Below are 552059 nucleotides of genomic sequence, written 5' to 3'. Positions count from 1 at the left end.
CCTCATTTTTGTCACAATCTTAACCATTCAGTTACTTTGTCTGGGGCCTTAACATTTTAAGTATCAACTAATACATAATGTTAAGTTTTGAAAATATTTGAAGATTGTATGTAATACAGGTGCCTATCTATAGTACTTTAGTAATTTATAGTATATCAGAAGGATTTTATTAAGATTTCTGGATGTATTGCAGTAGCCAACATAAGCTGCATGCCCTCCTGAAGATGGTTTACTCTGAAATGTAACTTTAAATAAACATTATTCCAAAAAAGTCTGTGTTTCTGCTTGAGTCAATTAGTTTTGAGAATCACCTCCCTTCATTAAAACAAAAAAAACAACACTTTTCTGCCATAGCAGGGAGAGTCAGAAGTTTCATTTGCAATCATTATTGATGAAATGTGTAAACAAACTACAGGTAAACATAACTAGCTGGTGTGACCGTAATTTTTTTTCCCAGTTCAGCTTGAAAGCTCGATGTTTTCCTTCCTAAATAAACAACCACACTTGTTGTTGAAGCTTTCCTCTTCCATTTCCTCAGTCCTCTTCTCGAGTAGGCAGTTGTTCATTTGTCTTTGCCCCTGACGAGGTATCTGAGTTGTGGCTTTGCTTTTGCTTTTTATCTTTGTCGTCCTTATGCATGTGCCCAGCCCATCTGTGGGGCATGGAGCTTTCGTCTGTTGTGAATCTGTTTTTCAGCCTCTACCAGGTGATTTCCATACCCAGCCATGGCTGAGAGCTGCCATTGGAAGCAGCTCTTTAGAAACCCAAATTCACTTGAGATTCTAGAAGAAGGCTATCAAAGTCTGTGTCTACATGGAACATTTATATAAATTGCCACCAGGTGGTATAAGTGCTCATTGTTTTTTCCCATCTGTGTGAACAGAAATGGGAGTTTGGGTTGAGAAATGTTCACCTCCCCCAGTCAGCAGAGCAATTGAGTACTTGTTTTCAGAAATCAAGTTGAGCATATTGTTTCCAACAGCCCAGGCTTTGGTCTGTTGAGCTTGGATTCTGTCTGTGAAAGGCCACGTTGGAAATAATGAGAATAAACTCTTGCTGTACACCAGGCGTGCTCCTGAACAAATGCTTTCCATGCTATATTATTCCACTTTAATCCTCCACAAGGCAGTGAACCAGATGTAGCCTCGTTTTTCAGATAAACACTGAATCAGTCAGGTAGTAAGTGATAGCCCATACTATCACGAAGAATTGATGCTTTTGAACAGTGGTGTTGGAGAAGGCTTGAGAGTCCCTTGGACTGCAAGGAGATCCAACAGGAAATCAGTCCTGAGTGTTCACTGGAAGGACTGATGTTGAAGCTGAAACTCCAATACTTTGGCCACCTGATGCGAAGAGCTGACTCATTTGAAAAGACCCTGATGCTGGGAGGGATTGGGGGAAGCAGGAGAAGGGGACGACAGAGGATGAGATGGCTGGATGGCATCACCAACTCAATGGACATGGGTTTGGGTGGACTCCGGGAGTTGGTGATGGACAGGGAGGCCTGGCGTGCTGAGGTTCATGGGGTCGCAAAGAGTCGGATACGACTGAGCAACTGAACTGAACTGAGTGCAGTCCAGGGCTAATTCTGGAGTGGCTCTTAATTGCTCTACCTAGACAGAAATGGCAACCCACTCCAGTATTCTTGCCTGGAGAATTCCAGGGACGAAGGAGCCTGGTGGGCTGCCGTCTATCGGGTCGCACAGTCGGACACGACTGACGTGACTTAGCAGCAGCAGTAGCAGACAGACATATTACTGCGCTTCACAAATGCTGCGATCTTTACAAGCCGAAGGTTTCTGGCAATCTTAGTGCTATTTTTCCAACAGCATCCTCTCAATTCCTGTCTCTGTGTCACATTTTGCTGGTTCTCACAATACTTCAAAGCTGTTCGTTATATTTGTTATGATGATCAGTAATGTTTGACATTACAGTTGTGATTGTTTGCTGGTGCCATGAACTAGGCACCTGTCTAAGACGGTGAACTTAATAAGTGTTGGACTTTCCTGGTGAGAAGCGGTTAAGAATCTGCCTGCCAAAGCAGGGGACACGGGTTTGACCCCTGGTCCAGGAAAATTCCACATGCCATAGGTCAGCTGAGCCCATGAACCCCAATTACTGAAGCCCGAGCTCCTAGAGCCCATGCTCGGCAACAAGAGAAGCCGCTGCAGTGAGAAACCTGTGCACAGAGAGAAGCCCCTGCTCACTGAAACTAGCGAAAGCCTTCATGCAGCAACCAAGACCCAGGGCTGCCAACGATTGTTTTTTTATATTTTTTAAAATAAATATGGTGTGTTCTGGGGCTTCCCTAGTGGCTGAGATGGCAAAGAATCTGCCTGCAATGTGGGAGACCTGGGCTCAGTCCCTGGGTTGGGAAGATCCCCTGGAGAAGGGAATGGCTACCAATTCCAGTATTCTTGCCTGGAGAATTCCACGGACAGAGGAGCTTAGCATGCTATAGTCCATGGGTCCCAAAGAGTCAGACATGACTGAGCAACTCTTTGACTTCATTGTGTGTTCTGACTGCTTCATGGCTGGCCATTCCCCCATCACCCGCTCAGACCTCACATTTCCCCTAAATACAGCAATAGTGAAATTAGGCCTAATAGTAAACTTACAATGAACTCTGAAGAATTGAAGTGAAAGGAAGAGTCTCTTACTTTAAGTCAAAAGCTAGAAATGATTCAGCTCAGTGAGGAAGGCACCCCTAAAGCCGAGATAGGTCAAAAGCTAGGCCTCTTGCACCAGTCAGCCAAGCTGTGAAAAGTTCTTGAAAGAAAGTGTTACTCCAGTGAACAAACAAATGATAAAGTCAAACAGTCCCATTGTTGATACAGAGAAAGTTTGAGTGGTCTGGATAAAAGACCAAACCAGCCACCACATCCTCTTAAGTCAAAGCCTCATCCAGAGCTGTCTTCAGTTCTGTGAAGGCTGAGAGAAGTGCTGAAGCTGCAGAACGCAGAAGAAAAATTTGAAGCTAGCAGAGATTGGCTTATGGGGTTTAAGAAGAGAAGCTATCTCTAGCATATCAAAGTACAAGATGAAGCAGCGAGTGCTGATGTAGAAGCTACAGAAAGTTATCCAGAACATCTAGCTAAGATCTAATGAAGCTGGCTACACTAAACAACAGATTTTCAGTGTAGATAAAACAGCCTTCCATTGGAAGAAAATGCCATCTAGAACTTTCATAGCTAGAGAGAAGTCAATGCCTCGATTAAGATCTTCGAAGGACAGGCTGACTCTTGTTGGGGGCTAATGCAGCTGGTAACTTGAAGCTGATGCTCATTTACCATTCCAAAAACCCTAAGGGCCTTAAGAATTATGCTAAATCCACTCTGCCTTTCCTTTATAAATGGAACAGCAAAGCCTGGATGAGAGCACATCTATTTACAACATTGTTTGCTCAATATTTTAAACATACTGTTGAGACCTGCTCAGGAAAAAAGATACCTTTCAAAATATTACTGCCCATTGACAATGTACCTGGTCACCTAAGAGCTCTGATGGAGATGCGCAGTGAGATTAGTGTTTACTCCTGAGAGCACAACACCCATTCTGCAGCCCATGGTTCAAGGAGTGATTTCAACTTTCAAGTCTTTGTCTTTAAGAAATACATTTCGTAAGACTCGAGCCGTCGTAGATAGTGATTCCTCTGATGGATCTGGGCAAAGGAAATTGGAAAGCTTTTGAAAAGGATTCGTCAGTCTTGTTGCCAGTTAAGAACATTTGTGGTTTGCGGGGAAGAGGTCAAAATATCAACATTAACAAGAGTTTGGAAGAAGTGAATTCAGACCCTCAAGGATGACTTTGAAGGGCTCAAGACTTCAGGGGAGAAAGTAACTGCAGATGTGGTAGAAACAGCAAGAGAACTAGAATTAGAAGCAGGGTCTGAATGTATGACTGAATTGCTACAATCTTATAAAACTTTGATAAAACTTTTTCTTAAACTTTGGTGGATGAGGAGATGCTTCTTAAGAATGAGCAGAGAAGTTAGTTTCTTCAGATATAGATGTTTCTTCTACTCCTGGCAAGGAAGCTGCAACGACTGTTGAAATGACAGTAAAAAATTTATAATATTACATAAACTTAGTTAATAAGCCAATGGCAGGATTTGAAAGGACTGACTCCAATTTGGAAAGAAGGTCTCCTGTGGGTAAAAAGCTATCAAACAACACTGCATGCTACAGAGAAATCTTTCATGAAAGGATGAGTCCATCAATGTGGCAAACTTCATTGTTGTCTCATTTTAGGAAATTGCCACAACCACTCCAACCTTCAGCAACCACCACCCTAACCAGGTAGCACCATCGACATCAAGCCAAGACCCTCCACTAGCAAAGACTGTACCACTCACTGAAGGCTCAGATAATGGTTAGCATTTTTCAGCAATAAAGTGTTTTTTAATGTAGGTACATTTTTAGACATAATGCTATTGCACACTTAAAAGACTACAGTATAGTCACGCATAAGTTTTATATGCGTTGGTCAACCAAAATATACACATGACTTGCTTCACTGTGATATTTGCTTTATTGCAGTGGTCCAGATCCAAACCTGCACTATCCCCAGGGTATGTATGTACTTCCCTTCCCTTTCAGAGATTATACCTGGAATTCTTCACCTTTGACTAACGAGGCAAAGAGTAACAAACTAGCCAACTGATGTTACTTAGCAAGTGAAAAATAAAGTTTAAAAAAAAAAATGCTCACAAAAGCCAAGAAGAGTAAGCCACACAAACGTCCACGGGTGGATGAGTAGATAAAGAAAATGCAGTGTATTTATGTACAATGAAATATTACTGAGCCTTAACAAGGAAGGAAATGTTAACACATGCTACAATATGAATGAACCCTGAGAACATTATGCTAAGCTAGACACAGGAAAACAAATACGGTGTGACTCCAATCATATGAGGTACCTGGGACCGAAGAATTGATGCTTTTGAACTGTGGTGCAGGAGAAGACTCTTGAGAGTGAGTCCCTTGGACTGCAAGGAGATCCAACCAGTCCATCCTAAAGGAGATCAGTCCTGGGTGTTCACTGGAAGGACTGATGTTGAAGCTGAAACTCCAGTACTTTGGCCACCTGATGAGAAGAGCTGACTCACTGGAAAAGACCCTGATGCTGGGAAACATTGAAGGCAGGAGGAGAAGGGCATGACAAAGGATGAGATGGTTGGATGGCATCCCCGACTCAATGGACATGAGTTTGAGTGAACTCCAGGAGTTGGTGATGGACAGGGAGGTCTGGGGTGCTGCAGTCCATGGGGCTGAAATGAGTCAGATACGACTAAACGATTGAACTGAACTGAACTGAAAGTAGTCAGATTCATGGAGACAAAAAATAGAATGGTGATTGCCAGGGCCTGGGGGGAGGGGAGACGTGGAAGCTGTTGTTTACTGGTATAAAGTCTCAGTTTTGCAAGGTGAAAACATTCTGGAGGTTGTTTACACAGCAATATGAATGTGCTTAACACTACTGAACTCTACAGTCAGCAACGGGTAAGGCCGCAGATTCTATGCCTTTTGCATGCAGGCCTGTCTGACTCTTTCTGACCTCATGGACTCTAGCCCATCCAGCTCCTCTGTCCATGGGATTCTCTAGGCAAGAATACTGGGGTGGGTTGCATGCCCTCCTCTTTATGTCTTTCACCTCAGTTAAAAAAAAAAAAAATTCCAGTCTGTATTATCTTACAGGGAAAATGCACCTAGCAGACTGGACATCCAGGTTGTCATGGGTGATCAGTGAGTTCTCTCCCCACAGGTGAGCCACATGGACACAGGCGGGGGAAATGGGAATTAGGTCCACCTCCTGGACCACCCTGTGCTGGGTCTGACGGGTCATGTCCTGGGCTTGGGCATTCTTTCCGTGCTGAAGAGAGGCTCCATCTGTGGATCTGGTAGCCTGAAGTCCTTCAGGACAAGTTAAGCTCTGATAATGAACATGCAATTATATATTAAGGAGACTCTGAGCATGGAGATCATTCCCAGAGTCCACAAGTAGCACCAGGATGACTTCCCTCATATTGTGAATCATTTGTTGTGAGTCACGGTTATCATCTCAATTCAGACTTAAGGCACTTCCTATATGACAGTTTTTCAATGATTCCTATTGGCTTCTTTAAGCCATTCTAAGTTTATTTTTGTGTATGGTGTGAAGGTGTGTTCTAACTTCACTGATTTACATGGTTCCTACTGCTTTCTGATTTGTGTGTATAAATAAACAAGATTACCAGTTTGGATGAACTGAAGGAAAGAGATATCATCTATGCACATAAAAGCCAACGGGGTGAGTAGAGGGGTAAATTAAGAGTTTAGGATGTTAATATCTATCTTACATATAATAGTCATACACACTGCTAGAGATAAACAATAAGGACTTACTATATAGCACATTATATTCAGTTTCTTATAATAATCTAAAATGGAAAATATATATATAAAACTGAGTCACTTTGCTGAATACCTGAAACTAACACAACATTGTAAATCCACTATACTTCAATTAAAAAAAAAAAAAAAAAGCCAAGCCAAGTAGTCAAAGTATCAAGCAGTGTACTGTGAACAAATGAGAACTGTGGTTTACATTAAAAGATAGTTGAGGAAGATGTGTTCGTATTCATTTTTGATTTTTTTTTTTTGGTTGCTCTGGGTCTTTGTTGTTGCATGCACGAGGGTTTTCTCTAATTGTGGTAAGGTGGGGCTTCTCTTACTGCTGAGCACAGGCTCTAGGCATAGCAGCTTCAGAAGCTGTGGAGCGTGGGGGCCTCATTCGTTTCAGCTTGCTTGCTCTGGAATGGGGGCTCAGTACTTGTGGCACCCAGGCTTAGTTGCTCTGAGGCATGTGGCATCTTCCCTGACCGGGGATCAAACCCATGTCCCCTGCACTGGCAGGTGGACTCTTATTCACTGCACCAGCAGGGAAGTCCCTACTTGCAATATTTTAAATGGTACGTTTGCAAGTGAAGCATTCCCCCTAAAGTCCTTGCACATTTAAAATGGAGAATGTCAGTGCTTTTAAAAGGTTTACTCAACTTCAACAGTTACTGTCTCATAGTCAGTTTTGCTTTATCTATGATCCCCACCTACTTCTTGCACTCTTTAACAATGTTTTATAGGCAGTCCAACCTGGTTGCACTATTCCAAAATAGAGGGATTATAACGGTTTAATGAAAAGCTTTCTAACTGTAAAACACATACAGGCTCATGAAAAAAATTTTTAATATGCATAAAAGAAAAAGAAGGAACAAATCTGGTCTTCAGCAGCTTCCTAAGGCTCTTAGAATGTCGAAAAATTGCTCTGCACATTGTATGTCCAAGGCAGGACTCACCTCAGGCCCTGCACCGTCAGCCTCCCTAGGCCACCCCTTCCCCCTGGAACCCTCCTGTTTTCACTTTCCCTGTCCCTTCCTTCCCTGACTCCCTAGACTAGATTAGTCACTTGGCTCCTGGAGACAGCAAGAGCATTTGCTTCCTAATTGCCTGGCTCAGTGAGTGAACTGACAGCATCTTTGGGAAGGGATTGGTTCCTCTTACATCCTGGCATGGTGATGGAGTAAACATCCTCTGAAGGACTCAGCCCAGAGAGAACCACCTCTTCCAGCATGGTGATCATTCACCCTTTCAGACACAGTGGACATAAGAAAGTTCTCATGCCATAAATAAAGCACATTTTGGGGATTTCAAGGTAGTTCATTCAAGTATTGGTGGCACAGTAGTAAAGAATCTGCCAGCCAATGCAGGACATGCAAGAGAAGAGGGTTTGATCCCTAGATCCAGAAGATTCCCTGGAGAAGCAAATGGCAACCCATTCTAGTATTCTTGCCTGGGAAATCCCATGGACAGAGGAGCCTGGTGGGCTAGAGTCCAGGTATCTTAAAGACTTAGCCATGATTTAGCGACTGAACAACAAACATTAAAATACACACCAAGGAAGCAACAGAACACCAGATAAATTACTCAGAGTTCAGAGGAAAAGATATGGGACTGATACAGAAGGAGGGGAAGTGGTTTGGTTTCTGATAAAGGATCATTAACCGTAAGGAGCTATTTGCTGCCCCCGCCTCTGCGGCCCATCTCCTCTGCGGCTCCTATTTTGTGAGCATCGCTGAGGTCTGGTGGCCTCAGGGACACACCTTCATAGCTCAGACTCCCAGGGTCTCGGCTTCCGTGCTGATACATGTGATAAACCAGATGAAGATTCCAGGGCCATCTCCCCATGAGGGTGAGTGGGCCGGGCCCCCACCCAGCACAGGGGCAGAGCACCTAGCCTGGGAAAGGGGGTGGAAAGGTAGGCCCATCCTGGCGGTCACCAGGGGCTGAAGGGCCACACAGCAAGGGAAAGAGCACTGGCTTGGGGTCAAGCAGACCCAGGTTTAGGGTCTAGTTCAGCCTCTTCCCCAGCTCAGGAGTCTTAGACCACTATCTTCGCCAATATGAGCCTCTGTGGTTGCATCTGTAAACTGGTGAAAACACTTACCTCTCATTAGGATGAGAAAGAATACCCTATTTGTGAAGCACATGGGGAGGGTCCATAAACAGCTGTCATTATTATTAGCTAATCTTAATATGCCATCTTGACCAAAAAGGGATGGTGACCTTCTGGATAACCAGCAGGCTAGTGGTGTAGCTCTTTGCTGTCCACAGGTTTTGTCCCCTGCTTAGGCCCCCAGTAACGTGTTACCATAGAACCTCGTCTCCCACGCTGCAGTCTCCCTCACAGAGACCCTCAGAGCTGGCGGCACAGCAGGAGAAACTGAGCACCTTACACCCATGTAAACAGATGCCCACTTTTGTGATCTGGAGGGTCTGGGGTTGAAGCCTGGGCGTCTTGTAATTCCTGGACCCATCCACAGACATGATCGCCTGAAATCTGGGGCCCCAGAGCACCCACCTCCTCATAGAAACAATCTGGGTCCACAGTCACCCTCGGGGTCCGGCACCACCTCCTCCAGACCGATCTGGAAGCCCTGCTGGTTGTGGTGACTCTAGTGTACACCACGTGTACCTGTGCCCTGCAGGGCAATGAACACACTGTCCACACGAGCAGGTGCTGCTGACACGGTCCTCCTCCACCTTTCCCCCCTCCCTTCATCAGTCACTGGGGACAGACCCTAGAATGTCCCAGTTACACTGAATGGTACATTTCATCATTTCAGAACCCTCACTGTTCAGCATATGCATTTAAAAACCAAAATAGGGGACTCCCCTGTTACCCCTGCGGTTAAGACTGTGTGCTACTGCCACTGTGGAGTTCAGTCCCTGTCAGAGCCCTAAGATCTTACATGTCATTCAGCATGGCCCCCAAAATTAATTAAATAAAAAACAAAATAGAATTCAACTGTCCTCCCGATAAATTTCATTCTTTAAAAAAATCATGAAGAAGTAAAGTCGCTCAGTCGTGTCTGACTCTTTGCGACCCCATGGACTGTAGCCCACCAGGCTCCTCCATCCATGGGATTCTCCAGGCAAGAGTACTGGAGTAGGTTGCCATTTCCTTCTCCAGGGGATCTTCCCAACCCAGGGATCGAACCCAGGTCTCCCACATTGTAGGCAGACGCTTTACCAAAATGGACTTGTGGTTGCCAAAGGAGAAGGTTGTGGGGGAAGGAAGGATTGGGAGTTTGGAATAAGCATCTTAGTTCCCCAACCTGGGTCCTCCACAGTGAAATCAGAGTTCTAACCATGGGACCATCAGGGAATTCCCAGAAGCAAACTATTATTAATATGTATAGAGAATGGATAAACAACAAGGTCCTCCTATACAGCACAGGGAACTATATTCAATATTCTGTATAAACCATAATGGAAAAGAAAATGAAAAAGTATGTGTATATATATAACTGAATCACTTTTCTGTACAGTAAAAATTAATACATCATTGCAAATCAACTATACTTCAATAAAATAAATTTTTCAAAAAAAAATAAAACGCAGCTTCTCATCACACGATAAACTATTTCCTTTGTGGACATTCGGCAGCCTTACTAAGCATTTTGAAGTTACCTGAGAAAAAGAAACAGCCTAATTGAATACTGCATATTCCCATAGCGCGAGTGTTTCGGGATCTTACTGAAAAATCTCACTGTACTCATGTTTGGATAGTCACTGAAAATTGCTGGTGTGAAATAAGATGTGGCTGAGGTTGTTCTAAGGTTGTTTTAAGTAACACACATCAGCAAGAAGACCAGAAGTTTCGCAGAGGGACCAGGGGGTAGTCAGTATCTGAAGGGTCATGTGGGGCTGGCTCCCCTGCTCAGGACTGTTTACATGATATAACCACTCGGTCAGCTCACCCAGCCAGCCCACCTGGCCACTACCCTGCCTGAGAGGCTGCCAGGCCCAGCCCAGCCCTTGGCTGCTCGGACCAGCTTCAGGCCTTCCAACAGCACGCTTCTGCCATGCAGAAAGGCACCATAGTTCCTGCCTCTGGCCTGTGCTTCTCACAGACACGGGGCAGGTTTGGTGTCCTTCTGCATCAAAAAATAAGGAAAGCAGTTTCCTTAGTGGTCGTTCCAGTAACTGAGTGTTCCTTGCCATTCTCTACAGGATCCCCCATCTGCTCTCTCATTTCTCTCTTCTGGAAAGAGCACCATAGCCTTACCAACCTAACAGTGATGCGGTGAAGAGGGGGGCCCACCCTCTTCCATTTCCTGCTCCTTTTACTCACTCCCACACCCTCTGTGGGGTCCACACAGCCAAGCCACCATGGGACATCTGTTTCCTGCGTCACTCTCTGCAAGACAGGGACCAACCTCGCAAGAAACCGTGGCATCCTCAAGGATGGGCCCCATAGGTGTGGTCGGTCGTGTGGCTTTCTTTTGATTCCCCAGGGGTTGGGGGGCTGCGCAGCAGGGCCTGGCACTTCAGCTTTCGGACTGAGTTACACAATTTCCAGGTTTCCATGCAGTTTCCTCCTCCCCAGCCCTGAACTGTTTACACAGCAACTCTTATCCACAGAGCATCCACATGAAGGCTTTCCTCTGTTTGGAAGATTTGGGATGGCAGTGTCCCAAGGTTTATGGAAGATCCTTTTCAACAGGGGACAGATGCAGCCTGATGATGGAGAGGTTCAGGGTTGACTTGTGATTCCGTTAACAACCCCTGTTCAATAAACAGTCTTCTGATGAATAATGGCCCTTCCTTTTCCTTCCCCCCAGCTCCATCACCTGATAATGATGTAAAAAAGGCCGAAGCACCTACGCCCTTTCCAGAAAGCCCAGGGCTCCTTTGGGGAAATAACTTTCAAAATGAAAGTCTTTGAGAAATTGCAACTCATTTCTTAAACTCACCTGATTTTTTTCCAGAGGTAATTTAATCCTGCATTAAGGAAAAGTTCACCCCCCAAATGGTTCTCCTTGACTTTAAACCCATGTTTCTTCACCCCTTTCCCCGAGTAACCATGCAAGTCTTTCCTTGAAAGGACCCAGGCGCCAAAGCATCATTATCTCCCAGGCATATTTTTTAGAACTTCTTTATTTCAAACATTTACAATTTTCATTTTAAATGCAAAATAGCTGATAAAAAGAAAAAACACTGAAAAAAATTATACTGACCCTTTGCCCCATATACAGACATCACCAGCCTTTGGTATTTGCTTTCAGATAATTAGGTTTAAAAAAAAAACAAACAACAACCAAACTTAAAACTATTATTTCTCTCCAGAAAAAAATAAAGTTGAGGTATTCTATTTAACAGATGTGTGCTCTCTATCCAAATACGGTTTCTCTATTAATTAATAGCCTTGCTACACGCTGTTCCAATCCTTTCCTTCTGAAGTAGATCTGCATCTGAGCATATGTTCATACATCTGACAATGTTCCTTAATCATCATTAAGGTTGCCATAGAAACTTGCTGGTGCTGGAGCCAGGCTACACGGAGGACGCGATGCTAGAAGGACCTTTTGGGGATGCTTGGGAGTGTCTGGCACAGAAGTGGAGCCAGCTTGGCAAAAGCCCCGCTGCCAACTGCTGCATGGGAGGCTGGGATCCAGGCTCATGCTCCCAGGGACCACCAAATTAAGATAAATTCTTACCAACTCAGTCTGGAGCTGGGTGTCAGACTCCTCCCCAGCTGGGGCAATCTTAATTGCCTTTGATGAAGCGATATAGCCCAAGACCAAAGCAGCCAGGCAAGACATTCCTGAACATTCTACAGGAAACCCACAAACCATGATCACCCCCAGTCTGTCCCACTGAGCTCTGCTGAGCCGAGCTCTGCTCCCCACCAGGTGGGCTCCCAATCCGTTCCAGGAGCAGATTCCACCCCTTGTAATGGTGTTTCCTTCCCTCGGGGACAGCAGACAGATGACAGAGACTGGGGTGAGCCCAGAGCCTGGCAAACAAACTGCCAAGGACAAGGTTCCATCAGGGCAAAGGGCTTTGCAGAAACAGTCAATGCTACTTCCTCGACACTTAAAAACAAATTTTTTTTTTCATTAATGCTACAAGAATTAATGACCACTTTAACTGAAACCCTGAACTAGCATATTTTCAATGTTTCCCACCCAGCAGGATAAGCTGTCCATCTGTAATAAAAAACCGTCGCTGGGCAAACATTTCCTTCTGGCTGTGTAGCAGATTGCTACAGGTATTAGATGAGTAGCATCACACACGTGCTGCAGAAACACAGGTAAGAATGACCTGTGAATTGAAACACACATTCACTGACCATAGATTCAAAGACAGAGAGAGCGTGGGGTGTATACCTATGTACACCGAGCAAGAGAAGACAAATATTTTTCCTTCATCTATACTAGCTTATAAAAAAATAAAGGAGGGGGGGGGGGAGGCAGTTCCGTTCAAATAATAATGAAAGCAATAACAATTTGGAGATCAAAGCTGCCTAGCTCTCAGCAATCATGAGCTATCTGGATTTCACATCTTCCACCAGCACCGCCGCCTGGCTCTGCTAATATTACACGTGGGTAAAACTTTGTCAAGAGTTAACTGTGGGCAGAGAATCATCCTGTCTCATGCAGATTCTCATTTTCTATATTTCCCTTTAACAGCGTTTTTGCTGGTCTCGGTCACGAAAACTTGAGAGAAAAACAAAACAAAACCGCCTGCCTCACTTTTGTCAACTTCAGATTAGTTGCCAAAGGCAGCAACAGAGTCTGAAATTTACAGCCAAAGCCAGCAATGAAAGTCACCACGTAGCCCAACGTCATAACAGTTTGAGCCTGGCAAACAGTAAACAAAACATGATCATTGCTGTCCTTTTCCCACCTGTCTGGTGCTGATGGTGGTTCTTCTAAAACGGGAGACTACTAGAAAAGTGTTGTGGTCTGGTACATTTTTAGTGGTGGGTTACACGACTGATTTTAATCACAGCTTCTTTCTGGGACTTCCCAGGATACTTGAGGGTGCTTGTCTGGGTAACCACTAACTTCACTGAATTTTCGAAGCCTAGACAGAAAAGCACACTGCAGTGGTTAGCGCAGCATCACGCCTAAGCATTCAGTCGGTGCTCCAATGCTAGGGGAACTCAATCACATTCAAGGAACTAACTAAAAAGAGGAAGGCATCAAGCTTAGGATTTTTTTTTTTTAATGAACCTTGTCGGATACCGGAGGATTCGTAGCTTTCAGTGGTGGGGATTTTCAGCTGACCTGCTGAGTAATCGTGGGAGGCTGGCTTCCCAGCACTGTGACCTGGGAGCTGGACACCATTTCCTTCTCGACCGCCTGGGGGAGTAGTAACAAGCTGCCTTTTCCGCTAAATTAGAAGAGAGGCAGAGTTGTTTTTTCTCTCTCTTTTTTTTTTTCACTTTTTAAGGCAAAAACAAAATTTAGAAAAGAGTCTCTTCTCTTATAGGGAAAATCTTTTCTCGTCCTTGGTCACTTGATTCAGTTTTGTGCTAAACAATGCCACTGTGCCTTTCCCCTGTTATTTATATACTGACTCTCAACTAATACTGGATGCTCTACCCTCTGAAGATAAAAGAGTCAGCAGTTTTTTAAAAACCTAATTAAAATCCATTCTTGCCAGGTTCTTTTGTCTCTTTGCATAAATATTATCTTCCCTGGTTGCTCAGGCTCAGTTGAAAACAAAATAAACAAAGCTGGAGCAAGGCAATGTTGATTTCACAACTGGCAGATGCCTTCCTGATGCCAGTTCTCCTTTTGGGGAGCTGGGCAAGTCGGGGAACGGTGTGCAGAGGCCTCCATCCCCCTCAGCAATGCTACTACAGATAAGCTTGGTGGCCCTGCCCCACTCCCCTCCTTCCTCTCCTGAAGTCCTGGGATCCAAAAAGGGAAATCGAGCCAGTGCGCTTGCTTCTGGATTCAGCAAGTGCCTAGGACGACCATTCACATTCAGAAAATGCTGATGAGGAACTAATTATAATTCCATTTCAAACCATCAGGCCCTGAGATACTATCTGCCCCCACCTCCGCTGCGGGGAAAGAAAAGCACAAGAGACCTCCCCCCATACTTAGGCCTAGAAAAAAAGGAATTTCGAAGGCACTTGGGTTTCCAAAGTTTGCGGTGGGTCAAGACAGAAGCGACTCGGGGAGTCTGGCTGGAAATCCATCCCACCCGTCTGAGGTTGCAGCTCCTCGTGGTGGGCGGGAGTGCGCGGGTGGCCAGCTGCTCATCCACACCAAAGCTGGGGGCAGTCCCAAACCTCCCCAGTCACCCAGCTCTGCCCACCTGAGTGGACAGTAGAGTCTTGACACCCGTCTCTTCACGGGGGCCTGAGTTCACTCTCACCCTGTAATCAGGGCATTGGGGTCAGGGTGATTCAAAACTAAACAAACACAGCAAATCTTTTTTTCACCCGGCGTAGAATTTTCTGTGAGGCGCTTCTGTAAAGGTGAAGCCAGAGGCCCCAAGTACCTGAGATAAGCTGGCATGGCAGTGAGGAGCGACTTATGCTAAGCATCCACACAGTCCAGGGGCCTGACGCCCCAGGCTGCTAGGCCTACCCATTATCTGGGGAAGAAGTAGCCTCTGTTGCTGACGTCATAAGGGCTCCCAAGGCCCTTAGCATCCGGTCGGCTGTTCCTCGATGTGTTGTCAGATTCAAGGCTGCTGGGGGACACCGGTGGGGAGATGAGGGGGACAAGCGCTGGGGTGGGCTTGGGCCTCTCAGGGACCAGCTGGCCCAAAGAATACGGCGGGTGTGCACTCGTCTTGCCTTCTTTCAGAGCCTGCAGTTTCCCCGTCTTGTTGAACCTTCACAGAGACACACAAAGACAAACCACGCAAATGCTGAGTTCCTGCTGTGGTAAACCCAAGAGAAAAACACCAACAGCTGGCTGCCTTGGTGGGCTGGCACTCTTGGGTCTCAGCTCCAAGGACTGATAACTATTTATTCATTGGCTGCTTTCTGTCACTAGGAACTACATAATTCTCTGAAGAGCTATCAAAAATAGCCCAAGGGAATAGGTATGCATGGTGGGTCCAACTTACCAATGGGGAAACTGAGGTTTTGAGTGCCTCTTTATAGCACCTGAGAACCTAACTTGTCCTTTGTTCTGCTCCACTTAGACGGTAAGGAATCCATCTACAATGCAGGAGACCTGGATTCGATTCCTGGGTACATAAGACTCCCCTGAAGAAGGGAATGGCAACCCACTCCAGTACTCTTGCCTGGAGAATCCCATGGACAGAGGAGCCTGGCAGGCTATACAGCCCACGGGGTTGCAAAGGGTCAGACACGGACATGACTGAAAGACTAACACAACCGTAGAGGCAGCCCAGAGGGACACGCTCAGTCTCAAATCCATTTACTCAAAAAAGAGAGACAGTATTCTTTCAGTGGGGAAGGAAAAGGACTGTCCTGCTCCCTCAACAGCCCTCCTTCGCTTCTGGCTTCCAACATGCTCATAGTCCCCAGTTCTCCCTACGCCCCTGGGTCCCCTCCCACCACACTCGCCCATGCACACAGCCTCGGCCATGGGCACCACTTGGGCACGGGTGACTCATTTGACAGGAAAGTCGATGTTAAACAGGAAGGAGATAGACATCTCTCTGATCACAGCTTCGTTCACCCTGCTCCACTCTGGGCCCAAAGCCAGGGCTCAGTAACCGAGAAAAGTCACTTGACAGCTCAAAGAAAGATGAGATGGTGATAGCAGTCTTCAAAGGTACAGTCAGGTCTCCTCCCTGCGTTGATCGGGGCAGCCCATCTTCCCCCCGCTTCCCACTTTGTCACCTACTAACTTACTGCCCACTGACCCCAAAGCGGGAGCAAGGTGGTCTCTCTCAATTCTACCAAATGTCAGCTACTTCAGGAAGGGCTGGGAGGGGGAAGGGGAAACCAGCATCAAAAACAAGGTTTGGGGATTTTCCTTAGGTTTCTTTTTATATCGACAGGCTATTCCTGTCCTTGTTATGATAAATAATTGATAGCTGGCTCCAAATATGCCATTGGCTCTTAGCCTGTTATCCAAATGGAACAAACAGTCTGCAGAATGTGACTTGGGCTTCGCCATTCAGGCACTGCACAGGAAGAGAACACAGCAGGGGCGCTTACTGGAGCTATGCTGGGTTCTTGGGTGGAATCCTCCTCTCTCATGAGAGAACTGAAGACAGAGTCATTACACTCTGGATTTCAAAATATTCAGACCCTCTGATCCGAGATTTCCACTTCTGGGAATATACATATCCTCAGGAAAGCACATAGCTATGGAGAAAGCTTTATGCACAAACATGTTCAACACAGTCTCGTTTATAAAAGCAAAGCAACAGTCCAACTACCCAGTAATAGGAGGTTGGTTAAGTGATCTTGGGTATATCCATCTAACGGAGAAGTGATGAAAGTGAGGTTTACAAAAAATTTTAATAAGAAGAAGTGCTTATGTTATATAACTAATGCTACATTTAAAAGGCAGGATTCAGAGTTATGGATACAGAATAATCATGGTTCTGAAAAACAAACCCTGGTGGTCCAGTAGTTAAGACTCCTTGCTTCTTACGCAGGGGGTACGGGTTCAACCCCTGAATGGGTAACCATCATGTCACATAGCCAAAAACAAACAAACAAACAATAGACTATGCAGAGGAAAAAGACTTGGAGAAAATTCATCTAAATGTCAAGTGCTCTTGATCTGGGTGTCAACTGCATGGGTGTCTTTGTGGAAATGCCTGGGACTGTACACGTGTGACATCTGCACTTTCCTGTATGTTTGTCAGACTTTCACATTTTAAAAATTTAACAGTGGCTGTCTCTGCTTAATGTGTGATTTTTCTCCCTTCTTGCTTTGTTGTTCCGTCCCCAGGTCGTGTCCGACTCTTCGCGACCCCATGGACTGCAACACCCCAGGCTTCCCTGTCCCTCACCATCTCCTGGAATTTGCTCCAGTTCATGTCCATTGAATCAGGGATGCCATCCAACCATCTCATCCTCTGTCACTCTCTTCTCCTGCCCTCAATCTTTCCCAGCATCAGGGTCTTTTTGAATGAGTCAGCTCTTTGCATCAGGTGGCCAAAGTATTGGAGCTTCAGCTTCCGCATTAGTCCTTCTTTGCTATTTGTCAGTATTCAGCAAACTGCCAATATTTGGGAAATCATCCTGTGTCACAATTTTTTTTAAAGTTTCTATTGATGTTACTTAATCCATATGGAAAGCAGTCTCTGTCCTCAGATTTTTTTCAACAACTGGATGGGTAACTGAGAAAGATGAGTTTTTCTTCTTTTGAAATATTTTGAGGAGTGAATGAGACTTTTTCAGCAAATCACTAAGCTCAAAGGGGACTTAGAAACCTCTGGGCCTGTGGTCCGTCCAAACCTGGCACTGCCCTGTCCTTGGCAGGTGTCTGAGCACTGCCTGGAAAATTTCATGGACAGAGGAACCTTGCAGGCTACAGTCCATGGGGTCACAAAGAATCGAACACAACTGAAGTAACTGAACGTGTACGCAGCAATATTTTGTTTTAAGAAAAGATTCTACAACTAAAAGAAAATTTTTAAAAAACACTTTAAAAACTTAAACAACACTTATAATTAACCACAGGGATGGGAGAGTGTGATTTTAAAATATTGAAATGAGACAATATATTCAATGCAAAATGATTTAAATCATAGGCATATATATAAGAAGTCCTCATCTAATGGTGTTAGCCATTCTAAATAAATGTGCAGAACAGTAACTCTCTGCTATGAAAATCCTATTTTCCCAGTGCCTGATGGCATTAAGTAGAGAGATATAAATGGGAGGCACACTGCGGCACAGGAAGTACAGTGGGGAGAATGGCCCTTTTAAGTTACAACATCCATTTAAAAAGATAGTACACCTTCTTCAACAGCACACTTAAATTTTTAAAAATTGTCACTGATATGGATGGAAAAATACTTAGGAAAATACTGTGCTTTGCTTGAGACACAAAATAAGTGTACTAAAAATAAAAAGATGGGGTCACAGGTTGGTGGGCTTCACTTCCTCCATCTGCCTCTCATTCTATCCGCTGTAACAATCTGGCCGCCCCAGTGGGCATGGTGGCCCAGCCATTCTGGCACCCCAGGCTCTCACAGCATCTCTTGATACTCATTTTTCTTTAGCTGCACTGGGTCTTCGTCGCTGTGTGTGGGCTTCTCTCTAGTTGCAGGGAGCAGGGACTACTCTTTGTTGCCGTGCACAGGCTTCTTATTTTGGCGGCTTCTCTTGTCGCAGAGTACAGGATCTAGGGCTTGCAGGCTTCAACAGTTGTGGCACCCAGGCTCAACAGCTGCGGTTCCCGAGCTCTAGAGCACGGGCTCAACGGTTGTGGTACACAGGCTTCGTTGCTCTGTGGCGTGTAGGGTCTTCCCGGACCAGGGATCGAACCCATATCTCCTGCACTGGCAAGGGGGTTCTTTACCACTGAGCCACCAGGGAAACCCCTACTGATTCTCTTTTCTTGACATGGGGGACTTTGGAAATAGTGTGATTTTTCTACACATGATCTTAGCCAAAAGGCCAAGAAGCGATGTGTGATTTTTCATTGTTTGAAATTAACTGGCCTCTTTCCAAATAAATTACCCTTATATGGGAGGATGGAAACTCATCAGGCTAGGAAATAAATAACTGCTATGTTCTCTGCACAGGGCACTGTGACTTCAGGGACTCTGGTTGTGTAGCAACCAGCCAGTGTACAAGCACCATCAGCACATTAGCAAACTAGGTCTGTGATGAGCACTGTGGCCGATACCCAGCTTAACACTTCTCTCCTAGTGGTTAACAGCACAGCAAGAGAGCACTGCTTGTTAGGGGGGCCACTGGCCAACAGTGGACGTATAGGACCAGGCCCACCTCTGAGCTGACTGCAGGCTGGTGCGGTGGGCAGGCACTCTTGGGACACGAGTCCTTGTCCTGTCTCTGCTATTAACAAAGTATGTGTTCCTGGGCAAGTCAGCTCATTGCTGTTGTGTCATTTGTAAAATTCAAGAGTTTGACTAAATGACCCCTAAGGCCCTATCCAAGAAGTGTAAGCTGTGAGTTTGAACCTTAGCCTCCTCACCCTTACTAGCTGTAATCACTCTTCTTTCTTTCAGCTTTAATTTCCTCACCTGTCAAGGGGAAACCATAATCATGATATTTACTCCACAGGGCCTGTGGCGGGTTATGATAAAGACCTTCTGAAGCCCTAATGATAAAGAAATAAAAAGAGAACACAGAAGTACGTGTCTGAGGTAAGGCAAGGAATCCCCCAGAACAGGGGTCTCCAACCTCCGTGATCTAATGCCTGATGGTCTGAGGTCAAGCTGATGCAACAGTAACAGAAACAGGGCACAAAAATGTAACGCACTCCTGAAACCCCCCCACCCTCTGGTCCATGACTGTCTTCCACAAAACCGGTCCCTGGTGCCAGAAAGGTGGGTCCACTGCCCCATAGGGTCTCTGGTGGATTATGAGAAAGTCCATTTGAAACCCAGATGATATAGATACAGAAAGAAGAGGTGTCTGAGGTGAGGCAAAGAATCCCATAGAAGGGAGTAGGAAGACCTCTGAGAGCTGGCAGGGCCCCTCGCTGGCCCAAAGGTATAAAAGACAGTGAGTTCTTGGCTCCTCCAGGGAGTTACTCTTTAAGAACCTTATCTTCTGCACACCCTTGGAACAGCTTGCTTGCTACTTCATTGAAAAATCAAAGCAAAACAACCCCAAACACAGTTTGAGTTGTTATCTTCCTCATCTTCCAACCCAGACCACCTTGGTGGCCGAGCTATTCCGGGGTCACTGTGAGACTCCAATGAGCTAGCACGTGGAAAGCTGTCTGCCAAAGTCTTACCCCTCCTTCGCAAACACCTCAAAGACCACCTCTCATAATCACGGGGTAGAATCCTTGCAAGTTACAAACAAGGGAAAAGACGGGAAAAAAAAGAAAGAAAGAGGATGGAATTTCTTCTCTCCTTATATTATCATTGGAATTTACCACCATCCGAAGCCAGAGCCCAGCCTCATTTCCTTTAGGGCTTCAGCATATGCAAAAGTGCCAGTTCCTACAGTAAAATCGTGAACACTGGAAGTTTTCTTTATTGCCCATTCTCTGGGAGCACTGTTAGGTGACTTCTCTGCAAGCTTGGGAATGAGTGGAGAGAGACTGGGATGATTAGGCCTGGCACTACAGTGATCAGAGTGCCAACCAAGCCCTCACCACGACTGGAGAGGGGCACCAGGATAGGACATTTAAAGGTGACCCACTAGGTCTGCTTATTTTAAAACACAGAATATCCCCAAGGAGGTAGTCTAGCCAGGCACTTCAGAGGTACCCGTGCACTTCTGCTGCGGTGCTTCTCAAGTGGCACTTTACTCATTGTAGACTGTGGCTCTTAGGAGAGGAAGGGTATGTTCATATTGCAATCCCAGAGCCTAAGGTGTTTCTTCAGTGTTTAACACACACTTTCACAACCAGGCTTTCCTGCCTCTTCTGCTCCCTCAGGCCACTCCTTCTCAGTCCCTTTCTCAGCTGCTCCTCCTCACAATATTCCAGTCGTACTCCACAGATGACGTTTTTGGCCCCATCTTCTCCTGTGGCCCCAACTACCACCTGCCTGGTGGCAATGATCTGCATGGCCTCCCAAACTTGCCCACTTGGGGTTTCCCCAGTGGTTCCAACACGTAAGCCTTGCTCTTCTACTTGGTTGTTCTCCTTAAGCCAGAAACTTGAGGGTCCGACTTGATTCCTTCCTCTCCTTCGTCCTCCCCATCTAAGCTGTCCTCAGCTCTTGTCCATTCTGCCTCCCGAATATATCTGGACTCCACTCGAGGCTCTCCAGCCCAAGGCCACCCTCCTAGCGCCGGCAAGGCTGGATGTGAGGCCTGAGATCGCCGCAGTGCCGCCGCGGGGCCCTTCTCACCTCAGGATGACGCAGATGCAGAGCAGGGTCCCAAAGGCCAGGCTTCCTCCAGCCACCAGGAACGCAGGCAGTGGCACCAAAGTAGAATCTGGCACTAGGGGAAAAAAAGAAAAAGTGAGAGGGAGAGAAAGAAGAGGAGGAGGAGGAGCAGAGGAAAGAAGGGGGAAAAAAAAAAACAAACCACTCAGCAGGTGCTGTCAAAACCTCAAAAGAACCTCACCCCTAGAGGAGGAAACAGCCCTGCCTGACAACCTTGCGAGTGTTCTGGCCAAAGCCAACTCCAGAAGGTCTCCCCCAGCACAGTCTGACAGACCCCAGGACGCCACCACTTGGCAAGAGATACACCTCCAGCTGAGAGCTTCTGAGTGCCTGCGGCCAGCCACAGACTCCCACTCACTTTCAAAGCAGCTTTTCTAGTGGCACTCAGCTGGCCCCACAAGGCACAGGGGAGTGCAAGAAGCAAAGCCTTAGGGGACCTCATTGACAGCAGCTCCTGGAGGCTCAGATGCTTTAAATCAAGCGTTTGGGTGCAGCTGCTCCCACTGGATCATCACTTCTCACCTGTCTCCCCAGTTGGTACGCAAGCCCCAGCCATCTGAATTTCAGTCCCTCTTTCTCACGCATATTCCCTCTCCTGTACACGCATTCTCTTCTCCCCCGGAATGTTCGTCCACCCTTGCTGCACCCCTTTCCCTTTGCTGGCCAGTCCCCCTGCTTGGCCTTTGAATCTCACATGAGATGATGGCACTCCCTTTGAGAAGTGATCCTGCTCCACGCTGGCCCGCCTTGCTTACTCCCCCAGCTCCACCTCCAGCCTAAACTCCCTGAAAGCAGGGACCATGTGTGTCTTTTTCACTTTTAACATTCCAACTCCTCACGTGGTGCCTTGCACAAAGCAGGCCCACCAAAATGTTTCATTGAATGAATGCGAAAACAAACTAGCTTCACAAACAACCATGTCCTTTCCAGAAAAAACTCCTTCCCAAGGCTGCCAGAGACAGACCCTGGACTAGACAGAGAGCAGTCTAAGCAAAATCATCATTCCCTTCTGCTGAAAATGCAGATACTTACAGTCTCATGGACTTCGGATTCAGGCTCTTCCACCCTAAATGGAACCCACTGCTGATAAAGACGTGATGCCAGTCATCACTCCGGGTGTCTAGTAGATGCAGGCTTTGCCTTGAGCCCAAACTGGGGGTGGGCACTGACCACAGGGACAGGTGCCTCCCAGTGCGTCCCACGTCTCTTGGCAGAGACGGCCGTTCCGTGTATGCTTGGCTTACTCTTTCACTAACACTTCATCATCTTTTGTATTTTTCCCTTCATTCATTCAACAAATATTTGTTGAGTGTCACGTGCCAGGCTTTGTTCTAAGCCTCACGGATACAGATAGTGGGATGACAGAAAGACTCCTGGCTTCCTGGATCTTACAGTCTGATCAAGGGAGACAGACAAACAAATACGTATCTAATAAGATGTCAGCACTGACAAAGGCAATGATGGAAAACAAAGAGTAGAAAGGGGAGCGTGACAGCAGAGGGTTCTGTCAAATTGGGTGATTGGGAACGGCCTCCCTGGGCCGGGGGGCATTTGAGCAGAGGCCTGGATGTATGAAAGGGCTGTCCAAGGGGAGGTCGGGGGAAGAGCATCCAGGCAGAGCAAGCAGTGGGTGCAAAGGCCATGAGGTGAGCACGTGTGGAAGAGAGGAAGGCAGAGCAGATGAGCGAGAGAAAGGAGGGGCTGAGACCTAAAGATCAGGGCCTGACTTCAGGGAGACTAGGGCCTTTGTTAGGCCTTTGGCTTTTACTCTGGGAGACAAGATGGTGCTGAGCCAAGAAGAGCTTAAATTAGTGTTTTAAGAGTCATTCTGGCTTTTGGCTGGAAAAGAGTCAGTTGGGGGTTAAGACAAAAGCCAGGAGGGACATCCAGTGGGTTAGAGGCTGACTCCACGCCCCCAATACAGGGAGTCCAAGTTCAAGCCCTGGTCAGGGAACTAAATTCTACATGCCACAACTGAAAAGAATCCAGGTGCCACAGCTAAGGCCCAGAATAGCCAGATAAATAAATTTTAAAATGAAAATAAATATTAAAACAAAAGACTAAAAGTCAACAGACCAGCAGGCAGACCCTAAAGTCGTACTGGAGAAAAGATAGCAATGGCTGGGCCAGGTGTTGGCAGTGGAGGGGGTGAGAAGTGGTCAGCTCCTGGACAAACCTCAGGATACAACTGGCAGGACCTGCTGAAGGACCGGGCATGGGATGAGGTATAGAAGAGGAAGCCTGTCTTACCCCCCTCAGCAACCCAGAGGATGTGTTGTCTTTACTGAAATGAGGAAGAAGGATGAGAACAGGTTTGGGCTGAAGAGGCGTGGAGGCATCAAGCATTCTCTTTTAGATACGTTAGGTCTGAGAGTTTTAGCAGGTATCAGGTGGACACGTCACCTAGGTAGCTGGATGCACCAGTCTGGATGGATCTTCGTGGGAAGGTCAGAGACGGGGCTGTACATTTGGGAGTCATCAGCCCATAGACGGTCTTTAAAGACACAGGGCTGGATTGGACAGATCCTCGGTGAGAGTGGCTACAGAAGACTCAAGGGTCCTTCCTCCACAGTATCCCCTGAACTGCCTGTTGCCCCAACCTCCTGCTGTCCCACCCACACCATTCAAGGTTCATTCAAATGGCACCTCCTCTGTGAACTTTCTGTGATTCCCTCAGGACTCTAAACCCCACTTTGCTTTACCTACGGCTCCCTTTTGGCCACATTCCACTCTCTTCTAGTTACTGCTTTACTCTTTCCCAGAGCCTGCCCCCTGGGTGGGAGACTCCGGGAGAGCAGGGATGGGTTCGACTCCAAGTTCCCAGCTGCGCAAGCAGAGCTCAGCCTCAGGTGTTTGGCAGGTCCCCCTAAGTGTACTGCACCAGGTAGGGCTTTGCAATAGAATGGCAGGGCATGGGCAGCCAGGTATGGCAGGAATCTGCCCAGTTAAAGGTATGGAGGCCAAGGACTCCCTCAGAAAGCCCAAAAGCCATCAGGTGAATGCGTTCAGCTACTGGGCCTCCAGAGTCTGGACTCCATGAGTCCCATCCATATGTTAACAGTAAAGCAAACACAGGAGCTAGGATCTTTTCCTTCCCTTTTTTTTGGCTGTGCTAGGTCTTGGTCGCTGTGTGAGCTCTTCTGCAGTTGTGGCAAGTGGGGGTACTCTCTAGCTGCGGTGTGCAGGCCTCTCATGGCAGTAGCTTCTCCTGCTGTGGAGCACGGGTTCCAGGGCACTTGGGCTTCAGGAGTTGCAGCATGCGGGCTCAGGAGCTGTGGCTCCCAGACACTCGAGCACAGACTCAATAGTTGCGGTGTCCAGGTTGTTTCTTTGCAGCATGGGGGTTCCTCTAGGATCAGGGATCAAACTCGAGTCTCCCCAGTTGATTGGCAGGGGGATTCTTTACCACTGACCCACCAGGGAAGCCCTGGTTGAGATCTTTCTCGATAGAAACGTTACTAAGGTTCCCTAGTCTTGCAGGTATAGGGAACCAGAAGCATTGGAATGAAGGCCTTCCCAAAGATTTATTTCCTTCCTCAAAGGTGTATTTCATTACAGACGTTAGTAATTTTGTTTGTAGCACATTTATTTGTATTCTGGGCCAAATGTGATGTAGTTTACTGATTTATCTTACTCTTCTTATGGTCCCTTCAGTATATCTTAGCTAACAATATCAAACTTGGAAGTATAAAGTAATAAAAGACTATTTCTGCCATCAATCCTTTTCATTAAGCAGACCAGCCCTCTGCCAACACTTCCAAAAAGAAAGGACTTTCTGCTGAGACAAGTTCTTTTATACCCCATAAGCAACAGAAACACAAAAATATCTAGTCCTTACCTGGGAAACTGGTTGTTTTTGCAGAATCTTTGGAGAAAAAAATTTCATTATCTTCAGTAGTAGTAGGTGCCTAAAAGAAACATTCCTCACTGTGAGCCTCTTTCTGCAGATTCCACCATCATTCAGGACCCAGCTCAGGAACTATCTCCTCCTTCACGTCCTGCCTGATCCACACAGGGCAATCCTTTCTCTGGCTCATGGACCTCTCCTTGTCTGACCCGTCACTCTCAACTTACTTGTATCTATAGCTCACCTACTCAGGGTGGGGATTTCTTCCCACATGTCTCTCCACCAGGAACTTGAGGGCACATCCCTTCCACAGAGGAGATACTCAATAAATAACCTGAAACAGCAGATGTATTATGGGTCTGGTGCCAGGGCGTGGGTACTACCACTTACTGGGAAAAGCTCAAGCTAGAATCTTGGATCCACCACTTACTAGTTATGGAAGGCAGGGGAAATTTCTTAATCCACGTGGGCATCAGTTTTCCTCCCTTGTAGGCATGATCATGGACTTCCCAGGTGGTGCTAGTGATAAAGAACCCGCCTGCCAATGCAGGACACATAAGAGATATGGGTTCGATTCCTGGATTGGGAAGAGCCCCTGGAGGAGGGCATGGCAACCCACTCCAGTACTCTTGCCTGGAAAACCCCATGGACAGAGGAGCCTGGTGGGCTATAGTCCTTGGAGGCCGCAAAGAGTCAGACATGACTGATCAGTACAGGCATGATCATCCGGGCACCCAAATCTTGGTGACCATAAGGGTCAAATGAGGAAGGAGATGCCAGGCTTAGAGCCTAGTGAGGCGTGGCAAGTTCTCAGCGTCAGTTCCCACCATCCTCCAGCCCCGTGAGTGTGGGCTTCACCCTGGAGCTGTTTCCGCTGGTCCCTGGACAGTCTGGCATCCAATATGGCCAAGATGCAAGACCCTGGCTCCTTCCCCATGCTGCCCAGCTCCAGGAGTGGCTGAGCCTCCCCGCTTAGCATTGAGGGAATTAAGGACAAGGAGAGGAGATGTAGTTGAATGGGAAATTGGATTACACAAGGATTTGTTAAGCAGCTTCAGAGGTAATCCTCTTTTCAGAAAATTATGACACCAAGAGTCCACAGGGGAAGAGCACAGATACACAAGCTAAGCTATCGGGATGCCCAGAGGTTCAGAGATGAAACAGCAGCCACCAGACACACAGCTGCTCAGTGAGCCGGGCCAGAGCCAATCCACACTCTACGTGGCCTACATCACTGGGACGAGAGAACCGCTCTTCCCCTGCTTTACAGAGCCCCTGTGTTCAGACTAGTTGTTCACATCCACGTTTCTGGTAGGTGGTAAAAGTGCAATTGGAGTCAACTTCTGCCTGATGCCAGCCCACAACCCTTAACTCTAGGTGCTGTTGCCATGACCCTTTTATAAGAACATGAGCTCACCTGTGTGGAGGTGGGCAGCTCGGTCGTAGTAGAACTCCTGGGCTCTGTGGATAGAAAAGTCATTATTAACGATTCATAAACGCTGAAGTCCCGACTGATAGAATAAAATTAACCATAATGAATCTTACGGGGAAAACGAGCAACTATCCAACCCTAAAGGAATAGCCGTATAAATTCTGATATAATCATACATTGCAATAGTCTTTAAAAATATCTCAGAAAATAACTAAGAATATGATATAATGTTAAATAAAAAATGTAAGACAAGGAAAAGTCCATATAGTGTGATCCAAAGTTTTCCATGCGGTGTGCTAAGTTGCCTTAGTCGTGTCCGACTCTTTGCGACCTCATGGACTGTAGCCTGCCAGGTTCCTCTGACCATGGGATTATCCAGGCAAGAATACTAGAGTGAGTTGCCATTTCCTTCTCCACGGGGATCTTCCTGACCCAGGGATCGAACCCATGTCTCCTGCGACTCCTGCATTGCAGGCAGACTCTTCACCACACAGACACCTGGGAAGCCCATGTTATATGATATACCATAATATATATTCTGAATACTCATTGGAAGGACTAAGGCTGAAGCTGAAGCTCCAATAATTTGGCCACCTGTTGCAAACAGCCAACTCATTGGAAAAGACTGTGATGCTGGGAAAGATTGAGGGCAGAAGGAGAAGAGGGTGACAGAGAATGAGATGGTTGAATGGCATCACCAATGCAATGGACATAATCTTGGGCAAACTCCGAGAGATGGTGAGGGACAGGACAATCTGTCGCGCTGCAGTCCATGGGGTTGCAAAGAGTCAGACTTAACTTGGCAACAGAACAACAACAACAAATATATATTCATACACAGAAAGAAACAAAAGGAAGGCTATACAGCGCCAGATAGAAGTACCATTAACATTTTAATCTCCTTTATGCCCCTTTTTCAGAGAAGGCAATGGCACCCCACTCCAGTACTCTTGCCTGGAAAATCCCATGGATGGAGGAGCCTGGTGGGCTGCAGTCCATGGGATTGCTAAGAGTCGGATATGACTGAGCAACTTCACTTTCACTTTTCACTTTCATACATTAGAGAAGGAAATGGCAACCCACTCCAGTGTTCTTGCCTGGAGAATCCCAGGGACAGGGGAGCCTGGTGGGCTGCCGTCTATGGGGTCGCACAGAGTCGGACATGACTGAAGTGACTTAGCAGCAGTATGCCCCTTTTTGCAATAAAAATATTTATCTAAACCACAGATTCTCTAGGACTTTGCTGGTGGTCCAGTAGCTAAAACTCCACACTCCCAATGCAGGGGGCTCAGGTTCAATCCCTGGTCAGGGAACTAGATCTCCTATGCTGCAACTTAAGATCCCACATGCTGCAGCTAAGACCCGGCTCAGCCAAATAAATAAACATATGTTTTTAAATTATGTAACAACAGACTCTTACAGCCTGGATGGATTTAATATACTGTGCCCAAGAAGGGAGATGGGCTGGGCACACTTCTGGGCCCCTCCCCCTCCATGGGAACCACGTTGCTGCAGAAACCCCAAGGCTGCAGAAGGGCAAGTATCAAAGCGAGAACGCTGACACGAGGCCTGACTCAGCCGCAAATGTGGGCCCAAGGGACCAGGCACTGAATGCTCTGGAGTTTAAAATATTTTCTTTTCAGTTCATCATTTTTCCATCAAGAAATTAAAAATACCACAGAACCAGTTTATACAAAGATGTCAAGCCTCCCTGAGTCAGGAGTAGAAAGACTAGCAAGGGGTTGGAGGAGAGGGTGACCCTTCTGCTCAGGAAAGAAATTTCCAGAAGGGGCGTGCCTTCCCCAGGAGGGGAAAAACACCACACACCAGCAGCACTGGAAGGGACACAAGAGCGTGTTCACCCTCTGCACTGTATGGAGAGCCCAGAAAGGGAAAGCAACTTGTCCAAGGTCACAGAGCAACTTAGCCCCAGATCAACCTTGGAAAATGGGAGGGACACAGTCTCTTATTCTTTTGTGTTCTCCCAGCCCAACCTAACAGGGAACAAAACAATTAGACTCATAGCAGGGGATGACTGAAGGATTAAAGGAGGGTGTGGGGACGCTAGAGCGAAAGCTAAAACCAGGAGACAGGGACAACTCTACATAGGAAATATGGTTGACCATGGATGGTGGTTCTTAAACCCAGACATGTTCAGATTCATCAGTAGTCTTTTAGGTCCAATCCCTGACCTATAGCCTCAGAATCTCCATGCTAAGTTTCAGCCGTCAGGGTCTTTAAAAGAGCCCTCAAACCCAGAAAGATATTTCAGGAAGAAAAGGAGACCAGTATACTTTGGACCCTCAGCTCTGACCCCCAACATGATATGAGGTCCAGAAAAGGATGTGTAACCTTTGGTGGCTCAGATTTCCAGAGATAAATTAGGACTTTTCTCTCAAATAACCCAGGAATGCTACCAGACTGAACAAAATTTTTCCAACACATAGTTAAGATTGTCTTACATAACAAGACTTTTTAAAAACCTCCCTAGATGACAATAATGTTAGTCTCTGAGTTGTGTCCAACTCTGCGACGCTATGGACTGTAACCTCCCAGCCTCCTCTCTTCATGGGATTCTCAGGTAAGAATGCTGGAGTGAGCTGCCGTTTTCTACTTCGGGAGAGATGACAACGGGAGCCCCTGACTCAGACCATTTGTCCCCTGAGATGGAAGGTGTATTGCTATTACTAATAAACATTTCCATTTTACAGAAGAAACTACAGCTCAGGGGAAAATGAGTTTAATAATAATATTATTAATACTAACTGCATACTAATAAAATATTGCTAGTACTTCTACCATTGACCTTGGTGGACGCTCACTCCACTCCAGTTCCAAGTGGTTCTTTGCCTACGTGATGTTCATAATATCTCACAAGGCAGGTACTATTATCACAGGTTTACAGACGCAGAGGCTCAGGAAGGCTATAAAACATTAGCAACAACAGAGAGCACATTTTTTCCGTTTAGACCAAAGTATTTTATATTTCCTAGTGTTTCACTGCAGCTAGCATGTGGAATGAAAGAGGGGAAGGAACCGGCATTCACTGGCTCCCATATGCCCCTGTGTGCCAGGAAGCAACAGGCTTAAGGACAGTGGCGGCGGTCACGAGACCACAGCAGCAACAACTATGACAATGCCTGACATTTACTGAGACTTTACTACGTGCCAGGCACCATCTTTCCTATAATACTTTACACGAACTAATTAACTGAATTCTCACAACAGTACTCTGAGTATTCTGCGATCAGCAATAATATCACCCTCACTTTACAGATGTGGAAAATGAGACACAGGGAGGTTAAATAGCTTGCCTGAAGTTTTGTAAGAAATAAGTGTTAAAGCTTTCTGACTCCAAGAATAAACTTTTTTCCACTTTATTTAAAAAAAAAATCATCTCTAGATCGAACATTTCTCAAATTCAAGGACTGTATCTTACTCATCTTTGTGAACTCACTACGTAACACGAGCCTGCATCTTGCTGAAAACCTGTGGAATTAGTAAAATTTCAATTATGGAAAATCACCTGGGGACAAAAAAAAAAAAGACTGCTACATTAACATCCAACACAGAGTGTGTCCCCATAATAATATTTCCAGATAAGACGATGTACTTTTATATTCATAACAAAGTGAATGAATGAATGACCATATCCAGTAAGTGAGGCTGAGAGAAACTACCTGTGAGTTTTTTCCACGAGTTTTTAAAACAAAAGACGTATTTCTGTTGATTTGAAAATGGGTTTGGGTTTGCTTACTTGGGTTTTGGAATAGAGAAATTCAATACAAAAGATGGCAGAGGCCTTCATACCAGATCTGTAGTTTTGGTCAAGGCACTCCGCTTCTTTTAGACCTCGCTTCTTTGTTAGTAAGGAAGGGGGTGGCTTCCTTCTACACAGGGCACCTCAGATCACTGAAGTTTTCTGAACGAATGGAAAAAAGTGAAAGTGAAGTCGCTCAGTCGTGTCCGACTCTTTTCAACCTCCTGGACTGTAGCATCCCAGGCTCCTCCATCCATGGGATTGGCTGAAGGACCTAGCATGTGCCCAGCACACAAAAACATCTGTTTAAAAACTGACTCTAAATTCAGAACACAGAACAGAAAACATTTTCTAACACAATACTTTGGAGTTGTATATTGAAAGTGAAAGTGAAGTCACTCAGTCATGTCCAACTCTTTGCGACCCTATGGACTGTAGCCCACCAGGCTCCTCCATCCATGGGATTCTCCAGGCAACAATACTGGAGGGGGGTGCCATTTCCTTCTCCAGGGAATCTTCCTGACCCAGGGATCGAACCCAAGGATCGAACCCAGGTCTCCCGCATTGCAGGCAGATGCTTTAACCTCTGAGCCACCAGGGAAGCCCAAGTTGTATAAAAATATGGGCTACTAGGCTCCAGGGTTGGAGTACAGAGAGGGAACAAAGGAGTGGGCTGGGAATAAGAAGAGGCAAAAGAAAGAAAAAGGAAGCCAGAGGGTGACAGAAAGATGAAGGAACAAGGGGAGAGGGACGAACCACAAAGCCAGACATTTACAGAGAGGGGGTGGGGTGGAGACACAGGGACCCACAAGCTGAGCGGCACGCCAGGCAGCGCCCCCACTCTGAATGACATGCCTTCCCTCACACCCTATAAACCACTAACCAGAAAGTTGATCACTGTTCCCCCATTTGTGCAGGACTTCCCTGGTGGCTCAGATGGTAAAGCGTCTGCCTACAATGCGGAAGACCCAGGTTCAATCCCTGGGTCGGGAAGATACCCTGGAGAAGGAAATGGCAACCCAAAGAGTCAGACACGACTGAGCGACTTCACTTTCACTTTTTTCCATTTTTTCAGAAAAATGAAAAAGCCCAAAACCTCACACTGAGGAGTGGACAGTCTCCTGAGGAGAAAAAAATCACCTCTACCTGGGCCCCAGCACCACCCAGGACAGTCTGTGGAGAAGTCTACTAGTCTGAGGCCCGATGAGAAAAAAAGAAAGTGGATAGCTACATAGCTTAAGTGTCTTCCTTCTGAGATTTAAGCCCTTGTTTCATCCTCTTATGAAATGAGTGACGGTCAATGGCAATAGCTCCTTTTTACTTGGGCTTCCCCGATGCTTAGACAGTAAAGAATCTGCCTGCAGTGCAGGAAACCTGGGTTGGATCTCTGGGTTGGGAAGAGTCCCCTGGGGAAGGGAATGAAAACCCACTCCAGTATTCTTGCCTGGAGAATTCCATGGACAGGGGAACCTGGCAGTCGAACATGACTGAGCGACTAAGCACAGCAGAGCACTTTTTACTTAACCGTTTAACTTTAGGTCCTTACTTAGCAAACTGAAAAGCTGGTGACCTTCTTGGGTACCCAAAATTCTTTTCGAAATTTTATAGAAATCCCAGGAAACTGTCAGCTATGCACAGAAATGGAGCAGGTAGGGAGGGTGTGGAAGGAAGTGATGCAGTGGTGGGCCCAGAAAGAAGGTGGATGAAGAGGCAGACAAGAGTGCCAAACTGCTGGTCCCCCTGGAGGGGGAGAGGCGAGTGAGGGCCAGGCGCGAGGGATGGTGGGCAGGCAGCCAGAGAAGGCCCTCTGCTCCAAGCTCAGGAGTTTGAGCTTCACCTGGAAGTTAAGGGGAGTCATGGCTGTAGATCAGAGAGCAACATTCAGGCTTGTGATCTAGAAAGAGGCCCATGGCAGTGGCGTGGAGGACACCCGGTGCTCTCCCCCCAGAGACAGAAGTCAGTTTCACAGATCCTCATAGGAACTCTGTTGAGGGACATCCCTCAGTCCAGCGGCTAAGACTCTGCACTCCCAATGCAAGGGGCCCACAGGCTGCAACTAAGACCCAGGCACAGCTAAATGACTAACAAAAAGAATCCTGCCAACATGGGACAAGAACCTGAGCCAAGGGAGAGGGTGGTCCGGCCTGCTATCCTGGGCATGTCCTGGCTCAGAGAGAGGGCTGAATGGTAGCGTCCATCGCCAGACAAAGAACACGGGGAGGTTTTTGGTCCAAGCTCTGGGCAAAGTGGAGACAAGAATCCAGAGCTCAAGGGACAGATGTGGCCTGAAACACAGGTGAATTGCTAGCATCCGGTATATACTCACATGTGCCAGGCTGGGTGTGAACTGCTGTCTAAGCTTGGTTAGTCCTCTCAGCTCAGTGAGGCAGGTGTTTGGTTTGGAAGTTCTGAAGCAGGCCTATCATTCCCATCTGGAAACCAAGCAAACCTGGGCACTTCCCTAAGGTCCCGTGGGGAGGGGCGGTACCAGCGACCAGAGCCCAGTCCGCCCTGCGACAACACTGCACCCAGGGGACGCGACAAGGCCACCCCGTGGAAGCGGCACCACGGCAGAGTCAGGCGATGCCCGGGGAGCGGTGAAGGGGCACGGTCTCTTCACAAACGTGTCCCCAAGTACCCTTTAACCTGCACAACCCGAGGGGAGGAACGCAGTGAAGTCCCCCAGAATGGGACGATTGCAGGATTTGAGGTGATAGTATGTAGCTGAAGCGATTGGGCCAGGGAGGCCCACCTGCCCGGACAGCGTGCAGCCCAGCCTCTGGGTCCCCCAAAGGCCATGTGGACGCAAACCTCTAGCACCTCCTCAGCAGTGTGACTCCCAAGAATGGGTCCCCGCTGCTCACTACCTGTCACAGGTGGTTGTTAATATTTCCCAGGTGAGCAGGGTGTGAGAGGGAGTCAAAGGGATTCATGAAAGCAAGAAACAACCCTCTTAGGCCTAACGGGCTTTTCCCGAGCATTCTGCCCCAGCTCGCTGTGCGAAGGGCCCACAGGTTTGCTGGATGCCAGCCCTGCCAGTGCTGCCGGAGACAACGAACGTGAGGAACCCCCAGCCTGCAAAGAGCGGCTGACCAGCCGCCTGTCAGTGTGCAGCCTCTCCTTCCTGGCCTGACATCAGAGTGACATCAGCCCTGACAGGCAGGGACTCCGTGAGTCACTGTGGCAGGTGCTGCTGGCAGTCACCTGGCCTTTCTGGCCAGAGCAGGGCCCCCAGAACTGTGTGACTCAGTGCCCCGCCCTCAGGCTGGGAACCTCGCTGCCTCCACAAGACTGCGTGCAGCCAGGTCTCGGCCTCAAGGGGGCAGCGCTCGCTGCAGCCCAGGCGCCTGACTCCCCTCCCCCACACCTCTACTCGGCACCCCCTCTCCCTTCAGGCCTTCCCGGGGGCCCCACTCGGGCCTCCCACCCACACACCTGTGCTCCCCCCGGGCCAAACAGCCCTGCGTTGGTTCACAGTCCATGTCCTTGCACGTGCTGTTCCCGCGGCATATAATCCCCATTCTCTACTTGTAGGGAAACCCCTACAACACCCTCCAAGACATAAAGCAAATGTCACCTCCTCCGTGAAGCCTTTCTTGCTCTTTCTAAACTGCCCGGAGTGTTGTCTGCTCCACAGCCTTATCAATTACAGTGGGATGCTACGCCAGCCCCTCCCCCACCCCACCCCCGCACATTCCCCATTTCACATTCCCCTCTACATTCCAACTCAGTGAGTCCCGGACTGTATCCAGGGCGGCAATTCTAGGACGTCCACAGCCCCGCTCTCTTTATCCCAAGAGCTACCGGCTCAACAGTTGTGGATCCTCCCGGACGAAGAACCAATCAACACAGCACTCAAATTACTAATCCTCCTACACTGGCAGTGCTAGTTATCATCTCTAAGAAATGTTTTTTTCTCTAAATTCATAAAAACTCTCCAAAGGGGACAAGATAAGTCATGTCATCTCCATTTTACAGATGACAAGACTGAGGCTCTGAGAGGTAAACTAACGTTACCAAGGTCACACAACCTGATTTCCAGGTCCAATGTACTTCTCTTGGCCTCTGTGTCAGGACCTCCACACCTAGGCAGGGGCATCCTACCTGTCTGGGCTTTAGCGATGGAGGCGGGTCTTTGGGGCTAGAAAGCCGATCAATGTCATATCTAGTGCACTGACCTGTCTCAAACAGTCAAATAACTCTAAAACACATGTAACCTCAGTAAAACATACATAACCTCCCTCTCATTTTCCAGAAGCACTCCCCAGTTTCCAATCCTGTTGCATGGGAATAATCCAGGTTCCTCTTGCTCTGCCCTTAGTGGAGAGGGGAGCAGCTGGTTTCTCCCTTGGCTATATTCACCACTGGGGTTTTGAAGACCCTCCCCTCAAAACCCACGCAGGCACAGAATAGGAGCTCAAACCCTTCAGCTGCTTATGTGAGAAGTGGTCAAAAGAGTTCTGTCTGAGCTTACGTGATCACTGTAGCAAGTCATAGAAACATAGGACCTGAGGTTGAACATGTGCCTACCACACCGTCCTCCACTGGCAGGAGACTACAACAATTTAAAGAGGGACATCCACAGATGAGACCAGCTTTGAGGGAAGGTCCCCAGACAGGTAAGGAATCTACAAGCCATCCCATTCAACAGCCTGGGAACAGAAGCACAAGCAGATGCAAGTCCCCTGGGAATTCCAGAAACATTCAGAGAGAGCAGACTAGCAGACTTATCAGGGGTTACCCTGGAGACCAAGGCCCAGTGAGACCAGAGCTGGGTTCACATGAGAAAGAATTTTCTACTTGAATAGATAGTTCTCCAAAAAAGATATACAAATAGCCAGTAAACACATGAAAAGATCTTCAACACCACTACTTATTATGGAAATGCAAATCTAAACCACAATACCATTGTGGACCCAGTGGGAGAAGGAGAGGGAGAGACAAACAGAGTAGCATCGAAGTATACAGACTGCCATTGCAAAATAGCTAGCCAGCGGGAAGCAGCTGTAAAGCAGGGGAGCTCAGCTCAGTGCTCTGTGAGGACCTAAAGGGGTGAGATAGGGCTGGGGGTGGGAAGGAGGCTCAAGAGGGAGGGAACGTATGTATACTTTTAGCTGATTCGCGTTGTTGTACAGCAAAAACTAACACAGCATTGTAAAGCAATCCTCCTCCAATTAAGAAATCACTCCACAACCCCACACCCGTAAGGAGAGGTATTAAGAAGGAAAGAAGAAAAGAGACAGAAGGGAAGAAGAAAGGAAGAAAATACTAAGTGCAGACAAGGATATGAAAAAAAGAAAACCCTGCACATTGCTGATAGGAATGTAGGAACGTACAAAGGTGCAGCCACTGCGGAAAACACCATGGCAGTCCTTCAAAAAATTACAAATAGAATTACCATATGGTGTAGCAACTATGCGTCTGGGTATATATTCCAAAGAACTGAAGGCAGAGATCAAAACATATTTGTACAGCCACGTTCATGGGAGCATTATTCAGGACGGTCAAAAAGTGGAAGCAAGCCATGTCCATCTACAGATGAACAGATAAACAAATTATGGTATATGCATACGATGGAATATTATTCAGCCTTAAAAGGGAAGGAGATTCTGACGCAGGTTACAACATGGATGAATCTTGAGGAAGTTATTCTAAGTAATACAAGCTAGTCAAAAAAGACAAATACAGTGTGCTTCCACTTACATGAAGTACTTAGAGCAGTCACACTCTGAGACCAAAGGAAAGCAGTGGTTGCCAGGCACTGGAGGTAGGGATGAATGGGAAGTTACTATTTAACTAGTATAGAGTTTCAGTTCTGCAAGATGGAAAAAGTTCTGGAGCTGGATGGTGGTCAAGGTAGCACCACGATATGAAAGTGTTTAAGGCCACTGAACCACACGCTTTAAAAATGGTAAGTTGTAAGTTATTTGTGTTTTACCACAACTTAAAAAAAAAAAAAGAAAAGAAAGAATTTTCTAACAAAACAAGATTTTCTAAAGCTGTTTGTGACCATCCAAATTAAGTGCTTGGGATAAAAGGTAAACAGGTGTCAGCCTGTATCCAGAACATTTCCACCACACAATGTTATAAATGATTCACTCCCCTCCCAAAGGCTCCTAAGGCCATGTTAATGTTTGGTATTCAGCATGTTTTGGCTCAAAGTCCTTGTACAAACCAAAGACAGCTATGGACAGGTCAACACAATCTAGCCTGAAGGATGTTCTGATTTATTTAAATAACCTTTCTAAGGAGGATAGTTAGGCTTCCCTTCTTGTCCAGGTCTCATCAGGAAATAAACTTTTGAGGATAGGGTCCCACAGAAGGCTGCCTCCTGCTCTCGATGGACAGAAGAGGGGACGGCAGCGCCTGACCCCGCGTGAGCCTGCACTCGACACTCTCCACTCCGCCAGCTCTCCAGGACAGGAAGGACGAGGACTGCATACTGCAAAGCCAGGGTAGAGGAAAGGCCGTCTCATCACAGCATCCGTTCTGGGGGAAGAATGCCAGCCTACATGTACGTCTCCCGGAAGCCAGAGACAGAAGGAAGTGGCAGAGGTGGGGCTGGATCTGGACAACTTATATCATTTCTGTCCTTTCTTTTTTATCCAAACATACTCAATAAATTTTTTTTCTTCTTTGCTGTGTCATGTGGCAAGTGGGATCTTAGTTCCCTAACCAGGGATCAAATCTGAGTCTCCTGTACTCAAAGTGTGGTATCTTAACCACTGGACCGCCAGGCAAGTCCCTATTATTTTTTAATTGCCTAGTATTTAAGAACAACTACTTTGGTCCAGTTATGCTGCAGGGCGAAAGAGATCTGACACAGAAACAAACCTGGAAACTATTCTACAGTAAGAATGGACAAAAAAGAAAGGACAGAAACAACATAAGTTGTCCAGACCCAGCCCCACCTCTGCCACTTCCTTCGGTCTCTGGCTTCCGAGAGACTTCTATGTAAGCTGGCATTCTTCCCCCAGAACGGATGCTGTGATGAGACGGCCTTTCCTCTACCCTGAGAGTAGTAAGCTCTCCATCTCTGGAAGCATTTAAGCAGAGGCTGGGCTACCACTCTGGTTTGTAATCAGGGAGATTCCTGCACTGGACGTAGGTCAATTAAATCCTAATGTTTCATAGGAAGGAGTGAAAAGATAACATCTCATATTAGTTTCTTGGGGAAAAAAATCCAGCCATGTTAGTTTCTTGTTTGGAGAGGAGGGGACAGAAGAACTAAAAACAGCTTGGTCTATCGAGCAGGGCTGAAAATGGGAAGGGGTGGGACAAGAGACACTGGTTATTATTATAAGCCCTTCTCTGCTTCTTTGCCGTGAGCATGTATTAATTTGATAAAAGTTTTAAAAGTTAAAAAAATAATTCCCATGGGTTTAAAAAAACACATTAGTCATGCAGTTGCTAAACAATACATTTCCCAAAAATAATTAATTACATGGGAATACCCACGAAATTTGACATATGAATACATAAACACATATAAACATACCTAGAAGAAGAAAGAAGTACAGTAAAATGTTCTCACTGGTTTTCTCCAGGTGGTCAGAATGCTGGGAATAATTATTCTTTGTATTTTCCTGGAATTTTTCACTAATCACAGTAATTACTCGCAAATGATCATTATTACCTTTAACAATTTTTTTCAAGTAAAAAGCATTAGTAACTGTGGTAGATTAAATATAGCTACAAGTTCTTCCTATCAAGTTGTGGAGCAGATCTTCCCTCTTGAGTCTAGGCCGGTCTGCTGGAAGATGACAGACCTCAGGGAGACCCGAGGGCCCCCTCCACTAGCCAGCATCGACCGTCAGACATGGTGAACTGAGGCCATCTAGGACAGTGCAGGCCTGATGCACAACTAACTCAGACCTGCACCAGAGCTGCCCAGCCGACCATTTTACAGAATCTTGAGCAGATAAATGGTTGGTGGCGGTGTTTAGCTGCTAAGTCATGTCCAACTCTTTTGCAACCCTATGGCCTGTCCTCTCTCCATGGGATTCTCCAGGCAAGAACACTAGAGTGGGTTGCCATTTCCTTCTCCAGGGGATCTTCTCCACCCAGGGATCAAACCTGAATCTCCTGCACTGTAGGCAGATTCTTTACCACTGTGCCATGAGGGAAGTCGGACTTGTTACATCCATCCTAAGTCACTTCAGTCCTGTCTAACTTATTTGCAACCCTTTGGACTGTAGCCTGCCAGGCTCCTCTGTCCATGGGATTCTCCAGGCAAGAATACTGGAGTGGGTGCCATGCCCTCTTCCAGGGCATCTTTCTAACCCAGGGATCGAACTTGTGTCTCTTACGTCTCCTGCACTGGCAGGCAGGTTCTTTACCACTAGCACCACTTGGGAAGACTTGTTACACAGCAACAGATGATTGATATAATAAGAAAGCTGAAACGCTCAGTTATCACATACCTGTCCAAGGGATGCCGGTGACCTCGGGGCTCCACTCGCTCCACAACCCATTCCCAAATTCCTCCTGGGCCCGAAGCTGCACCACATGCCTCATGCCGCTCCAGGCATCATGGATGATGCAGTGATACGAGAGATCCTTCATCTGTGGGTGAGAGGCACAATGGACTCTGGGGTGGAGCCTGAGCGGCACCTGTCAGATCCACAGGGCCCTTGGAGTCCTTAGACAACCCCGTCCTTCAGGCGCTCCCTCTTTCAGGTCCAGTGGGCCACTCAGCTGGGCAGGAGGCTCACAAGAGGTGAAGTTGCCCTCAGGACCAGCAGGAGCAGAAGCTAAGTCACTGCCCCTGCCCCCAGGCACCACAGAAACTTGTCAGCACACCCTTGACTCGTAGGCAGCCCATTTCTCCCCCCAGGTCACACTCTCGCCCTCACAAATGGACCCGTAAGGAGGAAACTGGCCTGGCATTATTCTTCCCACTTTATGAGTGAAGCAGCCAAGGCTCAGAAAGGTCCAGGGACTTTGGAAAGGCCGTGCAGGTAGTGAGCAGCTGACCAGGACCCAAAACTCATTTTTTTCCTTCTAGTACCCATTGCTGTGAAAGTGCTGCACTCAATATGCCAGTACATTTGGAAAACTCAGCAGTGGCCACAGGACTGGAAAAGGTCAGTTTTCATTCCAATCCCAAAGAAAGGCAACGCCAAAGAATGCTCAAACTACCGCACAATTGCACTCATCTCACATGCTAGTAAAGTCATGCTCAAAATTCTCCAAGCCAGGCTTCAGCAGTACATGAACCGTCAACTTCCAGATGTTCAAGCTGGTTTTAGAAAAGGCAGAGGAACCAGAGATCAAATTGTCAACATCTGCTGGATCATCAAAAAAGCAAGAGAGTTCCAGAAAAACATCTACTTCTGTTTTATTGACTATGCCAAAGCCTTTGACTGTGTAGATCACAATCGACTGTGGAAAATTCTGAAAGAGATGGGAATACCAGACCACCTGACCTGCCTCTTGAGAAATCTGTATGCAGGTCAGGAAGTAACAGTTAGAACTGGACATGGAACAACAGACTGGTTCCCAATAGGAAAAGGAGTACGTCAAGGCCGTATATTGTCACCCTGCTTATTTAACTTATATGCAGAGTACATAATGAGAAATGCTGGGCTGGAAGAAGCACAAGCTGGAATCAAGATTGCTGGGAGAAATATCAATAACCTCAGATATGCAGATGACACCACCCTCATGGCAAAAAGTGAAGAGGAGCTAAAAGCCTCTTGATGAAAGTGAAAGAGGAGAGTGAAAAAGTTGGCTTAAAGCTCAACATTCAGAAAGCTAAGATCATGGCACCTGGTCCCATCACTTCATGGGAAATAGATGGGAAACAGTGGAAACAGTGTCAGACTTTATTTTGGGGGGCTCCAAAATCACTGCAGATGGTGATTGCAGCCATGAATTTAAAAGACGCTTACTCCTTGGAAGGAAAGTTATGACCAACCTAGATAGTATATTGAAAAGCAGAGATATTACTTTGCCAACAAAGGTCCGTCTAGTCAAGGCTATGGTTTTTCCAGTGGTCATGTATGGACGTGAGAGTTGGACTGTAAAGAAAGCTGAGCACCGAAGAATTGATGCTTTGGAACTGTGGTGTTGGAGAAGACTCTTGAGAGTCCCTTGGACTGCAAGGAGATCCAACTAGTCCATTCTAAAGGAGATCAGTCCTGGGTGTTCATTTTAAGGACTGATGCTGAAGCTGAAACTCCAATACTTTGGCCACCTCATGCAAAGAGTTGACTCATTGGAAAAGACTGATGCTGGGAGGGATTTGGGGCAGGAGGAGAAGGGGACAACAGAGAATGAGATGGCTGGATGGCATCACCGACTCGATGGACATGAGTTTGAGTGAACTCCGGGAGTTGGTGATGGACAAGGAGGCCTGATGTGCTGCGATTCACGGGGTCGCAAAGAGTCGGACACGGCTGAGTGACTGAACTGAACCCATTCTACCATCCCCTGAGTATCTAAGGGCTCTTCACTGTCCAAGAATAAAAGAAAAATTTACCGTCAGTGTTGTGAATGTCTTTGACTGTTCACTCCGGTATCGGAGCTCAAACTGTAGCCTGTAGTAATGTGAGTTCCAGGAGGGGGGGTCTTGCCAGGTGACCCTGAGCCAGCGGGGGTTTCTGTCCACTGCGCTGACCGTGATGTTGCCAGGTGGGTCAGGCTGCACTGTGGGGAGAGGGAGCAAGCGCAGTGCAAGGAGAGACCCGGGAAGACGGCAAGCCCCCAGCAGGCAAGCGCCCGCCTCCAACCCCCACCCACTTCTGCACACACATCCCTGCCACAGTCAGACCCCTGGCAAGCAAAGCACAAAGGCACCAGCTCACCAAACCCTTCACCAGGCCACTCCAAAAGGCGCATGAGGAGCATTAAATTTAAAAAAAAAAAAAAAAACAAAAAAACAGCTAAAGGGCAGAGGGAGGCCTGAAGAGCTCACTTACGGAGTTTGAAGCCGTCAAATCCTAGGGGGCTGCTGGACTTGTTCCCAGCACTGTTGGCGACACACAGGGACACTACGTAGAAAGAGCTATCTCCCTCAGGGACAGCCAACTGGCAGGAGAAGCGCTGGGTCTCGGGGGAGTACTGGCATGGCTTCTGGAAGCCTTGCGCCGGACTGTGGAGACAAAACAAGGGCAGGGCTCACTATCAGCTGCGGCACTTACCCAGGACTGGGGTGAGCCGGGGGGCCGTGCTGAGATGCTGAGGCTCTGGGGTCTCACCCCAGGGGTGTTCATCTCCGCTCCACACACTGAGTAACACTTGGGGTCTTGAGTAAATTCTCCAACCTCTCCAAGCCTCTGTTTCCTCACTCAAAAATGGTAATGTTAATAGTACCCACCTCACAGGGCTTTCTTAGGATTAGTTGAAAAATGAGTGTAAGACATCTAGCTCATTCCCTGCCACCGCCGTCAAAGGGGCTGAACTAGATGGCAAACTCAATCGCCATGGCATCACAGAGGCCATGCGTTCAGGTTCTCTGCCAGGTGCTACGCTTTGGCCTCTGCGGGGGATGCAGAAAGGAACCAGGAGGCCCCACCCTGGCCCCAAGATACTAACAAAAGAGACCTGCCCTCAGAGGACTAGGACAGCCAGTGGAATGCCATTCCAGAAGCTCGAAGTGCTGGAGGGGTTTGCAAGGAGATGGGAGTGTTTCTGGCAGGTGAGCCCAGAAAGGATTTCTGGGTGATAGAGATATTGGAGTTGAGTCAGACACTCTCCCACCTCGTCTGGAAGCCTGAAACTTCACCCATGTATGACATGTATGGGCCTGTGAGGCCAGGGCAGCCAACCACCTCACTGCCACAGGACAAATCAACCATCAACCTCTGTTTTGAGTCTGAACCCCAGGCCCAAGACAAACTTTTTTCTTCTTGGAAGCCCGCCCCCACCTTCCCAGTCTGAGTTAGGGCCTCCCTCCCCTCCTTCCACCATCACCCAGCCATCCATCCCACAGGCCTGTGGCGTGTCTCCTACAATCTGTGGGCCCTAAGAGCAGTGCGTGTTAATCGCTCAATCATGTCTGACTCTATAGCCCTCCAGACTCCTCTGTTCATGGAATTCTCCAAGCAAGAATACTGCAAAGGGTTGCCACTCTCTTCTCCAGGGGATCTTCCCAGCCCAGGGATTGAACCCAGGTCTCCCGCACTGCAGGCGTTTTCTTTACTGCCTGAACCATGAGGGAATCCCTAAGAGCAAGGGCCAGTGTTTTTCTTTTTCTTTTTGGCTCACGCAGCACAGCATGTAGGATCTCAGTTCCCCAACCAGGGATCTAACCTGCACCCCCTTGCATTGGAACTGTGGATTCCTAACCACTGGGCTGCCAGGGCAGTCCAGGGGCCCAGCCTTGTTTGCCTCCTGTCTCTCCTTCAGCCTGGTAGAGCACCCAACCCACCGCAGCTGCTGAACTTGACAAACACTTATGGAGAGAGTGAGCAAGCAAGTACAGTGGGGCGAGGGTGTGACCGCAGGCACACACATGAGCAAAAAGAGCAGAACACACAAAATCTCTTTGCGTTTCACCCTCACAGTGCCAGGATGGGCCTGAGTGGGTTCTGGGGGGACCTGAGGCTCTCGTGAGGGCTCCCCGTTCCCCCTTCCTCACACCAGTGAAGACAGCCCAGGAGAGGCAAGTAGATGTGCCTGAGGCTGCTGTCAGGAGCGGGCTGTGAACAAAAACGCCCTGTCCGCTCGCACTATGTCAACACACCAAGTCTTCCAGTCAACTGAATAAGCTTTCCCTGGGCTGGTCTGGGCAGTTGTCGGCCACAGTACAGAACATCTCATCTAAGCAGAAATGCCTTCCAGGTCCCAGACAATTTATATCCTAGCTCAGCTTCAGGTTGTGGAGACTTCTGACCCTCCCCGACTTGGAGTATGAGCCGTCAGTCCTAATGGCAGCTGCATCTTGTGCAGACGGGCAATCTATACACATCTGTGCAGAGACCAAAACACAAACGTCACCACCAGGTGACTCTCTGGAGACGGGCACAAGTGCAGACCAAAACTCCCTGATGACATCACTGCTTGAATTTTTTGATACTCTGATGATTGTCAGCTCAAACTCAGGGATAAGCATGTAGACTAACCCCTTAGTCTAGATGCACTTTCCAGGGGTCACAGTGGTAGAGAATCTGCCTGCCAGTGCTGGAGATGCAGGAGATGTGGGTTCGATCCCTGGGTGAGGAAGATCCCTTGGAGGAGGGCATGGCAACCCCCTCCAGTATTCTTGCCTGGAGAATCCCGTGGACAGAGGAACCTGGTGGGCTACCGTCCAAAGGGTCACACAGAGTCAGACACGACGGAGTGAGCACTCAGTGGGACCTTGGTTCTGAGATGGAAACAGAGAAAACTGCAGAGGTGTGATCATCCACCTGCTCCACATCCATGCCTGAACTCGTCCCACTTTGCGCTGTTAGAGCTGAGTAATATTCCACTGTAAATGTGTACCACAATTTCTGTATCCATTCATCTGTCAATGTGCTGTTAGGTAAAGTGTCCAGAGTGGCAGTTAAAAGGCAGCAGTTAAAAGGCAGACAAAGAAGTTTAAAGGCCCATGAAAAACAGAGCAAAGGGAAAACCTACAGCCAGGAGCTTCAGCAGGAAAAACGCGCCCAACACGCCCGCTTCCCTAGTTGGTCTCAGATACAAGCCCTGTTTGACACGGGCAAAACAAACCAGACACGGAGGACTGCTTTGGGGAGGGAACAAGGACATAAAAGAAAAACATAAAATAGGGCGGCCCCACTCCGATGGGGTCAGCCCACTGTCACGTCTTGGGGTTGCACTTTGTCATGCCCCTTGTTTAACCCTGCCTGAGTGAGCTTTCTAGTCTCGTTTAACTCTACAAGACAAAGGACCAAGCACAGAACCACACCTGACAGGGCCATCTTCTGGTGCCACAGGGACCGCGGACCAAGTGTGACTTCCCGCCCCGCTGCCCCCAGCTCCCTCTCCCCACCCTATCACCACTTCCTCTCACCCGCCACGATGATGGGAAAGTCCTGATAAGCTCATAGTCAGGACTGATCAGGAGTTGCCCTTCCCCACCCAAGGACATCTCTGTCTTCTTAAGAGCAACACCCAAAACCTTTACATTTTGAATGAAATGAGATTGACTGGGGTTTGATTCCTGGCAGCGCTACTTACTAGTTAGATGACCTTAAACAAACTAGTTAGTCTCCGTGGTTCACAGTTTCTCCATCTGTTAAGCAGAAAAATAACAACTCCCACCCCTCCACCCTGGCTACTGTGTGGACAGTGCAAATAGGGTAGCACCCTGACCGGCACAGGATGTGTTCTCCTGGCCAAGTCCCCTCATTCCCTTCTCCTCAGGTGGCTCAGAGGTTAAAGTGTCTTCCTGGAATACGGGAGACCCGGGTTCGATCCCTGGGTCGGGAAGATCCCCTGGAGAAGGAAATGGCAACCCACTCCAGTACTCTTGCTTGGAGAATCCCATGGAGGGAGACACCTGGTAGGCTACAGTCCATGGGGTCGCAAAGAGTCAGACACGACTGAGCGACTTTACTTACTTACAGCTTAAAGTACTTGTTCAATGACTCATTCGTGTCTGACTCTTTGCGACCCCATGGACTGCAGCACACCAGGGTTCCCTGTCCTTTACATCTCCTGGAGCTTGCTGAAACCCATGTCCATTGAGTCGGTGATGCCATTCAACCATCTCATCCTCTGTCGTCCCCTTCTCTTCCTGCCTTCAATCTTTCCCAGCATCAGGGTCTTTTCCATTGAGTCAGCTCTTCCCATCAGGTGGTCAAAGTATTACTTTCCAGTAACATTTTGGAATCACTGGTCAGCCAGTTCCTCTGAGAGCTCCCCCACTCCCCATCACTCCTGGAGCTTCAGGAAGGATGGAGGAGACAGACACACTGCCCAGCCAAGATACTTACAGCTTTTTCACCAGTAACACGGCCTTGGTGGTCAGGGATGGAGGGCTCCGGGGACTCCACTCACAATTCACGCTACTGAGGGGGCTCTTCTGGAAGCAGGAGATCTGAGGCTTCTCCGGGGGGACTGGAAGGAGAGAACAGAGGCTGACGAGGCAGCACATGTCCCCTCCTTTCTGGGCTCACCTCCCTTCTGAGGGAGCTCTCAGCTCAGCCCTGCCACCCCACCCTGCCCTGGTGCCAGCCTTCACTCCAGCCAACAGCCACAAACAGATCTTACTGGGCTGGGAAATTAAAGGACACCAAAGTCCTCATGTCAGGCTAGGAGGTGGGCAAGTGAGGGGAGAAACCTGGGAGGCCAACTTGCCTAAAGGGGAGCACGATTGACAGAGAAAAAGCTGGGGGCTTTGGAGTTACACTGGCTGTGTGGGCAAGTCCCAATCTCCCTTCAGTTTTCTACTATGAAATTAAATCATTGAAAAAGGACCGTAATAATACTGCTTTCTCTCACTGGGACACTGGGAGGACGATGCAAGACACCAAGAAAGAAAGTCCCTCAGCACAGGGCCTGGCACACTGGGTGTCTGACTCTAGGGTGTCTTAATGAGATACGAGGGAGCTAGGAACCAGCTAATTCTAACAATAAGAAGAGTTCATTCGAGAGCTTACTATGTGCCAGAGTCGTTAACACCGTTATGTGTGCACGCATACACACTCATTTAATCTTTACAATAAGCCTGAACTAGGTTAATAAAGTGAACCTTATTTTATTAACAAGGGGACTGAGGAGCAGAGAAGCTAAGCTGTGAAGGAGCAGGATTCAAACCCAGGCCCCTGTCTCCGGACCCTCAACCCCTAAGCACCCAGCAAGACCGGAGAGCTACCCCCACCCAGCCAGCTACCCCCCACCCAGCTACCCCCACCCAGCCCAGCTGGAAGCTCGGCCAGCCTCACTGGCAGGCGTCACTGGGCCTTTCCCCGAAATGCTCGGGCCAAGGAAATGACAGGAATTTAAAGGGTCAAGTGGGGAATCTCTCCCTGGAACACGAGAGCCATGCTGGGCGCTCTGAGGATGCCACTCACCGTCCACCACCAAGCGCACTCTCCCAGCTGGGTGGCCTTCCCGGTAGCATGAATAGTTTCCGGAGTCGCTGGGCTGCACGGACGGCAAAAGCAGCCGCCGTCCCACGCCAGCCGGTGTGCCGGGGTGCGAGCCTGTCATCTGACTCCTGAGCACCCAGTGGACTGTGGCATTGTCCTCTGGTCCCCCACCTGGGCAGGTCAGGGTGACGTTGGCCCCTGGCACGCTGGTCAGCACATCGCTTGCCACCTCTGCCAGGGGAGAAGACACTGGGTGAGACCGCAGCAACCCGAGCAAGGGGCCTCATTTCCAATTCGGGGAGCCACAGAAGGTTCCGGTGCTAAACATCTGGCCCAGGCCAGCATCACCCCGTCCTGGGTTATAGGAACGGCCTCCCAGCCCCAGCCTTGGCCGTCTCCGCCCAGTCGCTCCACTGAGCCTTCCAAAGAGGCTATCTGGTCACCCCGCTCCTTTGATTGGCAGCCCCTTCAAGGGGCTTCCAGGGGCTTCCACAGCAGGAAGTCCAAGTTTAGAGGCTGGCCCTCAAGGCTTTCCACCATCTGCCCCCTGCTGACCTCTGAACCCTCACCTAGCCCACTCAGCCTTAGAAGGGATGGAGCCCCTCCCCACAGGCTCTCGAGCTCCGCTCACACTCACCGCCCTCCCACCCCGACCCCCATGCTGCTTCCTCCTGTTGCCCATCTCAGCCCATCTGTCGCTTCCCCACAGGCCTTCCCTCAGCTGCTTTGGGCCCCCATTCTACCTCCCTCACCACATGACCTCTCACACGCTGCCTTTCAATTACCAATTTTATATCCATCTTCATTTCAGGACTCCAAGTACCTCAAGAGTAGGTACCCTGTCTTGTTCTCTGCTGTATTTCAGTGCCTAGATGGTTGCCTAGAACCCAGCAGGGGCCCACTGAGCACTTGATGCGTGTATAAACGAACGTAAGAATGAAGGCCAGGAACCCAGTGGGATGCACGAGTACACATGAAGCCTCAGAATCCGGGGGTCTCCGTGGTAAGTGGCCCATTTTACAGATAGTATCCAAGGCACCAAGGAATCGGGAGACTAGTCCAAGATCGCCAAGAACAGCGACACAGCTGAGATGCAAACCAGGTTTTCCAGCTCTGTTCAGTGCTCCTTCCACCTCCACCTCCACCTCTCTATCAGACCATTTAGGGCAATGCTATTTTTATTCTAGAGACAACATTGGAAAGTAAAAGAAAAGAAATGCACTCCCTTGAAAAATATCATGAGTGCTATTCAAGGCAAGGATATTAAAGATTAAAGGAACAACCAAACTTTTTTAAGTATAGGTTAAGGGGTTTCTCTGTTGCTCAGACAGTAAAGAATCCACTTGCAATGCAGGAGACCCTGGATCAATCCCTGGGTTGGGAAGATCCCCTGGCAACCCAAGGGAATGGCACCCCACTCCAGTATTCTTGCCTGAGGAATCCCATAGACAGAGGAGCCTGGTGGGTTACAGTCCATGGGATCACAAAGAGTCAGACACGACTGAGTGACTAATACTTTCATAGGTTAAATAGATTCACAGCTTCTAAGATTTAAATTAGTCTAACCAGCTAAGGAAACTGAAGCCAGGGAAAACGGCAAGTTTTCGTATTAAGCACACTTGGTCCTTCTAACCAAACGTGTGGTCATGTATTAGCAAACAGAAGCAATTTCTGGTCAAAGATTTCCAAAAGGCCCAGAAACAGTGTCCCCCCAACCTGCAAAGCTTTCTTGCTTAGAAGGCACTCTTAATCTCTCTCCTTCCTCCCGCCAAGGCAACTGTCAGAGAGGAGGGACTAAGGATAACTGACTTCCAAGAGGACGACACTCCCAAAGCCAGCTGGGCTGGCTGTCTAGACAGACCCCGGGCACAGCCCAGCAGCCAGGGACACGGCCACAAAGGGGACAGTGACTGGGGATTTCCCTGGTGGTCTAGCGGCTAAGACTGCACACCCAGTGGAAGGAAACCGAGCTTAATCCCTGGTCAAGGAACTAGACCCTACAAGAGTTTGCAAGCCACAACTGAAGACCCTGTGTGCCACAACTAAGGCCTGGCACAGTCAAATGAATAAACAAATGTGGGGGAAGGTGGAGGGGACAGCAACAGCTTCTCTCTGGCCATACAGACTCCCTTCAAGCTTCCTTCTCACCTTGTCACTTGGAGCCCGAGATCCCGACCGAGGCACCCTCTGCCCCAAGACTGGCAGGTAAGGGACACATCCAGGGACAGGATAGCAGCCTATCATCTACGGTTTCTTTCTCTTCACCACCAGGGCCTTGGACTTTGGGTGAGAAAAATGGTTGCATCTCAGCATGCAGCCGAGCAAGTGTGGGCAGGTTCCTTACACCCTCTGCCTCATCTTCCCCCACTACGGGCCAAATGACCTACATCCAACGAACATTTGAAGAGGCCCCCCAGAGCCAGGCACCAGTGAAGAGGATGCAGCTGGGCAGCAGAGAGACCTTGCCCTCAAGGATAAGACACGTAAGATGAATTCACTCCTGGAGAACTGGGACAGAGAATCCAGGGCTCCCCTGACCATCCCAGTCCCTAGAAGACCAAGTCCAGTGACTGAGGGTACCTCCATGCCCACAGGGCTTAAAAAAGGTATAAGAAGCCCTAAGTACACTTTTCACACATAATCTTTAGCAGTATATTTTTAGCATTTCAAACATCATTTTTAAATGTGGTCTATGATATTGAACACATGCAAATTTATATGTGTAATGTACAAGAAAGTTACAAAGCATGAAACACCCCTGATTTCCTACCAACCAAACCACTAGCAATCATTGGCTCTGAAGTTCCTCCTGCGCTTCTGAATTCCCCAGTCTCCCTGCTCATCCAGTGTTACATTTGGGGCCTATCATTCTCTCACTTTTACTTTTTAAAATGTATTTTTATTTATTTTTGGCTACACTGGGTCTTCGCTGAGCACAGGCTCCAGAGCGCAGGCTCAGTGGTGGTGGCACGCAGGCTTAGTTGCTCCTCAGCAGGTGGAATCTTCCCAGAGCAGCGATCAAACCCCCATCCCCTGCACTGGCAGGTGGGTTCTTATCCACTTCCCACCACCAGGGAAGTCCACTCCCTCTCTTTAAAAAATAGGTTCAGATTCGCTACTCACGGATCCCTAAATTGTTCTCAACTTTGTGTGATATCTGAAATTTATAGATTGTAGGTAGTCTTCTGTGACATGCGTCTGTCACTCATTCCGTTTCTATGATTCATGCAGCTACAGTTATTTGTTTTCACTGCTGTGTAATGTTCCATTGGACAGCGATCTCATTCTCCTGCCGAGGGAGGTTTTAGGTCATTTCCAGTGTCCTGCTGTGTACTGAAGACTGTGCTATCAAATTTCTCCAATGTGGCTCTTGGTGCATTCGCCCAAGAATTTCCCTGAGTAAAACTGCTGGTCCCAGTGTGTGTGTCTATGTCACACATGTCCTTTCCCTTCATGACTGACACACAGGCCAAACCGCTTGAATCTGGTGTGCACCTGATGGAGGCTATGGCCAGCCACATCCAGTCCACATACTGAATTCCATCTGTGCCTGAATGAGGTCTACAAGACCGATCAACACTGTGAATCACTACATCAACACTTTCACTTCTCCATTTTCTACTTGATAAAGCAGCTAAAGGACATAACCTAACACGGATGTCAAGTTCATGAAAAAATTACCAACCCTGTAGGAACAATGATGGAAACACTGTCAGGAATGCCCCGGTGGGTCAGTGGTTAGGACTTTGCACTTCCACCGCACGGGGCACAGGTTTAATCCCTGCTCCAGGAACTCAGATCCCACAAGCCTCTTGGTGAAGCCAAAAACAAACAAACAAAAATAGATGGAGACCCTGTCAAAATAGAACAGTCTTCTGGTGGGTGGCCCCGCTGCGCAGTGCTTACAACATCCCTCCATCAGCTGATGAGCAGCAATTGAAATTCACAAGGAACCAACGCACAATAGACTTTCAAAAGTGCTTGGAAGTCCAAGCAAGGGTCAAGGACCACGGCAGGATGAGCTTGCCCTGGTGCTTTCCACATGGCACTGTCTTTAAATGTAGGTCTCCATCCCCAGTCATGAATACGAGACTGTGAACTCTAGGTAACACTCATCAGAGAACTCAGTACGTGCTTAATAAATGTTCAAGATAGGGTGCCAGAGAGGGCCCCACAGGGTCAGGTTCTCCACAGTGAACACTCCCAAGAGGCCCTGTCACACAGGACACAGGGGTCCACGTGGTGTTCCCCATGTTGTGCAGTGGGCAGGCCCTATACACAGACCAGAGTGCCAGCTTGTCACAACCCGGAGATGCTGAGGAAGACAAGTGGGAGCCTAGAACCAGAAGGGGCTCTCTTTCCTGCTTCTGCCTTTGCCAGTTCCAGGAAATACATTTCTCTGGTCATTTCCCTTACCCCCAGGTCAGATGGAAGCTCTTAACACGGTCAGTGACCAGCTTGAACAATAGCAGGGGCTGTTCTGTTCCTGAATTCACGAACAATGGCCAGAGTATCTGGGCAGCTCAGAGAAATCACAAATAAAAAGACTTTTTTTCCTCTTCTACTAAAGCAGAGCTTGCGGAGCGACATAATGGTCACTTCCTCTGCCAAGGAGCTTGAGTAATGGTTTTCTGAATCTTTAAAACTGAGTCACTATTCTTTTAGAATGGGGAATGATTAATTATAAACACCCACTGGCAAGTATTGCCTGTCCCTGCCCTTCTTCAAAAAATACATATTTCTTCTCGAACCTGTGAACAACACTGTGTTAACTATGCTTTTGAAAGCATTCTGTGCTCGATCGTCACAATCAAATACTCAGAAAGCAAAGACCACAAGAAAATATACTTGCTACTGTCAGAGTGGGCAGTGGCGCCCCTGCCTACCCTCCCACCCCTCTGCCTCCTGACCCAAATCTCTGAGTCAGTGCCTGTGACACTTGCAGGGCTGTGTGGGAGCCCCTGGGCATCTCTCTCTCTCTCTCTCTCTTTTTTTTTTTTTTTGGCCATACTTCAAGGCTTGTAGGATCTCAGTTCCTCAACCAGGGATTGAACCCGGGCCAAGGCAGTGAAAGCCCAGAATCCTAACCACTAGGCCACCAGGAAACCCCCTCCTGAGCATCTCTTTGAAAAGGAAGAGGTGATAATCACAGAATACCCTCCTGGTACTTTCACTCACCTCCCCAAAGGATGGGATGAGAGGCAATTTCTTCCTCTTTCTTTCATCTTTCTGCATTTTTTCAATTTTCTGTAAGTTGTTTGTATTACTCTTGTAATGAACATATATATATGTAAAACAAAGAGGCTACATAGCCTGGATCTGTCTAAGATATTATACCTAAAGAGGGTGGAAGTGGAGCAGAGTGCAGGGAACAGGGGTGGGGTGAGAGTGGGTTTTTCAGGACAAGCAGCTTCTGAGAGCTCGATCCAGGCCAGAGTGTACACACCCCACCCTTGCAGCTCTGCCCTCCCACCCTTGCAGCTCTGCGCTTTGTCACTTTTGCCACACGCTACACGCTTAGCCCTCAGCTGTGCTGGCCTCATCCCCTAGTGGACACAAGGTCACTATCCCTCCCCACGTGCCCTGTCTGCCTGCTCCCTGGAGTCTGCCAGGGCCCCTCCCTGAGGGGGAAGAGCCAGAGGAAGAGACACAGCGGGGAACAGTGAGGAGGGAGCCCCAGGTAAGGCGGAGCTCCCGAGAGCATCCCCTCCTGCTCCCCACAGATGGGTCCCAGACCTCCTCACGCTCTCACTCTGGGCGGTGAGGGCCCGGTTAGGAGAGCGGGGAGGGAGGGCTTGGCCCTGCACGCTCTGACATTCAGCACAGCACGCAATTTAACATCTGCCCTTGAGCAACTGCTCAGACATTTGAGCCAGGGTTGCAAGCTGATGCCTGTCCCCTCCTTAAGAATTCAAGAATTTTTTTTTTTCTGTGTCCCATCAAGTGAAAGGCCAGAAATCCTAATCCCAGAGACAGAACTGACAGTGAACACTTACTATGCGCTGACATTCTTCTCCACAAAACCCCATGGAGAACTCAAAACTGCCTATAACGCAAACCACCCTAAGGTAAATGTCCCCAACATATTGAGAGAGCCAAGAGGGGGTGTTAAACCATTCCTAAAGGGAGGGACCAAAGGAAGAGAGTTTTGAGACACAAGTGGGAGTTTGATAAATGGAGCTACAGGGAATTTATTGTTGTTCAGTCACTAAGTCATGTCTGACTCTTCGCCACACCATGGCCTGCAGCACGCCAGACTCCTCTGTCCTCCACTAGCTCCTGGAGTTCACTCAAATTCATGTCCACTGGTCAGTGATGCTATCTCACCATCTCATCCTCTGTCACCCGCTTCTCCTGTCCTCAATCTTTCCCAGCATCAGGGTCTTTGTCTAATGAGTTGACTCCAAAGTACTGGAGCTTCAGCATCAGTCCTTCCAATGAATATTCAGCATTGATTTCCTTTAGGATTGACTGGCTACAGCGAATGGCATTCTATACAGAGGGAACAGCATGGAAAGGCGTTAAGAAGTAAGACCTTAGGGAGAGCAGGTATCTGATGTCCTCCAAGGGGATCAGAGCTGACTCTTGCAGACAGAGCTATGTGTAGGCTCCCTGCCCACCACCTCCAACCCTAGCCTCCGGGAATGAAGCCAACAGTGCCGCCTGGCATAGGGGAAGCAGCCCTATGTTATCAGAAGAGCAAGTGCTATTCCTGGTCTTGCCACCTGGACTTGCAATGAGCCTTGGGCCTGTCACAGCCCCTGGTGGAGCCCTACTCACCGTCTCTGTGAGATGAGGATTCAGACCACAGTCTGGAGCTCCTTGCTGTCCCACCCTCCCTGTTCCTGCCATCTAGCATCTTATCACTCTGAATCACTAGCTCACAAAGGGCAGGAAGCATGTCTATGTCTGTTTATCTCAGACAATAGCCCAGCTTGAAAATACAATTAATCTGTGGGTTTATGACTCTAAGAGTCGGTGACATTTGGAGAAGGACGATGGCCAGAGCATCCCAATGCTGTCAGACAAATGCACCTCCCTTATCCCTCAAGAGCCCCGGGGAGGAAAATTCCCTCAACCTCCTTCACCTCTCATTCCCTAAGGGGAAGAGAGTTTAGGTCCTGGTAACCTCTGACAACCAAAGCCACACCTCCCCTGGACCAGTGCTCATGCAACCCCACTCCCTGGGCCCCCCCACCATGGCCAACAGCTCTCAAGCCTGGGAACTTCGCAGTACAGCCCTGGAAAGTGGGGCTCTTCCCCATCCAGGACCTGAGGTCGGATGCCAGAAACCCAGACAGCTTTGTTGTTTTTCCACTTCTACCCTTCTTCAAGTAAACTCGCAAATGTCAATAACCAGAGAAAAACACGCACACGGAGACACATATTTCTCAACTCCTTTGCAGCTTGTTGTTGCTCCTGCCAGCAAAAACAAGTTCAGCTTCCTGGCCCCATTTATGTAAGCCTTGGAGCCACTGCCACTGCCACCGCCGCCGACACAATTTAGCTCACGCCTGCTAATTCCACCGCCCCGGTTTCTGAGCAGGGACAGTTCTCCCAGCTGTCGGCCAGCCAGCTGGCAGCATAGAACGGCCTCCAGCCTCTGGGGCTTCAGGGACACAGGATCTCAGAAGGGGTCACAGAGGAACCATGGGGACCCCGTTAGGCAAGACCCTGACCTAGAAGGAGGCGCCTGCTGAGAAGTCTCCAGGAGGAAAAAACCATGGGCATCTAATGTCCAAAGAGAAACAGAAGCAGGATCTGGTCCCATGGGGCCTAGAACAAGTCCCCGATGTGCTCTATCCCCAGTCCCTGCACAGCCCCCTGCACAGCCCCCTGCCCAGCTTAGGACTGAAACCCATGTCCTGACTTCCCGAGTAATAATAACTATAATACTCAGCACCATCTACAGCGCTTAGCACATGCCAAGCTGCCAGGCGCTTTACCTAAGAGCCCTACCCTCCTAACATACCTTGCTGAGGAGGAGGCTGGTCCCTACTTCCGTGTAAGTGCAGAGAAGTTGAGGAACTGACCCGAATGCACACAACTAGTGAGGGAGGGAGTCTGCAATTGGTTCCAGGCAGGTCTGACCACAGTCACCCCACCCCCACTCCCTGGGGGTCCAGGTGCCTCCCTGCGCTCCAGCCCTGCCCCTCTTCTCTGGGCTGCCCACCCCCTTGCATCTCCCCTTCCTGATTTCTTCTCCTCTCTGCCTTCCCCAGGTGTTTCTGACCATCACAGAGGTTCCAGGAAGACAGCCCTGGGTTGAGCCCTGGGGTTGAGAGGTCTTGGGGGGGCGGTTGGGAGGGGAGTGAGCCTGCCCCCACATAGCCCTGCCACATTAGTAGCCCCTGGGGGTCTCTCACTGGAAGCCAGGGCCCAAGCAGCAGCATGCCTGTGACAATTTATAGTTTAAAAGTGTCCCCCAGACCCCTAATCTCACGCTCTTACCAGATCACCCACTCACTTTCTAAAACTCCCCAGAATGCCCTCCCCTGCCATGTAGGGCCATGTGGTCCCAGCCACCCCTTTCCCACAGACCCCTCCTCAGATTGCTGACTCCTGCCCTCCTCCCCCTCTAATGTGTTTGTACTTCTGTACCTGCTTGTATTTGTCTTGTATTTGGCAGAGTCAGTATTTACCTTGGCGCGGTCTTGCCCTCTATCCGCACCATGGACCCTACATCTACTGATTGGAGAGAGGGCCTGGGAGGCTCCTCTGGACCATAAGAAGGTAACGATGGCTGCTGACTCAGAGACCAGCGCATGTGACCAGCTCCGCAGGAGAAAAACATTTAATTCTCCCCTGGCAGCATCACAAATAACAAGCTGGCCCCAGGCCCAGAAGGCCTGACCTGGGTCACTTCTCAGAGATTATAAGCTAATTAGAGGAAAAGATATCAAAGGAGAGCAAACAATCTAACTTCCCTCCCCCACCAAACCCCAAGAAGCAGACTGAAAAAAGAGTAAAGGCAAGACTCAGTAAGCCATGAAGAAGGGCACGTGGCTGCAGGTGGACTTGGGTCCAGAAAGGGGCTGGGCTGGGGCTACAGCCACAGAGGGGGTGCTGAGCAGAGGGCCGCTCTTCTAGGGCTGTCAAGACCATTAAAGGTGATTTAGCCAACCTGCCCATTTTTATAGATGAGGGCAACCAGGGCCCAGAAGTCACACAGCCAGTGTGTGGTGTAGCCAGAACTGGAAGCCTGGCTCATTATTGCCCCACGTCCTTCCCAGGAGTACAGCAGCAAGGGTCCTATCATCTTGACTCTGAACTCAGCCTGGGAGTCTAATCAGGAGCCTGGCCCCCTTCAGGGTCTGTTATTAAGTGTTTGTTGAAGCAGAGGGTGGATGGGGTGCAGCACACACCTGATACCTATTCCCCCACTCCCATCCCAAGCCACATCCATCACCACCCCTCCCACCACCTGCCCCAGCTTCCACTCCTCCACCCCTTTAGATATGAGGAAGCAAAGCTAAAGATTTGAGAAGTCACAAAGTGGAGGTGTGGTAGAAAGTGACTAGAAGGGACACAGGAGGGCCTGCAGGGGCTGGCCATACAGCTGGCTGGCGGTTATGTGGCTATGCTCAATTTGTGCAAATTCACTGGGCTGTTAGACTTATGCTGGGTACACTTTTCTGCATGCATCTATACTGCCGTACTCATTTTATAAAGCCCCAGAGTCCTCCTGTCATTCTTCCCCTCACCCCCACTGCCATGAGCAGACACACACAAGCACACTCTGGTCCAGCTTCATGTCACCATGAAGCAAGCCGCTAGAATGGAAGAACAGGCACGTCTACCCTTAGTGAAACTGTGAAACCCAGATTCCAGCTCTTCTGCCCCCAGCCTGTTCCTCTCACAAATAAACCTCACCAGGCCCACCAGGTTTTGAGCTAGGGAGACTCAGCATTATAAATATGTCAATGCTCCCTAAGTTATCTCTAAATTTTACTTGATCCTAATAACCAACAGGACTCTTTTTTTTTTTTCTTGGAACTAGGGAAGCTGATTCTAGAGTTCAAACTGAAAAGCAAACAAGCAAAGATAGCCTGGACAATTTTGAAAAAGCAGAGAACTAAGAGGAGGGTTAGCCTTACAAAACTCTAAAGCATATTATAAAGCTATAGTGATGCGAATAGCGTGGCACCAGCGTATGAGCAGATGGACAAAACTAGAGACTAGAAAGTTCAGAAATAACAGGAACCACAAAGAGCTCAGCCTGCACCACTGAACTGTGCCCTTCAAATGGCTCAGATGGTGACTGTTATGCAATGCGTATCTTACCACAATTATTTTAAAATAGGTTAATTTGAGTGTTGACTATATACAGGTGCTATTCTAAGTATGCACATGGATGACCTACCTTGATCTTCTCAACAGCTTATCTTACAGGAGGCTGGTTACATAACTAATTTGGAGTCAGCCTAGACACAAACCAGGCGATTAGGCCTCAGAATTTTTGAAATACTCAGTCTCCATCAAGCAGTATAAACCCAAGGATATACAGTAATTTGGTAGATTTTAAAGGTGACTTTTTAAAATCAATGAGGGAAAGATGGATTATTCAACAAACTACAAAAAAGGACATCAGGTAACAACCAGGAGTCAAAAAGTTAGAGCCATACCTCACTACATGATAAATTTAAATGGATCAAACATTTAAATATTAAAATTATTAAAAGTACCAGGAAAAAAAAAAGAATCTTTTTTTTACACACCCCCCCAAAAAGAATCTTTTAAAACAGTTTTGGCATAGGGAAGATCTTATTAAGCATGATACAACATTTAAAAGTCATAAAATAAATTGATAAACTCAACTACAATTTTTTAAAAATATGCATGGCAAAAACTAACCCCCACCAAAAAGTCAAAAGACAAATGACAAACAAGAGAAAAGTCTTCAAACTCATATCATAGAGGACTAAATTCTTTATTAAGAGCTCCTGTAAACAAGAAAAAGACCTACAACCCAATTCTTTTTTTTAATGAGCAATGAATATGAACAGGAAGCTCATAGAAACAGGCTATGCAAATATCTCTTAAATAAGCAAAAACCTGTATAACCGCACTCAGATAAGATAAATGAAAATTAATTCCACATAGACACCATCTCAGGTTGATTACCAGTTTTCATCAGAGGTGTAGAGACAGGCATTCTCTCATTGCTACTGGGAGTATGAATTGGTGAAGCTTCCACTCTCACTCAAAAGCACAAACACACATGGCCTTCAAGCCACAGATTCACCTTCGAGGAATTTATGCTGCCCATGTGCTTTCACTTAGGCAACACGATGGACATGCAAACTTACTCCTGGAAGCACTATCTGTAATGGCTAAGCCAGGAAACAAGCCCAGAGACGATGTCCATCAAAAGGAAACTGGCTAAAGAAATTCGGTGTGTCCATATAATGAAATACAAAAAAAAAAAAAAAAAAAAGAGGAAGTTCTTTAGGGACTTCCCTGGTAGTCCAGCGGCTAAGACTCCGTGCTCCTGACACAGGGGGCCTGGGTTTGATCCCTGGTGAGGTAACTACATCCCATATGCAGCAGATAACCCATTCTGCAACTAGAGATTCCTCATGCCACAAGGAAGATTGAAGATCCTGTGTGCCATAACTAAAGCTCTGGTGCAGCCAAATAAATAAATAAAAATAAACTTTAAAAAAATTAAAATAAAGAGGAAGTTCTTTATTTATCAAAATAAATGAACTTTTTCCTAGTCCATTGTCTAAAGTAGTTAAGAGGATTCAGACACACCCAAGTTCCAACCCTTGGACAGCCACTTACTACTTGTGTGACCTTGGGCTAGCTTCTCAACCTCCTTAGGCCTCACTTTTCCCATCCCTAAAATGGAAATAATAATAATGTGTGTTTATCTGTTAGTCACTCAGTCACATCTGATTCTTTGCAACCCCATGGACTGTAGCCTGCCAAGCTCCTCTGTCCATGGAATTCTCCAGGCAAGAATACTGGAGAGGGTAGCCATTCCCTTCTCCAGAGGATCTTAACTACACAGAGACCGAACCCAGGTCTCCTGCATTGCAAGTAGATTATTCTCTGAGCCACTAGGGAAGCCCAATAATAATTATTTCTAAAGGTTGTTGTGAGAGTTGTATTAGATAACTAATGTTAAAAACTTAGCACTATTCTCAGAACATACCTAATCTCTCAAAAAACATGAGCAATTATAATTATTTTTCCCGCTGCAATGGCGGGTCTTTCCCCTTTTCTATGAGAAAGTCTTCATACTATAGCCTCTCCCATCAAAATAGGCTCTTCAGATCAGTAACAGCAATCAAGCACCTGATTTTGTTTGTTTCGGCCTCAAGAAGTGTTGCTCTGTCTGTCTGAGCTTAGAGTGACTTCGCTTAAGGTTGGCTGATTTGGTAAGTGGGCAGTCTAGAGACAGGCCTGAACTGTCTGCCCCCTGAGATGTTTTCTCTCTCTCTGCTCTCCCAGCTGCCTTGCTTAGAGATACAGAAAGCTCATTTGTAGGGACATGGGATTATAAAACATTTCCCTGACCCAAAGTGGCATGAATGTATACCAGGGAGGAGGGGGTTATTGTGCAACGGCTTAAACACACAGGGCCTTAACTGTTCTTCTTAAAAGTACTGAAGAAGGACACTCCTGGGGCAAAATCAGAGCTGTCTCTGCCACATCAGTGTGTATGGAGTTGGTAAGTCTCTGAGAATACTGAGAAAAGAAACGATGCCCTTGATGTCTCCGAGCTTTGAGAAGGGTGGGAGCTGTGGGCGACCCGTGATACGGTGGAAAGAGCAAGGTTCGGCGCAAAGTCTGTTATTTCCTTGCTGTGCCATCTTGAGTGAGTTTCTTAACCTCTCTGAGCCTCGGTTTCCTTTCGCCTACTCAAGGACACTGCCTCAGCAATTCTCTGTCAATGTTTGGTCTCTACTAGATTATTTTCATCAGTACAAACAGGATGAGATTTCAGTCATCTTTTTAAAAAGTCTTTTCATGACCCCACGTCTCCAGCCAACGAACACTCCATTTCTTTCCTCCTCTTTACAGGTAAAACCCTCAGGAGAGTGGCCTCCACTTGCTGGCTCCTGTTTCCTCCTGTTCTCTTTCTAGCCCTCTCCTGTCAGCCTTAGGCCTCCACCATTTTGCCCAAATGCCTCACAGCAAGGCAAGGTCACCAACGGCCTGAGGGTGGCTATGCCCCCTGGTCAGGCTGTCTTCTTGCTCTCTCAGCGTCTGACACCACTGAACTGTTCCCAGCTCTTGACGCGCTGTCCTCGCTGCGTTTTCAGGACAACTCTCCTGGTTCCCCTCCTGCTTCCCTGGGCTCATCGTCTGTCTCCTCCTCCCTCTTCCAGGTCAGAGTGCCCCAGGGCTCCGCCCAGGACCTCTTCGCTTCTCCATCTACATTCTCACCCTCTGTGATCTCAGCCATGCTCAAGACTCAACAGAACCTCTTTCGTCCGCCGACTCCCAAATTCATACCTCAAACTCAGTCTGCATCCCCAAACTCTGGACTTCTATACCCAGCACCTCAGCGTCTTCTCTCCATTGTCTAAAAGAGAGTTCAGTTTCGACATGTCTAAAACCAACTTTCTGATCTCCTCCCCACCCCCCGACAAAACCCGCGGTCCGACAGCCCACCCTCTCTATGCCAGGCACCAAGACCCCTCTCACACACAGTTGCTGTGAAGAGTAAGTGAGATCATAGACGCAGAGAGCTTAGCACAGTTCGGTGTACAGTCAGCATCCAGGATGGTGGCAGCTGCTGTTAACCTCAGGGTAGAGAGGCAGGGAAGCTGGGAGGTGGAGGGAAGCTGAACGAAGGAATTGGGAGACAGCCTGGCTGGAAGTCAGGCCAAACTCAGGACCGTGCCAGAAAAGTCCCCGACTCTACCAGAGATTTTGGACCTTTTTGGATCTCAAGTGCAGAAGAGAGTAAAGCACACAGATGACCCCAAAGAAACTCCCCAGGGCTTCACCAAACAGAGTCTGAGAGTTAAAAGCCTCTTTTTGTGCTATCTTACAACTCCGGTCCTCAAGGACTCTCTTCCAAAGACGTAACACCTCAGTGACAATTAAGGACAGGACATCTAGAACCTCCCTGTCCACCTGGAGTCTAAAGAGCTGATGACCCAGGCTTGGCTTCCCCAGAGACAAACCCAAACTTCACCAGGGCAGGGGGCATCCAAGTGTCCCGACAGAGCCCTCTGCTCCAGAACTCGACAGGCCCTCAGGTAGGACCAGATTGTTAAAGAGGAGGCAGGAATTTGCCTGCACAAGTTGGAAGTATCAAGAATCCCTCAATATTTTTAGATTTCCTCAGACTTTCATTCCAACCTCATCTTCGTGGTGAGACCTTCCCCAGCTTCCCCTCAAAAAGATCAGTTCCACATCCTTCTTAATTTGTACACATGGTTCCTATCTCCATCCCCTGCTTTGTTTTTCCTCCTTGAGTGTGTGTCTGTGTCTGTGTGTGTCTGTGTGTGCGCGCACGCTTAGTTGCTCAGTGTGTCTGACTCTTTGCAACCCATGGATTGTGTGTGGCCCTCTGTCCATGGGATTCTCCAGGCAAGAATACTAGAGTGGGTTGCCATGCCCTCCTGCAGGGGATCTTTCTGACCAAGGAATCAAATCTGTGTTTCTCTTGCATTGCAGGCATATTCTTTACCATCTGAGCCACCAGGGAAGCCCTTTCCTCCTTAGCACTAGTATCATACTATATATTTAATTTACATCCCTAATAGAATGAAGCCCCAGTGAGCCCAGGAATTTTGTCTGTTTGGCTCACTGCTGTATCCACAGCTCTTAGAATAGTGCCTGGAACATCAGAGGAGCTCAAAATGTTTTTTTCAGATGAATACATTATTGGCTACATGTATTTAAGCACTCGCTCTGTGTTAGAGATCTCATTATGTGCTCTGAGTAGTACCTTACTTAGCACATTTCAGCTTCATAACCACCCTATGAGGTAGTATATTATTTCTATTTTCCAGATGAGGACAGCAAATCTCTGAGATGGTAAAAATCCCTTGCTGAAGCTCACATTATTCTCCATGGCAGCGCTGGGCAGAGATCAGTCTGGCTCCAAAACCTTAACCATTAACTGTTCAAGATGAGCTGTGTTCATATGGAAAGAAGGTCCAGAGAGGGATAAAAAGCAACAGAAAATCTCTGGAAGAAACTGCTTGGCACTCAAGACCAAGCGCTGTCCAGTAGAACTTTCTGCAATTATCAAAATGCTCTGTACTTTTGCTGTCCAATATGGTAGCCAAGTGCGACTAGTGCAATGAAAGAACTACATTTTAAATTTGATTTCATTCTAATTAATTCAAATTCAAGCAGCCCTACTTAGTAAGTGGCTGCCATATTAGAGAGAACAAATCTAGATCTTTAAGCCTCACCTGGAAAAGCCCAGATTCAGTGATAGGAATGCTCTGGCTCACTGGGTGGGCTGGTAGCAGGCAAGGCTGGTGGGGTTGGAGAACCAGAGGGGAAGTGAAGCAACTGGACCAGCTTTGTGTAATCCTTCCAAACACCCTGTAAGGGGAGGATTTGTTAACCCAGTCCACAGGCCAAGCCGCAGAGGGTCAGAGATGTGATGTGCCTGCTGCCTCGGGATCTTGGTCCACCCCGCTCCCCCAACAACTTGGTCCTTGAGTAGCAGGCACCAAGCAGGATGGGACAGAGGGTTTCCTCAGTCCCTCCTAGGGATTCACCCCTGACCATTTTTAAACTCCTTTTAGGCAGTCTTTAGGTGGTGACTGTACAGTCCATGGGGTCATAAAGAGTCGGACATGACTGAGCAACTTTCACTTCACTTCACTTCACTGAGTGGCTGATTCCAGGGCTTCACAGGATTCATAACCATTTTCGGCAGTGAGTAAACAAGTGAAAACAAGTGAAAGTGTTCATTGCTCAGTTGTGTCCCACTTTTTGAGATCCCACGGACTGTAGTCCGCCAGACTCCTCTGTCCATGGGATTCTCCAGGCAAGAATATTGGATTAGTTAGCCATTCCCTTCTCCAGGGGATCTTCTCAACCCAGAATCAAACCTGGACCTCCTGCATTGCAGGCAGATTCTTTACCATCTGGGCCAGAGTCAACAAGAGGCGGGCTTCCCTGGTGGCTCTGCCGGTAAAGAACCTGCCTGCAATGTGAGAGACACAGGTTTGATCCCTGGGTTGGGAAGATCCCCTGGAGGAGGGCATGGCAACCCACTCCAGTATTCTTGCCTGGAGAGTCCCCGTGGACCCGAGGAGCCCGGCAGACTGCATGCAGTCCATGGGGTCGCAAAGAGCCAGACACAACTGAGCAACTAAGCGCACACAGCACAGTGGGATGTAGAGCTAAAGCAGGAGGGGTTTCTGGCAACTGGAAGCTAGAAGCACGGAAGGCCTGCCTCAAGTTCTTCATCGCACCGTTTAGCCAGTTATCCTCAAATTTGTGAATCACAAGTGGTAATTGTTGAAAAGGACATTTCCTGAGCCTTACTTCCAAATATTTCTCTTCAGTAAATCTGGGGCAGGGGCCAAGGATCAGCATTCTTGTCAAGTACCCATCCCCCACTCCCAGGGCACCCAGGCAGGTACACACACACAGACACACACACCAATGTTTATTCAAATAGACCCAGAATGAGCCTTTTGAGAAATATTGATTTAGGGTGAGACTAGGAACTAAAGAGCCTCTTGATGAAAGTGAAAGAGGAGAGTGAAAAAGTTGGCTTAAAACCCAACATACAGAAGACTAAGATCATGGCATCCGGTCCCATCACTTCATGGCAAATAGCTGGGGTAACAATGGAAACAGTGACAGACTTTATTTGGGGGGGGCTCCAAAATCACTGCAGATGAGGATGCAGCCATGAAATTAAAAGACGCTTGCTCCTTGGAAGAAAAGTTATGACCAAACTAGATAGTATATTAAAAAGTAGAGACATTACTGTGCCAACAAAGGTCTGTCTAGTCAAAGCTATGGTTTTTCCAGTAGTGATGTATGGATATGACAGGTGGAGTATAAAGAAAGCTCAGTGCTGAAGAATTGATGCGTTTGAACTGTGGTGTTGGAGAAAACTCTTGAGAGTCCCTTGGACTGCAAGGAGATCCAACCAGTCCATCCTAAAGGAAATCAGTCCTGAATATTCATTGAAAGGACTGATGCTGAAGCTGAAACTCCAATACTTTGGCCACCTGATGCGAAGAACTGACTCATTGGAAAAAACCCTGATGCTGGGAAAGATTGAAGGCAGGAGGAGAAGGGTTGGATGGTGTCACCAACTCAATGGAGATGAGTTTGAGTAAGCTCCGGGAGTTGGTGACGGACAGGGAAGCCTGGCGTGCTGCAGACCATGGGGTCACAAAGAGTCGGGCACGACTGAGTGGTTGAACTGAACTGACTGAGGAATGCAGGTAGGGACTGGAACTGAAAGAGGTTGCCCTGAAGGGAAGTTTAGAGGTTAAGATAGGACTTTGAGATTTAAAGGTGTAGGTGTTTGTTTTGTGCACCGTCTTGCAATACAGAAGGCGAGAGGAACCTCAGTCACAGATGTCCAGGCCTTCCACACCTGACACCTACGTCCCAGCTAGTCCAGGCCCCTAGACAGCAGTTCACTTGCGCAGCCCTGCCAGCTCTCGGATGTGTGGGCAGCGGCTGATCCCAAGGAAAACACGCCTCCTGGCTATAAGGGCCCACAGCCAGGAGAGTCAGCGGATTTCCCCTCTAAACCAACTCCAGCCTCTGCTACTCAGCTCGGCCCCTCACTTCTCCAAAGCAAGATATCTCACAGTCATTTGCTCCATGCTTCCTGTACAATGTCTTTATTTTTGCTCTCAAGTTTGTGGGTTGAGTTCTGTGTGGGTGTGGGAGGGGAGCTGGGTATTTTCTACCTCTCTGCATGTTCCTTCTGAACTGGGAGGGCTTTCACTTCCTCCCCAAACTCTCAGTTCTGCCTTTTTCACAAGGCTGTCCAGGCCTTGAGACCACCTCGCCCAACCAACCTGAGCACCAGGAAAACGGAGAACTGACTGCAACCGCCCTGGCAGTGCTCTATAGCCACTTAGGAGAAAAAGGAAGCAACAGCTACAGCAGTAACCTCCCTGGGGCAGGTGCCCTGGGGGGTGGTGTGAGTAGCAACAGAGGCAGGCAGGGAAGGCTTGCTCCCTGCTGGGTGCCCCAGGCCTCAACCCTGCCTTGCCTCTCTCTGATAGAACACCGGGCAGACCCAGGCCTCTCCTTCCCTTGGCCTCCTCTGACCAGCACTTGGTCAGCCAGGGGTGATGGCCAGGTTGTCCTCGAGACACCCCCAGCTCTGCTTGCCAGGCTAGTTCTCCATTTGGAGGTCTTAGGGGTCTACCACATCGGAGCACAGCGCCTTGGAGGGGTGGGCCTCCGCCAAGCCGGCCTGAAAACTTTCCGACCCAACCTCTCTAAATGCTGGCCTCCTCTCTGGAACAAAGTATTACTCAGATCCAGCAGAGAATGTGTGTAAAGCACAGGAGGCCTTCCACAGCCCCTGTTACCGGTTGGGGTTATAAACATGTGCTGTGAAAAGGAATCCCTTTTCTTTCCTCCTTGAAGCACAACGATCACAACCATTCAGAAGGCAAAAGGAGCTGCAGGCACACCAGCCCCTGGTTCTCTCCAGCAGGGAAGAACGATTGAAGGTGTTCACCCAGGGCAGGGGCACAGTGCGGTCTAGCAGTGGAAGCCAGAGTCACTCGCCCCCAGCCATCTATTCCCAGAAGCCTGCCGGCTGCCCCCTTGGGTTTCCACTGTGGCCTCAAAGAAGCCTTCAGACCCTAAAATAGACCTCTGGGGAAAGGGTCCTCCAGAAGAGAACCTTAGACGCGCTGCAGGGCATGCCGCCAGAGGCCAGAGAGAGGACTCGGCCAGCGGCACGTTACAGTCCACAGGAGCAAGAAGCGCCCTGTGCCCTCTGCCTCACCCCTCCTTCTCTCGTCTGAAAGTGGAGTCCAGTGTGTGCCAGTCTCAAGACATCTCAACCCCCTGGCCAAACCTCCTTACTTGGCTTCAATTCCCAGATCTGAGGCACAGGGCTTGCTAGAGCCGGTGTCTGCCTAAGCAAGTGCAGGCAGCGAACGGCAGGAAGATCCGTGATTCAGAGCCCATGATGTCACTCCCTTCACAGTCAGGGCACTGTCATCCACACATCAACCCGGGGTCCGAGGGGAGAACCAGGCGGGATGCCTTCTCCAAAAGCTGAGGGGCAAAGGCGGCGCTGGCATAAAGGACGCCCGGGGCAGGAATTCCACTCCGCTAGGGCATCTCCTTTTAAAGTAACCCAGGACGCCGTTGTGTAAGGACTCCTGGGGGCACTGGGAAGGAGACCCGAGGATCGGGTTGCTGAGAATACACCACGTCCTGTACGAGGATCGCAGAGAGCTTACCGGAGGCAGAGAAGTCAACGGGGAGAGCGCGCCGGGCCGAAGCAGCAGGACGCAGCAAGGGGGCGCGCGAGCGAGCGCCCGCGGGGGGACAGCTCGGGGAGCCCGGGGCCGCACCTTGTGCCGCGGAGACCCCAGCTAGCCCGGGACAGGAGGAGCCGTCACCGCCCCCTGCCTCCCTCCGCCGCCCAGCGTCTACCGCAGCCACCTCGGTTCCCCCACCCGCCGGCTGCCCCAGCCCTCCGGAAGCGCCCGAAGCCCTTACCCGGCGCGGGGCAGCCCTCCAAGGCCAGCGCCGTCCCGGACGCGGCGAGGAGGGCGGTCAGCAGCGCGCAGCGGACGGCCAGCATGCTTCCTCCTCGGCTAATGCCCCATGTTCCCAGAGAGGCGGGCGGGCGGGCCGGCGGGCTGGCCGGGAGCCGACGGCTGGGGCGGGGCAGCGGGCGGGCGGGCGGGCGGAGGGCAGCCCCCATCCCCGAGGGGCCCGCGCTCCGCACGCACGGCGAGTCCCCGAGCCCTGCGCCGCTCTCGGCTCGGCTCCCTCTGGCCGAGCTCAGTGTCAGTGCGACTTCCCACTTGCACATGACTCAGAACCGCGGACGGTCCCGACAAGGCAGGAAAACATTTGAGGAACTCGCCCTGGAGCTGTCTCTCGGCTGTCCCAGGGTGCTGTTACGAAAGTCGAGGAGGATGGCGCAACAGCCCCGCGCACCGGCCGAGCGGAGGGGGTGGCTTCCTGCCGCCGCGCAGCACCTGAACCCCGCGGGGGCGAGCTCGGCCGGGGACCCTCCCCCTACTTCTGTTGATCAGAGCAGGGGAATTAGACACCACTGGCTCGGTTTTGATTTTTGGTTTCGTGACCAGGATTACTCTGTGAAAGGAGCACCTGGAGAGCGCTGGAGGAGGCGATGTGCCTCTTACAGTAAAGCAGGGCTTGGCAGCCCTTTCTGCCCCTCTGAACCACCTGGGCGCCCTTAAAACCATCAGTGTCTGGTTCCCACACCCAGAGATTCTGATTTAATGGATCTGGGCTGAGGCATCGGGAGACTCACTGCAGTAAAGGTGCATTCTTTCCCCGTGCCTGTCTGTCCCCCGCAGTACTGGCAAGGAAAAGTTTTGGGCTTTGGAAGAGGATTGAGACCTGGGTTCCCATCCAGACCTCCACCTACTGTGTCTGTGACTACAATTCCCTTGAGTTTCTGTTTCCTCACCTGTCAGATATAAGGAAGTCTGTCAGGATAGTTATGAAGACACTGTGGCTGTGGTTGTGATCTATGCACCTGACACAGGGTCCAGGTGGAAGGTGTCAAAACGTGCGTGTCCGCCCTCCCCATCTGACAGACAGAAACTGGAACTCAGCTTTTCAGAAGCAACCACAAACACCTCTTGAAAGAGCCCACCAAGGTTCCCCAAGGAGCCTGAAGCTGACAGGGTGGCCTCACGGCTGAGTTTGGAGGGAATGAAAAGTGCTGAAACAAGGTCTAGGCTGAGGAGTTTCTGGCAGGGCAGCTGCTAATTAGAATGTGCTTTTCCATTTGGGCTTCCCTGGTGGGTCAGAGACTAAAGCGGCTGCCTGCAATGGGGGAGACCTGGGTTCGATCCCTCGGTCGGGAAGATCCCTGGAGAAGGAAATGGCAACCCACTCCAGTATTCTTGCCTGGAGAATCCCATGGACGGAGGAGCCTGGTGGGCTACAGTCCACGGGGTCGCAAAGAGTCAGACACGACTGAGCTACTTCACTTTCACTTTCCATTTGGGCTTTAGGCAGATCCGAACCAGCATCCAGGTTCCTGGGATAACATAATGGGTGTGGCCCGATGGAAGCCCGGGTGGATGGGACCTGGACTGAAGAAACACAGCTTCTGAAACACAGAGCTCAGACCCAGGGGCCTCTGTGTTTCTCTTTGGGAACCACCCATCAGCAGTGCCTGGAAGGACCAGACACGTGCCCTGACCCCACCCCTGACCTGATAGAGGCTAGTTTGGAGGGCTTGCTTTGGCCACACCCGCAGAGGGGGAAAAAGCATGTTGGAAGCTAAATATTTTTTACCACAAGCTTTCTCTCCTGATATTTACTTATTTAAAAAAAATACTTCTCTTTTTAAATTTATTTAATTGTGTCAAGTCTTGGTTGCAGCATGGGGATCCAGTTCCCTGACCAGGGATGAACCCAGGCCCCCTGCATTGAGAATGCAGAGTCTTAGCCACTGGACCACCAGAGAAGTCCCCTCTCCTGATATTTAAAATAGGGTTGCAGGGAGCAGTTCCCACTATGGTTGCCCCCTTCCCCTGCCCGCTCTTTGTGGCAGACCTGAAAAGAAATCAAAGGGGACTGAAACCAGAAGTCTTCAGAAAGCCCTCTGTGTTAAAGCTCAAGAATGGGTGTGTCAGACCCCACCTAGGTCCTGCATCAAAGTGGGCTGCCCTGTCTAATTCACCAGCTGGAGCCTGTGTTCCAGAGTCGGATCAAGCTCCCATCTCAGTTCTGCCATTTGCTGACTGTGTGACTAAGAGCAAGCTACTTAACCTCTCAGAGCCTCCGTTTCCTGATTTGTATGATGAGAGCAACAATAAAAGAAAGATCGGGCCTATCTCTATCTTCTCAGCCTCATTTTCTGCATCTCCAAGCTTGAATATAATTCTGTCTCTACAGTGTTCTATATGCTTTCTCATCTCCACACCTTTGTTCAAGCTGTACTTTCTGCCAGAAATTCCCCTGGAAAACTGAAATATCGCCTGCCATATCAGTAAACAAAGGATGTTATAGCCATCAAGAATCACCCTGCCAACCGGATGATGAACGCTGAGGGAACTCAGGATGGAGACAAATGGGTTGCCCACTGCCAAGTCCATACAACAGTCAGCTAGATGCAGCCACCCCTCAACTGGTACTCCCTGAGGAGACTCGGGATGAGAAAGCACAGGATACTGGCCCCGGGTAGTTGAGGCATATAACAAAGGAATGATTGCAGTGAGATCCAACTCTTACATCTTCCCTTAACTTGAGGAATCTGGTTTCTTTTAACAGTAATCTTTTGATGTTCTGACTACCCAATCTTCTGTTGCAAAAATGCCTGTGTATCCTGGTTTCCCTCTTGCTTCTTTGGAGCAGTCTCAGATTTATGTGAGATGCTGTCTTGAAGTCCTAAGAATGTCCACCGAATAAAATACAACTCTCAACTTTTAGGTTGTGCTTTTTTTTTCGGTCAACACCCTCCTTTGTCCTACACCCTACTCACCCTTCAGATGTAGCTACTGAGCCCTCCTTCAACTACTGCACCCTGAATGCCTAGAGTCTTTGTTCCCCCACAAGAGAAGCCACCACAAGGCAGCAAACTGTGACCCCCCCCTTGCCCCAAGTACAGCAACGAAGACCTAGCACAGCCCCCCCAAAAAGTTAAATTTAAAAAATAAAAAGACTTAGTTGGGATGTCTTTTCCAGGAAGGTGACTTCTTCTCTGGAATCCTATCATCCAGGAGGTCAGATTAGGTGGCTTGGCTCTGTGCTGTCTCAGAACTCCATGCTGGCCTTCCCTGGTGGCTCAGTGGTAAAGAATCCACCCGCCAATGCAGGAGACCATCCCTGATCCAGAAGATCCCACATGCTGCAGAGCAACAAAGCCAGCGCATCACAACAATTGAGCCTGTGCTCTAGACCCTGAGAACTGCAACTACTGAGTCCCTGTGCCCCCTCTACTGAAGCCCGTGGGCCCTAGAGCCCGTGCTCCTCCACAAAAGAAGCCACCCCAATGAGAAACCCACACAGTAAAACTAGAGAAAAGCTCGCACAGCAATGAAGGCCCAGCACAGCCATAAACAAATGAAATCAATCCAAAAAAAAGACAGCAACAACAAAATAACTCCACCACCCCATCTTTCTTGCCACACCTAAAACTCATCTCTATCCACACTGCTGAGCAGGGCATGGCATATGTAGGCCCTTTGTTGGGGAGATATGGCCTCCCCTGAAACACAGTTGAGCAAGCTCTCTGACCTCCATCAAGCCCCACCTGAACTCACTGCCATGTTGGAGAAGACTCTTGAGAGTCCCTTGGACTGCAAGGAGATTCAACCAGTCCATCCTAAAGGAGATCAGTCCTGGGTATTCTTTGGAAGGACTGATGCTGAAGCTGAAACTCCAATACTTCAGCCACCTGATGTGAAGAACTGACTCACTGGAAAAGACCCTGATGCTGGGAAAGATTGAGAGCAGGAGGAGAAGGGGACGACAGAGGATGAGATGGTTGGATAGCATTACCAACTCAATGGACATGGGTTTGGGTGGACTCCAGGAACTGGTGATGGACAGGGAGGCCTGGCGTGCTGCAGTTCATGGGGTGGCAAAGAATCAGACATGACTGAGTGACTGAACTGAACTGAACTGAACTCTGCACTAAATATAGGTTCAAAAATCATGGGCCAATGTTCCAGGCTTTATGATGAAAAATACTGATAAGAAAGAGAAGGGAACATACGTGCTTGGTTCAGCCTGACTTGCCTTCTCCCAGACCTGATTCCTGATAACCAGCACCCATGGGAGTCACCTGGTCTCAGGCCCAGCTTCTTACCCCCAGGAAAAGGCGAAGACTCAGGCCTGCCAGGGACACAGACTTGGCAAGAGCTCCAAGGTGAACTGAGGAGTGGGGATGGGGATAGCAAATCACTGGAAATCAGAAGTGAGGACCAGACAGGGTTGACGGCTGCGGGTCCAGGGGTTGTTAAACACGCTGCAGGCATCGTGCCGTAGAAGTACAGCAAGAACTTTAACCCGGGCTCCTCCCTTAGGGAACCGCGCTGCTTACAAAGTTCTTTCACAACGTGATCGCTTTTGAATTTCTTAACCCTGACAACTAGGTGATATACATTGTCCCCCAAATTCAGAAGAGTACCCTGAGGCTCAGAGAAGTGAGGTGACTTGTTCAGGACAGTGCAGCTGGTACCTGGCAGCTCTGAAGTCTGGCTCTTGACCCAGAACTCTCCTTGAAGGGAGGGCGCAGTGGGCACAGGCCCAGGGGTGCTGCAGCACATCCGTGGACCCCATCACAGTGGGCACTCGACGGTGGGTAAATTAGGAGGGAAGAGTAGGCGGACGGTCCCTGGCGCTTGGTACGGCCCCTTCCTTGGGCCTCCCAGACCCTCTCCCCATCCCCAGCGTGAGTCCCTGCAGTTACCCTGGTTCCCCTAGAGAGGGAAGCTCTGGACTGGCACCATTTTTTGTATACCCTGCTGGCTCAGATGGTAAAGAATCTGCCTCCAGGGCAGGAGACCCAGTTTTCATCCCTGGATTGGGAAGATCCTCTGGAGGAGGAAGTGGCAACCCACTCCAGTATTCTTGCCTGGAGAATTCCATAGACAGAGGAGCCTGGCGGGCTACAGTCCATGGAGTTTCAAAGAGTTAGATGTAGCTGAGCGACTGACACTAGGATTCCATAGTTAATTTACAATGTTGTATTAGTTTCAGGTGTACAGCAAAGTGATTCAGTCACATATCTATATATATTTTTTCAGATTCTATCTCCTTATACAAAATATTGAGGGTAGTTCCCTGAGCTATACAGTAGGTCCTTTTATCAGACTTTTATCTTTTAAAAGACTTCTCCTTTTCATGTGAGTTTTATCAGACTGTTTCTCAAGAAGCAAGTCCTCTCTCATCTTTGACAGAAGAGATTAGGCCTCTGCGGAAAATTCTGAAAGAGATGGGAATACCAGACCACCTAACCCGCCTCTTGAGAAATCTGTATACAGGTCAGGAATCAACAGTTAGAACTGGACATGGAACAACAGACTGCTTCCAAATAGGAAAAGGAGTACGTCAAGGCTATATAGTGTCACCCTGCTTATTTAACTTATATGCGGAGTACATCATGACAAACGCTGGACTGGAAGAAACATAAGCTGGAATCAAGATTGCCGGGAGAAATATCAATAACCTCAGATATGCAGATGACACCACCCTTATGGCAGAAAGTGAAGAGGAGCTAAAAGCCTCTCGATGAAAGTCAAAGAGGAGAGCGAAAAGTTGGCTTAAAGCTCAACATTCAGAAAACGAAGATCATGGCATCTGGTCCCATCACTTTATGGGCAATAGATGGGGAAACAGTGGAAACAGTGTCAGACTATTTTTTGGGGCTCCAAAATCACTGCAGATGGTGACTGCAGCCATGAAATTAAAAGACGCTTACTCCTTGGAAGAAAAGTTGTGACCAACCTAGATAGCATATTGAAAAGCAGAGACATTACTTTGCTGACTAAGGTCTGTCTAGTCAAGGCTATGGTTTTTCCTGTGGTCATGTATGGATGTGAGAGTTGGACTGTGAAGATGGCTGAACACCGAAGAATTGATGTTTTTGAACTGTGGTGTTGGAGAAGACTCTTGAGAGTCCCTTGGACTGCAAGGAGATCCAACCAGTCCATTCTGAAGGAGATCAGCCCTGGGATTTCTTTGGAAGGAATGATGCTAAAGCTGCAACTCCAGTACTTTGGCCACCTGATGCGAAGAGTTGGCTCATTGGAAAAGACTCTAATGCTGGGAGGGATTGGGGGCAGGAGGAAAAGGGGACGACAGAGGATGAGATGGCTGGATGGCATCACTGACTCGATGGACGTGAGTCTGAGTGAACTCCGGGAGATGGTGATGGACAGGGAGGCCTGGCGTGCTGTGATTCATGGGGTCGCAGACAGTCGGACACGACTGAGCGACTGAACTGAGCTGAACAGAACTGATGCTTTGTCACAGGCAGACATCTGTTGGAGGCCCCATAGGATAAACGCACAGATTGTTTTGAATCCAAAACGTACTTATTCATCATCTGTTCCTCCTCCCTCCAATGTCCTGAGGTAAAATGGTTTGCCAAAGGTGACACGAGCAGTGATCCCTGGTCAGGACCCCAGATATCTCAAGTCTTGAAACACTCTTTTTTTTTAATTTATTTTTTATTGAAGGATAATTGCTTTACAGAATTTTGTTTTGTTTTGTTTTTTTCTGTTAAACCTCAACATGAATCAGCCATAGGTATACATATATCAAGAAATTTTTTTTTTTTTGCCTTTTTAAAATCCTCACCCTGCCCCCATCCCATCAGGCTTGGGCTGACGTGTTAGGGTATTCTCAATGGAGAGAGTTAAAAACAATATCCTCTGTTCTCTATTCACCTTTAGGGGCAATGATGATCCTAAGAAGGACAAGGGTGGAGAGTGGGGTTGGGCTGACCTGCAGACCCCTCCCCTGGCCTCTGGCCCTGCATTAACCAATAATTACCAGAAAGTGCTCTTTATTCCCTGAAACTTTCCACTGCCTTTCTTCTCAGCTGGGAGGTGGCCAGCTGAGGTTTAACATGGGGACCTCTCCCCATGTTTGCAGAACATGGTCTTAGACCAGCAGCAACCCCCACTCCAGGATCAAGCCTCAGCCAGGGCCTAGCACCCTTTTCCTGCCTGGGTAGTCTCTACTTTCAGAGCAGAGGAATGCGAATCTCCAGCTCTAACAAAACAGTCCCGCTCTCTGTAGTCACTATCACCATTTTTCATCACATCACCAGCTGAGTTTATCTTTAGAAAAGGAATTTTGTTTATTACTTTGGGCCATGCCACACAGCTTGTGGGGTCTTAGTTCTCCAGCAAGGGATTGAACCCAGGCCCTCAGCAGAGACGGCGCCGAGTCCTAACCATTGGACCTCCAGGGAATTCCCAGGATTTTTTTTTTTTTTGATAGTGCTGGGTCTTCATTGCTTCACTGCTTTTCCCTGGTTGCAGTGAGCTGGGACGCCTCTCCAGCTGCAGTACGCAGGCTTCTCACTTGGCCTCTCCTGTTGCAAAACACAGGTGCTAGGGCTTGTAGGCCCCAGTAGCTGTGGCTGCCAGGCCCCAGGGCAGGCTCCATAGCTGTGGTTGGCATGTGGGACCTTCCCAGATCAGGAACGAACCCATGGCTCCTGCGTTGGCAGATGGATTCTTTACTACTGAGCCCCCAGGGAAGCCCCCAGGGATTTTTTTAAACTAAAGTATAGTAGATTTATAGTATTATATTACGGTAAGTCGCCTATATACGAACCTTCAAGTTTTGAACTTTCAAAGATTCGAGTGTCCGTTCCCATGTCCAGGCACGTAAGTCAGCTCTCGTGTCTTGCATACGTGATCACAAAAGTGCGTCCTCTGCAAGTGGCTGTGCTTTTGTGTACTTTCCTGTGCAATACTGTACAGGGTACGACAGGATGTTTATTTCAAGCCCAGGGGCTCCAGAAGCAAAAGGGTAGACAAGTGAATCCAGTGAGGAACCAGAACCTGTGCCATCACTATCACGTGTGAGTGAGCTTGCAGCTTGCCCTCTGTCTCCTATGGTTGACGACCCTTCAGCTGCACCATCTCCCACCTCCTCTCTCTCCTCCAGTCAGTAACTCCTTTCGCCTGTTCACTCGATGCCACCCCCTGTTTGCTAGCTGTTGCACTATATGTACTACTGTACTTTTCAAGGTACTGTACTGTAGGGTTAAAAATATTTCATTTTTCATGTTTGTTTTTTAATGTATTACTTGTGTGAAAGGCTTCCCTGGTGGCTCAGACCGTAAAGACTCTGTTGCAATGCAGGAGACCCGAGTTTGATCCCTGGGTCAGAAGATCCCCTGGAGAAGGGAATGGCAACCCACTCCAGGATTCTTACCTGGAGAATCCCATGGTCAGAGGAGCCTGGTGGGCTACAGTCCATAGGTTGCAAAGAGTTGGACACAACTGAGTGACTAACACACATGTGTGTGAAAAGTATTAGAAATCTATTACAGTATGTACTTTTTTCTTCCAAGGAGTAACGTCTTTTAATTTCATGTCTGCAATCACCATCTGCAGTGATTTTGGAGCCCCTGAAAATAAAGTCTGACACTGTTTCTACTGTTTCCCCATCTATTTCCCATAAAGTGATGGGACCAGATGCCATGATCTTCGTTTTCTGAATGTTGAGTTTTAAGCCAACTTTTTCACTCTCCTCTTTCACTTTCATCAAGAGGCTTTTTAGCTCCACTTCACTTTCTGCCATAAGGGTGGTGTCATCTGCATATCTGAGGTTATTGATATTTCTTCCGGCAATCTTGATTCCAGCTTGTGTTTCTTCCAGCCCAGCATTTCTCATGATGTACTCTGCACAGAAGTTAAATAAGCAGGGTGACAATATACAGCCTTGATGTACTCCTTTTCCTATTTGGAAGCAGTCTGTTGTTCCATGTCCAGTTCTAACTGTTGATTCCTGACCTGCATACAGATTTCTCAAGAGGCGGGTTAGGTGGTCTGGTATTCCCATCTCCTTCAGAATTTTCCACAGTTGATTGTGATCCACATAGTCAAAGGCTTTGGCATAGTCAATAAAACAGAAATAGATGTTTTCCTGGAACTCTCTTGCTTTTTCCATGATCCAGCGGATGTTGGCAATTTGATTTCTGGCTCCTCTGCCTTTTCTAAAACCAGCTTGAACGTCAGGGAGTTCACGGTTCACGTATTGCTGAAGCCTGGCTTGGAGAATTTTGAGCATTACTTTACTAGCGTGTAAGATGAGTGCAATTGTGCGGTAGTTTGAGCATTCTTTGGCATTGCCTTTCTTTGGAATTGGAATGAAAACTGACCTTTTCCAGTCCTGTGGCCACTGCTGAGTTTTCCAAATGTGCTGGCATATTGAGTGCAGCACTTTCACAGCATCATCTTTCAGGATTTGAAACAGCTCAACTGGGATTCCATCACCTCCACTAGCTTTGTTCATAGTGATGCTTTCTAAGGCCTACTTGACTTCACATTCCAAGATGTCTGGCTCTAGATTAGTGATCACATCATCATGATTATCTGGGTCGTGAAGATCTTTTTGGTACAGTTCTTCCATGTATTCTTGCCACCTCTTCTTAATATCTTCTGCTTCTGTTAGGTCCATACCATTTCTGTCCTTTATCGAGCCCATCTTTGCATGAAATGTTCCCTTGGTATCTCTAATTTTCTTGAAGAGATCTCTAGTCTTTCCCATTCTGTTGTTTTCCTCTATTTCTTTGCATTGATTGCTGAAGAAGGCTTTCTTATCTCTTCTTGCTATTCTTTGGAACTCTGCATTCAGATGCTTATATCTTTTCTTTTCTCCTTTGCTTTTCACCTCTCTTCTTTTCACAGCTATTTGTAAGGCCTCCCCAGACAGCCATTTTGCTTTTTTGCATTTCTTTTCCATGGGGATGGTCTTGATCCCTGTCTCCTGTACAATGTCACGAACCTCATTCCATAGTTCATCAGGCACTCTATCTATCAGATCTAGGCCGTTAAATCTATTTCTCACTTCCACTGTATAATCATAAGGGATTCGATTTAGGTCATGCCTGAATGGTCTAGTGGTTTTCCCTACTTTCTTCAATTTCAGTCTGAATTTGGTAATAAGGAGTTCATGATCTGAACCACAGTCAGCTCCTGGTCTTGTTTATGTTGATTGTATAGAGCTTCTCCATCTTTGGCTGCAAAGAATATAATCAATCTGATTTTGGTGTTGACCATCTGGTGATGTCCATGTGTAGAGTCTTCTCTTGTGTTGTTGGAAGAGGGTGTTTGCTATGACCAGTGCATTTTCTTGGCAAAACTCTATTAGTCTTTGCCCTGCTTCATTCCGCATTCCAAGGCCTAATTTGCCTGTTACTCCAGGTGTTTCTTGACTTCCTACTTTTGCATTCCAGTCCCCTATAATGAAAAGGACATCTTTTTTGGGTGTTAGTTCTAAAAGGTCTTGTAGGTCTTCATAAAACTGTTCAACTTCAGTTTCTTCAGCATTACTGGTTGGGGCATAGACTTGGATAACCGTGATATTGAATGGTTTGCCTTGGAGACGAACAGAGATCATTCTGTCGTTTTTGAGACTGCATCCAAGTACTGTATTTCAGACTCTTTTGTTGACCACGATGGCTACTCCATTTCTTCTGAGGGATTCCTGCCCGCAGTAGTAGATATAATGGTCATCTGAGTTAAATTCACCCATTCCAGTCCATTTTAGTTTGCTGATTCCTAGAATGTCGACGTTCACCCTTGCCATCTCTTGCTTGACCACTTCCAATTTGCCTTGATTCATGGATCTGACATTCCAGGTTCCTATGCCATATTGCTCTTTACAGCATCGGATCTTGCTTCTATCACCAGTCACATCCACAGCTGGGTATTGTTTTTGCTTTGGCTCCATCCCTTCATTCTTTCTGGAGTTATTTCTCCACTGATCTCCAGTAGCATACTGGACACCTAATGACCTGGGGAGTTCCTCTTTTGGTATCCTATCATTTTGCCTTTTCATACTGTTCATGGGGTTCTCAAGGCAAGAATACTGAAGTGGTTTGCCATTCCCTTCTCCAGTGGGCCACATTCTGTCAGACCTCTCCACTATGACCCACCCGTCTTGGGTTGCCCTGCAGGCATGGCTTGGTTTCATTGAGTTAGACAAGGCTGTGGTCCTAGTGTGATTAGATTGACTAGTTTCCTGTGAGAATGGTTTCAGTGTGTCTGCCGTCTGATGCCCTCTTGCAACACCTACCATCTTACTTGGGTTTCTCTTACCTTGGGCGTGGGGTATCTCTTCACGGCTGCTCCAGCAAAGCACAGCCGCTGCTGCTTACCTTGGACGAAGGGTATCTCCTTACCGCCGCTGTTCCTGACCATCAACGTGGGATAGCTCCTCTAGGCCCTCCTGTGCCTGAGCAGCTGCCGCTCCAAAATCACTACAGATGGTGACTGCAGCCATGAAATTAAAAGACGCTTATTCCTTGGAAGAAAAGTTATGACCAACCTAGATAGTATATTCAAAAGCAGAGATATTACTTTTCCGACTAAGGTCCGTCTAGTCAAGGCTATGGTTTTCCTGTGGTCGTGTATGGATGTGAGAGTTGGACTGTGAAGAAGGCTGAACACAGAAGAATTGATGCTTTTGAACTGTGGTGTTGGAGAAGACTCTTGAGCGTCCCTTGGACTGCAAGGAGATCCAACCAGTCCATTCTGAAGGAGATCAGCCCTGGGATTCCTTTGGAAGGAATGATGCTAAAGTTGAAGCTCCAGTACTGTGGCCACCTCATGCGAAGAGCTGACTCATTAGAAAAGACTCTGAGGCTGGGAGGGATTGGGGGCAGAAGGGGACGACCGAGGATGAGATGGCTGGATGGCATCACTGACTCGATGGACATGAGTCTGAGTGAACTCCGGGAGATGGTGATGGACAGGGAGGCCTGGCGTGCTGCGATTCATGGGGTCGCAAAGAGTCGGACACGACTGAGCAACTGAACTGAACTGATAGTATGTACTATACAGTTTACTGTGTTAGTTGGGGACCTAGGCTAACTTTCTTGGATCTATGAAAGCGTCCACAGAACAGAATTCATTAGTATGTAGGAGATTTACTATAGTTTCAGATGTACAGCACAATGATTCAGTATTTTTATATATTATACTCCATTTAAGGTCATTATAAAATAATGGCTATATTCCCTGTGTTCTGCAATATATCCTTGTAGCCTGTTTATCTTATAGATAGTAGTTTGTGCCTCTTTGCCCCATACCTATCTTTCCTCTCCCCTACCCCTCTGTCCACTGGTGACCGCTAGTCTGCTCTCTATATCTGTGAGTCTGTTTCTGCTTTATTACTTGTATTTGTTCATTTTCTCAGGTTCCACCGTAAGTGATAATATACGGTGTCTGTCTTTCTCTGTCTGACTTATTTCGCTTAGCATAATACCCTCTAGGTCCATCCATGCTGTTGCAAATGGCAAAATTTCTTTCATTTTTATGGCTGAGTATATTCTACTATATCCACTCTCTATGTGTCTATGTGAGTGTGTATCTCACATCTTTGAGAAGGGATTCTTTTAGCAGCATTCTCAGAAAGGGGTTATAAAATCTCCCTTTTCTGGTAATATTTATGGAGTGTTATAATTTTGTATCTGCTAAAAAGCAGGTGCTCATGCTCAGTCGCTAAGTTGTGTCTGACTCTTTGCGACCCCATGGACTGTATAGCCCGCCAGGCTCTTCTGTTCACGGAATTTCCCAGACAAGAGTACTGGTGTGGGTTGCCATCTCCTTCTCCAGGGGATCTTCCCAGCTCAGGGATCAAACCCAATTCTCTTGCGTCTCCTGCATTGGCTGGCAGATTCTTTACCGCTGAGCCCCCAGGGAAGCCACTAAGAAGCAGCACAATTAAAATGAAATATAATTTAGCAACGCCATTTCTGGGCGTATATACAAGAGAATGAAAGCGGGGACGCAGATATTTATGTGCCCATGTTCGCAGAAGCATTATTCATAATGGCCAAAAGGTGGGAACAACTCAAGTGTCCATCTATGTGTGGATGGGCAAGCAAAATGTGGTATCTCTATAAATGAAATATTCAGTCTTAAGAAGAGCGCTTCTGACAGATGCTACTATATGAACGAACCTTGAAGACAGTGTCCAGTAAAATAAACCAGACACAAAAGGACGAAAACTGTATGACTCCGCTTACCTGAGGAGCCCTGAGTACTCAGACTCACAGAGGCAGAAAGTAGAAGGGCAGTTGCCAGGGGCTGAAGAGAAACTGAAATGGACGGTATTATTTACTCCGTATGGAGCTTCAGTTTTTCAAGATGAAGAGTTGTGGAGAGGGATGGTCGTGATGGTTGCATATAAGGTGAATGTACCTAAGGCCACTGAACTGCAGACTTAATTATGGTTAAAATGGTAAATTTTATATGGTGTAAATTTTACTGTATTTTTTAAAAAGCATCGCAATGATAAAATTAAACAAACTAGGGGCTTGAAAATTCAGATATATTAAATAGATGCATTATTGCGTACATGAGAAAGGGAGATGACCCATGTTATTAAAGGATCTAGCTTAGAGTGTGGATCTTTTAAAATGCGATAAAACACTCAGGAAACTCAAACTGAGCCTCTGTGACAACCTACAGGAGTAGGACAGGGTGGAAGAGACGCTCGGGAGAGAGGGGACACGTGTATACCTATGACTGACCCATGTTGATGTACGGCAGAAACCAACACAATATTGTAATTGTCCTTCAACTAAAGATAAACAAATTAAGAAAAAAATTCTCTGGTAAAGAAAAAATGCAATATACAATATAATTCTATGTACATAGACTCTGGAACAGACTGCCTAGGTTCAGCTTCCAGTTCTGTCATTTATTAGCTGTGAGTCCTTAGATATATTACTTAACATCACTGTGTTTCAGTGTCTCCATCTGTAAAATAGAAATAAAAACCCTCATAGGAATTTTTCTTTATGGGTTGTTTTTTTTTTTTTTTGGCTGCGCTGGGTCTTCGTTGCTGCATGCGGGCTGTCTCTGATTTGCAGACAGCAGAGGCTACTCTTGCCTTCAATGCGCGGGCTTCTCATTGCAGTGGTTTTTCTTGTGGAGCACAGGCTCCCGTGCTCCGGCTTCAGTAGTTGCGGCCATGAGCTTAGTTGCTCTCTGGCACGTGGGGTCTTCCCCCACCAGGGATTGAACACACGTGCCCTGCATTAGCAGGCAGATTCTCGACCACTGGACCACCAGGGAAGTCCACCCTCCTAGGATGTTTATGAGAGTTGTTAATAACACATGTGAAATGTTTATAACAATGCCTCACACATGGTAGGCCCTATATGAGTGTTTGTTTAAAAAACATAAATTTTCTTCAAGTACATTTTTTTCCAGACAAAAAGTAAACTTTCCTCACATTTTTTTCTAGACTGAAGAGTCCATCTGAATGTATTTTTAAAATTATATCTCATTGCATGACCCATAAAATGAACAGGTTGCAATAGAATTTGGTTATTAGACATTCTCTGAGTGAACTCCGGGAGTTGGTGATGGACAGGGAGGCCCGGCGTGCTGCGATCCATGGGGTCGCAGAGTCGGACACAACTGAGCGACTGAACTGAACTGAACTGAACTGAGGCCCCTTCTAGCTTCATGGGTTAGACAGTGTTCTGGATTGGAGAACAATTAACCAGCAGACTTCCCAGTTCCAGCTTGGTTTGCTTCTGCCATCAGCAGGAGTCTCTCAGGCCTGGGGCCTCTGTTTGCCGGTTCACTTTTCCTGGAAGATAGTTAAACTTGGATTTCACAGGTACATGTGAGCTGTTTGTTCTTGTCCTTCCCAGCAGAGGCTGTGTGACACTCTGGATTTTCGCAGAATAAGGGTTGAGTAATAATTACCCTTCACATCGCTGATCGTTTTCTCCGTTTGTGTCCATTAGCTAGCTCTTTAGCAATCATTCCTCTATGCGTTGCAGTACACATCCGTGTAGACATATGTGTAAGCAGAGTCTTGAGCCAAATTGCCCAAATTCAACTCCACTTCTGCCACGGACTAGCTGAGGACCTTGGACAATTTCTAAACCCCATTTCTCCAACCTCATTTTTCCTTATCTGTAAAATGGGAATAGGAAGACTTTCTACTGCACAAGGTTATTGTGAGAATTAACTGAGAAAACTTTCTGAGGTTACTTATCTCAGTCCTGATACCCAGAAAGTACTCAGGGGCTGTTAGTCTGATAATGATAACAAGCAGCCTGTGTGACACCTTGCCCATCCCCTGGAGATGAGTGTCACTTAGGAAAGAAGAATGTCGTATCTTTTTTTTTTTTTACTAACTGAAACTTTCCTCCAAGGGAAAAAACATTACTTATACTGGCCATTTTCATGAGTCTCTTTGCTACAGATATTATACACATTTCTGGATCATGCTGAATATAATTTTATTAAATTTCAAGCAACACAGCCACTCTCTTAGGCAGCGCAGTGGTAAAGAATCCGCCTGCCAATGCAGGAAACGCAAGAGAGTTGGGTTTGATCCCTAAGTTGGAGGAGGAAATAGCAACCCACTCCAGTATTCTTGCATGCAAAATTCCATAGACACAGGAGGCTGGCGGGCTACAGTTCATGGGGTGGCAGAGTCGAACGTGACTGAGCACACACATATTGTTTACATATAAAGCTGAAAAGAATCATACAATTGATATCCGTGTACTGCCATCCAGATTAAGAAATGCAAAAGCATATTGTAGGGTTACTATGTTCGACCTTTGAGCTGCCTTGGACAAACTTACCCTTCCTTCCTTCTTAATTCACTCTTTCGGCTTCCACACTGTCCCGCTTTCCTCCCAGCTTCCTGGTCTCTCCTTCTCGGTCTCTTTTGTAAGTTCTTCCTCCTCAGTATGGTATTTCAATGTTGAAATTGCTCCCTCGGCCACATTTTTCTCCCAAACATTCTCTCCCTATCAGCACGTACAACTGTTTACCTGACATCTCACCTTCTCATGTGCAGTTCAAATTCAATGTGTTCAAAACTGAACCATCCTCTTCCTCTCACTACTTCATCTCCCTCCTGTCTTCCCTACCTCGGGGACCTTTCCCACCCACCTCAACTCCTCCTTCTCTTCTCTGTCATCCAGTTCCTGACACCACTGCAGCCCAGATGTCAAATACATCTGCCTCTCTATACATTCATCACACTAGTCCACATCTGTCACGCCTCTCTGTTTTTGCTTGGAACACTTATTGCCTTCCCATCGGCACCGTGTCTACTGAGTCATCGCTGTATCCTCAGGGCATAAAACAATTTCCTGGTACAGAGTAGACACCCAATAAATATTTATTACATGAATAAACAGATGAATGTTCATGACCTTATTCAAGAGTCTTTATTTTAATCAAAGTGGAAGAGAGAATGAAGGCCATATATGAAGAACCCACAGCTAATATCATATTCAGTGTTGAAAGAAAGAAAGTGAAGTCGCTCAGTCATGTCTGACTCTTTTGCGACCCCGTGGACTGTAGCCTACCAGGCTCCTCCGTCCACGGGATTCTCCAAGGCAAGAGTACTGGAGTGGGTTGCCATTGGTTTTCCCTAAAATCAAGATCAAAATGAGGGTGCTCACTTTTGCCACTTCTATTCAGCTTAGTACTATAATAAGTGCTAGTCAGAGCAATTAGGCAAAGACACGGAATTAAAGACATCCAAATTGGAAAGGAGTGAGTAAATTTACCTCTGCTCACAGACTATATGTCCTTATTTGTTAAGAAAATTCTAAAGATTTCTCTCTGTCTCACACATACACACACTTATTAGAGCTAATAAATACATTCAGCAAAGTTGTAAGATTCAAACTTTACACACACGAATCAGTTGGATTTCTATATACCAGCAATGAACAATTAGAAAAGGAAAATTTTAGAAAAACAAGTTTATTTACAATAACAAGAACAAAAGTAAAATATTTTACCGACAAGGCAAAAGGCTTGTATACTGAACACTACAAAGCATTGCTGGAAGAAATTGAGACCTAAACAAATGGAAATACAGCCTGTGTTCATGGATTTGAAGATTTAATACTGTTAAGATGACAATACTACCCAAAGTGATCTACAGTTTTGATGCAATTCTTATCAAAATTCCAATGTCACTTTTTGAAGCAATAGAAAAACCCATCCTAAAATATATATGAAATCTCAAATGATCTGAATACTCAAAACAGTCTTGAAAAAAACAAAAAAACATTGAAAAACTTACACTTTTTAATTTCAAAACTACTATAAAGCTACAGCAATCAAAACAGTGTGGTACGGGCAGAAGGTCAGACATACAGATCAATGAGATAGACTAGAGAGCCCCCAAATAAATCTTTATATCCATGGTCAACTTATTTTCTTCAGTGTTATTGAAGAGTGAATAGTTGATATGGTCAACTGATTTTCTGACAAGTGTGCCAAGACCATTCAACAGGGAAAGGACTGTCTTTTCAACACATGGTACTGGGAATACTGGATATCCACATGTAAAAGAAAGAAGTCAGGGGAATTCCACAGTGGCCCAGTGGTTAGGACTCAGCACATTCACTGCCACGGCCCAGATTCAATCCTCTAGTGGGGAAGATCCCTCAAACCTCACAGTGAGAAAAAAAAAAAGGCTCTTACCTAACACCACATACAAAATTAATTCAATATGAAGAAAATGTACAAAAAGGACTTCTCTGGTGGTTCAGTAGTCAAGACTCCACACTCCCAGTGCAGGGATCACAGATTCAATCCCTAGTCAGGGAAGATTCCACAGGCTGTGGGGAAACTAAGCCCGCGTGCTGCAACCACTGACGCCCGTGCACCCTAGAGCCCATGCTCTGAAACAGAAGAACCCAACGCCACAGCTACAGAAAGCAGCGAAGACCCAAGGCAGCCAAAAATCAACCAGTAACCAAGAAGAAGTCAGGAGGAATTCCCTGGTGGTCAGAGCTAGGACTCGGCACTTTCACTACCATGGCCTGGGTTCCATTCCTAGTTCGGGAACTAAGACCCTGCAAGCCTCGAGGTGTGGACAAAAAGAAAAGAAGAAGAAGAAAGAAGGACTCTTACCTAACACTATATACAAAAATTTAACTCAAAATTAAGAAAACATACAGAAAGGACTTCCCTAGTGGTTCAGAGTCTGAACTCTCACTGCAGAAGTCATGGGTTCAATCCCTGGTCAAGGTACTAAGATCCCACATGCCTCACAGTGTAGCCAAAAAAAATACAGAAAAATCTTCATGATATTGGTTTTGGATATGACATTAAAAACAATAAGCAAACAAAAGGGAAAAAATAGGTAAATTAAACTTCATCAAAAGTAAAAACCTTTGTGTATCAAAGGCCACTATCAAAAGAATGAAAAGAGAGCCCACAGAATGAGAGAAAATATTTGCATATCATATGTTTTATAAGGGATTAATATTCAGAATAGATATAGAAACTGTTACAACTCAACAACAAAAAGAAATAATCCAATTCAAAAATGGGCAAAGGGCTTATATATACATTTCTCCAATAAGCACAGGAAAGATATTCAACACCATTGATCATAAGGGAAATGGAAATCAAAAGCACAGTGAGATACCTCACACCCATTAAAATGGCTACTATCAAAAAATAGAAAATAACAAGTACTGGTGAGGATGCAGAGAAACTAACGTTGAGCATTACTAGTGGAAACAGAAAATGATGCAGCCTTTGTGGAAAAGTTTGACAGGTCCTCAAAAACTAAACAAAGAGTTACCATCAGTTCAGTTCAGTCGCTCAGTCGTGTCCGACATTTGCAACCCCATGAATCGCAGCACGCCAGTCCTCCCTGTTCATCACCATCTCCTGGAGTTCACCCAGACTCACCTCCATCGAGTCCGTGATGCCATCCAGCCATCTCATCCTCTGTCGTCCCCTTCTCCTCCTGCCCCAAATCCCTCCCAGCATCAGAGTCTTTTCCAATGAGTCAACTCTTCGCATCAGGTGGCCAAAGTACTGGAGTTTCAGCTTTAGCATCATTCCTTCCAAAGAAATCCCAGGGCTGATCACCTTCAGAATGGACTGGTTGGATCTCCTTGCAGTCCGAGGGACTCTCAAGAGTCTTCTCCAACACCACAGTTCAAAAGCATCAAATTCTTCGGCGCTCAGCCTTCTTCACAGTCCAACTCTCACATCCATACATGACCACTGGAAAAACCATGGCCTTGACTAGACGGACCTTTGTTGGCAAAGTAATGTCTCTGCTTTTGAATATGCTATCTAGGTTGGCCATAACTTTTCTTTCAAGGAGTAAGAGTCTTTTAATTTCATGGCTGCAGTCACCATCTGCAATGATTTTGGAGCCCCCAAAAATAAAGTCTGACAGTTTCCACTGTTTTCCCATCTATTTCCCATGAAGTGATGGGACTGGATGCCATGATCTTCGTTTTCTGAATGTTGAGCTTTAAGCCAGCTTTTTCACTCTCCCCTTTCACTTTCATCAAGAGGCTTTTTAGCTCCTCTTCACTTTCTGCCATAAGGGTGGTGTCATCTGCATATCTGAGGTTATTGATATTTCTCCCAGCAATCTTGATTCCAGCTTGTGTTTCTTCCCGTCCAGCGTTTCTCATGATGTACTCTGCATAGAAGTTAAATAAGCAGGGTGACAATATACAGCCTTGACGTACTCCTTTTCCTATTTGGAACCAGTCTGTTGTTTCATGTCCAGTTCTAACTGTTGCTTCCTGACCTGCATATAGGTTTCTCAAGAGGCAGGTCAAGTGTTCTGGTATTCCCATCTCTTTCAGAATTTTCCACAGTTGATTGTGATCCACACAGTCAAAGGCTTTGGCATAGTCAATAAAACAGAAATAGATGTTTTCCTGGAACTCTCTTGCTTTTTCCATGATCCAGCGGATGTTGGCAATTTGATTTCTGGCTCCTCTGCCTTTTCTAAAACCAGCTTGAACGTCAGGGAGTTCACGGTTCACATATTGCTGAAGCCTGGCTTGGAGAATTTTGAGCATCACTTTACTAGCGTGTGAGATGAGTGCAATTGTGCGGTAGTTTGAGCATTCTTTGGCATTGCCTTTCTTTGGAATTGGAATGAAAACTGACCTTTTCCAGTCCTGTGGCCACTGCTGAGTTTTCCAAATGTGCTGGCATATTGAGTGCAGCACTTTCATAGCATCATCTTTCAGGATTTGAAACAGCTCAACTGGAATTCCATCACCTCCACTAGCTTTGTTCGTAGTGATGCTTTCTAAGGCCCACTTGACTTCACATTCCAAGATGTCTGGCTCTAGATTAGTGATCACATCATCATGATTATCTGGGTCGTGAAGATCTTTTTGGTACAGTTCTTCCGTGTATTCTTGCCACCTCTTCTTAATATCTTCTGCTTCTGTTAGGTCCATACCATTTCTGTCCTTTATCGAGCCCATCTTTGCATGAAATGTTCCCTTGGTATCTCTAATTTTCTTGAAGAGATCTCTAGTCTTTCCCATTCTGTTGTTTTCCTCTATTTCTTTGCATTGATCGCTGAAGAAGGCTTTCTTGTCTCCTCTTGCTATCTCTGGAACTCTGCATTCAGATGCTTATATCTTTCCTTTTCTCCTTTGCTTTTCACTTCTCTTCCTTTCACAGCTATTTGTAAGGCCTCCCCAGACAGCTATTTTGCTTTTTTGCATTTCTTTTCCACGGGGATGGTCTTGATCCCTGTCTCCTGTACAATGTCATGAACCTCATTCCATAGTTCATCAGGCACTCTATCTATCAGATCTAGGCCCTTAAACATATTTTCACTTCCACTGTATAATCATAAGGGATTCGATTTAGGTCATACCTGAATGGTCTAGCGGTTTTCCCTACTTTCTTCAATTTCAGTCTGAATTTGGTAATGAGTTCATGATCTGAGCCACAGTCAGCTCCCAGTCTTTTTTATGTTGTTGACTGTATAGAACTTCTCCATCTTTGGCTGCATAGAATATAATCAATCTGATTTTGGTGTTGACCATCTGGTGATGTCCATGTGTAGAGTTACCATATGATCTAGCAATTTCACTCTTATTATATATCGAGAAGAACGGAAATCAGGAACTAGAACAGATATATATATATACACTCATGTTCGTATATGAGTGTTTTACAATAGTCAAAAGGTGGAAGCAACCCAAATGTTCATAATTGATAAATGGATAAAGAAAATGGTACAACATAGATGAACTGGACCACATTATGCTAAGTGAAAAAAGCCAGATACAAAAGGATAAACATTACAATTTCACTTACATGCTCCTGCTGCTAAGTCGCTTCAGTCGTGTCCAACTCTGTGCGCTCCCATAAACGGCAGCCCACCAGGCTCCCCCGTCCCTGGGATTCTCCAGGCAAGAACACTGGAGTGGGTTGCCCATCCTTCTCCAATGCATGAAAGTGAAAAGTGAAAGGGAATTCGCTCAGTCGTGTCCAACTCTTAGCGACCCCATGGACTGCAGCCTACCCGGCTCCTCCATCCATGGGATTTTCCAGGCAAGAGTACTGGAGTGGGGTGCCATTGACTTACATGAAGTACCTAAAACAGGCAAATTCACGGAGACAGAAAATAGAATAGAGGTTACCAGGGTCTAGGGGAAGGGCGGAGTGAAGAGTTGTTGTTTACTGGATGAAGAGTTCCCGTTTGGGAGGATGAAAAAGTTCTAGAAATAGACAGTGGTAACGTTTACACAATACTGTCAGTATACCTAAAGCTCAGATGGTAAAGAATCTATCCGCAGTGCAGGAAACCTGGATTCGATCCCTGGGTCAGAAAGATCCCCTGGAGAAGGGAATGGCAACCCATTCCAGTATTCTTGCTTGGAGAATTCCATGGACAGAGGAGCCTGGTGGGCTGCAGTCCACGGGGTTGCAAAGAGTCAGACACAACTGAGTCACACACGCGCACACACACACACACACACATCACCTCCCTTGGAGCTCCAGCTTATTTCAGCTCACTGTGCAGATCTTAGGACCTGTCAGCCTTCAAATCACATGAACCAACTGCATATAATAAATCACCTTATTAAAAGAGATTCTTATGGGATATAAACAGAGATAATACACACACAGTAGATATATGCATCTATCCATATGTGGATAGCAATGTAAGTCACAGACCCTAATAGCTCCATTTCTCTGGCAAATACAGGCAGAAATGGAGTTGAGAAAAAAGTGAACATCATTAAGGGTTTGGGAGTTCCTATTCAGTATGAGGGCAGCAGTTTCATAGCGGAGTTGACATTGAGATGGACCTTAAAGATAGAGATGAGAAATGGAGAAGTGAGGGAGAAGATAGAAAATATTTCAAGCAGAAGCAACAGTACAAGCATAAAGCATAGACAGGAAAATTCTGGCTGTGTTTGAAAAATAACACATACAACATTATACTTTATAGTTCATTGCTTGCTGCCACACACCCTACTGAGTCAGCACACAGGAGCCAATTCAAAATCGGTACCCTGATATACTTGCCAAAGGGCCCACACAGCTAGGTCGCAGTTGTGAGCTCCCTTCCCCAAACTCACAGCCCCTGGATCGGAATACAGTCTCCTCAGAACACTTCACACTCTGGCACAGGATGCCTTTTCTCCCTCAATTCCATACATATATATCTACATACTATGTTTCAGTCAAAGAAGGCTTGAGAAACCAGGAACCAGAAAGTCACCTGTGTGTAGATGACTTGGCCAACTTGAGAAAGCCAGATCCTAAACTGCCAGCAGGGAAAATCAATTTATCTCACAAAATCCTCAAAAAGCTCATCAGTTGTCAGTTCCAAGGGCTTCCCTGGCAGCTCAGAGGTTAAAGCGTCTGCCTGGAATGAGGGATACCCGGGTTCGATCCCTGTATCGGGAAGATGCCCTGGAGAAGGAAATGGCAACCCACTCCAGTACTCTTACCTGGAGAATCCCATGGAAGGAGGAGCCTGGTAGGCTACAGTCCATGGGGTCGCAAAGAGTCGGACATGACCGAGCGACTTCACTTCTTCACTTCTGAAACAAGTGTGTGTGTGTCTGTTTGTGTGTGTGTGAGAGAGAGAGATAGAAATAGGGAAGGGGTGTGTGCTTAGTCATGTCCAACTCTTTGAGACCCCATAGACTACAGCCTGCCAAACTCCTCTGCCCATGGGATTTTCCCAGCAAGAGTGCTGGAGTGGGTTGCCTTTTCCTCCTCCAGGGGATCTTCCCAACTCAGGGATCGAACCCAAGTCTCTAACATCTCCTGCACTGGCAGGCAGATTCTTTACCACTGAGCTACCTGGGAAGACCAAGGGAGGGGTAGGTTGAAAGAGGCAGCTCTCTCATCTCCCCTTCTACCTTCTATTATGGGGTAACTGCTCTCCTTTCACTCCACAAAAGCCTGCAGGTCTATTCTCCCAATAAGCTAAAGCAGGGCCTCTGAACTGGAGGGCACCAGGCACGTTTGAGAGCGCAGGCGTGGCTTCTGGGACTGACTGTGTGTGCACTGAATGCTGCCCACTGAGGTCTGCCGCTCCCCGCTCCTTTCACCAACCAGATCACGAAGGGCCAGACCAGTTCTCCCCCTAGAAACGGACTGCTAGATTCTTCTCCGGGAAATCTGATGAGCCCGAGGAGAAAAGCCAGAGATTCAAATATTTGGGAATTCTCCCAGTAAACAGCCCACTCAGCTACCCACCACACAGAGCTTCCTTCCAGTCAGCATTTTGGTTCCTGTGTCAAATATTTCTCATCAGTTCCTCCACACCCCTCCTCTGTCCTGCCCTTTGCTTGGGGAAGCTCCCAGGTGTGGATGGGTGGGTTAGGGTTAGGGTTAGGGCCTCCCATACCCTCCAGCTTCCGGTTGACTGGGTCAAAGTGGAAGTCGGGAAGAAAACAGGAGGAGCAGAGGGGGGTGAGGTTGCCTCAGGCTCCCTGTGTCTCTCCACCAGATCCAGCTACTCCATTCTGCCTTTGTAAACAGCCATTGTGGAAACAAACCCTCCTGTAATTATCCTGATTTGTGTGTACCTGTGTTTACTGTTGGGACCTGACCAGTCAAGGATTACCAGACAACTGGGTAAAAAGTCTTCAACACACAAGATACAAGCCAACAACAGAAGAGAAAAACAAAAGAAAAGCCGTTGTAGAAACAGTCTGTGCAGGAAAGAGAGTTTTAAAAAGAAAAGTTTCACTAATATTCTCAGAGAGACACTAAAGATATCGAGTTCATGAAACAAAAATGAAATACTATTTAAAAAGAGGAGGGATATTCAAGGATGAAAAAAGAGGTCTTTGAAAATTAAAAACATGACAGAAGAAATTAAAAACTCAGTAGAATAGTTGAAAGACAAAGAAATGTTTCAGAAATTAGAGCCAACGAACCCCAAAGGAACAGAGTATTAAAGGACAAGATAAGGAAATGAAACCGTCCAAGAAGTTCACTATTTGAATAGTAAGAGAGAAAATGAGAAAATAGAGGGGAAAAAAAAATTTAAATAATTCAAGATTTCTCAGAATTAAAAGACATGAGTTTCTGGACTGAAAGAGCCAGGTGAGTGCTTAAAACAAGGAATGAAACTAGACCCATACAGAGGAAGCCCTGAAGACAAAGAAAGACAGACTTTCAGCAAGAGAGAAAAAGTAATTACCACAAAGAATCCACGTGCCAGTTACCAAGGTGGTGCTTCTTGGCTCCAAATCCGCTTTGCAAGAATCTGCTCAGTAATGACGGCTGGGATACTTTTAAGCATCTCTTCTCGACAGCAAGCACGTTGGAGGGGACACTGGAAAAGGAAAGGACTTCTCTTGCTGGTTTCAGCAGCTGCACCATTGTTCAGAGGTGGGGAAGGACATCCTGAGACGCTCTGCCCCAGCCATGCAACAAGTCTTCACATTTGGACTCTGGGCCCTGCAGGCCCAGTGCCCCCACCCTCTACCAGCTGTGGCTCACCTGGGCCCTGAGGTGTTGCCTTCTGCCTGCCCAGCACAGCCAAATAAATATATTAAAAATAATACATATATAAAACTAAACTTATGAGCGTTTGGAGTGCCTCACAGAAATGTGGCCAATAACAGAACAGGCCTGCGGGGTTTGTAGGAGGGAGATGACAGCAGCAGAGCCTCTGGGGCCGCCTGAGCGTGGCTCAGCCGACGGCATCTCCGTCAGGAAGTACAGGCCAACGCCTCTCCTTGTACGGAAAGGCCTGCAGTTCGGCTGCCTCAGACAGCCCGGTGAGGAGCTGCCAGTTGCTTCTCCCTTGCTTTCAGAATCAGCCACTCACCTCTAAATGGGCTCAGCTGTGGTTTGTGACCTGCCAGGCTCAGGGGACTTTCCAATGCCTTCCTTTCCTCTCCCCACCCTCCAGCCCTCTGCCCTCAGGGTCTCCAAGTTAAACAATCAAGATGCCTCCAGGCACTACACCCCATCCCTTTCCTGGAGCTCCGCCCTGCCCAAGGTGATAGATAGGAGGGGATTAGAGAGGAGGAACACAAGAAATGAATACGGTGGAAGTTAGTCCTATTGCTGTCCTTGAACCATAGGAAAGGGCAGGGTGAGAAGAACCTTAGGAAAGGGTAGGGTGACCCAAAAGCAACTGAGTTGGGGTGTGGCAGGCTCTCCTCCAGTTTACGCCCTTCAGAGGCTCTGGCTTGTTCCCAGGAGCAGGCTGAAATGCCTTGGCAAAGGAAAGGGTGCTCCAGAAACCACCCCTGCTTTTATCTCTTGCCTTATCTCTGGCTACTTTTTCCCTGTAGTCTGGGCTACAGCCACAATAAACAGTGTTGTTGCGCTCAAGAACATTGGTTTGGCATAAGTAAGTGAAGCTCCTGCCCTGGGCCCCACACATAGAACACCCCTCCTTACACACACACACACACACACACACACACACACACACACACCAGGGCACAGCAAGTCCCTGGTTCAGCGAGAGGACAGACATGAGGGATGGCATCTCCCTCGTGTCTCCCACAGGAGACATCTCCTCCCTCTTGCTTTGGATGGTGCTGAGAGAGATGTGAGGCCTAGGAAAAGCCAGAGCCAGAGCCATTCTTGGAGCATTGCCCCCTGGCAACACCATCACCCAGAGAACAGGAGGACAGAGGAGCTGAAGTCCATTCACCACCACTTGGACTTTTCTGATACTCCAACTCAGGGTCAGCAAACACTAGCCTTTGGGCCACATCAGGCCCCTGATCTATTTTTATACAGCATGGGATAGATAAATCTCGTGACTGTAAAAGGGCTAGATACAAAATATCATAGACCATCTGATTCAATTTATATAACATGTAAAGCTGACCCAACTGATCAATGGTGTTGGAGGTCAGGATAGAGGTTACCTTTGGGGAGCGGGGGCAAGCATCCGGAGCAGGGCACAAAGGAGGTTTCAGATGTGATTACATGGATGGCTCACTCATTGCAGTTGTTTCTAGATATTTGTTTCAGAAGCTTATTATAAATGGTATTTTTCTTTTTTAAAATACATTTTAGGACTTTCCTGGTGGCACAATGGATAATAGTCCACTTGCCAAAGCAGAGAACATGGGTTCAACCCCTGGTCTGAGAAGATTCGACGTGTGGTGGAGCAACTAAACCTGTGTGCCCAGCTATGAAACCCCATACACCTACAGCCTGTGTTCTGCAACAAGAGAAGACTGCAGTGAAGAGTAGCTCCTGGTCACTGCCACTAGAGAAAGCCATGCACAGCAACAGGGACCCAGTGCAACCAAAAACAATAAATAAATTAAATGCTGTAACTATAAAAAATGTTTAAAATACTTTCAGAATGGAAACATATTATTCATGGCCATGAGGTACACTAAGCGTATACCTTAAGAGTATAGTTCAATGCATTTTTGCATATGTATACATTCATGGCAGCTTCCCAGGTCACACTAGTGGTAAAGAACCCAACTGCCAGTGCAGAAGACTTAAGAGATGCGGGTTCCATCCCTGGGTCAGGAAGATCCCCTGGAGAAGAAAATGACAACCCACCCCAGTATTCTTGCCTGGGAAATCCAGTGGACAGAGGAGCCTGGCGGGCTACAGTCCATGGGGTCATAAAGAGTCTGACTGAGCAACTAACACTCTCACTTTCTTTCATATATTCATAATAGATCCACCCAGACCAAGATATAGAATACTCCTGGCATCCCAGAATGTTTTTCTCCATCCCCAGCACCACAAAGTAACCGCCATTGTGAAAATGACTATTTTGGGTTCTGCTTCTTTTTTTGCCCCTGCAGTGGAAGTATGGATTCTTAACCACTGGACCACGAGGGAAATCCCAGTTCTGCTTCTTCTGGATTTGGGCATAAATGAAGTCATACACATTGTCATCTTTTTCGTCTGGCTTAGTTTGTTCAACAGTCTCTGAGATTAATTCGCGTGTTGCGTGCACCCAATAGTTCATTCTTTCTGTTGCATGAGCTATCTCATTGTGAGGATGTGCGCTTTGTTTACCCGTTCTGTTAATAGACACTTAGACTGCTTTGACTTTTCGGCTATTGTGAATACGGTTGCTTTGGGCATTCTTGTACATGTCTTTTGATAAATATATGCACATTTTCCTCTTTTCTAGAAGTGAATTTTCTATTCACAGAGTAGGCATACTTTAGTGGGGCTTCCCTGCTGGCTCAGCAGAAAATATTCCACCTGCAATGCAGGAGCCTCAGATTCCCTGGTTGGGGAAGATTCAGTCCCTGAGTGGAAAAGATGCCCTGGAGAAAGAAATGGCAACCCACTCCAGTATTCTTACTTGGGAATTCCCATGGACAGAGGAGACTGGCAGGCTACATACAGTCCATGGGATTGCAAAGTATCAGACACAGACACAACTTAGCAACTAAACAACAACAAATACTTAAGCAGTTAAGTATTAAGTTAGTAAGTTTTCTGTACTAAATCTCTCTCTACTTCAAAGCAATAAAAATAGCCACTTTATTCTCTTCTAGATGCTTTATTGCCTTACCTTTTATACTTTGGCCTATGATTCATTTTGGCAAGACATCCTGGAATACGAAGTTAAGTGGGCCTTAGGAAGCAATACTACGAACAAAGCTAGTGTAGGTGATGGAATTCCAGTTGCACTATTTCAAATCCTGAAAGATGATGCTGTGAAAGTACTGCACTCAATATGCCAGCACATTTGGAAAACTCAGCAGTGGCCACAGGACTGGACAGGTCAGGTCAGTTTTCATTCCAATTCCAAAGAAAGGCAATGCCAAAGAATGCTCAAACTACTCCACAATTGCACTCATCTCACACGCTAGTAAAGTAATGCTCAAAATTCTCCAAGCCAGGCTTCAGCAATACGTGAACCATGAACTTCCAGATGTTCAAGTTGGGTTTAAAAAAGGCAGAGGAACCAGAAATCAAATTGCCAACATCTGCTGGATCATGGAAAAAGCAAGAGAGTTCCAGAAAAACATCTATTTCTGCTTTATTGACTATGCCAGAGCCTTTGACTGCGTAGATCACAACAAACTGTGGAAAATTCTTCAAGAGATGGGAATACCAGACCACCTGACCTGCCTCTTGAGAAATCTGTATGCAGGTCAGGTAGCAACAGTTAGAACTGGACATGAAACAACAGACTGGTTCCAAATAGGAAAAGGAGTACGTCAAGGCTGTATATTGTCACCCTGCTTATTTAACTTCTATGCAGAGTACATCATGAGAAACACTGGGCTGGATGAAGCACAAGCTGGACACGAGATTCCCAGGAGAAATATCAATAACCTCAGATATGCAGATGATACCACTCTTATGGCAGAAAGTGAAGAGGAACTAAAAAGCCTCTTGATGAAAGTGAAAAAGAAGAGTGAAAAAGTTGGCTTAAAACTCAACATTCAGAAAACTAAGATCATAGCATCTGGTCCCATCACTTCATGGCAAATAGATGGGGAAACAGTGGAAACAGTGACAGACTTTATTTTGAGGGGCTCCAACATCACTGCAGATGGTGATTGCAGCCATGAAATTAAAAGACACTTGCTCCTTGGAAGAAAAGTTATGACCAACTTAGTATATTTAAAAGCAGAGACATTACTTTGCCAGCAAAGGTTCTTCTAGTCAAAGCTATGGTTTTTCCAGTAGTCATGTATGGATGGAGAAGGCAATGGCACCCCACTCCAGTATTCTTGCCTGCAAAATCCCATGGACGGAGGAGACTGGTAGGCTGTAGTACATGGGGTCTCGAACAGTCGGACACTACTGAGCAGCTTCACTTTCACTTTTCACTTTCATGCACTGGAGAAGGAAATGGCAACCCACTCCAGTGTTCTTGCCTGGAGAATCCCAGGGATGGGGGAGCCTGGTGGGCTGCCATCCATGGGGTCACACAGAGTCGAACACGAGCGAAGCAACTTAGCAGCAGCAGCAGCATGTATGGATGTGAGAGTTGGACTATAAAGAAAGCTGAGCGCTGAAGAATTGACGCTTTTGAACTGTGGTGTGGGAGAAAACTCTTGAGAGTCCCTTGGACTGCAAGGAGATCCAACCAGTCCATCTTAAAGGAAGTCAGTCCTGAGTGTTCATTGGAAGGACTGATGCTGAAGCTGAAACTCCAATACTTTGGCCACCTGATGTGAAGAACTGACTCATTTGAAAAGACCCTGATGCTGGGAAAGAATGAAGGCAGGAGAAGGGGATGACAGAAGATGAGATGTCTGGATGGCATCACCGACTCAATGGACATGAGTTTGAGTAAACTCCGGGAGTTGGCAATGGACAGGGAAGCCTGGCGTGCTGCAGTCCAGGGAGTCACAAAGAGTTGGACACAACTGAGTGACTGATGATTCATTTTTAATTAATTTGTAACACCACTAAGTGAAGTGAAGTCGCTCAGTCATGTCCAACTCTTTGCCACCCCATGGACTGTAGTCTACCACACTCCTCCGTCCATGGGATTTTCCAGGCAATAGTACTGGAGTGGGTTGCCATTTCCTTCTCCAGAGGATCTTCCCGACCCAGGGATCGAACCCAGGTCTCCGGCATTGTAGGCAGATGCTTTACCATCTGAGCCACCAGGGAAGGTACAATTGTAACACCACTGAATTGTTCTTAATTTGATTTTTTTTTCTTGCTTCTTAATTTGAATTGTACGTTTTTAAGTGGCTACAATGTTCAGTTTTATATTAATTTATTTTACCATAATTTTACAAGTTTGAGGACATCATAAGAGCTTTTCTTTATGCGGATTATATCTAACAATATTTATCTTATTAGAAAATAAAATTAAGGACTTCCCTAGTGGTCCAGCGGTTAAGAATCTGCCTGCGTGGAGGGGGGCCGAGGTTCGATTCCTGGTTGGGAAGGATTCCACATGCCACAGGGCTACCGAGACCGTGAGCTGCAAGTACTGAAGCCCAGGTACCCTAGAGCCCATGCTCTGAAGCAAGCGAAGCCGCCACAGTGAGAAGGCCGTGCACTGCATCCAGAGAATGCCCATCCAGCGACCAAGGCCCAGCGGAACAAAAATGAATAAATATTTTTCAGTTAAAAAAAAGAGGAAATCATTAAAAAGAAATTAAAAAAAAAAAAAGAAAATCAGAATTTAAAACTAAGAACCCGCATATCAATGCACAAGACTTAACAGATGCAGGTTCGATCCCTGGGTCAAGAAGATCCCCTGAAGGAGGGCATGGCAACCCACTCCACAATTCTTGCCAGGAGAATCCCATGGACGGAGAAGCCTGGCAAACTATAGTCCATAGGGTCACAGAGTCAGACATGACTGGAGCAACTCAGCATGGTACATACTTTAATTTATTCTAAAATAATAGATCTAATAATACATTAGATCTTTCCAAATGATGTATTTTATTTGGGGGTTATGTTTGTTCATTTGTTTAAAAAAAACACACACAGAAATATGAGTGGCCTTGTTTGGAATTTCCCTGCCAGTCCAGTGGTTAAGACAGGGCCCTTTCACTGCCACGGCCTGGCTTCAGTCTCTGCTGGAGAAGTAAGATCCTGCGAGATGAGGCCAAAAAAAAAAAACAATGTTTGCACACCCATTTGATGGCTGCTGCTGCTGCTGCTGCTCCTGCTAAGTGGCTGATGGCTGCTACCCACCCCCTAAAAAAAAAAAAGGAACCTCAGAAAATAAGTTTTCTTGCAAATATAGAGAATTGGAGCCCTTGTACGCTCTGGGCAAGAATGTAAAATGGTGCAGCCACTATGGGAAACAGTATAAATGTCTCTGAAAATTAAAAATAGAACTACCATATGGTCCAGCAATCCCGCCTCTAGGTGTAAATCCAAAACAACTGGAAGCAGGATGTTGAAGAACTATTTGCACACCCATGTAGCACTATTGATGATAGGCAAGAAGTGGAAACAGCCCAAACGTTCATGGATGGATGACCGGATAAACCAAGTGTGTCGTTTGCATATAATAGAATATTATTTGGCTTTTAAGTAGAAGGAAATCCTGACAGAAGCCACAGCATGAATAAGCCTTGAGGCCGTCACGCTAAGTGAAGTGTCCGTCATGAAAAAGACAAATATTGTATGATTCTGTTTACCTGAGGTACCTAAAGCAGTGAATTCATAGAAGCAGAAAGCAGAATGGTGGTTTGCCGGGGGCCAGAAGCAGAGGGAAACGGGACACTGTGATTTAAGAGGTTGGAGATCTTGTGGATTCGGTTCCAGATGGCAACACAGTGAACATCGCAGTAAAGCCAGTCACACACATTTTTTCGGTTTCCCAGAGCACATAAAAAGTTATGTGTTTACATTATACTGTAGTCTATTAAGTGTGAAGCTAACATGATGTCTAAAAAAAATGTACATATCTTAGTCTAAAAATATTTTATTGCTAAAAAATATGTTAATCACTATCTGACAGCTGAGAGTTCCCACAAACCTTCAATTAACAAAAAAAGTGTAATATCTGTGAATCAAATAAAGTTAAGCACAATAAAACAAAGTATGCCTGTGAAAAGGAGAGTTTGGCATTTGCAGCTATGCAACTGGAAAATGGAGGATTGTTTCATAGCCTTTTCAGATAATTGTGGGTATTCTGTTTTATATAAAATTCAACAAATGACAGCTTCTTAAAGTCTACTTGCAAAGTGGAATATGAAATCATATTAATAAAGTTTTCATATTATTTTTGTATATTAAAACACATTGGTCTTTCTTTAAAATGAACGTTTTAAAATTTGCTTAATGTTCCCTTTTTTTTTTTTTAAATCTTGCACTTTTTTTTTCCTGGCTGCATCCCAAGCAGCATGCAAGATGTTAGTTCCCCAACCGGGGAATGAATCCTTGCCCCCTGCAGTGGAAGCATGGATTCCTAACCATTGGACCACCAGGGAAGACTCTGCTGCACCTTTTTCTTTCTTACTAATTTTGTTACTTGTCTTTGGCTCTGCTGGGCCTCCCTTGCTGTGTGGCCTTTTTCTCTAGCTGCGGTGAGCGGGGAGCTGCCCTTTAGCTGTGGTGCACGGGCTTCTCACTGCCAGGGCTTCTCTTGTTGCAGGGCACAGGTTCTAGGCACACAGGCTTCTGTAGTTGCGGCTCTTGGGCTTAGTTGCTCTGCGGGATCTTCCTGGATCAGGGATAGAACCCATGTCTCCTGCACCAGCAGACAGATTGTTTACCACTGAGCCACCAGGGTAGCCCCCCTCTTGCACGTTAAACAGGCTTTTAATCATGCAAGTTTTAGAACACTGTGCATTTGTCCTGGAGCATGCGACTCTTGGTGTGCTATTAAATTCAGTCTACCAGTATTTTGTTGTGAATTTTTGCATCTATATTCATCAGGAATACTGGCCCATAGTTTTCTTTTCTGGTCATATCCTTATCTGGCTTTGACATGAGAGTAATGCTGTCCTCAACTAATGCTTTTGGAAGTGTTTCCTCATCTTTAATTCTTTTGAAGTTTGAGGACTGACATTATTACTTCTTCAAATGTTTGATAGAATTCACCAGTGAAACCATCTGACCATTTATTGTTGGGAGGTTTTTCATTACTGATTCAATCTCCTTATTTGTGATTAGTCTGTTCAAACTTCCAATTTTTTTATGACTCAGTTTTGATAGTTTGTGTATTTCTAGGAATTTATCCATTGCCTCTAGGTTGTCCAATTTGTTGATGTATATTTGTTCAGAGTAGTCTCTTATGATCTTTTGTATTTCTGTGGTATCAGTTGTAATACTTCTTTCACTTATAATTTTATCTATTTCAGCCCTTTCTCTCTCTCTCTTTTTTATGTGCTAACCTGATGTCAGTTTGAATTCTCTACTTCTTACTTTATAATTCTAACAACCAGCCATTTATTTAATTCAAAGCTGAGCAGTTTCCCCTTCAGTTTTTACCTTCAGCAAATGTCTAAAATTTTCTTAAAGGGACAGCACATTTAAAGCACAATTTATTCCTTCTATAGGAATTCTTGAGCTCCATTATTTTTATGTGTTTTTGTTTGTTTGCTTGCTTGCTTTGGTCACACCACATGGCTTGGGCTTGTGGGATTAGTTCCCTGAGCAAGAATGGAACTGGGGCCCCTGCAGCAAAGATCAGAAGGACTAACCACTGGTTTGCCATCACTTTTAGATGTATAGAAGTACAATACTTACTAGTTTCTATACAGTAGTCAATATAGAAGCTTCTTTTAATTTGAGAAACATACTTTGCTCATGTGCCAGAACTCCAGGCAGGAGTGGCTGTTTGTTCCAAAGGAAAATAGCCCTTTGGATCTGCAAGCCCATCTCCATCCCCTTTTTCTTCCCAGTGGGCATGCCTACCAATGAAGAATCTTGATCTGCTCGGGAGGAGGTTATTTTTATCCCTTACTCTGCAATGCGTGCAGCAGTTCCTCTCCCTAGGTGACCTAGGTGGTGACAATGCAGACTCTGTGGGCGAAGGCCAAGCTGCAGCTGCAGGAGCCTTCTTTTCAGCATTCTCCTTAATGCTTCCAGAGGCCCTGCAGAGCCTAGGTCATTGCTCTGGTCCATCAGTGGGAAAATCCCAGTCACTTATGATTGTGGCCATTCCACCTCATATGTCATCCCACCAGCCTTTGTTGCCCTCCTCTCTTCTTTCTGAGTTCTTATGTCACTGTGTGATGATTTCAAGTAAAAATTTTCTTATAGAAGACAGTAATGCTAGGAAGAAAGAATAAAGAAAACCAGTGCACAGTGATTAGAGCCCAGATTCACACAACCAAAGAGTCAAGGAATGATGGATACAAAAAGAAAGAAAGAAATGACAGATTGATGGATACAGAATGAGTAATCAGCTGTGGCTGGCAGGTGACACCATAGCAACTCCAGCTAAGACAAGGTGAAAAAAGAAAAAGGTAAGCAACCCTTTCATACCTTCATAGTATTTATTACATGGATGGCTGGTTAAGAGTCAGGCTCTTTTCTTATAGAACTAATTTTCTTATTTATGAATATACAATCAGTCTTTGAGTCTCTTGTCTATCATTGGCCACCGGCCAAGTAAAAGTCTAATGTCATGATACAGCATTAGCAGTTTTGGATTTCTGGGTAAATTATGCTAAAATTCCACACAGTTCAAGAGTCTATGTTCCCAAAGCAGGTATTATCCTTATATCACTCTTAGACTCAGGATAGAAGGGTTACTGTTCTGGACTTATCTAGAATATCCATCTCACCACCAGCACCTGGGCCCTCCCCTAGCCTCCCCACCCAAGGCAGTGGCTTATCTGGAGCCCACGCTGACTCCTAGGCTAGAGGAAGGCTCAGGGTGGTGGTAGTGAGGGGGTATTCTAGATGAGCCCAGAATAGTAGCCTTTGTTGCCTGTCTCTAAGAGTCATATAAAAGTAAAACCTACTTTGGGAATATAGGTCGTTGAACTGTGCGGATTTCTAGCATAATTTATCCAGAAGTCCAAATTATGCTGTATCATGGCACTAGGCTTCTACTTGTACAAGTATAGAAACTGAAAGCAAGCATTTCAAAACTTTTACTACAGTTTGACTTTGCTGCAATTTCCTAGCTCCTGATGGTCCTCCATTTTCCCCTAGTGCTAGTATAATACATTGTATTGCTAGCGTCATGCTAGTAAAAATACATTGTATTTTTTACAAAAGCATCAGTTCATCGGGGATTAGAAACTTAAAAAACCAGCCATTCACCAGAAACACTATTTTAGACTCTGGCATTTTCTGCCCAGATAGCCCTGAGGCCATTTCCTCCAAGGCCTCTGCAGTCTTCTGTCTGGGGTGTCTTCACCGGGGGCAGGCCCTTCTACAAGTGGCCACAACTGGCCTCAACAGGTGGCCAGGAACCATTGTTCATAGGGGTACAGATGGACCTTGGGCTGGTGAGCTGGGCTATCCACTGTGTGCGTGCAAGCCCCATCACAGAGCAGAACGGAGAGAGGCAAGAGGAACGGGAAGGGAAAGGGGGCAGGCTGAGGGCTGGGAGCCACTCATGACAATCTGTAAATCCAAACTTGGCCTTCCAAGTTGTTATGAAGGCTAGCACACATTAACAGTCTGTTAGCCTGACCTCTTAAGGCCTCAGTGGACAAGTGGGTATGTGAGCCTCCATTTGTTACTTGTCCTGAGGCCCATACATAGACCCCGCAGGCCTGCCTTAGGCATCCCTGGATGGACAGCTAAGGAGTTCATTAAGCTGCGTGCACTCTGTAAAGACGGGGTTTCCCGGATGGCTCAGTGGTAAAGAATTCACTTGCCAATGCAGGAGACACAAGAGAGGCTGGTTCCATCCTTGGGTCGGGAAGACCCCCTGGAGAAGGAAATGGCAAACCAGTCCAGTATTCTTGCCCGGGAAATCCCATGAACAGAGGAGTCTGGCAGGCTATAGTCCGTGGGGTCGCCAAGCGTCAGACATGACTGAAGCAGCTGAGCATGCACACTGAAGGCGGCAGACAGGGAGACAGGCTCTTGCACAGCTCTGAGACAAGAGAGGACCTAGCATATGCAGGAGTTTTTGCTAGAAAAACAAACAGCAGTCAAACATCGAAAGATTATTGCTAATCACAAAAGACAGACATCTCCAGTTAATGCTATTAGTACTTTCCTATGTATGGGAAGATGAAAGAGTCTGGGGTCACTGAAATTATTTCTTTGATATTTCTTAACCATCTAGGGCTAGTTTCCTGGGTTTTTTTTTCCCATCCCGAATTCCATTTAGAGTATATAGCACTGGGGCTTTACTGCAGGAGCTGATGGCTTGATAGTGGACAACATTCCTTGTTCACTGAAACAGCAGGCAAAATATTTTTGTGTGTGACAACAAGAGTGATCACAGTTCAAGCATTCGAAAATGGAATCAGAAGGCCATAGAGGATCTGGTCTTAGATATGTCTCTGTACCACTGAGAATCTGAACTTTCTTTGAACTGGAGCAGACCCAAGGACACCACCAGGACACGCAGAACACTCGCCAGCTGCAAACTTATGAACTCAAGGTCTCCCCTTGTAACTATACAACCATTCAGATCCCAACCAGTCCTTACTTAACCAGCACCCCGTGTCTTGCCAGCTTCTATTATAATTCTTGATAATTCGTGTAACTAACTGTAACCTTGTAGTTACTGCCTTTACAAACCCCTCCCATTTTGTAGTCCAGCAGGACACAATTCAAGTGCTTCTGGAATCTGTGTCTCCCGGGCTGCAGGCCTGCTGCTGCTGCTGCTGAGCTGCGTCCGTCGTGTCCGACCCTGTGCGACCCCATAGACGGCAGCCCACCAGGCTCCCCCGTCCCTGGCATTCTCCAGGCAAGAACACTGGAGTGGGTTGCCATTTCCTTCTCCAATGCATGAAAGTGAAAAGTGAAAGTGAAGTCGCTCAGTCGTGTCTGACTCTCAGCAACCCCATGGACTGCAGCCCACCAGGCTCCGCCGTCCATGGGGTTTTCCAGGCAAGAACACTGGAGTGGGTTGCCATTGCCTTCTCCAATGCATGAAAGTGAAAAGTGAAAGTGAAGTCACTCAGTCGTGTCCGACTCTTCGCGACCCCATGGACTACAGCCCACCAGGCTCCGCCGTCCATAGGATTTTCCAGGCAAGAGTACTGGAGTGGGGTGCCATTGCCTTCTCCGGCTGCAGTCCTAACAAGCCCCAAATAAACACTTTTTAATCTTTTTTTTTTTTTGGCTGCATTGGGTCTTCGTTGCTGTGTGTGGGCTTTCTCTAGTTGCGGCAACAAGGGCTACTCACTAATTTCGGTACGCGGGCTTCTTCTTGTGGTGGCTTCTTTTGTTGAGGCCCAGGGACTTAGTTGCCCTGAAGCATGTGGGATCTTCCCAGACTAGGGGTCGAACCCATGTCTGTTGCATTGGCAAGTGGATCACCAGGGAAGTCCCAAGTTTTTATTTCAATCAGGCCTCTGTTTCCAACATTTGTGTTAACCCTCCCACAGATCAGACTTGCTGCTTTTCTAGGAGTGTCCCTTCCTCTCCAGTAGAGACCCAACCCCCGGACCCAAGCTCTTATGTTTTCTCTTCAGGCCTGAGGTTTGCCAGGCACTGCAGAAACCACTTTCTCTGCACAGTCAACCACTGGCCTTCCTCCTGCCCTACAGGTGGGGAGCCCCGGGCCACTATGAGAAATAAAAGGATGAACGGCCTCCAGCAGCTCTCCCCAGCTGGGAGCAAATGCCTAACCTGGAGCTGTGGCACAGCTGCCCTGCACCCAGGCGTTCAGTACAAAAGCTTGCCCCAAGCTGGAGGGTGGCCGGGAAGAGAGGCACCCGGGCTTGCTCCAGATGGTGAGCGTTGCCGAGACAGTGGCTTGTGGAGGGAGTGGGGCAGAATAGTCTTTTCTTCCATCTGTACCTCTTCCTCACCTCCTGCAGGCCCTGAGTACATCTAGGCACCCTCTCCACCTCTTCCTGGTACTTGAAGACACACAAGTCCCTGCTGGGCAGTGGGGGACAGAGAGCTGACCTTTCCCAGGATGGCTGAGACCTCCAGTTCCTGCAGTCATGGGCAGATGGAAAATTTCTGCAGAATCTTGTGCCCAGACAGACCTCAAGCTCTTGTGCTCTTGTCAGAAAGTCTCGTTTCTTAAGGGAAACACCTCATAACTTTTTTTTTTAATAGATTCTAGGCCTGAGGAAATGTTTGGGAAAGACCTCCCTGTCTCAGCTCAGCCAGATGAAGGCTACACTCTCCTTGGCTGGCTCGGCATCTGCCTCTGCAAGGCAGCTCCTAGCAACTTGCTGAGAACTGGAAAGCTTCCAGAAGGATTGGGAGAGTCAGACAGGAGGTCAGTGTCTCTTACCAGGGTCAGGACACAGTCTTTCAAGATAGGAGGATGGAGGCCCCGAGGAGAGTCTGCATTAAGCCTAGAACAGACCACATTTTCTTTCATAGGACATAGTCAGAGCTGCCCTCACCTCCCCCATCCCTAAGCTTAGGAGGTAGTGCTCCAAACCCAAACTCTCCCCCACGCAATGTAAAAGCCTGGGTTCAGGCTTCCCGACTTTATTCTGAGAAATGAGATAAGAGGGAGAATTCAGCTCCTCCCTTCAGCTCCAGAGCCTCAGCAGCTGGTGCAGGGAATCTCCTAATACCTTATCCCTCCTCAGTGGAGACCACAGTCCAGAGTCCTGGGTCCTCACCAATGACTTCCTTCTTTGTGCTCGAAGGGGTGGTGATCATGGGACCCTGCACCCACTTGCCTGTCTGACCTGAGCCCTCTGGTCTCTTCCCATTATCTCCTGAAGCACCAAGGAATGTAGTAGAAGCCAGCCTTTCTAGCAGAGACTTGTCTGTGTGTTTTGACTCTCAATCTATACGGCTCCTTGAGGGCAGAAAGCTGGCTGGTTACAGTCAGAGGGAAATAGTGGTTCAGGACATTGCAGTTCAATTCATTTCATGCTAAACATCAAGGAAGATGAGATACACAACATGGAATGTGGCGGCACCAGACCAGACATGAAGGGTTTTCTCCAGGACTCGTGAGTCTGACTTTGGTAACTGGGGAGATGGTGCGTCATTCTGTCACTCACTGAGACGGAGGATGCAGGAGGAGGAGCAGGTGCTGCAGGGAGCAATGTTCATTTGGAGGCTGGTGGAATGTGAGGTGTGGTGGAGCATCCAAGTAGAAAGGTCCAGTGAATAGTTGAATACAGGGTCACTCTTGAGGCTGAGGAGGGAGAAGTCAGATCTGGAGGTGACCGATGGTGATGCTCCCAAATCTGTAAACCGTGGGCTTTGGATGTGGCTGTTCAAGGACCTTGCACAGACCAGCAGAGCTCAGAGCCAAGATGGCGCCCTGGGAAAGAAGAACAGAGGAAGGAGGAGCTCCAGGAAAAGAGGCTGAGAAGGAACAGCCAGGGAAGCAGAAGTGAAACCAAGGATTGTTTTGTCTTGTTTTTTAAGCCAATGGAGTGCAGAATTTCAAAGAAAGAAGTCAACAAAGTGAAATACTAAGGATTGCAAGTAAGATCAAACTTAGGACTGTCCACTGGACTTGGCTACATGAAGATCAAAGGTGATTTTGGGGAGAGCATTTCAGGAGTGGGTCAAGGAGGAGCTAGATGGCAGGGAGCACAGATGGAGGATGAGGACAAGGGCACAGGTCACTGCATAGTTCACAGGGCTGCTGACGGGGGAGGGGTGGGAGAAGCTGAGCATCCTTATTTGGTAAAAAGAAGAACCATGGGTGAGGGCGGAGAAGGTAAAATAAAGAGGACAAAGGATCATGGAAGATGAGAGGATGGGGGCTGAGCGCCCCGCCTCTGTGGAGACTTGTAGGTGATGGAGAAAGCAGAAGAAGTTATTTTCCTCTGTGAAGTAGGAGGTAGCAACATCTGCATAGGGTAGAGTGGGAGGTGGTGGCAAGGAGTTGAGGAAAGAGGTGAAAGTTAGGAATGTCATTGAAAAGAAGTGGAACGAAAGTGAGCAGATTCACAGCATTGCCTCAAAGTGCGACAGTCCTGCTGAGGTGGGAGACCATGAATTCCAAGCTCCTCTATGCAACATGGGGGCTTCCCTGTGGCTCAGACAGTAAAGAATATGCCTCAAATGTGGGAGACCCGGATTCGATCCCTGGGTCAGGAAGATCCCCTGGAGAAGGGCATGGCAACCCACTCCAGTATTCTTGCCTGGAGAATCCCAGGGACAGAGAAGCCTGGTGGGCTACAGTCCATGTTGTCACAAAGAGACACGACCAAGCAACTAACACACACACACACACACACACACACACACACACTATGCAACATGGTCATGAGGCTTTCTCCTTCTTCATGGACAGTTTACCACATGACAGGACAGGTTTACCGAGCATCAGAGTATTGCTGGGCAGAGCGATTTATTTTTTCATTAATCTTTTTTTAAATTTTTATTATTATTTTTAATTTTTATTTTGACTTTATTTTGCTTTGCAATACTGTATTGGTTTTGCCATACATTGACATGAATCCGCCACGGGTGTACATGAGTTCCCAATCCTGAGCCCCCCTCCCACCTCCCACCCTAGGCAGAGCGATTTAATAGCAGACCAAAGGCTCTGGGCTGGGATGAGAAGTAACAAAGGAGCTGCATGAGCAGGAGAGATGGAGGAGTTTGTAATACGCACTGGGAGTAGAGGGTGAAAGTGGAGGAGCTGAAGGATACAGGCGGTCAAATGCCGGATTGTGACTTTTCAGAAGCGACCCTCCGAATGACAGTGGGGCACCCATGGGAGTGTGCTGGTTTGTGGAGAGGAGGTTAACACCCTCAGAAGTGAGCAAGCCAAGGGAGGACAAAGCTAGGGCATCAGATTTCTCAGACACTGGGGCGATGGTGGGAGAAGGGAGAAGATAGCAGGCCAGGCACCCAAGTCCTCAGTGAGTGCAGGGAAGGAAAACAGGAAATCCAGGAGAACAGATGGATTATCTGAGTGAATGGGAGAAAAGATGTCTGGAAGCAGACCCAGCCTCTCAGATATGCATAATGGGATCTTGGGAGAGGGGAGACCTCATTTGCAGGGGAGAGCATTCTTGAATAGCACTTTGAAACCTCTCCTAAAGATCAGCAGTGGAGGTGGGGGTGGAGACACTGAGGATTGGTCACAGCGGGAGGGGGCATCAGCCCTTTGGTCGGGGTGAAAGGTGGCAGAACAGGAAAGTTGGGCGCCTAGCCAGCCTCAAGGGATTAAGGCTGGTTTCTGTGTCCTGGGGGTTGGGGATTGAGGCCAGATGCCACTACTTGCTGTCTGAGGCTCAGGGGTCCAGAAAGACCCTGGTGAGAGGCTGACTGGTACCTAGACAGGCTCTTCCTGTGTGGAGGCAGGCACCAGCTTGTATCTCTGGGGGGTCGTGTGCTATTCCCCGCTGGACTATTCCTCTTTAAGAGGAAAACTGATTTTATCTCCACATCTTTGCTCCAAGCTTAAGCACCTACTTGTAAATCTCTATTTTTCTCAGCCAGCCGTGCCTCATGGTTTGGTCTTATCTCCCCATCAGGGATGGAACCCAGGCCCCCTGCAGTGGAAGTGCTGGGCCCTAACCACCGGACTGCCAGGGAATTCCTAGAAATCTGTTTTTGAGAAGAAGGGGACGAAGAGGACTGTCACAACAGAGAAGCCTGGTTTGAGAAGAGGAAAGGTTGGGGCAGGCGTGTTGATGGGCATCAGAATCCAGCATGGGTCTCGAGCTCCCTGGGTTCCTCACCCATCTCCCTCGCTGGAAGAAAGCTCACCTTATCTGCTGACCTTAAATTCCTGCAGTCTTCATCTCTAATACTTAGGCTCATTAATCTTTACTTCTGTGAAAAGCCAGGAAGATGGGAGGCTATGAAACCTGTGCCAATGGGAATGGCATGGGGTGGGAATAAAAAAACAAAAAATTTACTCAGTACTTTTCCTTACGTGTACCCGCCTTTCTGGTGTGTTAGGAATGAGAGTTTGGCTTCTGTTTGGAAAAGCAAACAGTCAAAGTCCTAAGTACCCAGCCATCAGCTGAACACAAAGTCCCTGTGACCTGCCTCCGTCCCGCCCACTGCCCCACCTTCCAGCTGAGGTGTGGAAATGGAGAGGTCTACCCTGCCTGTCAGACTCGGTTTTCTTCACTCCGGTCCACTTCTACCCAGCCAATTCTGTAAGAAAAGTTTTCTGTCTTAACTTTTACCACCAATCTAGGTAAGGCATCAGAAAAGAGACAAACCACACACTTTTTTCAGAAATCAAGATTTTATAAAAAGGCATTTTTCTCTTATATCCATAAAATGATATAATTTTTGCAAGTATAGAAATGTGTCATAAATTATACAGAATGTTCCTTAATTACAGCTCAATGCAACTTGGTACTTTCCTCCCTCCCTAAAAAACGAGAGAGAACCAAAAAAATAATATATATAACTGTATATATATATATATTTATATTTATATAATATAGACAAACCAAATATGAAAAAAAATCATTTCCTCTTTGGTATAAAAATCAGACTCTCACCTTGAGAGACACACAAACAGACATGATGTTGAATTTGTAAACCGTGTGGCCAAAAGGAATTTCCCTGTCAAGCTTTCCCCACCTCCAGCCCCTGCCCACCCCACCCGCCTCACTGGAACACCTCCAATTCCCATGGGACGACCACATCCCTCACTCCCAGCTCCACACCATTCCTGAGTAACCCCCTCCACTACCGAAGACATGGAAAAAGTTCTGCCCAAGGATGACTTGGTGGCAACTAACTTGGGTGACACCTAACTTGGGGAAGAGCTTCGTAGGTGTGGATCATGGAAAGACTGACGCGCCTCGGCTCCGCTGTCATTGAGCACCCCCTGCCGGAAGCCGGGCCTGGAGCGGGTGGGACCGCTGTTGCCGGGAGCAGCAGAGCTTGGCTTCCCTGCAGCCTCAGCTCACAGGGCTCAGCTTCCCATTCCGGGCGCCACCTCAGGTGCCGGCAACACCGACGAGGAGGGAGGACAGTCAGAATGGACTCGGCCCATGAACGTGGGTCTAAATTTGACATTAAAGAAAATGTTTTCAGGATTACTTATCACACCCAGCTTTCGGTCACTGAGGACGGGCTGTTCTCCCGGGCTCCAGTCCGGTACCAGCAGGACTTATGGAATCCAGGAGTTAGTTGTGGGGGCGGGGGAGTGGGGGAGAGGCAGCACTTCACTCTCAAGGTGAGGAAGGAGACAGGACCCAATGCCCCTGGTCTATCCTCCCAACAGCTTCTGGCTGATGGGCAGCTCCCTCCCAGGTCGGCCTCTTGGTCCCGCAAGGGCACCAGCTGCTGGAGGGCTCCTCCCAAACCGCTCCCCTCCCAGCCAGGCCGGGGCACCTTCCCCAAGAGAGTTAAGACACCAACACAACATAAAAGCCACAGAAAGGCCGCCTCCACTTGCCAAAAAAAAAAAAGACAGAACCAAACTGGACATAGACATAAATCAAGGAGAGACACACACTGTGAGGGGCCCAGGGCCCCAGCAGGTCTCTGGCTTCCCGGCATGATACATTCTTGTGTAATTCAGGAACAGGGGCTCTGGGGCCCCTCTGGGGATCGGGAGTAAAAAAATACAGAGATTATAGTCTCCCTGTGGGCTCCCAGGCAGGACAGGGGCAGACACAATCTCTCACAGGTTTTCTACTGCTTTTGGGTCCACATTTGAGCCCCCAGTGGGGGCTGGTGGCCAATGCCCCAGCCCCACTCTGCCCTTGGGGCCCTCCCCCTCCACCCTCCCAGCTGCTCGGAGGGCCCTGGGCTGGGGATGCCCCAGCCGCTCTTAGCAGGACCAGCAGGACAGAGTCTACCAGGAGAGAAGGGATGAGGACCCGAAGCTTGGAGACAGACGCTGTCCTCTCGGCGGCCGGCCAGCCCCACGTGAGCTGACTGATCACCGGCACGGAGCGTCCGCCTTCTGGCCTTCAGCCCTTGAGGGGCTTGTCGGCCCCTCCGCTGGGGCTGCTGGCGCTGTCACTCTTCTTCCTGCGGAGGCTCTCAATCCAGCTGGAGCTGGAGCGGGTGGTGAAGCTGGAGAGCGCCAGGGAGCTGAGCCGCATGTTCTTGCCAGACATGATGAGTTCCCCGAAGCCCTCCTGGTGGGAGAAGGCGTAGCCAGAGCGCCGGGACCCCGTGCGGCCCACCCGCCTCATGCAGCGGTGTTGGGCCTTCTGCTTCTTCCTCACCAGCTGGGTGTAGCGGACCTGGCAGGAGCGGGGCAGCATGAGGGAAGGAGCCTTTGTCAGCACGCGAGCATCAGACACTACCTCGGAGAAGGGACCCAGAGCACTGGGGACTGGGCAGGCACAGGGACCACCACCCACACACTTAACGGAAACTGCAGCAGTGTCTGCACACGCCACCTCCGACCCCCACAGCAGACAGCCCGGCCTCTCACCGTGTCCGAGAGATCCGGCTTCAGGTTCAGCCTGAGAAACCGAAAGGCGACCACAGGCATGATGCAGACGACCGTGGTGAGCACGATGGTCAGCCACACAGTCGGCTGGGCCAGGGTGTTCTGGGCGTTACCTGGGAGAGGAGGAGCCGGGCGCTTCAGGGGGCACAGAGCAGGCGTAAGGGCAGCCTCTCAGAGCTCCCCATTTCTTTTTCTGGCAGCCCCACTTTCCCAGTCTCAAAACTTAAGTCATCTCTGGCCTCTCTTTCTGCTCCCCAAATGTTTATCTCCAAATTGGATTCTAGCTCCAAACTCTACCCAAGACTTCAGATCTGCTTTTGTTTTGGTGGGGTTTTTCTGGCTGTGCTGCACAGCATACAGGGTCTTAGTTCCCCAACCAGGGATGGAATCCATACCCCCTGCAGTGGAAGTTCGGAGTCTTAACCACTGGACCCTCAGGGATGGCCCCAGACCTGTTTTTTTTTAACTGCCTTAACCTGACACCTCTGTTCATCTCAGCTTCACACAGCTGAAAGTGAACTACTGTTTCCTCTGTTCACAATTTGCTCCACATCTTCCCTGCCTCAGGAGATGCTACCACCCACTAGGTTGCTCCAAGGAAAAGCTCTGAAGTCAACCTGGTTCCTGCCCCAGCCATCTCAGGCCCCCATCCAATCTGTCAGCTCCATTTCCAAAATACCTACGGGATTCCACCACTTTTACTCTACTCTAAGCCGCCATCATTCTCACCTGCTACATTGCTGCTACAGCCTTCTGGTTAGTCTCCCCAGGTTCTACCTTTGTCCTCTTTTTTAAATTTATTTGGCTGTGCCGAATCTTAGTTGGGGCATGCAGCATCTAGTTCCCTGATCGGGGTAGAACCCGAGCCCCCCACATTGGGAGCTCAGAGTCTTAGCCACTAGACCACCAGGGAAGTCTCTGTGCTCCACCTTTTATCGTCCACAAAACAGTAAGAGTGAGCCTTTAAAAACATAAAGCAGTTTATGACATTTCCCTGCTCAACACCCTCTAAATTCCAAAGTTCTGGGCTTCCCTGGTGGCTCAGTGGTAAAGAATCTGCTTGCCAGTGCAGGAGATATGGGTTTGATCCCTGCTCCAGGAAGATCCCACACGCCTCGGAGCAACTAAGCACACATGCCCTATGCTCTAGAGACTGGGAGCCCGTGCTCTGCAAGAAGAGGAGCCGCCACAGTGAGAAGCCGGTGCACTGCAACTGGACGGCAGCCTCCACTCTCTACAACTAGAGAAAGCCCATGAGCAGCAACGAAGACCCAGCACACCAAAAACAAATAAAAATCACAAGTGAAAAAAACCCCTAAGTTCTTAGCCTTGGCCTATAAAAGACCTGGACTGATTTTCATCCCTAACCCTCTGCCTCAGCCCTACCTTCCAACCTCATCTGCTCCACGCCTCCAGCCCCTCTGCCACTCATGACCTCTCTGCAATCCCTCAAATAAGATTTCTGTATCACTGTTCCTCTTCCTGTACCAGTCCTTCCCAGAGAGGCCAGGGGCTGGGTCAGATACACCTAGAGTCCCATGGCACCATCCAGAATACGTGACACGTAAGGAGTGTTGAATAAATGCCTACCTTCCCTGTTAGTCCCAGAATGACTGTGATCCTTCACTGACTCAAGGGAAAGCCAGAGGGACTCACCCACAAACCGAAATTGGTTTGGAAACATGTCGAAGAGCCCATTGCTGTGCATGGCAAAGAGGATGGCAAAGTAAACTGCCAGGCTGCCCCAGATGAAGAAGTGGTTGATAGCTGTCCAGTAGCCAGTATCCAGTCCAATCTGCAAAAAGCAGTTGTCACAAGCAGAAGGAGCATCCCCCCCAAACCCTGTCCCCCTCCCAGGAACTGCAGTGCCCAGGGCACCCCAGGGACAGGAGGCTCACTCACCCTGGGAGTGGGGGCAGCTCCCGGACCACCTCCTACCTGCACACTGACCACGATGACCAGTGAAGTGGCCACGGTGACCGCAAAGGACTGGTAGTCAGCTAGCTGGGTGCCATCATCCCGGGTGGCTTCAGCAAACACCCCATAGGGGATGAAGAACATGAGCACGGACGTGTAGATGCCCTGGGCAATGCAGATGAAGAACTCCCGCTTGTTGAAGAGGAGATTCAGCTGGCCTGGCTCGTATAACTTAGGGTACTCCATGCTCCGCTGCTCTGGGACATCCTGTGTGCAGAGGGCCAGCGGCACAGGAGGCTCAGAAGCTGCCCAACTCGGGGCGGTGGGGGGACAAGGGCAGACTTTGTCCCTGCCTCCTTTTTCTAAATTCTTTGGCAGCTAGACTCAACCTCAAGCCAGCTGCCCCAAGTCAATGTCTGTTCAGCAACCCAGGAAAGTTAAGGTCAGCAGTGGCCGAGAGGGAGGCCCAGTCAGCTGCCCAGCTCATGGAACTGCCTTGCCAGGGACCACAGCCAGTGAGCACAAGAGCCACATGCCCACCACTATTGGGTGACACCCTTGCAGCAATGCCCCTCTTCCCAACACACTCAGGCACCCAACTCCCTCATACCTGATCGAAGACCCCCATAGCCAGGACTGGGAGGGAGGTGTACACGATATTATAAAGGGTGATGAAATACTGGTCGTAGACTGTCTGCAAAGAGAACAGGGAGCAAGAAAAGGTGAACATGCAGTCTCTCTTTACTACACATCAGGCGGAGGAAGACAGCCAACGTGGCACAGGTGGAGGCCTGAGGAATTTTCTGGAACTTGCTCTCCACTCCTTCAACAAGCCTTTTTTTTTTTTTTTTTTTTAAATGCATGCATCAGACAACAGCTAGATCCTAAGGGGACCAAGCAACGAACAGGACAGACACAATCTCCGTCCTTAAGGAGCTTCAGGACAGGCATGCCAGGGGACTGGGAAACTCGTCACCTGGGCTGAGAAGCCGCAGAAGAAGCCAAACCAGAAGTGGACCATGGTGAAAGCGAAGTTCTTGTAGAAGAAATAGCAGAGGAACTTGCACATGCGCAGGTAGGACCAGCGTCCATGCACCAGCAGGAGGCGCTGCAGGAACTTGAACTGGGAGAAGGAGTAGTCGGAGGCCAGCACCGCCTGGATCCCTTCCTGCCCACTGATGCCCACACCAATGTGAGCCGCTGCAGAGACAAGAGACGACGGGAAGATGAAGACGCCGCGCGCTTCAGAGTCCCACGACGTTCCGGCCCGCCCCTTCCGTCATCACTCCTCCCTGGGTCTCTCTCCCTGCCCGAGGGCCCAGCCGCCACCCCTGCACAGTCCACACTCACTTTTGATCATGCTGACGTCGTTGGCTCCATCCCCGATGGCCAGGGTCACAGCCTTCTTGTACTTCTTCACCAGTTCCACCACCTGTGCCTTCTGCAAGGGAGTCACCCGGCAGCAGATGACAGCTTTGCAGGCACAGGCCGTCTCCAGAAACTCCAGCTCCATGTCTGCCTCTAACGCGTGGGCCTGGAACACAGAGAGCACTGAGCAAACTCCATGTGCTCCAGGAGAGACCTGGGGATCAACTCCTTTAAGACCACAGCCCCAGCGAAGTCCAGGGAATGGGAACAAGGTAAGATATAATAGCCGCTCTCTGAAAAGATCCTGCCCAAGCTAAGGGTGGCGACACTCACCAGGCTGTGCCCGTTGATAACCAGGGCATACTCCCCAGCCACAGCTTCCAGGACAGAGGTGAGCCTGGAAGAAGAAAGTTTCTCCTGGTAGGTGAAGCCATTGCCCACAGCACGGGACGAATCCATCATCTTCTCCCGGGCTTTCCTGCGAAGGGGAAACGAGACCATGGTCGGCCAGGACAGGAGCAGGATTCAAGCCCAATCAGCAAACCTGTGTGTACCCCCAGGTATGGTGCAGAGCATCCAGGTCTGCTTACCTGAGCTCCTCCCGCACTTCCAAGACCGTGTGGCCAGTGACGATGAACACCTCTGTCATGTCGTCCGTCAGCATCTTGCAGGAATAGCCAATGTTCACGGCCGTCTCTACCAAGAGAAAGTGCAGGAGCTCTGGACGGGCCCCTGACGAAGCCGGTGCGCTTGCCAGCCCGGTGTTCCAGGCTTGCCAGGACCCCACAGTGCTGAATGCAGGTGCAATCTCCTCTGCCCTACAGGCCTCTCACCTTGTTTGTCTCCAGTCAGCACCCAGATCTTGATGTTGGCCAGCGTCAGGAGGGCAATGGTCTCCGGAACCCCTTGCTGAAGCTTGTCCTCAATGGCTGTGGCACCCAGCAGCTGAAAATAACCACAAGCGCTCCTAGCACAAGAGTCCAGGCCCAGGCCCTCCTCACCCACCCTCGGCCCACTCTGCAGACCATACCATCATGTCGCTCTCAACCTCCTCGTAGATGCTGGCCAGCCGGTCGTCCCGGCTGTCCTGGGCCAGGCTGGCTTGGAGCCGTCTCCCGGCCCACTCCTCGTAGTATTCTTCATCCAGATCCTTGTAGGCCAGGACCAGGGTTCTCAGCCCTTCGCCTGCATACTCCTGAAAGAGGAAGAAGCCAGAGAGTCGGCCCCAGTCTCCCACCACCTCACTGAGAGCAGCAGAACCACAGGGGCCCCTTGCTCATGCTTACATTCAGATGGTCGGTGGTGGTGTTGAGCAGCTCTTGGGTAGAATGATGGAGTCTGTCCAGCAAGATGGTGTCAGCCCCTTTGCAGTAGAGTCTTATTTTCCCCTCTGGATTCCGCACTGTCAGTGGGGCAGGGGGAAAATGTCCCAGGAAAGAATGGGATATTCAGATAAGTAAAGGCCCTGAATTGCAACACACCAAGGTCACCCAGTACACCTCACCCACCCCAGGACTGCATGCTGCCCCCGAATGCCTCCGGCAGCCCGATCCCGGCCTCACCTATGACTGACATCCGTTTGCGGATATTGTTGAAGTCCAGGATGGCCAGCAGCTGGTAGGTGATGGCGGTGCCCATCTCATGCACAGTGATGGTTTTGGGGGTACGAGAGCGGAATACGAAGCCAAAGTTCCTGGCTGCGGTGACCAAGGCCCCCTCGTCCGGAGACTGGGCTTTGTAGTAGAGCTCCCCTGGGCGTGGAGGAGGGACACACGTGGTGTCAGCAGCCCCGCTCTCAGCCACCAGCCGCGTGTTCCTGCCCAGGAAACCCCAGGTGGCCAGGCCACAGGCAGAGCACGGCTCAAGCCCGAGAGTCCATCGGGCAGGGAAGCGCAGGCCAGCCCCTGGGCTCACCTCCGCTCTTCTCCTCCGACATGACGGTGTGGCACAACGAGAGGAGGCGGAAGAACTCGTGGGCGTGGGGGTCCCCCGTCTTGACAGCCTCCAAGAGAGCGGGGTCCCAAAACAAGAACTTCTTGTCAGCCAGAGGATTAAAGGAGAAGTCGACGGGCTCAGGCCTCTGGAGCAGGTAAGAGGACCATCAGGAAAGGGTGGGTCCCCAGGCTGCTTCCCGGGGAGGGGTGGGGCGGTCCCCACCAGGATCCTGTCCACTGCCAACCTCAAGATTGCCACCCGTGCCACCAAGTCTTCCTTACTACACCCATCTCCTCCGACCAGCTTCCACGCCCTAGCCAAGCAACACGTCACCCCCGACTATGCCAACCCTGGCCAGGCACCCTGTGTTCAACTAGCACCGAGAACCAGTATGGAGGCTGGACCTTACCTCTCCCAATTCAGCTTTGTGTCCCAGGACATCGAACACGTCACCTACACACGGCCAGGACAGAGGAGGAGCAGTGTCAGAGCAGGGGGAGGGGCCGCCAGCACAGAACCCGCGGGCACCTGGGACCCGCGACCCTTGTGGCTGAGTGAACGTCACCCAGATTCAACACAGCTGACTAGAAAGACAGGAGGCACAGGCACCCTGGGTCTTCAGAACGCCAGGACTCAAAAGCCACGGCACTCTCGGCTCCCCATCCCCACCCCCTTCCGGCTCTCCCCAGAGGGCAGCTCCAACGCCACACCCATGCCCCCGGGGCCCCAGGCCCCTCGGCTCTTAGGCCTGTGCACCAGACAAAGCCTCACACGCTGGCCTCCAAGCCTAGGTTAGTACAGAAAGCAGTTAGGAGAGGGGCTCACTTGGCATAAAAGACCCCAGGCACCCTGTCCCCAAGCCATCCCAGCAGCTCAGCCACTAGGCCACTGCAGTGGGGCCACACTGGGAAGGCCACAGTCACATTCCAGAGACTCACAGGGGCCCTGGGCAGCAACACGGGGAGAGGCTAGCACTCCGCCAGGGCTGACAAGGTCCCACCTGGCCCGGGGTGCCAAGCGGCCAGCGTCCTGGGCTTCTGTTCAAACAGCCAAGGAGCGGCCCCACTGCCTGGAGCTGAGAGGCGGTGCAGGCACCAGCAGAGGAGAGGGGGGAGCACCGTCAGGATCTGCCTCCTGATCTGGGTGCAGAGCAGACCCTCTCAAGGCCCCACAGACCCCAGTAGGAAAAGAAGGAAAGCCCAGATGTGGAGCCCAGCGTGGGAGCCCCAGCAGCAGGGTCCTCCCCGCCCTCGTCCCCAGTGGCGCGGCCATACCGTAGCTGCGGCCGTTGATGGAGCACTTGTTGAAGACCATGATGTTCTGGGTGAGGGTGCCCGTCTTGTCGGAGAAGATGTACTCCACCTGGCCCAGCTCCTCGTTCAGGGTGGTGGTGCGGGCCTCGGCAGGCGTCCGCTTCTTCATGCAGAACATCTTCTTGTCCCAGTTGATGAAGTAGCTGTGGCCCAGGCGGATGACCTCCACGCTGCGCAGGGGACAGGAGGTGAGGCTGAGGGCAGGGAGGGGAGCAGGGCCCCACCCCCATGGGCCTTCGCTGCAGGCCCTCCACCTGGGGAGAGACGAGAACGGAGCGGAGCGGACACCTGGGCGGGGGAGGATGGCAAGGAGCGCCTGAAGGTGGAACCTGCCACGCCTGGCCGGCAAAGGGGGTCCCCGACCCCGACCCTCCGATGCCCTCCAGACAAAAAGGGACAAAGGGCCTGGGCAGGCGGGACAGACGGCACAGGCAGAGGAGGAGGGACTGCGGACAAGGCACTCGACCAGTTCTTACCTCTGGGCTAATAATACAGAAACCATGCAGAGAAAACAAGAGAAAGTGCAAGAGGGAAGGAGGAGAAAAAAAAGAGAGAGAGATAATGAGGGTGCTGCGCGGGCCACAGCATCACACACGCCCTGCAGGGAGAGGAAACCGAGGCAGCCCTGGAGCCCCCACCTCGCTGCCCGAGCCCAAGCTGCCCAGCTCTGGGCTGCACAAGCCAACTCGGGGAGCTCAGGGAGCACTCGGGGCAGACTGAGATGCTGACTCCAGGAGGCGATGGGGCCTCAAGAGTCCAGGGAACAACCCCCATCTACACCAGCGTGGGGCTCTCCTAAGGTCGGTTCACATCATCCTCTTTACAAGGCAATGCCTTCCGGGATCTGGACCGTCAGCATCTCAGAAACGGCCCCATGTCTGGGTCCTGCCAGCCAAGCAATGGGGCCACATCCGGAACCCTGCTTCCCACCTGACTGGGACTGGTCAGGATCCCCTTACCAGGCCAAAACTGAGCCAGCTAGAAATGCCTTCGTGGCCTACGCCCCACTCAGCTGATCAAGCGTCCCCTCCCTGCCCTCCTCCCCAAATACACACACTGTAACCTGAGGAGACTTAGAAACTTTCTCAGGCAGCTACCATGGGCTTCACGTGAACTTGAATATAAAACACAGACAGCAAAGTCCAAAGATGGAAAAAAAAATTCAGATTGGAAACAAGAAAAGATGTAAATAGCAACAAAGAACCAGAGTTGCAGATAATGATGGACATGCTACCACCTGATATTTGTACAGTAATTTAAATTTTTTTAAGTAGTTTTTTGACCATGTCACTCAGCATGTGGGATCTTAGTTTTCCCAACTGACCAGAGATGAAACCTGTACCCCCTGGACTGGAAGCACTGAGTCTTAACCACTGGACCTCCAGGGAAGTCCCAGTAAAAATGAAATTACATTTTAATTTAAAAAATGTATTTTCCAATCTATTATACCAAGATGTTCCTATGAAGAGGCTGGAACTTGTCCCATTTTTCGTGAGAAAACCGAGGCCCTAAGTGACTGTGGATTTGCCTGAGGTCAGGTGGCTACTGAGGGGGCAGGACTAAACCCCAAGCCTTCTGAGTCTCCTCCTAATACTTCACAGAAACCCTGCTGTCCACCCTCAGCACAGAGATTCCTTATCTCCTGCCCACTGTCAGCAGCACTAGGACTCAGGCGCAAGTGGGAGATCCAAGGAGACTATCTGGGGAATCTGTGAACAAGAGAAAACATAAGGGAAGAGTTCTAAGCATCCCTCTAATGTCCTCAGCAATGTCACAGGTTGGGATCCTGGTGTTTCAGTGGTTAGGACTCTGAGCTGTCACCGTCGAGGGCCGGGGTTTGATCCCCGGACGGGGATCTAAGATGCCACAAGCCGCACAGCCAAAAAAATAACAACAATAAAGTCTACAATGTGATCAGTTTAAACAAAGGCACAGGTTCTCTTGTCTCAAGTGCAAGGCACTAAATGCAAAGAGATCTCTTCTGGCCATTCGTTCTTCTCCAGCATTCCCCCTTCCTCGCTTCACTCCCTGTTAACAGCTGCTTTCCCAAAAACACCCTAGACGTCCTCTTACTCCCAGTTACGCTATATGCCACTGCCAGCCAACATTTCCTAAAGCATTCTTTAGATTTTTTTTTTTTTTTAAAGAATCTTTTAATGGTTTCCTGAGTGAATGTCCACTGGCAAAGATTCAAGCTCCTTCACAACAGGGAACAGGCTTATGTTCCCAGCTCTCTGTCTCATAGGCCCCCACTCAGGGTCCATGCTCCTGCCAAACTGTCCCAGGATGAACCATTCTGAGGTCCCTATCTCCGTGCCTTTGTGTCCAGCCCTCTCCTCCAGGCTCACCTTCGCCCCTCCCCGCCACCACTCAAAGTCCCGTTCAACAGCCACCTCTTCAGAGATGTCCTCCCTGATTAACTGCATGGGGAGTAACGAGCTTCCCATCTTCATGGCACTCTGTGCCTCTGGGGTATCTCAGAGGGATGCACAGGTGTCCTACACTGTCTGCACCTCTCCTCCTGCACCAGTCTGCTGCTCCTGAAGGCAGAGGCTATGTTATGCATCAACTGTGTCCCCTCGCTTCACACGCGAGCATGACACTGAAGGCAGGTAGGATGACTGTTAACAGCACTAGTTCCCACTTTGCTTCATAATGTATTTAGATTTAGCTCCCTCTACTAGACTGAAGCTCCTGGAGGGAAGAAATCCATTCTTAGCACATCTTTGTGCCACCGCACCTAGCCTGCTTCTTTGCACAGTCAGCATGCGATAAGTATGTGCTATATAAATCAACATGATTTTTGTTCTAATACAATCCAAAGTGCCAAGAAAACTGCAGTGAAGTCTGCTTTGCCCATGAAGATAAACAGATAACATGTTCACAGCACAGGAAGGAGAGGACCCCAAGTTCCCTCTCGAGGATTTCATCTTCACGGAAGAGAAAAGTCTGCCAAGGGACCACCTGAGCTCCCTGGAGAGACCCCAGCGCAGAGAGACAGCATACCTGACATAGAGCGATATGGGCACGACGGTGTTGAGGATGATGATGTAGGACCAGAAGGAGAGGAAGCCAGAGAAGAAGGCACTGTCCACCGCCTCGTCCCAGGGCAGGTAGACCTGGAAGCGCATCCCCACCTCGTGTTCCCAGATGGCATTGCCAATGGCCAGGATCACCCCCATGCAGACCAGGAATCCAAAAATCTGCAGAGGAATGAAAAGCGGAGGCTAAGCTGCAAAACCAAGGAAGCCCTGAGGAAGTCCTCAAAACCAAGTGAATCCCTGAAGGTTACCATCAGTACCCAGAGCCCTCAAAGGCTCAGGTATCTTTAAAATGGTCATATGCTCTAGTGGGAAGCATCCAGAACTGGTGATCACCTGGCACATGGCCTTCTCTTGCAATGCTTTTCTCAACTGTGTTCTGAGAAGCTGAAAGGGTTGTGCAGTATCCATTCTGATATTCTAGAACCCTCAGGAGACATCAAAGGTGGTAAGGGTCGAGGTAAGTTACTTTCAACATACCAAAGAAGCCTACTGGAAATCACCCATTTACCAGAGCTAAGTCTCTACAAGCCAACAAAAATACCATGTTTCTGTAATGTTCATTATCTCATACAGGTTGCCAAAAATTAAAAAAAAATTTTTTTGGCCATACCACGCAGCCAATGGGACCTTAGTTTCCTGCCTCCAGCAGTGGAACTGTGGATTCCTGACCACTGGATCAGTTGAAGAAGAATCGTAAGAAAGCTTTCGAAAGAAAAAAGTTGAGACCACTGCGTGATTTCAGACATCTATCTTCCAAGCTGCCTCCACTCCAGATGCTTTGAAGCAAAGCAGAAACCATCCTGATGCCCAAGGACCACCAGGGGGCGATAAGAGCCTTGGCCTGATAGCCTCTCAGACTGGGTTTCTGCAAACCCTTTAAGGGAGGAAACTGTCTCACAGGAGGCTGGCCCCAGCCAGCCTTTGCAAGCTGGCATGTGGGGGGGCAGGCAGCAGGCAGTGGGGGCGCAAGAAGGGGAGCGGAGCTCGACAAGGAGCTCAGGTTTCTAGCAAAACAAGAGAAGGATTCAGGAACTGCCAACAACTAAAACAGAAACTTTTCCCTTGGGATCCTTTGCTCTTGGAAGTCAGGGGAAAAGACCCTGTTCTCCATCATCCAAATGGAAATTTTTCTTTTAATTCCCTCTCCATCCCCATGAAGGCTGCCTTGTCCCTGGCAAAAGCAAACAGAAAGTCACATGCTAGACTAAGTCACCATCGTAACTGGAATCCAGAGAACAGAAGATTTGTTTTAAGTTGTTCATTCATACATGTTCCAAAGGTTTTTTAAATAACACCTTCTAAATCCAAAAGGAGCCTGAAATAAACACTGCCTTTGAGTGGCTGACCTGCCAGTGGCTTTAAAGTTAAAACCTGAAGACTGACTACTGACCAGGGAGGAGAGATGGGAGTAACAGGACCCGCCCAAGGACAACTAGAAGGGCAGAGGCAGGAACCGTTTGTGGGAAGCCTTACCCAGAGCACCAGTGTGTTCATTAGGCGATCAATACTTGTTCTCTTGAATTTTGTCCTGCCACTGTTCTGCATCAGCTTAGTGTCAGGACCTAGAAAGGCATGGGAAGGGCTGGGAAAGCCAAACAACGAATCTGCCTCTAGGCTTCTGCCCGGGCATCCAGTCTATAGGACATCAGGGTGGAAGAGAGACACTGGCTGGATGAGAGGCTCGGCTCCAGGACCCACTCCAGTCTCTTCCCACGTTCCTGAAGGCCAGCAGAGGCACCACTCCCGCCCTTCTCTCTTTGGGCCCGAGGAGGCTCACCTGCAAAGATGACCAGCCCGAAACACCACTCGGTGTTTCGCAGCACGCAGCCCCGCAGCAGCATGTTCTGGTTGCTCAGGGGGAACTTGTTCTCCTTCCAGTAGAGGGTTCCGCTGAATTTGTCTAGCTTGTTGTTGGGAGGTTCGCAAATCACTTCACCTAAAGGGAAGACAGGAGTGCACCTGCTTGAGGTGTGGTCTGTAGCTTGACCATGAGACAACAGCACAGAAAAACCAGCTGCGGTGAGAGGGGGTTAGGATGCGGGCCCATCCGCACACCGCTGGCGCAACTTTCTGGGGAAGAAAGGAGGCGGCATGAATTCCTATTAAAAGCACACATACCCTCGGCCCCAGTAATCCCACTCTGGGGACTCGTTCTACAGAGGTAATAGCAGAGCTTGCAAGAATTTTATTGAAGCGTTATTTGAACAGCAAAAGACTGAGCTGAATAAATTACAAAGCCTCGATTCTATGAAACATTATACAGTTATGAAAAAGAATGGTACAAATTTCTTTACATAGAGACGTGATAAGATACTTATGATGAATTTAAGTAAGTACAGAAACGCTGGTTGAAGAGATTTCAGTACAGTACGATCCCACCGATTTACGCTCACATAAACAGAAGGAAAAGTGTGGATGACTACATACTACACTGCCAGTTAACCTGACAACCCTGAGGAGGCTAGAGTTGGAGGGCAGGAGAGCTTTCTCTTTTATATGCTACATAGTTTGCCTTGTTAGAAGAAGCATGTATAAGAAACAAGAATAAGCTGAGTTTCTCTCAACATGTATAGCAAAGAGGCAGCTGGCAGCCAGGAGCTCTTGAAATGACCATCAATTCAAAAGCTAAGTGATAGCCCCTCAGCATTCCTGAACCCCTCGGCACCTCCCCAACCACCCAAAAGAGTCCAGGGAGCTGCAGTCACAGCAAAAAGAAGCCAAAGAGAGAAGGCACAATTTAGATCCCAAAACCCAAGACATCTCCTCTGCCTGAAAGCTGCTTCTCCAGGACTACTTACCATCAAACTTGGCAAGCTTACTGATGTCTCCCAATTCCGAGGTGACTGGAATCGCCTGCCGCACTTTCATGTTGGTCTCTCTGGAAGGAGAGTGTCCCTGAGTCCTGATTCCCTTCCTTTCCTTTAGATTCTACCTGGGGACACCTGACCAAGGAGCATCACCACCCCCAGGCATTACTGGGTAGGTAACACTTCTACACACCCAAAGCCTGTTCCAAAAGGTACAGACTCCAGACCTGGGGACCACTTTCAGCAACAAGCCTGCTAGCCCACAGGAGGAAGGAGGAGACACTGAGCACGCAACTCACCCGTCAAGTTCTGCTGTCTCTATGTAACACAGCCCATGGGGCTCGCTGCTGGAAAGGAGGAGGAGATCCGCCTAGAAAGAAAACCTAATGAGAAGGCCAAAGACCCAAACCTCCACCCCGAAGGACTCTCTGAAGATCCCTCCTTCCACTAAGCACTCTTGGTCTGCTTAGTCCTGAGCACATGAATGGCCAGAAAGGAGGCATAATATATGACACAGAAGCTTCCCACTCAAGAAAGTTTCCTCCCATGAGTGTGTAAGAGGCAACTGTCAACAGGAAAGACACATTCCTTTCTGCCCCCCCCCAAAAAAGGGGGGTGGGGAGAGCCCTGTAGGCCTAGAGGGGCACCCGCCCCTTACCGCCACAAACTGGTTGTTTTCTAGCTTGATAATATCACCAACACAGACGTTCATCCACTGCTCCTGCTGGAGGCTGAGGCAAGAAGACAGAGCAAAGGTCGTCAGTAGTTAGAGAAGTTCCCAGGGGACCCTTTTCCTTCCCAAGGCCCTCAGTCTTCAACAAGCACTCACATTCCGTTGATCAGCACCTGAGACTGACGGTTATTCACTTGGTTATCGCTCTTGTGGCGGAACTGAAGAAAGGAAAGCAAGGTAAGCCATCTTCTCCTGCGCCAAGGGACTTAGCTGATCAGCGGGAAGCAGAACATGCTGGGTGCCACCATGTATACACCTGTTCACGGGTCTACTCCCTCCTTGACTCCCCCACCCTACTTTCGGCCAAGATTCCACAGAGCTAGTGGATCAGGTTAGGGATGGTAAGGTCGCTGAGGAACTCTGCTAAGTGGAGGAGGGAGAGTTGCAGGGCCGGGGTGGGGTGGGGATGGAGGGTGGGGGAACAGTGTAAGAAGGAAAGCAGCTCACATAGTCATCAGTGGCATCTTTAACAGCTGTGATGGTGAGGACAAGAACCAAAGGCACAATGGTGGTGAACCAGGACAGGGAAGAGATCTGCGGGATCAACTGGAAAAAAAGGACCGAGAACGCATGCCTCTGAGGTCCTGTCCTCGGTTCCCCCAGACTTTTCTCCTCCTTGACCTTAGTAGGCTTTGTGAATTAATTGCAAAGGGTTTGATTTTACCAGCGGTCGCTTACCTGCAGAATGAGAAGGAACAGGAAGTAGGTATTGGCCACTTCCTGGAACTGCTCAAAGAGGTTGACAGGCAGGAAGGTGAGAATATTGTACTTGGAGGTCTTGATGCAGTTACTCTGTAGTGGGAGGAAGAGAAGATCGTGAGGCGCCCTCCAATGCCAACCCAGAACCAGATTGAGGCTGCCCTCTCCACCTACACTTTCCAAACCTCTGCCCCTAAAAGTCAGGAGGTATAAGAGGGGGAAAAAGGAGGAGAGAAGAGAGTCTCATGGGGTCAATGGTCTCATGGGATCCTGCTTCACTGACAGGTCAGGGCATGAAAAATTCAGCAGAGCAGCAGATGACAAGTGGCAAAGAGGCTGCCTTCCCCTCCCCCAAGCACCCTCCCAGCAGTCAGCCCTCCACCCCCACCCAGGACGGACAGGATGCACCCGTCCTTCCTTCCCGACCCAGGAAGAGGGCACAGGTGGTCTGGGGCCTCTCACCGCATACTGGAATTTCTCATTGTATTCTCGGTCATTGGCCCGCGCCCTCCTTTCTTCTTCTGCAAGAGAATGATGCTGCAGTCAGGAGCAGACTGAGGCCCAGCCCAGCACCTTGTCAGGCCCACCCCACTCTGTGGGTTTTCCACTGAGGGCCCCAGGTTCCTTCCATGGCACACAGTTTTAAGGAGTTTAGTGGCACACGTGAGGTGTCACTGAATTCTTCCCTCTAGTCCACCTCTCACCACCAGCCTGACCACTGGGCTCTGCAGGTGCGACACTCACAGGACAGGATGCCATTCTCCTTTCCTCACCAACAACCGTCAAGCTCTCCCACTGGGGGCACCGGTTTCTCGCCCCCATCCCTTTAATTAACGCTGTAGGAATTAACGGTCCTAGGGATCTCCAGAACAGCAGCTGAAGACACTAAGCTTCCCCTCACAGCTCCAGCCCTGGTACTGCCCTCCTCCTAACCCAGTGGGTGGGGTGGGTGGCAAGACGGAGGGTCACGGTGCCCTGGAACTGCTTTGCGGCAGCATCCCAGCCCCACGTGCAGTCCCCCCTACAGACGCCTCTGCTTGTCACATGTCACCAGCAGCGGCTTCTGACTGGCCCACGATGACATCATCTTATTTCAAAGCTCGTCTTCAAGTAGGAGAGGGGGTGGTCAGGGATATGGGTCATGCAGACTGAGACAGAGATGAAAGAGGGAAGAATGGGATGTAGTTGAAGCAGTCACTCTCTCACCATAACCTTTCTTGTGCTGTCTGCACGTATTTCCCCTAAAACAACACATCTGTCACTAACCAAGTGACTAACGAACTAAACCTATTCTGAACACCCACAGATCTGGGACTGCAGGCACCAAGTTCAGGTCCCAGAACACAGAGGTGTCCTAGGAAGGGTCCTAGATGGGTTCTCCAGCCCAACTCCGGTGGTCATGACCACAGGCTGAAAAACCGGGTACCCTGGTTAGGCAGTAAACATCATGACAAACCCGACCTGGACTATCAAGCAGCATTCCAGACGCCTTCCCTCACTCTCCCCAGCAGCCTGCAGAGCGCACTGCAGCAGCAAAACCTCAGACCACAGCATCCTCTGCCTGCCCAGAGTGCTCTCTCTCCGCCTGGTCACTTTACTCCCAAAACTTCCCCAAAGGGGACCGTCAGGCTGAGTCGCCTGCGCAGTCAACGACAAGCATGCAAAGAGAGAGGTAGAGACCAGACCCTTCGGAGCCAGGATCTCTGGGTCTGCAGAGGATATGGGAACGCTGTGGGGAGGCCCGGAGACAAGAGAATGGGGGGGGGGGGGACTAAGGGCTCAGGAGAGTTGCCAGTAGCTGCCTCCCGTTACCTGTCCCCCAGGAGGGCTTCTTTCTGCTCCAGGAGGGGGGCGCCCCGGCCCGGGCCCACTTCTCGGGCATCTCCTTGGGGACCGTCATGACCCCAGTTTGAGCGGGGTAAGGGCGGGCTGTCTGTCGGTCTGTCCTCGGCCTCAGCGGCTCCGACGGGGCGGCCCCCCGGGGAGGCACAGGAGCTGCGGCCGCTCAGAGGGGAGCCCCGGCCGTCGGGCGCGCGCCCCACCTGCAGCCCCGGCCATCCCCGCGGCCGCCCGCACCCGGCGACGCCGCGCGCTCAGATGCGCCGCCGCCGCCCCCGACGCCCCCCGCGGACGCAGACGCGCGCTGAGTGGCCCGGGACTGTGCGCGCACGCCCCAGGCTCCGCCCCCACCCGCTCCCCCGACTGCAGGGGCAGCCGCCTGCCAGCGCGCCGCGTAGGCGAAAGCCAGCACCGAGCCCCGCCTCCCTCCGCCGGGCCAATGCGCGTGAGGGGACTGCCAGCGTTGTCCAGGGCAACCGTTTTCATCCCACTGCCTCCCATCCCCACCCCCGCCCGCAAGAAAACAAGAAGGACCGGGATGGTTGGGAAAATGAGGGGAGGAGATGAAGTGTGAGGACAGAGAGGTGACGGCGGGAACACAGCACCCTGGACTCCCCAAAACAGAGAATAGGCGCTCCAGGTGCCCCGAGATAAAAGTCTGTGTGTTTGGGGGTGAAGGGCAAGTCCTCAGCACGCTCCTGAGGGGAAAACCAGCTTAGAGAATCAAGGGGAAGAATTATGGTTTCCTAAGGCTTCCCCCAGGATGGATAGGGGCTGCAATCTACCCTCCTTCAGACCCATTACCTGTCGTCCGTCCTCCTCCCTGTGCTCCCTGAGCCATAAAAACACCCACTCCAGATGGTCCCAGGGATTCCCCCTGACCCCCACCTTCTGACTGTCTTACCTGGGGGGCGCTTTTTTGCACACAGTGCCATCTCACCCAGCAAGGTCCCAGCAATCCCATGGGAGACCCTGCAGAAGGTGACAAGTGCGTGAGGTCAGGAAGCTGAGGGTAACCCTTCATTCCCCTTTTCAGACTCCTCCCCAATTCCGATCCTGTCCCTCTCCAGCCTTTCCCACTAAGTCCACACCAACTCTCTGCTCTCACTGCCCCAATAGGTCCCTGAAAAAGAGGGGACTTCCCCACCACCTCCCCCAATGCCTCTGCCTTGGATAACATGGAGGCACACACACTTTATAAAAACCAAGACCTGCAGGGAAAGGAAGGGCACAAAGAGAAGAGGCCAGATATGGACAGGAGGGGCACAGCTCCAAAAGTAGCCACCCCAGGGAGCATGGATGCCTTGGGTGCTCTCCTGGTGGCAATGAGTGGGTGCCTGTGTTTACTGGAAAGCAGAATTTCCACCAAGGGGTGGGGCTGAGGGAACATGAGCCAGGAAACACCTGGCAGAGCATCAGGAAACGGTGGGCAGGCACCACCCTTCTCAAAAAGCTTATGATCTTCCCACTCCCCTCCTCCCCATTACTAAGGCTTCCATTATCACCTCCTCTAGGGGAGTTCACTGTAGAGGCATGGCCTTCACTTCCTGCACACACAGTCTCCAAACCACTTCCTCTCAGTCTGGGACAGCTGCCCTTCTGGACCAACAAAGGGGTCTTCTCAACCCTGATGGAGAGGCATCCCTCTCTCTCTCTTCCACCCCAAGCCTAGTCTAGTCAGTATGGCACTGCGTTGCAAACTCAGGGAACATCAGATGGATTTCTGCTTCTTTCTATCTCCCCATGTTCTTCCTTTCACCTAAAAAAGGTAAAAGGCCTGGCCTGTAAGACACAGTCACAGAGCCTCATCCTAGCCTGACCCAAAGGAAACTGCCAGCCAGGTCCTGGGTCCTCTAGTCACCTCCTCTTTCTTTGTCTGGGTGGAGCGCCTTCCTCCCCTTTGGTTCCCCTGTCTCCAGCCTCCTGGGAACACTCCTCCAGCCTGTCAGACCCAAGAGATACTAATTGTCTGTCTGCCCAACCTCTATAATTACACACTCTGGGCAAGGCCGTCATCCACACCAGTTCTTCGTTCACTAAGCTGGACTCCCTTCCTGAACCCCAATCAGGTAATACTTCTCTGACTCTCCCCAACTCTGGCAACCAAGGGTGCCTGGCTCAGGAAGAAAAACCTCTTCCAAGATGCCAAGCCCTCCTACAGGGCCCCCAGCCAGGGTCTCCACCCAGTCTACAGTATGAGTCATAGGAGGTGGGGCATGAAGGGAGAGGTTAAAAGAGAGGATGCAAGGGTGGGCATCACAAGTTCCACAGCCAGCCCCGCCCTCATCTAGAAGCACTGTCAGCCCCAAGATCTGGGTTTGAATCCTAAGAAAGAGTTAATGAAGGAGCAGCAAGGCTCTCAGGAGTCAGAAGCCTGGACACCAACCAGGAAAGTTGTTTTACCTCCGAGACCCTGGGGAGACTGAAAGCTGGCTTGGCCCTAGACTTCACCCCCTCTGGGGGGCCATAATAGGAAGGAAAGGGAGGAGGGAGACCTGGGAACAGGGACCCTCTCTCACTTCTCCTTCCCAGTCTCACACAGCCTAGGTTTTCTGAACCCAGGCCCATTAGCCACGTCGCTCTGCCCCGTCACCCTGCCCCAGCCCCCTCTGCAGCCACATTTGGGATAAAAATAGCCAGCTCTGGGAAGAAGGCAGTGCTCCATGGAGGAAAACCGGCTCCTCCTTTAGGCCTGGCCCCTGCTCCCCTCCAGCCCAAACCCAGAAAGCCTGACCCCTTGTTTCAGAGGAAGCTGGCAAGGGATATTTATGGGCAGGTTAGGGAAACAGAAGGGAAGGGAATCCAGGACCCCCAGCTCACTTGCCACCGACACCTGGCCGCTTTCCATCGTCAAGGACAGAACCCGGGACTCACTCCCAGCTCCGAACTCCCAGCGCTACCACCTCTCCTTGAACCTCGGTTTCCTCACGCACCTTACAGAGACAAAGCCTGCTATTCCCTAACTCCCTTCTACAGGCGCCCAAACCTTCGGACCCCGAGTACGCTCCTCACCCCCAAAACTCTCTGGGCGGTGCTGAGCTCCTGCTCGGCACCCCCGCGCCCCTTCTATGGTCTCCCGCGCCCCGCCAGCACCCCACCCTCCCGTCCTGCGGACGGCCTCCCGAATCTCCCCCACTCTCAGGCACCCAACACCACCTTCCCTCCAGTCATCCAGTCCCTCACCTCCGTCTCACGGCAGCTCCGACTCCCCATTCCCTCCCGATCCTCCCCGGCCACTCCAACCCCGAGTCCGCAGCCGCATCTCCGCCTGCCCTCCCGGCCCCGCGCTCCCGGGCTGCTGCCCCCGCCTCACCTCAGCGCTCAGCGCTCGGCGCCCGCCCCGGCGGCCCCGTCCTGCCCATGCCGGGGGCTGGGGCGGGGGGCGCTCGGCTCACCTCCCCGCGGGCTCCCGCCCCCCCCAGCTGCAGCCCCTCTCCCCCCGGGGCCTCGGCCCGCTACTTTGTGTCAGTTTCGGCCACGGCGGGGCGGAAGTGACGGAGGTGGCGGGAGAGGGCGGGGGGCGGGAGGGGGTTTTGGGGAGGGGTGAGGAAGGGGGAAGGCGGGAGCCGCCATTTTTGTGCGGGGCAGGGGGAGGGTCTTAACCCCGGGGATGCTCAGCGCCGCGAGGCCGCGATCCCCGCCCCACCCACTCCCAGACGCATCCATCCCCGGTCCAAAAAAAAAAAAAGTCTGGAGGCAAGATCGCTCTGAGATTTTTTATTTTTAATTTGAAAAATGGGAAACAGAAGAAGGCTGCTTCTCTGCTAAAAGAGACCTCTCTTCGTCGGGGAGGTGTGTGAGAGTTGAGGAAGCGCTGAACGACGAGAATTTTCCTCCGCGCCAGCTGGCCTTTACTCCTACTCTTTCCGCTCGCGGCCCTCTGCCCCTTCGCCTTCTCTCCTCGCCCTGGCTCATGTCTTCTCACTGTAGTGCGCCCTCTCCTTGAATGACACAGCCCGGAATGTCTAGGTATGGGGTCGTGCCTCAGTTTCTCCATCTTGCTCTCGCAGTCTCCAGCCACTTGACTGGTTGTGTTCTTCTGGCGGCCCTCCCTTTCCCGTCCCCCTCCCCCCCACGCCTCCTTGGTGGAGGCGGTTTCCCTACCACCACCCCTAATTACTATCTGCGGGGTGGCTGAATCTGGGCGAGGCGCCCCAGTCAGCGTAAAGGCGGACGGCCTGAGGCTACGAGAGCTGGGAGTCAAGCAGTGGGGGCCAAGCTTTGGAAGAAGTCCCCTGGATTAAGCCCTGCACAGGATGGTCGGCTCCCACCATCCTGCAGATTCCCGAAGCCTTCCCAATCCGGTTTCCATGGTGCGCACCCTCTGGCGGCTACTTGGAGGAACTACGTTCTTGGAAGTCCAGGGTCCGAAAACCTGCATGGGCGAGGAGGGGGATGAGCAGCCTGAGTCTGGTACCTGAGCCTCCTCGTTCTTCCTGTCCAGGCATCCTCCCCAGTTTAGGAAGAGGAGGTGCCTAGATGAGTACACGGAGAAGCTGCCCAGGGCCTGGCGTATTAATAAAGAGAAAGAACATCTTGTCCCTCTTCAGTGTCCACGAGGAAGGTGAGGACTGTCCTGTCAGAGTCGCAGCTTACTCTCCTGCAGCTGAGTTGCGGCCGGACTTCCGGAGCCTGAGGCTTCCTGTTGGGCACACTCTAGATCCTGAGATGGCTCTGAGTCCTCAGGATGGTGCTGCGCCACCAGCAGCTGGGATGTGGCTGTGCCAAGCATGCCCCCCACTAGAGGGCCCATCACAGGAACCCACCACCAACCATTGCCAGCACTGCCAGATAAGAACAGAAGGGAGATATCAGGGTGAGCCCCTTAGCCTTCCCTCTGAAGAACGGAGGGTATTCAGAAAACTCCCTAAAGCAGTTCCTGGGGTGAGAGACACCAGAAGGAGTGTTGTGGCACCAAAGCATAGCACCCAGAGAGGAGGAGACCCCAGGAGAGCTTGATCTTTAGGGATTATCTCATACATGCATTTTGTCTAACACAACCTCTAAATCTTCCTGTTTCAATGAAAAGGGTAAAAGGGGAGAAAGGGGACAAGACATAAAGGGAGACCTGGGGCTTAGAGGAGGCTCAAACTGTCCTGAGATGCCAAGAGAACTATTTAAAAGGAGAGAGCTGGAGAGCCAGGGTCAGAGCCCTTAGCAAGGGGTGGGAGCGGAAGGACAGCACCAGGGGAGGCTACCTGAAGACTTCAGGGCCCCAGCCAGCTATGTAGGCGAAAAGCTGTGGGCCGAGGTCCTGGGCAGGTTGATTGGGAGCTCACAGTTGGCACCCACGGATAGCGTGATGGCCAGGATCAGTAACCCCACTACCACAGGCTCCAGACCTGCAGGCGCTCCCTTGTTCTGTGTGTCTAGGATGGCCTTCCCCACCATCAGCATTCAGGTGCCCAGAACCTTGGAGTCGACAGAGGCAGGGGGCCTCCCGTTAGCTGCCAGTTGCACCACCTGCCCTATCTCACCCAAGCACTCCAGGCTGCCACCCCATGGCATCTGACTTTGTCCAACTCAGGCAGCTGGGGAAGGCGAGATGCAAAGATAAAGCCAGCCGCACAACCCACCCAGACCCTAAACAGCAGGCCGAGCTTCCAGGGGGAAAAAGGCAAAGGTTGTGGCTTTCCTGGGTCACCCTCTTATACCTACGTGATCCAGGAAGCCATTGCTCAGAGACAGGTAGGGGACAGGGTAGGTGGCAAAGATGGAAGCCGTCTCCTTGGGACCAGTCACTGTCCGGCTCCCACCTGTGTAGTTCTGTAGGGCATCTGTAGGGTAGGGCACACCCAGGATTTCCATCTTTGCTCATTCAAAACTGCTCTAAGGCGTCGTTAACCACACACAGGTGCCCCCAACCTTGTTCTCTGTTACCGTCATAGAGAGCGTAGGGGACTCCAGAGGCACAGAACACAGACAGCAACTGCACCAGGGAGTAAATGAGAAACCTGGCCCAGGGGAGGTGTCCCCGGAGGCACATGGGCAGGGAGAAGGCTGGATTCAGGTGGGCCCCTTCAAGGATCAAGAAAAGAAAACCGATATCCATTGTCTATCAGGCACTGTCACCAGTAACACTGCTATTCCTCCCCACAACTCTTAAGTCAAATGTTGCTATTCTCATCACATGCGTTAGGAAGTTGAGGCTGAAGGAGGTTAAGTGACTTGTTAAGGTCATGCAGTGAAGCCAAGTTCAAACCTGGGTCTGTCTGCACTTTCTATTCCAGTACTTGATGCGATGTGAGTCTGAGGAACAAGCTGGTGAGGTCCTAAGCAAGGGTGAACCCCAGAGGGCTTAGGTGGGAGACACAAGATGAGTTTACTCATTTACTCATGATGCCTTGCCATAGAGTTCTGTCTACCTGAGCGGAGGATTAATGTGAAGTGGGAGGGCGAGATATAGAAAGAGAAGGGACTGGACTGGGCCAGAGGCATATCTCAGTCCAGGGCACTGGTCAAGCTCAAGGAGATAATGTCTGTGAGTCACCAAGGGATCCTTTGCACTATTACCAAACTCAAGTGCACATCCTGCTTTGTCTGATGACTAGACCTCACCCTCCTCACCTGAGACATTACCACTCACATAGGTGGCTAGCATAACGCCCGGAGAGCCAGCCAGAAACACGGTAAAGAAGTTTTTTTTTGGTTCCTCCACTGGTGACAGCCTGGGCCGAAGACCCCTGTATGAGGAGCTGTTGGAGAAAAGAAAGATGAGGAAGAGGGAACCAAGGATAGGGAGCCTGGGACACCCTGGGAGAGAGAGACTGGGAAGAGAGGGGATGGCCAAGATTGATGAACAGACTTGAGGGATCAGCAAGAGAAAACAGAAAGGGGAAAGAGAAAAGAGGGGAGAAACAGAGGGAGAGTAAGGGAAGCGAAGGAGGGTAAGAGATGGAAAGTGACAGGAATAAAATTGGGAAGGTAGGAGAGGCAAGAGGAGCAAGAGCAGGAAAAAGAGGCTGCTGGAGGCGTTGTCTTCCTAGTGCACCCAGAGGAAGAGGTAAGGACCCTAGGAGGAGCGCAGCTCCCTCTTTCCTCCGCCTCAATTAGACCACCTACCATGAGCACAGACACAGCCAGAAACTCCGCCAGGCACTGCCGGGCCGGGAGGCTGCGGATCTGGAGCCTGTCCTTGACTTCAACCGGAGACTGAATGGAGACCGAAGTGGGGACACCCTGTCCCTGGTCACCACTCTCCATCTGCGTAGACACACTGTTGCTACCCAGCTCCTGCCTGTCAGGGGCAAAGATAGGGAAAAGACTAAAACCGATTAGCTCAGTTACTGACCAGCAGCTGATGTCTGTCTGTGCGTGAGTGGAAGCTCAGGAGGAGGATGTGGGCAGACTGCGCACAGCCAGAGTCTGGCAAGTGGAAGCTCGGGAGGACAGAGATAACAGGAGAGTGTGGGCAGACTGCGCACAGCCAGAGTCTGGCGTTTGCCCAGTCTCTGTCTCCTGTCTCAGCCCCAGACCTCCCAGGAGTCAGGAGCCCCCCCTTGTGCTGACAGACTGCGGGGAGTAGCCTCCTTCGTGGGCGTTAGTTCTCTTGGTCCTCAAACCAGCTGTGGAAAGTGGTAGTAGGGTGCTCCCACTCTACGACTGTCCTGAGGATGGGCACGCACTGTCCTGAGAGGGCCTTAGACTTCCCCAGGCCACACAGCTAGTTTATAGCTAGGCCAGGTCTTCTGATTCTCCATCTGATATTCCACAGTGCCTCTCCTGTGGAATGTGAAGTCTTTCTTTCCCCCAGCCATTTGGATGCTTGGAAAATTTAACGTGCATCCAGGGAGACTGGACTGAAGACCACAGGCTGCAGGAGTAAAACCCACATCAGGAGTGCTTGTAGTCTCACCTTAACTAGAGAATGCTCTACCTTGTGTCTCTTGCCTTGGCTCCAGATGAGGGCTTCGTGCCCCCACTGAGCTCCACTTCCCTTTCTCTGGATGCTTGCCACCCTTATTCTGCTTTACATATAGCCACTTCCTACTTCTTCATATTTCAGGCCTCTAATTAAGATTCATTCAATGATGAATCAACCTCTAGCCCCTAGGGAAACAGTTTCTGCCCTCCTAGAGCTGATGCTCTAGTAGGTGGAAGTAGACAATACATAGACTTTTTTTTTTTTCCTTTGCACCATGCTGCATGTGGGATCTTAGTTCCCCTATCAGGGATTGAACCCATGCCTCCTTAACCACTGGGCCTCCAGGGAAGTCCAATATATAGATTTTTAAAAATATATATCATTTATGAGGTTCTTGAGAGCTGGACTATATAACCCCAGGGGCAGGGGTGGGGGTGAGGGGCTCTAGCACAGTCCTGGGCACATCTCTGAGAACTAATACTTCCTTCCTAGGTTTAGTGGATATTATAGTACTCCACCCAGATCCCCTGTTAGGAGCCAATGCACACATTCCCCAGCTTCTGGGAACAACAGACACAGAGCACGCAGCTTCTGCCCTCATGGCAGTGACTTCTGTGGCAGGAAACTGCTTCAGCCAAGGTCATGTGCCCTCCTATAGGGCCCAATGAATGAACAGCTGATGCAGAGATTCAAAGACCAAGCAGAATTTGGTAGTGTTGCACATAGACCTGGATGCCAAGAGTGCTGGATCAAACGAAGTGGAACGTAAAAAGATGTGGAAGAATTTATTGATAAGGGAGCACTCTCCCGGGACTTAGGATTTAAATCCTGGCAAGATCGCCCTGGAATGTGGGATGAATACTCTTCTTGAAGGCTTGGGGGAAAATGACAGCTCATGCTAAGAAAAGTAAAAATGTCTAAATGACTCATTTACGTTGATGACCATTATTGAAAAAAGGGAGAATACTCAGGCCTTCTGAGGATTTTTGGACAAAGGATCTGAATTAATATTGACAGTTGACAACCCAAATTTGTACCATGGCCCCTTGTTAGAGAAGTAGCACGTGGGGCCCAGATAATAAATGGAGTCCTAGGCTAAGGTCTGATTCAAAGGATATTCACTGAGACCAGGGATCTGCCAGGTGGTCACTTCCCCAATACCCTAACGTATCATAGCAGTGGGCATCCTTTGGCGTTGCAGAACACTCATAGTGGTTTTTGACCTGTAGAGTAAGTGATGAAGGCCGACTAGATGCCTGAGACTACCCAACATCAAGAGAATAAATAAAAACAATACCATATCCTAGGGAAAATGGAAGAGGTTAGTGCCAAAGAATAAAAGAAAGGTGGCCCCTTTCATGCCACCAGATTGGCTCTTAAAAACTGGATAGATCACGACAGATGACAATGGTCTACCATAAACTTACTTAAACAGTGATTGCAATTGCAATTGCTGTGTCCCAAATGGTAACTTTACAGGGCAGTTTAATACTGCCTCCAGTTGGGAGTATGTAGTCATTAATCTGGGGAATATGTTATTTTCCATCCCAGACAGATCAGAAAGGAGGTCCACAAGCAGTTCCATCCACATGGGAAGTCTAGCAATACACATGCACAGTCTTACCCCAGGCCTGTGTTAACTCTCTGGTCCTCAGTTGTAATAGAAGCTGAAGGGAGCTTGACTATTTGGACATTTTGAAAAACATCATATTGGTCCACTATACAATGGACCTTTGAACAACACAGGTTTGAACTCTCTGGGTCCACTTATATATGGATTTTTTTTTCATTAAATATATATTATAGTACTACATTATCTGCAGTTGGTTGAATCTGTGGACACAGAACCATATACACAGAGGGCTAACTGTGAAATTATACTTGGTCTTTTGACTGTGCAGATGGTCAGAACCCCTAACCTCTGCATTCTTCAAGAGTCAACTGTATATATAATGTCATGCTAACCAGATCAGAAGATGACAAAATGAAAGTATATTGGAGGTCCTGGAAAGATACATGATCAGAGGGTGGGAAACATTCCCGTAAAGGTCCAGGAAACTGCCATATTGGTGAAGTTTTCAGAGGTCTAGAGGTCTGGGACATGTTAGATATCCTCTCTGAGGCAAAGGACTGATCGTTGTACCTCATATCTTCCATCACTAAGAAAAAACACATTACCTGTTTACTCAGGATTTAGGAGAAATATATTTCACACTTGAGAATACAACTCTGAAAAATTTACTGCTGCTGCTGCTAAGTCGCTTCAGCCATGTCCGACTCTTCGCGACCCCATGGACTGCAGCCCACCAGGCTCCCCTGTAGCTGACTGTGAAGGCTGTCAACTTTGAGCGGGGCCAAAGCAAAAAAGGCCTCTGCAGTCATATGACCCAGCAGACCTAATGAGACTAGAATATCTGTAGTGTGTGTGGTTTGGCAAGCTCTAATAGGAGAGTCATAATGTAGATCCATAGGGCATGGAGCAAAGCCATGCCATCCGCAGGAGAGAAATGCATACCATTGGAAGAGAAGCTTTTACAGTTCACCAAGTGACCCAGTAGCCAGAACCGCCCATCACAAGCTGGCCTCTACCTGATCCTCCGTGTCATTAGGGTGGGCCCAGCAAGAACACATTGTAAAATGGAAGTGACATCTTTGGGTTCAGGCATAAGTAGCGTCAGAGAGCATAAGCTAGCAGAAAATAAGTGACCCAGACTCTCAAGTCATTCAACAAGCCTCTCTCTACCTCAGCTCACATGACCCTGTTGAGAATCATCTTCATCCATTTGGACTTCTGTAACGCTCAGAATTCTCCAAGCCAGGCTTCAGCAGTACGTGAACTGTGAACTTCCAGATGTTCAAGCTGGATTTAGAAAAGGCAGAGGAACCAAAGATCAAATTGCCAACATCTGCTGGATCATCGAAAAAGCAAGAGAGTTCCAGGAAAACATCTTTCTGCTTTATTAACTATGCCAAAGCCTTTGACTGTGTGGATTACAATTAACTGTGGAAAATTCAGAAAGAGATGGGAATACCAGACCACCTGACCTGCCTCTTGAGAAACCTATATGCAAGTCAGGAAGCAACAGTTAGAACTGGACATGGAACAACAGACTGGTTCCAAATAGGAAAAGGAGTATGTCAAGGCTGTATATTGTCACCCTTAACTTATATGTGGAGTACATCATGAGAAACCCTGGGCTAGAAGAAGCACAAGCTGGAATGAAGATTGCCGGGAGAAATATCAATCACCTCAGATATGCAGATGACACCACCCTTATGGCAGAAAGCAAAGAAGAACTGAAGAGCCTCTTGATGAAAGTGAAAGAGGAGAGTGAAAAAGTTGGCTTAAAGCTCAACATTCAGAACACTAAGATCATGGCATCTGGTCCCATCACTTCATGACAAATAGATGGGGAAACAGTGGAAACAGTGTCAGACTTTATTTTGGGGGCTCCAAAATCACTGCAGATGGTGATTGCAGCCATAAAATTAAAATATGCTTATTCCTTGGAAGGAAAGTTATGACCAACCTAGATAGCATATTCAAAAGCAGAGACATTACTTTGCCAACAAAGGTCCATCTAGTCAAGGCTATGGTTTTTCAAGTAGTCCTGTATGGATGTGAGAGTTGGACTGTGAAGAAAGCAGAGTACCGAAGAATTGATGCTTTTGAACTGTGGTGTTGGAGAAGACTCTTGAGAGTCCCTTGGTCTGTAAGGAGATCCAACCAGTCCATCCTAAAGGAAATCAGTCCTGGGTGTTCATTGGAAGGACTGATGCTGAAACTGAAACTCCAATACTTTGGCCACCTGATGCGAAGAGTTGACTCATTGGAAAAGACTCTGATGCTGGGAGGGATTGGGGGCAGGAAGAGAAGGGGACGACAGAGGATGAGATGGCTGGATGGTATCACCGACTCGATGGACGTGGGTTTGGGTGAACTCCAGGAGTTGGTGATGGACAGGGAGGCCTGGCATGCTGCAATTCATGGGGTCGCAGTCGGACGCAACTGAGCGACTGAACTGAACTGAAGCTTGTTCAGACATGAGTTGGCATGGTATGTGGGTAAAAGCAAAAAATAGACTGCTGCTGCATTGCAACCTATCAGGAGTGGCCCTAAAAGAGAGTGGTGAGGAGAGATCCTTCCAAGGGACAGAGATTAGGCAGTACATCTGATCATCCACTTTTTGTGGAACGAGAAGGTGAGGATATACATAGTCACAACTAGCCTGGTAGTCTGGTCAGGGGCTTAAAAAGACAGAGACAGGGACAAGAAGGTGTGAGGATGAGATGTGGATGGACATACAGGCATAGTCTTGAAGTGTAAAGGTTTTTCTATCACACATTAACACCCACCAAGAAAGCGTCCATCGGGACATCCCTGGCAGTCCAGTGGCTAAGACTCTTGCTTCCTCTGGAGGAGGGGGCACCTGTTTGATGTCTGGTCGGGGAACTAAGATCCCACATGCCTCACTGCTCAACCAAAAAAGGAAAAAAGAGAAAGAAAGAAAGAAAGCGTTCATCACAGACGAGACACTAAACAACAAAGGCGGCAGGAAGACTTAGCCACTGACCATCATCAACCACCCAGTTCTGTATGATGGATACACTGAGTAGAGCAGCTGGTGGTAGAGCCGAGGTTATCCACAGGCCTGGCAGCATGAGCTCCGATTCACCAAGGCTCAGTTAGCTACCGCTGCTGCCAACATGCAACGACCGTTAAAAATACCAACACTAACGGGACTTCATGGTAGTCCAATGGTTAAGACTCGAAGCTGCCAGTGCAGGGGGCCTGGATTCCATCCCTGGGCAGGGAGCTAGGTCCCCCATGCCCCAGCTAAGAATTTGCATACCGCAACTAAAACTTGGTGCAGCCAAATAAATAAATAAATATATAAATATATATATATATGTATATATATAAAATACTAGCACTGACCCCTTAATATGGCGCAGTCTCTTGAGGAGAAGAAGTAGATAATTAGGGATAAGTTGGGGACGCTAGATTTCCCATCACTTTTGACTGGAATTGACACATATTCTGAGTATAGACTTGCCTTTCCTGCCCATCGGGTCTGGGCTAATACCACTCTATAAGGACTTACAGAGTACTTGATCTATTGATATGGACCCCACATTATATAATTTTAGACAAAGGGATCCACGTTACAGTAAAAGGGATGTGGCAGTGGGAACATGACCCAAAGATCCACTGACCCTACACTGCCCCACCCAGAGGGCACCGGTCTGATAGACCAGTTTGCTGACCTCTTAAAGACACAGCTTCAAGATGAAATCCCAAGAGGATGAGGTACCATCCTCCAGAATATAATATATACCCTAAATCAATGGCAACTGTATGATTCTGTATCCTCAGTAGGAACATCACATGGATTTGGGAATTGATTGCATGGATGTAGGATAGAAATCAAGTAGCCTCCACTTATCCTCACTCACAGTGAACACGTGGGGAATTTGATTTTGAGGTCCAGAAGTGCTGAAAACCAGAGATGTAATGCTTCCTCCAGGGCTCACGGTAAGAATCCCTTTAGAACTTTGGGGTCTTGGTAGCAAGAGACCAGCAGGCAAGAAAAGAAGTCCTCATACTGGCTGGAGTAATTGACCGTGATGAAGGACGGACAGCTGCAGCTACATGAGGGAGCCAGAAGAAAATGCTGGCGTTCAGGTCATCCACTCTTGCTGTTCCCATGCTCAGTTTTAACAGTAAATAGAAAAATATAGCAGCCACATCCTGGGAAGGGCCTGGTAACCAAGGGCACTCTCGGGTGAAGGCCGGGGTCATCCCACTATCCAGCTGCCTAGACCAGCAGAGGCACGCGCCGAAGATAAGGAAAATCTAGAGTTAGCGGTGCAGAAGGGAGGGTAATAAGAATCCATCAGAGCCGCAAAACCAATTGCGGTAGTTAAGGCTGTAGAGTTTTCCACTAAACATTCTCTTAAATTTCCTCCAAGAAATAAAACCAATCAGAGTCCTATAGAAACTTTGCCCCCAACTGGATAAGCTAACCATAAGTATGGGTCCAAGCAGTGGTAGTGGTAAACGGTAGTAGACACCACGGTGCTTCACCCAGATCCTCTCTTTGAGGTCGTGAGCCTATGTCCCAGCTGCTGGGAAGATCAGTTGCTGATGGCTCTCAGCTGCCTCCCAACTGGAAATTAGCTCAGACACATTGAGCTGTCTCATCCTATCCCAGAAGGTTTCCTGAAGTAAAAAATGGGCTGATTCAGGGACACAAAGTCCAGGCCCCTTTGCCTTTTCAGTTCAGTTCAGTTCAGTATTTCAGTCGTGTCCAACTATTTGCGACCCCATGAACTGCAGCACGCCAGGCCTCCCTGTCCATCACCAACTCCCAGAATTTACTCAAACTCATGCCCATTGAGTCGGTGATGCCATCTGACCATCTCATCTTCTGTCATCCCCTTCTCCTCCCACCTTCAATCTTTCCCATCATCAGGGTCTTTTCAAATGAGTCAGTTCTTCGCATCAGGTGGCCAAAGTATTGGAGTTTCAGCTTCAGCATCAGTACTTCCAATGAATTTTCAGGACTGATTTCCTTTAGGATGAACTGGCTGGATCTCCTTGCAGTCCAAGCGACTTTCAAGAGTCTTCTCCAACACCGCAGTTCAAAAGCATCAATTCTTCAGCACTGAGCTTTCATTATAGTTCAACTCTCACATCCATACATGACCACTGGAAAACCATAGCTTTAACTAGACGGACCTTTGTTGGCAAAGTAATGTCTCTGCTTTTTAATATGCCATCTAAGTTGGTTATAACTTTTCTTCCAAGGAGCAAGTGTCTTTTAATTTCATGGTTGCAGTCACCATCTGCAGTGATGTTGGAACCCCCCAAAATAAAGTCTGTCACTTTTTCCACTGTTTCCCCATCTATTTGTCATGAAGTGATGGGACCAGATGCCATGATCTTCATTTTCTGAATGTTGAGCTTTAAGCCAACTTTTTCACTTCTCCTGTTTCATTTTCATCAAGAGGCTCTTTAGTTCTTCTTCACTTTCTGCCATAAGGGTGGTGTCATCTGCATATCTGAGGTTATTGATATTTCTCCCGGGAATCTCGTGTCCAGTTTGTGCTTCATCCAGCCCAGCATTTCGCATGATGTACTCTGTATATAAGTTAAATAAGCAGGGTGCCAATATACAGCCTTGATGTACTCCTTTCCCGATTTGGAACCAGTCTGTGGTTCCATGTCCAGTTCTAACTGTTGCTTCCTGACCTGTATACAGATTTCTCAGGAGGCAGGTCAGGTGGTCTGGTATTCCCATCTCTTTCAGAATTTTCCACAGTTTTTTGTGATCCACACAGTCAAAGGCATAGTCACTAAAGCAGAAGCAGATGTTTTTCTGGAACTCTCGCTTTTTCAATGATCTAGTGGATGTTGGCAATTTGATCTCTGGTTCCTGTGCCTTTTCTAAATCCAGCTTGAACATCTGGAAGTTCATGGTTCACATACTGTTGAAGCCTGGCTTGGAGAATTTCAAGCATTATTTTGCTAGCGTGTGAGGTGAATGTAGTTATGCAGTAGTTTGAGCATTCTTTGGCATTGCCTTTCTTTGGGATTAGAATGAAAACTGACCAGTCCAGTGGCCACTGATGAGTTTTCCAAATGTGCTGGCATATTGAGTGCAGCACTTTCACAGCATCATCTTTTAGGATTTGAAATAGCTCAACTGGAATTCCATCACTTCCACTAGCTTTGTTCAGTGATGCTTTCTAAGGCCCTCTTGACTTCACATTCCAGGATGTCTGGCTCTAGGTGAGTGATCACACCATCTTGATTACCTGGGTCATGAAGATCTTTTTTGTTTAGTTCTTCTGTGTATTCTTGCCACCTCTTCTTAATATCTGCTTCTGTTAGGTCCATACCATTTCTGTCCTTTATTGTGCCCATCTTTGCAGGAAATGTTCCCATGGTATCTCTAATTTTCTTGAAGAGATCTCTGAAAGTGAAGTTGAAAGTGAAAGTGAAGTTCTCAGTCGTGTCCGACTCTTTGCGACCCCATGGACTATCAGGCTCCTCTGTCCATGGGATTTTCGAGGCAAGAGTGCTGGAGTGGATTGCCATTTCCTTCTCCAGGGGATCTTCCCGACCCAGGAATCGAACCCAGGTCTCCCACATTGTAGGCAGACGCTTTACCGTCTGAGCCCCCAGGGAAGCCCATCTTCCCATTCTGTTGTTTTCCTCTGTTTCTTTGCACTGATCACTGAGAAAGGCTTTCTTGCCACTCTTTGCTATTCTTTGGAACTCTGCATATCTTTCCTTTGCCTTTTAATCTGGGACGATTCAGAAGAAATATCTCCATTCCGGTTGCTTTTTAGTCACTCAGTAGTGTTTGACTCTTTGGTATCCTATGGACTGTAGACAACAGGCTCCTCTTTGTCCATGGGATTCCCCAGGCAAGAGTACTGGAGTGGATAGCCATTTCCTTCTCCAGGGGATCTTCCCGACGCATGGATCAAACCCATGTCTCCTGTGTCTCCTGAATTGGCAGGTGGATTCTTTTACCACTGAGCCATCCAGAATTCCCTGTGAAATGCTAGGATCAGTTGAGGATTCAGTTGCAACCACACTGTGTCAGCCACTCCCTTTGTGGAATCTTTATTTCTTCACTTTCCTACAGGTATTTCTCTCAAGAGTACTCCTAAACAAACATTCTGCATTAAACTCTCCATATCAGAGTCTATTTCTAGGGGGACCCAATCTAAGACACATAGTTCTCGCAACCCTACACATTGCCTCCTAAGGGCCACCCTCCTTGAGCCTTTCAGGCTGAAGAATATCAAAACTCACCAAAAGTTCCCCACGCTCTGTCTGTCTTCTATCATTTTAAAGAAGAAAGGTAAGTTTTATTTTTGTAATTTCTCCTCCCACAGTGGGTGATTTCAAGAAGCCTATAGAAAATGATCTGAAAGGGATACAGCAGTCAGTTCCCTATGACTTTTTAAAACTAACTCACCTAGTCTCCCTTCCAAAACATTAAGCAGAAACTGGTGGGACGTCCCTGGTGGTCCAGTGGTGAAGACTCCACACTTCCACTGCAGGGTGCATGGGCTTGAACACTGGTTGGGGAACTGAGATGTCATAAGCTGTGTGGGAAGGCCAAAAAAAGAAAAAGAAAAAGAAGCAAACAAAAACCGAGAAACAGCTGTGCTTGTTAATTTACATGTTAAAAAGTTGCATTAAATTCATTGTATATAAATAAATTTGTATACAAATAAATTGTATTTAATAAATTGTGTTCAATTTATAGGTAATTTTGGGCAGAATTGCTATCTTAATATTGTTTGTGTTCCAAGGAGTCTGCCCAGGTGGCGCTAGCGGTAAAGAACCTGCCTGCCAATGCAGGAAATACAAGAGGTGTGAGTTCAATCCCTGGGTTGGGAAGATCCCTTGAAGGACGGCATGGCAACCCATTCCAGTGTTCTTGCCTGGAAAATCCGCATGGACAGAGGAGCCTAGCTGGCTACAGTCCATAGGGTCACACAGAGTCAGACACGACTGAAGCGATGTAGCACACACTGTGGGCATGGTATTGCTCTCCTTTTATTTAGATTTTATCTCAGCAATTTTTGTAGTTTTCAATGGTAAGCTTTTGCACTTATTCTTCTAAAATTATTCTTAAATATTTTACTATTAGTTATGCTATTGTGAATGACTTAATGTCATTTTCAAATTGTTGCCAAAATACAGAAATACATTTTTTTGGTATACTGTTCCTATATCCTGAAACCTTGTGATACTCACTTATTGTTGTTATTATTCAGTCTCCAAGTCGTGTCCGACTCTCCGCGACCCCATGGACTGCAGCACACCAGGCTTTCCTGTCCCTCACCATCTCCCAGAGTTTGCCCAAGTTCATGTCCATTGAATTGGTGATGCCATTTATTACTATTAGTAATTTTTGGTGTTGTTTATTCCTTAGGATTCTTTTTCTACATATAAAATCATGGCATCTGTAAGTACAGTTTTACTTCTTCCTTTCCATTCCAAGTCTTTCATTTCATTTTCTGGCCCTGTTATCCTAGCTGGAACATCTAGTATGATGTTCAGTAGTAGTAAGAGCACATAGCCTGGCTTTGTTCCTGTTAGTGAGAAAGCATCAGTTTTTTTACTATTAAATATCTTTTTATAGCTACCTCTCTTTTAGACTTCTTTCATGTCTAAACATGACTATTATATTGCCATATTTAATTCATAGCTAAACTGGATATACAATTTTAGATTGGAAACAATTTTCCTTCAGTATTTTAAGTTATCTTGTCTTTTAAGTCCAGTATTGCTGTTAAAGTTTGAGAATATTGTGATTTCTCATCCTCTGATTTTTTTCTCTGTCTCAAATTATTTGGATTCTCCTTCAACTCTAGTGTTCTGAAATTTCATATGATGTGCCTTGGAGTGGGTTTATTTTCATCCTTGGTCTCTAACATGTGGTGAGTCCTTTTATGTTAGAAAGTAATATCCTTCCCTTCTGGGATATTTTCTCAAGTTATTGATAAGTTATACCATTCTAGTTTGCTTGTTTCCTCCTATTTTCTGTCTCTGTTATTTGGTCTACTGTCTTGGTCAACTTTATCATCAAAATCTTTTAATAGTTTTTCATTTCTGTCATTTTTTTTTCATTTCTGTCATTTTTTTTTTAACTCCCCAAATGTCGTATTTTGTATATTCCTCTTTTGTAGCTTCTTGTTCTGGTTTCTGGGTATATCATCTCATATTTCCAATATAGTAAGGTTTTGTCTCCTTGCTAAATTTTTATCTTTCTGCATAGTCTCTTGTTTCTTCCAAGTTGCTTCTTCTGTTTGTGATTCTACATCCTTCATCTTAAAAGCTGTCCACAGATGTCTGGTAACTTTTAGCTCCGTTTGTGTTTACAGTGGCACTCTAAAAAGCTGACTGGAAAAATCAATTGCATTCTTATACACTAGAAAAGTGAGGGGGAAAAAAGCGAGAGGACATATTCTACCAAATACAATATAGTATTTAAAACTGTGATATGGGCACAAAGATAGGCAAATAGATTAATAGAAAAGACTGAAAATTGTAACATTTGTACATATATTTGTATATATTTTTCCAAAGGTAAAAAAGTGAAGTTGGTCCCCTGATTCATACCATATAGGGAGATAAATTCTGAGTGGATTTTATTATTTATTTACTTATTTATTTTTGAAAAAATATTTATTTATTTTGCTGTGCTGGGTCTTAGTTGCGGCACTTGGAACCCTTAGTTGCAACATGCAAACTCTTGGTGGCAGCATGTGGGATAGAGTTCCCTGACCAAGAATCGAACCCAGGCCCCCTGCCTTGGGAGCGTGGGGTCTTAGCCACTGGACCACCAGGGAAGTCCTGATTTTATTCTTTAAAAAGATAAAAATTTAAAAAAAACTTAAATATTAAAGCAAAATTACCAATCTTTCTCAACTTACCATGGGGTTTTGTTGCTATAAACTCATAAGTTGAATATGCCTTTAATATAGTTAACCTAGTGAAAATCACAGCTTAATCTAGCCGACCTTATACATGCTCAGAACACTATAGTTGGCCACAGTCATCTAACACAAAGCCTATTTTATAATAAAATGTTGACTATCTCATGTTATTGGATACCATACTGAAAATGAAAAACAGCACGTTTACCCTTGTGATGCTATCGCTACCTAGTATCATGAGAGTGTACTATACCACGTATCAATAGACTGGAAAAGACCGAAACTCAAAATTTGAAGTACAGTTTCTACTGAACACATGTCACTTTTGCACCACCATGAAATTGAAAATTTGTAAGTCAAATCATCATAATTTGGGGACTGTCTCTTGTGTTTTGAGATATGTGTTCTTGTGATATGCATGCCTTTAGAAAAACCTCTTTAGGGAATTCCCTGGCAGTTCAGTGGTTAGGACTACATCTTCTCTCTACTGGGGGGCCTGGGTTCAATTCCTGGTCAGGGAACTAAGATTCCACAAGCTGTGCCCCCCCAAATCCCTTTATTATCATTTTATTGGGGTTTCCAGAAGGAACAGAGGTAAATTTGTAAGCTCTGCCATTCTAAACCATAATACTAAAAACTTTTTAAATGAGAAAAATATCCAGTAATTTTTTAAAAGTTGAAGTATAGTTGACTTATATTAGTTTCAGGTATACAGAAAAGTAATTCTTTTTGCAGATTATATTCCATTATAGGTTATTATAAGATAATGGGTATAATTCCCTGTACTATACAGTAAAAATCTTTGCTACTTTATCTGTTTTATACTAGTTTGTATCTGTTAATCCCTTACTCCTAATTTGTCCTCCTTCCATCCCTCTGCCCTTTGATAACCATAAGTTTGTTTTCTAGGTCTGTGAGTCTGTCTCTTTTATGTACATTCTTTTGTGTTATTTTTTAGATTCCACATATAAGTAATATATAGTATTTGTCTTTCATTGACTTATTTCACTAAACATAATATTCCCTAGGGTATATCCACATTGCTGTAAATAGCAGTATTAATATTTTACTTTTTAAAGGCTGAGTAATATTCCATTCCATATATATATACCATTTTAAAACTATCAAATGTCACTTATTAAATTTAAAATGTCATCAAAACGAAAGATTTGTACAGATTTTTTACTTCCTTGCAGAAATCACGTATTACAAAAAAATTTTTATTGAAGTATAGTTATTTATGATGTTGTATTAGTTCAGATATACAGCAAAATGGTTCAGTTATGTATGTAAAATCTTCTTCAGATTCTTTTACCTTATAGGTTTTTACAAAATAAAGTATGGTTCCCTGTGCTAAACAGTAGGTGCTTGGTTATCTACTTTTTATACAGTAGTGTATGTATGTTAATCTCAAACTCCTAATTTATCCCTCCCCCACATCCCCCCTTTGGTAATCATAAGTGATTTCTATGTCTGTGGGTTTATTTTTGTTTTGTATATAAATTCATTTGTATCTTTTTTTTGGATTTCAAACATAAGCAATATCATATGGTATTTGTCTTCTTCTGCCTGGCTTACTTCACTTAGTATGATAATCACTACGACCATCCATGTTGCTGCAAATGACATTATTTCATTCTTTTTTTATGCCCAAGTAATATTCCATTGTATATGAGAATCCCATGGACAGAGGATCCTGGAGGCCCACAGGACCCATTACAAACAGTGGGTCACAACTGAAGTGACCTAGCATATGCATACATATAAATACACAAACACACACACACATCATTTTAATCCAATTGTCAGTGGACATTTAGGTTGCCTCCATGTCTTAGTTATTATAAATGCTTCCGCTATAAATATTGGGGTACACGTACCTTTTCAAATTATTGTTTTGATTCTTTCCTGATATATACCCAGGAATGGAATTGCTGAATCATATGGTAGCTCTATTTTTAGTTTAAGGAATTTTCATATTGTTTTCCATAGTTGGTTCATCAGTTTACATCCCCATCAACAGTGCGAGTTCCCTTTTTCCCACATCCTCAGTTCGGTTCACTCGCTCAGTCATGTCCGACTCTTTGCGACCCCATGAACTGCAGAACACCAGGCCTCCCTGTCCATCACCAACTCCCGGAGTTCACCCAAACCCACGTCCATTGTGTTGGTGATGCCATCCAACTATCTCATCCTCTGTCGTCCCGTTCTCTGGCCCTCAATCTTTCCCAGCATCAGGGTCTTTTCCAATGAGTCAGCTCTTCGCATGAGGTGGCCAAAGTATTGGAGTTTCAGCTTCAACATCAGTGCTTCCAATGAACACCCAGGACTGATCTCCTTTAAGATGGACTGGTTGAATCTCCTTGCAGTCCAAGGGACTCTCAAGAGTCTTCTCCAACACCATCTTCTCAAACACTTGTTATTTGTAGACTTGATGAGTCATTCGGACAGATGTGAATTGATACCTCATTGTGATTTTGATTTTCATTTCTATAATCATTAGCTAAAGAGTCTAATAATGTCCGACTCTTTGTGACCCCACGGGCTATAGTCCATGGAATTCTCCAGGCCAAGATACTGGAGTTGGTAGCCTATCCCTTCTGCATCAGATCTTCCCAACCAAGGAATTAAAGTGGGGTCTCCCATATTGCAGGTGGATTCTTTACCAGCTGAGCTACCAGGAAAGCCCCTAATAATTAGCTATGTTAAGCATCTTTTCATGTGTCTGTTAGCCATCCACATGTCCTCTTTGGAAAAATATCTGTTCACGTCTTCTGTCCATTTTTGATAGGATTTTTTTGTTTGTTTTTTTGCGGGAGGATGGGGCACACAGCATGTAGAATCTTAGTTCCCCAATTAGGGGTCAAACCAATGCCCCATGCATCAGGAGCATGAAGTCTTAACCACTGGACCACTGGGGAAGTCCTGACTGGATTTTTTTATGAGTTCTATGAGCTCTTCATATATTTTAGTTACTAACCCCTTGTCAGTCATATCACCTGCAAGTACTTTCTCTCATTCCATAGGTTGTCTTCTTGTTCTATTGGTTTCTTTTGCTGTGCAAAAGCTTTTAAGTTTAATTAGGCTCCATTTATTCTTGCCTTGGGAGACTAATCCAAGAAAATATTGCTACAATTTATGTCAGAGAATGTTTTGCCTATGTTCTCTTCCAGAAGTCTTATGGCTCCATGTCTTACATTTGCATCTTTTTATTTTTCTATCTGATGTAATGGAAAGTTCTAATCTACTTGTTTTGTATGCAGCTGTCCAGCTTTTCCAGTACCACTTGTTAAAATGACTAATAATGCTTTGCTAGTTTATTTTCTCTGAACCATCCAATCACAGTAATTTCACACACAGGGAAGCATTTTTTCCCCTATGCTTACATACATTGTTTTTTAAAACCTGATGCATCTGCATGTGGAAATTTCCCTGGAACTATCACTAGTTATTTATTAACAAGGAAAATCATTTCCTAAAGGTACCTGGTCCTTACTTATCAGAATCAGTTTTGCAAGTAAAGCAAAGAGCTAATCTTTTGTGGGCCAAGTTAATTTGGGAAGCCCTGGATACTGTGAGAAAGTGGAATAGCCACGACAAAACCAAGACCAAAGAATTAGCATAAATAAAGGTTTTATTGGTCAGTTTGGGTGACTGACACACTGACAGACCTTCAATTCACTGTTCCACACACCCAAGGTCCTGAGGTGGCAGGAAGACAACTAAGCCCATTAATACCAAGCAAAGGGTGGGAAGTGGAAAGAATCTAAAGGTCTCTGTGATTAATTAACAAGGCTACCGGGACCGGAACCAACGTCCTAGGAACAAATCCAGGATGGAAGAGGAATCATCCAAGGATGGAGGTGTTGGTGATTCTGGACCTAAGGGAAAGAGTGATACACACAGGCTAAATGAAGGAGACTGGAAAGAGGCAAAGGAGGGCAGCAATGTTTAATGGTAGGAGAGCAACAGTTTCCCTTTCCCATGGAACTAAGAGATGGATCCCTTTGATTTATACTCTTCACTTACCATCTCTAGGACTGCCGCCTGCCTCTTGATGGGTTACTGTGGTCTCTTTCCGGCCCTCGCTGTCCACCACAGTCCGGCGCTCCTCTATAGTCTACAAGAAGAAGTCCCCCCACCATATCCCTAACATCACTAAAGGTGGGTTCACTTGTTTCTTTACATAGTCCCCCTTTCCAGAACATTCTCTGGTCACAGCTGCCTTTACCCATCTCTCCCAACTCACCCCATCTGGCTTAGTGATCTTGGTCACAGAGACACTCTTGAAATAGGTTTTGGGTTGGGGCTGCAGAACTGGGCCAAGACCCTCCTGAGAAACCTGGGAATCAAGATCTAGAAGGGCACAGAAAGGAAACAAGAAAGAGTCCAAAGCGAAGAAGGGGACAAATGTGGCAGACAGAAATTTCAGGGAGGGACACCAAAGGGCTGGTAAATGTCCTCTCCCTCCAGACTTACCATTGTCTTCTCTGGCTCTAGAGTGGGGGGTCACAGGCCACGTATCATCGAACTGTAGAAGAAGCCAAAGTAGGTCAAATGACACCTTTCAATCTGAAGTTTGAGGGGCCCCAGAACCCAGCCTATTTCCAAGTTCCAAAACTACTTTTTTTTTTTTTTTTCAGGAGAAATGATCCCAGCAGGATGGCTTTCTTTACTCACTCCCCCTCCTTCCTACCTGATTCATGTATTTCTCTACCAAAAAAGCATTCCTGAACTGACACTTTTCTGTCCTCCTTCAAACATTTCTGCTTTCTCCAAGCATCGTCTACAGTAATTTTTAACAAAAAGCAGAACTCCCATTTCCTCCCAAAGAAAATCCTACACAAAGCTTAATATAGAAAACAGACAAATACAACCCAAGTCTGTTAGATTCCAGCAAGGTTTCCAGTCTTTGCAGTCTTCTCCACAGCTCCCACTTCAGGCCCAGATGTACTCACCCTATGAAAAGGTCTCTGGGGGCCCCAGTCTGGTGCTGGTTTGGGGGATTCAGATCTTGCATCACTCTCCAAGCCCCCACCAAAGATCTTGGGCTGGTGACTATCTGGATACTTAAGCATTGAGTCCCGAAGCGTCTGTCCTTCCTGCCGTCTCTCACCAGGTGTCTCTGACTCAGGACCTGGAAGTTCTGCAGAAAGGTGGCAGGTGGATGCTGGGAGTAGGAAAGGACTTGGGCTCTTTTAAATCTCCTTGAAATCATCAGCTTTCTCACACTTCCCAACACCCCCAACTACTCTCTGCAAGTCTTTTTTTTTCACCCACCGACCCAGTAGAAACCACAGGTTCTTCCCCAGGAGCATCCACACACCAGGAGGGCGGGAAGGCAAGGTCCAGGCCCCCATCTCGCTGAAGATGTTGTTGAAATCCCGTACTAGGTCATCAAAGCCGAAGTTATCGTGGAAACGCATTCCTCCTCCCGGGCTGAAGCTGAAGCCAAAGCTAAATTCCTCAGGGGGCTGGGGACCCTCAAACCTCGAGTTCCCACGGCCCCACGTGACTCCTTCTTCTTCCTCTTCCTCATCATCTTCGTCTTCATCGCGAGTCATTCCTCCAAAAAAGGGATCTCTGTGGCTAGGGGTGGAGGCAGATTAGCCACCAAAATTTCAGCACTTAAACCATAGCATCAGCTAAGACTCGACGAGTAGGACAAGAGTTGGGATCTGAGGGCCTGGAGTGAGGGTAGAGGACTGGCCATCGGGTTTGTTTTGCTTCATCAACGTCAGTCCTCACCTGGTGCCCCACCCCACCCCGCCCCGCCCCCAGCGCTTCCCTGCGGCTTTTCTTAAGTGTTTCCCAGCCCCTGCCCTCCCCCAAGGTCTTGCTCACTTGTCCTCGACTCCAGAGCCCATTGTCTTCCCCACCCGGTCCCCTGTTACATCACCCTAAACTGGAGAAAAGCTTAAGCGGCTGTTTCTTCTCTTAGCGACCGCCCTGGTTACTGTCGGGGGGTGAGTGTTCAGTGTTGACCTTTTTTTCCCCGCAGGAGTTTTAGGAGGGTAGAAAAGGATGTTTTTCCAAAAATAGGGTGTCCAGGGTCAAGCTCCCCTCCGAGTACTCCCGCCCCTCCGTGTCTGGCCGGAATCCGCTCTCACCTCCGAGGTCCAGAAAAGCCGAAAAAGCCCCGAAAGAGGTCAAAAAGGCTCATTCCCGTAGTGGGACTCGAACCTTTGAAGCCCACAGCGGGTAGCAGCCAGAGCTACGCTGTCGGAAATTGAGCGAAGCGTCAGACCACGCTGCCGGAAAGCAAGCATGCGATCGCACACTGTCGTAAAACAACCGTAAGCCGGACGTCGCTGAGGGGCGGGGCGGGCGATCCTATCAAATTCTAAAGGCTTTCACTTTTGCCCCCACCTGCTTCCTGTGAAGGGAGCGGGCGTACTGAGTTTTTATTTCCCAACGAACACTTGCCCTCTAAGCCAATTCTTTAGGCCGACCAACCCACTCCAGTAGGGTTTCGAGGGTTTGACGCTTGATGGCACTGGAGACAGCCGCCAGAGGGCACTCCACCCACAGAAATTAACCGGACCCAGACCCTTCCTCATTGCAGACTCACCACACCCACGGACCAGTGTTCTGCCTTAAACCCACCCGCTCCCTTCTTTCATCGTTTGTTTCTCGCCTGACTTAAGTCTAGTATTAGAGGAATGGACAAAATGTATCAAGCTCCTTCTACTTTAATAATGACATCCCCAGAGTAAAAGACACAGGAATGCATGGATTTAACTTCATCTCTCCAGCTATTAAGTAGTTTGCCAACGTAGGCTCTGCAACCATCAGAATAAACTTTGTGAGAGCGCAAGGGAAATCTAGTCAAGTTTTGGGAAGGAAGAATTTGGAGGTGTAAGTGTCCCCTTTTGCCTATCAGTGACTTTCAAAGCCTCTCCCCCTCTCTGTGCCCTCACCTCCTTCCCAAACCTGGCCTTGCTCCAGCCTCCTCCTCTTCAAGGGTGTGGATATTAGCTATGTGAAATGAAAACACTCAAACAGCAAGATCTACTGCTTCAGTTTTGCTAGCCAACAGTGCATATTTCGCACTCATTTCTTTCCAGTTCATTTGCACGGACCCATCTAAATTAAACTTTGATTCTATCAATACAAAGCGATTTCTTTCAGTTCTTGGTTAATCCTCTCCCTTTCCACCCAGTATCAGCTATCCCACTCCCTTCACTGCCTACAATCTGCTACAGATGACGGAAATGAACATTTGCAATGATTCTTTACAGGCACCACTGTGAAATTTTTGAGGGAGGGCGAGGGAATCCCCTCAAGGGCAGCACATTAAGGTCAGAGGAGTTCTTAAAGGGCGAAGATTTCGTTTTTATTCCACCGCCTTCGGGGCCTGCTAGAGAAGGCCCAGTTGGTACAGTAATATTTATTCACCAAGCTGGTCATCGACGAGACTGAGGACATCCTAGACGGAGCAAGAATGGGCAGAGGCTGAAGGTAGAGGTTTTCTTTTTATATATACAAGACACATTAATCCATTAAATTTGAGGACACAGTACAAAAAAAAAAAAACCACTTCAACTAATTCATCTGACAATGCTGTTCATATTCATGACGCCATTTTTTGTTGTTGTTTTGTTTCCTAATAATAAAGGAGGAGACTTAGGGCTGTTGGGCTGATATATATTTGGGGGTCCCCCCTCCCCACCTCACCCACACACCACCAGGGTGAACAGGAGGAGGAGAAGAGAGGGCAGGGCCCACAGCAAAGTTTCATAATCTTGAATGCAAGGGAGGAGGAAGAGAGGAAAGGAAGAAAAAAAAAAGGAGAAAATACAAATCCTATAATACATACAACAGAGTGGGGATGGTATGGGAATGGGACAGACATGAAGCTGAGGCATGGGGTGGGCCGCTGGGGGTGGGGGGTAGCGGAAGCCCCCCACATTCTTTTCTCTCTTTGATGCTGTTTCCATAGTTGCCAGGCTGAGAAGCCCTCTCAGAAGATGGGACCGGGAGAAGAGGATCGGGGCCTCAGTTGGCCCCCCAGCTGTAGCTGTTGTAGGCAGACTTGTTGGTCTGGGGCTTCTGCGGGATGGAGCTGGTCTGGCTACGTTGCCCGCTGCCCGTCTGCAGGGGAATGGGAGGGTGAATGGGGAGGAAAAAGATGTCGAGTTAGTGGGACAAACTTATGACATCTTCAAGTGGAGATTTAGAAATTGTTTTACTCTCCCATTCCCCTGGCTTAGAAACTACTCTGAAGCTTGCTTCTCAACCGTCAGAAATTTGGTTTATACGGCAGTTAAGAGCACCTCTGACAAATAAAAAAGCAGCTATAAACTTTAAATAAGGGAAAGATGAAAAGAGTGCAGGATACTTTTGGAGACAAGATAGTGAATCAGTTCTACTCATTTTCAATTCCACCTCCCCCCACCCTCAAACCCATCCTCTCCTGTTCCAGAAGGCTATTCTCTAGAGAGAATTATGGCCTCTTGGAGATGGGTAATCACAAGGTGATTTCACTTTCATTGATCCCTATAAATGCCTCAATTTGGGTATCTGTAGTTGAGAGCAAGGAAGTCCTTACTCTAGCTTCTCAAACCACCTATGAGGAAGGGGGAGAGGTCACTTGCACCACCCCAGGGTTCCCCAGCCCTATCACCCTTCACATCTGCGAGCCTATTTCAGGGAAGATAAGAGAGTCTGAGGCCCCAGGCTCCAGATGCTGTTCCAAGAATCCTTTCCATTCCAGTAACCAAGTGTTTCAAAAGTCAGGGAAGGGTAGAAAGAAAAAGAGAGCATTGAGGAGGGGAGGACAAGAGAGGAATGGGAGGCCAGAGAGCTCAGCAAGGTGTTTGTGTTTGTGTATCCCGACTTGTGACTGTGCAATCTCTTCTCTTCAAGTTCCCTGAGACTGTGGAGGTGAAATGGGGACTGAAAAGGAGTGGGTTCAAGCATATCATCATTCAGTTTCATTACCTGCTCCTCCTGCTGGCGCTGGCAACAGAGAATCATCTGCAAATATGGTAGCTGAGGCAGAACCAGGATATATGGAAAATAAAGGGACAAACTTTGACAATAGAACTCCACCATTAGAAGGGAAAGCTGTACTGTCAGGGAAGGGGGAAGGCTGGGGAGGTTAAGAGGGAGGCGTGAGCCAGGCCTGATGGGATGAGGGCAACTGTGCTATGGGAAGAGGTGGAGGAGAGAGGCGCCAACGGCATCGGGGGTGAGGCTGCCGTCTGGCCCTCCTCTGACGCACCCTTTGCCGGCCACTCGTGTTATGTGCGCTGTGTCTGTATGTGCTGTGTGCCCATGGCTGGCGCTGGGGAGGGCGGGGTGAAGGTGGCGGTGAGGAAGGGTAAGAAAAGGAAAGGGGAGGTAGTTTTAGGGATAGGAAGGAAGAGGAAGGGAAAGGAAAGAGGGGGAAGGGCTATTACCTGGCCATCCTGCTGCAGGTGATGGTGAAGGATCTGGGAGTGCGGCTGCTGATGGGGAGTCAGGATGTGCATGAAGGGGGCAGGTGGGTAGGCAGCAGCTGTGGCCGGATTGATGGGCCCCCCACTTCCTAGGGCTGAAGGCAAGTTGAAGGAGGCAGCAGGAGTACCGGAATGAAAACCTTGTTTCTCAAAGGACTGCTATCCAGGAGAAGAGGAGGAGAGAGAGTGAAAGGATCAGCAAACTCCTCCTTGGAATTTCTGAATCTAAGATCCCCCACCCTGAGAGAGCAGCATGGTGTCACAGAGGAAAGCTGCACCTGAAGTCAGATAGTCAGGTCTCAGCCTCAGTTCGGTCTTTAATAGCTGTGTGATCCTGGAAAAGTCTCTCAGCCTGTTTTCTCTTACATGAATCAGGGATGCTATTAACCCCTCACTTGTAAGGACCAAATAAGAGGACAGATGTGAAATCACTTTGTGAAATCTAACATCATTCATGAACACAGTGAAATATGTTGACTACTATTAGCACAACCTCTGGAGTTGGGTGAAAATTAGAACTTGTTGGATATTAAAAAGAAAATGAATACACACTGAGGTATCTTGAGTGTTAATGGTCTTGGTTATGAAGCACTCCACCACAACTCCTAACACTTTACCTGGAACTTTTAATTCTTTATGGTGTGTGTGTGTGGGAGCAACACAATACTAATCTGTGCATAATCTGGATGCCTCGCTTTAATTACTGAGCTGTGTTGTATCCTTTCCCACTCTGTTACAGACTTACAAAGAATGGCAAGACTAGTTTCCTTTCATTCTGTATCTAGTCTCTGAGAAACTTATGAAAAGGTTGGGAGTAAGTAAAGGGCCAGGAAAACTTGCAGTAAACGACATGACATCACAACAATTTACCACACTTCACCTTCCTGTAACATTTTTCTTGTTTTTTTCCAAGAGGGCTAACTTTAAACTTCAAGAACTCACTCACTTTCTAGTAGAATGGGTTTCCTGATACCTCTCTTAAGAGGACTGTTCTTGTTCACTGTATTTTCCCGCCCTTTGGCCATATGGCTTGTGGGATCTTAGTTCCCCTACCAGGGATTGAACCCAAGCCCATGGCAAGGAAAGTGCCAAGTCCTAACCACCGGACAGCCAGGGAAATCCCTGCAACTCCACCTCCTCGATGTCCATCTCTTTCCAGTTCTATCCAGAGCCAGGCACCTACCTGGGTTTTGGAGTACACAGAACCCGAGATATCTGGCACGCCTGTATTACTGGAGGTGACTGACACACCTGGGGGAGGAGGAAACAGACAGGAGGATTAGCTCAGCTAACTGCCTGGCCCCATCCCTGGGAAATGATGATGTATGTGGCTTTTCTAGCGATAGCACTGCAAGGGAATTTTGGTCTGTTTTTCCAACTTCATGTCAGTCCTGAGGAATAAGAGCTCATGACACAAAAAGGTTCCCTAAGGGTTTCTCTTGCCCTTTCCGATGTATATCGTTTATGTGAGAGTGAGGTGTGGTGTTTTTGGGAGCACCAGGGAATATAGCCAAACTTCACTAGCCTATGGCTTTCAAAACTCTCTGTGCCAAAGCCCAACAGGACTGTATTAAACTTTTCATGTCCTTTTCAAATCTGTCAGCCCAAACTCCACTCAGTTCTGCAGTCTTGCTGCTAAGTGGGCTCAAAATTCATGCCTCCACAGCATAAGGAAAGTACTGAAGGAGCAGTTCAGTTCAACCCCCAAAAGCACTTTCATTCTCAGAGCCTCAGTTTACTTGGTCCAGCTTCCCTATTGTCTTGGTACTACCAGGCTACATACTTAGGATTTAAAGAGCAAATTTCCATTTACTCAATTTAAGCCTAAGTGTGGAGAGGAGAGAGGGTAGACAGGGTTAGGCTCTTATAGCCTAGGCGGAACACAAAATCCAACTGTCATTCTAGTTTACAATTTCAGCTTTTCCATGGGGTAGAAGCTCTAATCCATACTCCAGCAACTTTTGTGTTTCCTATTGAAAAACTGCCTACCACCATTATGATTTTATGGAAACCAAAACAGTACAATTCCCCATTTTAACCTGTACTCCTTAAACTGAAATACACATACTGTACCTCCCAGGGTATGGTGGCAGTAAGAACAGGAAAAAAAGCCATCAGGTAAAATAACCCAGCATCTTACTAGCGAAACTGTATGCAAATATTGAAGAAAAAAGTAACTGAAATTTTACTAGGAATTTAAAGCTTGTTTTCTAAAGATCTGTTAAATCTCAGAGAGATAAAACGAGACTTCAGAAAAACATTGTGCTTCAGGCTGGGTCTTTGGATTTTCCTCTGCTGTTAGGAGCACTTTGATGAGTTTTTTAGAACTAAACTGACGGAGTCACGCCCACGCATGCACACGCACACACACACACACACACTGATGGAGTCACAAGTGAGGAATCCTCCATTTACCCACAATTCCATAGCAATCTCCATTCAAACGCCGAAATCCAAGTCCTCCCTAGACCAAGGCAGCCTTCAAAAGCTAAGCCCACCTTGGACAGCCACTTTAGAATCTTCCCAATAGAAGTGGCGTTTACCCTGGAAAACCCTCCCGTAAGTCCAGACAGTTTCAGGGAGGAACAAACACAAACTAGGAAAAGAAACGAATTAGAGCCACTAATGGCTCAGTGATAAAGAACCTGCCTGCCAATGCAGGAGATGCCGGTTTAGTCCCTGGGTCGGGAAGATACCCAGGAAGAGGAAATGGCAACCCACTCCAGTATTCTGTCCATGGAGATGCCATGGACAAAGGAGCCTGACGGGCTACAGTCCGTGGGATCGCAAAAGAGTCAGACACGACTTAGCAACTAAACAGCAACAGAAACCAAGCATGAGAAAATACTTCCCCATCTTCAAAGTATCAACTCTACATTTTAATGGCACTGGAGTAAAAGGGGACAAAGTAGGAACTAATCAGGTAGTTTTTTCCCCTTCCTTTTTTAGCTCTCAGGTGCCCATTTGGCAAATCACTGCTAACAGGCATAACTTTAAGAACAGGAGCTCATTTATGGAAAAAGCTAAGCTAACAAGGAGGTCTGTGTGGAAGGGTTCAGAGTAAGGTGTAATGGACAGGAAACCAGAAGAGACAATGACCTTTACAGTGAAGCTTCAAACAGCTTGCCAACACCCCTTGGTCATCCCATACAGAATGGGAGAAATGGCTGTTCTCAAGTCTAGTGGTAGGAAGGAATTTAGTTCCAATGTGCACTTAAATGGTCTCATTCTTTCTAGAGGCTGGACTGGCTCAAAAACAGCTTCTAGTCTAGAAGACTTGATTGGGCTACTGGTTCAAACAACTGGAGATGCAGAAAAAAATAAGAGTGTAGTAGCCCTAAATGGCCTCAGTGTAAGCATTTGAGACCCTAGAAAATAGGCATTCATTTCCCTACCTACTGTTCATCAATTAGAAATCTCAGACTACAGAGTTTTGCTTTCCTTCCAACAGTCAACATCCCCTGGTTAATCCACACTCCCAAGCAGTGATGATCATACAAAAACACAATGTGGATGGCGGGGAGGAGAAACAAGAAGAAACCTCTCCCAGCCTGGCAACCCCTGAAAAGGCTGGGCACACTCAAAAGACAAAATTACTTCAGAGAGCTGGGAACAAATACAAAGGTGGTCAAATATCTGGGTTTCCAATTAACCAAGGACGGAGTTCTCACTGTCCAAGTTAACCCTCTGAATGAAGGGCATTAAGAGGGGATGAGAATTTCCGTAACCCAACAAGTGCGAATTGACTAATAATCCACAATCCCTAAAAAGCCATCAAGGGACTCTAAGAACAATGTTCCAGGCTAGAAGAGCTTCCATAGCCCGAGTCATCAACTAGCTGGTCACGCAAGACTTCATCAGATCTCAGCCAGCCATGTGGCCTCTGGGAAGCAGATGTGGGTACTAAACCTGGAAGATACTTTCATAACAACAGTTCTGAACACCATCTCCTTAGCCTTTCACAATGACATGACACTAACTTTTCTGTCCTTTCCTCTCTGCTTATGTCAGAGACAAGGGGACGATCTAAACTGTAAAGTGAAGAGCTATAAGCAGCATGGAGAATGGGGAGTTTTCTACAAATAGCTTTCTTTACCAGCTAATCAACAGGCTGAGGACTGAGGCCACTTCCCCTCCCCCACCTTAATAGATTCACCATACTGAAAAGTTAATGGTTCTTTGACTATGCTGGGGTTTGACTGAAAAGGCCACCCTCCACCCATAGCACAACATTGGCTCCTAGTGTCCAGAAAGACATGCACGGAAAGAACGCCAGAGTTAGCTAAAGAAATACCACAGTTTATTGAAGACTACAAATATTTTGTTACAAGTTTAAACTACATGCCTTCCAGAAATCAAAAGCAACAGCAGGTGTGTGCATTGATGCTTCGGAGGAGGTGCTGCACCGCTTGAATTCGAAATGGGTAAGACAGGGTCAGACACACATGGGGGAGAGGGAAATGAGGCAAGGGCAAGTTCAAAAGCCCAGAAGGTATCCACCAACTCATTCCCCCAAGCCACGCAGGCCATGGCCACAGCTCAGCAGGCTCTCCTCAGTGGTCTGGTTTCTGAAACAAGACTTCAGTGCAAATTTATACACACACACAAAACACAGCCCCCAGCCTTGGGCCAAATTAGCTCTCTGCCGTCCAGAAATGCTTGTAAGGGGGTGGATATTTTCTTCCTAAAAGGAATCAAATACATAAAAATAAATGAATTTAGAGCTTGATGAGGAATGGGATGACAAGAGCCCTTTGCGGGGTTGGGAACTGGGGGTTCTCAAAGGGTATAGGTTTCTGAAATCTTAGGGAAAAAGCTGGGATTTCCAAAATCCGGTAATGCCACCTTCTTATATTACCAATCATCTACCTCTTAAAATTCTTGACTCTGGTCCAGCTAAGACCTAAATCTAAATTCCTGTAATAGGGCCACTCCAAGACAAGAGCTTGTAAACCTCCCTACCAAGGACTGGGGCTGACCTGCTCAGATAGAGGGGTCCCTAGCCGCAAGGAGTCTGGGTATTAACTATTTAATCTCAGTGACTTATCTCAGGATTTCTTTAAATCTCAACCCACTGTAAGTCATACAACAGAGTTCAAAGCTCCACATGACTGATAGTTTCCAGACCTACTGAGCTCTTTCTCAGCTCAGCTTCCCAGTTATTGAAAACACCTTGGACAAGTTTAACCATCTGGAGCCCATACAAGGGTGAAGAACACAGATGCAGCTCCATCCAAACCACTGTGAAACCATAACTGAACTAAGAATTTTAAAGAACAACCCTCAACCTCAACCCCAAGCAATGGCAACCACCTACTCTCCATACACAACTACAAGGCACTGAGAAAAGTAGACAGAATAGTTTTATTCAAAACCTCTTACTTCCTGTCCCCCTAAAACAGACAGTAGGTGTCAGGTATGGGAGCAAAGGATAGGATAAATATCTTTAGGTCAGCGTCCATTCAGAGAATCCCCGTATTTCCCTCCCTGCCCTGAGCTGTACAGTGGACTTTGCAAAAAAACCAGCCACACAAATGAAGGAACCCAAAGGTCCAACTCTCCCTCTACCGAGCATTTGTGCCCTACTCCTTTCTTTCCACATCTTAGGCCCTCTAGATAGGGAATAAAATGAGGGGCCACATGAGGAAAGTTGTACTATAAAGAGATTTCAGCCAAACCTACCACAGCGTGCTAGCTAAGAATCCATTTAACTCTTCTATTCAGTGAATGAATATATCACCTACTGTACTTACCAGTACCTTAAATGTTAACACCTGCCCCCGACTGAAAAATCTCAGTAAAATCTTGCTTGGATTTGGGTGGGCCCCTTGCTTCCCACCCAAAGTTTAGGCCAGCCAACATATTCTAATAGCCAATTTGCGCCCCAGGGCATTCTTGTCATGAGTAATGAATACATGTTCTACTATGAAGCTCCTCCGTTGGTGCTGCTCAGACAGAAACCCAAGTCAGACAAACATGAACAATCATACCTGGAGCAGCAGCACACCCTTACAGCCCTACTTTTCTCAAGCTTCGAATCTTCCTCCCTGAAACTCATTTAATAACATCCCAATGACAGCCAGGGTCAAGGTGAGCTTACCAGTGTTGTATCCATGAGACCCATAACCACTTGGCTGTTGGAAAGGGGTGGCTGATGCATTCACACTGACATTCACACCATGCTGCTTGGAAGAGGTAGGAGCCACCTGAAGAACAAAAGGCCAGCACTACAGTGAAATGGCGGCAAAGTACCATTTTAACCCACTCCAGAGATTGGGCATTCAAGATGGCTACCCATCCTGATGCAGGCTGTCCCGTTGGTTTAGCAAAATGGCTCAGGGAATGAATGACAGTCTGAGGGAAGCAAAGCTATACATTCCCCCTTTAGCCATTTCTAACAAGAGGTAGTCCCTTATCCCAATACCACCTATCCCGCCCCAATCCCTCTCCCAGGCCCGAAGTGGGAATTGTTCCTCCTTTTCATCATTAAAGAGTCATCTAGCTTCGAAAGTTGCTAGGATAGTGTCAAGCATTCTTCACTACAAGTAAAGACCAAGTCCATGCACTTACAGGGAACACAGCAGGCCCATACTGGAAGGTGCTGGGGAGGCCAGGAACCCCTGTGTAGTATGGCAGGCTGGTGTAACTGTAGCCAGGAGGCAGCGCCGGGTTCAGGAATGTCTGCTGCGTGGTGTGGTGAGTCTGCGTCTGGTTCTGTTGGGGTTGGGCCAAGGTTGTGGCTGGGGCGGGGGAGGAGGCATCCCCGCGGCCGAACTTTGTGAGGTCACCTGTGAAAGGAGAGGCTCAATGTATCTTGACTCTTTTACTCCCCACATCAATGCAGAATTACCTCTTCTGGTTTCACATGATCCAGGACAGCCTTGGTTAAACTTCAATTCTGTGAATTTTATTTTTTTGAGGCTCCATTTAGCATTGCTCAGGACACACACTGCACAGTGCCAGTCAAGGACTAATAACGCATGGCTGTGCAACGCTGTGGCAGAGCCAAGCTTCCAGAATAAAGCTCCTATATGGTTTCTCTGCCCACCTGTGTTCTTTCATCTCTTCCCTACCCCACCCCCTACTTCCTCTCTCTGCTTCTCCTCCATGGAGAAAACTCCATATTGGACCTGAAAAACAATCATAGTCAATAAGGACAACAGGTCAGGCCTATAGCCTGGCAAGGCAATAAGACTGCCATGTAAGTAGGGAACAGGAGCAGAGATGAGCAAAGGAAGGCCAGTTCAACCACTATACTTATTCTGAATCTACCAACCCTCTACCAACCCTGATTCATGACATCCATTTTGTATAATATTTCTGTCAAAGATCTTAATTAAGGTGAAAACTGGATCTACTAATCAGGTTTCTGCCACCAATACCAACACAGCTTCCCTTTATTCAGCCCCATCCCAATCCTACCAGAATAAGGGTTGCTGGCCAGGCTACCATCCCTCCCAGTCAGCGGAGTGGTGGGTGTGGGAAATGGGATGCTGTAGTAATCCTGAAAGACAGAAATAAAAGAGAAGAGACTCAGTGCCACTCATTATTGGCATGACACATCATACAAGGTGAGAAGCAAGAGAATGTTGGAGAACTGCAGTTTATCCAGCCATTAATGAACTGGCAAGAGCTAGCACAAACTCCGTATTATTCTTGCATACACTGTCCCCCCTGCCTGGCCATGGGGATAGTCAGGCAAGGTCTACAAGTATGCCCACCAGGAAAACGCTTCAAGTCCATCAATACCAATAATCTAGATAAATTCTAAACCTCTAGATATAACCCCTAATAGTCTATTGCTATTGAGAAAATACATCTTCCTTCTAGAATTCATTAAAGTGTTTGAGACATAAAGGAAGCTTAAAATATGTCTAAGATGCCACAACTCTTTTTATTTTAAAGTGACTTTCTGTTAGAATCACTCTTTAAGTACATTCTAATATATCTTAAAGTATGCATATGGAGGTATGGGTTGAAAAAAAGCCAAGTCTGTGACTCATCAAGTAAACATCTGGAATAATTCAAACATTAATTTAAGATCACTTTCTTTCCCTAAGCTCTACAACCATACACTCACCAATGGAAATCTTGTCTGAAGCATCTGCAAGTCATCATAACCATATACCTGTGGCTGAAAAATACAAACATGTTAACAATATTAATGGGAACTTGTCGTGATGGTAGCAAACCAAGGAACTAAGAGACAAGATAAATCAACAGAACTTTCATCCTCATTCATGAGAAAAAAGAGGACATAGATTATTTCCTTCATTTTCTTTAAGAAATGAAATGCAAAGAGATTGCATGATTCATGAACAGCCTTAAAGTTTTCCTTGAGCTACATATTGATTCAACTAGGCTGTCCTCTGGGTAGCAGTGGGGTACATAAGTCACACATGAATAGTTAACTTTATTTTACCAGTCTTTTTCTCCTTTAGCCTTCAAAATATGGCTTAAAATTTATCTCTCTCAGAAAGGATTCACATTTTATTCTACTGGGTGCTAAGGTAGTGTTTTAACTATTTAAAAAGTGCTACTGGATATTTCATTTGTATGATAATCTAAACTCTCTGAAGGCAAAAACAGGTGTTTTGGGGTTTTTTGGGGGGAATCTTTACAATGCTGTGTGAGTTTCAGGTGAGTAGGTTCTCATATATCCACTCCCTTCCCATTTATCTCTCCCTTCCTGTATCCCCTGGTAATCATAAGTTCGAAAAACAGGTATTTAAAAAAAATGTTTTGAAATAAATATCCTTCATCTTAGTAAGCACTAAATACATGAACCTTGCACAAAACACAGCAAGACAAAAGGCTACTCCTGTTATTTACCTATTCTCAGAGAACCACAGACTAACTCAGGGAACTCTACTCTCATCAGGTCAGAGCCAGCACAGACCCCCAGGGATTAGGAATCAATCCAACTAGAGAAAATAATTTTCTAGGAAACTGTGAGGGATTCCAGTTAGACATTCGCCTTTGGCTTCTGAGGCCCAGTAATTGTTTCACACAGAGAAAATATACAACAGAGGACCTAGTCTAGGTTGAGTCTTTCCTCTTAAAAAAATTATCCCCCTCCCAAACTACAAAGATTAAAGACTACACATGATAACTGCTCATTTATTATGTACAGTCTTCCACCTGAAGTCACAGCAATAAAGACTAGGTATACCACCTTCGTCTTCTGGAAAAGATCATTCAGTCTCACTTACCGGGTAGGCATGTAACAGCCCTGGAGCCATAATATATGGATTAGGCAACAATGGCGGGACCCCAGGAGGGAGGTTGGGAGGAGCTTTTCCTAAAAGAGAAATTATATTTTTATGCTGTCACACCATCACTTTGCTCCTCCATCACAAAGGAAGGCAATCCAACTTCCACACAGGGTTACCTGAAGTCGTAGCAACTGAGCTTCGAGTGGAGGCTGTGACGGTAGAGTTGCTGCCTAGGCTGAGGCCCAAGCTACTGCCACTATTGAGACTGGAGGAGACACTGACCACTGGAGGGGGAGCAGAGACTGTGCTGGATGTGGTGGAGAAAGTGCTGGAGGAAGAATGGAGATTCGCCTCACTCTCCACGCTCGTGTGCTTCAAAAAGGCAGTGCAGTGGAAAAGAGGAGGAGGAAACAGTGATTAGTGTAACAGGTCAGGAAAGACATTCCCTTCTGTTGATTTTAGCACACCCACTTCCCAATTAAAGAGGCTGAGGAAGGGTATTGCGCATCCTCTGCCAAAGTAACTAGAAACTAGAATAAATGATTAAATACTCTCCAGCTACACATTCACCAAGATTTATCTGGTAAAGATGGTTAGCAACTGACCCACTGCACATCATCACCCTGTTCAAAAAGCAGTAGAGTGAGTAGGGACAAACTCCCCAGAAACCAATACTGACTGCCCAATAAGGAGACAAAAGATAAATTAGGTCTGAAAAATACATCATACCCTCCTCGCCCACTCTTCTTCACTAGGCTAACACAACAGACAAGTTCACAGGCTAGAAAAAAGTACAAGTTCTAATGCATTTAAACCTGAAATAGTGTACTGGAGGGAAGGAAGGAAGGAAGGAAGATCGCTCAGTCGTGTCCGACTCTTTGCGACCCCATGGACTATAGCCTACCAGGCTCCTCTGTCCATGGGATTTTCTAGGCAATAGTACTGGAGTGGATTGCCATTTCATCCTAAGAAAGCCTTAGCCCTCCTTACCTTGTCTAGGCTTTTGACAAAACAGATATGCTTTCCCTGAAACAGGTCCTTTTCAAGTGAGTTTTCTTCCTTACCATCTCAGCTTAATTCCACAAATATAGTTGTCACAAAATCACAACAGTGAAATTAATTCTTTAGCCAAAGTGCTCATCTGGCCTTTACTTTCATAGGATGCCTAGACTCAAACTGCTTATTTTCAGGACTCAGGGTTGGCAAATCCCAGAGTGAGAATGGCTGTATCAGTTAGAAAAAATATTCTTACAGAATTTATCGTAGCATATAAAGCCCCACCTAGTTTTAGTGTCTTTAAAAAATTTTAAAAAGTCATATACTCAGGAAAGCCATTTCCAGGGCTTTAAGACCTGGCCCACAGCTCAGCAGTATTTCTGGATTCTTCTGCCTTTCTTGGCTTCAAGAATACTTTTATCCCTTTTTCTGCAACCTTAGATCTGTTGTCATTTTGCCACCTCATGAACAAATTTTCAAGAGTTGCTTCTTGGGAAAATCTTATGGCTGGATAATTGTTTGAATGTAGTAAGACCACATTTCCTTTTACCACATTCACACTTACCAAAAGAGTGGATGTTGAAGTGCGCCCAGAAGATGTTGATGACGAAAGGGTATTCTGCTGAGTAGATAACGTGCTGTAAGGATAAAGTGGTTGCCATCAGCCACAGTGCTATGGTTATTCCCTGACGTGGAGCTTCAGTCAAGAACTGGGGACTAGGCTGGGGACTTCCCTAGTGGGTCAGTGGTTAAGAACCCACCTGCCAATGCAGGGGACACGGGTTCAATCCCTGGACTGGGAACTAAGACCCCTCATGCCTCAGGACAACTAAAGCTCATACACTGCAACTACTGAAGCCCGCATGCCCTAGAGCCTGTGCTCTGCAAGAAAAGAAGCTACTGCAATGAGAAGCCCGCACACCACAACTGGACAGTAACCCCTACTCCCTGCAACTAGAGAAAACCCATGTGCAGCAACGAAGAACTCACGCACTGCAATGAAGACCCAGTGCAGCCATAAAAATTAACAGGCCAGACACAGAGAACTAATTTGTGGTTGCCGAAGAGAAAGGGATAGAATTGGAGTTCTGGCTTATCAGATGCAAACTAGTATATACATAGAATGAACACACAGTAAGGCTCTACTGTACAGCACAGAGAACTATATTCAATATCCTGTGATAAACAATGCAAAAAATATAAAAAAGAATGTATGTATAACTGAATCATTTTCTGTACATCAGAAGTTAACACATCATAAATTAACTATCATTCAATTAAATAAAAAAAACAACCTAGGCAAAGAAGGCAGAATATGGGACCAAACAGATCTGAGATCGTAAGGTCAACACAATAGTCAGCAAGGGGTAGTGAGCAGAATCCAAAACCAGAATGGGTTTTGAAAAAGGGAAAAAAGCCTCTTCTGTCTTTATTTCCCATAGCTTGTAGGTCATCCACTTAGATAATGTGGTCTCTGCTAGGCAGAGAGGGTAAGACAGAACCAGAGAGCTGTTATTACTATTCACCAACCTAAACCTCCATCCTCACCCCAAATCACCTGCTGTGTTGTGTGGTGGTAGTATTTGGAATCTCCTCATTGTGGCTCAAGCCACCCAAGGAGGATGAGTGCTGATTGGTGGTCGTCAGTAAGGAAGCTGCAGATACCGTTTCACTGAGAGGGGGGATGCCAGAAGTGGAAGGTGAGTCAGATTTCACTGCAGAGCCCGTAGCACCTGGAAATAAAGACAGGAATTCACATCATCAGAGGAAGTTAAGAGGTAACGACAGTCCTAGGCTGTCCTGAAGACAAGAGTGTGAGTGTATAAGTTATTTAGTAATGGACTGGTGGCATTTAGGTGCAGTCTTTCTTTTTTTTAAATTTCACAGCACCAATCTCATTTGTCCAATAAAGGAAACCAAAAGGATTATCACTGTTACAAGACCAAGAACCTGAAATTTAGGAAGGTTTGAGATTAAACAGCAAGATAGAAAAAAATCAAGCTAAGAATAAAACCAATAGTTTTGATCATTGAGGCAGGGGTCTTTTCATGACAATCTACGACATGCAAAAATATTTTCAAAGGGGACTAAAAACACTGTAATTTAGAGGAAAAAGCCTGAGGACCCTCACCTTCAACAGATTGCGTGGTCTGTAACTGCGTGGCCTGCACAGAACTGAAGCCATTCTGGTAAGAAACAAACAGAAGAACAGATTAAGTTAGTACACTGACTCAGTTTAATTTCTGCCAACCAATTTCTTTCAGAGAAATTCTGCAAGTTAACAGAAGGATTAACATAATGTACACAACCCAAAGGAAAAACAACAAAAATTTTAAAACAACAAAAGATATACTGACGCTGTGTGACTCAGGGTAATAAGAGGCAATGCCCAAACTGCTGAAGAGATCCCGAACCCCAAACAGATAAAGGAGAGGTTGAAATCCAATGATCCCTAGGGGAAGATGTGGGAGTAAGACAGTTCAGCCAAACCACTTATTCTGCTGGCTGCATCTGACAGTCACTCCACATTCCCTCTGGCATATGCTGTCCCCCTCACCAAGCCAAGACATAGCAAGGTGAGGTCTACTGATATGCACTCAGAAGTCTAGCAACCAGATCCTCCAAGAAAACAGGTACTGGAGACTGGTTCTACTAGAGAGAATGAATCTTTTTAGTGCAAAGAGAATGATCTAGCTCTGAGTCTCCAGGATTAGTGCACAGAACTTTTATTTCACCAACCACAAAAATGAGGTTAAGTTTCAGAATCAGCATTTTAGAGATATCTTAGCACCATTTGTCAAGAAGTAAAACACTAATATTTAAGAGATTTTGTCTGCTGTTCTCCCAACCCATGCCCAGGGGCTGGTAAAGCCAATACCTTTGCCTGAGTCAAGTCCTTTTGGGGTGATGAAGAGATGGAGCTGGGGTACCGCCGAGTCTGTGTGGATCTCTGTTCATATAGAGGGCCCTGAGCATTATTTTGGGAGGTATAGGTTGTCGACTGAATTGGGCCACTCTGATAACCGGACTCCTGACTCTGGTTAGATGAAATTGTGGATGAAGATTCACTGTGGGGAATGGAGAAGGAAAATCTCAAGAGAAATGAATAGAACAGATCCACTGATACTAGAAAAGTGAGTTACTCTAGTAACTTACTAGAGTTGATTACAATCAACTTATAATCAGATTGATTGTAATCAAAAAAACAAACTTCAAGAACAAATAAAAGATAGTGTGACAATTTTCTCCTGGCAACAGTAGGAATCTCCATATCCTATAAAGCCAGGTATCTAAACTAAGAATAGAGCTTAAAAACATTTTCAACTCTTAAAGGAAGAGAAAATTTTCTTGTGTCCCTACATTCTGCTGTTATTAGAAAAAGAGGCTAAAAGTCAGTACAAAGGATACATTACTCTTGGTCCCTTTCATACAATCGTAACAAGAACCCTAAGCACAGGAAAAATCACCTTTTGCTCATTTTAAGGAATTCTGAGTTCGTGGCTCTCTCAAAAACCCAAGAATAAAATTCTCTTGAGAAGAACTTTAAAAATATTCACATGCATTAACAACAATTATGATTCAACAGAGCTAGGCTGGGGCAAGACATCTCTACTTTTAAATTCTAGGGATTGGAAAAAAAAAATAAATAAACCCACTTATTACTCCAAAATTCCAGGATTTTCTATTGCCTAAGATAGACTTCCTTGATATCTATTCATAGGAAATAGGAAAGGTTCTACAGGAAAGGTTTCTTTTAATTCTATAATACTAATTTTAATTTTACCTCCTTCCTAGGAGTTCAAAGTTACAACTTTCATAGGCTTTAAATCCACACAAAAGGTCTCGAAGTGTCAAAAGCACTGTTCATTGTGGCAGATGTCAAGGTACTTTAAAGGTAGGGTACACATCTCTAGGAACTGTGCTTGGACATTCTGTAAGTACCCAAAGGATATATTTCTATCTGTTTAGAGTTATGAAAAAACCTAACAACAGTGCTTAATAAACTGCTACAAGTGGCTGCTTTTCCTTCAATCAGAGCCTTGGTGTGTCCAGAGTTCTAGGAATCAACAAGAGACTTACAAAAAGTGGTAAAAGTCTACAAGAAGTCTATGACAGCTGTTTCCTCTACCTGGCCGTGCTGGTATAGAGGCTACTTGGAGCCTGGCTTGAAGAGGCGCTCGTGGTGGGGGTGGACTCATAATCAGAAAGGACAGGCTCTGACCCAAACTGCAATGCCCCAAACTGCAGGTTTAGCCCTGAGATATCTGCTGAGCCAGGCATCTCCACAGCCAGAGCAGGAATCTGTAGAGAAGATAAAGAAATGGTTTACTATAACCTTATTGTAAGACTGATAGCAAACTTCCACATCAGACTTCCAAGCTATATCCTTACAATCTCAATTCTCAAATCCCACAGCCCTTTGCCCTAAAATAATATCTATCTAAAAGTTCAAATACCTTAGAAGTCAAGGAGGCTTTTTTCTTCTGCTGTTTCAGTTTTTGCTGAGCCGGCTGAGGGCTGGAGGATTGGTTGTCTGAAGACCCAGGAGACATTTGTGGAGCCGAGGTGGATTTGCTTGGCAGAGGAGAAGACGGGGGTGGAGGTGCAGCTGTGGAGGTAGCCACAGCAGCTGGCTTCTCCTGAAGGAACACCTCCATCATGGTTGAAGACGGGGTGAAAGCCTGGCGCTTTGTAAACGGGCTGTGCACTGTTGAATCATTTGGGTTCTTCAAATCTGCATGAGGAGATCCAATACGTATGAGGCCAGAGGTCCTCATTAACCTCAAGAAAATACTATTATTCTGTGACAACCATTGGATTATATCAAATCAACACTATTACACTGCCTTTGTAAGAAAGCAATCTAGAAACGGCCCATATTCAAAGTATAAGGTCCTAAAGTGGCAAAATTCATAAACTCTTCCAAAGGCAACACACTGTTTTCAAGTACTGAAGATAAATCTAGGAAAATTCCAAAACATCCTCACATCAACAGAAGACTACAAATGTGTACAAGGTTAAATTTGATGAAAGAGATATACAGCCTCAACTTATGTATCTGTTTATTATTCCTCAGCTTTCTGAATTTAGCCTCTCTGACAAGGGGAAATCAGTGTGGGAACTACTCCTGCCAGTCCCTTGGCAGTAATCCTCCAACGCTTAAAGAATTCAGTCACTTTCCATCTTTCTCACCATACTGCACCAGCGAAGGGGATTGTGTGGTAGAGCCCATGTCCCAAGAGGAGGTGGTGGTGGTTCCAGATTGAGAATGCTGAGCTGCCAACTGAGCCAGGGCCTGAGCAGTCTTGAATTGCTCCAAGAACTGGGAGCCTGTGGTGCTGCCGCCTTTAGCTTCACCAACATCACCAAATCCTTTCCCTAACATGCTCACCTGTAGATCAACACAGAGATTAGATAAATCCACCGCCAAACAATCTTGTTCAGCTACTCAAAAAGACACTCATCTCGGTTAAGAGTCAGTATAGATATAAAGAATGTCACTAAATGGAACAGTCTATTACAGCGTGAAGTCTGGACTGAGACTGTCTAGACTTAAATCCTGGTGAAGTAACTGTGGAAAAATGACTTTTAGTTCATCTGTACCTCATTTTCCTCACCTGGAAATATAAGTAGTATCTCATAAAGGTGTAGGGGGATTAAACAAACAATGTATAAAAAGCATTTAATATGTGCATGATACATAGAAAGCACTCAAAAATTTAAGAGCCATTAAAATTTATACCATTGCCATCACCCTTCCCTCCCTCCTTCTCAGGGACTTTTCTTTTTTGGCCATGCCAGGTCTCAGCTGCCTAACAAGGTATCTTTAGTTGTGGCATATAGGGTCTTGTTCTCTGAACAGGGATTAAACCCAGGACCCCTGCACTGGGAGAATGGAGTCAGCCACTGGGCCACCACGGGAGTCCCCAGGAATTTCTCTAATGACTGGAGGAGGGGGCTCCCCTCCTTTTGAATTTTTAAATCAACTGATAACTGATTATTAAGATAATATGAAGATGACATAAACTTTCACTTCAGTCATTAATGTCTTTGCCCCTTCCACTGCAAAGCTCAAAGGGAACAAAAACAACTAACTGGAGCTTCATCTCAATGCTTCTAGAAACTAGCAGAGACAAAAGAGGCAAGATTAGGGGCCAGCCCAGCTGCTGCACTAGACCGTCATGATGATAAAACAAAATTCACCCTCATTGCTTCTGGGGGATCCCCAATACCAAGTAAAACTACCACCCTAGACCAGAAAATTAACCATTCTAAAGAAACTCTAAGGAGATTTAGTCTAGTCTTTCTTAGGTTCTTATTTAACCACATCATGATTTTCATCATTAAGCAGCACTTATAAAAAAATCAATCTGTCCAACTCAAGGTAAGAGTTCTTCTTTCCACTTCAGTCTGTATTTCAAGATTATACAAATAAAAACAAAAACAGCCAAAAGCTAGTTGAAAGTACAGGACTGTAGCAGAGAAATGATCCCACACAGTAATGATTACCATATACTCTGCAAGCATGAAACATTAAAGACATAGAAAATTACTTAATATTTACATATTATGATAATAAGGGCTCCTATATTACTTACATCTATTAAATTTTTAGGGAAATTAATCCTTCAATTTATCCTGAAAAGAACTACATTAAATAGCACCCTAATTAACACAGGTAATAAAGAATTTATGTTTAGTTTAACATATCACATGACACACATTAAATAGAATGTAAGGGTAAAGTGGAAATATATTGAAATTTTTATTTTTGATGAGAATTTGGATTTGGGTATAAATCCTAAATTCTAGGCCTTAAAGGTAACTTAAAGTGACACAAAGCACTTAACCCTTTTCAAGTCATCTATCTTAGGGGTTGGCAGTTAATTTTCTGATCACCTTTGTCCCATTTTCTTTCTTTTTGGTCCCAACACTTCTCTCCCTTTCTCTTCTCTTTCACCTTTTCTCACTTGTCACCATTCATATATGGCAGAATATTAACCACCAAATTAACACAGGAAATTATTTTAGGATAATGGTTAAAAACTAAAAAACTTCTGGATTAGAGGCTGACTCAGCAACTTTCTAGTTGAAGCAATTACTATTAATATAATCTTACTACTAGAAAAATCAAAGTATATGCATATACATTGTCTCTTACCTCTTGACAACCACCAAAAAGTAGACAGGAAAATAAAAGAAAGAAAAAGCAGTACTTTTAGGATTTATTGACCATAAGAAAGTTGGTCCTTGTATCATCTTTGTTTATTTAGCCTTTCCCATAATTGATGACCTTAAATTTTTAAACAATAATTCTGAATCAACAAGTCATTTGTTGTTAAGTGCTCCAAGTTGTTAACAACTAATACCACTACTGCCACCACATTTGTATAACTTTTATTCATGATCTTATCTATCTTCCTGAAGCCCTGTAACACAGGCACAGCAAGCACCCTTATCCCCACTTAAGGAGAAAAGGAGAAACAATTATATGGGAAGATTCAGGAAAACCCCAAGTTTTTAGAAGCCTAGCTCAGAAATGTACGATTTAAATAAATACATATGGTAATTGTGCTCTATCAAGAAACAGGGAAGTGCTACCACCTCTCATCAACATTTAATTACTAATTAGTATTAGCATTAAAATCATCATTGATTTTCTCTCTTCAAGAATAACAGAAAATAAGGACTTCCTTGGTGGCCCAGTGGCTAAGACCCCACATTTCTAATGTGGGGGGCCGGAAGAGAGGACTGGGTTTGACCTCTGGTCAGCAAACTGGCCCTGGATGCCACAATTAAAGATCCTGCATGCCACAACAAAGATCTAAGATCCCACATGCCACAACTAAGACCCAGCACGGCCAAATAAATTAATTTTTTCCCCAAAAAAATTATTATCCCTCCCCCCGAAAAATACATTGTTCGGCACCATAAGTACTCAGTAAATGGTGCCAGGGCTTTCCAGGTGGCACAGTGGTAAAGAATCCACCCGCCAATGCAGGCGATATGGGTTTCATCTCTGGGTCAGGAAGATCCCCTGGAGTAGGAAATGGCAACCCACTCCAATATTCTTATCTAGAAAATTCCCTGGTCAGAGGAGCCTGGTGGGGTCCATGGGGTTACAAAGAGTCAGACACACTAAGCAACTGGCCACAAATAAAATGTTTATTCATTTTTATAAGATGATTCTGTCTGTCCACAACTAAATCCTCTCCTAGAGCTATCCCCTATTACCCAAATCAACATTTCTACACTCAAGTCTGCTTAGGAAGACAAAAGATGCTTTCTACCTTGCCCCAAACCTTTCAGGTGTCACTGAAAGGAATTACTGTATTTGTACGTATGAGCTGGGGTTGCAGAAAACTTTAAGATACACCTTGTTTCCTACTTACCATACTGTGATGAGAAAACGTGTTTCCTGAAGCAGGCTGTGATATGGCACTCTGCTTCGAGTTACTGAACACCAGAGGCTGGGCAAGAGAAGGAGCCTGAGAGGGATCCAGATTAGATGAATCATTCTCCATGGAAGATGGTGTCTTTCCTAACAGAACAGCAAGGTCAATTCTAGAGGAGAGAGAAAGTTTGATGAATAATGACGGAACATTCTTGTCTCCAATACCCAACTCAGATTAAAGATAGATCAAAAGGAAGTCACTCCCCAGAAACACAAAGCTCTAAAATGCTGAACTCATCAAAAATAACAATAGTATCCAGATGTATTCCAATGGAGCTGACAACCTTAATGTTGTTTAAATTTTTCATTTTAGTAAAATTTAACTTAATGAAATATCAAATGTTAGTTTTAATACAGCAGCTCCATAACTGGCCCCAAATTTCCTTTCACCCATGATTTTAATACTGAATACCTGTCATGACCAACATCTAAGACCACAAACAGAATGCTGGCATCCTCAAGTTGCTTTAGCACAAGAAGAATTTAAGCAATTTTTTCCCCCGTTTTTAAAAAATTCCAAAAGTCACCTGTGGTATAATAAAAGTATATACCGGGGCTTGGCAGATTTCCTTCGTAAGAGAGGTATCTTTTCTTTTTCATAATTGGTCCCTTTCAACCACAGTTTAAGATAATAGTTACTCGGGGAGGGGGACCCCCACACACACAGTTTTGAGAAGGTGGCTGGTCACTAAAAACACCAAGAAAGTGAATGAGAGTTGGAACTTTCAACCCCACTACACTCCACCCATCTCTAGGAAAGAAAGGGAATTAAGAGATTGAATTCAATTACCAATGACTTCATCAATCATGCATATGTAATGAAACTTTGATTAAAACCTCTTGAACAGTGAGATTCAGTGAGCTTCTGGGCTGGTGACCACATGTGACCCACAAGGAGGGCAGAACACCCAGAGAGGGCTTAAAAGCTCCATCCTGCAACCCCCACACCCTGGCCTGTGCATCTCTCCCATCTGGCTGTTTCGGAATACTGGTTAAACTAATAAATCAGGAACGCCAAGGAAAATTTTCCTGCATCCTATCAGTCATCCTAGCAAATTACTGAATCTGAAGAGGGGGCTGTGAAAACCTCCAAATTTGTAGCCAGTTGAGCAGATCTGTGTGAGTAGCCTGGGTACCTCTAAAGTAAAGGCTGTCTTAGGATACTGAGCAGTCACCTTGGGTCTGTGCTAACTCTGCAGAATTACTGTCAGAACTGAATTAAACTGCTGAACACTTAGCTGAACACAGAACCCATGTGGGAAAAAATTCACAGATATTTGGTGTCATTAAAAACAACAACAATTAACCTCTGGTAGTGACATCCTTAAACATCCTATTCCTATCACACTTTTTATTAGGATATTCTGAGTCAGTTCAGTTCAGTCACTCAGTCGTGTCTGACTCTTTGCGACCCCAAGGACTGCAGCACACCAGGCCTTCCTGTCCATCACCAACTTCTGGAGCTTGTTCAAACTCATGTCCATCAAATCGGCGATGCCATCCAACCATCTCATTCTCTGTTGTCCCCTTCTCCTGCCTTCAATCTTTCCCAGCATCAGTCTTTTCCAATGAGTCAGTTCTTTGCATCAGGTGGCCAAGATATTGACTGGAGCTTCAGCTTCAGCTTCAGTCCTTCCAATGAATATTCAGGGTTGATTTCCTTTAGGATTGAGTGATTTGATCTCCTTGCAATCCAAAAGACTCTCAAGAGTCTTCTCCAACACCACAGTTCAAAAGCATCAATTCTTCAGCACTCAGCTTTCTTTGTGGTCCAACTCTCACATCCATACATGACTACCGGAAAAAGCATAGTTTTGACTAGACAGACCTTTGCTGGCAAGGTAATGTCTCTGCTTTTTAATATGTCATCTAGGTTGGTCATAACTTTCCTTTTAAGAAGCAGGTGTCTTTTAATTTCATGGCTGTAGTCACCATCCACAGTGATGTTGGAGCCCAAGAAAATAAAGTCTGGTACTGTTTCCTCATCTATTTGCCATGAAGTGATGGAACCAGAAGCCATGATTTTAGTTTTTCTGAATGCTGAGTTTTAAGCCAGCTTTTTCTCTCTCCTCTTTCACTTTCATCAAGAGGCTCTTTAGTTCTTCACTTTTTGCCATAAGAATGGTGTCATCTGCGTATCTGAGATTACTGATATTTCTCCCACCAATCTTGATTCCAGCTTGTGCTCATCCAGTCTGGCATTTTGCATGATGTACTCTGCATATAATTTAAATAAGCAGGATGACAGTATACAGTCTTGATGTACTCCTTTCCCAATTTGGAACCAGTCTGTTGTTCTGTGTCCGGTTCTAAATGTTGCTTCTTAACCTGCATACAGATTTCTCAGGAGTCAGGTAAGGTGGTGTAGTATTCCCATCTCTTTAAGAATTTTCCAGTTTTTTGTGATTCACACAGTCAAAGGCTTTGGCGTAGTCAGTAAAGCAGATGATATTTTTCTTGAACTCTCCTGATTTTTCTATAATCCAACGATGTTGGCAATTTGATCTCTGGTTCCTCTGCCTTCAAGCTGGATTCTGAGTCAATAACTATCATGAAAGTGAAAGTTAAAGTCACTCAGTCATGTCCAACTCTTTGCAACCCCATGGACTAAACAGTCCAGGGAATTCTCCAGGCCAGAATACTGGAGTGGGTAGCCTTTCCCTTCTTCAGGGGATCTTCCCAACCCAAGGATACAACACAGGTCTCCCACATTGCCGGCAGATTCTTTACCAGCTGAACCTCAAGGGAATCCCAAGAATACTAGTGGGGTAGCTATCCATTCTCTAGTGGACCTTCCCAACCTAGGAATTGAACCGGGGTCTCCTGCATTGCAGACAGATTCTTTACCAATTGAGCTACCAGGGAAGTCCTACAGCTATCATATCCAGGTCCAGAAATAATCCAAGAGTTTTTCAAGGGATAAAAATATTCGCTGACAAGTGTTAGCTCCCTCTATTGACCCCAATACTTATGTTCAAGTCCTAAAAAATTCATAAGATAGATGCTAGGGGAAAAAATGATCATCATACCCAGTTGGCTAAAGCAAAGACATAATTATAAAGCAAGAGAACAAGCTATTGAACAGTTTTGCAAATTTCGAAATAAATAAAATCTTTCCACTTTTAGCTTTTCTTTACCTGACTTACTATAAGTTTATATTATTCTAAGTTTTAATCAATATCTGGTATGCTGACAAAGCTAATGTATATATAAGTATTTTTTTTCTGATGTATGTATTTATAAAGGACTATCTGGAAGAGAGTTAACGTTAAAATTATATAGATATCCATTCAGTAGATTAACTACTATCAACTCTTACAAAAATCTACCTATAAACTAAAACCGTAATGTGATTTGATCCTTAGTATTAGCAACACCATGGGAGTTCATGAAGGCCCAGTACCACTCCTTCCTTACAGCTCATTTGGCAGATCCCTCTGAGAAAAGATACTGACAGTTCACACCACACACTTGCCTCTGACCAGCAGTGATTGTCACATTCTCCGCAGGCAGAGGCACTGAAGACACATTAGAGGCAGTGAAGATCTTGGTCTCAGACAGCTGGAAAACAGAGGCATTAGTCACTCCTAGTGTTAGGCTAGTTACAGTCCAGAAACCTGGCAGAGGTAAGGGGAATGCAACATAAGAAAAGGGGAAAAACTCTTAGAAGAAAGAACTATTTACCCTAAGGAATCCTGAATGGACTGACTTTCAAGCCCCTTCTATCTTCTATAGATCTTATCAAAAGAGTAGAATCCATGAACCCAATAAAATCTAGTGGAGTCAAATAATAGGCACCCTGAACTTACAAGAAAGTGAATATGCTAGACAGAAAAATAGAGAAAGCCCCTTTATATTTTCCCACTTTGCCTCCCATCTCCTACCTCAATCCAAACCATACTTTATCTTCCACTAATCCTCTCAAAGAAACGAAGACCCCAGCCAAAATGAAGACAGAAATAAAAATAATTCTTTGCTTTTGAGCAGTAAGGGCCCAAGTTCTGATGTGCTGAAGTTTGTAGGAATAACTTTAATGTGTTTTGCCTTAAAACTGACTTTATTACATCTAGTCTCTCCCCTGTAAGACACTAAAATCAAGTATGCAATTGCAGGGAATAAATATTCCTACTATTCAAAGTTGATTTAATTTTTTTAGTCATGCTGCCCAGTTTGTGGGAGCTCAGAGTTTCCAACCAGGAATTGAACCCTGGACCTCAGCAGTCAAAGTGTCCTAACCACTGGACCACCAAGCAATTCCCACCCAACTTTAAAAATAAGTTTTTTAAAAAAACTTTCTGATTGAAACCTCCCCTCTAAAGACAAGAAATCCACTCCCCCCAATATATCATTCTCTGAAAGGTGGTTAAGCAGACAAGCCAAATCTTACGAAGTATTCACAAAGCAGTCTAGCTCAGCTACAACAGAAATGTAGCTGATGTACACTCTGATGCTGATACATCTGGAATTTTAAAACTCAGCCCTGAAAACCAAAACAGCTTGACACACCATTTTCTCTTACCATATTCCGTCTTGCTTGTGTAAATAAAAAACACAGGAAAGTTCATCCATGATCACTATAATTCACAGCAAAGTCTTGACTGTGACCAGTGATCAGCAAAATCCTTTAATCCAGGTACTACTCTAGTGAATTCACATAGCTGTTTATGTGCCACCCATCTATGAGGTTTCCAAGTTTAGTCACTGGAAAACAGCCAAACCTACACATTCATCTCAATTAAAATCACCCAAGTTGGGCTCTGAGTACAATAACAAAATGGGTTTCAGAGTCAACCAAACTTTCACCATGTACCCACCTCTAAACCAATTACTGGACCGTACACCAAAGCCTGAATGTGAACCAAATAACGGTACTGCTCCAAGGAGCGTCATGTGCTACCAGAAGCTGCTACTCAACGCACTACCTGCCTGACTCCATCTCTGGCGCCCTACCCAACCACCATCGCTTCCTGGGATAAATCCGACAATCAGACATTGGACTTACACAAGTGCACTTGCCCTCTCCATAGTCTGGTTCCAGAGAGTCCTGTTCATGCCCAGTCTCCTTCATATAACATATGTGAAATGTTCTGGCTCAGAACACTATTTTGGATGTAAAAGTTTTGGGTCAGAATCTTAAGGGTGAATTTTGAGGGGTAGAATCATATCCATTTTCTATCCCTAAAACATCACTTAGGGATAGAAGGCACTAATGAGGAATAACATGGGAATACTCACATCTTCATTCCAATCTTCAGTTCCCCACTCCTCTGTTGCAGTCCTCCATGCACCTGGTAATAAAGGAAAATATGGTGAAATAACTTTAAATGCCAGTACAAGCATGTGCAGAAAACACTAATGCATTAAATTTTTTGGCAGCCAAAGTGTAACCAGCATTTAGTAATCAGAAAGGATTCTTGGGCTTCAGAGGGAGAGAAGACTTTTCAGAATACCTCAGAACACCAGGGTTCTAATTAGATTAAATTTCACAGCAACTTTTAGTTTTTGTCACACAGCTGTAATAGGAAAGAGTGCGAGATAGCAAGAGAGAGAAACAAAATGCAAGAGAGAGCAAGACTCCAATAGATCCAGCACTTCAAGCAATCTCTTATAGACCTTCAGGCCTGACTCAGTGGTCTCTTCAGTGAAAAGGCAGCAGACAATTCAAGCCAAAACATGCAAACTCTTATCTATTGAGTATAAGACAATACTGCCAGCAGTCTGAAGAGACGTGGCAGAGGAACACAAATGGTCTTGACAAGATAGTCGAAGGGCAATGAAGAAGCAAAGGCCTGAAATCCAAACAGAGCACTGACACCTATCTGCTATGGGAACTGAATTTAAAAACCCTGCTGGCTGTTATTTTCAAAAAACACAAGGTGAAACTGGAAAAATCAAGTATGTGTGATAAATACCGTACTAATCCTAACTATACGAGACATGAAATCTGACCTGCTGAGCTCATGGCACAGACAATAGAGTTATACACTCTCCTCCTGTTGGTAGTAATGTAGTGCAGATACACTTTCTGTAGAAGAGGTCCATAAATAATCAAACTATCTTCCACATTCCGCTTGTTCTGCTTCACATATACACATGTCCTCCTCAGAAAAGGAACCTGCCTTTTCTTAAGGAATATGGGTGAGTTTCTGAGACCTCAAATTTTTCCCTTCAAGCAAAGGACCACACTAAGAAATGGGCACTTATCTGTAGAAAATACAAGAAAACTCCTGGTTTTCTTCTCTAAAATAATAGTATATATTTAATAATTCTTACAGCATTCTCTCCAAATGGAGAAAACTTCTTACAAGAATCAAAGAATGAAGGTCTGGCATTCAGATTTCATCACTGAAGAGAAACATTCTAATACCTAAAAAACCCACCTGAAATTCTTCTATATATTTAATAATGAAAAATCCTATTTCCTAGAGAAACATATGTCAGTGCAATGCCTTTCCCGGGACAGTTAAAATTGTACCACAGAAATTTCAAGCCACTTAACAATGACAATGTTCTCCAAATCAAAGTCCAATCTCAATTTAGACAAGCTACAAACCACATTTTTCTCTCACTCTCTGGTGATACCATTCTTCCTCCCCATTGACATTCATCCCACCGTCGTTAACTGGAATCCAAAATGTGGGTTAACACATACAATCCTAGAATTAGAAGTGATCTAAGAAGTTACATACTACTTAGAAGCTATCTCTCACGCAAGAAAACTCCCCCCCCTGCACTCTGGTGACTGTATTTGGAATGGAAAGGAAGACAGTAGACAGCTACCTGACACCTTCCTGTACAGGACTTACGGTCACGGCTAAGGAAAAGACTACACACTGAGGAAGCATTAAGACGCAGAAAGTGTTCAAATATTCTAACAGATTAGGGCTTCCACTCCATCAGCAAAAAGCACAAAGTAAATATTAAGTGTTCATTAAGCAATTTTCTAAGTAAGAAAAACAGGCACAGAATGGAAGGTAAAAGCAGAAAAATAAAAAGCAGGAAGACATAAAGATGACATATCCACAGATATTTCAGTTCATAAAAATCTATTATTAAATATCCGGGGCAGTTAGGCGCCTGGATGTATCATACCAGGAGCAGTCTCAAATTTTCGGGGATAATTTGACCCCTCAACCCCAATGAAATCAAGTCCTGAAACAAAAAAGAAAAGAAAAGAAAAAACAACCAGTGAAATTTTGCTTGTGAATGAGAATGATTGCCCCCAACACAACTCCCACTGTACCTGTGGATATTTTAAGGGTAGATTTCAGTCTCTTTTTAAAATAAAAAGGGAATTTGAAGTTTGCTATCATGGAAACATAAAAAGAGATCATGCATGAAAAGTTCAAATCATCAAACTAACAAGGATGAATGCATGGAGCTAACCCAACACTAACAAGATGACAGTAGCAGTACAAAATCTTTCATTCAGCCACAAATCAAAAGTTCTGATTCTAGCCTCCCAAATTTGCTCTTCTCTACATGGTATAAGCAAACACACACCTCTTCCTCTCCTCTTTTTCCAACCAACCTAGGACTGGGACTCCATACCTCATTTTTTGTCCACAACTAAAAACAAATCCCTCAACTTTTGTTATTCAGACTGCTACCAATGCTCTAAAAAGCCATCAAGAGATGAATGAAGAGCAGTTCTAATGCCTCCAAAGTTAAAATAGAAAAGGACATTTCATAGCCAATAAAGTTGACATTTCAAGCTCAAAAAGTTATCTAGCTTGACAATAAGTTTAGCCTCCATCCCTGAAAAATTTGTATTCAAAATGAGCTTTTAAGACACCTTGATGAACAAAAAGCATGTAATACTCAGGACCTAAGGTATAGCATACTGTGGGCAGTAGGTGAGAAGAAGTTTGTGCCAAAGACCTTCCTAAAGATGCAAGATTAAGATAACAGATCTCTGAAAGGGGGGTATGGCAAATTTAAGTGGATAAGGAGTCAAGAGAGTCTATTTCATGCTCCTCTATTAACCCATCCCCCCTTTGTAAGACAAAAAAAGTCTCAGGCTTTTCTTTCCATGTGCTGACTCAGCCAGAAGGAGATAGTTGATCTCCTCAGAAGAAAATACTCTGGAACCCAGAGGCTGCTCTCATTTAAAGTAATAAAAGTATCTTTTACTTCCAAATACATCTTGGTGTGTCCCACAAGCCTAACATATCCACAAACATCTATGCTACCCAGATATGCACCGAAGTCAGCTAACAACAAAAAAGCAAATCCCATAATACCCTACCACACCCAGAACACTATCCAACAATGAGAGGCTGAAAGTCTCCAGATTTTCTTCTTGCCCAGATACTGATATTTCCCAAAAATTAAAGGAAAAAGACATTCCTATCTCTGTATGCAAAAACAAATTAACAGTGGGCTTTGATTCTGGGCCCTGTTCACCTCTACAAGTAGTGGTTTGAGTAATCCTGGATATCTTGTCAAAAGGCAAAGCCAAACAGAAACACTAGGAAATACAACTGGGAGCTGACGGTATAATGGCAAGAGCACATGGCCTTACAGGGTCGAAAAATTCTAAGTTCAAATACTAGCAAATTTCATAATCACTCCTGCAATCTAAATCTTGTCATCTGAAAAGTGATCATAAATAATGTTTGTTTCATAAAACAGTGACAGATCAGGTGAAGCAGCATGTATAATGTGCCTGTAGGCACACAATAAATACAGAGTACACAGTAATATAACCGTTATCCCTTTCTCTCCCTGTCTCAGCACTCAAAAACTACACCTCCACTTTTTTATGTTAGTATAACCTCAAAAAAATTACTTCCTTAGGTTCCTAGAGACAAAAAATGAATAAAACAGTCACTCACTCGTCCCATCATCTGGTTCAAAGTGGCCAGTGTTGTTCCATGTATTGCCGCTATTATTGCCATAGTTATCATCAGTATTGGCCGGCTCTGCATAATCAGCTGGGTTAAAGGTTCTGGGAGAAAAAATAAATAAAAAGCTTAAGAGCCTCTGAGCGCTAAGCAACATCAGTTGAAATTAAAAGGAGGGCAATTAGAATCTTGTCTGTTCACTTTTCCTCATTTTATCAGCTTACCTAAAATTTCATGATATAATCTTATATACATCTATCATTCCCCTAGCAATAGGCCACCGATAAAATCCACATGAAGATTTTGGAAAAACAACAGGTATATGTATTCATATGAAGTTATGAGATAAAGTAATTCAGGTGGTAAATGCTTATCTCACTAAAATAAGCCCAATGTCTGCACACATCTGATGAAATACTGTAGCAATCTATCTGATCACATTTGGTTACTTAGCTGCCTATTATCCTCAGGATACCAGAATATTAACCACATCAAGCTACTATGGTAACACTTATGAAAAAAAAAAATCAAAGACTTTGACATTGGATCAATGAAACTCACCCCATTCCTTGAGCAGAAAACCTTCCTCCGCGCCTACCAGAGCCACCTAAAGAGGGAGAGGGAAACATTTTAAAAGTTGATATAAAAGCACCATGCCAACTGAGGACACTTTGGAAAGTAAGTGGTTGACATCATTAGATGTTCCATCTCTCACTCTGCAGCATATCAGTTAATACAAGAGGACAATCCTTATTATTGACAAGATTGTTTCTTTGCTGACTGAACTGCCGGATCCTTAAGCAAATATAGTAATAACAATAAATACTAGAGGAAATGACATCTACCTTCATCCCCACTGCCCTCACAATAATCTCTAGAATTTGCACTACATCTCAACAATTAAGGTATCCAGCATCCATTTGAATTTTTTTTTTTTAAATAAAGCAGACCCCTACTAAACTAATAAGAGTATCATCCCCAACATCCATTCCCCCAACAAACTGATCACCTCTGCCTCGGCCACGACCTCTTCTGCCTCTTTCTGTGCCTCTTCCAGAAGGCCCTCCACTCTTGGTGCCATCTAATCCATTTTCCTGACCTCGAACTGAAATTTAAAAACAGAACAGTACAAATGGCCAGAGTAAAGTGAACAGAAAAAATATATATAAACGGTATGCATACATGATGGGGGGAAGACAAAAACGAAGAAGAGAAAATGAGCTGGAAGGACAGAACATGCCGGTTACTAGGGGAATGGTTCCCAGTCAAAAAAATCTTAACACACAGCTAAAAAGGTCATTTCATGCTAACTGGTGGCTGTTGCTAAAAAAAACTATATGTAAAAAGCGCCAAGATCTCAGAACAGATGATCATAAGAAAAATGATCATGGTTACTAAGTCTAGCCTCACAAGGCCCTGACACCCCTCAAGTCTAGACATTACTAACCCACAGCTGGTTTTGTTAAAGCCCCATGCATACACTCTCGTCCACGGCTGGCACCTCTTCCCCGTCTTGGTGGTCCACCACGTCGCCGACTATAGTCTCTGTCCCGGTCTCGATTTTCTTTGCCTTCCTCGTTGGATTCCGTTTGGCCACCATCCTTCTGTCCTGAGACTCCCTTCTTCTTCCCGACCATCTCCCAGGAATGCTAAAGAAGGGAAGAGCATTCATGGCAGATCAGTATAGGCTGCTACCAGGAAACCAGAGATAAAAGTTGGAACAACTGTTAACCATTCTCTCAGTATCCATATCTAAGATACTTCTGTAAGTTTACTTCTGCTTAAGTTGAGGGCATAGACAGGACCTCAAAACAAATTCTGCACCTATCACTGCAAAATTGAAGCCCTTTCTGTGGAGGAGGTGCTTATGAGCAAATGGACTGCAGGAATTGTTCCCAAAAGGGCCACCAAGATCTCCATCCAGTTCAGTCACTCGGTGTCGCCTTAGTCAAAGGGCCTAGTTACTCACTGGTCCTTTCTTTCAAGTGTGCTTCCTGGGCTGAAAACACTAATTCCCTATGCATTCAGTAATTTCCAATTTTTTATAGCCTTATCCATGTCAAATAAAGCTGAAAACTCAAAAGTTTCTAAAAGTTAACTTTGAATTCAGAGTGAATGAATAGCACATTTGACTCCTGAGTAGAGTCTCAAGTTAAGCAACCTAGAATTCAGGAGGAAAACAACTACACCTGCTCTCTAGCCCACCCCTTCCACACACGCCAACTTCCTTTCTTTAAGAGAAGGCCAAACAGCAGTCAGGAAAGCAGCGCCCTGGCCCCGAGGCACGCTGACTATAGGAAGCGTGTCTCATTTTCCTCACTGTGTTCTCCTTATGCATCTGAAATTGCTGTAATACAACTCAACCTTCCTCAAAGCAGATCGGGAACAAATATTTATAGCAAGGAAAATAAGCTGAACAGTTGTGCAAAAACTCATTCCTTAGGAAAATGAATTTTATAAACTGAAAGTTCTTTATTTGCCTTGCCCTGTGGCTTGCAGGTTCTCAGTTCCTTGACCAGGGACTGAACCCAGGTGCTCAGCAGTCAAAGAGCAGAGTCTTAACCACCGGACTGCCAGAGAATTCCTTATAAATTTCAAGTTTTAAACATACACATATACTGATTTATAATTTTTGCAGAAAATATGTACAAATAAGTTCAAACATGTACAAGTAAGTTTCAGTTCAAATGCCAAGACTATCATGTTTACCATCCTGGATACCAGGATTCCAAATATCAAATCACGATGCCCCTGTGTGCTCAGTTCAGTTTAGTTGTGTCCAACTCTTTGCGACTCCATGAATCGCAGCACGCCAGGCCTCCCTGTCCATCACCAACTCCCAGAGTTCACCTAAACTCATGTCCATCAAGTCCGTGATGCCATTCAGCCATCTCATCCTCTGTTGTCCCCTTCTCCTCCTGGCCCCCAATCCCTCCCAGCATCAGAGTCTTTTCCAATGAGTCAACTCTTCCCATGAGGTGGCCAAAGTATTGGAGTTTCAGCTTCAGCATCAGTCCTTCCAAAGAACATCCAGGACTGATCTCCTTCAGAATGGACCGGTTGGATCTCCTCACAGTCCAAGGGGCTCTCAAGAATCTTCTCCAACACCACAGTTCAAAAGCATCAATTCTTCGGCGCTCAGCTTTCTTCACAGTCCAACTCTCACATCCATACATGACCACTGGAAAAACTATAGCCTTGACTAGACAGACCTTGGTTGGCAAAGTAATGTCTCTGCTTTTGAATATGCTATCTAGGTTGGTCGTAACTTTCCTTCTAAGGAGTAACTGTCTTTTAATTTCATGGCTGCAGTCACCATCTGCAGTGATTTTGGAGCCCCCCAAAATACAGCCTGACACTGTTTCCCCATCTATTTTCCATGAAGTGATGGGACCAGATGCCATGATCTTCGTTTTCTGAATGTTGAGCTTTAAGCCAACTTTTTCCCTCTCCTCTTTCATTTTCATCAAAAGGCTTTTTAGTTCTTCTTCACTTTCTGCCATAAGGGTGGTGTCATCTGCATATCTGAGGTTAATTTATATTTCTCCCAGCAATCTTGATTCCAGCTTGTTCTTCTTCCAGACCAGCTTCTTCTCATGATGTACTCTGCATATAAGTTAAATAAGCAGGGTGACAATACAAAGCCTTGACATACTCCTTTCCCTATTTGGAACCAGTCTGTTGTTCCATGTCCAGTTCTAACTGTTGCTTCCTGACCTGCATACAGATTTCTCAAGAGGCAGGTCAGGTGGTCTGGTATTCCCATCTCTCTCAGGATTTTCCACAGTTTATTGTGATCCACACAAAGGCTTTGGCATAGTCAATAAAGCATAGATAGATGTTTTTCTAGAACTCTCTTACTTTTTCCATGATCCAGAGGATGTTGGCAATTTGACTTCTGGCTCCTCTGCCTTTTCTAAAACCAGCTTGAACATCAGGGAGTTCACGGTTCACGTATCGCTGAAGTCTGGCTTGGAAAATTTTGAGCATTACTTTACTAGCGTGTGAGATGAGTGCAATTGTGCGGTAGTTTGAACATTCTTTGGCATTGCCTTTCTTTGGGACTGGAATGAAACCTCACCTTTTCCAGTCCTGTGGCCACTGCTGAGTTTTCCAAATGTGCTGGCATATTGAGTGCAGCACTTTCACAGCAGCATCTTTCAGGATTTGAAATAGCTCAACTGGAATTCCATCACCTCCACTAGCTTTGTTCGTAGTGATGCTTTCTAAGGCCCACTTGACTTCACATTCCAGGATGTCTGGCTCTAGGTGAGTGATCACATCATCCTGATTATCTTGGTCGTGAAGATCTTTTTGGTACAGTTCTTCCATGTATTCTTGCCACCTCTTCTTAATATCTTCTGCTTCTGTTAGGTCCATACCATTTCTGTCCTTTATCGAGCCCATCTTTGCATGAAATGTTCCCTTGGTATCTCTAATTTTCTTGAAGAGATCTCTAGTCTTTCCCATTCTGTTGTTTTCCTCTATTTCTTTGCATTGATCGCTGAGGAAGGTCTGCTCGTTAACAGCTATCAAATAACTTTAAAAATATGGAACAGTAATATGAAATTACTATTAACTTTCTCAGGGCTAACAATAATTTTGTCATATAAAACAGTATCCTTTTAGGAAAACATGCTGAAGAATTTAGGAAATCAAAGTACTCTGATGTCTACAATTTATTTCCAAATAATCCAAAGTGTTCGCCAGTGATGAGTGGACATACAACATGTGCTATAAACGCACAACACAATATACTCAGTCTTCCGAAGGACTGAAATTCTGACCCAAGTCACAATACAGATAAACCTTAAAAATATTTTGCTAAATTAAACACAAAAGGACAAATATTTGGTTCCACTTTTATGAGGTACCAAGAATAGGCAATACCTTATATGAGATACCACAAACAGAAGATTTTACCCAAGCTGGGAGCGGGGCATGGAGAGTTAATTGTTTTATGGATACAGTTTCTAACTGGGAAATGAAAAAGTTCTGGAAAGGGTAGTGGGAATGGTTGCCCAGGGCCTCCCAGGCGGCTCAGTGGCGAAGAGTCCACCTGCCCAGCAGCAGACACAGTTTGGATCCTTAGATCAGGAAGAACCCCTGGAGGAGGTCAAGGCAGCTCACTGCAGTATTCTTGCCTGGGAAATCCCACGGACAGAGGCGGCTGGCAGGCTACGGTCCATGGGGTTGCAAAAGAGTCAGACACGACTTGGTGACTATACAACAAGAATGGCTGTCCAGCACCATGAATGTCCTTAGTGACAAAGAATTGTTTACTTAAAATGGTTAAATTGGTCAATTTCCTCTAGCGTATTTTACCACAATTTAAACATTTTTAAGTTCAAAACAAGTAAATTTAAAACTACACTAAAAGATGCCACAGAGCAACTAAGCCAACACACTGCAGCTACTGAAGCCTGTGTGCCTAGAGCCTGTGCTCTGCAACAAGAGAAGCCGCCGCAATGAGAAGCCCGTGCACCGAAAGAGCTGTCCCCGCTTGCCCCACCTAGAGAAACACCCTCAAGTAGCACTGAAGACCCAGCATGACCAAATAAATAACTATACTAAAGGAACTTCCCTGGTGGTCCAGTGGTTAACAATTCGCCTTAAAATACAGGGGACACAGGTTCAGTCCCTGGTCAGGAAACTAAGATCTTGCAGGCCACACAGCTTGGCCAAAAAAAATATTAAGCATCCACCTAGGACCTAGCAATAGCGTGTTTGTTGCCTATTCTTCCAACCCACCCTGATTCCACATTAAGTTGTAGGTCACTTTATGCTCATAGTAGCTTTGATTCATAAATTATAGTAACCTCATACCTAAACCTGCCATCAGGAACTCTGGAAATGAGATTCAAAACAGTTAGTCCTTAAGAGTTTGTGCTAATCTGTATCAAAACCTGGAAGGTTTCAGAAACCGGTCACCTTTTGGCTTCTCTATGGTTATTTATCAACTGCTGGCACCAGATGGGTTCTACACATAAAAAGAATTACTATGCTTTGCCCAAAGGCACTGCCAGTTTTCTGATATGATCTCATCCACCCAAATACATGCAACATTCCTGGCAACTGACTGATTCCCATTGGTTTCACTAGTTGCTGGTTTATTTGGGGCAAAAACCTACATTCTCTAGCTTATTTTTTTAATACTGTGGAAGGTCAGACTTCTAGTACTAGAAGGTGAAACAAAATGTGATGTGCAAAAGAAAATTTTTTCACACTTTTTTTCTGCCGCACTACGAAGTATGCAGGACCTTATCCCCCGACTAGGGATCAAACCCACGGCCAGCACATTGGGAGCTTGGGAGTCTTAACCACTGATCTTCCAGCGACATCTCAAAAAAAAAAAAAAAAAAAAACACACACTTTTACAAAGCATAGGTAGTCCCACTTCCATCTCCATCCTACTCCCTGAAAAATCTTGAGGCAATTACTCCAGAGTAAACTCAAAATGAACCAAAACTGCTATCTGAGTATTCAAGTAGTAATTTTCAAACAAAAGCAGTTGTAAAACCTAACCTAGGACCACACTTATGAAGAAAAAAATCTACAAATCTAAACTCAATGACTAAAAACAGTTTTCACTATTATTTCCCACTGTCTCAAAGAAACTGACAAACCTCCAACATTCAGCTAAAGTAACACTGTAACATCAATCAGTTAATCTATGGATGAAATCTGGTTATCAACCGCAACCAAAAATCTCGAGTAAGATCAAGTAAGTGAAAATGACTTCAAATGATACACTGCTCATTCAAAAAACTAATAATAAAGATCTCTACTCAACACTGCAGAACATCCCAAAGATTATTTAGTAAGGCACCATCCTATTCTTAAAGGACATAATCTGATACAATAGTAAGACAGTAACAAAACACAGCATTCTCATTAAGTGGAAAAGAAAGGGAAGGAAAGGAAGAAGTGAAATCAACTCTAAATTCCAGGGCGAGAGTTCCTCCAATATCCCCTACCATCTCCAGGAACAGTCAACAAGCTGTAAAGTTTCTCAGGCTTCCCTGGTCACCCAGTGGTTAGGAACCCGTATGTCAATGCAGGGGACAAGAGTTGGATCCCTGGTCTGGAAAGATCCCAAATGCATCGGAGCAATTAAGCCCTCGAGCCACAACTACAGAGCCCAAACGCTGCAACTACTAAAGCCTGTGTGCCTAGAGCCTGTGCTCTGCAACAAGAGAAGCCACCACAGTGAGAAGCCTGCACACGTCAATGAAGAACAGCCCCTCACTGCAACTAGAGAAAGGCTGAGAAACAGTAACAAAGACCCAGTGCAGCCAAAAATTCATGAACAAAATAAATTATTTTTTAAAAAGGTTTCTTTCTCTGCTACTTCAACAAAAATAAGTTCACATGATAAAAAGATATTGTGGAAAAAAAAGGTATTGTGAAATGTAAAGCCAATATTGGTGGGACTGTTCTGAAATCAGAATCCAGTAAAGGCCATGGCTTTGTTCAACAGCAATAAATCTTCTATTAGTAACTAAGGCTATTTAGCAGCAACTCTTCACTCAGACTAACCAAGTCTTGAAAGTAGTCATTAGCCTAGAATCAACAATTATTCCAGGCCAACCAGAAGAAACTGATTTTATCTGTTTCTTCTATTTATTGCACATAAATTTTAAGTGTTTGCAACCTCCAGCAAATATAAATACAGTTCCTTGCTTTATTTGGAGAATAAGAGTGTATGCTTTAAGTTGGCCCCACTTGCTATTTTTGGAATTTACTAGCCTCTCAACCAGGGACCCACTTTTAGAATACTTTATTAGCACTCTACCGTATCTGGGTTTCCTTCCAGCAGTACATTGATGGCTCTGTTGACATCTCCATTGCAGTCATGCAAAGCAATGACACATTCATCCTGGTTCTTGCCTGTGATATCAATCAACTGAAAGAAAAAAGATCAACAACCATTATGAACAAGCTTGCACTCTCCCAAAAAGGAAAATAGATGAAGGAAAGGGAGAAGACACAGCTGAGTTTGAAAGAATAAGGTTTAAAAAAGCAAAACATGCAGAATTTTGACATTCTAGCTCCAAAAGCAAAATACTAACATCTGTGATTAAGGATGGGGCAAAATATTTATAAAACAATCGAACAATAAAGTATCTAATAGAGAATCAAATGCAGAAACACACAGGCTTCAGTATACCATGACTCTCCATATTTCCTAGATAACACAAATGCTCAATGTTGCTGTACAACAGTACTAACAAAGTCATTCAATAAAGAGGTTGAAATTAAGATAAAATCTCTTTGAACAAGTATCTGTCAAAAGGGGCACAGTAAATCAGACAATAAAAGCACTCATGTATTGGCTTAACCTATCATATTTCAGGTCAAAATTCTTTTAATACCTAAAGTGCAAAGTATCCTGGTAGGCATCAATCCTATTAACTGCGCTTTAATCTTCATGTTTTTTCCCACAACTTATGACAAATCAAAAATACACTCACTTGTTTCACCTTTTCCTCAAAGTCAGCATCATTATGGTCCGAAATCATCTGTGCAAGTCGAATTTGTTCTGCAGTGGCCTAAAAAAGCAAGATCAAGAGACAATAGTTTAGAGAAATGAGAGGGACCAACACAGTCAACTGGGCTTCCCAAGTGGCTCAGTGGCAAAGAATCCACCTGCCAAGTAGGAGATGCGGGTTCGATTCCTGAGTTGGGAAGATCCCCTGGAGAAGGAAATGGCAACCCAGGCAGCGGGCTACAGTCCATGGGGTTGCAAACGAGTCTGACACAACTTAGCAACTGAACAGCAATCAATATTCTTCATCTCCCACCCCAATTTCCTTCTCCCTGTTACACATGACCAAGTAATAAAACATTTCCACCACTTCACTTCAGTTGCTCAGTCATGTCTGACTCTTTGCGACCCCATGGACTATATAGCTGCTAGGCTCTTTCCACCACGTAAGACGCTTAAATGAGCAAAATAACAACACAGAGTTAAGCTGTCATTATTTCACACTATCTTCTTCAAAAAAGCATGGAGCTTTTCTCTTACGTTCACAGTTAAACAGACTCATTTTGGGATCAAACACCACTTTGAAACATCTGTGCCTTAATTCAATTTCATGTATTTGCAAAATCATGTGAAAACCCTGCTCCTGTTTCTGCAATGATCACTGTCACTCCCTTATTCCCTAGGGATGAGAATAGCATAAGGTTTAGTCAGAGGATACACTGAGCATATCCTCTAAGTATCCAATGTATGCTTGTAAGATGTCAGAAATTTTAGCCCCAGCTGAGATAAATACTAGAATTCTGCTAGAAATTCACCTGTAAAGAGAATTAAAAGAGAAATGAATAAGAGAAAAGTTCTAATCTGACATATTTATCTGACCATAACCAAATATAACTGACTCATTCATATTAGGTGCCGACAAATACCAAACTGGTTGTTAAAAAAATATATCTAAATTCAACTTAAAAAAAAAAAACAACCTCATAAACCTCAGTGCCCAGGTTAATTTACTCTTTAAAACTGAGCAGGCAGGGGAGGTGGGAGGGGGGTTCAGGATTGGGAACACGTGTACACCCGTGCCAGATTCATGTTGATGTGTGGCAAAACCAATATAATATTGTAAAGTAAAATAATAATAATAATAAAAATAATATATAAAAGAAAATCTTGAAATAAAAAAAAAACTGGGCAATACCCTATAGAGTGTCTCATTTGTTAATCTTAAAGGAACACAGTAAAGACGCTAACTCCTCATGGGAAAGGAAAAATCAGATTAGGCCTCAATGAGACAAGAGAGGAAAATAAAAGACAAGTTAGGGAAAACAAGAGCAAAGGAAAGGAAAAGGTGGCAAGACAAAGACTGGCTAAAGAGATGTCAAAGTGGAAATTCTAGGAAATAAGAAATATATTGCTGCAACAACCCAGATGAATAAAGGAAACTATCTTAGAGATACAAAGCACAGGACCCATTCTTTCCAAGCCTCATAATGCAGTAAATTAACAATAAAAATAAGCACATTGCATCACAGTGTGTCATTAACAGTTATTAGGCCCCAAGTGAAACGAGGAAAGGATAAGAAAATAAGAATAAAGAACCCAAACTAATAACCCAAAGCATAGAACTTTGCAAGGCTACCCCATGGATCCATATCCTTCGGGTTCTTTACCTGGGGCCGCTGCTTGTGCTGTGTCTGGTTTTGGTTTTGAGGTGGTTCCCAGTTTCCCCGGGCTCGGTTAGTGCCCACCGACGTCATCATTTACAGTATATACAAATAACAGTATTTACAAGGTAGAATACTGAAAGAGTTAAAAAAAAAAAAAGGAAGGAAAAAAAAGTTTAGATGTTAAATGCAGGTAAAATGTTTTCAACCTTTTTCATCAGCACTTTCACGACTATCATTTCTTCAAAGAAACCAACATGCACCTGTTCTTGAGACATTTATAGTCTGATGAATTCTTTAGGGTACTAATCCATTTTTGCAGAACAATAAATGTATAAAACGTGTTAAGTGATGGTTTGCTTATTTTAAAGTTATGGGCACAATCTGGTTAGTGTACCTTATAAGCAGGCTTTGTTAAGTTTTGCTATCTTAATAGTTAGCAAAACAATGTTAATAATCAAGTCGTCCCATAAGTGAAAATATCCAAAGTCCCTCTGACAGAAGGAAAGATAATCAGCAAAGCCTGGAAACAAAAGCTTTCCAGGAAGGGGATTAGCCTATACTTCAAATAAAAACAATTTAAAATGCTGTACTCAACCTACCTTTGAAAACAGCTTTACCTGCCTTACAACCTTTTAAACGTAAGCTGCATGTGTCCTCCATCATTTGGGAAAGGACAAGCTCAAGTCTAGCTTTTCTCCCTCAAGTTTCTGTCCCTCAGTATGGTGCAGGGGCTCCCACAACTTTCCACAAGGCATGTATTAGCCCCAGTGACTGCTCAGAATCTCAGTTCCTTGGATAATAATTCCAGCACCCTGCTTTTGTGGCTGCTTATGTTGGTTTCCTAAGTCCGAAGTTCCAAGAAACCAGAATGGCAATTACCCTCCACCACTCACCTTAATATACAGAGAATCCCAAATTTGTCCCAAATCAAAATTATTTGGCACAAAGTTTTATTTGGAAGAAAGTCCTTCTGGGAAATCATTTTAAACTTGAGACATTATTGCCAGCAAGATGACTTTGTTGAGTCTTTAAAGAGACAAGGAACACACAGGGCCTTCCCAAAACCAGATCAGTTTATGTTACAACACTTCTAACAAGCAAAGATTCTAAATGCAATCTCAGTTGCTGTATTTAGCAAACAAAGAAAACATTCATATTATGGAGTGCTCAAAAGGAGGTTACTCTGCATGTTTTATTCCATTCCAAAGAGGACAAGTTTTTACTTTTCTGCTCTACATTATTTATTTTTCATTAATAAAACTTCACATAGGGTAATTCTAGGCTGCCCAGAAGACACTGCCGGATTTGAGAGACAGGTAGGTTGGGTTTCTAAGGAAATATGCAAGCATGAACTACTGAGAGTGAATTTCACCTATTTCTTGGGTCACAAAGTAAGCTAACTTCCCTGTGGATAAATCCTTCACCCAATTGGGTCAATGTGTCACATAGGTCTTTATTGTTTGATGCAGTTATTAAGAATTAAGAGTTCTACATTCCCTATCACCAAGAAAGATTTTTAAGGAAACTTTGGGGCTAATTTTTAACCATTACCTCTTCTCCCTACACATGTGCACAAAAAGGCCTGTAAATTTGTCTAGATAGTACAGGATTATTTGATATACAGAAAGAAGTCCATTTTCCCAGGCTGCCATTATTGTCAAGTTTCAAAACTTAACTTACAAAAAATCAAGTGTTGTTCAACCAAGTACCTAGATTCAAATAAAACAGAAAAAAAAGAAAAAGAAAATACCTAGAGGAAAACTATTAGGCATTATTGTAATTGGCTCAAAGATGAAGATTCTAACCATGGGAGTAGCCTCTCCTAGAACTTAAAAAATATAGATTGTGTTCTACTCCACGTGTGTTTCCATTTGTGAGCAGGAGTTGTTAAGCAGAATTTCATGACTACCTGTAAAGACAATTGCATGTACAGTACCTGTCAGCGTAAATACATTAGTCATTTCAAAACCCACATTAATTACTTAGGAAAAGCAGGGGGAACCTCCTGATCATTCTATTAACTTCCATTTCTCTCTTATAAGTGCTTTGAAATGTGTGACTAACAAAATTTTACCACCTATGTAGTAGCAACACTGAGCAACAGGTCAAAAATAAGTGATCTGAGTGGATCACTGGAGGGCACAGAATTAGTAGCCTTTTAGTAGTAAAGAGACACATACCCAAAGTTATCACAGTAGAGGTGAGGAATCTTGTTAAGTACTCTTTCATATAGCATAAAAATATTTAATGAAAGTAGGTGAGAAGTATTGGAGACAAGGGAATAGTGCAGGAACAAATACAGGTTTCAACACAGGAGTGCCCTTGACCATTTTTTGAAAACCAGCTACTTAAAAAAATAGCCAGAGAAATTTTACAGAAAAAAATAAATAACAAGTATTTATTGAGTATCTACTATGTGTCCAGTATTTTAGTAAATACAAAAGCAATATGACTTGGTTGCTGCCCTCAGGGAGCTTACAATCTAATTTGAGAAACAATTCAGAAACTCTGAAGCTGGACAGGGATGGGTAAGGCTTGCTACTTCTAAAAGAGCAATTAATTCCCCTAGATGCTCTGTGGAAATTATCCCTGCAAGTCCTTCCCCATCAACTTGAACCTAATTTAAAAAAGAGTACTTCCCAGTTAGGACACATTTTGGCAAGAAGGGGCTTTAAAAATCATAATCAAAACAGTACATTTTAAGGTCTTTCATCATCAGTTTTCATGCCAGCAACACTTTCCGACTTCCCGTTCACAACGGAAATAATCACCGGGAGAGCCTAATCTTTTTAAGGACAATGGCTGCAGGATCTCAAAAGCAGTTTTATCAACCCATACACGGCCAAAACGTTTTAGTTCTCCAGGAATTCGGGTTGTCAATGACCCTCATCACATCCCAGCAAGTCACATCAGATATCCATCCCCAAAGCAGAAGGTGGGCGGTGGAAGTGAATGGGGAGGAGACAAAAAACAAAACAAAACACGATTTCACCATCTAATAATCAGGGACAGTCAAAGGCAAAAAGGATAACAATAACACCAACAAAAAAGGCCTGTTACTGTGGTGTTTTTCTTTCACAATATCCTACACCAGAGATGGCTACATTTCAAGAACAGTGGAAAAGGAGCAACCTATTTGTGACATCAGTTTGCAAAGCAATTTAAGGACTGCCCACAAGGTGAAGGGTCTGAAGAAATTTGGGATTCCTGTTCCATTATGAGAAGAGTGATCAAAACCCCACTGCTCTAGTGACGTCCCTTAGGCGTAATATACCCTATGGGGGCCTCCCATGCCCAGCTTCCCAGATAACATAATTGTTTGGGGTACCCAAAACAACAGTATGGACAACAGGAAGCTAAAGACAGCAGCAAAAAAATATATTCCAAGAGCTGGGGCGGTGAGAAAGAAAGAAGGGTAATAAGAGGAGCTGACAAAGAGGCTGGAAACGGAGAGGGGACGCAAGCCCACGCGTGGAGGATGGGAGGCTCACCCCGCTCAGCACCACATCGGGAGCTCACAGGGCCAATCGCCTCCTTACCTCCCACCCGGAACAAATTAATCCTCCGCACTCCAAACTGAGGGCCACATGGGGGAGTTTGGGGCAGCTCCACCCCATCGTCTTCCCTCCCCCCCTCCCCGCCACCCCTAAACCAGGCCGGATCCGGATCAGAGGGGGCCCGCAGAGGGTTGGAAAGGGAGGAGGCCTTCTCCTCTTCTCCACAGGAACCGGCCAGCGTAAAGAGAGGGCCCTACCTCAGGCGGGGCCCAGGCCTCGCTCACTCGCGCTCTTTCTCGCTCTCCCCCGTCTCAGGCTCTAGCCGCATGGCCCCCCCCGCCGCCGACTGCCCCAAGCCCCGCCCCGGCCACGCTCCCAAATCGAGGCCCCGGCTCTGGCGCGGCCCACTAGGCCGCGAACCCAACCATAAACAAAACCTCCAGCGGCCGACTCGAGGGGGGGGCGCCAGGGCTCGTACGACTAGGTGGGGGGTGTACAGTGGGGAACACGGTGCGGGGGGGCCTACCGAGGGAGGGGTATACGGCGGGGGTAAGGGAGAAAGGAGGGAGGGTAAAAGGGGGAACGCGGATTTAAAGGGGCCGCGGACAATACCCGGCCCCGCCGCGCTGCCGCTGCCGCCGCCGCCGCCGCCAACGCCGCTGCGCTCCCAACTTTACCTCAGTCTCCTCCACACTGACACCCCGGGCCGCGCCGCCCCTGTCACGTGATATAAGGTTCCCTCCTCCCCCCTCCCCTTTTCCCTCTCGCGCTCGCTCTCGCGCCTTCTCCCTCCCACTTGCCTTCCTGCGTCCCCCAGCACGTGACGCGAAAAGGGACGCGCACGTAAGCGTGCGCGTGCCGCCTCGCCACGAGACACCTCATTCCGGCTGCGCGCGTGTGCCCCGCCTCCTCCGCGGCGGCCCCGCCTCCGCCACGTGACGAGCAGAGGGCTTCTGCTTCCTCTTACTGGCGTAGTTCCGCGTCTCAGCACTCGCCGGTCCCGGTTGTCTTTGCGTGCCTGAGTCACGTGCTTGGGGGAAGCGGGAAGGCAGCGTTCTTCTTTCCTAGCCCCCCCCATCCGCCATGTTTTCAGGCCCGGTCAGCCTTGGTCTGTCCCCGTAAGGAAATGGCCGGGGAGTTTCAGGAAACCCAGGCGCCGTTGCCTCAGCGGAACCCGGGCTGACGAGGCAGGGCAGCGGGTTAAACCGGAGCAGTTCCGCGCGGGGTGGGGAGGCCATGGCGTCCGGCAGTAACTGGCTGTCTGGCGTGAATGTCGTGCTGGTGATGGCCTACGGGAGCCTGGTGAGGAGATTCCCCCACCCCATTCCTGCAGTCGCGTCTGACCCAGTAGAGACCCTCCTCTTGAGCAGTCCCCCGTGTCCTCATTCTCCACCCACTCACCTGCACTTTTTTCTGGCTTTGACTCCTATCCCAGGAGTACCTGGGAGCGTAAGTCACCGACTCGCACCGCCCCGCCCCCAGCTGAGAACCCTCCCTCTAAACCCTGGGACGCAGACCCCCCACGCATATCCGCCACAGGTTCACCCGTACCCACCGTATCGGTAGTGGCCTTGCTTTGCCCCAACTTATATCCCAAAGCACCCCTGAGAACCCCAATTGATATTTGAATTGAAGGCATGCCTTTTATTTGTTTAATTTTTTAATTCAAGGTTCTCTGCCTTTTGGACAGGTGTTTGTACTGCTATTTATTTTTGTGAAGAGGCAAATCATGCGCTTTGCAATGAAATCCCGAAGGGGACCTCATGTCCCTGTGGGACACAATGCCCCCAAGGTAGGTCCTTAAAACGTGAGATAGGCGTGGTTCTCCAGATCTATTAGGGCTCAGAATGAGATTTCCTTTGCCTTCCGGGAGAAGGCAGTGGCACCCCACTCCAGTACTCTTGCCTGGAAAATCCCATGGACAGAGGAGCCTGGTAGGCTGCAGTCCATGGGGTCGCTAAGGGTCGGACACGACTGAGCGACTTCACTTTCACTTTTCACTTTCATGCATTGGAGAAGGAAATGGCAACCCACTCCAGTGTTCTTGCCTGGAGAATCCCAGGGACGGGGGAGCCTGGTGGGCTGCTGTCTATGGGGCCGCACAGAGTCGGACACGACTGAAGCGACTTAGCAGTTTGCCTTTCGAAATAACTCAATTCCCGTATTCTTTGTCCAGTTACCCACGTGCTTGCTTTAGTACACTGAGCGATAAAGGTCATCTTGAGTCCTGCTTACCTGCTCACTGCTGTGGCACAGCTAGTAACTTATCCAAGAACTTCAGTTTCTGCATCTGCAGAATGAAGGACTTAAATTAAAATTCCAAACTTTCTGTGGTAAGATATTTCCCTGTTAAACTTAAGCTACCCAGTGTTTTCTGTTTGAGGATTTTGTTTTGTTTTTGATTTGGGATGGAGTTAGAGTGATTAGAATTAGCCCCACATCAGTGAGGAGGCAAACTTTGCAAAACTTTAGATTTATGAAGTGAAGTCACTCACTCATGTCTGACTCTTTGCGACCCTATGGACTGTAGCTGGCCAGGCTCCTCTGTCCATAGGATTTTCCAGGCAAGAATACTGGAGTGGATTGCCATTTCCTTCTCCAGGAGATCTTCCTGACCCAGGAATCGAACCCAGATATCCTGCGTTGCAGGCAGACTCTTTACTGTCTGAGCCACCAGCGAATCCATTTAGATTTATGAGGGCAGCACAAATCATCTAGTTCCATCATTCGTGTTACAAACTGAAACCTGAGAAAAGGAAGCAACTTACTGAGGACGTACAGGAAGTGAATAACCAAGTAGTCTCTCTCTACTGTCTCCTGAAGATAACTGCCTTCCTTTCCTCACTTTAAATAATCTACTGAAATTTTATTTATATCCCAGTCCTCCCTGAGTTCCATACTTGTGTATCCAGATGCCTACCTAACATTTCCAGTTAGATGTCTGATAGGCATCTCAAACCCAACATGTCAAAATCAGAACTCTTAATACCCTCCTGCCACCTCCACCCTGCTGCTGCTCTCTTCCGCTTCTGGGTAAAAGGTGCCTGCTGCCCCTACCAACCTCCTTTTGTATGGCTCTCCATTGATCACTGGGATCCAGCTGTGCTGATTGAGTTTCTTATCTTTATGTGTGCTGTCGCTGGGGCAGAATGATCAACCTCTGGTTTTCATGTAGCTAGTTCATTTGATCTTTAGAGCTTACCTCAAGTACTATTTCCTAGAAAGAGGAATGCTTATGACTCATTATAAACTAGGTCTTTTTTTTTTTTGAGATAGCATTTTACTACAAATTGTCTTTTATGTGTATTTGTTTAATGCCCGTCTCTTCCCTAAGCTCTAATAACGTAGGCACCATGCTAGTTTTGTTCACTGCTATAGAGCCACGGCCTACGTATAGTAGATAGTTAATAATTCATCGTTGAGTGAAAAGCAGGTTAGTGGGAGGGATAGAGCTGGTATACAATTATGTCAACTCCTAGATCAGTGTTCTTTCATTAAATAGTGTTGTAACTCTCTTCTCATTTTTCTGTGATGATATATTTCATGGAAAGCCTCAAAGATGTGGCCTGAAACCTCAGCAGTGCTTCCAGACTCTCTCAGTTCTCCAAATGCCAACTGCCTCCCATAAGAAGGACACAGGGTTAGTTTACACTATATCATGAGTCAGTCAAAACTTGGACTATTTAGAAACACCCCATCACTGCCGGCAACCATAGACTAGATGAGATTAAGATTCCTTTTGCTCTAAATCATTCTGTCTAAATTCTTCCCGTTGCTGGTGAAAGTGTAAATTAGTAAAACTGCTTTGGAAAATACTGGGGTATTGTCTAGTAAGATTGCAAACGTACCTAATCCACAGCCCAGCGACTCCATTCCTACCATACAGAAATTAATTTTTGCATGTGTACCAGAAGACATGTACAAGAATAAAGCATTGTAATTTTTTTTAAATATGGTACGATAAATTTCCACTTGAAAACATATTTGTGTTCTGGAACAGTATGATAAATGAAAAGAAACTGAAGATAAGAATGTGAACACAAATGAATCCCCAAAATCTTTTTGAATGGAAACAATAAATTACAAACATGAATGTATCTCAAAAACATGCTGAGTGAAAAAAATGCCAGAAAGCCATTCACAAAAGAGTACATACCATATGATTCCATTCCATTTGTAGAGAATTTTAAAACAGATAAAACATCAGTGTTCCCTGGGTCATGGAGGAGAGTTTAACTGCAGAGGAGGATGAAAAACATTTTGGGATGATGGAAATGTTCTGTATCTTGATTGGAATGGTAGTTGAATGAAAGTATTCATTTGTCAAGATTCATCAACACGTAAAATGGATGTATTTTATTGCATTTGAATTAAACCTCAATAAAGTTTACTTAAAATTTTAAAAGATTGCAGAGAAATTCAAAATATTTTTCGATTTGTATGAAGTTCAAAGCCAGGCAAAGCTAAACATCTTCAGGGTAACATGATAAAACAGCAAAGAAAAATAAAACTTGAGAAATTTAGGTTGGAGGTTGCATTTGACCAGGGGTGGACACAAGGCTTTGAAGTCATTGGTCATGTCCCAGTTCTTAAAGTGAGTAGTGCATTCAGGTGTTCATATTAATGAATTTTATAATTATTTAAGGTGTACATATATGTGAAATGTATTCTATGTATGACATACTTCATAATGGAAGTTTCTAAACAGTTACAAGAGAATACTTCTTGGGACTCTGGCAGCCCTCTTAAGTTAGAAAATGAATATGAAACTGTTAACAGTGGTGTGTGTGTGTGTGTGTATATATATATATTTTTTTCTTTTTTTGTAATTTGACTGCAGCAAATTTTGCTGTACCATGTGGGATCTAGTTCCCTGACCAGAAATCAAACCTGGGCCCCCTGGATTGGGAGCTTGGAGTTTTAGCTACAGGACCACCAGGGAAGTCCCTAGTTTCTTTTTGAATTACCTACTTAAAATATTAAATATGCTCTTAGAAGAAAACCTCTAGAAATCCTGTGGTCCACCAGGTAGAGATAGTTCCCAAACTTCTAAACCGCATACAGATCTCCTTATAGGGTTTTAGAATAGATTATGACTTACAGTTGATGTCCATTTTTTCCCAGCTCAGGAAAAAACAGTGAACCAAGACTCTTCTAAATCCAATTGAGGGGACCTCCCTGGCAGTCCAGTGGTTAAGACTACACTTCCACTGCAGGGGATGTGGGTTCAGTCCCTGATGGGGAATCTAAAAGCCTTCATGCAGCTCCCCGGTGCAGAAAAAAAAAATTTTCAGAAAGTCAGAAATAATAAAACTTGAAGGAATTCTAGCAGATTAAAAGATCTAGCTTAGAGATACGGGGGTTCTTAGCAAGTCCAGTCCCATTCTCTCTTAAATTATTTCTTAAATTCTTGAGTCTTAACCTGGTGCCTTCATTAGCCAAATGAGCATTTTCTTTGCTTCTGTTGTCTTAGTTGTTCCCCACTTTGCCCCATTTCCAGATTGATGGGAAGCAAAGTACAGGCTAAATGGCCGTGTATTCTTTTCTCCGCATGAACAGGACTTAAAAGAGGAGATTGATATCCGACTGTCCAAGGTTCAGGATATCAAGTATGAACCTCAGCTTCTCGCAGATGATGATGCAAGGCTGCTACAGCTGGAAACCCAGGGAAATCAAAGTATGTAGCATGTTCTTGGACAGTACTTCATGAGGGGTCTCACAAATTCTGAAGTCCTTTTCTCAGTTGTAAACAGCTGCTGTCAAATTCAACAACTATGGTTCCTTGTTACTGGGCATATGTTAGATTGGGAAGCACTAAGCTTGCTGGAGTTTGGAGACTCTTTTGAGGGTTATTCCTGACACCAGTCTCTTTCTCAACAGATTGCTACAACTACCTATACAGGATGAAAGCTCTGGATGCTATCCGTGCCTCTGGTAAGGGCTGCTCAGCAGCTGTTCTGTATTCTGAGAGCTCACCCAGGAAAGAGAGGGAGGAACCTAATTTATGTTAGAATTTGTCCTTTCTACACCTACCCAACTGGTAGGAGTTTGCTAATTTTGAGAGTACTGGGTTACTGTTTTGCCTTAAGGAAATGATGTAGGTAAGTTATTTTTCTCCAGAGAGTCTGGATTTGTTTTGTTCTTTCTATACCTTTAGTTGTGAGAAGGCAATGGCACCCCACTCCAGTACTCTTGCCTGGAAAACCCCATGGACGAAGGAGCCTGGTAGGCTGCAGTCCATGGGGTCGCTAAGTCGGACACGACTGAGCGACTTCACTTTCACTTTTCACTTTCATGCATTGGAGAAGGAAATGGCAACCCACTCCAGTGTTCTTGCCTGGAGAATCCCAGGGACGGGGGAGCCTGGTGGGCTGCCATCTGTGGGGTCGCACAGAGTCGGACACGACTGAAGCAACTTAGCAGCAGCAGCATACCTTTAGTTTCATGAACTAGTGGTAATTTGCTTGTTTTTCCACAGGAGACAGGCAACATCTGCTTTTTCACCAAGCCTACATAGATGGTTCTTGATTTTTTTTTCCATTTGACCATTGTCAAAAATGCTCTTGAATTTTTTTTCCATTTTTTTCATATGACTGTTGTCGGAAATGCTCTATCTCTACCAAAACATAGTTTATATCTTAAACCATGGGTAGGTAGGAGGGTAAATAGGAAAATGACACTGTTATATACCATTGGTATAATTTAACAGTTACATTGCCACCACTGTATGACCACTCAGACGTAGCTCTAGATCTCTAGCCTTCTTAATTCTCTTAAAATTTTCCCCCAACTCACTCATTGTACCTGTTTCTAAGTTTGGGAAATTAATTAGGAAGACTAAACAAACAGGAAAGGGGATATCATTGTTCTGTTATCTCCACAGAGATCCCATTTCATGCTGAAGGCCGGCATCCCCATTCCTTAATGGGCAAGAATTTCCGCTCCTACCTGCTAGATCTTCGAAACACTAGTACTCCTTTCAAGGGTGTGCGCAAGGCCCTCATTGATACCCTGCTGGATGGCTATGAGACAGCCCGCTATGGGACAGGGGTAAGCCACAGTGAATGGCCACTTTTTCCTTCAGGAAACTAAAGGGATGCCCCAGACTGAGAGATCCTCATTCTTTCTTCCTCTTTCTTCAGGTCTTTGGCCTGAGTGAGTACCTGCACTATCAGGAGGCCCTGAGTGAGCTGGCCACAGCGTGAGTTTGGAGGGGAACATGTCAAAGGAAGCTGGTTAGAGAATACAGTAGTCCTGGGTTGTTTTCACAGTTAGATTACTTTCAAAAGCACTGTGAACAAAATCAGGTCCTAGAGCTGTTTCTTTCTTATGGTGGAAAGTAGATGCAAGCTAGTAAGAGAAGTTTTTCCTACTTTTTTGTATCTCTTTTCTTATTTTGATTTTTTTGTCCAACTCAGTAAAATGTCAGAATTGGTGTAATCTGTTATACCAGTAAAAGGAATAAAATAGTTTTTCAGCAAACAAAAATGTCTTCCTTTGTATCTTGGTCTGATAAAAGTAAGAATTAATTGTCAGCCAACTTTATTACCACTTAAAGTATTAATAACCCTGACTGAAACAAAAGGTATCACTAAAGAGCTAGCTGTGTTTTATAGAAGAGACTTCATGACTTTTTGCTGGGAACATTTTAAATACCTGCTAACAGAGCTTCAATATGTTGTTTATGCATGTATGTAAACATTAGAGTAAAGGGGGAAAGCCAATCTGGAATAAAGAGTTACTTACCAGCCACGAAAATAATACATCTGCTTTCTGCTGTGTTGATTATGACTCTTTCTCAAAAGATGAGGGGCATGTCTGTCCTGTTTTCTGTATATCCTTATATGTTCTAAAGACAAAGGTCCTATAAAAACTACTTAGGAAACTAATGAAAACCCTTGGAAAGGGTGGAAAAGGCCTGTTCAAGTTCAGTTTCTTTGAAAGTAAAATACTGTATGACTCCACTTATGTGAGGTACCTAGAGTGGTCATATTCGTAGAGACAGAAAGCAGAATGGTGGTTGGTAGTGGCTGGAGGGAAGGAGGAATAGGGAGTTGTTTAATAGGCAGAGAGTTTGTTTTCCAAGATGAAAAGAATTCTGGACATTGGTTGCACAACAGTGTGAATGTACCTAATACTACTGAACTGTAAACATATAAGAATTGTTAAGATGGTAAATTTTATGTGTATTTTACCACATTTTAAAAAGTTTAGTCTCTTGGATCTCAGTTTCTAGAAAGTTGCAATAGGTATATTGAAGAGTATAGGCTCTAAAATCTGACAAACTTAGATTTTAATCCCAGCTCTCTGTCACTTACTAGCTTTGTGACCTCAGGCACCTTCCTTGATGGACCCTCAGTTTCCTAATCTGCAAAAGGGGTGATACCACCATAAAGGGATAATGGGATGTGAGTAAATTACATGTTGGTAAAAGAACCAGATTTAGTGTCCTAACTTATGATAATTCAGTAGTTAATTTCAATATTATTTTTTGGAGGTCAGTTGTTTCAAAGGACTCTTTGGACTGGGAGTATATTAGTGGCATGCACACATTAGGTGAATCAGAATTAAAAGTTTTCTTTAAGCACAGTGGAATGAACACAAGGTTGAGTCAGAGGCAGGGACTCAGTGGTAAGCTACCACATGGGATTTTAGTAACTAGTTTGTAAGATAGGACAGAGACGATTTGTGGCTACAGTTGCATGTATAGGATATGGAAGCTTTGAATTGTTTTCTTCCATTAGTCCTCTGTCTGTCCATGACCAGCCCTCTTTGTGTTCTTCAGGGTCAAAGCACGAAGTGGGAGCTCTCAGCGACAACACCAGTCAGCAGCCAAAGACCTAACCCAGTCTCCTGAAGTCTCCCCAACAACCATCCAGGTGACATACCTCCCCTCCAGTCAGAAGAGTAAACGTGCCAAGCACTTCCTCGAATTGAAGAGCTTTAAGGACAACTATAACACACTGGAGAGTACTCTGTGATGGAGCTGAAGGCCTCTCACTGTTGAAGGAGCCACACAGACTGCAGTGTGCTTGCCGGGTGGCCTCACTCAGGTCGTCTGGGTCAGCCCAGCTCTGGATCAGCTGAAGCCCTGGTTGTGTTCAGAGCTCTTAAGATTTCATTCCTAGAGGATCATTCTCCCACCCGTTCTTATGGCCAGTTTCAGAACATCAGTTAAGACTTTATTTTCCCTTGGTATCACTTTTCTCTGGAGTTGAATTAGATGTTTTTCTCAATATTTCTGTCAAAGCTTCCTTAAAAATCCTCACTTGGTTTTTTGATCATGGTTCATCTGTCATTTTCCAGACTATAAATTATCCCAAGGGTGACCAGGCTTAGTGTCTTGTCTTCTGTACACAGCTGAATGGGAGCCTTTTGGTTTGAAACATCTAAGAGTTGATTGGTGGAAATGGTATACAGAATGCTGGGGAAATTGGTGGAGCCCATGAGTGCTACCGAGAACAACTTACTCTGGTGCTCCACTTAAACCAGGATGTTAACGGAAACATTAACACAACTTCTCTAACATGCGAGGATCTGCCTTCCACTTTCATTGTATACTGTCATGAGTAAATTGAAAAAGGAATGTTTTAACATCTGATATAATCCCATCACTCCTTATTTGTGGGATACTGTGAAGGAATAGACCAATATCTTGATCTGACTTTATAAACCATTTAGTGAACAATTAAAAAATAAAGTATATGATTCATTCCTCTCCAGTTGTCTTTTAATAAAACAGGCATGTGAGGAGGACTTTGGTGGTCCAGTGGCTAAGACTTCATGCTCCTAAGGCAGTGAGTACTGGTTCCACCCCTAGTTGGGGAAATAGAGTTCAGTCAAAAGTTCGATCAAAGATCCCACATTCTGCAACTAAGACCCGGTGCAGCCTAGTTTTAAAAAAAATGTTTATTTATATTTGGCTGCACCAGGTCTTAGTTGCAGAATGTGGGATCTTTGATCGAACTCTGGATTTGTGGTATGCAAACTCTTAGTTGAGTCATGTGGGATCTCAGAAGAAGAAATCCTAAAGTTGCAACTGGGGTCCTTGCTCATAAAAGTGCCTGTGTCACTAATAGAAGGCTGGAGAACCAGGATTCCCTTCAGGTCTCTGGGGCAACAGGCCAGGTGACCAATGAACTCTCGTAGGCCTAGGCTCATTGTTGGAGGTGTAAATGTTGCTATGACTACTGAATCCTTGGTGACTAAACAGAAATGAGAGCTTGCTCAGTCTCCTAAGACTACATCAAGCAAGTCTGTAGACATGTCCATGGAAAAGATCGGAAAAGTAGAAGAGGTATGCAGAGTTGGAAAGGCTGCTTTGGATGAGTTTCCCCTGGATAAGGTTTCCAGATTAATTTCTCAGAAATTGACAGTTCTTGAGAGGCCCTTGATGTAACTGAAGGGTAGCAGCGGGGTGGGGGGTAGTGGGAGACTGGCACATGGTAGGTATTCAAATATTTGCTGCATACTAACCCCTGCATGAATAGGACTTTCTCCACACCTGCCCTCGGAAGTTGGCTACTCCCCTGTCTCCGAAAAGAAAGATCTTTGTCTCCCACTATGTTAGGGCACTGAGGGTGAGGTATTAGAGATCAAGGCAGGTAACAGAACTCCCTTTTCTTGCAGCATTTTCAAAGGGCCCTGGGACTTAAGAAGATGGTGGAGAGGTAATCTCTGCTTCTGTCCTTTCCCTTACCCTTCAGCTTGACATTTTCACTCTCCTGCCCTCTGATATCCACTTCATCTTGTTAGAGGTTCCTCAAAAAGGCAAATAGGTGTGAAGCAGGCAAGCAGCAGCCTTTGTTTCCTTGCTTCCCATTCTCTGAAAGAAAATTGGAGCAAGTTTTTGTTGTTTTACTTTTTAAGGAAAATTCAAATATTTGTTGTCTGGTATCACACTCACCAACCATGTGGTAGGTATGCGGTAGGTGTTTATTGAATGAATGAATAAGAAAACTCAAAAAGATTAAGCTGTGTATCTCATCATCTGGGGAGTTTTTTTTTTTTTTTAAACAAAGGTCTTAGGCCTTCCCCAGTGGTCCAGTGGTTAAGATTGCTCACTGCCAATGCAGTGGGTGGGGAACTAAGATCCCATGTGCTGCATGATGTGGCAAAAGATTAAAAAAAAAAAAAAAAGGCCGTAACCCAGAAGAAGATTCTGACTAAAATGGCCTAAGATTAGCTAGGATAAGCCTGTTTTAAGGTTTCATAGGTTATACCCAGAGATAGCAAGGATGTGAGATAAAAAGAATGCATATAGTTTTCATGGGAGTCAAGACTGATGCAGCCTTTTTTGTAAAATCTATCAGAATTTTAAATTCACAGATCCTTTGAACTGGCCACTCAACTTCTAGGAATACCTTATACACATACCTACAAAAGCAACAGAATGTACGCACATGAGTATTCATGACAGTATTGTTCATACAAGTAAAAAAGCTAGAAGTAACGTGTAGCTGGTGAAATTCTGTTATAAAAGTACTCGGCAGCCTTTAAACAGAATGAAGCAAATCTCTAAGTGCTGATACGAAAAGCCCAAATTTATGTAATACTGCTTATGTAAATGTATGATTTCATGTTAAAAATAAAAGTTATACTTGCTAATACATGACAAAATTTTTCTGTAAAGATGCACAAGAAACTGATAACTGTTGAGATGAACTGGGGCAGAAGAATGATGCTTCCAGCTTTCATTTACTATATATCCCTGTATATATTTTTCAGTCATCTATAAAAAATACTTGATTTTTTAAAAGAAATGTCAACAAGATTATCTGAACAGAGGATATGTGTGTGTATCACATATATAATCCTGCTGTGTATTAGAAAACTTTAAATGATTCCAGAGTGTGTCTAGCCAAGACTGAGTATCACTGGATGATGGAAGGAATCAATCCTTAGATTGGACTTGATACGCAGGTCTGCCATCAGGTGACCTTGGGTAACTCACCTGAACTAAGTTTCCTTGTTTGTATAATGCAAAAATTGATACCTATGACACATGGTTATTATGGTGATTGAATTATATACTTCCTATTAATATATGCTAGGTTCTAAATCAAGGTTTCCCTGGTGGCTCAGATGGTAAAGAATCTGCCTACAATACAGGAGACCCAGGTTGGATCCCTGGGTTGGGAAGATCCCCTGGAGAAGGGAATGGCAACCCATTCCAGTGTTCTTTCCTGGAGAAGCTAAGCCAGTACTAGTCACCTTTTCAAGGAGTTTGCAGTCTTCTCTGACAATGGTACAGAAGTTCTGATGAAGAAGAGCCTCCCTGACAAGGTTTTGTCTCTCCTCCTAACTCTAACCTATTCAACCCCTACCTTTGTGCCTGGGACAGGTGGCGAAATTCACACATGCACTGTCTGTGGCAGATAACATTAAGCCAGAGGAGAAACCCATATGCTGTCCTAAGGATGCAGGACACCATGGTACAGGAGTTGGCACTGGCCAACAAGCAGTTGCTGATGGTGAGTTCATGGCCGAAGGTTCACCCTCCACTGCACTATTCCTTTTCCCACTGGGATTCCCAAGCTCCTGGTCGCTGCCATTACACCAGAGCAGCAACTCTTAACCCTGAAATCAAAGCTCCTTTTCACCGATTCTTTGTATCCAGCTGCAGAGTCCCAAAGCTGTCTAGTCTTTGCTCCTCTCACCTTGGCAAAACTGTGCCTTAGTGCCTAGCATCTGCCTCTGGGAACCTCTCTCCTTGGAGTCCCCTGTTGCTGTCATGTCACCATTGTATCCCAGGTGCCTAGAAAAGTTTGTGGGTTTTGGTGTGTTCTCAGAAAAGACGTGGGTCTGCACACCCCCAGAGAAAAAAATGGGTTGGCTTCCCCTCTAAAGTTTAGTCTTTGTGCTCCTGCTTAATTTTAAGCCATAGCTAATTCCATATCCAAGAGAAAACGGGATGGGAAAGCAACCAGGGAGAAAGAATGAGGAAAGCAAGTACACAGAGGGCAAGTATCACACTCTTCTATCCACCCCACCAGGTCCGTCAAGCTGCCCTGCACCAGCTGTTTGAAAAGGAGCATCAGCAGTACCAGCAAGAACTAAATGAGAAGGGCAAAGCTTTTTACGTGGAGAGACTCTGATGGCATTCAAAACGTCCTTCCATTCTCACCGCATCTGCTAACCTAGCCTTCTTGAGCCCCACTACCTCCAGCGTCCCTTTCTAAACGCACTTTCCTCTGGTTATAGTTATCTGCCCAGAGCTTAGGACAGTGTTCCCACTCTCACATCTCCTGTTCTTGTCAACCCCCGGTGCTATCTGGAAAATGATCTATAAAACAATGGTAAAAACAAGAGCGACGCCTTGTGGTCAGAATGAGGTATGCAGTATTAACGTGAGTGGAGGGGAGGTGGATAGATAAACAACGTGAGCAGTGCATCCTGATTTGGTTTAATAAATAAAGCTAGTTCTTAAAAGTTCAGACTTGGACCACTGGCTTATTCTTTCAGCCCACTTCAAAGTGTTTATTCACAGCTGCCAGTATCTTAATAAAGCTTTCTGGATTTGCTCACCACCTCTCTGATCTCACTTCCACAGATCTCTTCTGTATACTTGGACAATAGCTCTGAATCTGCCTATTAATCCACAGGCACTATGGGGCTTGATGTCAGTAGGACTGGATTTTTTTTTCTTACTTTATTTTACTTTACAATACTGTATTGGTTTTGCCATACATTGACATGAATCCGCCACGGGTGTACATGAGTTCCCAATCCTGAACCCCTTTCCCACCTCTCTCCCCATACCATCCCTCTGGGTCATCCCAGTGCACCAGCCCCAAGCATCCTGTATCCTGTATCGAACCTAGACTGGCGATTCGTTTCTTACATGATATTATACATGTTTCAATGCCAGTCTCCCAAATCATCCCACCCTCTTCCTCTCCCACAGAGTCCAAAAGTCTGTTCTATACATCTGTGTCTCTTTTGCTGTCTCGCATACAGGGTTATCGTTACCATCTTTCTAAATTCCGTATATATGTGTTAGTATACTGTATTGGTGTTTTTCTTTCTGGCTAACTTCACTCTGTATAATCGGCTCCAGTTTCATCCACCTCATTAGAACTGATTCAAGTGTATTCTTTTTAATGGCTGAGTAATACTCCATTGTGTATATGTACCACAGCTTTCTTATCCATTGATCTGCTGATGGACATCTTCCATGTAGGATTGGATTTTATGTTTTGACTTTGCCAATTATTGTGAGACCTTGGAAAAGTCTCTTTCCTCTGAATTTCTGTCTGAATGCTCACCTCTTCGAAATGACAGGGTTCCAAACTCAAATGCCTTCAGGGTTCAGGCAGGTTATATAGCAGTTATGAGGGGGAAAGAAATGGTGGGATTTATGGGGGACTAGAAAGAGCATGTGACATCTTAATCCATTCAAAATTCTGAAAAGTACTAATCATAGGCATCTATAGGCCACAGAGAACCTTACTCATAAAGATCCACTTTACATACAAATGATATCTCAAGCCAGAGAGACTCCCACTTTGCAGCCAGTCACAGGAGCAGAAACACACCATCACTGCTTAACTGCCATCATACTTCTTTTCCCCTCATCCCTCACCTTGCCATCTGCATTCTCATCGGTGACTCATCCTTCCCACATTGATTTCCTGCTCTCTACACTGTGGCTCTGTCCACACTGCAAAACTCACACCTTTTCTTTCCCCTGTGCCCCAAGTCTGCCTCTGTCCTTCAATACGCTGTCTTCATCTTAAGCTGTCAGAACTTCTCCTTCCTCCTCTCCTCACCACACTGATGAGCACAGAGAGGCAGCAAGGTATAAAGAGAAAAGCACACACTTTGGAGTCAGGTTTGGGTTCAAAGTCTGGCTTCACTTCTTGTGTATGTATAGGTTATTTCTCTGAGCCTCAGTTTTCTCTTCTGAAAGTGAATATAGTACCCATCTCACAGAAACAGTATGAGGATTAAATAAGATAAATGCGTGTAGAGAGCAAGCGCTGCCCTTGGCATGCAGTAGGTATCCTCCCACTTCCCTCTTAGGAGATTTCCTATGACCCAAGCCCTTCACAGATGCCCTGCTTGGCCCCCTGGCCAGCCCCCTTAGGCAGCTCAAATATTATTCTCCATCCCAGCCCTGTCTTTCTCTTTCTGTCCTAAATGTCCATTCATCCTCCAGTCTCCATCAGCCCTGCTTTCCAAGCCCTCTAATCTTTAGTCAATAACTGCTCTTGAGTTGTGACACCAAACAGTACACGGAGCTCCAGGCTGGTGGAGGAGGCAGGCGGCGAACAAGTCATGACGAGTATGGTGGGAGTTTTATAGGAGGGAAAAACCACACACCTGTGTCCTGGGTTTGACCCATTAAGCTGAGACTGAGTCTCCCATTCCTTCTGCCTGTTCCTCCACTCTGTTGCCTATAGGTCTGTCTCACCTCCCTTCTCTCCTCTTTGTATCTGTCTGCCAGCCACCCGCTGCCTCATGCAAGGCAGCATAGCCTGGTGTTAGGAGAGCAGGCTTCCATATGACGGATTTGGGCTTGAATTCTGGCTGTCATTTGCTGCCTGTGTGTCCTTGAGCAAGTAATTTTAACTTTCTGGGTTACAGGGCTTTATATGTAAAATGGAGATAATGCCTACCTCACTAGATGACCGTAGGGATTAAATAAAGCACTTAGCAGAGATGATAACCCATAATGATGTTTCCCTGTCCTTGGATAGTTTTTCTATTTTTATTTCAACTCCATTACCTGGTTGCCCCTTACCTCCCGCCACATTCTCTCATCAACCCCTTTTCTTTCTTTTCTGTTCGTTTGGGCCCACAGAACGCCCCACCCCTCTGCCATGATCCCTGACCTTGGCCTCTCTCCCCAGGGCTTGTCAGTGCCAGGCTAGCTCCAGTATTGGCAGTCCGGCCCCCTGCGGAGCCCATCGCCTCTGATCCTCTCTGCCTGCCCTGTCTGCTCTCATCACATCAGCTGAGTAATTCACCCCTTCATGCCTCCCCAGCCCCTTTTCCCTCTGTGGCCAGTGCCTTACCCAGCTCCTCAGGCTCAAAAGGACTCAGTCTGGGTTGAAATGGCTACACAGAAGGTACTTCCAGGAGAGCTGGAAAGCGTTCATCAGAGGCCATCTGAGGTTTCCGCCTGGACATGCCACCCTGTCAATCTCTTCCTGGGAGAGCTGCTCCTCTCCTACACCAATATTTCCTGTCTCTGCCTCTGTTTCCCCGAGTTTGCCAAACACTGCTGCTGCTGCTAAGTCGCTTCAGTCATCTCTGACTCTGTTCGACCCCATAGACAGCAGCCCACCAGGCTCCCCCATCCCTGGGATTCTCCAGGCAAGAACACTGGAGTGGGTTGCCATTTCCTTCTGCAATGCATGAAAGTGAAAAGTGAAAGTGAAGTCACTCACTCGCGTCCAACTCCTAGTGACCCAATGGACTGCAGCTTACCAGGCTCCTCCGTCCACGGGATTTTCCAGGCAAGAGTACTGGAGTGGGGTGCCATCCACTAAAGTCCTTTCAATTCCTGCTAAAATCCCTTCCCCAGCCTCTTGCCCTCCAGCCTGTGGTTCTCCAGGGCAGTCAAGGTTTCCAGAAAAGGGAACTAGAATTTGGGGCAGGTGTGGGTGTTAAGGGTAAAAAAGGAAGGTCAAGAAAGTAAAAAATTACACACAGACTGAAAGCCATAAGACAACACCACAGGTGTCTACCTTGGGGCTTGTAGGCCCATTTGTTAGTCTTCCCTGGAAGGCAAGAGCCACACAATACGAATTGACTGGAGCTTGGGACAAGTTATCGATCTAGATCAAGGGCACTGTCAAGTTGGCAGATTGTTTGTGTGTGCACGTTGAGCGGGGTGGGGGTGTCCGGACTAATGGGAACAAGGACACATGGAACAGGCCTGGGGGCTGAAGCAGAGCCTCCTCCTCCCACCCCACGCTTCTATCCAAGACCCCACCCCACCAGTGCAGCTATAACTCGCGCTCCTTTCTGCCACAGTAGAGAGAAGCATCTGCCTGCCACAGGACATTCAACAGACCTGATTCTCTTCAGCAGAGAAACCTCCCAGAAAAGCAGGCCCCTGTGAGGAAAGACCCTTAAAGAAGCCAACTCAGGAGCTTGCGTTGTAAGAAGCCCCAGAAGAGGAGAGTCCCAAGGACTGCAGGCTGTTTCCTGGCAGAGGCCTTTTCCTCCCTCACCTTGTCCTTCTAAAATCCTGGTTTCAAGTCTGCCAGGCAGGAGAGGCTGTCCTTAAGTCTTCTCTGGAGCCTGGGCTGGAGCCTGCTAGTAAGACAGGTTACGCTTCTCTTCCGGGACAGCCAAGGGTGACTTTGAGGAGGAGGATGCCTGGAGGGCATGGGGAGAAGGTGAGAAGGGACAATATGGTGGGGAAAAGCAACCAAGCCTTCTGGAAGTTTCTCATGGCTACTCATCTCTAGTTCTCAAGAGCAGGCAGGTTCCAGGAAAGGGTCCACTGAGAGGCCCTCAGCAGCCTTGTGGGGGAGTTGGAAAGGTAAAGCAGGACGTGCAAGCCCCCACCCCCTCTCCCGGAAAGCCTTGGGGGCAGCTGGAGGGGAACTGAGGGGAGCAGGTGGCAAGGTTGACAAGGGGCTGCTGACACCGTTGATCCTCTGAGCGCTGAGGCCGTGACACCAGGGGAAGAAACTGTGTTGGAGCTTTTGGAAAGGATAGGTGCCCGGATGCAGAGGGCTGCCAGATATTCTTCCTGGTGTAGGCTAACGTGATCAAGCAAAGGCCAGGCACTGGTAGCAAAGGAGCCAAGACAGGGATGGCACGAAGAGCTGATGAGTAAGAGCCGGCTGTCTTAGGAGGTGAAGAGCAGGGGTTGGTGCCCTTTCCCCAGACAGATGGCTCTCAGGGGTTGGTGCCTGACGTGTCTGCTCTGCCCTTTCTTTGCAGTGGGGAGGAAGGCAGAGGGCCATGAAAGCTCTTCTGCCTGCTTCTGTGTGATATGTTTGATATTGGGTTGTTTAATTAGGAACCAACTAAATGTCAAACATATTCTTACAGCAGTAGGCAATTTGGCATCATACTCTTTCTTACCCCAACTTCTGGGGCTCTGGGATCCTGTTTTGTTTGTTTGTTTTTTTTTTACTGAACCTATTTTCTCCAGGACCCCTTTGGAAGACTAGTGGCTGCAACCCATGTGGGTTTCAATCTTAACCTGGAGGGCTAGTGTGGGAGCAGGGGAGAACTGGAGTCTGGGTATCAAATCTTCCTCTCTCTTTCCCTTGTGTGTGCATGCTAAGTCATTTCAGTCATGTCCCACTCTTTGCAACCTCCTAGACTATAGCCCACCAGGCTCCTCTGTCATGGGATTCTCCGGGCAAGAATACTGGAGCGGATCGCCATGCCCTCCTCCAGGGGATCTTCCCAACCCAGGGATCGAACTCGTATCTCTTACTTGTCCTGCATTGGAAAGTGGGTTCTTTACTACTACTGCCACCTGTGAAGCTTCTTTTCCTTGTGCTAGAAAGGAAATGGCTCTGATCTTTTCCTGTCCTTGTATTCTTCTCCTCCTTATTCAATCTCCCCACCTTATTATCCAATGTTTCCTGCCCCTGGGACTCCTGTTCCCTAAGGCGAATAGTAGGGGTCTTTGGTTTTTCTGTTTTCTTTCAAGATGGTTCAGCTGATGGTTCTATCTGTGTATTTACCCCTAGTGATTAGAGGTAGGTGTTTCAGTCACCCCATTGTTGGAGCCTAGTATTAACACCACCCATCTATCCTTGACATAATGACTAATGAGCACCATTTATATTTTTCCCTGGTAGTCCGGGTCACCTTGAACAGTGCCCACCTCTCTCTGGCATATTCTCAGATTGTATGGTGCCCGTGTCAGGGATCAACTACCACCTGTCAGTAGCAAGGCTCCAAGTGGAATGAACAGAGCCTGGAGCTAAGCCAGGGAGAACAGAGCTGGTAATGGTGATGATGATGATGACTGGGGGCAGCTGTGAAGAAGGGAGGAGAGGGTGGGAAGAGTAGAGAGCAACAAGACCTTGGTCTATGTGGGTATGAAAGTTCTATTTAAAGATCTCTATGGGGAAACAGAGGACGTGATCCTATCTGGTTTACTGTGTCTCCCACTTTTCCTTCCCTGCCCACTGGCCTGAAACTCTGGGATGGCCATCCAAACCCCAACCCTACGCTCTTACTCCATCCCCCTGGTTCTTAAGCAGGGAGGAATAATGTCTCCCTGCCCATTAGAGACTCTCAAAATAGCACAGTAACTTGATCTGGGGATCTGGGGAATTGTCAAGGATCATGGGTGATCTCCCCTCTTCACTGTTGCTCAAGATCCCTAAATACCAGGAATCAAAATGTAAAACTCAACCAATGGAATTTGATTAGCATCCAACACAGTCTGGATGAGAGTCAGGGGAAAGCTGAAGGGCAAACTAGGAAAACTAGTCATGCTTTGGGTGAAAACTACCATTCTAGAATTGCCAAAGTACCCTTCTCTGTTTCAGTATCCTACCCCTCCCCCTTCCTTGCTCTTTTAAAATATGCATGGAGCTGCCCAGTGTGAGTGGAAAGTTTCAGGGTCAGGGAGAACCTTTCCCTCCCCCACTTTCCATTGTCTAAAATCAGCCTCAGCTGTTCCCTAATTTTTCTTTGCTGGTGATGTCAGTCCATCAAAGTGTCTCACCCTGTGTTCCCCTGAGAACAATGATGGGGCAGAGGGAGCTGGGAAGACCATATTAGGAGCAAGAGGTGGAGCCATGGGCAGAAATAAAGGCCCAGGTCTGGGGAGCTAGTCACTCAGCCAGCAGCCCCTCCTTTCTTTCCCTAGTCTCTAGTCCTCCAGTTTTCACAGGTGAGCTCCCAAGCGGCCACTGTTCAGGATGGAGGCCATCAAGAAAAAGATGCAGATGCTGAAGCTGGACAAGGAGAATGCTCTGGATCGGGCAGAGCAAGCGGAAGCTGAGCAGAAGCAGGCAGAAGAAAGAAGTAAGCAGGTAGGCCTTAGCCTTGGTCTCTCTTACCGGCTGGTGAACCAAACTGAAATGGAAGAGTTTTGGTGGGAAAGGCAGTGACCACTGGTGCCAGCTCATCCTTTGGGCAGGAGGGACTCCTCTTCTTCCCCAGCCTCACAGCACATGAAGAGGGCATCTCGGGTATTTGCCTTAGACTGACTGTGTGACCTTGTGAAAGTCAGTGGCCCCTTCTGAGCCACAGTCTGTCTGCTGGATTTAAGTGGGAGTGGATCATGTTTTGGAATAACTCCTGACTTCTAGAGGAAAAGGTGGGAGCTTGGCATGCAGCATTTCTTTTCCCTTAAATGGGGTCACAGACATTGACATCTGAAGATATTTACCATCCCAGTGTCTTAATGAAAACTCAGCATGGCCTGGTCATTTTAGGGTCAGAGATTACAAGGCCACAGGCCAAGGCCATAGCATCATTCCTGGGGCAGTTGGCTGAAACTGATGAGGAAGAACGTGTGCTGTCTCTCTGAGGATGGTAATATAGAGGGTGAGCTCAGGGGTCTGTCAGGCTCAAGAGCCTAGGGTCTGTGCCTGCACTGTTGTGTCTGCGTGTCTTGTGTGTGACTCTTGGGGCTTCCACAGCTGGAAGATGAGCTGGCAGCCATGCAGAAGAAGCTGAAAGGGACAGAAGATGAGCTGGACAAGTATTCGGAAGCTCTGAAGGATGCTCAGGAGAAGCTGGAGCTGGCGGAGAAGAAAGCAGCCGATGTGAGTACAGGGAAACTGGGGGGTGGGTTCAACCTGTACAAATAGATCTTCATGTTAACAACTGAATTCTAAACATACTTGGACATATATACACTTGTGGATTCTCAGAACATAGGCGTAGATACCCACATACATTTTCCCCACATGCTGGTATACCCTTATTGGCATATACTTTCATTCTTTAAAACATGCAGAAGTCTCATTTTTCTTACCCTCAATCCAGGATTTAATTCTTTCCCAGGACCTGGACAAAGGGAGGGAACTCCAAGTCCACAGTGCTATCACTTACCCCACCTCCTCCCCCATGCCACATTCTTAGCTTTTGTGTCCAAGGACTGGCACGTAGATATGTGTATTAATAGGGAACCTCTCATCTCTCAACTGCCCAGCAGAGCTAGCTCAGATTTCACAATGGGACAAAGGAGGTCACACTGACCCTGGCCCTATATGGGTTTATTTATCTTGGCCAATGTGGGCATCTGACCTTATGCCACAGAGATACCATAGAAAGCATTGCTTATAGGGCAGCTGAGAGAATCTTAGAATGATATATCAGAAATAAGAAGGACCAGGGAGTAAAGTTGTTACCACCAGACCTCACTCTGTGACCTTGATTAAATTATTCAGCTTCTCTAGGGCTGAGTTTTTCCACTTGAAAATGAAATAAACTCTCTTTTCCACTTCACGTTATCTCATAGTCACCCATTTCCCTTTATCGTCAACCTTGAAGTTAACCACAAAGATAAATGAGAGACTACAAGAAAAGATTTGTGGAAGAAAAGTAACACAGGAATCTTAACAGCAACAAAAGAATGTTCTGGTATTGATGGAAATACAGTCAATTTTCAGCATTGAGTTAGTAAGAAAGTATTTTTTAAATCACATTTGGTTTCGGAAAACAGCTAGAAACAGAGTAGGAGGTTCAGAAATGTTTTCAGATCCTCTCATTCACTTCTTTACTCTTAGGTTTCTGATCTCCCTGCTGGCTTTCTGCCACTTTCAGTGACCTGGGGAAGTGGTGAGGGTTGTTGAATATATCACACCAGAGGTCACAGACAGAGAGCGTATTATATACATGATACATGTTCATAGTTTCCAAAAGTTTACGCCACTGCAAACTACTCATTCTCCCTTCTTGGAAAACTGTGAACATCACAGGTTACTCCCGGACTTTGGGCTAGAGCTTGATGGCCTGCTGGACTTGCCTAACTTAGGTTATAAGGATAGATGACTATATCTCTCTGGTTCAAATAAATAGGCATAGGAGTAGGTTTTCACAAATGGACACAATGTCAGGTTGATAACAATTTTGTGAGATGTAACAAAATTGTAACAACTCTCCGGGAAAGTCCTTAGGCTGGTATAGCTAGCATATGGGTTTGAGGAGGTATTTCCAGGAACAATGAAAACAACAAACAAGATTAACCCAAGATTTGGGGAGAGAAAGAATGACATAGAGGCTCTAGACAATATACTGATACCATTGGAAAGATAAAGGAATTTGTTGGAGATGAATTCTATTTGTCCTTACACATACACACGTAAGCACACGTCAGTCCCCACCTAGACAGGGTCTACTCGGTATATTCATTTGAAAGAAACTTCTCATAGACATATAGGAAGCTACCAAAACCATTTAAATATGTAAAGTATGGGTAAAAAAACTTCACTCAACTTCTCTCCCTCTTGTTAGCTTTCCCCAAAAGTCATTAAGTCCCCTCAGAGATATGTCAGAGAACAAGAAATAGGAGGAGAAGCTTGTAGGCAAGAGGCAAACAAACTTGGGGTTAAGATGGAAACCCATCTTTTGAACTGTGGTGTTGGAGAAGACTCTTCAAAGTCCCTTGGACTGAAAGGTGATCCAACCAGTCTATCCTAAAGGAAATCAGTCCTGAATATTGAAGGACTGATGCTGAAGTTGAAGCTCCAATACTTTGGTCACCTGATGCGAAGAACTGACTCATTTGAAAATACCCTGATGCTGGGTAAGATTGAAGGCAGGAGGAGAAGGGGACAACAGAGGATGAGATGGTTGGATGGCATCACCAACTCAATGGACATGAGTCTGAGTAAGCTCCGGGAGTTGGTGATGGACTGGGAAGCCTGTTGTGCTGCAGTCCATGGGGTCACAAAGAGTCAGACACGACTGAGCAACTAAACTGAACTGAAGATGGCAACTGGAAGAAAGGTTTCTTTTCTCAAAGCTGGGGTCAGCAAACTATCACCTGTGGGGTAAACGATGCTTCGGCCTGGTTTCCTACAAAGTTTTGTTGGAACATTTCCATGCCCATTCATTTACATATTGCCCTACTGCACCCCACTCCAGTACTCTTGCCTGGAAAATCCCATGGACAGAGGAGCCTGGTAGGCTGCAGTCCATGGGGTCTCGAAGAGTTGGACACAACTGAGCGACTTCACCTTCACTTTTGACTTTCATGCACTGGAGAAGGAAATGGCAACCCACTCCAGTGTTCTTGCCTGGAGAATCCCAGGGACGGGGGAGCCTGGTGGGCTGCCGTCTATGGGGTCGCACAGAATCGGACAAGACTGAAGCCGCTTAGTAGCAGCAGCAAGCTACTGACTTTCCCCCTACAAGAGAGTAGCAGCCACACACTATGGCCCACAAAATCAGAAATATTTACTATCTGGCCCTTTACAGAAGTTTGTTGGCTGCTGCCTCAAAGGGTCAAAGAAGGAAAGGAAGGTGTCTATGGGAATTGGGGAAAGCACTAAATAAAGAGGAGGCAACAGGTTTCAAGTAGAGAGCAAGAGTCAGAGTCAGCAGCACAGAATACATGTATCTTTGAAGGGAGGGCGCTCTTTCTAATAGGAAGGGAGTTCACAGCTCAGCTTCTGCCCTTGAGATGAATAAACAAGTAAAGAAAGCACATTCGGTTCAGTTCAGTCGCTCAGTCGTGTCCGACTCTGCGACCCCATGAATCGCAGCACACCAGGCCTCCCTGTCCATCACCAACTCCCAGAGTTCACCCAAACTCATGTGCATCGAAAAGGTGATGCCATCCAGCCATCTCATCCTCTGTCATCCCCTTCTCCTCCTGCCCCCAATCCCTCCCAGCATCAGGGTCTTTTCCAACGAGTCAACTCTTTTCATGAAGTGGCCAAACTATTGGAGTTTCAGCCTCAGCATCAGTCCTTCCAATGAACATCCAGGACTGGTCTCCTTTAGGATGGACTGGTTGGATCTCCTCGCAGTCCAAGGGACTCCCAAGAGTCTTCTCCAACACCACCGTTCAAAAGCATCAGTTCTTTGGTGCTCAGTTTTCTCCACAGTCCAACTCTCACATCCATACATGACCACTGGAAAAACCATAGCCTTGACTAGATGGACCTTGGTTGGCAAAGTAATGTCTCTGCTTTTTAATATGCTATCTAGGTTGGTCATAACTTTCCTTCCAAGAAGTAAGCCTCTTTTAATTTCATGGCTGCGACCACCATTACTTTGATGTAAATATAAGGGGAAGAGAACCTGGGAGTGCTGGTTACCTGAGAAGCCAATTTGGAAAGCATAGGATTTGCTAGGACTCCTTGAACAAAGAAAGGGTGAGGGTGTGGCAAGGTCAGTCTGAACTTCATTTATTTCCTCCATAAATTCATCCAAGGTCCTTTTTGTTTTTTAATTGTTAAAAATATATACACACTGTAAAATTTGCCATTTTAACCATGTTTAAGTGTACAAGTCACTGATGGTAAGAACATTGACACTGTGGTGCAACTATGTGGAAGGTTCTTTTGATCTGAGATGAAATCAGAAGCTGTTGAAGGTAAAACAAAAGGAGAATGCAATAGTTAGGACACACAAGTTATATTTTCAAGGCTAAGAGGTGAAAGGGATGGGAGAAGAGGGAGAGGACAGACATATACACCTGTTGATATACTGTACTGTTGGTTACCAGGAAAACAATAGCACTAGGCCCCGTGCTGCCCATCCATCATGCTTTTAAAGGTCATTAGGAGTCAGTCCACCTGTTTCCCTGGATTGAGAGAAGATTATCTGTTCAAATCTACCAGCCTCAGGAATGCAGTGGTGCTCTCAACACTCATTTGGTTTGTCTAAAATGAAGTCCTCTAGTTCTTCAGTAGGGCAAGGGAGCAGTGCAATAGTGTCCCCTGCTGATCAGCACTGAGATGACAAAGTCTCATTTTTATTTACATAATCCCTCTCATTCAGTTCAGTTCAGTTCAGTCGCTCAGTCGTGTCCGACTCTTTGTGACCCCATGAATCGCAGCACGCCAGGCTTCCCTGTCCATCACCAATTCCCGGAGTTCACTCAGACTCACATCCATCGAGTCAGTGATACCATCCAGCCATCTCATCCTCTGTCGTCCCCTTCTCCTCCTGCCCCCAATCCCTCCCAGCATCAGAGTCTTTTCCAATGAGACAACTCTTCACATGAGGTGGCCAAAGTATTGGAGTTTCAGCTTCAGCATCATTTCTTCCAAAGAAATCCCAGGGCTGATCTCCTTCAGAATGGACTGGTTGGATCTCCTTGCAGTCCAAGGGACTCTCAAGAGTCTTCTCCAACACCACAGTTCGAAATCATCAATTCTTTGGCGCTCAGCTTTCTTCACAGTCCAACTCTCACATCCATACATGACCACTGGAAAAATCATAGCCTTGACTAGATGGACCTTGGTTGGCAAGTAATGTCTCTGCTTTTCAACATGCTATCTAGGTTGGTCATAACTTTTCTTCCAAGGAGTAAGCATCTTTTAATTTCATGGCTGCAGTCACCATCTGCAGTGATTTTGGAGCCCAAAAAATAAAGTCTGACACTGTTTCCCCATCTATTTGTCATGAAGTGATGGGACCAGATGCCATGATCTTCGTTTTCTGAATGTTGAGCTTTAAGCCAACTTTTTCACTCTCCTCTTTCACTTTCATCAAGAGGCTTTTGAGTTCCTCTTCACTTTCTGCCATAAGGGTGGTATCATCTGCATATCTGAGGTTATTGATATTTCTCCCGGCAATCTTGATTCCAGCTTGTGCTTCTTCCAGCCCAGCATTTCTCATGATGTACTCTGCATATAAGTTAAATAAGCAGGGTGACAATATACAGCCTTGACGTACACCTTTTCCTATTCGTAACCAGTCTGTTGTTCCATGTCCAGTTCTAACTGTTGCTTCCTGACCTGCATATAGGTTTCTCAAAAATCCCTCTCATTAGATTTCTCCAAAGAGAGCTGGGAAAGTTCTTAGGCCATCAGGGCAGAGTTTACTGAAACTTCAAACCCTGCTTTTTTCTTTCCATTTCCTGGGGGTAGCGGGGGAATGGTGGTGGTAAATCAGTGTATAGGTTACTCTATCAAGCACATTATTTATTGTCTGAGTTGTTTCTGTTTCCTCTGATTAGTCTAAACGCTCAGAATTTCTAAATGCAGATAGTTGAAGACAGCCTCTGGTGGGAGTGTCTTCAGAACAAGGCATTGGGCGCAGCACCAATGTCTTACTTATTAATCTTCTTGGGGGTCAGGATTCTTAATTTTAAATCCTGGTCAACATCCTAATTCTCTAGAGAAAAAGAGATCTGCACCACAGGAGAGGCTTATTACTATTACTTACTGAGAAGGTGGGAGGAATACAAAGAAATAAGAGGGAAGAGTAAAATCCTCCAGGCTCTTTATTACTGTGCTTCTAAAAATCCTGCATGGCAATGCCTGTAGGGGTGGTTTCTAACTGATAAATAGCTCCTGGGGTACCTGGAAGCAGAAGTAGTGTGAAATTGGTGAAAGTTCTAACACAGAGGGAAGGCTGAGATTCACAATACTGTGTATGTTTTTCAGATGCTCCTATCAGTGCTGTTGCACAAAGGATCTGGTGACACTAGTCTGTAATAGAGGACTCCTTCTGATAAAATGGAGGCTTAAGACACATTCCTCACCTACAAAAGGAATTGTAAGCAATGATTAATTACAAAGTCCTGAATCATTCAAGGTTTGGAGAGGCTGGTAAATCACTGGTGTATACTGATTCTCAAAAGTAACAGGGGAAAAGACCGGTATTCTGAATAGAACACGTTCATAACCGGTGTCAAACAGAACGAGAATTTTGCCAAACTGCCCATCTCTTCACCCACTGCCCATCTTTTCACCCCCCATTAATTCCCTTCACTGACTTTCAGGAGACGGGAGAGCACCTACCTGACCTGACTTTGAAAGGAGGCTGGAGAGCAGCACTCTTGAAGATGAGGCCCAGAAAGTCTAGGCTTTTTTTAATCACTTGGGTTTGGAGCATTTGTGGGGTGGGTGAAGTAGAGGCTTGTGGGGGGTTTATGTTCTGGAGAGGACACAGGGTGCCAGGAGTGAGGGGTCAACCACTGTGGGCAGCCTGCCCAGGGCTGGAGAGGCTTAACCACTACGCGCCTTCTGGTTACCATGGTAGCCCTCCCTCTTCCCAACCCCGCCCTCCTTTGCTGGCCGGAGAGTCTGGAAGCGGTCGCCCAGGGGTACTGGGCGGGCCCGCCCCTCGCTTTCGGCCGCTGGCCTCCCTCTAACTGACTGCATTCCCGCCCGCCTGGCGGTGGGAGGGCGCGGCGGTCGTAGCGTCACATCCGGGCGGGTGGGTGAGTTCCGGTATTTCAGGGCGGAGCAGGCGGAAGTAGGGGTGAGAAGCGGCTGCAACGCCGAGCGGAGGAGGCAGGAGCCCGAAGGCAAGCCGAAGCTGGGTGGGGACCATGGCCGGGATCACCACCATAGAGGCGGTGAAGCGCAAGATCCAGGTTCTGCAGCAGCAGGCCGATGATGCAGAGGAGAGGGCCGAGCGCCTCCAGCGGGAAGTGGAGGGAGAAAGAAGGGCCCGAGAACAGGTACGGAGAGGGCGAGGCGCGTGAGGGAGAGGCAGGCGCTGGAGCAGATGGGACCCCGAAGTGGGGCCGGATTTTTGCGGTGGAGCACGGTCCTTAGGGGCCAGCATAATCCGAGATGAAGTTGAAGTCCGGAGGATGGGTGGGGCTTAGCTTCACTTGGACCTCAAGTAGGTGAGGGGGACACTGGCTGCTGGAGCAAGCGGACTTGACTTTTGAAGGAATTGAGCCTCCCGGGGTCTGAGGCGTGGCTTTCTTCCTCTTTTCTCCCGGCTCATTCATTCAATCCCTCTGAGTCGGGCGCGGTCAAGGGAGGGGCTCAGCGGCCTCTCCCTCCCCCACTTCCCCGGTGGGGTGGGGTACTTTGCTCTCGTTTGGGGTTTCCGGCCCAAAGGGTGAGAGTAGGTGGATGCCTCTCTGATCTGGAGGGGAGCAGAGCCGAATTTACCGTGGAAGGGTGGGGGGTAGAGGGTGGGAACAGCCGGAAAGCCCCCGGCCTGGCCTTCTGGCAGCTTTTCCGCTCCCTCCTCCTGCTCAGGAAATGAGGCAGCAGTCGACTGAGGAAGCGCGGTGCCCTCCCTGGAGGAGGTTGAGGCCACAGCACCGCCTCCCATCCTCCGGTCTGGGGCCCTTTCCTCTTAGGGGGAACACTTGCAGCTGCTAAACCCACTCTGTCGACGTGAAACTGGAGGGGAGGAGGTAGTACCTCACTGCCTCTGTGAGTGCAAATGTAGGAACTGACAAAACCTGCCTCGCTTCCGTGACTACCTGGAAGGCGGGATCTTCTGCCAGATTGAGGCCTTTATTGCTGAAGTGTGAAGAGTGCAAGCTGAACCGTTTAAGAACACTTCTTCCAAACAGAGCTGATAAGCGAGAGTATGTGGTAGAGAATCTGATGGAGTGCCAAATTTGTTCAACTAAAAGTTAAGACATAATATGCTCATAGATTGAACGGTGATTCTTGAAACTGCTTTCTGTTGAGAAATGGTGGGCTAGTTTTAGTAAGCCATAGGTTTTCCACGATTTAAGGTGCAGTCTAGTGGATAGAACTGATTTGCTGAGTAGAGGCTTTGATTTTGGAGGATCCTGAGGCGGGAGGGGAAAGTAACTGTTGCTAAAATTTGAAGAGCTAATGAAAGAACTCTTGTGGTTTATTGGTATTCCTTGTTCTCCCCTCCCCACTTTTGGCTGCTCTTTTGGGGAGTGGCTGAGAATTAATGTTTTGGGGAAATGAGAGAAGCAGCTGCCCTCCAGGTTAATACTTAAAGATTGTTAGAATAGTCATTTCTTTTTACAACTGGGCATGGAAATGCTGGGAGCTTGGTTTCCTCAGTCACTCATTTCTCAGTGGATTTTTCCTCCGTTCGTTATGCTTGTAACTTCTAATTATCATTCTAGTGAGATGAACTGGCTGGGTGACTCTCTATGACTAGTGACACTTTCTCATCTCCTTTGTTCTGGAGACCAGATCCCCTTAATGGGGGAGACAGGGTGGCTGTAAGGAACTGGCCATGTGTTGACCTAGAGCATGGGCTCAAAGTAAGGGCATGCTAGGAATGATTCTAGGGTAGATGATGTAATTACCCCCACCCTCAGTAGTCCCCAGGACTTGGTTTCCCCCCTAGGATATCCTGGACATTCACTCCACTCAGGATTTGGTAATTTTCCTTGCAGGGAAATTTCACTCCTTTTTTTTTTTCCCAACCTAGGCTGATAGGTGAGAGAGCAGAGTGAGCAGCTCCAGGTTTTTCTTAAGCTTCTCCCTCACTCAGAGCCTGCCAGATTTGCTTACTGAGCTGAGTGAGTTCTAGTGAGGAAGCCTTCACTCAGATGGGGAAGTAGAGAGATAGTTAAATATTTATGAAACCAGTATTTTCTACCCCCCAGCTTGAAAAGTGCCAAATCTTTTGACTTTCTGCTCTAGTGAACTTTGAATTCCTCCTGAGGAAACACCTGTGGGAAGGGAGAGGGGGAGTGCCTGAACTACCTGTTATCCTCTTAGGGCATTCTGGAATGTGGATTTTGCAGACTCTTCCCGCCTGGAGCTGGAAGCTTTGCCCTCCCTTATGTTATTGCATGCCGTTAGTGGGATTGTCACGTAATTACTTTTCTGGTTGCTTTGTGTTACCATCCAACCCTTGTTGGGAAGCTGGACGAGTCCAGAGCCGACTGAGTGGTTCTGGAAACCATCTCTACTGCTCTTGACCTAAAGATGTATCTTTTGTAATGTAAGGTGAAGGTGAAGTCGCTCAGTCGTGTCCGACTCTTTGCAACCCCATAGACTGTAGCCTATCAGGCTTCTCCGTCCATGGGATTCTCCAGGCAAGAATACTGGGGTGGGTTACCATTTCCTTAATCTCCAGGGGATCTTCCCGACCCAGGGATCGAACCCAGGTGTCCCGCATTGGAGGCAGATGCTTTAACCTCTGCGCCACCAGGGAAGCCTATATATAATTATAATGTAGCACCTTGTCAAATCCACTTTCGATTTTGAATCTCCTTTGTACTTTTTTGCAAAACTGAAACAGATGGCAACATAATATTTCAGTGCAGTCTTTTCCCTCATCTGTGTGTGTGTGTTGTGGTGGTAAAGATACAGTGGTAAATGTTGACTGTTTTAACCATTTTTAAGTGTACAATTCACCTTATCTGTTTTTAATACTTGTCTCCTAACTTATGGTATTTCTCCCTCTTTTTTTTTTTTTTTTTCCTGGTCTAAAAAATTTAGGAATACTATTGAGGGAGTGAGTGGGCTTTGAATAGCAGTTTGATTGTGGCCTTATTCCCAAATTCCTAGTCTGCAGGGGGTGGGTGGTGGTTAGACTGTCTGCCCATTGTGTAGCTCTCTTCTGTTTGTAGGTTCTGGTGGGATAAGCCACTGACTTTATCACCTTTCCTTGGTTTAGGTTTGCTTTTTCTTTTTTTCTTACTTCATACTAAGAGCACGTACTCATAGGGGAGAGGCAAATAGCCCTTTGCTCTGAGTACCTCCGCTTGGTCTCCACCTTTGTTTACTCTGGAACAGATAACTGCTCCCTTCCTTCCAACTTGCCTCCCCCTTGATGAAATTTAAAGTCCCCAAGGACACAGTATCTCCCTGGGTAGATACATTTGTGAACACTGTAAACCAGAGCAGTCCTTTACTCACAGGGCTCAAGCCTAACTTTTCCATTACTCTTTTCCTTTGAATTTCATCTCTGGCTTTTGTCTAAAAAGAGAAACCCTGGAGTGGCAGAATACCAGATTTAGGCTAATCCCCTCTGTCCTTGGCCCTGATCTGCCTCTGAACACATCTCCTGTCTTCCCTGCCTTGATGGGTATGGTGCTCTTCGGCAGTCTCTTTAGTGTGAAGGATGGTAGCACTTAAACTCATTTACTAGCTGAAGCTGTTGTCAGCCATCTTCTGAAGTGAGTCAGTCGCTGCTTTGTTCTCCTCTCTGGCCTTGGAATCTTTGCCTACTGGGTAGTGGAGAATCCTATTATTACCTGAAGGAAGGACCTCACAGTGTACCTCCAACCTAGGTAGGGGTGAGCGGGCTGAGATCAAAACCACATGCTAAACCTAGGATGATAGACAACATGAAGTTAATGTTTCCCGGGGCCATGTTTCCCATTGTCACCTGCAGAAGTTAGTCCCACTCAGTTTCTGGGTACCACTTAATTGACCTGAAAGGGACAGGCATTGTGCATAGATTCTGGCTGGAAGGAAAAGTCAGGTAGGTGTCTTCCCTTATTCCTTTAAGTATTAAACAGATCTTGATTCTGCAAGCTTTTGTTTCACTGTAAAGAGAACTGATCCTCTGTAGGAAGAGAAAAAAATAGAACAGTGACTACCTTGCTCTCCCTCTGCTCCCCACGGGGGTCTCCAAAGCTTTTGCTGTGGGACTCCCGTCCTGCGTTCTGTTTTTGGTACAGGCTTGTTCAGTGTGCGCAGGCTCTGATTAGGGCACCAAGATGTGTTTTCTCCTCCTCCCTTTTCAGCCTTGCGAAGAATTCTATTGTAAATGCTGATTTGTGGGAGAAACTGCCCGAGCCAGCTTGTTGTCATGGAAACTATACACCCCCGCCCCCAAAGCCTGTTATCTTTACTTCATTTGGGTAACTGCTGGTGAGCTGGGTGGGGACTTAGATTTCATGAGCTTCCTTCAAATCTGGGTTCCGTCTTCTTTTTTTTTTTAAGTTCTAGGCAACTGAAGGTAGTGGGGTGGGGCAAATAAATGATTGAATTGTCAGTTCTCAGTTCTTCTTTCACAGTTGTTGCCTGATCGCCAGATTCATAATAACTTTGACCTGTTAGCCTCTTTGAACTTGTGAGGTGAAATCTGTGTTTTCCTAGGTTTCCTGAGACAGGACCAGAGAATACTCGTCTCTGTGCTATTTTGAATAGAGATGCAAACGGTTTCTTAGTAATTTCAGCTTATGTAGACATCTTGATTTTCTTTTCCTGCAGGGCAGTGGTTATATAGCCCCAGCCCCTGCAGTTCCTTGAATCGCCCATGTTTGTATTTGGAAATTTTTGTGTGCTACGTAACCCAGTTCTTAACAGGAGTCTTTTGGGCTATATCCCTTCCCATAGGGGCTGGTGGCCCAGATTATTTCTATAGCTACCCCCACCCCTGACTGCCAGGAGGAAATCAGGGTAATAGAATTCAGGCGCAATCTGGGCTGTAGAGGAGAGATCGTGTTTACCAAGCATTTGGATAAGCATCTGAACTGGGTAGTGTGCAGGGCAGATTAAATTCTTGTGCAGTTGTGACAGTCAGTGTACTTGCCACCAGCAAAGGTGTGGGGAGGGAAAGGGCAATCATAAGAGCGAGGCTTCTCTACCAGTAGAATTCTTGCTTATGCGGCTGCCTCCTTCTTTCCTTGCTTCTTATTCATGGCCCAGGAAGAGGCATGGGATTACTTGGACTCCAACCTGTGCTTTTTATTGTGGGGTGGGAGCCAGGGAGAAGATTGTCCTACACTGTAGTGGAGGGTGAGGCTAAGGGAGTGACTTGAGGAATAGATAGGGTCACAATTCAGAAATTTGGATGGGTGGTGGAAGGCCTGGAGGGAACATTCTCTTCTGCCCCCGGTTTTTTTGGTAATGCCATCAAAGCAGATCATTTTAGCCCAAAGAAACTCCTTGTAGTCAACTTTCAAAAGGCTGGAGGTGGGGGCCAGTTGAAAGGGTGGAAAGTTGGTATCCCAATATTCCATCCTTTTGTTTTCTGGTCTGGAAGGTCCTTCTGGAAAACATTCTCTTGGCTAGTCATCCTCTTGTTGGGTGTGTTAGAGTAAGGTTATCAGAGGGTCAACAACTTGAGTTGAGCAGCAGATTAACAGATAATCCAAGATTCCCTCTTTGAGAAACCTTTTTAAATTTTTCCACTTTATGTGACACTTATGGGAAAGCTGCTACAGAATAAGACATGTCTCTAAACCAGAACTCAGGCAGACCCCTTCACTGGTTTACCTTTTCTGACACTAGTGCGTTTAGGAATTTGAACTGAGTCCAAAAAGGGGGTGGTACTAACTGACACTGGGCTGGGCAAGGAACTGAGTTTTGAAACACTTTTCCTGTGGAACATATGGGAATTCATTGATGGGAAAGGGAGGAAAATACCTGTCATAACACAGAGTATATAAGCATGTCTGCTCAGCCTAACATGCATCTGAGTTAAGACAAGTTCTACCCTGCAAGACTCCGGCTTCCTCATGGTGGTATTCAACCCGTCTTAGTGTCATAGTTCAGTTTCTTTTCACCATGCCTCTGCTTCTTTTTCCCATTCTTTCACTTAAACACAGGCTGAGGCTGAGGTGGCCTCCTTGAACCGTAGAATCCAGCTGGTTGAAGAGGAGCTGGACCGAGCTCAAGAGCGCCTGGCCACTGCCCTGCAAAAGCTGGAGGAAGCTGAGAAAGCTGCTGATGAGAGCGAGAGGTATGTAGTGGGGCCTGATGAAGTGTGGATTTCAAAAGTTGTTCATAATGGCTCTAATCAAACAGATTCCTTAAAAACCTTTTTTTTAAAAAAAAAAAAAAAACAGTGACCTGTCTTTACACAGGATCTTCTTTCCTTCTGTCCCTCATATTCTCTACAGATGAAAACCGACAGAGGAAGGGTTACCTGGATCCATGACGCTTGTGTAACTGGTGTTTCTCTATAAATTCACCTAGTAATAGTATCGCTGTAGTGGCCTCCATTTAGCACCCACTCAAAGTGGTTCTCAAAGTGAGGTTCCAGACCAGCTACACCAGGAATTTGGGAGAAAGTCCCATCAGCAGCCTTTGCCACTCATCAGTGGATCAGAGGTGGAGCCCAGTAATCACTGATTTAGTAAGCTCTCTCGTCGCTGGCTGCACTCTTAGAATCATGAGAGTGCATGGTAGGGATCTTTGAGGAGTTTAAAAAATACATCAGAATGCCTGGGTCCCATCTCAAATCAGTTAGAACCCATTGTGAAAGGGGCCTGGCTATTTTTAAAGCTCTCCAGTAAATTTTGGGGGAGTACTGCATGGCCTCGCTTGCAGAATCTCAGTTCCCCAACCAAGAATTAAACCCAGGACCCAGCAATGAAAGCCCAGAGCTCTAACCACTAGGCAACCAGAGAACTCCCCCCTCCATCGATAATTCTGATGTGTACCCAGGGTTAGAACCACAGTCCTTGAACCAGATCATCTTTGTTGAAAATAGCCAATTGGCTTCTTGCCACATGTGACTTAAAATGAGAACAAAAGTGTGATGACTTACACAAACTAAGACTTTTCAGAATTAAAAAAATTCCTTGTTGGGAGTACATTAACACAGTGCAGCCATGAAAATAAATAAGACAGCTGTGTGTATACTATTATAGAATAGTGGCCAAATTATAGAAAGGAAAACAAATTGCAGAGCAGTGTAGTATGGTTCCTTTGTCGCGTGGGGAAAGGTGGTGAGATTTTTGGTATATAAAACATTTCTGGAAGGTTTATCAGGTATTCGATTACTTTTGATGAGCAGGACTAGAATTAGAGAGACTTTTTGCTTTAGACTGTTCATTTAAATGTTTAATTTTTAAATAAACATGTATTTATAAGAAAAGATTTCAAGCAGAACAATTCAACTAAGGTGAGAAGGTGCTATGAAAATTGTTTTTGAGCGACACAAGCAGAGAGGCATGGGCTTTACATGGTGCAGTCCTGGGTCCCTTAGAGTTGAGCTGCTGACAGGCTCTGCAGGCTGTCAGCGCTGCATCTGTCCATGTTGTTTCTGGCAGAGGTATGAAGGTTATTGAAAACCGAGCCTTAAAAGATGAAGAAAAAATGGAACTCCAGGAAATCCAACTCAAAGAAGCTAAGCACATTGCAGAAGAGGCAGACAGGAAGTATGAAGAGGTATGGCATTCTTCGCTTGTCCCTCTCTCCAGTGTTATAGGCCCCTTCTCTTTGCTCCACTGAACTGAACCCATGTCGTTTCCCGTAGGTGGCTCGCAAGTTGGTGATTATTGAGGGAGACTTGGAGCGCACAGAGGAGCGAGCCGAGCTGGCAGAGTCGTGAGTATCTTGCCCCCCAAATCTTGCTGCACCATTCTGCTCCTTCCCTTTTGGCTTGGGCACTAATGTGAATAAACTAGCATTTCTTCAGCCTTGTTAAACAGGACCTAGAGAGTGGGAGTCATCTAGAATGCTTTTTTTCTTTTAGCCCCAAGAATGGCTTTGGGCTTTTCTTAACTGTCTTAACTCACACCATGTGACAAATGAGCCTTCCTGATATCTTGTTGGGAAGGTTTATAAATTGAGGGGAAGATGAAATCTGGGAAAAAAAAAAAAAATGGTGAACTGTTGGCCTGCAGACCTACTGGGTCCTTCCAACTGGGTTCTGCTTCTCCTTGAGGCATTGAAGTGGCTGTGCTGACTTAAGATCTGTCTGTTTTTACTGCTTCTCTAAGCTGCTGGGGAACTTTCGGGCAAAGGCAGACATGACCCGTTCCCCTGATGGCACCTTCTGGGCCTTGTTTAACAAAGTCCATGCTGATACAGATTTATTTGTGCTTCCCTTGCATTTCCCTCTCCTAGACATGACATATCATGACCATGGTGATGTTTTTCTTTCCATTTTTTTTTTGATCTTTTCTCCCCCATTTTGCTGCTTGTTTCCTTGCTGTGTTCCTTTTTGACCTTTCTCCCTCCCCACCACCTGGCTTGTGCGATCCCTGTGACTATCACTAACAGCCGTTGCCGAGAGATGGATGAGCAAATCAGACTGATGGACCAGAACCTGAAGTGTCTGAGTGCTGCTGAAGAAAAGGTACTAACCATTAAACCCACAGAGCGGTTCTGTGTATGGTGTGATTTTGTTCGGTTTTGTTTTTGTTCTGTTTTGCAGCCGCCTCCTCTCCACTGGTTGGTTTGTTGAGTGCTTTCTCATCTCTTCATGGAATGCTCCATTCCTCTCCACTTACTTGGCATCTTTCATCTCTCCTTTCCTAATTACTTCACTGCCTCTCCACAGGGTCTCGCCTTCCCTTGGGTGATTTGGGGGACTCTGGGTTGGGCATCCGTTCCCACTTCCACCCCAGGTAGCTGTTCTGATTTGTTCCTGGTAGTGATTTCTCAGGTGTTTTCTTTACTAGTGTCCGAACACTCTGAGTCCCAGCCCAGGAGGGCCCAGCTCCTGATGTGTTCTCTGGTAGAGGGAGGAGGGTTGATGCTTGCTCAGATAACCTGGGAACTTCTCTTTCCCCCAGTATGCCTTCCAACTCTCTCTGCATATAGGTTCAATTCATGTCTGTGTGTCTCTCTCCCTTTTTTTATTCTCTTCTTCCCCTTTCCTCTCCTGCGGTATTTAAAATATTCACAGTAAGTGTTCTGAGCTGGAGGAGGAGCTGAAGAATGTCACCAACAACCTCAAGTCTCTTGAGGCTCAGGCGGAGAAGGTAGGGGCTGGTTTGTAAAAGTGACAGGCTTTGGGGCCTGGGCCCAGCCCTGCCCTTGATGAAAAATGGGAGAAACTCATTCCTTATATAATCCAGTGAGAAGTATCCACCTGTTCCCTCCAGATTCGGGTTTAATGCCAATTCCCGCGCACTTTGATTGCTGTAGCTAAAGTAACTTCTTGGTCTCACGTTCCCGGGGTGATTGATGTTCTCCTCAGGCTGATACTGCTGTGCTGATGTTTGGGGGCAACAAGTAGTGTCAGATCTGAAACCTAATGGGCATGAAGAAAGACGGCTTGTCTTTAGCTTCTGGTGGGACTGTTTCAGCCACATGGCCTCCAGGTGTTGACACATTGACTCATTAGCCTGGAGGCAGGAAGAATGCCTTCCCGTGTGGATCAAGGCCTAGGCCCATTTTAAAAGTAACGGTCCTGGTGGAGTCTGAGGTTATCGTGGCTCCAGGGACATTGATTTGTAGGTTTTAAGGACTGTTTGTTCTGAAACAGCCTTGTTCTCTCTCATGGATCATTCAACACATTCAATCTAAGTGGATGTTGAATGTAAATGTTGGGAGTGGGGTGTCATCTTTGTGAGTAATATCTATTCTGAGATGTTTATTCTACTTCTCTTACAGTACTCTCAAAAAGAAGACAAATATGAGGAAGAGATAAAGATTCTTACCGATAAACTCAAGGAGGTGAGCTGGGGGGATTATGTATGAGGAAGGGGGCCCCAAGGCATTGAGAGGCATATAAGGCATTTTGTTGACTTAGGCTAGCTGGCTTTGGTTCTGAAAATTATAGAAGCAGAAGGTGGAAAAAATAGAGGCCCTTCTCGAACTGTCTTATTTATCTCTGATTCTGACTCATTTCATGTTCCCCTAGGCAGAGACCCGTGCTGAGTTTGCTGAGAGATCGGTAGCCAAGCTGGAAAAGACAATTGATGATTTGGAAGGTATGGAGCCTGGTGAGGGATTAAAATGAATAGAGAGGAAGACCTTGCCCTTTGACCCTCTTCCCCTCAACACCAAAAGGATTTGGTGGTGACCTGGCATGCATCCTATGCCCTGTCCTGTGCCACAGCCAGGTGAAGTGGGCCAGATCTTGGAACTGGATTTTTATACTTAGTCTTTTCCTTTAATAAGACTTAACCTAATATTCTAGAATTTGTATCCTCCCCTTGGAGGAGATTGGTCATGGCATGTTACCCCCATGTCACCCCATGGCTACTTTGGGCAATGTTGTTCGCCACTCAAGTTGAAGTGGGGACCTCACCAAGGGACGCAGCAGTGAAATGACCACTTTCTCAGAGCTGACCAATGCCAGGGGCTTTCTGAATGCTTCCTGCCCCTGCAGTTTGGCAGCTGCATCTACCCTAACAAGAGAAAGTTTGTACTTTTCTCTAAGAAGTCTTAGATATACTGATTTGCTATACTCTGGGTAGCAGAATATTCTTTGGGAGAGTTTGGGGCAGGCAACCTGTAGAGCAAAGGGGCCAAGAATATTGGTCATGCTTGGTATGTCTGAATATTAAGTGTCTGAGTATTAAAGTGTATTTTCTCCTTTTTCTGTTTTTGTTAAATTCAATGTTATCACTACTAGGAATTAGGTTCGCTGGGTGGGAGTGGTATCCTCTTGAGTGCCTTTGGTAATTGGAATTTCTAGTCACGACTGTGCCCAGGTTCTCAACCTTTGCTGCAATTGATTAGAAGTATCAGAGGTATCAAGTCTGGTTGGTCTTGGGGACAGTGGATCTGAAAATGGCCAGTCATGGCTACCAGGATAGATATTCTCCTCAAGGTGGGATTAGACCCATGGTCACGCTTTCCCTCATTTCTAACGATTCCCTCTCTTCATCTGCTTCTGATACCTATTACTCTGTGTCCTCATTCCTCCCTGTGGTTCCTGTGCCTGTCCAGATGAGCTCTATGCCCAGAAACTGAAGTACAAGGCCATTAGCGAGGAGCTGGACCACGCCCTCAATGACATGACCTCTATGTAACTATCTGACAGCAGAGTGGGGCTGGGACCTTGGCTTGTGGGTGGGTGGGGGTACAGTCTCTGCATAGTGTGCTCTGCTTTTGTCTTCTGGAAACTAGAATCTCCACTCTTACCTTTAAAACATTGGTGCTGGTTACTTGTTGGCAAAAGCTGCGGAGGCATGTAATCCTGGATCAGCGGTAGAACCCTGATCTACGTGTAATTTTTGTACTTTTTATTCATAGTCCCTTCATTATGACGCAGGGATTTTCCCGTTTGTTTCTTAAGTCTCATCTCAGAAGAGTTACTGCTTAAGATAATTGTGTTGTCATACAATTAAAGAACTAGGGCCCAGAGAGCCAGTGACGTGGGCCATAGCACCCACACTTCCTGGTGTGTATAGTTTGTACCCTGATACTGAAGTTCAGGTGAAACACCCATGATTGGAAATACCAAATTCACCTAAAAGGTTGAGCCAAGTCCCAGAGCAAGCCAGGTAGTAAAAAGCACCAAAAAGAGTTGTGGGGGCCTTCATCTGTTTGCTGTGGATCCCTGATCCTTGACGCTAATCTGCCTTTTCCCCACTAACTGAAAAGAAGCCAAATTACTCAGGCTGCAGTGTCTGGCTATCTTTTTATCATTCCTACTGCCACCGACCTTTTTCTCCTCTTCCTCTCTCCCGAATTGCTGTCTAGATTGATGCTTGTCCTTCTCACCTAGAGTCTCCTTACTTTTTCACACAGATAATTATCACCGTTTCTGCTCTGTTCTGGATCTACCCCCTTTCCTCGGGGAACCCAACGCCCCACTCTCGCTCTGGATTCCATTTGGGTCAGCCTGGCTGATCCCCAAGGCATTACGATGGGTGGGGGGGAGGTGGCCACAAAACAACTTATGTATTCTCTTCCACCCCTCACCCCAAATTAAAATGTTAAGCTGCCGGAAGCCTCATGCTACCCTGCATTTGTGTCATTGACAAAGCTGCTGCTGTCCCTAAAAAGGAGCCTTGGGGGTGTGATGTGGGGCGCAGCTATTGTAGGCTCTCCCTCCTCTGACTTATATAATCAAAGCCACTTTTGTGTGTGTCTATTTTTTCTTGACATTTAAATTCAACTGATCTATCAGAGTGGTGGACTAGGAGAGGTTCCTTAGAATAGGAGCTCTAGTTTGACACTCAAGCTGAATGAAATTATCCAAGTCCTTTACTTCCAGGTTCTTAAGTCATGCTGTCTGGAATGTTTGTCTTCTCCTTAGGTTCTTCTTTTAGAGACCACTGAAGAAGTACCTCTCAATATATCCTCTCTACCCTTTAACCAGTGGCTCATCCTCAGAATACCCGGTGGACCCAAATATGTGACTGCTGAAATTGACTAAGTATATTGCCCCAAGTCAGAGAAAATACATCATAGGTAGAATTTCCAGCAGTTATAAACCTTTCTTACATATTTGAGGCTCACTAAGTAGTTTGCCTGCTAGTATATGCTAGTGGAATATAAGTGATAAATGATTGTTACTGGAAAAATGAAAACAATCAGTAATGCATATTTCAAATGTTATACACAGGTACCACTTTTTTTAGTACATGCATAAATATGGTAAATTGCTTCTAGTAGGATTGTTCCTAAGTTCATGTTGTGGAATTAAATATCAACCTTCCGGAAATTCCTATGCTGATTTACATAGCAGAGATAGTTTAATCTCAGTAGTGTGATCATCGATTATACTTACCTAAATACCTAAGTGTAATCCACTTAGTACTTCAGTTTCTCAGCACAGTATATATTTAAAATTTGGCTTTCTTTTAAACAGATACAGCCAGGTATAGAGGTTTTCTCTAATTTAAAACTTTAGGTCCCGTTGAATTCAGTTTTCTTTCTGTCCATACCATTTCTTTTTGCCATACAGCCTTTGTGATTAAGGTACAGGTTATTACTAGTTTAGGCACAGGGTATTAAGGCGGAGGCATCTTCCTTACTCTCAGGTTGCTCAGAATCTAACAGGAGAGAAAACATGTGTATAAAACTAAAGATGTGTGATGAGTACCCCAGATAATCAAGTACCCTCAGGGAGGAAGAGGTTGATTGCAGTGCTGATGATAAGAAAAGTGTCATGATAGGAGGCACATACAAGTTACTTAATAAACATGTTAAAACTTTCCTCTTCATTTTTATTGGATTTCAAAAGATTGGATTTTTGAGAGTCTGGTTGAAGGAAAGTGGATCTTCAGCATTTGCATCAAAGAGAACCAAAAGAACAAAAGCATAGAATTGGGAAGGACACCAGAGGTTTAAGGGTCCATTTAGATAAACTAGGGAACAGGTATGTGCTGTAATCAGGCTGAGGAGTTTTAATTTTATTTTGTAGGTGATGGGGGTACCACTAGAGATTTTGAACAAGGATGTGTTCTGAGTAGAAAGAGTTAATTTGGCAGCTAAGTTAAGAACGTATTGGAAAGGGAGCAGATTATCAAAGTGATCCATTAAGGCAGTGATTCCCAGATTTCATTCATTTGCATAACGCTTTTGACTACTTTTTCCCTATTTATATGCAGCCTACATTATTTTTTTAAATTTACTCATTTAAAAATTTCTCATGCTAAAAAAAAAATTCTTACACTACACAATTCTAACTTGAAATCAAGTTTTGACATGTGCTAGTGTTTTTTTCCTAATGAACATTAAAGTCATATAGCTAATTAAGTTCACAAAAGTATGCTGTCTGCAGTCTTCTCACATATCACTAACAGTGACTGTACCACAGTTTAGGAAATACTGGGTTATGTTATTGCAGTTTCCCAGGGAGAAAAATCTGACCTAGATAGTGGTGTTAGGGGATGGTGCTGACCGTGGGCGTTAGGAAGGATGGTCACTAAATGCAAGAAGGAAGCATCAAGGATGACTGGTTTTGAACCTAGGAAAATGGTGGTATTAAAGGTGTAGGGAAGTCATATGGTCCTGGTTTGGGAAGGCAAGGGAATAAGTCTGTAAAGCTAGCTGGTATCCAAGATGAAAACAAATCCTAGCACTGGAGGGGGAGAGTTTGATACAAAAGAGATTTAGGAGTCCCATGAGGTTGGCAGGCAGTTTAGGCCATGGAAGTAAATTCGAATCCTAAAGACACTTGCAAATGGAAAATGAAAAACTAAGCAGAGGAAAATCTCTGTAGAGGTGGAAGCCAAATGGAACTGGTTGGAAGGATAGTAGAAATGAGTAACTTTTAAAAAAATTTGAGTCACTGGGTGATTTCTGGTGATTCTCAACTTTAACAGGTAGAGAAGGATGATAACTGAAAATTATGAAAACATAATTGTCATTGATGCTTTATTAATCTAAGGGAATATTTTGAGCATTAAGGACAAGGAGAGGACCCATACTTCAAGGAGCAGAAGCAAATTGACGGAAAGGAAAAAAGAGGCTTGGAGTATAGTCTAGAACAATGATGTCTGTCCGAACCTTTGACAGTGATTTACAGTATCTCAGCCACTGGCCACATGGGGTTGTTGAGTACTCAGTGTGGTTAGTGTGACGCAGGAACTAAATTCTAATTCTGCTTACTTTTAGTTCTGAGTTTAATTAACTACATGTGGCTAGTGGCTGCTCCGTTCATTGTATAGTACCAGCTGTTTTAGTATGTGGGCAGAAGGAATTGACTTTGGCACAGAGGAAGGCTTCTAACAAAGGAAAGAACTAAGACTGGAGAAAGAAGAAGAGTGAGGTGTAGAAACCATCTTATGTTACTTGAGCCAAGACTTGCTATGGGAATAGGGTGAAGCATCAGAGCATTGGTAATCTCAGAGCAAAGTACTTCACCCCTTAATTTTCCTCATCCTGATTTCTAAGAAAAAAAACACAGGCTGATGTGTTGGGATCCATTCTTCCCTTCCTCGTTACCATTGTTGGGACAAGGAATAAAACAGAATGTGACTGGATCCCAAGTTACCGGATGGGTGGAACTGACCTGTTATGTTAGGCAGCCTTGTCTTAGCCACACCGACTCCTCCATTCACATGATATTGGTTGAATATTCCTTAGCCTTAACATGAGAGAGGAGTTTAAGAAAACAAAGCAAAATCTGTTCTACATCATTCCTTGAATGTGAGTCTTTAACACTGATAGAGTTTCCCTTATTCTAGGCACTCCCATCCTTTTCCTGTTACAGAATGAAATTGACCTGATTCAGACTAGTGAAGCCTAAGAATGTGTAGCATCCGTGGGATTATTCCCTGAAAGGAAAATCAGACCAAAGGGGGATTTTCTGACTTGCTTTTTGTTTGTTCGTTTTATTTGCTCTTACAGGGAACCAAGAAATTTAATGAACTAGTATCTGGTCCTGAATTTTTAGTTAATAGATATAACAGAGTTAGAAACCTTACTTATTACAAAGTTAAAGGTTAGAAAACAATCACATTTATCTTTCTGACCTTATGCAATTCTAAAGGAACTAGAAGTTCTAGGATTTAATCAGGCAATAAAATGCTTCCACTTCTTCTCTGCCTCTTTATTTCTTCCCTAAGTGGAACAAAACTCTCCCTGACCAGACTTTTTAGAGTTAGGGTCCTAATAACACCTATCTTTCCTAAGATAGTGGGAGTCACACTAAGACTAACTTAGATATAGATGTTATGGAACAGCCAGGTTGCAAATGGTCTCTGGATGTAATATAACACCAAAAAGTTCAAGGAATGAGATTTTAACACAATATGAACCCCTACTGTTTGTCAGGATTGCCCCAGTGAATAAGACAGGTCCAATTCCAGACCTGATGGACTAGTGTAGACTAGTACAGTGTTTCTCAATGGTGGACTTTAAAGCCCTTTAGGTCAGGATAATTCTGGGATGTATAGAACAATGCTATTTATTGCTGTCCCCTGCCCAATAAATATGTCAGACCCTCCAGTTATTGTGACAATTAAAACCTGCCCTCAGACATTTCTCAAATCCCCTCTAGTGGGAGGGGAGGGAGAGTATTCCTCCTATTGTGACACTGGTTTAGTAGGAAGTGCAGTTTTTAAAATTCTCTCCAATTCTGCCCCTTAGTCCCCAGCTTCTGGGTAGAACTGGGAAAACCTCAGTCCAGAAGGCAAGGTAACTGGGCAATGCCCACAGTGAGCCCACAGATGTAAGACAGAGAAGTCTTTTTCATACTGAGTTTCTGAGACCATTTTGAAACAGACTGTAAAACATAGGAAGAAACTTGTTTATGAACACGAGGCTGACATTAGGCGTAGACTAGGAGCAGACTAGTAGACCAGTACCCTTGTGTTGGTCTCATGAATTTGGAGTCGCTGTAGCCCCTCTTTTTCGTTTATTAAAAAAAAAATTTTTTTCTTGTGATGAGAACTCCTAGGGTGACTTTTTAAAAACACCTTTCATATATAAAACATACAGAGCAGCACTGACTGTATTATATTGTATATTACATCTCTGCTGCTAAGTCGCTTATTTATGACTGGACGTTTATACCTTTTGACTGCCTTCATCCAATACCCCCATACACACACTCTCCCCCTCTGGTAACCACAAATATGATCTCTTTTTCTGTGAGACTGTTGAAGTATAATTGACTTATAACACTAAGTTTATATTAGTTACTGATGCACAACATAGTGATTTGTGATTTGATATTTCTATACATTACAAGACGATCACCACTCTGTACCTCTTTAAGATGTGCTCCAAGTGGAAAATCCAGATAAAGCCAGGGGATTTGAGCACTTACTTGTATCAGGAACGCTTTTAGTTAAGACACAGCTTAATAGCAGCTTAAATAAATATGGGGTTATTTTTCTCTCATAATAAAAAGTCTTGATTTGAGTAGCTTTGGCTTGATGTAGTTGGGGTTTCTGTGATTCTTACGGCCCTTTTTTCTCAGTCGAAATTTGCTACTCAAGTCATCATATCCATGTCCAAGGCAAGAAAGAAGGCTAGTTTTTCCAGAAGCCCCCAGACACACTACCTCCTACATCATTGGCCAGAACTGGATCACGTGATCACCCTAAGCTGCTAGTGAGGCTGGAGAAACAGGATAGTCTTGATTGGCTTGCATTAGTAATCCACCTTCCCTGGGGCTGGTGACTGTGGCCACTAACAGGTTCGGTGAAGTTGGGTTTTGATTGGATGTGCCACTATAATAGGTCTTTCACTCAACACCTACCACAAAAAGCATTACAAAGTGTAGGGTTGAGTGAGTATGGGCTATGTATCCCAGTCTCCCGTTCATAATGCTGTATTGAATGCTTTTATAGAAAAATATTCAACTATTCGCATCGGTTCCTTACAAACTCTAATTTTTGTAAATGTATTTCTTATAAGCCAACTGTACTCCTTTTGCTATTTCACTTATCTCAGTTTCTTAATAAATACTGTGAAGGAGATATTTTTCTCTCTCAAAATGTCATCCTTTCAGCTTGTTAGCCTGCATTTTTATTTTATTCCTCTGTTGGTCTTTTCACCAACTGACTGAATCCTTGCATCCATCCAGCCTTACAGATGCATGTTATATATACCAGGTAGTTGAAAGTCTCAAGATTTACTTCCGGTACTCTACTAACTTTCCCTTTTTCTCTTTCTCTTCCTCTTTTTCCTCTCCTTCTCTTGTTTTCTCTCCTCTCCATTGCTGCTGCAGAGCGTCTCTACAGCCAACTTGAGCGAAACCGCCTGCTTTCTAATGAGCTGAAGCTAACGCTGCATGATCTATGTGACTGATGGGCAGGGCTCACTGATGCCCATTAAACCGAGCTTACGGCTCACTCCACTGACCTGGACCCCAGCAAAAAGCTGATTGTCTTTTTAAAGTTATTATTTTGCCCTAAGCAAATTGCTTAATTGGAACAGTTAGAATAGTGTTGTCTTCCTAACTGCACTGTAAAGTGGGAACAGTTAATACTGCCTTTCTACGCTTTTCAAGAGATTGTGGGTGATGAAGGGAGGAACCTGAGAGACTATAATGAGGAAATCTGGGAGAGTGTTCTGTTTTCCACCCGTATTTGCTGCTCTTTCACTTGTGCACTGACTGTAGGATATGTTGCTTGCATGAATGTTTTCTAACAATAAAAGGACTGACTTAACAAGATGTTGTAACTGCTTCATCTGCAGGCCCGGGGATGGGCCCTTCTGACTGGGTAGAAAAAAAGACAAGGGAAAGAAAAGGGATGTGGGATATGAAAAGGTCAGTGTTGCCATTTGCTTCCTTGAGTTGAAGAGCATTTTCCTTACCTCCCTAGAACAGAGAGTGGTTTGCTTGCTGGGCAGCTTTGATTCTCCTTGATTTTCAGCTGCTGGTTTTCTTCGTGACGTTTTCCCCATTTTTCCTTGTGCTTCTTTTTCCTGGTATAATGTTTAATTGCAGGTAACTGTGTCACAGGCTAGTTCCTGAAGAATAACTCTGTGAAAGTCTCAATTGATGTTTTGCTTATAAGGAAATGTTTTGCAGTATTTTTTTTTTTAATTTGGGTGCATCAAATCTTAGTTGTGGCATGTGGAATCTTCAACCTTAGTTGCAGGATTTAGTGCCCTGACCAGGAAGCAAACCTGGGCTCCCTTCCCTGCATCGGGAGCTCAGAGTCTTGGCCACTAGACCGCCAGGGAAGTCCCTGTTTTGTTGTGTTCATGACTTTGTTTTCTTTCTAGATTCTTACTTAGCTATGGGGGTTCTTTTATTTACCCCACTAGTCATTTCTCTCTCTACTTGTTGAGGAAAACCTGTAGTGCATGGGGATCCTACTGTACTCAAATTTTCAAGTTGAGATTCTGCTGTTTCTACTGGTAGAAACATGCCCGTCCTTGTTCTCAATGTGTCAGACTCCAGCAGGCTATTTGGAGTAGGTGTTATCCTGTGGGCAAAGACTTAGGGGAGTGGATGGCTGATGCTTAACTTAAGGCCACCTCCTTCAGTGACTGAAAACTGAAAGCCTGGGTTGGGCTGTGGGGAGGAGAGGAAATGATAAGGTCCCCAGCTCCCTCCCCTTGAAGTCCAGCAACACCTGTAACTTCCGTAGGCAAGTCTGAGGCCCTGAAAAACCAAGTGATGCAATAGCTCACTTCTGTGGCTGAGATGGCAGCTGCTTTATTAGTCTGCAGCTTCCCTGCAACAGGAGCAATTCTCAGAACGGGTAGACCTTGAAATTTACTTCTTTTATAACATCTCTCCTTTACCCCCATTAGATAAACTGAAATGCACCAAAGAGGAGCACCTCTGTACACAAAGGATGCTGGACCAGACTCTGCTTGACCTGAATGAGATGTAGAGCACCCCAGTCCCGCCCTGCCGCTGCTCCTCCCTCTCACCCCGACTCCGCTGAGGCCAGCCTGCCCGAAGCTGACCTTTAAACTGAGGGCTGATCTTTAACTGGAAGGCTGCTTTCTCCTTTCGCCACCTCTCCCACCCCCCTACTCCTGTGTCCTTTTCGCCAAACTGTCTCTGCCTCTCCCCAGAGATTCCAGTTGGGCTAGAGGCTGAGCACCTTTGGGAACAACGATTAAGGGAATGTGAGCACAATGCAAAGTGTCTTTAAAAGCATGTTGTGATGTACACATTTTGTAATTACCTTTTTTGTTGTTGATGTAACAACCATTTGTAAAAAAACATTCCAGATAATTCTGTAGTTCTGAAGCAGCAGTCTAATCCTTTCTCACTTTTGGAAGGTAACATTTCAGCTTAATACATATTGCCTTCTCCAGAGAGAAAGGGAAAAGGTTTGGGCCTGCCTTACTGAGAGCCTAGCAGCCCAGAGAAAGGCTCCATTTGGGGAAACCTCATTGCTCTGTAAAAAGTACCTGCCAAACCAGAAAGATGATTCCAAGAGGAGTTAGCCAAAAAAAAAAAAGTGCTGTTCTGGTTTTCAGCTTTACGGTATCTTTGGACAACCTTTTTTTTTTTTCTTTTTGCATCAGAAGTGACCAAACAATTAAGATGGTGAAACCTCTGAGACCAAATCCTTGCCCCAGCTCTACCCTGTTCCCAACTGCTCACAGAATGGACCATGTGCCCCTTATGTTGAAGTGACCACTTATTTGCTCCTCTGCCTCCTTGAGAGAAAGGAAAGAAAATTGTGTTTTGCCACTGATTTAGCCGTATGAAACTCATCTCATTACCCTTTTCTGGGTCTGAAGCTGCTGTCTCTAAAAAGTGCCATCTCATTGTGCTTTGTATCGGTTAGTGCTGGAGAAATCTTGAAAAGCGTATGTACAAAACTTTAAAATTTTTCTATTATTTTGGAACTTTGCTTCTTTGGGGTTGAGGCACACTGGTCACCCCTCTGCCTATGAGAGTTCTGTACAGTCTGTGGGCTAGCAGTGTGCTGAGCTTTTCAAGTTTCTTTCCCTACCCAGTCCCCCTTTTTTGATGAGGTTTCAGTGAGGTCTGTTAGGTGTGCATCCTGCAGCGTAATTGGCTTAAAATGTTCTCTCCTTCTGTGTGGTCTCTTTGGGGACCAACTGGGAGGAAAAAAAACCAATAATGTAACTGTTTTGATACTGAAAATTGATAAATGTCTTTTTGAAATAAAGAACCAGTCCCTCCAACGTTCAGAAGTACTTGCTTTTATTTCCCAATCCAAATGGGCTTTCTCCACAGGAGCTAAGTTTGGGTAAAGATCAGATCTTTGTGGGTGGCAGCAGTAGGATTTGACGCAGCACACACGCCTTGAAAGTTGTCCAAACTGGGGTCAAAACAAAGCTCTCAGATCCCTAGTTGTATGTTCTTTTGTCAATCATTTAGTTTCATTCATTATCTGTAAAATAAAGATATGTATTTTTAGGTAAATGTAAAGATTAGAAATAACATTTATGTGTCAGACATTTAATATTAATATTACTTAATCTGACACTGGCATCATCAGGGTCAGCTGTGCATTTCCTTTACAATCATGCTTATTCTTTCTCATAAATCCCAGATTTATTGGACTCTGCTCACTAAACAATTTCAATAATATGACACCGATTACATACTCCTATATATGTGTGGTTTTAATAAACTGTCCTGAGACAGCCTTTGAGCTAATACTTTGTTAGATATTTGGAGAAAACAAGTTAATTTAACAAGAGGTGCTCTCAAAGTATTTGCTTACAGACAGGTTGTGTGAGTGGATAGCTTTCAAAGCTGTCTTTGAGACGCCAGTGCCTGGCATTTCCTGCACTCTGGCATTGAGACTGGACATGAATCTGACTTACTAGTAAAAATGACACAGCTTCCTTGACAAAGTCCAGCTGTTTATACCAGAGACTGGAACATGTTTTTCCATTTATATGCACGGGCCAATGCTGACTGGAAATTACTGCCCCCAAAAAACGTTGGTGGGGGGTTGCCCTAGGAGTCAAACACAGTAGGCAACAGAGGATAAATTAACTGGGAGAGTTGTTTTTTTTTTTTTAAGATTTTTCTGCCTATTAAGGCCTGCCACCTAATATTGAAGAAAGTAGCCCTCTAAGTGGGTAGTTGGCTGGGTTTCTGCCTTAAAGTTTCCATAACGGCTTGTTGGAGCCCTTCCTAAAAACATTCCCTTAATTCCAAGCGGTAGGGCCGCCTGCTGACGTCACGCCTGTGGATTGGCTGATGTTGGAGCTGAGGGCACGGCTGTAGTTAAGCGAGGAGACAGGAGTTGATGGGCGCCATGACTGCTGTTGGGTCACCAAATCGCCGAGGCTTCGGGCTGTTCTGCGTGACTCTACAGCGCCTCCTGTTTCTGCTTCTCTTTTTGCTTGGAACCCTGGCCAACAAACTTAACGTACCACAGGTGTTGCTACCCTTTGGGCAGGAGCCAGGCCGGGTTCCTTTCCTGCTAGAGGCTCAGCGGGGCTGCTACACTTGGTGAGGGGTGGCGGGATCACAAGAGTATGCACCCCCACGCCGCCCAGGAAGAATGGGAAGGGTTCATTGAACGGAAGACGACGCCACCGGAATACTTTGTGGTCATTCATCCTGAAGAGCCTTGCCTGTAGGGATCAGGGGTGGGGTGTCAGCAGGAATGGAGGGCCAGCCCTTCTGATGGCCTACCCTCGTTGTGTGGGATGTTTTCAGCCTATGTGTGGGTCCTTTTATGAGCAGTTAATGTGTGAGATTGGCTTTCTCGTGGTATGTGTTGGTTGGGAGGGGTAGTCACTATGTGAACAGCTGTCAGGGTACAAGGAAACCCTGTGTAGGTGGCCTCAGACAACCATGGCTACCCACCGCAAAGAACTTTCAGTGTTAAGAGCTGGGATGAGGGATTCCCAAAGTCTGAGGAAATTTATTTATTTATTTATTTTTGAGGAAATTTATTGAGGGGCTAGAGAGGCTTAGGATATGTGAGTTCTCTGCAAACTAAAGTGAAGTTTTCAGTGTAAAAACACTTAACTATTGCATACTTAACTAAGTACTTTGCATGTGTTAACTCATTCCGTTTTTACAGTCTTGTTGATTAAGCGCTATTTTTTCCATTTTACAAGTGAGTGAATTGAGGCATAGATAATATGAAGTATAAACTTGTAGGAGAAGGTGTATTTTAGGTGGAGATAAGATTTGCCTGGCACATATTAATATGTCTCCTCCCTCATACGAGAGTACTCTCTTGAAGTGTACACTCAAGTTTGGGGTAATCAACTCTGGGGGGGAAGACTTTCTGACTGAGGATGAAAAGACATGATTTTCTGGCATGAGAGAACCCAACCATAGGTTGTATGGTTTCCTAAAGGTAAGGGAACCTAGCTGAAATGGGCTCCAAGGTATCAGAGGGCTCATCGTAATTGGAGATTTCCCTTTACCATCACTGAAGAGAAGCACTAAGTTTTCTCCATAGTGTAAGAAGTTCATCTCCCATTTTATGAGGCTGTATAAGGAAATCAGGCTTACACAGTGATCCCGTGTGACATATCTCCTGACTGAGGATGATGGAAGGCATCAGTCTAGCATTGAAAGCCATTCCTTCCATCCATCCAAAAATAATGATTTTTTAAACTGTATTTTGAGTTGGACTCATGCCTCATAATTTTAGCAAGATTTCCACCTTAGATAGCAACAGACCAATTTCTAGGATTGGAGGAAATGCATTCCTCAGAGTTTGAGAAGCCAGGTCTCGTTGGAAACACAGCATCAATCCTATTTTTACATACTGAGGGAAGATTGTTAACAATCTTACTTTAAATATTGAGGAAGGAATATAACTTGGTACAAGGGATCACTGAAAAATGTTCTAATCAGTCTCTTCCACTTAAATCTTACCTCTTTAAGCAATGTTTCTACTTTAAAGAAAAACCTTTAAATATATCTGGTAGTATGTAACATGGAAAAACTATAGGAACCTATGTTCCACCAAAAGTTAATTTTAACCCACATTCATATTTCATCCTGGCAGGCATTCCACCCATCATGATGCAGTAACTGTTGAACCTTTATATGAAAATGGCACCTTATGTTCTCAAAAAGCAGTACTCATTGCTGAATCTACCCAACCAATACGCCTCAGCAGTGTTATTCTTGCTCGAGAGATAGGTATGTTGAGACAAAACACACTATGTAACTGTTCCCCTGGAGTAGAAAAATCTGATATCTTTTATAGATGGTTAACACAGACAGTGTTGGCTTCAAATGCCCCTTAAGGTAGAAAAAAGGATTCCTGCAATATAAACCTTAATTGTGGCATTCTAGCCTATAACACTTTTATTTTTGAACATCCAGCCCTTGGCAATATGCCTGATACAGAGCAGAAACTCTGGTTGTTTGAATCAGTGGAGAAGGGAAGGACCTATTTATCAGAACTAGCTTGGTTGTTAGGTTCTGAGGTTGGTCTTGAGTGAGGCAAAAGGCAGAATAAAGACTAGTACTTCTCAGGCTTCCCTGGTGGTCCAGTGGTTAAGAATCTGCCTGCCAATGCAGGAGATGGGTTCAATTCCTGGTCAGGGAAGATCCTATGTGCCATAGGCAACTAAGCCCACATGACATAACTATTGAAGTCTGAGCACTCTAGACCTCATGCTTTGCAACAAGAGAAGCCACCACAAGGAGAAGCCTGAGCACCACAACTCGAGAGTAGTCCCCGCTCACTGCAACTAGACAAAGTCCGTGTGCAGTGAGAGACCAAGTGAAGCCCATAAATAAATAAATTAAATAAAAAACTAGTACTTCTCAAGTACTAGTGTCATCTAAAAATCTGCATCTTCAGCATCACCTGGGAGCTTGTTAGAAGTGTAAATTCTCAGGCCCCACCTTAGATCTGCTGTATCAGAATTTCTGGAATGAGCCAGGGGATCTGTGGTTTTAATTTATGGCTTCAGTGGGTCTTCGTTGCTGTGCCAGGGCATTCTTTAGTTGGGGTGAGTGGGGGCTGTTATTTGTTGTGGTGCCCGGGCTTGCCATTGCAGTGGCTTCTCCTTGGGGACCATGGGTTCTAAGGTGCGCAGGCTTCAGTAATTGCAGTACTCGATCTCAGTAGTAGTTGTAGTACACAGGCTTAGCTGCTCCATGGCATATGGGATCTTCCTGGACCAGGAATCAAACCTGTGTTCCCTGCCTTGGCAGGCAGATTCTTAGCCACTGAGTCACCAAGGAAGTCCCAGGGATCTGTGTTTTTAACAAGCTTTCCAGATGATTTTCATACATACTGAAATTTGGGAAACACATGCTGGTCTGTTTTAGACCAGAGCAGCTTAAGAAATGCTATTTGTGTCCTTGAGTTTCTGGCACTTGGTATTTTCCTATTGATAGGTCAGAAATATCTGTGTGGCTCTTAAATATTTTGATAAATTATATATCTATACTGTATTATTAAAGATAAATTTAAGATGTTTGGTATACCATATTTCATATAATTGAAGATGCCATCTATTGTAACTATTTTTAATGTACTACTAAGATCAACATTCTGAGAAGGCAATGGCACCCCACTCTGGTACTCTTGCCTGGAAAATCCCATGGACGGAGGCGCCTGGAAGGCTGCAGTCCGTGGGGTCGCTGAGGGTCAGACACAACTGAGGAACTTCACTTTCACTTTTCACTTTCATGCGTTGGAGAAGGGAATGGCAACCCATTCCAGTATTCTTGCCTGGAGAATCCCAGGGATGGGGGAGCCTGGTGGGCTGCTGTCTATAGGGTCGCACAGAGTTGGACACGACTGAAGTGACTTAGCAGCAGCAACAAGAACAACATTGCCAACTAAACTGCTTTTCTTCACTTAGAATTTTTACTTTATACCTATTGAAGGGCTCTTTTTGACTTAGATGGTTATTTTTATTGTGTATCACTCTCAAGCCTAATAAAAAGGAAATAAAATTAACCGGTTAAAATATTCCTAAGACAAATTTAACATTTTTGCTTCATCTGAATCACTTTTTGATTGGGAATCATCAATGTCTGTGTTTATCCCCACAACATCTTCCTTTGTGCCATTGAGACTGTTAGTGTTGTTGCATTTCTTAAAAGAATTAAACCAAAACCACCTACAAGGTATTAGTATTGGACTCATTAGTTGGCATTACAATTTATAAAGCTGACCTATTTTGTCTCCAGCTTTGAAAAGGTTTCTAGCACATCTGAATCGCCATCTTTCCCACTCTGTGTCCTTAACTGTTTGGTTCCAAGGGGAAAGAGTACTCCACCATTGTTCATGTTTCCTTCCAGCTACTAATACCCATTCTGCAAGTTTGGTGTTGGCCCTTTTAAAGTTCTCACGAATGCAGTAAATGATAACTATGCTATGACTGCTGGTGGTTGACAGTTCTAAGATGTCATCAGTCATAAGATAAAACCCTAATTTCAGAGATGTTGAAATGTCAGGAAAATGAGTGTCTTGGAGTCAATGAAATATGAGATTTCAAAGATGAGAATCTTTGAGGACCATGTCATGCAGGGCAGCTACACTGAATAGAGAAGGATACAAAGATGAGAAAAGAAGTGTTGCTTTGGTCACATATTCTATTTTTAATGTAATTACTCTTTTTAAATTTTATTTATTTTTGGTTGCACTGGGTCTTTGTTGCTGTGAGTGGGCTTTCTCCAGTTGTGGCGAGAGAGGGGCTACTCTTTATTGTGGTGCACAGGCTTCTCATTGCTATAGCTTCTCTTGTTGCAGACCACAGGCTCTAGGTGCATGGGCTCAGCAGTTGTGGCTCACAGGTTTAATTGCTCCTCCACATATGGAATATTCTTGAACCAGAGATAAAACCCCTGTCCCCTGCAGCAGGCAGATTCTTATCTGTACCATCAGGGAAGTCATGTAATTACTCTTAACTACATGAATTCATTCTGATGTTGAAAGAGCACACAGCTGCTTGGAGAAATGTCAAATCTGGCTCTCAGCTTAGTTTCATCTGACTTGTGAATATTCCAAAATTATCTTTCAAATCAGTTTTCACAATTTTGCTATTAAAACAGTTGTGTACATAGATGATGGAGATTCCTAGTAATGAATGGCAGTCTTAGTGTTCTACAAGATGCATTCTTATCTTAATGGGAACTGGCACTCTGAAATGGGAAGGGACGTTTGGAAAGGGAAGAGCATGCCTTAAGAGAAACTCTTCATTTGTTTGACAAATATTGAATTACCTACTAACTATAAGGTATCTGTAAAGGTTAAAAGATTTAAGCACTCCATTAGTGTTTAGGTGCTTGGGATTTTGTGTATGATGTTTTTGGTGATAGTCTAATAGAGAAAATGAGTGGCTATGACAGAGATTAGCCACTAGCTACTAGGGAATTCCCTAGTAGCTCAAACGGGAAAGAATCTGCCTGCAATGTGGGAGACCTGGATTCAATCCCTGAATCGGGAAGATCCCTGAAGAAGGGCATGGCAACCCACTCCAGTATTCTTGCCTGCAGAATTCCATAGACAGAGGAGCATGGTGGGCTACATGGGGTCAAAAAGAGTTGGACATGACCGAGTGACACTCACTACTACTCAACTGTGACAGAGATGGATAATGGTGAGAGATGAGGTGGGCATATTCTATTTGGTAAGAGTGTTAGATTTATTTTGATTTTTTGTTTTGTTTTGTTCTGACTAGATGTTACCTCCCTTTGATAAAATATTTAAAGAATATGAAAGGTTATATGTGAAAGTAGTGAAAGTGTTAGTTATTCAATCATGTCCTACACTTTGTGACCCCATGGACTGTAGCCCATCAGGCTCTTCTGTCCATGGAATTCTCCAGGCAAAAATACTGGAGTGGGCAGCCATTCCCTTCTCCAGGGGATCTTTCTTCTCAGGGACCAAACCAGGGGTAATCTCCTGCATTACTGGCAGATTCTTTATGGTCTGAGCCACCAGGGAAACCCAAAAAGGTTATATAATGAAAAGTAAATCTCTAATCTCATTTCTCCAAGAGAGAACCACTTTTGTGTATCATTCCAGATGTAGTCTATGAACATATGAAAATGCCTTTTTGTAGTGGGATATCTAGATTTTCAACCTTAGGTACAGGACAGGTAGAGGAGTTTGGAGATGAAGGCATAAATTTTAGGTATAAAAGTTCAAGTGAAGGATTAAGAAAGGATTTAGACAGCTGAATGATTTTGGTGGAGAGAATAGAATGGAATGATCAGTACACTTTGCACTGTGCTCAGCATGTGGTTATTCAGCAAATACTTAAAATTTTTTTTAATTAATTTATATTTCAGTTGCACTGAATCATTGTTTCTGTGCACAGACTTTCTCTAGTTGTGGCAAGCAGGGGCTACTCTTTGCTGTAGTGAAAGAATTTCTCATTGTGGTGGCTTCTCGTTGCAGAACAGAGACTTTAGGCACATGGACTTCAGTAGTTGTAGTCTGTGGTCTTAGTTGCTTCTTGGCATGTGGAATCTTCCTGAACCAGGGATCGAACCCCTGTCCCCTGCGTTGGCCAGCAGATTCTTACCTACTGTACCACCAGGGAAGTCCCAAAATAATTTAAAATAATTTTTTAAAATTTATTTTTTGTTTGCATTGGGTCTTCATTGCTGCTCACAGGCTTTCTCTAGTTGTAGTCAGCTGGGGCTGCTCTTTGTTGCAGTACATGGGCCTCTCATTGCAGTGGCTTCTCTTGTTGTGGAGCACAGGCTCTAGGTGAGTGTGTTTCAGTAGTTGTGGCACGCAGACTTAGTTTCTTCGAGGCATGAATCTTCCTGGACCAGGGATTGAAACCATGTCCCCTGTGTTGGCAGGCAGATTCCTATTCACTGTGCCACCAGGGAAGTCCCCAAAATAATTTTAATTTCACCCTTGTTTCATCTTTATGAAAATAAGTCTACTTTCTGTACTGTTTCAATTTGTGTTTCTGAAGTTAATCATGACTATATTGGGCTTCTCTGGTGGGTCAGATGGTACAGAATCTACCTGCAATGCAGGAGAACTGGGTTTGATTCCTGGGTCAGGAAGACCCCCTGGAGAAGGGAACGGCAACCCACTCCAGTATTCTTGCCTGGAGAATTCAATGGACAGAGGAGCCTGGCAGGCTGCAGTCTACAGTGTCGCAAAGAGTTGGGCACAACTGAGCAACAAACGTATTGAGTGGAACTCTAGTTGGGTCTATGTGATTCTCAGGCTTTTTAATCTCATGGTCCAGGAAAAAAAATGGAAAGAAATGAAGTGAGAGAGAAATTTATTGGCAGACAGGAATGGCATATGGTTGCCACCCTCTTACTTTCCTAAATAAACACATTTTTTAAAATGTACTCTTATAATTTCATAAAAGGAAAAGCATTCTAACACTTCAAAAGTAATACTGAACATATATTCCTTTAAAGTGAATATATTTAATTTTATTACTGTTTTAAAATTCTCATTTTTTGATGGGTGAATAAAAACATTATTATAGATCAGTATCTGGGAATCACTGCTCTAGTGTCTCTTCTTGTAAACAGATGCTCTTATATATTTTGTTGCTAAGCTGTTTTCTTCCGCAGGTTGAAAGGAACCGTTATGCCTTTCTTTTTCTTAATATTTAGAATAAGCTCCGCAATATATGAAATATTCAATAGATTCATGACCTGTTGAATTAAATTCTCAGTTTTTGGGTTCATTTTAGTGACTGACCATGAACTGCGGTGTGATGTTAAGGTTGATGTGATAAACAGCATTGAAATTATATCTCGAACGCGGGAACTCTATGTAGATGATTCACCACTGGAACTGATGGTGAGGGCATTGGATGCTGAAGGTAAAGAATGTCAGAGGATTCAACAAAATTACCTAAAATGAACACTTTTGTGTTTAGTTTTTGGAAACAGAAATTTGAGAGATAAAAGTAGGTTGGAAATAATGTTTATTTTCTCATATGAAGTTCATGTGCAAGAATAATTAACAATTCTGAGTGTGGTTTGATGTATTAACTACAGACTTTCATTAAAATTTTCTAGTTCAGAATCCAAATTCTGCTACTGAGCTTCTGCTAATGGTCCCAACAATTAAGAACATTTTTGGAGAAAAAAAGAAAAGTACATTTTGGAATTTATTATTAGTTCTGTTTTGATCAGTCTACTTTCTGTAGGGCAAGAGAATTAAATGTAAACCTGTGAAAATTTTATAATTTTATCTTTCTTAAGACTGATTTTACATTGTTTTTCATATACTGCTACTGCTGCTAAGTCACTTCAGTCGTGTCCGACTCTGTGCGACCCCATAGACAGCAGCCCACCAGGCTCCCCCGTCCCTGGGATTCTCCAGGCAAGAACACTGGAGTGGGCTGCCATTTCCTTCTCCAGTGTATGAAAGTGAAAAGTGAAAGTGAAGTCGCTCAGTCGTGTCAGACTCTTGGCGACCCCATGGACTGCAGCCTACCAGGCTCCTCTGTCCATGGGATTTTCCAGGCAAGAGTACTGGAGTGGGGTGCCATTGCCTTTCATATACTACACTAATGTAATATGTAAAAAAAAAAAAAAATTTAATGCATTGCTTCTTTCTTTGTAAACTAGTGAAGAGCGATTTTTAAAATATGAGAAATGAACATATTAGTAATATTCAAACCTAGCTTTTATAAAAATTTTTATTAGAGGGACCAGGATTTAGGGATGCCTGTCAACCCTGAGATAGATTATAAGGTGGCCTTTTTATGTTGAAAGGAACAGAAATAGTGCCATAATTTTGTCAACCAGCAGTTAACCAGCTTGAGTCATTTTCACTTTCAGAAAGCTTATACAGCAACCGTACTTACTCTGTGTAGGGAGTCTTCCTGGTAGATGTGTTTTAATTCATAAATGATAGTGTATCTATTTGTTAATGAAAGAGGCTTAAAAATAATTTTCTAGTTAAATTTCCCTTGCTTATTAAAGATACCTGAATATTTTTGAATATGTGGTTTTGTTTTGTCTGTTTTTGCCTTGCTTTACAGGAAATACTTTTAGTAGTTTGGCAGGGATGGTGTTTGAGTGGAGCATTGCCCGGGATAATGAATCAGCAATAGAAGAACTGTCTAGCAAAATTAGGTAACCTTGAAACCAAACCTAACTATCTGACTTTGAAGGAGACATTTGCCTTTGGGTAGCACACTGAACAGCAATCATTTGTGTGGGTTTTGATCATTTTCCTATCTGGAACTATTTGGAACAAATAAATTTATCATGGGAAAATATGGCATGGCTGTAGGTACCTTGATGGTTTAATTTGAGTCACTGCAGAGGAGTTCATGAAATCAGAACTATACAATTGTTTGTTGTATCTTCTGACACTTTTGTTTTTCAAGCTATCAACACTCACTGAAATACAGTGAGTGGATATTAGTATGAAATTTTCTCTTCAGTACCAAGCAATAGCTCTCAGACAATCCGGGTTTTAGTCTTACAACAGGTTTAGCCAGAAGCATATTAAGTACTTTTCTTCTATCTAGTCATTGTGGAAATTTTAAGCTTTTGACACTATATAGACATTGAAGAGACTATGTTTAAAGTCTCTCAGAGCCTTTTGGAAGAATAATCTACTAGAAACAAAGTTTATCTCTTTAGGATTTTGAGATACTCTGAAGCAGAATATTCTCCCCCTGCATATATAGCTGAGATGGAAAAAGAAGAGAAACAGGGAGATATGATTTTGGTGTCTGGCATTAAAACTGGTGCTGCTATCGTAAAAGTTCGAATTTCTGAACCATTCTATAAGGTAAAAATTTAGTGCTATAGACATTAAGTCTTGCCTATGGGATAGTTTCTTATGTTTATCTATAATAGAAACCCTCTAACCTGATTGATTTAGGCCAATTGAAAAAGTTGTTTGAAACGGATAAACATTTTTTGAAAACCTGTCTCCCTTAAACATGTTATTACCCACGTACAATTACAAATGTTACTGGCATTTTCTCTTAAAACATATAACTGCATTTTATTCACCAATCCTTTGATGTAGGTCCGAGACTTTTCTTTGTCTACGATTCACTATTTAAAAATATACATACTCATTCTTGCACAAATTAGTTTCTAGTTTCTTTTTCATTTTTCATTTTATTTTATGGTTGAGTGAAAGATTATACATGTGTGAAGCAATCTGAGTGCAGAATTCTAATATATTTTTCAAGGATTTTCCCCTAGTCTTTTACATTTCTCACCTACACCTAATTTGATAGCAGTACATCTTAGCTATAATTTCTTTTTTATTTAACTTTTTCTTAATTAAAAAAATTTTTAATTTATCCTTAGCTTGCCTTTAACTATTTTTTAAATTAATTTTTAAAAATTTATTTATTTATTTATTTGTGCGGTAGTTTGTACATTCTTTGGCATTGCCTCTCTTTGGGATTGGAAGGAAAGCTGACCTTTTCCTGTCCTGTGGCCACTGCTGACTTTTCCAAATTTGCTAGCATATTGAGTGCAGCACTTACACAGCATCATCTTTTAGGATTTGAAATAGCTCAGCTGGAATTCCATCACCTCCACTAGCTTTGTTTGTAGTGATGGTTCCTAAGGTCCACTTGACTTTGCATTCCAGAATTCTGGCTCTAGGTGCGTGATCACACCATCGTGGTTATCTGGGACATGAAGATCTATTTTGTATAGTTCTTCTGTGTATTCTCTTCTTAATATCTTCTGTTTCTGTTAAGTCCTTAACATTTCTGTCCTTTATCATGTCCATCTTTGCATGAAATGTTCCCATGATATCTCTAATTTTCTTGAAGCGATCTCTAGTCTTTCTATTGTTTTCCTCTATTTCTTTACATTGTTCACTTAGGAAGGCTTTCTTATCTCTCCTTGCTATTCTTTGTAACTCTGCATCAGATGGGTATATCTTTTCTCCTTTGCCTTTTGCTTCTCTTCTTTTTTCAGCTATTTGTAAGGCCTCCTCAGACAACCATTTTGCCTTTTTGAATTTCTTTTCCTTGGGGATGGTTTTGATCACCACCTCCGGTACAATGTCACGAACCTCCGTCCATAGTTCCTCAGGCACTCCGTCTATCAGATCTAATCCCTTGAATCTTTTTGTCACTTCCACTCTATAGTCGTAAGGGATTTGACTTAGATCATACCTGAATGGCCTGGTGGTTTTCCCTACTTTCTTCAATTTAAGTCTGAATTTGGCAGTAAGGAGTTCATGATCTGACCCACAGTCAGATTGTTATGTTTTGGCTGCACTGGGGCTTTCTCTAGTTGTGGCGAGTAGGAACTACCCTATAGTTGAGGTGCACAGGCTTCTCATTGTGGTGGTTTCTCTTGTTGCAGAGCACAAGCTCTAGGGCATGGGTTCAGTAGTTGTGATGCACAGGCTTAGTTGCTCCACAGCACGTGGGATCTTCCTCAACCACAGATTGAACCTGTGTCCCCTGCATTGGCAGGCAGACTCTTAACCATTGGACCATCAGGAACGTCCTGACTATAACTTTTCAAAACATTTAAATTTTTTATATAAAAACAACTCTTTTCACATAATGCTTTTTAAAAAATTAATTATTATTAAAGTTGAGAAAAGCAAATGTCTTTTGGCAACCATTCAGTTCAAGTGGCAGTAACATGTATGTGGACATCCTAGAGAGCAGCCTATTAACCTTGTATTGGGTAAGCCTTCAAAAGAATTGATATGTTCAACAAGGGATACAGAGTAACTTAATCTGGAAAGTCAGTTCACTGGAGGTTGGTTAAAAGAATTTCAGTGGAATACAGTTAGGTCTTACTTTTTCCCATTTTATCACGCTTGCCTTTTTATTTACCTACCCTTCTCCTTTAAGAAAGCTTGTTGTTTTCCATTCTTTGTTTGAGTGACTTAGTTAATAAGTGACTTAGAAAGCTGACACTGTGTTAATATTCATGATCACTTTTTAAGGCTAACTGAAATTATGATCTGTGCTTAGGAAAGCATTTTTTAATCTTGGCAAAATATTTTAGAAGAAATTTATAAAAGTAATCTTTAATAAGGAGGGCAACCTTGAGGATTTTGCCTGTGGAAACTTTCTGGTTTGTTTGTTTGTTTTCCTTCTTTTAGAAAGTGGCAGCAGCATTGATACGTCTGCTTGTTTTGGAGAATATATTTCTTATACCATCCCAAGATATTTATCTCTTAGTAGGTGCATATATTAAATACCGCGTTGCAAAAATGGTTCAGGGAAGAATGACAGGTAAGTTGATTTAGCTTTTCCTAAGACTAACATTTCCCAAATCTTTTCTGCTGACAAGAGAAGCAGCTTCACGTTATATATGCAAAATACTTTTTGTTCTTTCTGTCTTAGGTTTTTGTGATAAAAGTACAGTTGACCCTCAAACAACACGGGTCTGAATTGTGCAGTTCCATTTATATGCAGATTTTTAAAAAATAAACTACAGTACTATACAACGTTTGGTTGGCTGAAAGCGTGCATGCAGAACTGGGGTTATAGAGGGTTGACTAATATGTGGATTTTCAACTGCATGGGGAGGTCGATGGGGGAGTGTTAGTGCCTCTAATCCCTGCACTGTTCAAAGATTAACTGTATTTTTTTATTGCAGTACTTGAGCTAATACTGGACTGAGGTAGCCCACATATCTTAAACAGACTAATGCTATAGTTCAACTACTACTTGGCTTCAGTGCCCGTAAAGATCTGAATTGTCTATTAAAACAACCAAAAGTTTACTTAGGACAAGGGAAGAAACTTTACCAGAAGGGATTTGAATGATCTTTGCAAAAAAGCTGTTTATTGAGAAACTCTGTTATCTGAAAAATTTAATACCCTGCTGATCCCAAAAGTCCCACTCGGTTTATAAAGTGTACATTTGCTCCATTAACATTAGTCCTTTATTTACTTGCCTAGTGGAGATCCCTCCTCCTACTCTCAGTTTACTGAGTTTTAAGAATATAAGCAACAATAAACTCATATAGTAGTCCCCCTCAGTTTCTATATTTGTAGAAATTCATTATAGTTGGGAAGAAATAAAGGGAAAAGCAGATTTTGCTCTTACTTTGACCTGCTTCTTCTTATAATCCAACAATATACTATTTTCTATTGCTTTCATTATGGTTATGTATCTTTCATGTCTTACAGAGGTGAAATTTCCCCTGGAACATTATACACTAGAATTGCAAGACCACAGAGTTTCATGTAATATTTCTCTTTCTGGGAAAGTGGCTTTACTGGATGAGAAAACAGCCATGGTGACTGCTGTCCAGCTGGGCCACACTAACCTTATCTTTGTCCACAAAAGTATCCTTTTGTTCAAGTTTTTGCTGTCAATCTATATTTCCTTGAGCAAGCTAGATATGTTCCTTGGTAAAATAACTGGTTAAGCATGATTATAACACTACTACATTTATTTTCCATAGGTTCTATCTTTTAAAAAGCACTATAAATTATTATTGTCATAATTTCTAACAAAGGGTAGGTACAGAAGAGTAGTTGTTATCTGTAATCTGTTGAACATATGTGCAACATAATATAAATTGTAAGTAGGCGGGGTTCCTTAGTGGCCCAGTACTAAAGAATCTGCCTGCCAATGTAGAAGACACAGTTCAATACCTGATCTAGGAAGATCCCACATGCAGCTGAGCAACTAGGTCTGTGCACCACAGCTATTGAACCTATGCTCTAGAACCTGGGAGCTGCAACTGCTGAAGGCCACACACTCTAGACCCTGTGCACCACAACTAGAGAAAAGCTCAAGCAGCAGCGAAGACCCAGCACAGCCAAATATAAATAAATAAATAAGGTTATATTAAAAAATTATAAATAGGAGACCAGGGAAAACTTTGGAGGAACTTGTGTAAATGTTATTTAATTTGTTCTTGTTTTTACATGAATAATTGAGAAAAGATGATATTGTCTGCAGTGGCTACTAAATATTTGTTAAATTGAGGCAAGGGTAATTTTTTAATTAATTAATTTTAATTGGAGGATAATTACTTTACAATTTTGCGGTGGTTGTCATACATCAACATGAATTACCCCCGGGTGTACATGTGTCTCCCCGTCCTGCATCTCCCTCCCACCTCCCTCCCCACCCCACCCCTCTGGGCTGTCCCAGAACACTGGCTTTGGGTGCCCTGCTTCGTGCACTGAACTTGCACTGATCATCTATTTTACATATGGTAATATACATGATTCAATGCTATTCTCTCAAATCATCCCACCCTCACCTTCTCCCACAGGGTCCAAAAGTCTGTTCCTTATATCTGTGTCTAAGAGTAATTTTAAAAACTTCACTAAACCTGCTCTGTAAAGACTGAACAAAGAGAGTTACTTAGAGCTCTAATATAGTCAATGAAAACAAAACAGTATAAAGATTAAAATTCTCAGAAAATTGAAATTTTCAGAGAATTCATAAAATTCTCAGTGTTGATTTCAAAATATTTCCTATTTTTGAATCTTTGAATCCCAAATATTTACATTAATTTGTTTAATTTATTCAGCAAATATCTATTATATTTCTCCTATATGCTCAACATTGCTCTAAGGGCTGAGGATACAGACTATTTTACTCTGGGTAGTTAGGGAGGTCCTCTCTGATAAGGCTGCATTTGAGCAATGAACCATACAGATATCTGGGTGAAGGCTCTCCAGAAAGAGGAAATAGCAATTTCAAAGGTTCTGAGGCAGAAGCATGTTTGGCATGTTTACAGACGCGCAAGGAAGAGGCTGCGGCTGAGTGCAGAGAATCAGGGGAAAGTAGTAGAACAGGTAATAGAGTAGGAGAGGGAGTAACTATGTAGGGCTTAGCAGGCTTACTCTGAGTAACAGCCTATCAGTCTTAAAGGGTATAGTATTTCTTATAGAGTAGAATTTGTTAATTAGCTGCTATATTCTGTTATATTATTTGTCTAAAACATTCAGGAGGGGTTTTGGTTCAGAGTTGTTTGTTCTCTAGTCATTTCAAGGTGCCTAGGACATTTGTGAACAAATACAATAGTAACTACAAAGTAAACTAAGATATTTGATATTTATTTAGTTCCAGCTGTGTGTCAGGCACTTACCTGAACTGCCTTCCCCACGCATCTTTACCATGATTTTTTTCATAGTTTTTTTCATTTTTTTCTCAGTTCATATTGTTATTTATTCCATATTGTTAATTATTGTTATTAAATATTAAAATATATTTACCTCTTGACATGGAAGGTGGCGATTCATAATTTATTCAGCGCCTGCCTTAGGTGGCTGGTGATACTCATAGAGATGGGTGATATAAAAGAAGGCGCATGTTTAAGAGAAAGGAAAACTAGTTTAGTCCTTCACATGTCAACTTGAAGTATCTGTGCGGTAGACATCCAAGCAGAAATTTTTATTATGCATCTGGAGGAGAAAGATTCAGGATGAAGAAAAGTCTTTCAGAGTTATTAATTTATAGCCAGGTGATAGCTGAAGCTGTTGTAGAGAAAGGGAGAATATACAGAGTGAGAGGAGAAGACCAAAGACATAACTGTGGACTGCCAGCTTCTCAGGTTCATTTAGAAGAGGAGGAACTTGAAGGATGCCCAGAAAGAATGTTTAATAGGAAATTAGGAGAGTAGGAAATAGTAGGAAAATCAGGAGAGAAAAATTTCATGGTAACCAAGTGAGGAATTTGCAATGAGAATGTTCTTCAGGTGAAATCAGCAGAAATAAAGGAAGTCTTGGATCACTTTTCCAATAAAATCAGCTTGGCTTTAAAAAGAAGGAGGAAAACAAAGCAGAAGTTTGAAGAAGACAAAATTTTTTTAAGTTAAGAGAAACTTGAATATGTCTATAAGTTAAACAGAGAGATGGCAGAGATATGGATGAAAAGGTCAGTTGATGGAGCTAGATTTCTGAGAAGTAAGATTTTGGAGGAGCAAGATAAAATGAAATTCCAAACAGGGAAGGATTAGATAAAAGGTAGATGTCTTATTCTGATTATGGAGGGATGAACTGGTTTAGAGACCTATTGAGATCTGTGCCCTCATCTGTAAAATGAAAGGAATGATATACTCCTGAATTTCCTTCTGCATGCGTGTTCAGTCACTCAGTTGTGTCCAACTCTTTTGTGACCCCGTGGACTGTGGCCCACCAGGCTCCTCTGTTCATGGAATTTCCCAGGCAAGAATACTGGAGTGGGTTGCCATTTCCTTCTCCAGGGGATCTTCTCAACCCAGGAATCTAGCCCAGGTCTCCTGCGTTGCAGGTAGACTCCTGCCCTGCAGTGATTCTTTACCAACTGAGCTACGAGGGAATTTCCTTTTAGCTCTTATAGTTTATGAATGTAGTACATACTAAAACCAAACTTAGACTGACACAGTGTTTAAAAGATTTGCTTTAATGAATAGTAAAACCAAATGGTTTTTACTTGTGGCTCAGCTGGTAAAGAATCCTCCTGCAATGTGGGATACCTGGGTCGATCCCTGGGTTGGGAAGATCCCCTGGAGAAGGGAAAGGCTACCCACTCCAGTATTCTGGCCTGGAGAATTCCATGGACTGTATAGTCCATGGGGTTGCCAAGAGTTGACACCACTGAGCAACTTTGACATTCACTAAAAAAGTGATTTTAATTAGCATATCAATTGTATGTATATTAATAGTTCTTTTGAAGTACTTGGGCAGCTTTAAAAGTTTGATCCCTGAAATAGATTAAATATTTTGCTTTCATTGTCACTATAGATACTGTAGTGCCTAATTATAGCCTAGTGCATGACTGAATTAACAGCACTTCTAAATTAGTGTACTTAGAAATAATAAGAGTTTTCTGTCCAATCATTTCAGTAATACATTTCTCAGAGCAGAAATAATTTCTTCTTAGCTTTTGGACACAGTATATTTCTGAGAAGGAATTACATTACTAATTAGATTGTGTAGGCATGCTAAGTTGCTTCAGTGGTGTCTGACTCTTTGTGACCCTGTGGGCAAGAGCCCACTAGGCTCCTCTATCCATGGGATTCTCTAGGCGAGAATACTGGAGTGGGTTGCCATGCCTCCCTCCAAGTGATCTTCCAGATCCAGAGATGGAATCTGCATACCTTAGATCTCCTCTCCTGCATTGGCAGGAGGGTTCTTACCACTAGCACCACCTGGGAAGCCCCAGATTGTGTATAGGCTAACAGAATAAATAATGTGTCGTGTGATGTATGACAAAGAAGTATCTTTGGTGGGAGAGAAAACATTTTGATATTAAAGAATTGCCACAGATAATAGAAAATCAATTAGTGATTTTTAAAACTGTCTGTGGAGCCCGAGGCAAGTTACTGGGCTGGATGACAAGTCATGCCACTCCCTCTCCATCCACCACTGTCCATTTCTTCAGCCAGAGCAATTCCACTTTGTCCTACTCTCCCTAATGGGCTCCTATGAAACACTTTTACAGGGGAAAAGGATTCTGCAGCTAAATGAATATTAAAAATGTGGAGCATGATCTTTTTTTCTCTCGTTTCATCTTCCTGATATTTGAAATTCAAGAATACCTTATACCTGTGATTACTGAACCCTCATATTTTTCTCAGAATGTATGCATTTAAGTTTTGCTTTCCAAGAGATAATGAAAGATAGAATTTTTACTTGCTTTTGTTTGTGGGCTTATTTATTTATTTATTTTGGTAGCTTATATTTTTCTTTTCACCCAAATCTAGCTCATAAAATTTCCTTAAACCAAAATTAAGATGTCCATATGCGATCTGTGTCTGGACTCCCAAACTGCACCATATATGTTGTAGAGCCTGGATTTTTAGGTATTTTTAGATAATGATTTTCATAAAGCCAAATAACTTAAAGTATGCCACTGAAATGAGTGCATTAAAGACTAGAGTGCTTCATTTTGAGACTTAACTAATTTCAAATTCAACCTTACTTTGACATGTTTTCTCACATTGTTCTAGTTAAATGCTATTTGCAAGAGTAAAGCATCTTGAAATAGATTGTGAAAAGGTATGAAACTCCATGTAATACAAGGTTGGACTAGGAAAAGAGACTTCATACAAAGAAAGAAGAAACCTATGTCCTTAAGCCACATGAAGCAATTTTTTCCTGTGAAAGCAGCTGAAGTCTTGCCTGACATATCAGAATGAGCAAAATTGTGGGTTTGGGGTGGATGGTATTTGTATACAGATGTAAGTGAGAATGCTTCTTTTATACCTGAGATGAACTAAGTTAAACTAGGATCTTTGGAACCCCAAATTATTATACAGTTTTATAGAGGGAACTAAAGGATCTACTTTGGAAACCATCTCCATCTATTAGTGATTTTTGCTCTTTAAATGGCTTTTTAAAGTTTGTATTTATAAAATTCATTATAGAAAAATGGCCTCTTCTGATATTTTTCTTTACTGATTTGTATACAGGTTTCACAGTCCAACCTGGAGACCGATGGAGTCTAGAGGTGGGACAGGTCTATGTTATTACAGTAGAAGTATTTGATAAAAGCAGCACAAAGGTCTATATTTCAGACGTGAGTCTATCTTTTGAATTTTTCTACCCCCCTTAAGGGTAACTCCTTCAGTGGGCAGTCTTTTTGCTAGGAAGACTTTTTTTTTTGCTTCCAGATTTTGCCTTCAGAAAATGCAAGTTACTACTTTATCATTATTATTATTAAGTAGTTCTATCCTTGAGGAATACTAAATCAGAAGTAAAAGATACAACTTGGTTAGATTTATAGGAAAGAGATGAGGTTGGCACCAAGGGTAACACTTTGGATGGGATCCTCATTCTAAAACTTCATTTCAGAGAAGTTACCAGAGTTTTATAGTGTGATCATTAGATGTAAAATGTTGTAGTCATTCTCCAGCATCCATTCCCCACCCTACCCCCAACTGTCAATTTCTGGAATGGCACAAATCACACTAAAATTGACATAAGCTTTGATGCTTACTATTTCTAATTGCTTATCATTAATGGATCTTTCAAAAACTAGTACTATTTTAAAATGACATCTTTCCAACTTAGAATTTGATGAGGGTGAGCAAAGATTTTTATTTTTACTTCTTTAAGCCCCAGAATGCATAGTCACACTTTTTTTTTTTTTTTTTTTGGATGCTTTGAGTTTAAAATAGCATTAGGGAAAAAAAAAAAACCACATCTCTTCATATTTGTGCTACTTCTGGGCTGATTTTCAGAATCTCAAGATTATGTACCAGTTCCTGAGGGAGTACTTTGAAGAGCAGCTAACTACTGTGAATGGATCTTACCATGTTGTAAAAGCTCTGAAAGATGGTGTGGTCGTGATAAATGCATCTCTGACTTCCATCGTTTACCAGGTAGGAATTAAAAGGACATTTTTTGAATCCTGAGAATACTGACAAGATTTGCTTGATTTGTTGATGTGCTAGCACATATATAGCACATAATCTCACCATTATCTTTCACAAAATAAACTGACAAGCAGTACACTTAGTAGTTAATACCTCTGCAAATTTTCCATTTCAGTCTCTGTTGTTGCACGTGTCTGCATTTGTGGCCATTTTGTGTATGTGTCATTTGAAGCTCCTTTAAAGGTTATTCCATATTCATGTTTCCTTGCGTCATCAGATCCACATAAGAGTATTTTGTACTAAAAATACATAGGGTTAATATGCCAATTGTTTAACCGTGCCACCAACTTTGCACTGTTAGCAGTTTTTTACTTTGTAAATGGCATAACTGAGTATCTTCAGACAATTTTTATTCCTTTTGGTTAAATTTTATATGGTGTGATACCAGAAATGGAGTTACTGGGTGAAAGGATAATGAATTTATCTGTTTCTAACACCTCTAAGGAGAAGGCAATGGCAACCCACTCCAGTACTCTTGCCTGGAAAATCCCATGGACAGAGGAACCTGGTAGGCTTCAGTCCGTGAGGTAGCAAAGAGTCAGACACGACTGGGTGACCTCACTTTCACTTTTCACTTTCATGCATTGGAGAAGGAAACGGTAACCCACTCCAGCGTTCTTGCCTGGAGAATCCCAGGGACAGCAGAGCCTGCTGGGCTGCCGTCTATGGGGTCGCACAGAGTCGGACACGATTGAAGTGACTTAGCAATGCCTCTAAAAACGTGCAGATATCCGACTTTTAACAGGCTGTCAGATTTGTTTCCCTCTGTAAACCTACTTTTTCTCCAGTGATCCTTCCCCAGCTATTTGAGGCAAAATCCCAAGAGTCACCCTTGACTCTACCTTCTCCCTTACCTCCTTCGTTCAGTACATCATTGAATGCTAAGTCAATTCTTCTAAAAAATCTCTCAAATCCATTTCTTACTAGGTGAAGGAGACACTGCTGTCTTTGGCCTAGACTTTCACAGTAGCTTCTAAACTAATACTCCTACCTTCAATATTGTCTGTGGCTAGAATGATATTATAAAAACTATAAAAATTATTATGTATTTACTGTTTAAATTCCTTTGGTGACTTCCCACTGATTTTAAGGTAAAGTTTAAACTTTGCGGCTCATAGGATTCTCATCTCAATGGCTTCTCTTGTTGCAGAGCACCAGATCTAGGTGCACAGGCTTCAGTAGTTGAAGCATGTGGGCTCAGTAGTTGTGGCTAACAGGATTAGTTGCTCCAGAGCAACTAAGTGGAATCTTCCTGATCCAGAGATCAAACCTGAGTCACCTGCATTGACAGGTGGACTCTTAATCACTGGACCACCAGTTGTTGTTGAGTTGCTAAGTTATGTCCAACTCTGTGACCCCGTGGACTGCAGCATGCCAGGCTTCCCTGGCCTTCACTATCTCCTGGAATTTGCTCAGATTCATATCCATTTAGTTGATGATGCTATCTAACCATCTCATCCTCTACCATCCTCTTCTCTTTTTACTTTCAATCTTTCTCAGCATCAAAGTCTCTTCCAGTGAGTCAACTCTTCACATCAGATGGCCAAAGTATTGGAACTTCAGCTTCAGCATCAGTCCTTCCAGTGAATATGCAGGGTTGATTTCCTTTAGGATTGACTGGTTTGATCTCCTTGCAGTCCAAGGGACTCTCAAGAGTCTTCTCTAGCACCACAATTAGAAAGCATCAGTTCTTCAGCACTCAGCATTCTTTATGATCCAACTATCACATCTGTACATGACTACTAGAAAAACCAAGACTTTGACTATAGGAACCTTTGTCAGTAAAGTGATGTCTCTGCTTTTTAATACACTGTTTAGGTTTGTAAAGCTTTCCTTTAAAGGAGCAAGTGTCTTTAATTTTGTGGCTACAGTCACCCTCTGCAGTGATTTTGGAGCCCAAGAAAAGGAAATCTGTCACTGCTTCCACTTTTTCCCCTTCTATTTGCCATGAAGTGATGGGACCGGATGCCATGATCTTTTTTTGGATGTTGAGTTTTAAGTCAGCTTTTTCACTCTCCTCTTTCACCCTCATCAAGAAACTTTTTAGTTCCTCTTCATTTTCTGCCATTAGAGTGGTATCGTCTGTGTATCTGAGGTTATTGATACTTCTCCCAGCAATCTTGATTCCAGCTTGTGATTAATCCAGTCCAGCATTACATGCGATGTAATCTGCATATAAGTTAAATAAACAAGATGACAATATACAGCCTTGTTGTATTCCTTTCCCGATTTTGAACCAGTCTGTAGTTCATGTCCAGTTCTAACTGTTGCTTCTTGACCTGTATACAGGTTTCTCAGGAGACAGGTGAGGTGGTCTGATATTCCCATCTCTTGAAGAATTTTCCACATAGTCAAAGGCTTTCACGTAGTCAATGAAGCAGATATTTTTCTGGAATTGTCTTGCTTTCTCTGTGATTCAGCAAATGTTGGCAATTTGATCTTTGATTCCTCTGCCTTTTCTAAACCCAACTTGTACATCTGGAAGTTCTCAGTTCATGTACTGCTAAAGCCTAGCTTGAAGGATTTTAAGGATAACCTACTAGTATGCAAAATGAGTGCAGTTTTTCAGTAGTTTCAACAATCTTTGGCACTGCCCTTCTTTGGGTTTGGAAGGAAAACTGACCTTTTCCAGTCCTGTGGCCACTGCTGAGTTTTCCAAATTTGCTGGCATATTGAGTGCAGCACTTTCACAGCATCATCTTTTAGGATTTGAAATAGCTCAACTGGAATTCCATCCCCTCCACTATCTTTGTTTGTAGTAATGCTTCCTAAGGCCCACTTCACACTTCAGGATGTCTGGCTCTAAGTAAGAGATCACACCATTGTGGTTATCCCAGTCATTAAGACCTTTTTTTGTATAGTTCTTCTGTGTATTCTTGCCACCTCTTCTTAATCTCTTCTGCCTCTGTTAGGTTCCTACCATTTCTGCCGTTTATTGTGCCCATCCTTGCATGAAATATTCTCTTGATACCTCCAATTTTCTTGAAGAGACCTCTAGTCTTTCCCATTCTATTGTTTTCCTTTACTTGTTTGCATTGTTCATTTAAGGAGGCCTTCTTATCTCTCCTTGCTGTTCTCTGGAACACTCCATTCAGTTGGGTGTATCTTTCCCTTTCTCCTCTGCTTTTTGCTTCTCTTCTTTCCTCAGCTATTTGTAAAGCCTCCTCAGACATTGTCTTCTTGCATTTTTTTTTTCCTTTGGAATGGTTTTGGTCACTGCCTCCTGTACAAATGTTATGAACATCTGTCCATAGTTCTTCAGGTCAAACTTGCCAGGTATCTCTTGACTTTCTACTTTTGCATTCCAGTCCCCTATGATTGAGAGGGCAATTTTTTTTGGTGTTAGTTCTAGAAAGTCTTGTAGATCTTCAGAGAACCGGTTAACTTCAACTTCTTTGGCATCAGTGGTTGGGGTGTAGACTTGGATTACTGTGATGATGAATGATTTGCCTTGGAAATGAACTAAGATCATTCTATCATTTTTACGTTTGCGTCCAAGTACTGCATTTTGGACTCTTTCATTGACTATGAGGGCTGCTCCATTTCTTCTAAGGGATTTTTGCCCGCAGTAGTAGCTATAATGGTCACCTGGTTTAAATTCACTCATTCCCATTTTAGTTCACTGATTCTTAGGATGTTGATGTTCACTCTTGCCATCTCCTACTTGATTATGTCCAATTTACCTTGATTCATGGACTTAACATTCCAGGTTCCTATGCAATATTGGTCTTCACAGCATCAGATTTACTTTCACCACCAGATACATCCACAACTGAGCATCACTTCTGCTTTGGCCCAGTTACTTCATTCTTTCCAGAGCTGTTAGAAATTGCCCTCAGTTTTTCCCCAGTAGCACATTGGACACCTTCTGACCTGGGGGTGGTGGCTCATTGTCTGGTGTCATATCTTTTGCCTTTTCATACTGTTCATGGGGTTCTCATGGCAAGAATACTGGAGTGGTTTGCTATTCCTTCCTCCAGTGGACCACGTTTTGTCAGAAGTCTTCACCAAAACCCGCTCGTCTTCGGTGGCCCTACGTGGCATGGCTCATGACTTCACTGAGTTATGCAAGCACCTTTGCCATGACAAGGCTATGGTCCATGAAGGGGTGGATCTCCAGGGAAGTCCCTTAACTTCTTAACTCCTTAACCCAGGTCTCGCACATTGCAGGCAGACTCTTTACCAACTGAGCCATCATGGAAGCCTTCTTACCACAGTTTTATAGAAGCCTCTGTGACAGAGATCACAGTCTGGTGGCCTGCAGACTATCTTGATTTGTAATCTTGTTTTTTATTTAGGTGTGTAAGTTTCCTTTTGATTGGGAAATTTAAAATAAAATCTGGAAGTTTAAAATAAAACTAGTTCCCTGGTGGTTCAGTGGTTAAGAATCCACCTGCCAGTGCAAGGGACACGGGTTTGATCCTGGTCTGGGAAGATCCCACATGTTATGGAGCAACTAAGCCTGTGCTCCACACCTACTGAGCCCATGAGCTGTAAGTACTGAAGCCTGAATTCTCTAGAGCCCATGCTCCACAACAAGAGAAGCCATTGCGATGAGAAACCCATGCACTGCAGGGAAGAGTAGCTGCTGCCAGTTGCAACTAGAGAAAGATTGTGCACAGCAGTGAAGAGCCAGCACCGCCAAAAATAAATAATTTTTTTAAAAGAAAGAAAAAATGCCCTTAAGATAAATCCAAATTGTTGAGTGTATCACTATATCATTTTAAGAATTACTGAATAAAAATAATTGGTGAATAATATTCCATTGTATAGATGTACTGGATTTTAACTATTCACCTACTAAGGGTGATTTGGGTTGTTTCTATTATTTGGCAGTTATAAGTAAAGCTGCTCTAAAGATTCTTGTGGGCTTCCCAGGTGGCTCAGTGGTAAAGAATCTGCCTGCAGTGCAAGAGATGAGGGTTCAATCCCTGGGTTGAGAAGATCCCCTGGAGAAGGAAATGGCATCCCGCTACAGTATTCTTGCCTGGAAAATCCCATGGACAGAGGAGCCTGGAGGGCTATAATCCATGGGATCGCAAAAGAGTCAGACACAACTTAGCAACTAAAACAACAACATTGTTGTATAGATTTTGCTGTGAATATGTTGTTATGTCTCTGGGATAAAATGCTGAAGAGTGGAGACTTCCCTGTGGTACAGTGGAGAAGAATCTGCCTGCCAGTGTAGGGAACACGGGTTCAACCCCTGGTCTAGGAAGATTCCATATGCTGCGGAGCAACTATGCCCGTGTGCCACAACTACTGAGCCCATGCTCTAGAGCTCACAACCTGCAAATCCTCTGTTCCAAAACAAAAGAAGCCACTGCAAGGAGAGGTCTGCACACGACAATTAGAAAGCTCCTGCTCACCCCAACTAGAGAAAGCCTACATGCAGTGATGAAGATCCAGCACAGCCAAAAAAAAAAAAAATTTAATTAATAAAGAAAAAATGCTTGAGTGCAATTTTTGGGTCATATAGTAGCTACATGTTAAGTTTTATAAGAAATTGACAAACTATTTTTCTAAAATGGCTGTATTATTTTATTTTATATCCCCACCAATGATCTATGAGATACCATTAATAATTTTTAATGTTTCTTCTTTTTACTCATAGTCATTTCAAGTTCTCTATTTCAGTTCAGTTCAATTCAGTGTCTCAGTCGTGTCCGACTCTGCAACCCCATGGACTGCAGCACGCCAGGCTTCCCTGTCTATCAGCAATTCCCTGAGCTTACTCAAACTCATGCCCGTTGAGTCAGTGATGCCATCCAACCATCTCATCCACTGTTGTCCCCTTCTACTCCTGCCTGCAATCATTCCCCACATCAGGGTCTTTTCCAATGAGTTAGTTCTTTGTAACAGGTGGCCAAAGTATTGGAGTTTCAGCTTCATCAGTCCTTCCAATGAATATTCAGGACTGATTTCCTTTAGGATGGACTGCTTGGATCTCCTTGCTTTCCAAGGGATTCTCAAGAGTCTTCTCCCACACCACAGTTAAAAGCATCAACTCTTCAGTGCTCCGCTTTCTTTATAGTCCAACTCTGACATCCATACATGATTGCTGGAAAAACCATAGCCTTGATGGACCTTTGTTAGCAAAGTAATGTCTCTGCTTTTTAATATGCTGTCTAGGTTGGTCATAACTTTTCTTCCAAGGAGCAAGAGTCTTTTAATTTCATGGCCGCAGTCACCATCTGCAGTCATTTTGGAGCTCAAAAATATAAAGTCTCTCACTGTTTCCACTGCTTCCCCATCTATTTGCCATGAAGTGATGGGACCAGATGCCATGATCTTCTTTTTCTGAATGTTGAGTTTTAAGCCAACCTTTTCACTCTCCACTTTCACTTTCATCAAGAGGCTTTTTAGTTCCTGTTCACTTTCTGCCATAAGGGTGGTGTCATCTGCATATCTGAGGTTATTGATATTTCTCCCGGCAATCTTGATTCCAGCTTGTGATTCTTCCAGCCCAGCGTTTCTCATGATGTATCCTGCATGTAAGTTAAATAAGCAGGGTGACAATCTACAGCCTTGATGGACTCCTTTCCCTATTTGGAACCAATCTGTTGTTCCATGTCCAGTTCTAACTGTTGCTTCCTGATCTGCATATAGGTTTCTCAAGAGGCAGGTCAGGTGGTCTGGTATTCCCATATCTTTCAGAATTTTCCACAGTTTATTGTGATCTACACAATCAAAGGCTTTGGCATAATCAATAAAGCAGAAATAGATGTTTTTCTGGAACTCTCTTGCTTTTTCGACGATCCAGCAGATGTTGGCAATTTGATCTCTGGTTACTCTGCCTTTTCTAAAACCATCTTGAACATCTGGAAGTTCACGGTTCATGTACTGCTGAAGCCTGGCTTGGAGAATTTTGAGCATTACTTTACTAGTGTGTGAGATGAGTGCAATTGTGCGGTAGTTTGAGCATTCTTTGGCATTGCCTTTCTTTGGGACTGGAATGAAAACTGACCTTTTCCAGTCCTGTGGCCACTGCCGAGTTTTCCAAATTTGCTGGCATATTGAGTGCAGCACTTTCACAGCATCATCTTTTAGGATTTGAAACAGCTCAACTGGAATTTCATCACCTCCACTAGTTTTGTTTGTAGTGATGCTTCCTAAGTTCCACTTGACTTTGCATTCCAGAATTCTGGCTCTAGATCACACCATCGTGATTATCTGGATCGTGAAGATCTTTTTCGTATAGTTCTTTTGTGTATTCTTGCCACCTCTTCTTAATATCTTCTGTTTCTGTTAAGTCCATACCATTTCTGTCCTTTCTTGTGCCCATCTTTGCATGAAATGTTCCCTTGGTATCTCAGATTTTCTTGAAGAGATCTCTAGTCTTTCCTATTCTGATGTTTTCCTCAATTTCTTTGCACTGATCTCTGAAGAAGGCTTTCTTATCTCTTCTTGCTATTCTTTGGAACTCTGCATTCAAATGGGTATATCTTTCCTTTCCTCCTTTGCCTTTCACTTCTCTTCTTTTTCACAGCTGTTTGTAAGGCCTCCTCAGACAACCATTTTGCCTTCTTGCATTTCTTTTCCTTGGGGGTGGTCTTGATTACTGCCTTCTGTACAATATCACGAGCCTCTGTCCATAGTTCATCAGGCATTCTGTCTATCAGATCTAATCCCTTGGATCGGTTTGTCACTTCCACTGAATAATCGTAAGGGATTTGATTCAAGTTATACTGAATGGTCTAGCAGTTTTCCCTACTTTCTGTAATTAAAGTCTGAATTTGGCAGTAAGGAGTTCATGATCTGAGCCACAGTCAGCTCCCGGTCTTGTTTTTGCTGACTGTATAGCACTTCTCCATTTTTGGCTGCAAAGAATATAATCAATCTAATTTTGTTATTGACCATCTGGTGATCAAGTTCTCTATTTAGTTATTATATAATTTTTTGGCAGGGGAGGGGGGCTGCACCACATGGCTTGTGGGATCTTAGTTCTGTGACTTGGTATCAAACCCATGTCCCCTGCAGTGGAAGCATGGAATCTTAACTGCTGGGCCACCAGGGGCGTCTTAGTACCATATTGTTTTGTTTACTGTAGTTTTGTAGTATAGTCTGACAACAGGGAGTGTGATACCTCTAGTTTTGTTCTTTATTCTCAACATACTTTGGTTATTAGGGGTAGTTTGTGGTTCCAAATAAATTTTAGGATTGTTTATTCTAGTCTCTTGGAAAAATATCATGGGTGTTTTGATAGGGATTCCATTAAAACTATACATTGCTTTTGGTAGTATTGACATTTTAATAATATTAATTGTTCCAATCCATGAACCTGGGATATCTTTCCATTTCTTTGTATTGCCTTCAGTTGTTTTCACCAGTGTTATGGTATTTTCATAGTATAAGTTTTTCACCTCTTTGGAGTTGTTTATTTTATTCTTTTTGATGCAGTTGTAAATGGGGTTGTTTTCTTGTTTTCTCTCTCTGATAGTTCATTATTAGTGTATAGAAAAGCAACAAATTTCTGTATATAAATCTTGTATCCTGCAACTTGACTAGATGCATTTAATAGATCTAATAGTGTTTTTTTTTTTTTCTAATAGTGTTTTGATGGGGACTTTGGGGTTTTGTATTGTGCCAGCGCTATTTGTCAAAGAGACTCATCCCACTTATTGTATGCTCTTGGCATCCTTGTCAAATCCAGTTAAACTAGAGATGTCACCTTATTTCTGTACTCTCAATTTTATTCCATTGGTCTGTGTGTCTGTCCTTTTGCAGTACCACACTGCTTTGATCACTGTAGCTTTGAATTGTGTTTTGAAATGGGAAATGTAAAGTCTTCTAACAGTTCTTTTTCAAGACTGTTTTGGCCATTCAAGATCTCTTAGAATTCCATATCAATTTTAGGATGGGCTTTTCCATTTTTTCCAAAAAGGCCCTTGGGATTTTGATAGCAATTACGTTGAATTAGTGAATCACTTTGGAGATTGTTGTCATCTTAACAATGTTCAGTTCAGTTCAGTTCAGTCGCTCAGTTGTGTCCAACTCTTTGCGACCCCATGAATCACAGCACACCAGGCCTCCCTGTCCATCACCAACTCCCGGAGTTCACTCAGACTCACATCCATCGAGTCGGTGATGCCATCCAGCCATCTCATCCTCGGTCGTCCCCTTCTCCTCCTGCCCCCAATCCCTCCCAGCATCAGAGTCTTTTCCAATGAGTCAGCTCTTCGCATGAGGTGGCCAAAGTACTGGAGCTTCAACTTTAGCATCATTCCTTCCAAAGAACACCCAAGGCTAATCTCCTTTAGAATGGACTGGTTGGATCTCCTTGCAGTCCAAGGGACTCTCAGGAGTCTTCTCCAACACCACAGTTCAGAAGCATCAATTCTTTGGCGCTCAGCCTTCTTCACAGTCCAACTCTCACATCCATACATGACCACTGGAAAAATCATAGCCTTGACTATATGGACCTTAGTCGGCAAAGTAATGTCTCTGCTTTTGAATATGCTATTTAGGTTGGTCATAACTTTTCTTCCAAGGAGTAAGCATCTTTTAATTTCATGGCTGCAATCACCATCTGCAGTCATTTTGGAGCCTCCCAAAATAAAGTCTGACACTGTTTCTACTGTTTCCCCATCTATTTGCCATGAAGTGATGGGACCAGATGCCATGATCTTCCTTTTCTGAATGTTGAGCTTTAAGCCAACCTTTTCACTCTCCACTTTCACTTTCATCAAGAGGCTTTTTAGTTCCTCTTCACTTTCTGCCATAAGGGTGGTGTCATCTGCATATCTGAGGTTATTGATATTTCTCCCAGCAATCTTGATTCCAGCTTGTGATTCTTCCAGCCCAGCGTTTCTCATGATGTATCCTGCATGTAAGTTAAATAAGCATGGTGACAATATACAGCCTTGATGGACTCCTTTCCCTATTTGGAACCAATCTGTTGTTCCATGTCCAGTTCTAACTGTTGCTTCCTGATCTGCATATAGGTTTCTCAAGAGGCAGGTCAGGTGGTCTGGTATTCCCATATCTTTCAGAATTTTCCACAGTTTATTGTGATCTACACAATCAAAGGCTTTGGCATAATCAATAAAGCAGAAATAGATGTTTTTCTGGAACTCTCTTGCTTTTTCGACGATCCAGCAGATGTTGGCAATTTGATCTCTGGTTACTCTGCCTTTTCTAAAACCATCTTGAACCTCTGGAAGTTCACGGTTCATGTACTGCTGAAGCCTGGCTTGGAGAATTTTGAGCATTACTTTACTAGTGTGTGAGATGAGTGCAATTGTGCGGTAGTTTGAGCATTCTTTGGCATTGCCTTTCTTTGGGACTGGAATGAAAACTGACCTTTTCCAGTCCTGTGGCCACTGCCGAGTTTTCCAAATTTGCTGGTATATTGAGTGCAGCACTTTCACAGCATCATCTTTTAGGATTTGAAATAGCTCAACTGGAATTCCATCACCTCCACTAGCTTTGTTCATAGTGATGCTTTCTAAGGCCCATTTGACTTTACATTCCAGGATGTCTGGCTCTAGGTAAGTGATCATACCATCGTGGTTATCTTGGTCATGAAGATCTGTTTTGTACAGTTCTTCCGTGTATTCTGCCACCTCTTCTTAATATCTTCTGCTTCTGTTAGGTCCATACCATTTCTGTCCTTTATTGAGCCCATCTTTGCAATGTTAGGTCTTCCAATTCATGAACATGGAATGTTTTTCCATTTATTCAGGCTGTCTTTAATTTATTCAAGCAATATTTTGTAGTCTTCAATGTATAAGTACTGCACCTCCAAGGTTGAGTTTATTTTGAGTAGTTTATTCTTTTTTGATACTATTGTAATGAATTTTTCCCTTACTTTATCTTTCTAGTTTGTTTATTGAAAATGTATATAAGTACAACTGATATTTGTATGTGGATCTGGTATGCTGCAAATTTGCTGAATTATTTTATTGGCTCTAGTAGTTCTTCTGGATTTTACAGGATATTTCATATATAATATATTCAAGAGTTGGTGATGGACAGGGAGGCCTTGCATGCTTCAGTCCATGGGGTTGCAAGGAGTAAGACGTGACTGAGCGACTGAACTGAACTGAACCTGTGAATAGTGGTAATTTTGTCCTCCATTTCCCATTTTGGTACCTTTTACTTCATTTTCTTGCCTAATTTCTCTGGCTAGAACTTATAGTACAATATTGAATAGAAGTGGCAATAGTGGGCCTCCTTATCTTGTTTTTGATCTTAGAGCAAAAACTTTCATTCTTTCACCACTAAGTAAGATGTTAGCTGTGGAGTTTCCATATGTGGCCCTTATATTGAAGACGGGTTTTTTTTACCCCTAATTGTTGACTGTTTTTACTGTGAAAAGGCTTTGGATTTTTCTCAAATATTTTTAAGCATTTTTTTCTTTCATTCTACTAATATGTATATTACAGTAACTGACTTATATATATTGACTGCCTTTGAATTACTAGAAAATTCCCACTTGATCATGGTGTATAATCCTATTAATATGCTACTGGATTTGGTTTGCCAGTGTTCTCTTAAGGAGTTTTGTATTTATATTCGACCATGGGTTCACTAAGAGTCGGAGACGACTGAGCGACCTCACTGTCACTTTTCACTTTCATGCATTGGAGAAGGAAATGGCAACCCACTCCAGGGTTTTTGCCTTGAGAATCCCAGGGACAGGGGAGCCTGGTGGGCTTCTGTCTATGGGGTCGCACAGAGTCGGACACGACTGAGGTGACTTAGCAGCAGCAGCAGCATGGAGGGACAGGTTCTTGGAGTTTCTTGCTTTGCCACTGTTGCAGACATCTCCTCCCTGCTGATATTTTTTATTAGGATTTATGAACATGACACTTTTTCCACTTATTTAGGACTTTGAATTTTTCTTTCAGCAATATCTTGTAGTTTTCATCATACAGGTCTTGAAGATATTTTATTACATTTGTACTTATTTTATGTTTTAAGCCATATATATATATTTAAATTTTCTCCTAATTCATCATGCTAGTATATATAAATACAGTGGGTTTTTAAAAATCATTTTAAAAATGTATTGATTTTTGGTTGTGCTGAGTCTTTGTTGCTGCGGGGGCTTTTCTGTAGTTGTAGTGAGTGGGGGGCTACTTTTCATTGAATTGCGCAGGCTTCTTATTGCAGTGGCTTCTTTTGTTGTGGAGCACAGGCTCCAGGGCACTGAGCTTCAGTAGTTGTGGCACATGGGCTAAACAGTTGCAGTTCCCTTGCTCTAGACCACAGGCTCAATAGCTGTGGCCAACGGGTTAGGTTGCTCCCCGGCATGTGGGATCTTCCTGGATCAGGGATCGAACTGGAGTCTCCTGCATTGGTGGGCAGATTCTTTACTGCTGAGCCACCAGGAAAGCTCATAAATACAGTGGTTTTTGTATGTTACCTTGAATCTTGAAAGCTTGCTGAGTTGACTTTTCTGTTACTTCTTGTAGATTCCTTAGGAAGTGCTACATATATAATTAGGTTATATGTGAATAAAGAGTTAACTCTTTTCATTATAATAAATGTGCCTTTTCTTTCTCTTGCCTCATTGCACTGACTAGGACCTCTACTACAATATTGAATAGAAGTGTAAAGTGGATATATTTGCCTTATTTCTGACCTTAAAGTGGAAAATATTCACCCTTTCACCATTCAGTATGATGTTGATTATAGATTTTGTGTAGATGCTCGTCCTTAGGTTGAACAAGTTCCTTTTTATTCCTAATTTATTGAGAATTTTCATCATGAATTGGTGCTGCATTTTATCAATGCTCTTCTACATCTATTGATAAAATGAATATAATTTTTCTTTTTTAGTCTTTTAAATATGATGAATTAGTCACATTGATTTTCTAGTATTAAACAAATCTTGCATTCTCAGGATAAACCTCACTTGATTATGATTTGTTATCTTCACACATTGCAGGATTTAATTTGCTAAAATTCTGTTAATGAATTTTGTATGTATGTTTTTGAGGGCCTATAACTTTTTTTACTTCTTTGGTTTTAGTTGTAATGTCTTTGTCAGGTTTTGATGTGAGGATAATATTGGCTTTATAAAATGAGCTGGAAAGTATTCTTTTCTATTTTCTGGAAGAGTTCTGTAGAACTAGTGTTACTTCTTCCTCAAATATTTGGTAGAATTCACACTGAAACTATCTGAGCTTGGAACTTTTTAAAATGGTAAGTCTTTTATTATTATGGTGCTAAAATATACATAACATAAATTTTACAATTTTAACCATTTTTAAGCATACAGTTCAGTGACATTAAGTGTATTAATGGTGTGTACCAATACCACCATCTATCTTTAGAACTTTATAATCTTTCCAGACTGATTCTCTCTTCCCTTAAAAAATACCCACCCCTGTTCCTCCTATCTTCTATTCCCTGGTAACTACATTCTATTTCCTGTCTCTGTTAATTTGATTAATCTAGTTATGTCATATAAATAGCATCATACAAGGAATTCCCTGGCAGTCCACTGGTTATTACTCCATGCCTTCACTGCTGAGCATGTGGGTTCAATCTCTGGTGAGGTAACTAAGATCCCACAAGCCTTGTGGCATGGCCAAAAAAAAAAAAAAAAAAAAAAGGCGGAATAATATATTTGTCCTTTGTGTTTTTTTTACTTATTTCACTTAGCATGTCTTTAGGGTTAATCCATGTTGTACCCTGACATAATTTCATTTCTTTTTAAGGCTGAATAATATTCTATTGAATGGATATACTGCATTTTGTTTGTTATTTATCCATTGACAGACACTTGGGTTGTTTCTGCCTTTTGTCTATTGTAAATAATGCTGCTGTGAACATGGGTATACAAATACTTTGTCAAATCTTTACTTTCAGTTCTTTTATGTATATACCCAAAATTCGAATTGCTGGAGTATATGGCAATTCTATGTTTAACTTTTTGAGGAACTGTCATACTGTTTTCCACAGTGACTGTCATTTTACATTCCAGCAGCAATGCACAAGGATTCTGATATCTCCACATCCTAACCAACACTTATTATTTTCTATTTTTGATAACTGCCATTCTAATGGGTATGAAGTGCTATCTCACTGTGATTTTAGTTTCCATTCCTCTAACAATTGGTATATGAGAGGTTTTAAAACTATGAATTCAATTTTTTAAATGTATATACAGCTATTCAGGTTATTTACTTCTTCTTTTATTTATTTTTGGCTGTTCTGGGTTTTCCTGGCTGCATGTGGGCTTTCTCTAGTTGCAGAGAGAGGGGGAAACTCTTGCTCGTGGCATGCAGGTTTCTCACTGTGGTGGATTCTCTTATTACAGAGCACGGGCTCCAACTGCACAGGCTTCTGTAGTTGTAGTGCATGGGCTGATTAGGTGTGACTTGAGGGTACAGAGTGCTGGCTCACTAGTTATGACACACAGGCTTAGTTGCCACACAGTGTGCAGGATCTTTCCAGAGCAGGGATTGAACTCATGTCCCCTGCGTTGGCAGGTGTGTTCTCAACCACTGTGCCATCAGGGAAGCCCCTATTTATTTCTTCTTGAGTGAAACTTGGTAATTTGTATGTGAAGAAACTTGTGTTTAGTCTAAATTGTTGAATTTATCACATAAAGTTGTTGCCAACATTGCCTTATTAATTTGTATCTGTAGTATCTGTAGTGATGTTATCTCTTTCATTCCAGATATTGGTGTGCATGTGTATGTGTGCACTAAGTTGCTTCAGTTATGTCTAACTCTTCATGACTCTATGAACTGTAGCCCGCCAGGTTTCTCTGTCCGTGGGATTCTCCAGGCAAGAATATTGGAGTGGGTTGTCATTTCCTTCTCCATGGGATCTTCCCAAGCCAGGGATCGAACCAGTGTCTCATATCTCCTGCACTGACAGGTTCTTTACCACTCACGCCGCCTGGGAAGCCCCCCAGATATCGATCATTTATGTTTCTATTGTTTCAATTCTTTACCTGTTTTTTCTTTTATTGATTCATGCTTTTTTCTTTGTTATTCTATTTCTTCTCCTTACTTTGGATCAAATTTGCTTAAGTTCCTTATTATTGAAGAATCTTATGGTAGATCACTAGTTTTACATCTCTTTTCTAATATAAGCACGTCTACTACACTCTATTGGTCATAGAAACCATTTTAATACAACGAAGAGGGAACTACACAAGGGTGTGAATACCACAGGGTGGGATCTGTGGAGGCCATCTTGGAGTCTGGGTTCTCCAAGTTGATTCTGACTTCTCTATTATTAGGTTTATTTTATTTTTTTTATTATTAGGTTTAATGTCATTACTGATCCTGTTTCTTTTTTTTTTCTTTTTTTTTTTGAGGGTCTTTAAATTCTTTATTTTATTTTATTTTTTTTTTAATTTTAAAATCTTTAATTCTTACATGCGTTCGCAAACATGAACCCCCCTCCCACCTCCCTCCCCATAACATCTCTCTGGGTCATCCCATGCACCAGCCCCAAGCATGCTGTATCCTGGGTCAGACTTAGACTGGCGATTCGATTCTTACATGATAGTATACATATTAGAATGCCATTCTCCCAAATCATCCCACCCTCTCCCTCTCCCTCTGAGTCCAAAAGTCCATTATACACATCTGTGTCTTTTTTGCTGTCTTGCATATAGGGTCGTCATTGCCATCTTTCTAAATTCCATATATATGTGTTAGTATACTGTATTGGTGTTTTTCTTTCTGGCTTACTTCACTCTGTATAATCGGCTCCAGTTTCATCCATCCCATCAGAACTGATTCAAATGAATTCTTTTTAACGGCTGAGTAATACTCCATTGTGTATATGTACCACAGCTTTCTTATCCATTCATCTGCTGATGGACATCTAGGTTGTTTCCATGTCCTGGCTATTATAAACAGTGCTGCGATGAACATTGGGGTACATGTGTCTCTTTCAATTCTGGTTTCCTCGGTGTGTATGCCTAGCAGTGGGATTGCTGGGTCATAAGGTAGTTCTATTTGCAATTTTTTAAGGAATCTCCACACTGTTCTCCATAGTGGCTGTACTAGTTTGCATTCCCACCAACAGTGTAGGAGGGTTCCCTTTTCTCCACACCCTCTCCAGCATTTATTGCTTGCAGATTTTTGGATCGCAGCCATTCTGACTGGTGTGAAGTGGTATAAAAATATGGAACACTTCACGAATTTGCGTGTCATCCTTGCGCAGGGGCCATGCTAATCTTCTCTGTGTTGTTCCAATTTTAGTATACTGATCCTGTTTCTTGTGATAAAATGTGAGCACTAATAGTCTATGGTGTGCAATAGCAAAACAGCTACTTAGAAGTATTACCTGTAGACACTACAGTTAAATGCATATAGAAGACAAGCCTTTTGGTAACCAGGTAGTTGCTGCCATAAAACATGTTAGTGAAAGTCTTGGATATAATAGGGTTTATTAATTGTTGTTTCTAAGTATGCTGGACGATGTTGGGAAAGAAAATGGTTAGATCAGGACTTTGAATTCTCAAGTCAAGATCCACCTAAGGAATCTATTAGGTTGATGAAAAGGTGATTTTGGTTTTACACCATGAATTTTAAATCATTATAACTAGGCTTAAACACATCTTTATTAATCAAAATAGGGACCGTTTTAGTCAATATATTTTTTGCCAACAATAAATAAGTTTGTTTATTCATAAGTAGCATAAAGTAGTGTAAAAAAGCAAGTAGCATAAAAATCCATGCTTTGGGATTTGATGAACTCTTGGAAAGCATTTTCTGCCTCCTGCTGGTTGTGGGAATGTTTTCCATGCAAAAAGTTGTCGAATGGGGAGCACATGTACACCCATGGCTGATTCATGTCAATGTATGGCAAAACCCACTACAATATTGTAAAGTAATTAGCCTCCAATTAAAATAAATTAATTAATTTAAAAAAAGTTGTCAAGATGCTTGAAGAAGTAGTAGTCAGTTGGCGAGAGTCTGGTGAATATGGTGGAAGAGGCAAAACTTCGTAGTCCAGTTCATTTGACTTTTGAAGCGTTGGTTGTGTGACATGCAGTCAGGAGTTGTTATGGAGAAGTATTGGGCTCATTCCATTGACCAATGTCGGCTGCAGACATTGCAGTTTTTGGTGCATCTCATCAGTCAGCTGAGCATACTTCTCAGATGTAATGGTTTTGCTGGGATTCAGAAGGCTGTAGTGGATCAGGTGGGCAGCAGACCACCAAACTGACCATGACCTTTTTTTGGAGCAAGTTTGGCTTTGGAGCTTCTTCTCAGTCCAGCCACTGAGCTGGCCTTTTCCAGTTTTATAAAATCCACTGTTTATCACATGTCACAATCTGATCAAGAAATGGTTCATTGTTGTTGTGTAAAACAAGAGAAGACGAATGTAAAATAGATAGCCAGTGGGAATTTGCTATGTGACTCAGGGAACTCAAACCGGGACTCAGTAACAACCTTAGAGGGGTGGGATGGGGAGGGAGGTTCAAGAGGAAGGAGACATAGGTATACCTATGGCTGATTCATGTTGATATGTGGCAGAAACCAACACAATATTATAGAGCAATCACACTACAATTAAAAATCAATTATTTATTTAAATACAAGTAAATTTAACTGTAAAAAGAAAAAAAAAGAGAAGACAACACTTCAGAATAACGATTTTTTTTGATTTTTAGCAGCTCATGAGGCATTCACTTATCGAAATTTTTTACCTTCCCAATTTGCTTCAAATGCAGAATGATCATAAAATAGTCAACGTTGAGTTCTTGGGCAACTTCTGTAGTTGTGAGAGAATCAGCGTTGATGATAACTCTTAATTTGTTGTTGTCAACTTCAGATGGCTAGCCACTATGCTCCTCATATTCAAGGCTCTCATCTCCTTTGCAAAACTCTTTGAAACACCACTGTACCATACATTCGTTAGCAGTTCCTAGGCCAAATATGTTGTTGATGTTGCAAGTTGTTTCAGCTGCTATGATCCATTTTGAATGGGAATTAAAAAATTGCTAGAGTTTGCTAACATCATTTCTGTAGTCTAAAATAAATATAAAATAAACAGCAAGTAATAAGTCATTAGCAAAAAAAATAAAGCAAGAAATGCATGTTAAAATGATGTATAATATAACCACATTTATTTAAGAATGTGTTCCAATGCTTGTGTGCTAGGCTGCTTCAGTCGTGTCTGACTCTTTGTGACCCTATGGCCCATAGCCCACCAGGCTCCTCTGACCATTGGATTCTCCAGGCAAGAATAGTGGAGTGGGTTGTCATGCCCTCCTCCAGGGGATCTTCCTGACCCAAGGATCAAATCAGTGTCTCCTGCACTGTAGGCCAATCCCCCTATCCACACATACTGTACTCTTTTTCCTCCTAGTAAACTCTTGTCTTATTTCACTACTTTCCATCTTTGCAGGAATTCTTTTCGGCAAAGCCGAAGAGTCAGGGCCTTGCCACTGACACTGGTCTAGTGGTTAGGCTATGATGCTCTTACCACCGAGACCTTACTTCAGTCACCCAGGTTCAGAAGCCTTGCTTCAAGCCACTGTAGACCAAGACCACCTGAGATCATATTTGGTGCTGCAACCTGTATGTTGGGAAATCAAGGGAAGGATTTCCTGGATGTTATTCCTAAACTGCCTCCCCCCAGTGCCAACCCACTGCTGTCTGTGTCAGACAAGGGACTTACCCCGTGGTCCAGTGGTTAAGAAGTTGACTTTCAGTGTAGGGGACACAAGTTCCATCCCTGATCAGGGAATTAAGATTGTATATGCCCCAGGGCAACTGAATGCACAAACCGCTCACTGCTACTGAGCCTGCACACCACAACAGAGCTTGCTGCGTGAGGCAACAAAATCCTGCATGCGCAACTAAGACCTGATGCCCCCAAATACATATTTTTTAAAATTCTATGACATTTAAAAGTTTTATTACCTTTTTTTTTATTTTGTCTAGCTCACTTTGAATTTCACCCTGTACTTAGCTGTGTCCCTCTTTATCCCAGTTTGTTGTCTTATCTCTGCTTTTATCTCTTATTTCCTATCTGTATTTCCTTATGTGCTAAAGCAGACACTGTTGAAAACTGCTCTTTGCTGCAGTCAGGAAAAGCATGTCACTCTTAAAAGGGCATAGTGCCTTTTTAAATACTATGTTCTTTTTCCTATATGTTATAAAATGTCTTCCTTGGACCAATCCTTTTTGTACTAATATTACCTTATGCTTGAATTAGAGATCTAACCATTTCTAGCATATGCTTCCTACTCCTGAAAATTTCTTGTTTCCCTCAGTGATCACCTAAATACCATCAGAATGATATTCTGAATCTTTCTCTCTTTTCAGCTCAAGACAACACAATTTATTATTAAACTATTATTATTATTAAATAATTATCTTATACTTGTGAATGTCAAAAGTCCAAAATCAGTCTCAGTAGGCTAAAATGGAATGATGCTCTTTAAATGGAAAGACTTATTTTCAGTTTATGATCGAGCTAGACACCTTAAGGAAACGAAGAGAAAATCAGAGCCATTGGTGTTCCCTGGTGGTCCAGTGGTTAAAAATCTGCCTGCAAATGGAGGAGACTAGGGTTTGATCCCTGGTCTGGGAAGATCCCACGTGCCATGGGCCAGCTAAGCCCGTGTGCCACAACTATTTAACCTATGCTCTTGAGCCGACATATCGTGACTACTGGGCCCCTGTGCTGAAATTACTGAAGCCTGCACCTAGAGCCTGTGCTCACAAGAGAAGCCACGACAGTAAGAAGCCCGTGTACCACAAGCAGATAGTAGCCCCTGCTCACCCCAAATAGAGAAAGCCCGCATGCAGCAACAAATTCCCAGTGTAGCCAAAAATAAATTAATTAAAATTAAGAGAGAGAATCAGAGCCATTACTGCAAATGTGATATAGTTTATAAATACTTCAGAGCCTCTTTGAAAAATAATTTGCCTTCAGAGAGAAAAATGCCAACATAGTTGAGTGTGAGGACTCTATTTTACCTGTATGAATACCCCCCAAACCCTGCTATTGTTTTTAAGCAGGAGGGAATGTCTTGCCTCAGCATCTATGACTGTTCTCTTTATTTTCTTCTGAATAGCTTATAATATTCATTTGCCTTTACAGTTTATATATTTAAATGATAAATGGCCAAGGATCTTTGAAGCTATGACTTCCCTTTCTATGTTAATATAACTCGTCTTTCAAGAAATTTTAACTACTTTCCATGACTGTAATACTTATTTTAGGTCTATCACAATCTCTTTCATTATTACTGAACTGTAGTAGCTGTGCTTCTCTAATGAACAAGAACATTTATTTATCTCCTTTATTGATAGAAATTGGTTGAGTAGTCTATTAACATATCATTTTGCTGATGCTTTAGATGTGAATGTGGACCATAATAACAGTCCTTATAAAATCTTGTTTTGCTCCTTTTTTTCTGTTCTTATAGAATAAAAATATTCAGCCTATAAAATTTCCAATTAAACATCAGCAAGAAGTGAAGATTTATTTTCCTATCAAGCTTACACCTAACTTTCTGGCATTTCCTCATCATCCCATGGGAATGTTGTATCGTTATAAAGTACAGGTATGATATACTAGAATGAGAATTCACAAATAAGTCAGTTTCGCTGATAGCTTAATTAATTGAAGTTTAGTTAATGTTAAATTTTGTTTCCCCCAAATCCTAGTGTATAATTCAGTTTTGGGTGACAACCAAATCATGAATACTCTTGAAAACTGTCAGCCTAACAAGACTTGGTGTACTTTCTGTCTCTCTTCCATATATCCTTTCCTTGTGAGTTTTATAGTTTGTCAAGCTCTCTTGTGCTCTTTCTTTTTTACATTTTGTGGTACTGCCATTACATAATCTCCCTTTAGTATTTCCGTTGCCCACATAATCTCTGTTTAGTGTTTCCCTCTCCCATTTAGCTACTTTCATATGGCATCACAGTTTTCTTAATGTTCCAGAAATAAATTATTGTATGGTTTTATTGTTTCCTAAACTTTATTTCACGAGATTTTACATCTTCACTTAAATTCCACTTTCCCCCTTACCCTAATTAAATATAGGGTTGTATTTTTTTCGTAGGTAGAAGGTGGCAGTGGCAACTTTACCTGGAACTCTTCTAATGAAACAGTGGCCATGGTAACCACTAAAGGGGTGGTGACGGCGGGCCAGGTGAGGGGAAACAGCACTGTTTTGGCCCGAGACGTACAAAATCCCTTTCGGTATGGGGAAATTAAGGTGAGCAACTTTCCAAACGATCTTCATATCTCCTCTGAGACATTGTTGCCTAAATCTAATTATCAGTTCAGTTCAGTCGCTCAGTCGTGTCTGACTCTTTGCGACCCCATGAATCGCAGCACTCCAGGCCTCCCTGTCCATCACCATCTCCCGGAGTTCACTCAGACTCATGTCCATCAAGTCAGTGATGCCATCCAGGCATCTCATCCTCGTTCGTCCCCTTCTCCTCCTGCCCCCAATCCCTCCCAGCATCAAAGTCTTTTCCAATGAGTCAACTCTTCGCATGAGGTGGCCAAAGTATTGGCGTTTCAGCTTTAGCATCATTCCTTCCAAAGAAATCCCAGGGCTGATCTTCAGAATGGACTGGTTGGATCTCCTTGCAGTCCAAGGGACTCTCAAGAGTCTTCTCCAACACCACAGTTCAAAAGCATCAATTCTTCGGCGCTCAGCCTTCTTCACAGTCCAACTCTCACATCCATACATGACCACTGGAAAAACCATAGCCTTGACTAGATGGACCTTGGTTGGCAAAGTAATGTCTCTGCTTTTGAATATGCTATTTAGGTTGGTCATAACTTTTCTTCCAAGGAGTAAGCGTCTTTTAATTTCATGGCTGCAGTCACCATCTGCAGTGATTTTGGAGCCCCCCAAAATAAAGTCTGACACTGTTTCCACTGTTTCCCCATCTATTTGCCATGAAGTGATGGGACCAAATGCCATGATCTTCGTTTTCTGAATGTTGAGCTTTAAGCCAACTTTTTCACTCTCCACTTTCACTTTCATCAAGAGGCTTTTTAGCTCCTCTTCACATTCTGCCATAACGGTGGTGTCATCTGCATATCTGAGGTTATTGATATTTCTCCCGGCAATCTTGATTCCAGCTTGTGTTTCTTCCAGTCCAGCGTTTCTCATGATGTACTCTAGTAACACATTAAAGTTTTTTCTTTTTCAAGTTGATTATTTTAAAGTGACCCTCAGGAGTTCCTTAGTTGTCCAGTGGTTAAGACTTTGCACTCCCACTGCAGGCGACACAGGTTTGATCTCTGGCTGAGGAACTAAGATCTTGCATGCTGCAGTGGTGTAGCTGAAAATAAATAAATAAAATAATGCTCAAATTGAGTCTTACAGTACATATTTCTTAAATATTCCTGGACCTGGGTTGAGTCCTGCTTTACTTAATAACCAATTATTTGATGTTTTTATTTGTTTCTTCATCTTTAAAATGGGGATTATAGTATCTGCCTCAAAGGGTTATTGCCAGAATTAAATGAGATGGTGTTTATACCTGTGCTGGGAATATATTCACTGCTTAATGTTATCTAGTTTGTTGCTGTATTTTGTTATTATTATCATGTATTTATCATGTATATGAACTTTATAGATACTTTGTTTCTAGTCTCATTTTTTGTTGTCTATCTTGTTTCTATAAGATTGAACTACTTTTTACTATGTTATATAACCATTTTCTATTTTCTCCCACTTTTAATAAACATTAATTTATGTTGTCTTTCCCTGCAGACTACTTGGCATGTGTGTTATCTTTCAGTGAATATTTATTGAATACTAAGGAGGTACTTAACACCATGCTAGGTATCATAGGACCTTCAAAGAAATAACATGTCATCCCTACTTTAAAGTATCTGAATCTAGCTAAGAAGATATATTAATGTGAAAAGTTAAATAACATTTTTAGGAAGTGATATTTGAGGTATTTTAAAGCAGTTAAAATGGTTTAAAATGGTTTAAAGCTACTTGAATTATAGAACAAAAGTACTATTAGTTAATAAAAGAAAATCCTTGTGGAAATGACTATTCGAGGCTATCATGAAGAGGTGGGGACTTGAATAACACTTTGTAGGATGGAGCCAACCTAAGGCCTGAGGGTCAGACTCAACTTGCTGCCTTTCTAGTAAATAAAGTTTTATCAGAACACAGTCATTCATTTATGTGTTCTCTATAGCCACTTTCAGGCAATAAGTACAGATTTGGGTAGTTTACAAGTCCGTGTGATCCCCAAAGCCAAAAATATTTGCTCTCTGGCCCTTTAGAGAGCATTGCTGACCTCTGCTGTCAACAGTGGGAAGCCAAGGACTTCCCTGGTGGTTCAGTGGCTAAGACTCCATGAGCTCAAAGCAAGGGCCCCAGGTTCTATCCCTGTTCAGGGAACTAGAGCCTTTATGTTGCAACTAAAGATTCCATGTGCTGCAACTAAAGACACATATAACAGTGACCAAAAAAAGACTCTGTTCTTTTTCAGAAGAGAAAACAGAAATATTTTAGAAATACTTATTTCTAAAAATAATTTTAGAAAACAAAATTATTCTGTTTTCTAAACTCTTGTAATGCTTATCATTTTCTACTAATAGTTTATTTTATTTAAATGTTCACTCCCCTTTAAAAAGTCCATTCAGGCTGCTATAACAAAATACCATAGATTGGGTGGTTTATAAACAACAGAAATTGATTTTTCAATGGTTTTAGAGGCTGAAAAGTCCAGAATCAAGGCACCAATAGATTCAGTGTCTGGTGAGGAAAAGCATTCTGTTTCATAGAAGACTATATTTTTTGCCTTAACTGCATATGGCAGAAGGGACTAGGGAGCCCCAGGGGTTCCTTGTTTAAGGGCATTAATTCCATTTGTGGGAGCTCCACTCTCAGGACCTAACCACCTCCCAAAGGCCCCATCTCCTAATACCATCACTTTGGAGGTTAGAATTTCTACATATGAATTTGGAGGGAGACCTTCAATCTATAGCAAAAAAAAAAAAAAAGGATTTTTTTAAGATATCAAGAAAGAGTGTTTTATATCAGAGGTCAGAAAACTTTTTATATAAAAAAGATCAGATAGTAAATGTGTTAGTATTGATAGGACACATACAGTCTTTATCTCATAGTCGTTTGTCACTGTTGCTTTTTATTTTACAACCCTTTGAAAGACCATTCTTAGTTTACAAAAGTCAAGAAAATTGTGCAGTGCTCATATTTGCCAGACTCCCACTGAGAGGTATTAAATGCCTTACAGAAGTTGACTGATTAAGGAATGAAGTGAGTGACAGGTTCAGCACCTAACACACACACACAAACACCCATATATGCATATAAATGATACATAGTTTCTGTTTTTATATGTAAAACATATGTGTATATATATATGTGTTATATATATGTATGTTTAAATATTTAAGGAATGCTTTTGTCTAAGATTTTCCTAATGTAACTTTCTTGAAAGATTAATTTTTTTCCCCTCAGATACATGTTCTGAGACTGAACAAGATGGAACTGTTACCATTTCATGCTGATGTAGAGATTGGCCAGATTATAGAAATCCCCATTGCAATGTATCATGTAAATAAGGAAACCAAAGAGGCCATCGCATTCACAGACTGCTCTCATTTATCCTTGGATTTGAACATGGATAAGCAAGGAGTCTTTACTCTTCTCAAAGAAGGTAAGAGTAGGCTTTTTATTTTTTCCTTTCTTTGTCTTTGAATTAAAGGACCAATCAACGATTCAGAAACTATGAATTATAGTCTAAACTCACATACTGGGGATTCCATAGTGGTCTAGTGATTGGGACTCTGGGCTTTCACTGCCAAGGGCCTGGTTTTAGTCCCTGGTGGGCTTCCCTGGTGGCTCAGATGGTAAAGCATTGCCTGCAGTGTGGGAGACCTAGGTTCAATCCCTGGGTCAGGAAGATGCCCTGGAGAAGGAAATGGCAACCCAGTCCAGTACTCTTGCCTGGAAAATTCCATGGACGGAGGAGCCTGGTAGGCTCCAGTCCATGGGGTTACAAAGAGTCAGACACGACTGAAGGACTTCACTTTCTTTTGGGAACTAAGATCCCACAAGCCGCAAGGTGCAGCCAAAAAATTTAAAAGTTAAATTCACATATTACCTTTCTTCATAATACTTTTATTTATTCTGCCAACTGCCTTAGGTATTATAATGTAATGTTAGAAAGAAAGGCACAGAAATAGAATAAAATGTCCAGAGTTCATTGTGGCCAGACAATATCAGTTTTTAGTCATATCAAGGCCGTCTCTTTCCAGCTGCAAGCTCTTTTCTTCTTTCTTTCTTTAATCATGTACTATACCTCTTTCTAAGAGGAATTTAGTGCCCTTTAATGTATACATATATTAAATTTATTCTAAAAAAGAAAATATCTTTTTAATAAGAAAAGAATATGAATAAGCTATTCATAAAGATCAGTATCATTTACTGTAATGGAACTTCATACTTGATCCTGATCACCATCGTTTTTTCAGTAATAATAGTAGATAGTTACTATTAGATGTTAATAGTAGATAGTAACTATTAGATAGTTACTAATAGATGTTACAGTAGTAGCATCTAACATTTATTTGGCATTTACTATTTGCCAGGCTCTATTATGAATACTTTTCACATATTAACTCATTTAATTCTCACAATACATCGTCTCTGACTCTTGTGACCCCATAGACTGTAGCCTGCCAGGCTCCTCTGTCCATGGGATTTTCCAGGCAAGAATACTGGAGTGGGTTGCCATTTCCTTCTCCAGGGGATCTTCTTGACCCAGAAATTGAAGCCAGGTCTCCTGCATTGCAGGCAGATTCTTTACCAACTGAGTTACAAGGGTACGAGGGAAGCCCTATACATCCATAAGGTTGATATCAACTTGGACTTCTCTTTTACCCTTGCTAATTATGCTGTATAATATCTCTCAGCTCACCTCAGTTCGTAGGCTCCCCATTTTTAGGCCTTCATTATCTCTCACTGAGACTGTAACAATATCCTCCTAATTCTTCTTGCCTTTGATAATCACGGCTACAAGATAGAGCTTCATGAAACTCAATTTCAATATTAATTTTCCTGCTCAAAAATTTTGAGAAGCTTTTCATTGCTACTGGACAACAGCCAAAATCCTTTTAGTTTAGTATTGAAGGCCCTCTACAATATAACCCAGCCTACTTTTTGGAACTTCATTTGGAACTTTATATGAAGCTTTGACCTCATATAAAGCTCTGGCTAAAATAACTATAGTTAAAATTTCCCATATATTTCTTTCATATACGCATTTGCGTCTTATTTATATTTCTATCTTTGTTCATTTATTTGTCAGCTTAAGATACCCTCTTCTACATATCTAGGGGGCTTCCCAGGTGGCTCAGTGGTAAAGAATCCACCTGCCAATGCAGGAGACACAGGAGACATGAGTTCAATCCCTGGGCTGGGAAGATCCCCTGGAGGAGGAAATGGCAACCCACTCCAGTATTCTTGCCTGGAGAAACCTATGGAAAGAGAAGCCATGGGGTTGCAAAGAGTCAGACATGACTGAGAGACTGAGCATGCATGCACGTATATAAACCTTTCTTGATCTTGCCAGCTAAAAATAATTATTCTGTTTTCTAAACTTTGGTAATGCTTATCATTTTCTACTAATAGTTTATTTAAATGTTCACACTGCTTTTAAACTATATGTGCCTTGAGGTCAGGATTCTTGTTCATATTTGTATCCTTACCTTACATAGAATTGTCTCTTACATGATATAAATCTGTTAATAGAAAGAATATACGTTTATATATCAACTTAATATAAATAATTGGTATAAAATAGTGTATAAGATTAAGAATTTTTTGATATATTAAAATTCTTATATTTCTATAGACTGATTTCCTTGAAGATTGATTGCCTATTACCCTACTGAAGTCATTTTTTGATTTGCAGGTATTCAAAGACCAGGACCAACATCATGTTCTAGTATACATATAGTAGCCAAATCTCTTGGCCATACTTTGGTAACCGTTAGTGTGACTGATTATGAAGAGTACTTGGAAAGCAGTGCCACATTTGCTGCTTATGAACCCCTAAAGGTGAGATAGTTCATTCTAAGGAATTGGCATATCTTTTCATGGACCCTACTATGTCTACTTGGGGACTTCCTAGCTACCTGTGATCTCTATTTAAGATCCGTGATATTTGTGTTCTTCCTTACTCAACACTCTCTTGTTTCTAGATCTATAGCACCCTCATCAAATTTCAGTATCACAAAGGTTATGCTCTTATGTTTCTGCCACAGAAATATTTATAAGATGTATTAGCAAATTTTAGATATTCCCCTTTCTTTCCTCTTTTTTTACTGAGGTATAAAAAATTATAGTAAAGTACAGTAATCTTAAGGTACTATTTGAATTTTCACATATGTACATATCTTTGTAACATTACCCTGTCTAAGATATAGAATATTAGTATGCTCTATTTTTTGAACTTTGATGTTGGAGAAGACTCTTCAGAGTCCTTTGGACTGCAAGGAGATCAAACCAGTCAATCCTAAAGGAAATCAGTCCTGAATATTCAATGAAAGGACTGATGCTGAAGCTGAAACTCCAATACTTTGGCTACCTGATGTGAAGAACTGACTCATTGGAAAAGGCCCTGATGCTGGGAAAGATTGAAGGCAAGAGGAGAAGGGGACAACAGAGGATTAGATGGTTGAATGGCATCACTGACTCGATGGACATGAGTTTGAGTAAGCTCCAGGAGCTGGTGAAAAACAGGGAAGCCTGTTGTGCTGCAGTCCATGGGGTCGCAAAGAGTTGGACACGACTTAGCAACTGAAGAACTGATTAGTATACTCTCTTTTGAAGAACTCAGAAAGAAAACGTTCCATACCAGGGAGAGAAGTCAATTATCTTTTTACCCTTTTTACTTATGAACTCTCAGCACAACAGTCATTGTTTTGGACCCCAAAGACTGGCCATTAAAATTGGGAGATTATGACAGGTGGCAGTTCAAAATAAAAGTAGATAGAGCCTGGCATGCTTTCTACATATTTGAATTCTTCAGGAACTAAAATTGATGTCTGCAAGTTCCTGCTGATACATACTGGCAAACCTGACTCAATGCCTCTTGCAATGAGGAGGCATCCATAGAGGAAATGCTAACATTGGTAAAAGAAGCAAGATAAGTTGTTATACTGAAAAAGGTAACTTGTTCATTAAAATGTGCATTTTTGAGTTGGCCTCTTTGCACATTATGCAGCCTATTTATTTATTTATTTTTGGCTGTACTGAGCCTTTGTTGTTGCATGCAAGCTTTCTCAGGGCTTCTGTTTGTTACGGCGTGCAGGCTTCTCACTGTGGTGGCTTCTCTTGCTGCAGAGCACAGGCTCTAGGCCCTCGGGATTCAGCGGTTGCTGCACATGAGCTCAGTAGTTGTGGCACATGACCTTAGCTGCCCCACAGCATGTGGGATCTTCCTGGACCAGGGATTGAACCCGTGTCCTCTGCACTGGCAGGTGGATTCTTAACCACTGGACCACCAGGGAATTCCCCAGTCTGTATTGAACATACAGTCTGAGCATATTTTATTCATCCTCTTAGTGGTTGAATTATCCTTCTTGCCTAATTAAGTGAGAGTGCTTGGCTGCAGCTCATTGTCATTTCATAAGGTTTTGTCTTAGTTTTATCATTATCCTTACCCTGCTCTATTTTTACTGAATGTCTCACAAATCAGATCTCCCCTAAATGAAAACTCTCCTTAAAAGAAGTAAGATGATTTTCTATTTCTACCTAGTGCTTTGGTCATATATCTTTTTTTTTTTTAGCTACTGAAAAATATATGTATGATTTACTTTTGTTATCAATATTATGTTTTAGTACATGATATAGTTCTCAGTTTGTCCTTATGTATCAGTCCAATTCAGTTGATCTGATTAGTTTTAGACTATATACATCTAGGAACAAGGAATAACTCCAGTTTTGCTTTCTCAGGGAAACTTTCCATGAAGCCCCTGACTAGTTTAATTTCTTCTATTTGAGGTTTGTTTGGCACTCTCTGCTGTGCCTTTTTGTAACACTCATTATACTCTTTACCTACTTCAGATCTGCCTTTTCCAGACGATTAACTTCACTGTGAGGCAGGGCTTTATTTTGGCTTTCTGTTGGTATTGCTATATCACCAGCAGGCCATCAGTGAATACTTATTTAATTGAATTATGTACACATTTTCAAGAGAATACTGCCATTAGAGGAATTTTAATGTTAATAGTATTCAGTATATATGAATATGTGAATATTCAGTATATATGAATCATATATGTATATGATTAACTAGTTCAGAGAAGAAATACTAAGACATAGTTTGCTTACATTTTTGAAATGATTGCTTCAACTATATATTTCATTTTGCAACTTAGTCACTGTTATAGATACTGTGTGCCATATAAAACTAACCTACACTTTGAGAATACTCCATTCCCCTAAAACCAGTTTCCTCATCTATAAGCAGACTACAACTCCTCTGTATACTGGAGTGAATAATACCTGTCTTGACTACCTCTTAGGTGAGAGTTCTTTGAGAAACAGATGAACTGTATAGATTGTATTATATTCAGATTTTTATGGTGAGAATTCTTTGATACTTCAGTAAAATATCCACTTAAAATTCTTATACAGGGTCTTCTCTGGTGGTCCAGTGGGTTGAGAATGCGCCTGCCAATGTAGGAACATGAGTTCAGTCCCTAGTCTGGGAAGATCCCACGCGCTGCCGGGCAGTTAAGCCTGTGTGCTGCAACTACTGAAACCCGGGCACCTAGAGCCCATGCTCCGCAGCAAGAGAGGCCATTGCAACGAGAAGCCTGCACACTGCAGCCAAAAATAAAAAATAAATAAAATTCTTATGCAATATGACAGATGGTACCTAGACACTGTGATTATTTTACGGTGTATACAAATATCAAATCACTATGTTGCACACCTGACACAAGTATAATGTTATATGCGAACTATACTTCAAGTTTTTTAAAAAAGAAAAAGTGTTTATGCAATTAGTTACTCAAATGCCTCTTATGTGTCCAACATCATACTAAATTCCACTGAGGAAGAGAGATTCTTTTAAAAATTTGGGGTATAAAATAATCTTTTCTCTTAAGTTTATGTAACTAGAGAGTTAAGAAGAATTGTCAGATGTATATTTATGAAGATTTGACACATTTAAATAGCATAAGGGAATAAATAAGTGTACAGATGAATGGTAGTGATAAATACTATAGGAGCTTAGAGGATATAGAAGTAGTTGTGGTCTGGAATCATTAGACAAATTAATGGATAGGGTGACACATGAATTTGGTTGAATGATAGGCGGGATCCAAATTACAGCAGAGATTGAGAACCATTCCAAATAAGAGGCATGATACACATGTCTCCTAATTTGGGAATTAAGTCTACTGTCTTTTACATTATAACCAGTTTTTCACTTTAGAAAACTGTTGAATTCTCTAACCAATTAGGGACTAATTTCTTTAAATGTCATCAGGCTCTAAACCCTGTGGAAGTGGCATTGGTGACATGGCACTCTGTAAAGGAAATGATATTTGAAGGGGGCCCTCAGCCATGGATCCTGGAACCTTCACGATTCTTTCTGGAGCTGAGCGTGGAGAAGACAGAGAAAATTAGAATAACGCAAGTCCGACTGCCAGCTAAAAGAAAACAGAATCAGTACATCTATCGGGTCCTGTGCCTGGATTTAGGGGAACAAGTAGGAAAATGATCTTTTCTAACACTTCTTCCAGCAACAGTACGCTAAGTCTTTCGTCTTTCTAGCCATCCCTTTTCAGCTGCTAATGGATTTAGTTTATGGACTGGATAGGAAAATTCTAATTGTTGACTAAGAGATCTGTTTTTTCAAACCTTACTATCCTTTAAATATACCCAAAGGTTTTGATTTGCTCATTTGAGAATTCTAACAGTTCACTAACCAAATAGTTCAAGATCTTTTTGTAGCAGGGAGTTTATTTCAATCATTTTATCACTATAATTCAACTCCTTGTTGTACAGACTACAGGATATATAGTTTTTCATCTCCAAAGAATGTGAGGAAGGGAAATTTTAAGTGTCATCTATGTTTATCAATTTTGAAAAACCAGTTGGATCTTTGCTGATATGAGTAATTAATATATTTCCCTTTATCGGTTGAATTCATTTTGATTATTTTTAGAAGTAGTGATGGCTTTAACCATAGCTACACCTTGGTAGACCAAGGCCAATAACAAAGGTTTTCAGATTGACCAAGATTGAGACTGTAATGTGTGACTATGATGCATAGCCCAGCTAACCAATCCTCAGGGAATCCATATATGATTTTAACTTAGTAAGAATTGTGTTATATTCAAATGAGGTTCATTTTAATATCTCTAGTGAACTCTACTGTATAGTATGACTAGCTACTAATGATTTCAAGCCTAGTTACCCCCTTTTGAAGGTCTCTAACTTTTTGTTTTTATATCCTGTTATTCATTAGTATTTATATCAGAAATGAGTTGAAACACAAATTAGTTTTTACCAACTGGTAACAAAGGTTTGGCGAAGGAAAAGACTGAAGTAATTGGTCAGTTAGATTTTTTTTTAATGTTCCCTTTGTTTCTATGATATCAGGTGTCTACCTCTTGCGCTTGTGTTTTCTTAAAGATCCTGACATTTCAGATTGGAAATCATCCAGGTGTCCTGAACCCTAGTCCAGCTGTAGAGGTTGTGCAGGTACGCTTCCTATGTGCCCACCCTGCCAGCATGTCTATAACTCCAGTATATAAGGTGCCAGCTGGTGCCCAGCCATGTCCTCTGCCACAGCACAACAAACAACTGGTAAGTATGGTGTTTTCAACCAACTTGCCCTTTGTCTCCCATGCTTTGAGATAAATGGTTGGAAACACAGCTTTTGTCTTATTGAATTTAAGGAAACTCTTTTATTTGTTATCCGGTCTTTGATAGTGTCTGAGAAGTGGTTATAGTTGGCTATACTTAGTGACAGTGACTTTGCTTGTTGTACTTAGGTGCATGCATGCGAACTAAGTCACCTCAGTCTTGTCTGACTCTTTGTGATCCTATGGACTGTAGCCCGCCAGGCACTTCTGTCCATGGGATTTTCCAGGCAAGAATACTGGGGTGGGTTGCCATGCCCTCCTCCAGGGGATCCTCCCAACCAGGGATGGAACCCGCATCTCTTCTGTCTCCTGTATTGATAGTCAGGTTTTTTACCACTAGCGCCACCTTATGACAACAGATGATTGAGAACTCTAAATAACTACCAAAAACAAACAAACAGACAAACAAACAAACAAACAAACAAAATAAAATGATAAATAAATAAGTAACTACCAAATTGTTTTGCTAGTATCCTTCCCTACTAAACCTTTTTATTAGCATTACCAGTAACATATTGAATTCACCTGTACTCCAAACTGATATGAAAACTAGTGATAACCAATAATGTAGCTAGAAGTTAGGCAACAGGGATTGAAGAATAAATGAGTTATTTAACCTAGAAACTAGAACATCAGAAAGTGAAAGTGAGTGTTGCTGCTGCTGCTGGTAAGTCACTTCAGTCATGTCCGACTCTATGCGACCTCATAGACGGCAGCCCAGCAGGCTCCCTCGTCCCTGGGATTCTCCAGGCAAGAACACTGGAGTGGGTTGCCGTTTCTTTCTCCAATGCTCTGTGACCCCGTGGACTGTAGCCTACCAGGCATCTCTGTCCATGGAATTCTCCAGGCAAGATTGCTAGAGTGGGTTGCCATTTCCTTCTCCAGGGTATCTTTTCGACTTAGGGATTGAACCCAGGTCTCCCGCATTGTGGGCAGATTCTCTACTGTCTGAGCCACCAGGGAAGCCCAAACTATACACTAAATGAGGTTAACTATGATTTCAAGCATAGGAGAAAATAAGTCATTTCTGAGATTTTGCAGAACAGAACAATCCATTAATTATCCCCATTTTACAGATGAAGAAACTAAGGATCCTAAAAGTTGAGTAATTTTCCCAAGGTCATAAAGCTAGAAAGTAGGATCTTATGTCTAACTCCAAAACACATTATTAACTTTTTTTGCTACACTGCCTTTTCATTGTAAAAGAGCATATGAGATGTTGCAGGTTCAGGAACTCATTTTTTTTTTTTCAGACCCAAATTCAACATTAAATACTATTATTTGAACTTTATAAATTATTCACTTTTTTAAAAAGCACTTGGACTTCCCTGGTGGTCCAGTAGCTAAGACTCCAAGATCCCAATGCAGGGGATTCTGATCAGTGTGTAATCTATTTACAATTAGCATAATTACTGATAAGGTTGGATTTATAGCTACCATTTTACCATTTATCTTATGCTTTTTTTGTTTTTTCTATTCTTCCATTTCTTCCTTTTTTGTGTTAAGTAGATATTTTATAGTGTATCATTTTAATCCTCTTGTCCTTTTTTTTTTTACTATATTATTTCAAGTTATTTTGTTAGTTATTAGCCTAAGGATTACAATTAACATGTTAACTTTTAAGAAACTAGTTTGGAATAATATCAACTTAATTTCAATAATGGTTGAAACCTACTATTTCTATAAAGCCCTATTTCCTTTCCCCTTCTTTAAGCTGTTATTATCATATATCTTTATACATGTATGCTCATCAGTCATAATTATTGCTTTATGCATTTGTACTTTAAATAAGATAGAAAAATAATTACAAGCAAAAGTACATTTATACTGTTCTATATACTTACGTATGTAGTTATTGTTACTAAACTCTTATTTCTTCACTGGGTTTCAAGTTACTGTCTAGTGACCTTTAATTTTATCCAGAAGGACTCATTTTAGTATTTCTTGTAGGGCAGGTCTACTAACAACAAATTCCCTCTATTTTTGTTAGATCTTGGGCTTCCCTGGTGGCCCAATGGTAAAGAAACAGCCTACCAATGCAGGAAACACAGGTTTGATCCCTGATCTGGGAAGATCCCACACGCCGTGGAGCAGCTAAGCCCGTGCTCCACAACTATTGATCCTGTGCTCTAGAGCTTAGTAGCCACAACAACTGAAGGTGGGTCCCATGCTCGGCAACAAGAGAAGCCCCTGCAGTGAGAAGCCCTGGCACCACAACTAGAGAGTGCCCCCACTCGCCACAACTAGAGAAAAGCCTGCACAGCAACAAAGACCCAGAACAGTCAAAATAAATAAATAAATAAAGTTATTTTTTAAAAAAAGAATCCTCCTGCAATGCAGAAGACGTGGGTTTGATCAAGGGGTTGGAAAGATCCCCTGGAGAAGAAAATGGCAAGCCACTCCAGTATTCTTCCCTGGAGAACCTGGTTCAAAGAGGAGCCTAGCGGGCCCCAGTCCCTGGGGTCACAAAGAGTTGGACACGACTAAAGTGTGAGCACACATGCGAGAATGTCTTAATTTCTCCTTCCTTTTGAAGGATTATTGTCCTTCATATAGAATTCTTGATTGGCAGTCTTATTCTCTCATCACTGGTTTCTATGATTTCTGATGAGAAATTAGCTGTTAATCTCATGGAGGATCCCTTATAAATGATAAGCTCCTTCCTCTGTTTAATAATTCTGTCTTTCTCTTTGACTTTGGACAGTCTGATTATGCAGTGTCTACAGATGGTGACTGCAGCCATGAAATTAAAAGACGCTTACTCCTTGGAAGAAAAGTTATGACCAACCTAGATAGTACATTCAAAAGCAGAGACATTACTTTGCCTACTAAGGTCTGTCTAGTCAAGGCTATGGTTTTTCCTATGGTCATGTATGGTTGTGAGAGTTGGACTGTGAAGAAGGCTGAGCGCCAAAGAATTGATGCTTTTGAACTGTGGTGTTGGAGAAGACTCTAAGAGTCCCTTGGACTGCAAGGAGATCCAACCAGTCCATTCTGAAGGAGATCAGCCCTGGGATTTCTTTGGAAGGAATGATGCTAAAGCTGAAGCTCCAGTACTTTGGCCACCTCATGGGAAGAGTTGACTCATTGGAAAAGACTCTGATGCTGGGAGGGACTGGAGGTAGGAGGAGAAGGGGATGACTGAGGATGAGATGGCTGGATGGCATCACGGACTCGATGGACATGAGTCTGAGTGAACTCCAGGAGTTGGTGATGGACAGGGAGGCCTGGCGTGCTGCGATTCATGGGGTCACAAAGAGTCGGACACGACTGAGCGACTGAACTGAACTGAAATGCAAATCTCTTTGATTTTTCCTACTCAAGGTTCTTTGAGATTCTTGGGTGTTTAGAGTAGGTGTTTTACATCAAATTTGGGAAGTCCCTAGCCATTATTTTTTTAAATATTCCTCCTTCCTTTTTTACCCCTCTCTTTTCTTCTAGGACTTCCATTTTGCATATATTGACACTCTTGGTGGTTTTCCATGGGTCTCTGATGCTTCCATTTTCTTCATTCTTTTTTCTTCCCGTTCATCAGCCTAGTTGAAAAAAGATGTCCTTTTCATTATAGGGGACTGGAATGCAAAAGTAGGAAGTCAAGAAATACCTGGAGTAACAGGCAAATTTGGCCTTGGAGTACAGAATGAAGCAGGGCAAAGGCTAATAGAGTTTTGCCAAGAGAACCCACTGGTCATAGCAAACACCCTCTTCCAACAACACAAGAAAACACTCTACACATGGACATCACCAGATGGTCAATACCTAGATCAGATTGATTATATTTTTTGCAGCCAAAAATGGAGAGGCTCTGTATAGTTAGCAAAAACAAGACCAGGAGCTGACTGTGGCTCAGATCATGAACTCCTTATTGCCAAATTCAGACTTAAATTGCAGAAAGTAGGGAAAACTGTTAGACTATTCAGGTATGACCTAAATCAAATCCCTTACGATTATACAGTGGAAGTGACAAACAGATTGAAGGGATTAGATCTGATAGACAGAATGCCTGAGGAACTACAGACGGAGTCCATGACATTGTACAGGAGTCAGGGATCAAGACCATCCCCAAGAAAAAGAAATGCAAAAAAGGCAAAATGGTTGTCTGAGGAGGCCTTACACATAGCTGTGAATGGAAGAGAAGTGAAACGCAAAGGAGAAAAGGAAAGATATACCCATTTGAATGCGGAGTTCCAAAGAATAGAAAGGACAGATAAGAAAGCCTTCCTCAGCGATGAATGTAAAGAAATAGAGGAAAACATCAGAATGGGAAAGACTAGAGATCTCTTCAAGAAAATTAGAGATACCAAGGGACCATTTCCTGCAAAGATGGGCTCGATAAAGGATAGAAATGGCATAGACCTAACGAAAGCGGAAGATATTAAGAAGAGGTGGCAAGAGTACACAGAAGAACTATACAAAAAAGATCTTCATAACCCAGATAATCACGATGGTGTGATCATCAATCTAGGGCAAAACATCCTAGGATGTGAAGGCAAGTGGGCTTTAGGCAGCATCACTACAAACAAAGCTAGTGGAGGTGATGGAATTCCAGTTGAGCTATTTCAAATGCTGAAAGATGATGCTGTGAAAGTCCGGCACTCAATATACCAGCAAATTTGGAAAACTCAGCAGTGGCCTCAGGACTGGAAAATTTCAGTTTTCATTCCAATCCCAAAGAAAGGCAATGCCAAAGAATGTTCTAACTACCACACAATTGCACTCATCTCACACACTAGTAAAGAAATGCTAAAAATTCTCCAAGCCAGGCTTCAACAGTACATGAATCATGAACTTCCAGATGTTCAAGCTGGATTTAGAAAAGGCAGAGGAACCAGAGATAAATTGCCAACATCTGTTGGACCATAGAAAAAGCAAGAAAGTTCCAGAAAAACATCTACTTCTGCTTCATTGACTATGCCAAAGCCTTTGACTGTGTGACCACAACAAACTCTGGAAAATTCTTAAAGAGATGGGAATACCAGACCACCTGACCTGCCTCTTGAGAAATCTGTATGCAGGTCAGGAAGCAACAGTTAGAACTGGACATGGAACAACAGACTGGTTCCAAATAGGGAAAGGAGTCCGTCAAGGCTGTATATGGTCATCCTGCTTATTTAACTTATATGAAGAGTACATCATGAGAAATGCTGAGCTGGATGAAATACAAACTGGAATCAAGATTGCCAGGAAAAGTATCAGTAACCTCAGATATGCAGAGGATTTCCCTGGTGGCTCAGACGGTAAAGCATCTGCTTACAATGTGGGAGACTCGGGTTCAATCCCTGGGTCGGGAAGATCCTCTGGAGAAGGAGATGGCAACCAACTCCAGTACTCTTGCCTGGAAAATCCCATGGATAGAGGAGCCTAGTAGGCTACAGTCCATGGGGTCACAAAGAGTCGGACACGACTGAGCAACTAAACTTTTCAAACTTTCAGATATGCAGATGACACCACCCTTATGGCAGAAAGCAAAGAAGAACTAAAGAGCCTCTTGATGAAACTGAAAGAGAAGAATGAAAATGTTGGCTTAAAACTCAACATTCAGAAAACTAAGATCATGGCATCTGCTCCCATCACTTCATTGCAAATAGATGGAGAAACAGTGGAAACTGTCAGACTTTATTTGGGGGAGGGGCTCCAAAATCACTGCAGATGGTGACTGCAGCCATGAAATTAAAAGACTCTTGCTCTTTGGAAGAAAAGTTATGACCAATCTAGACAGCATATTGAAAAGTAGAGACATTACTTTACCAACAAAGGTCCACCTAGTCAAAACCATGGGTTTTCCAGTAGTCATATATGGATGTGAGGGTTGGATTACAGTGAAAGCTCAGTGCCAAAGAATTGATGCTTTTGAACTGTTGGTGTTGCAGAAGACTCTTGAGAGTCCCTTGGACTGCAAGGAAATTCAACCAGTCCATCCTAAAGGAAGTCAGTCCTGGGTGTTCTTGGAAGGACTGATGCTGAAGCGGAAATTCAAATACTTTGGCCACTCATGCGAAGAACTGACTCATTGGAAAAGACCCTGATGCTGGGAAAGATTGAAGGCAGGAGGAGAAGGGGATGACAGAGGATGAGGTGGCTAGATGGCATCACCGACTCAATGGACATGAGTTTGAGTAAACTCCGGGAGTTGGCGATGGACAGAGATACCTGTTGTGCTGCAGTCCATGGGGTCTCAGAGTCAGACACGACTGAGCAACTGAACTGAACTGATCTTCAAGTTTTCTGATATTTTCTTCTGCGTATTCTTATCTGCTGTTGAGTTCATCTAGTAAAATTTTCACTTCAGTTATTATAATTTTCAATTTAGAATTTCTTTTTGGTTCTGTTTTATAATTTCTATCTGTTTACTAATATTTTGTATATGATGGTACATCATATTTATGCTTTCCTTTAGTTATTTAAACATGGACTTCTTTCGTTCTTTGAAGAAAACAGTTGATTAAAAGCCTTTATCTAGTAAGTCTAATGGCTGGGCATCCTCAGGGACAGTTTCTAGTAACTGCTTTTTTCTTTTTTCCTACGTATGGGTCCTACTTTCTTGTTTCTTTGCACTTGTAACAATTTTTAATTGAAAACTTGACATTTAAAATAAAATAAAGAATCTGAAATCAGATTCTTCCACTAATCAGGTTTTGTGATACTGGTTTTCATTGTTGTTTGCAGTGGCTGTTTGTTTAGTGACTTTCCTGCAGTAGTTCTGTAATGTGTTATTGTTTGTCCTCTTTGTTAGCTTTGTGGACATAAATTCCCTTAAATCTAGGTCTATGTGGATCTAGATTCCCATACATTTTTGTTGGAATTACATTAAATTCATATATAAACTCAGAACAACTGAAATTTTTATGATGTTGAGTCACCCTGGTCATCCTGTCCAAGAGCATATGAATATAAAAATCAAATTTAGATTAAAAAATTTAAACAGGTATAAAAGACATTTGGGGGGCATTTGGGGAAATTGAAATATTGGCTGTATAATACATAACACTGAATTAAGTTTAATATTGTCATGTATTATAATACATAATACATAACATAGTTTTTGCTACTCATTCTTAAGAAATGCATGTTGAGGTAGTTAGGGGTAAAGTGCCATGATACCTACATCATTTGGCAAAAAAAAAAAGACACACACCCACACAAATACACTCACAGGGAGTGTAAAATTAGAGGGAGAGATAGAGAAAACAAATGGTGAATTGGGATGAAGTATATATAGGTGTCATTATACCATTCTTTTAATGTATCTGTACCTTTGAAAACTGTCAAAAAATATTGGGAGAAAACATGATCCCTAGCTTCAGAAATATCTTGCCACCTCTTGAGCTATTGTTTTTTTCTTTTCTTACTTTTTGTTTTCATACAGATTCCTGTATCAAGCCTGAGAGATACAGTCCTAGAACTGGCAGTGTTTGATCAACACAGGAGAAAGTTTGATAATTTCAGTTCACTAATACTAGAATGGAAGTCCTTAAATGAAACACTAGCTCATTTTGAAAATTATAATTCAGTGGAGATGGTAGCAAAGGATGATGGCAGTGGGCAGACCCGGCTACATGGTATTGTAAACATTTATAAATCTTTTTATATACCTACTAAATGGTTATGCACTAAGTATTTCCCTGTGCGTGAGAGATTATTTATCCTATCTCACCTTTCATCTTCAATCTTTATATTTTTTAGAAAACATAAAGGTAAATTCCCTTGTTTGGAAAGTTAGGGTCTAGAGTTCAACATTCCTCACAAGAACACAAAACTAAATTAATTTTTAAATGGACTGGTTGCCTATTATTTGCCTAAAACTTTGGAAATATTATTCAGTTGTTAGCCAGTGTTTATTGAGTGACTTCTACATGTAAGGCCCTCTGCTTGGAGGTTTAGTGGTAAATGAGACACTCACAGCCTCTGCCCTCATAGACTTACAGTCCAGTTGGGAAAACCAGACTTTAAACATTACAATTGTGTTAGATGTTCTGAAGTGAAAATGTGGGGTGCATTTATAACAGAAGAACCTAACTTAGTTTAGATCAAAGAAGGCTGCCCTGAGAAAGTAACATGTACTCTGGTAAGGCAGAAAGAAGAAATAGAAAGAATGAACTAGGTAAGTCAAGTGAGACTTACTTGGAGAGAGAGCAAGAGGCACAAGATGAAATTCTAAGAGGGCAAAAAGCCCTCATGGGCAGTCACTCATCAAGCCTCTGCTGGTATCACATTTGCTGAGGTTCTGTTCCCCAAAACAAGTCACCTGGCCAAAACCAGAGTCTTGGTGGGCCAGGACTACTCAAGAGCATGGATACCACTGCAAGCCATTAGTATAACAATCTGAGTGCATGCTCAGTTGCTTCAGTCAGCTCTGACTCTGCTACCCCATGGACTGTAGCCCACTAGACGCCTCTGTCCATGGGATTCTCCTGGCAAGAATACTAGAGTGTGTTGCCATGCCTTCCTCTAGGGAATCTTCCTAACCCAGGGATCAAACCCACTTCTCCTGCATTGGAGGCAGACTCTTTACCACTGAGCCACCAGGGAAGCCCAGTATAACAATCTAACACAAATTGATCCCAAAAGTTAAGAAGAAAATGGTTCAAAGGATAATTTTAGGTTTCTGGTGTGAACATTTGGTAACCTTTTTTTTTAAGATTTATTTGTTTTATTTTTTGGCTGTGGTGAGTCTTCGTTGCTGCACACAGGCTTTCTCTAGTTGCAGCCAGCAGGGGCTCTTCTTCATTGAAGTGTGCGGGCTTCTCACTGCAGTGGCTCTTTTGTTGCCAAGCACAGGCTCTAGGCACATGGGCTTCAGTGGTTGCAGTGCATGGACTCAGTAGCTGCAGCTCACGGGCTCTAGAATGCTGGCTCAGTAGTTGTGGCACATGGGCTTACTTGCTCCACAGCATATGGGATCTTCCTGGACCAGGGATCAAACTGATATCCCTGGCATTGCAGGGTGTGTTCTTAACCACTGGACCACCAAGGAAGCCCACCATTCATTCTTTTAACTTTGAATTTTATATTGGAGCACAGTTGATTGGCAATGTTGTGTTAGTTTTCAGGTGTACAACAAAGTGATTCAGTTATACATGTACATGTATCTATTCTTTTTCAAATTCTTTTCCCATTTAGGTAACCATTCAGTTGAGTAAGAAACACCAGAGGAAAAGAAAAAAAAGAAACACCAGAGAGGAACTTCCCTGGTGGTAGTTAAGAATCCACCTGCCAATACAGGGGACACAAGTTTGATCCCTGATCCTGGAAAATCCAACATGCCACAGGACAACCAAGCCCGTGTGACGTGACTACTGAATCCACGCCTAGACCCCACACTCCGCAACACGCATCACAACGAAGAGTAGACCCCATTCGCCACAACTAGAGAAAGCCTGCTCACAGCAACAAAGACCCAGCACAGTCAAAAATAAAAAATAAAAAGAGAAACATTAGGGAAATAAGATTTAACCTTTTCCTTACCCTCAGGGAGTTTATAAGTGAAAGTGAAGTTGTTCAGTCATGTCCGACTCTTTGCTACATGGACTGTAGCCTACCAGGCTTCTCTGTCCACGGGACTTTCCAGGCAAGAGTACTGGAGTGGGTTGCCATTTCCTTCTCCAGGGGATCTTCCAGACCCAGGGATAGAACCTGGATCACCCGCATTGCAGGCGGACTCTTTACCCTCTGAGCCACCAGGGAAGAAGCTCCCTCCACCAGGGAGTTTATATACTCAGGACCAATTTAAGGGCTTAACTACATACTATATCATAGTACTAATATGTATATGATGCTATAACATTAAAATACCAATAATATGATACAGTTAATGTAAAAAGTGGTAGGGAAGAAAGAGATGCTTGTTATACCCTGTAATGATGAATCACCAAATACCATCCATTTTATTTCTAAATGTTTTTTTTATTTTATCCCTTCCTCTCTAACTTCATCACTAATATCCTCATAACCTCTATCCTATATCACCGTAGTAGCCTCCTAACTGATCTCTGTGTGTCTCTCCTACAGTCTAATCCATCCTGCATACTACTGTCTGGAATGATCCTTCTAAAGAATAAATACAAAACTCTGTCTTAAAATTCTTTTTAAAATAGTATAAGTCTAGTAATTTGTTGAGCTCTTATGACATGCCAGGTACTACATTAAATACTTTATATACTTTTTAATTTTTATCTTTTAATTTTTTTTTTTGCTGCACTGGGTCTTAGCTGTGGTGGCTGGGCTTTCTCTAGTTCTGGCACGACGGGAGCTTCTCTTGTGGAACATGGGCTCTAGAGTGGCAGGCTCAGTATTGTGGCTCCTGGGCTTAGTTGCCCCACAGCAAGTGGGATCTTAGTTTTCTGACGAGGGGTTGAACCCACTTGCATTGGAAGGTGGATTCTTAACCATTGTACCATAAGGGAAGTCTGATATATACATTCTTTCTTGTTATCCTCATTGCAGTTATGGGAGACTGACATATTATCCCTGTTTAGTAAGTTTACTCCTTCATTAAACATTTATTGAGTTCTTATTATATTCTAGGCTGAGTTTTAGGCCCTGAAATCATAACAAGAAATAGATGAAGCCGCAAGCTGTCTGATATCATAGCCTATAGTATAGTCTTAATTATTGGCTGTACTGTTACCAGTGTTGTCACGGTGTCTTTCCAGATACGTCCATGCAGCTTAACATACCAACCCATACCTGCTCTTTGGCTTCACCTTTAATTACCACCCACATGTTTCTACACTTTTCTCAAACTCAATGACTTTAGATCCTTAACCATGATGAGACGAGTCTTGTCATTCCTCTTTCCTTTGCAAAAGTTGTATTTTCTCTCTCTCTTTTTTAATTTATTTTTTTGATTTTTGCATCTTTGCTTAGCTAAACTCTTCCTCTAGTAATCCAGGAATTTTCTGTTCTTCTATATTCCCAGTCTAAGGAGAATGTTCCTTTGTGCTGTTACATATTCTGTATTATGTGCTTTGTACATACTTCTAAGCTGTGGGTTTCTCTGGAGGTAAGAATAGTGTTGTCTTCATCTCTGCATCCTAATTACTGCCATAGGACCTAACATATAGTAGACCCTTAATTAATCTTTGTTTTGAATGAATGTATGTAAGATCATGAGAAAATGTTCTGCAGATTTATGCATGATCATCATTTATTGAGAATATAATAAGAATTGACCTCAGTAAAGTGGCAGATTCATGTTAGTTAAATTGAAAAGAATAAATGAGTAAAGCAAGGTCAGATTATAGATGGCTTCAAATACCAGTTTAAGTAAAGAGTTTGAATTGCTCTAATAAGGACTAGTTAGCCATTTAAAATTTTTGAGTAAGGGACTGCCATAACATTTACATACACATAACAGTTTAGAAGCATAAAAAGTCCCAAAGGACTTTCTCTTTATTTCTCACTTCTATTTTTAAATCAAACAAAAATTTCCCCATATACTACGGTCAGCTTATTTTTGGACTCACAAGCCATTAGAACTGGAAAGAATTTTAGATTTTTGCCTCTCAATCTCCCATTTAATAAAGGAACTGAGAAATAAACATTGCCCAAGGTCAGCAAAATCAGCACAAAACCTCAGTTTTCTGTTTCTTTTTTATTTCCCTAATCACTGTGTGTGTGTGATTTTTTTTTCTCCCTCCAATAAAATACCATTTGGAAAAAATTATGGTAGAGTTTGGTTCTCTGGGGACCATTTTGTATTTTATGTGTTTTTGTTTCTCACAGGGTATTTTTCTGCATGTCTCCAGGTCATCAGATCCTTAAAGTACATCAGATAAAAGGGACTGTACTCATTGGAGTCAATTTTGTGGGCTATTCAGAGAAGAAAAGTCCAAAGGTAAGTGGAGACTGTTATGTGAAAAATATTAATTAACTGAAATTTAAGGCTTCTGCAATCCACTCCAGTGTTCTTGCCTGGAGAATCCCAGGGACAGGGGAGCCTGGTGGGCTGCCGTCTGTGGGGTCGCACAGAGTCGGACACGACTGAAGCAACTTAGCAGCAGCAGCAGCAGCAGAAGCCTATAAATATAGCTGATGTAAATATAAATACAACTGATGTAAATGAGAATTATGCACCTTTGTGGATTGTGTTGTCTTTGGCACTTGAAAGAGTATTGGAATCCTTACGCACTGAGATGAGAAATTAAAAGTTTATATTTACCATTATGGTTCTTATTACATTTCTAGGAACTTTCCAACCTGCCCAGGTCTGTGGCTGTGGAGCTGCTCCTGGTAGATGACGTAACAGTACTGCCTGAGAATGCCACCATCTATGACCACCCTGATGTGAAGGTAGGAGCTATATGGTTCTAGCTAAATGGAATCGTGTTGGAGGGGAGAGTTCTAGGTTATTAAAATTAACAGTATAAATAAAAAAAGCTCACTTACGTGTTAAAAATCACTGATACATATATAATGTATATATAATAATTATCCTTAGCACTAATACTTTAATAATCATATTTGGTCTTTGGTCTGTTGATTTTAATCTTTTAATGTCATATTCTTTCTTAGATAAGTGGAAATTACTTTGAAATATTTACAGTCCAAAGGGAATGGAATATTATTTGTCTTGATTTTTCCATAGGAAATATTTAGCCTTGTGGAAGGATCTGGTTATTTTTTAGTCAACAGTAGTGAGCAAGATATTGTCACAATCACTTACCTGGAAGCAGAAAGCTCTGTCCAGGTGAGTTCCAGAAATATCCCCAGATTGATGGTCTCAGGTCAAAGCTCATTCTTAGGAGAATGATTGGAAAAATTTTACTGGGCATTTCAAACTTATTACAAAGAATAACATTTGTATCTTTTTCTTTTTTTAACCTATGTAGATTCTTAAACAAAAAAAAAGAGTTGTTTTTTTTTTTTTTTGTAACTACCTATAGAAGGAAATGGCAACCCACTCCAGTATTCTTGCCTAGAGAATCCCATGGCCAGAAGAGCCTGACGGGCTACAGTCCATGGGGTCGCAAAGAGTCGGACACGACTGAGCGACTGAGCATAGCACATAATATGGGGAAATGTTTGGTTCTGATTGAGTGGAAACAGTGTAGGAGACATCTAACTAAAGATTTCCATTAAAACAAGGTTCAGAAACAGAAAAACAAGTATCATATATTAATGCATATATATGGGAATTTAGAAAAATGGTTCTGATGAACAGAACCATTCTGTGGACACAGTCGGGAAAGGTAAGGACAAATTGAGTGGGACAAATTGAGGAAGTGGGACAGTGGGACAAATTGAGAAAGTAACATTGTCATATATACACAATCATGTGTGAGAAAGACACTTCGTGAGAAGTCACTAAATAACACAGAGTCCAGCCTGGAACTCTATGATGAGCTAGAGGGGTGGGTTGCTGAAGGGGAGGGAGACTCAGGAAGGAAGGGATATATATATATATATATATATATATATATATAAAATTATGGGTGATTCATATTGTTGTACAGCAGAAAGCAACACAAAATTGTAAAGTGATTTTCCACCAATTAAAAAACAAATAAAAATTTTAAAAAGAAGGTTAACTTTTATAAATTTCAAAGCACAGAACTATGTGCGTAGTTAAATATACTAATGACTTTATAACTTGAGTATATGGTGTTTTCAGCCAGATATGGCAACTCAAAATATTAATCTGACTCCATAGTCAATATGCCAAAGGATTTTCTTTTAGTTGACTTGCAGTAATAAAAAGTGTACCTTAAATTAACATGTGTATTTATTTCCTTCAAAGAGCTCAAAGGAATTTAACTTACTGTAGTCATAATGTTGCTTTTTAAAAGGGGAGATTGAGGCCCTGTGTGCCAGCAAAGGATGTAAAAAACCATACTGCTGTGCAGGAGCTGTATGTAGTACAAGAAGGAAAAACAAAGTATCAGTCCACCCTGTGCTCTCTCTCCCTACTTGTGATTGCAGTGTAAATGTACCTGATTTTCTTCCTGAATCCTTTCCCTGTTCATAATTTAAAAACTGGCTATGTATGTTGGATTCTGCTTGAAATCAGTCAATTTAAACTCTGCTGTTTATCAGTTAATAAATATTTGTTAAGGGTACATATTTTGCCACAAACTGAAGCGTCACTTTAAGGGGACATATTATGCTATGCCTGAAACTTATAATGTAACTTCTCAGAGTTCCTATCACAAAGAAAGTAAGATATTATATTTTCTACTTTGGATGGAAATAATTGCTCTGATTATGCTTGGAGCATATTTGCTTCTTTATCCAGCTGCAATCTTCTTCCCTCTAGTTAGTTCCATTGCATCCAGGAATTCTCACCTTGGAGGTCTATGATCTGTGTTTGGCTTTCTTGGGTCCAGCAATGGCTCACCTCACCGTGTCAGACATACAAGAGCTGGAGCTTGATCTGATTGACAAGGTAAGAAATGTTTGCTCTATCTCTTAAGGGAAGCAGGTGTCATTCTCACTCACTAGTATCACTTAATATAGTCTGTGCTCAGCTACTGTGTGTATTTGCCAGGCCCTTTGATAATGTTAATGGAAATACCTGCCCTTAAAGAACACCATTCCAACATTAATCATGATGAAGACAGAGTGTTAAAGAACAGCTTAAAAGAATACACATGCTGCTGCTGCTGCTATGTCGCTTCAGTCGTGTCCAACTCTGTGCGACCCCATAGATGGCAGCCCACCAGGCTCCCCCATCCCTGGGATTCTCCAGGCAAGAACACTGGAGTGGGTTGCCATTTCCTTCTCCAATGTGTGAAAGTGAAAAGTGAAAGTGAAGTCACTTAGTTGTGTCCAACCTTTAGTGACCCCATGGACTGCAGCCCACCAGTCTCCTCCATCCATGGGATTTTCCAGGCAAGAGTACTGGAGTGGGGTGCCATTGCCTTGTCCGAAAAGACTATACATAGATTACGCTTACTTGCTCAAAGGCTGATCAAGAACGTTTAGCATGAACCGAAGGGCTTGCCACTTCTGTGTTAAACTGCCCTACATAAATGAGACAGCTTTACTAAATTACCTTTGAATTTTTTTTTAACTTTTACTTTTAACTACCAGGTTGAAATAGGTAAAACTGTGTTAGTAACTGTGAGGGTTCTTGGCTCTTCCAAACGCCCATTCCGAAAGAAATACTTCAGAAACATGGAGCTCAAATTGCAACTGGCTTCTGCCATTGTGACCCTGGCGTGAGTACCATTTCAATACCTCTTTCTCCGTAAATTTATTATCATGAAAATATCCCTCCTGGTAGCCTGGTTATCTCTCCCTTAGGTTATTTCCGATTTTCTTCTTTCCTTTTTTGTCACAGTATCTTTCAGCCCACATTCTCTTCCCATATTCAACTCTTGACAAAATACCCCTTTCACATCCTCAGATGTCTTATTTTGGGACTAATATGTGTCTCATTAACACTTCTATTTTATGGAACTTCTTGGATGATATCCTTTGGGGATGCTTCAGGCTTGAGGACCTTCAAATGCTCCATCTAGAAGAGTATTGCACTGGTATTCCCCTCTGCAAAAGAAAAAATACAGAAATTCTGAGGCAATTTAGTATTTGTAGTTTTGTGAGGCTATGTTTATATTGCCCTTATTCCTTTGGAGATTTAGAACAAATATTTGCACTTCAGGAGCTTCCCGCCATTGCTATGAACTTTGTCTTGACTCTGAAAGTTATTTTCTGGCAGTTCCTCTTAACCTGAGTTAAAATGAGCAGAAGATTGGGAATTCCCTGGGAGTCCAGTGATTAGGATTCTGCATTCTAAGGGCTACTTTCCTGAGTTCATTCCCTGGTTGGGGAACTAAGATCCCACAAGCATCTTAGAAAGATGTATAACTGGCCAATCTTAAAAACAAATCTTTTTCACCTAGATATTCATGGGTCTTTTCAGGCTAATGGAGGAACAAGATGAATACTCTGAAAATTATATCCTTCGAGCTATCACTGTTGGGCAAACCACACTTGTAGCTATTGCCAGGGACAAGATGGGGAGAAAATTCACATCAACCCCTCGGCAAATTGAAGTAAGGAAATTATCTCACCCAAAATTCATATTTCATCTTGTTTATAAATTTATAAGTTTTATAAATGTCCAGTGGTTAGGACTCTGTGCTTTCACTGCTTACATCATGAGTTCAGTCCCTGGTTGGGGAACTAAGATCCCACAAGTTGTGAAGTATGGGCAAAAAAAGAATTGTAAACATAATTTTAATGACCACTTTTATTCCAGTGAATGGATATATAACTTATTTAAGCATTTTCACTTAAGTAATTTATAATTTTTTGCTATTAAAATGAAAATTTGTGTTATAAATAAAATAAAATACCTGTCTTTGTATATAACATCATGTACATAATTAGGAGTTTTTTTTCCCCTTAGAATAAGCTGCATGATCATTTGTTGTGAAGCTGACTCTAGTTAACCACTGTTGTCCTTTTGCTTTTCTCCTAGGTGTTTCCTCCATTTAGACTTGTTCCAGAGAAAATGACACTGATTCCAACTAACATGATGCAGGTGATCCTAAAGCCAAAAATGAGCCTTTCTCTTCATCCCATCTCTGCCCCACCCCAATACACATATACACCTCTTCCTGTTGGCCTTCCCTTGTCCACTCTCAACCAAGTACAACAGGATCTGATAAAGAAGAAAATTAGTATTTTCTTTGTTCTCTGATAATCATGGAACAAACTACTTCTTGGAATCCCATGGATTATTTATAGCACTTCTATTTCATCTGCATTTGAGCTGATATGGCAAATGCTTGTTGGAAAGTGAGGGAAGGTGAAGAAGTTGAGTTGCTCAGACAGGATGTTGGAAAAGGAGATGTGACTTCTCCTCAAACTCCAGCATTCACTGGTGTGTTTAAATTTCAGGTGATGTCTGAAGGTGGCCCTCAGCCTCAATCCATCATTCATTTCTCCATCAGTAATCAGACCGTGGCTGTTGTTAATAGGAGGGGCCAAGTTACAGGGAAGGTAGTTGGCAGAGCTGTGGTCCATGGCACCATTCAGACAGTAAACGAAGATACTGGAAAAGTCATTGTGTTTTCCCAGGTATCAGTTCTTTATTCTGCTCTGCTTCTGCTCTTCCATCTAGGAATCTTATTGGGAGGTAGAGGAGGAAGTAGTGATGGGGAGGGTGTTAGTAGTCCATGGGAAATATGTAATCTTTAGTGAAAAACTCACTGAGTATTTGACATTGTTATGAGACATAGTCTCTATGCTTAAGAAATTGTTTCAAGAACAACAACAAAAAGCCCATATATATGGCATATTTTTGTTGTCATTGTTGTTGAATGCCCCAAACAACAGCAATCAAATGAGTTGTCATAAGCATCTCTGTCTGCCCCAGAGACAGTCCCTCTTAACCTAAGCTTGCTCTCCACCCTGTTGAGCAGGATGAAGTACAGATTGAGGTTGTACAGCTAAGGGCTGTTAGGATCCTTGCAGCTGCAACTCGACTCATCACAGCTACTGAGGTCAGTATGATGGTTCTGCTCCAGGTTCATTATGTTGATAATGCCAGCTGGACAGGAGGTATAGCACAAAATCACTCTTCCTTTTCAGATGCCAGTTTATGTCATGGGAGTGACCAGTACCCAGACCCCTTTCTCCTTCAGCAGTGCCAACCCTGGGCTCACATTCCACTGGTCCATGAGCAAAAGGGATGTACTGGATTTAGTGCCCAGGCATTCAGAGGTATGAACATATCTGTTAATATATTACCTTAGGGATTTTATTTTATTTCATCCTTGGTTTTAGACTGACTTCCTTCTAAACTACACAACATTATTACTTATTCTTTTTCTGATCTGTGAATGCTATAAACCTGAAAATCATATGAAGAATCCAAATTTGAGTATTCATATAATACTACACAATATTTAACATACTTACTGGAAAGAACTCTTAAGAGAGCAAGGCTTAAGAAAGCATTGCTTCCTTTGATACATTTGCTGTTATATAATGCTGCATTTGTGAATAAATAACTGTGTTACATGAATAACATGTTATGAATATAAAGTATTTATACATAGAGTTTAAATATGTGATATAATCTTTCAACATACTCAGACATACTTAATTATATTAATAATCATGTTTGTGCTGCATGATGGGCAGTTGACATTAAGACTTAAGAAAGCTGGATGCTGAGCACATTTCTGGGCCCATGCTACTAGGAGCTGGGGAAGAACTGGAATCTTCCCTCATGCACGTAGGGTGCTGTGGGTGCCATAGGGCTTGTGTGGGCCACCAACTGGCAACTGATTCTGGACTGAGCACCTTATATCAATGGCAAATTTAAGGACAGTTAATTAAACTGTTCTTCCATGGTGGTACTGGCTCCTCCAAATTCAGCACCTGCTGCTTTTGAAATGCCCAAAGCCCCTCATGATGGCCACTGAGGAAGTCCACAATGCAACATGAATCTTTATGTTTTTTTTTAAAAATAGCCTTTATACTTTAATGCATTTAGCACTTACTCTGAAATCTGGAAAAGAAAAAAAAAATGAAGTGGATACTACAGACAGATTTTACCTACTTCATGACACTATTACCTGATCATCAGTTTAATGGAACCCACCCAAGATGGTCCAGGATCAGTGGCAGCCACCTAGGTCTGGAGGGAAGATTCTAGATCTGGAAGAAACCTGGGGCCAAGATACCCAGAAGGTCACAATTCAGTGCCTACCAAAACAAAGAATTAGAGTTAGACCTTAAAAGAGATCAGAGGGGTTATAGAAGCTACAATTAGTAAGTCATTTCTGGAGCCAGTTAGAAAAGTATGGAAAAATTAAAAAGTTTCCAATTTTCTGAAAATATCCTAAACCTATAATCTAAGGAAACTCTCATGGTTGGGTCTTCTATCATGGACTGTGCAAAGCCTGGTTATACTTGGAACTGAAAACAGATATAACTGTACTTAGTTTGGTAGAGTTCTGCAGAAGGATTTGGCTTTTTTTCCAAATAGGAAAAAACGGGATAGCAAATAGGAATTGTGTGAAAGGAAGGGATGGCATAAGCCTTATTAGCACCTGCTCTACTTTTTCCCTCCTTTAATTTTCTCATCTAAAGAAGCACTCTTTTCTCTAACAGAAGAAATGATTGAGAGCTACACAAAGATTTTCTTCCCCAGCTTTGACCTCACATAGACAAACTGGGTGATGATATGGGCAAATACAAAGGTCTGTAATTGGCAGCGCATTTGGCAGTTCCATGGATCTGTTTCTTGCTTCAACAGTGCTTGGATGGAACAAACCCAAGGACACTCCCTTGCCCCAGCCTCCTACCACCTGCCAACATTTTTACCAGTTGCAACCATTGGAATCAGTCACTCAGCTGTCCGCGATCACCAGGGACCAGCCAACATCATTTTTTGAGCTTAACTCCTTATTACCGATCAACTGTGAACTCCTAGATTTGTCATAATTATTCCACTGACATGGAGGCTGTCATCAACCACCTGGTCAACAAGCATCTGTGGGCCTCCTACACCTACCTCTCTGTGGGCTTCTTTTTCAACTGCAGTGATGTAGTTCTGGAGGGCATGGGCCACTTTTTCCTCAAATTGGCTAATGAGCAGGGCGAGGACTACGGGCATCTCTTGAAAATGCAAAACCAGCACAGTGGCTACGCCCTCGTTCAAGACTTGCAGTAGCACCTGAAGATGAGTGGGTAAAACCCAGAATCCCATGGAAGCCTCTGCACTCATGGAGAAGAACCTGAGCCAGGCCCTTTTGGATCTCCATGACCTGGGTTCTGCCCATGCAGACCCCCATCTCTGTGACTTCTTAGGGAGCTGAGTCCTAGATGAAGAGGTAAAACTCATCAAGAAAATGGTGATCACCCGACCAACCTCCACAGGCTGGTTGGTCCTCAGATTGAACTGGGTGGGTGTCTCTTCTAAAGGCTCACCCTCAAGCATGACTTGGAGCCTCTGGAGCCCCGCAGCCTTTGAGGAGCCCCTCTGGTGTCAGGGCTTTTGCATGGCACCAGAAGCCCTTCTCTATAACCACTAGGCAGCTTTTCAACTATCCTGGAGCCCTCTCCCAAACCTTGGACCAAATGGAAACATTAAAACTTTTTTGCAACAAAAAAGGAAGAAAGGTCTCTAACGTCCTACAAGGTAGACTTTCTGCACTGTGGTGTCACCATTTAGAAATTCAGTTGAATCAAAAAATTATAAAACACTTGTTCTTCAGCATAAAACCTTCTTCCAGACAATTGATCAAAATCTGCACAAGGGAAACGAGAATTTTTATGTAGGGGTGGAGGGAAAGGTGATTTTGGAATTTGGAACTCCTGAGTCAAGTGAGCAAAGGAAGGTGATGAGGGCTCCAGACAGCAAAAAGGCAGAGGAGACAGGACATGAAATGAATGATAAGAATGATATTGCCAAAAAGGTAGGCAAGTGCCTACTTCAACATTTGCCTTAGTGTTGGACCTCCCTTCTCTCTCACCAGAAGTCCGTCAAGGTCTAATCCTCATCTAGTCTAGACTAGACTAGAAGTAAAGCAAATAGAGAAATTGTCAGCTAGTTTTAACATTGTCCTAAACAGGGGTTTCCCTTTCTTGTCCTCTTTCTCCCTTGCTGTCACTCTGAACTCCAGGAGTAGATTGCCTAACTTCTCTCTCATCTCAGGCTCTACTGTCTCAACGCATTTAGGAAACCCCTTTTTTCATTTGCATTCTTCTCCTATCAAGTAATTGACTTCAAGATGAGAATTCTTGTATAGGAATCTTTCCAGAATTAGTTGAGCACTGAACACAGAAGTATACTTTAGGGGTGACTGTGTTGCTGGGAATATGAAAAGAAACAAATATGAAAGTAAGCCCTGGGGGAATTCCTTGGTGGTCCTGTGATAAGGACTTGGTGCTTTCACTGCAGGGGACCTGGATTCAATCCCTGGTTGTGAGCTAAGATCCCACAAGCTGTGTGGTGTGGCCACAAAAAGGAAAAAAAAAAAAAAAAAGAATGGCTTCCTTGGTGACACAGTGGATAAGAATCTGCCTGCCAATGCAGGGGACACAGATTTAATCCCTAGTCCAGGAAAATCCTAAATGCCATGGGGCAACTAAACCACTGCACCAAAACTACCAAAAATCACGCATCCTAGAGCCCACAATCTTCAACAAGAGAAACCACCACGTAGAGAAGCCTGCACACCACAGCTAGAGAATAGCCCTTACTCTCTGCAACTAGAGAAAACCCACGTGCAGCAGTGAAGACCTAGTACAGCCATAAATAAATAAATAATTAAAAAATTTTTTAAATGAAGAAAGAAAATAAATCTGGAACTCTTAATTCTTCTGGTTAGCTATTTTCAACAAAGAGGGAAGGGCACAGTGTTTATTAATCCATCCCTTTACTGTCTAGGTTTTTCTGCAACTTCCAGTAGAGAATAACTTTGCCATGGTTGTCCACACAAAAGCAGCTGGTCGGACCAATATCAAAGTCACTGTCCACTGTATGAACAGTTCATCTGGACAGTTCGAGGGGAATTCATTAGAACTGTCTGATGAAGTTCAGATCCTGGTAAGGTCCCAAACCTAAATCTTGTTTTTGTTTATCGAGGAGAAGAAAGTTATATTCTCTTATATTCCATGAAGAGCTTTGTCTGGATAGAGATAGAGAAATTGCTAGAGGGATCTCTAAAATAGGCTTAGGGTTTCTAGATCTTTGTTATTTCTGCTAATTGTTTGTCTATGAGTATTGACCTTACAAACTACAACACATGCATTCAACTCCCAACACAATGAATAGTATACAAACACCACGATAACTAAAGAGGAATCAATTTCTGATTTGTTCTGCCTAATATAGATATTATGATACATTCCACTTAACTATATTCACAGGTAGAATGAAATCCTGTCCTAACTTCTGGTAAGGTGTAAGAGTATGAAGTTGCTATAGATGTATTCAAGCTGAAAGTTAAATGGCCCTACTGTTTTTAGAATTCAAAGAAAAAATATATTTTGTACAGAGGAAATAAGTTTCTCTACCTCTGAATTTGGGATTAATTTTTTTCTTTTCTTTTTATCCTTTGTTTTGGTTTTGGTTCTCTGATTTAGTGAGGGGTAGAGGAAAAAGCACTTTACTGGGAAGTGGAAGACCTAAATAGTGCCCTTGCTAATTTAATACTATAGGTTCTTCATTCTCAAATCTCTTTTTAGTTACTAGAACTAAAATTAGAAATTTCAAAATCATTTTATACTAATATCTAAGTAATATAGGGGATATGGTAAATGCAAACTAAGCCTAGTCCCTTGTAGTCAGAAACAGGCTATGTTAGGTTATATGTTCTAGACCACCTAAATATGTTTTAAATGCCTGGCTCATTTTGGAAAGCAATATTGTGGAACTTGGGCTAAATTGCAGTCAGGCAGACTTGATTTGTAGTTTGTCCATTTGTGTGTAAAGGTCATCATTTGTCTTTTCCAGAAATGAGGAAAGCATCATTTTCTCATTTCAGGTATTTGAAAAACTTCAACTTTTCTATCCAGAGTGCCAACCTGAACAAATTCTGATGCCCATGAATTCTCAGCTCAAACTCCATACCAACAGGTAAGGAGAATAGAGAAGAAGATAGGCTAGGATCTAACTTTACCCTCAGTGAAACACTGCACATGAAAGAACTATTGCCTTCTAGGTGGTTTTTCTAACCCACAAATAAATTTTTTAGTTGAAGTGAAATTCACATAACATAAAATTAAATTGTCTGATTCAGTGGTGTTTAGTACATACACAGTATTGTACAACCATCACCTCTAGTTTCAAAACATTTTCATTATCACCAGAGACCCATACCCATTAAACAGTCACTCACCATTCTCCTCTCCTCTCAGTCCCTAGCGATCACTAATCAGCTGTTTCTGTGGATTTAAATATTGTATGTTTCATGTAAATGAAATCATACAATCTGACCTTTTGTGTTGACTTCTTGCAGTTAATGTAATTTCAAGGTTCATCCAAGCTGTAGCATGTATGGGTACTTCATTCCTTTTTATGACCGAATAATATTCCATTATATGAATATACTATGTTTTGTTTATCCAATTATCCATTGGTGGACCTTTGGTTTGTTTTTACCTTTTAGCTACTGTGGATAGGGCTGCTATGAACATTCATGTACAAGTATTTGTTTGAATGTAGTTTTCCCTTGGCATCCACCAAGGATTGGTTCCAGGACCCACCCTTGCCCCCAAAATCTGCAGACTCAAAGATCCATTATATAAAATGGTATAGTATTTATAGTGAATGTATAGGTTATAGTGCATATAACCTATGCTCGTCCTCCTGTATACTTTAAACTATCTCTAAATTGCTTATAATACCTAATACAATATAAATGTTATGTAAATAGTCACCAGTCCAAGGCAAGTTCAAATTTTGCTTTCTGGAACTTTTCGACAATTTCAGTCTGTGCTTGGTTGTATCTGTGGTGCAGAACCCACAGATGTGAAAAGCTGACTTTACCTGTTTTTAATTCTTTCACTGAATAATTTTTTAATGATAAATATATAATAACATTTGATTTTTAAGGAGATAAGCATAATCCAAAGGCTGACTTTTACCTGAGGAACAAATAACTACACAACAAGGAGAATCAAGCAGTTTTCTGAGTACAGCCTCTAACAGTGATCTAGGCAATTGCTACTCCTTTTTTTCTGATCAGTCAGAGCCCCAAGAGATGCCACTTGCCCCCATTTATTCCCTAGGGAAGGGGCCGCCTTTGTGAGTTCCCGTGTTCTCAAGTGTTTCCCTAATTCATCTGTCATTGAGGAGGATGGTGAAGGGCTCCTGAAAGCTGGTTCCATTGCAGGTACTGCTGTGTTAGAAGTCACTTCTACAGAACCTTTTGGAGTAAACCAAACAACTATAACTGGGGTTCAGGTGAGTTCAGGGGCTTACTCAAAAAAATAAAAGGAATACCATGGCCTTAAGAGGCAGATTTACTTTGTTTAGAACTAGAAACTTCTCTGGAAGCCAGAAATGAACTGTAACATAAGAGGACAATCTTGACATGAACCGTCAAATTAAAGTGGACTTTAGAGTCCTTGTTATAAAAGAGATTAATCTCAAAATGGTATGACTGTTTTCTGAGCAACTTTGGCAAAAGGATTGGTATGGGAGAAATGCAGAACTATTACTATCAAAATTAGGCTTTTTGATATGTTTTAAATGTTTTTAGACTTTTTTAAAAAAAAAATTAGAATTAGAAGAGACCTTAGAAATAAGTTAGTCTAAAACAAAATGTTTGGGACATTAAAAATCTAGTATGTTCCAGCCTTGTGTTGCTCCTTTTATGTATATTTTTTTTACCCACCACTAAAACCTTATTATACAAGCATCATTAGCCCTATTAAACTGATAAGAAATATAAAACCTAGAATGGTTAAATGAAGATATGAAATGATAAAGCTAGGTTTCAAAGCTGGACTTCCCTTACTGTATCACAGTATTTTACTTCCCTTACTTTATGTGTTATAGTGCAAAAGCACAATCTATAGTATTCTTGATAAGTTATCGATTCAGTTCAGTTTAGTTCAGTTGCTCAGTCGTGTCCGACTCTTTGTGACCCCATGAATCGCAGCACGCCAGGCCTCCCTGTCCATCACCAACTCCCAGAGTTCACTCAAACTCACGTCCATCAAGTTGGTGATACCATCCAGCCATCTCATCCTCTGTCGTCCCCTTCTCCTACTGCCCCCAGTCCCTCCCAGCATCAGAGTCTTTTCCAATGAGTCACCTCTTCGCATGAGGTGGCCAAAGTACTGGAGTTTCAGCTTTAGCATCATTCCTTCCAAAGAAATCCCAGGGCTGATCTCCTTCAGAATGGATTGGTTGGATCTCCTTGCAGTCCAAGAGACTCTCAAGAGTCTTCTCCTTAACAATAAATATTGACACTCTTCACGAAAGAGGAAATACAGTCCATTCCTTAAAAAACTCCAGCTTTGCTTCACATTTCTGCTGCTTTAATCATTAAAAGAGGCTTCCCAGGTGGCACAGTGGTAAAGAATCAACTTGCCAATGCAAGAGATGCAAGAGACACGGGTTTGAACCCTCAGTTGGAAAGATCCCCTGGAGAAGGAAATGACAACCCATTCCAGTATTCTTGCCTGGAAAATTTCATGAGCAGAGGAGCCATGCCATAGTGAGACTATAGCCCAGTGGGCTATAGTCCATGGAGTCACTAAGAGGCAGATATGACTGAGCAACTGAGCACGCACCGATAATTAAAAGCCATTTCCTGTACTGTCATATTTCTTTTTCACTCTGATTTAAGTCATCTGAAATCAAGAGCTAGCTACTTCCTACAAAGAGGAACACGATTTTTATCATTGATTATAAGTCTCAGAATATGGTCATAGCTCCCCTCCAGTGCATTCTGCTCTGTACCAATAGGTTTTGTCTCCCACAGGTAGCACCAGTGACATACCTGCGAATGAGCAGCCACCCCAAGCTATACACGGCTCAAGGAAGGACCCTATCAGCCTTTCCCTTGGGCATGTCTCTTACCTTCATTGTTCAGTTTTACAATAGCATCGGAGAGAAATTCCACACACACAATACCCAGCTTTATCTGGCTTTAAACAGGTATGGAAGGCAAAGGAATGGTGTTAACACTATGGCAGAAGTCTTGTAGATTAGCCTGGTATATAGGAGTGCTAGTAAATTCTTCTCATGTTATGCACTTGGAATCTGATCTTTCTTTTATTAAGATAGGGAGGGACAGTTGACTTTAATATTGGGACTTCCCTGGAGGTTCAGTGGTTAGGACTCCATGCTTTCACTTCTATGGGCCTGGGTTCAATCCCTGGTTGAGGAACGAAATTCACACATGGCGGCATGACCGAAAAAGCAACAAAACAAAAAACTATCTGCTTTTTTTTTAAAATGGAGGAAAGACCAGAATTAATTATTCAATGAAGAAGAGTTTTAATATGTTTTGAATTTGACAAGTCCTAGTTCATATAAAACTCCTATAGGGAGCCAACTGGAGTATTATCAAAAAGCCAAACTGGAAAAAAAGTTTTTTTTCTAAGAAAAATGGCCTAGCTGGGCACCATGTATATAAATGTAATAGACCTGATCCCTGGCCCTAGTTGTTTACTCTCCACTGTAGAATTCCATCTGAATTCTTTTGAGCTATTGAATATAAAATGTTGTGATAGGGTCTGACTCCAGAACTGTTGACTCTTTTCAGAGATTTCTACCTTTCATGTCTGCTTTCAGAGATGACCTGCTTCTCATTGGACCAGGGAATAGGAACTATACTTACATGGCCCAGGCTGTGAACAGAGGGGTGACAATTGTGGGGCTCTGGGACCGGAGGCATCCAGGCATGGCAGATTATATCCCTGTTTCTGTAGAGCACGCCATCGAGCCAGACACCAAGCTTACCTTTGTCGGAGATGTCATCTGCTTCCGTACTTACCTCCTCAACCAGAATGGTTTGGATACTTTCCCTTTCTCAACCTCACAACTGACAGGATTAGAAAGCAACTCATCCCTTAGAGGATTTCTCTCTGAGAAAGAAAATACTTTAGTGTATTTTATTATTTTTCATGTTAATTGATAATTCTCAGTTTAGTGCCCATTTCTCTCCATAGCCAGCTGACTAGAAGTCAGCCAGTAATATTTATCAAATGTCTATTGAACACATAGGCAGTGTAGAGTACCAGTGCCTTCTCCTCCACTCCCAGCTCCTGAAGGAAGATAATTGCAAAGTTGAACATCAATAAAGGATGAGATGAAAGGAAGGAAAAGACAATAAGGTTTTAGTTCTAAGAACCAATTGTGTGTACACTGTTTTGTGAGGCAACTTTAAAGGCCTAACTTCCACGTATACCATCACTGAAAGAAGGTTTGGCCTTGCACTGGGCTATAGTATACTCATGATCAGCAAAGTATTTCTGTTCTAAGAAGTACTATTGAGTTACAGAAAATCAGTCTTGGCTTTGGAAATGTGTTATATCTTTATGCTTACAGGTAGCATATTCCAAAATGGTATACACTGACTGGTTGTATACAATCAAATAATCCATCCAAGTAAGGCTGGCTGGGGTGGTATGTGGTCTGGGTTTTGCATCCTCTTTGGGGAATTATGGACACATGTTATTTGGGTAGAGTGATATAACATTGGACCTGACTTTAACATTAATCATATATTTTGGACTTGATACAGCGGGAACTCTATTCAGCCTGAGTCAAATCCTCCAATCCTGACAACTGACTTGTAAGCAACCACTACTTATTAACATGTAATCCAGGGTCAGTGAGCTAACTGCTTACTATACCATGACTATTAAATTTTGTCGATGAAGCAGAGGCTTTTTTACTTCCTTTTCCTAGGTTCTGTCAGGATGGTCATCCATTCTGGAATTTGGGGTCATCTCAAGTCAGTACCACCTTGGATGAGGAAGCAGAAGGGCCACATTCGAGGATCAGTAATCCAGTCTAATATCTGACATTTCTCTGGCACCTTGGGACTTAAGCCAAAGTAAACTAATCCTCTCTTCTGCCAGCTGATACTTGTTTGCAGTCTCCTTGCTGATAGCAACCAGTAGGTCAAAGCAGATTCATCCCTAGCAGGGTCTATACAAAGTTACAGTTCAGTTCAGCTCAGTTCAGTTCAGTCGCTCAGACCCCATGAATTGCAGCATGCCAGGCCTCCCTGTCCATCACCATCTCCTGGAGTTTACCCAAACTCATGTCCATCGAGTCAGTGATGCCATCCAGCCATCTCATCCTCTGTCGTCCCCTTCTCCTCCTGCCCCCAGTCCCTCCCAGCATCAGGGTCTTTTCCAATGAGTCAACTCTTCGCATGAGGTGGCCAAAGTATTGGAGTTTCAGCTTCAGCATCAGTCCTTCCAATGAACACCTAGGATTGATCTCCTTTAGGATGGACTAGTTGGATCTCCTTGCAGTCCAAAGGACTCTCAAGAGTCTTCTCCAACATCACAGTTCAGCATCAGTTCTTCAGTGCTCAGCTTTCTTCACAGTCCAACTCTCACATCCATACATGACCACTGGAAAAACCATAGCCTTGACTAGATGGACCTTTGTTGGCAAAGTAATGTCTCTGCTTTTGAATATGCTATCTAGGTTGGTCATAACTTTCCTTCCAAGGAGTAAGCGTCTTGTAATTTCATGGCTGCAATCACCATCTGCAGTGATTTTGGAGCCCCAAAAAATAAAGTCTGACACTTTTCCCACTGTTTCCCCATCTATCTGCCTTGAAGGGATGGGACCAGATGCCATGATCTTCGTTTTCTGAATGTTGAGCTTTAAGCCAACTTTTTCACTCTCCTCTTTCACTTTCATCAAGAGGCTTTTGAGTTCCTCAACACTTTCTGCCGTAAGGGTAGTGTCATCTGCATATCTGAGGTTATTGTTATTTCTCCCGGCAATCTTGATTCCAGCTTGTGCTTCTTCCGGCCCAGCGTTTCTCATGATGTACTCTGCATATAAGTTAAATAAGCAGGGTGACAATATACAGCCTTGACATACTCCTTTTCCTATTTGGAACCAGTCTGCTGTTCCATGTCCAGTTCTAACTGTTGCTTCCTGACCTGCATATAGGTTTCTCAAGAGGCAGGTCAGGTGGTCTGTATTCCCATCTCTTTCAGAATTTTCCACAGTTTATTGTGATCCACACAGTCAAAGGCTTTGGCATAGTCAATAAAGAAGAAATAGATGTTTTTCTGGAACTCTCTTGCTTTTTTGATGATCTAGTGGATGTTGGCAATTTGATTTCTGGTTCCTCTGCCTTTTCTAAAACCAGCTTGAACATCTGCAAGTTCACGGTTCACGTATTGCTGAAGCCTGGCTTGGAGAATTGTGAGCATTACTTTACTAGCGTGTGAGATGAAGTGCTATTCCTATATGTAAAAGATGTTTTTCTTTATCCTAAGGAGAACAGTTATATTCTCCAAGTAGCTTCTTTTGTGATTCTAAGTTCAGCAGTTCCTATTTTGTTTTGCTGGCATGATATATGAAGGGAAACCCAACATTAGAAAAACAAAGTTAGGGACTTTCCTGATAGTCCAGTGGTTAAGACTCTGTGCTCCCATTGCTGGGGGCATGGGTTCAATCCCTGGTCCAGGAACTAATATCCCCACATGCCACGTAGCATGGCCAAAAATGAAAAAGAAAACAAAGTTATCCTCACAGCTGGGTGCTCCTCCTAGGAAGGGATATATGTATGCTTAAATGGTCTACTGACTTGGATTCTGGGTAAGGTGAGAGTGACCATCAAATTATATCAAACATTGCAGTCAACTGCTTTCTCTTGTCTTTTCCTAGGTGAACCCGGGATGTGGATGATTTCTGCTGACGATATTTTACAAACAGACGCTGTCACTGGGGTAGGAGTGGCCAGGAGTCCAGGAACAGCAACTATCTTTCATGACATCCCAGGACTAGTGAAAACATATCGAGAGGTAAACTTAATGATGTGAGAAGAGCCCATGGGTGTTCCTTGGTGGCCTAGTGGTTAGGATTCCAGGCTTTCACTGCCATGGAGTAGGTTCCAGCTCTGGTTGTAGAACTAAGATTCCACAAGAGTCTAAAGTAACTATTTCACATATGGGAATATATATACAGGAAGCACATCCTATTAATAGAAATATACTCATATATCAGACATAAAACCAGACAACAAACTTTATTGAAACATAGATAATTTAAGCATAGATTAAGGTTCTTAACCAAAGGAATGACTAGTCTGATTTATAATATAAAATATCACTGTGGCCACTGATTGGTACTAGACTGTAGGGACAGGAGTAGAAGCTGAGAGACCAGTTATTGCAGTTCCCCGCTGAGATATGATGGTGGATCAGAGTGACAATTGAGGAGGTGGTGAAAAGTTGATCAGATTCTAAATATATTTTATAGGTATAGTTGATATAGTTTCCTGACAGATTATATGTAAAGTTCAAAAGCATCAAGAATGACTTAAGGTTTTTTATTGAATAACTAAAAGTACAGGACAGAATTATCATCAATTGAAATGGCTAAGACTGTAGGTGGAACAGTTTTGGAGAAAAGATCAGTTTTTGGACACATAAGGTTGGATGTCTGTTAGATGTCAATTGGATGTGTTGAGGTAGCTAGATATAAAAGTCTGGGAATCATTGGCATAGAGATATTTAACGCCATAAGATCACCAAGAGAGTGAGTGTACATAGAGAAGAGGTCCAAGAGCTAAGTTCTGGAAACACACCAGTATTAAGACCCCTGCAAGGGGACTTCCCTGGTGGTCTAGTGGTTAAGACGTCACCTTCTAATGCAGGGGTTTTGAGTTCGATCCCTGGTAGGGGAGCTAAGATCCCACATGCCTAGTAGCCAAAAACAAGAAAAAAGGATCAAAACATGAAACGGAAGCAGTATTGTAACACATACAATAAAGACTTTTAAAAACTGGTCCACATTCAAAAAAAAAAAAAAAAAAAGACCCCTGAAAGAAGAATGAGAACCAACAAGGGAGATTTATAGAAATTTATAAGATTTATAAGAATGACTGGGGTAGTGGGAGGGAGTGGGAATACTGGTGTCCAGGCAGCCAAGTGAAGAAGGTATGTCAAGGAGGAACAGTGGTCAACCATATGAAAGCTACTGATGGGTCAAATGTGAGAACTGAGAAATGACTGCTTTTTTTGCAGTATGGAGGCTGGTGACTTTGATGAGTAGCTTCAGTGGAATAAAGGGACTGGAAGTTTGACTGGAGAATTGAAAAAGAGAACTTGGAGATAGTCCTCTTCAAGGAGTTGGAGTCAAGAGTTTGTTTCACTGATCACTTTTAAAATGGGGAAAAAATGGCTTAGGAATCATTTAGTAGAGAAGGAAAATTTGACATGGGAGTAGGAAAAATTGATTAATGGGGAATCATACACTGGGAAGATATGTCAGAAGGAATAAGGGACAAAGATCTCCTTTTAGAAAAAAAATGTTATTTTCTTCTCAAAAGTAAACAGATTTTGTGGTTTTCAAAATACCTGATCACTAGAAGGGCAATTTGCTCTTATGTGAAACAGATGCTTTCAGCTAAACAAGTTATGAGGGTTGGAGAGGAAGGAAACCAGATTCTCTAAGAACCTAGGTTCTAATTTTCCTTTGGTTTGCTAACAGGTGGTGGTCAATGCATCATCAAGATTAACACTCAGTTATGACCTCAAGACTTACCTCACCAATACCCCCAATTCAACTGTGTTCAAGCTGTTCATCACTGCTGGCAGAAATGGTATCAATCTTAAAGGTCAAGAATCTCTTTATAGTTCTGGGCGATTATTCCCACCTTTCCCGTCCTCTGTCAATTAATTCACCTCTTTGGATTAGCAATCCAAGTTTTCTTTCATTTCAAAATTGATTCTACTTTTACAATGGAATCATTGAGAGCTGTGAGATCTCAGAACTGTGACTGGATTAAGGTTTTAAGATAGGCTCAACCTAGTTACTACTGTCTTTCTGCTTGCAACCCTGCCGGAGAACAGGAGGTAGCCTAAACCAAGAATTTCCAAACGTGGATGATTTTCAAGGTTACCCAAAGAAATCTTTTAAAAATACAAATCCTTAGGCTCCATCCAGAGATTTAGTAAGTTTGGGATAAAGCATAAGATACAATTCTTTTAAAGCTTCTCCAGATTTGAGAATTGTTGGACTAGATAATTACGTGAAATGTTATTTGTTCAGCAAAGTTGCCTTGTGTTTTTCTTTTTTCATTTTGTATTGGGCCATGATTTACTGTCAAAAAATAGGGGAGGAAGGCTTCCCTGGTGGCTCAGTGGTGAAAAATCCACGTGCCAGTGTAGGAGCCACAGGTTTGATCCCTGGTCCAGAAAGACCCCCACATGCCAAGGAGCGACTAAGCCCATGCGCCATGGCCATTGAGTCTGTGCTCTAGAGCCCAGGAACTGCAACTGCTGCGCGTGCGCAGCCACTGCTGGGGCCCGCATGTCCTAGAGCCAGTGCCCTGTAATAAGAGAAGGCACTGAAATGGGAAGCCTGCGCACCACGACTGGAGAGTAGGCCCCGCTCGCTGCAACTAGAGAAAAGACCAGGCGGCAGCGAAGACAAGACCACACGGCCAAAAATAAATAAGTAAAATTACTTTTTAATGTGGGGGGAGGAGGAAAGATAACTAAAATAGAAGAAGCTCCTGCTGCTGCTAAGTCGCTTCAGTCGTGTCTGACTCTGTGCGACCCCATAGACGGCAGCCCACCAGGCTTCCCCGTCCCTGGGATTCTCCAGCCAAGAACACTGGAGTGGGTTGCCATTGCCTTCTCCAATGCATGCAAGTGAAAAGTGAAAATGAAGTTGCTCAGTCGGGTCCGACTCTTTGTGACCCCAGGGACTGCAGCCCACCAGGCTCCTCCGTCCATGGGATTTTCCAGGCAGGAGTGCTGGAATGGGGAGCCATTGCCTTCTCCAAAGAAGCTCCTAATAGATTCCAAATACTATGTTAGGAATTTTTATACCTTTTATCTCTTTTAATAATCTCATCATGTAGTAATTGTCATCATTTTAAAGATGAGAATACTGGGGCGGAGAATGGACTGTGAGATTGGGATTGACATATATACTACTATGCATAAAAGAGATAACTGATGGAAACTGACTATACAGAGAACTCTACTCAGTGCTCTGTGGTGATCTAAATGGGAAGAAAATCCAGAAAAGAGGGAATATATGTATACATGGAATATATATATACATATAGCTGTACAGCAGAAACTAACACAACATTGTAAAGCAGCTATACTCGAATAAAATGTTTTTAAAAAGATGAGAGTACTGGGAATTCCTTGGCGGCCCAGTGCTCTCACTGCTGAGGGCCTGGGTTCAATCCCTGGTCAGGGAAAAAAAAAAAAAAAAAGGTGAGAATACTAAGAGCAAGTATTTTGTACAAGGTAACAAACGAGTTAGTGGCAAGAGTAGTAGATATGTTCCACTCCAAAGTCCATGTACATCCTTTCATTCATCTTTTTGTTTCTATAGAACAGATTCCAGATTTGGGGGATGGGGGTGGATGGAGGGATAGTGGGGGCTGAGAAAACATGCAAAACCAACCAGAGAAGTCCAGAATAGAACAGAATATACTGGTCTATAACCCTTAAGATAATTTAAACGCTATTGACCTTTAAAAATATATATTTTATTTATTTACTTGGCTGTGTTGTGTCTTAGTTGCAGCATGTAGGATCTAGTTCCCTGACCAGGGATGGAACCTGGGCCCCCTGCATTCAGAGTACAGAGTCCTAGCCACTGGACCACCAGTGAAGTCCCTCTAATTTCCCATTTTGTCCTTCAATTTTTAAGCACTTAATATATTTTCTTTTCACAGTAGATATTTAATGTCTAATAAATACAATCTGAACATGTATGTATAAATAAGAGTATTTGATCTTTAAAATTCTCCAGGTTCTTTTACAAAGTAGTAAATGTTTCTTCATAATATATTATCTCATTGTTATCTACCTTATTAAATTTTACAAAGAGATTACAATTTTTTCACTTGCAGAATCTTTCTAAAACCACAACTTATGAAACTTCATGTAACAGTTCCATTGATATTGGTGATTGTCTCCAAAAGATGAGAATGATCACTGGACTGCTGACAATTGAGAAAGAGCTTTAGCAAACCGAGACCATTAAGAAACTGTGCAAGGGAAAATCTTGTTACCAAGACACGGGTTTCTATTTAATTTAAAATTGCAGCTGACCCAACCTTGGTGCCAGGCGATTTCTTGCCAGCTGTGTGGCTCCTTGTAATGAAGTTCTAGAGATCTTTGACTTGACGTATTATACAATCAATTATGGAAAACAAATCTTCCTAGATTATAAAAGCTACCTCCCAAGTGTAGCATTTTATTTCTAATAAGCGCCTGATTTCTCTGTAATCTTATTCCCATTAATGAATTCCAAAAACTTCTGAAAGAGAACTATATTATTAATAATAGAAACCCCATTATCGTCACAGACTGGCAGAGGCAAGAGTCTTACACTCTCCTTTCACCTTGATTGTGGTAAGACTGAACAGAGCTGGCAAATAGACAGCTGTAGCAATTCAAACAGAGCTGACCCTTCTTTCTTATTTTTTAAATTCCAAACTTCCTCTATATATAATATATATATGTTTCCCCTTTTACAAATTCCTCCTCGTGACAAAGCTATTTACCTCTTTTCTGGTCTCTAGGATCCTGTACCCCAAGTCAGGCCTTGGCCATTACAACACTTCTTCCAGAGACCCTTATGCTGTGTCATGTACAGTTCAGTAATACTTTACTAGACATTCCAGCAAGTAAAGTCTTTCATGTCCATTCAGATTTCAGCATGGAAAAAGGTGGGTTCCACCAGTTGAATCTGGTTTCCCCCTTGTTTTCATATTTGTACAAATGTCACTTTATTGGTTTACATTTCTGCTTTCTAGTTTCATCTGCTATGTAACTATGGCATCTTTCTCAGTCAGCATTTTTGTTCTATCCATTCAACAAACTTTTAACACGTATCTATAATATGCTATGGTTTTCTATTATAACTTACTACTTTTTCCTTTGTTAGCCTGTTATCTTTGTGAGGGCTTGGATTATGTCTCATACATCTTTTGTTCCCAACTAGTAGCACAATGTTTGAATGCTGTTGAACTGAAGGATATTCTGAGCAGAACAGCATTAACAAGTGGAAAGAAAAAATAGGCATGACTTTGGGAGGACATTAAATAAATCAACTGATCTAAAATAAGACAGTCCACGCCAAAGATAAGTAGGTAGTGCTATATCATGGGAGAGCTTTTACTCCAAGGTCAGACAGTTTGAATGGTAATGAGAAACCACTGAAGGAAGGTTAATTCTGGTAAACTGTTGAACACCAAATAGAATGCCTGGTACCAGGATGGGCACTGGAGATAGAGGACCAAGACAAGGCTTACTAGGACCACAATCTCAATCTCAAACATGACAGAATGATCTCTGTTTCCAAGGCAAACCATTCAATATCACACTAATCCAAGTCTGTGCCCCAACCAATAATGCTGAAGAAGCTGAAGTTGAACGGTTCTATGAAGACCTACAAGACCTTCTAGAACTAACACCCAAAAAAGATGTCCTCTTCATTATAGTGGGCTGGAATACAAAAGTAGGAAGTCAAGAAACACCTGGAGTAACAGGCAAATTTGGCCTTGGAGTACAAAATGAAGCAGGTCAAAGGCTAACAGAGTTTTGCCAAGATAACCCACTGGTCATAGCAAACGCCCTCTTCCAACAATACAAGAGAAAACTCTTACACATGGGCATCACCAGATGGTCAATACCTAAATCAGATTGATTATATTCTTTGCAGCTAAAGATGGAGAAGCTCTATATAGTCAGCAAAAACAAGACCAGGAGCTGACTGTGGCTCAGATCATGAACTTCTTATTGCCAAATTCAGACTTAAATTGAAGAAAGTAGGGAAAACCACTAGACCATTCAGGTATGACCTAAATCAAATCCCTTACGATTATACAGTGGAAATGACAAATAGATTCAAGGGATTAGATCTGATAGAGTGCCTGAAGAACTATAGTCAGAGGTTCGTGACATTGTACAGGAGGCAGTAATCAAGACCATCCCCAAGGAAAAGAAATGCAAAAAGGCAAAATGGTTGTCTGACGAGGCCTTACAAATAGCTGAGAAAAGGAGAGAAGCTAAAGGCAAAGGAGGAAAGGAAAGATATACCCATTTGAATGCAGAGTTCCAAAGAACAGCAAGGAGAGATAAGAAAGCCTTCCTCAGTGATCAATGGAAAGAAATAGAGGAAACAATAGAATGGAAAAGACTAGAGATATCTTCAAGAAAATTAGAGATGCCAAGGGAACATTTCATGCAAAGATGAGCACAGTAAAGGACAGAAATGGTATGCACCTAACAGGAGCAGAAGATACTAAGAAGAGGTGGCAAGAATACACAGAACTATACAAAAAAGATCTTCATGACCCAGAAAATCACAACAGTGTGGTCACTCATCTAGAGCCAGACTTCCTGGAATATGAATTCAAGTGGACCTTAGGAAGCATCACTACAAACAAAGCTAGTGGAGGTGATGGAATTCCAGTTGAGCTATTTCAAATCCTAAAAGATGATGCTGTGAAAGTGCTGCACTCAGTAAACCAGCAAATTTGGAAAACTCAGCAGTGGCCACTGCTGGAAAAGGTCAGTTTTCATTCCAATCCCAAAGAAAGGCAAGGGCAAAGAATGTTCAAACTACCACACAATTGCACTCATCTCACATGCTAGCAAAGTAATGCTCAAAATTTTCCAAGCCAGGCTTCAACAGTATGTGAACCATGAACTTCCAGATGTTCAAGTTGGATTTAGAAAAGGCAGAGGAACCAGATATCAAATTGCCAACATCTACTGGATCATCAAAAAGCAAGAAAGTTCCAGAAAAACATCTACTTTTGCTTTATCAACTACGCCAAAGCCTTTGTGTGGATCACAACAAACTGTGGAAAATTTTTCAAGAGATGGGAATACCAGACCACCTGATCTGCCTCCTGAGAAATCTATGCAGGTCCAGAAGCAACAGTTAGAACAAAAGACTGGTTCCAAATCGGGAAAGGAGTACATCAAGGCTGTATATTGTCACCCTGCTTATTTAACTTATATGCAGAGTACCTCATACAAAATGCCAGGCTGGATAAAGCACAAACTAGAATCAAGATTGCTGGGAGAAATATCAATAACCTCAGACATGCAGATGACACCACCCTTATGGCAGAAAGCGAAGAAAGAAGAACTAAAGAGCCTCTTAATGAAAGTGAAAGAGGAGAGTGAAAAAGTTGGCTGAAAACTCAACATTCAGAAAACTTGCATCTGGTCCCATCACTTCATGGCAAATAGATGGGAGAACAATGGAAACAGTGAGAGACTTTATTTATTTTGCATGGTTAGTGTTTTATTCTTTGAAGAATGGCTCTGAAACATCACAGTAAGTCAGGCTGAAAGGACAAGTTTAAAATAGTTTCATAAGGATATAACATATGTACTGCCTGTTCACGCTATGAAATCTTGATCATGGAGCTTATATTTAGTTAGCAGTAGCACCCAGGTTTTCCAAGTAGTCATCATTTCTCTCTTGTTTGCATAGACTTCTCATTGGCTGCCTTCTGCTTTTGTTGCATGATCTGAGTCCTTCTGCTTCCTCTGAGGGGTAGTCAGGCTATCCTCTTTTCTTTTTCCCTTACTAATTTCCTGAGATTTCTTCATGTTTTCTGGCGGGCAAGTTCTCATTGATTTCCATGGGCCATAATGACAACTGGACCAAGCCTGGAAGAGAGCAACTTGGAAAAGGAATGACTTCCTCACATTCTCAGCCACTGTCCCCACCCGTTGATCTGGAAGACTGAGCCCCTGCGGGCCCCCTGACGGATTCACCTGTCAAGACTTTATGTTTTGGGGCTCCAAAATGACTGCAGATGGTGACTGCAGCCATGAAATTAAAAGACGCTTGCTCCTTGGAAGAAAAGCTATGACAAACCTAGACAGCATATTAAAAAGCAGAGACATTACTTTGCCAACAAAGGTCCGTCTAGTCAAGGCTATGGTTTTTCCAGTGGTCATGTATGGATGTGAGAGTTGGACCATAGAGAAAGCTGAGTGCCAAAGAATTGATGCTTTTGAACTGTGGTGTTGGAGAAGACTCTTGAGAGTCCCTTGGACTGCAAGGAGACTTACCCATTCAATCCTAGAGGAAATGAGTCCCTGAATATACATTGGAAGGACTGATGCTGAAGCTGAAACTCCAATACTTTGGTCACCTGATGCAAAGAACTGACTCATTGGAAAAGACCCTGATGCTGGGAAAGATTGAAGGCAGGAGAAGGGAACAGAAGATGAGATGGTTGGATGGCATCACCGACATGATGGACATGAGTTTGAGTAGGCTTCGGGAGTTGGTGATGGACAGGGAACCTGGCATGCTGCAGTCCTTGTGGTTGCAGAGTTGGACACGACTGAGCAACTGAACAGAACTAAGAACTACACAGGCTGATTAGTTATACACATGGGATGCTAGATGGCAGAGAGAAAGGAGTATTTGTATCAAACCTGGGTGTTAAGGGTCAGGTTTTATAGGAAAAGTAACCTCTAGAAGGATGGCCATGACTGAAGTAGATGTGAAGAGAACAGGACATTCCAGGCAATACAGAGCCCTGGAAAAGTTTTCAAAACTAAAGTATATACTGGCAGTACACAAAATGGATAAGAAGAATGGAAGGTAAGGAGACTAGCAGATGCAATTTACATTGCAGTGATCCAAGCATGAATTGACAAGTGTCTAGGCCAGAGTAACAGAAATACTAACAGAGGTGTAAGGAGGAGTTAGCAAGATTTAGATATAGGAATAAAAGAAAGGGTGTCAAAAGACAACCAATGTTGACGGGTAACTAGAAAAACATTATTAACAGAAATAAGGCCATCAAGAGGTGGATACAGAAGTGATTAAACGTGTTCAAAGCTTGCCTTTCTTCCACAAACCCTTTACTGATCTCACCAACTCTGACTACTTCATCCTATTTCCTCTTAATTTCCACTTGTACTACGTTATCCCCTGACATGCTGACTAACCAGTAATGGCATCCTTATCTTAAGTTGTTATGGGTTCCCATGGACTGTTTCATCTGGTAAACTCCTCCATAAAGGCCAACAGTATGCTAATAGTGAATACTCAAAACTGAGTTAATTTCCTTTTGAATTTGCATGTTAACTATTTTTTCCTTCCTATCCTAATCCAATTGACTAAATAGGGCCTCTGAACCTTCCTGCTCAGTTTTTCCTCTTTTCTCCAGGGGTTTATGTCTGCCTAATCAAGGTTCGACCCCAGTCAGAGGAGCTGCTACAGGTCCTGAGCACCGCTGACACCTCAGTCTATGGTTGGGCCACACTTGTCAGTGAGCGTAGCAAGAATGGAATGCAAAGAATCCTCATTCCTTTCATCCCAGCCTTTTACATCAACCAGTCAGAATTGGTTCTTAGCCACAAAAAAGACGTCGTGGAGCTAAGAGTAGTGGGAGTGGATAGAGTTCTCGAGAAGCTAGAGGTATGTTCAGGACTGACGCAAAACACATCAGGGTTTTGAAAATGAGATTTTTCATTCTCAGTCCAGGGTAAAGGAATAGATACTGAACGACTTGATAAAATTCACCACAGGAAATTCCTAAAACAGAAAATCTGTCCACTTGATAATGCCATGGGGGCTCCCAGAGTCCAAATTCTGTCGTGAGCATTGTCTGGAAGATAATACAAACGCATACACACACACACACACACACACACAACACCAATGCTATCCTGAGACAGTTTTAGAATGCTAAAAACTTTTGAAGGCTGTATTATTCTCACACAGATGGTTTTCTTCCCCTACCCTTGAACACATTCATGTGAAAAAGTGACTTGTCAGCTAGCTAACTAGAAATCCAGATGTCTTACTGTATATATTTATGATTGGAATGTATTGACACAAAACTGACTTTTCTTCTTTCAGACAAGTTCCATTTTCTTTTCTCCAAGGTCTTCCCCAGCTCCCCAGTTGTAGTGGTCTCTGGCCATAGGCACTCTTCGCTCACACCTGGCCTGGCCATCTACCCCGTGAGAGTAGTCAACTTCACGTCCCTCCAGCAGATGGCATCACCTGTTTTCATCAACATTTCCTGTGTGCTCACCAGTCAAAGTGAGGCTGTACGAGTGAGAGCTATGAAAGCTAAGTCTGGTGCAGGTGAGCATGGGGCTGCCTATTTTTAATCTAGAGGCAAAAAGACAGAATGTATTACAATTTAGTTTAGAATTTAATTAATGGGAGATATTCAGCCACTTGACAAAGATTATTCCAACTAGCTGGGACATGGATCTTTATTCTCAAAGCCTACCCTATAAACTATAACCTTCTGGTAGCCTTCTTAGAACTTGTTTAGTCGCTGTCCCAGGCTCCCAGTCAGTGTCCCAGGCTCCTCTGTCCATGGGATTCTCCAGGTAAGGATACTGGAGTGGGTTGCCATCTCCTCTAGGGGTCTTCTGCTTGGCAGGTGAATTTTTTTTTACCACTGAGCCACCAAGAGACTCAGGTTGGATCCCTGGGTCAGGAAGATTCCCCTGGAGGGAGAAGTGGCAGCCCACTCTTAGTTATTCTTGCCTGGAAAACCCCATGGACAGAGGAGCCTGGCGGGCCCCAGTCCATGAAGTTGCAGAGTCAAACACAACTTAGGGACCAAGCATGAATGCAGTTTAACATGAGTTTACCAGCTTCAAAAGTATACTTCTTGCTCTGTTTTAAGCCCTTTGATAAATGCTTGATTTAATCCAAAAGTATTTAGCAAATCTTTGTGCATCAATCAGTAGATGGTAGTAATCCTAGAAGCAAGACTTAACTCTGACAAATCCTGATTCTACCTTTACCCAATTCAGAAACAATGCCAAGTTTGGGTGGGATGGTAACAGTTTCGGAAAGAGGTATTAAAAGTTTCTTCCCAGGTGGCTCAGTAGTAAAGGAGATGAGGATTTAATCCCTGGGTTGGGAAGATCCCCTGGAGGAAATGGCAACCCACTATTCTTGCCTAGAGAATCTAGGAGTGAATTAGGCTGAACCTTAGTACATCTAATGGGAGAAAGGTTTTGGCTTCTGTGAGTATCCAATTTGTATGAGTCAGTAAATATTCTAAGCATATTTATATGCATTTTAATTCTCATTCTAAAGGGTTTCCTTAAACTTTTTAAGAGATGTTTTCCCCTTTGAAGAGTTGAAATTGGGATGTTCAGGGTCCTACCACTAGAGAATGTTCAACCCCAATCTGTGCTGTGAGAGCAGTTTTTACACTGAGTTCATGGATCTCTATAAAGGTTCTCAGAATTCAAGGTGTCCATGCCCTGAATGGGAAAAAACAAAATCATATCAAAATTACAGTAGTTATCAGACCTAAAAATTTATTTTTATTACTAGAGCACACATACTACTGTATCATTCATACAAGCATGATACCTACTTGCAGAAACAGGTATTTAAAACAGGGCCCAATTAAGACAGGAATTAGTTCAATGTAGACACAACAAAGGGGTGTCGTAAGTTAATATACCTCTTGATTTATTTATTTGGACTTCCAGTGTTGGGACCAGATCAGGGATTGGAGATTTTAGTATGTTGTTTTGTTTAGTTGCTAAGTCGTGTCCAACTCTTTTGGACACCCCATGGACTGTCACCTGCTAGGCTCCTCTGCCAATGGGATCTCTCAGCCTAGAATACTGGAGGGGGTTGCCATGCCTTCCTCCAGGGGATCGTCCCAACACAGGGATCAAGCCCAGGTCTCCAGGCATTGAAGATTCTTTACCATCTGAGCCACCAGTGAAGGCCATTTTTTTTAGTATAAGCAACCTCAAATTATTCTTCAGAGTAAAGCAGTTTAAGTATGAAGTTGTTGAACAGTTGTGAACAGAGTTTAGTGAGACGTTAAGAGCAGTTAAGAGCCCAGAGGTAGAGGGCCTATACAAGGGTTGCAGAACAGGAACTATGTATAAGGGCCTGGTGAGTTTATCTGGAATGGCAATTTGATGAGGCAGGAAGAGTTCACTTCTAGACACTGAAGAATTCGAAATAACCAAGAGAAAATATGCTTCAAAAGACATGTCTTAACTTTTATTGAGGACAAAGTTATATACAAATCATGTTCCCTAGAAACGATAGCTGAATAAAAAAGGACAAGTGGCTCCTGGGTCGTTTCAGGTTAGAGGGATTAAAAGCTGAAGGATGTCACTTGGAGTTAAAGTACACAGGAGAGATAACAGGCATTTTACAGTAGCAGAGAATTTAAACATTCTTTAGGAAGCTGGAAAGGCTCAAGAATTGTAGTTTATTAAAGCCCAAAAGGTAGAGGCACCAAGTACAGTTCACCCCTTTTTCTCTGGTAAGGAACAAAAAGAATTTCCTAGAGGCTAAGTTTTGAGTGTTTCAGCTAGATATCTCAGGAGCATACAATTTTTAAAGGAGCAACATCTGTCCTGTATATATTTAAAAAACTATCTTCTTTTATTCTGCCAATGCGTAGATCAATGTGACGGTTCAGGTGTTCTCCAGAAGTTCGCAGGTTCTTACCAGATTCTCCTCTTTACCCTCTTTGCGGTGCTGGGATCAACAGCTTTCCTCTTTCTAGGTAAGGAGTCCTTATATGCAGCACCGTAGAATTTAGACTTGGAAACTGCCTTCATTTTATTTCACAAACTAAATGAGGATGAAAATTAGCTGTTTATATCACATCTAATTTGGGACATGCAATTGAAACTGACTTAGCCTCCCTACCCTTAGTCACCTGGTGGACTAAAGATCCTGCCCAACTCACTGAGAAGCAATAAACGCATGCAGCAAACAGCTATCACTCAGAAGTGGAAATCACTGCTAAACTTTAGATTATAGCTAGTTTTGCTCAAATACATAGCAAGAGATGAGCAACATAACACATACCATTATCTACACGTGCATTTCCCATCTTTCAGCCATAAGTTGGAATACCTCTGAAAATCACTGAATAAAAACTTCCTGTTAAGTATACAGTGTTATTTAATTTGAAGCATTACTTTTTTTTATAGCAATACTTAAGAACAGACTTGACCCTTAAGGCCTTCCTCCAGTGAGAACAGATCTCCTTGTTGACATCTTATTCTTTTTCCAGCATACAATGCCTTCCTAAACAAGATGCAGACAGTTCCAGTTGTTTACGTGCCAACTCTAGGTACACACTAAGGTAAAGAACCATCATCTGTTATCTCCGAAAAACTCAGGTACCACCCTCATTCACCTCTATTCATCCTTTTATTTCCTTTCCTCCTAGGTTCTTACACATCCACACGTTCTCCCCTTCCGCTCATGAGTCCACAACCCCCACCAGCCCAGAATCGGCTACAGCACTGGCTGTGGAGTATGACACTAACCTCTGCTTGGACAAGTTTTTCACAATAGAGGACTGGAGAGTTCTAGCCCCAGATCAGCAGCAACCTCTACACTCACACACCTCCAAACAAGGCTTCTGAGAACTGTAAATAAAGGATCCTAAACTATTTTATATTAAAGTGGTGTGCTGGATTGCATTTTAAATTATCAACTGTCAGTTCTTAATTCTAAGAAAACATAAAAGTGAAATTAAATACCCCATTTACATACTATTCCAGTTTTTAATCAAGCTCTGCAGATTTACTCCATGAACCTAAGGATAGCAATGTCCCAAATGGACTTTTTAAGTTCTTGGCCACTTACTTGCCCCAAATGACTCTAGAATCCACTCTTCTGGTTGCCCCTGAATACGTGAGGTAGGAACTTCCTAGCAGTAAAACAAGACAATAAACAGGATGTATCCAAAACGTGTTTATTGGGATGGTTTCCTGTTCATCTTGATACAGGGTACTTTTAGTGCTGCTTCCGTCTGAAAGAGCATCCTGCAAAAAAAAAAAAAAAAAGTTCCAAAGGTTAACTGATAGCAGCCTCCTTACCCTGCCTGAACCTCACAAAACAAAATGCCTCTAACCTGTATGAAACCTACATTTGTATTTTCTTCAACTCTTTTAGCTTCTGCCTAGTCACTAGACATCAGATTCAGCTCATATGAAGCCCTTTTATCACCCATCCACCCAGCTTTAGACAGTAGCATTTTGAGACGTATGCTTCCCGATTACGCATTTGGTAGACGTAAAGAAAAAAAGCATAAAAATTACATTAAACCATTTACCTTCTGTAAGCCTTGCTTTTCCTCCTGTAGGCTGGCAGAGGACAGTAGAGCAGCCAACACACAAAACTACTGTTTGTGCATGGCTGAAGACGGTGGTGATTTTATAGCATCCTGCGGGGGGGAAACATCAAGGAGTTACCGTTTTCCCCCCAAACCTTTCTTCACTTAAACATATGCTGTCATGCATTAACTGGAAAACAAGTATGCTATGAAAATTCTTGGAACTTACTTTCCGTATCTAAACTTGATTATCTGGCTCTAGATATACATCAAAGTCAATTCAAAAGCAACCTCGACCATGTGCCCCAACCTATGGATTTTCTGAGTAATCTAATCAACATCATCCAAAAAATTATTCTAAAGTCAGAAAGAAAAAAATCCTGTACTTGGTGAGGAGAGATGCTCAGTAACTGGTCAACATATCCACCCCTTTGCCGCCAGAAACAAGTACATAAATTACCACAGAAGCCCAACATTATCATTCCAGTGTTTCCCAACAGAAACGTTGCGGTCTACAGAGTTTTGAAGGGGACTCTCTCTGGATCACTCCTCCTAAAGCACAAAATTTTACTCATCTCTAACATTCAAATCTGAATACAATTAGGGCTTCACGGATACCTTTTTTCAACTCGTGAGATTCAGTGCTTTCCCCACTACCACATGTTATCTCCTCACCTGGGCATTTTACATCCATGAAATAGGAATTGGGGCTCTGCACCAGGCGCTTCTTCTTGTGTTTCCTCTTCTCCTCTTCTGGAGAGGGATGAAGAAGATCCTTTGCGAGCTAACAGAGGCAGAAATGTAGAGATTTAGAAACCAATGGTGAACATGGATGATCGAAAACAGCCCCCACTGCCACACAACGGGCAGAGCTCGTCCCTTGTCGCCCCTGGTGTCTGCGCAGCTGGGCCGCCATCTTATTGCCTCTCCGCTCCCGTCCAAGCACGGGTCCCAGCTGGCCTCTGCGGCCCCTGTAGTTAACTTGTCCTGGGAAGTGCGGAGGACAAATGAGGGCCCTCTGTGATCCCAAATCAGCGTGAGAGCAGCGTGCAGACAGAAGAACGAGATCTCCACGGAAACCTAGCCGAAGGAACTCACAGGCATGTTCTCGTGAGGAGGTCGTCACCGCCGGAAAGGGGCGGAAGCGGAAATCCTGATCCTTAAATTCGCCGTCCCGCAGGAAATGACGTTAGGGCCTATCGCCGCCATGTTGAGAAGGTCCTTTTCTGATGGTCTTGGGCGATGGGGCGAGATGGGGGCTGCCATTTGGGGAAGGTCTCCAAATGACAGGACTCAGATGAGTCGCCATGTTAAGAGAGTGAGCTTGCTATCTTAAGGTCGGTGTCTGGTCTCCGTCAAGGGGTAAATAGACATTTTTAAAATTTCGCGCTACACTTTAACAACAGGAACTGCTTAGGAAAACAGACTGAGTTGTGTCTGTGACTTGTTAAATTTCTTTACTATTTTTCAATTGGTTTAGTTTCCCCATTTTTAACAATTCAGTAATGTAAATATAAAAAAGGTAAGTTCTGATCTTTTCCGCACTTTCAGCCTATTTCTAGGACTAACCGTTGTTAATTTTATTCCCTCCTTTCCATCTTTCTCTGTAATAATCATTACATTACTCACTTCTGTATTGTTCTGACTGCTTTGAATGTTAATCTTCACAACTCTGTCTTTACATTCCCACATCCTTTCCACCACATTTTCATCAGAACTACATTTCCAAGATTTGTAATCTTGGCAGCACTGAAACTCTGGACAGGGAATGAAAAGAAAGAAAAAAGACCAAATCATTATCTTCTACAGTAACGATCAAAGGGTTAAAATGTCCATTTGTCATACAGGAGGAGCAAAAATGATCAAATGGTATATAAGGACCTGGTTAATTCCAAAGGAATAGAATGGGACAAGGGATGTGAGTTCTTGTCAAGGATACGCTGGTAAACGTTTGCTGCTGCTGCTGCTGCTGCTAAGTCACTTCAGTCGTGTCCGACTCTGTGTGACCCCATAGACGGAAGCCCACCAGGCTCCCCCGTCCCTGGGATTCTCCAGGCAAGAACACTGGAGTGGGTTGCCATTTCCTTCTCCAATGCATGAAAGTGAAAAATGAAAGTCAAGTCGCTCAGTCGTGTCCAACTGTTCGCGACCCCATGGACTGCAGCCTACCAGGCTCCCCCGTCCATGGGATTTTCCAGGCAAGAGTACTGAAGTGGGGTGCCATTGCCTTCTCCAGGTAAACGTTTAACCATTGACTTTATAGAGGGGAGCCCTGATTTGTTGTCTTTGGTAATTTCAATGGAGGAAATACTCTTACCTTGGCCAGTTTCAGACTACCAATGTCATTAAACACGGATTTGGAAAGCACAGTCTGTTTTCATGAGCCAGTAATAATTGGTTCCAGCACACTACTGTTGTTGTTCAGTTGCTTAGTCATGTCAGACTCTTTGCAACCCCATGGACTGCAGCGGGCCAGGCTTCCATGTCCTTCACTATCTCCCAGAGTTTGCTCAAACTCATGTCCATTGAGTCAGTGATGCTATCCAACCGTCTCATCCTCTGTTGGCCCTGCCCCTTCTCCTCCTGCCTTCAGTCTTTCCCAGCATCAGGGTCTTTTCCAATGAGTCCACTCTTTGCATCAGGTGGCCAAAGTATTGGAGCTTCAGCATCAGTCCTTCCAATGAATATTCAGGGTTGATTTCCTTTAGGATTGACTGGTCTGATCTTGCTGTCCAAGGGACAACTCTCAGGAGTCTTCTCCAGCACCAGAGTTCAAAAGCATCAATTCTTCATCTCTCAGCCTTCTGTATGGTTCGGCACACTACTGATGGGTGAGAAAAACCTCTGAGGAAGTGACATGTTCCCAGGTGGCTCAGTGGTAAAGGATCCAGCTGCCAGTGCAACTGGATGCAGTTTCAATCCCTGTGTCGGGAAGATCTCCTGGAAGAGGAAGTGGCAACTCACTCTGATATTCTTGCCTGGGAAATCCCACGGACAGAGGAGCCTGGTGGGCTACCGTCCATGGGGTTGCAAAAGAGGCAGACATGGAAAGAAAATATCAGACACAACTTAGCAACTAAACAACAACAACAATTTAGAGAGGTGAAAAAGAATAGTCTATTGCTGGGGATGAAAAGTCCAGATTCAGACGAGATAAGATGAAATGAAAAAGAACTAATAGGTTTTTATCAGACAGATCCATGAAAATTGAAGAATAATTTAAAGCACTAGTGAGAGAGAGTTTGACCAGCAGGGAGAAGTAGAGAATACTCGAGTTTTGTAATACAACTTGAAGACATAATGAGTGGTGAGATAAAGGATAAAAGAGAATTGAATAGCTGGGTTTGAGAGGGACAAACATTGGCACAGAGTATGACAAGGATAACTGAAGTGACAGAAGATTCCTTTTCATAACCGGTACACTATGTTTAAAGACGGACTGTTTACTGACCTGCTGTTAGAAAAGCAGGTATTTTGAATATTTTTTCCAAAGCAAAGATAAATTTGGTTTTGTGTAGCCGTGTTCTCCATATTTCAGCTTTGTGGTTGCCAAGGCTACACATTCACAGTCTGTTCATTAGTGTGTTAGGAGTACTGCCTCCGGAGTGTGTTAAAAGATCCACATCTCATCAAGAGAATGACACCGGACATTTGTAGTCTCAATCTCTATCTTCCTGAGCTGGCCTGTCAGAGAATTCATACACAGGTTCCCAGAAGGAAGACCATTCAAGATGAAGCTCCAGAACGTATCTAGGTGAACGGTGTATGGGCTTGGAGACTGGGAGAGGGAGTGTGCAGAGCTGATTCTATAGTATAATTAATTTTAATTTTCACTCTATTCCACCAGGGGGCAGACTGACTCAACAAATAGCCACCAACTCCAGCCATGCCGCTTTTTTCAAAAAGAGTTGGGATTCTAAAACTAAGGGCTTGGAAAAGTAACGCCAGAATTCTAGAAACTGCCCCAAAAGGATTCTATTTTTCTTGAGTATCCCTTTCAAAAATCAGTCTCCAATTTTTGCCAGTTCCTGTGTTATCCTGTGCTTCACCCTTATTCCCCCAAACTTTCGTTTTCCCCGAATTCCTCTAAAATTCCTCTTCCCTTGGTCATTCTGATTAAACTTCCACTTCACCCCAGCCTCTCTGGCTTCTGACTGGAAGAGCGAAGTCAAAAGAGGGGCATGATATTGAGCAAAATCTGTTCCAAATGGCTAGGGAGACAGGCCAGCATTGGCTGGGAAGGGAAAGCCAGAGAGCTGGAGGCTGGGCTGTCCGAGGAGGCCAGCTGAAAAGGATGGGCGGGCACGGGGTGGGGCCCGGAGGAGTGCCGCCTCTCCTCTTTCCCAGAGCCTGGGCGGAGAGGGAGGAAAACTTCCTGGCTGGGGCTCCGGGGCCCGCTCCCTTTGCCAACCCTCCAGTCCCGCCTACCAGTGCCCTTCGCTTCCCCACCCCTCTCCCGGCACCCCCAGTGTCCGCCATGGCCAAAGCCTACGACCACCTCTTCAAGTTGCTGCTGATCGGGGACTCAGGGGTGGGCAAGACTTGTCTGATCATTCGCTTTGCAGAGGACAACTTCAACAACACTTATATCTCCACCATCGGTGAGCCCGCTGGCCATAGCCTAGACCCCCAGCTACCCCATGCCCTCATTCCTAGGCTGTTGGATTACTAGTGGCCCGCTTTAGAGTCCGGCTTCTGGACTCCAGTCCCTCAGCCTCTCTCTCTCAGACCCATCCCCCTTATATGTCTCAGGATGGTACCCAAACCTCTGACCTCTCTGAGCCCTCCAGATCACTCCTCAGTTGTGCCTGCGCCAACCTCTATTTTCTTGGTGCCACCTGTCTCCCTTGTCTCCACAAATTCACATGAACCCGAGTCCGTTTCCCTCTCAGCTCCTCTTCCCCCACCCTCATCCACCTAGAACTCTTGCTCCATTCTCCGCATTTCCTGTGTCCCCCTTTCCCTGACCATCTGTCTCCCAATTTTGCCAGCCTCTTTCTGTCCCAACTGAGTTACACACTCTCCCACTGCATTCCCAGCTTACCATCTACTTTCCCGTCTCTCTGCCCCTCAACTTATTAGGGGGTTGGGGAGGGTGGCACAGAGGGGCTGGGTGTGCCCGAGAGCAGCCCAAGGACTGGGATCATGAATATGCAGTCAGCCTGGTAAGGAAGGTGGGACTGAGGGGACTTTTGGGGTCTCTGAGTCAGCCTGGTGACTCAGCCTGCTCCCTGGGGCTCCTCACTGGCTCAGGGGAGGTACACAAGTTTCCACTAAGAACATTGTCTCCCCTCCTCCCCCTCATTGTTCTTAACCTCCTCTGGCCTGGGTAGTAAGACCAGGAGCGTCTCAAGACAATTCTGGTTAGAAAGTGGAGGGGGAAATATCCCTCTCTCATATCTCAGTCTCAGGGGAATCTTGTTTAGACTCAAGTTTTCTTGTTTCCGAGCCTGGCATACTATTAATCCACATGGACTGGTATCAGCTTCCTTTTTCCTTGCTCTTCACCCTATAGGGTCAGGAGGCTATGTGGGAGAATGGAGAGCAGAGGGTTCTAAGACAACAGAAGGGAGAAGGAATTAGAAAGTAGTATTTTGGGGGAGACACATTGAATTGAGAGAGTTGTCAGCTGGCATGGCTGAGTGGACCCAAGAAGTGCCTTAAAGGCCTTTAGCCTCCTTGCAGAGTTTTCAACATCTTCTTTCCCACAAAGTCTATAAGATCTAAGTAAAAACAATACGTTTGCTGTACAAGTACCGCTTTGAGAAAATCCCCGTAGTTTTATACTTCCTGCAAGACTGCTTCCCAAGTGCCTTCCCTGCAGAATCTCTGCACTGCCCCATTCCCGTCCCTCTCGCCACACACTGGCACGTGCACATACATACGTGTCTGGACTTCAGTGTTCCCTCTCCACCCCTAGGAATTGATTTCAAGATCCGCACGGTGGATATAGAGGGGAAAAAGATCAAACTGCAAGTCTGGTGAGTGAATCCCCCAGGACTTCAAAACCAGACTTACTCATTTATTTCCTATAATCTGTAGTTTCTCTTTAGTTTAATTTCTCTCGCTTTCCCATCGCTCCTTCCAGTACATTTTCTAATCCCTTTCTGTTACCTCATTCAGATGTCCTTTCATCTCGCTCCCTGCTCACTCAACTATTTTCAACTTTTTTGTAATTCTGTTGCCTGTCCTGGACCCAGAGACACCTCTGAACTTGGCAACTGTCTAGTTAGCTCAACTGTCTATTGAGCTATAATGTGGAAACAAGCTCTCAACAGTCAAATAGCAAGTAGCAAAATTAAGACTTGACTCTCTGTCCAGTGGAGAGCCCTTAAAGCCAAGAGTAGAGGTTTGACCTGACTACCCTGAGGAAGCTGGAGACCCTGACTCAAGGTGTCTAGGAGGCATTATGATGCAATAGACAAGAGGAGAATGTGGTTCAATCCTGTTCTGTTACAGAATGACCTTCATTAGTTATTTCTCCTCTCTAAATCTGTTTCCTCATTTGTAAAATAGAGCCAGGAAAACATGTCTCACAAGGATAGAGTGAAGATTAGGCAAAATAACATAAATAAAATGATAATATACACAGTGCTTGGCACAAAGTAAACAATAAAACAGATCTGTTTCTTCAGCCTTTACCTTCTCTCAGTATCAGCCCAACAGTCTCTTATCCCTTTTTCCCTTTATTGTTTTCCTGATTCTGTTTAACACTCCTTGTTGCAAAAGCTGAATTCTTAGGGGATGGGAGTGGAATTCTCTCTTTGGAGACCTCTTCCCTCTATCTCACCCCATGAAATATTCTACCCCTTCAGGGACACAGCTGGCCAAGAGCGATTCAAGACAATAACTACTGCCTATTATCGTGGAGCAATGGTATGAAGCATATTTCTGGACAAGGGATGATGTGATAGAGTGTGCGACTACAGAGGGATAGGAGGTTGGAGCAGAGAAAAATGGGGAGGGGCATAGTGTGGATTGCAGAGGGCCCCATATGGCCTAGTAATTAGTCTTGTGGATAGAATTTACAGGGTCACTTAGAGGGCAGTGGGAAGCCTGAAGAGGGGAATATGGTACAAGCCTCCATTGTGAACTCTGCCATTCCCCAGGGCATTATCCTAGTATATGACATCACAGATGAGAAATCCTTCGAGAATATTCAGAACTGGATGAAGAGCATCAAAGAGGTGAGGACAGTTCTAAAGAGGTGGGGGAACTGGGTAGAACCTAGAGGATGAAGGAGACTGTGAAAATGAGCAGGACCCAGCTTCTACTCTTATCTTTGCTCCCAGAACGCCTCGGCTGGGGTAGAGCGCCTCTTACTGGGGAACAAGTGTGACATGGAGGCCAAGAGGAAGGTGCAGAAGGAGCAGGCTGATAAGGTAAGAGCTGGTTGGGCAGGGTTCCAGAACTGGGCCAGGAGGGCCAAGATAAGGCCGGATTGCAGAGGACTTGGCCACTGCCCTCTGTCCAACTCTCTTCTTACCACTTCTTCCCATGCAGTTGGCTCGGGAGCATGGAATCCGATTTTTCGAGACAAGTGCTAAATCCAGTATGAATGTAGATGAGGTGAGATGCACCCCATCCTTCACCCCCAAAGAGGATTGGAAGACAGACTTATGCTCCCCTTCAACCTATCCTGACCAATCTCACCTTTCCCCGTTAGGCTTTCAGTTCCCTGGCACGGGACATCTTACTCAAGTCAGGAGGCCGGAGATTGGTGAGTTGGTTGTACTGGGTGTGTGAGAGTGTGTGTGTGTTGGGGTAAAAACTGATGAGGGGAACAATGCTAATACTGCCTGTGAGGGTGGATCTCCTTCAGTTTATGGCCCCAGCCAGCCATTCTCACCCTGATCCCTGTACCTTCTCCCTCTAGAAAAACAACAATAAGCCCCCCAGCACTGACCTGAAAACTTGTGACAAGAAGAATACCAACAAGTGCTCCTTGGCCTGACGACTCCTTTCTGCCTCTCCACCCTAAGCCTGGAGACTGAATCTGAGGAAGGCGGGGCTGAGGGACTGGGCAGGGGAGAAATAGCAAATGGGACTTGGAGGGGTAGAGATGAGTAGATGGTAGAAGAATGGGGAGAATATGGAGAAGAAAAAAAGGAAGGAGAGAGAAGGAAAGAGGAAAAGAAGCAAGATAGAGTGGGAAAGAGAGGCAAGAAAAAGAACTGGGAAGGTGAGAAGGAAGTAGGAAGAGAGGGAGGAGGAAAGGAAGATAGATGGTCCTAGGCCTCAGACCTTCTCTGGGTTTCCAGGGCAAATATAAATGTAAATAAAAGTTGATTTATTGTTACTGGATTGGGGTTTAGGGTCCTGAGAGAGGCTGGCTCAGTACCACCCTCTGAAGGTTTGGTCCTATGCTGTCACTCTGCATGGTCTTTCTCAGTATTAAAGGCCACCGTTTGCACAAATGTTCCTGGTTTGGGCAGCTTTTGTCATTGTCGGAATCGCTCTCTACTCATAAACCTAATTCTTGTCTCTCTGAGGTGATTGGTCTGCCTGAATCTGGCTGTGTTCCTGTGATGCCTAGTCTACAGGTCTCAGACCTTCCCCAGCTGTTTAATTGATGCGGGAGACAAGGAGCAGAGATTCTCTGAAATTGAAAATCTGTACATCCTCTTTCCAATATGGGATTTAGAGGATCCTTGCAGGCAGAGTCTTGCCCAGGAGATTCTAAAAGAGAAGGACTCTTTCCTGGGCCTTCCCAAGAGAGTGATAACCCTAGCCGCAGAGAAACAGGAGAACCGGTATTTTTTATTCATTGATTTCTGCAAGCATCTTTGGTTCTGCCAAAAATCCCTTTAAGTAAGTAGTAAGTATTATTACCTGCTCTGATAGGAGGAGAAAATGAGACAGAAAAAAGGTTCATTTAGTCATAAATATTTATTGAGCATCTACTCTGTGTCAAGCACAGTGGTCAAGTTAAAATAACCTCTGGGTGATACTTAAAGGAAGAGGGACAAGTAAAATTTAACAAAAACAGCTCCTAATGACTGAATAACAAAGAAGCAAAACTACTGACATGCAAAAGAACCATGAACAAAAAACCTAGGCTTGAGTTCCCTTAAGTATACATAGACCCTATTTGTTCTTCACAGTATTTTTTTTAGTTTCCACTATTTTTAGAAAATATTGTCTTCTAAATAGCATTTGCACTGTACAAATGCTTGTTCAGAAAAAAAACTGAACAAATAGATTTTATAATTAGATGGTTTTGTAGAATTTGCATTTTAGTTAGTATTTCTATAGTCCTCTAAATATGCTCCATAAATTTATGCTTATACCAACATTATATAAATATGCTCTTGCCAGCACTATTTTTTTATATTTTAAATCTTTGAAAAAGAAAAGACATGTTTTGATTTGCATCTGTTTGATTAGTAAATTTGCAATTTCTTTTTAAATTTTAAATTGCTTTTTTAATTGAAGGATAATTGCTTTACAGAATTGTGTTGGTTTCTGCCAAACATCAGCATGAATCAGCCATAGGTATACATATGTCCCCTCCCTCTTGAACCTCCCTCCCATCTCCCTCCCCATCCCACCCCTCTAGGTTGTTCCAGAGCCCCAGTTTGAGTTCCCTGAGTCATACAGCAAATTCCCATTGGCTATCTATTTTACATATGGTCATGTAAGTTTCCATGGTACTCTCTCCATATATCCCACCCTCTCTTTCCTACCTTCCTGCCCGCACCACCCCCTGCCCCGACCCCACCGTGTCTGTGTCTGTTTTCTATGTCTGTGTCTCTGTTGCTGCCCTGTAAATAATTTCATCAGTACTGTCTTTCTAGATTCCATATGTATGTGTTAGTATATGGTATTTTTATCTTTCTGACTTACTTCACTCTGTACAATAGGCTCTAGGTTCATCCACCTCATAGAACTGACCAAAAGTGTTCCTTTTATGACTAAGTAATATTCCATTGTATGTATATACCACAGCTTCTTTATCCATTCATCTGTCCATGGACATCTAGGTTGCTTCCATGTTCTAGCTATTGTAAATAGTGCTGCAATGAATTCACAGTATTTTTCTAAACAGCAAAATTATCTCACAGACTTGATCTTTTATCAAGATGATGAAAATATCAGATTTGGTTTAGACAAAGTACCACTAGAAGTTTTACTCAAGGATATGATCGATGTTCAAGTAATTTAAAACATTCTCAAGCCTGCAGTGGAGAAGTGGATAGCACAACCGTGGAGTCATGGGCAAAGTCTTTTTGTGTGCTGCTGTTTCTGCTGGTAAAAGACAACACTCAGAAAAAAAGAGTCTGACAATGCCAGGAGAAGGACTAAGAAAATAATTTGGTACATGAATTAAGTATCTAAGCTTCAATGGGGTAATAATCCTTATTATTTGTGGCTTATGTTTGAATTCTGTACTCAACTGCCCAGCTAGTTTAATTCACTCAAGAGATGAGGAAAGACTTGCGTTTTGTGAGTCCCGGCAAGAAGACTGCTGGGCCTCTTTGTCATACCCCAGAGTGGATATTTTAAAATCCAGTTTCAGCATAGAGGCCCTATTTAGTTGCTTGGTACAATTAGTGGGACTGAGTAAGGAGTAACAGAATGCTATGTTTTGACCAAAACTTACCATAGCTAAAAAATACTGAGGGGAAAAACCCCCATACCCTACTTTCTATCACATAGAACTATTGACAAATAATATACAGACAAATAGTAACCTAAAGGAACAAATTAATAGTTACAAGCAAAATTAAAACTCTCGTCTCCCATCCAATGATCTTTCCAGTCTGTTAGTTCTTGTCCTTGAGCAGTCAGATTTCAGTCTGATGGGAAGACAGAATCTATGGGACATAGCACCAGATACACTGTTTGTTTTTTTGGCTGTGCTGTCTTCATTGTGTGCAGGCTTTCTTTAGTTGTGGCAGGTGGAGGCTACTCTTTGTTGCGGTGCACAGGCTTCTCATTGAGGTGGTTTCTCTTGTGGAGGAGCACAGGGTCCAGGCCCACAGACTCGGCAGTTGCAGCGCGCAAGCTTCTCATTGAGGTGGTTTCTCTTGTGGAGGAGCACAGGGTCCAGGCCCACAGACTCGGCAGTTGCAGCGCACAAGCTTTAGAGCACTTGGGCTTCAGTAGTTGCAGAGTGTGGTCTTGGTAGTTGTGGCTCATGGGATTAGTTGCCCTGAGGCATATGGAATCTTCCAGGATCAGGGATTGAACCCGTGTCCCCTGCATTGGCAGGTGTATTCTTATTCATTGGACCATCATAAGAGTCCACATCACACATAATGTTAATTGCCAAAAGTGCTCTAGCCCTTACGGATGTGGGGGAGAGTAGCTGTGGCCTTTAGGCTAGAAAGACTTCTTGAGGGAGGAGAGTGTGGAGCAGAATTAACAAGGGAAAAGTATGGGAATTTATTTGATCTTGAGAGGCAGGATACAGGTTATTAATAGGGCCTAATTTACTTGAAAGTGTTAGTTGCACAGTCATGTCTGACTCTGTGACCCCATGGACTGTAACCAGGCTTCTCTGTCCATGGAATTCTCCAAGCAAGAACACTGGCATAGGTTGCCATTTCCTTCTCGAGGGGATCTTCCTGACCCAGGGATTCTTCCTGACCCACATTCTGCCAAGGTTTGACTCCACAGGGATGGAAAACAGGCACAAATCTGTGGCCTGGGAGTTGGAAGTCTGGGCTTAGGCCTCAGCTCCCCTGCTAGCTGTATGATCTTGGACAAGTAACAGACTGAGCTTATTCATTAAACAGGGACAATACCAACTGACTCCTCAGGATTACAGAAGAGAATCAAAATGAGCTTAAATTCAAAAAGTATGATACAAATGTGAGGCAATAGAAGAAAACAAAATACTTTAATGAATATTTCCTTTGCATCTTTCAATCCCATGGACATGTAGCCTGGTGGGCTACAGTGCATGGGGTCGCAAAGAGTCGGACACGACTTAGCGACTAAACACGGTCCCATCTGAGTAGAACTGAGTGGGAGCCCAGAGACAGGGGAAGCCTTCACATTCACAGAGTTTCGGATATTGCTGCCCCTTGAGGGAGGAGAAAGGAACAGTTTTGCCTTCAGCTCTGGAACGCCAACCCAGCTTCTCCCCTTGATCACCGCTCAAGGTGGGAATGGGGAGGAGTGTCAGAAAATCGGAGGCTTAATTGTGAGTCCTCGGGTTTTATGGAGAGAGGAAAGTCCTGAGAGGGCGGAGTATCGTTCCTTTTCATGTCTCGCCGTTGCCCAGAGGGGCAAACAGGTGACAGCCCAGGGAGATACGGCAAGGAACGACAGGCTGGCCGCCGCCATTTTCTCCGTTCCCGCAAAAGACTACCAGGACCAGAATGCAACGGTGCGCATTGCATTCTGCGCCGCAGGAGTGCAGGGAGATCCAACTCCCAGGGAGCAGCGGGCGGAAGACTACGAGGCCCATCAGGCCAGCCGCGGGCCCCCGCCTCCCATCACTGGCCTAGCTCTGGAAACGGGCCCGCGCCCAGGATCCTCCGCGCGCAACATGGCCGCGCCGGGAGCGGAAGCGGAGCCGAGGGGATGCTAGGGCCGTACGCCTCCTCGGCCTTTCGTCAGGACCGTACCGGTCGAAGAAGGAAACTCACGGTCCTACCCAACAAATGCGTGTTGCCTTTTCTCGCCGTGGCCATGGGGGAGTACGGACAGAGCCTTTAATCTGATAGGCAACTCCAGCATTTCGCAGCCCTGAGTTGGAACCTCTCGGAGGACTGCCGTGTAAGCGCGGACTCTGCGTTCCGACCGAGGCACGAGGACAGGCAGGCAGGTCCCTCTGTCCCGACAGGTGCGACGCAGCACTCCATGCCGGCGGGCGCGGGGGGGCGTGGCCTCCCCCAGGGCCACCGCCTCTGCTGGTTGCTCTGCGCGTTCACTTTAAGGCTCTGGTAAGGAGGGGCTGAGGGCAGGGGAAAGGAGGGCATGCGAGGATCGTGTCGTCCCCGTTCCCCGCGTCCCAGGACCGCGGAGGTGGAGTGGGGGTTCCCTGTTTCCTGGCTTCTGACTTTTGCCCCTTCTCCCCACCCGCTGCAGCCAAGCAGAGGCTCCCGTGCGGGAAGAGAAACTGTCAGGTGTGTGATGGTCTGGAACTCGTCGCTCCTATAATTTTGTTTTGACATCTTCCCATATTCCAAGAGATGAGGTGGGAAAGGGCAGTACCACGTGGGACGAGGGCATTCAACAACTATGCTGGGAAGTTGATGGGCAGAATTTTAGGGGAGAAGAATTGAGGGCAGAAATTTCGGAAGGAAGTCTGAGGCTTGCATTTCTCTTCCTCTCTAGTGAGCACCTCAAATTTGCCGTGCTGGCTGGTGGAAGAGTTTGTGGTGGCCGAAGAGTGTGCTCCATGTTCTAATTTCCAGGCTGTGAGTATCTGTTTTCTCTCCCTTTTTTCTCACACTGAATCAGACTGGGACGGTGTGACTGTCCCAGGAGTGCCTTTGCATTGTCTTTTGGCCTTTTTTCTTGATGTCTCAGTGTAAGTCCAGATCTGAACTTGTCTTCCTCCTGTTCCTTTCCAAGTTAATGGCGACATTCAGCTAATAACTGTGGTCTGTTCAATTTTAATCTAGTAGGCTCCAGAACCTGCTCGTGCCTCTCCTAGGCTGTTGAGCCTGAAGCGTTCTTACTGACACATACTCCTGGTCATGTAAACACCACCCTGTCATCCCTCCCCCTCGCCTCCCCCCAACTCCTCCTTAGTTCTCTGTTGCCTACCAGCCCCGAGCCATAGCACTTAGACAACTGGTCATGGTGCCCTGCTTCTCCTGCTGCCCCTTCCTAACATGTGCTGTGATGCTTTCCTCCTGGCAGAAAACCACCCCTGAGTGTGGTTCCACAGGATACGTGGAGAAAATAACATGCAGCTCATCTAAGAGGAGTGAGTTCAAAAGGTAAGTGCTGTTTCTCTTCTTGAACCCTCCTGGATCTCTTCCTCCTGTGACTTTAGGTAAACAGTCCTGCCTCTTCCTTTTCCTCTGGAGGTAGCTGGCATATTGGAAAGGGGAGGGGATTTGGAGCCAAATTATTTGAACCCAAGTCCCAGCTCTCCTCCCATGATTTTTTTATCAGTCAAATTGGTTAGTATCAGCTCTGTTTATCTCACTAAAAGTTAAATATTTGAGGGGGATTAATACATTGTAAAACACATTAGAAGGCTGACTCTGGTTTTCTCTCTTCCCTTTGGAGATACCTTCATTAGGATGAAGCAGAAGAGAGATTAGAGGGGGAGGCTCTCTGATCTTTTCTGGGGATAACTGTTTCTTCTTGCCCTCAGCTGCCGCTCAGCTCTGATGGAACAACGCTTATTCTGGAAATTTGAAGGGGCTGTCATAGGTCTGGCCTTGGTCTTTGCTTGCCTTGTCATCGTTCGTCAGCGACAGCTGGACAGAAAGGCTCTGGAAAAGGTCCGGAAGCAAATTGAGTCCATATAGCTACTTTCTCTCCTTTCATCTGGGTCTTAGAAACCCTGCCTCAGACAGGAGGTAGAATAAACTGACTTGTGCCCCTGGTTCTCTGGAACCTTGTGGTAGCACCCCCTTTCTCTCATCTTCCCCATCTATATAATTAATGAGCAGAATAAAAAGAGTAAAATCATTTCCTTCCCTATCTGTAATTTGGTTTGGGGCAGGAAGTCATGGGGTGGTAGAGAGGGAAAGGGGGTAGTGTTTTTAGGCCCCAGTTTACCAGGTACCTATCTTCTTCCTCTTCCACTGCTGCTACTGCTAAGTCGCTTCAGTCGTGTCCGACTCTGTGCGACCCCATAGACGGGGGCCCACTGTCTCTGGGATTCTCCAGGCAAGAACACTGGAGTGGGTTGCCATTTCCTTCTCCAATGCATGAAAGTGAAAAGCGAAAGTGAAGTCGCTCAGTCGTGCTCGACTCTTAGCGACCCCATGGACTGCAGCTTACCAGGCTCCTCCATCCATGGGATTTTCCACTACTTACTTAAAACTGTCAGGATATAGTTTTACCAAAAAAAAGTTTATTTCTTAGCCAAAACATCAGTTTCCCTTTAACCCTGTCCTCGAAGAAATAAAATCACAGATACATAATGAAAGTATTTGAGCTTCCCCCTGATATAGGCCAACTAAGCCATGGGGTACAGACATCAAGGGCATCTTTATGGGATTCAGAACCCTGAGGCCAAAGAGCCCTGAGTGGGAACCCCAGGAAGAAGCATAACAGTAGCAGAGCCCTGGATTCGTTATTGTGATTGGGAAGTGAGCCAGGAGGTGTTACAGCTCACATTTCATCTGCATGTAACACGGTTCTGATGTGCCTGCTGGGGCCTGCCCTCCCTCCCACCTTCTCGAGCAGTGTCCTGGTTGAGCTGTTTGCACCCCTGGCCCCAGGTGGCCCCTCCAGTCTGGACTCTACCACTGCGTTTTCAGGATTCTCTGTCATGTCCCTGTGAGTCAGAATGTTCCTGGAAATCACTGTGGAGTGAAGGAAAAAGGTCAGTAGAAAAATGCTCCCTCCCTTGGTCAGGGATCCTAGACAGGACAGGGCCTCCCTCCCACTTCTTGATTACCCAGAAAACAGAGTTCCTTCTTGCCCTTGCCTCTCACCTCCATGAGGCTGGTAATCCTCAGGCCCGGCTTCTGGCAGGCCCTGAAAGGGGCTGAAGCTGGGCAAGATGATGAGAGCCAAGGAGAAAAGAAGGATCTGGGAAGAAGCAAGAGGACACTTGGGTTGTGGGGACCATCAAGGAAGGGAGCAGAGGGCAGAGAGACTAGGGGGCAGTTGAGGTCATCAAAGATGGGATAATAGGTCCGTCTAGGAACTGAGGTGCATAGGGGTGGAAATGTGGCAGAAGGTGGAGGAGGTGACGGGGGAGATGGGAAATAGACCAATGGTACCAGAACACAAGTGCTAGTCTGGGCAGCTTTGTTGGAGGTTTGAACGATAAGCATCTGCAGCTGGCGGAGCTGAGTCACCAGGGAGCTGGGAAACAAGGAGCGAAGAGTCAGATCTCTTGGGAACCAGGGCCCAAGAATGTGTGCAGCACACTTCCCCCAACACGCAGACTGTCTTCACTCACATGTTGTGCCTCTCTAGCTCCTGGACTTTTCTCTGTAGTTCCTGGTTCTGTGCAGCACAGGCAGCCACCCTAGGGAGGGTGAAAAGGTCGGATGAGGTTTGGTAATCGTGCATCCCTGACCTCACCAGCCTTGGTAAGGACAGGGGCCCAGGCTTGAAGCAAAGAAACGTGAATCCAAACATACCTGCTCTCTAGGCCATCAATGTACTCCTTTTTCCGCCGCCGGCTATCCTGAGCTGACTGCTTGTTACGGATTTTCCTTCTGACCTTCTTGAGAACCCTCTCCTCTGCCTGGAGGCCCAGGGTGTGTCAGTCCTGGGCCCTCAGCCTCCCCCAACTCCTCAACTTTGTCCTGCTCTCCTGGCTCCTCAGAGGCCTTGATAGGGCTGCAGTACTGGGATACCCTTGGGGGAAGCGTGTTACCTTGGTGAGGGGCAGGTGAGAGGGTAGGGAAACCCCTTCCTGTCCCAGCAGCCGCTTCTCCTCTTCTGTCAGGAACAAAGTTTGACAGGGCAGCTGCTGGGGCATGAGAGAAGATGAGAATGGAGAGAGGGTCATCCCATTCTCAAGACTGTTCCCCTCTCATGCCTCCTGGGGAGTGTTTCCTGTTTGCTCTGAGGAATAACCATGAAATGAAATGAGGGGCAGGGACCTTAATTCAGACAGACTCTCAGTTAAGCCACAGGGACTTCCTGAGGCTGACTAGGGAAAGAGGAGGTGGTTTTGTCGTATTTTTTGTCCACAGACTTAGGCCCTTGGCAGTCTGACCAGGCTAGGGAGGACCTATTCTGATGCACGTTTCTGCAGACCTTAGGAGTATCTGGAGAGGATGTGGAGTAACTCACTAAGGTAGAATTTGCTTAATCTTACAGCAGACAAATGATTCATCTTCAGCCATTAACTTCAATTTGGCAGTGTTACTGTTGCCTATCAGCCACAAGGAGATCCCTGGGGTGGTGGCTTGTTCTTCCCTCAAGTCTGAGCCCTACTTCTCAGACTGAAGTTCTGTTCCCTCTCAAAGTGCCCCAAAGGCAACCAGACTGAACAGAGTATGTGGGGAGGGTAGATGGTGTCTGGTTAATGTGGGTCCATCAACTGAGTAGCTTACTTTTCTAACTAATACTCCTTTTTGAAAGATTTATGAGGAAATTGCTTTTTGCCTTCTGATGATCTTTGACTTTTTAGCTAAACCACTCTACCTCTGACTTTTTCTGATGTTCCTTTCTTGCTTCTGATACTGTTTGGTGCTATATTAGAGGGGTGTCTCTCCCAATCCACCTAATCAAAATCTCTGAAAGTGAAGCCTAGAGGGTATTTATTTATTATTTTCTTGGCTGTGCCATGTAGCTTGCAGCGTCTTAGTTCCCAACCAGTGATCGATTCCATACCCCCTGCAGTGGAACCCCTGAGTCCTAACCACTGGATTGCCAGGGAATTCCCCTAGAAGATATATTTTAAAAACAATACCAGGGCTTCCCTGGTGGCTTGGTAGTAAAGAATCTGCCTGCCAATGCAGGAGACATGGGTTCAGTGTCTGATCTGGGAAGAGCCCATACGCCCTCAAGCCTGTGTCCCACAAGAGAAGCTACCACAATGAGAAACCTGCTCACCACAACTAGAGAGTGGCCCTCACTCCTCACAACTAGAGAAAAGCCTGCACAGCAATGAAGACCTAACACAAAATTAAAAACAAAAGTAAAAAAACAACAACTAGGACTTCCTTGACGATCCACTACAGATGCCCTAGTGTTTCTGATGCACACACAAGTTTAGATGCCTCCGGCTTTTTAAGGCTCCTCAGCCCAAGATTCTAAGGTGCTTGGCTTGGCTTCTGGTTGCAGCTTCAATTACAGATTTGCAGGGAGGCTAGAACTTACTCCCTGCCTTTTTGCACACAAGGAGTTCTTTTCAGGATAAAGAGAGGAACAGTGACCTGGGAGAGGCCCCTTCTTCATCCTCACTGCAAGGAACCAGCCCAGCTCCCCTCAGGAAGGTATGTGACGTGTCACACTCCTATGCTGTAACTATGGGCAGTGGGTGACTGCTAAACTGTTGTTCCAATAAAAACTGTAATTGCAGTTGCTTCTACACCCTGTGCCCAGTAACCAGTTGGATTCCCAGGCGGCCCATCCCATTTCCATGTCCTGACTCAAGGCTGAGACAATGGCCCTAACTGAGTAGACAGTGCACGCAGGACCAGGCTTTCTCCTGAGCCCTATCCTTGGATTCCCTCACCCTACCCTCTCCTTAACCGAGATATTACCCCCTTAACCCCAAGGGCTTCTGTCTCTCTTGTCCATTCCTGCTCACATCTCTCTGGCATTCAGGCCCAATGCCACAAAAACTGGGGCAAAGACAATGTTCAGCATCAGTTTCCCCTCCCTCAACCCCCTTTCCCCAGTTCTGTGTATCGGAGAGTACTGAGTCCAGTGACTCCCCGAGACTCACCAGGGCTGCAGGAGGCGCTGAGTTTACAGTAGCTGCCGTGGGCAGGATGTGAGCATCAGGAGGCAGCTCACTGACCACGCAGGCGTCAGGCACCGCAAATGGTGGGCTCCACTGATCTGAGGGAGACGTAAGTGGCTGGGAGAAAGGATGTGGATGGCCACAGGCTCTGGGCAGTGGCATAGGTTGGGGAAACCCCCTTAACTGCAGGGTTAGGACTGGACCTGGAGGGCCAATGTCCCCTTCCCACAAAGAACACTGACCTAGTTGGATGGAGATGAGGCCTACAGCTGGCCCGGCTTCCCCCTGCATCCTCTCCAGGGTCCCTGCCTCATAGACAACCTCATAGAGGGCAGGGGAACTGGGTGGCTTGGGGGCAGGGGGACTGTCTGGATGGCCGGGATCCTCAGAGATTCCACTGTCACTGCCAGGAGATGCTTCTGAGCAGTAAACTTGATTGGGGTCAATGAAAAGTTTCAGGAAATCTTCAGGCTCACTCTCTTGAAGACCCTACAGTAGAAGAGGGTGTGAATGTGTATAGGGAAGAACTCTGGAAGTCCTATCTAATGTCAAGACTAGATCAGTGTCAGTCCCTTCTGTCCTTGGACATGAGGGTAGTTACAGCTCATGTCTGAACTCTGGAAGTCCTATCTAATGTCAAGACTAGATCAGTTTCAGTCCCTTCTGTCCTTGGACATGAGGGTAGTTACAGCTCATGTCTATTTTAGGGGCTCTGTCTTCAGACCTCTTAAGTGGAAACTGAAGCCTCTTACACTTCTTACCACAAGAGATGTCTCAACCCATACCCATTCCCATTCATCACACTCACACAGCTGTGGCCCCCACTGCACTCCCAGCCTTGCAGCCCCTGTTCCTGTAGCCTAGTCACTGGAACCTCTGAAGGTGGACCATGGAGTCCCAGCTCCAGGAAAGATCCTGTTGAGAAGACATCTTCTGGAGGTTCCAGACACATGTCCAGCAGGTCAGGGGTACTGAAATCCATGGTTCTGCTGGGAGGCATGGGGGAGGGGGCGGCAGTTGCAGGAGAATGAGGGCTCTCCCCCTCCCCCACCCCACAGTTTCTGAGCTCCTCTCCCTTTTCCATTATACCCCTTTCTCCCCTGTGCAGCCCCCTCAAATGTCACTCCAGCGATCTCGCCTTCGGCCTTATCCCTCTGGTTCAGACCAACAGGCACCCCCCTGGGTATTATTACCTGTTTCGAAGAGCCCAGCCCTGCCAAGCCAGCCTAGCTCGTCGATGGCCCCAAACAGTACACCTTTTCTTTCTTCCAGGATCTCGCATCCTGGACCTGCCTAGCCAAACCCCGCCCCCAACCTTACACTACAGAAGTGGGTTGTACCCAGCCAAGAGCCACGGTAGGGGAGCAGTATCTGGAACAGCGATTAAGAGGCTGAGTGTCCACAAACCGGGTTTAAGACATCAGCCTGGCCCCTTCTGCCTCAGTTTCTCCTAGTGACAGCAGATCTTCCTGAGGGTTTGATGGCTCCTCAGGGAAGGCTAGAGATGTCTGTGAATGGAGCACAGGACGCTTGGTGCCTGTTCTCTAGCCGTCAGTTTTACAGACGGGAGACTGCGGCAGGGCTGAAAACAGGAGAGAAGTGTCCATAGGACTGCCGCAGACTACAGAGGCACCCCTCCCCCACTCCATGGCGCTCCTCCCCCAGTTGAGTCTGATTGGAAGCTAAAGAGGGGCTGTGCCTTGAGCCCGCGGGATTACCCTCTGCAGGCAAGCTCCTCGGTAACTGGTGGGAATTGGCTGTCAAGAGAGATGGGGGGGAGAGGCCAATGCAGCCAGAGCATTTATTTGTCTGGCAGGGATTTGGTTCATGAGAAGGAGGGTAAGAGCCAGACGATTTACAGTAGGGAAGGGGGTGGGGTGAGGGGAAGTTCCGGGAATGTGGGCCGAGGCTTGGTTTGGTTTCACTTGCCACGTGACTCCGAATCTAGGCCGGGAGTAAATAACCAGACAGCGCTTTGACTTTGGAAAGTCGCGCAATCGTGGGTTGTTCAAATCCATAATCCATGCATTATGCTATTGATAAAGAACAGCAATTATGTATACATACTCACAGGTTAACTAATGGAGGGACAAGGGTCTAGAAAACTGCAAAAGGTTAAAATACTCGGATGTGGTTTGGGAGTTTGACTAATTTTTTGCATATAGTTACCAGTAATAGTATGCAGTATGTATTCTGCATTTGTATAATTTACAATTTTACCAAAGGGGAGACAGATAACCTGACACAAATGTAATAACACCAAAAGTTGGGACATTCTGCCTTCATCTAGAAACTGATGGCCCAGGAACTCACTTTGAATAAAATAATGGGGCTTCCCTGGCAGTCTAGTGGTTCGGACTGCCTGCTCCCAGCTCAGACAGTGCAGGCTCAGTCCCTGGGTGGGAAGCTACAATCCAACATGCATTTGGGCATGCCCCCCCCCCAATTTTTTAAATGGAGCTATACTGATTAGATATGATTTTCATCTGCCTCCCGACAGTACTTAAGATAAAGGTTAGTTCAGTGAATAAACCACACAAATTTGGGGCATATATCTGGAGAAAACCATAATTTGAAAAAGATACATGCACCCAAATGTTCATTGCAGCAGTATTTACTACAGGCAGGACATGGAAGCAATCTAAATACCCATCAACAGAGGAAAGGATAAAGAAGATAAGGTACCTATATACAATGGAATATTACTTAGCCATAAAAAAGAAAATTAATGCCATTTGCAGGAACGTGGATGGACTTTGAGGTTATCATCCTGAGTGAAGTAAGTCAAATACAAATATCGTATAATATCCCTTATATATGGAATCTAAAGAAAAGGTACAAATGAACTTATCTACAAAACAGAAATAGAGTTACAGATGTAGAAAACAAATTCACCATTTCTAGGGTGTAAGGGAGGGGGAGGAGTAAATTGGAAGATTGGGATTGGCACATACATACTACTCTGTATAAAATAGAGAGCTGGAACTTCCCTGGTGGTCTAGTAGTTAAGACTCTGCTTTCCAATGAAGAGGGCACAGGTTCGCACCATGGTCAGGGAACTAAGATCCCACATGCCTCAAGGTATGGCCAAGTAATTAATAATAATAAAATAATAGATAACTAATCAGGACCTACTGTATAGCACAGGAAAATTACTTAATGCTCTGTAGTGAGCTATATGGGGAAAAAAATCTAAAAAGTGGATATATGTATATGTATAATTGACTTTTTTGCTGTACAGCTGAAACAAACACAACATTGCAAATCAACTATACTCCAATAAAAAATTTTAAATCATAATTTAAAAATAAATAAAGCACAGAAACTTGGGATGTGGATTCAGAATTCAAATGGGTATTCTTCCTGTGAAAATTTAGATAGGTTGAAGGTAAAGAGAAGAATAGGATCTAATCGTTATTGAGTAACTGATATATAGTCAGGCATTTTTATGTTACCCATATAATTCTCATAGCAATTCACAGCTGGCAGAGGGAAGTTAAACGATTTTCTCAAGATTACTCTTGTTGACTAAAAAAAAATGCTCTATCTAAAAGCTCAGAATTATGTTTTATTTGGTGATCTTTCTGAGGCCTTCAGGCCCCGGAGGCAGCCTCTCAGATAGCTCTGAGGGACAACTCCAAAAAGATAAGGGAGGAATCAGGATACATAGTTTTTGCAACAAAGACCAGGTATTCAGAACATCAAAAGATTACTATTAATTAAAGAAAACCAGATATCTCAAGTTAATGAATTTAGCACTTCTCTGTGTATGGAAAGACATTAACAGTTTGTGCTCATTGAAATTATTTTGATTTGCACCTTAGCTATGTGGGGACACTATCCTGTTCTTTCCCATCTTGAGTCCCCTCAGGGGTTACTTTAGGGAGGTGGCTGCAATGACTAAGGGCTTGGCAGCCGGGCAGCCCATTCCTCTCCATTTTGAGTTCTTTCTGGGCTCACCACGTCGTGGCTTGATGGCTGTCGTGGCTTGATGGCTCCAACATCCTTTGTTTACTCATATGGCAAGAAACATTTTTCGTTTATATTTTGTAAGTAGCTGAACCAAGATTTGAATGACTTGGTTCATTCAAGGAACAGAAAACAGAAAAGAGGCTGATGCAGCTGGAGGGAGAGAAGATAGAGAGATCCAGGTGAGATTGGAGAGAATCCTGGCCAGCTGTCCTGAGGCATGGTGAGGATAGACTGGGGTGTGCGGAGAGAGGCTCCTCATCAAGTGGGGTTTCAGCAACCCCTTAGAGGGGTCCCACCACTTTACCCACTTGAACAGGCAGAAGGCTGCACACGTCAGCTCCCACCATTGGGACTTCAAGAAATACTCTGCTAGCCCTCCCTTTCGATTCTTGTCTTTTTTTCTTCCTTGTGGGTGCTAGCAAGTGAAATCAAGCAAGGAAGTCAGTCTTAGGAACGGAATGCTTTCCTTTTGGCGCCCTGGTGCCCAGAAGGGGATCTTGGAATCTTCTAAAAGAGATAAGAAGACTTTGGCCCAGGACCAGGCAGATATCCTCAGAGATGTGGAAGGCGGAAGACTTGGGAATGCGGGGGTAGGGTATGGAGCATCATCTTTGCCCGCGGAGAAGCATCTAGCTTTCTCTTTTAGAATCTTCGAAGGATCGAAGCCTTTGTAGACCAGTCAGATCCGCGGGTCTGACCATCACCGAGACCAAGGTTCTCAGATCTAGATGCTCTCTGAATTCCTTTCCCTTGCTCGACCCCCCACCCACAGCTCCGCACTCCCTCAGATCGTCCACGCCTCCGCCGGACTCTGGCTGCCGACCTCTGATTGCTCCTAGCTCACGTCACTCCCAGCCTGGCCCCGCCCTCTAGGCGCTGTCATTGGTCGCTGGGGGGCCGGTACGCGGTGGACGCGAGGGGAGGGGGAAAAGAAGGGGAGGGGGCGGGAATTCCCGATTCGCGGCCGGAACCAAGCGGATGCCTTGTAGTGAGACCCTCCAGAGGTGAGTGCTGGGTCCCAGAAAGCGGGATCGGGGTCGGCCACCAAGACCTCCCCGAGCCTAAGAGCCGGAGTCCCAGCTCTCGCATTCTTCTTCAGCTTCCCGGCACTGTGGTGGCCTCAGACCCCGCCTCCCAGAGCCCGGACTTCCAGACACCGCCCTCAGTTGTTGGGTCAGCCCGTTCCTGGACCCCGGACTCCTAGGGCCCCTCTTTGGTCTTCTGTCCCGACATCCCAGCCCTTGGCTTGCAACAGTCACTGTCTACTTTCAGAGGGATGGCGGCGCTGGGGAAATGGGAGCGGGAAAGCACCCCAACTCGCCCTGTTCAGGTGGTCCACGAAGCTATCCGTGACATCTCTTCTTGAACCCTTTTCGCTTCATCCATTCCTTCCTGGAGGGGGCGGCTGGCGTCTCCTTTGCTTAAAGGAGCCCAGCTCCCTAGTTTTCTGGGCGCCTCATGTGAAAGAGTAATGAGCTATTCACACAGTCCCCATACCTCAGTTTCCCCCTTGCTAGGTCCCTGAATAATTCACTTGAAAGGGATAAAATAGGGGAAAGAGGAGTAGCCTCAGGTCAGGAGTGGATGAGTCACTCTGGGATAGGGAAGGTCAGAAAGTGGCTGGGATGAGCGAGCTGCATTCTGCGGGCCATCCTTCCCTTTTCTTTGATACCATATTTCCCTTGTGACCCACTCACTCTATCTTCCTAGGTCTGAGAGTCATTGGAGCTACCGCAGCCACCATGGGGCCCTGGGGAGAGCCAGAGCTCCTGGTGTGGCGCCCCGAGGCAGCAGCCTCAGAGGCCCCAGTGCCCATGGGACTGGAGGTGAAGTTGGGGGCCCTGGTGCTGTTGCTGGTGCTCACCCTCATCTGCAGTCTAGTGCCCGTCTGTGTGCTGCGGCGGCTGGGAGCTAACCCTGAAGCCTCAGGTAAGCCTCTCCTTTCCCCTGTTCCATGATGCTTGGCTTAGGGAAGTCCCTGGGGTTAAGGAAGTGGACCTAAGGGGGGACAGCAAGAGTGACCATTGCTTTGATTGGGTAGTGGGGCCTAAAGGGGGTTCATTTACTGATTCCTCTGTGTTCCACTCCTGCCCAGCCTCCCGCCAAAAAGCCCTGAGCCTTGTAAGCTGCTTTGCGGGCGGTGTCTTTCTGGCCACATGTCTCTTGGACCTGCTGCCTGACTACCTGGGTGCTATAGACGAGGCCCTGGCAGCCCTGCATGTGACGGTGAGCCCTGGCCATCTGCATGTGACCCTGTGTATGTGGACGCTCAGTCACACACTCCAGGAGAGGTGGTTTGTATGGATCTGTTTGTATGTCACTCTATGACTGTACGAGGACTCTTGGCCTGTGACCCCATGAGCTGTGATTTTTAGTCACAGAGCAGCACAACTTTGTGGGTTCTTACGCCCTCAGTCCTTACGTGACCTCTGTGTACCCTTTGAGACAGTGTGAGGAACCTTATTACCAGGTGCATGATCTACTTTGTGGGTGTCTCTAGTTCCAGCTTCCAGGAAGATACTAGCACTCCAAGAATCCTCTTTACCCTCTCAGCACTTTCCTGAAGGGTTGGAGATAGAGGTCCCTGCCCTACAGGCCTGGGATGGGTAGGAGGCAATTTCCAGGGACCTGGTGTTTCTATAGCCCAAGGAAGAAGGATATGGGGAAGATCATGTCCAAGGCACAGAACAGTCTTATTGGAAAAACTGAGACGGTTGGAGGAACTGAGGAAGTAACACTGACTGTAACCATTTATGTCTGTGACTGAGTGACCTGTGTCTCTGTGTGACTGTGTGTAAGCCTCATTGTCCCTGTGACAGTATGTGGCTTAGTGTGTGAGCACTTGGGAAAGAGGGCCAGTGTGTGGCCTACATGTCACACTTTGCTACGTCAGTGACTTTCAACTGGGGGTGATTTTGCCACCTTTCCAATCCACCCCCCTCCTACCCACCAGGAAACATTCAGTAATGAAATATTTTTGGTTGTCCCAACTCAGGGAGGGAGGGCTTGCCTTGCTACTAGCATCTAATGAGTATAGGCTAGGGATGCTGCTAAACATCCAACAGGGCACAGGGCAGCCCTCTACAACAAAGAACTGTCCGATCCAAAATGTTAATAGTACCAAAATTGAGAAACCGTGGTTTCCATGTAACGCTGGGAGTGACACCATAATCTGTATGGCTGTATGTCATTCTCAGTCTGTGGCACCACGTGACTGTATTTTTGCATAACTGAGAGTGGCTTTGTGTTTGTGTGGGACCCCAGGTCTGGGTAACTGGGACTAAACTCTGCATATGACTCTTCCTCTCCCTTCTTGGCCTGTCTCCTGAACTCCATGCTGTCCCCTCTGCCCGCAGCTCCAGTTCCCTCTCCAAGAGTTCATCCTGGCCATGGGCTTCTTCCTGGTCCTGGTGATGGAGCAGATCACGCTGGCTTACAAGGAACAGTCGGGACCACCACCTCGAGAGGAGACAAGGGCTCTGCTTGGAACAGTGAATGGTGGGCCACAGCACTGGCACGATGGACTGGGGGTCCCACAGGCAGGCGGAGCCTCATCAGCTCCCTCAGCGCTGCGTGCCTCTGTATTGGTCTTCTCGCTGGCCCTGCATTCAGTGTTTGAAGGGCTGGCGGTGGGGCTGCAGCGAGACCAGGCTCGGGCCATGGAGTTGTGCCTGGCTTTGGTGCTCCATAAGGGTATCCTGGCAGTCAGCTTGTCCCTGCGGCTGCTGCAGAGCCACCTGCGAGCACAGGTGGTGGCTGGCTGTGGGATCCTCTTCTCATGCATGACACCCCTGGGCATTGGACTGGGTACAGCTCTGGCAGAGTCAGCTGGGCCACTACACCAGCTCGCCCAGTCTGTGCTGGAGGGCATGGCGGCTGGCACCTTTCTCTATATCACCTTCCTGGAAATCCTGCCCCAGGAGTTGGCCACTTCTGAGCAGAGAATCCTCAAGGTCATTCTGCTTCTAGCAGGCTTTGCCCTGCTCACTGGCCTGCTCTTTATCCAAATCTAGAAAGCTCCAAGACAGGCAGGGAAGGTTGGGTACCACGTGCCCTTGACCTCCCTCCCCCTCTCCCAGTGTGTGGGGAAAAGGAAGGAGTGGGGAAGGGAGGTATTGAGGGCCAAAAAGTTCTTTGGGAGATAGGCTTGGAGCCTTTGAGACTGTTTGTCCAATGAGAGGAAATTGGGCAGACAAGAGCCTGACCCCCAGGCCCAAGGGACAAAAGATGGTCAAGTCACTAGAGATATGATTAAGGGACATCAGGATTAGGGAAGACAGTGAGTGCTAGTATCAGGGGTCAGACACTACACATAGGGACAAGTGGATACTTGTAAGGCTGGAGGTGAGCACCCAACCGCTATGGGGGAATAGAGGCATAGAGAAGGCATAGGCTGAATTGGCAGTCCTATTGGTTCTAGCCCATTTCAGCCCTCTTTCACTTGGAGTGGTTTCCTCCTACTTTTCTTAGCTCCTACTTTCATATCTATCTTCCTCTTCCCTTCTCCCAGAGGACTAGTGCCAAATGGCCTCTTCCTGCCAGTTTTGGTACCTCCTCTGGCTTCTCCAGTCCTGCTCACTACTCTCTTTTTAAAGTGCCAAATAAATCCCCTCCTTCTTTCTCAAAGCACAAGTGAAGGTGCTGAGCCCTGGCCAGCACATCAGTGGAAGGGTTCTCCTTGTTTTGGTCCCAGATGGTGAGCTGTGGTAGAAATGTTTGCTGAGCTGGGGATGGGGGCATGTTGGCAGAGTTACCACCCCCCCCCATTACTGTGCTGCACCCTAGGAGTACTGAACATGCACACGGTGCCCCAAGCCTAGATGATAAACACTGAGCTGCCAAAATTTTTTTTATACTAGAGGATCCCAAGGGGGAAGGGGAAGGCTCACCCCCAGGGTTATTTTTGGGGGAGGGAGGGCTATGCATAGGGCCATATTCTCTAGAATCTATTTTACTAACTGACCTGTTTTGGGAAATGTTACCCAAATAAAACAAGTTTCTATACATCTGTTCGGTATCTGATTCATTTGTCTTGGGCAAGGGGTGGGCACGTGGGGAATCTGAGAGAGTCTGAGTTTCAGATGTTTAGAGCTGTTTTAATATGCCTGGTTTTACTGTCTTCATTCAGGCCCCTCTAGTCCCTTTCCCAGAAAATGACCAAAATTTTCCTCTTGTCTCTTCCTGCTTCCCTCCCTGTCTCCACCCCTTCCTTTTCCTCCCTTTTTCCTTTACTCTCTTTAAACCCTCGCCCTTCGCATTTGTAGGCTCTGGACCAATATAGAACTACATTTCCCAGTTTGCCCCACGCAGGGAGGAACCGAGAGGGAGGAGCAAAATCCCCGGGTCCCGGAGTCAACAGGGCTGCTGGGAAATGGTGTCCGTTTCCTCTCTCGTATTGCGTGACTGAGGCTGTTAAAGAGTCACGTAAACAAACTACAATTCCCGGCGGTCCCCGCGCGCAGCAGGTCAGGGCTAGGCTGGGGCCGGGTTCGCGGTGCTCGCTGAGGCGGCGGCGGCGGCTACGGCTGGAAGAGCCGGGCCGGGGCCCGCGGCGGAGGCCGTGGCTTGTATTGGGAGGGTGGCGGGGAGGGACGGGGGAGGAAGATGGCGACGTCGGGAGCAAACGGGCCCGGTTCGGCCACGGCCTCAGCTTCCAATCCGCGTAAGTTTAGTGAGAAGATCGCGCTGCAGAAGCAGCGTCAGGCCGAGGAGACGGCGGCCTTCGAGGAGGTGATGATGGACATCGGCTCCACCCGGGTAAGGGGCCGCCTCGGGAAGCGGGAGCCGAGCAGAGCTGTCCCAGAGCGGCGAGCCGAGAGGCGGGGCGGGGGCGGGAGCCGTAGCGAAAGAGGCGGAACGCGGCAGGGACAGCGGGCGCCGCCGTCTGGGAGGCGCGGGTGGAGGGTCCGAGGGCAGGAAGACGGATTTTGCGGGAGGAGGTAGAAACTCCTGAGAGGTTGGAGAGTTTGGGAACGACTGGGAAGGCGGAGTAAGTGAGGCAGGAATGGACACGGAGAGATGGTCCCCGAAACCCTGAGGAGTTAGGAGGTGGGTGGTCCTTGTGCATCTCTGAGGGACTCAGCATCTTCGATATTGGGTTACGGGGCGGGGTGGGGGGTTGGCCTGCTCGCCCTAGTCTGGCTTCTCTGAATTGGTGATCTCCTCTTATATGGTCTCTCTGCCTTGTTGCGCTACTCTCGGCACTTAGTGTCTCCGGGAAAGGGCCCCATGAGTGGTTTGAACTGGGTATAGTGGGGCAGGAAGTCCCCTCCTGCGTCCCGTCCCTTTGCTTCCTTTTTCAAATACTTCTTGTGGTTTCCTGACGTGAATGAAGGTGAGGTCCATTGCTCACAGACTGGTGCTTGGTATTTTGCCCTGGTCGCCTTGGAGGAGAGAGAGGGCTTTGGATCTCGAAAGGGGGTAGGTAACCAGTAAGCTATCAGTTATGTGGAACCGATGCTTTGCTGAACTTTCTAGGGAGATGGGCGTTTGGGGGGTTAGTTATGGGGTGCTTGGAGGGTCTTCTGTAGGGAGGAAATATTCATTCCTACGCAGTTCCAGAAATAAAGCATCCTGGCAGAATTGCTTCTGAAGCTACCTAGACCCCTGCCACCCCGATCTTGGTGTCTTGCTTCCCATGGCTGGATGTCAGGGAGAGGTGGGGTGGGAGTTTGCCCAGCTGGTATGCAGTCCTAATTTAGGGACACATTATTCTCAAACAGCAGGTGAGGATATTGCAGTGATCCCTCCTGGCCGGAAGTTAGAAGGAATGTAAAGCTTGATGGATGGCCGAACATGAATACCACATTTCAAAGTTCTTTCTGCTGGTCTGACTGCCTTTGATTGAATCTGTCTGTGACTGGGACTCTGGTTGTATTTGTCTGTGTGTCTCCGTTACCTCTGTTAGTCTTTTTTGTGCTTTTTTACTTTTTTTTCTGAGTCTCTAGAGACCATGTGTCCTAGTTTTGGGGAATCAGAGAAAGTTAGATGGGGAAGTAAATTATGTGTGTTTGCACATAATCCCCTCTCACTGTTATGAGACTCATGATCTGACTGTTGTCTGCTCCCCTTTAGGAGCTTTTGATCAAGGTGGGGCAGAGACAAGAAGGTGGGCAAGAGGCTGACCTCCAGCTGACGGCTTGAGGCCATGCCCTCTGGACTGTGACTCCAGCGGAGGAATGATGGGATCTAGGGCTAGTATGTACAAACAAAAGCTCAAAAGCTGGACCTTCTTTCTTTGTGGTGCTTCAGTCTGTCCCTTCAACTCACCTTAGCCCTGCTGGGTAACTTCTCTTCTGCACATAAAAAACCTAGGGCATACATGGTCTGTGCCCGGAGACCTAAAGCTAGAGATTAGAGACCTGGAGTTCAGCCTGTTATCTGGCCAGCTGGGAGGTCTCATCTGAGGCAGATAGGGCCTGTGGGACCTATACTACTGAGAAGCTGGGGTTATCATATATATGAGTAGTGGTCCTAAAGTGGACCAAAGGTCAGTATAGTGCCCACTGAACTCGCTGGACTGACCTCTTAGGACAGAGAGTCAGTTCTGATGTTGGACTATGCACAACCAGCATAAGCCATGGAAGCTCTTAGAATTTACCACTGATCAGCTGCCTTGGGTCTCCTTGTTTGGCTGGTGGCAGAGGCTGAGCCTCAGAAGGAGATGCTCATCTCTCACAGAGGGACATGAGATCTTTAGGAAGACTAAATCCATGCCAGGCTGAGGGGTGTGGTGTCTTACTCCAGTGCCAGACACCTCTCCCCGAAGTGGGGATGAGGCCAAGGAGATAGCTCTAGGCCAGGCTGGAGTAGACTACTGCTTCTCCCCACCACACACCCCCATTCTGCAGGCTCCCCTGCCTATTTAGGGGCTTTAGGACTGGGTAGAAGAATGCTTATTGGTCTCAGCTCTGTTTTTCCGGGTAGAAGAGTCATCATTTAGTTGTTCTGTTTTTGGAGGCCCTGTGTAGCCTTCCTGAGGCTGGGCAAATGGCAGAGCCCAAAAGCCTGTGCCTACCCTCCAGAGCAAGAAGGAAAGAGACTGGCAGTCATGGCTCTGTGGCATCCACCTGTGACCCTTCTCTTGTCTTCCAGGTAGTCCTGTACGCATCTGGAAGAGAAAGCAGAGTTGCCTAATAGTCACTCTGCCCCAGGAATTCACCTATGTGATTAGCCTGGGGGCTCCTGGCAGCCCCTCAGGAACTGTGTTTAGGCTGATGCCAACTGGGACAGGCCCTGAGTAGAGTGTTAGGCTCTCCCTGGCCGGGTGATGCCAGGCATGAGTGATAGCATGGATGGGGGCAGCCCGCAGAAGAGCTAGGGCAGATTGTTTGTACTGGGTCTCAGTGGGTCTTACCCCCAGCGGTGGCTTTTCTTCTGGCAGGTCTCTTGAAAGCATCAGCAATAGTAACGTGTCCTGGAGACAGGGATGGCAAACGGGGCTACAGGAGCAGTGCTCAGGACCCTCCCTGACGTTCCCGTCTGTCCTCCGTGTCTCAGTTACAGGCCCAAAAGCTGCGGCTGGCGTACACAAGGAGCTCCCACTATGGTGGCTCTCTGCCCAATGTGAACCAGATTGGCTGTGGCCTAGCTGAGTTCCAGGTGAGTGGACGCTGGCTTGTGGGGTGTCGGGGGTGGAGAGCAGGCTCTCACGGGGCTTCCTCCATTGACACGCCTGTCTCTTTTGGCAGAGCCCCCTCCACTCCCCTCTGGATTCATCTCGGAGCACTCGACATCACGGGCTGGTGGAACGGGTGCAGCGAGATCCCCGAAGAATGGTGTCCCCGCTTCGCCGCTACCCCCGCCACATATCCTTCAGGGGCTGTGCAGTCTGGCGGGCGGTGGGGTGGGGTTCCTCAGGAGCTCATGGTGGGAAAAGGGACTTGAGGTGCTGTCCAGTCCCATTTTGCAGAAGCTTCTTTACCCAGTCTCCCTCAAAAGTGACGTTTGGCCCCTGTGTCAGCGCTGGCTCCTGCGACAGGGAGCTGTCCCTCCTGTGGTTGTGCCCGCCGTCTCTGGCTGGTGCTGACCTTCTTGACTTCAGCTTGCTCTTTGCTGCTAGATACACGGCTCCCTGACAACTCTTGCTAGGGTTTTGCTTCCCTCCTGCTCACATTTGTTTGTGGCTTTCAATCTCAGAGACTGTCACAACCACCTGTCTCCCCCAAAGGCTGCTTAGACATTCATCTATTTTTTCTGACTCCATTAGGCCCGATTCCCTTTTTTCTCTTCCATTCTTTGCCCTTATTTTTGCCCATGTAGAGGAGGAGAAAAGAAAAAGGTGTTTGTTTCTTAAAACAACTCATCTGCTGCCTCCATTATTTTTCTCTTATCTGGTCTCTCTTCCACTCATCCCCTCCTCACTTTTTCCCTTAACTGGTGCTCTTCACATTGACAGCTCTCCCTATAGTCCTGCCTATTTATCTCCTCCCCCGGAGTCCAGCTGGCGGAGGTCAGTGTCCAGGGCAGGCAGGATCTCCTGCCTACTCTCTGACTTGTCTCTGGCTGGAGCTGGAGTTGGGTCTGGGCCTGCTCGGCCAGGCTTTCAGCCATACCTCCTCCCACAATGGCAGGGCTGGGAGGGGTGGGGGTAGGTGGAGTAATGGGTCAGAGTCCAGTCTTGGCCATGTTGACACGGATGGCCAAGCCTCCCTGTCCAGCCAGAGCAGGACCAATGGTAGCTGGGGTGTGTGTGTGTGAGGGGGAGGGGAGACGGGCAGGGTGGCTGGTGAAAGTGGCTGCCTCCTATCAAGAGTGGGTGCACTCAGATTCTAAACCCCTCCCCTGTCCATCTTATCCCTAATATTCATACCCAGCACATTTGCTAAGCTCTGAGATTCCTATTCAGCTTGTCCTGTCAGATAGAAGTTGAGGATTTCCAGATCTTAGTTTGTTTGTGGAGAGGGTTCACGGATCCCAAGTATCAAAAGGATCAGAAAGAAAGAGGCATGATCCTGGGTACCCAGCCCTCTTGGCTGCCCCACATTTCCCCCTCTTCCTCCAGTACCTGTCTTCTGGTCCTTGTGAGCCTTCCTCCTCATGACTTTGTTTTTCCATCCCAGGACAATGCCCTGGGGCAATTTCCCTGCAGAGAAGGGGCAGTTGTTTCGACTACCATCTGCACTTAACAGGTGATGGCCCTTGCCTTCTTTAGGCCACATCTCTCCTTATCTGTAGTTTCTGGGGCCCTGTTCCCCCACCCCACCCTGTCCCAGCCCAGCTAGTGTTTTCCCCTACTGAGCAGGCCACGAGGAGCAGGAAGACTGTCATGGGTGCCAGCTCATCTCTGTTCCCCTCACAGGACAAGCTCTGACTCTGCCCTTCACACAAGCGTGATGAACCCCAGCCCTCAGGACACTTATCCAAGCCCTGCACCCCCCAGCGTCCTGCCGAGCCGCCGTGGAGGTAAGCAGCCATGTCCCAGGGTGAGGTCAAGCCCTGGAACTTTTGTTTGAAGCAGGTAGGCAGGTGGGCACACAGTCAACTCCACCACACACAGCCACTCCATCCTTTGCAGGTTGTCTGGATGGCGAGATGGACTCCAAAGGTATGTGTTCCTCACCGCATTCGGTATGTGGGGGTACTGAATGCCAGAGAATTTCTGGGCTGGTGTTGGGGGCTTTGTTCAGAGCCAGGGAGGGGTCTCCCTCCTGCCTGCATCTGATTCCTGTCCTGCCTTACTGCCTTCTCCAACCCTCTCATCACCAGTCTTTCTCTTTCAAGTCCCTGCTATTGAGGAGAACTTGCTAGATGATAAGCACTTGTTGAAACCATGGGATGCTAAGAAGGTAGGCATGGCCCACTGTCCCTCTTCTTTCCATGGAGCAGGTCTTCAGGGTTCTCCCCTGAGCTCTGTCCTCATCTGCCACCTTCTTCCTTCTCTCCTCAGCTGTCCTCATCCTCCTCCCGACCTCGGTCCTGTGAAGTCCCTGGAATTAAGTAAGTGCTCTATGAGGTCAGCTGAGGTGGGGAGAGCTGTAAAGGGAACTGTAGGCTGCTGGGCGCTGCTCTTTGCTGACCACTGCCCCCATTTACATCTTGTCTTCTTTCCCAGCATCTTCCCGTCTCCTGACCAGCCTGCCACCGTGCCTGTCCTCCCACCTGCCATGAACACGGGAGGCTCCCTACCTGACCTCACCAACCTGCACTTTCCCCCACCGCTGCCCACTCCCCTGGACCCAGAGGAGACAGCCTATCCCAGCCTGAGTGGGGGCAGCAGTACCTCCAATTTGACCCACACCATGACCCACCTGGGCATCAGCGGGGGCCTGGCCCTGGGCCCGGGCTACGATGCGCCAGGTGAGTGGCTGTCCTGGCTGCGTGTCCCTGGGGTGCTGTCTAGCTGGAGGGACAAAGGGGTGGGAAGCTCGAGCACCTAGGATTTTCCTGTGGCTGCCCACACCCCACCCTTCATCCGTCTCTCCCCCAGTTTCCCTCACTGCAGTCGTCTGCCAGTGAGAGCTGGTAAGTGTGGCTGTTCCTCGAAAGAAGATGGAGAGCAGCCCCCAAGTGGGCAGTGCCAGCCTGATTGTCAGGGACAGCGTAGGGAGGGCATTGTGTTGGCGCTTTCATAGTCTGGTCACTGCTGCCCATTCCAAGCAGAAAGGGGCCCAGTTCCCATCAGTAATGTTGGCATTTCTGGTTTTTTGTCTGTGCCTACAGGACTTCATTCACCTCTCAGCCACCCCTCCTTGCAGTCTTCCCTAAGCAATCCCAACCTCCAGGCTTCCCTGAGCAGTCCTCAGCCCCAGCTCCAGGGCTCCCACAGTCACCCCTCACTGCCTGCCTCCTCCTTGGCCCGCCACGCACTGCCCAGCACCTCCCTGGGCCACCCCTCGCTCAGTGCCCCGGCCCTCTCCTCCTCCGCTTCCTCCTCTCCCGCTCCCTCTCCGGCGCTGGCGGCCGCCCCTTACCCAGCGTCTGCCCCTGGGGCCCCCCCCCGCCACCGCCGTGTGCCCCTCAGTCCCCTGAGTTTGCCCGCGGGCCCAGCCGACGCCAGAAGGTCCCAACAGCAGCTGCCCAAACAGTTTTCGCCAACAATGTCACCCACCTTGTCTTCCATCACTCAGGTATGCGTGGCTGCCTTCCCTAATGTCTGTCTTCCCCTCCTTCCTTCTTCTGCCGAGTTCTGTCCCTCCCACCCTGCTTTCTTCCAGTACCTCTTCTCCTTCACTCCTGGTGTTATCCGACCCCATCCCCTCCATCCTCTACCAGCCCTGCTTGGATCCATCTTGTTTCCTCTTGGCTTTAAGAATGCAAACCCTGGGGTGCAGCCTTCTAATTTCAAATCCTGGCCCCACCTCTTAGCATCAGTCTCCTTCGATGTTTACTTAACTCCTGTGAGCCTCAGCATCCTCATCTGTAAAGCCAGGCCAGCAATGTAAGAATCAGAGGCAGTCACATGCCCGGCCCAGCTGCACACTCACCAAAGGACCGCTCACCCTCGCCCTTTTCTCTCTCTTTCTGGTTCCTGTCCTTTTCTTGTCTGTCTTTTTTCTCCTGCCTCCATCCTGCCCCACTCCCTCTCCCATCTGCTCACTTTCCTTCTAGGATTTCATAGAGACTGTCAGGTGATGGATCCCAGTCCCTTCATTTTACAGACAACGACACTGGGGCCCAGAGGGAAAGTGACTTTCCCGAGTTTACACAGCATGTGAGGGAAGAGTTGGGACCAGAACCCCACATTCTTGGTTTAGGGCTTTTTCCTCGCTGCTGATGTTCTGAGCTCTTCCCTTCTCCCCTGCCCTTTCCCCCTTTTCTGCTCTCTCTGCTCCTCTTCTCCTTTCACCCTGATGCTCTCCTTTCCCCCCCTCCATTCTAGTTTCCCTTCCTCCTCTGTTGTTCTTCCCTGGAATGTGTGTTCTGTGTTCCATCTTTACGCAGGCCCCCTTTTCTGTAGGAAAGGCTAAGGCCAGGCCAGCAAGGGCTCTGTTCTCCTGGGACTTGGAGGGAGCCTAACTGCCAGCTCCTTTCACCCTCCTTCCTCTCGCAGTCCCTCTGGCCTCTTCAGGGCTTTAGAACAGTTGTCAAGGTCATTGTTGTGTGATCAGTAGCTTGTGAGGTGTCTCACATGTAGTTGATTACTGATAGTAGAGTACCCTGCTTTAAGAATCGTTGACTCCTGGAGTGGATTCAGAATTATCCTTGTGTTAAGCTCATTCAGTCACTTGCATTCTGAGATGCTTTTCTGAGAGTAGTTGCACCTCAGCGATGCCCAACGGAATGCTTTTGGTTTTGTGTTGAGGAGGGCTACAACTGAAGAGGGTGAGAAGCCCTGACAAAGAGTTCCTCTTAAGGGGCACACTGAGGGGTAAGCTTCTCCCTTTTTGCTTGCCTCTCCTCAGGGCGTCCCCCTGGATACCAGTAAGCTGCCCACCGACCAGCGGCTGCCTCCGTACCCATACAGCCCCCCAAGTTTGGTTCTGCCCACCCAGCAACCCACCCCAAAGCCTCTGCAGCAGCCAGGGCTGCCCTCTCAGGCCTGCTCAGTGCAGCCCTCAGGGGGCCAGCCCCCAGGCAGGCAGCTGCAGTATGGGACGCTGTACCCACCCAGCCCCAGTGAGCATGGGCAGCAGTCTTACCACCGGTCGATGAGTGACTTCAGCCTGGGGAACGTGAGTACCTGGGCCCCTAGCTCAGAAGCCGGGGAGGGGATGGAGGTGGGTCAAAAGAGCCTGAGTGGTACTGAGGGGGGCACTCTGACCTGGAACATCTAGGTGGGGAGAGCCTTCCTTCTTCTCCCTAGGTAACACAGTCCCATCAGCTTGGGGCTCCTCTCTCCCTGCGTTTGCCCCCGCTCCTGCCCCTCTGCCCCAGCTCCCTCCACGCAGCTTGCTCTTTGCTGACTGCTGCTCTGACCCATTGTCTTCCTGGCACGTGCATGCCCTGTCCCAGTAGGTACCGGGCCCTCACCTCCTCTGGGCCCGTCTTCTCTTCTGTCGCTCTGCTTGTTGCCATTTCCCTCTATCTCTGCTTTTGTTCCCGCAGTGTGGGAGGTGAGGTGGGCTAGAGAGAGGTGTATGAAGATTACTGGGCAAGGCGGGTGTGTGAGCAGTGCTCGGCAAAGCCAGGTAGCAACACCCTGCTCTGAAGCCCACTTACTCCAGGCTTGTCTGTGTGTCCACAGCTGGAGCAGTTCAACATGGAGAACCCATCGACCAGCCTGGCGCTGGATCCCCCTGGCTTTCCCGAAGGGCCTGGCTTCTTAGGGGGTGAGGGACCAGTGAGTGGCCCCCAGGACCCTCACGCCCTCAACCACCAGAACGTAACCCACTGTTCGCGCCACGGCTCAGGGCCTAACATCATCCTCACAGGTGAGAGGTGTGGACGGTGACTGAGGATGGGAGGAGGGCGGGATGCATTGGGTGGCGCAGCAGGAGACTGGGGGGGTGGGGGGGGCGGTCTTGGAAGAGTTCATGAGGCGTGGGGGCCTCACTCGTCTCTTCCATCCACACAGGAGATGCCTCCCCAGGCTTCTCCAAGGAGATTGCAGCGGCCCTGGCTGGAGTGCCGGGCTTCGAGGTGTCAGCAGCTGGGCTGGGGCTGGGGCTGGGGCTGGAGGAGGAGCTGCGCATGGAGCCACTGGGCCTGGAGGGGCTCAGCATGCTGAGCGACCCGTGCGCCCTGCTGCCTGACCCGGCTGTGGAGGACTCGTTCCGCAGTGACCGGCTTCAGTGAGCCCACCTCAGCGCCATCCCTCTTCTCGGCCCTGTCCCTCGTCACTGTCCCTTTCCTCCCTTCCCCCGGCCAGTAGAGATGCCACTCTCTGCCCCCAGATCCTCTTTCTGACATGAACGAAGGATCCCAAGAATGAGAAAAGGCAAGGGGTTTTTTTCCAGGTGGCCCCTGAATTCTGCACAAGTGGGGGAGGACCTGGGGGACCTCAAGGGAGGGCCTAAAGCACTTGTAACTTTGAACCGTCTGTCTGGAGGTCAGAGCCTGTTGGAAAGTGGGGGGTAGAGGGGAGCCCCGGAGGCAGGGCTTGTCCGGATGCCTAGGGGTGGGCAGTGCCAGCCCCTCCTCACCACTCTTCCCCTTACAGTGGAGGAGAGAGCCAGAGTGGATATTATTTTTTATTAAATATATTATATGTTAATAAAAAAATCCTATTAAACCCTTGGTGTGGTTGGCTCCTGTTTGGGATACGGCTGGGGATCAGGGGAGTTCTTGGGGACATGAGTCTTTTTGCCTGCTATCCTTTTTTTTTTTTTTTTAATTTGGCTGTGCCAAGCCTTAGTTGCAGCATGCGGGATCTTCATTGCATTCAGGGCATGTGGGATCTAGTTCCCTGATCAGGGATCAAACCTGGGCATTGGGAGCATGGAGTCTTACCCACTGGAACACCAGGGAAGTCCCCTATTATGCATTTTGCATCTTCTCAACACCATGTGGTTTGTGGAGGGGCCCCCCAAAGCCTCAGAATTTGTACTCAGCACGGATCATAGGGCTGCAGGCTGGGTGCAGGCCCCGTGGCAGCACAGGTGCCTTCTCACTTGTCCAGGGCCTTGCTGGTGGCATCAGAGGACAGGGGCTTTGACTGCTGCTGCTCTTCCTCAAACCTGAGACCCTGGCAGTGAGTCAGGAGGTGAGAAGGTGACTGCCGGTTGAGCTCTCAGCTCTGGATATTTCTGGTAGAATGAGCCCACCTCTCCCCAGGCGTATCTGGCCCCAGTGCTAAGGCTTCCAAGGAGAGAGGATTTAAAAACTACTGAGGCCAGATAGTAAGCCTAGAGGACCTGGAAGTTCGATATGCCAGGCCAGCCTCCGACCCAAGGCTTCTCATTCTCATTCTGCCCCTCACCGTGCATGAATTCACTTCACCCTCCCACTCTTCACTCATTCAGAGGCTTGAGTGCCAGCTAACCTGTTTTGATGGTTTCCTCTTTTTGGCTTGGGTTGCTAGTCCTCCGACCCTCTGAGCTTCTGCCCGCTTTCCCTCACACAGCACAGAAGAGTAGTGCCGCTCCTCCACTATCTCTGCCTCGGCTACTTGCCCACAGCCCACAGTCCTGGCTTCTCCGCTTCCTCTTTCCAAAACTTGTCATTTTCAAAAATGAGAACTGAGAACTTCTGGCTTAGGCTGGAAGGGAATGCAGTGTGCCCTAAACCTGGAAGTAGGAGCAGCCATCTGGGTCTCCGCACACTAGACTTTCAGGGCCTTCACCCAAGCAGGCAAGCCACATTTGAGTAGGCTCGAGGGCGGGACGAGAGCACGCCTCGGACTTCAGGGGCCGCCTAGGGTCAGTGTCCGGCAATGGCTCGGTGGTGGGAAGCTCCCTGGGTGCAAGGGGCCCTCCCAGCCGCCAGGGGTCGCGCTGCAGGCGGTCGGGCGCTGGGCAGGCGCGGCCAGGGTCACGGCCGCCGGCCGGGGGGGGGGGGGAGCGGCGGCGCCCGTGGTCCCGGAGGGGGGGTTGGGGGGAGCGGAGAAAGCGGGGCGCGCGGAGAAGCACCGGGCCCTCAGCGCGGCAGGAGCCGGGGGGACCGCGCGGCGCGAGCGAGCGGCGCGGCAGCACAGTCCCCGCGTGGCGCAGCGCGGCGGGGACGCTGGGATCGCCCGGATCTCCCTCCAAGGCGCCCTGCGCCCCGGCGCCCTCGGCCACCTCTTCCTCCTTCATTCGCCGTCCCGGCGGGAGCGGCGCCCGAGTCGGGTGCGCCATGTCCGGGGCCGGGTAGCCTCGCCGTCCGCCGGCCCGCCTTCCGAGCCACCCGCCCGCGGGCCGGCCGGCCGGGGAGTCGCGGGGCAGGCAGGTAGGGGCTGGACCGGGCGGGGCAACGGGCGGAGAAGGGAGGGAGGGAGCGCGGGCGGGGCGGGGGCTCTCCCCAGCTGTTCCCTGGCGCTGCACATCTGGTTCCGGTTCCTCTCTCCTGGGGAAGTGAAAGTGGAGGGGAGGGCGCAGTCTGGAGTTAGCTAGCTGTGCCCGGCGCCCTGCACCCCTCCTGCTCCCGCGGGTCGCGAGCCTGAGCACCCCTCCCTCCCGCTCCGGTCACGCGGCGGCCGGCGCTGCTGCCGTCACGTCCCCGGCCGCCTGCGCGTCCGCTCCTCTCTGCCCTCCTGCTCCTTCCTCAGCCTCCTCCCGCGCGGCGCGCCCTTTGCCCCAGCGCGAACTTCCCGCTGTCCGGCTCGTGGGCGCCGGGACCCGGAGTGGTGCCCCTGCCCCTTGCGTTCCCTAGGGAGAAAGGGCTGCCTTCCTGCAGGGCTCTTCCCTAGCTTGGTGAGGAGAGGCCCGGCTGCGCAGGTCCTGCCGATGGGAGCCACTCGCCCCTCAGCTGGTTTCACCTCGTGGCTCCTGCCTGCTGCTCGGGGCAGAGGACATAGGGCTCCCATTCGCCTTCAGTGGACGAGGCACGGGGCTGGGCCCCAGAGCTAAATCAGGAGGCTGACGCTGACTCCTGGCTTCACCTCGCGGATGTGGAGACTAAATTTAGCTGGAGTTGGTGTATGTGTGAGTGACCAGAGGCCATGTTAAGGAGGGCCAGCTTGGGTCCATGAGATTCCCTTGCCCCCTCTTCTCTGGGCAAGGGTGGGAGGTTAAGTAGGACTGTACATCCTGGATCTAATCTGAGCTGCCTCTGCCTTGCTCCGGGTCCTTAGGCTAAAAAGCTTCCAACTTGGAATGATGCTGTGTTGGCACCTTCTGACAATACCCCCCCCTCCTCCGCACACCCTCACCAGCACCACACACACACCCATAGGCTGACTTCCGCCGAGCTGCAGCTTCCCCTCCACTGTTTCAGGAAGTCACCTCCCTTCCCCTCTGAAGCAGCCCCCACGCCTCCAGTCCTCTGCTGCAAGCCACCCACCAAGCTGTTTCCCAGCTTCTGCACTCAGGGCACCCCGGGACCCTTGATGCTCCTACTCCTGGGGGTTGGGCCATGGAGGCAGGTGAGAAGAGTTGCTGAGAAGCCGCTGTGGGCCTGTTTCCGTCTCTGGGCTTCATGGAGGGCTTGGGGATGGTGGGGACTGTCTCCCACAGCTTCTTTGGACTTAACTGAGGATACCGAAGGATCCTGGAGGTTGGAGGGCACTGATTTTTTTTTTTTTTGGTCAGGTTACTGGAGCTAGGTTAGGAAAAAAGACACTAAAGTCTGGTGAAAAGACACTTAAAGCCTGGGTTTTGTGGGTTCCTCACAAAAACCTAGAGGTGGGCGCTTTAAGAATATTAGCTGGCTCATGAGATTCTTAGAATGTCAACTAGAGTAAGAAGGCCAGAAATCTATAAAAAGACTGTAATGTTGGCCTGATGTCACGGCCAGAATGAATGTTATTGTAGGCCATTACAGAAAAGATTGTGATCTCTGTTATGTTAGGGAGTGAAGAGGCCTGGGGTCTTTAAAAGGGATACAGAAACCATGTGATGTCAGAACCCAGAGCCTAGGTTAGCTGTGTGCAGTGGGTTCTTTGGAAAGAGGGCTGTTACCTCCAAGAGGGAGGGTCCTGGTCTCTTTAAGGAGCTGTGGTGGGCTGTTAGGGCCTGGTGATGTCACAGGCGGGAGAGTTCAGGATTGGCTGGCCACTGATCCTGCTTTTCCTTGAAAGTACTAGGAAGAGGAGGGAAGCAAAAGGGAGACTCCCTGGTTGCTGGTTGCCATGGCAACACAAACCTTCCTTGCTTCATCTCTCCCCCACTTGACCATTCCAGATGCAGTGAGTGAGGGGGGGGCCATGGCGGAGGAGCGGCCCCCCCGGCTGGTGGATTACTTCGTGATAGCTGGACTTGCAGGGAACGGAGCACCCATCCCTGAGGAAACGTGGATTCCTGAACCCAGTGGGCCCCTGCGCCCTCCCCGGCCAGCTGAGCCCATCACAGATGTGGCAGTCATTGCTAGGGCCCTGGGCGAGGAGGTGCCCCAGGGCTACACATGCATCCAGGCTTCTGCTGGAGGCCACCCCTTGGAACTCAGCGCTGGGCTCCTAGGTGGAACTCAGCCCGTCATCTGCTACCGGAGGGGGCGTGACAAGCCCCCCCTCGTTGAGCTGGGGTGTGTGCACCTACCTACCCCTGCTGGCACCAGGGGAGGCTGGGCGATCTGGGGTGAGGCAGGGAGAGGTAGGGGTATGGGATGAGGGATGTTCAGTGGGAATGGCAAGAGAGTGGTCCTGAGGCCAGGGAGAAGAGCCTGAAGCTGTGTGTACTTAGTCCTCACACAGATTTGGGTGCGTGTACTAGTGCTGCTACTTGCTAGCTCTGTGACCTTTGGCAGGTTATTGAGCCCCTCTGGGTCTATTTCCTCAGCTGTAATTTGGGGAAAATAATACCTCCTCATAGGGTAGTTGAGATGAAATTGACATGAAATGAGATCATCCATATAAGGGACTTAGCACAGAGTCAGTAAATGGTAGCTTTTCTTCTTGGTATTTATTATTGAGCGCTGAGAGCCATGGAAGGCCTGAGGTATTGTTACTGATCAAGAAGTAGAGCCTAGGGATTTCTCTGGTGGTCCAGGGACTAAGACTCAGCGCTCCCGGTGCCGAGGGCCTGGGTTCGATTCCTGGTCAGGGCACTAGATCCCACATGCCATAACTAAAGATCCCGAGTGCTGCAACTGAGACCTGGAGCAGCCAAATAAATGAATATTAAAAAAAATTGAGCCACGGGCAGAGAGGGGCGCAGGGTTCTGGAGGGCGGGTTCAGCAAGAAGTGGGCCCTGGTGTTGGTGTTCGACTAGGCTGAGTAGGTAGGACTAGGAAGGCAGATCTAGTAAGACTGGGGGCTTTCTCCTCTGTTGTGGACTTCTGACATCTCTCTCTGTTCTCTGTGCCCAGGGTGTTGTATGAGGGGAAAGAACGTCCCAAGCCTGGCTTCCAAGTGCTAGATACGACACCCTACAGCCACTCAGCCAACCTGGCCCCTCCGGGCCCTGGGCACCCCCGCACCTACCTCACTTACCGGCGGGCAGCAGAGGGGGCAGGGCTGCATGCCCTGGGCATCACTGACCTCTGCCTGGTACTGCCCAGCAAGGGCGAGGGCACTCCTCATACTTACTGCCGATTGCCCCGCAACCTCAACCCTGGCATGGTGAGTGGGGCCCTGGGCCAGGAGCCAAGACTTATGTCATCTCCGTGTAAGGGGTGGACACTGGGCACACAGGGCATCCTAGGACCAAGGCCTCTAGCGGCGGGGGTGGGTCCAGAGGTGTGACGCTGGTCTTGGGGGACTGGGATTAACAGGCATTGTAAAGACAGACCATTTAGGGGTGGTGGAGAAAATCACCCCTCAGAATCTTTGTTAGCTGTGTGTCTGCTTGTCTCTTGCCGTTTTGGGACAGTGGGGCCCAGCAGTGTTCCTGTGCTACAAGGTGGGCCTGGCCAAGGCCAACACGCTGGTGTATGAGGCAGGTGAGTAGCCCGTCTCTGGTCCCTCGACCCTCTGCATCCCTCTGCCCTGGTGCCTCTCGGCGGGTACCTTCAGTGTCCACAGAACTCACCTCCCCTTTGCCACATGGCCCTTCTCTGGGATCCCCTGGTTCTTTCCCCCGGTGTCTGATGGACCCTACTCCTTTTGGGGACCCCCCACTCTGCCGGGGGTGCAGAGCTGCTGGGCCGCTACCCAGAGGAGGACAATGAGGCGTTCCCGCTGCCCGAGTCAGTGCCCGTCTTCTGCCTGCCCATGGGGGCCACTATCGAGTGCTGGCCTGCCCAGACCAAGTACCCCGTGCCCGTCTTCTCCACCTTTGTGCTCACGGGTGCAGCTGGTGATAAGGTGGGTGTGTGGAGTGTGGTCAGGGGTCTGGGCTCCGCGGGGCCCACCTGACTGCCCTTCTGCCCCTGCCAGGTGTACGGTGCTGCCCTGCAGTTCTACGAGGCGTTCCCGAGGGCCAGGCTGTCGGAGCGGCAGGCTCGGGCCCTGGGCCTGCTGAGCGCTGTGGAGCGGGGCCGGGCACTGGGGGGCCGGGCTGTGCGCAGCCGCCGTGCCATCGCTGTGCTGTCCCGCTGGCCTGCCTTCCCGGCCTTCCGCGCCTTCCTCACCTTCCTCTACCGCTATTCCGTCTCGGGACCCCACCGTCTGCCCCTGGAAGCGTGAGCATGGGGCTTCCCCGATGCTGGGAAGGGTTACGAGGCCAGGAGGAATGGAGGAAAGGACGATGGAGCTGAGAGGGCGGGGGCGCAGAGGAGTCGGGACGGGGCTGTAGGTGTGGCTGGAGAGCTGGCCCATTGCAGGAGTGCCCCTGGCTGAAGGGGCGAGTGGGGCCTGAGACCCAGGCTACACTTGCTTAGCCAAGTCCCAGCCAGGGCCTGTGCACACCCAGAGGGATCTCTCCTGCTGTGCATCAGTGCTGTGCATGGTGGCGGCTCCCGTGGCTGGCGGCAGTCTTGAGGTAGAGCTCAGGGAGGAGCGAGGTCCCTGGGGACAGGCGGAGGAGAAGAGCAAAGGGGCTGAACGGACAGCCTGGAGCCTGCCTCTGACCGTGTCCCTCTCTCCCCCAGGCACATCTCCCACTTCATTCACAATGTTCCCTTCCCTTCCCCACAGAGACCCCGCATCCTGGTGCAGGTGAGGGCTGGGGCTGGGGGGAGAATTCTCCCCTGCAGGGGAGAATGGGCAGGGGCTAGTCTTCACCATCCTGACCTGTGGCTCTTCTGCCTCTCAGATGTCTCCCTATGACAACCTGCTCCTCTGCCAGCCTGTATCCTCACCCCTGCCCCTCAGGTATATGCTCAGGTTGGGGGGCAGGGCTGTGATAACCAGGGGCGGGGTGGGTGTCAGGCAAGTGGGCACTGGTGTAGAGGGCTGTGTAGGCTGGGCCCAGGTGGTGTCTGTGCCCAGCGATGAGGGAAGGGCCTCCTGCTGACTCTTCCCCCACCTGGGCATTGCCCCCAGTGGTGCCAGCTTCCTGCAGCTGCTGCAGACCCTGGGCCCGGAGCTGGCCATCACGCTGCTGCTCGCTGTGCTCACGGAGCACAAGCTGCTAGTCCACTCGCTGCGGCCCGATCTGCTCACCAGCGTCTGCGAGGCCCTTGTCTCTGTGAGTGCCACTCTGCCCGGCCTGCCTTACCCAGAGTGTTCTTTCTTGTGCCCTAGTCCCTGCCTGGATTCTCCTTACTTTTCCTTTCTTGAGGAGGCTTCCTCAGTCTCATCCTTGGGCATGGCCTACAGGGTGTACAGCTTCGGTCAGGAGCTTTTCTTTGGAGCTCCACTCCAGCAGCTTGTCACAAGCACCACCGGTCAAGGTCCATGCCCCTCTTCTGCTGCCTCCCTGCGCCCTGCTCACTGGCCCTCATCCCCCGATGCTTTAGATGACCTTCCCGCTGCACTGGCAGTGCCCCTACATTCCGCTGTGCCCACTGGTGCTGGCAGATGTGCTGAGTGCCCCCGTGCCCTTCATCGTGGGTATCCACTCCAGCTACTTCGATCTGCATGACCCACCTGTGGATGTCATCTGTGTGGATCTTGATACCAACACGCTCTTCCAGTAAGAGGGCCGGGTCTTTCTGGGGGTTTCGAGGATGGGAGCAGAAGAAGGCTGGTCAAAGGAGCCTCAGGGAAAACAAGAAACCCCATCACCCTTTCTTCCGTTTATCTCACAGGACTGAGGAAAAGAAGCCCCTCTCCCCTCGGACCCTACCCCGCAGGCCCTACAAGGTTCTGCTGGCCACACTGACACACCTCTACCAGCAGCTGGGCCAGAGTAAGGAGCCTGGGGGGAGGCCGGACACCGTTATCGGCCTTTAATCTCTGGTCTGGGGAGACCTGTGGAGAGCCGGACCTTACCTGGGGAGGTTAGAAGCACTGAGCTCTCACTGGGTGGGAGTGAGAGGAATTCAAGTTCAAGGTAGAGGGCAAGGCATATGCCACATTAAATTCCTGGATGTGTCAGGAGGTTGGGCTCGCCACCGGGGCAGCTTGCAACTGTTACCGAAAGGTAACTTCTAGTTGCTGTTGGTACTAGGTCTGTTAGGAGCTGGCGGTGGTGGGGGGCAGCAGGTGGTAGGGCTGCAACCTGACTTCTGTGGGGAGCAGGGCTGAGCAAGCCCTATGGGTGCCGGCCCTGATGCCCAGGCTGCCCTGGTCCCCAGCGTATACCGGCCCCGAGGAGGAGGCCTCCCTGGAGTTCCTGCTGACGGACTATGAGGCAGTGTGTGGCCGCCGGGCCCGGCTAGAGCGCGAGGTCCAGGGAGCCTTCCTCCGCTTCATGGCCTGCCTGCTCAAGGGCTACCGGGACTTCCTGCGTCCACTCACCCAGGCCCCCTCTGAGGGGTCTCGTGATGTCGACAACCTCTTCTTCCTGCAAGGTAAAGGCGACCTGCCCTTGCTTGGGGAAGGTATCGTGGGACAGGTGACCAGGGGCTGGGCTCCGTGGAGAAGTCAGAGGGCATGCGAAATCACACAGTTACTTGTTTCTAAACTCAGCTGGCATTTTTGTGGTCACCAGCTTTGAGCTATGTGCTCTTCTGGGCCTGGTGAGGGGATAAGGGTACAAAGATGAATCAGCTGTGGCACCAGCCTCCGGGAAGCCCAGGGCTTGGTGGGAACACAGTGACACCTGTGGTAAGCCAGCCCAAGGGCGAAAGTCTCCTCTTGGTGACTCCCCAGTCTGAGGCCCTCGATGCCCAAGGATAAAAGGGAAGGATGCCATGGGACCATGGTGCTGGGGCAGCTGAGCTGGTCAGCTTGGCCGGTAGGGCCAGAGGGGCCAGAGAGGATGGCTTTTATGGCCTTGGATGCCAAGTTGGTGGGGAGCCAAGACAAGGGTTCAGAAGCGGGTGGCTGTGGTAGAGCCCCCAGTGACCACCCTCTTGGCCCCCTTCTCACCCATCAGGCTTCCTCAAGTCCCGAGAACGTTCCAGCCACAAGCTGTACTCCCAGCTGCTACACACACAGATGTTCTCCCAGTTCATTGAGGAATGCTCCTTTGGCTCTGCTCGGCACGCTGCCCTCGAATTCTTTGACTCTTGTGTCGACAAGGTATTGGGATCATCCCTTCTTTTTGTGCCCTCTGCTCCGCTCTCGGCTTTGTCACCCCAGATATAAACACTGTCTCACACGTGGTGAGGCTGGTGCCCCCGTGCAGCGCACACAACTGGCCTCATAGACACACTGTCTTCCTGCCCCTCGCTCATCCCCTGGCTGTATCTCCAGGGCCCTGACAGTCTGGGCCCATTACCTGCTTCCCCGTGGCTGTGCTTTCCCGGGAGATGCCGTCTTCTGGATCCCTGGCCCTGCTCTGTGCCCACTATCTGGATGTCCCCTTTCTTACCATCCTGCTTCAGGTCCACCCAGAGCAGGAGAAGCCTGAGCCCACGCCCCTGGTGGAGCTGGAGGAGCTGTCGGGCAGTGAGCTCACCGTGTTTATCACGCCTCCCGAGGAGCCGCCAGCGCCAGAGGGCAGTGAATCCACTCCTCAGTACTGGTGAGTACCTCCCGCCCCCTCTCTTGCTCTGAGGCCTGATCAGCTGACTTAGTACCAACTGCTCTCCATATGGCCTCTCTCCGCCCCTCCAGTTATGATGGGTTCCCCGAGCTACAGGCTGAGCTGTTCGAGTCTCCTCAAGAACAAGCCGGGGCTCTGCCTGTGCCAGGCCCATCCCGCAGTGCCCCCAGCAGTCCTGCCCCTCGCCGGACCAAACAGGTAACCAGCAGGTGGGCCCCCTAGAGGCATCTGACTCAGGCCAGGACTGCTGCTTCAGTTTCTTCATCTGTAAAACGGGTATAACAGTGCTTATCCCATAAAGTTGTTGGGAGGCTTCAACATGTCTGGCACAAAGAAGAAACACGAACCATCCGTGTTGTTACCGTTGTCATCGTCCTCATCTTCATTTTCTGAGGACTCCGGAAATCCAGGGGCTTGCTGCCTCTGCCAGGACACCTGCCTACACTCAAGCTAAGCATCTGTGCTTGGGAATCCAGGGCTGTGGGCACTGTCCCTGCCACCCCGTCAGCACACAGACCCTTTCTCAGGGCAGGTGCTGCTTCTCCCACACTGTTTCAAGACCTGCCCTGGCATCATTCTCACCCAGGTGTGTCCCCTGCCCTCTTTAGGAGATGAAGGTGGCGCAGCGGATGGCACAGAAGTCAGCAGCTGTGCCTGAGCTGTGGGCCCGGTGCCTGCTGGGCCACTGCTACGGGCTGTGGTTCTTGTGTCTGCCTGCCTACGTGCGCTCGGCGCCCTCCCGGGTGCGGGCACTGCAGACGGCCTACCAGGTGCTGCGCCAGATGGAGAGCCGCAAGGTGGTGCTGCCTGACGAGGTGGGTGCCCGGACCCAGTACCAGGGGTTGGTGCAGCCCTGGGGGCCGCAGCCGATGGGGAACATGGGCCCAAGTCCAGGAGCTGGGCAGGTGCTCCGTCGTGTTCACTGAATTAGTGAGCGTGTTCAGGTTGTCGCAGCGGGGACTGTGGGGTGGCAGGGTCCGCAGGAAGGGAGGTGGCTCTGTGAGGACTGGGGAGGCTGGAGGTGGGCGCTCACTGAGGCTTGAGGACTGGGGCCGAGAGCGAGCCCACCTCATCCCGCGTGTCTCCGGCCCAGGTGTGTTACCGCGTGCTGATGCAGCTGTGCTCGCACTACGGGCAGCCCGTGCTATCCGTGCGGGTCATGCTGGACATGCGGCGGGCGGGCATCGTGCCCAACACCATCACCTACGGCTACTATAACAAGGTGCCCAGTCACTCGCCTTTGGGGTGGGTGGTGGGATGGTGGCAGGGGTATGTGGGGTGGGCGCTGTTCCCTGACACCTGTGGCTTTCCCCTCCCCGTGGAGATCGGGCCCGTACAGTCCAACAAGGTCCTGCGGCCACTGTCCCACAGAGCTCCTCTAGTGCCTCGGCACCTGGGCTGCTTTGAGTCTCACCCACAGCAGTCCTGGCAAGCAGGTTAGGAAAGTACCGCCACCTCCCAGGAATAACTGATCATGGGAGCCAGGATACCAGGCTCTGCTCCAAAGATAGCATCCACGTAAAACCATCTTACCTTTCCCACAGCTCCTTGAAGTGGAACGATTCTCGTCCCCATCTTATAGATGAGGCCATGAGGTTGCAGGGGGTTAGTAACTTGTCCAAGGTACCACAGTAAGTTAGGGAGTTAGGACACACACAGGCATATCGTTTCCTGAATCCAGGCCCTTCACCATGACGCTAAACTATTTCCTGTTTTTAGATGAGGAAACTAATGGCCAAAACAAATGAACTGATGTCTTCAAAGCCCACAGTTTATAAACAGCAGTCTGCAGACAGGTTGTCTCCACCGTTTCTGACTTCCTCCAGAACCCCCTGGGTGGCCACCGCCAGCTCTCTGTTCTGGGCTCTTGTTCCTGGCTGAGCCCTTGGCAGGACAATCATAGGCAGGATGTCTGGAGGGAAAGGTGGTCGCTGGGCCCCCAGGTCAGGCAGTCAGCATCTAGCTGAGGCCCAGGGTATGGAGACAGGCTGTCTGCATGGGTGAACACTGTGCTTGGCAGGCTGTGCTGGAAAGCAAGTGGCCGTCTGGCACACCGGGTGGGCGCCTACGCTGGGCCAAGCTCCGGAACGTGGTCCTGGGGGCTGCTCAGTTCCGCCAGCCCTTGCGAGAACAGCGGCAGCGGCAGCAGAAGCAGGAGGAGGTGGAGACAGCAGCCCAAGAGGCAGGCAGCTCGCAGACAGGTGGGTAGGGCCTGGTGACACAGGCGGGGACAGGCATGGAGAGCTGGGCTGGTCCAGAGGCTGACAGTCAGTGTGCTGAGGACAGGCAGACTACCCTTGGCAGCCAACAAAAGACAAGAGACTCTGCCTGGGAGAAGCCTTGCAGACCCAGGTCCCCGTGAGGAGCTCTGTTTTGGAGCTGGGGGCCAGGTTTCCAGCTCGCTGTCTTTTGACCCCTCCCTGCCTTCTGCAGAGCCCTATCTGGAGCGCCCCTCCCCAACCCGCCCCCTTCAGCGCCAGACTACCTGGGCCGGGCGAAGCCTGCGGGACCCCGCCTCACCTATGGGACGCCTGGTGAAGAGCGGCAGCCTGGGTAGTGCCCGAGGGGCACAGCCCACCGTGGAGGCTGGTGTGGCCCACAGTGAGTGCCCTCATCCCACACCCCACCCCTCGGCCCATCAGCTACCCTAACCACTTTCCAGGTGGAGGGGTAGTGCTCTGTGGCAGGTACTGTAGGCTCTGGGGGAATCTTGCCCAGACTGTCATCATGGTGGGGGCTGTGGTGCCAGATTGCATAGCCAGGAATTGTGTTTACTCAGGTCCTAAGGAGGGCCTGGACTCCATCTTCCCTGATTCTTTTCTGCCTTGCAGTGATAGAGGCCTTGGGGGTCCTGGAACCCCGGGGATCACCCATTCCCTGGCATGATGGAAGCCTCTCAGACTTGAGCCTGACCGGGGAAGAGTCGGCACCTGGAGGCAGCCCAGGGGACTCAGGCTCAGCCCTGAGCACCCAGTCCACTGAAACCCTGGAAGGGCCAAGTGGGCGGGTGCCCAAGGCTGGTGGGCGTCAGGATGAGGCCAGCACCCCCCGAAGAGGGCTGGGTGCCCGCCTCCAACAGCTGCTCACTCCTTCTCGCCGCCCCCCCACCTCTCGTGCCCCCCCGTCTGAGCTGCCCCCTGACCTGCCTCCCTCAGCCCGTCGCAGCCCCATGGACAGCCTTCTGCGCCCCCGGGAGCGCCCTGGATCCACTGCATCCGAGGTAACCACTAAGGGCAGGCTCCAGACACTTCAGCACTGGGAGGCCTGGGGAGGGGCTGCAAACTTGCAGTGCCCAGAAGTGGGCCTTGAAGGGTGGCTGAGCCAGCTTCCTGGATAAAGAGCAGCATGGGGTTGGCTGACTGTGCTTTCTCTCATAATGGCAGAGCTCAGCCTCTCTGGGCAGTGAGTGGGACCTCTCAGAATCTTCTCTCAGCAGCGTGAGCCTTCGCCGTTCCTCAGAGCGCCTCAGTGACACCCCTGGATCCTTCCAGCCACCTTCCCTGGAAGTGAGGATAACCCCTCCCACACAGACTGCTGGAGCTCACATATATACCACACCCAAGGCACCCTGTCAGAGGCAGGGGCTGGCGGGAGGCAGGAGGAGGCTGGGCTGGGCTGTGGAGGTTCAAGCCTGGGTAAGGAGCAGGGGCTCCTGAGCTCTGAGGCCAAAAGGGGCCTGCTTCCTGGGGCCTTTCACCTGCAGATTCTGCTGTCTAGCTGCTCACTGTGCCGTGCCTGTGACTCCCTGGTGTATGATGAGGAGATCATGGCTGGCTGGGCGCCTGACGACTCCAACCTCAACACCACCTGTCCATTCTGCGCCTGCCCCTTTGTGCCCCTGCTCAGCGTCCAGACCCTTGATTCCCGACCCAGGTGCCCAAAGACGGGCAGGGGCTGCGGGTGCGGCAGGGCGGCAGAGGCCTGAGGGCTAACCTTCCCGCCATCTCCTTGCAGTGCCCCCAGCCCCAAGCCTGCCCCTGCTGGTGCCAGTGGCAGCAGCGACGCTCCTGTCCCCGGGGGCCCAGGCCCTGTGCTCAGTGACCGCAGGCTTTGCCTAGCCCTGGATGAGCCACAGCTCTGCAACGGGCACATGGGGGTAAGGGCTGGGCCAGAACCCAGCTGAGTGTGTGTGTGTGTGTTGCCCTGTGGGTAGCCCCAGTGACGCTGAGGAGAGATGGGTACAGAGGGCAAGGGGCGTCCCAGAAGCTGCTGGATGTGGTGGCTCAGTGGGAAGCAGGGCTCAGAGGATGGGGCTGTGGTATATCCCCTCCCCTGCCCTCCCACTTTGTGCCTGACAGAGTGCCTCCCGGCGTGTTGAGAGTGGGGCATGGGCGTATCTCAGCCCCCTCGTGCTGCGGAAGGAGCTGGAGTCACTGGTCGAGAACGAGGGCAGTGAGGTGCTGGCATTGCCTGAGTTGCCTGCTGCTCACCCCATCATCTTCTGGAACCTTCTGTGGTATTTCCAGCGGCTGCGCCTGCCCAGCATTCTGCCGTGCTTGGTGCTGGCCTCCTGTGATGGGCCCCCGCCCCCCCAGGTCGGTGCGCGGACACGGTCCCTGACCCCTCGTCTCCTAGCTGTTTCTCAGTCCCCTGTGTCCTTGGCGCTATAGGCAGAGCACAGGTTTGGAGTTGCTTATACCTGGTTGACTCCTGGCCACTTCACTTCACTTCTCTGAGCTTCAGTCTCCTCATCTGTAAGATGGCATAACTGCCCCCTCTCTGGGCTGTTGTTAGGCACCTAGTGTAGTGCCTGTTACCCCAGTACTAATTCGTTAATGTTCGTCTATTCATCACTCTGCTCATTGCACCAATATTTATTGGGCACTTTTTAGGTTCCAGGCAGAGTTTTAGGCACCAGGGATGCAGCAGATTACAAAACAAAGTCCTTGCTCTCAGAGAACTTGCATTCCCATGGGGAACAAGAGTTTCTCTCTTCTCTTTAGCTGTGCCCGGTAATGTCCCTGTCCCTTGGAATAGCACCTGTCCGTTTCCCGCCCTCTGCCTCCCACGCCAGGAGCCTGTCTCCTTTGTCTTGGCCCCTGCAGGCCCCAGCTGCTTGGACAATGCCTGACCCAGCGTCCGTGCAGGTGCGGCTGCTGTGGGACGTCCTGACCCCTGACCCCGACAGCTGCCCACCTCTCTATGTACTCTGGAGGGTCCACAGTGAGTCTCACATTTGGCCCAGAATGGGAAGGAGTAGGCCCTATGCTTAGAGGGCTCAATAATCTTGGTTACCTTTTCTTCCACCCAGGCCAGATCCCACAGCGGGTGGTATGGCCAGGTCCAGTACCTGCATCCCTTAGCCTGGCGTTGTTGGAATCGGTGCTGCGCCACGTCGGTCTCAACGAGGTGCACAAGGCTATAGGGCTCCTGCTAGAAACTCTAGGGCCCCCTCCCACTGGCCTGCACCTGCAAAGGTATCACGTTCCCATCCGAGAGGTCCTGGGTCTGTCGCAGGCTCCTTCCCGCCTTATCTCACTTACACCCTTTTGACTCCACTCCAGGGGCATCTACCGTGAGATCTTGTTCCTGACATTGGCTGCTCTGGGCAAGGACCACATGGATATAGGTAAGGGAACAGGCAGCGGGCTGAGGGGTTTAGATCTAGGGCCAGGCGTGGGAGGCTGGGGATTGACCTAACACACTGACCTACCTCCACCCTCTTCCCCAGTGGCCTTCGACAAGAAGTACAAATCCGCCTTTAACAAGCTGGCCAGCAGCATGGGCAAGGAGGAGCTGAGGCAGCGGCGGGCACAGATGCCTACCCCAAAGGCCATTGATTGCCGGAAATGTTTCGGAGCGCCTCTGGAATGCTAGGGACCCTTAAGCTTCCTTCTCCAGTCTGGGCTGAGGAGGTGAGGGAGGAAGGATTCTAGAGAGAACCTGCTTCTCTGTTTCTTTCCGAGTCGGGAATAGGCTAGGAAGCATGCCCAGCCATAGGCTCTGAGTGGGGGCAGTGGGACCCACTGTTACCAAAAGTCACAATTTCCCATCTCCAGCCTGCCCTCTATGCTCATGCTGATGTTGGAGGAGGCCTGGGGGTAACTGGCACATCTCTGTTCCACCCCATCCTATACCAGGAACTCCCCTCCAGGGTACCCACAGATCTGCACTGCCCTGGCCATTTTATAAGTTTTTGTTTTAAAAAACAACTGGAAAGATACACAGCTACTGAGCCTTTGCCCTGAATGGGAGGGAGGGATGTCATTTCCCACCAGAGATGGTCCCTTTCCCCTAGAATTGCCGAAGGAGCCTAAGGCTCTCTATGCCTTTCTACCTTAGTGTTTGTATTTTAAGTTATTTATTCTGGAGCCACAGCCCCCTTGCTTAGGAGGTTCTTATGGACAGTAAGAGAGAGAAGGGAAATGGGGCTCCATGGTCCAGTGGTTTGTAGCTCCTTGAAAGTCAGGAGTTAGAAGCTAGAGGAGTCCCAAGCTCCCCTTAGGAAAAATTGGTGCCCCTCTCGTCCTAATCCTTCTTGTCCACTCCATCTTGGGGAATGCCTCACACACCCAAGGCCCTCCCTGACTGTGCAATAAGGATTGTTCCTTGTGAAGTTTTGTCGGATGTAAATATAGTAAAAGCTGCTTCTGTCTTTTTTCTTCTGCCTCCTGTTCTCTGGGATAAAGGTGGGGGACACCGCTGTTTTTCTCCTGGCTGCACATCCTTCTCTCCACCTTTTCACCCTTGCTGCCTTTGGGCACACACTACTTTCCCTGACCAGGTCTGGTGCTGGTCCCTTGGGGCACAGGGAGTCTCAGAGCAGGAGAGGGGTGAATCCGGTGCTGGCTATGGTGGTGCCAGTCTGTGTGGTACTTCCGGCCCTCCCACACAATCACCTCCTTGTCCCTCATCTGTACCCCACACAAAGGCTCCATTCTCTGGGGGCCCTGAGCTCATCTCTGCCTTCTTTCCTCTCCCCCATATCCCCCCTCCCAACTTCTCCAGTACCTCCACAGGGATGACAACCCTCTCCCCAGTCACTGGTGTTGGCCATGCTCACACATCCTGGGAGCTGCTCTAACTGCAGGCAGTACTCTTCCAACCAGGGTCTCAGCCTGGGGACAGCACTAGGAGGACAAGAGCAAGGATTGAGGAGCTCACTACATGTGGGCATCAGGCAGCCAGGCACTACTTCTCTAACCCTTTTGGCCCTACTTGGAGTTCTCCCTTTTTTTCCTATATAATGAAATAAACACAGGAAACAACTCCTAACAGAGCTGCAAAATCAATTACCAAAGGGAATTAACCAGCAAAACAAAAATGCCTTGGGGAAGGAGTGTCTGTGGAGGAAATAACTTACATGCGCCTCTAGTGCAAATTCCTGGGGGTGGATATCAGTGGATGAAGATAGCAGTACTATTGAATTCTGGGACCCTCAGGCCAGAGGATGCTTTCCCATCCTGTCTGGAGCACTGTCCTAAAGGAGCTGCCAAGGAAAGGAGGAGGGGCTTAGGAAATGCCATCTGTTTTTGTCAGGGACTACTAGAAGATGACTTCTTCAAAGGGGAACCTTCACATTGCCCCAGGTTCTGATTAGATCTCACTACCTAGGGTCAAACTTTCCCTGTATCATCCCTAACAACCTGCAAGGGAGCAACTGCCTTCCTGAAAGCATAAGTTTCTGGTGAGCATAGCATGCCCAGCCATGCACGGAACTGTCTAGAATTACAGAGAGAATTTCAGGGCTCAGTCCCTACCTTACTAGAGCATGCAGTCTTCCTGATCTAGAGTGCCTCCCAGCCTACGCTGCTCATTTTTGGGCTTCCTCAAGAGGCCTATAGTCAGATGGGTGGAATTACAGAATTCTTGAACCACAAGGGTATCTCAGAATTCCAACAGCCAAGTACTCACCATAGCAGCTGACATCTCTGACCTGTGGCCTTGGGGAACTGAATGAGGGGAAGGATATATCCAAATTACCTGGTCCCAATTTCTCTTCCCTCACTTTAGAGTGTGTAGGCTTCAGTATGACAAATTTTAGTTAAATCTTGTCTCTGGCACTTGCTAATTTTATTACATCAGACAAGTTACTTAACTGCTTGTGCCTCAGTTTTTCCTCATCTGCGAACTGGGGAGAGGTTGATTAAAGACTAATTTTGAAATCTAGATAAAGTGCTAAGCACACTCAATAAACATTAGCTCCAAAAAGAAAACGAACAGATAGAGCCTGCATAGGACAAAGGACATGCCCGCTACTCAGCGGTCTTGCTTACTTGTCTTTCTTGGAGATTGATCACCCTAGATTGAAAGTTGCCCCACCACGGCCTGATTTTAATTTTGTTGAAAGGTATTTTCTCGGGCCTCACTAGTATCTTTCTCAGTCTTATTTCTTCCACCACTGTGTTTCTCTTGTATCATCGCAGCCCTTGAAGAATGGCCCTTCAGACAGCACAGAAAGGACTGAACTGATAATGGACAAAGCAACAGGTTAGGGAAAAGGGCCAGTACTTTCCATGAGGGTAGTGACTGCGTCCCATGTACTGCTCTATGCCCAGCACAAAGAAGAATGTCTAATCACATAACAGGTCCTCTATCATGTGCGAAATAACTGAACCAATGAAGGTATCAAAATGAGTGGGGGAGTGGTAAAATAATTTTCAATGTAGTATAAGGCAGGTACTACAGATAGAATAATGACCAAAACTGAATTTTGAACTAAGAGGGTGAAATTGTTGGAAAAGTGAGGAAAACTCTCACAATAGTTACTATTATGTTTATGGAGTATTTACTAAGTCCTTGGCACTGTCCTGAGCATTTAAAATGTACTATTTTATAATAATCCTCACAATTACCCTATAAACTAGGTACACATCAATCATTCCCATTTTAAAGATAGGGAAACTAGGGCGTAGAGAATAGACCTTAAGTAACTTGCACCCAAATCACACAACTGGTGAGAGATCCAAACCCAGGCAGTCAGATTCCAGAGACTATATTCTTTACCTGGACACTACTACAATGAAAAAGAACGTGCTTTACCTGCTTTTGTACATTTGTGTGTGTCTGTTCAGGGTCCACCTGTCTTTTTGTGCCCATGTCCTTCATTAGTTTCATTTCCATTGCACAGCGTGACTTCTAAATGACTTGAAAAACACATTCTAGTGCTTCTGGAGCCAGTTATTTCTGAGTTTGAGCCATTAGTCATTAATTAGCTGCCTGAACTTTGCAAGCTCCTTAGCCTCTCTGAACCCCTGTCTGGATCTACTGGCTTCAAATTTCAGCTCTGCCACTTATATGTAACTCTGGGCAAATCATTTGATTGGTAGCTCATTTCCTTAATCTGTATAATGGGGCTAACAGTATCTACCTCACTGAGTTACAAGGAATAAATAATCCATGGAAAGCTCTTAAAAAAATAAGAATGCACGTACGGCACAGTGCCTCAGTCTCTGTCCAAAACACTATTACTTGGTACCTCAGATGCTCAAGAACAATACTTATAGTACATGTTCGAAAAACGCTGGGTTCAGGCGCTCCTAACTGCTTCGGGGAAGTAGGGAGGCTAGCAGGAGTTGGGCCTTGAGTTGATTAGGTGTAGTCGGTGGAGTGGGAGGCTGTTTCCCTCCCTGTGAACCTGATCAGACTAGAGATCCGGAGAGAAGGAGCTGCGAGCGCTCTGCGCGGCGTAATTTCTCAGCAATTTGGCTAGCTGTCTTTTTTCCCCCAGTCGTGGTTCAGTCACGACAGGACCGTGCTGGGGTACAATGAAGACCAGGAAGCTCAAGGCCTTTGGCAGACGGAGACAGGCCACGCCCCAAACAGACTGCAAGGCCCGAGCGCCTCAAGCTACTGCTATCGTGAAATTCCTGGATTCTGTCGCGATGAAACACCACCCAACGCAGACCCCACCGCCGTTCGCCAGTCTCCATCTTTAGAATTGGAAGAATGAGAGCAGGCCAAAGGGGAATCCCGGTTTGGGGATAGTGGGGTACGGCGGCTGCCTGGGGACCAAAACGTCTCTAAGGTAAAGTTGCAGCCTGAAGCGATTTTTTGACCCCCGACACTTAATGGGCTGCTGAAGACCCGGATGTGTCTGGGACTGGCCGAGGTACCCATTAACGCGCCCCCGCTAGACCATCCCCCTCCTCTCTTTAGGATTGGGTCTTACGTACGCCAATCATCACTTCTTCAACCACTCACTCGTCAAGGGTGGGGTGTAGCCCCGACAGCCCGTCTCCTATTGGTACGACCGAGAAGAGAAGGGCGGGGAGGCCGGCTAGGGTCGCCCAATGGGCGTCGTGGCGTGTGGGGAAGGCGGAGCCGAGGTGCTTGGCAGCTGCCCAATCAGCGTCCTTGTTTGTGTGGTGCCGCCGCCGCCGGTGCAGCCGCCGCCGCCGCCGCTGCCCCCGTCTGTACCGCAGTGTCTGCTCCGCCCGCCCGCCCGGGTCCGGCCCGCCCCCCTCCCCCACCCCCGCCCCCGGTCCCGTCAGCGGGGTCCGGAACCTACTGTGCCGTCGCCTCTTCCTTTTTCGACGCCGCCGCCGCCGCCTGAGGAGGCGAGCTAGCCGGGAGTTACACCGCCACCGCCAGGTGAGGAGCTTTGGCCTAGGCCAGCCTGGCCGCCCGCCCGCCCGGGGGCGGTGAGGAGCGAGGAAGGGAGGGAGGCTGGGAGGAGGCGGTGGTGGCGGAGGTGGGGGAAGGGAAAGGTGGAGGGGCGGGGGGAGGGGAAGCGCCCGCGAGCCGACGCCCGCCCGCGCGCCCCCGCCTTGCGTCCCCCTCCCCCCACCCCGGCACCGCGCGCCCCCGCCTCGCGCTCCCCCTTCACCTCATCCCCTCCCCCCTCCCCCCGCTCCGCGCGCGCGCCCCGGTCTTTCACTTCGGCCTCGCGCGCCCCCAGCTCGTGTCCCTTCATTTCTTCTCCTTTTACTCTTTCTCCCCTCCCTCGCGCCCCGTTTCCCCCGCCTTCCCCGCTTTAACTCACTGCCTCATGCCCGCCATGCTCCCCTCCTTTCCTCTCTAGCGCGCCCCCCCCTTAACTCTCTCCACCCCCAGTGGTGCCCTCAGGGTGCGGGGGCCGCTCCCTACTCTCAGTCTTCTGTTTGCCGGCGGTTGGGACAAATAGGGGACCCTTAAGGCTGAGGGAAACATGGGATGATTATCTTTATATAGGCAAAGGGATCAGGAGCGCAGAACCTTACCCCTTTATTTCATCGTTCACCGTTCCTTCGCCCTCCCGTAGAAGGGAATTGTCTAAGCCTGTGTGGGTACTTGTCTTCTGTAGTGACTAAACCATCCCTTTCTTCGGCTGGGCTTCTGGGTCCCACTAGATCTGTATCCCAGTTCAGTCAGTGCCTGAGGGCCGAGGGAACTAGAACTTACCCTTTCCTAAAGCAGATCCGGACTTAGACTACTTTTGGCCTCCCCGCTTTCAATTACACGAAGGAGAGAGCTGCTCCTCTTAGTGCAGAGGTTTGGGTGCCATTTGCCTGCCCCAGGGCACCTTTCCCCCTTCATAAAGGTATGGTAGCCTTTTTGGATTCTTCCCCAGCATCAACTTCCCTCCAAACACATGATGTTATTAGTTCGTAGGGCTGGCGCTGAAGTGGAGATGGAGGCTTTGATGGTGGCTGGGTGGCATGTAGATGCTAACTGAGCTTGCCATCAACCTTTTTTTCTTCCACTGTCACCTGGAGAATCGGGTAGCCCTCTGAGAACAGTTTTCTCATTTCTGAGAAATGGTTATTTAGAGGGCTTTTGTGTAGGTGAGGAGAGCTGGGAGATACTTAAGGTAGTGTATTTCAGCAAAGGAAAAGAGCAATGCTTTCAGGCTAGATTCCAGCAGAAAGATTTGAACTTGCAGCAGCTGGAGTAAAAGCAGGTTTAACAGATCTGTGTTCAGAGAAGAGCTGATGCTTTTGAGTTTTTAAAATGTTTTTTCCCCTCTCAAAATGTTTATTTTTTGAGTAGACAGTGCTTGAATGTGACCCAAAGTGAAAAATCTCTCACCTGTGTCCTCCAGCTTCCAGCCCCCCTCCCCATACAAATGACTTTTGTTTTCTTGCATCAGCATGGTGTCTGTATGTTGTCGTCTATATGTTGAAGATTATCCTGTTTGGGAGTTTAGTGCTAACTTTATTGCTCCTTCTTTGATACACTGACTTTAACTCTTTCTTGAGATAACCACTTGGATTCATACTTTTGGTGCTTGGAGCAGTCCTGGTAGAGAATTGTCCTAGAGTGGCATTTCTGCTGGTCCTAGGTTGGGAAAGAGGTACTATTGGAGCTGCTAAAGGTGGTGCTACGCAGGAGCTGAGTATACTTTGAGGGAAGGTCCACACCTGTTGGAAATGGTGCTGGTTTTTTGGTGACTGATATTTTCTCTGGCTGTTTTGGAATGGACTGGGTCAAGGATGGTCTTTCCTTGGGCTTTTTAAGCAGATAGACTGTATAAATAAGGAGTTAATGGGAGTATGGATCTGGTAGTACTGTGTTCCCTTTTAAGAAGAATATAGTATTTTAGTTTAGTGGCAGTGATAGTCACCATGGTAAGGAATGAAGTAGGTGAGTAATAATCAGCAGGAATCAGAAGGCTGGATCTTTAGCCTGAGTGACCCAGTTTGAGAAGAGGTGAGGCTTAGGAACTTGTGTCCTGCCTGTTCCTTACTTGAGAACACTTTCAAGGAGGTGAGAGTGATTTGTAGCTGACAGCCGCATCCATCTTTATGACACTGTGGTTTGCCTTCCCTGACTATGTGTGATGTCTGTTAACTTCCTGTTTAGAGGCAGTCCCAATAGGGTCTGAATAGAGGCTGCATTCAAATACTTGTCTAGGAACAATGTTAACCAGGTTCCCTGATCAGCACTTCAGATCTTAGTTATGACAGTAACTTTTACTGCTGTGTTAAGCATAATACCACAGGGTGGTGGGGGAGGGAAATGTGAGAATTTTGTTCTTAATCTCATAGTCTTAAAGTACATTCAAAGCCTGTGTGCTGTCCCCCTCCCCTTTTTTGGATAAACGTCTCTCCTTACTTCGGACCCCCCCTCCCACCACCACAAACTGTACTCAACTTTTTTCTTTTTCTGGCTGGCCCCCGCCAAACCTCCAGGTTGGGTTTTGTTAGAAAACCGCAGTGTGGAAGAAAAAGAGTCAATGTATCAATAATAGTATCCTGACTGCTGGGGTTCATTCTTTTTTTTTTTTTTTTTAATCTTTTTGTCTCTTTTTTTTAGGAGGGGGGATTCATTCTTGCTTTAAGCATTGTTTTATATGTTGTATGTAAAGCAGGCCTCTTGTTTCAATTTTACTGATTGTTCCTTCCTTACCTCCTCCACCCATCAAGCTGGAGGTGCATATTTAGGGGAATAGCAGCTATGGCATCCTGGTTTCTGTACTGGAGCATATTCTTTGTTAGCCACCTCATTGGGACAAGCAACCCCTTAGAACCGTCTTACTGACAAGCAGTCCCTGAACTCAGTCAGAATGCTTATTTAGTTCATTGAGAAAAGCCAAACCAGCTTTGGTCAAGTAAAATGATTGCTAGAGAGGTCATGATTTCAGCCATAACTGGAACTCAAGGACTTTCTTCTCTGGACCCTTTGCGGTACTTAAAGCCCTGCATCATTATATATTAAGGCACAATAGCCAGACATTGATACAGTTTAGAGGGAAAGAAGAAGAAAAAGAAAACCCAGTCAGTCAGATTGACTATAAATCTAGTCCTGGCATAAAGCTGTCCACCTCTTTGCTCAGGAAGATCCAGCCTATCAGGCAGTGCCACACAAAGTTGCACTTCTTCTGTATTGGCTAAGCCTGGGAAAGGAGATAGAAGGAATTTCAGTTTCTTTTGAAAAGGACTGACTTTGGAAGGGAAAAATATTAGCCATTTTGTTTGTTTTATCCTCAGTAATTCCTGTGATACTTTTTCTATAGGTACTGGTTGGGGGTTTGGTGGCTCTAGAGTTCTTAAAGCAGAGAGCCTCCTGTATTTGCATAGTAGTAATGAAAGCCTCTGGACCGTAGAATTCTCCTCCTTTGTGTTTCATCTTTTACCTTCTCTTTTATGGATATATGAAGTATTCCTATAGCATTTGAGGTTATTCAGTAGGAAAGGAGTGACCTAGGGTCATTATGAGCCTAACCAGCCTGGATAGTATCTCAGTAATGTTTGGTGTCTCCCTCAAAATCCTCTGGTCTTTGCTTTAAGGTGCCATCAATTGGCAAGAGACTATCAATAGTTTGGGGTTGTAGTACCAAAAGCGACAGATGAATGAGGACAAGTATTTTGTTACTTTTGAGGTATGAAATGGTCAATCCCAGACCTCAAAGAGTCATCATAATTGCAGAAGCTTCCTTGACTGTTTGTGAACTTGATTGTCATTAATACTAGCAGTGAGCTATTAAGGGACATGACAATGCTTTGACATTCATAAGCCATTATTTTGTTTGTTTTCACATCTGGCTAGTTTACATTTTTAAAAGTAATTCAGATTATCTTTACTTGAATCTGAAAGTCATGTTGTAAGTCTCCTGATAAAGCTTTCTTGATCTACTCTCATTTTGGGAGGAAGCTGGAATTTGTAATCTCCTCAAATATAGGCTGGAATATTAGGATTTAGGTTAGACTTTAGAATTAGTGAATTCTCACTGTGGTTGTGGGGGATTAGATGTGTTAATTGGAGAGGTTGTGCATCTCTAACCTAGAAGGTATTTATTTATAAAGTTAGCTTTTTGAAAGTATTTAAATTCAGACTTCCCAGGAGGGAAGTTGTGGACTAATAAGTGGCAAGTTGGAATAGCAGAACACAAGTAGAGAGTCTAGAAATCCTGGGTCAAATCCTAGCTTTGCCATTTTTTAGGTATATGATTTTGGGTAAGCCTCCTAGTTGTGTTGTTGTTGGTTTTTTTTTTTTTTGGCTGCAAGGTTTGTGAGATTTTGGTTCCTGAATCAGGGATAGAACCCAGGCCCTCAGCAATGAAAATGTGAAGTGCTAACCACCAGGAAGGAAGGTTGATACTCAGTCATATCCAACTCTTTGTGACTTCATGGGCTTCTCTGTCCGTGGAATTTTCCAGGCAAGAATATTGGAGTGGGTTGCCATTTCCTATTCCAGGGGATCTTCCCGACCCAGGAATTGAACCCACATCTCTTATGTCTCCTGCATTGGCAGGCAGGTACTTTACCTCTGGTGTCACCTGGGAAGCTAACCAGACCACCAGGGAATTCCTAAGCCTCCTAATTTTTGAATTCCTATTTCTTGCACAGTAAAAGCCGGTTTTTACAGTGGGCTCTAAAGTATTAGATGCTCTGCCCTTCTCTGTTGCTGCTGTTCAGTCACGTCAGTCCCTTTTCTTTTTTGATCTCCTGTCATCCTCTCTTTTGCTCATGCCATCCCAGCCACATTGGCTTGTTCCGTAATACATCAGTCACACTCACTATCTCAGGACCTTTGCACTAGTTACTCCTTCTAGTGGGAAATATCTGTTTTTCCCACAGAGATAATACAAATGACTAATTTTCATACTTTCTTCAGTCGAATCTGTTTAAATGTCACCTTGTCACCTTTTGAGTGAGACTTTATCCTACCTATATTTAAAATTGGACCTTCAACGTCCACCCCTCACTCCTAATCCTTCTCTGTTTTTCAGTGTACAGCTTTCTGATATACTTGTTACATTTATTGCTTATTGATTCCCCTGGTATGATGTAAAGTCTGTGAAGACTTGCATTTATTTTGATGTTTTGTTTAATGCCTAGTACAGTATTTGGCAATATAGTTAATACTGAATAACTATTTCTTTTTAAAAATTTATTTGGCTGTGCTGGGTCTTGGTTCTAGCACAAGGGATCCTCAGTCTTAGTTGCGGCATGTGGGATCTAGTTCCCTGACCAAGGATTGAACCTGAGCGCCTTGGATTGGGGAGCATGAAGTCTTAGCCACTGGGCTACCAGGGAAGTCCTTCAATAACTATTTCTTAATCAAATAGGAATAATAATAACTTTTTTTTATCTGTTTGTTTATAACAAAGCTATGAAATGTGGTAAGCATGATATAGGATCTTAAAATGTTTTTGAACTTTGAAGCATTCATTATACAAATAATGATGATAGAATGATTGCCTTCCCATTGAAATGGTAAATAACACTTGATTATGGGAAAAAAATCTTCATATATATTCACATATATTATCAGATCTCCTAAACGCCAGCTCTCTTGTTTCCAGCTGTCCACTGTATGCTAGATGTAGCCATCTCTGTATTCCATTGCTACCTTAGACTAAACATTTTCGTCACCTACTCCCCTTTTGTGATTCATTGAGTCATCGAAGCTAGAGATGTGAGCATTATTGTCAGTTCTCTCTCTCTTACCCGTTACTTTCCAAATATCTCTGAATCTATACCTTTTTTCTGTATTTCCATTGCTGCTGTTCAGGACTATAACAACTTTTATTTGGAATATTGCCATGATCTCTTATAGTTCTCTCTGTTTTTAGTCTTGCTCCCTTTTAAACCATCAGTCATACTCTCTTCAAAATAGTCTAATGGAGATCTGATAATTCGGTTTCCCCTTCTCAAAAGTATTCAGTAGTTTCCAATCATTTAAAGGTACTCTACATGATATCAAGGGCCCTTTATAAATCTTGACCTTTGTCTTTCTCTCCAGCTTTACTTTTCTCCCTTCACAGTTTATACATGAGCAAATACAGTTCTTTTAGTTACCAGATCAGCTTCCAAATTTCATCTCAAATGCTACTCTCTCTGGGGACCCTTCCTTGACTTGCCCAAAGAGACTTAGCTATACTTTCTCTTTGATCTCATTCTAATTTGTATATATTGCATATATCCCCCCAGTGGTCTGACAACATTCTGAAATAAAGAGATATCATGTCTTTTTACTATTGTTTCTCCAGTGCCTAGCATGGTGTCTGTCACCTATAAAATGTTTTAAAATAATGAATAAGTCTATGGATTGAGAAAATGCTGCATACATTTAGAAGATGCCCCATTTGTTATATTCTGGGGACAGAAGAACCCAGTTGGTGTCTTCGTTCCATTTATCTGTGTGACCTTGGTTGAGTCACTTGAAGTCTCCCAAGCCATAGTTTTCTCAAATTAGAAATAATCAGTAGCTGTTTTATCTATTTCACTATGTCTCTTTGTCAGTCACATGAGATTACACATGTAAAAATGTTTTATAAACTGTAGAGCACTGTATATAGCTGTTATTATGTGCTGACACAAGCTGAGCTTTTCTCACAACTCATTTTTTCTTGTTTATATTGATGTAGGCCCTTTCATTTTATTATCAAAACCATAAATAACTCTTCTACAACTTGTGTTTTGTTCATGTCCTTTTTCATTAGTAGGCGTGACGTGTTCCTATATATTGTTTTAAATAGGGCAAGTTTAAAGGCTTTCTCAGTAGTCCAGTGGGTTAAAGAGGTTGTAAAGTCCTGGAAATTACTCTTCTCAAGGAGTACCTCAGTCATGGATTCTGTAATTTTTTCTTCAGTTTTTTTTTTAATGCATTTTTGCAACTTTTGAAACTTGAAGGGAATTTTTAAAATGTAAATATAAATTCATTTGTTGAGTACTTTCTTTGTGTAAGGCTTTATGCTATTTTAATTCTAACAGTAACTCTGTGAGGGAGGTATTATAATTTTACAGATGAGAAAATTCAATTTTCAGGAAGGTTGTCGTTTTGCTGAAATCTCAAAAATTAATAAAAGTGGTGAATCCAGTATTTGAACAATTTTGCCTGACTCCAGAAGTTATCTTACTGTTCTCTTAACGCTTCTCGTAGAGTTTTGTTTTGCCTTTGCAAAAACAAACCAAACAAGAAAATGATAGTTTTCCTAGTAGATCTTATATGAAAAAAGTTACATGATCGAATTAGGGTTTTGAAAAATTCTGGGTTAAGTTAAGGCAGATTTCTTTACAACATAAGATCCCAAAGCCTTGCATGTCTAAATACACATTTATATTAGGAGTGGTAAAAGAATGACTAAAGGATGCAAAGCTTCTGGAAATTATTTGACCATGAAGAGCATCTCTTTGAGAAGACAGTACTGCACCTTGATAATCTGCTTTCTTGTAGTTCTTCTGTGGGTTGATTTTTTAAAAAAAAGAGTTGTCACTCTTGAATGAGGGAATTAAATGCTTTTGTGTGCTAGTTTTCCAGAGAACTAGTATGGTGGTATTATGCTAGATGTTTTTTTAGAAACTTCACTGGTTTGGAGGCTGTAGTTTTTTCCCCCATGAAATCTTCAAAGGCAAATGGCACAGCTCATCCAACTTGGCTCTTACCTTCAATGAGTTCCCAGGAGGATAACTCTAACTGAGCTGCTGCCTCCACCTTCTTTCATCTTGCATGCTAGGAAACAGGAGAGTAAGGTTTCAGCTTTGTGTGTGAGCAGAATCCCTTGAGCCAGGAGCGAGAAGCTCTTCCTTTCTGTAAGGATGGTAGTTTCACACTAAGAGATCTGTAAAGCCCCACTGTTCTTTCTCTTCTGTGATGCATGCAGACAGACATGGGCATCAGAGGCAAGAAGGAACAATAGCTTTGATTTTTTCAGTCATACTGGTCTTGAAATTAAAACTTTGGGGGATTTGTATTCTGTTGTTTAAAAGCATAAAGGTTACCTGAATGGTGTTCACCACTAAATAGGTTGAACTACCAGTGAAAAATGTTGAAAATATTTCCTCAATAGAATAACATTTTGGAGGGAGGGACAGCTTCTAACCACTCTTAAACATATATTTGGCTGGATTGATGTGTTGCTATCAAAGAGAGTGAAGGAGTTGGTCATATTTATTGCAACTGCCTGGGACAGTGTGCCTGGAAGACCCTATATTAGATTTCTGTGGAAATTTGGTGTGAATAGCATGACACTCTTCCCATGTAGTACTGTCCATGAATAAATTGTGTTACTCTAATGCTGTTCTTTTCTCATTTTATAATTCACTTAGTAAAGAATGCTCACTGAAGTCGTTACCTGAGTGCGTTGTGAATTTGAAAGTTTTATTAGAATATTTTAAATCCAGATTATTTTCTGCCATGTAAATGGAAATTAGAATATGGGTCTCTTACTGCACTAAGATTCAGTCTTAAGTTTTCATTAGCCTGCATTTTTAACTCTTCACTTTGTGCATGGAAAGCTATTTCACAGTTGAATTCTGTATAATTCATTAACATTGCACTGAAAACTTTCAAGGAATATGGGTGACTGGAAAAGGATCTTTTTACAGCTGTATTTACTTGAACAGAAACATCTTTTTATTTATTTATTCATTTATTTATGACTGTGCTGGGTCTTTCTCTAGTTGCAGCGAGTGGCAGCTACTCTAGTTGTGGAGCATGGCCTCTAGGCATCTGGGTTTCAGTAGTTGTGGTTACAGGCTTAGTTGCTCCGCAGAACATGGAATCTTCCCAGACCAGGGATCTAACCTGTGTCCCCTGCATTGGCAGGTGGACTCTTAACTACTGGACCCACAGTGAAGTCCCAGACAGAACCATCCTAAAAATAGCAAGTGCAACTTTGAAAAACCTGGAGGGTTCAAAGGAATAAGATGTCTCTAGCTTAACTAGTGGTGTAAAAATTTGAGATCTAATGAATTACTGTACATAAAGGGGTACCACTTGTTATGAACTGTTTTGATTGTTGCATTTTTAAAAGTATTTATTTAATGATTATTTTTGGCTGCGCTGGGTCTTTGTTACTGTGCACAGGCTTTCTCTAGTTGTGGCGAGCGTGGGCAGCTCTCTAGTTGTGGTGCATGGGCTTCTCATTGCTGTGGCTTCTCTTGTTGCAGAACACAGGCTCCAGGGCACGCAGTTAGTTCAGTAGTTGCTGTGTATGGGCTTAGTAGTTGCGGCAAACAGGCTTAGTTGCCCTGCGACATGTGGAATCTTCCCTGACCAGGGATTTTAACCCATGTCTCCTGCACTGATTGGCAGATGGACTGCTAGGGAAGTCCTGATTGTTTCACTGATGCTACCAAAGCCTTGATGTGTATCTGGAGTTAAATCGTAGGTTCCCAGTTTTGTCAAAGACAGAGTGGTAGGTGTCCAAGAAGAGTATAACCAAGGTTGGAATCTGAGCGGTTTCTATTTCCAAATTAAACCTTTAGTCTCGCTGACTGAATACCTGAGAATATTCACAGGAAGGGAGTGAAATACAGTATACTAGAGGGACTTCCTTGGTGGTCCAGTGGCTAAGAGTCCATGCTCGCAGGCAGGAGGGCCCAGGTTCAGTCCTTGGTCAGGAAACTAGATTTCATATGCTGCAGCTAAAGAATCTGCATGTTGCCACGAAGATTGATGATCCCATTTGCCACAGCTAAGACCCAGTGGAGCCAAATAAATAAATAAATTTGGCTGCACCAAGTCTTAGTTACAGCATTTTGGATCTTTAGTTGCAGCCTGTGGAATCTAGTTTCCTGACCAGGGATTGAACCTGGGCCCCCGGCCTTGGGAGCCTTGAGTCTTAGCCACTGAACCACCAGGCAAGTCCCCAATAAGTAAATATTTTTAAAAAAGCAAAACGACAGTGTCTGTAGTTATGTCACTTCTGTGCTGTCTTCTAGATTCAGTTGGGTTAAGAGTGTGAAAAGGACTGTATAAGGGACACTTTTATGGTACAAAGAGGTATTAGGGGAGAACAGTGAGATTCTTACTTATTATTTTGTAGCTTTAAGAATTAGCTGAAGAAGCCTTTGGAAGTGATCGTTTTTTAAAGTTCATTATTATTGGAGTATAGTTGCTTTACTGGAGTAATCAGTTTAATTTTGTTATGGGGGCTGCTTACCACATCTATATGTTGCCTAGACTGCACATTAGTTTTTGCTGGTTGTCTAGAAAAGCTTTGTGCTCTCTCTCTTGTTAATCTTTCCAAGTCAACTATTCTCAGTGTTGTGCATAAGTATAATTGTGGTATCTGGATATGAGAAAGTCTAGTATTGGTGCTAATCTTGGGGTGTTTTTACATAATTAGTTGAAATCTCCTTCTATGGTTACACTGGAATAACTTTTGGTCATTTTAAAAAGTATAGTTCTACAGTTAGAAAGTTTTGGGTTCACATTTCTACTTTGCCACTTAACTAGTTGTTAGACCTTAACTTCACTTCTCTGTGCCTGGTGGATAGTAACTCTGTACCTATTAAAAAAATAATTGCCCATCATTCCTCAGCTTAGCACCTGGCAACCTCCATTCTGCTTTCTTTATCTATAAATTTGAGTACTCTAGGGTCTTCATATAAGTAGAATCATAAAATATTTGTCCTTTTGTGTCTAGCTTATTTAATTTTAGCATAATACCTTCAAGGTTCATCTATGTTGTAGCATGTGTCAGAATTTCATTCCTTTTTAAGGCTGAATAATATTCCCTAAGACCTTGATGCTGGGAGAGATTGAAGGCAAAAGGAAAAGGAGGCAGCAGAGGGTGAGATGGTTAGAGAGCATCCCTGACTCAATGGACATGAATTTTAACAAACTCCAGGAGACAGTGGAGGACAGAAGAGCCTGGCGTGCTGCAGTCCACGCTACTGCAGAGTCTTGCATACGACTTAGCAGCTGAACAATAGCAAGAACTGCCTTACTATTTTCTTTTGTGACTATTCATTCTTACCAGCAATGTATTCATTTTTAAATTGGGTTGTTTGTTTTGTTGTCATTGAGTGATGGGAGTTCTTTTTACTGGATATTAATCCTGTATCAGATATATGATTTGCAAATACTTTCTTCCATTTTGTGAGTTATTTTTTACTCAGTTGATAATGTCCTTTGGTGCACAAAATTTTGATGAGATCCAGTTTACTATTTGCTGTTTTTGGTGTCATATTCAAGAAATTGTTACGAACTCTGTCATGAAGCTCTTTCCTCCTGTGTTTTCTTCTAAGAGTTTTTCAATATTAGTTCTTATTTTTAGGTCTTTGATCCATGTTGAGTTAATTTTTGTATATGCTCCAAGGTAAGGGTCCAGTTTTATTCTTTGGAATGTGGATATCCAGTTTTTCCAGCACTGTTTGTTGAAAAGAGAGTCGTGTCTCCGCTGAATGGTCTTGATCTTTGTTGATAATCATTTGATCATATGTGCAAAGGTTTATTTTTGGAGTCTGTATTCTGTTCTATTGCTTTGTATGTCTGTCTTTATGCTCATACCACACTGTTTCAGTAACTGGGGCTTTGTAATAAATTTTGAAGTCAGTAAGTATAAGTCCTCTGACTCGTCTTCATTTTCAAGATTGTTTTGGCTATTTGGGGTCCCTTGAGATGACATATGAGTTTTAGGTTGTGTTTTTCTTTTCATATCCCTTTTTTATATTGGGCCAAACAATATAACACTAAACTGAATGGGATCCTGTTACTATAATATGGCAGCTGGTCCTTGTCATAAAAAATTTTAATTTCACCCAGCTCCTTGGATCACGTATTTTTCTTTACAGTATTAGAAGCAGGGTTACTCTGGATAACTTTTGCTCTTATAAATGAATTGCTGTGGTTGGAGCATTTTATTTATTGTTAAAAGTTTGGTTCAAATTTATTTTGTTTTTGGCTGCACTGGATCTTTGTTGCTGCATGTGGGCTTTCTCTAGTTGTGGTGAGCAGGGGCTATTCTTTATTGAGGTGAACAGATTTCTCATTGTGGTGGTTTCTCTTGTGGCAGAGCACAGCCTCTAGGGCACACAGGCTGCAGTAGTCATGGTATATGGCTTTAGTTGCCTGTGGCTTGTGGAATCTTCCTGGACCATGGATCAAATCCGTGTCCCCTGCATTGGCAGGTGGCTTCCTATCTACTGTGCTGCCAGCGAAGTCCAGCGGTGGCTTTTCTTTTTGCAGAGCATGTTCTCCAGGGCACTTGGGCTGGGCTTCAGTAGTTGTAGTCACCGGCTCTAGGGGTGTGGGCTCAGTAGTTGTGGCACATGCGCTTAGTTGCCCCTCAGCATGTGGGATTTTTCCAGACTGGGGATAGAACCGTGTCCCATGAACTGGCAAGTGGATTCTTAACCATTGGACCACCACAGAAGTCCTCCAGTTAAAAAAAAAAAGACACACAATGAGAAGTTTCTCATCACTTCTCACCTGCCTAGTTTTAAACATCATCATTGTTATTCCTTTTCTGTCATTTCAGAATTTTCTATGTATACGTAAGCATATGTGAATTTCTTTTTAGTTTTTCTTTTTACACAAAAGATAGCTTTCTACATCTTTTTTTCATTTAATAATATAGGAGATTCTTTTCAAATCTATATATAGAGAATTTGCTTATTCTTTAAATGATAATTTTGAGGGTGAAAATCTTTTCATGGATATCAAAACTTTGTTGGGAAAGAATATTCAAGTTTATGGCTATGTACCTTTCCTATTGTCTACAAGTCTTGCTCTTTAATAACTTTTATTGCTATTATTCTCTTAGTCAGCATTGAATAAACATAATTTGAGTACCGCTATGTTATTAAACTTAGTGCTGATTACCTAGTTTATAAAGTCTGTTTTGTTTTTTCATCTGTAGTCTTAAGTCTCAAATTATATCAGAAAACCCAAGTCTCCAATAAGTGATACAGGGTTATTTTTCTAGTTCCTAGAGTATATAGACCCCAGGTGGTTTTTCTCTATCCTCGACTAGTTTGGTCTAGAAAAAAATGACTGATAAAAGAGAAAACTTGGATCTCTTTACCCATGTGTCAGCACTCTGTTCACTTTGTAACCACTTAAATCTGCTGGTTGTGGGGAACTGAAAAAGCCTGGCGGTATTAGGTATTTATTGTGTATCTACCATGTAAAAGACATACACATAAGTGTTGTATAGCAAGTAAAGATTAATTATAAAACTTCAGTCCTCAAGAAGATACATAGTCCAGAAGAGAAGACATTTATTAAAATAACTACAACATTAGATACAGTGTGTTTATAAATTAAGTAACCAACATATTAGGAAACAACATATCAACGTCTTTTACAATTTGGTTCAGAGTGTGATTTAAGCTTACCAAATCCTGAAAATTCTTTCAAAAACCTCTCTTTATTCCATCTATCTGTATCTGTCCTAACTTGAGTTGTTTTAGTTTTAGCCATTGTAATTGCTTGCCCATATCACCTTAGATATGTCTCTTTTGTTTTTGGCCACGTCTTGTGGCTTGCTGCATCTTAGTTCCCAAGTTAGGGATTGACCTAAGGCTCATGGCAGTGAAAACGCCAAGTCCTAATCGCTGGACCACCAGGGAATTACCTTGGATAAGTTTTTTAATAACTAACATTACTGGGCTTTTTTATGTGCAAATACTGTTTTAAGCACTTCACATTAACTTGTTTAATCCTCACAGTACCTCCATTTTTACAATAAAAAAACTGAGGCACAAAGAGGTTAAGTGAGTTCCCTAAGGTCACAGACCTAATAAATAAAAGAGCTGGGGTACAGAATCAGGAAGTTTTGACTGTTTGGCTCAGATTGTTTAGCATTATACCATACTATGTGTATGTGTGTATTACATACATGTTTATCATTGTTTTGGTGATTGTACAGTATCTCATTGTATGGATATACTTTAGTTTGTACCCAGTCTATGCCCACTGAGGAATATTTAGGATGTTTCTAGTGTGTGAGTGTATTGTCATAACCAGGGTTCCAGTGAAACATCTTACATACATTTTAGTGTATCTGTAGGTAAAATTTCTAGAAATATAATTATTGGACCGAAGGGCATGCACATTGAAAATTTTGTCAGATATTAAATTATCCTCCTGTAATTTGTACCAGTTTACATTCATACCAGCAGACTGTGAAAGTTTCTAAAACAGCTCAGTTTAAATCTAAATTTGAGGGAAGCAATGTGGTTGGATAGTGATGAGTACTGTCTTCAAGTGCCTCTGTATCTTGTTAGCATTTCTTTTCTTAAAAGCATATATCTCTGGATTTGATTATTGGCCATCTAACTGTAGCCAGTTGTTGGGAAGAGGAGTACACACAGTTTAACAGAAAATTTTACTTGTTCGAAATGGCCTTCAAACCAATCAGTTGTCAAACATGGGACTTCCCTTTGAGTCCAGTGGTTAAGAATCTGCCTGCCAATGCAGAAGACCCTGGTCCTCAGGGAATTCGATCCCTGGTCCTCAAACTGAGATTCCAGCTGCCACAGGGCAACTGCTGAGCCTGTATTCTAGCACCCTCGAGCTGCAGCTGCGAAGCTCACATGCCGTAACTACTGAAGCTGTGCTCTGCAACAAGAGAAGCTTCACTGCAATGAGAAGCCCACACACCGCAGCCCATATGCTGCAGCTAAGACCCAGCACAGCCAAACATTTAAAAAGAAAAAAGAAAAATTGTTAGTCTAAACCTTTTTAAAACTTTGGTAAATTGATTTGTCACCACGATCTTTTAAGATCAGGACAACCTCAATAAGAATGAGCATGTATAGTTCCCAGTTGGCTGCTTTCATGGAAACTCCTTACTGGAGTCCCTATTAAACTCCCAGTGGGCAAAGGCAGAGAGCCAAACACTGCTAAATCACTGTTTTCAGGGAATGGGGATGTTAAGACAAATAAGACCAAATGCTTTATACAACTCAGATTTCCTTTCTAACTAGTTTTCCTGCTCATTGGTAAGTTATTTGTCTTCTTCCTCATTCCCATTTCACTGTTTTTAGAGTTAAGGTGATTTGTTTTATTCAGTAGATTTAAATTTTGTTTAGTGAACTTGGAACTTATTAGTAGGCCTTCACTTGCCCAGAGTAGGGTGTTACCTTTGCTGGTACCAATACCCCACATTCAGGGCCTACAGACAGGAGTAAAATGAAACAAACTGGTGTTCATACACATCCTTAAGTGGGTGACAGGAAATCTGATTAATTCAATGGCATGCATGCTGAGTTGCTTCAGATTGACTCTTTGCGACCCTATGGACTATAGCCTGCCAGGCTCCTGTGTCCGTGGGATTCTCCAGATGTATTTAAAGTTACCATCTCCTTTGAAGTGGAAAGAGCATTGGAGACTGTTTCCATTAATTACTGGTGATGGTGATGTCTTGCTTCATTTCTACTTAGGAAATCTGTCATTTTATTTCCAAGGACTGAGTAATTGTCTTCTGGGCCTGTTCTATCTGTTCTATTAAGTTTTGGATTACTGTGATATTTTCTTCTGTTGACTGATCAAAGATTTAGATCCACTGCTGATCTTTGTCTTTCTTATTGCTTTACTCTGGTTTTTAGAAATGAGGAAAAGAACTGGATCTCCAGATGTCTTATCATCAGTACTACCTGTTTATAGTGAAGTCTAAATGAAGACAACCATGAATGGGTCTCTAATATTAAAATGTTGAAAGCTTAACAGTTTTTATATTTGGGGCAAAATTTATTTTTAAAATTTTCTTTTATCTCTTAGCTTTATAAGAAATATTTTTATGAAAGAAAGAGGATCTCTCTTCCATTTACTAAAATTGATCACTTTTTCTTCACTTTCGTATTTTGGATAAAATTAGGCTAGAGCCACTTTTGAGACTTCTCTTGGAAATAATATCAGTAAAGAGAAAGTGTTAGTGTGCATTAGAGTAAACTCCGTAGAGAGGAGAATTTTGCCTTATTCACTATTGAAGCTCTTGCACCTAAAACAGTGCCTGCCATATAATATGTAATTAATTTGTTGAGTGAATAGGAAGTAGATAACTATATTGTGATACTTCATAGTTGGCATTCTTTGTACCATTTAAGATGAATAAACTAACTAGTTACATGTGTCAACTTGGATAAATGTCAAGGACTTCCCTGGTGGTTCCCTGGCGAAGACTCTGCGCTCCCAGTCAGGGGCCCAGGTTTGATCCCTGGTCAAGGAAATAGATCCCACGTGTTACAGCTTCCCAGGTGGCTCAGCGGTAAAGAATCTGCCTGCCAGTGCAGGAGATGCGGGTTCAAGCCCTGGGCTGGGAAGTTGCCCTGGAGGAGGAACTGGCAGCCCACTTGCGTGTTCTTGCCTGGAGAAGTCTGTGGGCAGGGGAACCCAACGGGCCGCAGGCCACGGGTCACAGAGGAGCAGACAGGCTGAGGGACCGAGCGTGGACTCACACCAGCTAAGATGAGTAGACTGGTTACCTGTGTTAACCGGCTAATATCAGAGGCACTTTTAAAGGAAAAGTTAAGTTGCAGAGTGGTATACATATGTATATAATACCATAAAACTTAAACTTGAAAAATGATGCAATATTTTTTATATAGATACAGCTGTACACTTAAAGCAAAAGTACTGGGAAAAAAAAAAGGTCAGTGATAAACCAAACTCATTGTGGTGATTACTTTGGGGAAAGGAAGAGAAAAATAGGATTGGAATAGTTACTCAGAGAGCTTCAGGTTTATTTGTAGTATTATATCTCTTACAATAGTTGTTAAGTAAATGGTTGTTTGTTATTCTCTACACTTTTTGGTACAGTTGAAATGTTTAATAGTCAAATGAGAGGTTGCAGATCAGAAGTCACCAAACGAAGGGCTAGTAGGCCAAATTCTGCTTGTTGCTTGTGTTTTGTCCAGCCCATGAGCTAAGAATTATGATTGCTTCTTATAGTTTTAAATGATTGGAAAAAATGAAAAGGGACTTCCCTGGTGGTCCAGTGGTTAAGAATCCGCCTGCCGAAGCAGGGGGCAGTGTGTTCAATCCCTGCTCGCAGAAGATTCTGCATGCCATGGGGCAGCTGAGCCTGCCCACCACAACTGCCAAAGCCCTGGAGTCCTAGAGCCTGTGCCCTGCAACAAGAGAAGCCCCATTTGCTGTAGCTAAGAAGAGCAGCAATGAAGACCAGTGCAGTCAAACAGAAAAAAATCGAAAGAAGGATATTTCAGGATATTTCAATTTCATGTGAAAATTATACAAAATTCTGATTTTAGCATTCATAAATAATTTAATTGGAGATAACCACACATTCTTTACGTATTGTCAGCGATTGCTTTCACACTGCTATAATATCAAAGGTAAATTGTCACAACAAAGATAAGACTCTCAAAGCCTAAAATATTTATTTGAGCCTTTACAGAAAAAGGCCAATCTGTAGTATAAATGAATTCTGGTCCTAGAATAATGGTGATATAACTGAGAAGATGAGAAGCTATTTGGTGAATACTTGTAATACGTTGGACGTAGTTTTTCCCAGATTGTGTTTTTTAAAAGAACATTTTAATCAAAAGTCAGAGAGAGACTGACATTCATGGAAGTTTAAAAGTGATTGCCCAATAGAATTTCATCTGGTTGCGTAAGTCTAAGTCTGATATAGATGCCCAGGTTGTTGGTGGAGGGAATCCTTCGTTGTTGTTTAGTCACTAAGTCCTGTCTGACTCTTGTGACCACATGGACTGCAGCCCACCTCCTCTGTCCATGGGATTTCTCAGGCAAGAATACTGGAATGAGTTGCCATTTCCTTCTCCGTATTTGACAGAAAATACTAATAGCTCTGTGATTTGGGATTGGTGTTTCGGTAGTTTATTGTTTCTTATTTCCAACAATTTTCAGCAGAGCAGCAGCCTTTTTTTTTAAGTTTGAGTGCATCTGATTCTTTTTTTAAAATTATTTATTTTTTGGTTGTTCTGGGTCTTCCTTGCTGTATGTGGGCTTTCTCTGTTTATAAGTGGGGGCTACTCTTCATTGAAGTACACAGGCTTCTCATTGTGGTGGCTTCTCTTGTTGCGGAGTGCAAGCTCTAGGCAGAGGATTCAGTAGTTATGGCATGCGGGCTCAGTAGTTGTGGTACATGGGCTTTAGTTGCTCCCTGAGGCATGTGGAGTCTTTCTGGACCAGGGAGGTAGAGTCTTATCTATTGTACCACCAGGGAAGTCTCAAGCAGCAGCATTTTAAAGGAATGTGATGTTTGAGTATGCAGACATAGAAAGTTACTGAAGTAGGGGCGTCTTTTTTGGTAATCCTTTTTACTTTTAGGTGTATTAAACTTTGGCCAAGTATTTAGTTTGGGGACCTTAATGTACACAGCAGAAGTGGTGATTTGAATCCATTACAACATAGTTGGTGTTTTTTAAAGACATAGTACTGGGTGCCTATAGAAGAAACTTTTCCTGTGCAGATGCTTTCACTTAGAGCAACATGATACAGTTTTGATTATTTGGAGCAAAGTACATCATGAGAAACGCTGGACTGGAAGAAACACAAGTTGGAATCAAGATTGCTGGGAGAAATATCAATAACCTCAGATATGCAGATGATACCACCCTTATGGCAGAAAGTGAAGAGGAACTAAAAAGCCTCTTGATGAAAGTGAAAGAGGAGAGTGAAAAAGTTGGCTTAAACCTCAACATTCAGAAAACGAAGATCATGGCATCCGGTCCCATCACTTCATGGGAAATAGATGGGGAAACAGTGGAAACAGTGTCAGACTTTATTTTGGGGGGGCTCCAAAATCACTGCAGATGGTGACTGCAGCCATGAAATTAAAAGATGCTTACTCCTTGGAAGAAAAGTTATGACCAACCTAGATAGCATATTCAAAAGCAGAGACATTACTTTGCCAACTAAGGTCCATCTAGTCAAGGCTGTGGTTTTTCCTGTGGTCATGTATGGGTGTGAGAGTTGGACTGTGAAGAAGACAGAGTGCCAAAGAATTGATGCTTTCGAACTGTGGTGTTGGAGAAGACTTTTGAGAGTCCCTTGGACTGCAAGGAGATCCAACCAGTCCATTCTGAAGGAGATCAGCCCTGGGATTTCTTTGGAAGGAATGATGCTGAAGCTGAAACTCCAGTACTTTGGCCACCTCATGCAAAGAGTTGACTCATTGGAAAAGACTCTGATGCTGGGAGGGATTGGGGTCAGGAGGAGAAGGGGACGACCGAGGATGAGATGGCTGGATGGCATCACGGACTCGATGGACGTGAGTCTGAGTGAACTCTGGGAGTTGGTGATGGACAGGGAGGCCTGGCGTGCTGTGATTCATGGGGTCGCAAAGAGTCGGACACGACTGAGTGAACTGAACTGAATGACTTATTTGGGGTTGCCCCAGTGGCTCAGTGGTAAAGAGTTTGCCTGCCAAGCAGGAGATGTGGGTTTGATCCCTGTGTCAGGAAGATCCTCTGGAGGAAGAAATGGCAACCCACTCCCATTTTCTTGCCTGGGAAATCCCATGGACAGAGGAGCCTGGCCAGCTACAGTCCACAGGGTTGCAAAGAGTCAGAACACAGCTGAGCAACTAAACCGCCACCACAATCACTTATGTAGTTCGCAGTATTTCCCTGGGAAACACTAATCTTTCCCTTGTACTCAATTGGATAGTCTGAGACATTTAGCACTGAAAATCAAGTAATCGTATTTGAGCAAACTGTTTCATCGCATTCTCCTGGTGTTATGTAAAACTATTCTGCTCTCATTGTATTAGAAGAAACAGAAAGGGCAAAATCAAATGATCTGAGTGCTCTTCATCTTTTCTTCCTTTTAAAAAGTGTTTTAAGCTATATATATTGTTTTGGTTTTCAAAGTCGTAACTACGGTATTTTTTAATTAACTGGAAATATTTGATTAATGAATTTTTCTTTTCTAAGAGACCCTTCAAACAGGGATCTTAATACAATTGTCTTGGATTGTGAAAAGCAATGAAGCATTAAATATCTAGTCTGATTGCATTTTCTTCTCTTAAATTTATGGATGTACAAATAGAATATAGAAAGATTTTTCAAACTGTAGTTAGTATTTTAGTCAGTACTAGGAATTGCTTTCTTGATCTGAAAATTTTCTCATCCACTCTCAGGCTCAGAAGCTGTTTAGTTTTTATGATCCCACCTACTTTCCTTTTTGTTTCAGATTATCCCCTTTATCTGCCCTACTTGTTGGAGTAGAAATCCAGTTCTTGTTTGAGTGGGGTTTTTGCTTGGGGATAGGCAATTGTTTTGCTGTTAGGAGCCATTCTGTTTCATACCTGATCTCATGCAGGTTTTTAGTACTATGTAGAGATTTTTCTTGTTAGAGGAGTTTTTGAAGAGCCATTCTTAACTTCCAGAGTCAAAGGTATGAAAGTCTCAGTGAAAGATATATATGACCCTAATCCCAGATATGATTATCAATCTTAGAAAGCTTTATAGGTTTAAAAAAAAAAAAAAGATTAGTTGGAGCTGTGTGGCCAAAGGAAGGGTTTGAATACTGTGTTCTTGCTTGGAGAATCCTGGGGACGGGGGAGCCTGGTGGGCTGCCGTCTGTAGGGTCGCACAGCGTCCGACATAACTGAAGTGACGCAGCAGCAGCAGGTATCTTAAAATCAAGAATAAATCATTGCATCATCAAATATTTAGGGACTCCTTTCCCTGCACCTCGAATGTCTTGGTTCTGTACCCTTTGTACCTGATTTCTAGTAGCACTGAAGCAAGGAAATACTATCACACTTCTTGCCTATCAGTTTTGTTTTGTCGTGTTTTAGGTAAACTTTGTTGTGTTTTTTTGTTTTTGTTTTTTAACCTGAGATACAGTATACATACAGAACATGTTTTATAAGATGACCACCTAAATAAGAGATACAGAAGATTATCTCTACCCATGCTCCCTCCTAGTTATCCTTCCCTTCTCCTAAAGGTATTTGATAGAATTCTTAACTTTTCTTATTTCCTTTGTCAGTATTTATGTTAAATTGCAAGGTTAAGATTGTTGGTAATAATAGCCACAGACCTCCTTGAGGGTAAAATCATGTTGATGGCGTTCGCTCTAATGTAATGGCTCTTAACTGGGAAGGATTTTGCCCTCTACAGGACATTTGACTCTGTATGGGAACATTTTCTTCTCAAAACTGGAATCTACTCTGTAGAGGCCAGAGTAAGCATCCTGCAGTGCACAGGACAGAGGCCTACAGTGAAGAATTATCTGGCCCCAAGTGCCAGTAATACTGAGGTGGTTAATTTTATTGTTGAAAATACAGAGAACATATTTTGAAGATACTTAAAATTTAATAAAACAGACTTCTCTGAAGCTCAAATGGTAAAGAATCTGCCTGTGATGCAGGAGACCAGAGTTCGATCCCTGTGTTGGGAAGTTCCTCTGGAGAAGGGAATGGCAATCCACTCCAGTATTCTTGCCTGGAGAATTGCATGGACAGAGAAGCCTGGCGGGCGACAGTCTGTGGGGTCCAAAGAGTCAGAAACGACTGAGCGACTAACACACATAACACATATAACATAAAATTTAATAAAAGGAAAGTTTATTTTAAATGTGACAGTCACACATTTACCACTTTTTTCTTTCAAGATCTTTCCTTTTATATTGGCTTCCATTTTTCTGGTTAGCGTAATACAAGATGGTTGTCCTGAAATTCTAGTATCTTGATGCCTCATAAGTGTACCAAGATTGTCACAGATTGAAGTGAATTCTGAACTTGCCCAACCAGGACAGTAGGCTAGATTCCAAAGTGATTTCTCCATCTCTGATAATTAAATGGATAGTTAGATCTAGTTTTCTAGTATAGTCTGTTGAGCATAGGAATTCAGTATGGTAATTATTAAAGTGTAGGATAGATTTTGAAAGTTGATGAAAGTCATTGTGTAGCTGCAATAATTTATTTTACCTTAGATTGTTCCTGGTTGGAGACTGCTTAAAGTCAGAGATCGACTAGAACATGAGCATATAGGATGTAGCTCAGTGTGTGTTGTGTATATGTACATACACATGTGTGAGTGCGTGAGTGAAAGTCACTCAGTCTTGTCCGATTGTTTGTGACCCCATGGACTATACAGTCCATGGAATTCTCCAGGCCAGAATACTGGAGTGGGTAGCTCTTCCCTTCAGGGGATCTTCCCAACCCAGGGATCGAACCCAGGTCTCCCGCATTGCAGGCCCATCTGAGCCACCGGGGAAGCCCTAAATACATATATATATGTGGGCATTGTTTGTGACTTAGTGATAAAGTTAAGAGCAGTCTTTGCAGCAGAAGTGGAATATGAGAAGCTTAATGTAGAGTTAAAATATCTGAAACTCTAAGCAAAATTGTTCATAGACTAGCTTTACCCATTGAAAGCTAGAGACACTAGTGGATATCTAGTAACAGGAAAAAGCCAGATGAAAAAGAATCCAAGTGCTTAGAAAATCTATGACAGAATGTTGATTTGACTACTAAAAGGTGACTTTCCTCTATTTCCTCAGCGGCTCTTAGCTGATGACAGGTGTTAGCACATTAGGATGTTTGGGTTGAATTTTGGTTTGTTTTTTATTTTTTTGGCCACACCATGCGACATGCTGAATCTTATTTCCCTGACCAGGGATCAAACCCATGCCCCCGCAGTGGAATTTTAACCATTAGACTACCAGGGAGGTCCCTTGAGTTGAATTTTCATATGTATGAACATTAGTGATTTGTCTGAAAAGAACTTGGTGTCCCAACAAAGATACAGGGAAGGAACAAATAGGAGAGAATGAAAATAGCAGTCAAGTATTAAGGATTGAGATGTTACTAGGCATGGCCACTAGGAATCACTAGCATGCTGCTGATAGAAGGATTAGAATAAGTTAGGGATTCAAGAATGTAGTCACTTTGTAGATCCCTGCTTTGTCTTTTGCTTTGTCTTTTGAAAGAGAAGGTTCCAAAACATTGTTTTGTAAGTGTTAAATACGTAATGCTCTAGGTGATTTTCCTGTTTCTTTTTCCCCTGGATAGATAGTGAAATTCCCTAGTGCCCTTGGGAAACTAAACCACCCTCATAGAAAAGACTGGCTTAGGAACATTTTATGTCTCATGAGAGGTGAAATGGTTGATATAATTTACTATTTTTATATGGTGATTTAAAAGGGCTTCCACGGTGGCTCAGCGGTAAAGAATTTGCCTGCATTGGAGGTACCAGTTCGATTCCTGGTTTGGGAAGATCCCCTGAAGGAGGAAATGGCAACCCACTCCAGTATTCTTGCCTGAAAAATTCCATGGACAGAGGAGCCTGGACTCCTCTGTCCGTATGGGCTACAGTCCATGGGGTCGTAAAAAGTCAGACCCAATGGAGTGATAAGCGTGCATATGGTGATTAAGTCATTGAGAGTAGGGTATAGCAGTAATTTTAAAATTATTTTTAATACTTGAACAATAGAAGGCTTTTGGCCTTTCTTCTTGAACAAAAAAAAAAGTCTCTTACACTTTTTTTTTGGCTGCACCATGGCTTGTGGGATCTTGGTTCCCTGACCAGGAATTAAATTCAGGCCCTGGCAGTGAAAGTGCCAAGGCCTAACCCACCAGGGAATTCCCTCTACAATAATTTTATTTCCTATAAGTCCAGGAGTGAACACATTGAGGAATATTACTTTGCAGCGGGGGTGGGTGAGGGAAGCGGAGATGATACTCCTTAATTTAAATACTATCTCAGAACAGGAAGCCTTGTTCTTATTTCCTTTTGTTCCTGTATCAGACCCAGTCCATATTCTACTTTATAAGGCAGTGTACTTAGTTTTTATTTGACTTTAGCCAAGTTTCTAATAAATACATTCTCCCAATTAGTGTTAGATACTTCAGTATCAATCAGTCACTAATTTGTAACTCCCAGATATTGAAGACTGATTTTTTTTCCCCATTACAATAGGCATTATTCTGTTTTACCTACTGGGCGCAAATCATCTGTCCTTAGAGACTCAGTACATTATTTTGGAATAAATTCCCAATTTGTGCATCAAGCTTGGGATAGCAAAATCATTTTCTTTGTAGTACTGTTGATTGCATGCTGTATTATTTCTAAATATGTGGAGAACTCCTATCTTCTCAGAACTAACTTTTGATTAGTTGAACTCTTTCTACACTTAATTTAAAAAATGGGAGCTTATTGATCATATGCTTAGGGTTCTCCTGTTCTTTGATCTGTTTGTTGTAATACTGATCTTGAAATGTCATGAGCTGATTTTTCCAAATAGAATAGACTCACTGGAAATGGAACTGTACAGAGTTTGCAGGAGAGGACTGACAGCTGGATACTTTAGCTTCGCTTTTTGTTTTTGATACCAATAAATAACTTGTGAATTTTATATAAAATAATCTTAGATATAGGTGAAGATTTTAAAGATCTTTAAATTTTATTTTTTAACTTTAGCAGTGGTTCCTACTTTAATCCACTTGTTCTCTGAGCTCAAAGACATATATTAAAAACTGGCACAAAAAATTTAGCAAATTACTTATAAAATTTGTGAAGTGCAAAGACGGGATAACTGTGTTTTTTTAAGATCTGTTTCTGATATTGGTTCTATGAAGTTCATTTTTGTCTTTTAGGAGTACCTTCAAGCAGACTTTTAGTTATTATTAATTTGAATCCTGTTTTCCTGAGTCTGGAAAGATAATCACCTCTTTCCTCATAATGATTACCCTTTATGATTTGACCCTCCCAGACATTTATCTATCAGATGTCTTTCACATATCTAGATTGTATATGCTTATTAGCCTTTCTCGAGAAGTCTTGCATGAAATCTTCTAGGAGTAGAAATTATATGTGCTTATAAAAGAGTTTGTATTTGTTACTTCAGTTGTATTTGACTGATACTTGCTTTAGTGCAGGGAATGGATTAAATAAATGGAGACTTAGAATGGAGATTGGCACAGCAAGTGCAGTGAACTGGGCTCTTGAGTTTTGGCCAAGAAATAGCCAAGTCATCATGCTATAGTGAACCAAGTGTGGGCATTTGAGCCAGCATCTACTGGATGAGTTAGCTGAAAGAGTGACTTCATTCAAATTTATTAATTTTACCAAGTTAGTTTCCATATCTATAAAACGGGAAAAGGATCTCACTCCACTGGTTTATTGTGTGGATTAACTAAATATTCAGTGTATTAAATGCTCAGTGAATGTTAAATCTTTTCTTTTTCTTGAAGAATTTTATATTCTTCAGAGCATCACAACTTAAATAACATTTGCCAAGGAATATTGCTAAGTTTACAATTTTCAACTCATACAATTAAATACTTTTGGTTTTGGATGATGATTTAGTTGAAAAGAGCAGGGTCACTAGCTACCGTATAGTTTTTTTTTTTTAATATATATATATTTATTTGGGTGTGTCCAATTTTAAATCTTTGTTGTGGGATGCGGAGTCTTCAGTCTTCGTTGCAGCATGAAGGATCTTTAGTTGTGGCATGCAAGCTTTTAATTGTGGCATGGGAGACCAAGTTCCCTGACCAGGGATCGAACTTGCACCACCCCCTCCAATCCCCCCCAACCTCCCACCCCGAATTGGGAGCACAGAGTGTGTTAGCCTTTTCATACTATTCATGGGGTTCATGGGGAAAGATTGAAGGTGGGAGGAGAAGGGGATGACAGAGGATGAGATGGTTGGATGGCATCACCGACTCGATGGGCATGAGTTTGAGTAAGCTCCAGGAGTTGGGTGATGGACTGGGAGGCCTGGTGTGCTGCAGTCCATGGGGTCGCAAAGAGTCGGACACGGCTGAGCGACTGAACTGAGTGTTAGCCACTGGACCACCAGGGAAGTTGCTACCATGTAGTTCTTTTTTTTTTTTTTTTTACCATGTAGTTCTTAACTTTTGAGGATCTTGAAGAAAAATACCTGTTGGTTTGAGCATCTTTGGTATTTCTGGACTACTAATCAGTTTAATATAAAGGCAGGCATTGTAGTAAGCATAGTATACTGTCTTAGCCTGTATAATGTTGGAGAGTTAATTCTTTGCTAATGGAGTCACAAAGAGCCAGCCAGACAGGACTCAGCACAGCACAGCAGCAGTGGTAATCACTCCTGACAGCTTAGCTGTATCTTAAGCCTTTTATATTATCTTAAAGACTGATAAAAATTGACCAGTGTTTAAATGCAATCAAATGTGTGGGCTTAAATGGGCATGCTCTCTGAGCGATTGTTAAAAGATAGACAGTCTTTCCTATCCTGATTAAACATGGAGCTAGTGAACTTCAGTTTGCAATACATAGTTGGTCTCTGGTGGAAATGTGTTGAGTAAGAGGAAAATTGATTATATTCATTGCCCTGTTTATCACAGACATCATATTTTCTTTTGTCTCCTAAAATGATAGTGTCTAGATCTGGAGACCTCTGATGGACTCCTATTAAGTACAACTTACTGTGACTGAGATGGTACAGCGTCAACCACTCTAAGCTTAGCTTGATTTAGATGTAGGGTTTTCCTTTATAGTTTGTGGATTATTGAATGCCTTATACCAGTGGTCAGTATTTCCTACTAAAAGGTTTAGCTCAGTCAGTATTCCTTTTCTGAAAATTGAAGGTAATACTAAGTTGTTCAGGAATACTTTTATTTACAAATTAATATCTTTGGGTAGAGTGTTGATTATTTTTCTCTATATTCTCTAGACTCTAGAAGCTTTAATATTTGGGCAAAGCAAAGGTTTTGTGAGAGATTCTGATGGAATAAACACAGATGATTTGAGTTTCAGAGACCCAAGTGAGGCAGGTACTTGGGTGATAGATATCAGTTGAAAAGTAAGAAAATCTCTCTCTTGCTCCCATTATTCCTTGTTAACTGTTTATAAAGAATTTATTTCCTGAAACAGAGATCCTAGAGTAAATGTCCTTCAGCCGATAGATCTCCAAAACAATTATCACTGCCTTAGCTCTTCCTTGGTTTGCTTGGATTTCTTCCCTGCCACTCTCTGACCCCTAATCAGTACTTTTGGGAAATAAAAACTCCTTATAAAGTGATTGGGGAGATTTGTTCTAAAACAGGAAAAGAAATGTTCATTAGGAGAAACTGTTGTAAAATATACAATACAAGGACATAAGCCGTTTTTTATAGAGTTTGTGTATACTGTTATGACTACTTAACTGTGAAACCTTGCTATATGATTTTTGTTAAATGTGAATTCAGCTGTCCTGAGTGGTGTTAGTTGATAGGGGTAAATACCTGTGAGACAACTTAAGGAAAAAAATCTTTAGTGAATACATCTACAGTCTTATCAGTGTCTTTTCCCTAGCACTAGCAATAAGGAATAAAGAAAAGGAGCTTCGTTGGCAATATTTCTTTGTTTTTTGTAATTTGGGGTATGTTTTGGTGTTGATGCTTTGATTTCCTGTCTTGGATGTTGGCTTTGGAAACTAAACAGTTAAAGCACCATGATTTGAAAGGAAACTAGCTCTCATGAATGAAGGCAAAGTTTGGCACTAGGCCAGAATAATGGGGGTGATAGTTAGGGTGGGGAGACTGACTGACTTTTGTACCACAAATGACTTTTAAAAATTAAGAGATAATCCATGTCCTGAGGTTACAAACCGGCTACAACTGGTTTTTCTCCCCCCGCTCCTGCCCCCGCTAGGCATCATGGGTAAAAGTAAGCATCCCCCTGTTTCTTTTGTTTAATATAACAGTACGCCATGTGATTGGCAGGGCAGTGCCCGCTTGGAAACCGGGTTTGTGCAGGTCTCTCAAGGGGGCTGGCACGTATGGGGCCGCCCCTGTGCTATAGAAAGAGCTTCTCTTACGATAGAAGAGAGAAAGGGAACCTCTCCCCCCTCCCCCCAAAACAAAACAAAAACCTAAACCCATCTCTTATTCCTTTTTTCCCTCCTTTTTCTGTTCCCCCCGCTTGCTTGTCTCCAGCTTTCCTGGCAGCTAGAGGAGGGAGCAGAAAAATGTATACCTGTAAGTACATTTAACTGTCTTGCCCCAGCCCCCTTCTTTCTTTTTCTAAAAGCAGAAACTGAATTCTTCACAATCTTTTCCTCACTACATGTAGAAGGTGATATGCTGAGGTTTCTGATGGAATTGAAATAATAAATACCATTGCTTTAAAAAATTTTTTGCGGAATAATTGTTCTCATACAAACCCCCTTTCGATTTTGATTCTCAACCCCTCTGCTTCATTTTTTTGCTTTTTGTAATGGTTTCTGGATTCTAGTTTTCTTTGAGCTGAAGCTGTGAGAGGAATGTTATGTTAAGGTCTTTTTCTTTTTTAAAATTTCTTTTGTCTATAGCAGTGATGGTTCTAGCTCCCCCTTACCCTCACTACCCACCCCACCCCCCCTTTTCCATGTCAGCTCCAACCCTGCTCTGTGAATGGAGTCGACCAGCTGACTGAGTGCTGGCATCATGCCAAGGGCTGCAAAGCAATGAGAATGTGCGCGCGCTCGCGTGTGTAAGTGTATACAGAACACAAAGGGAAAGGCCTGCAGTCTAGGAAATCACAGACTATTATATAAGGAAGTCTGCGTCATCTCTGCTTATTTGGGCTAATGGACCAGGAAAAGGGGAAGGCTTAGAGCAAGAAAAATACCCTTTTGATATAAATACACACTTTTTCCCTAGCTAGCCTTATTTTTCTAAAAAGATACTTTCGTTGTGGCACAATGAGAGCTTCTCTGTCCAGGTGGTAGTGACCATGTTCTAGTGAAGTGTAACTCTTTTGGGACTTGAAGCAGTTTGTTCTGACCCTTCTTCTTGTCCCAATGCAGGTGTGTGTGTTTGAGGAAGAGGGATGAGTGGAAGAGAAATGCCTCCCGAATTTAACAGCTGTAATTTGTTAGATACTTTTTCCCAAACTGTTTCAAATCATTCAGGATTGCCAAGAGTATGGGGTAGGGGGGAGGTGCTGTTAAGGAGAAGCAAAAGGCCTTGTCACAGAGCAAATTATATATTAGCTTTTCCTTTGCATCCGCCCCCCCCCATATTTTCTTTATTTCTTGTTGTTTTTTGTTTAGTATATTATAAAAATGCAGTAGTCTCCCCCTGCCATCTGCTGCAGTTAGGGTTGTTCAAAGAGAAGGTCAAATAGTTCTTGAAAGGGAAAAAGAAAGATCTAAGCTTCCAGATATTGCAAGTGTTACAGTTTTGGAATTCAGTTGGCATGATTGTATCTTTCATTGGTCATTAAGAGCTCATTTAGAAATTGTATTTCAATTTACCACCAATTTACCACTGTTCCTTTTTTCTTAATTTCTTTTTATGTTTTTCTTAGATGTGTTACATATATATGAAAAGCTCTTGTGTTAAATGGAAATGTGAAATAAAGTATATTAGTGAATAAAAGAATGTCATACTGGGACTTCCCTGGTGGTCCAGTGGCTAGCAAGGCTCTACACTAGCAATGCAGGGGGCCTGGGTTCTGTCACTGGTCAGGGAACTAGATTCTGCATGCTGCATTCAAGACCTGGTCCAGCCAGTCATTTTATGTAAGTTTATTTTTGCTCCTGCTTGACTATTTGGAATGATAGCGCTGATGTGCAGTAAGTAGATAAGGAGAGTTTGGAGTGAGAGAACTTTTGAACTAGTTTATCCTGGAATAGGGGCTCCCCAGGTGGGTCAGTGGATAAAGAATCCTCCTGCCATGCAGGAGACGCGGTTCAATCCCTGAGTGGGGAAGATCTTCTGGAGGAGGGCATGGGAACCCTCTTCCAGTATCCAGTAATCTTACCTGGAGAATCCCATGTACAGAAGAGCCTAGGGGGCTACAGTCCTTAGGGTCGCAAAGAGTTGGACACGACATCCTATAATAAAGTCTGTCTTGTTGCAGTCTAGAGGAAATTGCTTAATTCAGTCTTTTTTTAATTAATTTTATTTATTTCTGGCTGTGCTGCGTCATTGTTGCTGCGCATGGGCTTTCTCTAGTTGCAGCAAGCGGGGGCTGCTCTCTAGTTGGAGTTTGTGGGCTTCTCATTTCAGTGCCTTGTCTTCTTACGGAGCTCAGGCTCTAGAGTGTGCGGGCTTCATTAGTTGCAGCCTGCGGGTTTAGTTGCACTGTGGCATGTGAAATCTTCCTGGACCAGGGATCGAATCCATGTCCCCTGCATTGGCAGGTGGATTCTTAACCTCTGGACCACCAGACAGTTTGGAGTCTTTTTGATTCTTTGTATTATAGCCCATGAATTTGTGTTCTTGCCAAGTTTTCACAAGCAACAATCTTGTAGTATACTATGTATATTTTTCTCTTTGATATGTAAGTTTTGGTGCAAGTGTTAGGAGGTGCATATGAAGTTGTACTTTGAGGGTTGCTGGTTGGGACTTAGCAGAGTGGCTGGCCTGCTTATTCCCTAGTCTGCCCTCAGTTATTTCCCCACCACAAGTAGTTGAAGTCTACTCTTCCAAATGTCTATTTTGAATTAAGAGAGATTCTCTCCCAGCCCTGCCCCCCCCCCACTTCCACTGTTAGTTGAATACTAAAAGACAAAATAGCAACAGAGACCAGCCTAGCTCAAACATGTGAAAGTGAAGTCGCTCAGTCGTGTCCAACTCTTTGTGACCCCATGGGCTATAGCCTACCAGGCTCTTCCGTCCATGGGATTTTCCAGGCAAGAGTACTGGTAGGTTGCCGTTTCCTTCTACAGGGGATCTTCCCAACCCAGGAATTGAACCCAGGTCTTCCGCATTGCAGGTAGACGCTTTACCGTCTGAGCCACCAGGGAAGCTCAAACATAGAGGCTAGATAAAGATTCATTCAGAGTTGTGTGATTCCCTAGCTCTTAGAGGTAATAATTGTGTTTTTGAGTTGATATTATCCTCTTACACTATTATTTTGTAATCCTCTCCATGGGAACCAGCCATTTTACAGGTGTGTAAATATAATATTGTTTTAATTATATGTGATGCTTGCTTATTAGACTGATAGGTTTCATAGAATATCTTTTTGCAGTCTTTAACTTGTAACTTTTCTCTTTGTACTGGGAAGCAGATTAGTAAGGATAATGTTATGGTTAAGATAGTTATATAAATCAGTGAGACATAAGTTAACAGATTCTATTAATGGACAGAATTTTTTTCTTAATTCCCATAGGCCCTAGTTACTGTTTCGGAGTGACTGAAGAGTAGTTTTGAAGAGTGTGTAAAATATGCCTTTTGACCACCTCTTGTCTCCTTCATTCTAACTTTTTTAATGTCTGTCAGCCTCTTTTTGGTATGTATCAGAACTTTTAAACTGATTTACTATAATTCTTTATAATATATTTTTATAAAATATATTAGTATAAAATAATATATTTGGGCTGATTTATTATAAGATGACACTGGGAGAGGGCTGCTTACCTCCTATTCATTAGTTTTTTTTTTAGGCAGGACATCCTAATCTGTCACATTTAAACATAGGAGTCTTTATGGTCCTTGGTGTATATTGTTAGACCTAACAGTGTATCATCTAAGACAAGGTCACATAGGCTCTTCATTCAAGGATGTGAGCCAAGGCTTGTGTACTAAACTCAGCAGGTAAACAGTGATGGTGTGTCTGCTTTCATTTAGAATTACTGTCTTAACAGTTTGGAAAGATAGCATAGTTTGATAATTAGAAACATAGGCCTTGCAGTAAGAGAGACCTCAAACACAGGTCTTAGCTATTTACAGACTAAGGCTTAGCTATTTACAGACTAAGACCTTGAAAAGTTACTTACCTGTTTTTGTTTTCTCTGTGTAAAAGGAGAATTACTTAAATTATTAAAGCCCTCCTTTAAAGGATTTAAATGAGATAATGCATTGTAAAGCACTTAGCACAGTGCTTAGCAAATAATAACTATCTCTTTTTTAAACTTTTGGCATCTTTTGTGTTACACTGGGTTGATTAACCTATATGTTGGAAGAGCCTAGATCAGGAGTCAGTCAGAAACTACAGCTACTGCCTGTTTTTATAAATCAACTTTTATTAGAACACAGTTACACACTTTTGCTTACAGCAGCAGAGTTGAGAAGTTAGCCCACAGAGTCTAAAATATTTATTATCTGGCCCTTTACAGAAAAAGTTTGCAGACTTCTAGATCAAGAGTCTGTTGTTTTTTTTTCCTAGAAAAGTGAGTCAGAAAGCAAGTTCTGGAAATCAAGAGGGAAGTAATTAAAATAAGCTAGAAGAATTAATCATCTTAGGTTTTTAGGAATTAGATTTTATAGTGTGGGGAATAGTGGGAAGAGGTCCATTGACGTAGCTGATATGAGTTAGGTGAAGGAAAGTACCATTTGGAGTTGGTTAAGCAATAACAGTACTTTCATGGTCTGTCAGGGCATTTCATAGTAGTGGGTAATAAGGGAAGTACAAAGAAAGAAGAGAGATTTGCTGCCAAGGAGTTTGCATTAAACCTGAAAAATAGTATGAATTGAGGGGTTACCTGTTAAAGTAATGGGTTAGTTAGAGTAAGTAGGCCAAGAGTTTTCAAAGTGTGGTCTACAGACTCCTGAAGATCCCTGAGACTCTTACAGGGAGTCTCATGATGAAAGCTATTTCACAGTAATACAGAGGCATTATTTTGCCTTTTTCCCTTTGTTGACACTTGCACTGATGATCCAGAAGCAGTGGTGAGTAAAACTGCTCTGATGCCTTAGTATGATGAATCAACACAGTACTCTAGTAGTCATTCTTCATTGCCATGCAGTTTAAATTTGCCGATTTAGAAAAAACAAAATCTTGTTTCACTTAAGAATGTTCTTGAAGCAATAAAAATAAATTTTATTTAATCATGACTTTTCAGAACATCGGTTTCAAATATTTTGTGTGATAAAGTAAAAAATCCTTATAAAGCACTTTTGCTACATATTGAGGTACAGTGTTTACCTCAAGGAATAGTGAAATCAGGTTGCAAGCTACCTAGCTGCTTTCTTCATAGAACATTGTTTTTACTTGTTAATTGATCCAGGATTTCCCTGGTAGTCCAGTGGTGAAAGCGTCTCTCAATGCAGGAGGCATGGGTTCAATCTCTGCTTGGGGAATTAACATTCCCCATGCCACATGGCATGGCCTAAAAAAGTTTTAAAAAAAGAAAAGACTACTCTGTGAACTATGATCTTTAGATTTAGGTTTTTGGCAGACATATTCTTGAATTTTTCAAGGAAAGCACCTAACTATATTTGTGCCTCATGATAAAATTCAAGTAAAAATTAAACCATGAGTTTGACAGCTTCTAGGATTTAAATACTTTTCTGATGAGAGTGGTTGTTGTATGGACAAATGTGATTAAAAATATGTGTGTGTGTGTGTGTGTGTATATATATATATATATATATATATATAAATAAAATAATGAACTGTATTGGCATTTGAAATTTACCTCTAGATGACCAGAATGACCTCTAGTGGACCAGAAGATTTCAGATGATCAATGCATGATGTAAAAATATGCTGCTTGAATAAAAGATCCATTCAGAGAGTATAAGACAATGGATTTTAAAATAACAGTATGAAAAGTTTATTTATAAAATTTCAGATTTCACTTTGCAGCTAACCTTTAGAAACTGGTTGATTTTTTTTTTAATTGAAGTAAAATTCACTTAACTGAATTAACTATTTTAAGTTGTATAATTTGGTGGTGTTTAGTGCATTCACAGTTTTGCAACCACTACCTATGTCAAATTCCAGAACGTTTTCATCACTCCAAAAGAAAACTTGTGCCCATTAAGCATTTGCTTCCCATTAGTATTAGTATAATGTTTTTGAGATTCATCCATGTTGTAGCATGTATCAGTACTTTATTCCTTTTTATGCCTGAATAATAACACTGGAAATATACCACATTTTGCTTATCCATTTGTCAGTTCACAATTGGGATTATTTCCACCTTTTTAGCTATTGTGAATAATGTTGTTGTGAACATTTTGTACCAGTTTTTGTTTGAATACCTGTTTTCAGTTGTTTACCTGTGAATGGAATTCCTGGGACAAACATAATTCTGTTTTTGATAATCCTAACTTTTTGAGGAACTGCTAAACCATTTTCCAAAACAGATATCCCACTTTATATTCCTGCTAGCAGTATACTAGGATTATACTTTCTCCACATTCTCACCAACATTTACTTTCTCAACTTTCTGATTATAGTCATCCAAATGTAATGTAATGTTAGTCGCTCAGTAGTGTCCGACTCTTTGCGACTCCGTGGACTGTAGCTGGCCAGGCTCCTCTGTCCATGGAATTCTCCAGGCAAGAGTGCTGGAGTGGGTGGCCATTTCTTTCTCCAATAGTCATTCTAGTAGGTATGAATTGGTATCTCATTCTGGTCTTGGTTTTCATTTCTCTAATGACTAATGATGTTGAGCATCTTTTCATGTGCTTTGTGATGATTAGTGTATCTTTTAGATAAATCTCTATTCAAGTCCTTTGCCCATGTGTGTTGAGCTTTGACTATATCAAAAATGAACATATCCACAATTCTGACCAATTAAAAAAGAGTACTAGAGTATCCCTCATCAATATGAGGTGGCTCAGACAGTAAAGAATCTGCCATGCAGGAGACCTGGGTTCGATCCCTGGGTCAGGAAGATCCCCTGGAGAAGGGAATGGCAACCCGCTCCAGTTTTCTTGCCTGGAGAATTCCCTGGACAGAGGAGCCTGGTTGGCTACAGTCCATGGGGTCCCAAAGAGTCAGACACAACTGAGTGACTAACACACACACATCAGTATGAACTCATATGAGTTTTAATCTGTATACATGCTTATGCACATATATACAGATAGATATAGAAAAAGATACAGATGTGTGTTTATGTGTGCATGTGTGTATTTCCTTGTTCACCATAGCAGTGAGCACATTTGACATCAGTTCTTGGTTTCTAGATGCCAGTCTGAAATAAAAGGAACCAGAACTCCTTGGAGAAATGACTAAGGAAGAGAAAAAATTCACATGAGTCTGAAATATCATGTGGTACCAGAAAGTAATGAAATGCTTCAAAAAAAAAAAATGGGGAGCCAACATGAAGGAACTGCCAGTGACCAAATCTGGGGACAATTTGAAGAATAAAATAAATAAAGATAATGGATTATAAACCATGGAATGAGATAAATGTCCACAGTCCATATTGTGGTAAATAAATACTTGAATAAGTGGGGAAATGAGGACAGCTGTTTATTACAGTAAAAATTCAGATTAACATATAAGAATTTTTGAAACATCTGGCAAGTACTAATAATTGTTGCAGCAAGTATTATCTATAGATATTAAAATTAGTGGGTGGAAATTTGATGCAAAATGGAATTTAATGGATCCCCCTGGTATCTCCCATAACAACTTTTCAGTGGAGAGGCCTGGCAGACACCACCTCAGTCAAGTGATTAAAGTTAACAACACCCATAGTTCAATATATCAGCACCACATATTTCCTGATATACTGAAAAGGGCACACCATCACTTTTGTGACATTGCCAAAAATGCATAGTCTCAGTGTAATCATGTGAAAACATCACACAAATCCAAAGTGAAAGACATTTTGCAAAAGAACTGGCTAGTGCTCTTCAAAAATTTGAAAGTAAAGAAAGACTAATAAAGGACTTCCCTGGCCCAGTGGTTAAGAATCCACCTTGTAATGCAGGGGATGTGGGTTTGATCCCTGGCCAGGAAACTAAGATCCCACGTGGCTTGGAGCAACTAAGCCCTCATGCCTCAGCTAGAGAGCCTGCGTGCCACAACAGAGAGTCCATAGACCACAGTGGAAGATCCCGCATGACGCAACAAAGATCCCATGTGCTGCAACTAAGACCCTGATAGAGACAAATAAACATTATTTAAGAAAAAAATACTAGTGAACTGTCACAGGTTGGAGGAGACCAAAGAGACATGACAACTAAATACTATGTGGGATTGTGGATTGTATCTTGGATCTGAAAAGGCTGTGAGTAGGAAAACTGGTGAAATTTGCGTAAGGCCTGTAGAGTAGTTAATGGTATTCTATTAACACTGTTCATTTCCTGGTTTCAGAATGTTATACTATGGTTATAAAAGATGTTGGCACTGCAGTTATACTTTAATTAAAATTTAACTAATTTAAAAATATTTCAATTTTAATAATAATTTTTTAAAAGATATGAACATTAGGGAGAACAGAAAGAAGAGTGTATAGGACTTCTCAAAACTATTGTTGCAACTTTTCTCTAAGTTTAAAATCATTTCAGAGCTAAAAAAGTTTTTTAAATAATGAATTCATTAAAGACTTTTTAAAAAAATACCCTTCCTTTTCTAACTATGTATCTGTTTAAGACCAGATGTTTTTCTCCATATACTTCAGCTAAAACAATATATCACAGCAGATTGAATGCAGCAACAGCTATGGGAATCCAGCTGTCTTTTAAGCCAGACATTAACAAGATTTGCAAAATTGTATAATAATGCCACTAGTATCACTAAATTTTTCTTTTTTGGGAGAAATAGTTATTTTGTAATAAAGGATATATTAATATTAATGTGGAATGTGGGCTTATTTTTTAATGAATTGATAACTTTAAAAATTCTGTTTCAATTTCTAATATTGTAACTATTGATATAGCCTACAAGCAAACTCTCTTTGGAGTTTTAATTTTTAAGAGTGTCCTTATATATATATATATTTTATATATATATATATAAATTTATTTGGCTGCGCCAGGCCTTAGTTGTCGCAACACGGTCTTGGATCTTCATTGTGTCTTGGACCTTTAGTTGCAACATGCAGACTCTTTTAGTTACGGCATGTAGGATCTAGTTTCCTGACCAGGAGTCAAACCCAGGCATTGGGAGCAGGAAGTCATAGCCACTGGACTACGGGGGAAGTCCCTAGGAGTGTCCTCTTAAAGGGATCCTGTGACCAAAAAGTTTTAAAAACTGGGAGAATATGGCTAACAGTTGCAACAAAGATAAAAATGCAAGACCTCAAAATATAATAGAAAGTATTTTTTACAATTTGAAACAAATTGTAATTTTGTAATTATACTTTGTAAAACACTTTGTAATTGCCCAAAGTGATTGCGTCCTGATACTCTGTTGTTTCATGTGGCAATTCAGGAACTCAGGTTCTTTTATACTGATTTACCTGCTGATCTCTAGAACAATGATTCTCATACTGTAGTGTGCATCAGAGTTACCTGGAAGACTTGTTAAAGCATAAAAGAAAGTTCCTAGTCCCTATCATCAGAATTTCTGATTCATGGATATGGAATGGGGCTCGAGAGTTTGTATATCCAACAAATTCCCAAGAAATGTTGATACCACTAGCAGGAGGATCAATTTCTAGGGTATTGTCCTTGTCTGCAGGCTTGAAACTATGTGGCAGCCAATAGGAATGGGAAAAAACATGAACGAGTTTGCCCACTTTTTATAGTTATTAGGCTGAAAGTAGCACATAATACTTTCTCTGTATTCCATTGGCAAGAATTTAGCCTAACAATCACCAGTGGAACCTAGGAAATGTATGTAATAAGCTGAACATCTAGTGTAGCCAGTATTTCCATTACTGTGGAAGGAGGAGGAGGAACCAGTTTTGATGGGCAGTGAGCCGCAGTGTCAAGACATTGGAAGAAAAAGTATTTAGATAGGATTAATTAACTCAGGAATATGTTTTATCAGATAAAGAACAGGAATATATACTTAGAAGTGTGTCAGGGGAAGGACTAGGAGAGTAGTATATACATATGTAAAAGTGAGGCTGTCTTTTGGAAGATTGGGGCAGAGTAACTTGGTTAGGTGGGCAGAGTAGAGGGGGCCAGGTAGTAAGTAATAGTGGAAAGTCTTATATTCAAGAAGGCTTATCAGATTTAATAGAAAATAAATTGAAACAGCAGGAAGCCAGCTGAGAAGCTGTTCTTTCCTGCTGTAAGGGTCATAAAGTGAAAGTGAAAGTCACCCAGTCATGTCTGACTCTTTGTGACCCTATGGACTATACAGTCTATGGAATTCTCCAGGCCAGAGTACTGGAGTGGGCAGCCTTTCTTTCCCTTCTCCAGAGGATCTTCCCAACCCAGGGATCGAACCCAGGTCTTCCGCATTGCAGGTAGATTCTTTACCAGCTGAACCATAAGGGAAGCCCGTAAGGGTCTTAAGGTTCTTCTTTATTGAAGATGCCCTGTGTTGATATCTTCCCATTCTAAAATCATAGTCACAAAAATAATTTTAGGAGCTCTTGGTGCCCTGGTGTTGATTACCCGTATGTGTGTATCTGATCCATAACTTTCTCTAATATGACCCAAGGAGGTGAATGAAAATGAAAAATGCAAAGCCAAAATTGAACGGATTACCTAGAATGAGGGTGGGTGGGATATTGTACAGGGGTTGAGGCTTCTTGCTCTAGAAATGGGAAGATGTTTAGACAGAGAATAATCATCAGAAGTCTTCCAACTAGTAAGAAGGCTGAATAATCCTGAAATAGTAGAAATGAATCAGTTCTGCTTAAGTTAGAACTGTATACCGTTTGCTCAGTTTCATCTGCTCCCTACCAAAGCATCATGCAGATGAAGGGTCCAGTTATTCATTTAACAGATAATCATTGAGTGGTTTTGTTTAGTTTTGTGTTTTACATTCCAGGAAGTTATCTCAAAACTGAGGATAATAGCAGTGAATAAAGTAGATTCCTCACTCCACGGTGTTTATAAGTTAATGGAGGAAGGAGAAAAGCAAAAATAAGCAAATGCATGCTGTATCAGAAAAATGAATCAAGATTTAGGTGAAAGGGTTAATGTGCCTTTGGTTTCAGTGTAGATCAATTTAAGTGCGACCCAATGAGTACAGGTTTCTCATCGCATTGGCTTGTCTTGTTGCGGAGCACAGGCTCAAGGACACACGAGTTTAAGTAGTTGCATCACACAGGTTCGGTAGTTGCGGTTCCCACGCTCTAGAGCACAGACTTAATAATAGTTGTGGCACATGGGTTTACGCATGTGGATCTTCCTGAACCGGGGATCGAACCTGTGTCTCCTGCACTGACAGGTGGATTCTTTACCACTGAGCCACCAGGGAAACCCAGGACAGATTCTGATTGTGTCATATATGTGATTTTTGCATCTTTCATTTGGAGAGTAAGTCTTGACTCAGCAGAAAGTTGATAAAAGTGGATTATGGTTTCTTTGGATCTCAGCTTCTTTCTTTGCAGGCTTGGGGCTTTGTAACAGCTTTAATGATATTTGTGACAGTCCCTGGAAAAACCCAAATGAACATTTTGGTCAACTCACTAGTAATCTGCCAGTGTCTTCGATAGTTGGGTCACGTTAATTTCTAACCTATGATTGATAATATTGCTAGATGTATTGTAGATACATTGTAGTATAAGCTACGCTGTGTTCTGTGTCCTATGCTGAGATCAGGTGGTCTCTCTTGGTTCCCTGTTTTCTAAACCTCCTTTTAATGAGAAATAGTTAATAGAGGGGACTACCCTGGTGGTCCAGTGGCTTAGAATCTACGCTCCCAATGCAGGGGGCCTGGGTTAAATCCCTGGTCAACTAAGACCCGCTGCAGACAAATGAATAAAAATAAATATTTAAAGAAAAAGAAATAGTTAATAGGGCTTAGATATTCACATTGATGCATACTCTTCTTAAGCCCTCGTCCACAACCTTTTCTATTCCATCAAGTGATGAATACCAGAGATTGTTATCTCCAGGATTATATGGAAGTGTCTATCCAATAAAATGGTACATTAGAAGATAGCTTCACTCTTTGTCGTGTCTAACATACTCTATAGCCATTTTGTCTTTCCTTAGGGGTTTTAACCCCGTTTGAGGAATTTGTTTTGCAGTTTGGTTTGTATATGTTTAAGTTCCTTTAGGAAACTGAGGTAGAGAGCTTCCATCCTAGGAAAGTGTCGAGTTAGTTGCTGGAAATGATTGGCTGTAGGAAGCATTAGATAGCTTGGAAGGAGCTTGGCTATCTGGTGTGCATCAGGGTAGTTTGGAGATGTGCAGTACAGAACCATTGCTCTGTGATCTTTGGCAGGACCTAGAAATACAATTTCCGGTTTGGTGGAAGTCAAATTGCAGTTCATTCAGCTCACATTTGCAAGTAGTAGGCATGAGCCTATTAATCTCTGAAGCCCCAGTGAGGTAGAATTAATTGCATGGTTATGTTTGCCCCTTTAAAGTACAAGAATTTTCATTAAGAGAAATTTGTTAGACTTACTTTTTGTGGAATAAATATTTGGCTAGGTTACTACTTATAACATTCTCCCTTCTGTGTTATGACTAATTTAGTATACAGAGCTGTAAATATCCTTGAGGGATATTCTGGAGAAATTTTTGTGAAGCCAGAAACTTTTGTGAGACTCTCCTAGGGCTTACAGATCACTGCCATTGCCCTTTCATGACCACCCCCCAGCTCTTATTTCCTCAAAGTGCAAAAAAATGGTTACCCTCACAGGCCACTGAATTAAAATATCTCTGGTTTTACTACTCTGATTATGGGAGTGTGTATATGGTAAATAATTAGGCAGAGTTTTAATAAAGCATTCGGACAGTAATTGAAGTAGAAGATTTATTTGGCAAAAACAGAACTGTGTTCAGCAACATGGAACTGAATTTTATTCTTCATACAAAGTTAAAAGCACATTGTAGTTCCATCCTGACCACTTGGCCAGTCCCCATCTCTTCGAGAGAGAGAGAAGCTTCATCTAAATTATTTCAGCTGATTGATGATTGTCACTTATAATTTATTGCTGCCTCTGTCTCGTGTATTCCTTTGGAAAAGGTGTATGGATTCATAACATTGTAATGTATCATCTGTATATTATAAAGTCAGGCATGTGTCTGCTGATACTTTTTAAGTTGACCTGTCTTTATACTTAGAAATGTTTCTTACTGGTAGGCTGCCCTGGTGTCTCAGATGGTAAAGAATCTGCCTGTAGTGCAGGAGACCCATGTTCAATTCCTGGGTTGGGAAGATCCCCTGGAGAAGGAAATGACAACCCACCCCAGTATTCTTGCCTGGAGAATTCCATGGATTGCAGAGAGTTGGACACAACTGAGCAACTACCACTCACACTCACCTATGGCAGACAGTGATTGAATAAGTCTTTCATGATAGAATGTTACAGGTGACCACCATCAATTAAAAAAAAATTGACATGAGAGTTGAAAACCCACTTCCTTGGTATAGTGTTAGGTTTTAATCATGGCTCGCCTATATATTTGTAGGGTCTTCCCAGGTGGCTCAGTGGTAAAGAATCCGCCTGCTAATGCAGGAGATGCAGGTTCAATCTGTGGGTCAGGAAGATTCCGTGAAGGAGGAAATGGCAACCCACTCCAGTATTCTTGCCTGGAAAATTCCTTGGACAGAGGAGCCTGGCGGGCTATGGTCCATGGGGTCGCAGAGTCAGACACAACTGAGCATGCGCACACGCTCCTATGTGTTATATGACTTTAGACAGGTTTATTTAGCCTTTCTAAGTCTCAATTACTTCATTCATAGGCTGGAGATAATATGGAATTCATAGGAGTGTTTTGAGAATTAAATGAAGTGTTGTTTCTGTGGTTCTTAGCCCACAGTTTTAATATTTAGCCTCACTCAAATGTTATTCACCTTTCTATTTCCCCTGCTCCTTTGTCCCTGATACACACCATGTTACTTTGCTTCCTATTGAAGTGCACTTCCCCCAACTGTTTTAAAATTTGTGTGGTGAATATATCACTTGAAAAAACCATTTATCTGAGAAAAGGCTCTCCTGAGTAATGTGTATGAAATGTAGCTAAGAGATCATGTTTTTCAGAATAGTGTGAAAAGTCACAACCATTTAATTTAAAACTCCTCTCTCCTACCACCTGTTGTTACTGGTGCCCTGGAATAAAACGGATTTTTTTTTTGTTTTGTTTTCTTCTTTTAACTATTATTTAAATATTGTTTTAAGTATAACATTCCTAAAGAAAGCCTACATTTTCTCTGCTTTGCCCAAAGAAGAATGGAATGTAATAGATAAGTTCTGAAGGAGATTGGACAAACGTGGTTAACTCCTTGTTGTTCAGTTGCTTAGTTGTGTCTGACTCTTTGCAACCCCATGGACTGCACAGCATACCAGGCTTCCCTGTTCTTCACTATCTCCTGGAGTTTGCTCAAATTCATGTCCACTGAGTCGATGATGCCATCCAGCCATCTCATCCTCTGTCACCCCCTTCTCCTCCTGCCTTCAATCTTTGCAAGCATCAGGGTCTTTTGCAAGGAGTCAGTTCTTCGCATAAAATGGCCAAAGTATTGGAGCTTAAGCTTCAGCATCAGTCCTTCCAGTGAATATTAAGGGTTGGTTTCTTTGCTGGTTTGCTCTCTTTGCTGTCCAAGGGACTCTAAATAGAGTCTTCTCCAGCACCACAGTCTGAAAGCATCAGTTCTTTAGCACTCAGCCTTCCTTATTATGATCCAACTCTCACATCCTTACATGACTACTGGAAAAACCATAGCATTAAGTATACGGACCTTTGTCAGCAAAGTGATGTCTCTGCCTTTGAATACACTGTCTAAATTTGTCATAGCTTTTCTTCCAAGGAGCAAGTATCTTTTAATTGCATGGCCGCAGTCATCATCCCCAATGATTTTGGAACCCCAAAAGATAAAGTCTGTCACTGTTGCCATTTTTCCCCATCTGTTTGCCATGAAGTGATGGGACCAGATGCCATGATATTAGTTTTTTGAATGTTGAGTTTTAAGCCAGCTGTTTCACTCTCCTCTTTCACCTTCATTAAGAGGCTCTTTAGTTCCTCTTTGCTTTCTGCCATTGGGGTAGTGTCATCTGCATATCTGACGTTATTGATATTTTTCCTAGCAATCTTGATTATAGCTTGCTATTTGTCCAGCCCAGCATTTCACATGATGTATGTACTCTGCATATAGTTAAATAAGCAGGGTGACAATATACAGCCTTGACATACTTCTTTTCCAGTTTTGAACCAGTCTACTGTTCCATGTCTGGTTCTACCTGTTGCTTCTTGACCTGCATACAGGTTTCTCAGGAGACGGGTATTCCTATCTCTTCAGGAATTTCCCATTCTATTCCTTTATTTAATTATATATTCCCTAGGTTACTTACTTGCCTGTTTCTATTATGAAAGTTTAGAACAATAATTCTTAAACTATATGGAATGCCTAATACACACCAGGAAAATATGATAAAATGTAGATTTCTTGGCTCCTCACTGAGAAATTCCAGTTCATTACTTTGAAATGGGCTTGGGAGGATTTATTTTAAACACGTATCTAAAGTAATTCTGATACAGGGTCTAAAATGATACTTAGCAAAACATGGATATAAAGTAAAAGGAAAATGACAAAGTTAAAGTTATTGAGTTCCATCCATGAGTGACATATTGATCTACATTGCCCTTTATAGTGATACTTCTCCAAACCATCTGTGATGAAGGACCAACTTTTTGTTTGGTGTTCTAATATAGATAGCATATAGACCAATACTTTTGTAAATATAATGGGATGAATTACTGGAAAAGAGATATCCAAATTCAAGCCCAGTATTTTTTATTGTTAGATTCAACAGGCATAAAATTACTCTGTCAAATTAAAATAAAAATTTCTAAATGCTTACTCTGAATTTCTATGCTTATCTTGTTGCAGAGTGGTAATAAACAGTTCATGGACCAGCACCAGTCTGTGGACCACAGTTTGAATAGCATTGCTCTTCAGAAAGTGAAGATGAGTTTGTGTTGAAACTGGCAAGCTAGAAACCTAGTCTCTTCTACAAATCCCAGGAAGCCTGATTTCTTCATCTATAAAATTGAGACAGTTTTACTACTATGCCTGTCTTACAGAGATGTTGTCCTCATATAAAACGTAATGTGTGTAAGAGTACATTGCAGACTGAAAAAACTAATGTAAGTTATATTAATCATCAGAAGCATTTATTAAACATATTAATATTGTATAGGGACTTTGTTTGCAACTAGAGAAATAGAGATATGGTAAGGAGCTTACTGTTCAGTTATATCTTTGCCCCATAAGGATGGCAGTATCCTGAGCTGATTAAATTCCAGCTTCACAAACATTTTCCTAGACTTGTGCAGGCTTTTTCTGAACTCTAGTAGCTTTTTAATATTTTTTAAACATGTAACTTTGGAATGTTTCTTTGTAATACCTGAAATAAGAATTTTTGAAAGTATAACATATTTCTCTAATAGATTGAAAACATTTTGGTGGCAGGCCCTCTTTTGAGTTGAAGTTTCTTGTCCTCTTCTTGTATCTATCCTTTGCTGTTAATCCTGGAACAGATTACCCCTTCTTCCGACTGGCTCCCAGTTTCAGACTTGCTGCCCAACACCATATTCTTTCTCTCCTCTGACTACCTTGTCTTCTGAGTATTTACAGGAGATAGAGTTCCTTGAAACCAGACATTTTTGACTGCGTTTTATGAACAGATTAGGTGCAAGAGATAAGAAAATGAGTAATACATAAGGTTCCAGACCCCCTGGGAGCTCACAGTTTTTAAAGGGAAAAGGACAAGTAATTCAGTAATGAGACAGGTACTGACATGTTCAAAAATGGTTTGAGAACGGAGTGGGAGAAAAAACTGCCTAGGGGAACAGGGAAGTTTTCATAGATAGGACAACCATCTAATTTACCCTCCAGAATGACACTATTAACGGTGAAAGGATCATTGTTACCATCAGGAGGGTACACCAGGTGTAAATTGGGACTGTCCTGTGCAACCCTATTAGTAAAAGAAATATCTGTGTAGTCTTAAAGTAAGAGTTGGAGGATTTACTAGGGAAAGAAAGTAGCACACAGAAGAGCTCGGAAGAATGAAAGAATATGTAGTTGTGCCTAGCTCATGAAATACTTAAGAGCAGGAGTGGCAGACGATAAGGTTGCGAAGGTAAATTGGGACAAGATGATGTAGGGACCTGTGTGCTAGTGTTGTTGATAATGGGGAGTCTTTGATATTAAAGATGGGATAATGAGACTGGATTCTTTTTTTTTTTTTTTTTCCTAAAGATCACTTTACTGGCTATATGGAAAATGAAAGCTGGGGGTGAGGGACTTAGGTACTGGGACCATAAGATCTTTTAAAATATTTGCTATAGATTAGGAGAGAAAAGATGATATTCTGAATTAAGGGATGGCAGGAAAGTTGGAAAGAGTGGAGAGACTCCAGAGATGTTTAGATCTTTTAGAGAGATTTGGATTTGTAGGGGAAAAGGCACTTGGCTTCTAGGACACCATGTTCTCCTGGTTTTCTTCCTACCTCACAGACCACTCCTCAATCTTAGTTGCTAGATATTCTGTTCAATTATAAATGTTGGAGTACTCCCAAAGCTCAGCCCTGATACTTCTTCTCTTCTTTGCATTCACTTCTTCTTCTCCTCCTTTTTGGTTTTTTTTTTTTTGTTTGTTGTTTGTTTATTCATTTGGCTGCACTGGTCTGGCATTTGAAACATAGTTCCTTGATTAGGAATTGCACCCTGCCCCCTTGCACTGGGACCATGGAGTTTTAACCACTGGACCACCAGGGAAGTCCCTGCATTCACTTCTTAAATGATTTTGTCTACCCCATGACTTTAAATTCTGTCTGTGTGTTTATCACTCCTGAATTTGTATCTTCAGCCAAACATCTCCTCTTAACTGTAGACTTGTGTCTAATAGGCATTTCAGACTTAACATGTTAGAACTACATTTTTCATTTTTCCTCCAAACGTATTGTTATTCACCATTTTCATAAAAAGCATCATCATTCATTGTGGAGATAACAGTGTTGGAATAATGCTTGACTAGTACTTTTTCTCATCCAGTACACCAGCATTTCTGTTGGCTCTTTTTTCAAGATATGTCCTTGGTTTGGCCCTTGGATTACCTCTCCTGCCTCGTGTCCTGCCACTCTCCTTCTTGGAGATGGCACTTCATCGTTACCTTTTTACTGTTTCTGCCATATGCTAAGCACCATTCTGTCTCAAGCAGCATTCTTGCTTTTTTCTCTACCTGTTATATTCTCTTTCAGATACATGCAGAGCTCACTTCTTCACTTAACTTAGGATTTAGTGCAAATGTTACCTTTTTAGATAGGACTTTCCCAATTCTGCTTTTAAGAATAGTCTCTTCCTCCCATCTGGCACTCCTTCCCCTTTTCTTGCTTAACTTTTTTCAGGGATCTTATCTCTACTTTACTTATTCATGTTGTTAATTTGTTTATTGTTTTTTTCCCCCACTGGATTGAAGTCCATGAGGATAGAGACTTTGTTCACTGTTGTATCCTCAATGCCTAGAAAAATACTAATAATAAATGTTAGGTGCTTCATAAATATTGTATTTCATGGACTCTAAGATGCTGTTGATATTTGGTTTTAAATTGAAGTGTAGATGATTTACATTCTTGTGATTCTGGTATACAGCAGAGTGATTCAGTTACACATAAAAATGTATTTTTTTCATATTCTATTCCATTATAGTTTATTACAGGATACTGAATATAATTACCTGTGCAATACAATAGTAACTTCTTTATCTATTTTATATATAATAGTTTGTCTCTGCTAATCCCAAGCTCCTAATCTAGCCCTCCCTTGCCCCCTTCCCCTATGTTAACCATGTTTGTTTTCTGTGTCTGAGAGTCTTTCTGTTTTGTAAAGAAGTTCACTTGTGCCATTCATTAGAATTGACATACAAGTGATATCATACGATATTTGTGTTTTTCTGTCTGACTTAGTACGAGAAGCTCTAGATCCATCCACGTTGCTGCAGATGTGAAGATGCCATTGATTTTAAGATGTATCAATAGTTTATAAACCAATAAGAAAGAAGAAATACTGTCACTTGTCAAATGCTGTTGGTTATAAGATACACCCTGATACCAGAGGTTAAAATAGAGAAAAATATGTATATTAGAATCCATGAAAAAAATTACTTGTTTGAATGAGTGAAGTGGGAAGGAGTCATCTCACATGACTTCAGAGTTTCTAACTTAATTTAAAGTGATATCTATTGTAAGTACAGAATAAAGAGAAAGAATAAGGTTGATAGAGGAAAGGATTCCTCCTCACATTTGTGTAACTTGTGTGGCAGAAGCAAGAAGAATCTTGCAAGAAGGGGGAAGAAACCAGCTATCTAGTCTGAAACCTAGAGTCTATCCTTGAAGTCATCCACATTTTAACACTTTTATTACTAGGTCACTTTTTCTCTGAGGGTAAACACATCTCCAGATTTCTCAATTACTGTATGATCCTTGAATTAATCCTTGAATTGCTTGTATTTCTTACTACTGTGTACATACTAGATGCCTCAGAACAGTTTGATTTGAAGAGAATCTTCACTTGATCCCTTCATTGAGTTGGAGGTTTTCATTTCCTCAACTTTTTTTCTGTGTTGTTGGATTGTCTCACTTGAAGATACTTAACATATTATCTGGGCTTCTCTGGTGGCTCAGACCTGAAGAATCCACCTGCAGTGTGGGCGATCTGAGTTTGATCCCTGGGTTGGGAAGATCCCCTGGAGGAGAGCATGGCAACCCACTCAAGTATTCTTGCCTGGAGAATCCCCATGGACAGAGGAGCCTGGCAGGCTACAGTCCATGGGGTCACAAAGAGTCAGACACAACTGAGTGATTCAACACAGCAACACATTATCTGCAGGTGAACAGGTCTTGGTAGACCTGTGGCCGATGTCTCCCAGTGGTAGAAAGCAAACCAGGATTTGCACTCTTTTAAAATGTAAGAACAAATGATAGTTTCTGCACTTTCTGTTTATAATTTTCATGAGGACTTGTTTACTAGGATGCCACATTCTGAACACCATAGCATTCTGTAGTCTGAGCTCTCCCTGTATCACTCTTTTCTTCCTTTTTACCACTCCACTTTTGAACCTGAATAGATGAATATAGTAGGCTTGATGACTAGTCTTTACATATTTTATTAATATGCAACTAGTTTTATTAAGTGCATACAGTTGAAAAGGGAATCTTTGTTCTAAGAAAGAACACAAAGACAAGGCAAGCCAGAGCTATGTATATATTTTTAAGTTCTATTTATAAAAAGTTACAAAGCAGATAAATGCCGGGCTGGATGAAGCACAAGCTGGAATCCAGATTGCCGGGAGAAGTATCAATGACCTCAGATATGCAGATGACACCACCCTTACGGCTGAAAGCGAAGAGGAACTGGAGCCTCTTGATAAAAGTTAAAGAGGAGAGTAAAAAAGCTGACTTAAAACTCAGCATTCAAAAAGTGAGATGATGGCATCCGGCCCCATCACTTCATGGCAAATAGATGGGGAAACAATGGAAATAGTGACAAACTTTATTTTTTGGGGCTCCAAAACCACTGTGGATGGTGACTGCAGCCATGAAATTAAAAGATGCTTGCTCCTTGGAAGAAAAGCTTTGACCAACATAGACAGCGCATTCAAAAGCAGAAACATTGCTTTGCCAACAAAGGTCCCTGTAGTCAAAGCTATGGTTTTTCCAGTAGTCATTTATGGATGTGTGAGTTGGACCATAAGGAAGGTTGAGTGTTGAAGAATTGATGCTTTTCAACTGTGGTGTTGGAGAAGACTCTTGAGAATTCCTGGGACTGCAAGGAGATCAAACCATTCAATTCTAAAGGAAATCAGTCCTGAATATTCATTGGAAGGACAATGCTGAAGCTGAAGCTTCAATACTTTGGCCACCTGATGTGAAGAACTGACTTACTGAAAAAACCCTGATACTGGGAAAGATTGAAGGCAGGAGGAGAAGGGGACGACAGAGGAAAAGATACTTGGATGGCATCATCAATGGACATGAGTTTGAGCAAGCTTTGGGAGCTGGTGATGGATAGGGAGGCCTGGCATGCTGCAGTCCATGGAGTTGCAAAGAGTAGGACATGACTGAGTAACTGAACAGAACTGATAAAACATACTGTTTATTCTTTTTTAAATATGCAAGCAAGAAGTGAGGAGTCCAAATTTCTCATCTGATGTGTCTGTCTGTTTTTGGCTGTGCCGGGTGTTAGTTGCACGTGGGATCTTCTGTTGTGGCACTTGGACTTTCTAGTTGCAGTGCATGAGCTATAGCAGTTGTGGCACATGGGCTTTCTAGTTGTGGTGCATGGGCTTAGTTGCTCTGCTGCATATGGGGGTCTTAGTTCCCAGACCAGGGATCAAACCTAGGTCCCCCTACATTGTAAGGTGGATTCTTAACCCCTGGACCACCAGGGAAGTCCTACAACTACTATCTTGAGTCAACAATGAATGTTTTGCCATATTTGCTTTATTGATAGGTAACATGCATATTTTTGCTGAATCATTTTGAAGTTAAGTTTTCGACTTTACCTCTAAATATTGGGTTGGCCACAAAGCTTTTATTGATATTTCCGTAAGATGTAAGAAGAACCTGAACGAACATTTTGGCCCACCTGATACTGAAGATTACAGTGTTAGAATAATGCCCCCTCCCCCAAGGTGTCCACATCCTCATCCCCAGAATGATTGAATTTCAGTTTCTTGGCAAAGGGAGTCAAGACAACAGATGGAATTAAGGTTGTTAATAAGCTCAACCTTAAAATATGGATATTATTCTGGATTATCCGAGTGGGCTCAGTGTAATCACAAACGTTCTTAAAAATGGAAAATTTTAGGCAAAAGAAAGTCAGAATTATGGCAACATGAGGAGTGGGCCCAGCATTGATGGCTTTGAAGATGGAGAAGTGGCCATGAGCCAAGAAAAGCAGATGGTCAGCTAGAAAAGGCAAGAAGATAGATGCTGCTCTAGAAATTCCAGGAGGAATGTAAGAAGCCTTGCTGATGACCTGAATTTGGTCCAGTGAGACCCATTTTAGACTTTTGACTTCCAGACTGTAGGATAATAAATTTGTACTGTTCAGGGACTTCCTGGTGATCCAGTGATTGAGAATCTGCCTTGCTATGCAGGGGACGCAGGTTCCATCCCTGGTCTGGTAACTTGAGATCCCACATGTCACGGAGCAGCTGAGCCCATGCACCATGACTATTGAGCCTGCATGCCGTAACCAGAGAGTCTGTACACCATAATGAAGGATCCGGCATGAGACAACGAAGATCCCTTAGTGTACTGCAACTAGGACCCAACACAGCCAAACAAGTAAATAAATAAATATTTCAAAAAATTAATCTACTGTTTAAGTCACTTGAAAGTGAAAGTGAACTCGCTCAGTTGTGTCCGACTGCCTGTAGCCTACCAGGCTCCTCTGTCCATGGGATTTTCCAGGCAATAGTCCTGGAGTGGATTGCCATTCCCTTCTCCAGGGGATCTTCCCAACCCAGGGCTTGAACCCGGGTCTCCCGCATTGTAGATAAACACTTTACCGTCTGAGCCACCAGGGATGCCTGGTGAAGTTTAAGTCACTTAGTTTGTGGTAATTTACTGTAACAGCCATAGAAAACTAATATAGTTGCTTCTCCAAACAAGGACAATTTTCTTTTCAACCATAGTACCATTATCACACCTAACAAGATTAATAGTAATTCCCTAATACTATCTAATGCCCAGTCTGCTTGGAGTTTCCCCAGTTGTTCCTTAGAATATCTTTTGTAGATTTTCTTTTTAAACCAAGATGTAATCAGATATCATACCTTGTATTCAGTATGTCTCTAAGTGTCTCTTAATCTAAAATAGTTTGCAGCCCTCTCCTCCTCCACATTTTTAATGTCAGCTTTTGAAGAAACCAGACTAGCTGATTTGCAGCATGTTCTACGATTTGTCAGATTGTTTCTGTATGATATCATGTAGCTTGTTCTCGGATTCTTTGTATGTCCTGTAAACTGGACTTCAATGTAATGTTTATATGTTTTTGGAAAAATACTTCATGGGAGATGCTGTGTTTTCATACTGCATCACATTAAGAGGCACATAATATCTGATTGTTTCACTGTTTACACTGCCAGTTTAGATGCATGGGTTAAGGTGACAGCAAGATCTCTCTGTTGGTAAAGCTGTGTTTTTCTCTTTGCAGTTAGTGGTCTTTGGTCTTTGTTTATTATAAGCTGGGAAGCCTTTCTGCTCTGAGCCTAGTTATTATGAAAATAAATTTAAAATTTTCAGACCATCGTTTTTGACTCCGGAATATGGCACACCATGTTACTAAAACTGTTTGCAATTTCATTACAAAACACCACCTAGTGATGCTGGGTAGAATAAACTTTTTTTTTTTTTTAACACATAACCTGAACTGAAAGAAGTAAGGAAAATTCTCAGGGACCACAAAAATAAAAGGGAACTAAAAATGAGCAGTGAGTATGTGACTTAATGCTGTGGCAGTTCTGGGGCGCTTTTCTAGTTTCAGTAACTGAAAGACTTGCTTTTTTTTTTCCAGCCGCGCTGTGCGGCATGCAGGATCTTAGTTCCCCAACGAGGGATTGAACCCCGGCCCCCTACAGTGGAAGCGTGGAGTCTGAACCACTGGACCACCAGGGAAGTCCCTAAAAGACTTGGTCTTAATGCTCACGAGGGGTCCAAGAGACAACATTTTAGGCCTGTACAGAACAGAAGTAGAGGTGAGAATCCCGTATGAAAGCCAGGATCCTTAAAGGCGCATGTTCAGGGAAAGGAGGTGATCATAACAAATTCCATCCCCTAGTTCAAGGAAACAGAAATTTTCTGTCTCAGCCTAGTCTTTGACTAGAGGTGGGTGGAAATCTACCCTGAAAATTTAAGTATGAACCAAACTCACATGAATTTAAATTATTTTTGTCTGAGATCGCTAAGCTGAGAAATAAATACAAAAAATTATTCAGAAGACTTTATATATCCTTGCAGTAGCGGGCAGAAGCACATGAAAACTACTCTGTAGGAACAGGTCCACAATCCAAACCATACAGGATTCTTACAGATAAAGTCCTAGTGAAGACAGGCTGCTCTTTAAAAAATGACAAAAAGCACAAGAAAACAATTCATTTATGATGAAGAGAAGTCACAGATACAAGAGGCAGCAGCAGGAACTGAAAACTTCAGATAATAGAGCCACTGACTATATAAAATAAATGTATTTAAACTATTAAATACAGAGATTTGAGAAGAAAAGGAAAAAATGCTTTGGAAGAGACAGATTTGAAAAAAAAGAACTAACTAGAATATCTTAAGAAGTGAAGATTGTGGTCTTCTATTCAGCAGGTATTTATCTAGTACATACTATGGGCCAGGCACTGAATAAAATAGGAAGAAAAAGCTGTTCCATGGAGCTTATATTTTAGTGGGTGGGAAACAGACCAACATATATAAGCCTAATATGCCAGGTAGTCATAATTACCAAGAAGAATAAAACTTTTTAAGGGGTAACAGAGCAATGACGAAAGGTGATTATTGTTTTTGTTGTTGTTTGTTTTCCCTAGTGCATGTATTAGGGAAAATCTTTCTGAGATACGAAGCAAATAAGGGAGCAAGCCACATGGCTAACAGGAGAGAACAGGGAGACTAAACAGACTGGAAAGGGAGCGGTGGGAGGGTATTGGAAGATGCAAAGTCAGAAGATGGTGGGCCAAGTTGCGCAGGGCCTCACAGGCTACGATCAAACTTGCGGTGCTCCTCTGGCTACTGTCGCTGTATATGTAACAAACTAGCCACCCTGAGCATAGTAGCCTAAGAAGCTGTTTTATTATGCTTTTGGATTGATTCAAATTCGGCACAGCCTTGATGGCTCGTTTCTGCTTTACAGTGTCTGGGGCTGCAGCTGAAAAGCTGCAAAAGTGGGGAAGAGGTATTAGTTGGGGGCAGGAATCATCTGAAGGCTCATTGACTTACATGTCTGGTTCCAGGGCTAAGATGACTTAAAGAGTAGACCTGCCAACTGAAGTGTCTACATGTGACCTCTCCCTGAGGCTCTGCTTCTTCACACCATGGCAGCCTCAGGGAAGTTGTACTTCTCAGAAAGCAGCTCAGATCTCCAGACTTCAGCATTCCAGAGAATAAGACAAAACCTGCATTGCTTTTTGACCCAGTGGCAGAAGTCACCCAGCATCACTTCTGCTATATTCTACAGATGGAAACAGTCATGAACCCACCTAGATTCAAGAGAAGGGAACATAGATCCCCATCACCACCACCTCTTGGTGTGAGGACTTTCAAAGAATTTGGGGAGACAGTGTTTGTAAACCACCACAGTTGCCATTAAAGCATTTTGAGCAAAGATATGGTACCACTTAAATTTTAGAAAGAGCACTCTGATTTCTCTATGGAACATAGGCTGAGAAGGGCAGAAGCAGAGTTTTAAAAATTGCAATAGTCTGAGCAGGAGATGGCAATAGCTTGGACTAGAATAATAACATGAAAGTGGTGATAAGGGGTTGCATTTGAAATATATCTAAAAAGGAGTGCTTACAGAATTTACAGATGGAATGCGTGTAGGCTGTGAGAGGAACAAAGAAGGATTGCATAGAGTTTCATATGAGCAGTTGGTTAAATGGTGGTGTCATTCACTGTGGAGGGAAACACTAGAGGAAGACAAAGTTTTTATTCTGAGAGTTCATGAATTCAGTTTTGGACATAAGTTCATAGAATGCCTGTTAGACACCTAAATGAAGATATCATTTAGGCAGTTGAATATATATAAAAGAATTTTTAGAGGAGGGATAAGGTCTAAGAATATAAATTTGAGAATTAGCAAATAGGTGTTCTTTTAAGCAATAGGAATATATGAGATTATGTAGGGTAGGGAGTGGGTGCAGATAGAGGAAAGGCACACAGTTGAACCCAAGGGCATGCCTAGAGTTAGAACTAAGAATATGAGCAGACACTAGTGAAGGAGAGCAAGAGGAAATGATCATGAAGGCAAATACATGTGCAATTCCCGGGCGGCCTAGTGGTTAGGATTCCAGGCTTTGCTGTGGCATGAGCTCAGTCCCTGATTGGGGAACTGAGATCCCTCAAGGCCAAAAATGAAAAAGACATAGAGATGGCAACAGGTATGTGAAAAGGTGTTCAGCATCACTAATCATCAGGGAAATAACAAAACCACAGTGAGATGTTATCTCACACTTGTTATAATGGCTATTATCAAAAAGACAAGAAATTAGTATTGGTGAAGATGGGAAATGGGAATCCTGTGCACTGTTGGTGGTAAATTGGTGCAGTCATTTTGAAAAACAGTATGGAGTTTCCTAAAAAAAAAATTGAAACTGGAGCTACGGTATCATCCAGCAGTTCCACTTCTGGGTATTTATCTAAAGGAAACAAAAATACTAATTTGAAAAGATAATGCACCCTCATGTTTTTTGCAGTATTGTTTGCAGTAGTGAAGACATGGAAGCAACCTGAGTGTCCATCAGTGTATGAATAGGTAAACAAAATGTTATATGTGTATGTACACACACACACACACACAAAATGGAATTATTAGCCATAAAAAAGGAAATCTTGCCGTTTGTGACAACATGGATGGACCTTGCGGGCATTATGCTAAGTGAAGTAAGTCAGAAAGAAAAAGATCTCACTGATAATGTTGAATCTAAACAAAACAAAAATACCAACTCTTGGGTGCGGAGGACAGATTGGTGGTTGCCTGGTGGGGTGGGGAGGAATGAAACAAAAAATGAAGGGAGGGAATCAAAAGCTACAAACTTCCAGTTATAAAATAAGTCATGGAGATGTGACATATAGCATGGTGACTGTAGTTAATACTTTTTCTAAAAAGTGAAGTATAATTGATTCATAACACTGTGTTTCAGATGTCATGCAAAGTAATTCGGATTATTTTCCTTTATAGTTTATTATATGATATTGAATATAGTTCCTGTACTACACAGTAAATCCTTGTTGCTTACCTACTTTATGTATAACAGAACTATGTATATAGTTTTCAGACAAAATAAGCTTTGAGGCTATAATTAGAAGAACTTTTAAGAAAAATTGTATTGGCTTAGTTTTGGCTGCACTGGGTCTTTGTTGCTACACGAGGGCTTTCTCTGTTTGCTGTGAGCTTGGGCTACCCTGTGGTTGCAGTGTGAGGGCTTCTCACTGCAGTGACTTCTCTTGTTGCGGAGCACAGGCTCTAGAGTGCCTGGGTTCATTAGTTGTGGTGTGTGGGTTCAGTATTTGCAGCTGGCAGGCTCCAGAGCTGGCACTCGGTAGTTGTGGCACACAGGATTAGTTGCCCCAAGGCATGTGGAATATCCCTAGACCAGGGATCGAACCCATGTCCCCTGCATTGGCAGATGGATTCTTTACCGCTGGATGACCAGGGAAGTCCTAGTGGAACTTTTATGATACAAAAAATATAAATTGTAAAGGAGAAGATTGATAAAGGAAATTTTAAAAGACTGAAAAAGTCTTTATCTCATCTTTGTTTTTAAAAGATACTTTTTGGCAGGTATGGTGTTTTAGATTGTCAGATACTTTTTCTTTCAGTATTTTAAAGATGTTACTGTGTTCTCTTTTGCACTGTTTCCATCAAGAAATCTGATGTTATCCTTGTCTTTACATGTAAACATATCTTTTCCCCTCTCACTTTGGCTACTTTCAAGATTTTGTAGTAGTTCGATCTTTTTGTGTTTTGGCTGCACTGGGTCTTCGTTTCTGTGCGCAGGCTTCTCATTGTTGTGGCTTCTCTTATTGCAGTGCGTAGATGCTAATTGTGCCGGTTTTAGTTGTTACCATGCGGGGGTTTGGTTGCCCCAAGGTATGTGGAATCTTCCTGGAACAGGAATTGAACCTGTGTCCTCTGCATTGGCAAATTCTTAACCACTGGACCACCAGGGAAGTCTGTCTGTAGTAGTTTTGAGCAATTTGATTATGATGTCCCTTGGTGTGGGCCCTCCCCCCCACCCCATGTCTCTCATGTTTGGGGTTTGTTGAGGTTCTTGGATTTGTAGACCTATAGTGTTCATCATTTATTCATTTGCCATTATTTCTTCATATTTTTTTTTCTATGCACTTCATCTCTCTCCAGTCTTTGAGAGACTCCAGTTATCTGTATACCTGGCTGCTTCACGTTGTCCTCTAGTCTCCTGAGACATTTATTCTTTTACTTTTTCTCTTTGTTTAATTTTCAGTAATTTTTATTGCTATGTCTTCTGGTTCGCTAGTCTTTTTTTTTTTTTCCTTTAATAATCAAATCTGCTCTTATTATCATTCCTTGTATTTTTAAACATCTTTATTGAGATATATTTCACATACCATAAGATTCACCCATTTATATACAGTTCAGTGGTTTTAGTATAGTCAGAGTTGTGCAAATGTTACCACAGTCTAAGATTAGAACATTTTCATCACTCCAAACAGAACACGCCTACCCCTTAGCAGTCATTCTCTATTTTGCCCCTCTCCTCAGCTCTAGGCAACCACTGGCTACTTTGTTTCCATAGATCTGCCTTTTCATGTAAATGGAATCATACAATATAGGGCCTTTACTTAGGGTAGTGTTTTCAGGGTTCATCTATGTTGTAACATGTATCAGCACTTCATTCCTTTTTACAGCTATTATACAGTGTTTATACAGTGACTGTATATCATTGTATGAATATACCACATTTCGTTTATCATTTTCGTTTTTCATCAGTTAATGGATGTTTGGGTTGTTTCCACTTTTCAGCTATTATGAGTAATGCTGCTGTGAGCACTTGTGTCCAGATTTTTGTGTAGAGATGTTTTTGGTTCTCCTAGCAGTGGAATTGCTGTGTTATATGGTAACTCTATGTTTAACTTTGTGAGGAACTGCCAAGCCATTTCCCAAAGTGACTGTATCATTTTACATGCCTACCAGCAATGTGTGAAGATTCTACCCTCTCTACATGCCCAGTACTTCACCTGTCTCTTTTATGATCGCCATCTTTCTGCAGATCTTAACTTCTATGGTACTTTGTCCTTTTTGAAATGTAGCCGTCTTTGTCTTGCTATACCCTTACACCCTCATCTCCATCTCTTCAACTCAAGAGTCTGCCTGGCTCTTCTCATTTCCCACCCCTGGATCGTGTCCTAGAAATGCTCCTATGGCAGTAAACAAGTGAGTTACAGAGCTTATTTCATTTGTTTCCTGTCCCTCTGGGATCACTGTCCTTGGTAGGCTCATGTCTACTGTCTTGAAGACCTTGTTTCACGTGTTTTTTGTAGAGGATTTTTGTTGCAGGTGAGCGGGCATATCCGGCCTGTGTTAAACCATCTAGACTAGGAGTGGAAATCAGACCATTGGTTTTAACATCAACAAATTGATGCCTAAATGCTGAACTGGAGAGAGGATTACTAAATGAAATATTTTTTGCTGTGGAATTCTACATAGCAGTTAAATGAACTAGAGCTTCATATATTTACTTGGATAAATTAAGCATTAAAAAAGCAAAATGAAAAAGGATACATATAAGAGCTACTTTTAAAATTACACAAACTAAGGAATTCCCTGGTGGTCCAGTGGTTAGGACCCCACCCTTCCACTTAAGAGGACCTGGATTTGATTCCTCCTGAGGGAACTAAGATCCTAAACAAATAAAATATACAAAGTATACTATATATTTTCCCTGGTGGCTCAGAGGGTAAAGCGTCTGCCTACAATGCAGGAGACCCGGGTTTGATTCCTGGGTCAAGAGTATCCCCTGGAGAAGGAAATGGCAGCCCACTCCAGTACTCTTGCCTGGAAAATCCCATGGACTGAGAAGCCTGGTGGGCTGCAGTCCATGGGGTCGTGAGGAGTCGGACACGACTGAGCAACTTCACTTTCACTTTCTTTCATATATGTTATGTAATGATAACAGATCCATTACAATGGCTTTCTGAGGAGGGAGGAAGGGAGGGTAGAATGGTTTGGTGGGAAAGTTACACAGGGTGCTTCAACTGTATCTATAATGTTTGCATGCATGCTAAGTCACTGCAGTCATGTCTGACTCTTCCTGACCCCATGGACTCTAGTCTGCCAGCCTCCTCTGTCCATGGGATTCCCTAGGCAAGAATACTGGAGTGGGTTGCCATTTCCTCCTCCATATCCCTTCTCCAGGGGATCTTCCCAACCCAGGAATTGAACCAAGGTCTCCTGCATTTCGGGTGGATTCTTTACCAACTGAGCTATCAGGGAAGCCCAATCTATAATATTTAGTTCACTAAAAATAACTTTAATGTGATTAAATGAGGGAATACATATACAGGGCCTTATATATTGCCTGCTAAATAGCAGTCGACTCAGTAGATATTAATTCGTTTTGCTCACCTCTATCCCTCCATCCTCTTCCACCTCAGGATCTTCTAAAAGTCTTCACTGCACCCCTGTATTTTGATTTGGGGGTAACAGTGAGTTGAAAACTTGACAAGCATGACTCTAAAGCTGTGTCACCATCTGGCCATTCTTAGGTTTTTGCAACAGTTAGCAATGAATTTAAAGCTGGACATTTTTCTGCTGTAATTGTTGCACACAGGTACTCTCCTTTCATTTGTTGACGTGTCATGCTTTCCTAGTTTTCCCTTAGCTCTACTTAGTTTCCTCTGACCAACCAATCCTTAAATGTAGGTATTGCCCAAGGCTCTATCCTTGGCTCTTCTTCTGACTGTATATTCAGTTTCATTCATCCCCATACATTATTTCAGTTATCTTCTTTATCTGTTCAAATATTTATCTCCAGCTCTGGCCTGAACTCTGGTGCTGTTGTTTGTGTGTCTCATATTCACTTGTTTATTGGATATCTCCACCTTGATTTCATTACAGCATTTCTGACAGAGCTGTCTATCCATTTGGATATTTTCAGTGTTCAGTTCAGTTCAGTCGTGTCCAGCTCTTTGCGACCCCATGAATCACAGCATGCCAGGCCTCCCTGTCCATCAGAAAATCCAGTTCATACTGGCTTAAACGTTAAAGGAATTTACTGGTCTGTGTAACGGGACTAGCTTCGGAGTAGTTTGCTTTGGTGGCACAGCTATGTAATTAGCTCTCCTCTCAATGTTCTACAGCGCACAGCATCTGCTTTATCTGCAAACTGCCTTCCCTCATGACCAAGACGGCTGCCAGTAGCAGCATGCCAGCACTACCTATTTTCTCATTTGGGGCTTCCCTGGTGCCTCAGAAGGTAAAGAATCCGCCTGCAGTGCAGCAGACCCAGGTTCAATCCCTGTCTTGGGAATAGCCCTTATACAAGGGAATGGCTAAATTTTCTCATTGAGAGGAAGATAATAGAATTGATAGAACTTAGTGACTTAGATTAAGAGTCTGGAAAAGTTAAAGATGATTTCCAGGCTTCTAGCTTTTGCCTCTGAATTGAATTCAGTATGAGGAAGAAAAAGCAGGATATAGCAAAGGCAGAGATAATGAGTTTTTGTAACATCTAAGTACTTTAGTTACATACACATCTTGTCTCCTGTCAGAATGAAATTGTTAAGGACAGTAACCTGGTCTTTTTTTCACCTTTTCTTCTAGTACCTAACCCAGAACTTGGTACATTGTATATGTTTCATGTCTGGGGGGATGGATGGGTTGGATGCATGTGCAAATGCATGAGTCCACAACACCGCTTCTTAAGATTATTTTGCTCCGAGCAGGGAGATGTACTGTATAATAGATTTTTTTTTTTGACAGGGTGGGGAGGAATAGCTGTAAAATACATAATAGATTTTTTTTTTTTTTTAGGATTTTTTAGTGTAGATGATTTTGTTTTCAGTTTTACTTATTTGTATTTGACTGTGCCAGCTCTTTGTTGCTCTGTGGGCTTTTGTCTAGTTGTGGAGAGCAGGGGCTACACTGTAGTTGCAGTGCCCGTGGCATGTGGGATCTTCCCAAACCAGGGATCAAACCCATGTCTCCTACATTGGCAGGCAGATTCTTTACCATTGAGCCACCAGGGAAGCCCTATAGTAGATTTTTGAAGTGAGCTAGACATGCGTTGCAATTCTAGATTCACTGTCTAAAGCTTTGCAGTCTTAGGATACTTGATTTGACACTTTTTCACCTCTAAAGTAGAGACAATACCACTTAGTAACTTGTTGAGGAGATTTAAATAAGGAAGCATGATAAAGTATCTAGTAACATGTTTGGCTTTTAAGTAGGTACTTAAGAGATATGGTTATTATTTGAAGCCTGGAAAAAGCAGAAAAGTTTGATTAGGTGTTAAATGACAACATACAACATTTCATTTTACAGAATTTTTGTTTTTCTTTTTGGAGAGGAATTTATGTGTGACCAGCTTAACATTGGAGCAGGAAATGGCAACCCACTCCATTATTCATGCCTGGAGAATCCCATGGACAAAGGAGCCTGGTATGCTACAGTCCATGGGGTTGCAAAGAGTGGAACACAACTGAAGCAACTTAGCGCTAACTCAGCTTACATTGAATATTATTTTTACAGCTTTATTGGTGTATAAGTGTATGATTCAGCAATTTTTAAAAAATAAATGTACAGAGTTCTGTGGCTATAACTACAATCTAGCTTTAGAACATTTTCATCACCCTGAAGATATCATTCATGGCCTTTTTTAATCTGTTTCTACTAAATTGGATTTTTTTTCCTTGTTGTGGCAAGCTATACATAACATAAAATTTACTGTTTTTACCTTTTTTTAATATTTATTTTTATCTATTTAATTTATTTATTTGACTGCACCAGGTGTTAGTAGTGGCATGTGGGATCTAGTTCCCTGACGAGGGATCAGACCTGAGCCCCCTGCATTGCAAGCACAGAGTCTTAGCCTCTGGACCTCAGGGAAGTCCCTAGTTTAACCATTTTTAAATGTTGAATTCAGTTTTTATTACTTTCACAGTGTTGTGCAGCCATCACTACTGTCCATTTAAGAACTTTTTCTTCATCCCAGAGACACTGTTCCCATTAAATAGTAACTTCTCACTACCTTCTCTCCACCCCAAGTCACTGATAGCCTCTATTCTGCTTTATCTCCATGAATATGCCTTGCTAAATCACTTCAGTCATGTCTGACTCTTCTCAACCCTATGGGCTGTAGCCCACCAGGTTTCTCTTATCCATGGGATTCTCCAGGGAAGAATACTGGAGTGGGTTGCCATGCCCCTCCTCCAGGGGGAATATGCCTTACGTAACTCATATAAGTGGAACCGTAAAATACTTCTCCTTCTCTGTCTGGCTGACTTCATTTAGTCTGGTTGTTTTAAAGAGTCATCCATATCTCATTGGATTTTGAGGCAGGTATGGCTGTGAGTATATAAAGTTGGGTCAGTAAAGTCAAGAGTGGGCAAGGAAAATTTAATCAGAGTTGTCAAGCCATCTGTTGGGAAAGATTGCTTACCTCAGACATTCAAATACCTGGTTCTGGTTTCTCACAACTTGCAGTGTACCCATTTATATCATTATAACAAAGGTGAAATTATTTGAACTGATTACTTACTTGTATAACTATCAGTTGAAGAAGCCAAGCTAATGATGGCATCCCAATTTCCAGCCAGCACCAGGTTGTTGAATTTTGTCATTTTGTCATTCCCTCAGTGCTCGTAAAGATAATTTATCTCAAAACAGTATGCTGTATTAACACACATTCGTATATTTTGCTGTGTACTTTTCTGAAGTACTCTTTTCACCTAGGTGTATAATTAGTTGTTTTTTACCTTTTGCAATTCCTCATGGTATTCTCAATCATACTCTCACTGTGAGGTGTTGATCAAGTTACTCAGGACATTGTTACTGTGGAATTAGGGCTTAACTTTTTGGTGTTCATTCAACTTTCCAGTCAGTCTATCTGGGGGTATTTTTCTGAAGAGGTAAACCACTTCAGAAATAACACATGTCAAAGTAAATCTTTGGGGAACCTGCAGCTAATGAGTGTTTCTATATGCTATAATATGTTTCATATCTGAAGCTGTTTAAAGAAAATTAAGAGGATATGGAGAAATTGGAGCCCTTGCACTCTGCTGGTGGTAATGTGAAATGGTGCAGCCACTTTGGAAAAACAGCCTAACAATTCTTCAAAATGTTAAAAAGAGATTTACCATAGGACCCAGTAATTCTACTTGTTGGTATACATTCAAGAGAATTGAAGACATGTCGGTACAGAAACGTGTGTACAGAAGTTCATAACAGTATTCATAATAGTAAAAAGTAGGGGACTTCCCTAGTGAGCCAGTGGTTAAGACTCCGTGCTTCCACCATGGGGGGCATGAGTTCTATCTCGGGTCAGGGAATTAGGATCCTGCATGCTGCACAGAACGGCTGAGAAAATTAAAACATGGAGGAAAGACCCAAATGTCTATCAATTGATAAATGAATAAACAAAATATATATCCATACAATGAAATGTCATTAGACCATAAAAAATATGAAGCAATGATATATGCTACATGAATGAACCTTAAAAACATACTGGTAAGTGAAAGAAGTCAGTTAGACTACATATTGTGTAATTCCATGTATATAAAAGTCCAAAATAGGCAAATTTAGAGATAAATTCAATTAGGTATAGAGGTAAAGGGGGAAGAGAGTGACTGCTAATAGGTATGGGGTTTTTTTTTAAGGAGGAGATAATGAAAATATTCTAATACTGATTGTGGTGATCATTGCACAACTCTGTGGGTGTACTAAAAACCACTTAATTATACACTTTAAATAGGTGAACTGTATGAAATGTGAATTATATCTCAACAAGGCTGTTCTTTGAAAAAGGGAAGAGTTAAAAAACATTACTTGAAAATTCAGAGGTCTGAGTTCTGACTTCTCTCTGTTCTCCAAAAGTTCTGTTTCCTTTTGTTGGAAATTCTTTTGTTGGTTACTCTTTTTCCTTATTATAATTAGAAGAGTTATATTTTACTCTGCACTACAGGAAGGAAGATGCTGCAGGCACATACATACTTTTCTTTGTAAGAGCACCAGTTAACACTGGTAATCTGCTCTGTCCTACTACTTGAGTCTGTGAATTATCAAGCTGAATCTTGTATCTTATGTGTGAAAGTTCTATCCTGAGGGCATAGAAATTAAATTTTACTGAACGCTTTTCTGAGTACCCACTCTTACAGATGAAAGTTGAGATTTGGGAAGGTAAAGTCACTTGTCAAATGTCCGACCTGTAAAAGTCAAGAGCAGTTAGAACCTATGTTTTGATGCCTCAAAAGATTTTCTTTCCAGTGACACATTGCTGTTTCCTACCAGCAAGGTAACCCTGGATTTGCAAGTGTTGGAGAAATTTTGCAGCTAGATTTTGTTAGTGTAACAAATCAAAATGAGAAGGAAAAATGATAATTAGCTTGCCTGTAATTTTGCTGTGAGAGTAAAGAACATAGTACCTTTTACCTTCCTATGTGCCTGAGTTCTTTGCTGAACAAAGTATCTTAAGATACTGAATCTGTATAGAATTGAGGGCAGATAACAGTGGGCCCCTCTGACCCTTGCTATATCCAGACAACTGAGGATTTCTGTTAGATGCCCTTTGTCTAATTAATCTTTCTCATATTTCTCCATCAGTAAGATAGGCCAGTTAAAGATATGCATGGGTGACCTGAGGAACCTCCCATTCATAAAAGAGTCTTTTCTAGGAGAAGAATTTGGCATGAGAGTTAAAACCAAAGCATCTGACTTTGAGCATGCATATACAAAAGGCCAGTCACAAAAGGATGTTTACTTTTTTGAGAGATGTAGGTTCTTAATGGATTATCTCAGTGAGTATGGTCTTTGGTTTCAGACATCTGCACAGTAAGAACCTCGATGACTGGAAGGCATTTGGAGGTTTATTTTCACTGCTGAGCTTGAGATGATGCCTCCTTTAATACAGATCATCTAGGAAGTTATAAGGTAGAATGTTAGCTCAGTTAACTTTGACCTTCCGTTTATATGCCTGTGATTCTTCTTTCCTGTGGACTGTTTAAGGGACTTTATTCTGATTACACTCGAATGTTTCTTTCCATAGGATGGATAGAATGACAGAGGATGCTCTTCGCCTGAATCTGTTGAAGCGGAGCTTGGACCCAGCTGATGAGCGAGATGATGTCCTGGCTAAACGACTCAAAATGGAAGGGCATGAGGCCATGGAACGTCTGAAAATGTTGGCACTGCTCAAACGAAAGGATTTGGCAAATCTTGAGGTGCCACATGAGTTACCCACTAAACAAGATGGCAGTGGAGTCAAGGGCTATGAAGAGAAGCTTAATGGGAATCTCAGGCCTCATGGAGACAACAGGACTGCTGGAAGGCCAGGCAAAGAAAACATCAATGATGAACCTGTAGATATGAGTGCCAGACGGAGGTATGGCTTGATTCAGCTGCCTCCATAGTTAAGGTCTTCTCATAAACTAAGCCTATGGAAAAGTAATGAATTCCAATGAGAGGAAGGGGTTTTTCTTCCTAAAGCTTCTTGAATGAAGGTGTATCTGTGCCATCTAGCTTGACCATGAATTCCTCTTATTTCCGAATGAAAATAAGTGCCTCTAAAAATTATTATCCTTAAGATAAAGTAGCCATTGCTGGATCAAGGAGGCAGGAAGAGTTGGTACCCCAACTAGAAGTGAGTTAATATACTTTCAGTCTAATTTTAGGCCGTTTTAGGAGGCAAAAACAGTCATTTCTTCAGATCGTCCCGGGAATTTTGAGATATGTTTATTATGGATACCCAGCTTTTATTACCTCCAAGAGTATGGGCCTCTCTTTTCTTGTGTGTTCTGTCTTCTTCATGTGCTAATCATCTGCATTTTTACTTCATTTGTGCCACATTCCCCGAACCCCAAACATGCATGCACATTCACATTCACTTACACAAGTACCCTCATGCTTGTGCTCTCTCTCACATACACAGAACAAGGAAGAAGGAAAAAGGAATGGTTATAATCTTACTTAGGTTTCTTTCTCTACCTTTTCTTGTTAACTTGTAGTATTGTCCCAGAGTTATTTTTTTTAAATCACACCCAATAGGGGAACAATATTCTTGGTAAATAGCATTAAAAACCCTTAAGAAACGTCAGAAAAGTTCTGTAGAGGTTGTGGAAGAAGAGACAAATTTTTTGGAGCAATATGTAGTATCAGCAAAGTATTATAGACTAACCCTTAGACCTTTTTAGGAAAAAAAGAAAAGTGGATGAATGAGATAATGCACCTGAGCAATCCACTTGCCCCGTAATCACCCTTAACCTTCTGGAACAAATGACTAATCCTCCTTCACTGGGGTCAATGAAGAGGAGAAATGTTAGGTGGACTCCTTACATCCAGATTTGGAACTGAAGATGTATTTTTCATAGAAACATTGTTACACATTTGGGTAAGATCTCCGTGGTGTTGGAATTGTACTGTATCACAGATAAATTCTGTTGAAAGAGTACCCTGAAAACTCTCCCATTGCATTTAATTTTATTAGAGGATTGAACTTTTGAAACTTGATTCTTTGGAAACTAGGAACTGTTCTTAACGTTCTCTAGGAAAAGAGGCTTGATGTAAACCATCTAGATCCCCATTCTGCATGAAAAAAATAGGCCCTGTCTGCCCTGTCGCTCTTCTTCCTTTCACCAGACCAGATACACTGACAGCTATTTCCATTTAGCCTCAAGCTTTTTGTAAGAAGAAATAAGATTGATAGATTGCTCACCATGGAGAACAATGGTTTCTTTTATGTGAATAAAAGGAGGAGGGACTTTAAAGGCAGAAAGAAGGAAGGGCTCTTGAAATGATAGCCATATCATAATTGCCTAAATATCTTTTTTTTTGCCATCAATTATGCAAGTTATGGTATCCGTGAAATAAGATATGCATGAAACCAGCACTGCTTAGGTTTTGGAATGCTATCGAGACATGGCAGTTCTGGTTTTGTTTTTATTACCTGGATAAAGATTCGGAATTTTATAGTTTCTGGGAATCTGCCAGTTGAGTTACAAAGTGATAACAGCAGCACGTCTGGCTTTCAATAATATCTAATTGGTAGGGTTTCATACTTAAGATGGAGAAGGCGATGGCATCCCACTCCAGTACTCTTGCCTGGAAAATCCCACGGACAGAGGAGCCTGGTAGGCTACAGTCCATGGGGTTGCGAAGAGTTGGACACAACTGAGCGACTTCATTTTCACTTTTCACTTTCATGCATTGGAGAAGGAAATGGCAACCCACTCCAATGTTGTTGGCTGGAGAGTCCCAAGGACGGGGGAGCCTGGTGGGCTGCCGTCTGTGGGGTCACACAGTCTCGGACACGACTGAAGTGACTTAGCAGCAGCAGCATACTTAGGAACAGCAAGTATTGTAAATCATATGTATGTTTGGGAAAGTAGCAAAATAACTTCTAGCCCCAGAAAAGTGTAATAAAAAGCCAGAGTTCCAGGTCAAAAGTGAAAAAAAAAAAAAACAAATTGAGGAATGAAACTTGACTTGGGCTTTTCCTTACCTGTGCTATCCGTGTACTATGAGTCAGTTATATTTGGGAATGAAGTATCATTTAGGGTTTTCTCAGATACAACTTCCTGATAGGTGTCGCTCAATTCCCAAATCTCCATACTGTAACGTCTCTGCTTGTTCTGGTGCTGGGTAGTCCTTAAGTGATAGGTGCCACTCATTTGAGCAAGGAGAATTCCTTAGGTTAGAAACAATTTGTGAAGTATGTATCCAGCCAGGCCAGGATGGAAAGAGCTTCTGACTGTTGATGCAGACATTGGGGAATCATGTAGAAGAAAGAAATCTACCAGACCTCAAAGTTGTTTACTTACGTTAGGGATGGGGGTGGGGCATGAAGGAATATAGAAACGATAAATAAAAATGCAGTATGTTTAGGCCTGACCATTACTCCAGGAACTGGAGGTTAGAGTATAAAATGTTCTTTTCTCCCTTTAGTGACTTCTTTTTTCTGTAACCCTACATTTTCAGCTTGTGTCTGTGACCAGTGGTTATAAAGTGATACAGGCAAATTTAGTAATCCCCAAGATAGTTATTATTATCACTGTCTTCCTAATTGATTTCCTCAGCTAAGCTTGCTTGTTTTGTTAACCTCAGTTTTACCCTGTTGAGGAATTGAATGCCTATCCCAACCATCCAAGGTGCCGTGTTCAAAAGGCATCCAAGTCCCAATGGCATCTGAGACAAGAACCCCTGAGAAATGGTCAAGAGGCTCTCAGGACTAAAGATCTGTAGTTATAAAAGGTTTGAGTTACAAGTTTAAGTAAGACCTAAGAATACATTGTTTTAGACCTACATACTCCTGACTACACTGTAGATTTCAAAAAAGTAGTCAGTGAAGTTATCTGAGTTAAGAAATCAAGAGAGAATTATAGGATATGGTCATTGACTTGGGAACTTCAGGCAGTTAGAATTTGCAGGATTCTTGTTATCTAGGTGTTAAAAAGTGAGTGCCATTTTTTATTTTAGAGGGACAAGATGCTTTTTAAGACTAGCCCCAGAAAGATCAAAACTAAAGTTGTCTAATAACTAGAATTGGCCATAGGGCATAGCCAGTGTGAAAGGTTTAGATTTCAGAGTCATTTCTAGACAGTTTTTTTCCTGAGGGAAGATGGTAAGTAGAACTTGCAAGTAGGTGCAAGACCCATACATTTAATTGTGGAGTTTCAGTCCTCCAGAAGGCTGTAGACATTATACTTAGCACTGTCCGTTCTCTCAAGCCATTGACAACAGTACCTTCTTTTGGCCTAAACCCATGACAGGGTAGACTTCACTGGAGTTGCCACATAACCTCCTTTCTTGTAAATCTTCAGATAGCCAGGATCATGTTCTTATCAGTATCATCATACTGATACAATGCCCCCTTAGCAACGTGTCCTTTGTACCTGGGGTGGACAAGTAGGCTCTACTGCCTTTGCGTTTCTTCCCCTGTCAGGCTAACCATTTCCTTCTTGAACCTCAAGACAAGCCAAAAGGAGACTGAGATATAAGGAAAGCACTTGGAATTTTTATTAAAATTGGTATGATAAAAACCACTTATCTCTTACTTTCATTCCTAAACCCATTCAGTGTCTTTGTGTCTGGATCCTCTATAAGGAATTTAGATGGGAAAAGTTCTTCTGCTGTGGTTTTGTCAACACTTCCATTTTGGTTTCTTCTTTATCCTTTGATTTGGATGTCTCTGTCTTCCCTGGGTGAATCAGAATAGATTTAAGTTTCCTTGGATTTCTTTGTTCAGTGTAGAAAAGTTTTCTTAACTTTTCTATGAACTTTGTTGGAAATACCTTAATTTTTCCTTTTCTTGTCCAGTGAACCAGACCGAGGAAGACTAACTCCCTCCCCAGACATCATTGTTTTGTCTGATAATGAGGCTTCCAGCCCCCGTTCCAGCTCCCGAATGGAAGAAAGACTTAAAGCAGCCAACCTAGAGATGTTTAAGGTAAAAAAAAAGATTCCTTTCATCATTTCTTGCTTCTACTCTTCTTTTTAATTCCCTGAGAGTCCCATTTCTGGGGTTTTTTTAGTGTTTACTTTTTGGATCTAAATAACTACAAGTGGAGAAGAAAGTTTGAAAAAGTGTAGTTTATCTTTGGAAAATGAAAACTTCATAATTCAGATCATGTAAACTCAATTCTTAGCTAGAAATACCTTTTATACTGTATCCTGGGTCTCCGAACATGGGGGAATTCCTAAGTTTTTATGTATTTCTGGAGGAAACACGGGTTTAAAAGATTAAGGAACATTATTTTCAAGGAAAGCAATATCTCCCTTTAGGAATCTGGTTAGCATTTATATATGATCTCTTCTTTCATTCTGTAAGCTATTTTTGAATACCTAACGAATACCAGGCCCTGTGCCAGACTATGTGCTAGGAACACAAAGGTAACAATTCCATTGCACCTGTGCTTCTTATGGAAGATGAAGGTTTTCGACCTAAAACAATAGATCATCTTGCAGGAATGAACTCTGAGTAACTGCTGCTATAGCTGATAGTCTCCATGTTTCCTCAGGGGAAAGGCATTGAAGAACGGCAGCAACTCATCAAGCAGCTGAGAGATGAGCTGCGATTGGAAGAAGCCCGACTGGTGCTGTTAAAGAAACTGAGACAGAGTCAGCTGCAGAAAGAGAACGTGGTCCAGAAGGTACTGTGCCCAAGAAACAGAGGACTAGCAGAAAGCAAGGAAACCGAGAAAGGGCCGCCCCAGCTAGATTCAGCAGGGTGCCTCATTCTTCTCTGGTCCCCTGGGTTTTAGTCTCTAGGAATAGTGTTATTTTTTTATTTGGGGCCTTAATCAAGAAAACTGTGGTTCTGTTTTTTCATTTTCCCTTCTGGTCAACAGGAGCTTCAGACTGACAAGGAGTTTTGAAAGTCTAGAAGTGTACAGATTTCTACCTCTGATTACTAGCCCTTTCCACTGTCTCATTTTCTCCTCTCTCCCAGACTCCAGTTGTACAGAATGCAGCATCTATTGTTCAGCCATCTCCTGCCCATGTGGGACAGCAAGGCCTGTCCAAGCTTCCCTCCCGGCCTGGGGCCCAAGGGGTTGAACAGAATTTGAGAACATTACAGGTATGTTACCCATAGTGTGATCTTAGTTTCAGGGAACTCTGTTATCCTATCTCGGTTCCGGGGCTTTTGTGAAGATCACAGAAAGAACCTGGCCTCGATAGACATGTCATTATTATCAATAGTCCTGTTGGTCCTTAATGGCGTGATTCAGTCTGCAGTAGAAGGATGAGTAACTAATCTTCCCACTGTAGTCTTTCTACTTCTTAGCCCTTTTCCATAGAGGGTTAAGATAGTTTATACCAAAAAGCCAGGGAATTCCTAAGTACTAATCAAGTTTTACAGTGATGGAAGATTTATCCCATAGATCATTAGACAGAATTACCAAGTCTGACTATGTTTCTACTTAGATACATATTATAGACAGTGTTTTCTGTTTGGCATTTGTGAGGCATTTTGCCACCTATGACTGTATCTTTTCACACTTCAGGGTCACAGTGTCATCCGTTCAGCGACCAATACCACCCTCCCACACATGTTAATGTCTCAACGTGTGATTGCGCCAAACCCAGCCCAGCTACAGGGTCAGCGGGGCCCACCTAAGCCTGGCCTTGTACGCACCACAACACCCAATATGAATCCCACCATCAATTACCAACCGGTAAGAGGGAGCCCTAATATGGAAACAGAAAAATCTTTTATTTGCTTTCCCTGTTGAAAAGGTCATACATTTTAACTTTTTGGACTAGGACAACAAAGGAAATTTTGGTGGGTTGACAGTGGTCCCAAAAGTTAAATCATGAGGAATTGTGTGAATATAGCATGTGTGTGCTTAGTCACTAAGTTGTGTCTGACTCTTCGCAACCCCATGGACTATAGCCCACCAGGCTCATCTGTCCATGGAGTTTCCCAGGTAAGAATACTGGAGTGGGTTGCCATTTACTCCTCCAGGGGATCTTCCCAACCCAGGGATCAAACTCAAGTCTCCTCCATCTCCTACATTGGCAGGTGGATTCTTGACTACTGAGCCCCTGGGAAGCCCACGTGAATATAGTAGCAGAGAAGAAGGGTTATATGCAGAGAAGAAGGGTTATGAGCAGCAATAAGCTAAAATATGTCTAGAAGAAAGCTAGAGGAAGCTAAGGAATAAGAAGCATAAAGGATGTAAGACAAAGAATCCTGAATCTTTGCAGTTTTAGTTCATAGCCACTGTCATTCTCCTTTCCTGTGTGCCAAAATCCTTTTTCAGTGGAGAAGTTGGACACCTCATGTCATTTTCTGAGTTTGGGGGAAGCTGTGTAGGTCAGACTAGGATCAGATAATGTTCTTTGCCACAAAAGTAAAAATCGGTGCTTTCTCCCACATATCATCACTGACCCATACACTCAATCTGTTTCAGCAGTCAAGTTCTTCTGTTCCCTGTCAGCGCACAACATCCTCTGCCATCTATATGAATCTTGCCTCCCATATCCAGCCAGGGACCGTGAACAGAGTGTCCTCACCACTCCCTAGCCCCAGCGCCATGACAGATGCTGCCAACTCACAGGCTGCAGCCAAATTGGCTCTTCGCAAACAGCTGGAAAAGACACTCTTGGAGATTCCACCCCCTAAACCACCTGCTCCCTTGCTTCACTTCCTGCCTAGTGCAGCCAATAGCGAGTTCATCTACATGGTAGGCTTGGAGGAAGTCGTACAGAGTGTCATCGACAGCCAAGGTAAGGCTGTTTGTTGGCCAGTCTTTTTATCTAAGCAGTAAGTTGCCAAACCTGATTAATATGGACAGAGTATCACATGGTACTGTGTAATATTAAATAACCTCTCGCTGACTTTTACCAAACCACTCCCATCCTTTATTCAGAGGCTGTTTAGAAACAGCATATCAAAAAGCTTTTTGTGTGTCTGTATGTTGTAGGCCTAATATTTTTATTGTGTATTTTATATAGCTTGTCGGGTTTTTTTTCCAGCATATCATTTAGCTCTTTTTAAAAATTATCTATTTTCGGCCACACTGGCTCTTCATTGCTGCATAGGGCCTGTGTCTAGTGGCAGCACGCAGGGGTTGCTCTCTATTTGCAGTGTGTGGGCTGGAGCTTTGACTCTGACACACATTTTCTTTTCAATATTGCATAATAGCAAATCAGAAAACTTGAGTTTTTATCATCCCAGTTTTGTCATTTGAAGCTGTGTTTCTTAGACTTAGTTTCCTCATTTGTAAATAGGGATCAGTTAGTTCAGTTCAGTCACTCAGTCGTGTCCAACTCCTTGCAACCCCATGAACTGATGGTACTATCTAATTCCCTAAAGTGATACTTTGTAATCAAATGAAATGTAAATATTTTATAAATTTCAGAGTCACTTTTTTAATTCAGCAGAGTAAACTCCTGGAAAAAGATTCATCTGATGAAGAGAAACAGGAGATGGAGAGGAAATGTGAAACCACTGATTATTCTTTTTGTTGGCATCTAGGGAAAAGCTGTGCCTCTCTTCTGCGGGTCGAACCCTTTGTTTGTGCCCAGTGCCGCACAGACTTCACCCCTCACTGGAAGCAGGAGAAGAATGGTAAGATTCTATGTGAGCAGTGTATGACCTCCAACCAGAAGAAGGCTCTAAAGGCAGAACACACCAACCGGCTGAAAAATGCTTTTGTTAAAGCCCTACAGCAGGAACAGGTAAGAATTCTGACTTCTCACCAGCCACCTGTCCAGGTTGGATTTTACTAAAAGGCAGTTCTTTCTAGTTTAGAGGAGTTGTCTGTGTGAACACTACAGTCCAGGTGATCTCGGTTCTGAAGCGAAGTTCCTTGAACCTAGAGACCTGAGTTCCCTTAATACCCTTCTTACCATTCTGCCTCTCCCACTTCCATGTGACTACTGATTGAGTAAGAGTTTAATGACACGTGATGTCTGAGGTTAAGGGAAAGGGACAAAAGGCTGAGAATCTTGGCTTTCCCTGATAGCACTGAGGAAATTCCTCTATTATTGACTTCATTTCCTCAAACAAATGGATTTTGGTAAAAAGGATTTATATTTGTACTAGAACTTTCTTTTAGAGAAGTAATTATCTGCAGTCCATATTTGACAAAGAAATGACAAAGGGAAGGGTAAATTATAAAGTAGCCCAGTGAAGATTAGTGATTGCTAGTGTGTGTGAATTCTTCATACAGTATTAATAGAATGAGAATATCTTGGAGCAGGGAAGAGGTATTGGGAAGCTCAGATTATTTTCTGCCCCACCGCCCATCAGACCCCTCTGGGTAGCATCATGGGTCTTCTGGAAAATGGGTAGACAGGAGTCAAAAATAAAACTTCACTAACTCTCATCAGCCTTAATTACTTACATTAGTCGGCTCATCACCACCACCTAGCTCTCCAGCCAGCTTCTGAGAGCCAGCTTTCCTGGAGAGAGGGACTCCTTAAGCGTTGAAGCATTGAGGTTGCTATACCCAGAGATCCTACTGCAACTACCCCACCAGACTCTTTTGCCTTTTCCATATCCCTCCAGCTAGCTGGCACCGTTAGAGATAAGAAGACCTCTAGGTTTTTTGGTTAGGAAATTGGGTGCTGTCCTGTCCAACTTACCTGATGACTCCCAACAGGAAATTGAACAGCGATTACAGCAGCAGGCAGCCCTCTCCCCCACTACGGCTCCAGCTGTGTCCAGTGTCAGTAAACAAGAGACCATAATGAGACATCATACGCTTCGGCAGGTGAGGATTTCTCTTGAGGTTTTGTCAGTCATTTATTCCAGTTCGTCCTTTGTTCTGTGGAAAATCATATTGCTCTTCTGTACTCCTATTCTTTGCTCCCCCTTACACCTTCCATTGTGGCAAAGTTATGATTGCTCGTCTCCTCATCATTGCAGGCTCCGCAGCCCCAAAGCAGCCTCCAGCGTGGTATACCCACATCTGCCCGTTCCATGCTTTCCAACTTTGCACAGGCACCCCAGCTGTCTGTGCCGGGGGGCCTCCTTGGTATGCCAGGTAAGTAGGGCTGATCTGAGAACTTTTCTCGGGAATTGACTAGCTAGTTTGCAGTTCTTTAGCAGTTCCTTTGGGTGATTGTTCTGTCTTTTGTTTTCTGCTCTTTCTTTAGGCCCTCCTCCCTTCACTCTTGTTATTCGTCAAATGTTTGCTGAATCCATATTACATGCCAGGCACAGTACGCTAAGGTTTTGGTGGTGAAAATGACATAGTCCTCTCTAGTGTGCCCTTTTGGTGGGCATGTGGTTATTTATCTCTTTTGGCCAGAATAGCAGGGTTAACTGTCCTGATCCTGGTTGAGTGACCTAGGCAAGTTTCTTCAAGGTCAGCAGCCCCCAAACCAAAGCTGATTCAATAATTCCCCTCTCTTTGTCTTGATTAGTTTCCTCTCACCACCATTTTCTTTGACTCTTCTATACCATCAAGACCATGTTGATTAGTCTGGTAGGTTTGAAGTTTGGGGAAGGCCTCTCTGCCTAAAGCTTGGGAGCAGGGTGGGTAAGTTGCTACTGAAATAAAGCTTAACTGAGTCTGGACTGATGTAGACAACTTCTAATGTTACCTCTGCATCTCCAAGACTGCAGCTTGTGGGTGTTGCGGAAGAAGGTATCATTTCCTCTTTTAATACCTGCCCTCCGCTTTTGTCTCCTGGGTCTAGGTGTCAACATTGCATACTTGAACACTGGTATCGGAGGACACAAAGCCCCCAGTCTGGCAGACCGACAGCGGGAATACCTTTTAGACATGATCCCTCCCCGGTCTATATCGCAGTCCATCAGTGGACAGAAATAACGCCTGTTCCACTTACACTGCCCCAACCTTGAATCCTTTACCCCTCTCCTCTCCCATTGTCCCCAACTTCCGTCGCATGCAGTGCCTGTACTGGTGCCTACCATACACGGAAAACAAAACAGAAAAACAGAAGACAAAAAGTAGGAATCAACAAGAAAACACACGCCCTGCCCCACCACCTCCCCTTTATTTTACACTGCTGCGATCTGTTCCGCCACTTTCTCTCTTCAGTTTTAATAGCGAGGTGGATCTCTGCCTCTGATAGAGGTCAGAATGAGGTCCTGGGGAGAAATCTAAGCCCTTTGATGTGTGTTTCTAAAGTTTGTTTTTATGCTTTAATTATTATTATCATTTTTAATGATGTTGTGTGTCCTCCCTTTGTTCAGTGGACGGTTAAACCTTTTTATTTTCACCCAGTATTTTTTTTCTCTTTTCTTTTGTCTTTTTTCTTTTTTGTAAACACAAATGACATTCAATTAAGTGATAGGAGCATTGCAGTAGGGTCCCCAGCTGCCAAGTAGGACGTGACTGGGAGTGTTAGGGGCAAAAGTTTTTAATGCACTTAACCCAGGGTTTGGGGGGAGGTGGTGGCATCAAACAAGGAGGATAGCACACCAGTTGTGGGGTGTCTCTGAGCTGGACAGTTCAGAAGGCGGTGTTGAGTATTGAAGTTGGGCTCTAAGAAGGAGGGGAAAGAGCCTGGAAGGAGAAGCTTTAAAACGTAACCACTCTCAAAGTGACCCATAGAGAAGAGAGAGAAAGGGGCATGACAGTGAACATAAGTTGAGCCAAGGAGGACTGAGACCACGCCCTAGCCTTCTGGATGCTGGGCGAATGAGATTGGCCTCCTGACCCCAGTGGAGACGCAGAAGACAATTCCAGGCCAACTAGCCCCAGGTTATTTCATCTTATTTTTTTGTAAAGTTCTCCCCCATCCCCATCTCCTTTCTTTTCTTTTTTAAAAAATCCTAATCTGCCCTCAGTAACCATAGCCCCATCTGTAATATAGAGTGGCTGCTCCCAGCCTGACTTTGCTGGGTGTCCTGGAAGTTGGATGGGCATGAGTGAGTGAAATGTCAAAGGGAGGAAATAGAGGAAGAAAGAAAGAGGGGTTTCCCTCCCAACAGTTGCGACTTTCCGTTTGTCTCTACCTTCTGAGTGCCAGGAGGTGAGGGTGAGGGTACCTAATCAGGTTGGAGCCCTACCTGGCCCTGCTGCGCTAACTGCAGAGCTGACCGCTCACAGCTGAACAGTTCATGTCAAAACCAATCCTGGACCTGTGCTATAAAAGTAGTAGTTGTCTTGTTTCTCCCCAGAATTCTATAAATTTTGCTTTCTTGTTTGTTTTTATTCTTTTCTTAAGTGCTACTAATGTAGAGAATGAATTGAATTGTGCAATGTTGCTGTTCTGGGGATTGGGGAGATGAGCATCCCATTTGCCCACACCGTGGGGGACGGGGGAAGGGGCCAGGCCGTTTTTGAGGTAAGGGAAGCCCATTAAAGGTAGGGGCTTCTGCTCACTTCATAGTGGATGTCCACCTGCCTCTCCAGCTCTAATAAAAGCTGTCAGAGTTTGAGGAAGGGATACTCTCAGCAGAGAAGTGTGAAGAGGAGTGTAACGTTTTGCCCTTGAAAGCCACCTGGAGAGGTTCCCCCATTTTTATTTTTTAAAATTAAATAATTTTTTAAAGTAAGAAGGCACTTTTAAAATGAACACACACACAAACTGCACATCCTCCCCATAAAGTTTGGGGAGGGGATAGGAGGAGCTGGAATCAGGCTCAGTTCCCCCCACACTGGCCTCTACTCCCCATACTCCAGAGCCACTGTGGGTGATTATACTGGCCCTACGGGCCTTCCTGGCTTTTTTTCTTTCCTCCCTTTCCCCCAATTCATTGAGCACTTAATAAAGGAGCAGAGATGCAGCCTGTGTCTGGGCTCCCCAGTGGTGAAATGATCTGGAAGCTAGACGCTAGTAACAGGTAGTGATGGGGTTGTTTCGAGTATTTTTCTGGGGAATGTGGAACCCCTGACTAAGTGGTGGGAGAGGGAGGGGGGTTAGTGGAACTGGGTCTGGGATTATTTTAAAATTATATATATATATATAAAGATATATTCTTACATCTTTCCTTTGCCCTCTGTGCTTTGAAAGCACTGGATAAATCGTTTGGTTTTGCTTTTCTCTCTTCCACGAAATTGGAAGCTTTTTAAAAAATATTTTCCCTGCAAGTCATCTTGCCTTGTGGCATGTCTGTCTAGCCTCCCCCCCTCCCCCCCGCCCCATGATGAAGTGCCATTTCTGTTATGTCTCCCCTCCCCCAGCTCAGAGGTGCTCAGAGGTACGAGGTGCCCAAGTTTGTCAGTTGAGATTAAAAGTAAGGAACAGAGAATGTGCAATACCGTCTGGCTGGGGGCTGTCCCTGCCCTGAGCTGAATCCCTTCCCTGGGAGCCAGGCCACCTTTGAATGGGGTTTGGAAGTAAGATGTGTAGAGACAGGGGATGATGGGGAAGGAAAGCCTGTAGTCACGTGCCTGCCAAGGTGCTGAGGCGATAGGGGAGAGGGTGGAGTCTTCCCTGTTTTTATCCCCTCAGGGTCAGTTACATAGAGGCTGCTTGTTGACTAGTATAGCTCCGTGACCCTTTGCTCAATCGCTGAGGTTTGATTTCTTACCCCCTCTTATCCCCATTTTCATACCCTTCCCAGGGATTAGTGATGGGGGTGAGGTTCCTCTAATCATGGTAAAGTATTAGCCTTCCACCTCCTCCCTTTTCCTCCTCCTCCCCCATCCTCTGTCTTCCTCATTTCTCTCCTTTTTCATCACTGATTGCCTTGTGTCCCTCCAAGTCTATTGCTGTCCATCCCCAGGCCTTGGGCCCCATAGACACTAAACCTCATGCCCTAAAGATAGGGTTTAGAAAGACCCTCTGTACAGAGTTATCCTTCACCCCTGGAGCCCTGAAGCTCAGGGTGATACTAGAGTGAGGATCCCACCAGTTTTGCCTGGCTTCCTCCATCACCAGAGGCTTTAAAAGTAGTAGTTTATGGACAGTGGCTTACTCTCTCTAAGCCTGATACGGGTGAATGAGCAGTAAGGCTTTGGTAAAACTGAGGGACAGAGGTCCTTATTTGTCTTTTTTTTTTTCTTTTTCTTTTTCTTTTTGTCATTTGACCACAGCATCTGGACTTCTTTCATCCCTGGAATAAGTATTTTTTCCACATTTTTTGGATGTATGTATGGTAGACAATTTTTTTTTAAGACACAGAGATAAATGTTTTCCTGCTTTGGTTACCTTTCCTTTCCCCTTTAAAAGGAATTAGCTATAGAACTGCTTTGTAAAGATGCTTCTTGATATTTTACTTTTGTTCCTTTTCCCTAACCTCTCCCTTTTCTCCCCACTTCTCCAGAAGGCATAACCTTCTCTCCACACCCCCTACCCCCACCCCAGTCCTAGGCTCCCTTCCCCTCCAACAAGACCTTCATTAGCTTATGATATTTGCTGCCGAGATGTTATAACAAGGACTCATTCGTGTATATAAGCTATTTCTTGATCCATTTAAAAGGAATTGTACATTGTGTAGAAAAAAAAAAAAAAACTGAAAAAGAGAAAAAAAAGCCCTAGCCATGGATATTGTGAAACCGTGTTATGTCATTTTGTAATGTGCCCGTTTGTGTATGATCCGTGCAAAAGGGTTTCTGGGGAAGGGGCGGGGGTCGGGAGGCAGGGCTGTGGAGGGTGGGGAGGGGAGTGGGCCGGGCCCAGCACACTGAGACTGGCAGCTGCTCCAACCCCATCCCTCCTTAGAGATGCCACCTCCCCCACCACCCACCCCTAATTTGTGCCTTGCCTCCCCACCCTGGAGTAGTCCCTCCGGGTCACCAGCACTGCCTTGGCAGAGCCCACTCCCTACCCTAACCTGCCCACCCTCCCTGCCCCCCAGCATTAGGTTGAGACTGTGGGGAAGTGCTGGGGGTTGGGAGGTAGCCGAGGAATGGGGCAGTTCCCGGGGGCATTGAAACCAAGTATTATTATGAATTGTAATTGTATTTGCACTGTTTTTTTTCTCTGATTGCATCAGCATATATACAATATACCTATATAACAAAATTCAGTGTCAAGCTTTCTTATGCAAGGGATTTCCCCACCCCCAAAAAAGAACCTAGTTTCATGGGCCTTTGAGGGTGTATTGTCAGGAGATGATAGAAATAATTTAAATAAGTCATCCTAAGAAAGTCTCCCTTAGGGGAGAGCCATATCCATCTGTGCACAGTTTTAGGCTTTGCAAATTGGGGTGAGGCTGGGTTACTGCAAGACTCCGAGACCAGACTGTGGAGAATAGAGAGAACCACAGCACAAAGGAGGTGGGATGGTGGCACAGTCTGGAGACCTGGGGTTTAGTCTCGAGCTTTCCTGCTGACTTGTTATGTGACCTTTGATAGAGCTAATTTTCGGGGTCTCAGTTTTATTTGTGAAGTGATGGCAGGCAGGGGAGATCCTCTAGCCACCACGAAGTTTGTAAAGCTTTCTTCCCCAACTGAAAACAAAACAACTTGAGGGGAGGAAACCAAAGTGGCTAGTACTGAAGTGGGTATATGTGTGACAGTGCCCGTGGAGAGCTGCCAGGCCCCTGCTGTTCCTTTTGGTTTAGGAAAGGCAGCAGAGTGATGTTTAGAACTTCAGTTAAATCTGGGACATCTTTGCCCTCATGCCTCTAGCCACCCAAGGGCAGGAACCAGGCCCCAAGCCCCACCTCACAAGCAACTGCCCTCAAGGGTGGTTGACCAATGAATACTCCAGGTTGGTGGTCACTCACACCCTTTGTGAGCTACAGAATGCAGATCTTTCCCCCATTTCTTGGTTGGAGAGCTCAGATATAGTCCACATCTTGTCTCCTTCCCTCAGATCTCATCTGAACCCCGTTAAAGGCAGCTCTCAACAGCTATTTCCTTCAGGGGCCCAGTTTCCCCACAGCCTGGGCTGAGTACTCCCACTGTAGGTTCTTGGCTGGTAAAGCCTGGAGAGGATATAGGATGGTGGGTGAAGCCCTGGTGAAGGTGGAAGGATAGATTGGTGGTGGGGGGTGGGGAGCAGGGAGGTGGGATGGGGAATGGCCTTCTCTGAATGGGGTGGGTGGGAGGGAAACAAGACCCTTTTGCACAACTCTTTTAAGTTTCCTTTTTTAAAAAAAAAAAAAAACTCATTCTGATTTTCTGCATTGTGTTTGGGAATTAAAATGAAAAAACTAAGACCAATAGAAACTGGTTTTCAAAAAGGCAAATACACTCCCATCTGTTTCAGATGCTGCTGAGCATTTCAGCGGTGACAGATTCAAATAATAAGCTAATTTTTGGAGAAAGGATTAAAAGAAAAAAAAACTTTGTAATATTTATCACTTGCAAGCTATGTTTAATAAAGAAAGGAATGGTTTCTAAACTTTCCTGTGGCTTGTGCTTTAGTCGTGGTGGAGGGTGGGGATGGCAGTTTGGTGGGAGAAATTTTAGGGGCGATTTGGAGATTGGCTATGATTTATACTCCCTGAAGTCAGTGGGGTACCTTTACAGTTTGTGTCCTTTCTTCAGTTGTGAGGGTTTAAAGCCCTTAACTATTTGTGTATTCTTGTTCCCCTCACTTTTATGTAGATCCATGTTCTGGAAGCCACTGATCCCACTTTAATTACCTGATGACTTAAGGTCTAAAGGTTTCCCGAAGGAGGCTGCATTTAACCCAGAGGCTGGACCTGCATCCTGTCCTAAGGAGAGATGTACCCTAGTCGTCCTTGGCCCCCCTCCTTACGCTGCTCTGGTCTCCAGTAACAGTTCTTTGTAGCATGCGGGTCTCTCCAGGGGGAGCCTTAAAACGGCCCACACTGTTCTTAGCAAGCTGCAGAATAAGGACTTCCTTAGTCGGAGTGCAACGTCCCCTGAAAGATCTGCGGCTGCCCTGTCCTGCCGTGTCACTCAGCTCCACTGCCCGAAGGTCTCCTTTCAATCCGGAACATTAATCAGATCCTAACTTATTTTTTCCATCTTGGTTTAGTTCCAGCAAAGCATTTAGACCTGGCCCACCCAGAGGAGAGGATGGCACTTCCTCAGGGAGCTAAAGTTTGGGGCTGTTCTTAACCTCTTGGTCCTCTGCCACACTGTTTAGTCAAAGCTGCTTCTGCTCCTTGGGCGGCTGGGGAGGGGCAAGGCCCAGCCTTGCTGGTCATTGGTACTAACGTCATTCTACAAGAGCACGGGGGAGACAGTGATTGGGATCCCACCAAGACCAGCAGACCGAGGGAGAGCCTGGGGCTTTGGTTTTAGGGCATGGTAGGGCTGGACAAGGAGGGCCAGGGGCCAGCACTGCCACAGGTCAGCAGGGGCAGAGTGGGAAAGACATGCTCTTTGCACACCTAGAACGGAGGGGAATAGATGTGTAGGGTGCTTCACAGCCTCTGTGCTCATTCTACAAGGGATTCAAGGCCACCAAAACCACAGTGCAAACTAATAGCTCCTTTCAAAAACTGAAAAATGATGAGGGGTGCCTCCTGAGAAGGGGCCAATGCTTTGGATCTGGAAAGGTGGAGAGGGCCATTTGGTTGCTGAGAGAAGCAGTGCACGTGAGCTTAGATGTTGCAAATGCTTCTGGTGTTGGAACAAAGTGGCAGGGAGCTCGGAGCCCCTTTGCCCACCTGCCTTCTTAAAGCACCAGGACACGCGGGATGCCTGTCCCTGGGTCAGGCTCCAGCTTGGGCACAGGACAGACAGATTTCAGACAGGAGGTTCAGGTTGGAGCATGCGCCCCTTGCCCTGCTTCCCCACTTCGGGGGGAACCCTGAGAGCTATCTACCTTGGGGGAGTTCCTATTTATATCATGAGGACATGTCCATCAGGGTTATGAGGGGGGATTAGCGGAGAGAACTCCCACCTGAGCATGGTTTAGCTTTAAGTTACCTGGTGTCTTGGGGAGGACACAGATTCCCTCCTTTCTTGAGGAGAAGGGAGAAGCGAACATCATGTCCTCTTTTCTCTTCCTATGGTCGGGCTTGCCCTGTCCGTGGAGGGGGCTGAGGGACCTTTGGTTCCTTCTTGACTTCAGGCTGGCAGGTAAAGGTGAAGTAGGTTCTTAGGTAGGACTGCAGTTAGTGACATCTGGGAGGGAGCCAGCTTGGAGGGCCCTAGGCTAAGGGCGGCTGCTCCTTGGTCACCAAAGGGGGAAGGCGGTGGTCAGGCCTCAGACCCAGGGCCTCAAGCACACCACTTTTTCCTCCCCAGTCCCTCTCACCAGAATCCCCCTCACCCGGGTCTTGAGTTCAGTCTTCCCCCCGAGCTTCCCGCCACTTGAAGCTGACTTCTGCAGCCCCCAGCTCCATCCCAGGCTGTCGGAGGCCCTGCTCTGCACTGTGACTCCTGTCTGCAGGAGAGGCTGCCCGGATGGAGAGGATGAGCACCGTGGCCTGTCCGGGCTTCCCTCTTCCATCCGCCCCAGGCTTTCATCCTGTTCTATGCTCCGCAGAGACAGGAGGAGCCGGACCCTTCCTTGTGCACAGAGGAGCAGGCATCCGGCTCTGGCCCGCCTCTGCCACCTGTCCTTTGCCTTGGGAGCCCCAGTGCTCTCTGCCCTGTTTCATGCAGCCACCAGGCCTCCTCCCACTCCTAATACCACACAACTCTGAGAAGAACTGGGCCTCCCTCACTGCCTCAGTCTCCTCATTTGTAAAACAGCATCAGTTCAGTTCAGTTCAGTCGCTCAGTCGTGTCTGACTCTGCGACCCCATGAATCGCAGCACGCCAGGCCTCCCTGTCCATCACCAACTCCCGGAGTTCACTCAGACTCACATCCATCGAGTCAGTGATGCCATCCAGCCATCTCATCCTCGGTCGTCCCCTTCTCCTGCCCCCAATCCCTCCCAGCATCAGAGTCTTCCAATGAGTCAACTCTTCGTACAAGGTGGCCAAAGTACTGGAGCTTCAGCTTTAGCATCATTCCCTCCAAAGAAATCCCAGGGTTGATCTCCTTCAGAGTGGACTGGTTGGATCTCCTTGCAGTCCAAGGGACTCTCAAGAGTCTTCTCCAACACCACAGTTCAAAAGCATCAATTCTTTGGCGCTCAGCCTTCTTCACAGTCCAACTCTCACATCCATACATGACCACTGGAAAAACCATAGCCTTCACTAGATGGACCTTAGTCGGCAAAGTAATGTCTCTGCTTTTGAATATGCTATCTAGGTTGGTCATAACTTTTCTTCCAAGGAGTAAGCATCTTTCAATTTCATGGCTGCAGTCACCATCTGCAGTGATTTTGGAGCCCCCAAAAATACAGTCTGACACTGTTTCCCCTGTTTCCCCATCTACTTCCCATGAAGTGATGGGACCAGAAGCCATGATCTTCATTTTCTGAATGTTGAGTTTAAGCCAACTTTTTCACTCTCCTCTTTCACTTTCATCAAGAGGCTTTTTAGTTCCTCTTCACTTTCTGCCATAAGGATGGTGTCATCTGCATATCTGAGGTTATTGATATTTCTCCCAGCAATCTTGATTCCAGCTTGTGCTTCTTCCAGCCCAGCATTTCTCATGATGTACTCTGCATATAAGTTAAATAAGCAGGGTGACAATATACAGCCTTGACGTACTCTTTTTCCTATATGGAACCAGTCTGTTGTTCCATGTCCAGTTCTAACTGTTGCTTCCTGGCCTGCATATAGGTTTCTCAAGAGGCAGGTCAGGTGGTCTGGTATTCCCATCTCTTTCAGAATTTTCCACAGCATAGTCATGCATAAAAGCCCTTCCCCACTCTTTGGACCTATGCTGCCATAGTGCAGACTGTCTTCCTAGCAGTTCTCCACATTAGCCATCCTGGCCCTTATCTATGTCTCCAGCCCAGGAGGAGACAGAGGAGGCAGATGATGAGGGCAGCCCGGCCCACGTGTATGCCCACCACAACCCCAGGCAGCGAGCTGCTCTCATCCTGGCTGCAAGAGCATCCAGCCTTGGACTCTGTGGATGTGCCATCTGTCAGAGGACCAAGATGGAGGCAAAGCTCAGCCCCTCCTCCTCCTCGAAGATCGACGGCCGTAGGTCCTATGGTAAGGGCCTGCTTGGACTCCAGGCCTGCTACCCTGCTACTGGATCCCACCCCCCAGGGGTGGCCAGGGGCACATTGTGCCGGGAGACAACGTGGGAACTGCGCTTGCCATCCCCATTGCCACTGAAGGCCTGGAGCTTGACCTCAAAGAGGGTGGCTGGCTCTGCAAGGGGCAGGAGATTGTGACGGGAACAGACTGTCCGGACTGGGACACTCAGTGCCTGGGGCAAGACCTCACTGAGAAGGGGCACACGACGGTTCAGGGCCTCATCCAGACCTGTGTAGAGAAAGGAACTCACAGTGGTAGCCAGAAGCAGGGGCCCTTCAAAACGGGCAGCAGGCAGCTCTCAGTGAGAGTTTGAAGCCTTGGATAGACCCCAGTTGGAGTGGCAGCTCCCACGGGGCCTGCACAGAGGTGACACTGAGCGCCTTGGTGGAGAAACCGAGGGCAGCAGGGGCTGCAGAGGAAATGAGATGAGCTGGTTGGCAGCTCTGTTTGCCCGAGACCAGCGGCTCTACAGGGCTGGAGAAGCTGTCGCTCACTGCTGCCCGTGGTGGAAGTGTGGATGGAGGCTGAGTCCTGGCTGGCACCCTCTGCTGAGTAGGCCCGCACATGAATGGAATAGACCGTGGTGGGCTCCAGGTTGGAGAAGACGTGCTCAAAAGGTACCTTTACCCACAGCCTCTTGGAGCTCTGGACCAGCTGGCTTTGAGAAGCAGAGAAGCTTGGCAACCAGCATCCCTCTGCCTTACTATAAACATCCCCCCCCACCACAAAGTGGACACAGAGCCCCAGCTAGGTCTCCAAGGAGAGAAGGGAGAGGGGCCGCAGGAGCCAGGATGAGAAAGGCTGAGGATAAGAAGAGGGCTGAAGAGCAAAAGGAAGTACCAGAAGTCCAGGCAGGTCTGGGCATCACTAAGAGTAAGGGACTCCTGTCCATCCACCCACACCCACCTCCCACCGGCCGGACGTGCTGATGATGGGTCCCCAGCTGGAGGGCAGTGGTCCCCAGGACACTCAAACGGCAGAGGTGGAGAGAGCCATCACCTGCAGGCCCATGGGAACAGGGGATAGCTCTGGATACCGTCACAGCCAGGCGGGCACTGGCCTGGTTGGAGCCCGCACCATTCTCTGCCATGTATTGGTAGATGGCCTCATCCTCTGCGGATATCCGCACCAGGGAAAAGCAAACACAGCCACTGGGGCTCCTTCCCTCCGAGTCCCCTGCCCTGGTGGAGTGGCAAGACCCATGGACCAGCGCAGAAGCAGAAGGACACACCACCCGTGTGCAGGTGTCGCTGGTGTGGAGCAGGCTGGGCAGAGCCTCCTGTGGGTGGAGTTAGCTGCAAGGGTTGTGGACAGTAGATGTAGGAAGAGAGTGTTGTATATAGGCGGGGGAAGATGCTTGGGGCAGGTGAGGGGACCTCAGCACTCAGGCAGGGTGGAGGGGGTGGAACAGGGGCACCTTGAGTACCTGTTGTAGGTCAGCCGAATGTTATCCCCAGGACTCAACCCCTTCCCATTCTTCAGCAAGACCAGCCAGGACTCAGGGACACCCTGGGCTACACAGATGAAGATGGTGCTGCTGCCTGGAGGCTTGGACAAGGACTGTGGCCACTGGACAAACTCGGAGGGAGCCAGGCAGGTGATGGCAGGTGGGAGGTGCCATGAGGCCTGGCCTCTCACCCTCCTGCTGCTCCTCTTCTCATCCAGGTTCCCGTGGCGAGTGGGGTGGCCCAGGACCCTCCCTAGCTGGCCCTTGGGGCTCACCCTGCACAAGCAGGATGCTCTGTGCCATCGTCGGATCTGAGTTTCGGGCCGATTGACCGCACAGACGTAGGTGCTCGAGTGTTGGACCAGCACTTCAGAGATCACAAGGTTCCCAGGGCCCAGGACGTGGATGCCCTCTAAACTGATGGAGCAGCCACCTGCAGGGAGACAACTGGTCAGAGCTGGGAAGGTGCAAAGTGCTGGGGACTCCGGGAGGCGGGACAGGGCAGGACTGCTACACACCCAGGTGGCTCCAGGAGACCAGTGGCCGTGGGTGGCCTGTGGCAATGCATTCCAGCACTGTACCCTCGGGTTCTGAGCCCCAGACAGGATCTCTGGCTCCTGCAGCAGCTGTGGGGATCCCACTGAGAGGGGGAAACAGAAAATTGAGGGATCAGGAAACAGAACTCTCCCCTTGAATCCAGGACACACTTCTGCTCCCAGAGGCCCCTTCTAATCCTCAAGTGACCAGACCCCAGAGGTGTTGCTATTTTACTCCTGGTTTACATATAAAGAAAATTACTTGCCCAAGGTCCTATGGCAGTAAATAGAAGTGTGTGTGTGTCTGTGTGTGTGTGTCTGTGTGTGTGTGTCTATGGACCATACCTGTCAGCCTCCTCTGTCCATAGGATTCTCCAGGCAAGAGTACTGCAGTGGGTTGCTGTGCCCTCCTCCAGGGGACCTTCCTGACCCAGGGATCGAACCCATGTCTTCCTGAGGCTCCTGCATGGCAGGTGAGTTCTTTACTAGGGAATCCCACAAATGGAAGTATACTTCATTTTATTGCACTTCACAGATACTGGGATGGTTTTTTTGTTTTTTAAACAAATCAAAAACTTGTGGCAACCCTGCATTATCAGATGATGGTTAGCAATTTTAGCTATCAACTTTTTTATATGAGGTATGTACTTTGTTTTATACATAATGCTATTTAATAGGATACAGTAGAAACGTGATTTTATATGAACTGGGAAGCCAAACAATTCACGTGACTCACTCTATTGTGACAGTCACTGTAGGCTGGCACCAAACCTGCAGTATCTCTGAGGTCGGCCTGCATCAGAGCTAAGCAGCTTTGGTGTACTAAGCGGGCCCCAAGTTAAACTGGAGGGGTGGAGAGAGGGAAGGGTGTAGGCAAGCCCCCCGCCACCACAGAGTGCCCCTGGAAGGCCTGCAGCAGTGTCAGAACGTGAACTGACCAGGTAGACCAGGTAGGGACGTAGTCCCCTTCCCTAAGTCAACCACAAAACTGCCAGAAGACCCTTCCCTTAGAAAGAGAGCCAGGGCCCCCTGCCAAGTGAGCGTGTCTCAGCTGCTCAAATGGGATGCAAAAGTTTTTCTGAAACACACTGCTCTTTGGGTCTAACAGCATCTTCATTTTCGGGCGCCCTCTCCCATCTTATCAAATCAGCGAGTCATCACTGGGGGGCTGCCTTGTGTAAGGTGTTGCTCCCACGCTGGGAGTACAGCTGTGAACAGCAAGGGACCAGGCCTTTGTCTTCCTTCATCCTGTCACCCCCATTCTTGTTTTGCCGCTTTTTATTTTATGAGATTTTGTAACACATACTTATTTAACCTTTTCATAAATGTCCTTTATTAAAAATTTAGGAATTCCCTGGCAATCCATTGGTTAGAATTCTGTGCTACCACTGCAGGGGGCCCTGAATTTGATCCCTGGTTAGGGAACTAGGAACCCACAAGCCACAGCAAGACAAAAACAAAAAAAGTTCTCATACAAAGTTACATCTCTCAAAGTTTCTGGGCTTCCCTGGTGGTGCTAGTGGTAAAAAATCTGCCTGATGCAAAAAATGTGGGTTTGATCCCTGGGTCGGGAAGATCCCCTGGAGTAGGAAATGGCAACCCACTCCAATATTCTTGCCTGGAAAATTCCATGGACAGAGGAGCCTCGCAGGCTATAGCCCATGGGGGTTGCAAAGAGTCAGAGCTGACGGAGCTCCCACATACACACACACATATACACACATACCAGAGACTCAGCCGGCAGAGAACCCACCTCCCAATGCGGGGGACTTGGGTTTGACCCCTGGTCCAGGAAGATCCCACATGCTGCAAAGCAGCTACGGCCATGCTCCATGACCACTGAGCCTGTGCCCTAGAGCCCAGGAGCAGCAACTCCTGAGCCCACATGCCAAAACTATTGAAACCTGGATACTCTTTCCACAGCAAGAGAGCCCCCCACACCGAGAAGCCGGTGCACTGCGCTCGAGATCAGCCCCCGCTCGTCTGCACTCGAGATCAGCCCCCGCTCACCTCCGCTGGAGAAGAGCCCATGCCGCAACGAAACCCAGCACAGCCAAACGTGGTCGTTCAAAAAGCTCCTCAAGGACTGGTATAAAGTCTTACCCACATTTGAATCTGGCTCAAGGTCTAGCACAGCATTTCGTCCATTCTCCACTCAGCCCACCACCGTATATTGAGGGTCTACTTTGGACCAGGCCCTCCTCAGTTTGCCTCCCAAAGCTCTAGCTCCAGCTGTGGACTGTCTTGAAATGTCCTGGCGGTGGCCGAGGAGGCCATGTTCTACCTGGTCAGACCGTCTAGTGGGCAGAGCTGGTGCATATGACATCCATCCCTGGCTGAACGCCTTCGCATGCCAGGCTTTATACTGTGAGCCCCCATGCGCCGGCCCCTTTAATCCTCACTACAAGCCTGTGAGGCCAGCGCTTTTACTTCTCCAAGTTCACAGATGAGGAAACTGAGTGTCAGAGAGGGCAAGTGACTTGTTCAGCCCCAGAGGGCCTGGCAGAAGTGGAACGCAATCCTGGGTCTTGGAAGCACTGCTGAAAGCATTCCCTCCGGGCGCTGTGCGCTCCTTCAAAGTCCGGGAAATCCCGTGTCCCTGGTGCCTGCCCAGGGTAACACCTGCCCCAGGGAAGCGCTCTAGGGGTGGATGGCTGGGGCCTCGGTACGCAGATCCTGTCTCCTGTCCCTGGGGAAATGTCTACACTGATCCCAGCTGCCTCTGTGAAATGTAGGCTGCCATGTAGCTCAGTCACTGGCTGATCTGCGCCCAACAAGCACCTGCTTGTCATCTGCCTAAGCTCTCTGGCCATTCAGTCCCCTGCCTCTGCGGCCAGCAGGATGGAGGACCCGTGCCTGGCCAGTCACTTTGCCAGGAGCACTGATCATCATGGAAGCCGGGCATCCTGCCCTGCCCTCATGCCCGGGATGGTCGACGGGAACAGGAAGTGGAAAGCCGCAGGAGCCTCACCCCAGCTTCCCTCTGCTCTCAGGGAGGAGCCCCTGATCCCCGCTCTGTGCTTTCAGTTTCTAAGTCAGCTCCAGATGAGAGACACCCCAGATGTCCCCTTCCTCTTTCGGTTTTCAGTTTAAAAATTAAGCATCTTTTGGTAGAATTTTGCCTTGATGCTGGCCCAGTGTTCACTTGTTATCTGTACTGCGGGGGCCCCCTAGTGGATAATTCAGGCATGCTTTCCCCTCACACTCCGGTGGCATCTTGGCTTCAGGCTGTGGCGTTGGTCTTAACCTGTTTCCCGCTGGGTACCATCTCTTCATAGTTTCTGCTGCAACCCTCATTTTGGGCACAAAACTCTCCCACCCCACGTGGCCTGTATTTCGGGTCATTTTTGGAGTTTCAGGTAAAAGGCTGTTTTCACCCAAAGGAGGAAACACGCATGCACATACATCTGAGCACACCATGCACAAACACGAATGTCCCCCAGCATCCACCCCCAGCTGAGTCGCAGGAGCCCCTGAGCCCATCCAAAGGGCTCCTACTGCTCTCTGGATCAAGCCCAGACTCCTCATGATGGGCCTCACCACCCTTTCCTATATCGATTTTTTGTTCCCTTGAGTTCTCCCCATTCGCTGGTCCAGCAACGTGGAACTGCCTGCATGAGCTGCACTATTCTAACCCTTGTGCTTTTACAGGAAGCAATGCCACCCTCCCCATCTTCCTGACCTTGGCCTGCCTCTCCGCTCACCCTTCTGCACTCAGCTTGGTATAGCTTTGCCCATAGCCCAAGGCTGGGTTGGAGGCCTCTGCCCTGGATTCCCGCAGCACTTCCCTCTCCACTCAGTTGCCAGCTCTGATGGGCTGAGCCTCTTCCGCCTGCTTACATCTGTATCCCCACACCCATCACAGTCCTTATATGTAGCCAGCGCTCTCAAGTTTCTGTGCCACATGCAACTACATCAGCCACATCCACTCCCTGTGGCGCCAGCTCCCACACCCTCCTCTGCCGGTGCCCGCTCTGATCCCCCGGTCCTTGCTTACCTTTCAGCATCAGCCGAGCATCCTGGCTGTGGTGAGTACTGGCCACACTGTGAGCCACGCAGCAGTATGTGCCCGGGTCAGCCTGGCTCACGCTAGTGATGCGGAGGATGCCAGCAGGGGTCCGTGGCTGGGCAGTGGCCCGCAGCCTGTCACCCCGCCACACTCCTCACTATGCTCACCTGTGGTCAGCGGCACTCACGGTCATGCCCTCGTGTTCCCAGGAACGGGAAGGCTCAGGCACTCCCCAGGCCATGCGCTGGAAGCAGGTGACTCCACCCGGCTCCTCCTTGACAGACTCTGGATGTTGATAGAAGCATGACAGGCCTGGGACACAGGGAGCACCTGAGCACCCAGAGAGCTGGCCCCCACCTCCACCACCAGCGACTCATCCCAGAGCCCCAGCCTCCCCTCTGTGCCCACGGTTGCCGCTCCCCACTGCCTGCCTTCTTGCAGTCCTGCAGTCTCGCATCTCTGGAGGCCATGAGCACTTTACCCTCGTGACATTTAAACTCATGTTTTACATTTGCATTAGCATCGACACAGATATAATCCAGAACTATCAAATAACAACTCACTATTATATATTCATTATTCACTTTTTCTTCTGGTTTTAAAGAAATTATAGTTAAAACATGTTTGTGATCCCCTGAAAGGGCCCTCGGCCTAGGCACGGTGCATGCTGTCGACACTGCCTAGCCCACCCTGGGCAATTCTGTGCCCTGTGGGCGCCATCTGTGGGTATCCCCGTGCACTCTCTTCCCCCCCGACCCTCACAGGAGCAGCCCAGTCACTTACTTGCGAGTTGCATCTGGGCCCACCAGCACCAGGCAGTTCTGGGCCACACAGTGGGACTCGTGGGCACGGGAGGGGAGGCTCCAGCAAGAGGGCAGGGCAGCCAGATGCAGGGAGCCATTGGGCATCAGGGTGGTGCTGCTGGCATTGGTCAGGGCCAGCCTATCCCACTGCTAGGAAATGGACATAGGCGGCTCACCCTCCACCTGGCAGGGCAGCACCAGCAGGTGCTCCCGCACCAAGGCCAGCTCAGAGCCTGCAATGGGACCTGTGGGGACAGCCAGCGAGGCCTGGGCACACCAGCCTCCTGTAGCCCACCGCCTCCCCTCAGTTTTGAGCCCCTCTTGGCCTGGGTGAGGGGTGGGGAGGCAGGACTTGACTTTGGGGCACCTTGGGGAAGCACACGAGGAGGGCCTGGCAGTCCAGTCCAAGGAGCATGGCCGCCACTCTCCGGCTGGGCTGCTGCAATCGAAGGCCTCTTTCAGCTGGACCCTGGTGACAGGGAGGGGGCAGGGCGGGCACAGTGGCGGGGTCAGGGGCCCAGGCGTGGGCATTGTGCTCCCCAGGGGCCAATGGCGTCATCCCCTCCTCCCCCACTGGCCCATCTGCCCATCTGCCTGCAGGGTCAGCTTCCCGGGACTCCTGGCTCTCTCTTCCCACTGCTGAGATCCCAGCCCCTGAGTGGGGGAGGAGCGCACTTACATATTCACTCACTCACATATTCAGTCACACTCAGACTGAAAGCCCAGCCTCACAGACCTGGACACTGCTTCCATCCCAGAACTGTCCTCTCACAGCAGACTCTCACATGGAGACATCCCTACAGACTCCAAAATTCACAAATGCCCAAGCACAGGATGGCAGACACCAATGTTACAGGCCTGGAAATGCAAGCTCAGAGCTGCGAACCCACATGCACAGACCGCCCTACACAAACACCCAGGGATGCAACGATTCAGCCTTCCAGGCTGAGCAGGAACCTGCCCAGCAGATGGGCAGGCAAATGGCAGCCTTTGAGGGGAAAAACCCACAGGCCTAGGGGTCAGCCAGCCTCGGACATCTCCTGGTCCCTGCCTCTCCAAGACCCTCTGCTCCCACAGCCTCTCCTAACCTGCGTTCCCTCAGCTCTCCTTCCGCCTGGCACCCCCAGACTGCAGCCCAAGTCTCTGCTCTCGCAGACCCTCCCTTCCCCGAGCTCTTTCCCGAAGGTGCGCGCCTGTCCTCCCACTTCCCTCCCTGCTCTCTGCTCTCATCGCCTTGGTGTCCCCCACCTCCCTCCCCTATTTTGCCCCTGGCTCTCCCATCCCAATGTCCTCCCCTTTATCCTCCCACCCTCCTGTCTCACCCGGCTGGCCTTCCTCCTCCTCTCCCCCACTGCCCTCCTCTTCCTTCTCCTTCCGTGTTCTGCATGCAGGCCCCAACCCTCACCCCAGCCTTGGAGCAGCAGCAGCAGCAGCAGCCCTGGCCCCATGTCCCCACAGGTTTGGCCCTCTCAGTCCTGGGTTGTTCCCCAGGCAGCTCTGATCTGCCTTCAGCCTGGGGTCCCCTGGGCTGTGGGCACTCCCCACGCAGGCACTTGAGGGAGCTCAGTATAGGGGCTCAGGGTCCAGAGGCCTGAAGTCTGGGGTAAAGGTTGGAGGCTGCTGTCTTCCCTCGAGCTGGGTCTCTCTCTGCTTTCAGCCTGAGCCTCCTCCCCACCCCCATCCCCAGTGTCCCCTCCTCCCAGGGCCAGGACCCAGACACTAAGACAGTTGGAGCAGGGACGGGGACGGGGTGGAGGCCAGTGAGAGGAGGGCAAATTTGGGGTCAAACCTGTCCCTTTCCCAGCCTCAGACCTACCTCCTACTCCTTTCCAAGCACTGATTGAATGAGTGAAGTTCGCGTGGTGGGGGGAGGCGTCTGCCCTAAGCCCAACTCTGGGGATCCTGGGCCAGAACTGGGAGGCCTGAAGTCTGACATGGGTGTCCTGGGAAGGGGTGCAGAGTCCCCACCCTCCTAGAGGAATCGCTGTCCCAGGTGCTGAGCCGGGCATGGCCGCAGCAGCCCCCTCACCATCCATAGCGTCACTTGCCAAAGCTGTTCTCTCCACACTTGTTGGGACAATGGACTGGGGCCCTGGGGACGGGAGGCACTGGCAGGCGGGGGTGAGGACCCAGCCTCCACTGCCCCATCTGAAAGAGAGAAAGCAACCTGGGCCCTCTCCTCTTGCCGTACTGACCATCTAAACAGGCAAAAAGGGGGAAGGGGATGCCTTTTCACCAGAGGAGAAGGCCCGAATTTTCAGACTTAACTATTTCTGTAGGACCCCCTTCACCTAAACTGCATCCTCTGCCCTCCAAAAGCAAAGTTTCTGGAAAGATGAGAGGAAGTATGGGGAGTGGGGAAGGAGGTTGTCCGTGAGAAATGATGATGAGGAGAAGCGAGGGTGGGGAACCCACAAGCAGCCAGGCTTCTGGCCCCAGACCGAGCCCCTTCCCCTACTCTTCCTCCTCAGCTTTCCCCAGCTCAGCCTGCGCCCCTCATCTCTTCAGCACAAGCTCCCATCCCTGGTCTTCTCTCTGACGTGTTCAGCCTCCTCCCTGGCTCCCCACCTCATGCAAAAGCATTTTCAGAATCAACTCACCCAACACTGCCTCTACCGGCTCCACCCCCTCCTCCCAGACCAGCAGTCCAGGGTGGGTGGCTGAGCCTGAGCTGCCCCTGAAAGGGACTGTGGGGAGACAGTCTGCAGCGTCCCCACTGGGCCTTCCTCACCAGCCCTGCTTCTCTCTGGAAGCCTCCAATTCAGGTTCTCACTCTTTCTCCAGAGTGGCCTACTGAGTCAGAACAGCCTGGATGGGATCACAGGCCCTGAGGTGTCAAGATGTGGTTCAAGTGACTGATAAGTTGTATCCTTTGTAAGAAGCCTTACCTGGTGGCTCAGATGGTAAAGAATCTGCCTGCAATGCAGGAGACCCCTGGGTTGGGAAGATCCCCTGGAGAAGAGAATAGCTATCCACTCCAGTATTCTTGCCTGAGGAACCCCATGGACAGAGGAGCCTGGGGGGCTACAGTCCATGGGGTCGCAAACAGTCGGATATGACTGAGTGACTAACACTTTCACTTTCCTTCTTGAACCTGTTTCATTGATAAAAATGGGGGTGTATGTGATAGAAACCACCTCCCCCCATGACTGGGAGGATTCCGTGGGGCCAGGGCTTAGGACTGTGTGGCCCAGATCAGTGTTTGCCGTGTTTGGCCGGGCCCCTCTATCTGGTTGTCCTGCTGTCAAGAGCTCGCTCCAGTACCTACTAACAAGATGTCTCCTTGTCTTCTGTGTCTACCTTGTCACCTCCGAATTCACCAACGTGGCCCACAAGACAAAGAACCATCATCAGTACGGAAGACGTGGGCTCAAGCACAAGCTCTGTCCTTAACCCGCCATCTCGCCCTGGGCTGGTATCCCTCACCTCTGAGATACCCCACCTGTAATGTGGGAGGGAGAGCAAGACCTGCTTGTCAGGACTGCGATGAACAAATGAAAGGCTTTGCACTTTAAGGGCCCAGTGCCACTCCTCCTCCTTTTTGAAAACAGTTTGGGGACTTCCCTGGTGGTCCAGAGGCTAAGACTCCGTGCTTCCAAGGCAGGAGGCCCAGGCTCCATCCCTCTCTAGGGGAACTAGATCCCACAGGCCACAGACAGAAGTTTGCATGCCGCAACTGACCAAGACCCAGCACAACCAGATAAATAATACACGTTAAAACCATGAAGATAGGAGAGCAGTTTGAGAGAATTTACAGAGCCTAAAGTTCATCCATCTTAGTATGTACAACATGATCAACACTTTTAGTATATTTAATATGAATCAATACTTTTAGTATATCTTACAGAGTTGCACAACCATCACCACAATATACTTTAGAACATTTTCATCACTTCCAAGAGAAACATTGTCCCCGTTAACATTCACTCCCATCCACCCCTCTCCCATGCCTCCCCTGCAGGCACCCACTCTATTGTCTTTGCTATTCAGGATACCTCTTATAAGTGGGCTCATACTACATATGTTTGTGTGTGTGCACGGCTCACTCCACTTAGCGTGATGTTTTCAAGGTTCATTCACGTTGTAGACACGTGTTAGTACTTCACGCCTTTTAGTGGCTGAACGATCTTCCACTGTAGGGCTACACCAGTTTGTTTATCCTTCCACTAGATGACAGACATTTGTGCTGTTTCCACGTTCTGGGAATTATGAATAACGCTGCTGTGAACGTTCAGGTACAGTTTGTGTAGAGACGTGTTTTCAGGCCTCTCAGGCCCATACCTAGGAATGGCATTTCTGTGTCATACAGTAACTCTGCATTTTGAGGAACTGTCAAGCTGTTCTCCAAAGTGACATTCCAAGCACTTCTTTTTATAACCCTCAAGATAGGAGTTAATTTCTATTGGTGCCAAGACCCTTGGAGATTTGGTGAAAGCTTTCCCCAACCTCCAAGGAAACTTACATTTGCGTACACCCCGAGCCCCAGGTTAGGAGGTGCTGTCCCAGGAATAAAGGTCCAAATGGCCTTTTTTTAAAAAATTTTGGCTGCACTGCATGGCCAGTCATCTGACTTTAAAAGAAGGAGACTACCCTGGATGAGCCTGCGGGTACGTGTAGTCACAAGGGTCCTTAGCAGTAGAAGAGGCTGGCAGGAGTCAGCCAGGAAAGGTCAGGGGGAAAGGTCAGGGTCATATGAGGGGAGAGGGGGCTGAGCTGTTGTTGGAGACAAGGGATCAGATAGCCAAAGAATGCGGATGACCTCCAGAAACTGGAAAAGGCAGGAATGGAGTCTCCTCTGACGCCTCCCTGAGAACATCTGGCTCCTAGCCCGTGGGGCCCGTGTCTGAACTCCGACTACAGAGCCTCAGAGGGTAACTCAGCGGTGTTGGAAGCCATGACTTGTGGTCATTTGATGCAGCAGATAGAAAACTTTTCAAGATCCCTGTCTATTCTATCACCGACACTGTCACCCACCGACTCCGCAGTTCGGGTTTCCCGGGCATCTCCCCAACCTGAGCATGAGTTCCACCAGGGCAGGAGCTTTGCATGATCCCCTCTGGGTGCCCAAAGCCAGAGCAGGTGGCCCTCCCTGTCAACACAGGGTAAGGGGAAGATGAAAGGAGAGCCAGCCAGCCTTGCAAAGTCATGCCCAGACCTCCCTCGACTCTGAGAAGCATCCGTCTCTCCCTTTTGTGAACACCTGATAGGCGGTCCATGAGCAGAGCAAGGCAGAAAGCGGGTTGAGGCGGCTCCATCCCACCACCCATGCACATGAGCCCTGACATCGCCCTGCCCCGACCAGTCCCTCTCTGAGCTGGCTCCCCACATTCCATCAGAGGTACTGTCCCCACCCCGGAATGTTTCTCCCGAAGTTTGGGCTCCACAGGACACAGTCCCAGGCAGTGTCTCTGCTCCCCACCAGCTCCCTCCTTGCCTTGGCCTTTGCCAGCCACTGGCCCTTCCGGCTCTCTGTTTCCCCTGCTGGGCTCATCTTCCCTCAGTCTTCCCTTTCTTTGCTGAAGCATTTTCAAATAAATCCTGGACATCATCTCATTCCACTCCTGTATACTTGTTGTGTATCTTTTTAAAAATGCAAAAATTTCCATAGCCACAAGGTCATTATCATATCTAACAAAAATAATGCTACCAAGTCCAAGCTCTGATTGATCTGTCCAGTGAGAAGCTGATGAGTTGTTGCGACAAGGAGTAGTGACTTCATTTAGAAGCTGCCAGAAGCTGACAAGGTGGCAGGCTAGCATCCCAAAGAACCACCTTCCTAGTTAGAGTTCTGGCTTGTTTTATACTGAAAGGGTAGGGAGTAAAGTCTTGGTTCCAGCCATCCACTCGAGGCGATACCCTAACTTCTTCCAGCCAGTCATTCCCGGGTAGGAAAGTGAACTAAACAAAGGTATTTTTCCTTAATGCTCAGCACCTGGGAGGCAAGGTTCCCATTAGGTGTAGCTTAAGTTTATAGGCAACATGCCTTTCTTCAGTGACTGACTTGGAATACAGAAGTCTTCTCCTATTATAATCCCCTGCTGTCAATGATCCATTCCACAGTCCCCTGTGAAAGGGATGAAGACTGCCCTAGGCCTACTGGACTGTGCCTAAGAAGAGGTGATTATGGAAAGGAATCAATCAGTGCTGGATAGGGAATATTCTTTAGTCTTTTAGTCAGTGGTATAATCTTCTTTGGAGAAGGAAATGGCAATCCACTCCAGTATTCTTGCCTGGAAAATCCCAAGGACAGAGCCTGGTAATCGTCTTTCCTTTTATATATACAACTATTTGAACCTAGGGCTTCCCAGGTGGCTCAGTGGTAAAGAGTCTGCCTGCCAATTTCCGGACCTCGGGTTTGATCCCTGGTCCTGGAAGAGCCCACATGCTGTGAGGCAACTAAGCCCAAGTACCACAGCTACTGAGCCCTTGCTCTAGAGCTGGGGAACCACAACTGCTGAAGCCCAAGCGCCCCAGAGCCAGTGTTCCTCAACAAGAGAAGCCGGTGCCGTGAGACACCTACGCGGCGCAACCAGAGAGTAACCGCCGCTTGCCGCACCTGGAGGAAAGTCTGAGCAGCAACGAAGACCCAGAAAGAAGTGCCTTCTTCTATGGATATGTTTTCTGGGCCGTCAGCTCTTAGTCGCGGCATGCAGCATCTCCCTGTGGCACGCAGTCTCTCTAGTAGCGCTCAGCTGGCTTAGTTGCTCCATAGCACATGGGATCTTCCCAGTTCAGGGATTGAAACTGTGCCTCTTGCATTAGCAGGCAGATTCTCCAGGGAAGCCTGGAGGCCTTTTATTTATTTTTTTATTTTGCTCAGATGGGATATGCTTCCGCCGATCCTGAGAACGTGTCTGAACACTGGCAGGTATCTGAAGTTTCCTGCAGCTTGAGGCATTTAAGCCCATTTTCCAGTCCTCAGTATGGCAGGCTGCTGTGTTGAGTCCTCACCTGGGGAGGTCCAGCAGCAGTCTTTGGGTTATTTTTAGCACAAATGGTGCAGTTCTGAGAGATCGCTGGGTGGCCTTTTGTAGGCTAGGCCCCATTGCATACTTCTGACTCCGCTGTAGGGGGCCTCTCCCACGTGATGGGTACCACTGCAAATGGGCTGCCGCAGTGTCCACGAGCGCCTGAGGGATCACAGCTCTTTCCTGTGCCCTACATTTGCAGCTGGGTGCGGTGTGGTCAGAGCGAAATGCCACTCTCTGGTCCTCTCTTTGTCCTTTTCTGAATGCACTGGCTGGCGTTTTGATAACACAGTCGGTGGGGGGAGGGATGCTATCGCCGCTCGCTAATGGCCTTCCTTTGCTGCTTGGTCAGCTGCCCTGTTGCCTTTCACATGGTGAGGGACATCAAGGAGAGGTGCTCTACTTGGCATTCTAGAGTTTAAGAACCAATGGTTTTGTACCTCACCAGAGACTCCACCCCTGGGGTGGATCGAGAGCTTTTTTGCACCATCTCGGTGTTAACCAGACTATGATGCACCTGTGTTTACCAGAAAGTCTTTGCTCATCTCCCACTGCCCATCTTACTTGGAGCTCCTGTGGGGAAATTGGAGTTGGGTGCCTCAAGTCCAAGGGAGCCCCTGGGCTTCTTTGTTAAATCATTGTGTTCCTCCCTTCCTACCACGCTGGTGCCGGAAGGGGGCCCCTTCCAGGGTGTAAGAGTGGGTTCTTGTCTAACGGTCAGAAACTGAGATGACATAGGTGTTGGCAAAGCACGAGACTTCACTGGGAAGGGACCCCCAGGTGGAGAGCAGCAGGGTAGGGAGAGCCAGGAGGGCTGCTCTGCCGTGTGGCTTGAAGCCTCAGGCTCATGGGGATGGGGCTAACTTTCTGGGTCGTCTCTGGCCAGTCATCTTGCTTGGCCCATAAGTGGCCTGACTCAGGGCCCCTCCTGGTGGGGCTCGTACTTCTCACCTAAGATGGATTCCAGCAAGAAAAGTCCTGGGACATTGGCAGGACAATATTGTGGAGGAGCATCTCCTCCTTCCTTTTGGCCCCTCCAGAATTTTCCCCATGTTAGGTTTTAGGGGGCAGCACTGTGTTCCTGATTGGGACCTCCTGTTGTGAGACAACTCACGCAAGCTGTTATCATCATGCCTGACCAAGGCATGTGGTTTTGGTCAATGATTCCCTAATAATACGAGAGGCTCCTGTCTTTTTATTGGTTTCTTATGTTTTAGCCTAGGGCAGCCTTTCTCTAATATCCTTCCTCCTTACGGTCAGCGGCACTGTGTCTCCTTGGGTTACTCGCCTTTAGGAATCCAACGCGATGGTCAGAAAAGCGGTTACGCTCTGCACCCTCTTTCTTTCGTCATCGCTCCTGTTGTTGCTACCAATTGAGAAGGGTTCATTCCAAACACACCATCTAATTTTTGCCCCAAACTATAGGAGGTGTTTTGCCCAGAACTATTTTACTATTCTATTATATTCAGAGGCTTCAGGATCTGCATCAGTCTATCAGTTCAGTCGCTCAGTCATGTCCGACTCTTTGCGACCCCATGAATCACAGCACGCCAGGCCTCCCTGTCCATCACCATCTCCCGGAGTTCACTCAGACTCACGTCCATCTAGTCGGTGATGCCCTCCAGCCATCTCATCCTCGGTCATCCCCTTCTCCTCCTGCCCCCAGTCCCTCCCAGCATCAGAGTCTTTTCCAATGAGTTAACTCTTTGCATGAGGTGGCCAAAGTACTGGAGTTTCAGCTTTAGCATCATTCCTTCCAAAGAAATCCCAGGGCTGATCTCCTTCAAAATGGACTGGTTGGTTCTCCTTGCAGTTCAAGGGACTCTCAAGAGTCTTCTCCAACACCACAGTTCAAAAGCATCAATTCTTCGGCGCTCAGCCTTCTTCACAGTCCAACTCTCACATCCATACATAACCACAGGAAAAACCATAGCCTTGACTAGACAGGCCTTTGTTGGCAAAGAAATGTCTCTGCTTTTTCAATATGCTATCTAGGTTGGTCATAACTTTTCTTCCAAGGAGTAAGCATCTTTTAATTTCATGGCTGTGATCACCATCTGCAGTGATTTTGGAGCCCCCCAAAATAAAGTCTGTTACTATTTCCACTGTTTCCCCATCTATTTCCCATGAAGTGATGGGACCGGATGCCATGATCTTCGTTTTCTGAATGTTGAGCTTTAAGCCAACTTTTTCACTCTCCTCTTTCACTTTCATCAAGAGGCTCTTTAGTTCCTCTTCACATTCTGCCATAAGGGTGGTGTCATCTGCATATCTGAGGTTATTGATATTTCTCCCAGCAATCTTGATTCCAGCTTGTGTTTCTTCCAGCTCAGCGTTTCTCATGATGTACTCTGCATAGAAGTTAAATAAGCAGGGTGACAATATACAGCCTTGACATACTCCTTTTCCTATTTGGAACCAGTCTATAGGCCTAGTAATAATTTTTTGCCGAATTTCTTGGATTTTGTTCAAACTCTTCTGTTTTGGTTCCCCTTTCAAAGCCCTGGCAGGGTACATTTATAGTAGTGCTCTAATAAGGGCATTCCTCCCTTATTGTGGTCCCAGTGTGGTTCAGCTGTGGGCACTGCCAAATGGGCTTCTGGGTGCCATTTGGGTCTGTTAGATGGAGCTGGCACACTTCTCTCTTGGGCTTATCAATAACTATTCTTTCATCTAGAGGATCCCCCCTATAATAAGGGCCACCAATTAGACAAGCCTGACATGGAGAAAGCCCATGGAAACATAGCTAGCTGGCTATTTGCATCTCAGTTCAGTTCAGTCACTCAGTCATGTCCGACTCTGCGACCCCATGAATCGCAGCACCCCAGGCCTCCCTGTCCATCACCATCTCCCGGAGTTCACTCAAACTCATGTCCATCGAATCGGTGATGCCATCCAGCCATCTCATCTTCTCTCGTCCCCTCTTCCTCCTGACCCCAATGCCTCCCAGCATCAGAATCTTTTTCCAATGAGTCAACTCTTCGCATGAGGTGGCCAAAGTATTGGAGTTTCAGCTTCAGCATCATTCCTTCCAAAGAACACCCAGGACTGATCTCCTTCAGAATGGACTGGTTGGATCTCCCTGCAGTCCAAGGGACTCTCAAGAGTCTTCTCCAACACCGCAGTTCAAAAGCATCAATTCTTCGGCATTTGCATCTTGGTCCCCTCAGTAACTGTGTAAGGGAAACTGCCCTGCCCCAGGAGTGACTCCTGGCCCAAACTGAGTGCCTTGTTGGATCTTGGGTGGTGATACCACAGCAGTCCCTGTGCCTCAGGGATTTTCTAATTGATCCCTATAAGGAGCGGGAGCTAGTCGGACCACTTCCTGAGCCCCGGGTTGGGAATTGACGCTGAATGGGAATGGGAGGTGAAGGGAGGAGTGGACATATTGGCATAACAGCTGGAGCAGCTGGGACAGCCAGCTTGGCCCCAGGTTGGAGCAATCTGTCCTCACCCTTCTCCCTTCTCTTTCCTTCCTGTAGGATAGACTTTCCTTGGGCTTCTTATACCATAAAGTGACACTGTCTGGCTTTTTCTCACCCTGATGTCACACCACAAATGCTTGCGCATAGAGGATCTCATCATTCTTCCCCTCTTCTCCACAGAACAGCTATGCTATTTCTTGTTGTTTAGTTGCTAAGTTGTGTTTGACTCATTCAACGGCCACCAGAAAACCATAAATAGCAACTGGCCGTCTCTATCAATCAGAAGAGTGCCTTTTGCCTCAGCATCCACCAACCAGGCTGGGTTCTGGGGTGGAGCTTCTGGTGATTCAGGAACCAAGTGAAACCTTTCTCTTCTCTGTGGGAATGTCCTTTCCTCCACTGACAGTCTAAGTGGAGACATGGTACCAAAACCAAATGGAATAAAAAACCCAAAGAACAGAAAACTGAGTTTACTCTCAAGTTTGGTCTTGGGGGTTGACATGTCATAAGAACCACCAACTAAAACCCCATGGAATGTGACTCTTGGGAGAGTTGTTGGATCCAGATCATCAACACAGGAGACCAGAAATAATGTAGCACCGCGAAGCTCTGGCTTTTCCAGTGGTCACGTAGGGATGTGAGAGCTGGACCATAAGGAAGGCTGAGCGCCGAAGAACTGATGCTTTTGAACTGTGGTGTTGGAGAAGACTGTTGAGAGTTCCTTGGACAGCAAGGAGATCCAACCAGTCCATTCTAAAGGAGATCAGCCCTGGATATTCATTGGAAGGACTGATGCTGAAACTGAAGCTCACAATGGCTGATGCAAAGAGCCAATTCATTAGAAAGAGACCCTGATGCTGGGAATGATTGAAGACAGGAGGAGAGGGGATGACAGAGGACAAGATGGCTGGATGGCACCACCTGACTCAATGGACATGAACTTGAGCAAAGAGATAGTGAACGACAAGGAAGCCTAGCGTGCTGCAGTCTATGTGGTCACAAAGAGTCGGACTGAACAACACCACAGAAAAGTGTACAGAGTCCCAAGGCAACCCTGCCTAAACCCCTTGTGGGGTCATAACAGGTACTGTGGCTACATATTGTTACAATAAAACATTGTCTGCCTCTCAGTCAGCTTCATAGCTGACATCAGATCGCTTATCCAAAATGTGCCCCAGAGGGCTTTTTTTAGGGACAGTTAAAATATCCCAATTTTTAAAGACAGAAATACAAGACAGATGAAACGTAAGCGGCACACACATGCTAGCATACAAAGAAACAAACCAACCAGTTCACAAATTGGGTAAAATATCTAGCAATTATTTCCTGTAACTGGGTACTCCACTCAAGTACAAAGCAAATTGGCTTATCCCACAGGAAAAAACTCAAGAGAAGTAATCAAATTTCAAGTTCTAGCTCTACACACCAGAGTGGCTTACCCAACTGTACTGAGCCCATCAACTGTACACACCAGAGCGATTTGCCCAACTGCGCTGAGCCCGTCAACTCCCAGATCTTGATTCTTTGCTCCCACTACCAAGCGCTGGAGTAGCCAGTGCCATTTTGGGGAACTTCAAGGGAAGATCCTCAGGACAAGAGGTCCTGGCAGCTGCTCGGGACTTAGTCCAAAATTCCCCAACCAAGTCAGAGGGCCATGAGCAGCAAGGGTCCTTGATGGTTTCATCAAAATTTGTTACAGAGTCTAAGCTCATACTGCTCTCCGAATGACAGGCCAGCCAATCACCAGATGGGTTGTTGTGGCAAGGAATGGCGACTTTATTCAGAAAGCCAGCAGACAAGAAGACAGCAGGCTAACTTCCCAAGAAACCACCTTCCCCAAGTTAGGATGCAGGCTTCTTTTATACTAAAAGGGGAGGGGCTGAAGTCCTGGTTCCAGGATGTGTTAACTTTTTCCTTCTTGCAACCATTCCCAGGTGGGCCTGGTGAGGCTGGTTTTTTGTGAGCTAATCAAAGGTATTTTAGCTTAATCCTCATTCCTTGGGAGGCAGGAGTCCCAGAGATGGGCCAATATGCATAGTCTAAACTGACAGGCAACATCCCTTTAGTAATTAACTTGTAACAGAATAATACTAGGGGCTTCCCCTGTGGCTCAGTGGTGAAAAATCTGCCTGCAATGCAGGAGTCGCAGGAGATCTGGGTTTGATCCCTGGGTCAGGAAGACCCCTGGAGAAGGAAATGGCAACCCACTCCAGTACTCTTGCCTGGATTACCCCATAGACAGAGGAGCCTAGGGGGTCACAGTCCTAGGGGGTCGCAAAGAATTGGACACAACTGAAGCAACTTAGCACATACACTCAGAATAATACAAAGTTTCTTCCCTATCATAGTGACAATAATTTCTTAATATCACCTAGTAACTAGTTCATAATCAAATTTCCCTGATTGTTTTAAAAAAATGTCTTTTTACTCTTTGGACCACTCAGAACAAGGTCCATATTCTATACTACATTTGGTTATATCTTAAGGATCTAATTGAAGCGAGCCTTGCCCACCCCCTTCCTCCACCATACCTCTCTGATATATCATTGAGCTATTGAAGACACTGGATAAATTTTCCAGTATAAGTACCTGCATTCTGGATCTGTTTGATTTATTTGGTGTTATTAAATATGTTCCTCTGTAAATGGATGTTTCCCTAGAGACTTGGTTAGCTTCACGCTCTGCTGTTAAGAAAGAAAGCCTTACAGGCGGTGCTGTGTGCTAACACTGCATCTCTTCAGGAGGCAAGAAGCGCCTCACGGGTGGGTTCTACTTTTAGTGATTCTAAGATTGACTGGTGGCTTCAGGTGGTGATAACCTGACTGATCCTTTGTAAAATTCCCTTCCAGGGTTTCATCTGATAGTTTTATTCATTGATGATATTTTCCTGCCTCAAATTTAACAGTGGTTGCAAAATGGTAATTTTCCAATTCTATCTTTTTTTTCTCCCTCATTAATTGGAAGTCTTTTGCAAAGAACTTTCCCTCATCAACTAGGAGAATTTGGTGACCCTGAAATACAATTCTTGCAGTAAAGGAGGGACAAATGCTTATTAAAGGATAAATGCAAATTAAAGGACAAAATTCTTTCCTTTAATGGCCAGTATTCAGAGTAAGGTGTTGGTCTCTACCCCACCTGTTTCTCTAACCCTCTGGCCCTTTATCCTCCTAGCCTCCTTTCAGTATCACTCTGAATGGCTACATTTTGTATGTTCAATGTTTCGAGTGCCTCCATTAATCTTTTCCCCAGTTTAGATTGCCCTGTCTTAGGTGACGGGAATGCTGGGAGCGTTGTGTGCTTTTTGCTGTTCCCCCATTTTTTGATATCTTTGCTTTCCGGCACAAGATGCCCCAAGTCTCATCCTGAGTATCTCCTGTTGACCTGGAACCGACCTTTCCTCCAAGGACGTGTGCACCAGCACATCTCACTGTTGTCAAATAGTCTGTTGCTTCTAGGCTTTTTGAGTGACCTTATGAGATTTTTTTTTTTTTAACTTATTTGGCTGTATCAGGTCTTAGTTGCCAAGTTGCCCCATGGCATATGGGATCTTAGTTAGGGTTAGGGTTAGGGTTAGGGTTGAACCTATGTCCCCTGCATTGCAAGGTAGATTCTCGACCACTGGACCACCAGGGAAGTGCCCGACCTTATGAGATTTTTACTTCACTTATTTTATACTTTATACTTTATTCTATACTTCATACTTATTATATCTCTTTTTCTCTTGCTCTGAAAACAGTGATTCCTAATGTTTATTATTATACATTAAATAATAGTATAATAGTTAATAATAATTAATAGATAATAATACTATTATTAAATAATAGTATAATAATAGCCATAAAAGCTCCAAATAATGCCAATTTTACTATTAAAATGTATACTACCAAATGAAATGCAATATATCTTCATATCTTTATTTATCCTTGGGGAAAAACTAACTCTGCCATATTCTCCCTGTATTTTAAAAGAACAAACTGTACTTCATCAAAATTTAAAATCTTTATGTTTTAAAGGACACTATCAAGGAAGTGAAAAAAACAAGGGAACTTGAGTCCAGAATATATATTTTAAAAAATTTAAAAATAAAAACCCTAACAAAACAAAGAAATCTCACAACTCATCAATAAAAAGGCAAAAAACTCAATTAAAAAGCAAGGAGATAATCTGGGTAGACATTTCTCTGAAGAAAATATTCAAATGGCCAATATGCACATGAAAAAAATGTTCAGTGTTATTAGCCATCAGGGAAATGCAAATCAAAACCACAATAAGATACCTATCACCCCACTATAATTGCTACAGTCAAAAGACAAATAACAACAAGTGCTAGTGAAGATGTAGAGAAACTGAAACCCTCATATCTTGCTGCTGGGGCTGTAAAATGGTGCAGCCCCTGTGGAACAGTGTGGCAGTTCCTCTCAAAGTTAAACACAGAGTTTCTCTAACACCCAGCAATTCCACTTCTAGATATACACCCCAAAGAGTTGAAAATATATTATGTCCACACAAACACTCGTACATAAATGTTTGTGGCAATATTTTTCAAATAGTAAAAAAGTAGAAACAGCCCAAATGCTATCAGCTGATGAATGGATAAACAGATTGTGGTATATACATCCCACAGAATGATTATTTGGCCATACGAAGGAACAAAGTACTGATACCTGCCACGACAGAGATGAATCTACCTCAAAAATGGTACACTAGGTGAAAGCCACTGGTACACAAAATGTCACATATATGATCGCATTTACATGCAATGTTCAGAACAAATAAATCCATAGACAATGCAGGTTGGTGGCTGCCAGGAACAGGAGTGACAGGAAGAATGCTGATAGGTAGGGGCTTCCTTGGAGGGGATGAAAATGTTCTAACTTAGGTAGTGGCTATGGCTGCACAAATCTATGAATATGCTAGAAACACTGAACTTTTGAAAAGGGTGAATTGGATTACATCTCAATTTAAAAACAAAAACAATTTTCTTCCAATATTTGTTCCCTACAGGCCCAAAGAAGAAAACTTCCGTTACTTTGACCCTGTTTCCCCACTTGAATCTTAATTTTAGCCAGGGCTGCAGGCTTCCCAGGTAATTTCCAGTGGTAATAAGTCTGCCTGCCAACGCAGGAAACGTGGGCTTGATCTCTGGGTTGGGAAGATCCCCTGGAGGAGGAAACAGTAACTCACTCCAGTATTCTGCCTGGAGAATTCCATGGACATAGAAGCCTGGCGGGCTACAGTCCGTGCGGTGACAAGGACACGACTGAACACGCACGCACACACACACACTCACAGCCCTTACACACACCCGGGGACGGGGCAGCAGTGCGCTGGCGCCTTTCTCCGTTGGAAGGAGGGGAGGGGCTCGCCCCGCCCGTGTGGGATGACTCCGCCCACTCCTAGCTTGCCCCGCCTCCCTCGCGCAAGGATGTGGGCGGCAACGAGTGGCCGGCGCCAATCAGCGCTGGCGCCCCAGGTTCGGTTTCCGCGGGTGTGCGCGGCTGCTCCTTGGAGCTTGCTGGCGCGTGGGCGCTCGGCAATGAGCAGGACCTGGCGTGTTACTGCCTTTCCCCACGTAATCGACTCAGGCGGCGCCGCATCCCGGGTGCTTTTTGCCAAGCCCTTACTGGAAGCAGTCGCCAAGCGTCGCCGGGCCGTCCCTCTGACACTCCCTGTCCTTGCGCGCGGGAAAACTGCTGCCCAGCGGCGGTAGGGACGAGGCCCTAGAACAGGGCAGTCTTTCTGTCAAGGGCCACATAGTAAATACTTTATGCTTTTCAGGCCATATGGTCTCTGTCACAACTACTGTGTTTTTGTAGCAAAGCAGTAGCCATAGATAGTATGTAAAGGAATGCAAGTGGCCTGTTTCATTAAACTACGCGTGGACTCTGAAGTCTGAATCCCATATATCTCGTGAAATATTCTTTTGCTTTCTCCAGCCATCTAAAAAAACAACAACAACAACATTCTTAGCCTCTGGCTGTGAAAGAGCGTGGTTTGCCAAGGCTCTGGTTCTGGTACTTGTCTGGTTCCGGTATTTGTCGAGGACTCGTGGCCTAAACAGCCCGGGGAATTCACTGACACAGAGCTGAGAACATTGCTGTAACTGAAGATGAGGTTAGACAGTTCTCTGATTCCACCACCTTCCCTTCCCAACGCCCAGCATATCAGGGACAAGGGCCATGAGGACCAACCTATCTCAGCAAATTTCTCATAATTCCATTTTATTTTATTCCTTTGGACTTTTTTGGTAGGAAAACTAAATTCTTTTGAAGTTTATTTTATATTTGATTGTGGTAAATGGAAAACCATTGGATCCAGAGTGTGCCTTCTTCCGGCGTCTCAGTTTCAGAGGTTATATAGCCTCTGCAACAAAGCTGGTTCAGAGAGCTGCGATTCTGTCTGGAGGACAGCATGCCAACCTCAGCCACCTGGCTCAGCCCATTGGAACAGAAGCCCTTCCGCTGGCTGTCCTCTCCAAAGTGCAGTAGCTCAAAGGCAGGCATCATACAGGGACAGGTGATGTATTCATTTAGTATTTGTGGGTCTGCAGAGGGAGGCGTGGGACAGGATTTAGGCCAGCTCTATTTGGTGGAGCTGTAACGTGGCTGGTCTGTAGTTCTACATTTTCTAGTAGCCTTCTTTTTGTTGTTGTTTAGTTGCTAAGTCTTGCCTGACTCTTTGAGATCCCATGGACTGTACCTGCCAGGCTACTCTGTCCATAGGATACACCAGGCAAGAATACTGGAGTGGGTATTCTTCTCCAGGGGATCTTCCCATACCAAGGATCCTGTCTCCTGCATTGGCAGGCAGATTCTTTACTGCTAAGCCACCTTTACAAAAGGGAAACCCCCTTTATGAAAGTAAAAATAAACAAGCGGAATACATTTGATATATTTTAACCCAATATTTTGACACGTAGCAATATAGAACAGTTATTAATGAAATATTTTTTTATCTTTATTTTGGGTCCTAAGTCTTTGCAACCTGGTGTGTAGTTCACACATCTCGTTGCAGACCAGCCACATGTCAAGCACTCACTAAACACTGTGGCCACCATACTGTGCAGTACAGGTTTCAACCAAATGAGACAAGGATTGGGTGCACCTCTTGTCTGTCTAGTCTGTTGGTGATCTGAACTGGGTTTGTTGGTGGAGGGTGGGACAAGGTGTACGTTTTGGAATAGGAGGGTGAGGGTCCATAAGGACCCAGGATAGGTGATAGGGTGTATCCCTTGACCTCTCACGTTGGGAAGAGGGTTTGGAGGGGGAAAGATAATCCAAAAGAAAGTAGTAGAATTTTTTGTGGACCCACAGCTTAAAACAGAAGGGGAGTTTAGTTCTAAGATAAGCAGCAGTTTCATCATTTCAAGCTTTTAAGGTGATTAACTTTTTTAAAGCTATTTTGAATCAGTTTTATTTATTTAAAGTTTTGTTTTTTTTTTTTTTTTAATTTGGTGATGCAATGCAACTTGCTAGATATCAGTTCCCCAACTGGGGACTGAACCCAGGCCACAGTAGTGAAAGCGTGAATCCTAACCACCAGGGAACTCCCTGATGATTAACCTTTTTGACCCTTCATTCAGGGGCTAAGGAGAGGCCCTTTTCCTTTTGATTTCCCCATCCCTCTGCCACCACAAGCATTTGTGTGTTTGAAGCCCTGTTCCCAGGAGGGCTTTCAGGCAAACTCTCCCCAGAAACTGTACTGCTGCTTCTGGGAATACAGGACTAACTGTGGGTAAGATTCGGAACATCTGAGTTGCACTGAGAGGCCGCACCCCTCCCCTTCAGGGAATGGATAACAAAGCCAGTTTTGAGGGGTGAGGGGTGTCTGGAGGGTCGTTTCCCCCAAAATGAAGCCTCTGTTTTGCCCATTTAAGACCCTTCCCCCGGCCCCAACCACAGGTGAGTTTTTGGAGATGTTTGGCTGCCCACAGGGGGCAGTGTTTCCAAACCTCTGTCCACTTAGGCCATTTGAGCGAACCCCTTGGGACCTCGAGCTCCCCAGAGGAAGCAGTGGGGGCCCCACGCTCAGGGAGTGAAACTGGGACAGAATACCCACAGCACAGACATCAGTCATCAGGGGTTTTCCAGGGACAAGGATCACCCGGGGTCATCTGAGAGGAAAAACACTGAGGTCCAGACACTGAGCTCAGGCCCAGAGTCTGGGCAGGAGCGCCTGCGGCTCCGACCGGGAGAAAATGTCAGTGAGAAAAGCAGTTCCACAAACAGACGGGAAAGTGGATACTGTAGAGCAGACAGAGCCAGAGGAGCTCTGGTCATGTTTATTACAGAATAAGGTTACAAATCTGGTATAGAAAAGATCCCTAACAGCAGTTCCCCAGCCCACAGGGCCCCCCTGTCGAGTGTGCTGGCATGGGGGTGCTCAGATGCGAAGGTCCCCGGCCAGCAGGGCGCTGTACCGGGCAGGCGTGAGTGGCAGGTAGGCGCCCCTGGCCTGGTCCAGAATGTAGAGCGGGTCGGACAGCGCGCTTGGGTCAAAGCCCTCTTTTGCCATCCGAACCTTCTGCTGCTTGAAGGTCTCTGTGGTGGCCAGGGACTCCTGGGGAAGGGGAGGCCAGAGGAGGCTGAAGGAAGGGGGATTCTGCCCCAGTGGTTCGGGGGAACTGCCTGAGTTTTGTGGAGGGGTAGGTCTGGGGAAAGAGGAGATGAAGCCCAGGTTTAGAGGAGGGGGTGACAGGGAAGGGAAGGGGCCAGGCCTGAAGGACGAAGTGGGGGTGAAAAGCACGTGTCTGGGCAGGCACTGCTTTTTCTCTTCACAGAGTATGTTACGTGGGGGTCCTCTGGTGGGGTTTGGGAGCCAGTGACTGCTGCAGATATACAGGGTGAGGTAAAGGGTCAGAGCAGGGGAGGCTGCTTACCTGGAGCCTTAGGAATCGAGGCCGGGCATACGGTGGCAAGTTCTCAGAAACATGGGCATAGAGCTGCACAAGGTCCAAAGAGTGGGGGGGACGGAGAGCCAGGGCCGCCATCCCAGCCCGGCCTTCATGCCCTGGTGGGTGTGGGGGGCAGGGTCAGCTGTGGGAGCTGACCCCCACGAGGCCCTCTGCTCCCTGTACCCGATGTAACACCACTTCCGCATGGTGGGCCTGGTGCCCCTCCCCACTGCCTGGGCACCTGGCACGGTGACTCCGTAGACGTTCACCTCCTGAAGAAAGTCCAGGGCCTCCAAGGCCTCGGCCACCTCGGTGGTGGCCACATTCTCCCCCTTCCACCTGCCAGAGATGGGAAACTGGGAGTCAGGGGGCAGGGCCTCCTGAGCTTGGTGGGGAGACAAAGAGGCTGGGATGAGGGCGAGGTGCCAGATGGTCTCGGGGAAGAAGTTGGAGGCTGGAGAGGAGAGATCAGGTGAGAAGCTGGGTTGGTGCACAGTAGAGGTTTAGAGGGTTTGGGTCCCAGAGATTCAGATGCCCAGGAGAAGAATCAGAAAGTGAGGGGCAGGTACCTGAAAGTATCTCCGGTACGATCATGGAAGCGAAGAAAGCCCTGGTTGTCGCAGACTAACAGGTCCCCGGTGTTGAAGAAAACATCCCCAGGCCGGAAGACGTGCTTCAGCAGCTTTCCCTGGGCCAGCTCTGGCCCCCCAGCATAGCCCAGGAATGGCGACTGCTGGCTTACAGGGGCCACCAGCAGGCCTGGCTCACCTGGCAGAGCCACCGGGGTCAGGGGTGGCCACCTCCCACGCCATTCTCCACGTACACCACCCCCGCCCACCCCACCTGGACACAAACCTGGAGACGTGGCCACACAGTGCCCCTGGGTATCCCGAACTGGCTCCCCTGTGGCGACATCATAGCGAATCAAAGAGAAGGGGAAGACATGCTGGGGGAAGGGAGACCCAGGGACTGGGTCACTTCCGGTCCATGAGCCCCTCCCCACTATCCCCCAGATTTCCTGGCTTCCTCCTGTGACTCACCTTGTAGAGCCAGGAGGCGCGCCCCACAGCACCCTGCTGTCCAGTGTAGTTGAAAGTGGCGACGTTGCCCTCAGTCAGCCCATACGTCTCCAGCACCTGCAGGGGCCCGAAGCGCCGCACAAAGCGCTCCCAGGTGTCCGGCCGCAGCCCACTTCCCACCACCAGTCGGACCTTATGTCCACGTTCTGCCTTGTTCTGAGACAGGTGGGGAGAGCAGCAGGAGCTTCAGCCTCCGGATGCCAGCCAGCTCCCCGGGCTGGAGCCCTGTTTCCCGTTCTCCTCGACGCCCTTCACTGCGACCTCCTTCAGGTGCCCTAAGCATCCGGGTCCGACCGCCCAGGCTCCTTCTCCCCCTTCCATTTTCTTCTTTTTGCTTCCTTTCTCTGACTCTCAGACAACGGTCTCAGTGGCCCCTGCCAACTGCCCACCTCCCTGCCGCCGTGGCTCTGCCCGGGACCTGCGCCCACGCACCGGGGGCTGGTTGACAAGGTACCGGCACAACTCCCCGATGTACTGGAACACTGTCACGCTGTGCTTCTGGCAGTCCTCCCAGAACTGGCCGGCCGAGAACCTGGACTTCAGCACCACTGTGGCCCCTGCCCGGATCGGGGGGGGAGAGGAGGAAGGAAGGAGGTGAGCTTATAGCTGGAGGGGGCGTGGGGTCCTGACTCCCTTCTTCCCAGACACCAGCCTTCGCCATAGTGTAATTCCCTGAAACACCAGGCTGTGGCATTCATACTCGCCACAGGCCAAGCTGGCCCTCGTCCTTCCCACCTGTAATTTAGGGAGGTTAGCGCCCTGTCCCCACTTTCATCCTCACGCAGTCCACTCTCTGAACCCTGCCCCCAGGTCCCAACCCTCTTCTCCATTTGCCCCTTCCTGCGCTCCACAGCCCTCCCATCCCCTAGCCTTTGGAGCCTGGAGTTCCGTGAACTGCGTGCCCCCCTGGTTGCTCAGCCTGTAGGTCTGTGCAGGTGATGCTTCTCCACTGAAGCAGGAGCTCCTGGAGAGGAGACCCAGCCTCCTTCCTCTCCATTCTCTACCCTGAAGGGCCCAGGAAGCACCCCCAGGTGAGCACACCACAGTAGGTACTTAGAGGTTTGCTGGCATAAACACTTGCCACGGGGCTGAATGAGGGGTTGCGGTGGGGGAGACTGACCAATGCCCAAGCATCCCACGATGCCCAGCAGGGAGCCGGACATGTGGTACAGTGGGAGGGCGAGGTAGATCACATCCTCCTGGTGGGCACCGCACAGCTGGTAGAACCCCTGGCATTGCAGGACCTTCAGGTGACTGATCCGAGCAGCCTTGGGGAGGCCTGGGGGTGGGGGTGGGGGAGGTCAGGGAAGGGTCTGAACCCAAGCCTTGTCTCCCTCTTTGCCACAGCAAGAGGCAGAGGCAAGGCTGAAACTGAGAAGGCAGGCCAGGATGTCCCAGAAATGAGGGACGTTCAGGGACGTGGAGCAATGAAGAGGCGTGGGAGGACTGCTGAGGTAGGGGATACTGGCCCTGGGATCACCCTTCTCTCTGGGGGCTGTGGAGGAGGGGCCTAGGAACTAAGGAGGTCATAGTTCCTGTTCCCAGGCCCCTGCCTTCCTTGGCTTTAGATTCTGGGAGGTGAATATCCTCACCTGTGGTGCCGGAGGTGAAGATATACAGGCACGTGTCCGTCATGTTCTGGGGGGCAGACAGGTACCCGGGCACTGGCCCATCCACTTCAGCTGAGGCCTCGGCCAGAAAATCGCTGATTCCAGCAGGACGGGTGTCAGAGCCCACAGCCCACAGGTGAAGCCCCATGCCTCTCAGGGCCGGCAGGTCAGGCTCCAGGGACTCCAAGAATTCTGGACGGGGAGGGAAAGCACAGCCCCGCAGTTCTACCCGACCCGGAAGCCTCCCCACACTTTACCCCATTTGTGCCCCCACCCCCGACTCGCACAGTTCCCGAGTAAGGAAGGCTGAAGAGGACAGAACCGACGTCCCATCATGGGCCTGGGACCTGGAGCCCAAGTCTTGGGAAATCTTTGGGAAACCAGAGAGAGGCCCAGCAGCCTCCCGTCACAAGCCCGAAGAACTCTTCCGCGCCGCTTCCGAACCCCTTGGAGAGGGCCCACTCCGGCTCGGCCCTCGGCACGCCCCTTTCCGTGGCTGGCCCCGCCCCGCCGGTCGGGCGCTCGGTCCTTACCTGGCGCCAGCACCAGCGCGCGGGCGCCGCAGCTGCGGAGGCAGTGCTGTAGGGGACCCCGGCGCAGAGCGGTGGGCACAAAGGCCGTGCGCAGGCCGGCCTTGGCCAGCCCGAACCAGAGCCACAGGAACTCTGGGCAGGCGGGGAGCAGCAGCGCCACGGTGGCCCCAGGTGCCAGAGGGGCCGCGCCATCCCCTTCCCGCACGGCCCGCGCCGCGCCGCTTCCGGCCGCCTGGTCTCTCGCGCAGTGCGCCGCCCGCTCGCCTTCCCTGGCGCCCCCCGTGCCGCCGCCGCCGAGTCCCCCGTCCCAGCCTCGCGCGCGCAAAAAGGCGCGCGCAGCCCGGTTGCTGTGGCGCTCGGCCTCCGCGTAGCTAAAGCGCTGCGCGCCGTGAATGAGAAAGGTGTGCGCCGGGCGCTGCCGGGCCAGCTGCGCGAGGCGCCAGGCCAGGCTGCAGCCCCCCTCGGGACCTTCTGGGTCGGCGGCAGCCGCGGCCAGAGCGCGCGCTCGAAGGGCCCGTTTGCAGCGTAGGGCGCGCATCGTGAAGGCCAAGTCTGCCGCGAGCCAGCGCAACTGCGACCACAGGCGCAGTGGCAGCAGCGGCAGCAGCAGCAGCAGCAGCAGCAGGGGTAGCAGCAGGAGAGAGGCCATGGTGCCCGCTTCCTCCGCTCGGCCTGGTCTGGCCTCAGCAGCTCGCAGACAGGCCCGATACTCCCTTCCGACAAACTGGAGCCGCTGGTCTAGCGCTCAGATCTCTCCTTCCCGGGAGCGCGCGCGCTGGCATACGCCCCTTCCCACCCAGCCCCCCTCCCCACGGGCGAAGTGCGGAGGCCCAGGAGGAGTGCTAGTGGGGGGCGGCCCCGCAGCCTGGCCCTTCCCAGAGCTACGCTCCGCCCCAGGCGCGCTCCCTCCCGGACCTCGCGGCCCGCACCCTACCAGCTCCTGGGCGGCGCTCAAGCCTTCTCTAAACCCCAGGGTCGGGTCGGGTCTGTTTCAAGGTTTTCTCTAGGACAGTCTAGACGTCTGGCTGGACTTTGGACGCCCGGTCAGAGCGCCCGGGCACTAAGAGCCAAGTCCATCGTCCCCCTTTTCCTCTCATTGTCACCGGACGACGGGAGGGTGGCACTACTCTCCCAGAAGACTGGACTCGGCCTCCTGCCCACATGGTGCTGCAAGTTGCGGCATGGCACGTCGGCCAGAGGCCAGACCCATGCCCTCCCTCCAGCCGCCGGCGGTAGCAACCCCAGGAGATGGGTGGGGGCCGAGAGTGAAGTAGGGGAGAGGTGGGGGCCCAGCCAGCCAGATTTCTGGAGGGGCCACGGAGGCAGAAGCCCCTCCCTTTGGGCAAAGGGACAATAATTGGGGCTAGCCAGCGAATGCTTTCCATCCTGGTTTTAATTGGGGCAGAGGAAACAGGGGAACTAGAGAGGGGAAGGAAAAGAGGCCTCCGGCAGTTTAAGCTTTCAAAGGAAGGAGCAGCAGCTTTGAGGGATGGGGAAACCTGGATTCTGTAAAAGACAAATTTGCCGGCTTAACAGGAGGAGCTGTCTGCAGTCAACCCAGACTTCACTCCTTTCTCTTCAGCCGGCCACTCAAGCTCCGAGGACAGCAGCGGAACAAAAGCAGAGCCAAGGAGCTCTTCTGATGGTACACACGGATGGGCAAGTGGCTAGACAGGAAGAGGGTTCCTTCTCTCAGGTATCTGAACTCTCTACACCAGGCACACATATTAGCAACCCCAGCCCAAGCAGGTGGTCCTGCAGTAGCTGGTAAGCATTAGAGTATGACACACTAGCTTCTAGAAGGCAGCTATGCTCACCACTACACCACCAATGTAACACTAGCATTCTGGAAGTTTCTGGAAGCCTCTAGTTTCATGAGAGATGGATAAGGACAGACAGGCTTCTGGGAGATGGTACAGCATCGATTTCTGCCTGGACACGTCAGCACCTGGCCTGCACAGCCAGCAGCAGCAAGAAGGATGTGGGGGTTAAAGCCAAGTCCCTCCTACTCGACAAGAAGGGGGCAGGCAGGGAGCGAGAAGGGGAAGGGTGCCAATTAAATCAAGACCACTGGTACATACACAGGGTAAATGCGGGCAGCAACTCTGGCACAGAAGAGGTTCTGGCTTGTTTTATTGTCATTTAAAAACAACTTTTAAAATGCGATTATCTCTGCCAAAAAAAGAAAAAGAAAAGACAGATCCAAGGAAATGGAGCCATTAGACAGTTCTGTGGAACATGTCTCTGGGGCTCCCAGGGCTCTGGCCCAGCGTGAGGTGAGGTGCCGACTTCGGGTCAGCACAAGCCTCCAGGGCACCCGGGGTGGGGCTGTGGCCTCCCTCTCAGATTCCTTTCTGAACACCTGTGGCATCTGGCCCTCGGAGAGGAAAAGGCGATGTGAGCACATCACAGATTAAATGCTCATTTCACACCGATGTACAGAGAGCAACTATAAAATGCCTGTTCAGAGCAGATCAAGACCTGAAAGGGGAGCGGGGAAGGGCGCGCACACAGTTTTTACTCTCACCCTAGCCTCTGTGGCCAGCTGCCCCTTGGCCATTTTCTCTCCTCTATTGAAATAGCTTTTGGGGAGGCTGGGGGAGGGGGCGAGGACTTCCTCCACAGTCCAGGCTTCGCACAGCCTCTGGCTTCAGTGGGAGTTTCAGGGGGAGCAGCAGTGCCGGGGCTGCGGGCCCCAGAGAGGAGGGGGTGGGGCTGGGGCTGCATGGCAGCTTCTCCTGAGGGCTGAGCTCCAGGAGGCAGCTCGTCCTTCTCCCCGGGTGAGCTCTGGGATGGGGACAGGCTGCTTCCCCTACGATCTCCCCAGCCCCTGTTAACCTCTGATTCACCAAGGAGGGGAGGGCAGTCCAACTTGGGGTGGATGGGGAACAGGGCCTCAGTCACTGTCAGACCCCACTGCAGAGGACCCTTTCCGTTTCCGCTTGGTGGGCTTCGGTTTTGTGTCTTCTTCCTCCTGGGAGAGAGAGGAGGAAGAGTCGCTAGCAGGGGCAGCTGCCAGGCCCAGCTCCGCCCGCACCCGGCCTCTCCCTGCATCCGTGCGTGGCATGCCTGGCCAGGGGTCTCACCGAGGCACTGCTGGAGCCAGACTCCTCCTCAGCGTTGGGCGGCTGGGTGGCATTCTTTCGACTTCGGGGGCTGGACAGAGCGGCTTTTCGCCGGCTCTTGGGTGGCTTGGTGGAAGAGTCCTCATATTCCTCCGCCAGGGAGAAGAGATCGCTGAACCTGAGCGGAAGAAGGAGCGCTCAGCGGGTGGGCGTCCTGGCCCCAGGGCCATCCTCCCACCCTTGTCTCTGTCCTTACGCCAGGGTCTCTTATTTATTTTCAAGCACCTGGTCTTGCCGGAGACTAAGTCTGTGTCCCCAGCAGGCCACCCTCGCCCAAGCCCTCTCCCACTCCTCAAGGCCACAAGTGCAAGGAGCCTCACTTCATCTTGTGAGCTTCGTCACAGCTCGCCTGGACGTGCTGCAGAGCCTGCAGAATTGGGGTCTGGCTGAAAACTAGAGGGAGAAAGGAGAGCAGGGAAGGGGAGCAGTGAGGTTTCTGAGAGCTGCCCCACCCGGATCCACAGATGGTCTGAGTCAGGGCAGCGCCACGCACGCGGGAGAGGGCGGGGAAGCGTACAGTTTTGCTTGGTGTTGGTCAGGTTGAGACGCAGATTGTCCAGGTGCTCCAAGATCTGCTCCAGAGTCAGCTGGGCCAGCTTGCTGCTGGAACTCCTCAGGCTGCAGGGAAGTCAGGAGAGTGAGTCTGAGCCTGGGGTGCGGGCTCCAGAAGCATGGACAGCCCCTCCACTGGGGTTCCTCCTTAGGACAGAGGCAGCCCCTACAGAGAAAGGGAGGGCAGGACTGGGAGGGGCCGGGCAGGGTAATGGAGGTGTGCTGAGAACAGGGGCCAAAGACCGGGCACAAGAAAAAGAGGCGAAGGGGCCACAGTGGTCCTGCACGCCAGGCTGCTTCACACCACTAGGTGTCGCCCGCAAGCCAGGCCGGGACCAAACTGGACCGCCCTGCTGCCGGCCTGCGGGCGCGCGGAGGGTCCCACCTCTGCCTCTTGCGCGGGAGGCTGTTGTTCTTGATGAGCAGGGACTTGATATGCTCAGCCAGCAGCTCGTCATGCTTCATGCACCAGTGCCTCAGGATGCTGGTGGTGAACTGGTCGTCAGGGTGGCAGGGCCGGCTCAGCACCATCTTCACCATCTCCTCGCTGGGCCTGGGGGGAAGAGAGGGGTGCGGGCAGGGGCCCCTGGCTCACACAGCTGACCACAGGAACCCCTGGCGCTCTCTCATGGACTTTCCCCCAGAACCCTGGCCTCCCTACCCCTGTCCCACCCCAGACTTGTGGTAGCTTTCTACTCTCACATCCTTCTCCCTCTTCTCTTTGGGCCAAGGAATGTCTGGTTTCATCCTCTGTGGAAGCCAGGAGACAAGAAGCAAGACTTCTCAGCTTCTGTGGCAGCAGAGGTGCGTGTGTGTGCTGGGAAGGAGCCCCACTGAATCTCCCCACGCTGCCCAGAGCAGTCAGGAAGTGGCCGGGGAGGCAAAAGGACAAGCCTGTGGGGCGTGAGTGCCGCCTGTGCCCTGCCTCGCTGGAGCAGCGGGCCACCCTGCTATCGAGCCCAAGGAAGGGACATGCAGCCCTCCACCTTTCCCACTTCCTGTAGGAAGCTCTGCGCCACTTCCAGTCTCTCAGCCGAGAGAGAAAAGGTGGAAGGAGAGAGAGAAGGTGGGAAGGAAAAGGTGCACAGCTGCTGCCCCATTCACCTGGGGTTTTGGAACAGAGCCTGCGGCGGAGGGAGGGGCCTCCTCCGCCCGGTCTCCCTCCACGCCCCGCCCGTTCAGCCGCCCGCCCTGCAGGGTGAGGGAAGGGAAGGGATGGTGTGTGGCTCCTCCACTCTGGCCCTTCCTCCTCTAGGACTGGACTCGAGGTGGCCTCAGGGGCGTGGGGGAGGGGAGCAGGAGCCACCGGGGGTCAGAACTGCTGCGGCAGCAGGAAACAGGGATGTCCGGTCCCCACCTCTGAGGGCAGCTCCTGGTGGGCAGCGGGGTAAAGTCCAGAGGAAGCCCAGATCCCAGGGGACCTGCTTATTTGTAAATCACTTTGGGGGAAGGGCGGAATAAGCAGATGTCAACAACAGGAAAACGCACGGCAGCCAAGGGCAGGACAGGAGCCCTTTTGTGACAGCGCCTCTTGGTGTGTGCAGAGTGGGGACCAAAGAGCCCCCAGGGCGGGGGCAGAACTCACTTCTCTCTTCGGAGCTGAAGCAGCAGACAGGACAGGGCCTCTGGGTGCTCTACGGGGGAGGGCAGAGGCTGCTCAGAGGAACGCAAAATTCCGGAAAGAAACTCTGGCACCCCTCCCATCCCCCAACCGCAGCTACTGGCGGGAGTAAAGATAATCTTCAACAAGAAACCAGAAGAGCCACCCCCAGTCCCACGCCACCTGAGCCCAGTTCAGCACCTGGCTCGGAGGGGCCTGCAGGACACGCCTAAGGATCAGAAGTGACTGATGGGGGCCTGCCTTTCCGCACTTGGCACTCTGGTGGGAAGGGGAGCTGTGGATCTGGGTGATCTAAAAAGAAGCCCGGAGGCCCAAGCCCTGGAGTGTCCTCTCCTCCCCAGTGACATTTCCCGCCCACGACCCTACTCACCCTTATACTTGAGGTGCTGCAGGATGGGGATGATGGTCTCCAGGGGGATGTTGTGGGCCAGGAAGAGCTGCCAGGCACAGTACTGCTCAAAGGTTTCCCAGTCCAAGCTCTGGACTGAGTAGAGAAGAGACACGCGTATTCATATTCTGTCACACACACACATAGAAGGCCAACCCACTGACTACAGGCACCTCACACAAGGGTGCCACAGGAGTGGGAACAGCGATCCTAAGAACACAGGTACTTTCCCTTTGCAAAGCACACTTCCAAAGCCTTCATGTAGCTTCTGTATTCTCATCACCCTGAGGCTAGAAGGTCAAGGAACTTTTATAGAGCCAAAAAACAGATCCAAACAGATACTGCCAAAGGCCCATGGCAGGCTGGAAGGACCTTCTACCTCATTCTCAGCCCCAGAGCCAGCTTTCCTGTTACTAGAAAGTACACAACCACCTCTGGGAGATAGTGAAGGACAGGGAAGCTTGGCATGCTGCAGTTCATCGGGTCGCAAACAGGTGGACACAACTGAGAAACTGAACAAGTACACAGGGCTGCCACCCCTCTCATCTCCCAGGGAACCTCAGGGCTTGTTGGCACACTTACTGAGTATATTGAGGACTGAGTCTTTTCGAAACATGACCAGGTTCCCCATCATCACGTGGCAGACCAGCTCCTGAAGCTAAAGGGGATGAGGAAGAAGGCAGAAACCATTGGTTTTAGAAGAGGCCAGGAAGCTAGTATGGAAGGAGAAGCAGAAGAGCTCATTCAGGAAAAAAATCAGAGGAAGTGAATGAAACCCGTCATAAAGGAATGGGAAGGAAAGGGCACACGATGGACACCGGGACTCTGAAGGACTTAGGGGACTGGCAAAGGAGCAACTGGCTTCAGTGGGAACCAGACCCCCCTGTTCGGAGCAAAAACTGTTACAAAAAGCCATCCCTTATGTCCTGATGGCAGAGTGAGAAGAGGCAACTTCTCCGCTTGGATGTAGCCTGGGCCCCTGATCCATCCCAGCCTGTGCTGAGGGTGTAAGGGCCATGGGAGGCTGGATTACAGGTGTGGGGAGGGGAGAAGCACAGGTAGGAGGGCTCTTGTGGGGCGGAGCAGAAATGGGACCCCAGCTTAGGACTGAGAAGGGACCACAAGCCAAGCTATAGCCTCGTAGGCACATATGCATGAAAGGTCAACTAGAAGTGATCTGACCACTTTTGTTCTGAGCCAAGAGGAAGACCAACAGAGAACTGAAAAACAGTCCCCTGGGTTTCCCTGAAGAACAGGAGTGCCCCCAAAGCATGCCCCAAGCATAAGGGGAACTCCAAGTAGGACTGGCCTATACCCAGCCTGCTGCCCTGGGGCTCCACATTCCTTCCCAGCCCCTGGGGCCGAAGGTACACACATTGGCTGCCAGGAGCAGGGCGCCTGTCAGCAGGACTCCCTCTCTGCAGACAGGGGGCAGGGAGCAGGGCCCCATGTCCCCAGGCCTCTTGGGATGACAGCTCTGTGTTCACCTGTGCTGAGTCAATAACAGCCACGATCATGTTGAGCAGCTCCCCGCTCCGCAAGGTCTCATCTGGAAACTGGAGGAAAAGAGGGAAAGAAAGGCAGAAGTCCAAAGTGCACCCCTCAGCTTTCCCCTCACAGCCCATCCCCACTCCCTACACGCTCAGGGCATGCTGGGATAGCCAGACGTGGGGTCCTGACATAAATCTCTAAACAAAGACCCAGCAGCTGAGGCTGGGAATTTAATCCTTAAGGAACCCAAGGTTTTAAATGTGTGCGTCCACACAGGGAGTACGAGTGTGTAAGGAAAGGAATGGGGAGCTACCTAGAGACAAAGCGAGAGCTGAATGGGACTGGACATGATGTTAGTTCTGCATGAAGTGACAAAAGAATTAGCATTTGCATCTCTGGCAGCAAAGAAATCCAGTGTGTGCTGACCCCTGCCAAAGAAGGTACAGACAGTGTGTGTTTGGGGAGGGTGCGGGTTGTGCGGTGCACAGGGCCCCTTCTGGAGAGGGGAGGGGTGCTGGGCATGAGCACCCTTCCTCCCTTGGGTGTCTGGCTGGCATCACACTTTCTCCTGTGATGCCCACACCCTGTGCCCTGATTTCCCTGTTCCTGGGAACTCTCACCAAGCGGAGGAAAAAGAGCTGTTATCTCCTCCTATGTCCCAATTCCTAGAGACTTGTTAGTAAACAAGGGAAATGAGAGCTGAGTCTCCACTACAGAGGCCCTGGTCTTGAAAGAAATGAGAGAGAACTGGAAGGGCCATCCGACGGCCAGAGAGCTTGAATATGTGAACACGGATCTGGCTGCGAGCCCTGTCTGTCCTGAGTCCAGAGGATGGGGCCAAAGCAGAGGGGACAAGTGGACAGGCCCAGACCCAGCTTACAGGACAAGAACTCTGTGGGTTTTAGACATTTTTCAACATAATGGAAAGAGGCAGGAGGGGACGGCTGTGGTGTGGGAGAAGGGGCCTGCTGAGGCCAGCAGCGAAGGGGAGAGGAGGGTGAGGGCTGTGTGCAACGGGATGATGCAGTCTCCCGAGCCCAGCAGCACTGCCGTGCCGTCCCAGGGACACAGATCAAGGTGCTGACCTCTGTGTAGATGGAGGGTGTGAGGTGGCAGAGCAGTCGCACGTCATCCTCCTGGCAGGCCTTCATGTCCATCATTAAGCAGGTGTGCAGGTCGCCCAGCTGGGTGGCCTGGGCAAATGACTCATACAGGTTCATCTTCCCGGCGGCAGCTTTGCTGCAAGACGAGGAGGGCCTCAGCCAGCAGCCTGACCCTGGCTTCGAACAAGCCCTAAGTAGACCCCCACTCTAGAATCCCTTTGCTGCCCTGGATGCCCTGGGCTCATGTGTCTCATGGCCCGCCCTGGCCTTCCCCAGAGACTTGGCGACTATGGAAATCAGGAGACACTCCTCTTTCTCCCCAACTCTCCCCCATGTTCCAGACAGGGCTCAAACCACAATCAGTGAAGTTACTACCTGGTAAGAGTAAAGAACAGGAAAAGAGACAGGGCTCATATCAGGTTAGAGAAAGCTTTGGGCTCTAAGCAACGAGGGCAATAATACCTACAGGTACCTGCTGCTGCTAAGTCGCTTCAGTCGTGTCCGACTCTGTGCGACCCCATAGACGGCAGCCCACCAGGCTCCCCCGTCCCTGGGATTCTCCAGCCAAGAACACTGGAGTGGGTTGCCATTTCCTTCTCCAATGCATGAAAAGTGAAGAGTGAAAGTGAAGTTGCTCAGTCATGTCTGACTCTTCGAGACCCCATGGACTGTAGCCCACTAGACTCCTCCATCCATGGGATTCTCCAGGCAAGAGTACTGGAGTGGGGTGCCATCGCCTTCTCCACAGATACCTACCTCACACCATATGCAAAAGACTTAACTCAAAATGGGTCACAGGACTAAATGTAAGAATTGAAATTATATAACTCTTACAGGAGTAAATCACAAATGACAAAAGAAAAAACAAAAAAAACAGGACTTGATCAACATTGAAAACTTTTGTGTTTGAAAAGATACCATCAGGAAAGTGAACAGACAACCTACAGAATAGGAAGAAATGTTTACAAACCATATATTTGATAAGAAAACATCTACACAGAATATCTGAAGAACTGTTAAAAATCCACAAGAAAAAGATAAATACCCAATTGCAAAACAGAGACTGAAACAGAGTTTTTTCCCAAAGAAAATGCAAATGGCCAATAAGCACATGAAAAAATGCTCAGCATCATTTGCCATCAGGGAGACGCAAATCAAAGCAAGGATGAGATGTCGCTTCACGCCCATGAGGCTGGCTGTACGCGAAAGCCAACAACTGTTGGGGAGCACGTGGAGAGATCAGAACTCTCACACGATGCTGGTGGAAACAAAGTGCTCGCGTCACTTTGGAGAGCAGTCTGGCAATTCTCACAGATGTAAAAACAGTTACCGCTGGACGCAGCAATGCTACTTCTAGGGATATACTCGGGAAAACTGGAAACATCTGTCCGTGCAAAAATCTGTATGTGAGTGTTCACAGCGGCTCTAGTCACAATGGACAAAAAAGTGGGAACGACCCAAATGACCATCAGCAGGTGAATGGGTACATAAATCGCGGTGATGTCCGTAAACTGGATTACTTGGTCATAAGAAAGAATGAAGCACAGACACACACTACAGTGGGATAAACCCCGAAAACACTGGGCTAAGTGAAAACAGTCAGTCATGAAAGATCAGACACTGTATGATTCCATTTATATGACTATCCAGAATAAGTAGACCTACAGAGGCAGAAAAGCAGATCAGTGGCACACGGGCTGGGTGAGAGGGAGAATGGGACAGTGGCTGCTGACAGGGACGCAGTTTCCTTTTCGGGTGATGAAAACATTCTAAATTAGACAGTAGCAATAGTTACGTATCTTTATGAATATACTAAAACCACTGAATTGTACACTTTAAAACTGTTACACACACACAGACACACACAGAGCTCTGGTGATGACAACCAAGGGGGCTGGGGTGTCAGGCATGATAGGAGAGACACTCTCCAGGATGCTTCCTGACACCTTACACGGGACCACACCCACCTGGCCCTTAGGTAGTACAGTAGGTGGTAACCAATCTTGGGCTGCTTTTGATATAGCTCAGAGAGAAGGTCCAGAAGCAGAGAGAAGCTGCTGTTGTCTTCTTGCATCTGGCACAGGTTCCTGGAGTGGGAGACGGGAGCACAGAGGGAAGCTTCACCTGGGGCAGACTCTCCTGTGGCACTGCTGGGGGGCATGGCTGCCTGTGCCCACTGCATACCCCTCCTTTCTGGAGAACCAGCCTCATTACCCCAGGACAGAAGCATAAGCGTGCTGACAGGGACGGTGGAGGGGGCAGCATCTCCTACAGCGAGACCTAAACATCAGATAGAGAGGCTTACCTAAATATTAGGTAGAGAGGCTTCCCCACAGACTCCTCCAGGGACCTACAAGACGAAGGTGATATATGAGAGTCCATGCAGGACAGGGGAGGAAAGGTGCGCTACAGCCAGCTAGTATGGAGGACCAGCTTGAGGCCAGATGCCAGCCTGCTCCTTTCTTAACGAGTATGGAACTTCCTGCTGCCCCAGAGGCTGGCTCACAGAGAAACCAGGGGCCTAACATGGAAGCAGTCTGGTTGATGTCACTGTAAGTGAGACTCTTGCCCTTCAGGGAGTCCCAGGCAAGGGTCCAATCCCACCTGAAGCAGCAAAGACCTGGGGCTGCTGGGTGCAGCAGCAGGGCAGGACATGCAGGGAGGGTTGGCGAGTCCACTGACCCAGGATGCTTGGTGTTCAGCAGGCAAAATAAACCCTCGTTTAAGTGCGTCAGTATGTGTGAGAAGAAAAACAAATGAGGAGATGATCTTCCTCGAGCCCTGAGCAAGGTGCCTCTTAGACTCGGGCCTTAAGAGCGTACCTCTAGCTTCCTGAGGCTGAGGTGGGGGTGGGGGTGGGGGTGGGGGTGGGGGTGGGGGTGGGGGTGGGAAGGGCCCGAAAAGATGAGCCTTACTCCTCAGTGATCTCCTCGGGCAGCACCTCCCCTCGGAAGTGGCCCTTGAAGAGCTCCTGTAGGCAGGAAGCGAGGACAGACAGCTGCTCCGAGTCAAAGTCTTCCTGGGTGGTGAGAAGAGGAGAGACTGTCACCACCCAGACCCAGCCTCACTGTCCCCACTACCCAGAGCCTCTGAGCTCATCTGCTTCCAGCTCCAGGATCAGCAGGGCCCACCCCCAGCAGAAGGGACCCATCCGGAGGAGGGGAAGCTGGGAGTCAGCTGCCTGGGGGGCTCTGGGCTGGGCTGCTTCCTCCTCACCTCCAGGACCTGGTCCACGATTTCCTGCATGACCTCACACTGGGCCTCGGTGTCACTACAGAGCAGAAGGGAGAGGAGATCTCAGGGACACGGAGGAGCGCCGAGTGCGGGACACACCCCCGGAATGTGCGCACAAGCACACTTGCGTGCACCCAGACGAAACTCAGGAGCTCTGTGGGAATCCAGGCTGCGGGGAGGGCCCCCCGGGCAGAGGCCAAAGACAGGGGGTCCCCACAGTGCTGCTTCGGTCCCGGAGGCTCTTCTACTCAGAACCTTGGAGTGAGGGCCTGGCATGCTGCAGAACAAGGCTGCCCCCTCCCAGCCCAGACCCCGCAACCTAAATTGTAGAAGGCATCTCCTGTGCAGCTTTAGTCACCTCTCCACACACCCCCACCAGAACCCTTCCAAACCTACCAGTCTGCCACCCACCAAATACCAGGCAGACACCCAGGGCTGGCACCCACCTCCCCTTCTGGAGCTGGAGCACTTTGTCCCTCAGGGACTCATCTAGCTGGTCAAGATAAGGGGTAATATCAACTGGTTCCTCCACCACTGTCTCCTTGATCGGGTGGAAGCGAAACTCTCTCTTCTTCCCTGAAGGGAGTGATTTAGGAAAGGAGTTACTCGGCCCAGACATGAGAAGCACAGAGAGCCCCCTAACAGTCTGGGCCCCCTGACCCAAGCTGGGTGTGCACCATTCACTCAGAGCTACTGAGTGCCTGAAGCACTTCCCTGAGTGTGGCATGTTCTAGCCTCAGGAAGCAAGAAAAGGCAGGGACCACTTGTCCTTTTTTCCCTCCTGCTTCAGTGTCAAGTTCTGGAGTCTCATCCAGGAACACTGATAACAAAACTAACTCAGAGGCACAGAGAGGGCAGAGAGTCTGCTTCTGCCAGCTAGCCCTCCTAGGACTGACATAAGTCTGGACTACCTTTGCTGTTAAGATCCTCCTCATCGTCACTGAAGGCTGCCTCTGCGTTGTCATAGCAACTCTCATCCTTGTCTGACATGTGGTTGTCCATCTCCATGGAAACTGGCTCCTCAATTTTGACTTGGAAGTAAAGAAAGACAAGACATTTGATGGCCTCCTGTGTCCCATGCTCTTGAGAAGGGGAGACAAAAGGGTAAGTGGGAGGATAAGGAGCTCATGGCCTAAATGGAACATGGACCTTGAAAGGATAGGCATCTTGTCCTCCACTCTCCAGGGCTTTTGGGGGGGATTTTCCCAGCAATGAGAGCAGCACAGACCCTGACGCCTCTATGCTCAGCTGAGGGTCAGCCAGGAGATAAGATCAGGCACAGTCCCAAGTGCTCTTTAACTTAGAACCAAGTTGGAAAGCTCTGCCTAGCTTAAGCCCTTACCCCAAAACAAAAAAGGAAGGGGAGCTGCCTAGAATTGGAAGCAAGATTTGCGACCCAACATGACGACCTCTCATCAGAGGACAGGGCCTGGGGCTGGGAAGAAAGAATATGGACAAAGCTAAAGTGAGATAAACATACATTCCATGAAGGCCTTCCACCTACTGAGGAGAGGTCAGTGAAAAAAAAAAAAGAGGAGTTAAAAGAGCAAGGGAGGTCAGTGAAAAGCAGATAAGACAGAGACATCATAAAGGGTGACAACATAAGTAAGACAACATAAAAATGAATAAAGGAAAAAACTGGGCAAGAGGAACTGAACTGGAGAGTCACAGAGATGGAGTACGCGATACCCTAGACCAGGGTTCTAGTCCGAGCACCCTGGATGTCTCCCTCCCTCTTCTGAAATCGGGGATGGCCTGGGCGGGTCTATACCTTCCACAGGTGGGCTGGGCGAGCTGCAGAACTCAGGAAACTTCTCCCTTAGCATTGCCCGCAGCTCCTTATCCAATTTAGGGTTGTCAAAGAGGGGAGCCAAATGCCTAATGGGGAACATGAATGAAGGTCAGTATCAGAGCTCCTCACTTCTAACGCTAAGTGGAACTAAACAATAAACAAGTCTAAGCCCAACGGTACAACTGGGCAATACTCCCTGGGGAGGGTCACTGGGGCACAGGGAAGGCATCTGAATCCCTCTGCAAGAGAGAAGTTCCTCTAAGAGGCAAGAGGACGTATGCCTAGCAGCCTGTGGGAGAGCCAGTATGTTCTATACGTCTCAAGGGAAAGGGTCGGCAGTGGGAGAGCAGCATCTGGCCAAGCTGACCAAGTGAAAGGAGAAAAGATCTGGTTTCCCTGCCCCACAGACACATGAAGTGCTTACGCCAGAACCCGTTTCTCCACAATGTGATTGAGGGAGGAAAAGACACCCTGCCGCACGTGGCCCTCCAGCGGGGGATAGAAGTTGGGAATGATCTGGAAGGGAAGAGGAGCAGAAAATAAGCACAGGGCAGGACCTTCCATCCAGACTGTTCTGCTGAACTAGATCTAAAAGGCAGCTTTGGTTCCATTCGGGAAACACTGGGAGGTATGGCTGCAGAAAGGACTGGAATGTTCCTAATTGTCCTGCGCTGTTAAAATGGGAAACTCTTACTCAACCTGGGTGCTCCTCCAGGAGATGGGATTTTACCTGAAGTCATCATCCCTGAGGCTAAGAAACCCCATGGACACATGGAAAGATCCAACTGGAGACAGGGGGAATGTGGGAGAGAAGCTTCACTAACTTGGGACAAGGACCCATGACCAGGACCCAGTTCTGCTCCCACAGTCAAGGGGCACTGGGAAGACCTATTCACTGACTGCCAAGGTTAGAAGGACACACATTTAACTCTGCTGGGCGGACATGGGGAGAAAAAAGGGCTGTGGCACTTACACGGCACATGAAGTCCAGGAGTGTGGCAGTGATGGCTGGGTGGGGCTTCATGGAGTGATGCATGACCAGGATGGCTGGTTCTGGAGCGCGTGGAATTAAAGGGTCCCCCCACATCAGAGAGTCCCCATAAAATAAGCTATCAATATATACGAATGCCTCCAGGGAAAGCTATGTCTTCCCTGCCCCCTCTAGTTCTGCTGAGCAGACCCAAGAGCAGACACTCCACCACAGCAGTTCACAGCCCTCATCTTCCTTCCCGTCCCAGCATTCAGCTTGGAGGAGGGAGGTGGCAGGAGATAGCACAGGCTTTTCCTCTGCCTGGCCCTCCCCACTCAAAGCCTGAACGTCAGGCTATGGGGTCAAGGGGGTGGAATGGTCGCTCAGCCTCATCAAAGCAATTTTCCTTCTAGGTCAAGGGAGCATGGGTGAGGAACAACGGAACTGCTGCAGATAAGCTGCCTCCACACCATGCTGCCCTGACATTTACGGCCACTACCACGGAGACCAGGCAGCAGCACTGGGGGCTGGGGAGTGGCGCTGCCTGGGCTTGGTCACATACCTATGTTCATAATGCTATCCTTGTCTGGGCTAAAGAACAGCCAGTCGTAAAACAAAGCCAGCTTGGCATTAGAGGCAGCGACATTTGACTGGAAAAAAAAAAAAGGAGAAAAAAAGAGGCTAATTTCATCAACTAGCTCCCCTCCCTGCAGAAGCCCAAGGCAGATTCTAGGGCCCACATAACTGCTCCATCCACGAAATTAAGTTTCTAGTGAGTCAGGGTGGAACCACCCCCAGGGTTAAGACACCCGAATCTGTGTATAAGGTCTCACCAACCAAGGGGCTGGGGATTGGTCTGGGTTCTTGATCCCACAAGGAGAACATCTGGGCCTGGGGGTCCCCTGATCACCCCCAAGCTAAGACACTCAGACTAGCCCCTCAGCTTCCTGTGTTGAGCTCCCCAGGCACATTCCTGAAGGGAAGACCCTTAGGCATAGCTTGCTGTTCTATCTGAATCAGCACATTCCAAGGACCCAGTCAGACAGGGGAGGGGGAACCCTGTCAGGAGAGGTCAGAGGGCAGCTAGATGCCAGAGAACAGTTTCCCACCCCGGGCACAGAGAGGAAACTCTGGGAGGGACATGGCTCTGCTGTGGATTCGCCCTGCTGGGAGAAGGGAACTGTCCAGAGTGGACGCCAAAAGGCCCGGAGGTAAGGGTGTAAGGAACACAAGAACTGAATGTGAGTCAGGAACACTTCAGGGGAATAATCATACGTGGTTTCTGGAAGCTAACAGGAAAGGCAGGGATGCCTGAGAAACCCAGGCCTGGATACTGGCAGTAAAGGTTCAGATGAAACTGTTCAACCCTAAACTCACATGGGAAATGAAAGTGTGAGTAAACTTCTGGAGATATGACGGGAGGCAGGGCAAAGGCTGAGATACTCAGGAGGCAGAGAGTGAAGAGGGGCCCTTCGGGGTCAGGTGGCCCAGAGAGTCAGGAGGAAGCATGGAGGTGTGGGACACGAGGGAGAGAGGGTCACCACCCTGTAGCCTCTGCCCCTCGTCCAGCCCCTCACCGTGCACGTGGTCAGCAGCCAGCCAATGATGGCCCATCGGGGCAAGATATCTGAACTCAGCACTTCATTGGAAGGATGGACAACTCCACAGATGTAGCGAATGAGGTCACAGCGCAGAGACTGACTGTCTGGGGTTGACAGGTACTGGCGCTGGAACCAATCCTGGTATCGCTTTTGTTGACCAAACCGCACCTTGGGGGAAGGAAATGTTAGAAAGAAGAGCTAGGAAGGGAGGGTGGGATCTCTGGACAGAGGGAAATGAGCACCTTTCAACTCTAGGTTTGACCTAGACCTCAATTTCTTCCCACGACTTAGTCATTAATTCCTATTGTCTCTCAAGTCTCTCTGCCTTTGGGAAGACATCCTGATTTAACTCTTCCTCGATTTAAAAAGAATGCTGTCTACTCAGCACTGACTGAAAACTTTCCTAAGCTGAATGACCTAACAGGATCATTATCTAAAACACAGAGATTCTCCAAACCTTCTTCCAGCCAAGTCCTTCCCCTAAGTGGAGTCTAAGTGGGTACAAATAGCAACCCTTCCTAAGGGGAAGACCTAGGTTTCCTCTTCTATTCGCAATTCAACCAAAATAGAGACAAGAAAGGTTAAAAAAAACACAAAAACAAAAACTAAATCAACATAGTCCAACAGAACATTCAGCAACGGTGGTGCCTATTGAGCTCCTAAAATGTAGCTGCTCAAACTGAGGTACTGGACTTTAAATTTTATTTAATTGTAACTAATTTAAATTGCAACAGCCCAGATCTAGACAGTTCTCCTGGATGACTTGGGAAACTGAAAGCTGGCTAGAGCAGTGGCTCCTTAACGCCAGACTAGCTGCACAGAAGCTGCTGCCTGGAAAGTGGGTTAAAAATACAGATGCCACAGTCAGATTCTCTGGGAGAGTAAGGTCCGGGAAGGTGTATTTTAACACGCTCCTCAAGCAATGCTGTCATAATTCAGCCACGTTTGGAAACCAAAAGGCTGTAGCTCTCTTCCTGAGAGGTCATGGTGCACGCAGAGGAACCATGAGTTTCACAGAATGAACACTCTACTCTTTTATAGCACATTTCACAATGGTAAATTACATTATTTGTATACAAGTATTGGTTTAATGACTGCTTTAGACAGACTGAAAGCTTTGTAGGAACTGGAACTGTTATGTCTTTCTCAACACTGTATCCCCAATCCTTAGCTCTATGCCCAGTTGCACACTTGACCGGCCCTCCACCAGACATCTGCAGGCGGAAGCCAGAAAGTCCAGCTAGCACCTGCAGCTTCCCTTCCTGCTGACGTGCATTAGCTTACCCGGGATGTCATGAAGAGGAGCTTAGTCTCCATGTCTGGGGTCAGACGACACGCTAGGAATTTTCGAGATGTTCTTGACTGAAGAAGCTGTAGGATGCCTGAACCAAGTATGGAAGGAAAGAGGAAAGAGAAGACTGATGACCGGAAGGAGCAGAAGGCAGGTGGGCCACCTGGGCCAGGCTCCGATGGCCAGTGGTCTTGCTCTTGGGGAAATTCCAAGACACGAGCAAGAGGGGCTCTAACCAGCATCCGAATGATCTGCGCCACCCAGCATCCCCAGGACCCAGATGTATTCGTTCTTTTGTTCTACTGGCAGTCCACAGTCCCCTACTCACATTCCAGCTGGCAACATCAGGGAGAGTTAGGGAACATTTTGGGACACCCTAGCCTCCCTTTCTGCTCCTGATGGTCCCACCAGTGGGTCCTGGGACCAGTGTGGTGTTGCGGCATAAGCACGAGCTGTGGAGTCAGACAGACCTAGATCCAAATCCTGCCTCAGACACTTACTAGCTGTGTGGCCTTGGGCAAATTACTTAATCTCCTTGAACCTCATTTTCTTCATCTATAAATATGGAAAGTAAAATATCCATCTTACAGGGGAGTTCTGAGTATTAAATGAGTTAACATACACGAGCCTAGCACAAAGCAGGCACTTAAAACAACTCAGTACCTGTTTTCATAAAAGAACAGTACAACATAACGTAGAACCAGAGCTTGTTTCTCCTCTTTCCTGACTTCCCAGTCCTAGACTGTTACACTCATGTTACGTGGGCACATGTGCACATATCACACACATATGCGTGTTGGAACAGGTTGGGAACAAAGCTGTACAGTCATTGTTTAGACCTTAAGGATCCTGGGAAGGCAAAAGGGAGATGAGAAGGGCCTCGTTGGGGGAGGCGCACAGACACGCTCCCTCCCCCACAGAGGATTTTGGCTAAGCTGGATCCTTGGAATTCAGAGGCATCACGGTTCCTGGGGAGGAGCCTTCGCTTACAGGACAAATTCCAGTGCCTCTGCTGAGTCAGTCTCACAAGCTGACCTCTGACACTCCTGACATTCAGTGAAGCTGGAAACTGGTCATCGGCTCACCTCTTGAGCCCAAGAATTGGTGGGACGGGGGAGGAGGAGGATCACAGTTCTCTATCTCACTTTTTCTTAAAAGACAGACAGCTAGAGCCTGCCACATAGGGACTGTCTGGGAACATGAATGGTTCTGTGTACTCCTGCCGTTCCCACATCCAGCTGTCCCCGGCAGAGCTTGCCCAGTCCCAAGCTTCTTAAACCTGACTGCCAAAGCCTCTCCTATCCACCCACTTCTGCCCTCTCGATTGACCTCTCAAGGACAGGATGCCCCAACCCTTACCCACCTGTGAACTGAGGACTCAAGGCCTGAGGGTTATGGATAATATCTTTCCAAAGCAGTTCAAATTCTGGTATCCTGGCAACATTCTGAAGCAGTCTGACGAGGTCTCGGCCAATCATCAAACATTCCATGAACTAGATGGGGTGGGTGGTGGGAGATGGGAAAGAGAATAAAAACAAGAACTGTCTACCTGCTGCAGGGAGGAAAGAGCAATATGTTCCAGGGAGGGGAGGAAAGGGGTTGAATTGATTACACAATTTTTTCTGGAACCAAAGGATTGGCTCCAAGCTGTTCAAGGGGAAGAGAGCTGAAGTTGGGGGCCGAAGTCGAGGAGGAGAGGTTACTGAAAACTGCTGAAGCCCTGCTGCCGCCACGTTAATCTGTGGCCCTCTCCTCTCAGAATGGTTTCAGTCCAGGTCAAGGGACACAAACACTCCAAAAGGCTAGAGCTGGTACGCTGAGCCCCAGACACCTTACCCCAGAACTTGCTTGGTCCAAAAGAACTTTCTGTGGTAACGACATGACCTCTAGTTGTGCTCTCCAAAAGGATACCTGTTTGCCACATGTGGCAAATGAGCACTTGAAACGTGTCTAATTCAACAGCTGCTGCTGCTAAGTCCCTTCAGTCGTGTCCGACTCTGTGTGACCCATAGATGGCAGCCCACCGTCCCTAGGATTCTCCAGGCAAGAACACTGGAGTGGGCTGCCGTTTCCTTCTCCAAAGCAAGAAACTGAAAAGTGAAAGTGAAGTCGCTCAGTCGTGTCTGACTCTTAGCGACCCCATGGACTGCGCCCCACCAGGCTCCTCCATCCATGGGATTTTCCAGGCAAGAGTACTGGAGTGGGGTGCCACTGTCAACTAAGGAACTGAATTTATAATTTTTATCTAATTATAATGTGTGTGTGTGTGTGTGTTTTTTTTTCCCGGCCACACTGTGCAGCATGTGTGGCCCCAGTTCCCCAACCAGGGACTGAACCCATGACTCCTGCACCGGTAGCACAGAGTCCAAACCACTGGCCTGCCAGGGAAGTCCCTAATATCAATTAATTTTAGCTTCCATTGTGACACGTGGCTACTGCATTAGATAGCTTTAACTCTAGGAGCTGTCTCTCCTGGGAGATCTGACAGCGGACAACTCACTATCCCACCTGACCACGGCAGTTACCCCAGCAGGCAGGGGGTGGGCGGGGATAACGCAACAGTGGAAACACAAGACAGCTTCTGTCTGTGAGGTGCTATGTGACAGCGCCCACAAAGCTGACCAGGGAAGCCCCAGGATGCCAGCGTAACCAACAGCACTCCAGTAACTGCGGCTTTGTTGTTGTTTAGTCGCTAAGTCGTGTCCAGCTCTTTGAGACTGCATGGACTGCAGCAAGCCAGGCCTTCCTGTCCCTCACCATCTCCCACAGTTCACCCAAGTGCGTGTCCATGGAATCAGTGATGCCATCCAACCAGCTCATCTTCTGCCATCACAGGAACTAGGGCTGCTCCACACAGATTTCTCCACCCTGCTATCCTCATCTGTCTCACAGTGATGAAAAACCAACAGGCCTTGAACCACCTCCATATCTCCACCACACCTCTGGCCCCAGGTCACCAGGGAACTGACAAGAGGTGGCCCTTTCTGGGTCTCACTTTCCTACGGGCTTTTTGTCCTCACCCGCTCCCGAAGCAGTGAGATGCAGAAGTCCACCTCCTTCTGCCTCAGGGCCTGGAGCTGGGCGGTCCCATGGTGGTCGACGATGAGGCGGAGGTATGTGTAAACAGCCATGGCGATGAGGATGCTGCTCTTCAGGACCCACTCCCTGCAGGAAGGGAAGACGCGGAAGACATGGGCACCTGTGCTCCATCTAGACCCACCCAATGCACCCCCACGCTTGGCTCCAGTGCCTCGGAAATGTCTGATGATTAGCACGGGAGTAGGTTTCTGGTTCCTCAATCGCTCGCTCGTGCTGTCGTTATCTATCTTGGACTATTAACCGGCTAAGGTGGGGACAATTTCCTCTCACTCTACCAGGTGCCCAATAAAGATAAGTGCTAAATGAAAGCAATCTCTACCACATAAGTACTTAACTTCTAATAAAATAAGTTTGTTGACTCAGTCATTCAAACATAATGGAGTGCCTGCTGCTGCTGCTGCTAAGTCACCTCAGTCGTGTCCGACTGTGTGTGACCCCAGAGATGGCAGCCCACCAGGTTCCCCTGTCCCTGGGATTCTCCAGGCAAGAACACTAGAGTGGGTTGCCATTTCCTTCTCCAATGCATGAAAGTGAAAAGTAAAAGTGAAGTCGCTCAGTCGTGTCCAACTCCTAGCGACCCCATGGACTGCACCCTCCCAGGCTCCTCCGTCCATGGGATTTTCCAGGCAAGAGTAGTGGAGTGGGGTGCCACTGCCTTAGTGCCTACCGTGTCCTAAGCCCTGAAAGAGGTACAAGGGACAGAGAAAAGCCAGAGCTTCTGCCTGACTCAGACTAGGAATAAAAGTACAAGTGTCCCTCAGTCTGCAGTTCTTAAAGTGCAGCCCAGGGACCTCTGGGGACTATCAAGACCCTTTCAGGACCGTGGAGATTTCAGAACACACTGAGTATGCTTGTCATTACCAGCCCACCACGTCATAAATGTTCCCCTGATTTGTTCTCTGGCCACTGATCCCACTCCCAGTCAATGAGTCACCTGTCTTAAATCATAATCTAAAGAGAAGAACATGATTTTGGATGGCAAAGCCTATTTTCCCAGAAGTTTTAGACATTCCCTGGAGAAAAGGGGGTAGTGGAAAAATTGCTTCCCTGTTGCTAGGAGTACTAAGAAACTGTGGGGAGATTCAAAGACTCCAACGCTGGCTCAAATCACCAAAACTGGGGCGCTGTCTCCTCTAAGCAAGCAGTTTGCAAAGGTTTTAGCACCCCTGCTGGAAGACAGGGAACCAGAGGAAGAAGACAGGGAGTTTAATTAACCCAACCAGGCAACATCCTGATTCCGGAAAAGGTGGCCTCAAGCCACCTAATTAAGGGACTCTGGCCTCCTCCTTTCAGAGTAAAAGCAGCAGCCAAGGCCACTGGGGTGGGTCCCCCTCCCCAACCTGTTCCCTTTTAATTCCACACCCCTAAGAAGACCTGGGGAGGAGTGGGAAAGAAGGTGTGAAAGAGGACAGTTTTAAACTGCGCATTAAAAGATGCGAGTTTTTTGGAGGGCAGGAGAAAAGGCAGGGCAGTTATCTGACACCTGCACAGTAAGACTGTGCTCTGACTGCCCAAATGAGAAAAATTCTGCTTTAAGGTATGGAAACAGAAGGTATCCGGCACCAAGAACAAAATTAGAAAAACCACTTCTTAGAAGATTGCTAGTGGAGGTGATAAATGTATCTGAGACGTGGGATGGGGTAATGAAGAGAAAGATCAAAGTGAAACCCTCTGACCCAGGATGTTAAGAAGGCCCAGTGACTTCAGACAGAGGTCTGGTAAGAAACTGCTAGGAGCTCACATGCCGTGCGCTGCGCCAGTGATGGAGGGTGTGCTGCCAGCTGCGCCTGCAGCTGCACATCCAGGCCCGGGGCACTAGGGGGCACTGCCTGGCAGGGCTGGCACAGCGCCCCAGCTCCGCAGTGCACAGAACACAGCCATCTCTTTCACAAGTGTGAAGAAGGGCTGAGGTCCATTCTTCTAAACCACTGGACATACAGAGACTATCAGCCGTCTCAATCATGTGACTACTGCGGTGTCCTCTCCCAGAAACAGACTCTGAAATCATGCAACAGCAAGAGTGAGGCCACAGGACCGAGAGGTGGGCCTCATGCCCAAACAAGTTCAAATATGGAACAGCCCTCACATTTTCTGGTCCTTTACTCTGATGGAGAAGGGAAAGAATCAGCTGGTCTCATGCCCTCCGTACCACTGGCCTCAGTGACCTCCTCATTCTCACCACCCCCTGTGCCACTTCAACAAAAGGAAGGCATGGGTAGGATGGACAGTCTTGGAAGGGAGAACAGGGGTACCTTCCAGGCCTGGGTGGTTGGCTGGCCCCACTCTGCTGAGTTCATTCTCCCTTACCTCCCGCCAAAGATAAACATTCCATGGAGGTCTGGATCAAAAATAAACCCTTATCAGATGAAATGAGTTTTTCCTGGGCTCCAAGATATTTTAGTAAAAACCTTCTTTCCCACTCCTTCACCCCTGGGCTACAGCATGGCATTAATTCCTTCTCTTGCCACCAGTACATGGCCGCTCCTCCCCAACCTCGTGCCCGCTAACCTACGGTGCTCTCAGGCCACTAACAGCTCCTCACACACCCTTGCGTCCCACACCCACACCCAGTGTGGCTGCATCCAGCTCTTGCCCCCCTTCACAAGAGACTCTACCTCTGCTCCATCAGGATATCCAGAACACTCTCTGCCAACCAGATGTTTTTTGCCGTAACATCCCCACCTGATCAAAGGGGGAGAAAACAGAGAGTCAGAATGGCTCTGATTAGTGACTCAGCTCAGCCAGCACACTCCTTCTCCCTCTTACTGCTCCATCCCTAACTGTTAATCCATCACTGATGTTCTGAGGGCTGAAAAAACTGTCTTTGTTTTGTCGGGCTTTAAAATTTCCCTCTTTGCCTCCAGAGAGACAGGAAGGGAAGGTTTGGGGTTTTTCCAGAAATCAGAGCTGCTACTTCCCACAGACAGGAGGTTGGAGTGGGATTATTTTGACCCCTAAAAGGCAATGTCTGGGAAGAAGATATGAAAAGCCTACAGCTGGAAAGAACAGATGACATTTCCAATAGGGCCTGACAAGTGCAGGAGGCAAGCAACAGCTGCAGTCCAGCCACTGGATGTCCCAAATCCTGTGTTCAGCTCAAGAACAAGGGTTTTTGGTCTCCAGGTATCACAGTCTCGAGTGCTTGCTATGAAACTTCCTGGGGCAGAGTTAAACAAGCAGTAATGCCAGATAAAAATCAGAGGATCAGAAGTGGGGACTAGGAGTGCCAAACAGGGACGAAAGTGCCAGGAGAATGGATAAAAATAGCCAGCACAATAACGCTATGCCTTGCCCCAGGTCCTAATGTAAAAATTCAATTTACAGAGTCACACATCACGTAGATGAAGGTTTATACACATCACAATAGGAGCATCACTGTTATATAAAATCCTGAAGAGGAAGCAAAGAACCAAGGGGCAATGGTGAGGTAGAGAGACAGGCTCACTTTTGATCAAACACATGTAATCTTGGGAACAGAAGTAGCAGGGGCAGGACTCTTGGATAATCAGTGGTTCAGACAGATGTCTCTGATGCCAAGAAGATAACGAAGCCTAAATGTCAGGGTCTGTTCTGTGACACAGTCTGTCCCTCAAACTGGCCCTAAGTATTTAGGACATTGAGGTGGAGCCAGAGAAGATGTCGGGGGCTCTGAGAGTACAGTGAGATGAGAACCAGTTATTTTACCCTTACTTCTCCCCCATTCCTTCCAGATTCTTCCTGATCCAATAGGCCACGAAACCCCAGAGTGACAATTGGTTACAACAGGCCAACAACAGGCTAAATATTCTATATCAGGCCTCAAGTTTGGCAGGAAGGAAAATGAGGCAAGACTTATCGCTTCAAAAGGCCCCCTGTAATTTTTCAATTTCTTTGTGGAACATATGTGCCCAGAAGATGCCTGGGTCAAAAGGAAAGAATATAAACAATCCAGGAATCAAGCCCCTTAGGCACTCAATCATCCTCCACGGCCTGGACTTAGGCATACTGCATACTTCTTCTTTATGCTCTTGCCATCCAACTCACCGGCAATCTGCTTCATGAACGTCATGCAAACACCATCGGCTCCCAGAACCCCACTCTTCACTAGTTCCCGTACCAACCACACCAACTAAAGGAGAGAGAAAAAGACGTATGAAGAGAAGGGCCTATACATTTGAGAAAGGGTCTAATCCAGTCATTTTATAAGTTAGGTGTACAAAGACAGGGGTGTGTTACCCCTGACTCCTCCTTCCTTTCCCGTTAGGAGAGGACCCATTCTCTGTCATGTCTCTGAGATGGATCTCTCTCTTCTTTCTGGCCTTACCTGAGTACGGCAGGTATCCTGCAACTTCAAGTACTTCTCCATGAGTATCTGGTTGATTTTATTCAGAACAATATTCATGCCGTCACGACTCACCAGAGCCAAGTCCCGGTAACACTGTAAGAAGTGAGGTTTGTGAGCAGCAAGCAAGCTAGGATAGGCTCCTGACCCCACTCAAAGGGGGCCCCCTGCCCTCTAGCCTCTCCAACGTAAATACTACCAACGGGATACAAGTGGCAGTGAAAAATTTTCTGCTCTAGAAGGCATGCTTACCATTCAATGACCAAAACACAAGACTTTCCACTCTGGAAAGACTTTCCACAAACCTTCCATAGGCTCCACCATCCCAAATCTATCCCTTGCTCTGTCATTCAGGATGGGGAAAAGGAACTGAGTTATTCTAGTAAGACAGAAAAGCCTGCTAAGAAAGGCTCCCTGTCCCCTTACCTCCCTCCTTAGGAAGCGTCACACTGTTTGAAGCCACCAGCTGAGCAAAACCAGGTGGAGGCCATCTGCTTTTCATCTGCCAGTAAAAGGTCACTGCAGAATGGGTTTGGTTGAACAGGCCAGAAAGGATCTCAAAGAGATTTTTAGACTTGTACTGACACAGCCAGATGAAACAAAGGGCTAGGAGTATTAAGGAAAGAGGATCCATGGACCAGGATCCCGGAAAGAAAGGGTAGACCCAAATCGAACTTCCTTAACGAAACATCTTTCTTTTTTTCTCCAGGCTACCCTTTGCTTCTGCCAAGCACTAAAGAAGGAGGGGTCCTATAGCACATCTAACTCTGGGGGAGGTAAGGGAATGCATGCCAATTTCCTCTGAGAGCTTCTGTTTCTCTCACCCTGTCTCTCTAAAGAGACCAGACTCCTGGAGGACTACCTTAGGGGACCTCATTAGTAACCTCCTCAGCCTGCTGGGTTCTATGCTGTCAGCACAAAGGGCAAAATTATAGATAGGCAGTATCTCACAACCTCAGATGGCCAGTGGCAAGGACAGCATCAATAATACTAGCAATTATAACAGGGAACATGCATTGGCATTGTGCGAAAACTTTATATTCTATTTACTGCATCTGAATCACATAGTCACCCTATTTATTATCATCTCTATTTTTATAGATGAGGAAAACAGGCACAGAGAGGTTAAAGTAACTTGCCCCAGGTTACATTTGAGATAAGAGGAAGATTCAAATCCCAGCAGTCCAACTCTAGATTCCAAGCTCTTAATCGTAAAGACACTATCATATCATCAGAAATAACTAAAAGGAGAAGAGGCTGCTGGGGATGGAGGTTAAGAGTTTACAGTGGCTTTGAGACTACTACATTCCTAAACTCGCTCATCCTAAGTGTTCAAAAGAGAAGTACTCCGGGACTTCCCTGGCAGTCCGTCCAGTGGTTCAGACTCGGAGCTTCCAATGCAGGGGGTGCAGGTTCGATCCCTGGTCTGGGAACTAAGATCCTACATGCTGTGTGGCATGGCCAAAAAATTTAAAAATATATGAACATTTTTTAAAAAAGGAGAAAGAGAGAAGTAACCCTCACGACCAGCTGCTCCCTGGACTTGGTGTGTCTGGGGACTCCTAAGAGATTAGCTACCCTACTTCCACTTCTATTACCCTTAAGTCGAAACAAGCATTCCGATGAAAATACAAATACTTAGGAATTCCCCCATGTGCCATGAACTTTTCATACTCCAAGGAGAATTTGATTATCCTCTGACTCCATCTGCCAGAGGGAGGGCTGGGAGATCAAAAGTACAAGCAAGGGAATAAGAGGTAAGAGAAGCCAGTGAACCACTGCCAACTTGCTTGTCAGTAAATGTGGTTCAGCCCTGGAGCCTTCCCTAGAGGAGTGAGTCACAGAATGGGCAGAGGACGAGGGATGCAGAGGCAGAAGGCAGACCCATGTCAGGCCAAAGAAGAGGCACAACCAGTAAGAGAGGAGCTGTTTCCTTCTGCCCAAAGGAGAGCAGAAATCCCAGAAATGCAGAAGAGACCCTGACAGGGAAGGACAGCCCTCAGGAGGCGCAGGGTCAGACGGAGCAAGTAGGTTCTGGCTGCCGAATTCCATGCTCCATCTGGGACCTTATTAACCACAACTGCTGGTAATGCATGCAGCCGGGCACCAGGAAGATCACATCATATCATATTCTTGATGCTTCCAGCTGCCTCTCCAAGCTCTGTGCCAGTGCACTGACTGGCTTGGAAGATAAGTAGATGGGTGGAAAAACTCAGCGGGAAACAGAGGGTCCCAAAAGAAAGGAAAGGTGACAGGACGGTGCTGAGGTAGGATACCTGTTCTGTGCTGGGAACAGTCATGTTCCAGCCTCAGCCCTCACAGCCCTCAACTTTCTTTCTAGAGCTATCTGCCGAGAGAAGCACCTGGACCAAGAACTGCCAGGGCCTGGTGTTGTATCTTTGGTGATGAAGGACCTTGGCATCGATGTTAAATCCTTTCCTATCACCTATATCCCGTAAGAGAACTGGAGCAGAAATTAAAGCCTTCAACTTAGCCTCCCATCACACTGCAGTCCCCCAGCCCGGCCTGCTCCCAGCGATTCAGTTTGGACATCAAATAGGAAATAAACCCAGAGAATATAAACACAAGGCTGCAAGTTAGGAAGGTAGAACTGGAACAAAATCCACCCCACGTCTATTCCACTCTCCGCCAACACCTGACAGCTCTTTCCTTAACTAAGTTTCTGTTCCAGGGACAGAATTAACTCCAAGTAAACCCTTAGGAAACACTCCCCTTGGTTTAAACTGAAGCCTAAAACAATGCATTAGGATCAGTTATCAGTTACGCCCACCCACAACTTCTGCAAGACAGAATATTCTCTAAGACAATCACCCTTTTAGGAAGAAGGATAAAGTACTAGGAGATGGGGCAGATTCTTCCCCCATTCTCTGATATGGCTCAAGGCCTCTGAATGAGTCATACCTGATAGTTCCTCATTTGCCTAAAACTGTATTCTCCTAATTCCCAGTCTCCACCCACTTTGTCTGAAGAGGCTCCTAGGTAGGGGATGTGCTTGGAAACCTGCAGCATGTGAAAATAACTGATGCAACCAATCATGTCAACCAACTACGAGACCCAAGGTGAGGGCCTGGGCCACGCTCATGGGGCAAAAAGAAGACAAGGTGCTCTAGTGCCTTGCCATGTCTGGATGGCCAAATTCATGACATCATAAGCATTTATAATGCATAGCCCTATGACCTCTCACTGACTGGTCAGGCAAAGAGGTAGAAATACCACGGGGGCCCGCCCTCTTCACTGAGATTTACTGATTTACCCTAGCTGATTCAGATCTCATCTGAAACACAAATAAAACCAGCAGACTAGATGAATCTTCACTGAGGTGACTAAATAAGGTTTTAATTGCATGTGTAAAAACTCACATGAGAGAAAACTAAGCCTTAACCCCAACCCTTCACCCCCATCTTTGTCAACACTTTCTTTCAAACAGTGAGGCTGGGGTGGATCACATTACTGATTAACACCACCAAACTGGAGACATTCATTTGTCTTTAAGGTTCTCAAAGATCAATTTGCTATGAAAATGAAACGCCAACTTAACTCAACAGTGCCCCAGCCCAGAAATAGCCTGGGAAACCAGGGACTTGTCAATACTTGCTGCCCTTACCACCTACCCTGACCCCAGGTTTGCCATGACCACAAGCAGCTAAGCCAGGGGACCATGGGCATCCTGTCCTTGTCCCTAAGAATGCTGTTCCGTTGGTTCTCCTTGAACAGATAACCTCTAGGTTTCTTACAGGTGCACTGAGAGCAGTCTGGGGCAAGGGAACAAAGACGCCAGTTTCACATGGGCTTTCTGCGAAGATTAAATGTCTGGATAGAGCTGAACATAATGTTGGACACAGCATGATTGTTTCCTTTCACACTCCCTTTGTTCAAGGAAGGGGTAAGGAGAAAACTGAATTCCCCCACACCAAGCTCTTCTTTGTTAGTGTCACGCAGTTAATGCCAGATACGACAAGTGTCTCCAAACCATCATGCAAGACTCAAGGACACAGAAAGCGGAAATCCAGAGAGGCAAAAGACAAGATTTTGCTACTTTACTACAGAAAGAATGGAGTCCAAAGAGAACATCCTGCTCAGGCCTTCACCACAAGGAAGGATCTCTCTTAAACCATTCTATTAGTATAAATACATAAAAAAGATTCTTCATTTGTGAAGAACTCCAGACTAGTTTTCATACAGTATTCCTCAGGAAGTCTGACTGCAATGTATTCCAGTCTTCTCTTAATCACTACATTATTATGGCATCACCTAATATTAAGCTTTCTAGGACTTCCCTGGTGGTCCAGGGGTGAAAAATCTGCCTGCCAATGCAGGGAATATAGGTTCGATCCTTGGTCCAGGAAGATTCCACATGCCTCGGGGCAACTAAGCCTGTGTGCCACACCTAGAAGGTAGCCCCTACTGTCTGCAACTAGAGAAAACCTGTGAGCAGCAACAAAGACCCAGCACAGTCTCCAGATTAAATCCCAATTCTTTCAGGCCTGACTCAAAAATCTACAATTTAAAACTCTTTAAATCCCTTTTCACTCTCACAACTGCATTTTCTTGCCTTTTAGCTTCAGGATCTGAAGAGAAAGGATTTTAGTAAGAAAGTGACCCATTTACTGAGTGAAAAGGGAGTTACTATATTTGGAGAACAAGATGATCCAGCCCTGGTCCAAGGGTCTGATACTAAACCAGTTAAGCCAAAAGTTCCACCATTCTCTCAGATCGTATCTGAGAAGGGAATATGGGGCCAGAGTAGCGAGTCTTCTTACCTTCTGGGCTTGGGCTGGTTCGGTAAGGACAAGGGTGAAGAGGCCCAGGCAGATTTCCTCATGTTGTGGGGGGCCTTTGCATACCTGGGATAAGAGAAAAGAAAAAACTAGTTGTCACTCAAGAGAAAAGTTCTTAAGCACGGTTACTCCCAGAAAACTTGGGACTCTTGAGTAACCTGCAAAGGAGAATCATCAGCTAAAAGTGATGGGCATCTGTTTTAGGAGAGAGGTGGAGAGAAAGGATGGATCCATACTGCTTTCTCCAAGGCTTGATGAAGGCCAGAGGCAGAAAATAAAGTGTTTGAAATGGGGGGGAAATCCTGCTCCACACCTTAACAGCCTTCAGTAGAGAGGGAGCCGCAAAGAAACATACTCAAGACTTTGGGCAAATCACTGAACCCCTGGTATCTGTAAGGTGAAGACATAATAAGAACACTTACTAACAATAAATATTTATTGAACATTCACTGTGTGCCAGAAACTACTCTAAGTCCTTTCCATGTATTCCTTTAAATCCTTCAACCTCAGAAATGTAAAAGATCAAATATGTGAGGATGATTTATAAAGAAAATTAGCCACCAGAGAACTGTAAGTTATCTTTTAAAGTTGTTATTTAATGATGCCTAAGGCAACCCACTCCAGTACTCTTGCCTGGAAAATTGCATGGATGGAGGAACCTCGTAGGCTACAGTCCACGGTGTGGCAAAGAGTCGGACACGACTGAGCGACTTCACTTTCACTTTCAAGGCTCCACGAGATGGGACTCCCAGATTAGGAAAGACAGAGAGGAGTTGGGAAGCCTGGTTCAGGAAACTGAGACATTAGCTTCAACCCCTAGCTCCTAAACACTGAAGTCTTTCCATCTTTCTGATCATGTCTGAAAGCTTTCAAAGCAGCAGAAATGGGTTCAGAAAGAGTATTATACTCACATAGGCATTGAGGGCATCATTGGCCTCTCTCTCGGAGACACCCGTAGTCATCGATGTCACAATGCTCATACATCTTTCCAATCTCTGTGAAGGGGTGAGAAAAAAATTTAGAAGCCTTCATACCAGCACCTATGACATATTTCTGGTCCTAAAAAAGCTTTTTAAAAATTTAAATCACGTCACATCTCCAAAATAGAGAAAACCACTAGGCCATTCAGGTATGACCTAAATCAAATCACTTATGATTATACAGTGGAGGTGATGAATGGATTTACTCATTGGGATTAGATCCGATAAACAGCGCCTGAAGAACTATGGACAGAGGTTCGTAACACTGTACAGGAGGCAGTAATCAAAATCATCCCAAAGAAAAAGAAATTCAAGAAGGCCAAAGTGGTTGTCTGAGGAGGCTTTACAAATAGCTGAGAAAAGAGAAGCAAAAGGCAAGGGAAAAGGGGCAAGATATAACCAACAGAATGCAGAGTTCCAGAGAATAGCAAGGAGAGACAAGTTCTTCAATGACCAATGCATGCAAAGAAACAGAACAGGACAACAGAATGGGAAAGACTAGAGATCTCTTCAAGAAAGCTGGAGCTATCAAGGGAACAGGAACATTTCATGCAATGATGGGCATGAAAAAGGGCAGAAACAGTAAGGACCTAACAGAAGCAGAAAAGATTAAGAAAAAGTGACAAGAACCCATAGAAGAACTATACAAAAAATGCCTTAATGACCAGGATAACCACAATGGTGTGATCATTCATCTAGAGCCAGATATCCTGGAGTGTGAAGTCAAATGGGCTTTAGCAAGCATTACTGCAAACAAAGCTGTGGAGGTGATGGAATTCCAGCTGAACCATTTCAAATCCTAAAAGATGACACTGTTAATATGCCAGCAAATCTGGAAAACTCAGCAGTGGCCACAGGACTGGAAAAGTTCAATTTCCATTCCAATCCCCAGGAAGGGCAATGCCAAAGAATGTTCAAACTACAGCACAACTGCACTCATTTCACAGGCTAGTAAGGTAACGCTCAAAATTCTCCAAGCTAGGCTTCAACAGTACGTGAACCAAGAACTTTCAGATATACAAGCTGGATTTAGAAAAGGCAAAGGAATCAGAGATCAAATTGCCAACATCCATTGGATCATAGAAACAGCAAAAACTCCAGAAAAACACCTACTTCTGCTTCACTGACTATGCTAAAGCCTTTGACTGTGTGGATCACAATAAACTGGAAAATTCTTCAAGAGATGGGCATAGCAGACCACCTTACCTGTCTCCTCAGAAACTTATGAGGTCAAGAAGCAAGTTAGAACTGGACAGGGAAGAACTGATTGGTTCAAAATTGAGAAAGGAGTACGACAAGGGTGCATACTGTCACTCTGCTTATTTAACTTCTGTACAGAGCACATCATGTGAAATGCTGGGCTGGATGAATCACCAAGTGGAATCAAGACTGCCAGAAGTATCAACAACCTCTGATATGCAGATAATACCACTCTAATGGCAGAAAGTGAAGAGGAACTAAAGAGCCTCTTAATGAGGGTGAAAGGAGTATGAAAAGCTTGCTTGAAACTCAACACGATAAAAAGCAAGATCCTGGCTTCTGGTCCCATTACTTTATGGCAAACAGAAGGGGAAAAAGTGGAAGCAGAGACAGATTTCCTTTCCTTGGGCTCCAAAATTGCTGTGGCCAGTGACTGCAGCCATGAAATTAAAAAGATGCTTGCTCTTTGGAAGGAAAGCTGTAACAAACCTAGACAGTGTATTACAAAGCAGAGACATCACTTTACCGACAAAGGTCTGTATAGTCAAAGCTATGGTTTTTCCAGTAATCATGTACAGATGTTAGATAGAGCTGGACCATAAAGAAGGCTGAGCACCGAAGAATTGATGCTTTTGAACTGTGGTGTTTGTTGGAGAAGATTCTTGAGGGTCCCTTGGACAGCAAGGAGATAAAACCAGTCAATCCTAAAGGAAATCAACCTTGAATATTTATTGGAAAGGCTGATGCTGAAGCTGAAGCTCCAATACTTTGGCCATCTGATGGGTAGAGCCAACTCACTGGAGAAGACCCTGATGCTAAGATTGAGGGCAAAGGGAGAAGGGGTGGCAGAGGATGAGCTGGTTGGATGGCATCACTGACTCAATGGATGTGAGTTTGTGCAAACTCTGGGAGATATTGAAGGACAGGGTAGCCTGGCGTACTGCAGTCCATGGGATCATAACATGGGAACAACAACACACCTCCAGATCTAACTACTAGTTTACAAGCCAAGTCACCATGGGGGTATCATCAGCAAAATCCAGAAAGTGTAAACCATGACAGGCTTCCCGGTTTCTTTAACATTTAAATTACAAGGGGAAAAGTGGGGGAGGGGAACCTCATGTATTAGATGAGGCTTAAGTGAATTCTCTGGCGGTCCACGGGTTAGGACTTGGCGCTTTTACTACCAGGGCCTGAGTTTGATCCCTGGTTGGAGAACTAAGATCCCACAATCCATGTGGCAGGCCAAAAAAAAAAAAAAAAAAAGACTTAAAATGACAACTCCTTGAACAGAATAAGGACCCACGAATCCATGCTGATAGATACATACATACAAGACAAACAAAGAAGGGAAAGCTCTTCCTTATAGTGGAATGCTAACTAAAAACTCAGAAGGACTGATGGAAGTAATAATTGATTCAGGGAAATATCATTAACGCTAAAACTAGAGGTGAAACTTTCACAAGAGTATATAGTCACATGGGCTCAAAATACTTATTAATCAAAGAGAAAATAACTGAAGAGAATTCTGGAGGATAACATCTTAACCAAGCAATCAGAGTTAGTATCCCAAGTAACAAGACAAACTGACAGCTGAAATTTCAGACAACCCAAATTCAGAGATTCTATAAAATACCTGGCTTGTTAAAGTGTTTAAGGTGAAGGACAGAGACAGGACTAAGAATAAAAGAGACAGTACACCTAAATTCAGCATGTGATTCTGGGCTGCTATAATGGACATTATTGGGACAACTGGTAAAATGTGAATATGTACTGTAAGTAATATTTACATACTGATGTTAAATGTTCCAGTTTAGATAATAAAACAGGGATTATGTAACTGAGACTCTTGTTCTTAGGAAATACTCCTGGAAGTATTTAAATCTTAAGTGGCATGCAGCTGCAGCTGATTCTCAAAAGGTTAAAACAATATGTATACAAAATGAAAAGCAAATGCAGCAATGTTAACTGGTGAGTCCAGAAGAAGAGTATGAGAGTTCTAGGTCTTAACAGTTTTTCTATAAGTTTGAAATTATTTTAAAACTGTTATTAGGAAATTAAAGGGACATGTCAACTGAATGCAACAAATGTGTGTTCTTTGTTTGATTACTGATCTGAAAAAAACCACTTATAAAAAGAGTTTATGGGAATTCCCTGGGAGTCTCTGCTCTGATGCTTGTGGGCCCAGGTACAAGCCTTGGTCCAGGAACTAAGATCCCACAAGCCATGCCACACAGCCCCCCCAAAAAAACCCCAAAACAAGAAACCCAGTAAAGCACATGACTTAAGGCAAAAAAAAAAAAAAAATCTTAAAAAAAAAAAAAGGGATTTATGAAACAGTCAATTTGAACAATGAGGATTTTATTACATTGAAGAATTAATAATATTTTAGGCATGCTATTGTGGTTATGTTAAAAAGAGAAAAGTCCATCTCTCACAGACATATATATGAAATACCTACAGATGAAATTATATACCTTGGGTTTGCCTCAAAATAATCCTGAGGAGACTAAAGGGAGATACAAGGCCGCCATGTACTGGTAAGTACTGAAGCAGAGTGATTGTTCCAGGGCGGCTACACTACTCTCTCTACTTTTTCATGGTTGAGATGTCCCTCCAAAAACGTAAAAAATAAACTTGAAAAAAAAAAAAAAAGGTGAGCATAAGAAAGAAAAGAACTAGTGGAGAACAAAAGGCCAAACTAAAGCTCCCAGGGTGTGCAGTGAAACAAAGGTGAGGAGCACGACACTAAAATCCAGGCGGGGCTAGTGGTGAAGAACCCGCTTGCCAATGCCGAAGATGTAAAGCAGAAGGGCTCACGAGGAACCCAGACTGAAAGAGACACGTGTACCCCAGTGTCCATCGCAGCACCGTCTACAATAGCCAGGACATGGAAGCAACCTAGACGTCCATCGGCAGATGAATGGATAAGAAAGTTGTAGTACATTTACACAATGGAATATTACTCAGCTATTAAAAAGAATGCATTTTAGTTCTAATGAGGTGGATGAAATTGGGGCCTATTATACAGACAGAAGTAAGTCAGAAAGAAAAACGCCAATATAGCATATTAATGCATATATACGGAATTTAGAAAGATGGCAACAATGACCCTATATGCAAGACAGCAAAAGAGACACAGATGCAAAGAACAGACTTTGGACTCTGTGGGAAAAGGCGAGGGCGGGGTGATTTGAGAGAATAGAATTGAAAGATGTATATTACCATATGTGAAACAGATCGCCAGTCCAGGTTCTATGCATGAGACGGTGCACTGGGACTACCCTGAGGGATGGGATGGCGAGGGAGGTGGGAGAGGGGTTCAGGATGGGGGACACATGTACACCCATAACTGATTCATGTCAGTGTACGGCAAAAATCACTACAATGTTCTAAAGTAATTAGCCTCCAATTAAAATAATTTTTTTTTTTTTAAAAGAAGGGTTTGATCCCTGGGTCAGATCGGGAAGATCCCCTGGAGGAAGGCAATGGCAACCCCCTCCAGTATTCTTGGCTGGAGAATCCCATGGATAGAGGAGCCTGGCAGGTTACAGCCCAGAGGGGTCGCAAAGAGTTGGACATGACTGAAGCAACTTAGCACCAGCGTGCACCAAGGACCATTCTTAATTATAAAGGAAAACTCTATAACATAGTATGTGCTAAAAATTCTAAGGAGATTTTAAGTCACAGATCCTGTTTCAAAGCATTTAATACTAAGGATAAAGAAATTATTGACAAAGTGTATCTCATATTAGTCAGTGAGCCTCTTTCTAAACTACCTAAACTACTTCCTAAGTCTTTTAAAACATCTTATTGAGAACTACTGACAAATAAGGACAAAGGAAAGAGGTCCAGGAATGAAAGACCATCATCCTTCTCCTTTGACCATCTTCCTGAGGTTGTCTACCATCCCTACCTAAGAGCAGAGTAGAACTGAGTATTAAGGCAAGGAGCTTCCAGAGCCAAAAAAATTCAACCTAAATTAGGCTCAAAGCTGCTCAGGTTTGACAACGTCACTGTCCAACATCAGGTCTGACTATCCTCCAAATTAGGTCACATCAGAGTGCTCAGCCTTAATCAACAGCACCTGTGTACTTGTGGAAAGGAGCTGTGAGATCACATGAAAAGCTGAGCTGTAAATCTCACAACCCGCCTCTCCCACAAACTCTGAGATCCATCATTACCTAGTCCAGCTCCTATATTGTAAAGGGAGGAAAGAAAATAACCTCAGGTTGTATTTTCTCTTTTTAAGTCTTATCCTTCTTCATCTAAGACAGTTATCAGTTCCTCCAGTTGCTAAATCCAGGCTGTTCTTGCTGGGTACTCTGGGAGGCCCTGCCTACCCGGCCTAGGTTAATAAGCAGTTTCAGAGTGGAGGAAGATGGTGAGCAGGCAGCAAAACAGCATCATAAAATCCTAGACATCACTGTGATAAAAAGGAAGAAATCTCTGCTGAATCAACAGAGATGCAAGAAAAGTCAAAAGAGCAGCTGGCTGTGGAGCCAATGGACAAGCAAGGACCAGGAGAATCCCTCCAGTACTTGTAAGCCTTGGGCTAATCTTAGGTGAATTACCTAAATTACCAAAACTTACTTAGCCTTTTATTTATAATACGCTGGTTTTCTTAGCTAAAAAGATTAGAGACAGAGCCCATATAAAGTTGCTTTAAGGATTAAACAAGGTTAACATATGTGAAAGCACCTAGCATATAGCCTCAGTTGAATCACTCTATTCATCTGTGAAGAAGCTCAGCGATCACACAACTGAATCCATGAGGACCAGACAACCCTTCAATGCTCCCTGCCACTACTTTTAATGGCATGTCCTCAGAGACTCCTGAAACCTGAGCCCTACACAGTTCAGTTCAGTCACTCAGTCGTGTCCGACTCTTTGCGACCCCATGAATCGCAGCACGCCAGGCCTCCCTGTCCATCAACATATCCGAGTTCACTCAAACTCACGTCCATCAAGTCGGTGATGCCATCCAGCCATCTCATCCTCTGTCGTCCCCTTCTCCTCCTGCCCCCAATCCCTCCCAGCATCAGAGTCTTTTCCAATGAGTCAGCTCTTTGCATGAGGTGGCCAAAGTACTGGAGTTTCAGCTTTAGCATCATTCCTTCCAAAGAACACCCAGGGCTGATCTCCTTTAGAATGGACTGGTTGGATCTCCTTGCAGTCCAAGGGACTCTCAAGAGTCTTCTCCAACACCACACAGGACACCACAATCCCTAACCAGGTTGAAAAACTTCCTCTCCTACTTTTGCCTTCTGTGAGAGAAGAGGAAAGAGTTGGACACAGAAGGACCCTGCACCAAGATCCTGGAGCAAAGCTGGAGGGCTGGCCTTGTTTCTCCCTGTGATGTAACACAGAGACCTTGGACTGAACCACGTTTCTCTAGGGCCCTCCTCGATATCTAAGCTCCATTCAGAGGTCTGAGTCATTTCTATGGGTCACTGCCGAGTCAAGAAAGAAAACTGGCATCTTGCAACAGGGAGGCCTAACTAAGCATGTAGAAAATGGCAGAGTCCAGAATTGGATGGGTGAATAAAAGCCATGAGGAAAGAAATATGAGGGTCGGTTCTTCCCAGGCAATAGAAATATATAAAGGATACTGCTTTTCTTGAACTACAGAAGTTACTTTCCCAAACAGAGATGAGTGAACTAATTACAAATCATTCAGAGTGACTGGAGGACCACATCTCAGAGGGCTGTAGAAAGCCAGATCCCTACAATCAAGCAGTAGTACCCCTTCTTCCCCTCAGACAACCGAGGCCCTTAGTAAAGACGGAACCACACGTGCAGTTGCCAATAACTGCTGGCAGAATGACTGTTCAGAGGAAGCCCTTAACGACAGCACCTCAGAGAGTTGAGTGAATATTTACCACCTCTAGGAGCTTCTAAAATAACTTTTCTAGTACTAAGACTACCTTACCATGGTTTCCATGACAGAAGCAGTAGATGGAGAGCGGGTGGAAAGCAGGGAGGCCTTCTAGTCTGCAAGTATATACCTGAAGCTGGAGACTAAAGTCTGAGGATTGCTCTTACCTCCCAGTGTCTCCTCCTTCCTCCAGGTAACATCCAGTTTGCTAAAAATTATATTATTTAATGGCTTCCCAGGTTGTTCATGGTAAAGAATCCGCCTGCCAAGCAGGAGACTCAGGTTTGATCCCTGGGTTGGGAAGATCCCCTGGAGAAGGACATGGCAACCCACTCCACTATTCTTGCCTGGGAAATTCCATGAACAGGGGTATAGTCTGCTGCTGCTGCTAAGTCGCTTCAGTCGTGTCCGACTCTGTGTGACCCCGTAGACGGCAGCCCACCAGGCTCCGCCGTCCCTGGGACTCTCCAGGCAAGAACACTGGAGTGGGTCAGTCTATGGGGTCACAGAGAGTCGGACATGACTTAGCGACTAAACAATAACAACAGTAAATACTTAAATACTGTCCCCTTATGAGAAGTCAGTGGCCTTCGGAGACTAAAATTCAAAGGCTTAAGGAAAAGATATGATCTGACCTACAAAACCCCCAAGGACTCACATTAGTAAAGAGTTAACTCAACAAACTGGGTTCCAAGTATTCTACAACCGAGAGTCACTGTAAGTGAAATGAGGATTTAAGGGGAAAAAATCAGAAATGACTCAAAGCCCATTCCCTGGAGAATCTTCACAGACTGGATGAGCCTGAGAGAAAACCTGGAAGGGACATACCTCTAACCAAATGCAAAACTGAGACCTGTCCAGAGCTTAAGAGGAGGTTCCAACTTGTTTGAGCCACAGCTCCTGCCTTTAGCCTTGCTTCAAAGTAGACAGGGTCCTTCTCCACAGAGGAGTGACCAGGAGCTTTGAAGGCTTGTGAGATTAGGAGCTACGTGTTCTAAACGCCTCCAATCTTTGGCACTATTTTTATCTCATTCCTCAAATCTGGATGGGGATGGGCAAGAATTCCCCATTCAAAGAAAAGAACAGGGCCAAAGAGAAGAAAGGATACGACAAATGGTCCCTTGGGCAGAACGGTCACAGCCCCGGCCTGTGATGCTCCTCACCAGCCCTTCACACTCCAGGCCTCGGGGGGCCTTTCCTCATCACGTCCAGCTGACGCCGGTCTCTTCACAACCCTCACTGGGTTTTTGTTTTTACCTTTCTTGTGAGTGTTAACTCAGTCTTTAGATGATAAGCTCTGGAAGGCTGGCCTTGGGTCTCCCTACTGTGTTCCTGGGCAATAGGTGGGACTATGCTGGAAACAACCAAGCCAGAACCACCAGAGATCAGTCAATACTAGGTTTTGAGTGCGGAGATGCGTGACGAGACCCAGGGGAAGAAGCCAGTAAGTCTTAACCTTAGTCACTCTGATCTAGTGGGAGCCGCACTTGAGGTTAAAAACTGGCAAGGCATGTTGGAAAATTCAGATGCAAAGGACAAAGGGCATAGAAGGAAAGGAGGAAGGCCAAGACAAGATGAGAAACATCGACAGCACAAAGGATATCAAGAAAAAAAGGAGACCCTCCCTCCCCCTTCTCTCTGGAAACAGCTGAAAGTTCACTCTCAGACAGTCCAAAAGAGCAAGAAAATAAATTCTTTGTCTCTTATGAGATCCCCTTTTACCATATTATTTCACTTGCTAGCAAACATGTCACTCCTCAGGGAATAGGATGCTGTGGTACAAATTAGAACAGGATGACCCTTCCGGCAATCAGGGTGGGAAATAAACAAGGGTTTCACTACCCTTGGGGTCTTTTCCCCTCCACCCAACTGGTGCAGTGATCAAAGGTAATCAATGATTTTCTTGCTACAATTCTAGAGGTCTAGCGCTAGAACCCAGGGCTCAATAAATACTTTGACAATGACAGTGGCCATTTCTAAACATGTAGATAATTTAAAATGCCAGGCAATCCTGGCAAAGTCATTTGTATTTGTTTCGGGAATACATTACTTTTAGCATTGTTATCTGCCTTGTTAGCGCAACAGGTAGCACTCAAAAAATAGAAGCATTATTTATGTTCCTAATTGGATTTACCTTAGCTGATAACAACAGGAGAAGACAAACTCTGATTCACCTCATACAGAATTACAAGGGAGAAGCATGATGGAAGCCTGTCTGTGAACAGACATATCTGATGGATAACCCACAAGGTTGCTGTCCAGGTGCTTCTTGATTGACAAAGCTCATTTCTGCATGTGTTCTGCCATCCTGGATCTGAACCTACATTCCTTCAAACTTACAGTATGAATTCCACCTATCTGCTTGACCACCCTCTAACATTTGATCAAGAGCCGTGACAAAGTCAGAAGCAGGAAATTGCCCGTGAAGAAACAGGGCGTAATAATTTACTCGTCCCGTTCCCGGATAACCACTGAGTTGAATGTATCAGGTCTTACAAACAATCCAGCAATCATGTCACACTTCTCAGTCTCATATTCCTAAGGATGTCTCTTCATGTATGAAGTGAAGTCGCTCAGTCGTGCCTGACTCTTTGAGACCCCATGGACAGCAGCCTACCAGGCTCCGCTGTCCATGGGATTTCCCACGCAGGAATACTGGAGTGGGCTGCCATTTCCTTCTCCAGGGGATCTTCCCAACCCAGGGATCGAACCCAGGTCTCCTGAATTGCAGACAGACGCTTTACGGTCACAGGAAAGGGATAAATGATAAACTCTGGATTGTCAGGGACAGGGCAAGAGGAACAACTGGGGGGTCAATTATTCAGTAGTCTAAAATCCCTATTCGGGCCCAAGGCATCGCCTCACCCTACCCTCTTTCTCAGCATCTGTATGTTCCCTCCCTTGTGTGTGTGCCATCTGGTTGTGGACAGGGCCCTAGGTCCCATTCACTCCTAACAAAATACAACTCACTTTTCCTTAGGTCTTCACTCATTCTACATGCCCAGTTAACATCACCAGCAATTGAGGGTCTAAATGAAGTCAACACTATCTAAGAGGAGGCTCCAAGGTCTAGTGCAAGCTCCTACCAAACCAACCCCTCAAAGCACCTACACACACATACATTACTCAATCTATGACCCGATTGAAACAGGGTTAAATATTAATTATAGCTGTGGCCTATATGTGAAAGCAATGTCAAAAATAAATCCAGTAGATCTGGATGATATATTCCTTTCTCACCAACACGCCCCCACCCCCACCCATTTCACAGTAGTGGCTGCTGTTGCTATGACAACCTGTCCAGGAAGTTGGCCCACACTTCTTCCTTCAGGAGCAGGAAGTCAGGAGCAGTGTTTGTGTTGTCTTAGAAAAAACTTTAAGGCCTCCTCCCCCACCCCCACCCCATATCCGCTCCAGTATCCCTCCTCAACCCCATTTCTTAACTCCCTTCCCCACCCCCCACACCTACCTCCTCTAACTCATCCTTGGCATCCAAACTGGTTGAAAGTAGCAGCCTCCCCCCTCCTGGGGCTCCTGCTCCCGCTCCTCCTCCACCTCCCGCTGCTCCCGAAGCAGCAGCTGCTGCTGCCCCCTTTCCCTTCTGTAACTCCATGGCTGCCGCCGGGAGACGGGAAAAGGCCCGGGAGTGGATGGGTAGGAAGTCCTAGAAACGGGAAATCTAGGACTGACAAGGACTGGGAGGCAAGAGGGACAAGGGAGGGGCAGGGGATGAGGGTCCCTGGCCTCTGCACTCGTCCCTCCTCTCCGAAAGGGCGCTCCTATGCAGGAGGCGAAGGCAGGCGGGCCTCTAGGTCGTGCCTCTGGACTGGCAGTGCTGAGGAAACGCCGTTAGCTCCTAAGTATGCAGGGCTAAGGGTCTGAGCCCCTACGGGAAGTGTAGGAGAGGCTTCTGTCCCTGAAGAAATGGAAAAGGCGCCCTTTCTGGCTTCTGATCCTAAGAGAAGCTGGGAAAACCTTAAGTTTCTACCTCAGGAGGTGGGGGGGGGGGGGGGGGGGAAGGAGTCCTGCCCATGAAGTAGGGGGTAGGAATCCTTCCTGGCTGATGCCCCAAGGATTGGGGAGCGAGGTTCCTTTGGTTCCGGCCCCCAGGGGGTGAGGGTGAGGCAGTAAGCGCTATAGGAGGACACGGACGACCAGCTTCTCCCTACACCACACAGAGGCGGCCATGGTGGAAGGGCGGGGGGTGGGAAGGCCAAGAGCGACGGCGGGGGAGGGGGAGGAATCGTGGAGGCCTGCGCCGGAAGTGAGCAGTCGCGGTCCCCGGCCTCCGCCAATAGCGGCTTCCGCGGTGGCTCTTGGTCTCGAAGGAGTAGGCCGACGTTGGCCCACAGGCCTTCACGCCGGCTGCCAATGGTATAGAGCAGAAGAGAAACCAGTCTGATGGACAGCCAGAGTCTCCAATCATATTCCTCTTCTGCTCTCGGAGGGCGGGACGGAACGACTTCCCGGAGGTGGGTGTGGGAGATCAGGAAGGAGAGAGGCTGCGCCTGCGTGGGTTGACGCGCGTGCGCGGCGCTGGATTCCACCCTCCTCTCCTCCCTCGTTGAGAAGCTGGGGTGGTACTGGAACCAGGGCACTGTTCGTCCCTAGGTGGCTTTGAGAAACCCGAATCCTAGTTGTGAATTGACATAGCAGGGCCAAGGAGCAGAACCCTAACCCTTAAGCAGTGTCAGAGCAAATGCCATTGGATGGTGTGGAGCCAGCTCCCGGAGCTAAGAGTATCTATCACACAAGCTATTGGAAGCGTCCATGCAACTGCAGTTATCAGCCAGACACCGAGGAAAAATAAAAGCATGGACCTACTTTTGCACACCGCTCATTAGAATCGTGCACTGATTCATTATTAGAAAGGCTTCTGGAAGCTCTGTATTGTCCTGCTTTATCTGTGTTCGTGTCAGCATTTGCCCCTAGCAATCCAGTGTGGAAGCTTGTTTTTGACGTTTTCCCGTCCCATAATTCAGTCAGTAAAGGCTTTTTATTAGAAATGTTTCTGGAATTCGTTCTTCTCTGGCCTATGTATGTGTGTATGTGTGTGTGTATATACATATATATAGTATATCCTTAGGGATTACAGTGGATTCAAGCCCATTCAACATCATGCCACTTCTCTAATCATACTAAACTACCCTCTCAGACACCTGAATTTCCCAAATCCTTAGTAGAAATTATGTGACTCACCCTACCTAATCAATATAGTTTCCCAAGACTTATTTTTAAAATTATTATAATTTAAAAACCTGTAATAAAAACTCATAACAATGCAAAGTAGAAGGAACCCTCTTTTTTCCCTTTCACCCCATCCAGTCTCACTTCTCTTGAGTCATCAGTGTTACTAATTTGTTGTATATCTTTCTCTACTTTTAAAAATACATAAACATATCCACAATTCTCTGGTTGTTTTCATTTTTTTTTAACAAAAATAAAATTGTTTTAAGATTTCTTT

General features: G+C 45.5%; 19 protein-coding genes, 2 long non-coding RNA genes, 5 other non-coding genes and 3 pseudogenes across 160 annotated transcripts; 14 read left to right on the top strand and 15 right to left on the bottom strand.

Moving 5' to 3' along the window:
* Positions 1-14325: 14325 nt before the first annotated feature.
* On the bottom strand, positions 14326-81852 carry IL6R (interleukin 6 receptor). 4 transcript variants are annotated; one of them, XM_060414729.1, is made up of 12 exons: positions 81795-81852; positions 77334-77479; positions 73778-73918; positions 46322-46570; positions 45242-45365; positions 41279-41451; positions 40840-41006; positions 38780-38921; positions 26582-26625; positions 25156-25225; positions 21279-21372; positions 14326-15176 (listed from the first exon to the last, which is right to left on the bottom strand). In XM_060414729.1, the coding sequence occupies exons 3-12, from the start codon at positions 73818-73820 to the stop codon at positions 14930-14932; spliced, it is 1353 nt and encodes a 450-aa protein (XP_060270712.1). In that variant the 5' UTR covers positions 73821-73918; positions 77334-77479; positions 81795-81852; the 3' UTR covers positions 14326-14929. The 4 variants fall into 4 exon arrangements, with proteins under 4 accessions (XP_060270712.1, XP_060270716.1, XP_042110643.1 ...); XM_060414733.1 differs by lacking the exon at positions 81795-81852 and having other exon boundaries at positions 77275-77445; XM_042254709.2 differs by lacking the exon at positions 81795-81852 and having other exon boundaries at positions 73778-78860.
* On the top strand, positions 31278-31349 carry TRNAC-ACA (transfer RNA cysteine (anticodon ACA)). Its single transcript has one exon. It is a non-coding gene; the product is annotated as a tRNA-Cys (tRNA).
* A 23058-nt stretch (positions 81853-104910) lies between the features above and the next one.
* Positions 104911-107779, top strand: LOC121820425 (uncharacterized). Its single transcript, XR_006060919.2, has 2 exons — positions 104911-105436; positions 107394-107779. It is a non-coding gene; the product is annotated as an uncharacterized LOC121820425 (long non-coding RNA).
* Positions 107780-108274: 495 nt separating this feature from the next.
* On the bottom strand, positions 108275-129444 carry ATP8B2 (ATPase phospholipid transporting 8B2). Of its 8 annotated transcripts, XM_042254689.2 has the most exons (30): positions 129265-129444; positions 128772-128884; positions 126856-126923; positions 124575-124633; positions 124092-124205; positions 123861-123959; positions 123510-123571; positions 123339-123411; positions 122980-123050; positions 122672-122751; positions 121651-121809; positions 121347-121435; positions 120207-120290; positions 119836-120032; positions 116791-116999; positions 115926-115969; positions 115496-115661; positions 115144-115332; positions 114868-114983; positions 114612-114776; positions 114415-114526; positions 114172-114277; positions 113915-114059; positions 113564-113747; positions 113190-113413; positions 112824-112907; positions 112235-112480; positions 111953-112091; positions 110279-110409; positions 108275-110084 (listed from the first exon to the last, which is right to left on the bottom strand). In XM_042254689.2, the coding sequence occupies exons 3-30, from the start codon at positions 126884-126886 to the stop codon at positions 109806-109808; spliced, it is 3657 nt and encodes a 1218-aa protein (XP_042110623.1). In that variant the 5' UTR covers positions 126887-126923; positions 128772-128884; positions 129265-129444; the 3' UTR covers positions 108275-109805. The 8 variants fall into 8 exon arrangements, with proteins under 8 accessions (XP_042110623.1, XP_042110622.1, XP_060258253.1 ...); XM_042254688.2 differs by lacking the exon at positions 128772-128884; XM_060402270.1 differs by lacking the exon at positions 128772-128884 and having other exon boundaries at positions 129135-129288.
* Positions 129445-129653: 209 nt separating this feature from the next.
* On the bottom strand, positions 129654-133292 carry AQP10 (aquaporin 10). Its single transcript, XM_004003657.5, is given in 8 exon segments — positions 129654-130735; positions 131150-131216; positions 131219-131363; positions 131610-131728; positions 131832-131969; positions 132519-132603; positions 132605-132646; positions 133014-133292. Coding segments are annotated over 8 exon segments (942 nt in total). The 5' UTR covers positions 133155-133292; the 3' UTR covers positions 129654-130530.
* A 15608-nt stretch (positions 133293-148900) lies between these two features.
* HAX1 (HCLS1 associated protein X-1) lies at positions 148901-151515 on the bottom strand. 2 transcript variants are annotated; one of them, XM_042254637.1, is made up of 7 exons: positions 151395-151515; positions 150569-150873; positions 150243-150430; positions 149764-149815; positions 149534-149640; positions 149314-149404; positions 148901-149165 (listed from the first exon to the last, which is right to left on the bottom strand). In XM_042254637.1, exons 1-7 carry the CDS (start codon positions 151445-151447, stop codon positions 149080-149082), a joined length of 882 nt encoding a protein of 293 aa, XP_042110571.1. In that variant the 5' UTR covers positions 151448-151515; the 3' UTR covers positions 148901-149079. The 2 variants fall into 2 exon arrangements, with proteins under 2 accessions (XP_042110571.1, XP_004002604.1); XM_004002555.5 differs by having other exon boundaries at positions 150611-150873.
* A 1083-nt stretch (positions 151516-152598) lies between these two features.
* UBAP2L (ubiquitin associated protein 2 like) lies at positions 152599-196619 on the bottom strand. 50 transcript variants are annotated; one of them, XM_042254519.2, is made up of 29 exons: positions 196501-196619; positions 192395-192524; positions 190714-190791; positions 190035-190145; positions 183687-183888; positions 183249-183344; positions 182801-182846; positions 182231-182343; positions 180486-180545; positions 178629-178681; positions 176869-176954; positions 173332-173503; positions 170132-170330; positions 169396-169673; positions 169068-169240; positions 167817-168006; positions 167070-167124; positions 166497-166671; positions 165504-165576; positions 164119-164314; positions 163940-164028; positions 162808-162861; positions 162150-162231; positions 161298-161515; positions 160828-160933; positions 155911-155978; positions 154689-154886; positions 154228-154278; positions 152741-153378 (listed from the first exon to the last, which is right to left on the bottom strand). In XM_042254519.2, the coding sequence occupies exons 2-29, from the start codon at positions 192482-192484 to the stop codon at positions 153283-153285; spliced, it is 3408 nt and encodes a 1135-aa protein (XP_042110453.1). In that variant the 5' UTR covers positions 192485-192524; positions 196501-196619; the 3' UTR covers positions 152741-153282. The 50 variants fall into 50 exon arrangements, with proteins under 50 accessions (XP_042110517.1, XP_060270391.1, XP_060270395.1 ...); XM_042254554.2 differs by having other exon boundaries at positions 154689-154883; XM_042254556.2 differs by having other exon boundaries at positions 183720-183888.
* LOC114111312 (small nucleolar RNA SNORA58) lies at positions 162312-162446 on the bottom strand. The gene has a single exon (XR_003587392.1). It is a non-coding gene; the product is annotated as a small nucleolar RNA SNORA58 (small nucleolar RNA).
* Positions 167399-167535, bottom strand: LOC114111313 (small nucleolar RNA SNORA58). Its single transcript, XR_003587396.1, has one exon. It is a non-coding gene; the product is annotated as a small nucleolar RNA SNORA58 (small nucleolar RNA).
* A 352-nt stretch (positions 196620-196971) lies between the features above and the next one.
* On the top strand, positions 196972-205606 carry C1H1orf43 (chromosome 1 C1orf43 homolog). Of its 4 annotated transcripts, XM_012182428.4 has the most exons (8): positions 196972-197190; positions 197579-197680; positions 201448-201565; positions 201769-201822; positions 202772-202938; positions 203031-203089; positions 204210-204296; positions 204674-204788. In XM_012182428.4, exons 1-7 carry the CDS (start codon positions 197125-197127, stop codon positions 204253-204255), a joined length of 612 nt encoding a protein of 203 aa, XP_012037818.2. In that variant the 5' UTR covers positions 196972-197124; the 3' UTR covers positions 204256-204296; positions 204674-204788. The 4 variants fall into 4 exon arrangements, with proteins under 4 accessions (XP_012037818.2, XP_004002601.2, XP_012037825.2 ...); XM_004002552.5 differs by lacking the exon at positions 204210-204296 and having other exon boundaries at positions 204674-205606; XM_012182435.4 differs by lacking the exon at positions 204210-204296 and having other exon boundaries at positions 203031-203123; positions 204674-204786.
* Positions 205607-206117: 511 nt separating this feature from the next.
* Positions 206118-209324, top strand: CFAP141 (cilia and flagella associated protein 141). Its single transcript, XM_004002545.5, has 4 exons — positions 206118-206185; positions 206518-206558; positions 208232-208361; positions 208884-209324. Exons 1-4 carry the CDS (start codon positions 206153-206155, stop codon positions 208983-208985), a joined length of 306 nt encoding a protein of 101 aa, XP_004002594.1. The 5' UTR covers positions 206118-206152; the 3' UTR covers positions 208986-209324.
* A 6378-nt stretch (positions 209325-215702) lies between these two features.
* TPM3 (tropomyosin 3) lies at positions 215703-243812 on the top strand. Of its 18 annotated transcripts, none has more exons than XM_012182154.5 (10): positions 215703-215855; positions 216468-216593; positions 229205-229338; positions 230654-230771; positions 230860-230930; positions 232237-232312; positions 232947-233009; positions 233197-233266; positions 234231-234309; positions 242454-243812. In XM_012182154.5, the coding sequence occupies exons 1-10, from the start codon at positions 215742-215744 to the stop codon at positions 242455-242457; spliced, it is 855 nt and encodes a 284-aa protein (XP_012037544.1). In that variant the 5' UTR covers positions 215703-215741; the 3' UTR covers positions 242458-243812. The 18 variants fall into 18 exon arrangements, with proteins under 18 accessions (XP_012037544.1, XP_060270591.1, XP_004002592.2 ...); XM_060414608.1 differs by lacking the exon at positions 232237-232312 and adding an exon at positions 231609-231684; XM_004002543.6 differs by lacking the exon at positions 242454-243812 and adding an exon at positions 235035-235236.
* On the top strand, positions 242901-338766 carry NUP210L (nucleoporin 210 like). 5 transcript variants are annotated; one of them, XM_060414325.1, is made up of 39 exons: positions 242901-246756; positions 252261-252392; positions 253563-253656; positions 254173-254323; positions 256631-256763; positions 257666-257824; positions 262216-262284; positions 262894-263000; positions 263665-263805; positions 284225-284362; positions 284867-285022; positions 288272-288470; positions 290730-290875; positions 294318-294539; positions 295469-295642; positions 303068-303260; positions 307449-307537; positions 307888-307992; positions 308288-308389; positions 309956-310084; positions 310732-310859; positions 311564-311696; positions 312125-312187; positions 312547-312726; positions 313071-313151; positions 313240-313371; positions 317051-317209; positions 318150-318241; positions 319396-319570; positions 321099-321274; positions 321914-322131; positions 324986-325122; positions 326813-326939; positions 329877-330023; positions 334506-334756; positions 335227-335431; positions 337749-337853; positions 338370-338441; positions 338529-338766. In XM_060414325.1, exons 2-38 carry the CDS (start codon positions 252368-252370, stop codon positions 338438-338440), a joined length of 5112 nt encoding a protein of 1703 aa, XP_060270308.1. In that variant the 5' UTR covers positions 242901-246756; positions 252261-252367; the 3' UTR covers position 338441; positions 338529-338766. The 5 variants fall into 5 exon arrangements, with proteins under 5 accessions (XP_060270308.1, XP_060270310.1, XP_060270309.1 ...); XM_060414327.1 differs by lacking the exons at positions 242901-246756; positions 252261-252392; positions 253563-253656; positions 254173-254323; positions 308288-308389 and having other exon boundaries at positions 256475-256763; positions 326813-326924; XM_060414326.1 differs by lacking the exons at positions 242901-246756; positions 252261-252392; positions 253563-253656; positions 254173-254323; positions 312125-312187 and having other exon boundaries at positions 256475-256763.
* Positions 279955-280063, bottom strand: LOC114111071 (U6 spliceosomal RNA). Its single transcript, XR_003587198.1, has one exon. It is a non-coding gene; the product is annotated as a U6 spliceosomal RNA (small nuclear RNA).
* LOC114117107 (cytochrome b-c1 complex subunit 10-like) lies at positions 313821-313988 on the top strand (annotated as a pseudogene).
* LOC106990786 (ferritin light chain-like) lies at positions 314843-317038 on the top strand (annotated as a pseudogene).
* Positions 328888-328960, bottom strand: TRNAQ-CUG (transfer RNA glutamine (anticodon CUG)). The gene has a single exon. It is a non-coding gene; the product is annotated as a tRNA-Gln (tRNA).
* Positions 332589-333060, bottom strand: LOC105608944 (small EDRK-rich factor 1-like; annotated as a pseudogene).
* Positions 338767-339043: 277 nt separating the features above from the next.
* RPS27 (ribosomal protein S27) lies at positions 339044-340555 on the bottom strand. Of its 2 annotated transcripts, XM_004002540.5 has the most exons (4): positions 340518-340555; positions 340095-340203; positions 339420-339530; positions 339044-339129 (listed from the first exon to the last, which is right to left on the bottom strand). In XM_004002540.5, exons 1-4 carry the CDS (start codon positions 340521-340523, stop codon positions 339101-339103), a joined length of 255 nt encoding a protein of 84 aa, XP_004002589.1. In that variant the 5' UTR covers positions 340524-340555; the 3' UTR covers positions 339044-339100. The 2 variants fall into 2 exon arrangements, with proteins under 2 accessions (XP_004002589.1, XP_060270661.1); XM_060414678.1 differs by having other exon boundaries at positions 339044-339530.
* A 3200-nt stretch (positions 340556-343755) lies between these two features.
* Positions 343756-347836, top strand: RAB13 (RAB13, member RAS oncogene family). Of its 2 annotated transcripts, XM_004002538.5 has the most exons (8): positions 343756-344020; positions 345340-345400; positions 346235-346295; positions 346529-346606; positions 346712-346801; positions 346923-346988; positions 347086-347139; positions 347296-347836. In XM_004002538.5, exons 1-8 carry the CDS (start codon positions 343897-343899, stop codon positions 347371-347373), a joined length of 612 nt encoding a protein of 203 aa, XP_004002587.1. In that variant the 5' UTR covers positions 343756-343896; the 3' UTR covers positions 347374-347836. The 2 variants fall into 2 exon arrangements, with proteins under 2 accessions (XP_004002587.1, XP_060270545.1); XM_060414562.1 differs by having other exon boundaries at positions 346923-347836.
* Positions 347837-351899: 4063 nt separating this feature from the next.
* On the top strand, positions 351900-362767 carry JTB (jumping translocation breakpoint). Of its 4 annotated transcripts, none has more exons than XR_006060870.2 (8): positions 351900-352315; positions 352461-352498; positions 352710-352792; positions 353241-353320; positions 353704-353833; positions 354821-354885; positions 356216-356319; positions 357383-357558. XR_006060870.2 is itself a non-coding variant. In XM_042254428.2 (8 exons), the coding sequence occupies exons 1-8, from the start codon at positions 352233-352235 to the stop codon at positions 362745-362747; spliced, it is 627 nt and encodes a 208-aa protein (XP_042110362.1). In that variant the 5' UTR covers positions 351900-352232; the 3' UTR covers positions 362748-362767. The 4 variants fall into 4 exon arrangements, 3 of the variants coding, with proteins under 3 accessions (XP_042110362.1, XP_042110365.1, XP_042110368.1); XM_042254428.2 differs by lacking the exon at positions 356216-356319 and adding an exon at positions 362681-362767 and having other exon boundaries at positions 357383-357463; XM_042254431.1 differs by lacking the exons at positions 354821-354885; positions 356216-356319 and adding an exon at positions 362681-362752 and having other exon boundaries at positions 357383-357463.
* Positions 354392-359561, bottom strand: CREB3L4 (cAMP responsive element binding protein 3 like 4). Of its 15 annotated transcripts, none has more exons than XM_060414535.1 (10): positions 359130-359190; positions 358745-358925; positions 358179-358425; positions 357919-358034; positions 355894-355986; positions 355655-355761; positions 355471-355539; positions 355289-355373; positions 354998-355094; positions 354392-354865 (listed from the first exon to the last, which is right to left on the bottom strand). In XM_060414535.1, exons 2-10 carry the CDS (start codon positions 358916-358918, stop codon positions 354672-354674), a joined length of 1182 nt encoding a protein of 393 aa, XP_060270518.1. In that variant the 5' UTR covers positions 358919-358925; positions 359130-359190; the 3' UTR covers positions 354392-354671. The 15 variants fall into 15 exon arrangements, 14 of the variants coding, with proteins under 14 accessions (XP_060270518.1, XP_060270522.1, XP_012037516.1 ...); XM_060414539.1 differs by having other exon boundaries at positions 358745-358922; XM_012182126.4 differs by having other exon boundaries at positions 358745-359190.
* Positions 362768-362853: 86 nt separating the features above from the next.
* Positions 362854-366914, top strand: SLC39A1 (solute carrier family 39 member 1). 3 transcript variants are annotated; one of them, XM_012105400.5, is made up of 4 exons: positions 362854-362912; positions 363619-363837; positions 364004-364134; positions 365265-366914. In XM_012105400.5, the coding sequence occupies exons 2-4, from the start codon at positions 363651-363653 to the stop codon at positions 365919-365921; spliced, it is 975 nt and encodes a 324-aa protein (XP_011960790.1). In that variant the 5' UTR covers positions 362854-362912; positions 363619-363650; the 3' UTR covers positions 365922-366914. The 3 variants fall into 3 exon arrangements, with proteins under 3 accessions (XP_011960790.1, XP_011959722.1, NP_001157072.1); XM_012104332.5 differs by having other exon boundaries at positions 362854-363238; NM_001163600.1 differs by lacking the exon at positions 362854-362912 and having other exon boundaries at positions 363651-363837; positions 365265-365921.
* A 462-nt stretch (positions 366915-367376) lies between these two features.
* Positions 367377-377020, top strand: CRTC2 (CREB regulated transcription coactivator 2). 5 transcript variants are annotated; one of them, XM_060414426.1, is made up of 14 exons: positions 367377-367665; positions 370408-370509; positions 370599-370717; positions 371300-371359; positions 371970-372038; positions 372209-372312; positions 372425-372454; positions 372631-372695; positions 372797-372846; positions 372962-373206; positions 373570-373976; positions 375252-375521; positions 376034-376220; positions 376364-377020. In XM_060414426.1, exons 1-14 carry the CDS (start codon positions 367513-367515, stop codon positions 376582-376584), a joined length of 2082 nt encoding a protein of 693 aa, XP_060270409.1. In that variant the 5' UTR covers positions 367377-367512; the 3' UTR covers positions 376585-377020. The 5 variants fall into 5 exon arrangements, with proteins under 5 accessions (XP_060270409.1, XP_060270408.1, XP_060270418.1 ...); XM_060414425.1 differs by having other exon boundaries at positions 372616-372695; XM_060414449.1 differs by lacking the exon at positions 367377-367665 and adding an exon at positions 367781-367897 and having other exon boundaries at positions 372616-372695.
* Positions 377021-378000: 980 nt separating this feature from the next.
* Positions 378001-393492, top strand: DENND4B (DENN domain containing 4B). 9 transcript variants are annotated; one of them, XM_060414330.1, is made up of 29 exons: positions 378748-379789; positions 380547-380886; positions 381671-381923; positions 382174-382243; positions 382438-382607; positions 382680-382924; positions 383333-383399; positions 383497-383555; positions 383727-383871; positions 384143-384318; positions 384434-384534; positions 384923-385138; positions 385666-385811; positions 386117-386256; positions 386349-386475; positions 386886-387092; positions 387371-387499; positions 388298-388478; positions 388711-388878; positions 389109-389497; positions 389661-389783; positions 389981-390150; positions 390232-390373; positions 390576-390812; positions 391323-391440; positions 391529-391694; positions 391782-391846; positions 391949-392132; positions 393226-393492. In XM_060414330.1, the coding sequence occupies exons 1-28, from the start codon at positions 379780-379782 to the stop codon at positions 392092-392094; spliced, it is 4506 nt and encodes a 1501-aa protein (XP_060270313.1). In that variant the 5' UTR covers positions 378748-379779; the 3' UTR covers positions 392095-392132; positions 393226-393492. The 9 variants fall into 9 exon arrangements, with proteins under 9 accessions (XP_042110217.1, XP_042110213.1, XP_060270313.1 ...); XM_042254275.2 differs by having other exon boundaries at positions 391221-391440; XM_042254283.2 differs by lacking the exons at positions 378748-379789; positions 393226-393492 and adding an exon at positions 378001-378146 and having other exon boundaries at positions 391221-391440; positions 391949-392878.
* Positions 392530-396167, bottom strand: LOC121820359 (uncharacterized). Its single transcript, XR_006060873.2, has 2 exons — positions 395260-396167; positions 392530-393706 (listed from the first exon to the last, which is right to left on the bottom strand). It is a non-coding gene; the product is annotated as an uncharacterized LOC121820359 (long non-coding RNA).
* Positions 396168-396569: 402 nt separating this feature from the next.
* On the top strand, positions 396570-476164 carry GATAD2B (GATA zinc finger domain containing 2B). Of its 15 annotated transcripts, none has more exons than XM_060414481.1 (14): positions 396570-396810; positions 448049-448229; positions 450948-451006; positions 460272-460381; positions 460497-460832; positions 464762-464891; positions 465463-465594; positions 465894-466022; positions 466450-466620; positions 467359-467674; positions 468426-468628; positions 469555-469665; positions 469821-469938; positions 470597-476164. In XM_060414481.1, exons 5-14 carry the CDS (start codon positions 460498-460500, stop codon positions 470728-470730), a joined length of 1779 nt encoding a protein of 592 aa, XP_060270464.1. In that variant the 5' UTR covers positions 396570-396810; positions 448049-448229; positions 450948-451006; positions 460272-460381; position 460497; the 3' UTR covers positions 470731-476164. The 15 variants fall into 15 exon arrangements, with proteins under 15 accessions (XP_060270464.1, XP_042110298.1, XP_042110308.1 ...); XM_042254364.2 differs by lacking the exon at positions 448049-448229 and adding an exon at positions 440355-440611; XM_042254374.2 differs by lacking the exon at positions 448049-448229.
* A 29112-nt stretch (positions 476165-505276) lies between these two features.
* Positions 505277-509890, bottom strand: SLC27A3 (solute carrier family 27 member 3). Of its 4 annotated transcripts, none has more exons than XM_012182010.4 (10): positions 509151-509890; positions 508600-508809; positions 508128-508286; positions 507440-507564; positions 506969-507163; positions 506784-506874; positions 506498-506696; positions 506170-506267; positions 505914-506044; positions 505277-505594 (listed from the first exon to the last, which is right to left on the bottom strand). In XM_012182010.4, exons 1-10 carry the CDS (start codon positions 509797-509799, stop codon positions 505418-505420), a joined length of 2034 nt encoding a protein of 677 aa, XP_012037400.2. In that variant the 5' UTR covers positions 509800-509890; the 3' UTR covers positions 505277-505417. The 4 variants fall into 4 exon arrangements, with proteins under 4 accessions (XP_012037400.2, XP_060258219.1, XP_060258226.1 ...); XM_042254264.2 differs by having other exon boundaries at positions 505417-505685; XM_060402236.1 differs by having other exon boundaries at positions 506498-506874.
* Positions 509891-511266: 1376 nt separating this feature from the next.
* Positions 511267-550791, bottom strand: INTS3 (integrator complex subunit 3). The gene is made up of 30 exons (XM_004002534.6): positions 550065-550791; positions 539449-539532; positions 538520-538603; positions 533721-533834; positions 533441-533525; positions 532033-532099; positions 529339-529483; positions 527682-527811; positions 526312-526409; positions 525004-525195; positions 523989-524076; positions 523430-523509; positions 522881-522972; positions 522436-522542; positions 521576-521695; positions 521111-521240; positions 520647-520701; positions 520346-520449; positions 519736-519780; positions 519398-519517; positions 517413-517566; positions 516324-516392; positions 515419-515494; positions 514819-514932; positions 514413-514461; positions 513213-513380; positions 512793-512893; positions 512596-512668; positions 512237-512393; positions 511267-512124 (listed from the first exon to the last, which is right to left on the bottom strand). Exons 1-30 carry the CDS (start codon positions 550206-550208, stop codon positions 512047-512049), a joined length of 3123 nt encoding a protein of 1040 aa, XP_004002583.1. The 5' UTR covers positions 550209-550791; the 3' UTR covers positions 511267-512046.
* Positions 550792-552059: the final 1268 nt, after the last annotated feature.

The sequence above is a fragment of the Ovis aries genome, chromosome 1 (assembly GCF_016772045.2).
Source record: "Ovis aries strain OAR_USU_Benz2616 breed Rambouillet chromosome 1, ARS-UI_Ramb_v3.0, whole genome shotgun sequence".
Classification (NCBI taxonomy): Eukaryota; Metazoa; Chordata; class Mammalia; order Artiodactyla; family Bovidae; genus Ovis; species Ovis aries.
This window is presented reverse-complemented; position numbering and strand designations above follow the sequence as displayed.

Excerpts from the sequence above, each read along its gene's own strand:
- IL6R (XM_027975656.3), bottom strand. The coding sequence starts at position 66,311 with ATGTGCAAGTGGGAAGTCGCACTGACACTGAGCTCGGCCAGAGGGAGC. Across the intron at positions 38,922-40,839 it reads AGACATTCACAACACTGACG|ATGAAGGATCTCTCGTATCA; the intron begins GTAAATTTTTCT and ends TCTCACCCACAG. Across the intron at positions 21,373-25,155 it reads AAAAACAACCAGTTTCCCAG|TGCCAGATTCTACTTTGGTG; the intron begins GTAAGGACTAGA and ends TTTTTCCCCTAG.
- ATP8B2 (XM_060402250.1), bottom strand. The coding sequence starts at position 127,248 with ATGCTCCCTGGGGTGGCTACTTTTGGAGCTGTGCCCCTCCTGTCCATA. Across the intron at positions 124,206-124,574 it reads ATGAGAAATTCCAGTATGCG|AGTAACTGCATCAAGACCTC; the intron begins GTGAGAGGCCCC and ends CTCCCACTACAG. Across the intron at positions 123,572-123,860 it reads AAGATGCCACTGATGACTAT|TTCCGCCACAAGAGCGATAA; the intron begins GTGAGCTGCTTT and ends TCCTTTCTTCAG.
- HAX1 (XM_042254637.1), bottom strand. The coding sequence starts at position 151,447 with ATGAGCCTTTTTGACCTCTTTCGGGGCTTTTTCGGCTTTTCTGGACCT. Across the intron at positions 150,874-151,394 it reads GGCTTTTCTGGACCTCGGAG|CCACAGAGATCCCTTTTTTG; the intron begins GTGAGAGCGGAT and ends CTCCACCCCTAG. Across the intron at positions 150,431-150,568 it reads GAACCTGTGGTTTCTACTGG|AACTTCCAGGTCCTGAGTCA; the intron begins GTCGGTGGGTGA and ends ACCTTTCTGCAG.
- UBAP2L (XM_060414331.1), bottom strand. The coding sequence starts at position 192,484 with ATGATGACGTCGGTGGGCACTAACCGAGCCCGGGGAAACTGGGAACCA. Across the intron at positions 182,344-182,800 it reads TTTTCTGCTCAAGGAATGGG|AACCTTTAACCCAGCTGATT; the intron begins GTGAGTTTCATT and ends TTTTTCTCCCAG. Across the intron at positions 164,315-165,503 it reads CTTCAACATCCACTCTTTTG|CACACGAGCGTGGAGAGTGA; the intron begins GTAAGTGTGAAT and ends GCCTTTTTGAAG.
- C1H1orf43 (XM_004002552.5), top strand. The coding sequence starts at position 197,125 with ATGGCGTCCGGCAGTAACTGGCTGTCTGGCGTGAATGTCGTGCTGGTG. Across the intron at positions 197,191-197,578 it reads TGATGGCCTACGGGAGCCTG|GTGTTTGTACTGCTATTTAT; the intron begins GTGAGGAGATTC and ends CCTTTTGGACAG. Across the intron at positions 203,090-204,673 it reads CTGAGTGAGCTGGCCACAGC|GGTCAAAGCACGAAGTGGGA; the intron begins GTGAGTTTGGAG and ends TGTGTTCTTCAG.
- CFAP141 (XM_004002545.5), top strand. The coding sequence starts at position 206,153 with ATGTCCATGGAAAAGATCGGAAAAGTAGAAGAG. Across the intron at positions 206,559-208,231 it reads CTTAAGAAGATGGTGGAGAG|GTGGCGAAATTCACACATGC; the intron begins GTAATCTCTGCT and ends TGCCTGGGACAG. Across the intron at positions 208,362-208,883 it reads CCAACAAGCAGTTGCTGATG|GTCCGTCAAGCTGCCCTGCA; the intron begins GTGAGTTCATGG and ends CCACCCCACCAG.
- TPM3 (XM_004002542.6), top strand. The coding sequence starts at position 215,742 with ATGGAGGCCATCAAGAAAAAGATGCAGATGCTGAAGCTGGACAAGGAG. Across the intron at positions 216,594-229,204 it reads CGGAGAAGAAAGCAGCCGAT|GCTGAGGCTGAGGTGGCCTC; the intron begins GTGAGTACAGGG and ends ACTTAAACACAG. Across the intron at positions 233,267-242,453 it reads GACAATTGATGATTTGGAAG|ATAAACTGAAATGCACCAAA; the intron begins GTATGGAGCCTG and ends TACCCCCATTAG.
- NUP210L (XM_060414325.1), top strand. The coding sequence starts at position 252,368 with ATGGTGAGGGCATTGGATGCTGAAG. Across the intron at positions 257,825-262,215 it reads CCTTATCTTTGTCCACAAAA|ATGTCCATATGCGATCTGTG; the intron begins GTATCCTTTTGT and ends ACCAAAATTAAG. Across the intron at positions 310,860-311,563 it reads TCTGCCATTGTGACCCTGGC|GCTAATGGAGGAACAAGATG; the intron begins GTGAGTACCATT and ends GGGTCTTTTCAG.
- RPS27 (XM_060414678.1), bottom strand. Across the intron at positions 339,531-340,094 it reads CATGGATGTAAAATGCCCAG|GATGCTATAAAATCACCACC; the intron begins GTGAGGAGATAA and ends TCCCCCCCGCAG.
- RAB13 (XM_060414562.1), top strand. The coding sequence starts at position 343,897 with ATGGCCAAAGCCTACGACCACCTCTTCAAGTTGCTGCTGATCGGGGAC. Across the intron at positions 346,296-346,528 it reads CCTATTATCGTGGAGCAATG|GGCATTATCCTAGTATATGA; the intron begins GTATGAAGCATA and ends GCCATTCCCCAG. Across the intron at positions 346,607-346,711 it reads GGATGAAGAGCATCAAAGAG|AACGCCTCGGCTGGGGTAGA; the intron begins GTGAGGACAGTT and ends CTTTGCTCCCAG.
- JTB (XM_042254428.2), top strand. The coding sequence starts at position 352,233 with ATGCCGGCGGGCGCGGGGGGGCGTGGCCTCCCCCAGGGCCACCGCCTC. Across the intron at positions 352,316-352,460 it reads GCGTTCACTTTAAGGCTCTG|CCAAGCAGAGGCTCCCGTGC; the intron begins GTAAGGAGGGGC and ends CACCCGCTGCAG. Across the intron at positions 357,464-362,680 it reads GCCCAGCTCCCCTCAGGAAG|CTCCGCACTCCCTCAGATCG; the intron begins GTATGTGACGTG and ends CCCCACCCACAG.
- CREB3L4 (XM_027975519.3), bottom strand. The coding sequence starts at position 359,020 with ATGGAAAAGGGAGAGGAGCTCAGAAACTGTGGGGTGGGGGAGGGGGAG. Across the intron at positions 358,426-358,744 it reads GCAGTGGGGGCCACAGCTGT|GGTCTTCAAGAGAGTGAGCC; the intron begins GTGAGTGTGATG and ends CTTCTACTGTAG. Across the intron at positions 355,990-357,918 it reads CAGCGCCTCCTGCAGCCCTG|CAGCTGCCCTGTCAAACTTT; the intron begins GTGAGTCTCGGG and ends CTCATGCCCCAG.
- SLC39A1 (XM_012104332.5), top strand. The coding sequence starts at position 363,202 with ATGGGAGCGGGAAAGCACCCCAACTCGCCCTGTTCAG. Across the intron at positions 363,239-363,618 it reads CCCCAACTCGCCCTGTTCAG|GTCTGAGAGTCATTGGAGCT; the intron begins GTGGTCCACGAA and ends CTATCTTCCTAG. Across the intron at positions 363,838-364,003 it reads AGCTAACCCTGAAGCCTCAG|CCTCCCGCCAAAAAGCCCTG; the intron begins GTAAGCCTCTCC and ends ACTCCTGCCCAG.
- CRTC2 (XM_060414425.1), top strand. The coding sequence starts at position 367,513 with ATGGCGACGTCGGGAGCAAACGGGCCCGGTTCGGCCACGGCCTCAGCT. Across the intron at positions 372,313-372,424 it reads CCTGCCGAGCCGCCGTGGAG|GTTGTCTGGATGGCGAGATG; the intron begins GTAAGCAGCCAT and ends CATCCTTTGCAG. Across the intron at positions 376,221-376,363 it reads GCCTAACATCATCCTCACAG|GAGATGCCTCCCCAGGCTTC; the intron begins GTGAGAGGTGTG and ends CCATCCACACAG.
- DENND4B (XM_042254275.2), top strand. Across the intron at positions 389,498-389,660 it reads CTGGATCCACTGCATCCGAG|AGCTCAGCCTCTCTGGGCAG; the intron begins GTAACCACTAAG and ends TCATAATGGCAG. Across the intron at positions 391,847-391,948 it reads CAAGGACCACATGGATATAG|TGGCCTTCGACAAGAAGTAC; the intron begins GTAAGGGAACAG and ends CCTCTTCCCCAG.
- GATAD2B (XM_004002535.6), top strand. The coding sequence starts at position 440,574 with ATGTGTGTAAGAGTACATTGCAGACTGAAAAAACTAAT. Across the intron at positions 465,595-465,893 it reads AAGAGAACGTGGTCCAGAAG|ACTCCAGTTGTACAGAATGC; the intron begins GTACTGTGCCCA and ends CCTCTCTCCCAG. Across the intron at positions 466,023-466,449 it reads AGAATTTGAGAACATTACAG|GGTCACAGTGTCATCCGTTC; the intron begins GTATGTTACCCA and ends TTCACACTTCAG.
- SLC27A3 (XM_060402236.1), bottom strand. The coding sequence starts at position 509,799 with ATGGCCTCTCTCCTGCTGCTACCCCTGCTGCTGCTGCTGCTGCTGCTG. Across the intron at positions 508,287-508,599 it reads CTTCACCTCCGGCACCACAG|GCCTCCCCAAGGCTGCTCGG; the intron begins GTGAGGATATTC and ends CCCCACCCCCAG. Across the intron at positions 507,565-508,127 it reads CGTGGGATGCTTGGGCATTG|GGGCCACAGTGGTGCTGAAG; the intron begins GTCAGTCTCCCC and ends CGATCCGGGCAG.
- INTS3 (XM_004002534.6), bottom strand. The coding sequence starts at position 550,208 with ATGGAGTTACAGAAGGGAAAGGGGGCAGCAGCAGCTGCTGCTTCGGGA. Across the intron at positions 527,812-529,338 it reads TCTCACTGCTTCGGGAGCGG|TTCATGGAATGTTTGATGAT; the intron begins GTGAGGACAAAA and ends CACCCCATCTAG. Across the intron at positions 524,077-525,003 it reads GGCTGCTGACCACGTGCACG|TCAAATGTCGCTGCCTCTAA; the intron begins GTGAGGGGCTGG and ends TTTTTTTTCCAG.